Genomic DNA, 492,813 nt, shown 5'->3' with positions numbered 1-492,813 from the left:
AGGGCCCTCTCTCTTCTATACAAAGCCCTCTTCATCCCTATCCTTTCCTATGGTACAGGTGGCTGGTATCAGAAAGCAAACACAGCAGTCAACAAGAAAAAGCTGGAGTCGATCCACCGATCCATACTTTTGACAACAACTAGAGCCTGCTGCACGGTGAGCACCCATGCGCTCCAGGTCCTGGCGGGCTTCCTGCCCTTGGACCTGGAGATTGTGCGCTGTGGGCTGCTACACCAACATTCGAAAGGCAGAACCACAACTTATCTAGGTTACACAACAGATCCACAAAAAAGCAAATCCTCAGAAAATAAGAGGTCAACGGAACACCTGCAATCTATCTGGCAAAATAGATGGAATCTTACGACAAAAGGGCAAGTCACCAAAAAATTTGTACCCGATGTCAGCAGGTGATCCTATTTTCCCGTCCTGGTTTCCCCCTGGCTTGCACACCACCTTCCTTCTTACGGGACATGGCTCCTTCAGAGGAAAACTCCACGAGCTGGGAATCTCTCACAACCCGAGCTGTAACTGCAGTCAGGAGGAAACATGGGAACATCTTATCCATGACTGTGACAACTACGAGGACCTCGGATATTAGCTATATACACGCATCAACTCCTTACTAAAAAACCGAGAAGAAATAATATTGCAAGAAGAAGATAATTACCGGGCTTTCACCGTCTTTGCCCGCGAACTCTTTGAAAGACAAAGATCCCCGCCACATATCACTAACCAATGAAAGACTGCGAAACTCTGAACCTGAGGCAGATACAACATATGAGCGTGACGAACTGGACCTGACTTCTGGACTTGGACCACCACTGAACCAATGCAAAGACGAAGATTGCAACTTGGACTTTCTCAGGAGACGATTGTGGAACTTTGGGAAGAAATAAGGGAAGGGGGGGTGTCGTTTCCTCCCTCAGACATATCTGTAAGTTTTTTTGACACCAGTATTATTTCCATTCATACAGATTCCCTATTCCCTGCTATCCAACACAAATTCAATATTAAAGTCGGATATGCTGTCCTGAGAAAAGAAACTATGTAACGGTACAGTAAAGGTGGCAGTTTGGTGTAGTGATCACACAGTGCGGGATTAGACAAGGAAATCTGTCAAGCTCATTTGTTTATTTTCGTAGCGAGTATGTCAGACAGAAGGATAGCTGAAGGACAGCAACTGATCTTTCATGCCCCATATCGCCAACTTCAAACAGAAAATAAGTTCCATTTATCCTTCCCCCCGCCGCCGATGAGCAGGGGGGGAGGATAAATGAAACGTTTTAGCAGACTATGGACGTCCGATCAAGATCACACAGCTTGTTCTTATACACGAGTGGAGAGAATTGTCGAAACAATGGACAAACACGCTGGCAAATCAATTATAGCAAAGAGCATGCAGAAATTTGAACAGCACTTATCTTTTTTTCCACTCTCAAAACGAAATGGTCGCATCTGGCATTTGCACGAGTTCTTCTTGAAGTAGCAGCACTGAAAGGTTCCTCCTTGGAGTCAAGTAGGCGGTATTCTTGGTTTGTGGGAGTGTATCTTCTTGGTTCGCATTCATGGATAACGTGCTTCCAGGTTTCTATCTCGGCACAGGGACGTTCCTCAATAATGCCCATACTGTGGAGCTTATCTTTAAAAGGTCCATGTCCTGTGAGGAGGAAGGTGGTATTCAGCCCTAGGCAAAGCCATTCTAGAGCCTTTGGATATAGTTTCGTGGCATTGTATATGAATTCATGGGTGATCTGGCCTTTACTTGTCTCCCTCCACCTAGTCTGCTACTGTTGTGTCAGATGATCCGATATTCTAGCTTTTTCCTTTTTATACTCCTCAGTCATATCCATTGTGTATCCATTCGTTGTTATGGGAATTTTCCGTGAAAGGTGGTACTTCAGTCCACATCGGAGCATCTCAAAGTCCAGCGGGAGAGCCCAGTCAGGACTTGAAGAGCCACCGTACTTGTTGTGCTGCTTGCCTTGCCCTGGAGATCGTGAGGAGGACGTTGCTTGGGGTTGTCTCTAGTAGTCGTCTGTTGACCGCGGTTCCTGCCTTCAAGACCCACGCAGGGGCTCCGAAGGTTATGACGTGTAAAAAGCGTTTGATAGTAGAGGGATGGGGTTCTCCTGTTGAGCCCCAGTACCTGCGTGTCACTCTTGCAAATAGGACCGTATATCTTCTTATTTTCTGTTCTAAGTTGGTGATATGGGACATGAAAGATCAGTTGCTGTCCAGTATTATACCTAAGTATTTGAGTTGTTTGGACAATTTGATCTGTGGGAGCCTCCTCAGGTCCAAGGTACCCCGAAGTTAGATGGAATTAGATTTGGCTCAATTCTAAGAGTATGAGTGCTTGCCCAATCTTGAAGTATTTGAAGTGCCCGATTAGCTTGGGTCTCCAGGCAGGCTCTCGAGTTCGCTGCAGTCGTCAAGATTAGATCGTCTGCGAAGGCCTGTGCATCAACATCACACACATCCTTGGAGAAGAAATCGTCGAAAACGGCCTCCGGGTGCTGGCATAAGGAGCAACAATCTGGACTTTTCTATTTTGTAGGTATGATCTTAAACAGTTGAAAAGGTTTTGAGGAAGTCGCACCGCTCTGAGCCTTGGCAGGACGCTCGGCCACCACAGTGTGTCAAACGCCCCAGCAAAGTCAATTGCGATGGCCAGAAAATATTTTTTGGTGCCCTGACTTGTCTTGCAGAGAAGATTTCGAATTGCTTCAACCGTCAACATTCCGGGAGTGAAGCCGTACTGTATGGATGTATTGAGCTTGGCGTTGCGGTAATGTTGATTTATTCTTTTGTGTGGCATTCTTTCCATGATCTTACTGAGCGTGGATAACAGTGATATAGGTCTCTAAGAGTTTGGTAATTCCGGGGGTTGGGTTTTTGATGATTAGTTTCAGTGTTGCAATTTTCCATTCGACTGGAAATTGGCCCTTGCACAGGGCCAATTTCCAGTCGAATGGAATTGAACAAAGGGGCAGAAGATCTGGTACGAATTCAATGGCCTTTTTGCCATTTCCGGTTCAATTTGGTCTGGGCCTGGGCATTTCATGTTCATGGTTCTTTGCGCTGCCTCCTGCGTTTTCATCCATTGTAAATGGGGGTTCTGTCTGATTACTTTCGTATTGTTCATTGCCTTGGCATATATCTCTTTGTTCCAATGTCAGCTGGTTCCTGGAAAATGGTATCGGAATATGTTTCCTGCAGATTCGTCCCAGGTCGTCGTAATGGCGCCTTGGGGAGTTTTGGTTGCCATTACTACTCCCCCCTTGGGGAGCTTGTTTGTGGTGATCCTATACACCACTCCCCAGGGGTTTTCATTACCAGTTGTTTGGACCAATTTTTACCATCACCTCCTCTGGCAGCCAGGTCCTTCGAGTTCTTTGGAATTGTTTTTTTTTTTCCTGGACTGATTTCCTCATTCTATAGAGCTCCGGGGTCCATCAGGGCGTCGCTACTACCAAGGAAGAATGGAGGTCTCCGCCACGCCACTGTGATAATTATTTTAGTCACCTTCCTTTACATTTGGTCCGAGTTTTCCATCCCTCTTTGTTTAGCTGTTTGAGTATCGATGTGGTGCTGTTCTTGTATGCGGATGCTTTCCCAGTTGGATTTCTGGACATTAAATCTGTATAGCATGTGCTTTGCGGTTAGCGCTCTTCTAAGATTTCCTCTGATACTGTAAAATATAGTTCTGTGGTCTGAGGTTGTTCATTCATTTTGTACAGTCCAGTCAGTTACATATTTCTCTAGGTTTCTTGTTGCTAGTGTAATGTCAATCGTTGCTTCCCAGGTTAAGTTACTGTATGTTAGTAGGCAAAATGGCTGATTCTTTACTGTCAATGTTGAATTGGCTAGAAAGTCTTCCAATTTCTGGCCGTTTATGTTTTCTCTGCGGTCAGTTGCTGAGCATCCTGAGTGGCTGTAAGAACAAATTTCTTACACTTATCCTAGCGAATGTTATGTTATAAATATTATAACATAACAAGAAAAAAAAGATGTATATAGTAAATAATATTATTTACATAGGATGATTTTAAGCTTAGATTGCGATCGCTCCGTACCATACAGTCAAGTAGGGGAGGATTAACGTAACAACGGGAGGTAGCAGGACGGTACACAAGACAATGGGAGCACTGGAACACTAGTACAAAGGGGGCACCGCAAGGCCAGTTCATGGTCGCATAAACAGAAAGTGAGCAGCTCTTTGGAAGGAAAGAACAAGGGAACCGACTCCCCCTTGTGGAGAGGAAGATTTTAAGAACTAGGAGGGTGAAGAAAACCCTGGATGCGATATACACTATGTAGAAATGGCTGCCGCTATTTGAAACAGACCGACTCCTTGAGCACTTACTAATTTCAAGGAGCGGTAGAGAAGAAACAGAGTGGACTAATGGCGGTAAGTGAATCGGGAATGATCACAAGGAAATATCTAGAAATTGCTAGACGCCCTGTAGTTCATCGAAGTTGAAGAAAATTTCGTAAACAGGAAGTTACCCCAGGAGAGGGAGGGCCAAAAAAAAACGGAAGAAGTGGGAGAGAGCGAATGAGAATAATGAGATGATGGAGAACGAACGACGATTGGATAAAAATAGAATGAGCGGCTGAAACAAAAGGCAGATGCAAGAAAGGAGTGAGGTTTTTTTTTTTGGGAGAGTTGTGAGTTTTGGGAGTGTGGAAGTTGAGAGAGTTCCCGTGGAGATGCCTGAGTGATGTGCGGCTGGAAAGAAATCCCGAGAAGTGCCGGGAGAATCGCCAGAAGGTAGCGTACAGAGTAATGAGTTGCTGTTTAAGAGTTGTTGGAATAGGAAGGAGATAACCGTTGTAAGATGGAAACACCTATGCTGGAGCTGAGAAAAAAAGGATCGAAAAAGCCTCGGTATAGCAAGATAAGGAAGAGCTACATAGCCAGGCTTCTTAATAAAGTAGTAGGAAGAGTCCTGATAATTCTATTATGCTTCCCAGTTTCGTCGAACTGATCAGACGCCCAAAAAGCAGGCCGGAGCAACTTATTTAATAGCCGTATGTAAAGAAGAGCGAGTTCCTGAACGTAGGAGAATCCCTGTAGATGAACAGCAGTACTTTGCCGATGAAAAATTCCAGTTGGAGCCTGATGATGCCCTATGCTGTTGATGATGAGTCGCCCCTGAACTGAGAAAAGGTAGTGTAAAGAGTGATTCCCTAAGTTAATATGTAAGTACGAGATAATAATTTTAAGCTAGATTTGAAGAGAAGGACTTTAGAAAAATGTTTATTTAGTTGATAGTAGATTTGAAGAGAAGGACTTTAGAAAAATGTTTATTTAGTTGATAGTAGATTTGAAGAGAAGGACTTTAGAAAAATGTTTATTTAGTTGATAGTAGATTTGGTATTGATTAGTATAAAAGGAAGAAAAGGGTTCATAGATGTATGTACTTCATCTCAAGGATAAGTTAAAGCAAGGAAGATTTAGATACATGTACTTGAGACTGGTATGTTCTAAGTTAAGAAGTAAAGGTGTTCTATGTACTTGAAACGTTACAAGATATTAAGATTGAATTATTTTGGAAGGGATAAATTAAAGAAAGATTAAAGCGGGGATTTATAAATCTAGGACAATATCCATAGAGGTGTTAAGCCCACTGAGGTAATTCCAGTTGGGAAGTTTAACTGTTAGAAAGAAAAAATAATGTTATGAGATGTAGCCTAAACCAGAAGGAGAAAAGCAGAAAGACACGAAGAGACATATATCATTTGCTATTAATTTTACACCTTAACACACATATAATGCCAGTTATTAACATTATACCAATTGATGTTGTATGATACAATTCTTTAATGTATATACTGTGAAATAAACAAATTTGTATATGTTTACCATGTGTAGTATTGAGTCATTCTGAATACTCAGCCAGTCCAGAGGAGACATTCACGAACTATTATTCCCCCAGAATCTGTGATCTTCTGTGCAGTATACAAGTCAGGTGTTAACGTGGAGGGGAGGTAAATTAAGGGGGAAATTTAATTGAGAAATACAAAGTTAAAAGAGGTGGGTCTGGAAGGTTAACGTGATTTATTATTAAAGAAATTTATTAATAAATAAAGAAATAAATAATAAATAAAAATAAAATATTCTCCCCACCAACCCCCCCACATGGCAAACATGTAAAGTATTTATTACCGGCTAGCCAACAAATCCACCATTAGAACACGTAGTTTTCCTTTCTTGGTCTTAAAAAAGAAATGTATTCCCTATACATGCTAAATGTATAAAACCAAATCCGGAAGACTGAAAATCCTCCGGCCATATCAAACACCATCTTGTTACTTCGATACCTAAAACGGCATCGTCCCAAGACCATGTTAGTAGGTTGCACTTTACTAAAAGCCTTTAAGGTTTTTTTTTTTTTTTTTTTTTTCATTTCAGAATCACTTTTTTTGTTTCTCTACTTAATTCCGCCCCCTACATATCGCTAGTTCATAGCGGATCAACCATCACCAACTTTGTGGAAACGATATTCCAGATATTAAAAACATGACAGTAAAGGACTGGACATCTTTTTACACCCACTGACCAAAAAAATGGAAACTTTATTTTATATCTAGCAGGGCTATCTTTTTTCTCGAATTGCAACCAGTATATGTTGTGGCATTGATTCCACTGGGTGTCTGAGGGAGTCTATCTCCAAAACAGCTGGGTGTCTGTCAGACACCCAGACTCCAAAGCTCCAGATTTGACCATTCTCCCATCTAGATATTTATCATCTGCAGTATTGTAGTCTGTAGAGAATTACAAAGCCGAATTATCCTTTAACACATGACAGAAATTCTGAATTGGATTCAGATCCGGAGAATTAGGTGGTCACAGTAGATGTTGAAAATCTTAAATGTTTCTCAAACCAATCCCAAGCAATTTTTGCACATTGGCTAATTTGTCGTCTTCAAAGAATTCTTCGCAATCAATGAAGCACTAGAGAGTAAAGTTAGTCCAATACGAAAGAAAGACATTCACCGATGATAACACGATCTTCTAATGGTACGAGCTGACCCAGTCTGTACTAACAGAACGTACTCCATACCATGATAACATCTCCAGCAGCTTGAGTGGCAAACACGAGACAATTTAGATTCATGGCTTCACACCACATTTTTAACCAACCATTGGTGCAAAAAAATGTAAACCGAAATTCGTCAGATTACATGATATTTTTCCACTGCCACCATTGGCAGTACCACCACAGTCGAATCTTTCGATTTTTTAGTATAAAAAAATCGAAAGTTTCAAATTTCGATTTTTTGTATAGGCACACTACCACCAAATTCCAGAAATAGATTTTTTTTTTTTTTTTTTTACCTAAATTAAATTTTTCAGTCATCTGCTGCTGATCGGACCTTCTATTCTGACGCATTACTAAATTCACACATTTTAGTAAATTCACTTTACTAAAAGCCTTTAAGGTATTTTTTTTATTATTTTTTTTCATTTCAGAATCACTTTTTTGTTTCTCTACCTAATTCCGCCCCCTAAATTCCTATGGTCCCGCAGGAATTGAGCTTAAATCTTGTATTACAGCATTTATTCCTTTTAGAACTGAACTTCCAGCCGCATTTTAGAACTGCACCGCTCCCCTTTCGGTTTTCACTGATTCTAAATTTTTAAATGGTTGCTTTCGACACACACAAGTTGTTGTTGTTTTGGTTTTTAGAAGCATTAGCAACAAAGGCCATATTTCTCCGGGATATGCGGTGGTCATTACCTGACCTTTCCACATCTTCCGTATTTGGTGGTGACTGGCTCGAACCCCGGTCTAATCAAGAAGCATGTGCTATGCACTGCTGCTCCTTCCCACCTGGCTACGGAGGCGCCTGACATTCAAGTGATTTCCTTTGTTTTCTCAATTATGGCTCATGATAAACGTGATCCAACAATAACACTTCAATGAAAATAGGACAGGTTATTTGTCCTCTCCAAGATCAAATCCACTAAGAAGCTCAGGAAAGTATATTTTGGTATTCATCTAATACCAAGGAACTTGTATTCATATCATGTGACAGCGTAAATTTGCATAGAGTACGTTTAATTAGCTGTTGACACCAATTTAAAAAAAATAATTTTTTGACCAGAGTATAGTTATTAAGTCTGCCTTTGATACTCCAGATATTTCTGAACTGTCTATATCGTGGATTTACATTTCAGAATCTCAAGTGAGTTCCACCCTTTGTACTTGTAATGACTCTCTGAAGTAAGTCACTACAACTGCTAAGGTACTGCTTCTAAATAGGAAAATATAAAACAGCAATCTTCAAGCAGTGTCCTTTGAGGAAGCGCCTCAATCAACTTCTCTCTGGGAAGTGGCATCATTACTTGAGACTTGATAGCAATGTGGGTAACGTCAAAAAGGTAATTTTGTGGTACCCGAGTAGGGTACTGTTCCAGTTTTTGTTTTTTTTTTTTTTTTCTAATTCATTAACCACACGACGCCGAAAGACCAAAATTAAAAGGTCAACGGAAAGAAAAAAAAAGTGAACGACAATATTTGATAGGGAAGATTCGAGAGATGAAAATGTCGAACCACCACTTGATGAACCCAAAATAATACCACACTGAAATTTTCAAAACCAATTTCTGATGATAAAGAATATTTAATTGTTGAAGTGGTGGTAAACAAAAAAAACGCGTTGTATGCACGAAAGGTGTTTTATTTGTAAACATCTTTGACATCTGCTAAATTTCGAACAGCTAGAATCGAAATCTCATGAACGATGTAATTTATGCTCACGCCCGCTGCTTACTCTACCGAATAAATGTTTGGAACAGGTTAGGCCAATCGCCTAATTACTCATTTGATTGTAGCCTTTGTGAATAGTATGATCTTCGCTCCCGACTCTGTTTTCATTGTTATGGAACGGAAGTTACGTCAAATGACGTCATTTCCCCGTCGCAAAATCGTGACAAATTGATTTTACTACCGTCCGAAATTTAGTAGATGCCGCCAAAAATGTTTACACATGAAAAAATATATATATACTTTTTTTACCCTTAAATCTTTCTTAATTTAAACGAGCTGTGGCTCGTTTAAATTAGTGCCAGCCCTGTCAGCAGCCTGCTGGTGAGAGAGTTTTCCGTAGCTAGATTTCTAATCGTAGAAATAACACGGCTGAACGTAGAAACTGTTGATGATTGTAATCTTCCTGCATAGCAAAAATGTGTAAAATTAATTATGTTACGAATATATTTTCATTTTATTTCTTCTATTTAATTGTTTTCTTTTTACTTTTTTGTATTATATACAATAAAATACAAATATCATCGAGCACTGATTTTTGCATTATTATTATGTGTAAAAAATTTAAGGCAAGTTTTCTTTTTTTGTTTGTTTGCGGATTGGGTTCAGTTCCAGTTACTGTGGATGCGGACTTATACAAACGACACGCACAGGGCTTTACCCTACGTTTTCCTCTTCATCTCAAATAATTCAGCAAGCCATCAACCAAATTATCCAGTTTAAAAAATATCATGAAAGCTCAGGTCTTTAAGTAAGATTAATCCCAGATAATCGGTCCGTCTAACTACACTACTCGACAAAATTAACAGAACAAAATGTTTTTCATGAATATTTTATTATGAACAGTGTCGCAGAAGGCGAAGATTTGAGATAATAGGCATCCTGGCGCATGCAAATTCCGAGTATCCAATAGAAATCGATGTACCACCTTACAGAGCCGCACATTATGCAATTATTTATGCCTATAAAAACACGGTGGAGTGTCAGTGAGACAGCCATATCTCCAGTACTCATGATGGCAATTCATCGTCATTTAGATGATTTTTTGAGTGACCGTGGTTCAGGTCCGCGTGACTACAAAATAACTGCATGATTATTAAAACAGAGTCATCAGCAGCCAAAGTTTTCACAGCAATTTAATTTCTTTCGTGCTTCTTTGCTGCCTTCATTTGAAGTGATCACGGCACGATAACATAAGGCAGTATCGTACAGTTTCATCCAGCTGTCCAGAACGAAAAGAAATATTGACTTTCGTTTATAACCTTTATGATACGTGAAACACAAAAAGACTTGTTTGAAAAATATTCAATACATTAAAATGAAAAATGGATGTAATTCTACCTATAAAAATTAATAATTTATTTTTAAGAAAATCACTTACTGCTTTGCTACATGTGTGTAGAGGTGGAATTATCAACGTGTATAATTCAAAGTGTACATCAAAATTTTAACTCAGTTGAACACATCATTGTATATTACTGTACACACAAATTGAATGGTAATTTATATTTAAATCAGTTTGCTGCATCTAGGGACTTAAAAGCTCTGTTCGTTTTGACAGTATATTTACTGTATGGATGAGATAAATAATACACCAATGGTAACCCTTAGGCACTAGACATAAGGCAAAGGAACTGTCTGGGGACAGTAGCATATAGTCCCCTAAAGGCACCACATTTAAGACTAAGACGACACTCATTTCGCTCTGTAAGGCACAGAGCGAAAGATGACACCAAGCCATAACAAATTTCTTATTTACAAAATAGTTTTCTACCTTTGAACTACATAAGTTTTTAAACCTCCTGTACGCGAAATAAAAACTCTTTTCCAGGTACAAAACTCATTTTAAGTACTACCTGTCACACACGGAATATTTGTATTCGGAATACTGAAAGTTCCACAGCTTTTCCAGCGATACCACTCATGTAGTTAGTAGCAAAAGAATTGCATTGTAAAGTATGCAAGAAGAATTATTAAGGCAATATTTTCAAACCCAGGTGCTGGTTACTCGGGTTGCTGAATTGGCATTAAACTGATTAGACTGAAGGCGTGTTTCTTTTTCTGTAGTTTTTTGATACGAACAAGTATTGCTATGGTTACTCTCACATGGTGGAAGTTCTTTATACGAGTCAAGGTGAATTAAATTTTGAGAGTCTTTGTGAGCTTCCAGTTCTTCAGAACAGTCTTCCCATATTGGAGGATACGCTAAATCGTAACGAGCTTGACAAGAACCTCGTGACCTAACACCTCGTTTTAAAGGAACAGTACTCAGATTATTCCACATTAAATTTGGTGACTGAGCATCTGTATTTATCATGCTCTTCACAGGGGACGTTGGAAGAGATTGAGAAAGAGGATTAAGATCATGCTCTTGACTATTTAAAGGACATCGCTGAGAAGCAGAAGCTTTCAGTTGCTCAGCGGCTGACACTCTTGATCCTGTGATGGAGGCACTAGTTCTTGTCTGAAGCAAAAGCATTTTAAAGTCATGCATGCTGGTTGGCCTACTTGTACCTAATCTGTCTTGTGCAAGACTTCTCCTATCTCCAGGAATGTTAGGAAACTCCTTAAGATCTCCAATCCAGCTGTGCCTATCTCGAGGTGTCCCTAAATGTGCATTCCTGGGAGTTAAAAATCCAGTTTCAACCAAAGTACCTTTGTTGGGAGTGGTCGGTCTCCCAGTACTAGGAGAATTAGAGCGCGAAGAAAGAGGGGAGGCGGAGACTTCGGAATCTGTTTTTATGTTAAGTCTTTTTTTAGAGCTGTGGATTATAGCAAATAGTTCGGATGGTGACATTCCCTTACGTTGCCTTTCCCTGTGCGCCGAAGTTAGGTTTGAAGATTTTCCATTTGGCACTGCGAGTTGTGAGGTAGAGTGTTCTTTGGATGAGGGGTCTGGGCGAAGAGGATAACAGAGCGATGGTGACTGTGAAGATAAGCCTTTTAAGGTTTCTGAATGCTGAAATTCGTTTGGCCGGGGAGATAAATGATTTTGCGAAGCCGTAAGACCTTGTGTTTCAAATTTCCGATGTTGGGAAGGCGGTAAAGGAGAAGATTCTGGAGGATTTAAAGACAGTGATTTAATTGTAGAGTGATGGTGCTTTGGATTTCCGTTAAATGGTTCCGAAGGTGCACATTTAACAGATGAAATGTTGTTCACAGAAGAATGTGATAATGGGGAAATTGCACGGTATTGTGGTGACGGATTAATTGGGCGATTAGTCCCATTTCCTTCTCTACGATCAAAGTAATATGGTGGTGTGCTTTTGCTAATATTTGCTGCAGCTGAAAATCCATATCTAGTTGGAGAAGCGTCGAGCCGACGGATCTGGAATGGTGATGTAACATTTCTACTAGATCCAATACTTTTGGGGAAAATTATGAAAGGGCTGGGTTTATTTACTGAAGAAATCGTTACAGATGAGTTTGAACTGGAAGGTGTGACGCAGCCGTTCGACATTAACTTAACTGGTGCTCTACTGCGAAGAGATTCTGGAGAAGAAGGATGAGTGGAATTCTGGCTCATTGGTAAAGTAGCAAACCTTGGCTGATGCGACTGTACAGGAGATGGTGGGCACGTGTAATTCATTGGATGTCCATCTCTTCTCCTTCCCATAGAATTAGATGAAAAGACAACCCTGCCAACTGGATCAAGTGTCACACGTGCAACAACCGGCCTACTCCTAGGATGTGGAAGACTTTTACTGGAATACTGAGCCGAAGAATTTTGGGCATCACAAGACGGTGAATTTACTGGGAGAATCGGAGGAGATCGTTCTTGAAAATCAGAAGTAGAAAATTTGTTTGCAGATGTTGGAGAAATGGGTATTCGACTCTGTCCATTTGCCATGTTTTTAGCAGGCTGGATGGTTGGCGACTGTGCAATTCTCTGTGGATTACCCAAAGAGTTCTTATTGGTAGGAAAAGTTGGACTGTTTACAGGCGAGATCGCTGCTTTGAGATCTCGTGAAATGGGAGTAACAGTTATATGCTGGGCATACTTCAAGGGAATTAATGATTTTTCTTCTTGAGGTGATAATTTCTGTGAGACAACAGGGAGACTTGATACAATAATCGTGCTGTCATCCCACGCAGACCTCACAGGAGAAGTATGCTGAGAAGGTTTTTGAGTTTCCCCATTATCAAGGCAGGAATTTACTTCTGAAACTTGATTTGTGAGCGCAGGTGCTGTTTTCTCTGTGATTGATTCTTGAACAGTCACTGAAAAACTCTTTAATGGCTGCTTTTCCGGAGAAGCAGACCTAAACGCCTTACAGTTAACAGCTGGTAGAATATCAGAGGTTTGGTGGGATGCACCGTACATGCTAAATTTAAGGGAACTTAATGCAGTTGGAGCTGAATGTTCCTTAGCGTCAGAGGCCTTGTTAAAACTGATTGAATTCACTTCTGGAGTCATTACTTGTTCCGTACAAAAATGATTTGGAAGTTGTGTATCCTTGTCTTTCTTCTCATTAGTATCTTCTTGGTGAATCTCTGCTATAACAAGTGTGGATGGTTTAGCCAGATGCATCTCTTGGCCTCCCTCATCGTCTGTAGTCTCCGGAGACACAGCACACATAGAGGGATATTTGCTAGAATTAATTGCAGTCTTCTCTTTTAGTCTGGCTACGGTTTCGAGATCTGATTCGGAAGCATCACCGTTCAATTGCTGCTCTTCTGACAAATTATTACCGATTTCTTTTTCTTCATGTTTTTCGTCATCTGTAGATTGCAGCGAATGTTTAATGCTAGATAGTCTAGGCGGAGGTTGAGGTGGAGTTTTCTTTCTTGTCAGACTTTCAGAATTTGGCGATTTTTCTACAACATTACGTGATAAAAAACTATTCAGGCTTCCATTTCCTATAGTGCTCATAGAACTTTGTGAACCTCTCAGAGCTTTCGTTCGGGAACTTTCTGCAGGTGAATCACCACGCCGTAATGTATGCGTTGATCGATGCCATAAGCCACTGTCTGTATGCATCGATGTATAATAACCATCAGTATCTACAGAGTATATAGATGATTCTTCGTCATCCATAGGACCGGGCGAAGCCTGTGGTGAACAAAGAATCCTTCGGGCAAAAAAAGGAGAAAGAATTTTTGGGGTGCTGGTATTATCTGAGGGACAATTTTCTGGAGTAGAAACAGTAGACTGTGTGCTCTGATCACAAGCAGAGCTCGGTCGATTTTCCGCATCCCGAGAATGCCGAATGACAGTTTTCATCATTGGAGACGAATCCTTTCGACGACTCCTAGCTGAAGGAGATGGGTCGCAGTTGTATCCAGCCAGGATGTCATCTTGAGACCTATCATACAGAAATAGAAGAAAAAAATAGTAATTAGAATTTAAGATAATAAGAACATATAGATGACTTCCCTATAACCTTTTACATTACAGATACGCTTGTCGTCAATCAAACATGTCATCTGCATCTCATTGGTTAGCTCATGATATTGAGAGTAAAATTGACAGTTAAAGATATACACTCAGTGATCACTAAATTAGACTATCCTATCTGTAATGGATTATGCCACATAGCACGCAGTATAAAAAACCAAAACAGCTTTGTGCGCTAGAGAAGTAGTCGTGTAGGTCAAAGTGATAAAGTGACAGCAAGTTATGGGACGTAGTAAAGATAACACGAAATTTCAAAACGGTGTGATTATGAGAGATCGTGCGTCGGGCACTTCCCTGTCGGAAACAGCATGGAATTGTTCACAGACCATTGTGGTTAAGATGTACAAAGAATGGTGTCAAACAAGTCAAACAGCCTCCTGCCAACAAAACTGTAAAGGATTACGTACGGTGGATGTTCGTGGTCAGCGAAGGCTACAGCGCATTGTATGGACTCAACGGCAGGTCACTGTGCAACAGCTGACACCGCAATACAATATCGTGGATGCAGGAACAATATCCCAAATGACGATGCGCCGCGCACTCAGACATATGGGATTCCACAACAGACGACCCAAGCGACACCCTCTCCTCCCCTCTGATAATCGTCGACGGCGAATGCTGTGGTGTTAACAACACGTTGATTGGACACTGTAGGACGGGAAACGAGTGTGTTGGTCAGAGGAGACCAAATACCTAGTGCAACACGCCGACGAACGTCTTCACGTTTGGCACAAGCAACACGAGTCCGTGGACCCATTGTGTAAGGTGCAGTGGTTTTTGCCAGCAAAACGTGCATGGGGAAAGTTTTGCTGGCAAAAACTAGGACCTCCTGATGTGTATGGGCCAAATTTTCACCAGTGAAGTATATTGGCGGCTCTTAAGAGACCAAGTGCTCTTAGGAGACCATGTGCCATGTCGTATTTTTTTTCCCGGACAGAAACGGGATCTTCCAAGATAATGAGCCTTGTCACCGGGTCTGCACTGTGCACAAGTGGTTCGAAGAACACAGTAAAGATATCACCCATCGTGAATGGCCTCCAAATTCGCCTACCTCAATCCAATTGAATACTTGTGGAATGTTTTGGGTCGGGAAGTAAGGCATATGGACACACAACAGTCATATATTCTGACACTGGAAAGCCTTGAAGGCAGCATGGCTGCGGATTCATGGAAGACTTCAGAAATCCAGTTTAGTCAATGCCTAGGCAAATAGCCGCTGTTATCTGGGCGAGCAGTGGTCCAAAATGGTATTAAGTAGGTGGTCATGATTCAGTAATCACTCAGTATACGTGTATTGTCATTTTTCTTTTCTTTAACCGGCAAATGCCAAAACCACTAATTACATTCTTTATTCAACAGTTGTACATAAGGAAAATATGTAATGACAATGCGGTGTAACAAGTCATACAAATTTATTACCTTAAACTTTGGTATTCATATTTTAATTAAATGTAATTAACATAATTCCAATGCTCGATTATTAACAAACCGAATCTTATATCTGGCAGCAAAAACAAGATTAAATATATCTTTTTGTCAGAAGTTTATTGAATATGCGCAAACCTTTTAAACCAGCATTTCTCGAACTGAAGTCCGAGGAGCCCTGAGGGTTCGTAGAGATACACTAGGGGGTTCGCGAGTTATGTCCCAAATCTCTTATAAATATTTAAAGAATTTACACCATAAAAACAATGTTGTTAAGTTAAATGTTGTTAAAAAGTACGTCTTTCAAAGGAAGGGGATCCTTATGTTACTAGAATTTGAGAGCAGCTGATTAATTATTGATGCTTCATCAGCAACCTGGAAAAAACTTCTTTTTTTTTTTTGGTGGAAGTTTTAACAACACGAACGCATCGAGTAAACTAGTCAACCGAAAAGTTCTAATGCATTCTCTAATTCCGGCCCAACCTGTAGTAATATCGTACAATCATTCAAATTTATTATTATTTTTGTTGTTTACTGATTTTATTTACTAATATAAGACACTGTCTGATACTTCGATTCAATATGATACGGTACAGACACGGGTTGTTTTTGGTTTATTTACTTTTTAAATAAATTCAGTACTGATGGAGCTTGAAGTATTCACATATTTGCTCTTGTCTCAGCAGCAGGAGAATTAATCATAAGGCAACGTCCTGTTTGATTGGCAATGTCTAGCCAACGAAATACAAGCATTTTTATCACTGGGTAAAGAGCCCATCATCTGAGTCATAGATATTCTCACTGCTAGAAATAACATCAGAATAGACATAAATTCGGTACCACAATAGTGCGTATGTAATGCATCACATTAATTACTAGACATCGGATTATATGCAATAAAAACATGTCAACTATGCATGCAAATATGCACTAAAATATACACCAAAATGCTATATATGCTACAATTTTTACATTTATTACAATTAATTGAACCACAATTTCTTTGTATTCCACATGTTAAAGAAATAAAACCGTCCGTTTATGAATAATTTTATCATCTATTTTTTTAAGTTTTCCCTTTCACAATCACACATGTAATAATTTTTGTTACAATACACAGTAATATATTTCTCAAAGTGTTCCATTGTAAATTTGTGGTTTATCGTCCAAGATCATTTTATACGCAGAGAACAACCTTTCTACTTCATCGGAAGTGACTGCGCTGTATTTAAAAATGTGAGATTTTGAAGCCTCTGCTTGAAGTGGAAGTTCATTTCCTTTCCCATTTATGAATTCATCTATATTCCTTAAAGTGTCAAATCTTGAGTTCTTTTCTAAGACCTGATTGTACATTCTTATTTCTTCTCCTATGCCTCCAGGCACGGTTGAAAATTGCAATTCAACGTTTTCCATCTCTCCAATTGCGCTGCTCAAAGGAAGTCCTCACGTTTAAGTTGGGTTATACAACTAGGTAACCAGCTGAAAAGAATCTGGATGAACAATAAATGTTTTCTAGCCAAAGAATCAGAAAGCATTGCCTTAGCACTATCCAAGGAATCAACAAATTCTTTTATAAATTCTAAATTTTTAGCATAAAACGATTCTGCTTGTAGCCATGTCCCTATTTTGTGAGAACAGTAATCAGGTGGGAGAGGAAGGTAATGTAATTTACTATTCTCGAAGGCGCTTTTGGCAAAACTTTTTTTATAACAGAAATACGTTTGTTAATTTCACCAAAATTCTCCCGAATTGCCTTTGCCACCACCTGTAAGCCATGGGCTAAGCAAGTAACATGGATCAGATTTCGATGGAAAACTTTTAACGCAGAAGCGGCTTTTACCATATACGAAGCAGCGTCACCAACAAAAATGCAAACTCTTTCGCTATGGTTCGATTCTGGCGATAGTAACTGCATAGAATCATTACAAAATCTTGCTATTGTAGAGTAATCCAATTTTCCACATAAAAATGTGCAATATATCAACTACAAACGTCTATCGTTTCGTCAACACACATCCAAATGTAGTTTTCTCTAATATCTTGACAAATTTCGCGAATAAATGTCGTCATAAATAGAGTTAAGTTAATTCTTTCTCAAGGTAGATTCGTCTGGAATATTTTGATTTATACAATATTTTTTTCAAAAATTACTTGAAGACTCGATTGTTTAATTTATTGAAAAGGGATGTTGCTGCTTAGCAGGGCGAGACAAATCCTTTGAAATTCACTTTACTCTGCTTTTGAAGTACGTGGCTTTGTTAAACGTGACTACTCTGGAAATTTTTCCTTGCCTTTTCTTTGCTTGGCCATAATGTGCGATGTTGTTTTCCACGTGTTGGTCGATCTGGAATTATTCCTTGCATGAAACTTTCTTTTCGCAAACCACACAGAACACAATAATTCCATCAGTAGAAAAATCTTTTCCGTGATTGGCAATTCACGATTCCATACTAAGATTTGCAACAGATATAATTTTTGGCATGTTTAACGAAAGCATTTCATCTCATGTAGGCGATAGCATAAGAAGGAATAGCCAAATAGCATTAGAACTGTGTGTGTGTGTGGGTTGGTATTTATGCGTTTATTTTATTTTTCCTTTCATTTGCTAGCACTATTTTCTCAATTCACACATTACACTCTTTCCAAGAACCTTTTCTCAAAGAATTACAGGGTGTTTTCTATCTTCATCACCTGATGGGCAACATTCGTCAGCGGCCCTTTTTATCTGTCATTTCTGTCGCATCACCACTGTGGAACAAAGATTTCCCATTGGAGACCTCTCCATCTACCAGATTTCTACTCGCTGATAAGTGTAGGAGGGGTTTTTGCATCTTTACGTTATCTGATCTGAAATTGCTCGGTCTCTTTCGTCTCGTTTTCAATATTTTCATATACAGTACTACCTACTACTCTCCTTGCAGGTCCTCAGGTGGTACCATTTGGCACACCGGTTATAATTCTCGTGTTTACTATGTATGGCGCGGTTTACTCTCAAAGCGCTTATTTCCTTTCTCCTTTAATGTCGTCTCTATTACCTACTCTCTACCGGTAGCACTTCCTCGACAACTAGAAATAAACATATTTTCTACCGTTTTCCCAAATTACAAGGACCCCCGCTGATTGCCTCCCCACAAACTTACTCTTTCTTGCAGAGATGGGGCCGTTTGACACTAGATACAAACCTACTCTTTCTTCTACCATATTCTTCTAAAACAATAAAAAAATACATATATAAACATAATATCAACTTTATGTAAGATTTGGATCATATATAATGTTTCCCATGCCGATATTTGAGAAATTTTCACACGCGCAGGGAAATATTACCATAGGCTAATTTAATTGCAATACAGTGATTTGTTAAGTAGTTCCGAGATCAAGTTAAGGAATATGCAGTATTGCTTGTAATATGTGTTATATGTACTAACGACTACAATATGCATTTGCATCTGTATATAACCCAAAATATAGTAATAACTAACGGTACTGCGATATAGTCCAGCTCTAGAGCACTGATTTCAGTGAGGGAGGAACTTTCGCCAAAAAGCCGGATCTGATGAGCAGAGTTATCATGAACTTAACAGCTTAACCTCCACTTTTATCTTTTTCATGGAAAATTGAGTTTTGCAACTTTGCACTGGACTGCAAATGTTATTAGATCACTGGACTAATTTTTGGGCGTAAGTTCCATACAAAACAGGAATCAACTCCAATTATAATGTATGATATAATTTACAAATTTTATTGTTCCAATAAATATTACAATTTATGAAACTTCTATAGCGCAGTTGTCTTTTACGCTGCGTTCCCAACCGAGGTTGAAAATTATTCTCATAAATAAATTGTGAGAACAAACGAACGAGAGGGTGCGTTGCACGTAATCGAAGTTAATTGAAATTCCCAATTATGAAAGCATTCGTATTAGGGCAAGTTTTCCAAGATGGTAAAACAGTGGTCTTCAAAATTTACAATCTGAAGGATTTACAATTTACAGTTTGAAAATTTACAATCTGAGGGAAATGTGACATATAAAATATAATCAAAACCAGTGGCGGATTTAGCACTTGAGAGGCCTCAGGCGCAATTCAATTTTGAGTCCCCGCCTAAATATTTGTGGTACCACTATATTCTAAGCGCACGTTTTTACTATAGCACGCGCTCTAGATTTGGCGTTGCGGTTTTAATCATCTTGGTTGCGCAATTCTTTCATACATATTTTAACTAATGTTTAAATGAAAAAAATGGCACGACTAAGCATTAATGATAATACGTATTCTACTTCAGATTCACTTAGTTCGCATTGATATTTCATATATAATATGTAGGGATATTCGCATAAGAGTTTACTAACTTCTCATATTAAATTAGTTTTATTCAGTAACGGTAATAATGATGAGTGTAAAAATTAAAAATGAAACAATTTTATTATTTTTTTGAGACCTGAGATTTGAGGCCCCAGGCGCGCGTCTCGTGCGCCTGTGCGGAAATCTGCCACTGACTCAAAACTAATCATTACAGGAGAGAAATTCAAAAACAGCAAGAGCTTCTTATTAATTAATTGACTCACCTCACTATCTGTTTGGTTAATTAATGATCATATGAAAGAATTTAAAGACTACTGACAAGTTTGAGATGTTATTTTTGTTTTTAACACAGACACTATTGAACTGGGATGTATTTCAGAATGGGTAAAGTCGGATTTTTAAACAAACGTAACAATCCTGAATATTTAAGTTCTTTCATCATTATGATAATTTAACCAGACAGTGAGGTGAGTTACTTAATATGAAGTTTTTTCCGTTTTTAGGATTGAATTTGTAAGACACAGTGACTAGCAGCAATTCTGTTATTACTTTAATCAGAAAGGAGAACAACATCTAGCCACTTAAATAATGAAGGAAAACGAATAAAGCGAAAAGGAACTTTGATCTGAATCTGTGGTAACAGAGAATCATTGGGACCATGGGTTGTCCAAGGTAGAGGCTGGGAGAGGGGGGGTATAGCACCCTCTCTTATGATTAAAAGAACGTGCATTTTTTTTTTTTTTTTTTATGTGAACCCCAAACACGAGAGGTATTAGAACCTATAGTACTTAGTACCGTGCTCGGGTTGGAGTTTGAGAAGACGAAAGAAGATATTTGTTGACATTGGCCTTGAACTTCTGTAGATTGTAATTTTCAGGAAATACGTATGAAGGAAGGTTGTTCCAGAAAACAGCAGTTGAATGAATAAATGAGGAAGATGAAAAGTTGGTTCTGTGGGTTTGAAGTTGGACAGTATACGGATGTTGGCTGGTGGCGGCACGTGTTCGTACTGTTTTGAAAGAGAGAGCGGGAATTATAGAAGTTAATTTATACAGAGTGAGCAGCTGTTTGGAAGAAAAGTAAAGCAGCTGTTTGGAAGAAAAGTAAGCATCTAAAAAACTTGGTTTTCTCTTTCGCCGAGGGCGAAAGAGAAAACCAAGTTTTTTAGATGCAGAGGAAGCAATATTTGTAATGTGCTTGTGCCAAGAGAGATTATAAGTCCCCAAAGGTCCCCAGGGTAATCCCCAAAAGAGATATCATTTTGCCTAGAAATCGGAGTGTCACTAAAGATAAGCATAGGAGCAGAAGAATCCTTTTTGCGAGATATAAGACAAGACCGAGTTTTAGAAGGGTTAAAATCAACTAAGTTGTCTTTGCCCCACTGGAGAATTACCTGAAGATCTGCATTTAAGGAATTGGTAGCAGATTTTCTAGAAGTTGAAGCTGATTGAGCAGGACAAGGTTTCTCAAAATGGAAAGTGGAATGCAATGTGCTATCGTCGGCAAAAACTATGGATAGGATTTCCAGTCAATGGAAGAAGGTCATTAATATACAAGAGGAAGAGTGGGGGAAAGAACTGAACCTTGGGGGACACCGGCATTAGTGGAGAAGTTAGAAGACAGTGAACAATCAGAGAGAAAACTAGATAACCAATTAATTAAAACAGTTGGCAAACCATAAGATGGAAGCTTGTTTAGAAGACCATTATGCCAAACACGATCAACAGCCTTTGAGATGTCAAGAGCAACTACTTGTGTTTCACTGAACCTTTCCATTGAATTAGTCCATAAATGGGTTAAGCCAGAATATCACCAGTGGATCGACACTGACGGAATCCATACTGGCGATCGTTGATCAGACGGAAGGTTTCTAGGTAGTTTAAGGATTGTGGGTTAATTGATTTCTCCATTACTTTAGAAAGAGTAGAAGTAATTGCAATGAGACGATAATTGGATGGGAGGGATTTGTCACCCTTTTTAGGAACTGGCTGGATATGGGCAAATTTCCAAGCAGAAGGAAAAACATCTTTGGAATAAGAAAGTGAAAAAAGACGGCATAGAATAAGAGTAAGTTCAGGAGCACAGATTTTGCGAACAAGTGGAGAAATACCATCGGGACCTGGAGCTTTCTTAGCATCAAGATTCGTCAAAATCCTTCTGACATCCTTTTGACGGAAGACCACAGGAGGCATTGAATGGAGTGTGTTGGGAATGGTGGGAGGTGTTTTACCAAGATAATTAATACATGAGTTGGGAGAAAAATGGGATGCTAGCAGGTCAGCTTTATCCTTAGCTCAAATGACAACAGAACCATCTGGTTTGGACAGAGGTGGGAGTAGAGATGGGCAAAAGTTGCGGCCAATAGCTTTGGCAAGAGAGCAGAATGCGCGTCTACCATTAGAGCAAGAAGCAAGTTTTCTACTCTTAGCCTGTTCAAACTCTAGTTTGGACTGGTTAATAACTGCTTTACAACTGTTGCGAGCTTTGGTGTAGGCAGAAAATGAAACTGAAGAATTAGAAACAAGCCAATTACGATATGCAACATTCTTCTCTTGGACAGCCTTAGCACATTTATTGGAAAACCAAGGTTTAGATAAAGGATGAGATTTTAAAGTGGAGTGTGGGATAAAGGATTCCATTCCTGCAAGAATAATTTCACTGACACGATCTGAGCAAAAGTTGACATCAGAAGTTTTGAAACAATAATCCGACCAGGGAAAAGAAGAAAAGAAGTCTCGTAGGTCATCCCATTTTGCATTCTTGTAATGCCAAACAACACGTGGTTGGGAATAGCCACGAGATAAAGGCTCCATTGGAGAAGAGAATCACCAAGTTGTGATCTGAAGTGCCTAAAGGAGCTCTCACTTCGACCGTGTACTTAGAAGGGTTGTTTGTGAGAAAAAGATCAAGCGTATTGGCTGTATGATTAGGATTGTCCGGTATAATTGTAGGTAAATGAACAATCTGTGCTAGGTCATTAGTAATTGCAAAAGCCTCAGCATCTCGACCTGCTGGGTCGGTGTGACTAGAAAATGGAAGCCAGCTGGAGTTGTGAACATTAAAATCACCAAGGAAAATTACCTCACTGTTAGGAAAGTTGGACTGGAGAAAGTCAAGTTACAAAGAGAGGAAGTCAAAGAGCTCCAAGTGATTAGTGGAGTTGGGAGACCGGTAGAGACAACAGATGAATTTAACACAATGAGGTAGAGAGATCAAAGAGAGGAGATTCCAAATTGCCAAGTTTCTGACAGGGAATATCGGAACGGACATATGCACATGTACCACCTTTGAGGCGAAAGGAATCATACAGCGAATAATTTGGGCATCTGAGATGAGCAGTAGTTGAATCAACCGATAACTGAGATTCTGTAAGAAAATGTACATGGGGTTTGGCAGACTGCAAGTGGAAATGGACATCGATGAGATTAGAATTGAGACCACGTATATTTGTGAAATGAATTAGGAAGTGCTTGGGAGGTTAAGATCTTTTCGCAGATAAGCTTGCTCTATTAGTTTGACAATTCATGGTGTATTCAATGGTAAGAAAAAGTGGGTGGGACATGCTGTATGAAGTAATGAAATTTTTGGATATGGCGTACACGTGGTAAGAATATACCCAGATCCTTGACATAACGTTGCCTCGGCAATGCTCCCCGCATATACACTACTCGGACTCCCTCCAGTCACTATCTGGCAGAGTAGAGGTAGCAAGATTATACACTAGCTGATCCAAAAGCCTAATAGAGAGTTACCAATCGGTTCGGTCCGGTGTACTAACTAGTGCCGGCCTGCGAACACCGTTTTAGAGCTGTACCCTCGAAATGTAAGAAATATTGGATCTCGCCACGATGTTCATCATAACCTCAAAAGTCATCAATCATACTGCATGATGGAAGAGATAGGGAAGGGTTTTACTGCTACATGTTCATTAAAACTTAATCATTACCCAGAACATTGTTTTAACCCCAACCTTTTAAAATCCTGATTAGGACATTTAGTATTTATTAATATTATATATAAATTTAAGTTCTTGTAAATACTTTCTTAGTTTTACTAGTTTAAAATTATGTTTTTGGAGATATTGTTTTAATTATAAATGTTATTCTTAAGACAACATATCTGAAAACTGTTGTTTGAATTGAAATTTAGAGATTTATTACTTAGAATGATCTTAAGTATAATAAGAAACTGTACAGAGAAATAGAGTGGGCCAGTAAATCAGAGAGTCTTATTATGGGGGATTTTAATTTCCCAGATATTGACTGGAATTTGTGGGCTGGTCACTCACACACTAGCAAGGCTTTTGTGGATTTATTGGATGATTGTTTTCTACATCAGCATGTTCGGGAGGCAACTAGAGGTAGTAATACTCTTGATTTGATTATCAGTAGTGATTCTTCATGTATTAAGAATCTGCAGATAAATGAACCACTAGGTGGCAGTGATCAGTGTTTTCAGGTGGGATTTACTCAAAGAGGTAACTACCATTAGGGGTAAAGGGAAGGGGTATTGCTTTCGTAAAGGCGACTACGGTGGACTGAGACAGTATTTAAATTCTATACAGTGGGATCAACTGATGATGTTACCAACAGCAAATTCAAAATGGGAAGCATTCAAAGAACTTATCTTGGAAGCTACTAGGCTTTACATACCAACTAAGAAATATTGTTCAAGGTTTAGGCCTAAATGGATGTCAGATGAACTAATGAGACATATGGCAGAGAATAAAAATGCATGGGATACATACAAATTAACTCGTGACAAAGAAGTCTATGATAGATACAAGTTGATCTGTAACCAAGTTACAAAGGAGGTTAGGCAGGCGAAGGCAGATTACGAGAAATCCTTGGCAAAGGATGCGAAGAAAAACAGCAAAGAGTTCTTTACTTATGTAAACTCTAGAAGGAAGGGGATGAATCAGATTGATCCACTTGATATCGATGGGTCAACTGTTGATGATCCTGCTCAGGTAGCTAACAAACTAAATGAATATTTTGCATCGACATTCACACATGAGGAGTTATTCAGCGAGGGAAATGACAGAGGTGTATTCAACTCTGGCAGTAAGCTAGAGAATCTTGTAATAACTGAGAGTAAAGTGGAGGAGAAATTGTTGAAGATAAACACAAGAAAGGCACCTGGGGTGGATGGAATCTATCCAGTTATATTAAAGGAGGCAGCAATGGAAGTAAGCAAACCCTTAGCCATAATTATGAGAGCTTCCTTGGACTCAGGGGAGGTACCCATGGACTGGAGATGTGCCTATGTGACCCCAATTCACAAAGGAGGATCAAAGGCTGACACAAGTAATTATAGACCTGTGAGTTTAACTTCTGTTCCCGGAAAATTAATGGAGGCACTGGTTAAAGAAGCACTGCAGGATCATCTAGACAAGACTTCAGTTATAGCTCAGACACAGCATGGTCTTGTTAAGGGGAAATCTTGCCTGACCAATTTGATTGGATACTATGATGCAGTCACAAAAGAACTGGATGCAGGGAATAACTTTGATATTATATACTTGGATCTTAGAAAGGCTTTTGATACTGTTGCACATGGAAGACTGCTGCACAAATTGGAGCAGTGTGGCATTGGAGGCAAATTGCTGCTATGGATAAAGGGGTGGTTGAGGGGGAGAAGACAGAGAGTGGTAATCAATTGACACTGCTCATCGTGGACTAATGTTATTAGTGGAGTCCCTCAGGGTTCAGTATTGGGTACTGTAAGAACAAAATTCTTACACTTATCCTAGGGAATGTTATGTTATAAATATTATAACATAACAAGAAAAAAAAATGTATATATTAAATAATATTTTTTTACAGGGGATGATTTTCAGCTTAGATTGCGATCGCTCTGTTCCGTACAGTCAAGTAGGGGAGGATTAACGTAACAACGGGGGGGGGGGGGTAGCAGGACGGTACTCAAGACAATGGGAGCACTGGAACACTAGTACAAAGGGAGCACCATAAGGCCAGTTCATGGTCGCATAAACAGAAAGTGAGCAGCTCTTTGGAAGAAAAGAACAAGGGAACCGACTCCCCCTTGTGGAGAGGAAGATTTTAAGAACTAAGAGGGTGAAGGAAACCCTGGATGCGATATACACTATGTAGAAATGGCTAGCCGCTAGATGAAACAGACAGACTCCTTGAGCACTTATTAATTTCAAGGAGCGGTAGAGAAGAAACAGAGTGGACTAATAGCGGTAAGTGAATCGGGAATGATCACAAGGAAACATCTAGAAATTTCTAGACGCCCAGTAGTTCATCGAAGTTTCTGGAATTTCGTAAACAGGAAGTTACCCCAGGAGAGGGAAGGGCCAAGAAAAACGAAGAAGTGGGAGAGAGCGAATGAGAATAATGAGATGAAGAACGAACGACGATTGGAGCAAAATAGAATGAGCGGCTGAAACAAAAAGGAGATGCAAGACAGGGAAGGGGAGTTTTTTTTTTGTGGGAGAGTTGTGAGTTTTGGCAGTGTGGAAGTTTAGAGAGTTCCCGTGGAGATGCCTGAATGATATGCGGCTGGAAAGAAATCCCGAGAAGTGCCGGGAGAATCGCCAGAAGGTAGTGGACAGAGTAATGAGTTGTGGGAGTTGCTGTTTAAGAGTTGTTGGAATAGGAAGGAGATAACCGTTGAAAGATGGAAACACCTATGCTGGAGCTGAGAAAAAAGGATCGAAAAGCCTCACCATAGAACGATAAGGAAGAGCTACATAGCCAGGCTTCCTGATAAAGCAGTAAGAAGAGTCCTGATAATTCTATTATGCTTCCCAGTTTCATCGAACTGATCAGACGCCCAAAAAGCAGGCCGGAGCAACTTATTTAATAGCCGTATGGAATGAAGAGCGAGTTCCTGAACGTAGGAGAATCCCTGTAGATGAACAGCAGTACTTTGCCGATGAAAAATTCCAGTTGGAGCCTGATGATGCCCTATGCTGTTGATGATGAGTCGCCCCTGAACTGAGAAAAGGTAGTGTAAAGAGTGATTCCCTAAGTTAATATGTAAGTACGAGATAATAATTTTAAGCTAGATTTGAAGAGAAGGACTTTAGAAAAATGTTTATTTAGTTGATAGTAGATTTGAAGAGAAGGACTTTAGAAAAATGTTTATTTAGTTGATAGTAGATTTGGTATTGATTAGTATAAAAGGAAGAAAAGGGTTCATAGATGTATGTACTTCATCTCAAGGATAAGTTAAAGCAAGGAAGATTTAGATACATGTACTTGAGACTGGTATGTTCTAAGTTAAGAAGTAAAGGTGTTCTATGTACTTGAAACGTTACAAGATATTAAGATTGAATTATTTTGGAAGGGATAAATTAATGAAAGATTATAGCGGGGATTTATAAATCTAGGACAATATCCATAGAGGTGTTAAGCCCACTGAGGTAATTCCAGTTGGGAAGTTTAACTGTTAGAAAGTAAAGTAATATTATGAGATGTAACCTAAACCAGAAGGAGAAAAGGCAGAAAGACACGAAGAGACATATATCAGTTGCGATTAATTTTACATCTTAACACACATATAATGCCAGTTATTAACATTATACCAATTGATGTTGTATGATGCAATTCTTTAATGTATATACTGTGAAATAAACAAATTTGTATATGTTTATCATGTGTAGTATTGAGTCATTCTGAATACTCAGCCAGTCCAGAGGAGACATACACGAACTATTATTCCCCCAGAATCTGTGATCTTCTGTGCAGTATACAAGTCAGGTGTTAACGTGGAGGGTGGTAAATTAAGGGGGAAATTTAATTGAGAAATACAAAGTTAAAAGAGGTGGGTCTGGAAGGTTAACGTGATTTATTATTAAAGAAATAAATAAATAATAATAAAAGAAGAAAATATTATCCCCCCAGAATAACTATCCTCCAATAACCATCTATCCACAAACAACCACCCCCCACAGTACATTGTTGTTTTCTGTATTTATAAATGATATTGATGATGGTATATCAAGCTTAATGTCCAATTTTGCAGACGATACGAAGGTTGGCAGGGTTGTCAAGGACACTACTGACACTATGCTGCTGCAACAGGATCTCGAAAGGTTGAGCAGATAGGCTGAGAGGTGGCAAATGAAGTTTAACATTGACAAATGTGGTACTACACTGACAGTGGTAGAGAATGAAAGGGACCTGGGGGTGGTTGTGCAGGCAGATATGAAGTTCTCTGATCAGTGAAGATGGTCTGCAAGAGTAGCTCATGGTGTATTGTCAATGATATATAGGAATTTTTCTAGCAGGGATAAGGAGGTGATTATTCCCTTGTATAAGGCAATGGTTAGGCCACACCTAGAGTACTGTATACAGGCCTGGAGACCTCATTTCAAGAAGGATGTAGAGCTGCTGGAACGAGTACAGAGAAGGGCAACAAGATTAGTGAATGGAACAAAGGGGTGCTCTTACGAAGAAAGAGCTTAAGTTTTGCGAATTACAGTGTCTGGAGACTAGGCAGCAGCGAGGTGATCTGATAGAGGTGTACAAAGCCTTGAATGGTTTGAGCATGCTCAATGCTGATGGGATTCTTCCTCTTGCTCAGAATAATCACCTGAGAGGGCATAAATTCAAATTGAGGAAAGACAGATGTAGGATAGATGTGCGGAAATTTGCCTTTAGCCAGCGGGTGGTTGGTAGGTGGAACAGACTTCCATCCCTTGTCGTGGAAGTTGATAGCCTAAATAAGTTTAAGGCACGGCTGGACAGGTATTTCGAACGAACAGAGGGGTGAAGTGGAAGTGGTTATTTTTTATTTATTTATTTACTTTAATTTTTTTGGCTGATGCTGCATAAGCTTGCTTTCTTGCATCAAATGCCTCTACTAATGCTAAAGTAATGGACATTAAATTCCATGTAAATTTTGAGCTTAAATTGAAAAATTTTCATTGAGTACTAAGATTAATAAAATTGCACTTTAGTAAACTAATGAGTAAATATACTGACTCTGCACTCAACAACCTCACTCTTTAAGTCACTTTCAATTTTATCACCGGGCAGGACTTAAGAACGAACCCAAAAACACTTCGTCACTTTAAAAATGAGCGAGGTTGTCAAATAGTTGAGTACAGGGTCAACTGAAGTGTACCCGAATAGTCTTCAATTTACGCTCAACATTTTCAGTCCATTTGCTTGAGCGCATTCTAGGTAACAAATCTCTAAATATAAATTTCCAGTTCTCATGTACGTGTTTCACACAACATTGTCTGAATTTATTATTATTTTTTAAAAATTTACCTGTAAAATTATGTAAATCAATAATCCAAACAGGACACGCAAATTCTATAACGAAATTATTGAATAGGTAAAAAAGTGTTAGTTAAAAGTGAATCCGATAACAATATAATATAGGGCAACCAGTAGTGAAATTTATCTTTCTGTATCAGTGCTTTCCAAACTTTTTTTTTTTGACCTGGAAAAACATTTTGGGACACGACGCGACACCCATTTTGGAAAGCTCTATTCTTTCTTAAGGGATAATATTAAATATGCGAGTGTGGAACAGTCCTAAGAGAATGTGTCTCCAAAGTCTAATTTATGGGATACTGTACTGTGGTTAGCTGAATTCAGTTAACAGTTACTTCTGGACGACCAGACTCTTTTACCACTTGGACACACTGGCAAACATGGGGCGAGAAAAGCAATAATAAATTACTAACGATATTTGCCTGATATCTGTACTTTAAAATTAGAAAAAATGCCTCAAACATACAGAAGAACCCTTTCGAAGAAAATCTAAAAGATTGCAAATGTAAACAGTCCAGCTAACCTAGGCTAAGTCGATTATTTAAGTTCGACTAGAAATCACACTGTTGTATAATAACAGACCAATCTTAGAACAAAATTCTTAGAAGAAACAGCTAAAACAATATCAGGGAATAAGAAACATGGCTTAAGGTTACGGAGACAACAAATGTTTGTGTGTCAAGGGCCAAAGCAAACAAGGCCACGAGGCGTCAGTATATTATATGATCAATTTGCCTGTTTGCTGGACGAAAAACCAGAGCTTCTGGAAAACAATCTTGCTATCCTCGCCTGACACCGACTAACTCAGACATGCTGTAAAAAAAAAAAAAAAAAACACCTTGGAGTCTCTACGGGATAAGATCCTGAGCACTTTACACCCGTGAAAAATATCATCATCCTTCCAGTGTGAGAAGGATGCTGATTATATTCACTGTGCTAAATGTGAGGGCGATAGTAAATCGATAAGACTGATACAGCAACAGAAAAAATTGAGGGGGGGGGACAGTATTAAAACAAAGAAAGATAAAAGAAAATAAATTCTCTATTCATTTCTTAAACATTTTTTTCACCTTCTAATAAACAAAAACGAAATATGTATTTCGTTGTAATGAAGACTGATGATTAAACCCCAACCTCTTAAAAAAAATGGCTTTTTAAGTAATAATGGTATTGTTTTTAGAGAACAAAATGATCAATCTGATCTCTCTAGATACAGGGTCTCTCGTTTAACGGAGTGTTTACAAGAATTCTCATACGTTCACTGTCAGAGTTTAACTAGAAAGTCCCTGTGGAATTTAACAACTAGAGGATTTGTGTTAGCAGCAACACTGAACTACTGACAATCAAGGATAATTAAATCACTGGCGTGCGCGAGGATACCAATATACACGCACCCCCGCTGGAGGGTGAGAGGCTGCAATACAATGAAACTAACACACCCTTATACAAAGTTAATTTTTACATCACCTGAAATAAATCACGAATGAAAAGCATGAGGAGATAAAATCTATAGTACTTTTATCACCTTCACTGTTCAGACACCAATTATAAATAAAGTTAAAGAAAAACAGGTGAATCGAACATTTCTTTCGAAACACTTTTCGATTCATCACTTGCCATCTCAGCTACCGTATACCAACTGTAAGCATAGCATTATTGTAGGCCTAATAGTAACCATTTTGCAGATTAATTTTGCGCAATTTTTTCACGTTAAGTGCCTAAAGGATGGTCAGTAAACACTTCATAAAAAAACATGGAGGTATACTGCCCGTGATTAAACAGGATTAGTAGGCTAGCCTTCCCTCCCTCCGCCATTAAAATAACTTAAAAAATATACAAACCTTCCATCCGTGTCCGAGAGAACCGAGTCTTTTCCCAAAGAACTTCTGGAAGGGCTACATGCGCCATCGACAGACACTAAAGGATGCTGCTGGTCAGAGTCAACGGAAGCTCTTGTACTACTACTTCCACTCCAATTACCGCTTGATGAGCGTCCGTCATCACCCGTCTTTCCCACTGCCCGCGATGAACTCTGCCTCATTTTGACAGCTGTGGTCATGGCGGCTGATAATGTTGATATAGGTATGAAACTACGCGACTTTATTTTCGCACCAGCCTTCTCCGCTTTTTTCGGACCGGGATGAGTTTCATTTTCAGCACCAATTGCGTGCGAGTTGTCGGATAAGTTGTCGCTCTTTTCAACATGACTGGAAGCTGATTCAGGTAGAGCTGGGCTAGAATCTTTAAGAGATTTCCTCCGCAAGTCGTATTTTTGGGAAGATCTCTCTTTTGTCCAAGAAGCCGGAACGCGTGGAGAGGCAGAACTTTCAATCCCAAAACAGCTTTCGAGGTCATCGGTCTGACACGAACTATTTACAAGATCCCTCGATTGTTTCAGGGCTTCTTCTAATTCCTTGCTACTGCCTTCTGATATTGTGTTTCTTCGTTTAATTTTTTTTCGTTTCTTTCTCCTGACAATGAAATCAACCTAGAAATTAAACAAAACTTAATTTCACTATATTGCATATTTAAATGGTGCAGTAATTTTTAAATTAACACATCGCAAAACAATTACAAAAACATAAATCGTCAAAAAATTGTCCTGTATCCAAATCGTATATGTAAATCCAAAAATTAGAAGACATTGGTAAACCATTTCGATCGATTTATGTAATTTAGCAAACACAGGTGAAACTTCATTCTACCCACTGAAAGAATGTAGACACAGTATTTAATTACATTTATGTCGAGAGTTATATGAATTCTGAAACAAAGTAAGGTAAATTGTATTAAGTTCGCTAAAAATCTCATTAAAATTGTAATAAATGTATTCTTCTTACAAAACAAGCGGACAGAAGCGAGGCGTTCTGAAAGTTCTCAAAGGACAACTAAAATTAATCAGTGATTGATGTTCAAAGTGAATCCAGTAACTCTGACAATTTTCTTAACCAATCATTCACAACAGCTTATTTTATTTTATTTCTTTTTGTTTATTCACGTTCATCCTCTAAAAAGGAGCGGCTCAGCAAATACCTCTTTTCTCAGAGTTTGAGAACTCCCTGGAGTAGAATTCTTCTCTTGTAACTGATATTGTTCCTGGAAGAGAGGAATCGCTGTTCTAGATTTTAGTACTTCTAGTTTAGTGAGAAATACTGGATACCACTGCTTGTAATGCCCAGAACTGTAACCGAGTGACAAAGAGTAAGGGGCAGAAGTACACGCACTTTGAGCGATTCAAGTAATTACTACATACCTCTGTATGACAGAGAGATAGATACCTCTGTATCTATCTCTCTGTCTTGTGAGCTCCTTCAACCTTTTGTGGTAATCTGGAACCATAAACAGAATTCTCTTTTTTTATTATTAATCTTTATCGGTATATTTCCCTTTCGTTTTAGTATGAGATTTTCTGTATGGAAGACGGACAGAAATTAAAAAAAAAAAAAAAATGAACTTCAGAGCAAAGATGAATTTCCTAGTAGAGCGGTGAAAGCTGACTTTAATAATTTCGCTATTTGTTTAACTTCAGGAGTTAATGATAAAATGCAATTTTTGATAGCTAAAAGTATCAAATCTGTCAGATATTAAAATTATAGATCGAAAAACCCCAGAACTATCTTTTAAGTGGTGAGATGAATATAAACTTTAATCTCAAAATTTTAATATTCAAGATGAAGCTATAATGAAACTAACTGTTTGACATAGTCAGGCAGGGCCAATTAAGATGGAAGCAACCGCATTCAGGTCTTAACTGTCAGGGACTGCAAGTGAATGCAGCATTACTGAGATCTTTTCTTCTAATGGGGGAGCTTCTCTTTTTGAATTAAATCGCTTAAGACTTGATTCGATCCTGATATTAAGCATTACAATTCTCGTTATTAATCCTCTCAATTAATTCCTTTGCAAATGCAAATTGTCCAGTCGCTTCATTTTTTCTGTGGGTTCATATTAATCAAATGAGGTCCGCAATAAGAGTGCTATTCAGACTTGCTAGGCGATGACGGGTAATTGATTCTTTATTTCTAATAGTCTGTCTCTCCCCACGTCTGTGGCGAGAGATAGACGATTCAAAATAAAGGGTTACACAGAGAGGTGCGTAGACTTCCTGCAATGAGCAAATGATTCCCAAAGGTGCAACAAAGATTTGCATACATTATAGATCTCGAGATGGTGAAAGGGTGGCCATTAACATGGTTCAGCCACCTTAAAACCCAATACGCAATACCCATGAATTTTTTGATGTTAGTGAGGGAAGCAGAGGACCAATTAGAGGCGTACATGGGAATCAGAACAAGGCATGTTTGTATATACTGACTGGCAAGTCATAGCATGACATAAACAATATGTATATTCATACTTTTCCTCTGTAGCCTCATTTTTAAGCAACTACACATTTAGTAATGCGAATGAAATATGGTGCATTAATTTTGCAAATTCTCAAAACAGCACTCTGTTAAGACGTTTTTCTGCCAAAGCAACTAAGGAATGTCAGTATATTACGTGTATGCTATGATCGATTTGTCTGTTTTCTGGATGAAAAACCTGAGTTTCCAGAAGGTAAAATCATGATATCCTTGCCCGAGAGACTAATTCAGCCACGGTATGATTATTTATTATTTATTTTTTTGTTCATTTAATTTTTTTTAGTTTATTTATTTATTTATTTATTTTTTTTTTGGGTGATGCTGTATAAGCTTGCTTTCTTGCACCGTCATCATTACTAATATTTCCTTCCATTTCGACAGGAAATGTGATTGTTTTCACTTCACTACATGTATCTGAAACACGCAGTACATTTTTGTAACGTACTTTACTTCTTGGAAGATGCACTTTCTTACTGAGATTTTAACAAAAATTCAAATACAATACGGATTTCGCGCTTCTTCTGTGATTTAATAAAATCAACTGAAGTTCATTTTATTTGAATTTGTATTTTTTATTTGAATTATATATCTAGAAAATTAGTAACAAAAGATTACCTCTTCAAAAAAAGTATAAATACTTTGGATAAACCATGAAGCGGATTCATGATTTCCGTTTGTCAAATTTTAATGAATCGGAAGTGGTCCAATAAAACTTACTAACCGTGCCAAATATAAAATTTATGAAAATCATTTGTTTGAGAGTAGAATTAGTAAGTTCATTAACAATCAAAATTGATGCGTTAATAATTTTAGAAACTTACTCTAAAAAAGGCATTTGTTCTCTGTGAGCAGTAAAAACAGAGTCCCCATGCTGAAAATGGAACTTTAATTTAGTATTGAGGGTATCGATTTTAATTTCTGTGCAAGGGCAGACGCAAACTCAACGAGGTTACTGAGTGGGAATTCTAATTGGCAATCCTCATACTTCAAGCACTGTAAACATTTTCTATTGGACTGAGGGCTGGCTATTCAATTTGAGCTATACGTACTGTTTAACTAGGAAAGTTCTACGACAACATACATTTATCGTCTATTAAAAGAAAGGATCTCCCCCACAGCAAAAGAATTATCAGAATCTATCTCAATCTTTATAGCTGTGAAAATTCTTCGCTGGAACACAGATCTGCACAACTATTGAATCCAGCCTACACAGTTAACCGACATCTCCCCATAGATGTTTTATCCATGATAGAATCTGATTTCCGTTTCCTCAAAGTGTGTAAAGAATCCGATTGAACATCGGATCCCTCGACTCCTCAGTAAACATTCAGGCAACATGTTAAAAGGCATCAAATTAAATGGCCTCTTGTGTATAGGAATCAAGGAAACATAGAAAGCTATTCGTCGTGCACACAGATACATCGAGTAAAATCTTCTACAAAAAGGTATTACTTCATCAGAGCTTGCTAGACTGTATGTCTAGCAAGCTCTGATGAAGCAAGTTGCCGTTCTGCGAGTCTCATTTAATTTTATTTAGTGACAGTGTAAGACACAAAGTCTTACAAGTTAAATTAAATATAAAAAATAATTAAAGAAAGAACGCTAGGTAGGGTGATATTGTAAACCTTTCAAGAGAACACTTAAAGTCATAAAATTTAAGATAGTGGGTCTCAACGTTAATGGAATTGAATTAAGTAGAGTTTGTACTTAATGTAGGGACATTAGAGGGAGAAATATGATCGGCGTCCACTCCCTAAGAGCAAGCGAAGATAGCTAGATGGAACAGTGGGTGATCAGTGGATGGAGTGGCAAGGGACGGAGTGCTCTAGAGGTTACAGTAGGGGCCAGCGGGGAGCGGTCCTGGTTTACCGTTAACAGAGAAGGTTTGGTCAATTTTTGGGGCGAGGTAGGTCAAGTAAGTGGACACAGATGTTTTCGGGATGGTTAGGGAGAGATTCGGAGCTGCCGGAATTTCCGGTCACCTTTCTCCTATTGCACGTCACGTGAAATAGGCAAGTGAGAATGGAGATGATGATGGGAAGATAGAAATGATTGGTTGAGGAAAGGAAGGGCGTTACGAAATTTTGAGAAATAAAAAGGTTAGAGCGCGCGAAAAGAGGAAAGTTTTTTTCGGGAGGTGAGGAAAGTTCTTTCGGAGAAGTGATGAAAGTTTTTTTTTCGGAGGAGTGATTAAAGTTTTCTTTTGAGAGGTAGGCTAGGGAAACAACCCCTAGAAGTAATTCACCAGTAGGACCAATTATGGTGAGTCGTCTAAAATCTGAAAGTTAAGTAAAGTATGGTGAGTTTGCTAAACTCTGATAGTTAAGTAAAGTAAAGTATAGATAGGGAACTTTCTCGAGATTGAAAGTAGAAGTCCTAAAACGCCCACCGAGTAATATATTTAGGAGGAAGGCGAGAGATGATGCTTACGAAAGTACACTGGGCAGCCCTGCAGTCTACACAGAGAAATAGAGTAAAAGGAAGCGACTCCTATTGAATGATCACAGCGAAGGAAAGTATGATACCAGGAAGGATCGGCGGAGTGGATAGTATCCCTGGCAGATGTTTACAGTTCCGAAGCTGAAGGAGAGAAATCTCAGACTGATGGTGGACTCCAATGCAGAGCGGAAAGACACAGGCGCAACATTTTGTTAGCGGGAGGATTCAAATCCCAGAAGTAAGTTTCAAACAGTTTATGTACCTATATATATATATATATATATATATATATATATATATATTTGCAAAGGACTGTAGGAAGATTAGGAAATTTTAAATGAGATTGTGAGAGCACTTTCAGTAAACTCAGTGCATGTTCTGTAGTTGATTAAGGAAACATTTTGAACTAGTTTAACGTAGGATTGATTATAGTTATGGTATAATTACAGACTAATTAATGGAGGGGAAAAATAATAATTTTGGACGGGTAGAGCAAATAGAGTTGTATGTAAATTTATACAATGTCAATGAAGTATAGAAGAGGCGCAATTAGTCGCCTAATGGTGTAATTTACTTGAGAGAATCAAGAAATATATAAACAGATGTACATTTCAATAACGGTAAATTGGTTGTGTTAGGGTGAGACTAGCCTAGAATAATTTGTGAAGTGGACATTAAATTCCAGAAGAAGAATTGTAATAACCATGAAGAAGAATGTAGGATTGTGCTAAATAAGTAGGAATAATAAACAATAAAATGTCAATTGTATTTAAGAGTTAAATTAAACTGATTGTAGGAGAGTGTTAGTAGTAGAGAGGCAAGAAAATGATGATGTATGGAAGACCTTAATGGCCAGAATCGTAGTATTAATGTAAAGTGAATAATGTGTAATGATTTGCTAAATAATCTATGTTTGTATATATGTAATAAACCAATTTTATATATGAGTCGTGTCAGTCATTTTGAACACAGAGCCTAGTGTCCAGGTGAGGAAATTAACATTACTGACCCCCCCCCCCCCCCCCGAATCTAGAATCTTCTGGGAGTTAATAAGTCAGGTGCTACGTGGGAGTTGTGAAAAAAGGGGGGGCATAGTAGAGTTCATTGAAGAATTGATTAAAATAAACCTCAAATAAAGCTTCAAATAAAAATAAACTAATAAGAAAATTAATATTAAGTAACAACAAAACTCCAACCCCCAACACCAGGCAATGGTCACTTTGCTTGAAGGTGGCACAAGACATCAGACAGGCTTGAGAGAGAGAGAGAATATATTTTGGAACTTGTTACACAATCTGTTTACAATGGTGCAAGTCATTCAGCCATCTGGCTACTTCGGCTTCGTTGCAAGTCATTGGCCATCTGGCTTTACCTTGTATTGCTCTATTCTCCTTGTTGCTCTCCCTCTCACGGAATCCACCAAATGGTGTCTTGTAAATGAAAACCACGAAATACAGAAGTCTCCAAAACAGGCTGCTTTCATCTAGTTACTATGATTTAACTGTTGTAATAGGTTGTGAGAGAGTTTGTTTACTGTGTCATCTGAGACTTATTTCATAAATAACGAAAATTTGGTTCCATTTTTTTTATTTGAAATTCTGTTCCTTTTTTGTACATATTCAAATTGCATTCTCATTTTTAATTTTTCCTTTCTCTTTTATGGAATGCATCTTTTTCCAAAGCCTGCTTGGCAATCAGATATTAAAAGCTTCTAGAAATCTTGCATTTGTATTTCTGCTTTTAGACTCATTTGCATGGAATGACATGTCCTTCAAGAAGAACCTAAATATATCTTCGCCTTTCATTAATTTGGAAAGGAAGAAATGTCATAATAAACGAGAAAAATGAAAAACTACACATTGCGGGAAGGCGCATTCGGAATGGCCAAATTGAATACGTGAGACATTCCTCTTTACTCTTATCGTGAGATTAAAACCTTTCATAAAAATGTGTAAGTCGCAGTAATTGAATTAACACATCTCTCTAATGTGAGAAGTTACACGTGTAATAAAGTTTTATTATTCGCACGACGTTGTCAGATATCGCGCGAACAATCAAAACATCATGGGATCAACGCTTCGTAACAGCTTCGTAGAAGCTCTTAACATACTCGTATTTTACCATGTACAGGGGTGGCCAACGTTCCATGTGTGGTACGTCGGGTTTATTTGTGAGAGGGAGGGTCGAGTGCCTGTGGTGAATTTTAAAATCACGGTGTTTTTGCAAGTAATAATCTAACTTTTGTTAATTTTCAAACTGGGTTGCATATAGGGAAGGAGGAGAAGAGCTGAGGTACACTGCGGAATGGCTCACTTTGCAATTAAATAAAATAAGCACACTTTCCTATCTTTACACCGAACCCTTGTCCAGATAATTCAGTGAAAAATCTTCAGGTTTGATACCATTATACTATATATGATTGCTGGTATGATTATGAAATCAATTACTGTACTAAGTAGATCAGTGGTTTCGAACCGAGGTACCTTAGGGTGCTGCAACAACATTCCAGGGGTGCCACTTAATTTGGATTTAAATTATTGAAACTTAGTATTTTTTTTAAATAATTTGTTTATTTCATTATAAAAAAGGTGTTATAATATATATAGGCTTCAGTCCACCCAAAGGGGGACTATTAAAAAAATAATAATAAAATATATATCTCAATTGAGTAATTGTCTCTAGATCAAAGCAGCAGCAATGATCATCAGTTTCCTCAAATAAAAATCTTGGGTTGGCTGTTGGTTCCGGCTTTTGACTTTCAGCAGAGAAAATGCAACCTAAAAAATATTTAGAACCAAAGAAGAGGCCATAATAATCCAACTACTGCAGAAGACTTGGGAATTTACTTCCCCCCCCAAACTTGATTCGTACAGTAACTGAAGTAATGAATGACACCAGAAGTTTCCTTTTTACTATAACATTCAAAGTACTAAAAAAATGGAATCATGCCTTTTACCAATTCTGCCGGATTTAGGTAAAAAACTTTGTACAGTAGCTGCGTTGGTTCGAGGACCCCGGTGTGTGTGTGTGGGGGGGGGGGGTGCAGCAACTGCAGCACTAAACCCCAGTAATTCTGGATTACTTCCAACGAAATTTTAATATCCCCACTAGGTTAATAAGTGAGGATTTACCAATGCTGAAGGATTATACCGAAGTTAAACGCTAAAAAAGAAACTTCACTTATGTTATGGTATAAACATTAGCAAGGGCACATGATGGAAGAAAGCAAACCTATATAACATCAGCCAAAAACACACACACACACACAGAGAAAAAAAAAAAAAAAAAAACTTACGTGAATGAGAGAGCGGCGGAAGGATGAAAGCCTCCAAAAGCTAGACCCCGTGACGTCAACCGGAACAACTGTGGACGGATATTCTAATGATAATGCATGCATCAATTCCTCAGGAGAAGGTAGTCGTTTCAGGATTTTGTCACCATTGCACGATTCATCACTAGATGGCGCCACGTCCCACCCAAGTCTCTTAAGATGTTTTGCAATTTCCAGCAGGCACACATCTTCATCACCGAAAAATCTCGTGCAAGAGCAAAACTTGCTGGCTGTGAACAAGAAAAGAAACCATAAGCCTTATAATTAGTTCTATGGTGTTCATTGCAATCAAACAATCAATACCGAATTATTAAACTATTGCGTATGATCCAGTCCGATTGCTTCTGACGAGACCGGAAACAATGAAAAAGGTCAAATTCTTTGACTGACATCTGTTTTAAATCGCGTAAATGAAAAACAACTTATTAAATAAAGGCTGCCGGCATCAACAGAGTGAAATTTAATTACACTACTATTTTAACAATAATGCTAATCTTCATTTATTTTCACATAAATTTAAGTGTGGTATTTTTGTTATGTAAACATTCCCATTTGCAATTTAACCCCCAATCCTCCATATAGAAAAAAACGATTTCACAATGATCTTACAAGGAATTGAAATAATTCTTACCCTACCTCATATAATTTGACTCAGTTTCAGTGCATCATTGTAATGCAATAGGTCTAGCGACAGCCTTATGCAATCACAGTTTACAGAAGAAAAATATGGGGAAACGTTTTAGCAAGCAGTACAAAGGCCATTTCGTGACCTTTGTACTCTTACTTCCTCCCCCCTGCGTTCTGTGCATAATTTTTGCTAAAGCTTGCTATACGTTACTCATCTTATAGCTGATTTAAACTTAAAGTATTTTATTATTATTTAAATTAGCTTTCGTAATTTTAAACAAAGAGGAATCGATCCACTGAAACAGAAAAATAATAATTGTTCATCTAACAAAGATAGGCATGGAAGATATAGATCATCAAAGGTGATAAAAGATTTTAACAGCGTGTGTGGTATTGAAAACCATTTTCTACGTTTGGATCAAAGTAAAAATACTAAAATGCAAACGTTCCCCCATTTATTGACAAAACGCTCTTTTAATTCTTACCCTTCTTGTTTCAATGTCCAGAATTCGTTTCTTTCTCTTCTGCTCATCACCAATGACGGGGGTGACCATAAAAATCCCAGATCCTGTGCGACCATCATCACGATAGCGGTCTATGGTTCGGATGATGTTCACTGGAGTAGCGGCAGCTTTCTGATAGAGTTGATTGATGCATTCGGGTCTGGTACTGAAGAGATCTTTAGTCTGCTCATAAGCGGTAATGTAGTGTTGACGAACCTGAGTAAACGTCTCCAAGTCGCCTTCAGCTACACAGAAAGAATAAGTGATTTTAGTTTTTATGTATTATTACAGAATTTCTTAGTATTATTTTCATTAATTATTTCACTATCTCTTATACAATTGAATTTGATACAGAATATCACAAAGAGATTCTAAAAAAATACACATTATATGACTAGAATATCACATGGAAGCATTACTGGGATTTTCACAAAACAGTGAATTATTTACAAGAGTTTTTGCTTATTTGTTAATTAATAAGAAAATTAAGAATCTTCAAAAATATATCACACCGAAGAAGCTAGCTGCTACAACAATTCCATTAAAAAACAGGAAATGAAGGAAGTTTTTTTCTTTTGAGGATAGGAATGCATGCACAAACCAGATATAGACATCGATTATTTTCTGCTTAGCGTTTACAGAAGCGTATATAAAATAAAAAATTTTCAATATGATAAATGCATAACTCGTCGTCAAACCCCCTAAACATGGAAAGGAGACACTCGGGATGAGGAACGAATTTCTAGAATGGTACATTCGAAACGTACAAAGAAAAGAAGCCAATATATCTTATTACTATTACCTGTTATAGCTAGATGAAGATGCTGATTTATATAATTATCTGCAGAGATTTAAGAGTGTTCTCCAAAACGCCATGCATATATTTCCTTTGTAATATTACCAAAGCATGAGTTACTTTAAGATTAAATAAAATTTCCTACAGTTTGGAGAGTGAAAAGAAATACAACAAATAGTAATTAACTGCTTGCTTAAATTACATCTCAAATGGAAATCAAGGCGCACGGTATGCAAAAAAAAAAAAAACTGCATTTTAATGGATTTCCAATGTCATTAGGAGACTACATAGTGCTTTCTAGTATTAGATTTCTGCTCTGTGCCTGTTGCATTTAAGTACTAGTCAACAGGAGATCAAAAAGCGAGAGAAAGAGAAGTTGATTGTAAAATAAGCCATCCACTTCAACAGAAGATAGAAGCGCTGATCATATAAACCATTTTATATCTCATTTGATTTCCGAGTAATTTCCTTTCCCTTAACTTCTTTCAGGGTTAGTTTCTATTTTCGCTGCTGTGTGGCGCTGCGATCATATTAGTTACATTTTTTGCCGCTATCATCAGTTGTGGAGTGACACTTAGGTATAATTAGCTGCAGAGGTAAGCTAATACATTTATAGGGTTTTTGAATTTGCGCCAAGGTACTTCAAGACCACGAGGTCTCAATTCCGTCTGAAAATTTGTGTTCTCTGCACGATGACAAAGAAGAAATATCGAAAACTTCTTCATTACCAGAAGAGATCGGGGAACTCATGCAATCTTCAAAAGCTGCAATAAGTTCATTAAGTCGTAAAATGAACTCTTAATAGACTGAAATGACCACTGTCATGTGTTGGCCTATACAAAAGTATATAATTTAACAACTATAAAGATAGGGTCATGCAATTAAACGATGAATAGACACAATTTGGCCTCAGTTGTGCTTGTGTCTTTAAACCCAACAACAACCACTGTCTTGTTCGGGAAGCAACATTCTAGGTACTCGTACGATTTGAAAAATTAATCATCATAATTTAATAATTCGAGTTCAGTTTTTGATTGACCTAGTCCAAAAATAACCCTCGCTCCCATATAATATTTTGTTACGGGAACAACCGAAAAAAGTGATACAAAAAACGAGTTATATATTGTGAAAGTTTAAAAGAGGTTTTTAAAGTTGAAAATTATATTTTCAAATCATAAAATCAAAGTAGAATTCTTTTAGTTTCGGAATTTCAATTAATCAGATATGTAACCTCGAACACATATTCAATCATGACAAACAGAACTCTGACAACTATCACCATATCAAAGAACCAAATCTTGACAGCCTTGAATTCAACCCGTCCTCTACCGCTGTGGGTGCTGATGGAATACCGCAGTTCATATTGAGATGCTTGGGACCATATACCATCCAACCCCTTGTTAGCATCTTCAATGCAGTGCTGACCAGCCGCATCTTCCTCCATCAGTGGAATGTATATCTGGTAAGGCCACACCCAAAAATAAGAACGCCGTCATTGGAAAAGCACTTCATACCCATCTCCAGTTCCTCATGTCTCTTGAAACTACTTGAAAGAGCCCTCCTCCCAACTCTAACAACTCACATACTTACAGATGCCCCACCACAAATTCATTCTTCATTACCAAATAGGTCCACCATTACCAATCCCCTTGCCACCACCCACAGCATCCTTACAACATTTGAGAAAAAAGAACTCCTCATTACATACCTCGACATCGGAGCAGCTTTTGATGCCGTTCAAGTACTTGCCCTCCTACAACTGCTTGAAGACCACTACTCTATAGGCGGGGATGGATTGCACTTCCTCTCATCACTCCTCCTCAACCGTACTATCACACTGCATCATTTAAAAAAAAAAAAAAAAACCTATATCAAGCAAATATCTACAGAAGTACCAGAAGGGGGAGTCCTGTCTGGTCTCCTCTTTACTGCCATTATCTCCCCTTTCATAAGGCAGAGACTAGATGTATTGTCTTACGCGGATGATTTAAAAATATTGACCACCATCCAAGCAAACACAGACCCCCCCCCTCTAGGATCACAGAGGAAATTAACAGTGCGCTCCTCTCACTAGCGGGCTGCCTTAAACGATTTGGCCTTAACATTAACCCAGCGAAGTCTAAGTGTATGCTCTACTCCCTGAAGAAAGAAAGAAACAAAAATCATCTCTCCCAACTTCAGTGGATTTTCCATCCCGACTGTTCCATATTATCTAGATTTTGGAGTTGTCTTTGACACAAAATTCAGATTCAACAAGCACATTAACAAACTCATCAGTCGTGTGGCACACCTGAAATGGAGAGCGAAACAACACCTGCATTATGTCTCAGACAGGGTTACAGCAACAAAATATACTCCCACTACTTTATGCAGTTGAAATCTGGGCGTCAGCAACATCTACGATCAGAAAACCCATCTGGGCAGCGGAATATTGGCTCCTCAAATTAGTAACATACAAGCACAGGTTACTACCCCATATTCCACAACTGAAATGGCTCAGGCCCTGGGAATCCCCAGGCGGACCCATGTTTACTGTTTTTTTTTTTTTTTTTTTTTTTAAACATTGTGGTCTGTACAGTTCACCTTTAAATTGTTGACCATCAACTTTTGAAACACCCTGTACATCTGTCTGTCTGTTTACATAATAATTACTGTTTCTTGGTGGTACTGAGGATAATTTGTGGAAACTTCTCCACTAGTGATTCACTTTTCATTCATTTCTTATTTCATTTTATTTAATTATTCGCTCGCTCCAAGGTCAGGGTAATCTGGAAGCGAGATAGGCACTACCCGTATTGCACTACCTCCGATGGGTGCGGGACTTGTGCATTCGGCACAAACAGTTAATGTAAACCCGGGCCTAGAGAAGGGCACCAGGAAGCAGCCGCTTTGTATTGGTGGTGGTATAATACCGTACGGACACCTCCGCAGGCAGGTGGGCAAGAGCAGCAGTGCGTAGCACACGCTTCTTGATTAGACCAGGGTTCGAGCCCGTAAACACCAAATACGGAGGATGCGAAAAGGTCAGGGAATGACCACCGCATATCCCCGGAGCAATATGGTATTAGTTGCTAATGCTCCAAAAACCAAATAACAAACAAAACATAATATACACATGTTTTTAGGCCAACTTCGTAGAGGTTCTACGGCTGTAGAGATGAACTAGGTGGAGATGGGCTTTTGCGTAGGGGCCAACCTTGATTCAGGGATACACATATGCAATGCACCAGGAGGTCATATATAATATATGTATAACGAGAATGCTAACGTATAAAATTGTATATATATATATATATATATATATATATATATATATTTTTTTTTATATAAATGTAATAATTATGTGTACAAATAAATGGAAAATGTTCTTCCTCATTGATGAAAAAAGGCTGATAATCACATTAAAGATGTTGACCAGTCTGATAACATCTCCTTCATTCTAGGATCTCTGTGGCTGGAGGATTCCACCTGCCCAGCTCAGAGCCACCTCAACTATTTGCCATCTTCATTCACGCCTCCACAGATCAGATCGTTTCCTACCATACCAGATGCTCGGACGAATCCAGGACACCGACGCTAACCTTAACAAATTTTCCGTCAACCGAAGATATAGACGTGGGATACTCGTCCCAACATCCTCCATGGACCGCGAACTGTCAGCTGCATCTGACAATCGCCAAACTCCTTAACTAATACAGGGAATGGCGACCACAGCGGACGTAGTGCCAGCATCTCTTGACAAAGCGTTGCAACCCATCGTAACCGTCTAGACGGAAGTGAAACTGCCCCGGTTGGAGACCCCTGTGAATTAATTAGTGAGTATAACGGGAAACGGGCCTGAGAGTGCTCTTGCTGCTCTCGCCCATGAATTATGAGGACAACAATCACTACTGTAAATCGTATGTCTATTTGTCATTTCGTTTTATTCCCATATCGTTTATTAATGTCATCTTGTTTTTGTTCTTTAATGTCTTATGGTATATATATATATATATATATATATATATATATATATATATATAAAATCATATATATTAGAATAAGGTTTAAAATAAAACAAAATAATACCAGCAGTACGGCAAGACTAGATAGAGCGAAAAAACAAAATTAAACCTAAATTCAAATCTAAACAGGGAGGGAAGAGAGAGGGAGTAAGAATAAAATATTGCAATGGAAACTCTAAATTAATTTAGAAAATCTAATTATACGAATAATAATTCATTAAAATTTAAAGCCAATTAAATAGAAATTTAGCGGTGCCCCCTCTGATGGGCACCAGGTCCAAATTAATGTGAAATATCACCAAACAGAGATTTAAACCATACACAACAAAAAAAAATATATTTTTGTTTTGTTGTGTATGGTTTAAATCTCTGTTTGGTGATATTTCACATTAATTTGGACCTGGTGCCCATCAGAGGGGGCACCGCTAAATTTCTATTTAATTGGCTTTAAATTTTAATGAATTATTATTCGTATAATTAGATTTTCTAAATTAATTTAGAGTTTCCATTGCAATATTTTATTCTTACTCCCTCTCTCTTCCCTCCCTGTTTAGATTTGAATTTAGGTTTAATTTTGTTTTTTCGCTCTAGTCTTGCCGTACTGCTGGTATTATTTTGTTTTATTTTAAACCTTATTCTAATTTATATGATTATATTTCAAGCATCATGTAGAGGAATATGCTTTTTGCTGCCTCTGATGTGTGCTGTACTCTCCTTTTATTTTTATTAAGTAATACTTCTTCTTTTTCAACATTATTTAAATATAATTATATATATAATTATATATATATAATTATATATATAATTATATATATATACACACACACACATATACATATATTTGAATAACGTTTGAAATAGTTGGAAACTGGATCTTTCATAATAAAAATAAAATGGTAAAGCAAACATCAGAGGCAGCAAAAAAAAACATTCCTCGACATCAGGGGTCACCAAACTACGGCCCGCGTAGGCTGTTCATCCGGTCCGCCCCGCACTGTGCTACAAATGATCAAAATTTCTAAAATATATTGGTAAATAAACATTGTTATTTAACAGTAAACACACACACACATATATATATGTTTATTTACCAATAAATATATTGGTAAATAAATATATTCGTTGTCTTCATTTTTGTTGTAATTACTGAATTGTTTTGTATTGAACAAAATGATTATACGGCCCGCGCTAGTCAATCTCTCGATTATCTGGCCCGTCGTGAAAAAGGTTTGGTGACCCCTGCTCTACATGATGCTTGAAATATAACAATAAAAATAAATTAGAATAAGAATTTTAAAAGTCTTGCCATGCTGCTGGCATTTTTTTTCCTTTAAATTCTTATTCTAATTTATTTTTATACAGGGTTGTTCAAAATGAAGTCCGGGGTTTGAATTGTATTCCTGTACACAATTCCGGACTTCATTTTGAATAACCCTGTGTGTGTGTGTGTGTGTGTGTATATATATATATATATATATATATATATATATATATACACTGTTCCTGTGTAAAGTCGATATTACAAACAAAAAGACAAAAACAATTATAACTCAAGTGAAACAGCCAGAAGGTTTCGAGCCACTGACAGTATAACGGATTTGCCAATTGGCACTGATCTGGGTTCAAACCCCTTCGGAGGGGGGGAAGACTTTAAGAATTCCTCATCAGCTGGGGTTGTAGTGGCTGATCACACGCGGCTGAGGGAGGGAGGCTTCCTTCCGCGAATTATTTCGCGTTTTTCAATCGGCATAACTTGGAAATTATCCCTTGAATCCTTGTAGAGACATAACATAAGTGACAAAGTTCATGTGTATTATATCTAAGAGCATGAATTGGGATCATTGTGCTCAGAGAGGTTGAACGCCAATAACACGTGATATGATCTTCACTCATCGATGCAGGTAGGGGTTGCACATTTCCAGGGCAAATCACTGTATTTATAATGCACAGTATTCTTGTAGTATCCTGATACAAAAAAAAAAAAAAAAAAACTATTTTTGTAGCAGGCGTTTTCTTTTTCTCAGCTTCTCTGGAATCTAAGTGTTTTTCTCTAAACTCTGCTGTGTGGTATTTCTATGTCGTATCGCTACGTAGTATTTCGCATTACTATAAATTTATCAGTCCATTTGCTTCAAAAGGTGAACCTTCTGTTAGAAGGACGCTACCTGGTACATACGTATTGAAAGTAGGATTTCTTTTTTATTTAAATAGCCAATAAAATTTATTATTATGTAATACTGATATTTTATTGTTAGGCAAACCTGCAATTCTTTAAAGAAAATGTTTCAAGAACAAGAATCTCTCTCTCTCAAGAAAAGAATCAGCGACCGTGTGTAAAGAGGACTTGTTATTCCTCTTTTGTGAGGGTAGCCAATGAGCGCTCGTAGGTCAGCTGAATGCTTTCCCGCCAAACCGACTTTTGTGACCTGTTTTCCCATCTCCGAGCTCTATCGAGTAAATCAGGTGCCTCTCCTTTCACGCTGTCAACTCCACCCGGTTCCTGGAAGTGACTTACGGAAAGGTATTCCATTCACTTGTAAAACCAACACAAATTACAGGGTTCCAGAGAGCTCCCGTTTCGCTATTCACGGAGAAACGCCATTGGTCGTAAAGACATTATGATCGGTCACTGCCGTTGAGGCATTTTCTTGGAAAATTCAAACTGAATCATTCACGAAATTGAAATATTTTCACTCATCGTTCCCCAGCCTTTTAGGACAGCAGTTCTTTTCTTCAAAATTTCCTCACGTTATTTTCTCTTCACTTCTAACAAATATTGTCGCCTCAGATCCGTCTCTTAAAGATAAGAATATATATCACCCTGCCAAAAGTATTTGTACTCCCCCCTTGCAATGTAGTGAACGGTGCAAAGGAGATTTGGTTCTGCAAAAACAGAACCAAACGAGCAGAATGATTTGAAGCAAGGCGCTCAGCGTTTCAAAAGAAGTTCAATCGTCGAATATTATACGAGCAGTTTACCCTTGCACAGATTTGTGGTAAAACCACCTTTCGCAAGTTCCACACCACACCAACGAATGCCAGATGTCGTTTTCAGTGATGCATAACCCATCGTTCTTGTACCAAGCAACGGTGAAACAGTTCATAAGGAGCGGCGAGTCGCGTAACACCACTTTCGGATCAAGGGGTGGAGAATGGCCGAGAAACGCCATCTGCAGTGTAATGTGGCTCGTATCCACAATGAAATGCGGATGAAGTGTAGTTATGGCGTATAAGCTGATGATTTTGATTTGAACAGTTGATTGTAGTTTTAAAATCCACTAATACTGAGTCGTACTCGGATATCTTGGGCAGTATCGCGGCACCTACAGCGTGGTAGTTTTATGAAAATAAGTCACTCTATGTTCCATACGTTAATGCTCCATCTCAATACAGTGAGCAGTGTAACATCCTGGTGTGTGAAAAGCGAAGCCGAACAAACTCGTTAGACTTGAATCCAATAGAACGTTTTTTTGGATGAACTGGGACGTTGAATCAGGAGGTGGCTAATACTTCTCTCTTCTATAGCTGGTAACTATACTAAAGGAGGAATGAATACAAATTCTTGATGTATGCTATGAAAAAGAAAACCTGCCAACGGATTGACACTGTCGCTAGAGCCAAAGGTCAAAGTACAGCTTATTAATTTGTTCATTGAAGGAGCCATCGGCTGTTCACTACCTTACTTTTTGGTGAGGTAGTGTACCAAAATGTTGGCTCTTTACAAATTACCTTAAAAACGAAGTATTTACTGAGAAAGGAAAAAAAAAAAAAAAAAACATGGACGAAAAGTAGTTCGAAGTTTCGAAATTAAATTAATAATTCATAATAAATTAATGTCTTTAAAAAGGCATAATTTCCTGATTAAAAAAAAGCTATCCACTGTTTATTGGACAGGAAAATGGACTGAAACTAAACTACTTTTAAACGCGTGTCAAAAAAAAAAAAAAAAAATTTTTCTGTAGCACTTAGGCCAGTGCGTCATATTGTCTGTACAAATGCATGTCGTGGACATATCTACATGTAGCACGGGCTGAAAAAAAAAAAATCTTAAATAACCAGCAACATATTCGATCAGAAAACCATCCAATGGGTAACAATAAAAAATATGCAACCTAAAGGATGGAAATCATTCCGATAAACAAAGGGAAAAGTACTCTGTATAAGAAACAAATACTGTATTGTAGAATGTGGAATTCCGGTATTGTGCCTGGGAAGGCTGTTATTAAGACAGAAACATATAATGCACCTAACATTCAGTGGACAATTTATTTAATCTACAAACTGTAACCGGAAAAGCATTCTCACATCACTAGCCGTTTTTTCGTTTTTGTTAAAAGGATAAAGTCAAGAAAAAAAACTAACAGCCACATATTATCACGTGTACCAACAAACGACCGCAGATCACGAAACCCATTTATCAACAACACACTGTCCCGAACTACTTGTAAAGCCATCACTAAAGATCGATCCACGCCACAAACTACGTAACGATGGAACTGGAAAACTTAAAGAAAAAAGCGTTTATTTAATTATTTCGTAATTTGTTTAATATTAAAAACTATTCTCGTTGAATGCAAAACTTTACTCAACTCAGCTTTACTAATATAAAACGATGCTCTTTCTATCCTCTGTTGTGATTTTATTTTATTCTTTTTTTTATCTTTCATTGTTTTCTCCTTAAAAAGTAAAGGGAGGAAAAATGAAAAATTAATAAATGTTTAACAGACATCTGGTTCAGTCGTTGATTTCTTCGGCTGTGTTATTGGTTTTTAGGAGCATCAGCAACTTAGACCATTTCGCTTCGTTGTGTTTTATGTCTGTAAAAGTCGATCTGCATGTTATGCGGGATGAAAACCCCGGATTAATTCGCGGAAAAAGCTACTCCCTCGGCCGGAGATCGGCTTACTACAACCATGATTGAAGAGGCCTTTAGAAATTCTTCCAGTCGTCATCATCGGCTGGATTCGAACCACCAAAACTTCTCTAAACGAATGATAAGTAGCGAAACGAAGTACACTGTCACGGAGGACATTCGGTTTTGTCGTTCCTATAACCAATAAGCTGACTTTTCTTCGAAATTTAATACTGGTTTCTGTTTTAAAAAAATAAAATAAAATAATAATACACACAGAGTCAACATTATGACCACCCCTGTTTCCACTAGTGGATGCATCCCATTGCGCCTAGGAGTGACGTCACCGTCGGCACAGTGATACACAACCACCCAAAAGGCCCGGACGGGGAGACCACCACTGGTTGACAGTCGAGGTGAATGGCGATTGGCAAGTGCTGTCTGACAACAAATGACTCGCGATCCCTCAATTAACCGCAGACAACAAACAGGGCGCACAGAGAAATGTATCCGAGCACACCATCCAGAGGTCGCTCTAGCAGATAGGCCTACGAGGTATGCGACCTGTTCGTGTGCTCGTGTTGGTCTTCTGTCATCGAGCCTCTGCTTGCGGTGGGGGCAGGTGCATCGTTCCTGGACATTGGACGACTGGAAAAGAGTCGCCTTGTCTGATGAATCAAGTTCAGCTCAATCATGTCGATGAACGGGTGCGTATTCGACGGTGAACAGCTGCAACCAAACTGCAGAGTTGGACAAAAACAGGCTGGCGACGAAGGTTTGGGGGGGGGAGACATCTTTATGGACATCACTGGGTCCATAAAGATGAAAACACCCTCATTGTTTCAAACCAAGTTTTTTCCTAGATGGTGACCAGAAAGATTCCAGATAGCAATGGACTCTTTCAACAAGACAACTCTCCGTGTCACAAAGCCCACATTGTGCAGGAATGGTTCGAGGATCATGTCTAAACATTTCGTGCACTCCCTTGACCGCCAAATCACCCAAAATCAATCTCATCGAACATTTGCGGGATAACTGATGCAGTGGAACGCAGCATTCGCCAATCCACCCGCGACTTTCTTCTGTCCTGGATACTTGAAGACACCTTCCGCGGTCTCGTGGAGTCGACGCCATGCCGGGTTTAAGCGGTTATCACGGCAAAAGGCCGCCCAACACTAATAAATAGGTGGTCATAAATTTGGTTGATGAATGTATATATTTATTTTTAAGCTGCCATTTAAAGCTTCGATCTTATTATGGCGAATACCGTCCTTTATGTACGAAGCTCGAGGATATATAGAAAATAAACAAATTTTACCACAGTTTATTCTTCACTCATAAAGGACAAAATTCGAAATGATGTACTGATAAAATCTGTTTGATATTATCATAATTCTGTACACTCACACAAAGGAAGGCTCTTGAATTAGCGAATATCCAAAAGCATTGATTAAATTCTATAACATCTCCAAACTGTAGGTAAATTCAGGAGGTTCAAGCACAAGGGATTTTTTTTACAGCAAAAACGTTATGATGTTTCCATGTTCATTATTATGATCCAATAGAACGTAATAAAGTGAGTACTTCGAAGGACGATGTTCCTGCTATTTTTCTTGTTCTTATAACAGGCTGTGAAAAATAGGGCGGAAGGGAGGGGGGTTCAAGTTCGTGTAATGATTACAGTTATTAGGATTACACGCGTTACATAGAAATGACAAGGAGTTTTTTTTTTTGAAGGGGGAGTTAATTTCGGTCATATCATCAAGGAAACTATGTCAGATGCTGGACTTTCTGTATTCAGAACTTGTGATATGCAAAGTACGATATACAACAGATAGAACATGAGCATTTTGAATATTTTAACGTAGCCAGTCACCTGGCTTTGTGTACTTCGTTAGTTTTTCAGTTACCCTCTAATAAGTGACGAATTAACGGAATCTGAAGGAAGAAATGTAGCAGATGTTCATAAAACCGAGTATCCGATTTGCGGGTAACGCCTTGATACGTCATCTCTGAAGCATGCCACCACCATTTATCTTCCTGCTAATGGAAAGTGCACACAGCCTTTTCCACTTCAGCTGTAGACTTAGGAATGCGAATAAACTACCGCCAGAATGGGTGAAAGAACGGAATACAAATCATTTAGTTGGGCATTTCTTCACCCTCGTATTAGAAAAATATAAAAATAATGAGGTAGATATCAACAATCATATAGCACAGGTTTACAAAAATCATAATACCATGGTAATTTTCAATGTAATCATTATATGGGAATAAAATAAACACCACAAAATTGATTAGTCTGCTGTTAAGATGATCCCCTAATCCATAATATTATGGATTTTTCCTTGCAGATTTAATGAGTAAATAGCAATGTAATTATATTGCTGAAACGAGTCTCTTTAATTGACCCATGAGGTTGCACTAACGGTAATGGGTAAGACGAAGTCTCCATTTGTTTTTAAACGTTTAATATTAATACACCTAAGAATGATAATTCTCTTTGGCCCAAACAAAAAGTGGAAAATTGTAACTTCCGATTTATAAAATTAATCAAACGACAAATTAATAATTATTTTTTCTATTCGCAACGTGATTAAAATGGAAGGAAAAGCCACTTTAACTGGACTAGCTAATCGAAACGAGCAACTAACATTGAATTCAGCAAGGAAAAAACGACTAAGATCTGTAATCAGCTGGAAAGAAATTAATAACGGTTTAGTCGAATATGTCCTTGTTTACTCGATATTTTAATGAATTGGACGGCCTTGGAAGAAGGCAGCCTTTTATAGGATAAATAATAACAACAAAAATATAGCTTTTAACTTTCTTCTAAGAATATTAAGCAGGGATTGGGTTGTGTGGGCGTGAGCTAGATAAAATAAGAAAGCACACAAGGCAAGATGACAGATAGCAGATACTTGGGCATCGCGACAAACAGGTTCGAGATCCAATACTTTTTGGCAGTTGTGATAAGTATTAAATGAATCTCGTACAGTCAATCTTTTATATTCCATACAAGGATACAATATTATTAAACAACTGTTCGAAATCAAGAATAATAAAAATCCAGACCGTTTTTCATATTAAGGAAAAACTAAGCAATACTGAACGATTGTATGAATTATCATTTTGAAATGGATTTTTGCAAAATGACGATTTTTTTGCAATTTAATTTCAAAATAAATTTCTTCGAGAGCTGTCAAAAAAAATCATTGTTTTCCACAAATTATCACAAAATATTTTTAAAATGAATTACTCTGAAATTTTGCGTATTTAAATATTTATTGCCATTTAATTAAATTTATTTATTTATTTTGACCATGATAGTACAACGCCTGGAATAATAATATCCTAGATGCATTTCCAGAAAAAAAGTGTTTAATCGAAATGGATAACCATCAGCTAAAATGTTAATGGATTGGGGCAGCTGAGTTTTCGAAAAATTGATTGAAAGCATTTTACTGATTTTTTTGAGAATTCTTTCAGCTGAAAAATGCTTTAAAAGGATAAGACAACGTAAACACTGAAAACAGGAACGGAAACCTTTAGCATTTCGATGTCTATTTAAAACTCCAAAAATCTGTCATCACATTTAATGGATTATTAATCCCATTATTGTGCGGTGCATTTATTATTTGTACAAACAGCCCTTATTAAAAAAAAACACATTAATAACGCGGTAATGCACAGTGATTCTAACAGATTTCCCTCCTCCTTGTAGAAAAACCGTGTATAGCTACGAATTATGACGAAAACGTTGTCGATTGATGATAATCCAAAAACTTCGACTGTCATCAACTGACAATTATAACTTGTTTATAGACAATATCGCTGTTTAATTTTTGTCAGTTTAGGACTCAAATTTTTTTCTGGATGCAGTTAAAATTGGTATAACTCTTTGCTTATCAGCATTTGCCAAATAAATAGGTCTCTGTCAACGGAGGAGTTAATAAAGACACTGGTTTTAACTAGGAATATTAAAACAACACTCTTCCTAATAAACCTAGACCATTACTAACCAATAAGTCTTTTCATGTACACCTATTTTTCTTCCATACCCAACTTTTAACAGTCAGGTGCAACTGTTAAATAAGATATATTTGTATTTTGAGAATTAGCAATTTACTGGAAAGTAGAGGGGAAGCAGAAGCAACAAGTAAATATCCTCAATTACTGTATCATTACTTCCTACAAGTAGCTATGTCACCGTGATATAACAAACTGCCTAATAGATTGGATTTATTTTATTTTATGGATTTTATTCATTGGATATACAGTAAATGTATTTCCGGACATTGTAAGTATAGTACAGACGGACAGTCTACCGTTATCACATCACCGTACAGTTATTTGCAGCTATGTCCAATTTTGGCGTTTTACTGCACATACAGAATTTATATACGAAATATCTAGTCCCCGAGGGTTGTCACAAACACTTCCAGGTATGGCAGCTACCGAGAATCTACACGCTGATGGAACTGATATTCAGGTCCCATTCGTGAGTCAAATGGGCCGAATTTTGGAAGATTCCACGACAACCCAAATTCTCTGATTGCACCTTCACGACGGTGAGGTACACCCTGGGTATATACACCCATGTGAAAGATCAAAAACACTGCACAGTGGAGGTGACCACCCTACTGTGAATCAACTTAAAGAGGGATCGAGGCGTGAAATGTACATCACACAGAGAAATGGTACACTGCGTCACAGTCATTGCTAGAAGACTCATCATCCGCTCCAGTACTACCACTTTGCTTAATAGACTTGAAGCGAAAACCAAGTTTAGTATCCAGATTCAAACCTTCGGCATCTCCTCACGCCTTCTCTTCTATCGTGCAGTATGAGTCATTACTTTTGAGGTTATTATAGACAGGGTGATATCCAATATTCCTTACAGGCTACAGCTGGTTTTCGCAGGCCGGCCGCTAGATAGCCCACCGGCCTGTTGGTAGTTGGAACTGTCCAGGAGGCAACTAGTCTATAATTTAACTATTCTCCCACCTTGATTGGAGGGAGTCCTAGTAATGTGCATGCAGGAGGCATTACGAGCCCGCGTTATGTTAAGGATCCGGGTATATTTTTGTTTATAGGCATCATGTACTTTATAAATTCATTCAACGTCCTCCTCCTTTCAACTTATCTACGCAATGTATCACGAACAGTCATCCTAATCGAACAAACTGATCTGCGAAAAGATCTAAACCACCTCGTTCTTTTCACAAATATACTTGATCTCAATTCAAATCTTAATGATGTCCATTTTCACCTACAATCTGACAAGTCCCACTTAATTTTCTGACACAAAATCAATTATCGGTTGCATCAGCCGCTACTCATCTCAGTTTCCCTAACTGTTCACTCTATGATTCCTTTCGCTTCAAAAGGTATACTACCGCTCTGATATTCCTTTTTCAGAGACCTAATCTGGAATCTCCTCTTTATCCCATTTTGTAAAATCAGCTGTTGCCTCTGTAAGGTTAGAAAAATGACAAATCACTCAGAACTTTTTTTGACTTACTGCCTCTAAAACTCTTCTTTTTCAAACTAACTTTTATAACAATGGGGTACTTTCCTCTTGGAAATTTTAATGTTCATAACTCCAGCCGGCTTCAGTTTTCTAGTTATGGACCCATATGGTCAAAATGCTGAGGCATTTGCGATTACTAATGATTTTCTACAAATTTTTCATTTACTTAGCAGATAGTCCTAACTCCAATACCAAACACTCCTAATCTTTTTTTCTCTTTAACAACCCTTCGACGTACACAGTCAATAACACTGGTTATATAGATACCACAGATCACAACTTGGTAATTATCTATTTCTAGTGGAGCCCCTTTTTTCCATAGCCATTTCTTATGTCTTTTGACATTACAAGAATGCGAAATGAGATATTTGCGCGATTTCTATTCCACTTTTTCTTGGCTTGGTTGGATTACCTTTTTAAACCTTCTGCTCCTCAAATTTGCTCTGTACATGTGAAGTTATTCTACTGTGGATGAATTATCCCCAATCTACCTTAAATTCTCGACCTTAATATAAATTCTAGTTTTCCAATAAAAGTGCTAAGGCTTCGAGATAAGAACTGGCTTACATCCAAATCTTCAGCTTCATTTTCTGCCTATACCACAGTTCACAAATCTATCCAAACTTAATTTTGATGTGCTTGGAGTTAGGTCTTGTTCAGGTAAGTCAGCCTTCTAGCCTTTTGCCAAAGCTATTGTAGCCAATAGCTTTGGCAAGAGGCTAGAAGGCTGACTTGTCATTTGGATTGGAGGCTGAAAAAATATAGATGCATGTGGGCACTATATTTCTTCAAGTTGTCTTTCTTCAAGAAATAAAAAAAAAAAAAAAAACTTTCCATCTGATCAATGATCACCTATGTGGATTTCATCAGTGTTGATACAGTGGCGAGATAGTATTACTAATCTTTGGACAAACTGAATGGAAAAGCTCGGTGAAAGTTTAAAGCAATTCAAGCAGTTGCTTTAACCTTTCCAAGGTTTTTTGACCGTTTGGCATGAAGGTATTCTAAACAAGCTCACATTTCATGGATTAACAAGTGTTTTTGCAATTGAGTAGCCGGTTTTACACTAACGATAGTACACTAACCTTCCACCTTCAGTTTGAGAAACCCTACCCTGCAAAAACAGCTTCAACTTCGAGAATATTCTCTGCTAATTCATGGTTGTTGATCTGGAGGCAGTTGTCAAATGATGCGAAGAAAACTTAGTTAATTTCAACCTTTATAAAACTGTCCTCTCATTTCTCGAAAAAATGAGTCTAAAAATGTGTGTCATCTTTGATGACACACATTTTTAGCTAAGATCAGATATCTTTATTAGCGATTATCTGACATAATCTCTCTCTCTCTCTCTCTCTCTCTCTCTCACCTGGATTTTCTTTTCTTTTATTCATATACAAATCTTGAACCAACTTGCCGAACTAATTTTTTCTCAATTATCCTTTCTATTTCCAAATGTTTTTGCAATTGAGTAGCCAACTGCAAAATTATAATGCATTTCCCGAAAATTATAATGTACAGAACTTCAAGTCAGTAGGTACTAAGAACTATAGGTTTTACTTTCTCTTGTGTTTGGAGTTTCAGATAGATAAAAAAAGTGTTATACCAGGAGAGCTGAGGAGGAAGATATGGAGAAATAGTTGAGTGCATGCGTGAATCTGCCATGTAATGTACGCTGACTACGTGTAAAAAAAAAAAAAAAAAAAAAAAAATCTATTATGCCAAGCAACGCGCCCCTGTAAATACCGCTTCACTGTTACACACTGCAGCTTCAATATGGCACAGCGATCTCCCACTAACACAAAAATAATCCATTATTAAAACCTCTGAATATCAAAGTTTGATATTACTTCTTTTTTTTGAACTTCATGGTAATTTATTCATTGTTTTTATCCATAATGTAGTTTAGGTTTTTATCTTCTCTGATCATTTTAACTATTTCATGTTTTATTATTCATGTTTCCTTTTTCTCATAACTTAGCAATCGATACAACTGAACACAATAACTACGATTTTTACACCTATTTTAAAATCTCATTCCTAATCTATGTATTTCACGCAACATTTTGCATATGCTGCTTTGTGCTAGAAGTAGCTTTACATGCATCAACATTTACTTAAATCCATCCCCAACAGTTACACTCGTTTAGTTGTAAAGCGATTCATTTTATAAATCGCTTTACATTTTTCGCTGCGTGTGTGTGTGTGTGTGTGTGTGTGTGTGTGTATGTGTAATATATATGAGTTTTAGAATAACACCGCTGAGCAAAGTGCGAAATAAAGTTATTTCTCCTTTACATATAATTCATGACACGCAAAATAAATTACTTTCACTGGGGTTTCTTAGTGCAGCAGCAGCAACCGACGCTACCAACTTTAATTTGTGAATTTGAATTTAAAAAGTATCCTGAACGAATATTTTACAGTAGAAAAAACGCACGACTCAAGTGAAACTGCAGTAATGATACGCAGATGATGTTTCATCATTTCAGAATCCATTAAACTTTATTTTCATCCAAGATATATTTGGAAGCTGAAGATCTCTCTCATCTACCGATGGATAATTCTCGAGGATACCTTCATTTCGGACAATAGTCTCATTTCCTCCTCCTGATGTGAAGGGGGGGGGGGGGGGAAGTATGGTTGAGAACGAAAATAATCGTGAAAATCCTAGCAGAGCTGCAGTAATAATTTTATGATGTTTTAGCCAAATATCTTATAATGGTTTCAAACAAAAAGTAAAAATGATTTAATGTTTTTCAAGAATACACAAAATAAGATACTAATTATTACTGTACGGTTGGGGAAATATCCTTTGTTTTGTAAGTAGTTTTGAACGAAATAATTTTCTACGATATGCGTCGATCTCATATTGCGAAGACAAGTATCACGAGTTTCCTCGGTATGAGACATCAAAACAAAAATACTGCTTTGAGATAGACGTATGATGCTATTTATTTTAAATGCACGCCATTAATCATACGGCCCGTTTCAGCGTTTATTTGTGCCTCACCAATATAGCTATCGTATCCCTGAGGCCTTTTGAGTTTAAAAAATTTGCTGTTCTATCGGGCATATCACATATTATGGATTCTCATATATCTCATTATTTAGTCGTCAGGTCTTTCACTGATGCACCTACTTACCCACCGATAAGTCTCCAGCAAGCGGAGAAGCGGAAAAGTGTATTTTATAGTGCTCGTATCTACAAGATTCTGCCTTAGCATTGCTTAAGTACTACGATTAATAAACAGTCTTCAGCGTTAATGTCGAAATGCAAGAAAAGCCTAAGCCCGGGCGTCAGAGAGAAGAGAGGGATGGGGAGGGCTATCCCTGGCAGTTCATTACTTTTTTTACCCGGTGGATTCAAATTAACTCAAACTAATGAAAGTGTGAAAGTTACAAACGTTGCTCTGAGACGTCCAACGGTTACAGCAGATGGTATCGTACTGCTTCTTAAACTTAAAGTTAACAATAGTATACCGAGGTTAGCCTATTACAAACTAAAAAAAAGAATCACGTTTTTAAGCTCATAATAAGATTAGCCCCGATTCATGCGTTGGGGTACACTGCAGCAACGAAAGCCCATGACTCATGACCGTCACCAGAAATTCTGCTCGGAACAAAAAAAAAAAAAAAAACTTTTGTAAAGGGAATATATAACTATAAAACATTCGGCAGTAAAGGAAGCGCATATGGAGCAATATAAAAATACTGCTGTCTAAGGAAGGAAAATAAATTCCTCTTCCAATGTCTGATACTTTCTTTGTTTAGGGATTTATTAGGCGCATCGGCAACTATGGATGTCTGATACATAAGCACAATAATATTTTTACAACTGAATACTAACACGGTACACCAAAATTCGTTATAGCTACTTGCGCGATTAATCGGACATTGGCCATCTTTTATTACACGGACGCCAGATATTTAAATTATCGATTGGCACACCACGGCTGCTTTTGTTTAATAAACTTTGTTGTGCGTTCTTTAATTTGAATTTTTTATTTCTCTCCAGAGAGTATTTCAGTTATTAATACCCTTCTAGCTTTAATTAGCTCCTAACTACTATAGTCCTTAGTTACCTATACGGGTTTGTATAGGTATGTACAACGTTGTAATTATCGTCCCTATTCGGGGTTGGAATTCTCGGACGATACAAATATAGGAATGACTATATATATATATATATATATATATATATATATATATGCCTGCAAACTGTTTCCAGAAAGCTATAACAGAATCCTTGGTGACATTCTGGAAGGTCAGCGGCACCAACTTTGTAAAAAGGTAGTGACGGTGGAAAAAAAATAAATAAATAAATAAAAACCTTCCATAGTGGAAGTCCAATGGCTTAGTCTCCCTGCTAAGGTCGGTTAATAACTGAGTGGTTCCCTCCCGGTGCAGTGTTTCAGGACTTGCAATGGGGGAATTTTCCCATAGTTGCCACAGAACGACTGGACTTCAACGAAATTCTATCCGTTTGACTCGCAAGTGTTACCTGAATCCATCAGCATTTCAGACTCTCAGGTAGCAAGCCCTAGCTTGTCTTACCTGAGAAAATGTCTATGACAAGCCTCAAGGACCTAAATATCCTTGAAGCATCATATATTTTCATATAAAGCAGACTTTGATCTGTTTCTAGATGCAAGTCTGATAAGAATGAAACTATTAGGTCTGATTTAAGATGCAAGTCTTCCCTCTATGCTAGGTGTGGGAAAACTTGAAGGGTAGTTTGGAGTTTACTCTGGTTTGCAGATTCGGGTGGCGAGCTTTTCTTTTTAAGTCAGAATTCTGTTTTAACAGCTAATGTTTTCAAAATATGGATTCATACTAAATATATTTCAAGCACGAATTTCTCACAAAGTCATTCTGAACATCCTCAGGTGGCACAGGTTGACGATGCACTGCTGAATACTTTCCAGTTTCAAGATTAAGTATTTTAGTAAGAGTTCTTTCTGATGTTTCTGCAAAAACATCTCTTTATGTATTTATGATAAAGTGCACCCTCTATCTGATATAATTATATTATTTTCCCGATATTTGCGAGCGAAAGAATGCCTTTTATATTATGGAAAATTGGGAGGATTTTGGTGCTTTTTTTGGGATGGGGGGGGAACAGATAATGCACAGAAAATAGAGATTAAAAGCAAGTTAAAAGGAGAAGCTTCTAACCTTTTAATAATTGCCGATTAAAAGCAAAAAGTTAGTTAATATTTCAGGTGCTCTAGCAAATAATTAAATTAAGATTTGTAACAGAAAATATAATAATCAAAAATTGGCAAAAAAAAAAAAAAAAAAAAAAAAAACTTTTATGCGCGAACCGAGAACGTTTCATTTTTGCGCACCCCACTTGCTCATTCATTCCTCCAACCGGAACATTGCAAAAAACATAATATCGAGTGCTTCAGCTACAATGTTTGGTATATGGATAGCCTGTGGGATATGTATGAAAAAAAAAAAAAAACTAAATAATAATTTCCGAATTTCTATTGATCCGATTTCAATGAATTTGGTTAGGTGGTCTTTCTTCCGTTCTCTTTCTCTCAGAGAGAAATTTAAAATTTCGTGAAAACACATTCGCTGGGAATGGAGGTATTATAAGCGGGGCGACGTAAAAAGAAGTAATAATCATCGGATTCCTGTTGGTCCACTTTTAATGAAATTTGAGATTACATCTCTTTATCAGAACTAAATACAGTATAACATTTGATGAAAACCGATCCACTGGAAGTCGAGTTAATACATGCGGACGGACAAAGAAATAATTGCCGGATTTCTATTGGTCTGATTTTAATGAAATTTTGGAGTGAAAAATCTTTCTCAAAGGCCAAAATCTAAAATTTCAAGAAAATTCGTCCATTACGAGTTGAGCTTTTGCATGCGGACAGACATGATGCACTATGTGCACCTATGACAATAGGTGCACTATGCATATATGCTAACGCGCTTAAAAAGAGTACAGCCTTTTTTGTTTGTTGTTATTTTTTAAACTAATAAATATAATATTACTATATCGGTTTCAGGAATTATTCGTTATTTACAACTGCAAGTTTAATATGCTTAAATATCCTGCACTAATATTTATGCATATTACACCGATATCATTTCACACCATTAAACAAGCTTCAAGGGCTTCAAAGTTCTTGGTAACTTCTGCAAACATTCTATCAAAGATCCTCAGCAACACCATAAAGGCCTAAACAGTTTGCTTCACTGGTCTCGTCTACCACTAAAATTACTCCCTGGTGTCGATAGAGTTTCTGTTTCAAATTTCATGGCCCACTTCGCAATATTTGCATTAGGATCATGTTCCCCACAACTTCTTAAGGAGGAATGTTTGGGGTAAACAGACGTCTCCTGGTAGTAGCAGTGATCAACGTCTCATTTTACAATCACCGAGGCGGTGGTCTGCTCGAACAGCGATCCCCAACGCTAGAGTTTCCAGTAAACGTGACCCAAGTCTCCACAACCTCGTTCTGCATTCCGTCAACTGGAACAAAAGTTATTTCTCCGCATATTCGTCGACATGCGAAACTTTGTTTGTCGTTGCCTCGAAGTTTATGAACGGAGAAACTAGCATATTGCAGTGGGCCTTCGATTTCTGCATCTCGAAAAGAAGTAAGAGAACTTATGTTTGAAATTCGTAAGGTTAAAGAACTTTTAAGTAAATGGAATTTAGACGGATTGCTCTTACGGCTGTGCTGTAAAATTTATTTCTTCGTGCGCTTAATTTACCTACAGTTAAATGCAGTTATCTGACTGCGCACGAGCTCGGTGATCTTTCGCATTTCGAAAAATTAATGCCATTATTTATACGCGAAGAGACGGTGGGAAGAAATTATAGGTTGACGTATGTAAGTATGTTTCGAAGTTAATTGCGAGAGAAAGGGCGGCCTCTAATTCTGAATTGAGTGTATTATAGTAGTTCGGACAGGGCGAGTTGACCAAAGAACACCGTCACGCAAATCCCAACACACGCAAATACCCGGGATGTCAATAAATCAACAACATCATAAAGCGCAAGAGAAGCACGATTATTAAGTTTCAAAATAGCTAACTGCGTGTAAATTATTGCCTATTAATGTCTGTAAATGAAGACAACCACCCGCATTAGAATTGTTTCCCCTTACTGATGATATCTTTTATCTAAAAATTCAAATTTTTGTGACTAATTTAGGATTAATTTCTTTAATAAAATTGAATAAAATTCCTGAACTTAGCTAATTTGCATAACATCTAAATATGTATCGCTGCATGGTCCAACCACCACGTAGGTAGCATATATTAACTTTAACGAACGAGAAGTTTTATCTGTTTGTTCCCCCACGAAAATAAAAAGGTCTTGCCTGATGGTATGGCTCTCCAACCAAGAGCACATAAGTATATCATTAGTGGTCGATGCTTGGTACCTTTCAATGGTACTAAACAGGGATGCAGGTCGCCCACCTAATCTGGAAAGTCTGGAAGTGTTCTACTTCTAGGTAACCTCTACTGAGGAGAAACCTTGCTAGTATACACAGATCACAGCTACTTTACAAAACTGCACAACAAATTCTCATTCTGAAGATTGATGCAGTTTTATTAGTAATAAGTTAACTCTTTTTCCAGCTAATTTGTGCATCACCAAAAGCATATGTGAGGTGATAGGAAACTTCTCTTCGTTGGAAAATGAGTAGCTAGTTATAATACTGTTACCACGCGACAATTTGTCAGAGATTCTGTCGTTATCCATTACCTGATGAAGCAACAAACATGCTGAAACATGGGGATACTGGGATGGGTTGGGTTGTTTTTAAAATGTTTCGAGGTAAGTAAGGCCACGAAGTGTCATATTGTTGTGTGTAAATTGCGTGTATTTGATGGTCGGTTTAATTGTTTTGCGGCAAGAAAAGTAGTTTAATTAAAGACATTGCAAGTATAAACTAAAGCAATACAGAAAAATATATAAATATAAGAAAAGTAATATATGTATATGGATGCAGTAACATTGTTTGTTTATATAAAATATGTGACACACATGTGACAAAGTAATTTGAAATTAATCCGGAGGGGGGAAAAAAAAAAAAAAGTGTTGGTAAGCTTTCAGTTTTTTTTTTTGTTTTGTTTTAAACCATTAATTTCAGCATCGGTATCAACATCTGAACTTTATTCGAATGTTGATTGTAAAATTGTGAATTAAATTTTAGATGAATATTCTTGAGCGTTTGTAGTTCTGTCATTGAGTGATAAAATTACAAATTTGACAAATTTATTTTCATTGAATTTATGCGCTTCAAGCAAGTCACAGGATTTAAAAGGTTATTTTCAAGCTTCTACCAAAACAATCTGGCACTTCAGACGGCTTTCAATAACAATATTCCAAAATGATCCTGCAGCCATTTTTTAATATTTGGACTGAAATTGTATTCTTTACAGTCTAAATTTTTACAGATTAAGAACTAATATAAGTGAAATAAACATCCTTCTATATTTATTGAAGTTCTTTGGCCAATATGAATTGAAATTTCATAATCCACTACCATTTTTGTATGAATGTTGTTGTTGTTGTTCGTAGTTTTGTGGCGCAAAAGCTGCTTCGGCTATATTGCGCCTGTTCAAGTTTTGTTATTTTCTGTTATGTTAACACTAATGTTGGAATATTAGATGCGATTGGTAAAGGTTTATTAGATTGAAGTATGTAAAGAGTTCCTTTACTTCTGAGTTTTCTCCCATAATGAGTTCAAGGCTTAATGGTTCATTTGCATGCGATTTGAAAGCTGATTGGCGGGCACTTTAGTAACGTGGACATTCTATGATGACGTACTTCACTGTTAGTATGGTTAGATACTGAGGGCATTGTGGAGGATCATCTTTCATTAGGAGATAAGAGCGTGTTAAATGTGTATGTCCAATGCGAAGCCCGGCGAGGATAACCTCTTCGTATCTGTTTGCCCGAAAACTTGATTTCCAGGATTTCGGCTGCTGTTTGATTCGGTATAGTTTGTTGTTTACTTGAGATTTCCAGGTCTGTGTCCATACATTTTCAGAGGCTTTTAGAATGAGATTTTTAAAGTCATTGTGTGGAATGTTTGGCAGCTTGATCAGCATGTTCATTGCCCAGTGTTCCAGGAATCCAACATTTTGGTTTTCAGTCTTAAGAAGCGTTAAGCAGGAAAGAATTTTTCTTAGATATGGGTGAGATGGTTTATTTTGTAGCTGTAAAGCATATATTGCACTTAATGAGTGTAAAAATTATACTTTTTACGAGGGAAGTTTTGGCAATGTGATCTAGTGCGAGACTTATTGCAAACAGTTCAGCACCATAGATACTACACTATGGGAAGTGACTGAGAAATTATGCTATTTGGAAGGAACACAGCAGCACCAACGTGTGTATCCGTTTCTTTGTAGGAATGAATATCATACCAATTTCGATTTTGTCAATCTAAGTGTGTTTTGACTATGAAATCGGAGTTTTATTTGACAGAAAACGTACTCATGGCATAAAAAATCCTTAATTTACAATATAGATTGTAAACTAACAAACAAATAATTTACTTCCATCAAGTATTTAAAAAATAAAATAAAATTTAAAAAATCAAATACCGGTAGTAACTTTAAATTTTGAACAGATATATAGCGACTGATAATGATGTTAACCTCTGTATCGAAAGAAGAACGTTCCATTTTGATCTGTTTTAATTTCCGTAGATCCACTGCATCATGTTCATCCATAACATGGATTGATAACATCATAACGACATCTATAAATGTTCTTAGCTCAGCAATGTTGACAGTGGGCAATTTCATATGTTGGAGAACTTTATTTTTCCAAGGATAAACTTCTTCGGTTTAATCTTCAGTACTTGTCCGTTTAACACTGTTTTTTATAGCCAGAACAGTAATATTGTTGCGATGATTGTCACCATCCTCACTAAATATTAAACTTTTTTTCCCTTGATTTGTCGTTAATTATTTTGGCTTTATAAGTTCCATTACAGTGCCATCTTTGAACATTCTCCTTCGTTGAGCATGGAGATAAAGACTTTATGACAGCTCATATCTCTGCTAGGTTAACTCTATCGAGCTAGCTCTTGCATTTTCGGTAAAAATTTGGCTAGGGAATCGAACCCGGACCCCTTCCACACTGTGTTGAGAGAGCGGTAAAGCTGTCATTTGAGGTACTTGCGGGAAGAACCCAAAGGTGAAACCAGCCGCTCAGCAGTGGCCTTCTGATCGAATTACATTGCACTTGTGCATGCATCTACTGATATTATGCAAATTAGCTAGACCAGCAGAAAGGTCAGTTAAAATAAACTCGTTGGGTTGCTCAGAAAAGGCTCCGAGGCAGGTTCTTTTACCTTTTTGCTAAATGGAAAACGGATTCCTTGGGAGTTAAAAATGGGAGGGGGAAAAAAAAAAAAAAAAAACCACCATGTAGACCTCGCTTGGCCAAGATGTAGGAATTTAAAATTAAAAAAAAAATAATAAAAAAAACGAACAACCGGCTGACAGTTTCATTTTGGTGGGTGCAAATATGAGTTTTGGCCTCCTATAAAAATATCAAATATGTATATCAGAAAAACGATCGCCGCAAAGCGTTTCAACGTTCATTATAGCTGGCTGCGTATTATTATTATTGGCGACAGCAAGAAAAGAGATGCAGCTATGGTGCCAGTTGCAAATCAACGGGAGATTTCCTATAAGTATTATTGCAGTTCTCTTGTGATAGACCTACTAAGGGTATCCAAGTCCACTTAATCCTGAGGTAATTCTGCTATCATGGCACAAGGCTGCGAGAGCCGCACCATCATTGAGGCCGCCGTAGCCGAGTGGTCAGGCGCGCGGGTGCATAAGTACACGTGCCTTGAGTGACCGGGTTTCAAGCCGTGACCGCTGTATTCCGTCTATCTTGTGAACTCCTCTGACCGTCTGGTCGTTCCTGAGTATAAACAGAAAATTTATTTATGTATTATCACATATAGAGTGACATAACGACCATATCTCAGTAGTTGACTCTTCAATTATCTATTTTATATTAATTTATAATTGAAATATGGTTATTAAAGAGCAGAAAGGCCAGTTTTTGTGAGGAGGGGTGGGCAAAATTTGTAGTTACACTGGCTTAATTGTACAATTAAGAAATGCTCCCATTTTAAAAGAAAACTTTATATAATATATATTCAATAACAATTAGGTTTGAAAGTAATCGCTTCAGAATGAAGAGTAATTTACATTAGTTACGTTTCATACGATACAAGATAAATGAATAAAACTCCGTGGGGGGGATTTCGATTTTAAACCCTGAAAAATTATAAAAGTAGCAGAAAACACAAGGTGTGGCAATAAAATTCCCGGATGGTGCTGTTGCGGTCACTTGCAATGAGTTTAAAATAAACGGAAGTGGTATGTTGTGGTTCAAAACTTCCTACAACAGACGGTGGTACAGAGATTGTCCAGTAGTTTGATAGGTTGTAAACAAAAATCAGTTTCAGTAGTGTTCAAGTTCCACGTCAGGATTTTGCAATGGAGCAACAAATGGATATCAAATTTTGCTTTGAACTCGAAAAATCGTCACAGAAACATGAAATGTTAAAAACTGCTTATGGTGATGAAAAGTCAAGTCGTGTGTTTGAACAGTATAAGCAGTTCAAAGACGACGTGAGAATGTTCGCGATAACTTAAAAGTGGGCATCCGTCAACCTCCCGAAATGAGGATAGAGTCGCAGAAGTTCCAGAAATTGTGGAAAGAGACGGATTGTTGTTTGACCCTCAAATGAATTGGATGTGAATAAGGAGACAATTCGTCAAATTCTGTATGAAAATTTAGGGAAAAGGATGGTCTGTGCAAAATTTGTACCGCACAGCCTCACGGATGGACAGAAGCAACGAAGAGCGTCATGATGCGAAGACTTCATCCAGACTTGTTAGGACAATCTTAATTTCCTCGATTGTATTATCATTGAAGATGAGTGTTGGTTGTTTCAGAACCACAGTGAAACTAAGCGTCAGCGCGTGCAGTGGTTTTCAAAATCATCGCCTCAAAAAGTTCGTTTACAGAAGTATAGGATCAAGACGATGCTGATCATGTTTTTCGACAAAAAAGGAGTGTGATTCACAAGAATTTGTACCTGAAGGGGAGGGAGTCAATGCTGCTTTCTACGTACACGTAGTTCAAAGGCTATTGAAGCGCATTTTCTGGGTGAGGCAGTTGGTTCTTGTTACACAACAATGCCCCCGCCCATTCCGCAATTGTTGTGAAGGTATTTTTGATGAAATATGGCATTATAGATATCAACCATCCAACCTACCTTTTTGATATAGACCAGCGGACTTCTTTCCCAAGGTGAAAACATTCCTCAAAGGAAAGAGATGTCAGGATGCTGAAGACAAAGAAAAACGTAACAGCCGAACTGAACATCATCCCTTCGGACGAGTTCGCTGACTCTTTTCAGAACCTTTTAATTGGGTGCATTCAGTCAGGTGGTGATTACTTTGAATAAAATCAAAATTTTTCAGCTTCTTCACTTCGTGTTCTTTTTATTGTACCAGTCCGAGAACTTTACTGCCACATCTGGTATATTCATCAATCAATGCGTAGTGTACTATAATCGACTATAATGGATACTGAGCAGAACTTTGTCGTGGCAAAAGCAAAATTTCTTTAACAGGCGCTTTATAATTCTGTTAGTTAATTTCCTTTTACAACTTTAAACTAAACATTTGTTCCTAACCTTATCACATAAGAGAAATTCATTAAAAGCATATAGTTACATCATTAAGAAGCCATCAATCATATTGTTACAAAGCTATTATCTGTAACTCTTTTTTTTTTTTTTTTTTTTTTTTATAGTTTATACACAAGGAACTTCTTTACGCCATTATAAATCTAAGTCTCCATGAATTTCTCGTTTAATCGAGAGAAATATTTTCTCCAATATTTTGAAATTTTTTTATCGCAAAAAGAGGAGCCTATTTTTATTTATAGAGAAACCTAGAATACGTATAGTGAAGTATTCCTGATATACTTTTACTTAACATTATACCTGACATAAATAATTATGAATTTTAACTTCTCAAATTTACCAATAATTTGTTGTTTTATTTTAATTTATTTTTTGTGTCAATTTGTCACCGCGACATCGCCTAGTCAGTCTGTTCCCTAACGTGGCCCTTCGACACGCAGCAAATAAGAGATGTGTGGCTCGTCTCAGGGACCCGTTGACAGCAGTACAGCCCTCGTAGAAGACCAATTTAGAATGCTCGTATTTAAGGCCTTCCATTTCGATCTCGGTATTCTGCACAATGACGTGTACGTAAAAAAACTTTGACACGCCACGTTTCCTTATATTGTATTTACTTAAAAGTAAATAATTGTTTAGTGGCACATTCGTTCCTGTCCTCCTTATATTTACCGAGTTACATCTGTTTAATATATTCTTTAACGATATCGGGAAAGATTTTGAAAAGTTTAAATGTTCCGAAAGTTGAGGTTTTCACGTTCTAAAGTTGCGTTGGAATTGTACAAAATGACATCTCACGGAATGTTAACTATTTACACTAAGAATTAGTCGAACCGATTTAACTTAATGGACCCCATATGCTTTGTTTGTTAACCGTAAAACAACAGTTCCTTTTACAGTGTTACTTTACTTATTACATTCCTATCTGTTTAATGTTAGCAATTCAAAAATCTCATCACTTTTGATTACTTTTCAAATACTCCTTTCTGTCGTTATTAATAGTTAGGGTTAACATCAACTTCATCTTTGAAACTTTGGTGAGAAAGCAAACATCTAGTGGAGACCTTTATCTGTACCCCAGTTACCGTTATTTGATGGTGCGTCTGTTTGCATTACCGGCATTCAAGATGGTATGCTTGACTGGATATTCATTTAAATTGTCAACATTTATTCCCCTGATCTAAAGTCGCTAACTTCCCCCCTTTTCGGAATGAAACAAGTCTACAAAGAAGATCATGGAGTAAATTACATTTGGGCTGTTGGCAGGTATATTCGATAGCTGAAACTTTTTGTCTTCTAAAACTGAATGACGACAGCTATCAATCAAACTGTGCATTTTTCTTGTTTAATGGATGTAGCATGATAATATTAAAAATATTTATTTTTTTCTTTCAACGTACTTGGCCTAAACCAAAGTTCAGAGTTATTCTGGTATACGAGTATAACCTTTGAAGTATGATTACATAAAAGGTTAGGTAAGTGTGTGCAAAATGAAGGAATCTTTACCTTTAATGTACATGAGAGATAAAATTATCAAGAAAACCTGACCTTGATTTTACTAAAACTTAACCAAGGTCAGGTTATTTTAGGTGTTTTAGCACAAGTTAAATAATGACAACCTTACTGTTCATATAAATAATATTAGATCGCATTCTACCTAAAATTAGTTGTTTAGTGTACAATAAAATTAGTTACGTTAAATGTACAGATTCATAAATCATTTAAGAAATTCTTATATTTGGTCCACCTGAAGTCTAATATTCAAATTTTATTAGTCCATGTTTTCAGTACACTGAATACCGACAATTTCAGTAACGAACAGTCAGGATTACAAGCAGGCAATGTATGGCAGACAATCGTACAATCTGGTTTGACAACCCGAGTACGAAAAAAAAAAAAAAAAAAAAAATTTGGGCAGTTGCTTGTAATCGACAGTTTCCCAAGTTTGTTTTCCATATGGTGTGCTAACCAGCATAGGACACTTGAAGGTAATCTGTAATGAATCTGATAAACATAATGTCGCATTTAGATTTCTTTTTAATACATTAAAAAAAACTCTTGAGGTGCTTAAGACTTAAGTTTGTCATTCTTTGAACTCGAAGGTCAAAGTATTTCCTCCTCGGGGAAATTTCTTAATTTTCTCAAGTCAAAGCGAACTTCTGGTGCTGCTATCGTTACCTATCATCTTGTCTAAGTGTCGCAATTCACTAAACATTAATCCACTGAAGGTCTATGTTTATTATTTTCTTTATTCGCCATTCCACAATTAGAAAATATTATAGATAAAACAATCTTTCTTCTGACACCAAAAGCAATACTAATGTCTAAACTGCCTTGACCCAAGTCGCTTACCAATTTAACTGGATAAGAATTCAGCAGCACTGGGATCAGTAATGTCTTAACTACTTAGTAATGCGCAAACTGTACCTTACCGGCGAGGAAAGATACGGATTTAGAGCATTACTAAGCATTAGGATGAGGAACAATCTTGATTTAGTTCTTATCCAAGAATCAATCGCAGTCTCTAAGGCTGAACTAATCACTTCCCTATTGGTACTGATTTCTTTACTTCATTTCTGAACCTTCTTCTGACAAATACTTTCTTAAGTTTTGAAAACTGACTGGACTTCGTTAAACTGGTCGCTGACCAATGTTATATCTCATCCAAAAATTTGAATTTAATGAGCTTTACATTAATTATCTGTGCTTAAATCTTTATTCTGCAATTTGCGCATTAGTTCCAAACAAATTCTCTACCAATAGTCATCATAACTTTCCCCACTGGGTGCCAAACTACCCAGTGTATCTAATTCGTCACGAAATTAACATTCTTAAAAGATATTTAAAACTCATAACTAACTTTAGCTACTTTTGTTTCTCTTCCTTTCAACGTCGTATTAAGAAAGTAATGCAATCTCAATATTCTCATTATCTTCACTCAATGAACTTAACTTCAATTCCATTATGGTGTTATGTCAAACAGTTAACGAGATCTCCCAGAATTCCTACCTTAAACTAATCATTCAGATGTCTCAATTAACTCTCCTCCTGGCATAGCTAATCTTTGTTGCTACCCATTTTTCGAAACTTTGTTCTCCCGAACAGCGACGTTCTATCTCCACTTATCAGTTTGAATCTAATGCAAAAGACTGCTATGGTAGATCAGCCCTCCCTATTGATGATGTACAACCAGTTTTTTTTTTTTTTTCTCTGTTCTTTTTTTCCGCCTTAAAGATTTCACTGCTCCTGACCCTGATGCTCTCTCCCTGTTTTTATCTTCTTTGAGAATTCTCCCAAAGTTCAATTTTCTGCATGGATGTTGCCCTTCAGGTTTAACAGAGGTCTACATTATTCCTATATATTAAAACAGGAAGCTAAGCCTATAAACTATCAATCCATTACTCTACTTAACAAAACTGCTAAAATTTTGAACTCTTATTCCATAAATATCTTAGTTCCTACCATTAATCCTTTTATCAATAATCACCAGTATGCTTTTTTTTTTTCCATAAAATCCATTTTTTAAAATCTTTCCTTGTTCTTTCATGTCTTCGAATTAATTTGGAGAAAGAAAATGAAATCAAAATTCCTTAATATTTCGCAAGCATTTGACTGTTTACATCGATATTCTCTTCAAACTTTGCATCTTATGGTCAAAGACCTCTTTACGGGACTTGGCTGTTTGTTGTAGGGTTTTAAGTGCATCAGCAACTTTGGCCATATTGCACCATTAACATGTCTGTAAATGGCGTGCGTTCTGTGGTTGATTTTCTGTTTGCTGGACGAAAATTCCGAGTTTCCAGGAAAGAAAACATGCATCCTCGCTTGACGCCGACTAATTTAGTCACGTTGTGAAAAAGGCCTATAAAAATTCCTCGCGTCGTTGATGGGATTCAAACTTCCTCTTTTCTAGTGTGGGTAGGATGGTGATAACTAAGATTTGCTTGATTCACTGCTTAGCACTCGTCAACTATCTGTGATAATTGAAGGTACTTCAACTTTGTTTACTGTTTCACAAGGTGTTCCTCAAGGATCATCCTTAGGTCCACTTTTGTATATTGTTTACATTAATGATCTATCAATTGTATTTCACTTTACTAAAGTTGAGTGGCAACTTTATGAGGTTTAAAATCATATGCATAAAGTTATCTGTCTATAACTGACAGTGATGAACTCCAATTCTGTATGGATTCCCTCTCACTCTGGCTCAACAAAACAATACGCTTCTAAATCACTTTGAAATGCAAATTATTTGATTTAACTGGAATCATACAGTTCGACTTTTAGTCTTCACTAATTATTATACTGGAAATTCTGTTATTACAAGTACTGACATACTCACAGATTTAGGGTGTTTTTCCCCGATCTGACCTTCCTCTTGCCACATCAATCTTAGACTTCAAAACTTATCGGTTAAAGCGTTGTTCCTCGACTGTTAAGTTATAATTCTTCTCTACAAGCAGCTTATACTTCTGGTTTTTAATTACTGTAATGTTATTTCGCTCCTCAAAACAGCAATATTTTTCTCATAGACTGGTGTGAATTCAAATCAAATTCATTAAATTCGTTACGCTTTCGAAATCCACTATTTCGCCTTTCACCGACGCAACTGGATCGCTTTTAAATAAATTAAATCAAACCAAACTACTAGTGGTAACTCTCATAAGCTAGAAAAAAATTAGTTAAGTCTTTGAGCCGGTTCCCTTATTATTCCGTGGAAATGATTACTGTCCCTCCCCTTGTTGCTCCTCTACTAGTACTTGTTGCCTACAAACCTTCCGCCAGTTTATTATAATGGCTTTCAAGTCTTCACGATTTGCTCTCACTTATCATTCAACGGCGCAGAGAAAGACGTAGCACGTGCTATGCGGAACTTGACATGGCATGCAGATCATTATTACTTGCGCTTCGCTAGAAATGGCAATCCAGGGGGGGGGGGGGAGACTGGTTCCACAATGCACTGAAATGATGGCGATCTTGGTGGCCGTGCACTTTTTGCGCCGTGCTGGCACTTCGTACGAACGGCAAACCGAAGTTTCGCAGAATGATCACGTGACAAACAGGACCTTAGCGAAAGCGAGCACAATAGATCGCCGCCCTGGAAGGTTTTTTCTTTTTTTTTTAAGCCAAGAGCCCTTTAATTTTCTTTTAGACGCCAACGTAATTTATTCCTGCCTTTCTAATCCAGTGATTGCCATACATTTTTGTAGCGTCTGCTTGTCTTAAAATATGTTTAATATATGAAATATGCTTCGCAAATCAAGCTCATTAATCTCTAACAGGCTCGAATTCTGTTAGTCACTGTATTCTAAACTCACAGAGAAATGCCTTTCTCTTGAAAAAATAATGGAGATACTTAACTGCCTACGAAACTAAATAAGTTCCTCATTTACAAAGAATTGCAATTATTACTAACTTAATTTGATATGAGGGTTATTCAGCGAAGATCCATTTTCACCAAGAAAGAATAAATGTAGAAACGCTTTTTTCAACAATTGTTTGTCGTTCTGTTACAGCGGAAGAAAGGCGTTACCATGGAGTAAGAGTAGCACAGATACGCCATCCGCTTCCTGTTTCTTCGTGAGAAAAAAAAAGTAAAACAATAAGGCTGACTGCAGTATACGGGGTGGCTGCTCATCCTGTAATGCCGGCGCATACTGGATAAATAAGTGAAAGAATAGACAGTTTGTGTGAGGAAGCCTTACTGTTGATGATGCAGAAATTCCATAACGCCCAGTTACTAAGGGGAATAAGAGGGACGAGAAAGATGGAAGACTGCCGCATAACACTTTCCGACTTGGCGCATAAGGTTTCCCCTCAATGGATCTCTCTACTATTATCGCTATTCTAGAATTATGCAGAATAAAATTTGACTGTATACAACAATGACCAAAATGATTTTTTTCTGGACTAGGTTTTTTTTTTTTTTTTTGTAGTTGTTGGCGTATCGGCTTCTGTGGCCATAGTGCACCTCCCAAGGTTTTTTACAGTACTTTGATCCAAGCGAGGCGGGATTCGAACCCGCGACCTTTGGGTTGCCAGGCAGGTACTTGACCCACCCGGTTAGCCCGGTCGGCTCTGGACTAGTAACAATAAATAAGATTGTTACTAGTCCAGAGATTGTTACTAGTTCACCCTTTAATACTGAAATACAGGAACGTTCCTTAAAAACCAAGGCTGCAAGTGTCTGCTGGAAAAGCGACGCTGTCCGTTTTCTGAGACCAGAGTAATGCGACCTTTATCAATGATCTTCAAAGGGCACCTTCACCACAAGGACACCAGCCTTCTGGTTCAATTTCCAAGCAGCTGTGAAGGAAAAAGGCGAGGAATGCGTACTGTTGCTCCACGATAATGCCTCTGCACACAGCTTGTTATCACAAGCTGTGTACCCGAGGCATGGGGAGAGCAGGATAACGTGCTTTGAGATCTGTCACATTCTCTCGACTTCTCCCTCTTTCCCCTCCCGAACCATTTTTTTTTGGGTGCAAAACGTTTTCTTGATGTTAAATGAATAAGTTATGTTTATACTCCAGGAGCCACATAGGATCAGGAGTTCATAAGATAGACCGAATTAAAAAAAAAAAAAAAAAACTATTTAGTGGTCACGGTGGGGTAGGACCATGGTCAGCCGAAACGTGTATACTGCACCCTCGAGTTTGACAATGACAGCCTTGATGATGAAGCGATTTCTGAGATGCGATAACGATTTCAGGAGAAACCAGGGATCAACAAATATGGAGCACTGTACTACACTAGGTCACTCGTGTATCATTATAAGCCAGCACTGTTCTACAAAAAAGCCTCAGAAAGCGTTTTCATTGATGCTAGAAATATATCTACCCGGTTGGAGTCTATGCAGAAATAGACTACTAAATAGGATTGGTTTCACCTTCTATCACCAGGGATTCGAAATTAATAGGGTATTTACTGAACCACCATCGTAAAAGTTGTAAATGATAGATGACGATATATTTACAATATTACAATGTTTTACTACAAAATGACAGACACCAAACTTTAAAAGCAATTCCAAACTATTATTATTATTATCATCATTGTTTATTGCTCTTGAGCAGAGCAATAAACAGATAACAATAATAATACCCCCCCCCTGGATAGCTTACCGCTGTCCAGGGGGTATTATTATAATTATATGTTTAAATAAAAATTTAAATTCAAAGGGGGGGATGATATTTTCATTAAAAGGTTAAGACAGGGGTCGAGTGTCCGAGGTTACATGAAACACATGTATGTCCTTGTTTATACTCCGGCACGACCACCCGGTCAGTGGAGTTTACAATAAATCAATCAACACAAATATTAATCGTATTTAGCAGTCGCGGGCTTGAACCCCAATCCACTCGTCTACATCAGGCCTATGTATGCCTAACCTGAAAGGTGCAGTATTTACATTCTTGAAAATTGTGGAATACCGAAGTATCTCAAATTAAGAAAGATATTATTTTATCTAAAAAGTGCTGACCAATAACATGAAATATGTACAAAAATATAAAGCATTTCTTTTGTTGGAGTAGTCCATATGTTCCTTCTGGGGGTGTTCCTGTAAGTTCATAACAGTAAATTTATGTAGGTGTCCATTAGCTTCTGGCGTCTGGATGTATGCTGCTGGCAGAATTTAACCAGATTGTTAACCAGATCTACCGTGTTTCCAAGAAACATGCGTGTCAGGCTTTTGAGGTTGTTGAAACTAATTCTAAGTGGGAGTCTTGGGTACACTTGATTTCTCCCACCAATTCGGGGAGTTTATCAGATCAGTGATGCCAGGGGCGTTGAGTCGTCCTGTGATTAGTCTGGCCAGTGCAAGAAGGTTAGCTGCCACAGTCAGTTGTTTCCATGGGGCGACTTCGAGATTGATGTAGAGTTGGGCCCTAGAAATAGTGTATTGGTTGCCAGTGCGCCGGATGAGCCATTTCAGGAGCCAGTATTCTAGGCTGACGAACTTGTTGAAGTGTGTTGTAGGGGCAGAGTTCCAAACAGTTGCTGCATAGAGAGGAATGGGACAGCGACATCAGAGGACTTATTTATTTCTTTACCAATTCAGCGTTGTGTATCCCCCGTTAGTTCCTGGCGGATAGCCCACATAGCAGTACATTTGTTTTCATGTTCAGGAGGCGAGCCTGGAACGTCAGACCCTCGTCCCATGCTAACCCCAGATCCTTGTACGTTAATCTTTTGAACGGCTGATCCATTGATCTCATTGTGTGACTTCTTCCAGGTGAAAGACATTTGAGCTGTCTTTGCTTGGTTAATCTGTAAATCGATTGAGGCCAGAAATTGTTCAAGTTGTTGGATCTTTTTATTTGCCTGCAGAGTAGTACTAAGAACCTGATTTTGGTCAGAAAATGTGATTGTAGAGTTTCGGGTCATCAGCATATGACTGGAAGGGCTCTAGCGCTGCGGGATGATGATAGAACTCCCCCTTGTGGGACACCCCTATTAGTAATGCACGTTGTCCGAAAGCTGAGATGATGAGATGTCTGTGCTCCAGGGTTGATTTAATTATGCTGAGAGTATTTCCTGTAATTATCGTCGGGGGCTTGAATCAGCCTTAATGCGTTATCGCCTATTATACATATTATTTGCGTCAATATTTAAAGATATAATCTAAAAACAATTAACGAAAGATATAGCCACCTCTTGTGACAAGGGCAATGAAACCTTCCATACAAAATAAGCAGTTGGTGAAACTGATTCACAGTGGACTTGAAAATATACAACGGGATTTTAACAGCAGGACTGCATTTTAATTAGTGCAGTATATTAAACGTGAAGAATGGACTAAAATTACAGGATTTTATGTTCCTCAATTATGCTGTACAATTTAATATTTACAGTATAATAATAATAAACAGTTCTTAATCCTGTACTTTTGTTAAAATACCATCTTAATTAGTATTCGACTTGATGGCTGCGCAATCATTAGGAAGTTGTCGCATTAACTTTAATTGCTACGCCACACGATTTATTCTATAAAGCGATGCCATTATCCAAGCTCCATTAGCGTATTTGATGACCCTGAGATGCATCTTCTTTCTTATTTCAATTATAACACACTTAACAGGCTTATCGTTAGCGAATAACGTGCGGGATTCCACATGCAGAAGAATGGAGTAACAGAACAATATAAGCACTACATAAAATCATTTTAGAATAAACCTAGCAACCCATAACTAAAGTTTTTATACTACGTTTTACGGCACTGCGCCCGAAAACTACAGAAACAACGCTATCTTATATTTACGTTAGGATAAGATTTTAGTAATATCTGCTACAAAGAAATAAACAAACATAATGCCGATACACTTTCTAACAAACATAAAGCAAGACATAACTACTGTCAATGGTAAAGGGAAGGGCTTTTGCTTTCGTAAGGGTGGCTATCGAGGTTCTTAGACAGTTTTTAAATTGTGTACAGTGAGACTAGCTGATGATGTTAATAACAACAAATTCTAAATGGGAAATATTCGGGGAAGTAATCAAAGAAGCTACTAGGCTTTTCATACCAATAAAGAAATACCGTTCAAAGCTTAGAACTGAATGGATGTCAGAACTATTGAGACACGTGGCAGAGAAGAAAAGTGCATGGAATGCATATAAATTATCAGGTGATACATAAGCCTATGGTAGATATAAATTAGTCTGCAATCCATTCAAAAGGAGGTTAGGCAAGATAAAGCAGCTTATGAGAAGTCTCTGGCAAAGAATAACAGCAAAAACTTCTATGCTTATATTAACAATAGAAGGAAGGTGTTGAATTACATTGGACCACATGTTGTCTATGGGTTAACTATTGATGTCCATGCTCGGTTGCGGACAAATTGAAAAGGTATTTTGCATCTACATTCACACAATTCTTTAGGGAAGGGAATGCCATAAGTTTTTCAAACTCTAACGAGGAGCTAAATGGGGCACCTGGGACGGATGGAATACATCCAATTATATTAAGGGCAGCAGCAAAAGAAGTAAGAAAACCCTTAGCCATAATTATGACAGCATTCTTAGATTCAGGGAGAATCTAAGGACCAGAGAAATGCGAATATATCCCAAATTAAAAAAGGGGGATTAAAGGCGACATGATAATTATAGATATGTTAGCTTAACATTTGTTCCAGGAAAAATAATGGAATAACTGGTTAAAAAAGTAATGCAGGACCTTTTGGACAAGCATGTAATTATACTGCAATCACACACGGATATGTCAAGAGGCGGTCATGTCTAACAAACCTGATAGGTTAATATCATGCAATGACCAAGGAATTGGATACAAAAATAATTTTGGCATGTACACTTGGATTTCAGGGAAGCATTTGATACTGTTGCACATAAAAGACTGCTGTATACAAACTGGAGCAATTTGGCATTAAGAGCAAGTTACTGCTATGGATAAAGGGTGCTCTTACTTAGCTAAGGCTTCAGTTCTGCAAATTGTAGCGTCTCGAGACCAGGCGTTTTCGCGGAGATTGATTCGGGGATGGTTAAATGAAAGAGTGGTTTATCGATGGGCACTGATCTTCATGGACTAATGTTATGAAACAACACTGAACCGTGTTCCCCACGGTTCAGTGTTGTTTTCAGTATTTATCAATGATATTGACGAAGTAATATCAGGCTTAATATGTAAGTTCGCAGATGGTACAAAGATTGGCAAGGTAGTTAACCACAGTCATAAGGGTGGGCAACAAGATCCAGGAAAATTGGGTCGATTTGGGAAAACTGGGTAGCAGTAACCCCCAGAGTAACTTATCAACTGTGTGATACACTTTAGTAGTGGAGAATGAAAATGGCATGGGGGTAATTGTGTAGTCAGACATGAAATTCTCTGAGCAGTGTAGACATGTTTTCAGGAGAGCTCATGGGGGTTTTGTCGATGATATACAGAAATTTTCTAGCAGGGATAAGGAGGTGATTATCCTTTTATATAAGGCTATGGTTAGGCCGCATCTTGAGTACTATATACAGGTCTGGAGGCCTCGCTTTAGAAAGGATGTAGATCTGCTGTAACGGGTGCTGAGAAGAGCGACCAGATTGGTGAAGGGAAAAAAAGGGTGCTCTTACTTAGTAAGGCTTCAGTTCTGCAGCCTCTCAAGACCAGGCATTTTTGGAGATATCTGATTGAGGTGTATAAAGACTTGCATGGATTGAGTAAGCTGAATGTTAAATGGTATTCTTTCACTTGCTGGAACCACACGAGCGGGCATACATTCAAGTTTAGGGTGGTTGCAAGATATGTGTTTGGCAGTGTACCTTCAAGCCATCGGGTGGTTGATTGTTGGAACAGGCTTCCGTCTGTAGTTGTAGAATTGGTGGGTTGAATAAATTAAAGGGAGAACTATACATTTTCTTATTTTCTTGGAGGGTACGGATGGGTGAATTGTGTTTATTTATTATTTTTTTGGTTATGATGCTATATAAGCTTGCTCTCTTACATCATTTGACATAACTACTATAAATCTTTCAGTGTCTCCGAGTATATTTCTCACAAATTTTGGTAGAACTCAACTACGCTAAACGGCTATATAAGCCAATGTTCATCCCTTCTTTTTCAGTAAATAGTTCTCTGTACTGCTTATTAACAGGACAGGGTAGCTGCTGTATTGATAAAATGCCAAACTTTTTTTTTTAACTCAACTTTTGCAATTACTGCATTATAAAAATAAAATTAAAAATACGCACAATTATCGCTAGCCACTTTCAAACAAAATCGATGTTAATGTAATATTTTTAATAATGATGCTGTTCGTACAGAGTAAACAGCCGAAAGGAAAAAATAAATAAATAAAAATGAAGGAATTACAAGAGAAAATTCCTTTTAAATTCAATTACTGCTGACAACTGGGACCGTGAGAAGGCTTCAAGTATCCCAAAAACTGCTTAGAAGTAAACACCAGAGCATGCGATTCACGGATAATTAAAGGGTTAATTAAAAAAAAATTCCATTCCTCTCTACGCTAAGGAGAAATAAATCATAATCCTTCAGCCACGAGGTGCAGCTGTGAAATTAACTCATCTGCTCATCATTACGATATAACTGCATCATCTAGAGCCATGCTGTTGTGAAACAATTCTTTTAAGCCTGATAAACAGTTTCCAGACATTACGTTTTATGTAGAAATGCTCTATTGTTTACATCCGAATTGGGAGCTGCCATTTTCAGAGGTATTTTGCGGAACAATTCGGAAATTGTTTGTTGTACCAAAAATATATTGAGATAGTTCTTTTTTTTTTTTTTTTTTTTTGTACAACCTTAAGAGTAACTCTTCCAGAAGCTACTTAGCTGGAGAAAAAATTAAGTTATTGTTTAAAAAAAAAAAAAAGCAGCACCCAGCGTGGTCTTTCAAAAATTTCTAAAAACCGATATTTCTTGTTTAAGTTTGTTTTTTTTTCAGTTTTGATTTATTTGTAAGATATCCGTGCATACTGATCTTTGTTCTTTTTGAAAAAGTCAGCCAGACAGACTCAATACGATTTGAACATTTATTATTCCCTTACTTCAGAAATAACCAGAAGCAACGTGCAACTTAAACGAACGCCTTTGAAGACTAATGGTTTCTGTTTGTGCTTACATCCAGATTGACTGACCAAATCGCTTACTATTGAGTAGCCACTTTCAAGGACGCAGAAGCCGTTTCAAGACTGGGTTTTCATGACCTTAACGCTCATGATTCAACCGCCAGTTATTTCATCAAGGTCTCTCTCCCTGCTATTTTCAGAGTATGTATATTGCCCCGCTTGTGATAGTCATGTAGCCAGTGCTAATAGGCTTAATGTATACACTCAGATGCGTAGGGAAGAGGAATTAAAAAAAAAAAAAAAAAAAAAGTTCTTGTTTATACTCCGGCACGACCACCAGGTCAGTGGAGTTTACAATAAATCAATCAATATAAATGTTAATCGTATTTAGTAGTCACTGGCTTGAACCCAGGTCCATTCGCGCTCATGACCACTCGGCTACGTCAAGCCTCCCACTGTAACTGATTAATTGTTGTATCATCAAAATCGGAAATTTCTTTTACACCTAAGGAGAAACTTCACAAGATTTCTTGGAGGTAGAGAATGTAAGGGAAAGTATGGAAAGAATATCAGAAGTGGAATCATTTTTCATATGAGCTAAGCTGTTGTTCATGTTTGAGAAACACACTTCACGAGATAATTAGGAACACGAAATGCCTCCATCAGAGATCACATTTGTGTGTACCTCATACTACGCATTATGACTAAATAAAGACATAAATCTGTGAAGTAACTGTCTGATATTATTCCACTATACAAGACGACGGTTAGACCGCATTTGGAATATTGCGTTTAGGTCTCGAGACAGCACCATTTTAGAAAGGGTTCAAAGAAGGACGACCAACGAGTGCAAATCGATGCCCATATGAAGAAAGGCCTAGAAGTTGTGGACTGCAAAATTTGACAACAAGACATCTAAGAGAAGATCTGACTGAAGTGTATAAAAGGGCTGAGTGAAATGAATGAGGAAGATGATTGGATTTCATCAAGTTTACATTATTATGGGCAGTGGGTTGTTGAACACTGGAATATATTTCCTTCTAAATTGGTAGAGTCAGTGAGTCTGGCTGAGGTCCAAGCGGAAATGGATGGCTAACTTAAGGGACTTGCAATAGTATGAATGTTATTTTATTTTATTTTTTGGGTGATGAAGAAAAAGTTCACTTCCTATCATCAGTTGGCCTCACTAAGAATGGTATGGTAAAGAGATGGATCTGCAATAGTTTTTAACGGCGATCGACTTTTAAAGAAAGTTACTGTTACTTAATATATACAATTTGAGACCTGGGTACATCGGTTTTTCACATCGGTTTCCAAAACTTATGCAATACCCTACTTAGCAGCCCATTTTCCACATATATTGTAAAAAAGCAATTGGCGGGTATCACACGTCCAAAAGATGGCGCTTATTTCACAAACGAGCCTGAAAATTAACGTGGTGTGGCGCCATGGTTGTAATGAGGAAAGAGAATTTTTCTTTATCCTGACCACAACTATGAAGCCAACTAGCGAATAAGTCAGTTAAGTTAAGGCTGCTAATATGTTAAGAATATATTACGGGAAGCACATGCCTGAATGCGTTGGAGAACTACTGGAGGACAGCAGTTTATCCCAAGGATATGTACGGTTTATATAGTATAGGTTTACAAGATTCAGAAGATATTATTGTTGTTGTAGGGATTTAGGCGCATCAGCAACTTAGGCCATACTACGCCGTAAATTGGGTGTGTTTTGTAGTCAATGTGCTGTTTTCTGAACGAAAAACCATGCAACCCTCAACCGAGACCGACCAATTCAGAAGATCTGGTAGTATCCATTTTAATTCTTGATGGTTAAGAAGGACAACCATGAAATATGACAGATACCTTTAACTGTATGTTAAAATACAGAATGACAACATTTCGACCTTATAGCTGTCACGGGGACTTTTGTACCAAATCATGCCTGCTTTTACTATATGCAGAAGGTTGCACAAGAATGGCCCTTTTATATTAAAAAAAAAAAAAAAATCCACAATGTGGGATCCCCAAAACAACAATGTGCCAGATTCCAGTCCTGGCGAATAGGAGGACTAGGTTTCTTCGGTGGATGTTCCCGCGTGAAGGTGCTTTTAGGAACACTATTACCGGTATAGAAACTTACTTATAAAACTACACCAGAAACTTACTGAAGCGTTATGAAGAAGTAATGGGGACAATTACATCTTACAGGATGTAATGCCCAACCACGTTACGCCAGAATGGTGTGATTGGGCATTATCATGACGAAGCCAGCGCATTCTGCCAGCCTTAATCCGATATAGCAGGACACCCAAGTATTTTTTTTTACTCAAAATATCATTCTAAGTATATTTTATTTAAATTTTAATTTATATTATTATAACTTACTTTACTGTCAAAATTTTAAATCTCACTTCTCTCCAGAATTTCTACATAACGGCATATATTGTAATAGACAAGTTCACACATTTCTCCAACTTAAACCTCCACGCTCTTTTCTACTGAAAGCTCTAGCAGATGTTTTTCCCCTCTCCGTTTAGAAGAAAGTTAATATCTTTAGGGAAACACCCTAAGCGGTTTAAGAAATTGTGAGATGACTTTGAGGGCCACTCGGAATATCCCCGTGAGCTACATGTAAATGTCGTTAGGGGAAAAATGTTATGCTTGGGAGCTCTTGGACTCATATCGCCATCCACCCTCCAACCACTTCCTCAATCGAGCTCAGAAGTGTAGAGACAAGTTGTCATCATCATTATTGCATGCAACGTCGTCGTTATGAATCCTGAATAACAGTCAGGAGGAGCTGCATGGTTTCCCCCACTCGCCATCAATTGACATTTTGTCCACGAAATGACTTTTGACCAGTGTGTCGCCATCTGTAATTTCTACATATTCATTGTCGTTATCTGTTCAAATACCACCACATAATTTCCCTCGATATGCTGAGTTGTGAAACTGTTGCTTAAATTTTGAAAACGTTCATATCAAATCTATATTGCAGAAAGAGGATTACAGAACGTTGATATCATGCGTTACTCATCTATACTTTTTTTTTTTTTTGGTAGTTGTTGGCGCATGGGCTTCTGTGGCCATAATGCACCTCCCAAGGTTTTTGCAGTACTTTGATCCAAGCCCGAGGCGGGAATCGAACCCGCGACCTTTGAGTTGCCAGGGAGGCACTTTACCCACCCGGCTAGCCCGGTCGGCTCTCATCTATACAACATCTTTAATATTGTATAAAGAAGTAACATCTATGCGGTATTAGAATTATGTTTTATTATTATTATTATTTTCCCAATAGGATATAGAACACATGCCTACTTAGATGTACATGGTCAACTAATGCAGCCTTGTAAAGTTCGCTTGAAATAATAAAGTATAATAATTCCAACTCCTCACTGTTCTCACTAATGACAATAGTTTTGTGAAAGAGAGAACTAGATAAAATGATCAAGAATTCATCCTCTGACGGTTTAGTGCTCAGTAAAATGATGGTACTACAAGGATGTGCAGCGATGACAGAATCTACTGTAACAGTAGCTACAGGGTAACCATAGAAACACCGCTATCCAGCACTTCAGACCACAAGAATTGCTGATATTTTTGCCTTTCCATTTACGGCGCATCCTGCTGTAGGGGGTTGGATCGTGACACGGGACCTGGGGGTTTTCAAAGTAACGGTGACATTCCGTTAATGAAAGCAGAATGTCGGTATATAATCTCTTACCCAGACCCTATAAATAGGGCAGGTCAAGGGCCTGAGAAGGGTTCGAAAGAAGTGGGTGCACAGTTGGAAGATTACTTTTTAAAGTAGCAAGAAACGGAAAGATCAAAAATAGACTGTCAAAGGGGATGACACAACACTGTTTATTTACCGTGTTTCCTGGTGGAGCACCAAAATGTGAAATGTAGAAACGGGATTTTCGTGGGACGAGGAAATATTTGGAAAATCAATTCTAGTTTAGTATCCAAACTGTAGTTCTGTCAACAAAATAACTTTATCTTAAGTGAGAATTCGTACAAAAGTAATAGATGAACAAATCGGTAATTTCAATACCAGCACTGAAAAGCGAACTCCCCACTATCAACGCTATTTTCCTTTCGAATTCGCGTGCATTTCAGTTTAAACTTCCTCCTGTTTTCAATAGCAAAGTTATCGATATCGAGCAGATGGTGTCACTGAACGGCTCGTGCGTGAGCCGCAACCACGTGCTTCAGTCGCACAATACCTACCGGCACAACAGCCGCTCTGAGAGATACAAATATGGCGGCGGTATCGGTAACGGTTCTTTGAATGTACCAATTAAATACACGGCAGATGGCGCTATTCACACCGGCAAGAACTAGCGTACAGTGTTTGACTGCCCGTTATCACTCACAAGCAGATGGCAAAGTTTTCTTTATTTAAACTGAACACCGTTGAGTTCCTTTTGCCTTCATTGCTTTCTGACACCTTTTTTCACTTTTGATGTCTCAAAATCGAAACTTAAAAGTATAACTGAAATCCCTTTCAAATCTTTGCGAATGTCTGACTATGTAGTGAAAATTCGTGGTGCAAATCAAGACCATACTGACGAAATAAAGGAAAACCCATACTAGAAAAAATAAAAAAAAAAAAACTTTTGCCTCAGCGTACTAAATTTTGAAACCATCTCGTAGCGAATCCCTTAAAAAATCCTTTAATTCAAATAGCGTACAACATTCAGCTGATTCCGAAATTATGAAACTAAAAACCGAGCATTAATCGTACTAACTGTGGACAGTTATGAAATATTTATCGCGCTGTAATTAATGTTGTAATTAATTACTTTATTCATTCAACTTGCTCGTTTCTTCCATTAAAAGAATTTTCACCAAGTGTCTGACGCAAGTTTCTCCACTTTCTACTTTTAAATATTTTAAGTCTGAGAGGAAAAAAAAAATTGATTTTATATCCTTGAAATGAAATGTCCCTGTCACAATTAAAGCAATATGAAATCCTAAAGCCGCTTCTTCCTCCTCCTCCTCTTCCTCCATTGTAACAGATCCAATGCGGTGACGCGGAAATTTACCGTCTGGGCAAGAAAATAAATTGCCCTTAAGGAAGCTAAACGTCGCCAGAGGTTTCTGTAAGTGGGAGCGTGCGCCTGAGGTTACTTCTACAAATCATCTCGTGCCACATTCCAACTGTACTGATTCTGCACTGGAATCCTAAAACTAGTCGGTTTCGTGTTTTACGAAAATTTCTAGTTCAGTATTTTTACTACAATTTTTTTTTTTTTTTCCTAGGACCAAAGTACTAAATATATTGGTATCAGACTTTGTTTTCGTAATAAATATGATCAGTCAATTAGACAGCGACATTCCACTTACAACACGTGGAAAAAATGTCCACAAACCGCGACTTTCATCACGACACCATATGTTGTAAACGGTATCACGTGGAATAGCTTTATACTAGACTCAACGAAGCGCGAAAGGTACACGTGCTCGATCACATGAGAAAGCGACAGCCACACGGAAACAGACTGCTCAAAAAAATTGCGGTTAAGGTCAATGGCGATAACGATTTCGCAAATTTGGCAGTCCGAGTGATTGCCTATTTCGTTGAAAGGTTTATACGAAATGCTATCAAAGATCCGTTGCAGATACGTGATTTCCTAGGGTTGGTCTCGCTGTGTTCCAGGAGAGCTTGTTAACAGGCTATGTGTGGAACGAAATATAAAAGGATAAAGCAGTAAATTTACTTTATGGGAGAGCGGCTACTAATCATGAATTGAACATGACCATTGGTGGCATCACTGACTTTTTTTGCCCTCCAAGCTGTAATACAAGGGGCGATTCGAATCTAAGGATATACCAGCATCCATTTGGGGAGGGGGGGAGTGAGAGACAGACACACACACACATACTGAAGCTTCATATAGTACTGAGTACCATAACTCACTTAATCATTATAATACTGCAATGAATTTCCGCCATCGTTTGGAGACCTTTCCAAATCCGACCGCTCAGACGTCATCACCTGAAGAAAAATGATTTAGGGAATACTGAAGCCACCGTTTTAATCCTGTTTGAAGGTAAAATAATTAGTACAAAAATGAAATAATGTTATGGCCAAATAGGATGAGTTAGCTGTCCAGATTTCGTTTAAATTTAGTAGAAACTGTCAATCCTATGCTTGACAATTTTGGTCCACCTTCCCCAAGGCTCTGGGATAAAGTTTATTTACTTAAAAACTTGGAGCTGCTTCAGCTGTGAATAAAATATTTCCAATTTTATCTCCTCCCACAACAAAGTGATCAGATACGTACATCCTATCCTGTCATGTATATTGGAAGTTCATTACAAAATTTACAATGTCCAACAACAGTTTTCGTCTAAATATTTAAATCAAGTTGTATATCACTTCAGGCGCCGGCTCTGGTTGTATTCTTATCAGAGTAAGATGTGCCGTAGCACTCGAAACCGTGTAGTTTAACTTGCAAAAAAGGAAAATCTTCTGTTAAAGTGCGACCAATACATAGATTTCTCGTATTCTTTCGAGATGCTGGAGAACTTTGATTTCTGTATTAGCGGAAACGTTTAAAAATAAAGTTAAGAAACGTTCCACGGACAGAAGATTGCATATTACCGCGAATGGCACATTTAATGTAATAATGATGCCGTTTGTAAATATACGAATTCCAAAATTGTGTTCTGTAAGAAAATCTGCTCTGCAGTTAAGCGATTATATTTTCACGCGTGGATGCTTTGTTAAATAACATTACTGAAGTCACTGGATACACCTTCAATGGTAATTTAATTTCCCTACATATTTTGTCCGTATCTTAATCTAACCGAAGAACATTCTAAACCAGATTTGGGCTATCTTCTCTCCACGATAGCACAAGTTCTAAGAATTCTATTACGAGTAGCACAGCACAGTTCGTAGGTAGAGCTGTTAAACTTAAGAGGATTTCTATGTGCGAAAGGCGTTCTTTTTTGTTAGTCTAAGAGAATTGTTATTCAAAAGAGTATTCCTCAGGTAGGTAGAGGAAAAGTGCCGAATATGCAATAATGCCACTTTATTTTATATAAAATAATGGAGTTTTTGAAAGATTTTTTTTAATTTTAAGTGCCTTTTTGTCGCAAAACTTTACTCGAACATATACTTTTGGCCTATTGAAAAATATGGAATACAACTACGTGCGTAATACGTTTTTTCTCTTCTTCTAAAACAACTGCTTTATTTCAAATTCCCGGAGTAAACACCTGTACAACTAGTTTGCATTCTAAACACGCAATAACAGGAGAATAATATTTTAGCAACACCGCATTCTGGAAGTCCCCTTAAAAAACTTGTTATCAGTAGAAAATCACAATCGACTGTCACCAAAAAAAGAACACATCTAAAATTCCCTGCTGGCCATAAAGATCACTTTGTATATGTCTATTTGTTGATTACTTACAATGTTGCCAGGTTTTGTTTCCCTAATTCCACACTTACCTTCTCTCAATTCTACATTTACCTTCCGTCTGCTAAAGATTAGTTTGGCTGCTTGGCCTTAATCCTAATGAAATATTTGTGCTCAATGATTTTTAAGAAAGTAGGATTTGGTTGAAAATTCACAAATGGCTGGACTGGTGACATCGCCATAGTCTTGAAAAATATTTCAAAATATGAACGGCAAGTAATCATTTTATTTATTTTTTTCAGGTAGGAACATTTATCAAGATATTCAAGATACGGAGTCAGTTCAAATAAACATCATTCCCCTCTCTGAATAGCCGACCTTTCTAAAAGATTGCATTTCTTCATTAATGCATCAATGATTCCATAACTTGAATACTTTATCTCTGGAAATTCAAATACGGGACCAACCATAAAAAGGGACTGCAGTTCATCTTCAGAACGTAATTGTGCTCGCATTTAATACCGAGATACCACTGAATTTAAACAAAATCGAATATATAGCAAAATATCGCTCTTATTCACAACACCTTGCTTTTTTTTTTAAATAAAACTTAAATTTAATCTACTTTTTTAAAGTACTTAAATTATTTAATATTGTTTCCTATGGCGGTCATAACGCAGTGGCGGAAAAATTTTTTTTTTCGAGAGTCTAAAGGAGCGCAGATAACTACCATATTTTAATTCTTCGCATGTACCAAGTTGCTCGAGGACTATGGGCAAAACACCCCTGATATAAGTGTCAATCCATTTTCTGTATGTGTCGATTGCTTTTTTTGATGGATTAGTCTCGAACATGCCCTTAAACATCAGCCACATTTGCTTGTGAATGTGTCATTGATGGCCTGCCAGATCGCTTTTCAGCGTGGACCAATTCTGTAGTCCAAATTTCATATGCTTTTCAGGGACTTAACTAATCTGCCATAACCCCGTGCCTTGGTGCACTCAGTGTTCATCTTTGAAAACTGAGATCACCCGTGCTCAGTTGTGAAAAATAAATAGTAAAGGATTACCTTCGAAAGAAACAAAGACCTATGGCAATATAGTTCAAAACCAATAAACTTTCGAAAGAGGTAGCCACTTTTCAGTCAGCCTCTATACAGAGGTGGAATAACTTTTCATCATTTGTGAGATTTCATAACTCCTTAGGAATTTATAAATCCTCCGATGGTACTTAATTGACTTTAACGCTGTACAGGACATGTTTCGTGTTAATTTGCCTTTTAGTTGCTCCATTGATAAGTCTCGCTGAGGTAATTTGTGTCCAAGCTGAACGTGGCATTAATTGATACATAGCTAATAATTACATACGAGTTCGCTCGATGTAGTAGGACCCAGTTCCGAGGGAATAACTGCGCACTAAATACGAAACTCTTAAATTTAATAAATGGCAGATTATAAATAATAGACCTTACTCCTTGCCTTCCTTTTTGGAAGTTCATTGCGTCACGCAGCAGGTATTATTATAAGGCAGAATATCTAATGAATGTTGCTGAACGAGTGTAAAAGAAGGGATGAGAGCAGGCATTAAAACGTCAAATGATTCTGACACGTAAATAGACAACGTGGGTTCAAAATGAATCTGTAAGCTCAATACACTCTCCAGATTTGGTCAACAACAACATACTCAAGTGGCAACAAAAATAGAGGGTTCCTGACATGTCATTATCGAGTAAAATGATATGTTTAACAACAGCGCAGGATTTATAAAACCGGTTTCATGATGAAATAAAAGTGAGGGGGTATCATTAATAAGAAATCAAGTTCTAATAGCGACATGAACATTTGATTATGATGGCTAGTTAATCATTGGGAGAACAACTTAATAGCACACCAATTAAGTGAAAGTAAACGTTTTACAGACGAACTCAGTTTGTAGAATATATGCACGATCTTCAGTTTCCTAACACCAAAAACAAGTGTACTGAATTGTAAAGAAGGAAATGCCAGTTTCAGGATACAGTGCTGTTTACAATGCTTGAATATCAATGAAAATCATAAAATAAATTCCTGACTACGTCCATATTAGAATTTTATAAAATTGATGGAACTCCTTGTGCGGAAAGCTAGAATAATTTCTCCGAAATTTGCATAATAACTTGTTTAATTCTAACCATAAAACCAGTACTACGTATTGTTTTATTCAACTTCGACCTGAGACGAAATTGGTCACTCACTCAGTTGCAGAAGACAGATTAATATATGTTAAGAAGGCCTTTGCGCTAAGTACGATCCGATGCCACTGAAATGTCAGGAGTAACACATTAGTTTCTCCAAACTTTTCGTGGAATTTGTCCTTCTTTTCGGTGAGGTAGATCGTGATTGAGTTCTGGCTACCACGGATTTGACGTGTGGCAGAGAACATATGATAACGAATCATAAGTTGCCTCGAGCATCGTAATGGGTATTTGTTTTTTTCATATGAAAATAAAGAGTATTAACGTAAGAGTTGGCGGCTTATGTTTTCTTCATTACTATGAAAAGCAATGGAATGAGAACTGCACGAGGATAAAGCGATAGCAAGGGGCCCCTTTCTCTCTCTGTTCTGGAAGAGATCCCGTGTGACCACAGTTACCGCCCCCTCCACGAGGAAGGGGCGGTAACTGTGGTCACACGGGATATTTGCTTATCTCTGTGTGACCACAGGCTAAAGACCGAAAAAATAAACTGTTTAATCAACAGAAATGTTAGAACAATTTTGGCCTAATAACCATAGTAGTGATGATAATTCACACAAATAATAATTGTAATAAAACTAAAAAGATTAAGACTTTTGCGCAGATAGGCTATTGCCTGGGTGGCGCACTGAAGGTTCTGTTGCTTAAATGGAATGTTCTGGAAGAGACGGGTTATGAATAATTTCCATGCATAGAAAAAGGCTAGCAGAATAAGAATGTCTGATAGGTGCGAGAATCCGTACATCATCACAAAAATAACATCTCTAAATTGTTTCCTGGGCATCGGGTATACCTTTCGTAAAATGATGTTACACTCCTTATGTTGTACGACTGCTCTCCGCAGCGTAGTTCTAATATCATGTGTACTTCCTTTCCCCCTCTTTCTGTCTCAGAGAGAATATTAACCATGGAATGCAAGTTAAAGTGAATGAGAAATAAAATATTTCATTTGTACAGTAATTTCGGCGATGCTTTCGCAGCAAATATTAGAATAAGGAAATTTAAAAAGTAGTCTAACAAGAGGAAAAGAAATCTTGCAGACTCGCACTATTTCATCAGTGGTAAAATGGCCCGACAATGTCAAACACTACAAAAAAAAAAAAAAAAACAACATTGCCATATCATCCTCATCCACCCCTATATATTATGTCCATAAATTTTGGTGTTTCTGGCCGAAAAACAACCTGGGTTGTTTTTCGGCCAGAAATTTCTTGTTTTTGGAAGATATGTGGAAGTTTCTGGAAGATATCCACGCCTAAGACAGACTAACTCAGCCACAAATAGCAAAAAAAAAAAAAAAAAAAAAAAAAAACACTAATAAAAGTCCTTTGGGCCTTTTCCATCCATTGTGGGGAAATCAGTGATTAGGGTTGCCAACACCACAGACAGAAGATCTTTTTTCTCTTATGGGATCGTTAGATACAGTAAATGCGTTTCTTATCGCTTCATAATCCGTATAAATTTAAGATAAAATTAAGATGAGAGTGATAAACAGCGCAAGAATGGATACCCTTACCGGCAGATAATAAATAACGAGAAAAAATGAAAAATGTCAACAAGAAATCGAAAAGGAATGGAAGCACATCGTGCAACCACGTGTAGCTAGCACAGGTTTTTTAGAATTTTTTTACCGAATATTCTTAGCTGAACGAACAGATAAATGCAATTGTCAAAAAAAAAAAAAAAGAAAAGAAACACACAGAATGAAAACGGTAACTTGTAAGTTTACCAAGCACCCTGCCAAACAATAGCAACGTATCAAAATTATTGCAGTTGTTAATAAATTAAAAAAAAAAAAAAAGAAGTTCTTTCACTTACAGCGTGGGATCTGAAGAGCGGTTGTTTTATTCCAGCTTATACAGCAGTTCGACATGTTATCATACTGGTGCTGCTTCTGTTTTCCCTTAGCTAAAGATCCACAAAGAACCAGCTATAGCTAAAGATCCATTCATAAAAACTGCAAAAGGATACAGTGAAATAATACCTGAAAGGGCCTCTGGGCCCCTGGTGTACTAATATATGAATCTATTCAATAAATATGCACTCCCAGGGAAAGAGATGGAAGGAGGCAGGAACATTTTTTTTCTAACTGTCAAATATACACGTCAATTTTGAAAAAGAGAGAGAGAGAGAGAGAAAGCGCATTAAAGACATTTGGTATTTCTGAAATTTTATTTACTTGCAGATGCGTTTAAAAATCACCATTATTACGGCTTTTATAAATACATTTCACAAACTTTTCAAAATTTTTTTTTTTTTAAACCAAGAAGAAACTGAAACACGCAAGACTGCTTATCTACAATATGTAGCACGAATTTTCGAACCTGTGATCCGCGGGACAACAATTCCGCTTTGAATTTAACAACATTGACCACTGTCGCAGGCAATTCATTCCAATGATATGCAACACTTTTTTCCCCCCAAGAAGCAACATTAATAGTGATGGACAAGTTAACGTTGTTATAGATATGCCTATAACAACTCAACGTATATCACGCGTATTAAGTACGAGTACATTAAAAAGTAAGAGATTACTTCAATTTTTGTCCTGGAATGCTTCCAGTCAATTCTCTCTCTCTCATATGTAACGAATAAAATAAGATGGAAAAAACGAATTAATGAATTCCCTCACTCATAGAGATACGATCAAATTCGATGCGCAACGGAATCGAAAACTAAGAGCCAAACCCGACCCCAAAACACATCAAACCACCGCAGCAAGACCACGAGTGCGAGAAGACATTGCCATAATAAATACAGTAATTAAAACTGGTTCCGATAATAAATAATTAAAATCACTAATTAAAAACTATTTAAAATTAAACGGATTAAAAGTTACGATTTGGATGAATACTCAAATTAAACGAAATACAGAGCTGTCTCCCTTCCTTAAGCAGACCACGCTTTTCGGTTGATTGCCGTGTTCACAGGATGGGAATATCACGAAGTGTTTGTGTGTGTATTTGACTCTGAAATATAGTCATTGATGGAATTTTCGTGTAGTTTCATTTCAAGCGTTTCAGCGAGCAATGATTTAATGTAATTGTGTTGTATATTTAAAATTACCGCCTCATTGATAAGGAAAACGTGACCCTCATTGACCGCACAAAAGGCTAACTCCGACGCGTTTGCGCGCGACGTGTGGACGGAAGCAGCATGTTGCTTGACACCTAACTCTAATGTGGAACGAGTGGAACCCTCGTACGATGAATACACCGACTACACGAAATCTTGTACACAAGATCATTTACCTGTGCAGAGCAAGAAGGAAGAATTGTGATTTTTTTTTAATATATTATGGAGCTTCTGCATGGGCCTGTCTATTATTTTGAATTCACCATTTCTAAAGAGTTTATTAAGCCTGTACTATTGTTCAACGTACGGTATGGAAATAAAATGTGTTTTATTGGTATTATTAATGGGTATCATATTTACTGTTTTATTTTTAGCCTGCAACTTCATTTGATTTATAACGGAGTGAGGATAGCCTCTATTTAAAAACCTATCGGTTAGAGTAACAATTTCAGAGTGTAAGGTGGGTTCGGACGTGGAATACTTGTAAGCGTTGAAAAACTGGTTGAATATAATAGATCTCTTATACGTGAATGGGTGATAACTTCGGTAATGCAAGTACATCCCCGAATTGGCGGGGTTTCGGTAAATGCTAACTTGAATTTTTTGTATGTCGCGTGTGAGGGTGAAATTTAAGAAGTTTAGGGCTTTTGTTTCTATCTGTTCCTCCTCCAGTGTATAATGTAGTCTCGTGTGAATAGTATTGAGTACCCGTAGAATGTCTTGAGTGGTGTTGTGATTGTTATGAAAAGTATATCATCAATATATCTCCCATAGTAAGTAATGCAGAGAAGAAACGGTGTTAAATGAATATCCTCGATATTGCAAGATAGATTCCCGCTATAAGACCGCTCAGGTTCAAACCTTTTTTCAAGTTTTTTTACTAATTCTTATTTTTTTTTTTTTTACTAAGTATGAGTACATGTCACTAATTTAAAGCGCACGAATAGCGAAAATCTGATTAAAAAAAAAAAAAAAAATATATATATATATATATATATATATATATATATATATATATCAGTGTACAGATCGTTTCAGCAACACAGAAATAAAAATTTTCTATTGTCTGTCTTAATGCGTGACTTATATAATGCTTATAAGGTTAACTTATATAACTTATTACCTTATATAACGTGAAACTTAGAATCAGTGAAGTGCAAAAACTTATTTTGAGTGTTCATGTTTTGTTCACGTTATCTGCTTAGGAAAGAGAATTCACGAAATATAAAAATGAATCTAGATTTCAATTGACTTTCCTAATAATAAATGGGGCGAAAATTCTCTTGTGAAGAGAATTCTCTTGCCACTCTTGTGAAGTCTCACTAGATGCTATCATCATGAATTACGACGCAAACCAAAGATTTTAATGAGATGATCTTGAAATGTTAGAATTGGTGATACATAGTCACTGAGGATCGATAAGAGATGAATTCCTAAACAGTAAACAGCCTGAGAAGTTTCTAACACATTTCATTTCAGTAAGTAGAGACAGGCGAACATAAGACAGGAGACAGTAGGAACAGGCGATACATAAGACAATGACTCGATTCTTCCCACCGAGTGTCCCAGTAGGAACATCGTGGACCACTTGGCGGAACCCAGCACCCAATTCAAAGTGTTGTGATGGACTTCAAATTCACATCATACACGATGTCCACTTCTTGCCAGATTTTTTTTTTTTTTTTTTTGTACGGAATAATTCGCCCCAACTTTCTTAATGTTACGTGATTGACTAATGTTTGTGGCCCAAAGCATGGGAGAGATGATCTGCTATCTCACGGCTGTTTCTGAATGCAGAACAACACTTACACGTGTTTGAGGATTCGCCACTCTCGAACTGTACTAGAAATCTTCAGCGAATATCAGCCGGTTAGAACCTACTTTCCCCTAAAATCTGATCACAGCCAGTTCATTATATTTTTAACTCTATGAACTCCATCTTGTGGAATGACTAAGTGTATATTCACAGGTATGTTTAATATGAGGAGGAAAGCAATTTGAAATGACTTTCCCAAAAATGAAACCAATCGACATCGTTGTTTATGAGGAACAACGAAAATTCCGAATAAAAGTTAAGCCTCCCTCCATAACATTTTATGGAAATCTGTTAAGTACGAGTAGAATTAGACATTTGCAAATTGGTTCAAAAGGGTAGGAAGCACCTATTGACTATATATATATGATTTTTGCTGGCAAACTTTCTTTAAATTTCTTCAGATCTAGACGCCAAAGTCTATTTCATATAGAATGGCCTGTACCATCTTCTTCTCATCATGTTAAAAAAGTTACCTAGCTATTCCTATAATGCACGTGCAGCTTCCATCACGTGGTGCTCGTTCGGAAATAAAACGACGTTGTTGACGTCTTGAAAGCACCCATAGATCCGCCAGACCGTGACACTTAAAACGGGGAGGGGGAATCCCGGGTATACACGATATCTTTGGCTTAAGCTAAATTAGTAGCAATGTTACTGGGTGTGGGGCGAGCAAACAGGCTTCCCTCTTTACTAGCAAGCTGCAGGGAAGGGAAGGGAAGGGAAGGGAACGGCCAACGACCGCCGCGTGGGGTTTGCAATACCGGGGTTGAAAGACAGGTTATGTTTGTGGTATCTGCTTTTCTTATGATTTCAGGCAGCAGAAGCAAAGCTCGTTAGTCGTGCCCCCCCCCTCTTCTTCGCAACTTTCCTGTAATCCTCGAGTTTTAAGCATAAGGATTCAAAATAGACGGGGAAGCCATCTGCACAAACTGTCAGTATCTGACAACTACTTATCGTTCTTAATTCTGTTATAAGAACGATAACTACTTACCGTTCTTATAACAGAATACAGCATTGGATATATGTGTAGGTACGGAAAGATCTCTAGAAGCGGGCTTCCCAAAGGTTTAAAAAGTCAATTTAAGGTTTTAGCTGTTGAAGCCAATCTTAAATAAAGTTTCGTGTGTGTATTAAACAAAGGGAGAAGGCAATTCGAAATGTAGAATAGTGAAAAATCTAAGCACTTCAATCTGAATTAGAGTGAAATCTGTCTATAACTTCATAAAGGAATTCAGATTAATTCAAGAAGGGTTATGCCGGTTAATGTTTGCAGAGTGTCTGAGTTTAAGGCTCTTTAGAATTAGTTTTCATGTTGAAAGGACGGTACTATCGAGAATTAAAAAAAAAAAAAAATTTCTTCTGCAAGGTACCATCCACAAATACCATCAACCCGACACCATACCATGAAATCAGACATTGTCAAGCTGCCGTGACCACCAAATACGGAGAATGCGGAAGAGTCAGGGAATGACCACCGCATATCCCTGGACATGCGATGATCATTTCCTGACTAATGCTACTAAAAACCAAAACAACACTGTCAAGCTGAAATCGTTTGTGAATCCTTTCACAAACATTGTCCAGGTTGACGTCATTTCCAAATTCTTCCATCTGATGAACACAGCTTATATAAATAAAATAAAATAAATAAATTCTGTTTATACTCCGGTCAAAGAAGTTCACAAGATAGACAGATTACAAAAAACAGCACCGTATTCAGCAGTCACGGGCTTGAACCCCGGTCACTCAAGGCACTTGTACTTATGCACCCGCGCGCCTGACCACTAGGCTACGGCGGCCTGATATCGAGTAGCCATTCCACAGAATCCTCTTCCTCCCTCCTACTGGGATCAATTCAGACTGTAACATTACTGCGCTCAGCGATGTGCATCATCTGTTGCGATGAAAAATTTTGGACCAGCAGCTCAAAGCTAGTGCTTTGAGTACACTCTAATACACATCGACATTGCTCCTCTACGTTTCGAGGTTTGGTAACGAAAAAAAAAAAAAAAAAAAAACACATGTTTGGCAAATGTTTTTTTCACAGACATGACCAACTGCGCAGTTATGTTGTTAGGAGTCATTGACTAAAGAATTTTTTAGGCTTTTAACTGATGAGCCCTCATTCAATGATTGCTTGTTATAATTTAAATTAAGGTTTTGTAGTTCTGCATAACGGCCTCCGTAGCCGAGTGGGCAGGAGCGGGAGTGCAGTAGCACACGCTCTTTGAGTAGACCGGGGTTCAAGCCCCTGACTGCTAAATACGTTCGATCTGCCAACCCGCACTGGACCAGTGTGGCAGATTATGGTCCATTTCCCTCAACATGAATTGTTGAGGAGACTTCCATCTTGCAGTGGGTTGATAATGGCTGCACTTCACTTTTTTTTTTAGTTCTGCATAAACACGAATCACATCTCCTATCTGTATGCGGGTTCAATAATTTTCAAATCCTCTCTAGACAAAGGAATTGCAAGCAAGTAAATTACCGTAGCAAAATCTTAGTAATGAGTGTAACTACAGGTTGTAAATCACGAAATCTTGGAATTTAATTTTACCCAGCTTTGTTCTCTATCTATTTTCTTTCACCAACGCGCCACAGAGGTTTCAAACATCTACACGTTTTATCCGAGTAGAATTCTCAGTGGCATGATACTACGAAAATAATGAACAATAAATTTCTTTTATTCTGTTGTTACAGCAGAGGTGTTCAGTGGTTTTGCCATTTGTCACTCATCTTTCAAATCCCCTCGGAGACTAAAGGAACTCTTAAAATTTAATTTTCTGCCGACTGATCTGAGGCAATACATTTTTTTTTATTCCTTAAATTTGGTATGTAAGGAACTCTGTTTTCACATTTCCTCTCAGTAACAAAGAGTTTGGTTCTCATATCGCGGGGGTTAGAGTGACCACGAAAACGTGGTCCATCTTCACTCAATGGACACGCTACAAGAGTGAAGGTCACCCCACAATTCTGTCCTCAAAGAGTAGCCAATCGTTTTAAAGGCGGTGATACCGACCAGTTGCCCTCCTTCCGATCAGTGATTAGAAATTACGGTCATAGCAACTGAGGTAAAGGGAAGGATTAGGTCGCAGACCTTCGGGTCTATGACCTGACAGTAGTTCATGCACCACGAAACCGTGAGTTGGAAACATCCAACCAGCATTCATTCACCGCCTCGCTGTGGCCTGATGGAGCAGGTGCAAAGTTGGCTATGGAAAACAAAACAACACCCTTGCGACTGCATGTTATTACAAACAGAGGCGTGACGTTAAATTAATTTGTTTAATTCTCGTCACGCCTCTTTCTCTAAGAATGGCACCTAAGCGTAAAGTTGAACAAAATCTTAGCTCATCTCAGGGGGGCGAAAAGGTTTACGGTGGAGATCCTCTTCCCTGAACAGAAACACTTGGAGCGGTGGCCTCTTGTTATTTTCTCCTATTTAAATAAAAAAATAAATAAATTAATTAATTTTCTGTTTATACGCCAGGACGACCAAACGGTCAGAGGAGTTCACAAGATAGACAGAATACAAGAAACAGCACCGTATTCAGTAGTCACGGGCTTGAACCAAGGTCACTCGAGGCACGTGTACTTATGCATCCGCGCGCCTGACCACTAGGCTACGGCGGCCCTCATTGGGGATTGTTTCTCCACGTATGAGGACATGTGGTATATCTGATAATCGACACTAAAAATTACAAATGGAAGTATAGGCAATTACCATAAAAAAAAAGGACAATACCTTGGAGAAATTGTCTTTATATTAATATAAAATCTTTATAGGGAGGGGAAGGGAACAAAAAATTGGAAAGGGAGCGGTGCCCTCAAGACTATGCACAGTGAATAAAAAACCGAACTCTCCATCTATAGGTGACTCACATGAATATTCGTACCTATCTGCTGCAAAACAACTGTTTAGATTTTTGGAGCATTCAATTCTTTGAATGCTCCAAAAACTTTGGCAATAGTGCGTCATTTCATATGGTTTTTACCGTGTTACGGTAAGGGAAGGTCGAGTGGGTTTGGCTGATAACGCACGTGAAACTCATCATATTTTCCCACTAATTTGTGGGAAAGAAGCATTTAGAAACGAAAAATTTTGAACAGTAATCTAATCCTCAGTCTGCTAGAGAGCCAATTACTTCTAGCCTTTAAAATGATGTGGTTCTAAAAATATCCATGAAAGTCAACTCGATCGAACAGTAAGCAGTTCTTCATGGGGATATTTATCCCCCCCCATGAATATCTGGTTATCTTTGTTAGAACCCTTTCTAGTACTTCACGCTTTCTGCTTGAGTTCTGTTTAACATTATATTATTCTGTGTCTGTTCTGTTGACTAGAACTCGTACCACGATATTCGCCTTGACAGCTTTCTCTCTAGCTTTTTCGCTGTACCCGAGGATATCTCTGTAATGCTTGCTTGTAAAAAGCCTTTTTCAGGCAGATTTATTTTACAATGTTCAATGCGAATTAAATAAAAAAAACGCAAAAAAGTTAACAAATTAGACTTGAAATAATGATAATCTCAGGCGTCAGGCTTGGACATCTTACTGTGCTTCAGATATAGTAACTTGAGGCCCTAAGAGGCTGTTTATCCCACCTGTTCTTAAATCTACAATCGCCGATGACCTCGATTGAGCTGGACCTCAATGGCATTTCCATGCCTGAAGTAGTATTACCATGGATACGATTACTGTTCCTTCCAAACATCATTGTCCATCTTAGAACAGTGGCAGAAAAATCACTGACACGCGTGGTGTATCAAGTGACAATCTAAGGCAGTCTTTCTCACAATTATACTTCTGACAATCCCTTTTTCGAACATAAAGATCATCGGCCATTCTGGGAGACATCCTGAGAACCATGCTTGAAAAGAACTAAGGAATTTTAGGTTGCACAGAACGCTCGTAACTATCGTTACTTGATGATTTCCAATAAAAATTTATATTTTTAAAAGCATAGCAATCTTCAGTTTTGTTATTCGCTTTAAAAAAATTCAAAAAGATATGTTTCAAATATATCCTAATTTAAACTTTATAATCTTTCTCAGTATATAAGTGGAGGAGAAATTGTTGAGGATAAACATAAAAAAAGGCACCCGGGGTGTATGGGATCTATCCAGTTATATTAAAGGAGGCAGCAAAAGAAGTAAGCAAACCCCTAGCCATAATTATGAGAAGTTCTTTGGACTCAGGGGAGGTACCCATAGACTGGAGATGTACAAATGTGACCCCCAATTCACAAAGGAGGATCAAAGGCTGACACAAGTAATTATAGACCTGTGAATTTAACTTCTGTTCCAGGAAAATTAATGGAGGCACTGGTTAAAGTGCCATCTAGACAAGAATTCAGTTATAGCTCAGACACAGCATGGTCTTGTTAAGGGGAAATCTTGCCTGACCAATTTGATTGGATACTATGATGCAGTCACAAAAGAACTGGATGCAGGGAATATCTTTGATATTATATACTTGGATCTTAGAAAGGCTTTTGATACTGTTGCACATGGAAGACTGCTGCACAAATTGGAGCAGTGTGGCATTGGAGGCAAATTGCTGCTATGGATAAAGGGGTGGTTGAGGGGGAGAAGACAGAGAGTGGTAATCAATGGACACTGCTCAACATGGACTAATGGTTATTAATGAAGTTCCTCATGGTTCAGTGCTGGGTCTGTTGTTGTTTTCTGTATTTATAAATGATATTGATGATGGTATATCAAGCTTAATGTCCAAGTTTGCAGACGATACAAAGGTTGGCAGGGTTGTTAAGGACACTACTGATGCTATGCTGCTGCAACAGGATCTGGAAAGGTTGAGCAGATGGGCTGAGAGGTGGCAAATGAAGTTTAACATTGACAAATGTAAAGTACTACATATGGGAAACAGTAACCCCAGAGCAATGTATCAACTCTGCGGTACTACACTGACAGAGGTAGAAAATGAAAAGGACCTGGGTGTAATTGTGCAGGCAGATATGAAGGTCTCTGAGCAGTGCAGACGAGCTGCAAGAGTAGCTCATGGTGTCTTGTCAATGATATACAGGAATTTTTCTAGCAGGGATACGGAGGCGATTATTCCCTTGTATAATGGCAATGGTCAGGCCACACCTTGAGTACTGTATACAGGTCTGGAGGCCTCATTTCAAGAAATGAGGAGTTGCTGGAACGAGTACAGAGAAGGGCAAGAAGATTAGTGAATGGAACAAAAGGTTGCTCTTACGAAGAAAGACTGAAGTTTTGCAAATTACAGTCTGGAGACTAGGCACCGGCGAGGTGATCTGATAGAGGTGTATAAGGCCTTGAATGGTTTGAGCATGCTCAATGCCGATGGGATTTTTCCTCTTGCTCAGAATAATCACTTGAGAGGGCATAAATTCAAATTGAGGAAGGGCAGATGTCGGATAGATGTGCGGAAATTTGCCTTTAGCCAGCGGGTAGTTGGTTGGTGGAACGGACTTCCATCATTTGTTGTTGAAGTTGATAGCCTAAATAAATTTAAGGCTCAGCTGGACAGGTATTTTGAACGAATGGAGGGGTGGAATGGGAGTGGTGGGTTTTTTTTTTGGCTGATGCTGAATAAGCTTGCTTTCTTGTATCGTATGCCTCTGCTAATAATCAGAGGAGAAACTACCATACGTCATCGCGGAGGGAGAGCCCGGAAGATCGAACTGGTTACTTAGTACACTGTAGGCCCTGTTCGTGAATCTCGCAAGGGGATGGGGGCGCCTAGAACCTAAAGTTTCTCTTCTGTATATAATATTTTTAATGCTCATAACATGTACATTTTGAAATTGGACCAAGATGACCCACGAAGCCATTATGAATAACCAAAAATGGGCTAAAAAAAAAAAGTACTTGGAAGGAAAAAAGTTTAACTGAATTAGATCCTTTACTGCAGCAGTTTTGAAACTAGGACATATATAATGCCATTTTTTCCATCACTACATTTTAAATTACTATGAAAATTTTCTTATAGGACAATTTTCTTTTAGTTATGTTCTTTGGTTGTGCCTTTATAACTTGATATGTTTATATCTACTTCCTTGGTTTCATAATCGGTTCCTCTAGGAACCCGATTTTGAACAATGCAGTTAAGGGAGGCATAAGATCGACTAAAATTTAATTGCTGGGAGCACGGGTTCAGTATATACAAGGAATTAATAATCGTGCACCAATTTTTTTCATTCGCACACATTCGTTCTGACGTGACACGGTTTAGTACCGCAGTAACGTTATATTAACCGATCAAAGTAAAAAGAAAGGACTAAGACAACTTAAGTGACTTCAGCACGCAGCAGGTACTTATTTTTGCTTACAGAAAAGCCTCAAATTCTCCGAATTCACTTGCCGTAACTTTCCTTAAAAGATGAGACAATTCATCCTTTTCAGCGCCTTACCCCTCGAAGTCTAGACTAACATCCAAGTCCTGAACCGTCCTTTGTTTCAATACAGAGGTTTAGCAGAAAATGCACGCCAGTGTGGAGAGACATTCTCCTTCGTCAAGCAACAATTCTTTCTTTACTGTTCTAACAGGACAGAAAAGACCCAAATAACTTCTACTCGCGATTTGCACGGAATCCTTATTTTTCATTTATTTTTTATTTTCGCGTGATAACCGAGAACTGTATTCTAAAATAACCCGCGTCTTCTCAGCTGAAAATGAATGGATTAGAACTGATGTAACAACTGACTTGTGGCCATTTAAAGTTTGACCCATTCCTTATTAAATTTCATCTGTGCATATTATATTTTTAAATGCTCCATTGCTTTGGTTTACCTTGTATTATAATCGTGAATCTACCCTGTTCGTAGATACGTTATGTTATGAATTAAATACTGTGTGCGCGCGTGTGTATAATATAATCATCTACTTAAAAGTCTACTTTACAAATTACTGTCCTGTTTTCATATCTTTACTTTCATAACCTTCTCTTTGTGTCTCGAACTAATTTGGTTCAATTTTTGATTTATTATACATATAGTTGTAATCTGCTCAAAGTTGTTTAATCCAGTTAAATGGAATTTGATACGAAACAAACAAAACAGTGAACCTTTTAAACATCCTTCTTGGAAAAAAACTAAAATGTCCAAGATTTATCACTGGATATAAATCTTGTTTAGTTGCAAGAAGGAAACTCCAGGTGCTCATTTTATCCTGCTAGGATATTATACAATGTATAGTTGTAGTAGAAACCAATAAAATTTCCTGTAATTCTTTCCTCCATATACTTCTCCGTTTTATAACGTTTCACAGCAAGCTGTTTTCGCAAATATATTATTCTCCTCTCGATTTAGTGACCCAAGTTAAAATGTCCGCAATAAAATTCTAGCCACTATGACTTCCTCAATTTCCATTTTGGAAAGCAACCGTTAACATCTGAGGAATGCAGGGCTGAAAGTGGAGACTTCAGATTTGCAGGTCTCCGTTCAGGCAGATAAATTCCAAAGTGGATTTAACATACGGGGTTTTATTGGCTTCAGCACGGGAGAAGCGTTGTGGATATCAAGGGTGTTGTTGGCTGATATATTCTGGGGAAGCACGAGACTGCAAGTGACTCATCCCTCAGAGTCTTAAAGATTATGGAGAAAGCACATCTATTAATGCTAGCAGTCCATATATTAAGGGTGGAGTTCTCCGACATGTCAGTATAAATGCGTATGGTACACTAGAAGTCTACCTGTTTCACTCGCCTCAAGGAGAGCTAAGCACTGCTACAATGAAACACTTTACATAATTACTTAATTAACATTTTGGTGTGAAGTGAACATTCATCTAACCTTTGTCGATACACCGCCGCAGTCTGTGTAATTTATTTACCTTTCTTTCATAATCCTTCTTTGCAAAACGGTGCAGCATCAATGTTAGATAAGAAAGAGCGATGATACAGCGAAGAAAAATGCCAAACTTAAGAGGTTTGGGCATTAATTCTAGCCCATGATTATCGTGGGCTAGAATTAATGTCTCAGTGTGCGCTATACTTATTTGACGACTGTCTTTTTATTACCGCCATAACCCAAAAATGCTTTCTTAAAGGTAAAGTGTGCGAAGGCCGGCGCTAATATCTGCGTTAATTACTTCCTCAATCAAACGAAGGTTTAATACGGAAGGTAAATATTTGGTTATTTAAAGTAACTTAGAGTAAAATACCGAAAACAATATTTAGATGGTTCTTTTATTCATTCCTACTGCAGCAGTGTTTTCACATCTTTATTTTAAAAATAAAGTAATGCGAAATTATGCTTTTTACTAAGTACAGAAAACTGAATATCTCTCTCTCTCTCTCTCTCCTCAAAAAATGCCGTCAGATGTCTTCAGACAATGGCTTTTCAATGCGTGTGAGCAGGTGGGAAAATGTCAGCTGCTCACAGCAGCTTCGCTTTGCTCTTCTAATTAAGGTTTGGTCGGTTAATCAAAGTCCTTTCATCAGAAACTATATCTCAAAAGGTAGCGTGTCTGACAAGGCCAAGAAATATAGCACCGCTATTTAGCGTTGTTCAAACTGACCAATAAAGTAATAGTTCATCACGCATGCATATTCTCAATTAGAATATATTAAAGATGTACTTTTATTTCTTCTCTGATGTTTTTGAACCCAACATTCGAGAATTCCCTTAAATTAAGATCTTCTGTTAAGTGCGATCTTTGTAATTGTGGATAGTGCTAATTATTTGGTAGATCAGTTTGACTAATTAACTGTTTAAATTAACAGGAGAGCTTTTCATTTATTAGCCACAAACGACAAAACCTAGCATTTTGAAAGCTTCAAGAATCGTTTTTCAGGCACACCTCACGGTTATGTATCAACATCAAGTTTCTTCTTGACAGCAGCAGCTCGGAACTGAAGGATCGTATTAGCCCATGCATAAAAATAGGATAATAAATTGTTAAATAAGGCTCTTTTTATGCATTAAAAAAAAAAAACCACACACTCTTCGTCCCGTTAACAACTCCCGTTACCGACAGGTCAAGCTGTATAAATCCGAACATCTGGTCATACAATTTTCTGATTGCACTTGCTAAGAGGTGGCCCGAAGGAAAACTGACGCAATAAATGATAATAATAAAATGCTAATTATGGCTATCACATGACATCCGTTATTTCATGGGGGGGAAGGGGGATAAAAGAGAGTTAAAATAAAACGCATCTGCTGTTTCTGGAAGTTGCATCTGGCATATGTATAATGAACATCAGAGTCATTATCAGACGCCTTATGGCTATAACACGATTAAAAGCTATTTGACCTTAATAGGCTTTTCGGAACGGAAGAATTTGGAACGCGATCTTCCAAAATACTGTACGTTCCTGAAGATAAGATCGAAGAGAAATGCACTGTCATGGCAGTACGTATGTACGTACTGCCATGACAGTGCATTCAGTATGCAATCCTCAGAAGTGTTATTTTTTTTTTCCAATTCCTACTATTAGTTCACACTCTCCCTATATATATTTATATATCTTGTTCAAATTTTCAGTCGTTAATAAAATACTTTTTATTCATCCACTCAAGTTCAAATAATTTTTTTTAAACTTGTAGTGGATGACACTTGATGTTAATACAGTTTTTTCAAATATTAATTCATTAATTAAATTTAATTAATTAATTTTAGTTTTATATGGGAGAAAAAAATTTCTCTTATATAAGATATTTAGCAGGATATAAATTTAGGAATAAATACCGTCAGTGGCGAAGCGTGTAGATCGCTGGAAAAAAATTTCTTTTTCAGATTCATTTTTCATTCTGGGTTCCAGTCTGAGTCAAGGAGGGAACAAAATGGAAAATGAAACATGTGAATAAAAATAATAGTCCAACACCACATATAGAAAGGAAAATGGAAAATTGCAAGGAAATTCGCTTTCTATTTTGCCACTTAATATTGTGATTCTGTCATATGTATATACATATTTATATTAATTGTAATTATTTAATAAAAAGTAACTAAAATAAAATTTTTCTTTGTTGACCTAAGTAGGAATTGACTTTAAAAAATTTTTTTTATATTACTTGTTTTAAATCAATATTGAAATTTATTAGAAATTGTTCCACACACACACACATACACCCCTTGTCATTGCAGGTCTCTGGATTAATCCGTAAATTATTACAGATGTCGGGGATGTTGGACGGGAACAGCCTCGTGAGCCCAACAGAGTTTTGGGGGCTGGGTGCAGCAGCACTCACCCACCTCCTTGAGAATTTCTGGTGTTTTCGGTTGACGAACGATGTTATTCAGGTCAGGTTTACAAAGAACAGTGAAATTATTCTCTACAAGAATTTGAGGTCAAGAGGTGGTTTCAGAATTGAAGCAAAGAACCGATTTGGACTGATTAGGTCCTGCGCAACTTCAAAAGAACCTAAACTGAACTATATTAAGTTAAAGCATTGCATCAAGTAATGCCATTTAAAGATTGGCTGCTTGAAAATCCACTGGTTTGGTTTGAATACCTACTTTTCCGCGCTCACAATTCGCTTATTTGTTTTTTAAGACCTGTAGTCTTAGAAGTGTTACTTCTTTATTCAGAAGAGAGATGAGAAGATATGATTATTATATGTCATCATTATTATATGTACTAGTATACCAAATTATACAAGCATTTAAATTTAAGTAAATATGAACAGTCAAGCAAAGCGGAAGCTGCGAGTTTAAACTTTAAAAGAGAAACATACAGGATTAAGTATAAAAACCAAAAAAAAAAAAAAATAAATAATAACTTTCTAGAATCATTTTAAAAAGCTATTAAGACAGCTAGGTACAATTTCTTAAGGATAAACGTAGAGGACAGTTGGGGGAGAGCTCGGCGCCGAACTTGACTGATGGCTTGGCAGCAAAAGGCGAATATATCAGTGTGAGAACTGGCGACAAGAAAAGCAGGAGTAAACGCGAGTTTGAAAAGGCTCTTGTAAACAGCGAAACCTGAATACTTTGAATGCTTATAAAATTGAAGAAACTCAGTAGTAACAGCTTCCATTGGACAGTTTCTAATGGATAAGGAGGAATTATTATTAGAGCGCCTGACAGTTAAACTTGAAACTCACCACGAAATGGAAAAATAAAATGTCACAACGCCCCCGTTCCTATTCATATGAACTGAAAAGCGAACAGCCAGCGTCACTGCTGTTGTTAAAGAACAGATTTGCCCTGCCACTAAACCAGAGTACACCCTCAGAGCCACAGTAGTACTGTATTACTAAAGCCCACAGAGATGTCGAAACTGGAAACAAGTTTAGCAGCCATAAATACTCTCACGTCAAATTTTAAGGAGCAAATGCAGCTTAAAATTCAATCTAATTTCACTTCCGTACCTTCCCCCTCAGATATATCGCTCACCTTATAAGTAAGGTGAGCGATAAGTACAGACATCATTGTTGAATCGTTAAATCAAAAAGTAACGGCAATTTGTGTGCAGAACTAACACCCTATGTCAGAGCGCACTATCAAGGTTATCATATCTACTAAGTTGTTAGACAGGTCTGCACTTGCGTGGCAGTTGCCTGCACTCAATCAGTTTTTGTACAGTTGAGTACAATCATTTGTCGGCTCCGCTTTCCTATTGCACCATTAGTGAACGAGCTGTGATTGGATTTTTGAGGCAGAAAGGGTTAAACACCTCCGAGATTCGCTGAAGGTTAGCACAATATGCTGAAAACTGCATTAGCCAAAGCGATGTTTAGAAGTGGCTGAACAAGTGGGATGGATGAGCTTCTATTCAGGCTGCTGATGCTGATCAAACTTTTCCGCCCATTCGCACACTGTACTTGAAACACTTTTCTTGAAATAGCAGATTCGCAGTATACGAGAGATCCTTAGTCGCTAAAGTTTACGATTCAGGAATATTACGAGTATTTATATTCTTAATCATAAATATTAACAACTCCAACACGTAATATGCCTGTGTTTTCCATGACAAACTCTAATTACTATGATAACTAGTTAACCATAACGACAGAAAACGAGCCAGATGAATGAACAAACGAACGAGAAGAGCTCTTGAGGAAAAGAGGAGGGAAACGTCCGGATTTCATAATGCCAATGGATAACGCGGCAAAACGAGCCAGATGAACGACTGAATGAGTGGACGAGACGTACTCTTGAGGAAAATGTCCGGATTTAACAATGACAACGCTTAAATATAAAACTGAGTAATATAAATTCACTGTAAATATAAAACTGAGCATCGATGAAAAGTGATGAGTCAATCAAAGGAAAAACAATTAGTTTGGATTTAAATGTGTTTTGGAATCAATCATTAGCGACTCAAGCTCTCTCTCTCATACACTGCGAATCTGCAATTCAAAAAAATATAAACGCCAGCACAGACGTGCACAATGACGAATCACCCATCCCTTTGTACACTAACACAACCATTCACAAATTCTGCCTGTTCACACAGTTTACCGTTTACAAGAGACGTGTTTACCGACATCTCGTAGACTGAGATATTACGAGCATCCCAGTGAACGAAACAACCCAAGGTAAATCCATTATTTACCAAACGCTGGGAAAAGAAGCCGCCCTTCGACCTTGAAAGCTCCTTTGTTCATTTCTACCCAACTCCATGCTTGGGGATCGGAATGCGAACTTTACGCACGAAAGGTCCCTTTTCGGGTAAGTCTTTCTGCGTTTGTTTCGTAGCTTTTAAAGTACGTGGGCTAATGGGGAAAAAGGGCACGGATATGTCCATAATGAACGAACGAAGAAATGTGATGCAAAAACTATTTTAATTCATTCTTCTTGCTATAATATGTGCACGGACCTCGGCAGGAAATTTCCTGGGAATGTAGTGAGGGATGGGGGGTGCGAAAAGAGGCCTAGTTCCGCGTACAGTGCTCAAGAAACCTGTTTGTTATTGCCGTTCTGCGTACAGAGAAAATGTTTATCGACACCAAATTGCACTACTAAATATTTGCGATATTACAGATATTAAATTAGGACATATGTAATAACCTTACCCTAGCCCTGCCTTTTTGTAGATGACCATATACGGGATTCATTTCGAGAAACAGAGAAGATTAAAGACTCTTCAATCATACGGCTGAACAGGAGATAGGAACTGAACTCTACTTATTCGTTAAAAAGGAAATTTAAAGTAAGACATCTTTATTGCAGCGCTGAAATAATACAAGCTGAAGAATAAATATACTGTACAAGCTAAAATTGTGCAAAGAATGCACACATTTAAAAGGTACAAAAGAATTTTACGCAGGAAGATGCTATTGGCTCAAGGCTCACAAAACGGATTGAGTTCCCACCAACAGTTCTGTTGAAAATTAATTAGTTGCATAAAGACCACGTAAATGGAAGTCATAGAAGTATACAATAATCATAAACATGAACCAGAAAGCATCAGAAATATTTAAAACGACGAAAAATAATAAAATGGTTTCGTAAAGCAAAAGTAAGAACTAGGGAGCGAATGCTAACGTGGTCCTATCACGTTACCATGTAATGAAATTTCATAGGTTTTATTTATAAACGGGCTCTATTAAAGAAAATCGTAATTTCTCCTTTGGAAGAAAATTCACTTTTTTTTTGGAAAATCGTAGAGGAAGTCACTCTATGCAAGATTTTAAATAAATTTCGAAATAATCGTCTTTCTGGCGAGTTCGGTTTTTCTATCGAAATGTAAGCGATTTCAAACAAAGATTCAGACATGATGGATGGACACCACTGGATTTTAATACAGTATCTGGATAGCTCGCCTGAGCTTCGGAGAGTGCATGAGTTATAACAGTTTCTTAAGGAAATATTGAAGGAAAAAGAAGGAACATCATTAAATCATAAAATAAAAATACTCATTATTGCCAAATTAATTTTAGCAGTAAATTTTAATTGCTCTTTAAATTGCTTACAAAAGTTTACGATAGTTAAAAATAAAATTAAGAACCAAGACTACATTAATAAAGAATCAAGGTTACATTGTTTCCTTCTTCCTGCCACGTGTTCCCGCTGTGTGCATTTCCTTTGGGGCGGGGGGGGGGAGTGTTCTAACAGCATGAGCAAAAAAAAAAAAAAAAAACCATACCCATCTCATCTGTCCATCCCGTCTAATAATTTGCCTAATTCTTCATTAATTTATTCAAACTACCTACTTCCACACCAGCATCAGACGTTTCTTTCAACAATCAATTATTCACTGACTGAAAGGAAATTTTCGGGCATCTATCCTTTCCAAATTTCAATTTATGTCGTCTTACATGTCTCGTCCGAAGAAGAGCAAGGACCCATCGGAATTTAGTTTACGCAATCTATTCAAATCTAAAACATTTTAACCAGTTCTCCTTGGAGGTGCCCAGTTTCCCGACACTGAAATTTGTAGAACTGAATTCTTTCTCGGTAAGAGCATTCTTTTGTGCCGCTGATTAATCTTATTGCTCTTCTCTTCCCAACCTAATATAATCACAACCCTTCCTAAAGTGAGGCTTCAGACCTGTAACACAGCATTTAAGAAGCGGACTTACCACTGCCTTATACGGCTGGATAATCATCTTCTTTGTCAGTGCCGACAGAGTTCCTGTATATTGACAGAAATCCATGAGTTATCGACGTGCTTCTTAACCAAAAGCATAAATTCACTCCCTTCTCCTGCATTTTCTGTACACATTGTACTCGCCACATTCAAATTCCTTATCTCTACAATGTCCACATTTGGTGGCTTAACCAGTACTTCAAATTTGTTTACTGTACTCCTAGCGTTAGTGGAAACAGGCGCCCATATACAACTATGTACAAATGATTGTATATGTGCGTCTGCTTTACCTCTCAATAACCCTAAAACGGGCCATAGATTTGCTTGTCCATGAGGACTCCCTCCCCCAGAAAGCCTTGTAAACTCCGACGCTTTGCTTTCCAGGTTGCTGGATGTCTCAAAAGAAGCAACGCAAGAATCACTTTCACTTTTGTTGGACTGCTGTTAAACGATTAGTCTGTGTATCCTCCAAGCTCTCAGTTTGAAGACCCAACACTGCGAACTCGATAGCATCAGCAAATATTATTGCGCCGCTTTTATTCAAATGTATCCCAAACCTGTAAAAACAATCTCTCCCGTCAGTGTCGGATTAAGGCACGGGCTAGTAGGGCCCGTGCCTTATTCCGACACTGACAGGATTAAGGGGCGCCAAAACAGAAGAACAATGAGGCAAGAAATATATATCCTTAGTAAGAGGTCGCTGAAAAACCTTTCTGCCCGGGTCGCAGAAAAACTTGGTCCGGTTCTGTCTCCCGTTAACAAGCACTAAACATGGGGAGCAAAATTCTACCCCATGAGTCTTGCACGATCTCTTCAGGGACAGGGCTCTACTCCTTGACTAGCACTGCTCAAAACTGAGATACAGGGTTGCTGAGTTTTTTTCTGTCAATTGTCGAACTCTTAGTATTCTTAAAAATGAAAGTGAAAAGTAATTAGGATTTTTTTTTTTTTCCACACTTACACGTATGTGAAGATTTAATTCAAATCTCCTAGTAGTTGTTGTTGTTGTTTGGTTTTTAGGAGCATTAGCAACTAAGGCCATATTGCTCCGGGGATATGCAGTGGTCATTCCCTGACCTTTCCGCATCCTCCGTATTTGGTGGCTCACGGGCTGGAACCGTGGTCTAATCAAGAAGCATGTGCTACCCACTGCTGCTCCTGCCCACCTGGCTACGGAGGCGCCCTCCTAGTAGTCGCGTGTGCAGTAGCATCAGAGGCAGATGCTAATGCCACTTAAAATACTAATTCATCTCTCTCATCAAAAGTTTTCGGATTGAAGATAGTTCATCTTTTTTATTTTTTATGTGATTATAGCACTGAGAGAGTGGCCTATTTATTATCGGATGCTGACTTATGAGCATGCAGTCGGCACATAAAAATTGGAACCAGATTGGGTGAAGGGATCTGCTATCGAATACAGAAATGAAGTGAGAAATCTGTAAAGCTGACATGCCGCTAAATATCCTGATGACTATTTGAGCTACTCCCTCAAAATTACTCTTAGCAGCAGCGCACTAACTTAATATAAAAAGACTCCGCCACAACAAGGCATATTTGGATAAATTAGTGTCCATTCGCTCAGACTTTTTATTAAGCAGCCTTTTCGAAATGACTGGCTCTGAAACTGTGAGGGGTTTACGAGGACAACACGAGGATGAAACGAATAGACGGTACTATCATAAGTGGATACAGATTTCACCCAAGTTGCTGTTGCAATCCAGGCAGCTTAGTCAGACATCGCCCATACAGCAGAGCTAGCAGGGGCGATTAGCTACTCTTGTGCAATAAAAACAATAAAACATCTGAAATAGTCCTATCTGAACATGGTTTGTCCATATGGGTTCTTTCGGAGGGAAGATAAGACCAACACAGGAGGACGAGTAGCTTTGGGCTGACTATTCAACCGTAGAACGCATACCCAATAAATAGAGAAAACCTTTCGAAAAACAAATCAGTAATTTAGGCTTGGGCTCATATCAGGATGGAGTTTGGATAACCTTTAAATGAAGCAGAAATCTCGAGGGAGAGTTGATAGTAAGAATTAACGTTTTTCGCTAAAATAACTTCGTCACAATTCAATCTTTTTAATTGTGACGTCAGCTTCAGCTATTTAACTCAAAACTCAAGTAAATGAGAATAAATAATTTATTAAAACTATAATGAAGTCTAGAACATCAGTCAACTAACAGGTAAAGAACATATCAAGATCATCCTCGCTCCTCTGTACGTCGTAGCTGCGTACAGAGGAGCGAGGATGCATAAGTACACCTGCTTTCAGTGACCGTGGTTCAAGCCTGCATGATTACTGCACACGACGCTATTTCTTGTATTCTCTCTATCTTGTGAACTCACCGTGTGTGGTCTTCCCAGAGTAAAAACAGAAAATTATTCATTTTATTATATTAACACCAGCCTGGAATCAAGAATATGACGACGTAATTCAGCCGATAGGTGAAGTTCAAATGGCGATATTTGTGGTTTTGTTTATGATCGTTTTTTGTGTTCTCTTTATCAACCAATTTATGCTCTGTTCTTTTCCATAATTGTTATGCATGAGCTCATGATAATTTTTTTTTTTTGAAAAACAATTCCGTACAAAATATAGTGCACAATGTTTTATATTTAACAACTGTAGAATGGCTTATCGTGCATATTTTAACTCTTGCGAATGGATGAAAAACTTCTAATAACACTGAATCCGAACGATCGATCATTTCATTCATTTTCCTGCAATTCCGGTACTTTCAATTTTTTTATATTTATTTATTTTTTTTTTTTTTTTTTTTTTTGCACGCATTGACTGAGTCAGTCGGTTTCGAACAACGGATGTCGACTTGGCTCCCCAAAAAAAAAAAAAAAAAAAAAAAAAAACTGATTTATTATTTTAGAGAGGTATACCAGTTTTAAAGAGACATTTCAATTACTATTAGCTATAAACAGCTGAATTTATTTGCATCTGTAAATATTTAAAATGATTATCTTGTCTTTCATTGCGTCCAGTACAATTCAAACTGTACGTATTCCCAAACTGTGGGTACATCACAGCAGAACAGACTTGCCTTTGTAACGATTTGCCTTGATATTGCACTAATTTGAGCCGACAGTTTTATTAAAACTTTATAATTTATTTCGTATACCATATGGAAACTCACATAGAACAACTTCTTTACGGCTGTTTTGTTTGCGTGTTATCACTAGCGAACGACTATCTAATGAGGAACCAGGTGGTCCTGAAATAGGCTGTCATAGCAGTCTCATCTTTTAAACAAATGGCCGATTAATCCTTTTGGGGAGACCATTTGTTTGGAAGTAAAGCAATACCAGGACAGCTCATTGCTAAGATAAGTTTGTTCTGCTGTTAGAAATAAGACCATTGTGTCGTTAACCCTGCTTGCTGCAAAAACAGATTAAAAGACAAGATAGTGCTGCAACCATCTTATAAAGAAAGATTTTTTTTTTTGCATGCATCCTTAAAAGTCCTTGATGCGAGTACCAGATTTCTTTCTTAATATTTCTGAATTGTAAAATTCTGATATGTGGGGTTTTATTTATTTATTTATTTTTTTTTTTTAACATGTGCGGGATTTTAAAGAATTCCTGGTTGTCCAGCGTTTATTGCGTAAAATCTGGAATCCTTTAAAATTATGTATTGGTATAAGGGTATTTGTATAGGTTAGCCTTCAAAAATTATACGAATACATGTTTTTACCATTGACGTCACTCACCTCAATAGAGTATCTGTTATGACACATTCCACCCTCCCGGATAGGGTTTATACCAAAGAACGATAGACTGGCGATTATAATCCTCCGACCTCCCAGCACAACAGTGACCAGATGGCATACCGATGTGGAACGCATTGGTCTAGCCGTCATCCGACGTTCCAGTTCATTCCACAGAGTACCCGGAACTCTAACTGATCACATCAACTTCCGAAATGTCCACGAATCATTTTCGAATACTACCAAAGCTCTGACATGGGACATTTTCCTATAAAACGAAAATGGGCCTGTACCGAAAAACTGTGACATCGCAGGAAGCATGGAAACGTCCAAAGTGTTCCAACAACGTCGGCGTTCATGATTCCCGTACGACAAGAAAAGTCTTTGGCCACCGCCATGAGAAAGATTCACACCATAATCCCACCTCCTCCGACCTTAAGTGTTGGCACAATGCACTCCAGCAGCAGACGTTCTTCAGACATCCTCCACGTCCACCTATCTGATCGGAATAGGATGTAGCGAGATTCTACACTCAACAGAACCGATTTTCGCTGATCTATTAGGCTTATTACAGCGTTCGTTGTGCCGTAATAAAACACACCTCATTCTCTAATGACATTTTTCAGGGAGGTCTGACAAGCGTGTCGTACTATTCTTCCACGTATCCCCCTAGTTACGTAGAATGAGCTTTTATGGTCTTTCCTTGCGTTGTTAGAGTAGTGATGGTAGTACAGTCATGCTTCAATTTCGTGATGACATGAATGGTGGCCAACGATGTATAGTGTAGATTGCGACAAGCGAACACTCTGACAGCGGACAATGTCATTTGTATGTCATTTCTGTTCTACATGCCATTATCAGAACAACTAACTTCTGTGGCTTATACGCCTTTCTTGTCACTTCTTTACAGAGAAAGTCCAATGGACCATGAAACGAGGGTGTCCAGATACTGTTTTGAAGGGTAGTGTATGTATATCATCAACTCGTAAAGGCTTCTGTAAGAATGGGTTTGCATTGCAGAGTTAACAGTGCAGCTCACTTGTAAAAACTAGCTGATCAGACACACACAAAAAAAAAAAAGTTGGATACTGTTTTTGCGCCAAAAATAGGTCTTCATTTCCAAAAACTTGAACGGTGGGTGGTAGAATGAAGGGGAAGAGAGGTTATTTATAGTCAAATATATTCGTGTCATTCACTGGATGCTGCTTTCCCTCCGTTTGTATCAGAAGACATCTTTCATTCAACCAACTGGCAGCACGTATCATATGGGAATATGGAATGGCCTCAAAGGTTCTTAAACAACGGTAATTCCTTAGGAAGATTACCTTAAGCTGACAGGCAGATGACTAGCTGGCTAACCACGCTACTACCGCGGGGTTGCCGTGACTGTCGTAACCTTGACCCCGTCCACCGCTCAGCTGAGGCTATTTGGAGGAGCCGCATTCTTGGGAGAGCAGTAGTGGGCTGCAAAAGGAACGAGCAACGAACGGAGGTCACTTTTTTTTTTTTCTTTTTCTCTCTCTCTCAATTCTTTTATTTTTATTTTTAGAAAAAGGCGCATCGCTAATTTCGATAGCAACAGACTTCAGGATAAACAAAACTGTTTCTTTACTTGTTTATTTTAAGTAATTTTCGATACAGACAGTTGTTGGCAATTGATAACCTTGCGACATACAAGTAAAAAGGAAAATGTGAAGTAAAACTAACTGCAGTTTGAGAAACAGAATTGTAATAAGTTGTTCCAAAAATGCTTACACTGTATGTAAGTGTAACTTAAATTTCTTTGCGTGCTACTCACACAAATTGCAAATAGCTCAACTGTAAATCTCACTCACACACACAACATTCCAGGAATACGTATTGTAAAGGAAATATCCCTGTATGTTTCCAACCACCTGTAGCAAACGACCGGTGCCCGACTTCATCAATCATTATAATCAACAGTAGTTCCTGATGCGGGTGAACCCTGCCTACCCTCACTCTCAAAGCAACTGGAGCTAAGCGCATGCACATTTCAAAATAAAATAACACCGAACTTCAGTCTTCTGTAAACATCAAATTCATACGACCGACACGCTGAATTAGAAAGACAAACTCCATAATTTGATACAGGCAACCACCGTATTTGAAGAAATCTGACACCACTGCTGCGCTCTGGAACTAGCCTTAACTCGGGAGACCGTGAAGGGAAATGGATAACAGAAAACACCGTCCATCGACTCCGATTTAAACAGAATTGTTCGAGAGAGTACAGCGAATTAGCAAAGCAGCCTGCAGAATATTTTTTAGAGAGCTGACAGCGTCATACAAATTAAAGAAAACAAGTTTGTTGTTAAAATTTTTTGATAGCAGAGTTATATTTCTCAAACTTACAGATGGCATCGCCTATATGTGTAGCATTGATAAAGAAGTGTTCTGTGATGATTTATTTATTATTAATATATATTTTTTTTTCATATTCCAAGTGGAGGAAACTGCCTTCCCTCTCTGAAGTTGCTGAAATGCTTCAACATCTTTCTGTATTACGGTATTTACACAGAAAAAAAATAAATAAATAATACTTCGTTTTCCTGTTTCCCCACTGCTACAAGAAACGATTATGTATCGGAGGTTTCACTTATAAGACAGTGGGCATGTGCTTTTGTAAAGGGCGGCTCCTAGAACGCCAATTCAACTCCGCCTCGTATCTCTGTGAATCTGCAAGAGGGCCAGAAATGCGAGTATTATAGGCTTTTGTGCGTGTTCGGTTGTTGTGTCTGGCTACTTGGCTACCCGGAAGCATCAATTACCTGGAGAGATGATTCTGAGTACAAGTCCACACCACGGGAAGATGGGGCTAGTCCCAATTTTGCTCGTAGTGTCTCAATTCGAGACTCTGATCCACCTGGTGTTGCCAAAAGGTGGGCTAGATTCCTCTGAGGGCGCACTCCAGAGGAGAGAAAAAAATTGGGAAGTAGTGGCTGATTTCACTGATGAAACCGCCCACCGTCGGAAAATTGCACTGATGAACCCCCCCTTCCATATATTTCACCGATAGTTATAGCCCGCCAACCTAACAGAAAGTACACCAACTACTGAGAGACTGTTCCTAATGGGATGGTACGCATGAGTACTCCGAGTTGCCTCCTCGCTGGTTGTCTATCCACTTGACTACGTTTGTTTTCGCTTTAAATGCGCGGTTACTAAGTGAATGGAAGTCAGGCTATCCCTCTTATCTTCAACTGACGTACAATGCAGAAAATAATTATGTACCGTACATAGACGTTCATAAAATAAGCAGATTAGTGTACTGTATAATGATGAACAAAATAGGGTCATTTAGACAATATTATTAGTATAATACCACCTTAAACCTTCTATTTCGGAAGGGTACAAAGACAGACAACCAGCTTGATGAGATCTGCAAATAGGACCTACCTCTATGAGCAAAGACTTCGATTATATGGATTACAGAGTTCAGCAACCAAGCACCTCACCTTAGAGGTGGAACCTGATTGAGGTCTTTAAGGCGCTGAGAGAGAGAGAGAGAGAGAGAGAGAGAGAAAGAAACAGTAAAATGAACGAAGGCGAAATATTCACTGTTATAAAGAACAAAGAGACAAATTCAAATTACGGGGGAAGGGATTTGAAGTGCATTGTAGGAGGTTCTCTTTTAACCAACGAGTTATTGATTACTGAAATAAGTTAGCTGTTATTACTGAGGGCAATAAAATCAAAAGAATCTGGAATAAGCAATAACAACTTATTTCTGGAATGAGCTAGTTCCTGAATTTCTGCGTGTTGCCAGCCTCAATGACACACTTCAGAGGTAATTGATTGAGGCTTGAAATTGTTTTTTTTTTTTCAAGAAAAAAAAAAAAATACATAATTTTAAGGGCCAAGCCGTGTCGCTTCGTATTTCATTGTGTCGCATTTTCGTTGCGATTTTTGTCAATCCACGGAGGCAAGTTACTCTCATGTGAAAACTGCCCGTGGTGCGCCTAAAGAAGTTTCACTTAAAAAATTGGAGTACCCGCTACATTTTCATATGCGGTTCGTCCAATGTATTCCCCCTACCCCGATGATATCCAAGCGTCCCAACGTTTCTTCCACTTCTTAAAGAACCGCTGCAAGTATCTATCTACGAGCCAGTTGAGTTCCACTGCCGCAATTTGTTAGATGTTTGGAATATCCAATCTTACCTGTCAGATACATTGATTTTGGAGAGGGAAAAAAAAATGGCATGGAGCAGGGTCATATAGATATAGAGGATTAGGGAACAGGAAACTTTATTTTTATTTCTTCCTTTTGGCCAAAAGTTCTTGAATGAAGAAAGCACTGCTTGCTAGAACATTGTATCGTTGTATTGAACCTGGTAGCGTTTTATATTACCAGATGTTGGAAAATGTTTTTGTACACGTTTAAAATCACCTGGCATTATCCGAAGGAGTTCCCAGTTAATCAAGGTTTCTCATGAATTAAAGTGCCAAAAATTGCTTCCATAAGGAAGCAATTTTTGACGCTATTTCACTGCTTCAAATAGAAAGTCGATCTGAACGTTATTCATTTCGACAGATTCTCGGCCGTTTTGGAAAAGCTTCATCCACTGATAAAAAGGTGGCCTTACTTAAACAAGCATCATCAGATGCAGTTATTAACATTTGGAGGATTTCTGCTCTAATTATTTTGTTCTTCACACAGAACTTTATGCTCGTGCTCACACACATGTTCCGATTTCACGTCCATTGCGCTATGACAGAGACCTGATACAAGTCTTAATTTGAACACAAGCTACTCAATTATTGTTTTGATAGAGCAGGAAACGCTTAGAACCAGTAATGTTGGCCCTCTGCCGACATTGGGACAGCTTCCGATGTTAGAATTTGCCAAAATATGTAGTTACCGCAGCGTACAAATTTCTTTAAATTTTTTGGGAATCGAAACGAAAAACCAGACAGGGACTTTTCGCTTCTTAAATTATCCACAAACTTGTTTTTCTTATTTAAAGAAAGAGCATCATTATTTTTGGCAAAATAATCGGACACATACTAAGGAAATTTAAAGAAATAAAAGAAAGCGAAGTTATATTTCTAGTAAATTAGTATAAACTACGTCAATTCGTTGAATCAAATTATGCTAAAGACAGGACCGGTTTCCTCCTGACCAGTTTCCTCTGTTTCTAATCAAAATCTGTAGTTCATATATTATAGAACTCCTGGTCCAATATTTTCAATAAAATCCTAGAAAGTGGAGCGATTCCAAATCTGGAACACATACCTTGTTCGGCCAGTCCTCAAGCAGCCTCAGGACTTCAGGCCTATTGCCATCGGCTGCGGGTTACTTAAGATATTTGAAAAAGCAATACAGCCCACCATTGCAGACCACTGTTTCAATCACAGGCCCCAGTACCTCCACACCCGTGATTAAGGGGAGATCTAATAGCAACCTTCTGAACATCCTTGCCAGAATCCAGAAAGCTCCCAACAACAGGACACAGCTTGATGTTATTTTCTTTGACATAAAAGCGGCCTATAACAAAACAGACATTGCAGCTCTGATCACCATTCTCCAGCATTACTTCAATATCACTGTAAAAACTCTCAGCATCGTTAAATCAGTCCTGGAGTATAGACATCTCATATCGCAGCTTTCGAACAACATGCATTACTAATAGGGGTGTCCCACAAGGTGGAGTCTTATCATCAACCCTATTTGCCGCAGCGCTGGAGACCTACCTGGCATCCCAAACTGACTTCCAATCATACGGTGATGATCTGAAACTTTACATCTTCTGACCAAACTCAGGTTCTTAGCACTACCTTGCAGGCAAGTAAAAATATTCATAACCTTCAACAATATCTCGTCTCAATCGGATTGCAGATTAATCAAGCAAAGACAGCTCAAATGTCTTTCACCTGGAAGTAGTCACGCAATGATACAAATCTTACCATCAATGAATTACCCATTCAGAAAGTTAAAGCATACAAGGATCTCGGATTAGTATGGGATGAGGGGCTGACATTCCAGGCTCACCTCCTGAACACAAAAACCAAAATGTACTCTATGTGGGCAATCCGCCAGGAAACTAACGGGAATTCATGACGCCGAACTGGTAAAGAAATGTTTTCCGATGTCTCTATCCCATACCTCTCTATGCAGCAACCATTTGGTCCTCTGTTCCCACAACACACTTCAAGAAGTTCCTCAGCCTGGAATACTGGCTCCTGAAATGGCTCAACTTGCGAACTGGTAACCAGTACACCATTCAATAAATTTAATAAAAATAAATAAATTTTCTGTTTATACTCCGGGACGACCAAACGGTCAGAGGAGTTTCTAGGATCAAACGCTACATAAATCTCGAAGTCGTCCCATGGAAATAACAGAGATTATGGCAGCAAACCTTCTTACACTTGCCAGACTAATCAAAGGAGGACTCTGCCCTGACATCACTGATCTGATAAAAAACTCCCCGCATTGACGGAAGAAATCAAGTGGACCCAAGGCTCCCAATCAGAATCAGTTTCAACAACCTGAGAGGCGTGCGATGCATGTTCCCAGGAAACACGGTAGATTTGATAAACAATCTAGCCATCGACCTGGATAAATTCTGACAGCAGCATATATACAGACGTCAGAAGCTAACCGACACATATACAAACTTAGTTATGACAGACCACCAGAAGGGAAATTGCCACGACAATGCTTCCCATGACACGATGCATGTAAAATAAAATAAAGTGAAGCCGTCACTGGTCTCTCTTGCCATCTATTACTCCAAAAAAGTACGACTGTGAGCACTAGGACAGTCAAGTTTGAAGAAATACCACGGGCAACAACCGGTGATGGACTGCCTCAATCCTTTATATTTTTGTACATATTTCTCATGTTTCGTAATTTACAGGACCTTTGGTAAAATAATATCCTTTAATCTGGGACACTTCGGTATTCCACAATTTTCAGTATGCAAAATAATAAACACTTAAGTTCTGTACCTTTCAGGATAAGCATACATGTGCTCCATGTAACCGCTGGACACATGTCCCTGTCTTAACCTATGAATGTAAATATCACTCCCCCCCCAGCTTACTGCTGTCCAGGGGGTGGCTCTTGAGCAGAGCAATAAACAGATTTAATAAATAAATATATTTACCAGAGAGCATAATGAACTCAACTTTTAAAGTATATCCAGATGTCAAAAAGGAACTAAACAACATTTAACAATATGAAACAGATTAAAGGTATTTTCTGGGATCTTACGACGGTTTTCCGCTTCATCTTTATGGTTAAATAATCGGCTCTGAAGGCGAACCAAGTTCTCTTTGGACCCTGCTCGATTTCATAACGAAATGGTTCCACGTGTGGTAGACTACTGTAGGACGACACGACTCTGTACACTTATTTTCAATTTGTATCCGATTAGGCTTTGGACTTCTTCAAAGTGGAAACTCGCAGCTGCAAAATTTGCCATCACAGAACAATATGCAGTGACTAACTGGATATGTTATATCGCTAGAGCCGTGAACTTTTCGTGGGAATGGTACTATATTAGAGAACGGTCAGCGTGCAATGGCGATCCTTGAAGAACACTTCCGAGAATGTTTTCTCTGAGTAGTCCATCTATCCTCCAGGCTCACCCTTACTGACTTCTGGTTATGTCACTGCACTGCTTAATATATTTAAAATATCGAAATTAGAACTGTGAGCTTATTTTATTTTATCAAATAAGTTCCAAATTCTTCATCGTTATCACGCGGCTATTAATAGATTTAGAATAATCACACCTAAGAAAACTGAGTCACCTATTCCTTGAAAGCTGCTAAGCAGCAATCATTTACAAATAAACTGCTAATTTGTAAACGGCTCATGTTATGTACGATCAGTCTGCTGGGAAGCAACCTTTTTTTAACGATCAGCATCGATAACGATTCAAAACATTCGTGAAATATTTGCACAGTGATCCCCCCATTAATCTTGTACTCTGAATCAAACACGAGAGAAGATATATTTCGGTAATTACTTTGTATTACTAGCAGATGAAGAGAGAAAACCCTTCCAAATTCCGCTGAAAACCTATCACACTCACTACAGCAATAATTCCCTCGGAAAGAGGAGATATAATTTAATTTTAAAAGGAGAAAAGAGTAAAAGTGCAATTAATCATCCCAAAAATATCTCCGACAAACGACAAAAATTCACGCATTTTACATACTCTTCATGGCCAAAGAACTTAAGGACTACAGACATTCCTATATTCTCAGATAAATTCCGCCTCCACCTTATCGTGGACATTGAAATCATTATCTTGTAATGAACACATCCAATCCTGGATTGCATCCAATATTATGGTAACCGATTTGATACAATCCCCATCACTATTTGGTAACATCAGGGATTGACTCTAAATCGAATATGCCACAAGTTCATTGCAAAATACTCTAAGACGACATCAATTTGCTTACAGCCCAAATGGAAAGGAAGAGCCGGAAACTGCAAAATTACATCACTATTTCTAGACTGTTCTAAAGCCTTTGACAGCCATGAAATCGGTTGGGTCTAAGAGGCAATTTAACAATCTCCCGTGGAACTACTCTTAAACATCAATTTCCATGCGAAAGCCTCAGTAGTCTAATGGTGAAGCACGAGGATACAAAAATGCATGCATTTTGAACAACCGTGGTTCATGCCGCACGACTACTAAATACGGTAATGTTGTTGCTGTATTGTATCTTGTGAACTCCTCTGACATTAATATGATCGTCCTCCCCCAAGTATAAACAATATACAGAATTGCGTTGCGAACGATACACTTTCTAGGCAATTTCCTTTAAAAGAGAAAAGTCCCATTTTAGTCGGGAGACCGAATATGGAATAGAGATCAACGATTTCGGATATTATAAAAAACAAAATCAGTTTTAGAATTGTTTCCGAACTCATCGATCATCAGAGCAAATTCACCATTCAAAACAGTCAATCCCAATTAGTTAAAATCGACTTATTTACCAAAATCAATTTTTATATTATTTATCAAATTCCGGTACTTCGACAGAAACAATAGAGAATCAAAGCACCACTTATAAATTACTTGTGTACTTCATTTTTATCCCTGAATTACTGTACCGCCCCGAAAGTACAATATGATATCAGTAAGATAAAAATAGTGACAAAGCCCATGAAAATTTCTTGAAATATTGAGACAACAGTTGCACTCCTCCTAGGCATGAAAGGAAATCACGAATTTCCTGTAATTGTCAAGTTACGTGTTCAATAATAGCACTTGCCGTTTAACTTAAGAGATCTGAAATTTAAAACCTCTGCGTATCCTGACCTTCCCCCACTTGTATTTCCCTAAGACGCAAAGGCATAAATTAGTACAATAAAGTTTAAATAGACAGCTATCGTTTATATCGCTAAACACTTATCAAAAGCACGGCATTTCCATTACCAAAAGTGGTCTCCTGATAGAGGCGAGAGCAAAGTGCCACACTCGTAGAAATGTATACAGACTAATGCAATTATTTCTCATTACCTGCAGCTTCTATGAGTACACACCTGTAGAGGCTGACTTTCTTATTTCAAGACAATGGATAAAAGTCCTCTGCCAATGAGACCGGCTATCTGAACTAGCTGCTGTACCATTCTAGAAACAAACAAACGAACAACATGATATTATTTTACAATACTTGGGAGGCACAACAAAACTTTGAGGGTCTCGTCTTTAATTGCACAATCGTGAAAGTAATTCGTGAGCAGTACATGGCAAGCCAGCTGTTTCCTTACCTACCCCTAATGAACTGCAATAAGTGGAATAATTAAAATATACCAAATAAAAAAAAAATTATGATTCAAATAAAACAGCGTTATTATTAAGCTTAACCATTTCATCACAGTTCAACCTGCTTCCAATGTGAACAAATTGCAAGTGCGAGTCCAGTCGTGTTCTTTGCATACGATAATCCTTTGACACCTCCTGTGGGATTTTAACAGCAAATATCCTTTTTTACGGCGGATTTTACACATCCTTTGTAGTGTTGCTTGAGACAGTCTCTTGAGACAGTTGCTTGAGACAGTTCTATACAGAGAGTTATCCAACTCTCAGCATATCTTTTCTTCTTGCAGAGTGGAAAGGTCTACGTAGCAAGAGATTCGTCATACAAATAATATGGGTTACAATTCTATCCTACTGGAACCATACTAGATAAGATGTTTAATTTCCGATTGGGAAAGGAACCAGTTCCTCAAAACTGGTCAAATAGGAGTCTTAGTTCATAGATCCAAATCTTAATAATAGTGAGAAACGAGGGTTATATTTACTTCAAATACTCGTATACGTGTGCAAACTTCAAATACGTGTGCAAACCAGTCTGTTGAGCAAGCACACTTAACCACATCGTAATAGAATCACAAACAATTGAAATAAACACGTGTTTTGCGTTGATTTTCGTTTTAAATCAAAGGTCAACCTTCGTGTATCTTCTCACCGTTGTTACAAATACAAAGTTTCGATTGACTTTGTTGGCAGTCTTTCAACCGAAGAGGCAATTTCTGTGTATTCCAGTGGCTTTGAAGCTCATCCAGGATTTTGCTGGTTGAACTACTAATAGTGAGACCGCTGCCATTCCCATTGTAATACTCATTACTGGGGTTGCTCCAATTTTGAATCCTTCCCGGAGATACGTCTGGTCAATTTTTATCTCCTTATTTGTGAGTATGCTGTTTCCAGAGCTCAGATATTCGTTACTATCTGTTCTTCTATATTGTAGACCACCGTTTTTCTTAACTTTTTTGTGCGAAGTATTCTCTTTTCAAAAAATATTCAATTCAGTTTTCTCAATTAAATTGCAGTAATGGTTCTCAACTGGTGCTCCAACACCGCTGAAATTTCAAACATAGTGTTAGATTCTGGGAGGAGATTAGTTTGAGGTAAGAATACTTCTGGATCTTAATAATTTCAAATGGTGATAGTACTTTGAAATTCTTATGCGAGTATTCCAATACTGATGATGCGTATTTTAAAGCAAAAATAAAATCATTTCGTTTTAAAAACTTTATTTGGCATTATATGAAATCTATAAGTGGGAAGGGTTTCTTCCAAACTAACCGAAAGAATTCACAAAATTCACGTTTATTTCTTGGAAACTGTTACCCATTAGAACGGGAAATGAAGTGGCATTCATCACTCCAAACAGGGGGATGGGGAATTCAAGCTTTCATCATTAACAACAACTATCAACAAGGAGCCACAAACCCACTAACAAGGAGTAGGAAATCCTGTTAGGTCAATGACGGGATGGACAGTACTAAAGGCCACACCAGGCCAAGCGTAACAACGGATAACAGAACAGGGTAAGGATGACAGACGGCTGCTTTTAATGAATTGCCGTGTACAATGACCACAACACAAAACCCGCAATTTATCAATAGTTGTCGGGAGGGTTAACTCACGCCACCAAACAGAATCGTATAGTTCACTGCAAAAACTGGGCGAGCTATAATGACGCTAAAGCGCTGATCCTCTTAAACAAGTGGCTTTCCGGAAGCTTCTTTTTTTTTTTTTTTTTTTGTTGTTTTTTTGGCAGACTGTTGGCTGTCATTATCCCCCTTTTCCTTCCCCACCCGTTTAGTGGCAAATTTTACTGTTGGAAGCGAGCAGCAAGACGTGACAAGAATTGGAACATCTCGGCTCTTATATCACGAGCAACACGAGACGTTCCGGTTGCTTGGTCAGCAATGAGACAGATAACAGTTAATTCAGGCAGCAATAAGTTTATCTTTCACCCTTATCGGAGTTTCGGCCACACGTCGAGATCACGGAGAAATAAACAAACAAAAAAAAAAAAAAAAAAAAATAGCAGTCGGATAAAGCGGCGCAATAGGACGAAATTAAATGGACTGACCCGCAAAACTGAATATCAAGCTTCTGTTTATTCATTTGCAGCCAAGTTAGGCGGTAGATTGGGCAACACTGATAAATTCCGTTTCCCGGTGGGGCTTTTAACGTCGGAGATAGTGGGATTCATCCCCACCAAAACACTGAAAATCGCAATAAAATTATATATCTTTTATACTTTTGTCTCAATAGTGGCATTCACGTGCAAAAAATGTTTCCAGAGATATTATTTTATTAACATTAAAAGATGATTTCTCTATGTTTATCAACAAAGAGTTGATAGACACAGAGAAAGCATCTTTTAATGTCAATAAAATAATGACTATGGCAGAGACGCGATTCATGTTTTTGATTGGCTGAAATAACTTAGGTTTTTTTTTTTTTTTAATTCGATAATAAAGCAAATACAAATGTAACCGAATTAGGATACCTTATACCGGGGATCGGCGCCATTTTCCACCGCACGAACTACTTTAAAAATAAGCCATTTTCAATCTATTAAAATATTTTTGCAATTTTATCCATATATTAAATAAAATAGACTTGTAGAATTTTTTATTATAAATAACGCATTCGGTAAGTATTATATATATATATATATATATATATATATATATATATATATAAAAAATCAGATAAATCAGCCAATCGTGATCGATTATTTGCCGACCGCTGCCTTAAGTAATGTGGATATATTTTGTCGAATAGGGATGGAGCACACTTTGAAGTGCCATCTACAAGCCATCAGGCACTACATTTTAGAAATTCAAGATTGTTTCTTTCTGGTTGCAAAACGTTCGCTCTGCAGAAATGCCACTATCAAACATTGCAAAAAAAAAAAATAATAATAAATAAATAATAATACATAGACACCTGACAAAAGGTTAGTCACTTACGCCATTTTTTCAATTAATAACATGCAACTCCTTTTGCAAAAATCATTTCATGAATTCTGGTTGGTAGGGTTCACCTAGATCCCTTAAATAGTTTATCAATATTAGGCTATTCTGAAAAACAACTGAATCTGAAATTCATTCAGATTTCGTGGATGCTGTCATTGAGTTTCACTCTCCGTTGACAGTCCCATTTCGCTATACGATTTAAATCTAATCATTTGGCTGGCCTATTTAAATGCCAGTTTAAAACGGTAAAGGCCTTCTGAACCCGATGGTTATCATCTTGAAATACTGTACAAGAGTATTGAAATCAAGTGTTCCTCAAATGCTAAGCAAAAGGCACAACCTGATTCATCGTGGTTGGTATTTCAAGCAGGGGATCCACTTCATTGTGCAAGGTATCATAATGAGATTATCTGCTGAAAAAAAAAAAAAAAAATACAAGAAACTTATAGCAGGTTATTTATGGTAATCAATAATATGGAATCAGTCGTTTCAAGGTCAAAGTTTCAGAGAGATCTTCTTAATAAATATAACGATGTATTTCTCAGTATTCTGTTCATAAAGCTCCTTCTTCCATTTTTTTTAAATGCATCTGGAGAAAGATATATAATAAAAAAAAAAAAAAAAAAACCTTTAAATTCGTGCTTATTTTTATGGCCATATAAGAGAACTGATCGCCCTGTGTTTTGCTCCATGTTTGATGTTACTCATTCTTTTGAGTGCTATTAAAAACAGATCTTAATAAAATTAGAGAGAGAAAGAATGAGAATCTTCTTCAAACTTAATTGCTTATTTTGCAGATACCTGAATCGGAATAAGAAGATCCCCCCCCTACATTTTCTACTAATTGTTAGAATATATCTGTTAACGCATTATTATTATTAGAAGGCTTTCAAGAACCAATAATGCAGTCAAAGGATAGCACAGAGCAATTAACTACTTGATAAGTTCTCACTGTACGAATACTTGGAACTTCACTGATGCTTTCTTTAATGAATTGAAGATGGAATACTTTGTTTCTGAAGCTGAAATTGTTACAGATATACACTGAATGATCAGTTTATTTGGCACACTTACCTTTTTCATGAAATGGAGTGATCCTTCAGCAATTTAGCCAAAATGGGCAAGGCGAAAGATTTAAGCGACTTCGAACGTGACATAGTAGTTGGCTCCACAGACATGAATATTGAACATATCGGAAACTGCAACCTTGCTGGGATAATCACTCACGGCTGTCTCTCGGATTTATCGAGATTAATCCTACAATTCAAAGCATCCCCTTGCGATGCAATGACTTAAATGCAACTAGAGGACTTATCAGGAATGTACATACTTCTCTATTACAGTATTTCTTTTTTGGGTAATATCAGTACGCAGATAGCAGATCCGTGGTCCAGCTCCACGAGCCAGGAATATTAACCAACTAGTGGCAGTATACCACCTATAATTTGTATTATAGGTGGCGGGGTTGTCAGGAAAACTGGCTGGACCGCCAAGTTTAATAAAAAAAAAGGTCCTACAACGAAATAGACCCTGTGGTCAGAAACATTGCGCTCATGCAAGATGCTAACAAAAACTGACAAGTTGTGCAGAGTAACAGAAGAGTCACTCAGATAACAACCTTCCTGGTACAACTGTAATTACCAAAGAGTCATTCTAGAAAGCAGTACAACTCCTCGTAATTTTTTCACAGATGTAGTATCGCAGCAGCTAACCGAATCGGAGTTGACTCCTGCAGGCAAAACACAAGGAAGCACGTTTATAGTAGGCTCAGAAATACCAACATTGGCGGATTGAGGAAAAAAAAAAAAAAAAAAAAATTGACTGATTGAACGAACCCCAGTTCCTGATGGGAGGAACGGAATGTGGAAAAAAAACAAAAACAGCACGAGCCCGTGACCCAACCCTGAAAATTATCAACAACGCAGACGGAGGTGGGGTTTGGTGTGGAGAGCGTCTTTTGTGTACGCTGGGCCCCTTGATACCAGTGGAGTAACATTTTCCTGCCACAGGTTATCTGGATATTGTTTCCAACAAGATATATCCATGTCACAAGGGCAGAATTGTACAGACTGTTTTCAGGAACACGAGAGTGAATCCAGTCAACTATTGTGGCCTCCCTAGTCACAAGTTCTCAGTCCATACAGTTGGGCATCTGTAAGACGAGGTGAAACGAGCTCTTCGGAGTAGAGATTCCAACCATCCAAATTGCACCAATTGTGGGAAGAAATTGAGTCAATATCGACCAGCACCTCGTGGCATGTTTCATGCCACGAGGAATCCGAACTGTTCTGAGGGCCAAGGGGGAGGAGCTGCTCGCTATTAGGTAGATATACTTAATAATGGAGCTACTTAGTGTACAGCTGCAAGAATATACCGGAGATGTATGGTTAAAAGAACATGGAGAATATGTAAAATCATCCATTGTTTCGGCAAAATACAATCAGGAGTTTGAAAAATTGATTGTGGTAATTTTATTTTTAGATTTTACTGAAGTTGTCGTCGAAAAATAAAATCTAAAAACTAATAAATACTATGTTATAAAATTATGCATAAATCAAATAGAAATTTTGTGTAATGGTTTTTTTTTTTCATTTCAATTTATTCAGACAAACAGAAATAATCTATTTAAAACGGTTTCAAGTGACTTTACTTGTCCGCTTTCATATATTTCAAGATTTTAAATAAAGCAACTACAAATAGGTAATAACATGGCGGTTGTAAACTCAACTGTTACCGATTTTTAATGGGTATTTTGTAACTCTTCATTTTAAATAGTATCCCATTGATTTATTCTTAAAGGAAATTCGTTGCGAATTTATAATCTGTAATGAGTATGGGCTTGGCAAATCCAGGGTCCTGAACTGGATATATCTATCTCGAATTTTTTTTTTTTTTTTTTGGCTGGTGCAGCATAAGCCTCAGGCTTCCTTGCACCATATGGCTAATAATAAGTTTCTTCTAAATGAAATAAACAGATTAATTGCTATTTTTACCCCTAATTCCAATATCGAACTTAAATTGTAAATGTTTTCCTTATTCTTTTCTCAAATTAATATTCCGGATGTTTACAATCGCTACCTTTATTAACCCTCGGCATTTTCTCCGCGGTGTTTTTCGTCTGTGGCTTTTCAGCCCCGTGTTGTTTTGACGTGCTACGACTACCCTCGTATAGGCGATTTCAGAACAAAGACAGGTACTTCGTTGAGGGCTTGTACATAATAACGAACAGCTTGTTTTACCTTGGGAACTATCCTAAAAGCACACAAGTAAACAAAAAAAAAAAAAAAGCTTCAGCTTCAATGAATTTGTTACCAGATGATGAAAAAATAAAAATTCTTGGACTATCCCCAGAACACGAAAATGCACGAAATATTGACATAAACAAAGTTGTTTCTACGTTTTAAAACTGATGTGCCTTTCTCTTGGCACATTTCCCGTGAAAAGTGTAGCACAAATTGAACAGCGGAAATATAGAATCGCACCATATCCTCTTGTTTTATATGTAAAACAAAATCTACAATTATAAATGCATTATTATTCGTACTAATGCAGAGTATTCTATTCGAAAATGAATAGTTAAAACCCCAAGCCTAAGTTCCCCAGATATCCTTGTATTGGCTCTCAATCCTTGAAGTAGAAGACAATTTAAGAAAGATGTAATCACAGTAATCAAGTTGTGAGATGACTGTTATAGCATGCTTCATTCTGTATACTTAGAGAACTAGGTAAACGTTTAGAAACCTATGCTGGTTTTAGACTATGATTGGATACCCTAAACTAAAGAACGACTGCCAGGAAGACAACGACTCATCACTCTTCCGTGTGGGAAAGATCATCAGTTGGCCTATTCTTGGAACTTTGTGTTGCACGCTTAATTACTTAATCGCGAATGTAGGAAGCGTGACATCATCCTTCTGACCGTGTGGTTGAACCGGAATATAAGCAGAAAGTTAATTTCTATTATTTTTATCCGTACAGGACTTTTTTCAGAACTGCGCCAAATGGTACCCTTTTATTTCCGTCTTTTGCTATGTTGCTTAGTTCTAACTATGCATGTGATCAAGTAATTGGCATCGGTATTTAAACTTTATGCTAACTACGAAGGTCACTAAAAGATATGTATCCTATATTTTTAAAAAAATAATTTCCAAGAGAAAAAAAAAATGGTTTTGGTAACTGTAACTTATGTACATGTATCTCAAACTATACACTGTTCAAACATGCTTTCTACTCACTGATACAAAATTTTGAAGCTGGAGGGACAAAAATCAAAGTCGCACGCTTGGCTGTAAGAATTAACCTTGCTAGGAATCGAATTCTGTTGACCAAGTAAACTCAGTGGCTAAGAAACTCTGTCCTTTTTTATAATTACGAAAAGGCAACTCTAGATTATTAATTTATAATTTTGACATCTTCCCCTCTTCTTTTTTGGGATTGCTACAACTGAAATATTTTGGGACATTAAAGGAACAATTTGATTGAATGTCACGTTGAAAGGGCAAATAAACTCAGACCTGTTCCTTTTGCAGAATCTTCTAAAGATGCGTTTCAAGTAAGCTCGACTACAGAGACACGAGGAAAGATTCGTCTTCACCATGACAACGCTTCCTCGTACAAATCTGAAAACACGAAGATCAGAGAAGCAATCACAACGCTAACAGTTCGTAAACAGTTAAATGCTCCTTCGGTTTCCAGAAAGCGACAACGAGGGTTTCTGAGTCTGTTTATCCTTTCAGCATGGAGTCCACTAAAACGGCTCCTTCACTGTCCTAAAAGATTTCAACCATGACATTTGCCAGCTGGGAAAACATTCTTAAAATCTGATGAATAATTGCTCTTACGTTATCTCTGAGTATTTCTAGATTCTACAACTAAATGTGTGGAAGTTAAAGCTCACGACACCAAATCTTCTCATATTTTATTTTGTATTCTTATTTTCGTTATTTTTAATTGGCGATTACTTTTTTGGGCTGCCCTCTATTCTGCAGTTTTTCACAGAATGATGTGAGCAAACCACTTTTCTACGTAGCGAAGTTTATTCGAAAGAACCACGGAGTAACCTGTAACAAGGAATTATAATGTAAACACTGCTTAAGTATTGTTTGTTCCATTGAGTTTTAATTGGCATCGGTATTTAAACTTTATGCTAACTACGAAGGTCACTAAAAGATATGTATCCTATTCCTCGTACAAATCTGAAATATTCGATAATTTTAAATTAATTGAAATCCAATTTTAACTGCCAATTTGCAATTAGTGTTCACCCTCGGGTGCTTCCATCCGTGTTCCTTTCAAAATAATATGCTCATGTGGGTTCCAGTTAATTTTTCAATTCACCTCTGCAAAGAAAGATTCCTCTTTGACAGTACAGAGAGTTCGGCAATTGTTTCATTTTAAGCGGTTGCAATTCGTTCAAATCATGTCAGATACTAGAGTAATTTTTTTATTTTCTATTTATTTAATCAAGATTGAACCGTACAGGTTTCACCCTAGAACAGCTTATCAGTTAAAGGAAGTCCAGTGCAGCGTCATTGCAAAACAATTCAAGAAAATTTGGAACTTAAAAATATAACAAACATTATCGAGGCAATTAAACATCTGTACATAGATGTAAAGAAAAAACCACAAACAGAAGTTGAAGGATAGCTTACAAAATGTGTTTCAAGGCGTTTTCATTAAATTTAAGTGGACGGACATAATTGGATGTTTCAGGTATTTAAAAAGAAATGTACGTGTCAGGCAAAGAAGCAAAGTTAAAAATTTCACATACACACACACACACACACATATATATATATATATATATATATATATATATATATATATGTGTGTGTGTGTGTGTGTGTGTGTGTGGTCCCACCTGGGCAGCCACCACAAAAAAAGAGCCCGGGTTACCTCCTTCTTTATGATCTGTTTTTTGCGTGCTCTGTTCTCGCAGAGACTTTCAATCAATTTGCAAGGTATATATATCGAGGGAATTTCCAAGAAAATGCCCTTCCAATTTGTTCTTCAGAGATTTCTTCTCTGAAGTAGTATGGCGTTCCCATTCTTTCTTCTTTCGTGCAATGATCCCAACACAAGCCTAGAAATATCCGAAGAACACTAGTCTTCTTTGCTAGTAGGCGTGAAATAAAGTTAAAAGTTCGCATGCATACTTAAAGGCTTCATTTCAATTGGGGCTGTAATTAACTGATCCCAGGAGGAGAATTCCCTCTGGCTCTGTGAACACGAGTGCAACAAAGGCAAAATACTCAATGCCTGTCTGCTACCAGCTTATATAATTTGATTTGATTTTATTGGCGCAAAAACGACTAAGGTTCAAGAAAACCCGGCTTATATAAGAAGAGCACCATAGGACCATTGCGGTCAATGCACTAAGAAGCACGCAACCTACAGATTTGATTTTTTTTTCCAAAAAGTCCAGCCAACGCTGGACTTGTTGCAAAATCAGACAATGGTCTAGTAACTGATCAATTATGTTTAAAGTTGTTTACTAAATTTTTCCGTGTGTTTGATTGGATATATTACTTAAGTGGAACAGCTTGTCTTATTTAACCTTAAAACTCCCTGCTCAATTTTCGGATTAGTCCATAGTGCCAATTCACTCCTAGCTGCTAGTTACATGATATTAATTATTCATTACATGAATGCGTTGCATGATATTTTGCTATATTCCTTTCATTTATTTATTATTTGCTAATAAATAAATGGAAGAAGTATAGCAAGGAATAGCAATATACTGTACTTCTCTATTGGAGCCCTGCCTTTTATTCAGATAGTGCCATGGCAAGGCAACTGTGGTGAAGTGGCTCCACAATAACAGATCGATGCACTTAGTAGCAAACTTAGTTTGCTTATAGCTGTACAGAAAGAGGCCATGCGGGACATGTACAATAACTTACAGTAAACTAAATAGAAATAATTGTAAATAAGTTCTATTATTTCCTTTTCTGTTGTGTAATTTTATTGTCTGTTCCTTGGCCTCCTGCAGCAATGGACATCGCACATCTTCCTTCCTAGTATGAGACAATAAAGTTTATTTATTTAAAGGATATATAAAATCACTCACTTTGAGGAGAAAGCATTTTCTCAGTATACCATCTCACCGCCTCTATTGAACAGTGGATACTCGCAACCCGACGATCAAAGACAGTCTACTAAGAGAATACCGTAAATGGAAAAAAAATTCCAATGACCTTTTAAATAGCTATGATAACGAAGAAGGAGCTACAAGGGTAAATCTAACAACTGATAAGAAGCGCAGAGAAACTTTATCAAAAGCTTGCCACTTAAACGAAACAAAGAAAAAGGCGAGGCAGTAAGAAAGAACACGGAGATAAGTATATGGAAAATAATTAAAAGATCCGGGCTAATACTTTGTTCTTCCGTGTCTTTTATATCGAATTCAGTGCAAGGTGAAACAAGGTTCGATTATCCCCAACCAATCAAAATAAGCCAAAAGAAGTTAAGAGATGGCAGTAACTTTGGTCGCCAGCGCTTCGCTGTCTCGTTCATCGAAAAAATAAAATAAATAATAATAATTGGTCGTCCTTTAATTCTCCATTCTTCTATGATTTTGTAAGAAAAAAAAAAAAAAAAAACTTTTCTATAATCATCTAGCCTACTTAATACCTTTAGTGTAATTATTGTCCTTCCAAATGTTAAATGCTAGATCATAACTCATTTGAATCACGTGAACCTACATCTATACAAGATATTTTTCCGCTTATTATTATTTAGGAAAACGCACTTTGCTGTTCCGATTTGTTTTAAGCAATCAGCTGTTTTTCCCTTCACGCTGACCTTCAATAGTTGGGGGGGGGGGATCCCGATGAACTTTGTATAATGAAAAAAAAAAAAAAAAGGAAATGAATTTAGATAAACTGCCTTTTGGGATGCATCAGATACGATCAAGGTTTAAAACGCAGTTGGACTGACGAAAACATCAGCGCATTTAACATCAAATGATATGATGAAAGATTTCACGCTTACATATCTTGGATATTTGCCCAAGGTTGAAGTTTTATAAAGGCTCTAAAATATATTTTGTACAACTCTGTTTAATGTTCAACTGAAACATTTATTAACGTTTCAATTTTTTTTTTTTTTTTTTTTTCCCCAAGTTGGACGAACAGCCATTGTAAGTCACTTCCATCATCTTTTGAGACCACGAATTTCCAAGAAGTCCTTATACATCTACGCAAATGTTCAGGCACATTCATGTTAATGTTATTTATTTTCCAAACTTTGGGCAAACCTCACTTTATTATTTAAAAAATAATAAAAAAAAAAAAAACGAGAAGGACAAACTGCAGATTCCTTGTGAAATCGAAATAAATAATTGGATGCAAGTTTTGAAATCAGAATGGAAACCCAATTCTACAGGTTTAAATTTGCAGGTCTGTGTTTCTATAAATAATACTTTATTTATAAGACATAGCTGAAACATGAACTAAAAGATACAATTACTAGGAACGAGCTTCGGTTAGGTTCAATGACAAATGCAATAAGCATTGGTTGGAAGCAGTGTTGCGGAGAGTGGGAATAAATAAATAGAAGTAACCGATTCCATGGGATATCACTAAAAAGATCAAAGGGGCAGTTATGGAGAGGAACAAACCAAATTAAAAATACACAAAAATTGAAGATTAATTGTAAGTTTCCAGTTTTTTGAGTAAACTTCCATGATTAAGAACAATTGCTGACAATCTGAGGGCATTTCAGTTTAGAATTTTACCATTTTCTTGGAGTAGTATTATTACTGTAAGGCATTCAAGACATCAAGTATAATGCCCTATAAATTGTGAGATTTATAGAGCATTGTGCACTGAGATTTAAAAGCAGAGGTTCGGGAGGGAAAATAAAAAGACCCCTGCCTAAAACCGATTAATTCGTTTACAGCTTAAAAAAAAAAAAAAAAAAAAAAAAAAAACACATTTCAGATGTCTCTGCGGAGGGAAAAATAAACAGCTTAACAGTATTTTAGGATTCATGACAAGACAAGAGTTACTTATCTCTTCCTCCTCATGACAGAAATCTGAAATAAAAGTATGATTGAAATGTAGCGGCAATTTTACTATGAAAACAATAATAAAGGAGATAAAAAAATGCTTTTTAATAAATTTTTGATGAAGCCCTTTTTTCAATGCAAGAGTTTTTTTATTTCTATTCTTCAATTATAAACTAATTAATTACAAATCGCTCCACCAAGCTGTCAGTCCAGTAGACATCTAACAAGCATTTTGACTCCCTTCAGGATCACTTCTCTTTGCAAGCGTAGCTAGGTTCAAACCGCTTACAACATTTGATTATCACCACGTAATTGGCGCCCTTTAAAAGCTTTTATAAATGTCCAAAATTAAAAAAAAAAAAAGTTCAGGATGTAACAGGAACGTTTTAAGATTTAAACACTCTCTAATAGTTTCACGGGATCTATGCGGGTTAGCAATGTGCTGCAAGAATACATGTCATACTACGCTAAAGTAGTCTGTATATGCGTCCAGGGTAGGCCCTTAGAATTGCACAATGCCCACGGGCACCTCTTGATGCACTCTTGCGAGGGCAACCATCTTCATAAATAAACTACTAGCGCTACGTGTGGACAATTTTAACTCTTGATAAAGGCCAAGATATGAAATAAATTGGAACTGATTAGTGTAATTTCTTCCACTAAGAAATAGATTAGTCGACTAAACAGTCAAGAACTGGAATAAGTTTCGTAAGTAAAACTGTAGGAAGGTCATCCCTTGCACAATAATTATCATCGTCCATGAACCACAGCAATTCTTTAAGTACTTGATTCGATTAAGCGCCAGTAAGAAGTTCTTTTACTTCATTTCTGAAATTTTGAACTGCTTCAAAAGACTAGTTCCTAACATAGGCAGCTGATAAGGTTAGGAATTGAACTTTTCGAAGTGCTATCAACAATGAGAAGCTCATCGTGACCTTCAGTTTTTATATAAAAACTTATTTTTTAGCTGAACAGAAGTGGACTAGAATCAGCGATCATTAATTATGATGCAACAGCTGACTGTGCAAAGTATCACGAATATTCGAGCAACCGGTTTCCCTTCACAAACCCTTTGAAGTAGCTGGTTTAAGAAATATGCCCTTTCATCCCCGACTAACGTTCCCCTTATCGAATCCAGACGTGTAATTAACACTTCGATTACAAACTGCTAAATAACGAGTAGACAAAAAATGATCGTGAATCGTGACAGCGATCCGTACGTCAAAAGTCATTAGGGATCAACAGTCCAAGGGTGTTTAGTTCTTACTATTCAGGCAAATGGAAACAGATAAGAAACACTTCTGAGCGTCTTATTTTAACAGCCACACCAAGGAAAGTTGCGCTTTAAGGGTTAAGTGTCAGAGGCTATCTATCGAATTGGAATAGCTGGGGAGGTAAACGGGCACTTCGGAGAGATGCAGAGATACTTTTACAAGAGGATGACTATTCTTAGGTAAATACAGGTGACAGATAAGGAACAGGTTTTTCACGATAACATTGTCTAATTGTTGTAGTGTTTTCTGAAACAATATTCAGGAAGTAGTGCATCGAACACGCTATCATTCTGGTGAATGATTAGAAACACTCCAAGGACTGCTGTTTTCAAAACATGTGATTTCAGTAATGAAAATATCCTCGGATTAAGTTTTTATTCTCATTCCAAAAATGATCAATTAGCTTCCTTTAGCTCTGGTGGCATTAACAGATTTCCTCTCCTCACCGCTTTAACAGCAGAATTAAATTTCCGTGAGATACAGTTGTATAACTCGTTCCCCAATTCCCAGTACAATTCTATTTACTCGACCCCTTCCCCCCCCCTCTCTCTCTCCCTAATCAGAATCTTCCAACGAACCACACCACGCATCTTTGATATTTTATTTATTTAAAATATTTTTAACCGCAGATTGGCCACAATATCAAATAAATTGTGTTTACTGGCATATTAAAATAAGACGACTAGTTTGGATTTCTTAGACTCGTTTTTCTCAGCTTGTGGTCCCATCTTATGAAAGTGTTCCACTGGACTTCTCAATAAAAGAGCTGTTTTGCAATAGGTAACAGTCCTATTAAAAACGATGTGAAATAACATAATACCCAAGTATAATAACCAAATGCATACTACATATAATAAGTACAACTGAATATCATTATATTTAAATAACAGTTATTAATGTTTCATATACAGTTTTATATTTTTTTGGTCCGTGGCTTCCACCTCAGATATAAAAGGTGACCGTTATCTGAAAAAGTTGACTGCTGACTGAAAGAGGCGAAATACCTAAGATATCTCTCGATGTAACTTCCTGTATTTAGCCTTCTATATTGTCTTATGCTTACTATGTATGTACAAATTCAACTTTTACTCGAACGCAAGGGTTTTTTTTTTTTTTTTTTTTTAGGTGCATGTTTTTTGAATAAATCTGTTTAGTAGAGGTACACGACATTTTATTGTACATAACCTCAGGCCATAAGGAGTCAGTATATTGTTATACTGGCTGATTCAATTCAGTTTGAAAAAGCCGCAGTAAGTCCTATCCGTCATCCAAGAACACTTTTCGAAACAGGTAACAAACATTGAGATCTGTTCTGCCACAAAGGTTTTATTATAAAAATCAAACAGTTCAGTTTATTTGAAGATTCCAAATCGTCCTTTCTAAGAAACAGAGCGAATAATTTTGCTGAAGCCAAGAAACTGTTTATTGCGTGTACTTCCAAAAACAGCTTATGAAAAAGAGTGAATTCGGGATTGGGTAGGAGGACGAGAACTGATAGTTGTAAACATGGTATTTTCGTTACCGAAGTCCACCCACTCATCAACTGCTCAAAGGAGCTAAGCATACGACTTCCGCAGCAGCTTATTCAGTACATATTGTACATTCAGCACCTGCTAGAAGGGTACACTCTGTGGTAAACTGAACCGGCATGTAACAGAAGGCGGATAATAGAACTGCTAACCCTCGATAATATAATTTTGTAAAAAAATGTGTCGATTTACTGGTGTTGCAAAGGAGGAGGAGCACCACCAGATAAAATAATTAATCTGCGTAATTTATCTCCCTGTTCCAAAATGTCCTACGTACAGCCCTGTGTTAAGTCTGGAATTAACGATTAAGAGATCATCAAATAATAGGAAAATGTCAGAATATGAATCCAACAATCAAATTAATGATAGTGCAAAAGAATTATTCAGAACAGATTATTTAGAATTACATACATATTAACTTTGCTCTTGTTTTACAAGAAAAACGATGCACGAAGCTTATGTTGATACTTACGGATTTTGAAGAACATTAATGGTTTTAAAAATACAGATGATGCAAATCAGGTTCTGTCTTTTGCTCTCGGCCTTACTCTCTTCTAAATAAATGCTCACTCCTACAAATCCGCCATATCATGGAATATTGTTTTCATATCTGGAGTAGTTTGGACAAAACCTCTTAAGACCACCACAGTGGGTAGCCAACTTGCTGCACGCGTGCCACTTATGGCACACCTTTCCATTTGGGAAATATAAAGTAAACATAGAACTGATTTGAAAAATCGGAAATGAAAATAAACAAAGTTCAAATTCCACTGTTATTGTCAGAATTTGATTGGATACTATAATAAATAAATTTTCTGTTTATACTCCGGCACGACAACCAAGTCAGTAGAGTTTACAATAAATCGTCAATACAAATATTTATCGTATTTAGTAGTCATGGGATTGAACCCCGGTCCACTCAAGGAACGCGTGCTAGGCCCTCCGGCTCCTGAACACTCTGCTACGTCAGACATAATGTGGTTACAACGGAACTGGGTGCAAAAAATGATTTTGATGTCGTATACTTGGAATTCAGAAAGCTTTTAATACTGTTTCACATAAAAGACTGCTATAAAAACTGGAGCAGTGTGGCATTAAGAAAAGTTACTGCCATGGATAAATGGACAGTTGAGTGAATGGATACTGCTCTTCGTAAACTAATGTTATTAGTGAAGTCCCCTAAGGTTCGGTGTTGGCCGTTGTTGTTTCGTATATTTATCAATAATATTGCTGAAGGCATATCAGGATTAATGTTCAAGTTTTGCTGTTGTTGTTGTTGTGGGGGTTTCATGGCGCATAAGCTACTCTGGCTATAATGCGCCTATTCGTTTATATTAAAGTAAAAGAGAAAGAATCGTACTGTCTGAAATGTCCTTAATCAGAAAAGATTAAAAATTCTAGTTTGCTTCAGAAAACGGAAAAATTCAGATATATTTGCCTTGTCACCAATCAAATTCTGTAGGGTTATTGGTTGTTGAAGGATAACCAGTGATTGCAGGGTTGAAATTCTGTCTTGTTTATAATAGGGGTAGTCAACGAGAATGTGGTTAACAGTCATATTTATATAGTAATGTGGACACTGGTGGATCATCTCCTGTGAGTAAATGAAGGTGGGTCAGGTAAGTATGACCTATTCTTGCTCTCGAAAGAATTACTTCTCGTCTTGATGTCCGGACACTGGAGAGCTAGATTTTCGGAACCTGTTTAATCTGAAAGAGTTTATTATTCGTTTGGAATGCCATAGTGCTGTCCACTCTGATAGGCATGTGGCATGAATCATTAGTGCATAGTCTGAGGTTGGAACAGCGATATTGGTTAAGTCTAAGCTGGTTGGGTTTTTTGCAGCTTTATCAGCCTGTTCATTGCCTAAAATGCCAGAATGTGCTGGTATCCAGCAGAAGGTGATCAGTTGGTGACGTTCTTTAATCTTTAGTAATAATTTTCTAATTTCAATTAGAAAAGAGTGAAATTTATCTGAGGAATTACACAAAGCCTTGATTGAGCTGAGGGAATCCGTGTAAATTACTGATTTTAAAGAGCAGTCAGGAGAGAGATTTTTTAAAGCTAGTTTAATTGCGAATAATTCAGCTGAAAAGATACTGAATTCAGAAGGAAGGGCTGCTGATACAATTGTATTCGGAAACACTGCAGCTGCTCCAACTTTTAAATTTGATTTAGAGCCATCTGTGTATATTGGTAAAAAATTAATATATTTTTGAGCGTGAACAACATGAACTTGTCTGATATTTGATGACTGCAAAATATTCTTTCCCCACTGACAGAGGTCGGTATAGGAGGTTGAACCCATGGTGGTTGAGTACAAGTGGCTACTTGTACGGAATGGATGGATATATTCCAAACCTGGAGTAGTTCAAGAAGGCGACGACCAGCTGGTTTTACTATGCTAGGTTTATTTCTGTACAGATTTTCTAATGGTGGATTGAAAAGATATGGCTGAATGGGATGCGAGGCACAACCTTGTATCTTGACAGAATACTTCAGCAATATCAATTTCCTACGTAAAGATAGTGGCGGGTCGTGAGCATCAATGTAAAGGCTATGTGCTGGCGATGTTCTGAATGCGCCAAGTGTAATCCTCAGTGCACTGTGTTGAACTGGATCAAGCCAGCGTGATGCGCTCTTTCTGGCAGAGTCATAAATGGGAGCTCCATAATCAAGACGGGATCTGATTAATGCCCTGTATAATCGAAGAAGGGAGGTAGGATCTGCGCCCCACGTTTGTGCAGATAAAGCTCCGAGTATATTTATCTTTTTTAAGCAGGCAGTACGTACTTTTTTTAATGTGCTCTAAGAAATTTAGCTTGTTGTCCATGATTAAACCTAGAAATCTAATGTTACTAGTGACTGGGATGGAAATATTAGAGATGTGAAGTTCAGGATCCAGATGAAATTTGCATTGTCTACAAAAATGGATAGCAACTGTTTTCTCCTGCGAAAGCCTACAGCCGTTAAGGCCGGCCCATTGCTGCATTTTATTTAATGATATCTGAGGCTGTCGTTCAATAGATCTCATATTTTGGGAATGACAGGAGATGGAAAGGTCATCTGCATAAAGGTAAGTTTCCAGTATTTGGAAGTTGTTTAGTGATAGAATCTATTGTTAGGGCGAAAAGAGTGGCATCAGTACTGATCCCTGTGGAACACCTTCCTGAATGAAAGTTGCAGAGAGGGCATGTTGGTATCGAACTTGAAACGATCTAGTGTGTAGATAATGCTTTATAAATATAGGAAGGTTGCCCCACAGACCAAGAGAGTAAAAGATATCTTAGTATGCCATGCCGCCAGGTGGTATCAAAAGCCTTCTCTATCTCTATGGAAACCATTACTAGATGTTCATGCTTAATATAGGCATTACAAATGGCAAATTCAGCCTTAACCATAAGGTCCAGGCATGATCTGTTTTGACGAAAACCATACTGACTATTGCTCATTAACTGTTCTGACTCAATGATCCAGACGAGTCTACAGTGGACAATGTTTTCTAGAATTTTGCTGAGGCAGCTTGAGAGGGATATTGGTCTATAGCTATGGGGATTGGTTGGATCTTTTCCAGGTTTTAGGAATGCCAAAACAGTAGAATGATGCCAAGAACTTGCATAGACATTTTCTAGAAAAATACGATTGTAAAAGAGCAGAAGGAAGACGCAAAGCCGGACCAGATGGAATCTATTACATCAAGATGTAATAGATTCCATCTGGTCCGGCAGCACCATTGTGGGCTGTTCCGATAGCATGCAAGAGTTCGGAATATTGTAGGGGTTTGTTATACGGCAGAAGGAGGGCAGTTTGGAAGTAAATAGAGTGCTGTTCTGCAGTGTTTTTAATTCTCTGAAAAGGTGGAATATAAGCTGCTGCCGCTGAGATTTCAGCAAATGTGTTGCCCAAAGCATTTGCGATATCTAAAGGACTAGACAGGTCTTGCCCATTACAGGACAGAATTGGTGAAGGTACGGTAGGAAACTTACCAGAAAGCTGTCTAATTTTTTTTCCATATTATTTTGGTGTCAGTGTTTTTGTTAATGCTTGATGCAAAATGGATCCAGGATTCTTTCTTGGCTTTGTATGAAACGTGATATTACCTTTGACTTCTTATAAAGTATTAGATTGAATGTTGTTGGATATTGCCGAAACAAATTCCAGGCTTTATTTTTTGCTTTTGTGCACTGCTCATTCCACCAATAATTATAATGCTTACGAACCGAGTTATTTGATAGCGGTATTGTGTCTTTAGCCACATTTAGGAGATCTGACGTGATGTATTCTGTCACATCATCGATAGGCTGGAGACGGATTTTTTCCTCATCAAAAGATATTGATGACCGGAATTTTGCCAGTTTGCTCGGGCAAATTTCCATTTTCTACAGGGTTGAGCTGGAGGAGCCTGTGCTATTAATAGGTTGCATACGATTGGGAAGTGATCACTACTCATTATAATCATTTAAAACATACCACTCTATGGTCGGGACCAGTAATAGAGAACAAATGGAGAGATCTATGGATGAGGTATGTCCATTTGGGAGCTGAACGTGAGTGTGTGTGTGTGTGTGTGTGTGTGTGTGTGTGTGTGTGTGTGTGTGTGTGTGTGTGTCAGTATTGAGTATAATGAGGTTTACTGCCTCTATTAGGCTCTCAGTGAGTCGACCTCGTCTATCTAATTTAGGATCGCCCCATAACGGGTGGTGCCCGTTGAAGTCCTCTAACATACAGAGAGGTATCTGTATAAGGAGATTTCAAGATCTTTTAAACAGTAGGTACGGTTTGGCTGTAAGTATATTGATACTAATGTTATTTCAATATGGAGTGTTATACGCACAGCAACAGCTTCTATTTCAGTTTGAAGTGGAATATGTTTAGTTGGGATCTTTGAATTTATCAGGATTGCTACACCACCATGGGCAGCATTTGTTGTATTACGATCCCTTCTATAAAGGCAATAGTTCTTTATCGAAGGAGAAATTTGCAAAGTTAAGTAAGTTTCCTGAAGACAAAGGGCAACTGGAGAAAATCGATTAATTAGATCTTGGATATAGTCTGTATTGCAACGAAAACCTCTGCAGTTCCATTGTAAAATACAAGGCATTATTTGTGTTTAGTTGATTGAGCTGATTCTGACTGCTTTTTGAAAGTGACTGGTTTATGGCGTTCCAATTTCTGTTTGTCTTTTTTTTGTAAGACTGGCCGACCAGTGTCCATTTCTTCTTCTTCGGCATGGATTTCTAAAATAGGATCTTCCTGTATGGATGTGCCATCTGTATCCATGGTTGTGTCCTGAATATTTTTCACAGTATTTGTAATACAAGATGTGGTAGCAATCACTGGTGGAGGAGTTACCGCTGGTATTGTCAGAGATGTATTATTTGCTTGGTCTGTGGTCTTGGATTGTTGCTTGCATCTCAGAGAGGACATTTTTAGCCCAATCAGAAATTGATTTATTAGTAGGGACAGTGACATCAGTTTGAACGGAGACTGCTTAATATTTTTTTTACAGCATTTGCATAGGTAGTATTCTGGTTTATAATTGGTGCAACTAGTTTTCTTGCTTCTTGGTAACTGACTTTGTTTTCAACCTTGTATTTTACTATTTTTTTCTTGGTTTTCCACATGTTTGTTTGTTATTTGATTTTTAGGAGCATTAGCAACTAAGGCCATATTGCTCCGGGATATGCCGTGATCATTCCCTGACCTTTCCGCATCCTCCGTATTTGGTGGTGACGGGCTCGAACCCCGGTCTAATCAAGAAGCGGGTGCTACGCACTGCTGCTCCTTCCCACCTGGCTACGGAGGCGCCTTTTTCACATGTCTTGGAACATGCAAGATGGTCGCCTTTGCAATTGTTACATGTCATTTTTGTAGCAGTACAGTCATTTTGTATATGGTCTGAGGACCCACAGTTGGGGTAGACTGGAATTCCTCTACATACAGTTTGAGAATGCCCATACCTTTGGCATTTATAACATCTTAAAGGGTTGGGAATGTATGGGCGAATTCGACAAAATAAATAACCTGCATTTACAGAGGAGGGTAAGTTTGGCGTATTGAGGTGAGAATAATATTTTTAATCTGTTTTTATTGACGTGGAAAAAGGTAAACGCGATTCTGAGGGAGGTACCTCTACTGACTCGGAGTCATCAGCGTTAAGATCTCCCGAGGTTTTTAAAACATTAAAAGGTCGTAAGGTTCCTTTGACCCCTAGGGTGGTGCCTCATGGAGACAGGGACATAATCAGTAATATAGATAAAGATAATGTAGTTTGCCCCCCTAAGCTAATTGTGGACTCATCCACGTTAACGGAGCTAGAGAAAGTAGACGTGTCTGATCCTTCCAGTTCATTTGTATCAGATAAGAATCGGAGAGAAGTGACACAGAGATGGGAATCGATATTGAGCTCTCCACTTGATGATGATCCCGTTTCTGGACAGGTCCAGGAGGTCTCTGGAATATGTTCTGCGGTTTCAAGGACTAAAAAAGCCCTCACAGATTTTTTGTTTTCAGAATCAAGCGGGGTTACTGCTGTTGCTGCTAGTCGCATCTTGGGCTTTTGGGCAGATGTGGAAGCAGTGAATACGACTCCACTAGTGGACAATGAGCGCTTAAAGGTACGCTCAGCCGAGCATGAGACTCGTGCGGAACTTTTTAGTAATTTGTTGACGACGCAGACTGAGTCAGGAAGTTTGAATCCTAGATATAAAACACTTGCAAAGGTTGTTGGAAGTGGTTTGATTGGAGAGGATGAACCAGTTTTATCGAAGTCAGTTGGAAATCGTGAGAGTGCTCGCGGTTCTGTTCGCGGGGCTCCTGAATTCCAGTCTGACACTAATAACATAGTTATTTTTCGTCCATCAGAACGATCTGAGATTGACTCTAGTCTGAGTGGGGGAACATGTTCCCAAACTGTAGCAAGGGACCAACCAGAGAGTATGCCATCTACAAAGGACACTGGAGAAGAGAAGTCAACAGAAGTTCCCTTGGATCCTACATTGCCTGAAGGCACAGTGTATGAAAAATCTCTAGCCTTGAAGACGGCATTAGAGAATGTTTTCAAAGAACCATCAAACAGAATTACAACAGGTATTAGATCGCAGATTGTAAACATTTTCAGTAAGATGGAAGCCATGCTGATAGAGACCTTCCTAGAAAATGAAAAGGCAAACGTGAAGATACAAATCTACGAACAATGTGGGGCAAATCAAATGCAACAGCGTGCCCCCACATATGTCCAGGCGCTGAGGAATGGCTCAAATCAGTTACAACCAAACGAAGAAGGGCAACAAGAAAAAAGGCAACCACTCTTGAAAACACCAAACTTGGTGGTTCTCAGACCGACAACCCTGGAAAACACTGAAAATGTCCAATCCAGCGAAGAACTGAAGGTTAAATTTATGAAAGAGATGAAAGATGACTTGAGGACTACTAGAATTAAAACAATAAGAAAAACAAGAAGCACAGGAATAATAATAGAAACAGAAAATAAGGAAGATATACAGGCAATAATGGAAAACCCAAAACTTGTCAAGTTAGGGCTAACAGCGGAGCCGCCAAAAAAGCGTGGGCCTTCAATTATAATATTTAATGTAGACCAAGACGTAACGCCTGAACAACTAGCAACTGAAATTGTCACCAGAAATCTAAGGAATTTAGCCCAGGACGCACAAAAAAAATGCATGGTAACACCAAGGTATTCAACCGGTACCAGATCGGGAACCAATAGGAACTGGGTAGTTGAACTAGACCCATCTGCATGGCAACAGCTGAAAAAATGCAACAGAATATATATAGAATGGGGATCCCACCGGTTCCGGGAGCATGCAGCGGTGCCGAAATGCTTTCGGTGCTGCAAGTTCGGACACACAACCCACACCTGTACTCAGACAACGCCTACTTGCGGCCATTGCTCTGGCAAGGGCCATGAATACAAAACTTGCCCCAACAGGGAACAGGATCCAACCTGTGCCAATTGTAAAGCAGCCAAAATGGAATACACACATTCGATCAGAGATCCAAACTGCCCGGTCTATATCAAAGCAAAGGGTCAATACCAAAAGAGAATCGACTATGGAGACAAACAATAAGAAATATAATACATCCAAAATAGAGATCATCCAACAAAATGCGCAAAGAGCCAGAGCAGTAGCAGAACAGCTAAGGATAAAAGCTGACGAAATCAATGCAGACATTCTCATACTCCAGGAGCCGTACACCCATTCTAAACGGGTGTGTGGATACCCAATCACATATAAGATAGTACACGAAGAGGAAGATACCCCTTGGGCGGCGGTAGTGGTACGCAACCCAGACTACACAGTCACGAAAGTTAAACAACTATGCTCGTCATGGGCAGCTTGTGCCCACGTATTGACGCCGCTAGGCCAGTTCTACATAGTGGCACTGTACTGTAGACCGGGGGAGGACATTACCCCAGCTACACAATACCTTCAAGTTTTGGTAGACTTGCTCCCAGACGAGAAAATAATCATAGGGGGAGATGTCAATTGCCGATCCCCCACCTGGCACAGCCTGACTCCGGACAGAAGCGGAACTCGGAACGGGCAAATACTAGACGAATATCTTTCTAACTCCCCGATCATGGTACTAAATCGGCCGCACCAACTGCCCACGTTCTGTAACACACTGTGGGAGGCCACGATCGACGTCACGCTGTCCACTAGGAACGTCGCAGGCTATATAAAGGATTGGCTTGTTCGGGATTCGTGGACAACGTCCGATCACAGAGTGATTACCTATCAGATAGCAAGGTCACTTGACAGAGCCCCAATATCCAAGCAAATACAAAGCCGCTATGCCATTCGCAAAGCAAATTGGGAACGTTTTAAGGAAATCCTAATACCAGCAACGGCCCAACATCTAACTGAGACAAATCAGCTCGAGGAACCCAATAAAACCCAAACTAAAGTAACCAAGATAATAACAGAAGCCAGCAATGCAGCAATAAAAAGAAGCCTGATTCGGGGGGCTGTCCCGTGGTGGACCCTGGAAATTCAACAGCTCAGACGAGAAACAATTAAAAGAAGAAAACAATTCCAACGGGCAAGGCGCACATGGCCGGCCCATGAGGTTGAAGCTTTAAGGGAAAGATATAGAGAAGCCAGAAACAGCTACACAAATGCGATCGTCAAGAGCAAACGCAAGGCCTGGGAGACCTTTGTTAGCACAACAGGGAACACTGAACCCTGGGGTGTGGTATACAAGATAGTGACGAATAAACTTCCCAGGGGGGAAGTCATTTCAACCACCCAGACACCACAAGGTGATTATACCACCACGTGGCAACAATCTATAAGCAATATATTGGATGCCATCTTCCCGAAACCAATAGAGCCAACACTGCCAGAGCAACTTATCATCTGTCAAGATAATGAAGTTTATTCAACAGACACTCAGGAGCCACCCTTCACACGGGATGAACTACAACAAATGGCAACCCTGATAAGAAATAATAAATGTCCAGGCCTGGACTACTTAGAACCCGAAATTATTAAGAAGACCGTGGAGATCGTTCCAGACCTCCTCTTACACCTATATAACAGCTGCTTGGCTAAGGGCATCTTCCCCAAAAATTGGAAGACAGCAAAGGTAAAATTAATCGCCAAAAATTCGAACAAACCACCCCACCTGCCAAACTCTTATCGGCCAATAGCCCTACTGCCGGTTGCAAGCAAACTGCTTGAAAGACTACTCTGCACAAGGATACATCAGCATTACCAGGCAGCGAAACTCACAGAGACATCGCAATACGGATTCAAGAAGGGTTCGTCTATTGTGGAAGCCTTGCGTAGCCTATCGGAATTAGCAGCAAACTGCAATAATAAATATCTTCTAGCCATCTCCGTTGACTTCGCTGGGGCGTTCGACACCATTTGGTGGCCGAGCGTACTGGCAAGACTAAGGCTGGCACAAGTTCCGATCAACTTATACTCCATAATTAGGTCATATCTCTCCGAGAGACGCATCATCGTGGAAGCACCTTATGGTAGAGTGAATCGTGATGTCCACAGGGGCTGTCCCCAGGGTTCTGTTCTGGGACCGCTCCTGTGGAATATGGTTTTGGATGGGTTCTTGGCTTTGCACCTCGGTGATGTGCGCTCCCAGGCCTTTGCTGATGATTTGGTCCTCACCATTGCTGCAGATAGCCGGGCCCAGCTAGAGGAAAAGGCCAATCAGGCAATGCTGATATTGCAAAACTGGACCAGAACCCACTGCCTGACGATATCAACAACAAAGACGTCCTCCGTCCTGCTAAAAGGCAAGCTTGATATACGTAGACCGCCACAAATAAAGGTGGGACCTACCACAATAAAATTAGTGACCCAGTTAAAATATTTAGGAGTTATACTGGATGGTAATCTTACCTATAAACACCATCTAACTTATATCAGAGCCAAAATCAAAAGATACTCTGGATTGGTGGCTAGGATCGTCAGGCGGGACTGGGGGTTAAACCAACGCACCCTGTCATTGTTTTATAAAAAAACCTTCCTACCGATCATCACTTACGCCTCAGCAATATGGTTTTCCAAAACAGGAACTGTAGTAAACCGACGCATCCTTGATGCAACGCAAAGAACAATCCTACTGACAGTTACACGTGCTTGTAGGACAACCAGTACCCACGCGCTGCAGGTCTTGGCCGGAGCTCTTCCCCTTGACTTAGAGATCATGCGTAGGGGAAACTACCACATAGAGAAAGGAATACCTTGTACATACCATGGCTATACTGTGGACGTTAATGCACCACAAAAAAATGAAAAGACAAGGCTGCAAAAACACCTGATGCAAGTTTGGCAGGAGCGTTGGGCCAACTCAAATAAGGGAAATATCACCAGGAAATTCATTCCGAACATCGACAGGATGTACCCCAGTCCCCCAACTTGGTTTCAACCTGGCTTATATACCACCTATTTATTGACTGGTCACGGGGCCTTTAAAGCCAAGCTGGCAGCGCTGGGGATTGAGGTGGATCCGAGATGTGCCTGTGGGGAGCTTGAGTGCTGGGAGCACATTATGTATGATTGCACCCATTATGAGGACCTCAGGTGCAGACTGATCACTGCAATACACTACCTCCCCAAGAACTTGGAATCACATCTATTGGACTCACTTGAGGAATACAGGGAGCTAAAGGAATATGCCCAAAAACTATTTGGTAGGCGTAAAACACTGATAGCCATCTACAGAAGAAGATAAAAAAAAAAAAAAAAAAAAAAAGAGACACAGAACACGCGTGGAGATGACTCAAGGAGAACCTCGCCCAGGAACCTGCTTACTACTAATCATCTAAAACCAGCGATCGCAAGAATAACCCCATGGAGCTGCGGATCTTTCCATGATGAAGAGAACCACAGCCATAGCTAACAGACCAACAACGGACCTGACCAGTGTTCCTAGCTGGGGAAAAATATGGCTATCAATGACAGAGAAGACCAACGAAGATAGAGAAACTCCAAGTTGCTGCCTCAACGGAGCCATATTGGCTCTATGCTCTGCACTCTCTTGTGCAGTGCAATTCTTTTACTCCCACTCCCGGCAGGGGAGGGAGGTGACGGCTTGCTGTCGCCTCTCTTCCCTGCCACACCATTTCTTCCCTCTGGTGGGGCATGGGCATGCCTCACTGAAAAATTGGGGGTCACCTACCCTATCGACCCTCTTCTTCCTATTTCACCCCCCAGCCTTCACTCTCCCCTCCCAGCACTTTTTCTTGCACAGCGTATAGCCCTACACGTCCAAATTTAAAATACACCAAAAATTTTCGCCCAACCTTTTAGGCACTTTAGAAACAGGCTTTCAGCGTCAAACCCCATATTAGTGCTTTAATGTAAGTGATTTAAAATCAACCGCGGTCGTTCCAATTTTATTTTAGGTCCTAGCCACTAAAATCCCAGGAAAGTAAGTGGCAGGACCTGCCAGAGTACAATTGACTCAATGGTAACACCCGGCTAGCCTCCACGTGGCGAGGTATGGGCAACGTCTGGTCCCATTAGGGGCCTGGCGGCCAATAAGCCGGAGAAACAATGGGCACAACATATAACACTACTCATGACCCACACACTTCTAAATCTCTGGCTTTGACAGGGTACTGTCACCGATACATAGAACATTCGCGGAGATGGGAGAAATCCCAGGAGCCGCTAGACCCTCAATACCTCATACCTCCCTGCAGTTCTTGGGTTATTTCTTCCTCGGTGACATTTAACAAATCCCAACTCGATATGACACCCTTAGATGAATTTAGGGTTGCATGAGGAGATATTTTTACAGGAATTCCAGCAAAGCTTGTTAGTTGTAGAAGCTTTTCAGAATGTCTTTGATTCATGGTTTCTATAAGTAAGTCTCCTGATTGCAGTCTCTTCACCGTCTTGGGAGATCCTGCTAAACCCTCCAGATGTTTCGGTATAACAATGGGAGACAATTTACTCATAGGCTAGTTACTGAGAGAGTGAAAGATTAAGAAAGATGGGCAGGGTTGCTCCATCCGATCAGTCTTCAATCTCTTAGGGTTGTCGTTATTTATGTCAATATGATCTGTATTTGCCATTTTTGCTCCTTTTCGCCCTTGGCAAGAGGACTTTTCTGCCAAGGTTTCCGATCCTGCCACGGGGAGGCAGGAGCAGTGCCGCAAGGAGGCCAAGAGGTTAGAAAGGTTAGTTGTTAGTAAAGAATATAATATATATAAAACAAAAAGAAAGGTGAATTTACTTTCTCTGTCCTTACTTGATACTTTACAAGTGTAGAACTTATTTATGATAAATAAACTGCTGATAGAAAACGATATAACTTAAAAAGAACTTTTATCTCTCAGAAAGATCACTGTTTGATTCTCACTATATACGCTTGACCTCGAATTCACTTGGCACACGGGGCCTCAAGTTTTGCAGATTATTTGAAGATTGGCAGGGTGGTAACTTTTCTAGATCTCCTGCAACAAGATCTAGAAAAGTTAGGCTGAGAAATAGCAACTGAAGTTTAATATTGACAAGACAAATACAAAGTACTGCAAAAACCATAGAGTAACGCATTATGTTGTACTACACTCAGGGGTACTCGAAAATGAAAGACCTGGAAGTAATTGTACAGTCAGATATGAAGTTCTTTGAGCAAACGTCTCAAGACAGCTCATGGGGTTTTGTCAATGATATACAGGAATTTTGCTAGCAGGAATAAGGAGGTGATTATCCGTTTACATAAGGCGATGGTCAGGCCATACCTTGAGAGAGAAAGAGAAAAAAAAAAAAAATCACCAAGAAAGAAGAATGATGATATCCAGCTCAGGACACGGTGTGCCAATATATTTCCAATGTGATGCGGCACGTTGGATACTCTATCAAAAAGAAATCAGTAGGGCTAATTAATTAATGCTAGTAACTTATGTTCATTAATTAACAATAACGTTACTGCTAAGTTTCCGCTGCATGAAATTTCTATAGTTATTTCCATGGGCGCTATTATTCTTAATTCATATCTAATTCCACCGCGCTCTTCTAAAATGAATCCGAACACTAGTTTCAGTCAATATCTATTCCGGCTATCCAACGCAAAACTCGTCAAACTAACATTTTTTATTTCTCATCTATTTCTTCTACTTTTGTCTTTGTAACATCCTTCCTTTATATGTATTTTCTGAAAATTATTCTGTGAACAGAAATTCAAATCCACTCTCATCCTTTGGTTGTTGTTGGTATTGAAACGACACAAGGGCTACTGAGGCCAAATTGTGTATGTTCATTGTTTATTTACAGGCAACATATAGCTATAGATGTTAAATTATATGCTCCTGTACAGGACAATATATTTTAGGTACATCAAAAGTTCTGTTTGCTTCATTTCCTATGAAGTGAGATAAATCGTGAGAGGTATTCAGTGTGGAGAGAAACTGAAGTGTTAGAGCGGATGGTTGAATGCAAGGGACAAGCAACCAGAAAATGACGGACCGTAAGTTGCGTCAGACAGGATGAACACCGAGGTAAGTTCCCCCCAATAGTGAGAAGATATGTGTATGCTGAGTGTCCAATTATAAGTCTTGCCAATACCACTTCCTCTCGTCTGTTTCGTCGGAAGCCAGAGAGCCACAGGTTTAGTTCATGTTTTATCTGCTAAAGTTTATTGTTGGTGTTACTTTTCCAGATCTGTGACCAGTTGTCGTAGCATGCTTTGCGAATGATAGGCTTATAGTCGCTGTAAGGAACTTGAGGATGTTGTGAGAGAGCGGATTGAGGATGTTTAGTGGTAATGTCAGCACTTTCATTTCCTGGAATGCCAGAATGACCAGGGAGCCAGCATAAACTGATTGGACACGCTGTAGGAGATTAACTGAGAATGAATGCATTTCAAGATAGGATGGGAAGATGAGAAATTCTTCCTTATGGCAGACACAGCACTGAGGGAGTCTGTTTCTCATCCTCTGGCTTCTCAAAGCCAACCAATACACATTACGAAGTACATGTATTATTGGCTCTAATACCTTTCATGCGTCGGATCATTTAAAACCATAAATAAATGGATCTCTCAAATCGGCACAGCCATCTCAGCAATGGTGGAGGACCTCAAATAAATAAATCGACGCAGTTCACCGCTGCCTTCGAAGAATTATATACTATCAATTTATTACATTTTATCAAAATCGCTCTTGAATATAAGCTATTCACGGTAATTGCCTTCAAGTTTTACATCTTGAGGTCTCATGCTGAAATCGAGTTTATGATATTAAATCAGAATTTAATGAGTTAATTTTTAAGTACAGTACTAAGATATTACAAGTTCAACAATAATTGATGAATAAAGTCGACTTTTCTGTAAAATTTGTGATCCAAATGCCTGTTGACAGGCCTTTATTATCAAATGAAAGATATTAGTAAATATTATTGATTAACAAGGCAAGTAAGTGAACATCAAAAATATTGCTATCGACAGGTTTTATCTAGTAATGCATTCTAGCAAAAGATGTTGCTAATTACCAAACTAAACTAAAATGTACATAAAGGTATTGTTAATTCTTATTTTTAAAAAACTGTTTAATTTCTTTTACTGATTAACAATAAATTACTCATCTTTAATTCGGTAATAAAATATTTTTGAAAATTTGAGTTTATTGAAAGATTTGAGAATGTGCGCGGTAAATGGTACAGGTTGATACCATAGTATCATTTTTATTAAAAAAATAATAATCCATATGCAAGGTGCTTTGCGGCCTTGATAAAGCAAAACTTTATTGGTTAATCAAGGCAGAACCAAAACCAAATAAAAACTACTTAGACGAGTAAGAAATATCACTTTTTTCTCAAGTTCTCCAAATGAGCAACAGAGAGAATGAATACTATTGGTTAACAACTACGAATGGCAACTTATCCGAAGCTAAATATCCACACGCACACCTGATCTTGGAAACAAGTACTCTTTCAGTAGCAGCTTAAAAAAACACGTTATCTCGCGATAGTCACGCTTCTCATGCCCAGATTCACTTCGCCAGCCGCATTATCGCCGTCATGAACAGGACATTGGCAAACCACGCTCACCTATAAAAAACTTTTGTTCTTTTATCTACTCCACAGCACCAGAATCATTTGAACACCTTATCTTTCTCTCCTTTTTACGTTGCCAAGAGCAACTGAAGTCTAGGGACCACGTTGACGCATGCCATGTTCTATGCTGGCGACGGCGCTCTAATATGCTCTGAGAACATTGATCTCCCGTTGGTGCTTTGAAATGTTTGATCAAATGGTTGTCACTATGGAAATCCTGAGCATTTTGATGTTCGTATAAAAACTAAAAGCCCCACCTGACAGAAGAGAAAAGTCCTTTATTACTTTCCTTCCTAACGTACGAAACCCATTCTCAAGAATCGGCCGTGACTTGCAGTGAAACCACACCGTTCTGAACACGATCCGGCTGACTCCTTTCTCTCAGGAGAGACCATTTCATAGCGGTATATAAGTCGATGAGAAACGTGTGCATCAGGATGATATGAGGAAGGGGGAAGTTGCGATGCACGAATAGAGAAACACATAAGGAAAAATTTTAAAAAATTATCGAGAATGGCATCAAGATTTCCTGCGACTCAGTATTATCGAGGGACAGTTAACAAGGGTTTCAGTATGTGGTAAAATGAAGAGAAACACACCTTGCTGCTGTTGTTACTGGATTTTAGGGGCATCGGCAACTACGGCCATGTTGCTTCGTTTATATTGTCTGTAAAAATTCTGTTCTGAGGTCGATTTTCTGTTTGCTGGACGAAAAACCATACTTTCCGGGAGAAAAAACAACCTGTCTCAGACTGATTAACTCAGCCACGTTGTGAAAACCCATAAAAATTCCTCACATCATCGACGGGATTCGAACTCAGGTCTTTTCCACCTGGTATGGGGAGGACGGCAATCGTACCAACCACTCTACCCACGAGGTCGCCCACATTCGACAGAAAGGGAGGACTGAAGTTCCCTACTCCAAGAAGTGGACCAAGCTGCGTCACAAAGCATTCAAGTTAAAGATCAACCAGGAATACCAGCTGAAAGAAATTTTAAGTAGATGTCCTATTAATTTTATTTCTTCAAACTGCAGTAAGCCGCTGTGCACTACGATTTTTCTCTTTGCTCAGCTACGGTGGGTTGCTTACTGATCAGAATTATGAACGAATGTACAAATGTGGATTCTTTGTCTTGATGAAAAGAGGGACCCATCCCCATTTATTGTCATTTCGTGCTGTTGATGAAAAAACAACCATCTTCTCCACCGTTTTTCTGATGCACACACTGCCCTTGTCACTCACAAAGCTATGTGGACATAATTTAGCGGGTGCAGTTGGTCACTCCCTTCCTAAATATAACAGAACATGACAAATCTTTTTCATTCATATTGATGGAGGGAGTGAGAAACAACCGACAATCTTAAACTATGAATGCTATGATTATGAATTTTCACACTTCGGTTCTATCTCGACAATGATTAGTCCTATATTCATAAAACATAGAAAGTAGGTTACGGGGAACATGCGCTAGAGGGGGATACCGTTTTCGGTTCTTATCGCTAGGCAGGCTACCGTAGTCAGTTTGTTTATCACTTGTGGATTGCGATATAAACAGATCACTCATCATCGCACACCACAACCATGATTTCAGTGTATGGAAAAGAGCACTATCAGCACCCATGCCTTTCAGGTGCTGGCAGGCGCCCTCCTTTTGGACATGGAGGTGATCCAATGCGGGTTCCTCTACCATCTATCAAAAAAAGCATATCGGTAACCTTCATGGAATATACCATTGATCCCACAAACAACTTGAAGTCTGAGAAGAAGCACCTTAACCTCCATCTACAGAAGACCTGGCAAGAGAGAGAGAGATCGGCTAACTGAAGTTTAACATTGATAAATGTAAAGTACTACACATGGGAAACAGCAACCCCAGAGCAACGTATCAACTCTGTGGTACTACACTGACAGTGGTAGAGAATGAAAGGGACTTGGGGGTGGTTGTGCAGGCAGATATGAAGTTCTCTGAGCAGTGCAGAAGGGCTGCAAGAGTAGCTCATGGAGTATTGTCAATGATATACAGGAATTTTTCCAGCAGGGATAAGGAAGTGATTATTCCATTGTATAAGGCGATGGTCAGGCCACACCTAGAGTACTGTATACAGGTCTGGAGGCCTCATTTCAAGAAGGATGTAGAGCTGCTGGAACGAGTACAGAGAAGGGCAACAAAATTAGTGAATGGAACAAAGGGGTGCTCTTACGAAGAAAGGCTTAAGTTTTGCAAATTACAGTGTCTGGAGACTAGGCACCAGCGAGGTGATCTGATAGAGGTGTATAAAGCCTTGAATGGTTTAAGCATGCTCAATGCTGATGGGATTCTTCCTCTAGCTCAGAAAAATCACCTGAGAGGGCATAAATTCAAATTGAGGAAAGACAGATGTAGGATAGACGTGCGGAAATTTGCCTTTAGCCAGCGGGTGGTTGGTTGGTGGAACAGACTTCCATCCCTTGTGGTGGAGGTTGATAGCCTAAATAAGTTTAAGGCTCAGCTGGACAGGTATTTTGAACGAACAGAGGGGTGAAGTGGAAGTGGGTTTTTTTTTTTTTTTTTTTTTTTTTGGCTGATGCTGCATAAGCTTGCTTTCTTGCATCAAATGCCTCTACTAATGCTAAATGCTAAACTCCAGTAAAGGAGACATCACTAGGAAATTTGTACCACAAATCACCAAGGTACATCCAAAATCTCCTCCATGGTTCTTTTCGGCCTGCAGGCAACTTCCATGCTTACAGGACACGGATCCGTCAGAGCCAAGCTCTCAACTCCTAGAATTATTGATTATCTCCCTCTGTCACTGCAGAGAGCGGAGTCACCTAACGTATGATTGGTCCACTGGATATCGATGGTTCAACTGTTGATGATCCTGCTCAGGTGGCTAACAAACTAAATGAGTATTTTGCATCTACATTCACACATTAGGAGTTATTCAGGGAGGGGGATGCCAGAGGTGAACTAAACTCTGGCAGTGAGCTAGATGATTTTGTAATAACTGAGAGGAAAGTGGAAGAGAAAGTGTTGAAGATAAACATAAGAAAGGCACCTGGGGTGGATGGGATCTATCCAGTTATATTAAAAGAGACAGCAAAGGAAGTAAGCAAACCCCTAGCCATAATTATGTTGTTGTTGTTGTTGGTGTAGAGGTTTTTCGGCACAAGGGGAGCCATAATTATGAGCAGTTCTTTGGACTCAGGGGAGGTACCCACAGACTGGAGATGTACAAATGTGACCCCAATTCACAAAGAAGGATCAAAGGCCGACACAAGCAATTATAGACCTGTGAGTTTAACTTCTGTTCCAGGAAAATTAATGGAGGCACTGGTTAAAGAAGCACTGCAGGATCATCTAGACAAGAATTCAGCTATAGCTCGGACACAGCATGGTTTTGGTAAGGGGAAGTCTTGCCTGACCAATTTGATTGGATACTATGATGTAGTCACAAAAGAGCTGGATGCAGGGAATAACTTTGATATTATATACTTGGATCTTAGAAAGGCTTTTGATACTGCTGTACATGGAAGACTGCTGCACAAATTGGAGCAGTGCGGCATTGGAAGCAAATTGCTGCTATGGATAAAAGGATGATTGAGTGGGAGAAGACGGTGGTAATCAATGGACACTGCTCTTCGTGGACTAAATGTTATTATTGGAGTCCCTCAGGGTCCATTGTTGTTTTCTGTATTTATAAATGATATATCAAGCTTAATATCCAAATTTGCAGGCGATACGAAGGTTGGTAGGGTTGTTAATGACAGTACGCTGCTGCAACAGGGTCTAAAAAAAGTTGAGGAGATGGGCTGAGAGGTGGCAAATGAAGTTTAACGTTGACAAATGTAAAGTACTACATATGGAAAGCAGTAACCCCAGAGTAATGTATCAAGTCTGCTGGTAATTGTGGAGTAACGTACCTGGCGGTAATTGTGCAGGCAAGTATGAAGTTTTCTGAGCAGTTCAGACGGTCTGCAAGAGTAGCTCATGGTGTCTTGTCAATGATATACAGGAATTTTTCTAGAAGGGATAAGGAGGTGATTATCCCCTTGTATAAGGCAATGGTTAGGCCACACCTTGAGTACTGTATACAGGTCTAGAGAACTCTTTTTAAGAAGGATGTAGAACTGTTGGAACGAGTACAAAGGAGGGCAACAAGATTAGTGAATGGGACAAACTGTTGCTCTTACGAAGAAAGGCTTAAGTTTTACAGGCAGGCTACAGTGTTTGGAGACTAGGCACCTGCGAGGCGATCTGATTGAGGTGTATAAAGCCTTGAATGGTTTGAGCATGCTCAATGCCGATGGGATCCTTTCTCTTGCTCAGATTAATCACCTGAGAGGGCATAAATTCAAATTGAGGAAAGACAGTTGTAGGATACATGTGCGGAAGTTTGCCTTTAGCCAGCGGGAAGTTGATTGGTGGAATAGACTTCCACCTTTTGTTGTGGAAGTTGATAGCCTAAATAAATTTAAGGCTGAGCTGGACAGGTATTTGGAACGAACGGAAGGATGAAATCAGAGCGGTTTTTTTTTTGGGCTGATGCTGCATAAGCTTGCATCGTATGCTTCTACTAATGCTAAAATGCTAATTATTGCCCCTTGTACGAGGACCTTCAATGCATTCTGATTACCAGAATTAACTTTGATCCAAAAATCCAGAAGCACTACATGTTGGACAACGACAGAGTACAAGGCCTTTTCGCAATACTGCCAGGAGCTCTTCACAAGAAAATCCCTACCACTGGAACAACGACAACATCCACCTGACTAAGACCAGAAAGGTTGAGACCAACCCTCCAGTCAGACATTTCAAGATCCCCTGAGCTACAATCTGCACATGACGTCTCCATGGACGGGAGATTTGTCTCACGAGTGACCAACTCTATTGACATTCTAAACTTGACTAAACCGGATCTGACACTGAGAACAGATTGGACAACCTCCCAGCGAGGGTGATTGCAGCTGACCTGCTGCTTGCGCTGCCATTTTATCATCCTGAGCTGATGCACTAGCCTGGCTCACTTTGAACTTGCTCTTTCCCAGGCGGGAGAAGGGGCGGTCATTCCCCCCCCCGCCACCCCTCTTTCCCCTGGTGGAGCTTGTCCCACTGCCCTTTCTGGGGCTGCCTTCCGTATTGTCCCCATAATTCTGTCTTTTCCCCAGTCTTCAGTTTCCCCTTACTCGAAACTAATTAGGGTATTACGCCATACACAGTGTAATACCCTAATTAAATTGTAAATTCTAAAACGCAAAATTCTTTAACTAAGTTCACCTCGACCTAAATTTCTTGGCTATAACTTAACCTTCAACGTCCCCAATTTTATTTTTTAGTCCCTTGCCACTGAAATCTTCAGAAATTAGGTGGCAGGGCCTGCCAGAGTACTATAACAATCTACTGGGCGTCTGACCTGCCATATCGTGGCTAAGTGTGAGCAACGCTGGATCCCACAGGGGCCCAACGGCTAAATGGTCAGAGATACAACGGTATAAAATACTACACGACACTCCACTCCTCATACACTGTTAAATCTCTGGCTTCCACAGAGTACTGTGTCACAAAAACAAAGTACTGTATACAACACGGAGATGGGGGGGAACCCCTGGTGCTGTCAAACAATTAACACACTTTACACTATAGAAAACAGCTAAGACAAAGTCCGTTACATCCTGAAATTGCCCTTGCAAAGACAAAAGAGACCACTGGCACGGGATTCGTTGTGGACCATGTTCCGGCCAAACTTCCTGAGATTTCATGACGAGGTGAAAACATGCAGCACAAAAACTAAGAAAAGAACCGGCAGCAAGATCCTTCGCGCCCTACAGAAGAGGTTGCTGCAAATGAAAAGGATATGTTTTGTCGGCCTTTAAGATTTACTTAACTCACCAGCTTGGAACTAGCATGGAAACAGCTTTTAGTTGTTTCCACACTAGTTTTGAGCACGTTCACTTGAAAAAACCGCATTGACGTAGTACAATTGGCAATTTATTATTATTATTAAATCCGTTTATTAATAGCAAGTGATTGCTTTCACCCAGTTTACACAGCCAACCAGCTAGAAGGGTGTACAAAAATGCGAGTGACAATTTTTACAATGCAATATTTACAGAAGTGCGAATAATTTACAGAATGTAATTATCGACAACTTTAGAAGAGGAAATTATTCACAGTATCCTAAAAAAAGTAGATGTCCAACAGTTGTTTTATATTTTGGTCATTCCTTCCTATTCAAGCTTCTTCATACTTCTATCGTTCAAGCAAGCTGTGCGCTACAGAGAGGCTCTTCACTCTGTACTGCTTGCCTTCACAGTATTTCACAGGATCTATTGCCAATGTATTGAAAAGGGGACTGCGTTGTTCGGAAAGAAGTTCTTCAGACAGCACAGGTTGGATAGTGTAGAATGCAACTGTAAGTAGGGATTGTCATTACTGCGTCCAGCACGTGGAGTAGCGATAACTCCGTGAAGACTGGGGGCGTCAATCACACCAGTTAGCATCTGAGACAGAAGAAGAATATTCCTGGATGCAATGCGAACTCTCCAGTGAGTGATATTTAAATTGGCATATAAAACAGCCCTGGAGATGGTGAATGCGCTGCCCGTGACTCTGTTCATCCATCTATTATACTATGCTGTTGAAGTTAACGGAGGTCAGGAACCAATGCTCAATAATATTCTCTTAACAGGCGATAACTGCTTTGTTGTTAACAGTAGTGAGTATATTCAAATAAGGTTCGGTAAAAGAAAAATCCACAAAAAACTCAAGAAACCGCCAACCAGCTAAAATGATTAATAATCTTATCTTTTTCTTGTTTGAGGACAAAAGGCTAGAGATGAAGAGTGGGTTGCAATGGCTGGACAATTGTTTCCGTCAGTACCATGCCACTACTGCAGCAGAGTTAAGCCACGGTTAAGATCCCTAATCATCACGAGGTGGTGCACCACCTCGTTTTACAAAAAGGTGATGGATATCCTGCGAGGATATTCAATACAATTATCGGCTGAAATCAATTCATCTTACAAGGTAGCAGAATTCGGGAAGTATCTATTAACGAACTGTTTGTCAAGAAACATACGTATCTGTCAGTAACAGAAGACAACCGTACGGACTTAGCCCCGCATGGTTTCTTTCTGTTTCCACGTCTGAATAAAGCGCCGAAAGGCAATCGTTTCGCGTCTGGCACAAGTATGCTCGCAGGGCTACAACGGAAGCACTTCGCAGTCTTTCGAAAAATGGCTTCCAAGCATTTAACGCGTGGGTGGCGAAAGTGTGTAAAGTTCAAGGGATAGTATTTCTAGGAGAAATCCACAGAAGATTCAGATGACATTTAAGAGATCTTTCATAAGTCGTCGAATTTAATGATCATCCCCTCGTAGTATTATACATTTTAGTACGAGCACTTAATTTAGGGCCCCATGGGGACCGAAACCTTAACTCCAGCCCTAATGGCAGAAGTTTAAATGGCTATTTGAAGATGGTCATTTATACTTCTCCCCATTACAACCAGAGACAGCAAATATTGAGCAGTTATAGATTACGTCATGCGCGGAATCCCCCCATCCGCGTGCTGACCACTCGAACATACGACCTTGCTGCTTAAGCGCCACAGCCGTCACATAAGCGCACCTAATTAACGTGTCAAGCTGCTCGTTCATTGCGCGAATTTAATAAACTGCATGGTGGACTGGTTGCCAATATTTAGAAAACACTGCGCACGCACTGCCGCCCGTTGCGAATTGGTGTATTTCTCCGTTCCACACGCGGGTAGTGTCGCCGTTCCTTACAACACATCCGCTATTTCTTCACGCGAAAGTATCAGTAAGAATGCGCGCGCCGCCAAGTTCAGAAGCGCTCTTCTAACAGTCAATCAAGGTGGCCATCGAAACTCGAGAACGTGCGAGGGGTACAAACGAGGGATCGGGGACCACTTTATCCGCAGCGATCACGGTGAGGTGGATTAGAAAGCCAGGAGCGATCGGGGTTTGGAGCGATGCAAAGTTTTGTAATCCCGACGGATGCTGCATGCCGTGTAATCACCCGATTCCTTGATGCCGTCGTCCGTTTAATGCGCGGTCGTTTGAGAAGTGCGCGCACAACCTGTGCGTGGACGGAAAGACGGGGCAGGTGGTGAAAACAGAGTTCGAATGCTAATGTACGTACGTGAAACTGAAAAGGCGCGCGCGCGCGCGCGAGAGAGAGAGAGAGAGAGAGAGGGGGGCGAGTTCAACTAACGATTTGTACGTTGTTGGTACGATGAAGCCGCGAAATATTGCGATGTAAAACAGTTTTAGTGAATAGTTCCCGGAAAACTTTTAACTATTTTCAAGTGCCTCCCGGGAGATCAGAAGGCGCATTTAAGAAGGCAATGAAGCGTATTTGTCATCCTCTCTCAAGCGGATACGACAGTATCAGGCGCTGTCGAAAAGATATTTCTTCGAACAACATCTGGTAGTTCCCTCGGCGTGGGGGAGGAGGAATTAGATGTCTTTAGGAGAAATATTAATTCGGTCGGTGTTTGTTGCCGTTGTGGACAGTTTAACGATGCCGTGCACGATACAAATGTCAACGCACGCCGAAGATATTCTACTCTCCGATCACGTACATTGTCTTGTGCCACTAGGTCACAGAGTATAAGCGATGACGTCACCGGAAACCATGCGTAGCTCAACACGAAGTCTAGTCGCGCTACTCGCATATAGCACGAAATAAACCATTCATTTCGACACACGCAGCATTGCAAAGTGGATTCAATGACAAGTGGCGAACAATGTCCGTTCACGACCTTATCACTCTAATTTCCCCACACGCGCAGCTCTATTTCAATGTACATTTACAATCCGCGGAGCAAGTATTACGATGTTGGTTTTCTCTACTATTCTTTCTCTCCAAGTCTGTCTGGCTCAGTGATCGCGACCCTGGCTTGGAGAGTAACGTTTTTATCTTTTGGCTGTCCACAACAGATTCACTTTTGTCCATTTTTATAACAACTATTACGTTAGCATAAAATTGAAGAACAGCGTACAAATAGAGTAGGATCAAAAGGTAAAAACACATTCGTTTTATACAAAACAGAACAACGAAATGCTTTAAAAAGCATGGCACATGACCTCGCGTGTGAGTGGTTAGTCACCAGAGCACTAGTAGGCACTGTGCTTCGAGCCAGCGGGCTTGTTAAAAGTTATTCCGCTATTCGTGCCACGGAATAGCCTAATTGGTAGGCGCCGAGTGCCACTGACCAGTTGCCCTCTTAGTTAGTCAGCATTTCAAATTAAGGAAACCTAAATCTTCGGGGTCGACGAATTATTTGTTTAACCCTTTGGGCGTCAAGTACAGCTCAAGTGTAAGTCTACCTTTCACGCTTAATCTACTAAATAGGCTTACTTTACGCCGTTCGTTACATTCAATTAGGCTTGCACTATCACCGGTTTTTCCCCCACACCCCTGCAAGAAACAATCTTAAAAATGATTTGGATAGTTGCGTGAATATTGAGAGCATTTAACAAGCGCGAGTCCCGCTAGCTAAAAAGTGTGCGCAGCTTTCGATATTTAGCCTTCGGCTAAGGGTGGCCTTCTTTTGTCGACTATTGGGATTTTAAGCAAGCGCAATTTTCATCCACTTCATGTGCAAAAACTGTGCGTTAACCAATCCCTGAAACACAAATTTCCCAAATGCAATTAAAGTGCAACGTTACATGATGACCAGTTTGTCAAAAATAACATTAAGACACCGCAGTATATCGCATCACCTGAAATCTCGCCATCACATAACAACCTACCTTATTGAACCTGCTTCTGTCAACAACAGTTTTAAATCCATAAACTTTCAGAAGAGTCCTGCTTTTTTGTAAATGTGTTTGACTCGTGCTATCGCCTTCTGATACTAAAATGGTCCGATAACCTATACAAAAACCTATACATAAGAGGCATAAGTTGCAAACTCCATACATTTCAATCTATTCTCCTTACTGCAGAGTACGATATTATATGTTTATGGAGACCTGGATGAACCACAATAGATGTATTGACACTCTTTGCCTCCCTTTGAACTATGCTGCTCAAGTTAATGGACGGGCCATTCGCCGCTGTGGTGGTGGAGTTGAAATCATCTATAGAAATTTCTTTTCTCGACATAGGACCAACTCAAGTAGTTCCGAAAACTTTGAAGCCATCTCTGTAATCCTTGACCTCGATGAAATTAGAATACAGGTTTGCACTGTCTACCTCCCTCCAAAACACACCCTAGAGGTTAGAACGGAATTAGCGACCTGGATTACTACCAATCTCCAACGTCCCTACTATTCTCTAGGACGTCAACATGCCCCTGACAAGGTACTCAACGGCTCTGTCTTCTCTGGAAAACATGTTACATATGCTCGACCTTCATCCTCTTCAAACTCGCAGAAATCAGCAGCTCGAACTCATTTTTCACAACACACTTTACGCAGAACTTATCGAACCAACATTAAACATTGATTTTGAAGAACGAACCAACGTTCTTCTTCAAATCAGATCATCAACCTTTAGATTGTGAATTTTATGCCCATTCCGACCTCTCTAATACCTCGGTTGAAGGATGTGGCCCGCTGCATACGAGAAGAGTGTTTTCAAACAAGTTCATTAAGCAAGAAATAATCCTCCATCGCCTCACTACGTATAAATAGAACTATCTGTTAGAAAAGTCAGGGCCTGAAGCCGCTTCCATCCTGGCTGAAGAATTATTTCAAATAGCTTGTGTTGGTGCGTCTAAGGAGATTCGGATCTCACATCGATCTAACTGGTGGTTTAACAACAATATGACGGTTGTGTTTGTAAGAAAACAAAAGGCTTACAGAAAATGGCAGAAAACCAGAACCGCTGAAGACTACATCGCTTACAAAAAAGAACGAGCCTGTTTCTTAAAGCACAAACGCCAAGAGTACAACTTTGCAATTTCTAAAAAGTTTAAACAGTCTAAAAGAATCAATAACAACAAGAATACCAACTTCATCATGGACGAAACCTTATTTAGGGAATGGGCGAACAGTACCTTCGGAATCTCTCGAGATCCGAATTTAAAGTATAACCCTCTCGCACCAGACAATACCAGTTGGCTGGTAAATTACATGAATAACATGACTCCATCCGGATCCAATCTTGATATCAGACCTCTACTAACAGAAATCACCATAACCAAAGAAAATGTAATTCAGGCATTAAATAGTCTCCCAAATAAATCCACTTCTGGTCCCGATATGTTCCCCCTCTTCATCATGAAAGTAAGCAGTCCATTCATCATCGAGGTCTTGCTACACATATTTAGAGAAACCCTACACTGAAATTATCCCTGAAATATGGAAACATTATATTGTAAAACCCGTGCCTAAAGTCAAACATCCGAAAGACAAGAAGGATTTTCGTCCCATCTCTATAAGCTGCAATTTACTAAACTTGTTCGAGAAGACTGCTTCTGCTGCCAATTCTTGTTATGCAATTTTTCCATAAAAGACCACCATATTTACACACTGATTCCAAAGAGATCAACTGTGACTAATCTAATGGACACCCTATTTCGGATCCAAACGACTCTGAACGCAAAAGAACAGACTAATGTAGTATTTTTAGACATTAAAGCTGCTTTCGATAATGTCTCAATCAATTCCTTGATGACAATACTTGAAAGGCATTTCAGAATACAGAGAGGCCTATTAAGAGTCATCGTTTCCATTCTCAAACAAAGGCACTTGAGAGTAGAACATAGAACCTTCCAATCAACCCACGTCGTCTACAGAGGAGTCCCCCAAGGTGGCGTCCTTTCTGCACTATTTTTTACTGCCGCTTTGGACCTCTTCCTCTCTACGCATCCTGACTGCAGCTCTTACGCAGATGATATAAAAAAACTCTTCATCTCGTCAAAACACGGTGACAAATCTGACGCAATCAACGCCCATGCCACTGCCCTAATAGAACTTGACCATTAGCTTGAGAATATTGGCCTATCCATAAATCCGACCAAGTCAGCACAAATGTCTTTCACCAACTTGAAGAAGATGAACAGACATCTACATCAATGGTATTAGAGTCCAAAAGGTTTCTCATCACGCTGATCTAGGGCTCACCTGGGATGAAGGCCTCACCTTCCAACAGCACTTTGCCAACACTAAAGCAAAAACTCTGTCAGCAATGTGGGCGATAAGACAGGAACTTACTTGAGTAAACAACCAAAAACTTGCCACTCACTACATACAAACATGTCATTCCGATTCCCATGTATGCCTCGACGATCTGGTCCTCTGCTTCCCTCACTAACATCAAAAAATTCATGGGTATCGAGTACTGGATTTTAAGGTGGTTGAACTGTGTTAATCGCTACCCTTTCACCATCTCGAGATCAATCATGTATGCTAACCTTGGTTGCACTTCTTGGAATCAGTTGCTCATTACAGGAAATCTGCGTAATCTCTGTCAATTCCTCACCGATCACTTTGACGCTCCAAATGTCCATAATCTTGTTGTAGGCCCTAGACTTTCCTGCATTCATGGATTCCCCTAAGAAGCTTATTACAGAATTTAAAGATGCTTAGAAGATGTTTTCCGTCTAACATCCTCCAAACGTACAACACCCTGAAGATTGATCCCCACAAGTTCTGTGATGAGAAAGCGTACAGATCTGAGAAGATACCACCACATACAACTGTAGAAGTTTCCTGATTATCTCCTTCAGAATGGAATCTCCATGAACTCTACTTTGCTGAAGAATTAATTTGTTTTGTATGTATAAGCTGTATATGCATATATTAGGACGAGTATGTGTTTATATGTCTCTGCTTTATTTGCTCACTTTAGATGTTATTTGTTGAAATATAGAAACTAATGTTTATATAAAATAGAAAAAATAATAATAATATGCGTAATTTATGTACGATTTCTATGTTTGCTGTCTAAGTTATAATATACAAATGTATATAGGCACCCTCCTAGCTGAAGCATATGTAATAAATTTCTCTGTGTGTGTGTGTGTGTGTGTGTGTGTGTGTGTGTGTGTGTGTGTGTTGTGTGTAGGTTTTAGGCGCATCAGCCACTTGTGTGTTCTGTGGTCGATTTTCTGTTTGCTGGGCAAAAAAAGGTTTCTAGAAGAAAAAACTATGCAGCCCTCACCTGAGACCGACTAACTCAGCCACGTTGTGAAACAGATCCATAATTCTTCGCATCCTTCACGGAATTCGAACTCAGTCCGTAATTTTGTCTTGACTCGTTACGACAAGATATGCATTGCAGAACGTCAATGTTCAGAAGAAGCTATGGTTTTGAATTACTGTCGAAGCAACTCAGAGTTGAGGGGCGTTAACTACGTCATATCTGCGAATAATGTTCGGTGGCTAATTAGTGCAGAATGTCTCGGTGTCTGTATAATATAGCAGAAACACCAATAAAATCTGGCTAATTTTCTTGAAAATTTTATTCTTATTGTCAGTTTTTATTTGGGTTCGGGGTAGATTCCCCCGTTATCGCCGGCTTCAGTCACTAATGACAGAATATTTACTGAAAGGAACCCCTGACTTCAACTGATGTAGCTAACTCTACCTTTGGAATCTTTCTGAATACTATTGCTTGGGCTTCACTAGTACGGAAATGCTGATACCTATAGGACTAGCACTTTGACTGTGAGTACAGGATCTAGTCCATTAAGGACAATACGTATACATAGTTGGGGTCTGCATTCTCATAGCGTGGACGGGTACTGGGAAGCTTCCTGGTGATAGCTGCTTCCCGGTAGCGAAGTGGCCAAAATCAACTAAAACACAACAAACACTCATTTCTGGCCATTTTACAGAGTAAAAAGGTGGAGTTGAACTAACGTTGAGACGCCACCTCACAAGACAACACGTGTCCTCGCATGTCAGGGAACAGTCTTGAGAAAATACTAATATGTTAGTATGATCAGAGTAGAGTCCATACTAATACAAGCCTTAACTTGAATTTGAGAGCTTACAGCATCCACCGAAAACTCGGTTAGATACATTATCTATATCAACAGCGGTTAAGGGGAGCAGTGAATCAGATCTATCTAGCATTAATTGCACACCTGTGATATTACATACGCACCCATGGATTGCTGTATGGAAAAATTAAGCCACAGATTAAACCTCCAGTAAGCCATACACGCTCAAACAAGTTTGAAAACATGTGGACATGTGTTTTTGTAAAGGGCGGCTCCTAGAACGTGAGTTCAACTCCGCCTCGTATCTCTGTGAAGAACAGTATCACTACAAATGGGCCAGATGTGTGTATTATGTGTGTTCTGTTGTTATGTTCTGACCGCTTGGCTACCCAGAAGCATCAGTCACCTGGACAGATGATTCTGGGTACTCGTCCACACCACGGGAAGGTGGGCCAGTCCCAATGGAGCACGTACTGTCTCGATACGAGACTCTGAACCACCTGATGTTGCCAAAAGGTGGGCCAGATTTCTCTGGGGGCCCACTCCAGAGAGGGAAAAAAATAAATAAAATAAAATAAAACAAGCAAGTTTTTTCAAACAAGTTTGAAAAACTTGCTTAGGGATATTTACAGCCTGCGTAACTTAAGCAAAGTTGAGCATCTTATTACCATACTTCACCCTAACTAACAAATTGCGCCAGATGAAACAGATAAGTTATCTTATTACACAAGGTCACATTACGAAGTTAAGGGTCATTAAGTCGCAACGACTTTGGCTTAAAGGGAAACTCATCTCCAAACTTGACAGCAAACCATCAAAAGCTATGAAAATCTGTAATTTTTTTTTTCTTTTTTTATGAAAACCCCAAACACGAAAGGTATCAAAACCTATAGTACCTAGTACCGTGCATGGGTTGGAGAAGTATGGGGGGAGGGGGATGCCGGAAACTTTGCTCTAGAGACTAAACATGGGTTTCACCACTTCAAGCCTCCAATAAGCAAAGTGGTGGTATTTCACCGGTTGATGAAAGTCATCTCCCACCTTAATTACAACAAACTCTTCTTCTTAAGAAGATATTTATGGTAACTAAAACTATCCTCATCCATAAAAAAGACAACTAATAGTAGTCAGCAGCTAAGGACCAATTCTCAACATCTTTAAAAATGTTATTTGAAAAGACAATTCAATAAAAACAAGGCCACTGTAAGCCTCCTTTCTGTGTTGAAGAGCAGATTCATCAAGGGAGGTTAACAATCACTTAATAGGAAATGAATCCGCTAAGTGCAAATAATAATAAGAAATCTTTATTGTACAGTAAAGATACAAAAAAATCTCATTTGTCCAAAACGCTAGGTGTGCTGTTTTGGAGAAATAAGGAAAGGAGACAATCCATCCCTCCTACTCCAAGAGATTATGGAGTTTATTTATTTACTCCATTTGAATTTCTTCGTGATTGATGCAACTACCAGTCCATCAAGTTACAACGCGTTACCGAAAATTGCAGTTTGGCCCGTCTTTTATATGACTTTGGAATGATTCATTTTCCGCCATGGAGACAGTGCAATGGATTTAGCGATATGGAAACATTCATGTGGGATTTTTGGAGCATGGATAAAAATACAAGATTATGTAAATCTATTTACATAATCTTGTATTTTTACAAAACGTAAAAAGAAGTGTTTTTAATGAATTAACTTTAAAATACATCTCAAACGAATGCCTCAATGCCAAAAGCGAGGATTGGACATTGCTCTAGCTATTGTCATTTCAGATGCTCACGAAATTCCGAGGCCCTAGGTGGCTGCTTACCCCGCTTATGCTAACTTCCGTTATTGACTAAGTGTAGATAGTTCCTCAGCAGTTGGAAAAAGTAGTCTGTCATAATGAGAGGGACGATTCTACACAAACACCACATGTTTCCCCTCCTGTTCTTGTCTATAGACAAGAACAGGAGGGGAAAATATTGTTGCTTTTTATTAATGAACTCGCTTAATGAATTAAAAAACTTGAAGTCAAGTAAATTCCCTGAAGAAGAAGAGGTTGCCATAACATATCGTAGGAAAGTCTCATATTCTGCGATGGACAAATGTAAATGAGAGAAGATAATTCGGTTTTTGCAACTCGAAATATCAAAACGTTTGCTGTTCTTCCCAGAATGGGAAGAACAGCAAAATTAACATGAGGACCACATTCGGTTATCAACAAGGACGGCCTGAAGCAGAACTTGCACCAGCACTCTCTCTGTCTCCTGTAATGCGTTTCATCTATTTATGTGCAAAGTGGGAACTGAGAAGGGAGAGGGAAGGGGATGCAGACGGCGTGGCAACTTAACGTCAGCTGTGATGGATCGTCGGCCACCAAAAGTCATCATCTTAAGGAACGAACACGATTACGACAAAAACGTCACACGCTGCGGGGAATGGAAATGGGGGAGAAGTAGCGGACGGCAGCTTTTTAACTTCAGCGCTCTTTGTGTTATGCAGTGCAGCCATAAAAAAGAATACTTCAGGAAGTTTCCTTGGTAAAAGTGAAGTTGTTTACTTAGAGAAGACCAAGAACACTGGCAAGGCAGACATGAGCGATGCATTCAAAAGACAAGGGGAAGCACAATTACAAACTTTAATTAATTACAGCTTCAATGATCAGGACAATTTCAGTCTGCAGTAATTCGCCATAAATTTTTTTCGGCCGCGTGCAGTTTCTTCTCTCCATCTTCAGTTGCTCTTTCTAAGTGAACTTTGCAGATGAGAACTTAGGTAGGCTGAAATGAAAATCCTCAAAAGCCAAGTGAAATTCACACAATAACTTTTATTTTATTCAACCGAAATTCCAGAAAAATATTGCGAACTTGTGTGAATCTACACCACCAAACCAATTAATTGGTCGTGGCTAAGAAATTTACCAGTCTCATCGTAACGCCCTTCTCACATACAGCTCTTAAGGACGAGGGAAGGCTTGGAATTTGAAAAGGAAATTAAGGATTTTATTTTTTTCCGAATTACTTCGGTTTTGATAGTGCGGGACAGCAAATAAATATCAAATAAGAAAATAGGAGAGGGAAAGAGAAAAAACAACAAAAACTGAAGAAGGCTAAATGAGGTTAGCTCGTTTAAGCAGTCAACTTCACGTAAGTACCTAAGTGAAACTCTCCATGTTGCACGCCGCTGAGGTAGAACAGAAACTCCTCACTCGGTGCCTACCAACCTTGGTACGAACAGGGAAAAAGAGATCTTTGGCTTCTTCGAAGGGGGGGGGGGTTACAGATTATCGTATAACAAGGAACTGACATACAAGGCTAAAGAGATGGTGATGAAGTAGTGGCCATAAGAGCGGATATAGCAGCCGTAATTCAGACAAGTATATTGTGATAAGATGAAGGCAGTGAATCATGGATCGCCGAGGGACCGAAAAGAAAGAAAATGATGTGAGAAGCGATTAGTGAGGAATTTGAGCCCACAAAAAAACAGGCAATCCATTTCAGATATTCAATATGTTGACTTCCAAGCTGATCTTGGGAGAATTTCTTTATTGAAAGAAGGGGTTGGGAATTCGGGAATGAATAAAAAAGTCTGCTAGAAGTCGAGTTATGAGAAAATTGCCCCATACTTCATATTGGCCTAATGGTGCATGTGAAAACGAAATAATGGCGTGTGCTTTAGAAGTGATATTAATGACAAACACCAGCCAATACAATTTAAAAAGGAAGTTAGATTAGTTGGAGGGGAGTAGGTTAAAAATATGCCTCCAATTTTCTACACAACTATATAGAGGTTCTCAAATAAGAGAAAATTGTGTACATTCTTTAAAATTCACACGAATAAAAGAGATATTCGAGAAGAACTACGAAACTATTCTTTAAGAAGTCTTTCGCGATAGTACACAATTTCTTTTTTATTCCAGTTTTTCTTTGTTTTTTTTCCCAGATTTCTGTAACAAGGTGAATAGAGAAAAAAACATCCACTTAGGTGTAAAGACTGCTTAAGCTTCCATGGGACTAGAAACCCCCCCTCCCTATTGTTCAATTTTTATTGTATCTGCCCCTTCTTTTTTTTCCAAGTCGTGTAATCTGAACAAGTATAAAAAGATTTAGTAATACCATTAATAGTCTTTAAAGTCCTCCTTCCCCCACCTTTAGTCTTCTAAAGCCAGAAAAAACAAAAAGGCAGCACCAAAAGAAAAATAACCAGTTTGAGACAACAGAATGGGAGAAGACAATAACCCTTGGGCCAAGCTCACGGCATCGTGGGTGGCACCAAGATGACGGGCAACAAAGTGCTGAAGACGAGCTACTTTTGATGCCACTTCTGATAGGGAAAAAAAAAGAAAGAAAATGTGTTGGCGACAACAAGGATTGGCTGGGCCGCGCCATCCCTTCAGAAACACGCGCCAAGTGAAGATGTGAAATTGCGATTTACTGGGAGTTGTCGTTCGGAGGGGGTGTGTGTTGTCGTTCTCTCGGATGTTGAATCATCTTTCTCTAGAAAGTGAATGAATCGTGCCATTTTCTTATGCTACTCCTCGCATACGATAGTGGCGAAGTATGACTCACCTCGTTACGCCTCCGAAGGAGGAAGTCCTTTCCTCAATAGTATTCCTCACAATTTCCTCTGTCCTCTTTAAAAAGTTGTTTTCCCCCTAGCGCACATCGCCCATTTCCACCCTACTAATAACTACCTTGCTGTGCGAAATAGTAAGCCAACGCAAAGTGAAAACAGTTTCTACGCTATTAAAGTAGGGCGCAGATGATGCAAATGCAACGTGCTTTTCCATACGAGAAAAGGAGAGGGAATCCCAGAAAGAACTCTTCCCTATCCAGAAAGTAAAAAACAGCAAATCATTACAATTAAAGTAAAAATGTTAATATTTCTTTTGTTCTGGAAACTTAAATAAACTCCGGTTGCAATGAATACCGTATTAACAAACTACCTCAACCAGTTCTGATTAAAAATAAACCCAAAAAAAAAAAAAAAATCTGAATTAAAATATTTTGCTTAAAAGAAAATGCCCTCTTACATTCAGCCAACATTGTAATTCTCCTATCCCATCGTCAATAAACACACTGATCTCGAAAGAAAAAAAATTGATTCCAAGCTCTGCTTCAGGAACCACATGGACAAGCTGCGCACCCTGGCAGCTCGACTCCAATGGATTACCAAACAGCATTTTTACATTACATTAATGAAATCACAACTACCAGAAAATATATAAAACCTCCATATACTCTCCGCTTTTATATGCGGCAGAGATACGGGCATCCGCTAACCCCTAGCACAATGAAGGCACTTCTTTCTGCTGAGTTTTGGCTCTTAAAATGGGCAATAAACAAACTTTCTCCACAGTTAAGGACAACTGAAATGACCAGTCTGATACAAATTCACAGGCTCCCCAAGTTGATTAGGGTGGAACGCCTTACCACGACTATTAAAATGATCGTTGGCAAGATTTCGGCGCACCATCATTCTGAGCCATGTGCTCTTGGAGAGTCCCTCAAGCCTTCCCTCAGAGAAACTCCAACTCTATGGCACATCTCAGCCGTTTTCGTCTATCTTTATTTGTCCTACCATACTTTTTTTCTTATGAAAACCCGAAAGGTATTAGAACCTATAGTGCTAATACCGTGCTTTGGTTGGAGATTGAGAAGAAGAGAAGATATTTGTTGACATTAGACTTAAACTTCTGAAGATTGCAATTTTCAGAAAATGCGTATTAAGGAAGGTTGTTCCAGAAAACGGAAGTTGAATGAATAAACTAGGAAGATGAAAAGTTGGCGGCACGTGTTCGGACTGTTTCGAAAGAGCAGGATTTAAATAAGTTAATTCAGAAGAACAGTGCCCATGGAAGTATCTGTAGAAAAGGAATGCAGCAGAAACAGTGTCTATGAGATAGTCTCTGTTACCGATGAGTCATTAATTAACCTAACTGCCCTCTTCTGAATGGAATCTAGAAACCTGAGAAGTTTTGGTTTGGGGCACAGCCTCAGATGTGGGAACAATATTCCACGGTAGGGTGGATTTGCGATTTGTACAGAGTGAACAGCTGTTTGGAAGAAAAGTAACGCCGAGAGCAAAAGAGAAAACAGTTTTTTTTAGATGCAGAGGAAGCAATATTTGTACTGTAATGTGCTTGTGCCAAGAGAGAGATTAGAAGTCAGGGGTATCCCCAAAAGAGATATATCATCTTGCCTAGAAATCTGAGTGTCACCAAAGATAAGCATAGGAGCAGAAGAATCCTTTTTGCAAGATATAAGACAAGACTGAGTTTTAGGAGGATTGAAATCAACTAAGTTGTGTGTGCCCTACTGGAGATCGGCATTTAAGGAATTGGTAGCAGATATTCGAGAAGTTGAAGCAGCTGTTCGAGCAGGGCAAGGTTTCTCAAACTGGAAAGTGGAATGCAGTGTGCTATCATTAGAAAAACTATGAATAGGATTTCCAGTCAATGGAAGAAGGTCATTAATATACTAGGAGAAAAGAGTGGAGGAAAGAACTGAACCTTCGGGGACACCAGCATTAATCGAGAAGTTAGAAGACAGACAGCCATCTACCATCACCCTCACTGAGGGATCAGAGAAAAAAAACTGGAAAACCAATTTAAAAAAAAAAAAAAAAACAGTTGACAAACCATAATATGGAAGCTTGCTTAGAAGACCTTTAGGTAAAACACGATCGAAAGCTTTTGATTTGTCAAGAGCAACTGCTTGTGTTTCACCGAACTTTTCCATTGAATATGTCCATAAATGGGTAACATAAACCAAAGCACCAGTGGATCGACACTGATGGAATCCACACCTGGTGATTGTTGAACAGACGGAAGGTTTCAATGTAGTTTAACAGTTGGCGGTTAATTGATTTCTCCATTACATTAGAAAGAGTAGAAGTAATTGCAATGGGACAATAATTGGATGGGAAGGATTTGTTGCCCTTTTTAGAAACTGACTAGATATGAGAAAATTTCAAAGCAGAAGGAAAAACACCTTTGGAATAAGAAAGTGAAAAAAAAAGGCAACAAAGAACAGGAGTAAGTTCAGGAGCATAGGTTTTGAGAAGTGGAGAAATACCACTAGGACCTGAAGCTTTCTGAGCATCAGGATTCGTCAATCCTTCTGACATCCTTTTGTTGGAAGACCACAGGAGGCATTGAATGGAGCGTGTTGAGAATGGTTGGAGGTGTTTTACCAAGATGGCCTGACGTAGCCCAGTGGTCAGGAGCGAGAGTGCATAGCACGCGTTCTTTGAGTGGGCCGGGGTTCAAGCCCCTAACTACTAAATACGATAAATATTTGTATTGACGATTTATTGTAAACTCTACTGACTTGGTTGTCGTGCCGGAGTATAAACAGAAAAAAAAATATTATTTTTATTTATGATTAATACACGAGTTGGAAGAAAAATGGGATGCTAGCAGGTCAGCTTTATCCTTGGCTGAAGTGATAACAGAACCATCTGATTTTGACAAAGGTCAGAGCAGAGATAGGCAAAAGTTGCAGCCAATATCTTTGGCAAGAGACCAGAATGCTCGGCTAACATTAGGGCAAGAAGCAAGTTTTCTACTCTGAGCCTGTTCAAAATCTAGTTTGGACTGATTAATGACTGCTTTACATTGTTCCAAGCTCTGTTGTAGGTAGAAAATGAAACTGAAGAATTAGAAACAAGCCAATTACGATATGCAACATTTTTCTCTTGAACAGCCTTAGCACATTTATTGGAAACCCAAGGTTTAGATAAAGGAAGAGATTTTAAGGTGGAGTGTGGGATAAAGGATTCCATTCCTGCAAGAATAATTTCACTGACACGATCTAAGCAAACGTTGACATCAGAAGTTTTAAACAGTAATCCGGCCCAGAAAAAGAAATCTCACAGGTTATTCCATTTTGCATTCTTTTAATGCCAAACAGGAGTTTGGGAATGGCAATGAGATAAAGGCTCCATTGGAGAAGGGACAATCACCAAGTTGTGATATGAGGTGCCTAAATGACCACTCACTTTGATCGTGTACTTAGAAAGGTTATTTGTAATAAAAAAAAAAAAAAAAAAAAAAAAAAAAAAAAAAACACAAACGTGTTGGCTGTATGAGGATTGTCCAGTATTCTGGTAGGTAAATGAACAATCTGTGCAGTGCAAGGTCATTAGTAATTGCAAAAGCCTCAGCATCTGGACCAGCTGGGTCGGTGTGACTAGAAAACAAAAGCCAGCTGGATTGTGAACATTAAAATCACCAAGGAAAATTACCTCACTGTTAGGAAAGTTGGACTGGAGAAAGTCAAGTTGCAAAGAGAGGAAGTCAAAGATCTCCAAGTGATTAGTGGAGTTGGGAGAACGGTAGAGAAAACAGATGAATTTGACACAATGAGGTTGAAATTTTAAGCCAGTGAAGATCGAAAAGAGGAGATTCCAAATTACCAAGTCTCTGACAAGGAATATCAGAACGGACATATGCACAAGTACCACCTTTGAGGCGAAAAGAATCATACAGAGAATAATTTGGGCAACTGAGATGAGCAGTAGTTGAATCAACCGATAAGTGAGATTCTGTCAGAAAAAGTACATGGGGTTTGGCAGACTGCAATTGAAAATGGGCATCTTTGAGATTAGAACTGAGACCACGTATATTTGTGAAATGAACTAGGAAGTGTTTGGGAGGTTTAAATCTTTTCGCAGATAAACTTAGTCTATTCGTTTGACAATGTATTCAATTGTAAGAAAATTGGGGGGGGGACATGCTGTATGAAGTAATGAAAAACTTTTGGATATGGCGTACATGTGGTAAGAATATACTCAGATCCTTGACATAACGTGGCCTCGATAATGCCCTCCGCATACACGCTACTCTGACTTCCTCCAGTCACTATATGGCAGAGTAGAGGTAGCAAGCAAGTAGAGGTAGCACTTGCTGATCCGAAAGCCTCGTAGAGAGTTACCAATAGGTTTAGTCCTGTGTACTAACTAGCGGCCGGTCTGCGATTACCGTTTTAGAGCTGTACCCTCGAAATATAAGGAAGATTGGATCTCGCCATGATGTGCATCATAACCTCAAAAGTCAATCATACTGTATGATGGAAGAGATGGAGAAGGGTTGACCGGAACTTAGCTCTGGAGACTAAACATGGGTTCCACCACTTCAAGCCTCCAATAAGCAAAGTGGTTGTATTGCATCGGTTGATGAGTGGGCTACCACCTAGTATCGCCTGGTAACACAGAGAGGCGGCATTGCTCCATGTGGCGTGGGCGCCACACCTCGACCCCTGCTTACGTTGGTTCACACCTGGGTGGTCACCCACCATGTACTTCTGCATGGAGATTATACCCAGGATTATTAACAGTCCCACCATCAGAAGGTGCAAGCAGAGGATTTGGCTGTCGCAGACCGTCCGGACTTCGCTGAAATTGGGTCCACTTGACTTGAGTGTCACCCGAGTATCAGTTCCATCAGCGTTTTAGACTCCTAGGGTAGCAAGTACAGCTTGTCTGGCATATCTGAGAGAATGTCTGGACAACCTCAAGGACCATTAATGGATACTAAATAAAATGTTACAATGGTGAGTGACAAATTCCCTTCACGGCAGTAAATGCCAGGGGATAGGTTTCTGCCTTTTCAGCTACTTTCATGTGCCCAGTCATTGGATGCTGACCTTAATAAGTTTGCTTGTGACAGGAAATACGGACGCAGCATCCTTGAATTGTACTTTCCTGTTCCTCATCCTTCTCCTCGAAGCTTATCTGAACACCGCAAAACAACATCTGATATGAAGATGGTTTACTAACTTTACAGTAAGCAATGATGAACTTATTACCTCATTATATTACTGTGTATAAAAATTTTGTTTCCATCTCGATCTTTCTTGTATATTGTGATATAACTGTATTATACTTTGTTTAAGTTGTACTTCCTTTTATACGTCTACATATGTGTTTCCTTATGTTTAATTTATCAATGTTCTCTGTTTATTATTATATTATATCATCTCTGTTAATCTCTGGTCTGATGGCCGTGAAGGGCAATATACAGATTGTATTATTATTACAATAATTGCTTGGCTAGGCCCATTTATTGAAAACGGATTCATTTATCCATTTATTTAAATACAGTCTTGTCCTTACATAGCCTAAAGGCAATGAGGGCTTATACAGAATGCGCGCAACATATACTTCATGCTATAGCAGTGGAAGTTTACAAGGAGTGTTTCTTTTTTTTTTTTTTCTCTCAAAAACACAGTTACTTCGCAACTATCCGACATCTGAATTGGTTGCTACGCTATATCTCAATAAATTGGTAGTTATTGTTGAATACGTTTCCTGTAGCTGTTGCCATTGCATAACTTGTAGCAATCGATGGCCAGAGCATTATAGAGAATAATTAAATCGGATGGGAACGTGTTTTTGAGAGATTGAATGTTGACAGTTCGGAGTAGAAATTTTGTGCGTATTTGCTCTCGGCTCGGAAAATTTGGGTGCCTAATGATACTTGAAATAGAGGGGGAGTCTACCACATCCCCACTGATGAGTTTTGTTAGTGGATAGATATGTGAAGCTGTAATTTGTATTTTCCATGCACTTAGGTCCAGGTTGGAGTGCAGAATCGATATTGAGTTTTTGAACGGTCATCAAGTTAACCGGTTGACCAACCTCCGGACAGTATCTGCTGAGTCATGCTTGTGAACCTGAAACAGAAGCATAGACATGTATAGTGTCTTGTGTTCGGCGCTCCAGAACGTCAATTTAACTCAGTCTTGGTTGGTTTCCTTATGGAAATAAACAGATAATAATAATAATAATAATAATAATAATAATAATATTGTGGTGAATACAGAATTCTGTAAAAAGCCAGAAATGTGTGTAGTGTTATGTTTGTGCAGTGCGTGTGTGTATATATTGTTTATTTCTTTCTGGCCATTTTGTCAGCAGGAAGGTGAATACCTGGAAAGGAAAGCCTGTCTAGTGTGATACACCACGAGGAGTTAGGTCACAATTAAGCATGAAACATAGTGGACCTCAGGCACTACAATTAACGTCTGCTTTAATGGGCGAAATCCAGCACCCACTGGAAGTAGTGCTATACTAGTGAATGCTTGAAAAAATACCGCACCCATAGCCGCCTAGGCTAAGGGTACCAGCAAAAAAAAAAAAAAAATTATGTATAGTAAAAAGAAAAAATCGTCAACGTAAGTTGGTACTTGGACTAAGTGGAACACATCCATAGATAGATGGGGCCAAATGAAGAAGTAGTCAGCATTCAAAATTCAACATTTAAGGTCATCAGTAGATATTTATCCCACATATAAGAGAACATCAACAGATATATTTTAATAAATGGTCGTGCTTAGGCATGAAACATCTAGTAAACTATGGCACTAAATAAGAACCACCGTGAGAAGAAGTAGATTAAGGCCTGACGTAGCCCACTGGTCAGGAGCGAGAGTGCATAGCACGCGTTCCTCGAGTGGACCGGGGTTCAAGCCCGTGACTACTAAATACGATAAATATGTATTGAAGATTTATTGTAAGCTCTACTGACTTGGTTGTCGTGCCGGAGTATAAATAGAAATTTTTTTTTAGCACCATAATAACATGGTCAAGTAGTTGACATTTTAAAGGTCCAGAGGAGGATCATGTATTTGTAGCTTGAATTTGTGTTGTATAAGCACCAGGAAGCAGTAATTTCCTTTTGTTGAAAATTTCACTAGAGAAATTCTGTCGGGCTTTAAGGTATGCAGCGTTTTCAATAAAAATGGATCCGGTACCATCACAGAATAACTGTCACCAAATTCCATAAACTCGTTCTTGAATCAGAATAATTTTTGCAGTGATACGATATGAGACCATGTTTCTTTTTCACCACAAGAATATAAATTAATGTTGATAAGGTCTAATTGGAATGACTTAAACTTCATGGATCTGTGTCCTGTTAAGAGATAGATGGTGGTTAATTTGGAGAGAACCAGTAGTTTACACTTTTCTTTGTTGCAAAGGTGACTTGCGAGATAAAAAAGCGTGTAACCTGTCCTGCAGTACTAGTGTCCCAACGAGTTTGGGAAATGTTTACTAGTTCATGCCAGATGCGACGCTTTTCTCTTTTAATATTAACTGTTACATCGCAGGCAATGCCTAAAATTTCAGTTGGAATTGAATGCTTTAATCTGTAGAAAAGGATTTTATATATATTACATGGAGGTCGAGAGGTAAAACTCTGGCTAGAACCTGCAGAGCAGCGGATGATACTGTTCGGTAGGCCCGAAGCATGGATCACTTTGGGAAGATCAGTTTAGCTTGTAGTTTTACTAGAGTACTACAGGTTCTAACACCCCTCGTGTTTGAGGTGTTCGTAAAAAAAAAAAAAAAAAAGGTTGTTTCCCCATCTAATTTAAAGTATCTTCAGAGAATGTATTAGAGCAAGTAATAAGAATCAATCATAAGTTGCTTTAATATCAAAAAAGAGGACGCTCATTTGCGCTTTATTACTGAGAATGCATGCTGAATTCGCAGTAAGGTGTCAAGCAAGTTGGTGGTCTTCGATCTGCCTGGACTTGTGAGTGTAAGTGGAGGGGGAAGGCGACAGAAAGAATGTCGGACTGTATTGCCGTTTTTAAATATTATTACAGTTCTATCATTGCTATCTCTAGAGGCTTCAACTGATTGCTGTTGGCCTGAAATCCTTTTGGGTTCTCCGATTTTCGAAGTCCTCACATAGCTCAGGTACGACTGCCTCGTTCAGACATGCAGGGAGGGAGAGAAGGCAGAGCTTGCTGCATACTTTTATCAAGAATTTTGGAAAAACGTATGGTTTCACAATGTCCTTATTCGATAAGGTATTAATAATAATTTTCTTCGGGGTCTCATGAGTAAACCTAATTGTTCGAAAGAGAGGGAGTCTTCCCGAATTGTCTACATTCGGAAGATCCAATTTAACGGAAGAATGGCTGCACGGATCAAATATCGCCTGGGCCCCATTTTTGGATTTTTTTTTTTTTTTTTTTTTTAGTTCATTTCAAAGCTTCGACGTACTTTGCAAATGAAACAGTTCTGTCGAAATATTCACTACAAAGAATTATTTTCAAAGCAAATATATGCATCAGATATATTGGTGTGCAAAAATAGGAAAGCTATATGAGAAAACCATGAGTACAGGAACAAATAAACATTAGTCTGGTTTCGTCGGTTGAGTCCGAAACTCATTACCTAGAACAATATGTCGAATGCAACCACATTGCAAGTGCAGCTGAGGAAAGAATAAATAAATGCAATATGAAGTCTTCTGAAAAAAAAAAAAAAAAAAAAAAGTATGAAAGTTTAGAAACACGCAACAACAAAAAATCGTTATCACACTCGTGGATATCATGCAAATTAGTGCTTTTATCCTCTTCGCGGTACGCAATGATACAACGCATCGGCACCTTTCCATTAATGATTTCAAGTCTTTCTAGAAATATTTCCATAAGGGATACATTCGCTTGGTAAAAACTTTAGGATTATAAATTTGATTCAACTTTAGCAAAATCCGAACTCAGTCTTCTCGGTTCATTCGATTCAACTATTTATAAGAGTTACAACCACAAAATCTTTACTTAAGGTACTCTTTACTGATGAGAGTAGATTCAGTTACAGCAGCGATTCTGGACGTCAGCTAATCTGGCGAGAGGTAGGCACACGATATCACCCCGCAACATCACTGAAAGGGATCGATATGGCGGTCGAGGTGTTCTCGTCTGGGGAGGCGTTATCTTGGATGGACGTACACAACTCCAGATACTGGAAGTCGGTACTGTAACAGGCGCAAGCTACTGTACTGAGGTAATCCTTCTCCGTGTGCGCCTGTTCCGAGGTGCCATTGGCCCCAAGTTCGTGTTTTTGGATGATAACGCCATACCCCATCGCACCTGCAGCTGTTGATATGCTTTTGGAAGGCGAGGACATTGTTCGTATGAATTGGCCTGCCCGTTTCCGTCGATCTAAATCCCATCGAACACATATGGGATGTTCTGCGGAGACGCCTAGCGGGACGTCCACGCCCACCAGAAAATGTTCACCAGCTGAAGATGGCGCCAACAGAGGAATGGATGATTTTACCGCAAGAACATATCAACAATATTGTTTTAAGTGTGGACAGGCGGTGCAAAGCCTGCATCGTCATTAGGGGTGGCCATATCTCCTACTGAGGACCACCTCTACCATTTGTTCGATCTTTGGTAGTGATGCATCTGTATCATGGCAGCCAGTGCTATGTTGCTATTTTTGAATAAAGTCCCTCTGTGCCGTTTTGTTTCCTTCATTATTTCTGTATCGCACGAGGTTCCTTTGGTATGCTTTTCCCATATCCAGGCCATTCCTATGAGAAGCTACAGGTGAAAACCTGACTGGTTCTTAAATTTTTCACACCAGTATACTACGTGAAAATACAGTATAAAATCATAATAAATTTTCAAATAGGTTCTGCTCATCTGAACTTTTTGGTATTGCTTTATAAATTTGGGTATGCCGATTCTAAATATGACTTTATTGATCCTCCGCGATTTTTTTCAAAGCATCAATCAAATAAAAATAAATACACAATGATACTGCATCAAATTTAGTTAAGATGTTTAACTTCAGTACAGAATGGAGTACTAATCATTACAAGTATGACAAAACAAGCTAAAAAAAAATTAAAAAGCAGAAACCTTCCTCGGGTTAAACAAACAAAAAAAAAAAAGTTGTTTAAAAATTCATATTTGAACATCTTTGCCCAGATCTAATCTGAAGAAATCCAGGTGCGAATATTGACTTTCTGGAACTTGACTGGCATCCACTTTTCAATCAACTTGTTTAGTTCTTTGTAATTTTTACTGAAATATTCCCAAGAAATCCATTCACTACGAGGCAAAAAAAAAAAAAAAAATAAAAATAAATAATATCACTGCCAAGCATTTCACTCTGCATTAGTAATGTATTCCGGTTGTTGAGAAGCTAACGATGTGCTTTACTTGTGGACCAAGCATATTCGATTATATACTAGCTGATCCGGAAACCTCCTAGAGACTTACCCATAGGTTCGGTCTGGAATTTCGTGTGTTGTTTCTCGTATAGTCGGTTTCCAGACTATTTTGGAAACTGAAGACTATATATAAATAATAAATTTTCTGTTTATACTCAGGGACCACCACACCGTCAGAAGAGTTCACGACAAAGAATACAAGAAAGAGCACCGTATTTAGCATGTCAGAGTCTTGAACCCCCTTCACTCAAAGCACATGTACTTATGCACCCTTTCGCCTGACCATTCGGCTATGGTGGTCTATGCATGAAGGTGTCACCTTGAGGAACCAGTGTTTTAACAAATTGTGTTATCACTTTCAATTTGACATGGAGTGGTGGAAACAAGACCGTTTCTTGGAACCAAGAGATTGTTTACTACTTTGAATGCTTCAGGCTGCGACTCAATTGCTCCCTTTCTACTATCCTATTGTCCCAGAGGGGAAAAAAGAAACTTAGTGCAGGATACTTAGTTTCAAATTTTGTGAAATCTTGTCTTTAAGTCCGTACAGACATTCTCCTATTAATGCTGGTCATGCTTTATCAACATGTACGTCAGCTTTTCACAGCCTTCTTTAATATGCACAAAGTGAGGAATGGAAATAGATCGGTATATATTCCCATTGTGAAGAAACAGATTTCAAAACTAGCTGAACTGTCTATAAAAGACTGCACTCTTTTGGATTACGACTAATACCAATTTCTTTCTAAAGACCAACCAAATCACAATAATAGCACAAAGATTTTGCAACATTTAAAAACGTGCGTATGTCATGCTTTGTCTCTGTTTCAAGCTGTATTAAGTTTTTGATACAGATTGGCCCCTTACTATGAACCGCCTCTGGGATATTAGAACCACTTTCATTCTCTCAAACATACTGGGATAAGTAACAATCATTATGGTTTGTTCAAAAATTGTTATCGTGTGCTGTATTCGCGGTTCACGTATTCCAGGAGTGGCCCACTTAATGTGATGCGATCTATTTTTTCCCTCAAAATGTGCTGCGATCTACTATCTCAAAAATTACATTGCACAGATCTAGGGATGACTGTATATTTAAAATTGAAACCGCGATAGACTCGTTGGCCACCCCTGAAGTATTCCATTCTATAAGGGGTTTTACGAAACGTTCTGGAAACAGCACCATAACCAAAATCTTTCAACTGATGAAAAGAAAAAATAAGAAAAAACATATCGATAGTCGCCGTTATAGAGTATCCTCTAACTCCTCCAGAGGTCAGTTCCTCTGAGCATGATACCGCCGAACCCATCAGTAAGCAATAACTTTCGTGATGAAAAGCTTGTGCTAAACAGTTCGTCCGTGGAATTCCTGTGGATGCAACGTTATGTCAACATGTGAACTGAATTCTCCATTCGTCCCCGGACTCGTTTGACGATTCTTTGACTTCAGGCACTGTTTTTTTAGACAATACGACCAGGTGTTTGGAGATCTCTTGCCAAAATGGTTACCTTAGCAATGTTCGACTTGGCCATTGCTAACTGCCCTCACACTCGAGTTAGACGTTCCAAAAGGAGGTTTCGGAAATTTGCACAGCTCAACTAATAAATTGATCGTTCATATAAAACATTCTTCCCCATTCCTCTTTCAAGCATTTATGCTACAGGAATATGCTGCTGCAGTTTAACAACTATCATTCATTATCTTCGATTTCAAAGCTGTGCTCGTCGCACCAGCCTCCTCACTGAAGTTCATTTAAGTTTGATCATTTTTTTTTTTAAATTGATTAATGTTCAGAAGCAGTTGTCGTGCGAATACTATATAGAGAGTGCTGCATTGACAGGAATTCTTCGGATGATATTAGAGCTCTGTGGACAACTTGCGTTTGTAAAAGGGGTCCGTAGAAGAGTAAAGCTGAAAAGTATTGCACTATAGCATCTCGCCATTCGTCAACATTCCATTCCGATTCGTTGAGCTCGTTATACTATCGTGATACTGCACTGCGCTCCACAATATTTATATAATTCGAGTGTGTACTCAGAATCGTACATTTCAAGAATATCTTAAATACAATTACAAAACTTGTGTGGAAACCGGAACAAGAGAGAAAGATGGGTTTTACATTGTGAAGGGTTATGGCGTCTCATGGTCCGCACTATCGAAATTCCTCTTTATTTTTCTCAAGTACGTTCAGCAGACCACACGTGAACGCTCGCGCAGTAAAAGCTCGAAACCGCGAGTGTTTTAAATGTGTGAACCTGTTCCACCTCCTCCTACAGATGGGATCACGTGAACTGTGAACAGTTCAAGGACTACAGGTTCCAGAGTGACTCAAGAAGAGGAATGACGAGCTGAAAGAAAAGAAACGGGTTCCAGTAAAAGGCGGGGGAGAGTTTAAAAGTGCGAGCTCACCAGAACCTTGCCACAGAATGCAATCGTTTATTTACCAAAAGTGACTTTGATGCGATTAATTCTTAATACACGCCATTACAATAAAACTTGCGGGGGATGATACACACGCGAGTAAATACGTTGATTACATAGCGCACGTGTTGACTAAAGGTAGACCTCGATCGTTCATGCAGACTGATGTCTTTAATAATCTCCACCCTTTCACCGGGAACAAAGTAATTAAGGCAACTTGCCACGCGTTTCCTACAAGTCTGAAATCCTTATTCCCTCATACTGGGCGTGACGTCACATATGGAAGAACAACACCTCCGGCGTCGTTGCTGCGGGTCAAGGAAGAGCTTTGGCCGGCGGGAAAATCTCATCTGTTCGTTTTTTACGTTGGTCAATATTACTTGGAGTTCCAGTGAAAGCGATATTATCAAAACTTAATAAAAAAAAGTGTCCCACCTAGAGTACTGCACCTTGCGCAATAGTAATGAACATATTCTGACTTATAAAAATCCTCCCACTATAGGAATTTAGTCTATCATCCCCTTAAGGCACCACTATTTTCATAGAGATGAAGAGTTAAGCATGTGAAAGTTGAGCGGTGTGTTTGACGCTCCTTGAAGGAGTAAGAAAAAGTATCTTAAAAGAAGCAGAAACATAAGATGTTGCCCTACGTCTATAAAGGCAACAAAGCTTCAGATTCACACAAAAGAATACTGTAAGGCTTTTGGGTTTAGTAATGTAAATTCTATTATACATTTAATTTATTAAGACAGCCATAAAGTACAACATGGCAAGCTAATCTCAGCACCATGCGATCATATCGTTTACCATAAACGATTGATCTGTTAATCGGCAATAATTTACAGTGATGTATTAATGCGAAATAAATGTAGAACTACAATATTTACTACGGGTGAATCACGTTACGCCACTAAAGTTTTAAAAATATAGGGGAAACCTTATACCATGAAATAAATAATGGTGTTGATAGGGTTATAAGAAAGGCAAGGTGCCATTTTGCTCCTGTGAATCTTACCACCCTTATCCGGACAAGTGAATGGACAGCTCCCCGCCCAAACAGACACCCTTTCAACACTAATAAATAAAATAAATAAATTTTCTGTTTATTCTCCGGGACGACCAAACAGTCAGAGGAGTTCACAAGATAGACAGAATACAAGAAACAGCACCGTATTCAGTAGTCACGGGCTTGAACCCCGGTCACTCAAGGCACGTGTACTTATGCACCCGCGCGCCTGACCACTAGGCTACGGCGGCCTTCAGTGTAGTGTTGAAAGGAACGTCACCACTTGTCAACTCCGAAAAGTATTGTAGAGGTAACCTCGCACAACACGATAGTTGGGTTCCTATAAAATGTCGTGTTGTGCGAAACCGTGTTAGGGGCTAAGAAAAAGTACAAAAAGGAGAGTTACGTTCCAAAAGCTAACAAAAATACGCTATTTCGTTAACAACAATACACCATTCTAGATGCATCTTCTGCTCTCTTAAAAAAAAAAAAAAAAAAAACAGTAATCTGGGTTTGTTTGATAAATCTGTAAATTTCATCGCATGGAACTAAGTATTTTTGAAGCTCCCTTTTGAACTTTGGGCTCCTTTCATTCAAGAATCTGCATTCAAAAACTAAGATTCTAGTCTCGGCTAACTTTATGCCTTCCCATATGCTTTTTAGTGTAAAGTTTGGAAGTTTAGAATTTATCTGCACTATCAACCTCGGAATTGATTTTGTTTTACCTCCGATGCTATTTCCATTAAATCCGCTTCGCCAGCATCGTTTTCTACCAGAAATTCTTGAACGTCTTCAAGATTCATATCCTTTTTTTTTTTTTTATCTTTTTCAATAATCATATTTTTATAACATTGCCTTAGGCGACTAAGGCCATGTTATTCTGTGTATATTGTCTATAAATTGCGTGTGTTCTAAGGTCGATTTTCTTTTTTGCTGGACGCGAGTTTGCGGGAGGAAAAAACCATGCTAACCTCGCCTGAGCCCGACTAACTCAGCCACGTTGTGAAAAAGACCCATTAAAATTCCTCCCGTCATCGACGGGATTCGAACTCAGGTCTTTTCCATCCGGTGTGGGAAAGAGGGCGATTCTATGAACTGTGACCCACGAGGGCTTCAGTAGTCATATCATCAAAACCTTCCCCTCCTACCAACGTAGCAAGTTCTACTATCGCACCGATTCCGTTTTCTGCCGGCTCCACAATTGAGAAATGTTTCCATGCCTCCATTATTTCAGTAGATTCGGAATCATTTTTTTACAAAATCCATTGTAACGATTTTCTGATGGAATGAGTTTTAAAGGTGGATGTAATGCCTTGATCTAATGTCTGAATGAAAGAAGTTGTATTAACCCAGTACAACTGTGGCGGTAGGAACATAACTTCGACGTTTGGATGAGTTAAATCTTTTCGATGGCCTGGTGTGCTATCCCAATAGTAATAAAACTTCGAAATCTAGATTTTTCCACAAGTTCAATAGCACAGAACATAACACGGGAATTTTCCAACAAAATGAAATACAGGGATTTCTTCATTTTTTTTTTTTTTTTTTTTTTCCCCTGACTAGCGAGTCAGCAGCGGGATTCAAAGAGTGGAAACGTTGAAAAATTACATCCAACATAACAGCAGAGTTTGCCACGCACAAAAGCTGAAAAATACCCTGTTATGCGAGATTTACCGAAATTCTCTAACCGTGTTATATAAGTACCGTTTTGTGCAAGGATTGCCGCAATTTATCAATCGTGTTAAGAGCGAAACCGTGTTATACAGTGGTTGTCTGTATTTCAATCACGGATTGTTATCACAGCCAAACATCAGTGGGTTCGGAATCATTGTGTCATTATGAGACCAGGACACAGAAATAATGAACCAATTAAAATCACAAAACTTGTTATGACGACTGCCCTCTTTAGATTAAAAGATAAACATAATGAACCGAATTAAACTTAAATGAACTCAATTAACTTACTAATTTAATCTAAATGACAGAATAAATTGAAACAAAGAACCCGAGTGGTGGTTATGAGGAGCAATGAAAACCCACATGCGTATCACGAACGATCATTACATACACTGAAAATTGGGATTTGGTGTGCCATCTCGCGCCGTCGTGTTATAAGGCCTATATTTTTTGACAAAACTGTGGATGGAGAAGTTTATCGCATAATCCAACAGTTTATTGCATTGTTAGAGGTGAATGAACGAGAATGGTGGTTTCAACAAGATGGTGCGACCTGCCATACAGCAAATGAAACGATGGCCATGTTACAGAAATTTTTCGGAGATCACTTGATCTCAAAAAACTTGTGGCCCCCAAGATCTCCATCCTCCAGTTTTTTCTTTGGGGACAATTAAAAGGTGAAGTGTTTCACAACAATCCTCATACTCTTGACGAATTGAAGGCTAACATTGAAAAAGAGATTGCAAACATAAATGAGCAAACTACGTAAAGTGCCTGCAAATGTCATGAAAAGGGTACGAACCTGCATTCAGGCGAATGGAAACCATTGCTAACACTTGCTTTTGTTGTAAAGATTGTGTAATTTCTTTCGTTGTAAAAGGTAAAAGTATGTGTAATTTATTACCCTTTTGTGCGATTTGTTAAAATTCCTATAATATGGTTACGTCCTTTATGAAACACGCAGTAGAAAAGGCAGTAGATGGTTCTGGCGTATTTTCTAATGATTACGGGATTTCAACGTACGAGTTACTGCTTGTCAATTTGACGAAGACTTTGCATCGAGAGAGAGAGAGAAAAATCAGTTAAGAGATTTGAGGATTGTGTTGGAATCGTCTGCATAACTGGGATGACCTTGGCTATTCCGAATCGGTGGTACAATGACGACACAGTGAATAACAATCCAGGAAGGACTCCTTCCTGAATGGTATTATAATCCAATTTTACAACAGAAATCCAGTTATTTTATAGCTATGCATTATGGTTATAACAATCCATATGGTTATAGCTATACATTAATTATAGCTATTACTACTTGCCGTCGGTAATCTCTTGCTCGTGTTTCTACAGGGCATTCAGGACTGAATGCCTGTAGGGCGTGGTGTCCGTGCTGGGACGGTAAAGTCATTTGCTTGGCTTCCATCTGAAACAATCCTAAAACAGATGGTCGGATTTTAAAAATTATTGCTTAAGCAATAATAATTCTAAATTAACATAGATAACTGATAACGAAATAGTTATCAGTTGGTTGGTTTCTGTAGGGTTTTAGACGCATCAGCGACTTAAAACATATTGCGCCGTATACTGAGTCTATAAATTGCGTTTATTCTTTAGTTGATTTGCTGTTTCCGGGAGTAAAAACCATGCTATTCTTGCCCGACACCGACTAACTTAAGCTACGTTATGAAAAAGACCTAGAAAAATTGCTTGCTTCATTTACGGGATTCGAACTCTGGTCTTTCCCACCCCGTGTAGGGAGGACAGTGATTATACCAACTGATATCCACGAAGGCAATAATCAAATAGAGCAAAGTTTTATTATTTCATTATTATGGTCGTGCTCAACTAGTTAATCTACTCTGAATCCACATCACGACTATTCCGTAGCCTAGTGGTCAGGCGCGAGGGTGCATTAGTACACGTGCCTTAAATGACCGGGGTTCAAGCCCATGACTGCTGAATATGGTGCTGTTTCTTGTATTCTGTCTATCTTGTGAACTCCTCTGACCGTTTGGTCGTCCCGGAGTATAAACAGAAAAAAATATTTATTTATTCAGTGTTCAACCTCACTAATAATGATGCAACCACCAAAACGCGTTCGGCGTATTAGACACTTCTGCAAACTCTACAGCCGTGCTAATCCATTTTTGCATTGGAGTTCTATTTTTAGAGTCGCAGTCCCGCACCCTTTTCCTTTCTAAAACAAGCTGTCACCTGACATATCTACGTACCCAGTACGCTAGATTCATAGATGACACTTTTTGTCTGCTGAGATGTGGAATATTACTTTTGGAGTTTCTGTTCAAATTTTAAAATATAACACAGAATTAAGGGAATATGGCAGAATGACTAATACAAGAGTTGTAGGAACTAGGAATAATATTAGCATATTTATTCCTGAAGACACCGTCATTTGCCTAATGGAAAGCATTTTGACACAGCCCTCCATTAGCTGCCTCCCCAAACAGAGCCCGGAGGGTGGTGATCTGATATTCTCTGAGAAACCGCACTTAGCAACCTGATGTACCATGGTTTAAATACCACGTGCAGATCCCGTTCCTTGCATTTATTCAAAGCTGAATCAAAAGCTGCGGCCTAGTACACAGTCGCTCCTTCACCCCCAGTGTAAAGAATGCGGTGTTATTCAAAGGTCAAAAGGAACTTGACAAGCCTATGCACAATGGTTCCCCGAAGGCCAATTAATCCCGCCCAGAACGAGAGGGGAGGAGCGAGCACAAAACTTAACTGCTCTGGTGGTGGTGGTGGTCAACGATCGAGCACCGCGTTATTTGAATGTCGTAGAAAAGAATCCAAGCGAACTCGCAACAAACTAAGCTGACCTAAGGAATTAGGTGAGGATATGGGCTGTCCGCAGTGCCGGATTAATCAGCAAACAAAATAAGCACATGCTTAGGGCAGCAAGGGAAAGGGCATCGGTTTTTTTTTTCCTAGCTATCATGCCAACTTTAGCTCTTTCACTGCCACACGCTACTTTAGTTTTTTTTTTTTTTTTTTTTGTAATTGTTCTTACCTGCCGTGTTCGACTTTTCTCCACATTGTTAAAAAAAAAAAAAAAAAAATTCTTCCAAAAAATATCACTTGTGATACCGAATGTTAAACAAAATCCACTCTCAATTAGTGTATTTATTACATATTTAAAATATGTAGCTTTCGCGAGTTTCACGTGTATTTTTTAACGTTTATTCTTTAATTTTCAGGCCCAAGATGAAACATCCTCAATTAAGTGGTGCAAAAAATAAAATAAAATTTAAATAAAATAAATTTTCTGTTTATACTCCGGGACGACCAAACGGTCAGAGGAGTTCACAAGATAGACAGAATACAAGAAACAGCACCGTATTCAGCAGTCACGGGCCCCGGTCACTCAAGGGACGTGTACTTATGCACCCGCGCGAATCAACAAAAGGCTTCGGCTTTAGTGGCCAAGACCAGTAGCGCCGCGTTCTTATGTGCCGCCAGTAAGCAAAATAAAGTTTGCCGCCCTAAATGTTGAATACTGATAAGCGTTAAGCAATCAGAAAACAACATCGAAAAAAATTTCGGCGCCCTCTTGAACTGCCCCTTCCCCCCGTAAGCGACGCTTACCTCGCCTACCCACTTTCGGCGGCCCTGGCCAAGACTGGAAAGCCGACTAAATTTCTTCACAAAAGTTACACAACCTGATCTTCCAAATCAAAACAGATCTCCGCCATCAGAAGCTACTTGTACTGTGTCTTACTATGACAAGATTGAAGATGAGCAAAGCTCCACACCTATCAGTACCGTTCGGTCAATTTCAAGATCAGAACGTCATGATGATGACGAGGTGTCACAGACGGTCACGAGTCTCGCTGCTGATCACACTTTGCCCCTAAATTCTCTTGATATGTCTAGTGTGAATGTTGAGGCAAGTTGCTCTACAAGACTGTCTGAAGTTGAAAAGATTGCTGAAAATGTAAAAAAAAAAAAAAAAAAAAAAAAAAAAAAAAATTTTTCAAAATGTTGGGGTCAGTCCTACGACAACGCTACTCTGCTAACATGTCTGGTCGTTATAAGGGGATGCGGCAAAAGAGTTTAGAAAAAAAATAAGTTTGCCATATATGTGCCCTGTGCAGTTCATTCATTAAATCTGGTAGGTCGAAGTGCTGCTGACTGCTATCAAGTTACAGTTAATTTTTTATCTACAGTGCATTTGCTCTATACTTTATTTCAGCCCCAACCAGCCGGTAGAAAATTCTTAAAGCTCGTCTTGGAAATGAACCCGTGTTAAAATCCCTCTCTAAAGCCATCTGGCTTTAGAGAGGGATTTCAACAAGCAAATAAGAGCAGACAATTGTGCAAATAAGATGCAAGAGATAGAATTTTTCATGTTGATCATGTGGGATGAGATTTTGTAAAAAAAAAGTGTCATAGAGGAAGTAAAGTGAAGATATGAACTTAAAACCATGTGCAGATCTGTATGGGTCATTAGATGACCAACTATGCTGTTTAAGAGATTACTTTGAAAGATTTGAAGCACTTGTAAAAGAAATACTACCAGATGTTGATTACAAGGCAATTCAAACTCGCAAACGTACCAGAAAGAAGGTACCCAATGACGGAGATGCGCAAGAAGTAGATCTGAATGCCAGAGATATTTCCTATCACCACCTTTTATCCAATTATTGACAAACTAGAAACAGATGAGAAGAGATGTGTACAAAGAAATACCAGACAGATTTTCCTTTAAGTGATGTGCCAAATAATGTCACTTCATCTGCTGAAACTGAATAGTACTCACTGCTCTGAAAAGCTAAATGATGCTTACCCAGAAGACTTGGACAATAATCTCTCTGCTGAGCTTCAGTTTCACGCATATGTGCACCATAAGTTCAGCGCACCAAAAAGTGTAAAAACCGATTCGGTCATGCTAAAAATCTTTAGCAAATAATTGTAGAAGACAAAATTGATTGTGCGTTTCCAAATGTAGATCTTGCCTTGCGTATTTTTTTTTTTTTTTTAGCATTAATGGTTACAAATTGCACAGCTGAGCGGTTCATTTTCTCAACTCAAGCACATTAACAATCCCAAGAGAACAGCTATGCGACAAGACAGATTGGATGCCTTGTCTCTGCTACATGTAGAAGCAGATTTGTTACGCCAAATTGGTTTAGAGGACTTGATCAAAGATTTTGCAATTAAAAAATCTAGAAGAAAATGTTTTAAAAAGTAAATAAATATAAACCTAGAGGTAAATCTTTGCTTATTTTTTTTTACTGCTATTTAGCGCTTTTGTTAAATAAATAAAAAGTTAAAAATCAAAAAGTTTTTATTTAATATAGTTGTGGAGTCTTGCTTGGAAGCAAACTGAAAAATGGTTATGAAAATTTCAAAAAAACTCTTATTTCACGTTTAGCACTTATTGAGTCAATGTCTTGTAAGTTAAGCAATGGAGAAGCCGAGACCGAGGGAGTACCATTGTTGGACTGTTCTTGGGGCATCACTTGGCCTTAATCCGGCACTGGCTGTCCGGTTATTTCGGGAAAAAAAGTGGGAGGAATTAGAGACCCACGGAGAATCTGCCACTATTCTAGTTTAGTTTTTTCAATTTCCGTGTTTGTAACTTTGTAATAAGAAGGAACCGCAAAATGCGATCTTTTTATTATTTAAACGACAAATACAACGATATCAGTTATAAAAGTCGAGCACTGCATGCTGACAATATAAGATCTTGCCTGTTTCGCACTTGGACTGGATTAACTATGAACATCTTTTACCAGAGACAAGGGAAAAACTCTTGCAACCCTTTCGACCTTCTACCGAGATAGGTGCCTCGGTCGCAAGGGTGAAAGAGGTGCAAAAGTTAAGGAAATTAATGACGCAAGTTCATTGTATTAACCGGGAAGGAAGAGGCGCACTTTTGCACAGCTGCCTCAGGCGCAGAAATCATCACGGTCTGGGTTTTAGTAACGCGAATATTTTACACAATTGTACCATCTTAATCACTTGTCCGTAGCGTGATCGTTACAAACCCAAGTTACATAGGGTCATAACTGCTAAACGGAAACCCCCTGTACCTCTTCAACGTGTAATGTGTTCCAGACAATTGCAAAGAGTGGCGCGTATATCACTCGTTATCGTGCCTAGCGTGTGGCTGGTGGCGAAATGCACGGCACACTTTAATGAGCCTGGCTGAAAAATAAGCTCTTCGAGAAGTAAAAAAACGAAACTTCTGAGACATTGACTGATATTTAATACGCTAAAGAATATCTTTTTGAAACATTACTGAATAACAGCGTAATTTTTTTTTTTTTAAACAGAAATAAGAGGGAATTAAAAAAAAAAAAAAAAAGATTTGTATTCAAGCAGTAGTTGTGACAAAAAGATGACGGTTTTTTTTTTTTTTTTTTTGCTTGTTTGGTAATTCGAAATCTTTATAGCATCGACACGAATTTCTGTTTGAATCAGTTTTTTTTTTTTTTTTTTTTTTTTTGGAAGGGCTGAATGAAATAAAGGGTCACAATGGATGAAGTGGAATACGGATCAGTGATTCGGTTCCTCTTTCTGCAAGGGAAAAAAACACCCAAAAGAATACATGAAGAAATGGTGCTATTTATGGAAGCCTGCTTAGGTTACAGTGTTGTCGAATATTGGTATAAACAATTCAAATGTAGAAGAACCTCATCCTCAGTGCATGGCGAAGAAATTCCAGGATACCCATCAACTGCTGTAACAGAAGAGACTATTGAAAATATGATCCATTTATCTTGGAAGATTGCTGTATTAGTGTCAACGAACTAGCTGCAGAGCTCAATTTAGTGTAGAGTCTGGAGAACATCCACCAACAGCTGCATATGAAAAACTGTTTGCAAACTTCTGACCCCTTACCAGAAGCAGAAAAGGGCACAATGTACGCATGAAATGTAGTCGATTTCTCAGGAAAAACAAGCAGTTTTTTTTTTTTTTTTTCACGGCTAGTCACCGTGAATGAAACTTTGATCCATCACTATGATCCAGAAACTAAAACGTCAAACCAATGGAAGCATGCAGAGCACCATGAATGAATCGCCCCCCCAAAAAAAGGAAAAAGTACAACCAAGTGCTGGCAAGGTGATGCTGTCAGGTATTTGGGTTCAGTATGGTGTAACACTAACAGATTACCTACAAAATGCTGTACTGTAACGGCGAAGTATTATTCCAACCTCCACCATCCCTCAATTTTAGCTTTTTCCCGAATAACCTTGGACACGGTAGTGAACACTTTCATCAGGGTAATTGCCCAGTATGTGGCAGAATATTACTGGGCACAGATTAAAAAGGTTATTGATCATTGTAAAAGCAAAAGGAGGAAGGAAAAAAAAAAAAAAAAAAAAAAGACTAAAATGGCCATATTTTTTATACCGTTTATTGTTAAAATTTCATTAAAAAATTTTCTTAAGCCTAACTTTCATTTCTCTCTAAATCTGTGGATGCTGGGCAATATGACTTCAAATTTACATTCAGCTCATCAAAATCCAATGTGCTATATTTCGGGAGGGAAAAAAAAAAAATGAAGCTTAAAATAATTTAACTTCTGAAATTTTTTAAGACGACTCCTCGTAAAACCTAGACCACCCATATTTTTATATTTCAAGCACAAACACAAAGGGTTACAGGAGGTTGACAAGAACCTCACCGTATTTTGTGCTTTCGAACATGTGGCATGTATGTAACTCTGCACTCATACGCTGACACTCCAATATAGTTCATATAGTAATGTAATTGAATGCGCTTTAAGTTAAACAATGCAGTCACTCCACCTCTGACTGGAAAGGAGAGCACAGACCCAATTTAGTGGTGGGTGGAGGATAGATAATAAAATTTTATAATTTACGTGGGCTCTTTTAAACGAAATTTAAGTGATGTCCTTGTGGCCCAAATATTTTTTTTTTTTTTTTTGTTAGTTGTTGCCGCATCGGCTTCTATGGCCATATTGCACCTCCCAAGGTTTTTGCCTTTTCCACTCTGATCCAAGCCCGAGGCGGGATTCGAACCCGCGACCTTTGGGTTGCTAAGTAGGCACTTTACCCATCTGGCTAGCCCGGTCGGCGGCCCAAATATAAGGGCACTACATAATAAGGTGGTGCACATGCACTTTTGGCAACAGTGGATTAACGAATCATATGAAAAGCAATTTTTGCCATCATACAAGAATTGAATAATCTGATAATGCAACGAGATATGAATTTACTGATGCATAAATACGCAATCAGTAACTTATTTGTTGAGCAAAAATATGGGAGAGATCTACCTTGACATACAAAGACGTCGTTCACCAGGATGCCGTACGGGCCCTCTTGGTAGAATCGCCGTTCTCCCCACACCAAGTGGGAAAGATCTGAATTAGAGTCCTGTCGATGACGTGAGGAATTTTTATGGGCCTTTCACAACGTGGCTGAGTCAATCGGTGTCAGGCGAGAGTAGCATGGTTTTTTTTTTTAAATATTGGAAAATCTGGTTTTTCGTCCAGCAAACAGAAAATCGACCACAATATATACAGTGCAATATGGATTTAGTCGTTGATACACTTCAACTCCTGCAAATAAAAATCAACTTCCTTCACAAGCGGAGGACGATTGGCAACTCTGGTTGTCACAGGCTCATTTTGGATGAGTTTGCCAAGCCATCCAAATTAAGACCACTAGTTTTTCTGCATGATGAAAACTTGCAGTGACAACTTGAATGGAGTTCTATCAACAACTATAAGAGCGGTCATCTTATTATACGCAATACGGCCAAACCAGAAAAGTCGAGAAGAGGAAGTCATCAAGCTTCTTGTTAATTACAGTGAGTCCACTGGTATCACTCAACCAATGTACATAGCTTTTGCTGCTGCAGGAGAGGCAAAGTATTGCACTTAACACTATACAAATTTCCACGTGTTCATAACCCCGGCAACCGGAATGACAACTTTCTTATTATGTCTAATGCTGTAACATGGCGGCAAAAATTACTTTTCATGTGATTCATTAATCCACAGTTGCCAAACGTGCATTTGCACCACCTTATTATGTAGTGCCCTTATATTTGGACCACACAGACATCATCTAATATAAAGCTGGCTGCCCTTTAGTAAGGATGGCAGTTTGTATCTCTCAGCGAACTCCTCCGAACTCTTCATTCTTCGAAAGCAACACCAAACTAAGGACCTTGCTTAATGCAGGCGCTCTGTTAGTACGGGCGTTCGAATGCTTTACGCCAAACCCCCCACCCACCCACATTCATCCGATTAAAACAATGTAGAGTGATGATTACTCACTCCATATTACAGCTTTTCACGTGTCCTCCGTCCCCCACTGCGCAACTTAAGCAGCATCCTCATGATGCGCTTCTAACTGGCACCATGAAAAATCAAGTAATTTTGCAGTGATGTTTCTACGTAGAATCTTAACTAAGAGCATTCAGGAATGTATTTGCTATAGTAACATGTCATTTACAAAAGGTCAAGCATGCAAGGATTAGAAAAAAAAAAAAGTAGGATGCTTATAAGCCAGATTTGTCTTTAGAAGGTGGACAAAAATTGCGATCAATGGCTTTTCTGCCAGAGAACTGGACTACCATTATGAAAAGAAGCTAGTTTTGTACTCAGCCTGTTCAAAATCGAGTTCAATTGATAATTTTTTTTTTCCCTACTGTTGTGAGCTTCAGTTTAGGCAGAACATGAAGCTGGAAATTTGGATAGTGACTATTGTGATAAACAATGCTCTTCTGAAGCCTTAGCACATTTATTGAAAAACCAAGGTTCGGGAGAATGACATTTTAGGATGTAAGAAGAAGAATCATGGATTTCGTTTCTACAAGAATAATTTCGCTGACACGTTATGAAAAAATACAGGGATCAGAAGGTTTAAAACAGTAATCCAACCAAAGTAAAGAGGAACGGAAATCGGACAGATCATCCATTTCGTATTCTTGTAATGCTAAACGACAAAGAGGATGAGAAAGCGGCTCCATTAAAGGAGACTGTCGCCAATTTCTGATATGAGGTACCCAGAAAACCACTACCGTTAATTATACGCATCCCAGTACATTTTGTAGCGTATCCTTCTGCGATTAAGTTCTTCCACAGGATAATGCGCAAGGCCAGAATTGTACAGAATTGGTTCCGAGAAAGTGAATTCAGCCTACTTTGTGGCTTTCCCAGTCATGGACAAACTTAATCCAGTTGTTGTGCATTTATTGAATTAGGTAGAAGTCGTGAGAGCACAGATCCGAAGCCACCTAGATGGCAACAATTATGGGAAGTAGTTGAGTCAACAGTTACCAGTATGCCAGTGCACGCTTTCGTTCCGTCGTTGAGTCTACCCCATGATATCTAGACTGTTCCGAGGGTAAAAGGGCAACCTATTCGGTATTAGGTAGCTATTAAATGGCCACTTAGTGCATTTCAAAAAATGCATGAAAGGAAGAGCTGCCAGAAGCTCAATGAGGTTGGTTCCAAGGAAGGACCTCTATAAACTACGACACAACTTTTTTTTTTGCATATTGTTCAACATTTAAAGTACATTTATCACTAAATTAATATTTTATATGCGTAAAATTTTAATAACAATGTACTTTGTATTGGGATTTTTTTTCCCCTCTTTTCATCAGTTCTTTATATTGCGATGTTTTCTCTGTGTTTGTTTGTTTCTCTTAGAAATTCTTCTGTGGGTGTCGCTAGTAATGAACATGTTTTGCGCATCTAACACAAGAAACTTTCAATTAAAGTTTTTGACAGTCCATATACTGTAACATGTGTAGTCATTCACTGCCTGGAGACAGCATTAGTCAATCTCTTAAAACTGACATATAAAAAAACTGAATCGTACCAATCAAAATTCACATTTAATTTCTAATTTATCTCATTGAATGCAACATTGGAAGCTGAACGCGGCTATCTGACAGACGTAGCATTTAAAAGACTTACGACATTTGATTTCTTTCAGTTCGTTCATGCAGAAAATGAAGTACGGTTGCATACATTCCTACCACTTGAGAGAAGGCAGGTGTATGTCACGTGTGATTGAAAGTACTTCCTGTTCTTTGCAACGAAAAACAATTCGCCTCCCTCAAAAAAAAAAGAAAAAAAGTCAATTGGGAAATAACAGACGGGGCAGCGAACGATATTACTGAAATACTGGCACAGTGCTAATGAGAACTGAGATAATATCTATAATAGTCTTGTATTCTTTCCAGTTGTAGTCCGATGGAAAGAATTTGAACAATTTAAAAGTCGTCGAACGGAAAATTTTTCGAACTAGGAGAGATTTAACACTCAAATTGCTATTTCATACTGCATGGCGTAATGATTAACGCAGGTGGGAATCTAAAAAAAAATTGCGCCCCTCCAGGTGATAAGAATGACCACACTGGGAAGAAAATGAGTATTAAAACAGAAGTGATTATCCGTTGCAACTAGGCGTGATGAAAATTAGTTCTTTGTTAGCGCAGATAACAAAGACAAATACAATAAAATATAAACGGATGGTTATCTGAACACAGATCGCAACACAAAGACGTTCTTTACTATTGGGAACAACCCAACGATGGATTAGACGTAGAGCACCGCGAATAATAAGCGATTGTGCAGGGTAAAAGACATGGAAGTTGCTACAGTTTTCATTAATAACATCCTTTTCTGTTCGGGATAAGAAGGGGACAAACCATTCTTGGGATACACATCATCCAAGCGCTTCCAAAGCGGCCCTTTTATTTTATTTTATTTGCGAATGAAGAATAGTTTTTCTGACAAGGAACTGTTTTTAAAAAAAAAAAGTTTGAAAAGACCATAAATATGTATGGGGAAGATGCCAAAGCAATAACGGACGAAGTGTGTTAATTATACTTAGCTAATTATATAATGATCGTATATGATAAATAATTTATATACTTTGAAAAGTAAATCAACAAAAGACACGCTCCACATGTGAATATATATTTTTTTATTTTATCTTTAATTGAAAAATATAGAAAACATTTAACGCAGATGAAACTGTCAATGAAATCTTAAGTTTTAATAAGCATATTGTAAAAAGATAATAATAAATAAAATAATGAGTGTTTATAGGAAAAACTGGAGTGCCACACTAAAAGTACCGAAGGCATCAATAATCCGAAAAGCAGAGGATGTCTTTAATTCCTTCAAAAAGAAGGGTCCACGGAAAGAAAGCGTGGATGATTACTACTCGTTTAAATATGTAAATGCGCAAGAAGTGACGTAACAAAAAGGAAATTCATATTGATAACTTAAGTTAGCACACCACAAACGTAATCAGTAATGTTAAACTGAGATTTAGCCTTAATCGCAGTTAAGATTACTAACACGTTCGAGGGAATGGGGATTAAAGTGATCGAGAATTTCCGATAATTCTTAACTGTTGCTGAAACCGACGATAACTTCAAAGGTGAACTGACAAAAGAAAATATAAATGAAGAAGCGTAAAAACAAGAATTCTTCAGCAAAGGTATTTAGAGCAGTACAATAACACTGTATTATACAGTAAAAGCAGATTGAAATCCAAAAAAATTGATGAATCGACATGGTGATAAATATAGACAGGCAGCTGAAGTTAATTTCGCTATTATCAACTCTTCACAACAAACAAATGCTTTTTTATTTATTTTTATACCTAGTTTACTAATATCACAAAAAGTCTATATCATGTCTGTAAAATACTCCATGGTCGTGGGGGAAGGAGGGCAGAGAAACTTCCCGAGTTTCGAGAGAAAAGTATTTATAGGTTTCTCTTCGTTTACGGCGGATATCGAGACCCAGACATTTTTAAACGGGTGACAAAGTCACAAAAGCTGACGGAAGGTACGATATAAACTGAAATCTTCTCTAAAGGCTGCTGAACTTCATTTTCAAAACTAATGAATTCTGCAAATTAATATAAATATTAATTCGCGTTTTCTCCTTCACCACTTACCAGTATTCATAGTCAGCATTACTGAAAAATAAATAAATTACCTCTTCCGAAATAAATAAATAGATAGACAGATAAATAAATTACCTCTTCCGATTAACAAAAAAAAAAAAACTTTTACATTGAGCCATACCTTCCGTATTAGACTTAACTGCTTCATACTTTTCTTTGCAGTTTAATTTTAAAAACTTATTGAGAACAAAATCAAACAACTGTTGACTTTTATCAGTACCACATAATTACTCGCCTCATACTCATCTGTTCGTAAGATCATCTTCCCCATTTCATTCTACAGTAGTACCAATCCATTATCAGTCACTGAAAGAATGACGAACATCCATAAAAAGTGAATTGAACAGCGTTTAGTGATATATTTTGTATAAAATAATAGAAACCTAACAGACAGATAAGCATTATCTATTTCCTTATTATCAGTGGCATTTACTAGTTTATTGGATTTTCATTGAAAATAATGGTTCGCTTCACATCAATTGATCATTAACTGAAACATTATCCCACCATTACCTGTTTACCATCTGCTACTGCCTTCATATTCTAAAATCTACTACTGAAATACGTTAGGTTGCCAAAATATAATCGCTGGTCTGGACTGTTCATCCGAAATATAAATGTCTCTTTTGAAAAAGACCCTTTGTGAACCTTCAGAGAACAGTGTATCAGAGATTTACGGAAGGTTTCAGAAAAATAAATACTCTCACTCAAGTAGCACTTATTTCATTATCGATTCAATGAGTTCAGAGTTGGATACGCAAATCAGATCATTTCTGCTCTTCCCACAAGTTTTATAAGCCAATCATACATGTCAGGGTTTTTTTTTTTTATCCTAAACAAGGTAAATAAAAAAATAAATCTACAACCCTTGTCAATCCACTGCATAACGAAAGCCTCCTCAACAAGTCATGTTGAGAGAAATGGACCTAATCTGCCACGCTGGTACAGTGCGGGTTGGCAGATCGACCATATTTAGCAATCAAGGGTCTATTATTGGCTACTGCATCCCATTCCTAACCACTCGGATACGGAGGCCGTCAAACGAGGTAAAATGATTCTACAAGATTGAGCCACAGTTTACCGTTCTTGCGTTAGATGGTTCCAGCGCACGAATTATATAAATTTCCTCAAAAATCACAGCGGCAGATGGATGGATGATTCTTTAGTTAGATTACACTTGAACGTCGTAAAGTAACTTTGGAATCGCAGTTTATTTTGGAGTTAGGTATTTTCCCTCTACACTTTCATACAATATTCTTCTTCCTTTTCTCTTAAAAAAAAGATCTGCAGAGACTCGTCTGTATAAAAAAAATAATTTTATTATTTGACTTTTAGTAAACTTTATAAAAGGCTCATTATCGTACAATATATAAACATGTGACGAATATCGACTTCCTTACGCTGATATGTCTTGAAATACTCGAGATTGCAATGTTTAGCTAGCTGTGTTTTTGTGATAAAGTAGTCTGGGACACTTAGACCTGACCGCGATATAATGCGCTCGAATTACAGCATTCCGACTGCGGAATGCTTTAAAAAGAGAATGATGTTGATTAATGATTTGATATTATTGTGGAGTTGCCAGACTTACAGATTTTTTAATATTAAAAGAAATTTCGAAAAACATTCCTCACGATATGCTCTCTGTACCCCCAGTTTTAATTCTGAATACTATTATTAACTACTTAAAATAGACACTATTATAATACTTAAACTCAATCCTTTACAGTACTCACATTTCTGAAATTATGGATTAATTTCATACGATATTTTTACTTATAAATGCAATAAGTTTCCAAAAGAGTAGTCTCTGAACAAATATATTATTTTTTATTATTTTTTTTTCTGTTTATACACCGGCACGACAACCAAGTCAGTAGTTTACAATAAATCGTCAATACAAATATTTATCCTATTTTTCTTTGTCATTTCGTACATTCGTTATAACGATAATTAAACATCAATTCATTTGCCTTAAGTTCAACTCTATATCCAGGTTTAGCAACCTTACTCTGTTACCGAACTGAAGCGAGGAAATTCATAGAGATACGCAGAAAGAGGAACAGCTAAGTTTTCTGAAAGCTCTCTAATTATAATTTCTATAATTATTAAAGTTGTTTCTAAGTCCAAGTAATATTCGAATAGTTTAAAGCTGCTATGATCCTGACAATGTAGCATTTGCAACTCTGTGTCGTGCAATTGATACCTGTGCCTTCCAATAGAAGAACTGTTTTCAATTCACTCTGAAATCATGAGGAATCACTGTCTTTTCTGTAAACTGTATATGGGTTCAAAGACTAGTTGTTGCGAGATGGAAAAAACTGCGTAAATAGCAGGAAAAATCCTGTACCTAAAAACCAGCTACTTTTCTCCGCGTGAATAGTCAATTTCCTCGCACCCTCCATGGGATTCCAACTCGAAAATTTTTCCAGACAGGCAAAAGTCAACCAAACCAACTCTGCCACGGAGATTTCATACAACAGAAAGTCAATTTTTCCCATTTCTTAGGATTCCTTGCCATATTTTACGCATCGTGCAAGAATAGTTCGTGGAATACTTTTCAACATTCAACGAGCAGCCAGAGCATTTCCCACTAAAATCACATTACTCGCTAGTCTCCACAAAAGAAAAATGCCTCGTGCATACGATGTTCTTTCCACTAATTTATACTTTCTAACATTAATTAAATTATGTTTTTGGAATTTCGAATTGTCGGAGCATGTTTTAATGAGTTTTATCCGCAGTCTCGCCTCGACGTTGTTTATATAATAAACATACTTCAAATGGAACTGGAATTCATTTTACCAACTGATATCTCCGTTTTAACTCAAATTGTACATTTCGTTATTTACTCATTCAGTAATTACCATTTCACTCGAATTTTATATCTTATTTTCTCACAGTTAAACGATATTATTTGGTTCCTATAATATACTGGAGATTGATTAAAATTCACTTTACGCAACGAATTAGTAATAAAATACATTCAGCATTTTCTCTTTAAGCGCGCACTTTTGCCATTTCTCCGTGTGTGTCGTGGAGTCGCATTTTAGAGAAATCAATCCAAATTCTGACTGCAGTCAAGGTAAACCACTTGATAACCTTATCTTTCTCCCATCAAAAATAGTACCGGCTCATAAAAAGGTATAAATTCGGTTAACAAGATCCGCTATGTGGCAATTCCGTGACGGACCTCATTCGGTATTCAATTCTTGTCTGCTATTATCTTATAATTTTCTCCACAATGGTACTTTTGGAAACACAAATTAAACTAGCCGGACTATAATTACCATCTTCCTCACCAAGTCATCAGCATAAATCAGACGATTAGAGCCTGTACACATCCATCAGAAACAGCCCCTGACCTAAATGAATCATGCACAAAATAACAAGAGTGATCAATCATTCCTCTGCAGGTCTTTCATACTCTTGTTGAATCCATATTTCCCCATCTCAGTTACATCAAATATTTCCTATTAGATAAATGGTTTCCTGAAACAACGACATTCAGGTCTACAGGATTGTTTCGCTTCTTTTTTAATTCTGTGGTTGGATTTCTCAGTGTTACAGAATTTATCTAAGCATCGTTAATTACGCAATGTCAGTAGTTTAAACATGCTATAAATATATTTTTCCGTCTACAATAACTCTTTATCGCCACTAAACTTTTCACTTTATACCAAGCAGTTCTCCATGACAGCAGCGTGGGCTGGCTATTTATCACTCATTTGTAGGGGATTGGGTTTCAAGGTCTATCACAGTGTACATCAGATCGCGAGATTTTTTTTAATGGACCACCCTTCAATCGGAGCTGTAATTAGCAGTTCTCCGAAGGCGGCATTCTCGAGTTATTCCGGATTTTTCATGGACTCAACGATGTGTTGAAAGCGAGCCATAGGGATGCTAGTCCATGTTACCTCAATTGCTTTCCACAGTTTTGTTGCAAGTCGGATGGTTGTGGGTCTCTCCTCCGATGGTCTCATTACACTTCATGTCAGCTCAATTGGGTTGACATCTGATTAGTAGTAAGGCTACTGATCCTGGAATGTTCCTGGAACCAGTTCTCCACAGTTCTAGTCTCGAGACATGGCGCTTAATACCGTGGAAAAAACCCATTCGCAAATGATACAATGCAGCCATGGAGAGGTGCGTTATGTTCGGAACAATTTCCAATTAATATGTAGAATCAAATATTTAAGAACTAGCTGCAGAGAGCTCCAAATGAGTGTAGGGTCCGTGGAGAACATCATCCACCAATAGTTTAGTTGCATATACAATGTGCACATGAAATGTTGCACATGTGTGTGCAACATTTCATGTGCACATTGCAGAAAAGTGTGCATTTCATGTGCACATTGCAGAAAAAGAAAAAGTGCATTTCATGTGCAGAAAAAGCAAGAGTAGTTTTTTTTTTTCGCAGCTAGTCACCATGGATGAAACTTGGATCCATCACTATGATCCAGAAACTAAACAAATGTCAAAACAAGAAAATGTGCAGAGTCACCTTCCTCCAAAAAGGCAAAGGTTCAACCAATTGCTCGCAAGGTAATTCTCTCAGTTTTTTTGGGATCAGCATTGTGTAATACTAACAGATTATCCCACCAAACGGCTGTACTATGACGGCGAATTATTATTCCAACCTCCTCATAAAACTGAGTGCTGCTATGAAAGAAAAAAACATACAAGGGAAAGCTGTCAAAAGGTGTGCGCCGGCTTCACGATAACGCACCTGCGCATTCCTCGCATGCTGCAGTGAGATGTGCGACAAATATGGGTTTGAAATATTACCGCATCCTGCTTATACCCCCCAACCTTGCACCTTCGGATTTCTTCTTTCCTCCCTGAAGTCCTATCTTCGTGGGAAAGACTTTCGCTGCCAATGTCGCGATTTCTGCTACCCAGTCATGGTTTGAAGGACAGTCAGAGGACTTCTACAAAATTGGCCTTCGGCAGTTATTGAGATGGTAAGTATGTGCCATTTTGTCGGACGACTATGTTGAAAAAGTGTAATATATGGTATTTGCTTTAACCTTCTAGATGAATAAAAATCTTTTTCGAAGTCCCTCGTACAAGAGAATTTTTTTCCACGGGTATCAAGAGGCGTAATGTGCACAACAAAAACAATCCTCACGCCATTACGCATTGTTGACATCTGACAGGATGGATATATGGACATGTATAGTTTTCGCCATATTGTGATCCTCCCATCAGCATGAAATGATTCGTCAGACCGGGCACGTTTTTCCAGTCTGTCACTGCCTAGTGTTGCTTTTCTTAAGCACGCTGTAACCGCCCCCTTCTTAATTTTTTCCGATAGGAGTGAAACCCGATTCAGTCGTCGGCTACGATAATGCCACAGGCATAACACGAGAAGACGATTTCTGCGTTCTGAAATGCTTGTTTGGGTTATTTTATTTGACTGACTGCCACTTTATTTGTTACCCTGCACAAGTCTTGTCATCTGTTGAACGCTCGCATCAATGAGATCCTTTTTTGATATCAGAGTCTGTTGACCGACCACAGAATTGCTGCTGGTTGGATGTTATTTGGGCATTCGACCAATTCGATACATAGTCGTGCGTGAAAACATAGCAGGGCTGATGTTTTCGAGATACACATACCGGTGCGATTGGTACCGATTACCATGCCTTCAAAGTCACTTATATAGTAAGTTGTTCTTGTCTATTATGGCACTGAATTGCACACGCACCGTTCCTACGTATCTGTTCACCTGCTTTATATCGCCTCGTATGAACACACGATCCACTTCATTTTGTACTTAATAAAATGCCAAAACGTCATTACATTCACATTGATTACAATCCGAATTCTCTGTTAAGTTTATCTCCTATGCAGAACTGTAAATGGGGAAAAACAAGGGTGGGCAGCGTTCTCCTAGTTCCAGAGCTGACTGCAGAAACCGATCTACTGACTATTTAGCTAAATCTTCCTAGAGCAATATAAATAAATTGTCCACCTAGTTCTAAAAAAAAAAAAAAAAACCAAGTTCCACTCCTGCATTTAAGACTCCTTATCGTAATTTCCTCCAAACTCTCGCTTCCTGTGTATAAGCTCGATATTACACAAATGGAATCGGAATTATGTGCTATAACAGAAATTGCTTAAGCATTGAGTCTATAATAAATGAATAAAACCAAGATAAACTTCTTTGAGACCACTCCACACCCACTTCACTCGGCGTAAAAAAGAGACTTCCCTTATCGAAGTTTAGTATTTCAGACAGGACAGAATCGGATTTAACACGTGGTCTCCGTCTGGGTATCCGATTTCATTCCCTCTGCCATTACTTTAACAATAACCACCATGCCCTCCTCCTTTGTCCACAACCGTGATATGAGGGGTGGTCCTTCGGTCCTCCAGGGACCACAATGTCAAGGACAGACTACAGCAAACCCTGCTGTCCACCATTTCGAATCGCAGTTCGTATATATAATAAATAAACTTGGTGGAATGTAAAACATAAGCACTATAATAATATTAAAAAAAAAACCCGCATAGTTTGGTACGATTTATGTTCTTGGGAACGAAGTCGTGGTGTGGTACTGCACCTTGACTATCACATTATGCCGATGGATCATTAAAAGAGACAGCTGAACATTGTTTTAAACAAACTTCAAGAGTTTAAACTGGTAATCGATGACAGGAAAACTCATTTGGGGGTGAGCATGTATGGCACTTGACTGATGGATGATATTCTTGACCTTGAATTAGGAGGGGGGAAAATGATAGTGCCAGTAATAAAACGGCATAGGAAGATACTCTCGCTAAAAATCTACTAAAAAATAAATAATTAAAAAATATAAGCTATTCCACATATATATTTTTAAAACTGCCAGTTCCTATTTGAATTGTTTAATCGTTTGCTTTCTGTAAGATGGAAAAAAAAAAAAAAAAAATTTATATTTATAGTGTGTGTTTACTATTCACAAAAAAAAAAAAATTTGAAATGCAAGAATTTAACCGTCACGTAGGTTATATCCGCAATAAACTCAAACGCGTGTACTATCATACCACCGCTTGAAACTAAAACCCTTTGCCAAAATTTATATTACGAACCTCAATAATAAAGACAGTTTACTCAAAATTAATGACTTATTGCGGTAACTCAAAAGCAGTGAAACAAGTGTCAGTTATTCTTCAAAATATGATTTTTTTTTTTTAAACGGTAGATTAGGTTATTTTTGTTAGCTTCTCAGGCGGTAGTGTAGGGTGTCTAAAATTTGCAAGTATTCATTTTGCTTGTTTTTCCGGATGAAAAACCGGACTTACAGCGAGCATGCGCCACGACATATGTCCGGGATCGACTAACTCGACCACCGCGTGAAGGCCATTAAAATTCTTCCCACTTCACTTAGCATTCGATTTGAACTTTGCTTCTTCATCGTTATTCTACGCTACACCACCAGCTAAAGAATAACGATGAGGCCACTGGCCACCAGCGAGGTCCTTTAGGCCAGCGATTGTCATAGCAAGAAAGGGGTCACAAGGGAACGGTTTCAGTTTGTGTTCAAGAGGGGTGGCTAGAAAGTCACAGGAGAGGGCTCAGGTAAGGCGCTGCTGTCGTAACCAACGACAAAACTGCTAATATTTGATATCATGTCCCTCTATGGTTACAGCGGTCGTAAGATTGTGATGGGCGTAATCGAATATGGAGTTTTCATAATTTAAAAATGTGGCCGATTGGGGGGGGAGAGAGAGAGAGAGAGAGAGAGAGAGAGAGAGAGAGAGAGAGACCGTGTGGTGGCATTTCTTTTATTTTATAATTGAAATAGTCGATTATAGAAATCATTCGATTACTGAAATAATCGATTATGGTCATCAACAGTGTACGTTGTGAGTGTGTATCCTACTATATTATATCCAATTAATTTTTTAATTTATAACCAAGTTTTGAGTGGCGAAAATGACTTTCTGAAGGAAGGGAAATCAGTAATCACAATTGTCGATCGGGACGTTCGACGGTAGCGAAAAACTAATGAAAATGTTGAAGTGCGGAGTAAACACAGACAGGGCAGTGCTTCTGTGCTGAAAATTCATGCAGAACCAAATTTTCTGTAAAACACATGAGTGGAAGAAACATGGATATATTTAAGTTGATCCCGAGACGTAAAGGCAAAGCCATCAGTGGAATCAGCAAGCACTACGAGACAGAAAAACATCAAAATCAAGATTCAAGGTCATGTTCATCGTTTGTTTTATAAAAGGACATTGCTCACGCAGAATTCGTTCGGGGGTTAACTGTTAGCCAAGATATTACTTTCTTAAAAAACGTAGGAATGGAAAGAAATGTGTCCAGAAAAGTGGGTGTTCGTCACAAAAAACATGCCCGCTTCCATTTTTGGGGAGCGCAAAATGTGACCGGAAACGGACCTTCCGGCTGGAAGATCCTATGTTTTATATCCCCAAGTATAAAACCTTCCCTGGAAGAGGAACTGTGTCTTTGAAGACATCCAGCAGTTAAGTCGAAAGCATTACAATCAATACCAGTAAACAAGTTCCAGAAACACTCCCAATGTTATCACTAATCGGCAATTTTCGTTCAACAGGAGGAACATTGCTTTTGGCCTTGCCCGTACATGGTAAAAACGGAAATTTATTTATCAGTTAATGAACGAAATGGGAGACCTGTCGCAAATTACTCAGTAGCTTCAGTTCAGCTTTTCGTTAAACACGCTTCATAACAGACCATGCAACCTTAATGTACGTCGTGATTGCAAGAACAGGCTCAAATTTCCGAAAACCGATCATTTATCTCGGTTGAGCAATGAAATTCAAGAGTTCAAGTTTATATACAAGGTTTTTTTTAGTACAGAGTAGTGTCCGGATCTTTTAAACAATAAAAACAAAAAAAAAAACTCACTTCCCCCCTCTATCTATAAATAAACGAGTAAAGCCGAATGAAAATAGGCGAAAAGCAGTCAAAAATTGAGAACGGCAGCAGCTATCCCACGTGGTAAACAAAAACTGACTTCTGACCTAATCACAACGGCTGCCTTTCATCTGCAGCCACAACGCTTTCTTTCGACTTGTGCAGCTACTTAGATCGTGAATGAAATAGTTCTTTGTCACTGAACTTCAGCTGTGGAGAAGGTTACCTACAAGCACGCGAGTGGATGAGGGGATCGAAAAGAGATTGTTAGTTCTGTTTCCGATTCTTCCCCTTCCCTTCGTCCTGCATGTCACTCCCTCACTCTTCAGCACGTGGGCTCTTCCTGCCAGCTGCGATCTCGCAGCTGTTAGAAAGGCTGCACGACTTTTACATCCTTTTTATAATTAGTATAGATCGGAGGACGTCGGACTCTTCAGGGCTCGCGGGCCGCATCAGCACATCTCTGGGTTCTAACTAGTTATACACCAATGTAACCTTGCTGGAAAAGAAAATCAGAATTTAATTATTTTGAGGTAAAGATATTTATTAAATATTTTATGGGAGGCTGCATGATTTTTATCCAACAAGACGATTCTTATAGTTAAAATATATTTTTATTGAAATTTTATAAAATGAGCGCACCCTCTCTAAGTAACGATAGAAAGCTGCTGCATTTAACGTACCATAAGGAAGTAAAAGTTCACACTTCGACCGAACAACAAATGCTTATGTCACACACACGCACAGGCTACCTGCTTGTTATCCGTAGCATTGATCCATTCTGTGCAGAATGGTTTCCACACGTGGAACGCTCAGAAACAAATTCAAAAATTGAATGAAAGCCATGAAAAATAAACAAACAACAAGGCCATTTTCAAAAAGGGTCATAAATTAGAGGAAAGATTGCACTCAAAGTGGAAATCCCATAGAATAATCATGGGAAGAACTTCATAAGTGCCAAAAGTGGGTGAAAAAGATGAAGAGAATACGCAGATTTATAAACAACGAGTACACAGAGGAGCCGATGGGCGATTGATCAGTTGAGAGAGAGAGAGAGAGAGAGAGAGAGAGAAAAAAAAATCTTTATTGTACACTAAAGATACAATAATGTGCCCGCCACAGCTAGGAGCTTGACAAAGATATAGGGTAATATAAAAATATGTACAGTATAACAAAAAGATAACATAACATTAAATTAACTTAAAGTAGCATTAACCATTCAATAGATTGAGTAAAAGGCAGACAGTGAATGGGCTCTCATGAAGCCCATTCCCTGGCGAGGATGGGCTTCATGAGAGAAGGTACTGCGGAGGCCCATATTTCAGAGGCATACAAAGCACATATTTCAGAATATTCACACAAGTCGGAATATTTCACAGTGCCAAATTGATGTTCGGTATCGCATTTTCTTGTGAAGCAGTTCGTCGATGTGCCTGCGACGTGCCGTTCTGCGCCTCATAGGAGAAAGCAGATGGAGATATCGGTATGAGTCGACATCAGGGGCCAAACAAAAGGGGAACAAGTTCTGCCAACGAGCGCCTGTAATTGCGATCCGAAGCGAATTTCGGGAGATCAACTCCGATCATTAGCAGGGCTTGTATTGTAGGAAGTACTTGGCCAGGTAGGAATCTGTCACTGATCTTCAGCCTGTTCCGTTGTAGCTGAAGAAGAGGGGCGACTCGTAAGGAAGGAAGTGGAACATGCCACTGACATATATCCCAGAAGTAAAGGGAGCTGATTTTGCTAACCAGCATTGACTGTGGCTACAGTTCTCCTCATGCCGATTATTTGAGGCAGCCGCGGGATTTGAAGTTGGTCGGCCATGCTGGTGGTCCTCTGTTGGGGGGGGGGGGAAGGGAGTCTATGTTTGCGGGTTGCCCACTTCAGTATCCAGTATTTGCTGGCGAGGATGGGCTTCATGAGGGAAGGTACTGCGGAGGCCCATATTTCAGAGGCATACAGAAAGGTAGGATACAGAACGATTTCCAGATATCTGATTGTGGGCCAGCCGGCCCACAATCAGATATCTGGCCTGGTTCTCACCAGGGCTCTACACAACATTCCTTCTAACGGGACATGGTTCCTTTAATGCCAAACTTTCGACCTTCGGAATAAAAGAATTACCACTATGCCGAAGGTACAACCCGAAGGATCGGGAACACCTTGTACTGTCGGAGGAGGAGTACTATAGAGCCCTCTCGAAATTTGCGCACGAACTGTTCAGCAGACTACGAGCATTACCACAACTTCCCTAAACTCGACACTGGAACTCTGACAACTGAAACGGACAACAATGACTAGGACTTTACTGGATGAGACCTATATCCCCCTTTAGTGACACCATCCCACACTGACACCCTGATTATTGGAACAGCAGTGGATGAGATCCTATCCCAACACTGACCAACTAATGGACTGTACACTGTCATGGACCTGACGAAGCCACAGCTTTGCTACATACACGCCATGTTAGTGATCTGAGCCGGCTCCCTTGTTCGGCCCTTTCTTCTCCCTTTCCCCGGCAGGGGGAGGTGACAGCCTTTCTGTCTCCTCCCCTCCTTGCCGACCCCACTCTTCCCTCTGGTGGGGTATGGGCATGCCCCACTGATTCTACCTGGGGTCGTCTCCCCTATTGACCCCATTCTTCTGTCTTTCTCCCTCCAGTCTTCATTCTCCCTACCCAACTCTATCTGTATGCAAGCGAATGCCCCACACGCCAAAAATAACCGTGTCTAAATTACGCTGTTCGCCCACCATTTTGGCATTTCAAATTCTAGCGCAATATTCCCATGCAAATTTTTTTTTTTTTTTTAGGTCCTAGCCACTGAAATCCCAGGAAACTAGGTGGCAGGACCTGCCAGAGTGCAAATTTAAACTAGTGGTTACCTGGTCTGCCTCCACGGGGCAGAGTGCGGGCAACGTTGGGCCTCAGCTGGGGTCCAGCGGCTAAATGGCCAGAAGAACAACGGTACATAACACAACACACTCACATGATCCATACACTTAAATCTCTGGCCTTCCCAGTGAATTAGTACACTCACAATGAAAGCAACGCGGAGATGGGGGGGAACCCCTGGTGCCGTTAGACACTTAACACACTTGACACTTTGCATATCTGATTGTGGTTCTTACGTCTGTGTTATGAAGATGTTGACGGGCAATTCAGCGCATTCGGTTGATCTTGCGTAGAACACATTCGATGTGACAGTTGAACCTAAGGTTTGGGTCGAAGGTTACACCGAGATCTTTGTGTTTAGTTACACTTGGAATAACTGCACCCTCCAGTGAGGGTTGTATGAATGTGGGACACTTCTTGAGAGAAAAAACCATAATAACGGATTTTTTTGGGGGGGGGTTAAGACCGAAATGGTTGAGATGAATACAGAAAGCTGTGATCTTATTACAGATTTCCGAGGTGATCACTCCTCTGTCGGCTGATGGTGGTATTTCCGTTAGGAACTTTATATTGTCGGCGTAGGTAATAACATCATCCCTGTTACACACAAACGGAATAAGGAGGGCGGTAAAAAGTAATCCCGATAAAACGCCACCTTGCGGCACACCTGCATTGATGGATCGGGTATAGCAGAGGTTGCGATGAGTGAGGTACACTGTTCTATTCCAGAGGGGCGAGTGCAGAAAAGCGAAAACGTCACCTTTGATTCGAAAGTAATTGGTTAGGAGATTCAGAAGGGCTGAGATGTTCAGGCTATCAAAGGCAGCTTCGATATCGGCATAAACAACCGCCAATTCTGATCTGGCCTCAAAAGCATTTGGTAAACAAGATCGGATGGAATACCAACTGAAATTTTCAAAGTACCAGGACGAAGCGATTAGTGCGCTAATGACTTTATATCAGCAACTGCAGAGAAAGATCGTGTCACAAGAATTGGAACAGAACAATAAACATTTCAATACCAAAGAAGGGAGATTACAGAGGATGTGCCAATAATAAAACGGTTTTCCCGATTCCTCATGCCAACAGGAGGTTTTTTGAACAACATATAAAAGGCCGGGCCTTTTCTGGAGAAGTAATTGCGAAATGATCAGGACGAATTTAGGAGAGGCAAAGGACCGAGAGATTAAATATCAAACATCAGTTACCTAAGTAATGGATTTTCAAAAGGAAATTCGCTTGTGTTTCGTTGATTACAGTTAGGTTTTCTACTGCGTGAACTACGCCCAAAACTGAAAATTTTTGGAAGGAAAAGGGATGCACTAGAACATCTAATGTCTTTCTTATGCAGAGTCTTTACCCCCAGCAAGAGGTTTCAGAGTGAACAGATTGCGTATGAGAATGGTTCAATATAGAGAAAGGGGTAGGGCTGCATTTTGTCTCCATACTTCTACTTATGCAGCCAGTACCTCACGGAATAGCTAGATTGGATGAAGGGGCAGCTGGAATCAAGACTGGAACCAAATATTACCAATACGAAATATACAGATGATACACGTAATTGACTGAAGGAAAGTAAAGCTTGTCTTCAGCTCTTCTGCGTTCCTGGCACCCACATTTTCCTGTTGATGTCCTTAATCAATGGCTTCCTTGAAGGACTCCTACTCCCGTAATATATCCTTTGTAGGGTTCTTTGCATGGTGCAGTGTGTGACTAGAGAATAAACAAGTTCACAAACTAGTGTCACTAGTCTCTGAGCACTCGATAAGTTGTCCTCTCTGCTATATCCTGTCAAATTCGCACCCCACTGGAAGTCCAAGAGATTCTGTCCGTTCTCCATTGTCGGAGAACGGATTTGGACACTAGTCGGGTCACTTAGCTTTACACGTGTCGATTTACGCATTTTTTCCCACAGACTGTTGCACACAGTTTAAATTTCAATGGTCCTAACAAAGTGGCATATTTTACTAACATTGCCTTCAGTTCAAAATAATTTAACCAGCAGTCAGAACGTGAACTGAATAAACCTTTTAGACTTGAACCACGCTTGTTTTTTGTGGTGGTGGGAAAGGGGAGGGATGAAAAGCCCGAAATTATTTTTCTCCAGAAAAAGAACCAAAACATAAAAAACCAACTCAATTGCACTCCCTGATTGTTAGGAAGCCCTCTGAACTACATAGTCGTAGCTATTTGACTGTGTTATGCGCCGGAGTATTTATTATTAATGCAGAGGTAAAAAGGTAAAGTGCAGCCATTATCAAACCCACTGCAGGATGGAAGCATCCTCAACAATTCATGCTGAGAGAAATGGACCATAATCTGCCACGCTGGTCCAGTGTGGGTTGGCAGATCGACCGTATTCAGCAGTCAGGGGCTTGAACCCAGGTCTACTCAAAGAGCGGGTGCTACTGCACTCCCGCTCCTGACCACTCGGCTACGGAGATGCGCCTTAATGCAGAGAAGAAACATTAAAGTGAATATGTAGGAATGAAAAAAACAAAACAAAACCGATCCGGAATATAACCCAGCCTTATAACAGTTTTTTTATGGAAAGGTATTTCGGAGATGAGCATTTGCACCTTAATTATGAGTTACAAAAAATATTAATAGTGTAATTCGAGGGATGCCTACAGAAAAATAATAACCCCCTCCTTCCACCCCAACCATGTGGAATAAACAAAATAACTCTGAAGTAGTTCAATGCAACATTCGCCATTGGCAGTTGCTTCAAAATAGAAAGTGCCAGTTTATATTTCACTTCTTTATAGCGGATCAAAGATGGATTGATGCGGCCACCAATGTGAAAAGTTGCCTCAAACTCACTAACAAACTTCGGACCGCGTTCAATGTCTTAAACTTTTGATATAAAACCAAGCCTCGTGCGGCACTGTTCTTCATGATGCATTTAAATTTCGGTAACACCATACATGTAAAAATAAGTTTTAGCAATAAAAACTCTTATTGCTTGCAGCTTCGTACCAACAACCTAAATTATTCTTTCAAATGGACACACGGATGACTATGCGAAGACGCTGCATATTTAAGAGAATACTGCAACTCACTCAAATACCTCCCTTCCACCATCACCAAACTCTGGCATGATTAATGACTTTGGATAAAAATAGGAATCACTTTTTACCAACTTATCAAATTTGTTTTATTAAATTACCAACGGATCAACAGAGGACTGCGGAAGATAAAATTATCCACAATGACAAAATTCCACATTCACTTTAGCGTGCAAGACTCCTTATAAATGCAACGTAATTCGCACTCAAGATTTTGTCTGTTCGTTTCTTCACACCTCTAATTCCTCCCAGGTATAGCGGAGATGGGGGAAACCCCTGGTGCCGGTTGACACTAAACACACTCCTCCCAGGTATTCCTTCGTTGCGCCCCTGGTGGTCTTCCAAGATCACGCATTCCAGGTGCGTAAAGGTGGCGTTCTCTTACTAGCATAACCAGCAGTCTTATTTATATTATTATATACATATTTTTTTATTATCGCAAATATCTTCTTTCCCCGTCTAGTTTATTGTACCCTGTCTCATTCGTCTCCTGTTTTCAGGTTGTCTGTTCTGCTGATGGCCGACTCAAATACAAAACGACCTGTTTTCCGCAGTTATAAAAACTGAATTCGTAATTATATTTTAACATCATCCAACGTATATTTTAAATTGCCACCTTTCCTAATTCAGATTAATGAAACTTACAAAGTTTTACAAATGAATCGTGTCTTCAAGAGATTTATTTGAGAAAAATTCATTCATTTTCGCTAGAGTCAGCAATGACAAATGATAGCCACAAAAAAGCAAGGCTCAACGTACGCCAGTTAGTCAACAGACGGTTCAGTTTCAGACAGCCCTGAAGACTGTGACTAAGGCTGTTTGAAACTGTCTTGTCATGTGTTTGACTAACCGGTGTATTTTCACACGAAGTTCTGTTCTCTACAGACATGGTATTGTCGTAAGCTTGTGATAATACGTCACTAAGTAAAATGTTTACAATTACAATCATTTTTTACAATCGAACGCAGTTATCGAAGTCTGTTTTGCTTATTCAGGTTTAACGTATTTTAAGAGGAAAAACTGATGTTCTCCTTATTTCTTTCTAACTAGGAATTTCACTTCACTCTAATTGATTTGGTAAGTTGCACTTCAGTGAGAGGGAGAAAATTATATATAAATAATAATAAGACACTCAGCAAGACGAATCTCGAGGATAAAAACAGGGGAAGGAAAAGCTGTGAAAAAAGAAAAATCGAATATTACTAAAATATTTTCAAAAGTCAGCGCGAAACTATTTTGTGACACTAGTTTTAAGCTCGAGGAGGAGGGGCGTAACACGTAGAACTGCCCGCATAATATGAAGATATGAGCCGCGGGTTGGAGACCCTTGCATAAGCTCAAGGAATAAAATGTTTCCTCATCGTCGTATGAGGTGAGGAAACCACAATCCGTAGTGCGGTAAGCTCTTTTCATGCTGCCAGTTTCGAGAAAGATCTTGGTTCGAATCCTGATGGAGACGGAAGAAATTTGTATATAAGTAGGACGAGTTAATTAATCTCAGATTGATGTGCAAACTGTGACACCATGAAGCACAGTTTATGGTAACTCATTTAAGTGAATGAACTGCAGTTTGTTTGGCGGAGAAGGTTGTGAGCATTGGTCAGGGTACCTCCAGCACTCCCGAGAATTGGGCGATTCGCCCAGCACCTTTTCAGAGATTTGTAGGTTCAAATCATGAAATGTATCGGCAGTACTTCGTGGACGTTTTTACTGTAGTTCAAGCCTACGAAACGATATATTTAGCAGTTACGTAGGCTTGAACCTGACTATCTTGGGAACTTTTAATCCTGTGTTGCCGTTCCTGAGTATAGACAGAATTTTTTTTAAAATTTAAATTTATTATAAAGCTACATTGCATGAAAGAAAGCCTGTCATTTGATGGCAGGCTCTCTTTCGCGGCTTACGAATATCTCGATGGAAGTCTGCGAATATCATTGCGCAGTCAAAGAGATAAAATGTATAATTTTAAACTTTATGCGTACGCTAATATAAAGACCCTGTTAGAGGACACGTACAAATCGGATGCAAAAAACTTTGCCAAAGAAATTAAAAGTAACGCGTCAAAAATGGAGTCGCACTTTAAAATATTCAGTATAGTAAATAGTCAACCAAAAATGGTGAAAAAAAAAAGTCTTCCTGACTGAACACAGAGTTTTGCTTTTTTTGTAAATTACACCACTCGGTTTTAATTTAAGCCCCTACATTGTTAAAGTCAGTCACTGATTCGCCTTCTATGTTCTTCAAGAGCATGGAAAAGTCCGGAGAAGTCAGAGGTCACACATACACCGCAAACAGAGGAAGATCCAACAGCGACCCCCCCCCCGACCCCACTTACAATTTTCAGTTCCTGCTCACTCGAAGCGTGTATCCCTCTTATAACAACCGCCAATCTGCAAATGAGTGAAGGAGCCAGCTAGTAGTTCATAGCCCATTCCGTACTTCCTCAATTTACTTAGACGCTTCCTGTGCGGAGGTTTATCAAGGGAAATAACGTGATTAACCTGGTTTCCCTAAAAGTGGTGTCTGTGCGTGGATCAAACATTAGTTCCTGTTAACTTGACGATTAGTATTAAAATCTGAAGATGCTAACTTGGAATCAATATGTTGAACAAGCCACTGACGTAAAGGTTCCAGAAGAAAACAGTATTTCAATACCTTTCAGCGAGCGACACATTTTCCGAACTGAAGATGCGTCGTACAGTGGCCAATCGCGGGAGTACAAGCATACCGGCGTTTTGGTTGACTGTGGTTCAATCCTATATGACAACTAAATACGGTGATGTTCTCTTATTCTCTGCATCTTGTGAACTCCTGATCATATAGAGTCGTTCCAGAGTATAAAAAACAAGAAATTTCTTTATGTCGCTGAAAAAGAGTTATCCAATAATATTATACCTTTTTATCGCAGATTTCAATCAAAACCAGGAGGAATGTGCTACCATGAATCCCTGTGAGCAGGTTAGATTTTGAATGATTTGTCAAGTCCATGGTAAGTAGTTGCGTATGAGAGTACGTGTGTCCCTATATAACGACGCAGCCAGTCGTTTAATGGACTGACAACAACACTGCCTAAAATGTCGTAACATTTTCTCCGGAATAACAGTCTATTACGAATACACATTGACGCAACTGCAATACTGTTTACAGCTGTACTTCATTAAAAGTTCCATTTGAAAGGAACGTCTTGAAGCTAATTCGTTAAGAGAACAGTCTTACGTACCGAATGATCAACGCAGAGTACACATGTTTGAGTTGACCGCGGTTCTAACTCTCGTCACCGCCAAATACGGTTATGTTGTTGCATATAAACTTGTTAAGTACCTACTTTCAACTTTAACTCTTAAATAAAAAAAGTGGAAGTAGGTACCACTAAGTTTTTCCTGCGAATAGTAAATATAATCGCGTATTTTTAAACAGTAGTCTTCCCGAAGACCCTGAAACTTCCTCTTCCTTGATACAACGCATAATAGTCGTTCAAGTACCGTGAGCATAATTTCATTAATTGTTGTGTAAATTTTTCACAGCGATATTTGAACAGAAAACATATTGAATGAAAAAAAAAAAAAAAAAATATATATATATATATATATATATATATTCTTAGAATATGAAAGCTAAAGTTAAAAATAAATAAATAAAAACTGAAACAAAAAGAAACCCAACATCTTCGAAGTTCGAATAGAAACGTGTACGTGACCATCTTTTCATGAAATCGATTACTTTATCTTGTAAGAAATTGTAAAACCTGACTGAGCAAATTGCGATATCCGCAGGGATATAAGAAAACGCACTAAGCAAAGAAAAATAAATATACTAATAAATACAAAACACACACGAGGAAGTAATTGGCTGAAGCTACTCATTGGCAATTTCGAAATTCAACTGGATAACAGGACCCTTGCGATCAGGCACTAAGGATTACATTATTTGAGTGGTGCAGGTTTCAAAAACCTTCCGTGTTTGGGACTACCATTTTTTTTGTCCCTTTCCTCATCCCTCCCAAGACAATCATCATTGTGTTTACGAACGCTAGTTGGAAAATTACGCACTCCAGGCCCATGCGTGCAACTCGATATAACGGAATGTTTTGTTTGCACTCGCTTCTCTTTCAGGAATTTTAATGTGCCTCAAACTATCGGATTTCGAAACCAGTTGCAGCCCAGAACACAATTCCTGGCTACACTGAAACAATGTAAATAATCAAGCAGCAAGAAGGATTCGTTTACAATAAATAATGCCAATCGTAATCTAGTTTTTGCCATGTCTAAATCTGTGCTGGAAATATATTTAGTTCTCTTAGGATCGGCTCGTTTTCTATAAGTTAAACAGCATTAAAGTAGTTTCGTTGACGACCGAGTCTACTCGATAGCATTTAAAATTTCCAAGCAGTTTAATACGATTACTTTAAATGGTCAACGATGCATTATTAAGAAGGAAATAAAAGCAGGGCCATTCTTCAATAATTTCTTATTTTAACAGGAAATGACTAAAGAACTGGGATAGGAATACCACAAAAAGGAAGGCGGCAACGAATTCAATGAAACAAGTAATTGTTCGTATTAATTTAGGGATAGGAAAGAGGTCAGATAAGTACGGTAATGACGTTTATCGTTATGTTAGCTGTCGGTGGGAACGTGCAGTAGACTGGCAGGAGTGGAGTCTTCTTCTCTGAGCACACTTTGTTGCCGAACTGTCGTGTTTATACGAGTCACGTGACTCAGCCGGGTTAAGACCGCCCATTGTTCAATTGTATCTCACAAAACACAGTGAACCACTTCTGACAAATTGGGATATTCCTAGACTAGGCTGGCTTTATTACGGTCTTTTCACTTCCACGTGCATCTTTCGACACCCAGGCGCCACCATTCTGAGAGCTGATAAGGTGCCGTTTCGCAGGTCCTAAGTACGGCTTCACCTCTGGATAATATTCGGGTTAGGTGATGCAGACAGGAACAATAAATTACAGCTCGCACCCCCGATGTCTGAACACTATCTGCACCCCTCCCAGATGGCAACTCTGGAAGCATCTCTTCAGAATATCGGAGAAGCCTTCTAAAGCACTCGTACCTTAAAGTTACCTCCCTCTTAGCACCGCTTTTTTTTTTCACTAGGGAAATTTGTTAGCAGTGCAAGTGCGAGGGGGGGGGAGAGAGAATATGTTTAAATTTCTACTCTAATGACTTTAAGAGGGAACGATTACCTAAGGAGATTAGATTTCCTTAAAGAGCAGAAACTTCAGGAAAACGCGTTAGTAACAAAATGCAAGATTGGATTTACAACAGCAAATAACCTTTAAATTGTAAAATTAAACTAGTATTAATTCAGGAATGGTTAATCTAAGAAAAACGGGCGATGAACTGTTTCCATAACTACAGCTCAACCCATTCTGTTAGTGTGAACGCATTTCTTCTTGGTAGTTGATTCCCACACTTCCCCCACTCAAATCTTTGTCTCTTTACAAAGAAATCGGTAAATTAGCACATTTACCCGAATTAAAAAAACAACACAAAAAAATTTCAAGGTTACACTCCTTAAATGATATTTCTGTATCTCGACAGCATTTCGGAACAGAAAAGGAAAGTCAATCAACACTTGGTCAAGCCATGCAGCAACGAAACAATATGGAGATTTGTATGCAAACAATCCATATACAGTGTATTACGGTCGTACATGAACATCTCCAATCTGTTCAATTAACAAGCCGCCGTACAACGGATACCCGATAAGAATTCCGGACAGCACCCCGGTCACTCAAGAGTTTAATACTCTGCTTGCAAATAAATTATTCATTTGCTGAACATTGAAAATTAGCAATAGCACAATAAAAATATGCTAATTATTGATCAAACAGGAATTCTTTCGTTTCTTTGAGTGACATAATAGGCTCTCTACAGAAACATTGCCAGAAAGTTGAACTGGAAACAGCTTGAGACCAAGACAGTAAGAAAAAGTTTTATGTACGCGAAAACCTGTTTTTCTTCAGTTTGGCACATTCGTTTTGTCCCAAACCGTAGAACTTTATGCACATAAGTGCACTATACTTTGCATGAACCGCGAGCCTGGAAGTTGGCTTTATTCACAATTGATTGATTATTGAGTGTCGATTAAGTGTTTCCAAGAAGTATCGCATTTACCTTTTTTTTTTTAATGTAAAACTAGGTCGGATTTGAACCAATTCATCTCAATATGCCCAAATGAAGGCTATGCAGCAGTTGCCCATACTGTGTAGCGGTCTGAAAGAAGGTCTATCTGGCTGATTTCTAGGGAGGTTTGTCTTAGTCGACCTTTTGGGAATGACTGTATGTAAAATAATAAAATTTTCTGTTTATACTCAGGGAAGACCAAACGGTCAGAGGAGTTCACAAAATAGACAGAATACAAGAAACAGCACCATATTTAGCAGTCACGGACTTGAACCCCGGTCACTCCGAGTGGTCAGGCGAGCGGGGGCGTGTACTTACGCCCCCGCTCGCCTGACCACTCGGATATTGTTCTTCACACAACTTCGTGGGCGACACTAGGATTATTCCACGATATCTGATGGGACAAAAAATGATGGGACAAGAAATCCATGGTTTTCATTGCTTGGGTAATGCTGAAAGTTCTTTCGTTTAAGCTTGTTCGACAACTGTCCCTCCACTCCTTCCTAACTATTGCTCAAAATGCTCGTGGCGTGTTGAAGCAGATGTCTGGAAAACTAAATGCAGCGGCTTTAACAAGAGAAGAATTAAATGGTTAGTGGGTATGGCTGCACCGAAATCACTTAACCTTTGGTGTGAATCACTTTTATGGGGACATCCACATCGCGTGAAGGTACGCAGAGAATGTTTGACTGGGTATCAAAAACCTGATAGGAGTGCTAAAATGCACCGAAGGACTTTGACTTTCTCCTCTAAGTAAATTCGCATTCTCGCACGTTCTACCTTTAGGTGCGCGTCAACCCACAGCAGAATCACGGCGAAACCATTCTTGGGGATGGCCCGCCGAGAGTAACTTTATACCTCAAAGTGGTGTAATGGCAGCTCGAGTTCGCACTTTTTCAGACAGAAACAAACACGCTGTCTGTTGACTGCGATCCATACATTCCATAATGGATTTAACCGTCAGGATTTCGTGCAAAAGTAAAGATGTCAAGCGGTTCCTTTATAGACTTTATGAAAAACGAAACTACAATAAATATCGTCTCCCTTAAGATCTAGAGAGTCATCACGATAAGTTAGATAACTGATTTCTTGTAGAAGCCGAGGGAATCAGAATATTCCCACAAAAACGAAACATTCCCAGTTTTAAAGCTGCTCGATAGCAATCAATACCGTTCATGTGCAACCCATACAAGTCGCGCAGGGCCGAGTCTCTTGCTAAGTTTTCACTGAAGGGAATCCCAGTTCTGGCGCATTACAACGCCACGTGGTAGTCATCATCCTGAAAGTTACACTCCCCGTTACAGCGTACGCCATTTAATCTTTCAGCTCTCCCTATTGTTCTACCCGGTTTGCACGGGCTTAAGTCCCCCTCATCACCCTCTCTCGTTCCCCTGTTCTTACTCAGGTAAACTGTGCACAGGTAATCGAGCATGTCTAGCGTCACTACGAAAGCACCCGACAGTTCCCTCTGAGTGGCGGAGTTCTTTTTTAGTGTTAAGCGGAATTTCCCCACAGGGATAGCGGGGTAATGTATGAGGCTACTCCCGCCATGTTCTCTGTTGCCTGGAAGCGCGTGTAGTAGTGATGTAATGATCCGAATAGCTTCACTGTCATGATACGAGAGCAGAGACGATAAGTACAGGCTTCATTCCGCTGTGGTATGCGATTCACGTGCGTGAACACGGCATTGTGCTGGACGATGAAACAAACTGAAGTTAAATAAAAATACAAAATGAAACTCATCGAGAGAACAAAACAGACAATAGGGGCATGTAATCGTGGCAATACATTCATTAACATCCACCCCCTTCGCTTTTGAAACAAGTTTGGCGTTTTTAAATACTGTAGTAGAATTTGTAATTCGAGATTCTATGGACTGCAGCTCTTCTTATCCATTGCGAAAAATGTCGAAGGATTTGTACTCTCGTCACCAGAACTGATTCTTCTTATTCGCAAACATCGAATGTGGATTTTTTTCTTCTTGCATCGGCCAATTAACAAGCGGGGACCTTCGAGCCAATGCTCAGTCCTATCGCAAGCATTCCACTCCGGGGTATTCACTCAGCAACGCCGAAGACTGTTTACACATCTCGTGACAAAAAGTTTACAAGAAGTTACATTTATGAGCCCCTACTGGTGTTGAGAACTTCAATCCTCACAAGATGTGAGCGAACGCTGTTCGGTAAATAAACACCAAAGGCAACGCAAAAATCGTTACAACACTCTCTAGATAAGGCCTACGGAGGGGAGGGAAAAAGTTTCGCATCACTTGACACGATTTTCAGAGAAGGATAATGATCAAGTTGAAAAATGTCCGCAGAAGTAAACAAGGTGGTCCGAATAAAGGACGAGACCAAACACCTGTTGCAAAACTTGTTTTTCTCGAGTCCATGCTAACACTTCCGAGATAAAACTGAGAAGCCACCGCAAAAATAAATACGTAAAAGTGTAGATTTTGTTCAATTTTCCACAGCCGGAAAAAAAGTTTAGCCGAATCAAAGACAAAAACTCGGACTAGATGAGCACTGATTGTTAAAATACAGATGAAGGTAGAGCTTAGGAAAACAAAATAACATCTTGTTTTCAAGACAATCAAATTGTTTACCCTGGCTTCTAAACCACCGTTTCTTGTCGAGCAGTTTACAACAAATTATCCATTGAAGCCACGTCCATCACGTCTAAGGACGCCTTAATATTTTAAATAACTTTTTTTGTAACTGGTACTTAACATAATTTAGATTAAAGAACCATTAATAGGCGTCGCCGGATCGATGCCTGACCGTCGACTCCTCCACTCCTCAAATTATCACTCGCATCACCAGAAGTGAGTAATTTCCCTAACTCGATCGATCCGCCACCCACCCCCAGGAAAACACCTGGTGACGCATCTGAAAGCGCAGTCTATAAAATAATGAAGTTTAGGGATAAAATAAAATTAGAAAATAATGCCCGTATTTTCCATTCAAGAAACCCAAGAGAGATTCAACAAGCAGAGTTAGTTTCCAGTGTTCAGCATCAATAGTAGGAACCTACCCATCGTCGGTTCTCGCAGGTTTTTCATTATTTCAAGAAACCAGTTACAAGTTGAAGATCAACAATTGAAAACTCAGGTGTAGAATAAAATGACCTGACTGTAGCATGGTTCAATAAATCTACCTACAAATTCTGTAAAAGAGATGTCTACATACAGTATTTTTTGAATTCTTAAGGAGTCACCTCAAGTTCCTACTCTGCAAAAAAAAAAAAATAAATAAATAAAATAATCGGCATGTGCCGAGGAAAATATTAAAAACAAAATGCAGTTGCAAATTTTAAACGCTTCAATCGATTTCAAATTGGACGAAGATGAATTAATCCGTCTTCATTTTGCCAGTGCAATTCCGTTCGATTTTTAAATAGTCACAGTGGACAGGGAAGGCCAAATCCTCCCCGTAAAACAGTTTACCTGTTAAATTCCACGGGCCTCTTGACTCAGAAGGTTACCATTTCTACATGCGAATACATTTCGATATTCATCGGAATGAAAATTACAATAGCTTCCAATTTTTGTGTTAAAATTAGTGCATTTTGTTGTTATTTAATTTGAGGGCGCGTTGTGATCGACTGTCGTCTTGGGAAAAACGCGAGTAAAAACCTTAGGAGTAAACAGCATATGAAAATTTGTTCTTTTTACAGATAATGCAGAAAAATAACATGTTTTTGAAATAATCTTAGGTGGGTGGTAAATAATAAAGAGATTCATGGTCAATCGCTTAACATTTTCGGTGTCGATTTATGCGAGCATTGCTATTATTGCCAAACAATAGAAATGGAATTATTTCAAAACACTACCAAATACTTCAACAGATCACATTCGTGGATTTCGCAGAAAACTTGTACTAGTCCCTCGCGAAAATAACTCTCCTCCCAATCCGGTCCATAACCACATTCTCAGAGAGACAGGTGCAGAAGGAACAAATTGTATTATTTGGAGTACACAAAGCCTGCAACCCAATAAAGCAGAGAGTAGGATAACTGAGTGAGGAAGAAGAAACATACAATCTGAGAATCTGGGGTTGTTACAATATTTGTAAAAAAGCTATAGCTTGTTAGAGTGACTTGCAAAAGTAGAGATAGCCGACTGGCACAATGGATGACTTCAATTTGCGAGTAGCGGATGGAGCTGTACCATTGTTTAAATTTTACTCAGAGTCTGGTACAATATTGCGAGTTAATCCGAACGATGGAGGAGAAAGCCAATGACTAGGTTAAGATAAAACAGGGTCAATATTTTTCTCACGAATCGATAATGGCATTCATACAGTAAAAAGCCCCGCTGATGAATGTTTAAAGCGGCTGGTGTTTCAGTTTAAAAAGTACTAATAGAATGTTAAGATTCGATTAGTACTTTTTAAAAAGAAAAAAAATAATAATCACAACTTAGCAAGAAGAGAGAAATTTCTTGCTGTCTTCTTGACAAGTCACAATGTTGCGTTGATCATACGTTAGAAGGGAAAGGGGGAAAAAAAAAAGTCATGGTTTCATTCAACTTGCATAGTAAAAAAGGTATTGGCGCTTTTGAATAAAGCATGAATGATATGCAGTCGTTTACATAATGTGTGAAAGCGTTGGATCGTCCAAGATTTTATACCAAAGGGCTTGTTAAGTTTTAGGTAAAGTACGTTTCACGTAGAGAGTTCTGACGGCCAGATTGAGTAGCGAGAATATTTATGAAAGATGCCTAAATCCAACAAGTCTGTTTCTGAAATTGGTTGTTTATGCAAACATTTAAAATCCATCTACTACACACACGCTGATGCAATTCAACTTAAGATGTGCCACAGCACCACACAAAAAACTACGAATATTCGAATGCCAAGAAGACAATATTATAGCTAGTAGAGCCGGCCCGAGAGGGGTGCGAACGCAGAAGGCCCCGCGCCGCTGACTGATTTTGCAAAATAAAAATGGTTTCTTTTTTTTTTTTTTTTGTTTTATACTGTCGCAAAATCTAGTGACATCGCCATAAAATGGCGATATTTTTAATATCCATAAGAAATAAAATGTCAATAATCATGTTATTAACATTATCTGAAAGCCCGCCATGAATTCTCCAAACAACACGGAAAAATATTTTCTTTCAAATATCTCTCGTTACAAGTCGCTCACACGTCCGATTATATGTTGCCAGCGTTTGCATAGTTATCGTACTCTAAAGGCTATATATACCACCGACTAGGTTTACTCGGCCCTTTTTCGCTTTCTACCTTCGAGAGAATTCGAAATTATTCAAAAAGTCGACTTAAATTTTCTTCTGAGAAAATTTTAAGTTAATAATACTGGTTTGACCAAAGCACTTATCCTGCAAAAGAATTCCAAAGCACAGTATATGCCCTGCGGAATTCATAATTTGAATTTAGCTCTTGGAGACATTTCAAAATTATCTTCTCTCGCAAATTCATGTTTTTGGGACTTTACAAAGCATATATAATATTTTTGCAAGTTCTGTGATATATTAAAAGAGCGTGTCAAACATCTTACTCCAAAACCACTGTCAGCAACGAGGTGGGAATGTCGCCCCGAAAGTGTGAAATACCAAGTACCACAATTTTCTCTAGCTTTGAAATACCTTTATGAACATCAGTGACATGAAAACGAAATCCAATGAATCGAAAATAAACTTACTTAATTTGAATTTTTATTAAGTTTGGTCATTTGGTATGACATACTGAATGAAGTAAATATTGTGAGCAAGATATTTCAAAATTCAAATATAGATATCGGTACTGCAAATTCACATTTAAAAGGCCTTTAAATTTTTTTGAACAGTATCGTGAATCGGGATTCAAATCTTCTTTAATAACTGCAAAGGAAATAGCTGAAGAATTACGAGTGATATCTGAATTTAAGAATCAAAGAACTGGACGAAAAACAAAGCAATTTTGTTATGAAGGAACCGATCAGCCTATTTTATCAGGCGAAGAATATTTCAGAATTCAATATTTTATAGTCATAATCGATAGTGCGATTATTTCTTTTAAGAAAAGATTCGAAATTTATCACGAACATGACATCATATGGTTTTTTTATACAATTCGGATAATATTCAAAAACTGACTGAAAAGGGTCTTCTTAAATGTTGCAAAGACTTAAATGCTACCTTGCAAGACGATATTGATTGCATCGATTTATTTAATTAAATCAAAATTTGTCGTCGAGTTTTGCTTTCCAGGATCACAAAATTTACTTGAAATGTATCCAAATTTTGTTACTGTTCTGAAAATTATATTAACCTTACCAATTACCGTCGCATCTGCAGAAAGATCTTTCTCAAGATTGAAAATAATAAAAAATTACTTGAGATCTAGCATTAGTCAAAAAAAAGAACGATTTGTCTCATTAGCCATTTTATCTATCGAATCCGAAATAGCCAAAAAACTAAATTATGATGATATTATCAACGAATTTGTTATAAAACATGTAAGAAAAAGAAACAAAAATCGCATATTGTGACCTTATTCGATTAAGTCGCATAACAAATTGTATTTTATAAAAGTTTTATTTATTAAAGATTTTTTTTGTGATTGAAATGTTAAGTTTATTAAAATAATTTAGTTATTTATCATTGTCATGTAATCCTTACTAAACCGATTTGTGCAATGTAACAAATATCAAAATGCAATAAATTATTTTGTTGTACGAATTTTTATCAAGGTCCCGCAAGTCAACTTTGCACAGGGTCCCGCTTTTGTTCGGGCCTGCCCTGATAGCTAGCATACGATTAAACGCTGTTGTTTTGTGTAAAACAAACCTTTTATACATAAAATAACCATACTTTCTAAATATTCAAAAACTTTCTGCATAGACAATATGCCTACTATGACACAATAAAAAATTATTATTTACATATCTGTCTACATTATATACTCTATATAAAAATGCTAGAGAAATGAATTAAAGGGTTCTTGTGTGAGTAATTAGAAAGGCAAATTGACAGAGCGGAAGCAGATCTGCTACGAATGCGAAATTTAGAGTGGGAGAAGAATAATGGAGGATTAATGAAAGGAATTAAGAACTTTCTAGACAAATGAAAGACACACACACGGGAAAAACAGTTTCCAGAGGATACTAGCCAAAGAATAAGTTAAGACTACAATTATTTGTAGTTAAAGACTCGTGAATCGGATAAACATTTTTTTGGTGAAGATGCCAATCTACATGGTCATACCCAAAAATTGAAAGAAAGACGTTTACATAGTATGCAAACGGCTGAATCAGATCAAAGTAATCAATTCAGTACCCTGAAAAACAGAAATCTAATAGCAAATATGTAAGGCGAAAATTGGTTACCTAAATCTTTGAAAAGCACCACTCGTTCTTGGAGATCCATTCAGGAAATCAAGGACGATAATGCGTTAAAAAAATAAAAAAAAAAAGAGAAATTAACTGAAATTCTGAATCTTAACTGGATTCGACTGAATCAGGGAATAATTGAGGAATCTGTTTCCCGTTGAAGTGGTTTCGAACTTTATTGGAAGTATAGGAAATCAAACAGAAATGAAACTGTGCTGAATATGTTGATGTCCTCAGCATATAGTTGAAGTTTCAGAGCTGAACTGTCATTCTTAAATATAATACAGAAAAAGGAAGCTCCAAGGAAGAGCTTGAGGAACTCAAGAGGATGAAGGAGGATCTGTTTGTGAATATCTTCGACCACAAAATAAGAAATCCAATTAATTTGAGCAGAAGCAAAACGATGTGTAGCTGATTAAGAAATGTAAATGCATTTCGGATGGATAAAGTTAAATGTTTTGTATATCAAACTACTGGAAAAAATATATTCGAAACGAATATTGGAAAAAGATATCTTCTTTGAAAAAGAAGTGGAGAGGCTAATAATTAGTGCAAAGGCTAAGACAAATTGTTTAGCAAATTGTGTTGTGGGAAGTTAGAAATTATTCCGCTAACAGAAAAAAAAATCTGTGGTAAAATTTTTAAATAAAAATGAGGCAGCGAATCTACTTTCCAATTCTTCATTTCCCTAAAGATGTATCTGTCTCTTCTTCTATAAGTCCATTTAATTTTTATTAAATTCGATAAAAATACGTTCAAAAATTTAGGTAGTTGAGATTTCCCCTCTTCCCCTACGGCTGCTTTTTTAACCTTTCAGCGCTTCCCGCATGTTCGTGGCTGCCCTTGTACATAAACTACTTGCCCTCCTTTTAAGAAAAGCTGAAAAGTTTTGTTTTACTTTAAACTTAACCGCTGTCCGCGCCTGTACTTGGCTGAAGTATTAAAAGATTTATGGAAACTCCAATAAACTAGCCCGATGGTAGCTGAAATGAAGTACGGAAGGGAGAAAGGAGAAAAACGAATATGTTATATTTATATTATCATAAAAATATCACGTAGAATTAGAAGAGATTAATCTCTCTTGCGAATATTAATTCCATAAGGGCATGAAATTTTCTTGAGGTGATCAGGGAACCCTTGCAGCGACCGCAGCCGAGTAGTTAGGGAAAGAAGTACAGAAGAGTTACTGCCGCCGCGTGTTCTTGTAAATTTCTTTGACTCAATTCAGTCAGAGCGGGGAAGAAATAAAAAAGATTCGTTCTTAAAGAATGCAGACCAAGGAAAATCGTTGAGGAAGAGGAGGGCAAGGAGCGAAACGTGCTGTATTAGGCTTTGAACGGTTAATCCAGTCAAAAATACAAACGTGCGATCAGAAAACAGATCGACCTATTTGCACTTGTCCATATTGCCATAAATTAATGCTATTTCAACACCAAGATCGGGCTAGTTATATTTCTTAATACGTGTGGGGAAAGAAAAGAGAGAAAACAAAAAAAAAAAAGTTGTATGGACATGGTGCATGGAAAATCACAACAAGAGATATCATTTAAATTCTTATTTTATGTAATTTGAAGATAACGACTCACGTCTAAGTGGTATTATCTGGAAGCGATGCCACTGGAAACAACCTCCACTATTCCCCTAGCTGCTTCTTTCCTTTTCCTCCATATTTCTTGACAAAGGAAACAGATGAATTAGAATACCGAGATTATGTGAAATTCTGATGACCTTGAAATTTTTCGCCCAATTAATTTTTGATTTCAGTCGCCTTATACGTAGCGGAGTGCCGAAGGGCGAGAGTGAAGAAGCATACACATTTGAGTTGATCGTAGTTCAAGGTCGCGTGACTGCTAACGATTAGCGATCATTAATCGTAAACTCGAAATAATTAATTGTAAAAACTCCTCTAACCTCGTTGTTCCGGAGTATAAACAAAACAGTATTATTAAAATGTGACCATGTGCGTGCTTTGCCAAAATTTCAAAAATATGAATACTCCTAAAATGAAAAGATGGACCATTCCCCAATAGTTTACAAGTAAAATAGCTCAAAAATTAAAAGAAGCTCGTAAAACGAGCTTCTCTTAATTTTTTTTCTCGTAGAGCTCGTACTTATAACTTTTCACAAGATAAGCCTATTTCATCCTGTTTTAAAAAATGTTAACTGGACCTGCCATCATATTTAACCAACAATTATTAACGTTATTATTAATGAAGTATTACTTCTAATCCACTTGAGAATTACTCAAGAAAATTTGTGTGAATTGCTTTCACTCCCAACAAGAGTAATCTTGTGTTTCGTAACTTAGTGCCTGAACGTGACAGCAACGTAAACCAGCGTCCCTTTTCACACAATATTCCTTTGAGTATGCAACAACTGACCTCGATCAGACGTTTCTGGTCAGTTTATCTTCAAACCGTCAGTTTCCACTATCTTGACTTTAACAAGGAAGGCTTGTTGTGCGAGAGAGCACTTGAAAACCAGTAGAGACGCGTCGCACTTCCCGTTGGTCGTACAGAATTTTATGACAATTGTGTCGCAATTTCAGTCGCCACCAGAAGACTGGGAGAAAGTGTAGAAAGACGTGCAAAATCTAAACACGACTTTATGCAACCATGCAGAATGCTCACTGTCTTAGGATGAAATGGTCTTAGTAAGAAAAAAAAAAAAAAATCCCACGCTCTCATTAAGGGGCCTTCCTATTCGTCACCCACTCCACGAGCACCGTTCGGTCATGGATCTGGGATACTCTTAACTCCTAGAACCCCAAGTAGCCGGGGTGGTCGTGAAGAGGTATTGATCCTGGAGATGTGGAGGAATGCGGACGATAAAAAGCTCTTTGTATAATCGGCAAATTGGCGCTCAACCTCAAACGCCGGCTCCGTAACATCCTCCTTATTCTGAAAGTGGGCATGACATGCACGGGCTGTTCGCGTCAGGCAGACCTAAACGAAAACAAGTTTGCTTTTTTCATTCGCTGTTTATTCTAACTGCGCGGAAAAACCCGAATAAAAAAGGTAACATTAAATATACATGAATTTTTTTTTCTCTCTCTAAATAAATCAGATTTCCTAATTACGCGTATATTAAATATACAGTACATATTAAAAAAAAATCATTAATCGTAAACTCGAAATCATTAATTGTAAAAACTCCTCTAACCTCGTTGTGCCGGAGTATAAACAAAACAGTATTATTCAGCATAAATAAATTGAGATCACTTTGAACGAGCTTAATTTATTTCCAATAATTCAGATTCAGCCACTCAAAGCTAAAATTCCGAAATTATCAACCTTTACATTATTCTTCCTTTTCTGCCTTTATGAAGGCAGTTGAACAACAAATGAATAAGCAAAACAATAAAGAATTTAAGCTTGTTGTTGTACAGGGAGTTGGAAAAGGAAACGTCTTACCCCCCACGATTTTTAACATTATTTCATAAATTTCTAATGGGCTTTCGAACAGATAAATGCTGATTTTCACAATGTACTCTTCCCTCACTCAAACGCCCCTCCCCCCCCCTCAATTCTATGATGCCCGATTGCAGATTATCAGTCAGGATGATATTAGCATCTCAATGTCTCAGGAATAAGCTCTAGGGGTTATTCCCAGTAAAGGTTAATTCGCATTAGTACAAGGGCAATTTTCCACATCCTTCTCCGCACTTATTTTTACTGAGATGAATTGGGCGTAAGGTATGTTTAAATTTCTTACATTGCGATGCGAAACTTCTTAATCCCACCATCCATTGTCAAAGTGCTTTCCTTACTGATGACTGATCGAAGCTTGGTGCATCTGGCAGGACCGATCCTTGGAGGTCGTGACGAGTGCAGTGCATCTGGGACCCCGAAATGGACCATTGAAATAAGAAATCTTCCCTTAATTTTGTTCCATAATTTAGTTCTCATTTCAGTTTTTTTTTTTTTTGGCTTTTTTAATGTAGAGTTTCTGGGTGGTCACCTCCAGTATAATAGATGGAGTATGTCAGGATTTGCACACGGGGGTTATACCTAGGGTTACCAACAGTTCCACCATCGTGGATGTGCAAGCAAATGATTTAGTTGTCGCAGAATGTCTGGACTTCACCGAAATTCGGTCTACTTTGACACAAGCGTCACCTGAATATCAGTTCCATCAGCATTTCAGACTTCCAAGTAGAAAGTCCTAACTTGTCATACCTGAGAAAAATCGAAACCTTTTCGACTTTCCTAACTATGGAGATTATTTTATTGGAGCAGTTTTTGAAGAGAATTTTAATGCTTTATGCGTTGGATTGCGTAAAAGCATGAGTCAGGTGCTGCGCAACCACTGGTGCAATTATTTTTGTTTGGTAGTTGCACAGCACCTCACAGGTAATTCCCAAAAAATAAATAAATATGTTGTACGCGCAGCGCTAGGGTACGAAAATACATGAGCTTTGAGTTACAACCTGCTTGACTACTAAATAACGTAATATGTTCGTGTATTCTCTCTCTCCCTCTCGTGAACTAAAGTTGTCGTCCGAGTATAAAACAGAAAATGCATATATTTTTAATAAACAATATATAAGCAAAAATATGTTCAAGTGTATATTTTTGAATCTTCACAAGTTTAACGGCACAGGAAATTTGAAATAAACTTGAAAATGGAAGTAACTAATAGTTACTTCCATTTGTATTAGTTTGTAATAGTAACTCATTTGTGTGTGCGTACCGGTAAACTCCCACTATGCCCTTCTTTATAACATTATATCCAATACGATGCAATTGTTCAATGAACCCCACAAGTGCTATTTTTGTCTCGTCTATTCTAATTTAATTTTAGCCAACGCTCCTTGTTTTAAAGTAAAGTGCTCAAATTTTTGCCAGTTAATAATCAACAATTATCATTGGTTGAATGTGCCAGGAAGCTATGTTTTCTGTGTCAGACAAATAACATGTGGTGTATGGTATTTATTTACGAGTATACGCGTAAGGTAGGTAAGGTATTTGTTCCATACACTCAGACTGATTCTACGACGTCTTTCCGAAATCATGTTATAAGCATTTCTTGCGGCTCTGACAGATGCAAGACGGCCTCTATTCGGAAACTTCACTTGCATCTCTTTTGCCCTAATTATCAAAATGGGAAAGCAACTTACACATCTCGGAAAGATTGCGGTGTTGGATCGCGCAAAGTTTAGTATAAGCTAAACACAAGTAGCTAAGGATTACATAAACGAATCAACCATTAGGGAGTGAAAAGGAAAAGAAAATTATTGAAAAATTGTGGTGGTTGACTCTAAAGAACTTGAGCAATAGTGCCTTCATCATGCTAATGGCACAACATTAGAAAATGCCAAGAATCAGTGGTTTACCGAAGCGAAACTTTTTGCCTATTTCAGGCCCTATAATTTAAGGCCAATACCAAAATATTTCATAAAAACCAACAACGTCATTGCAGTTTCAAAGCTTCAAATGGCTAGTTATGAAACTACAGATTGTTTATTTGTTATTTGGTTTTTAGGAGCATTAGCTGTTGTTGTTTTGGTTTTTAGGAGCATTAGCAACTAAGGCCATATTGCTCCGGGAATATGCGGTGGTCATCCCTGACCTTTCCGTATTTGGTGGTGACGGGCTCGAACCCCGGTCTAATCAAGAAGCGTGTGCTACGCACTGCTGCTCCTTCCCACCTGGCTACGGAGGCGCCTGGGAGGAGCATTAGCAACTAAGGCCATATTGCTCCGGGATATGCGGTGGTCATTCCCTGACCTTTCCGCATCCTCCATATTTGGTGGTCACGGGTTCGAACCCCGGTCTAATCAAGAAGCGTGTGCTATGCACTGCTGCTCCTGCCCACCTGGCTACGGAGGCAGCCTATGAAAAATATAAGTGGCATGGTATCACTCAAGTTACATTAACTGGTGAAGAAAAATCAACTTAATTTCGCTGCTAGTTTCTTCCCAAAAGAACATTATCGAAAAGGAAGGTTATTCTCCATCACAAATTCCTTGTACATTATAACATTTCCAGAGTTTTCACCCCCTACGACAACCTTGAAATAAAACATTTCCTAAACACAGCGAATTGCGTTGAATGAAGCTTCGGTTAGTCATCAGTTATTTGGAGATCCCACGTGTAGTTTTATTGCTGCTAATACAATACAATACGACCCCCGTTTCAGTTCAGGAAACTTTACGGAGTACAAACGACAGTTCTACCTAAATATTCGCCACTCGCTTCTTATAAGTGCTGATCTCTAGACTAATCATATTCCATGGAGGGGAAGGGATGCAGTTAACCAAGTTCTAAAACGAATACTGTCTTATTTCTTACAAAAATCGTCCGACCTCTCATATTTAATACTATCCAAATTTCCACGCAAATGAAAAATGCTCTACCTAGATTAATTCTCTTTCTCTCTTTATATTCCTTCTCAGCTATTCAACTGCACAATCTGTAATCTCAAAATCGTGAAATACTGGTAGTACTCCAATATACCTCATTTCGTCCAAAACAACTAAGGTAATTAAGACCCACACTCTCCTATCGCACAGATTTTCGCCTTCTGCATGCCTTTCTTTGGATACGTCCACTTCCTTCTTCTAAAGCAGTTCAAAATAGTCCAGCAAGCAGCCAAACCCATTCAAATAAAGATCCTTTTTCTTCCTCTTCCGCATATATTTCCTGAAAATTATGCGAAACAGAAATTGAAGACCAAAGTCAAACAGTGCCATCCATGGTGAAGGAGTACTACAGGTTTCAACAACATTCGTATTTAGAATCACCATTAAATAAAAAATAGTAATAAAATATGGAGAATGACCTTAAATTCCTTCCGTCACTTCTTGAGTGTTTACCTAAAAAAAAAAAAAAAAAAAAAACAGGATAAAAGGGTAGATCTTAGTATCAATGCTATCTTATTCCTCTCTTTGCACAGGTGCAGACTCTTTATCTCGACCAATTTTCATTTCGCTACGCAGCCTTTAACTCGTTAAGCATCAATCTAACAGAACTCCGTAGGCAAGCAGCTGCCGTATCGGTAACCCCCGTGGCCATTCATCCTCGCCACGCAAAATGCTAAGCAGAAAGAAAAAACTTTCCAACGACGCCCCCAAGCACTTCACGTTTTAACCTTTCAGCTTATCTATTGATAATAAGCACAGGCTATAACAAGACTAAAAAGTGCTTATGTAGATCTCAATTAACCCATAACTGGTTTAAGCTTTAACCGGTTTACAGATGATGTTAATTCAAGAGGGGAACAATCTCCAACTTCAGTTAGAGACTGAATAACGCTACTAATATTGCACCTTCTACGCAGGAAGCGACATTGAATTTTACAGTAATACTACAGCCAGATGATTTTCAGTTATTTCTCAGAGAAGATCCCTGAAAGATTCTTGATCAACGGGTTTACTGAGACAGCTAAAATAGTGTTAGACGTTATAATCTAACCACTCACTAACTTTAAGAGGATTAACAACAATTTTAAAGTTGAACAACAGTCCGTAACTTTAAATCCATTTACAACAAAAGATAAAATTCCTTTGCTAAAATGCAAAGTTATCAGACCATAAGGCCATCACCACACGCGAAGTGACTGTATATACTTAAGTTCCACGTAATTGCTGAATTCCCCTTCCCAAAGGAAGGTGTTCATCCACCCAAGGTTATCCACCACCCTGAGTTGGCTAAAAATGCATTTTTCTGGAGAAGTGACCTTAATCATCAAGCGATTAAGGTCACTTCTCGGTGAAATGCCGCGTATATTTTCAGTGCCTTTCTCTCTGGTAATGCTTGTCCTTTATAAATGTTGCAACTTTAATGCTCCTCTGGAACTAATTAAAACGGTAATACGGTTAAGTACTCTTAAATTTCGGAGTTCTTTATTTATCATATGGTACAAGCTATTGGAACTTGTGCTGCTCGATAAAATCTGCGAAACCTGAAAAGAATGCGCTGCTCGATGTAAATTGGTTGCTGTTATACTTTAATTTTCTGAATATTGTAATTGTGCAGATATATTAAAATACTCGTATTGCATTTAATGCTAAACAGTGCAGTTTGACATTTATTTGAACATTTGTTATCTGCATTATGTCGTACTTATAACCAGCCACATTTCCAAAAATATTGTAGAGGGCAGTAGGGTAACACACGAGTACAAATGAAGTTACAGAAGGTGGTGGTGCCATTTAATCGATATGCCATAAGGAAACGAGGTCAGCGAATTTCAACGCGAAGGTGTGAAAAACAAAAATCTGAGCGTAAGATGGCTTCCAGAATTCAACATTTTGAGGACCTCTACGAGTGAGATATTGTACGCAGGTGGAAAAACTGCGTGAAAGAATTGTGAAAGTTTAATCTCGACCATGGAGGCTGCGAATTTTGATAACAAATGTAAAAACAGTGGGTTGTGTTGTCCGGAAAACAGATAATTCTCCAAATTTGCCAAAGAATTGCCCAGAAACGTACAGGAGCAGTTGTAAGTGCTAACACGGCATTGCCCTTGCGCGTGCAAGGTTTTCTGCACTGGGCAGTTTTCACAGACTAGTTGCCCCCTCGTCTGAGCCCTATAGAACCACCGTGAAAGTCTCCGTCGAGATATCAAAACATCAAATTTATGAAGACCGCGTGCTTTACTGCAGGCTAAGTGATCTGTTAACAATTTTCTTTCCCCTAGTGTCTTAGACTACTTTTAGTAATACATACAGTACTGTAAACCAAGCCTCCATCGAAGTAAGCAACACACGCAATGAACTATTCTTTCGCAAGCGTAACACCACATACTTATTATTATAAAGCTAATGTCACAAATTTTTCGGCCTCCCAGTCCTTTTCGACACGCTGTTGACAACCGTTAGGTAAACTAAAGACTGACATTGGTCTTTCGAAGAAAGTTTAAATCAGATATTAGTAGTTGGATTAATGAAAACCAAAACATTTTTATTTCCATATTACATTTAATTATATTCATTGTTTACTTATTAAAAAAAAAAAATTAACATTTCCTATTTCTTTCCATTGCAAAGTCTACGGCTAACGTGCGCTTGCAATTTTCTTTTACTTGGTCCTTTATATCCAGTTCGAAAATGATGCCGAGAAAAGGACTGCCAATCATATAAAGTCTTTATTTTCGATTTGCAAAATCGAAAATAAAGCTTTTTAGACCAAAAAGCCCGGCGGATCTTCAAATGGAACAATATCCAGGAATCTCAACTCCAGAAAGGTCATCAGAACCCTGTATTCCATCAACAATAGCAACGTGAAGAGTTGAGTTGGTCTTTTACTGAATGCCGATTAACTTAGTGGCAGTGATTTGCAGAAAAGACGCGAAATATATGCGTTTGGTGTAAATATTCGTAATTTTGCCATAATGCAGTCCAGTATTATTTTCCTGCAGTACAGGTTTCTATAAAATAAAAATAACACTTTCACAAACACCTAGGAACACGTCCATTTCGCTGCTCGATACCTCCATTACTCGTGTCTACCTGCGAAGCAGAAGTGGTCCCGAATTCTCCACATTTGAAAATGGATCGCAAAGAGAGTTCCAAAAGTAATCAGTTGTGCAGATTAAGTTAATTGAATCCGTTGTAATTAATTATTACTTAGAACCAATAAACGAAGAGTTTTGTTTGGATATTCACGTGGTGAGTGATCAATTTTAACTTTTAATTTATAGTAAATACCTATGTATGCCTTTCACACAATTTAACAATACATTTGCAAAAGGAAAATAAGTTTCCGATAATGATCAGATTTAATTGATTGGAGTCTGTCATGGGTAGCAGGATTCTGAACGACCACTAGATGATCCCAGATTCATTAAGAAAAGTATTTTAACCAAGCACAGTCACATCCTGCTTTTCTCTTGTAATATGAAGGATAGTAGGCGGAGAGGAGAGGAGTTCAAAAAAAAAAAAAAAAAACACCTCAGACTTGTACTAAGTACAGTACAAGTTCCTTGTATAAATTTCACTTTTCCAGAAAATTACATCGGAACGGTCGCTTCTCGGCTACCGATCTGCTAGAAACCAGATGGCTGAAGTACTACACATTCATGTTCAACAAGCGGTGTTATTGTTGTACGGAACGTGCCACGTGGCGCACAGTGATATACATACGGCTATCAAAAGCACACCTAACGGCCTAACGAACGCGAGAACCGGGTTCCCAGGGAGACTAAGAGCCACCACACAAAAGAGCTTCAGATGGAGAGTAAGAGCGTACCACCCCTGGCATAAGGGACTTTTCATTCCCTTTATTCAGCCACACCGAGACTATGGCATTAGAAAAGAACTCGGAGGAACGCCTCTTATTCATAAATTCACCGAGAAGAGCACGCGCCCAAAGAAGGCAGGATTGGCTGAAGTAAGCAGCTGAAAAGGAACATCACGCTTCGATCGATAATTCTGCACACAGTTCCAGAACAAACACTTGCAACGGTTAGGTTAAAAAAAAAAAAAAAAAAAAAAAAAAAAAAAACCACAAAAATAAACAAACAAAAATAAATTAAGCAGCTCCTTTCATAAAATACATTGATCTTAAGGCTGCGTCTAACGTACACAAATGTTACAGCTCGTCGAATGCCACTATGTTAAAAAGGATGTTTATAGCTTCCTCATCTCACTACAATGAAACAAAACCATCCAGCCGAAGATAGCCTACCACAAATATAGAAGAAAAATCAATGCTGGTTTGCCTCAAGGAGGAATTCTTTTAGGTATCCTTTTCACCGTTATTCCAATAATGGGCAACAGAGAGGACATCATGACGTAAGCAGACAAGTCCAATTTCTTAACAAAGCTTATTCCTCGGATAAGGAGAAATCCACCACAGGCCAAACAACAAATTTTCGACCCGGTCTAAATACGTCTAAGTTTTATGCTTCTAAATGTAAGGTTATGCATTTGGGGAATCTAAATTTCGAAGTCACGTACAAGGTTGGTTGGGGTGGGAGGAGAAGGAGCTAAAAGTGATTCAATATGTTACAATTCATCCTGAAGTGGACCACAAAATTTGACAAGTAGATTAAGGTGCTCAAAGGGGCGAGTAAAATGAATGAGGAAGGTCTGTTCCCCCTCGTAAGTAGTTCTTGTCTCAAAGGGCACAATTTAAAATCTCAGGCAGAAAAACTGGATCTTACGAGTTCACTTACGGGAAGCGGATTCCTTGTAGTAATGTCACGAGTGTTGTTAATAAAATGTGGGAATTTTATTAACAAATTGGAAGGGCGCAAAAAAGAATACTTATAAAATATAATTACAAAAAATATACAATGGCAGTATTAATCTACAGAAATATTTACAATTGTTATTTACCTAAATATAAGGAATTGGATAAATTAGACTTCAGATAGGAGAGTTCTAGAAATGCAAAGTGAACGTCACTGGTTCTTCCAATCAAGTGAAAACACACAGTTGGTTTTTTCTTGCTGGTCATCCCATAAGGGTTTAGGCATGGCTCACTGAAGGCTGCGATAAAGGTTTTTCTGGATTGCTCTTTTGTATGTCTTATTTTCGGTTACTTTTTACGCAATTTCAAGTTCATTAAAATATTTTAAGGTGTTTGCAGGAAACGTATTATTCAGGCAGGCAGTACTTTCATCCTTAAGGGAAACTGAGAATTCTGTCTGCTTCTGTGATGAGATCTGGAACCTATAAAAATTTCATATATGTTGGGAACATCAACTCTTCTGGTTAATAATTTCGATAGTGACAATATTTTTCCTAGGACGAGAAGCTTCCAAGGTGCCATATCAAAGTTGGCGTGCAGTGTGGATCGGGATGGCCAAATCGCATACGAGTCATATGCGGTTTAGCCATCTTAAAATCCAATGCCAATTATCTTTTATTTGTGACATGCCGAGGACCAAATCTCTGAAGCACAGAGAGGGATGGGTGTGAGACATTTGTTATCTATTGGCATATTAGGGACGCGTTGTGGCAACCTGTTAATTCCTGCAGGATTGCACAAAATGCCGCATACGTTTTGTTTATAGTTCGGCAGAAATGCAAGGTTCTCATCCCAGGTAAGGCTATAATCTATGCGAGATGAGACTTTTTTTTACTAACTTGCTGTTGATGAACGCTTGTATATAGTTTTTATAGTGCCTCTTCGTGGAAGTCTTCTGTGCCTTTTCATCATAGTCCAGTTGCAGCCCAGCCATTGCAAGATGAGATTTTGACAAAGAGAAGAGATTTTGGCTAATTTCCGGTATACCATGTGGACTATCAGATGTAACAAATAAGCTTTAAGTCATCTGCATAGGAACTGAAATGGGGATGTGAGGCGACAAAAGGTGACAGCTGACATCACTCCCCTAAAGGGATGTCCCACCTGACACTGATGTTCCCTGAATTTGGGCCGCATGAGATGATTAACTTCGATTCCAGCAACGAAATAAGAATCGGGAATAGTGGATCAGAGATTTTAAAGTAATGTTGAAGGAAATAAATTAGGGTCAGAGCACACACATTATCAATGGCAGCTCTGATGTCGAAAAAATATTACGTCAATCTGCGATTTGTTATCTATAGTTTTCTCTATTCTGAAGAGTTTCAAAAGATTGGAAGTTGTAGATCTGTGTTGGAAACTGTATGTAGGTAATGAGGCCGATTAGAGAAGCAATAGTTGACTATTGTAGGACTGGCATTAATATTGGCAAATGATGCAAGCTTATACAACGTCAGAAAAAATAATAAATACTTCATCTGTATATTCCTTGAATTTATTTAAGCTATCAACTTATCAGATGGAAGTTTGTTCCAACAATCAACCTCCCCGTTGGCTGAAGGCAAACTTCCGCACGGCTATTCTGAAAAGTCCTTCAATTTGAATTTGTGCCCCCTCATATGTGTGGTCTGAGCAAGAAGAAGAATCCCATCACCATTGAGCTTGCTCGATCCATTCAAAGCCTTAAACACCTTAATCGGATCACCTCGCAGGTACCTAGTCTCCAGACGCTGTAATTTACAGAACTGAAGCCGTTCTTCGTAAGAGCACCCTTCACCAGTCTCGTTGCCCTTTTCTGTACACATAGACCTTTAGTAAGTTGCATCCAATAGAAATTGGGCAGAAATCCTTAGATGATTTTGGATGATTAGATTTAGGAATGAGTTTAGCGATGTAAGTTTGCCAAATCGATGGGACGAATCTAGTGTCGAGAATTCTCTGATAGATGTGTAGAAAGACATCAGTAATATACAGATTTTAATTACAAATATTGAGAAGCCGTCCGGTCCCACTGTTGTTTTTTGGGTAGCCCTTTTATAACATTTATTAATTGGTGTTTTGAAATCAGTGTTGTTGTTCTTGGGGATCAAAATTCTCCATTAGGTAGGGTAGAGGAAATACGCTGTTGTTCTTTCCCAATGAAGGAAAGGTTTATCTATTCTTTGAAGAGATTGCTGTCAATGTCAGATTGGTTTCTGTGCAGCCTCAGAAACCAAATTGGTTTCTGAGCAGATGAGTTATACTATAGTATGTATATTGTATTTAGGAAAGTTAGAAAGGGTGATGGGGTCTTGCTTCTTATCAAAAGCAGCCTGATCGCGAAAATAGTTTTTACTGAGTTAGAAAAATTCTATGCTGGTTATGTCTGCTGGCATAGAATCAGTGTGGTGAGAGTTAATTGAAAACAAAGGAATAATGAGAGTGGGAGTAATCTACAGACCAGAAGATTGTGAAGAGAATGACGAGTCTCTACATGCAGATGGAAACTGCAAGCAAAAGTGAATGTTTTATTATGGGTGATTTCAATCTGCTCCTAATTGATTGTAATAAGTGGAGGAAAACTACCATGGGGGAAAAAAAATTTAAATATGCTAGATTATTATTTGTGCCAGCATATTAGAGAACATACTAGGGTGTGTGAGAATATTCTTGATCTTCTTATTACTCACGAATTAGATGACATCACAAGGCTTAATATACAGGAACCATTGTCAGGTAATGATCACGCAATCGGTATTTGGAAGATGAAGAAAGATGTTACAGAAGTTAAAAAGGTAAAGGATTTAATTTTAGAAGAGAGGACTATGATTTTAGACGCTATGTGGTATCTATTAATTGGGGGGATTGCAGAGGGCGGGCGAATGCATTTGAACTATGGAATACCTTTAAAGCAAAACACGCAAAAATCATGAACGCATAAATACCATTAAGGAAATATTGCCTGAGGATAATGCCGAAGTGGATGAATACGGAGCTAGCCAGTCTAATTAGCGCAGAAAAGATAGCATGGGAAAGTAACACAGCGATGAAAGATACTGAAACCTACAACTACAAATTGATCCGTAATAATACTACAGATAAGATTAAGAAGGCTAAGTATGAGAAGGCACTGACTAAGAGAGCAAAGAATGGAGACAAGTTTTTTTTTTTTTTTCCATGGATGTGAATACAAAGAAGAAAACGAATCACATCGAACCCACGGGTACTACTTGCGGGAAAGCCTTTGATAACCCAGCTGATGAAATGAACAGGTACTTCGCATCGGGCTTTACTGACTTCAGACGCTTCATGATGAGGAGAGGCTGTGAGAGTGAGGCCGAGCCATATGAAATTAGTGATATTAAATTACAGATGATTGTTTATTATAAAAACTTCATAGCCTGAGAGCCAGTAAGTCACCTGGAATTTATGGCACATACCCAGTAATTTTGAGGGAGACAACCAGAGCGTGTATTGAACCATTGAGGTGAATTATGTGGGCATCATTGGACTCGGGAGAGATCCCTCTGGATTGGAGAAGTGCAAAAGTGTCGCCAATACATAAAGGTAGTTCTAAGAGTGAAGTCGGTAATTACAGACCAGTTTGACTACAGTGGTAGAGAAAACCTTAGAGGCAATGATTGAGTGAATCCGGGGACATTTAGGAAGAAATAGCATTATGAAGGACGCATCAGTTTTGTTAAAAGAAAATCATATTTATTAACAAGTAAGCTATTTTGACACAGTTACTCATGAGCTGGATGTAGGGAACAATTTCGACATAAGTTTATTCCGATTTTAGAAAGGCATTTAGAAAGGCACTCAGTCCCTCATGAGAAGTTACATTTTAAGCTAGAATATGTTGGAATTCTTAGAAAGATTCTAAGATAAACTGCAGAGTGGCTGCTGGGTAGAAGGCAGAAAATCGTGATCAATGGATATTCTTCAAATTTGTGTAACGTCAGAAAATGAGTCTGCAAAGGATCGGTTTTTGGACCAGTGGTCTGATTTTCATAAAATTATCGACGAAGGGATAAAGGGCGTGATGTCAAAATTTATAGACGTAAAGATTGGGAGAGTCCCTAATAATCAGTGAAAGGAATGATCCTTCATGATCACTTGAGCGGTTTTCAAGAATGGCCAGAAATGTAGCGGCTATATTTTAATGCAACAAAATGCAAAGTCACACACTTGGGGAATAGCAACCCCAAAAATTTAATTCAAGTGCCTCGTTCTGAAATTGAAACTTTAACGTGTCAGGCCATTTGGAGTTTAAGAAATAAAAATTGATATCTTAGTATTAATAATAAAAGAATTTATTTATCCCTATTTAATATTACACTTTTTTGGGAGATAACAGCAAAAAGGAAGGCAGAACACATAAGCCAATGGCTTTTTAGGGGGTGTTCCCTTAAAAAAAAAAAAAAAAAAATGATGAATATACAATTGTAAAAATGGTACAGTTCTGAAATTGTACAGGTAAAGTTCAACAGGAAAGACAAATAAATTGGAGTGTTTTGTACATTTCTTTACAGAAGACTTCGAAAAGCATCACTACTTATAATATATAATTGTGAACATTTTTACAATTAAATGAGGTTGCCGACCGGGCTAGCCGGGTGGGTAAAGTGCCTGCCTTGGCAACCCAAAGGTTGCGGGTTCGAATCCCGCCTCGTGCTAAGTACTTTTGCAGTACTTTGATCCACGAGGATCCAAGTACTGCAAAAACCTTGGGAGGTGCATTATGGCCACAGAAGCCGATGCGCCAACAACTATCCAAAAAAAAAAAAAACCAATTAAATGAGGAGAGAAAAGAAAAATGATGAGATACATGCACAGAAATTTACAAACTATTTGCCAACTGCTTCCTTTAACATTTGTGCATTATTTCCATGTTGGTGTTTTTAAAATCCAGGAGTTGAGTGGAAGGTAATTTGAATCTGACATCCCTGGTGATGTGTTCGATTAGTAGTTTCTTGAATTAATTTAACGAAGTGACATTTTTGATTTTTGCAAGAAATTTGTTCCAGGTTTTAGCACCTCTGATTTTATACTTTTCTGAAAAGCGGAATCTTTAGGTTGGCTTCATTTCTTAGATTGTATGATATTTCTTCTTCGTCTGTGGTTATGAAAAAGAATCTGAAGAGAGGGGAAAAGTCTGCTGTCTTCATAGCATTGTAAACAAGGATCGCCTCGGCTTTCTGCAATAGCTGGTAGATGCTTAGGAGTCTCACTTCCTTGTATCTCGAACTAACCGATGCGTTCCAAGGAAGGCCCAAAATTGAACGAACGCATCGATTGAGAATGGAGTTGATTCTCGCAAGGTTTTCTTGACTGGTGGTACCTCATGAGATGATTCCATAGGTGAGGTGCGGCTGAATTAAAGAAAGGAATACTTGTCTGAGAAGAGTAGGAGACACCCAGGCAGAGGCCCTGGCGAGTATTCCCGCTAGTGACGAGAAGTTTTCTTTCGTAGGGTTATCATTTGTTTTGCCCAACTTAGCTTATCATCTAGCCAGATTCCGAGAAACTTGGTTTCATTCACCCTTTCAAGTTGTTTTTCTTTGTATGTTACGTCTAAATCAATATTTAGTGGCTTGTTTTTCGTTCTAAACACCATATATTTTGATTTTTTCTGGATTCAGTATAAGCTGATGTATGATTCGGTATTATGCATCACAGAGAGCAAGGCAATTTTGAGTTAAACTCATTAGGGTCGTAATCTGTGATTAGGATGGAAATATCATCGGCATACGCTACTAGGTGAGAAGATGGAAGAAGAGAGAGAAATTCATCAATGTAAAAAACAAATAGGATAGGTCCAAGAAGTGAGCCTTGAGGTATTCCCCTGGAGAAATAGCAGATGTCGGAGTATGATTGATTTGTTCTTACGACAAACGGCTGATCGGTAAGGTAGTCTTCAAGGAGAAGACTAATTTTCCCTCTCAAGCTAAGGTTATTGTGTTTAAATAGAATAGTATGGTTTATGCAATTAAAAAGCTTTAGATAAGTCAAGAAACAGTGCTAAAGCATAGTGACCCTTTTCAAGACTATCAATGATCCTTGAGCAGAAGTCAACAATTGCAAGATCAGTGGATCTTTTAGAGCGATAAGCATACTGTTGTTGATGGATGAGCTGATTTTCTTCAAGAAAACCCATGAGTCTGCTATGAAGAATTTTTTCGAATAATTTTGCAAAAACTGAGAGTAGAGCTATTGGGCAAAAGTTGTTGATGGAGTTACAACGGTTTCCCTTTGGAACAGGGATGATTATTGCTTTTGTTTTTTTTTTTTTTGAATTGAGAAGGGAATTTACCAGATTGAAAGGAGAGATTGAATATATACTTCAGTGGCGTAAGAATTGAGCTAAGGACCTTTTTCAGCAGAGACGGAGATATTTAATCAAAGCCGGGCTCCTTTTGCTTTCAATGATTCCCTGCCTATAAAAGGATCAAAGGAAAGATTAGAAACATGACTTGAGCATGAACAACGGAACATAGTGATAGCTACGCCAGCAGGTTATGGGGCAGAGTTGACCTCCACGAGAAGCAGAAGGGGAGGTGGTGTTGCTCTGTTCTTCATAGAGGCAGCCTTCAAATTGACCAACACTAAATCTAGTGATTCACCAAAGTTCGAAGCCCCAGCCGTCACACCGCTCAGAAACGTATCCACAGTAAAATAAATAAAATTTTCAGTATTTAGCAGTCACGGGCTTGAACCCCGGTCACTCAAGGCACGTGTACTTATGCATCCGCGCGGTTGACCGCTCGGCTACGGCGGCCGTTATAGATATCTGCTTAATGTATATCCCCCCCCTGTACCCACTATCGATATCATTAATGAAGCGGCTAACTGTACTATAAACCACTTGCACCCGTTAGCTTACAGTATCGACATCGGAGATTAACTTACTCCACAGCTCGTGGCTCACAAAAAGGTTCTTGACCACCTAGGGTCAGCAAATATACAGGTAATAATCAATCTTGACTTTATTTTCCTCCTTATATATCTATGATCAGAGAGTCACATGAAAAGCATTACAAATCACATCACCAGCCTATCTGGGCAACATTAATTATACCTCCTCAGGAAAAACATCCACAGACAGTGAGACGGTTGCAAAGGTTGAGCAGCTGGTACTGAGTGACAGACGCGTGACAATTCATTTCATCGCAAATGCAGTGGGAATTTATGGGCCTGCCCACAGCATTTGACATGACCATCTGCACATGTCTAAGGTTTCCGCACGATGGATTCCAAGATTGCCGACGCCTTTGCAGAAGCAATGTTGAATGCAATGTTCTCGCCAACTGTTGGATTTGTGTGCGGCTTCGAACTACTGCAGTACCCACCCTATTCGCCTGACCTAGCACCGTCAGACTTCTTGTTTCGAGAAAAGAAGAAACCATTGCGTGGACGCCGCTTCGATTGGTCTCAGAAAGTCAATGAAGTGGAATCGTGGTTTCAGGCAAAAAGTGCGGATTCTATGATCAAGGCATTAAACAACTGATCCATATAGATGGCAGAAGTGTGTTACTATATAGTAACATAACTTACAAGCAATATATAGTAACATAACTTACAAGCAGAATAAAAATGATATCTCGATCTCTGTGAACGGGTCTAGTGTGGAAAAAGTGCACTCTCACCTGGACCTAGGTCTTAAGTGGGATGACAGACTCACCTTTGCTCAACACTTCGCCCATATGAAGACAAATATTCGCCGCTTTATGGGCTACTAGACAGGAACTGGTAGGAATTAGGGATCCTCAGCTAGCGACCAAGTACATTTTAATGTGTGTCCTGCCAATTGCAATGTATGCCTCGCAAATCTGGTCTTCAGCTCCAGATGCACATTATAAGTCCGTCCTTGGGATCGAGTACTGGTTCTTGCGATGGCTTAACAGAGTTGCTGGCCACCCTTTTACTATCTCAAGGGCCATTCTCTACTCAAACCTTAACATCACACCGTGGATGCAGCGGACAATTAACAGGAACATACACACTCTCGCACAAATACTCACAGGCAGAGTAGATGCTCCAGTCCTGGATAATATTCTAGTCAAACCGCGTGCCACTGCTAGACGTTGCGGGGAAGTAAATAATCCACTGCGTCCAGTCCTGAACAATCTTAGTAGCCTGCAAAGATTCTTCCCATCAAATGCAGCGAAAATATTTAACTCACTACACATAGATGCCGAAAAACTCTGTGAGGATGCAGCATACCGGAAAGAGATCTTCCAGAATTCGTACAGACTTACCGAAATATGAATCGGCTGCAAAGTACCAAAGAATTGAGAGTAAAAGAGAAACTTTCTACTTTAAGAACAATAATAATTTGTTGACCAGAAAAATATACCTTCTGTAACAGATATGTAAGTTATATGTGGAATTATTAGTGAATTGTAAATATATGAGTTGTATAATGTATGTACAGAATCATTAATGTGTAAATACTGTATATATTAAACATAAAATGTGTATATAATATTTCGGGACGAGACTACGTGTTCAGTATATGTAACCCACTGCACGTAGTATCTCGTACCCTGATATGTACTTAGCACCCTCCTGGCACTTTGCCGTCCCGGGGCGTTTCCTTATGGAAATAAACAGATAATAATAATAATATATGAAGAGTACATAGAAAAGGTTAAAGTTCCTGTGAAGTTACCTTTCTAGGGCTATTATTTCGAGATAAGGTTACGAACCTTTTGATACCTCCTCGTACGTATTGCAAAATTCTCGCAAATTATATATAAATAAAACTTTCCAGAAAGGACCCTGTTGCAATCGCGGATTATATTTGGGTGTGCAAACTTCCTCGAGCCTCAATTTTCTGGGTCACAGCTTTCGATGTTATTAACTACAACAGGTTGTCAAAAGTGACACCTGAAGCCAGTAGTTCCATTTTTCTCTGCCCAGATTTCCTCAAGTCATTACAAAATCTTTAGTTTTTGCATTTCTCATTGAAATTCACAATTTCAGTGATGAAAAGTTGACTTCAATATTCCTTTTTAACTCCAAAAGCAGGTATGTTGTCACTGCAGCGGATCACTACAGCGAAGCGAACCATCCTCTCCCCCCCCCCCGCCACTACCGAATGATCTTAATACTTCTTATGCTGCCCTTAATAAAAGACTAAAGACTGAGTGCGGTATATTTCAAACGCTGTAATATTTTCTGGCCTTGCTTACGTGATCTGCATAAGGAAAACGGCGGTTCGTCTCGAAAGGTGACTCAGAAAGTAGTACGCGAGTCACGCCATAGCAGGTCCGTGTCACCAGGTGTAGCAATGATGACGACATCTGACGTTGGTGGCATTTCACTCTCACTAAATAAACGTTTCCCTCTTTAGGCAGACAATAGCGAAGTCAGCGACCTCCTCGGAAGCACCGCCCACCGTTTCGCAGGTGCAGGATGCCGAATGAAGTTCACTTTTAACAGTTGTTTATCCCGGCCAGAAGCTGCGGCTGGTGAAAGCAGAGTTGAAAAGAGCACAAAGGGCGATGTCGGTTTAGGATCTGGAATAACTGAGTTACCTGGAATTATCAATAGCAAACCTGAGCTTCAAGTTGGATATCACATAAACACTTGGCTTCCGTAAAGCTAATCGTGTTTGCATGTTTCTCCGCACTTCCTTCACATGTCCAAATACTAAGATGACCTCAATCAGAGAGAGAGAGAGAGAGAGAGAGAGAGAGAGAGAGAGAGAGAGAGAGATTTCGGTGCTCGATTAAAACAGGATAAATATTTGAATTTGCTATTGCTGACAGTTTTCCAGAAGGCTTTTAAAATTGATGATTTATTCAGATAAGGTAGTGGCTTAAGCAACGAAAGGCTGCCGTTTTATTAGTGGTTTCTGATTTTCGCATCAAATACTTCCGATTTATATTTATCTACGGCTAGCGGTGCAGGACAACTGTCATCATTACTTTGCTCAAGTGTTTTCCAAGGGGAAGACTGAAAATCTTATTTTGTCTACTGATTTGTGGAAATCCATTCAGTCAGTAAAAATGAAATCAAGTGAAAGCAGCTGTAGTGGCACTGCCAGAACGGAATAATTTTGTTACTGGGAAATACGCTAAAAACTGAATACCCAAACTAAAGAGGCTCGCTCACCATATCTAAAGTTCTAAATGGATTTGTGAGTGAAAATCTGACAATGGAATCATCATTGAATGAGGTGAAAGCAACCCCTTTCAAAGTATGCAAGAAAACTGCAAAGACACACTCCACTGCCCTTTCGTCATTTCCCGCTTAAAATAAATATATTTATGTCAAGATGTCTTTGCAATAAAATCACCCGCATGTCCATGATTTATGCTGGCAAACAATCATATAAGAAGGATTGGCTCTGGATAGGGGCAAGCAGAACGCCGTACTCGATCCCACATTCGTAATGAAAGAGTTCAGTTTAAATTTATAGACTTCAATATTAGATATAATAGTCATTATTGTAATGGTATTTAATCTTGTTTCTATATTAATATCGTACGATTAGTACAAGATTTCGTTTGCAAGTTGCATGTGTAATATATATATTTTTGTAATTAACGTTCTTATTCCTATACTGATATCAAATATTCTATTATTTTTAATATATAAAAAAAAAAGTCTTTTGAATACTTATGTCCCCCACTCCCTAAAGTTAATCCTGCATATGATTAAAAAATAAACAGCACGAAGACCCAACTACCGCTGTATTCCGAGTAGGGCCGTGTAAAAATTTATGCGCCTGGATGCAGACAAGAAAATGTAGTCAGTTCCCCAAACATGAAGAGCTCCCGGTATTCATATTTTCGTGTCCTCCCCAAATATAAGGATATTTCATCGCCCCTGAGAGCTCGGGGGCCTGCATGAAATCATCTCCAAAATGCTGTTTTATCGCGATCCTGTTTCTAAGATACGCCCCCTGAATAAAGAAGGGAAAATAAACAGCAACTTTAACGACAAAAGCGAACTCTAAGTGTGATATGAAAAGCTTCAAAACCAAAAAGAGCTTAAGAATCATTGCTCGAATAAAACCCATGCTAAACAAAGTTGGTAAAGATTACGCGAGTCTCATGACGGAGCTGCATGATGGATAGCCATGGTGTCCTTGATTAGCGCAGTTTATGTATTTTGTCCTTTGAAACTTAACCACGCTCCCATCGCATGAGATGTAGGCAATCTTTTATGAAGTATCCTGCTGGAATGGAGACAAAGGACACGTTCACGGAAGCAGAATTACACATGTCGGTGATTAATGCGCTTTGCATTCATCGGAATATCTACTCAAGTTCAATCAAGTGGTGAAATGGAGGATTATTTCACCAGTAGGATTACTGCTACCCTGAGAAAGGAGTTAAATATTCGCCAGATCGTACTAAGAGGATTAAATAATTCCATTCAGCCTAGACCCTGGTCTGTGGGGCACCATCAGCTTTTGCTTCCACTTTTCCTTAATAACCGCTCATATTATACTACTCTTTTCTTTCTGTTTTTTTTTTTTTATGCATAAAGGAACATGACAAAAACAAAGATGGTTGATGACGTAACAATATTCGAAGGTAACAGATCTGCTGCTCGTGGAGCGCATACGAGTCATTCCAATCTTAGAGAAATACAATGATTAATGCGCAAAGACCAAACGCGACTACTGCTGTTTCGAGGTCAGGTACTGTCGAGAAAGAAAAAAAGAATTTTCTTTTTTTTTTTTTTTGACGATGTATAAAACAGACATGTAATATCCACCTCCTGCTTATTCAAAAATATTTAAAAACTTACGAAGGTCATTCAGAACGTTCTCGTGGAATTTAATAATGATACCATTTTCTAAGAGATCACTTCCAGGACATTTATGCACATTTAATTTAGAAATTTCTGTTTTTAATTCCGAAAGATTGAAAAGCTCAGTATCAATATTCGGGTTGTATTCAGCGTTGGCCTGTCTAACTTTGGCTTATTCAGTGGAATCAAGATCTGCAGAGTCGTCAGATAATAGATGTAGTGTGATTGAAATAGTGCTGTACAAATCCATTGTTAGAGATGACTTTTGTATACCGCATGTGTAAATTTTGTTTTTGCATATCTTGAATATTAGGAGTAGGGTTTCCTGCAGAAGAGACCAAAAATTTGCCACGAGGTTAATTAGGTCTTAGGTTTTTATATTCTTTAGGTCTTTATAAATGTTGTTAAGTACTTCTGAATCCAGCTAGGAACGTCTTCTTTGAAAATTTCAGCAAGCAGTATTTACGTGTTTTCGAAGTGAAGATAACTTATCAGATCACCAAGGAATAGTGGTGGCTTTTTTTACTTCTCTTTTAGCAGCATTGTCCAATGCTCTAAAGATCAATACTTGTACGTAATAAACGTATTCAGTAACAGCATTAAGATTTGTAGCCTTACCCACGGAGAAATAATTTCTGATAGAGGCCACAAATTTATTAATTAAACTAATATTATCTTCGCAAGTGCTGTGAGGAATATCGGGAAATAGCAGAATTTTGTAGATGTTAAAGGTGATGGCCTTGTGATCGCTCTTTGTCAGTCTGAATAGTCCTATTATTGAGCCTGATAATCTAAAGGTTGCAATAATGAAGTCAATGTTTGATTCTCCATGGACATTTCATAATCACGGCTCGTCCCCACTGGTGGAAAAGAGCAGAGTTCGAATCCCGTCAATAACGGGAGGAATTTATGGGTTTTTTTCACAACGTGGTTGAGCTAATCGGTCTGAGGCGAAGGTAGCGTGCTTTTTTCCTTGCCAGAAACTGGGGGGTGTTTCGTCCAGAAACAGCGATCGACCAGAGAATATTATCATATATATTGTCAGTAAACAGGCAATTTACCGACAATATATATATATATATATATATATGGCACAATATGGCCTGAACTGCGGATGCACTTAAAACTACAACAACCAGCCAAGCATCTACCTTTATTACCATTAGCGTAGCTGACAAAATACTAGATTTTGCGTTGGACTCAGTTGTAATGAAAATATCAGCGTTATCTTAAACATTAAAAATAAGTTCCAAGTACTGTATGTTGTTGAAATAATTATATCTTCTGGAGGACATTACAATGATATAATATTATATAAAACGAGAAGGTAAAGGTCAGAATTCAGCATGAGAGATTAAACCACTGCAGCATCCATTAGGTGGCGTAGGCTAGAGTGCTCCTCTTCTGGTATGGTCGGGTCGGGTCGGGTCATGTGGATAGAGTCTTGAGTATCTTTTATTGCCAAAGAAAAGAAAAAAATTTCCGTAGTTACCCCTCTATAACTGATTGTAGAATATTGGCAATCGTACCCTGCGAAGTTTCTCTCACCGTTCTTACTAATCATTTGATCAAGAACTAATACTGTATATTCCCGATTAACCAAGAAATTAATTTTACCGGATATTCTGCAAAACAAACAAAATCTAAATAATGAACAATACGCGTTTAAATAGAGAAAAAAAAAAAAAAAAAAAGTATGCATATGTTGTGTTATTGAAAAAGCAAAGAATTTTGCTTTGCTGTTCATCAGCATTTTTCTCTTTCATTAACGCTAAAACTTCACCTTTTTCACGTTTTTTGACGAGTTCTAGTTTTTGTTCTATTGAAAGAACAATTCTTTTTAGTTTTAAGATGATGGGTAACTTTAAAACTTTCTAAATAAACTGAAACAAAATACGTATGTACTTACTGAACAACCGCAACTTAAAAGTGTGCCCGCTTAACACGCGCAAACTGATGAACAATAAAAACCTAACACCTGTTTGTACGCCTAAGGTTGAAGAAATCCCTAACAGGATTGTGCAATAGACTTCCAGTGGCGGATTAAGTGTTTGTCGGGTCCTAACCGATATTTAAAAAAAAAAAAAATCATTTAAATTTATTTTTAAGACACTTAAATCAATTTGTCTTCGTCCCCGGTCAAACCGCCCCCGGATAATTGTAATTTTCCGGGAATCTATTGTAATTTTATTGACATACTTGTAAGGAATCATAACTGATTAGTAAAAAGTATGTTAATAAAGAGGTGCCTCCGTAGCCGAGTGGTCAGGAGCGGGAGTGCAGTAGCGCACACTCTTTGAGTAGACCGGGGTTCAAGCCCTGAATACGGTCGATCTGCCAACCCGCACTGGACCAGCGTGGCAGATTATGGTCCATTTTCCTCAGCATGAATTGTTGAGGAGGCTTCCATCCTGCTGTGGGTTGATAATGGCTGCACTTTACCTTTATGTCAATAAAAATACATCATTCGCGCATGCTATAATGTAAAGCAAATACATTTATACCCGAAAATCGCTTTGGCAACTTCGCTTTGTATGCGGGGTTTTCGTTTCCAAGGCATCGGTCCTCAGAACTTCAATCAGCAGATAAAGGCATGCTTCACATTTAGGAACGAAAATTAAACTTTTAAACTTGTTCCAAGAAAATTTCCATAACCTCCCATTTCAAGTAAACTGAACTTATCAAATAAGGTTAAGTTACTTAAAATAGGTTAAGCAGTGGTTAGCGGTTATTTATCAATTAAGCATTTAGAAAAATCATATGTTACTAAATTATGTTAGGATACCTAAAAGTTTAAAAAAAGATTCAGAGTAGCTATCAGTAATGAAGGTTTTTTTATTGGCAGCAAGTGTCCGTCATGACGTGTAGAAAACAATGAGAGAGGACCATAAAGCAGTGATTTTCAAACTGTGGACCAACCATACAAAAGCAATGGGAAATTTTCATTAGTGATTAAACACCCTTTAGTCGGCTCTTGCTAGATTATTAAACCTGTGACCTTTTGTTGGCTTTAGAAGTGTTTCGCAGCCCTCTGAACTGAACAAAGTTGTTTTGATTATTATATTCCCCATCTCAGATATCCTAGATACAAATAAATTGATGCTGATAAAGTAGAAACGACTGTTTCAGTCCAAGTTCAGTTCTTCATACATTCTTCTGAATTAAAGTGGAAATGCGGAAAATATTTAATTTAGTGAAATAAATCCCTGTAGTGACATCTACTAACCGACCCCTCACCAAACAGTTGTTCAGCAAAATCCGATCCGAAGGATCCATGTCAGTAAGCGTGTAGCTTACCAACTTGTGGCAGCTTCATCACATGTTGTATCACTTCCAGTGACCCAGTTAATTGCGTGTGTCGTGTTACGTCACACGCAGATTCTTTCATCCCCCATGCGTATCTGAACCTTATAATGGCTATAACAGCCTGAAGTGATTCGGTTGCATCTCAGTGTCACGTGACGCTTATAAATAAATACAGAAAAAAAGAAGTATTATATCCTTGCCCTTGAACCCGGCCACTAATAAGACGAGTAACTGAACGTGGAATCTTGCGTGCAAAAACAGACCTTGTTTTTCTGCAACAGGCCTATCGATTATATTCCGAAAATAGAGCATCGAAAACACGCGCACAGAGTTGATTGCGAAGGACAACAAAAACGCTTTCGTCCCGTTAGAGTACTTGGCCAACAGTGGCATTAGCTATTGCCATCGACCACGAGACACCAGAGCTCAATCAGCATCCACTGACACACATCTCAGTTATTTCTCTGCAGCTGGTCTACATACTTCGATCTCACAGACAGGATCGCATGTATAGAACTGACTTTACCTCAGGTGTGGTATGATTGGCAAGTCAGCTGCCGATGGCCTATCACATTTCTTCTCTTCGTTATCTGACTCCAGTCTGCTTCCTTCTAAGCGCACTAATTGTAAACGGATCTGTTTTAGTTCTTTTTTAAATCCTCCTAATCGGGAAAGAATATATAGCTTTTAATGGAAAACTGACATCAATAACAGAATGTGTAATACAGCAGACTCTCGATTAACCGGGACACTTCAAGATTCCAAATTTAACAAAAAAAAAAAACCCAACCAGAAATCAAAAAAATTCGAGTAATAACTAGAATAGGTATAAACAGATATTTTGAAGAGACCAAATGTTTAGTTTTAGTGCGTCACATCGTTTGTTGTGTTCCGTTGTAGCGCAAATTTTGTTTCGTGTTTATGTCAGGGATGTCGGAATTTTTTTTATAGTAAAATTTTTTTTTTGTTTAGAAATCGCGAAAATGATGAGTAAACGCAAAAGGGGTTGCGTTTTCAGTTAAACAAAAACTTAAATTATTCAAAAGTTTGAAAAAGGTGCATCTGTTAAATCTCTAATGTATCATTATAATAAGGATGTATCAAAATGGCCAAACATTAACAAGTATCGCGCGGAATTCAGATTTGTCAATAATAATATAGTAGCAATATGGCTAAGGCGCATTTAGGGCTAGAGCCTCAAGCTGCGAACAAATTTAGACTATGTATATAAAGTGCTTAGCATCATAATACACAGCCATTTCTGAATAAACAGAAAATTTTTAAGGTGGCATCGTTTTAGGTTATATCTCATATTGTGAATACCTTCACAACGAGTTGCCATGATATTGCACTACTTCAAATAAGTAACGCTTCACCTAAGGAGAAGACTAATGTTACTTATTCTCAGATAGGTACCACCACCCAGACAGCACTGTTTCAGTTTATTCAGAAATGGCTGTGTATTATGATGCTAAGCACTTTATATACATAGTAGCAATATGTTATTAGTCATTCCCCCAGTTACGTAAAACTCGACGAAGTCCTGGAACGTATCTCTTACGTATGTCGGGGACTTTTGTATTTACCTGGAAATCGATTATCAGGGATTTTTTTTTTTTTTTTTTTTGTCATTTATCCCGGAAAATCGAGAGTCTCCTGTATATGTAAGCCTGAAGTAGCCTAGTTGTAAGCGGGGTGTACGACAGTACACGCTATGGACTGGCCGTGGTTCAAGCCTACGCTATCTGGTAATCGCTAAATACATAATGAGCTTGGTTTTTCATTACTGTATTATCTTTATTTCTTCTAAAAGACACCGGTTACGGCCATTGACTCGGGGATGTAGATACATTCTACTATGCAACAGAAAATACAATTTTACATTATATGTAGTACTTTTTATCTGAATCATACAATACATGTAATAACTTGTAATCTGCTTAAGACTTAACACTACTTAACAAATATAAACGAGTAAAACTTAATTGTTAATTTTCGATAACTTCTTTTCTGTATGTTTGGCTTGTGCAGAGTTTTTCTGGGTTGATATTTAGGTTATTAAAGATCTTTATAGTGTTTGCTGGAAAGACTTCCAAGGCTATCCAACTGTATAAATGCGGCCCCGAGTTGTGGGTCCTTATCTGCAACTCGTCTTTTTTTCTTAGAGTGTTTTTATCCAGTCTCGGACTTTCGGTGAATCCAGCCGTCCCTTTAAGATCTTAGCAAGTGTCATTATATTCCTTGTGGTGATCATTTGTCTCCAGGGTGTGACCTCTAGATTGGAGTATAATATAGCTCTTGAGATGGTTAAAGGCTTAGCTGAAATTCTGTTTAGCCACTTCAGGAGCCAGTATTGTAGTCTTAGAAAAGCCTTGATACTGCTTTCAGGAGTTGAAGACCAGATTTGTGATGCGTATAGAGGAATAGGAATAACACATCTATTGATATACAGTACTGCTTCATTAAGCAGTGAGCTCCTGCCTGGTTGTACAGAGCGCCGCGTATGTTTTCCTACGAACGTAAGCAAAGTGCGAAAGGAAGTTCAGCCCTTCGTCCCACTTGAGACCCAAATCAACATGTGACTGAACCTTTTGGAGTAGGATATCGTTCAGGTATATTGTTATTTTGTCTGAATTTTATTTGAGAAGGTCGTTTGTGCAGTCTTGTTTTCATTTAAGTGGCGTCTGATAGAATCTAGGTATTTTTGGAGTTGTTTTATTTTGGTGTTAGCCATTTGGTTGCAGTAGTAGACTGCTTTCTGATCTCCTGAGGCAATAAAAAATTTCATATCGTCTGCATATGTGATGAATTGCTTCCTGTTTTGAGCTAAGAAGGGTTCTAGCGCTATGGCAAAGAGTGTGGCGGACAATACGCCGCCTTGTGTGACTCCTTTATCGACCTGATACGTAGCGTGCATGTTCCCGCTTGTTACTGTAATTTGTCTGCGCCGATGAGAGCTCTTTAAAAAGTGGAGGGTATTTCCCGTAATGCGGAAGTAGAGAGAGAAGTCCCTCAAAATAACTATGAGAGCTGGGATCGATATGTTGTCAAATGCAACAGCCGCATCTAGAAAAACGACATCCAGTTGCCTCTTGTTATTTAGCACCTGCTGGAGCCTTAGCAGTGTTCCCATGAGGTTGGTGATAGTCGATCTCTGAGGAAATATGAGTGCAGGTGTTCTGGGCCGTATTTAAGGCAATATTGGATAATCGTGTCCAGGATTGTTTTTTCGAAATTTTTTTTCTTTATCTTGTAAACTCCTCTGGGCACAAAACTTATTTATAAAAGAAATTCCATGTTCTAGCTCAGTGTTAAGAAGTTAACTGAGCCTACATAAGAGGCTTTGTACGGGCAGGAGGAAATGCTGGTGTAAAAATTTCAGATAGTCCTCTGCCGATTTATCCTATTTCTTACCGTTGGCTTCCATGGAATGGATATTTATTTTGTGATGTTGTGAGTGGATAATTGTAAATCACTACACGAACATAATGTAATAGAAAATTAACCTCCTTCCATACAAACATGCGGTAATCCATCGGGGGGAATACAGAGCGTTTTCAAGTAATAATAATAGTTCAGGTCTCTTAATGTATTCAACAGAAATGACACATGACAGAGAAAAGAAATATGCATCACCTTTCAACTTCATGTGCCGTTTCTGTTAAATATATTTGAGGCATTACCTGAAATCTGTTTGCCTTTAAAAATCCTTTTACTTGGGCAGCACCGATGGGAATGAGCATTGTCATGGTCGGAGCAAAGACGATTCACGTGATGTTTACTATAAAGTTGGATGCAAAGCAAATCGCTAGATTTGCTTATTTCGTGTAACTAATGCACTTAGGAAGTGCAGTGTAGGGGATGATACCTTCAGCATGAGCATGGCGGAATATTGTGACCACTTTCTATTAATTAGATTTGTAATGTAATTAATAGAAGAGTAACTATTAATTACATATGTAATGATAAAGATGTTACGATGGCAGTGAATCAATGCCCCTCCATTGGTTGGACTACCTGTGGACTCCAGATCAAATATCGGAGTCTATATTTCATCCATGACATATGAAGAGCAAAGCACCATTTTCTGCATCGTCGCATGTCATATATTAAAGCGATTGTCTTTTCTGTTCTTGGGTACTCACCAGGCTGAACTTCGCTCATTTCAAAAAACTGCACACAAAATATGCATGCATAGAGCCCACAAACATGCCACAGATGCGCTGCAAGCTAATCAACTCGGATAACGTTATTCTCTAAGCGGACGGTTCAGAGAACGTTTTTGAATGAATGGTTTGCAGTTCTTCGTTTAACTGCTAATCATTATTGTTCATATTTTGTAAATTTTTGTCATTCACCAGAACTTCGGGACACACCTGTGCTTTGGCAAAGTAAATGCCATTTTCACATTAAAGCTCCTATTTAGAGACCGGCAAAAACAATTCGTGTGTTATACATAGCACTTTAGGTGTTTTCCATAAGATGGAGGGCACAATGCATAACATCCAGCACGGTTTGAATTTCTACAAGCCATTAAGCTCAACTAAACAATCTACTCTGTAATTCGTCCTCATTTGAATTTATGGTCCCTCATTCTAGCATCATCTAATACAGTGAAAATTTTCACTTTCATTTTACTGTCCCCTCCCTGAGCCTATCCCAATCAGATGATCTAAGGCATCTAGTTAACGAGCTCTGTAAGCCCCTACGTATCCGCAGTCTCTCCACATATGAACACCCTTGAGCCAATCTCGCTACCTGTTTTTTTGACCTCTCCAAGAAGCTCGTGTTTTATTTTTATGTTTTTTTTTTTTTTTTTAATGCATAGTCTTCATACTTGGAATACTGTATCCAGGTACGGAGACCGTTCAAGCACGTGTCTTATTTAGTGGAATTATCACCTGCCTAAGTCTACAAACAACTATTCGATAAGCTATCGACACCACACTACGGATCCTTCTTGCACTACCAGAGAACTTTGTCCGCCTGCATCATAACCCACAAATTCTTTCTATTCTATTGTTTTTAATTTAACTCTTTCCGGAATATCGGTTACTTTGGCGTTGTTATTTCTCAAATGCAAATCCTTGCATTTTACAACTGAAAAATAGTTGCCACTCATCGGACCATCCCTGACTTATCTGAGTCGCCTTAAGGAACGCAGCTTGACACTGGTTATTAACGACTCTCGAGGTTCGAGTCATCTACAAATTGACATCACGCCCAATATCAATATTATTTAAGAAAATAAGACAAAGCAGCAGTGGCTAAGCACTGATCCGGGCGGGCCCCCCACTTCTAACCCTAGCCATTCTGAAGAGTAACTATTAATTACAACCTTTAACCAGCTGTCCTTTAGCCAACTCCATAATTCATCTAAGACCTGTGATCGTAATGTGTTTAATATTTTATAGTGAAGTCAAACTGATAGGTCAGTAATTACACACTTCGTTCTTAAAACCACATTTATAGATTTGCGGCACATTAGCACTTCTCCAATCAAAGATCAATCCTCGGTTTAAAAGCCCTTATGATTAACATATATCTGTTTTTAAAATGCTCTGGTTGTTCACTAACACAGCTTCTCCTCGTCGAGAAGGGACTTGCACCTGTTAAATCATCTCCTTGTTTTCACAAATAACCCCGAATTTCAACATACCATCTGCGGCACTAAAATGATAATAATACCTAATGATAATTCATAGCGAAGCACGGAGATCTAATAACTCGTGATAAAGATAACAGTCGCGAATAACATCAGAGGGAGACCAACTAAGACGGCAAAGTGTTTACGTGTCTTCGCATGTAAAAACTTTGCCGTCTTAGTGGAATGCCACGTAGTTGGAGGAATAGTAATGCCATAATATTTCCAACGTGATCGCAAATTGAAATTCTGTCCATAAGAGCACGATGGAGTTAATTTACCATTGCCATTAAAAAAGTTTCTTAAAAAATATGTTGAAAGACGCTGTCGTTTCCTTCGACAGCTTTTCTAACCATGGAATTAACCACAGGAGACGATCTGTCACTGTGATTTCGTATTCTAGAAATTTACGAATTTCGTTGCAGCTCGCCTTCAGCCACGTGACTACACGTATGATGCGTGGGTACTGCTCGTGCCAACCAACATCGTTAAATAATGCATAAAACCCATCACTAATTCACCTGTGCCACATGAAATATGCTCGCACCCTAGGAATACGCAGCTTTTGCCGCTCATTCCTAGCGTGAATTTAAGAGCATCCAAGGAACCGTTACAACTGCTGCATCGAAAATATGCAGAGGCCCTCCATTTGAAAGTGGAAAAGAGCTACTTGGGACATTTACAAAGGCGCCTGTTCCATAGTAATAATTAAATAGAAAGACAGCTACATGGTTGCCAGATGAACTTCTATTAGTAGTGTCAAATGATGCAGAAAAGCAAGCTTATACAGCATAAACAACAAAAGATAAAAATATTCCACTTCATTTTATCATCCACTCCAATAATTTCTTTAATCCTTCCTTAAGTTTATTCAAACTATCCACTTTACAACATTCAGATGAAAGTTGGTTTCAACAATCACTTTCTAGCTAAAAGTGAATTTTCGAACATTTATGTTAGAACCATCCTTTTCCAATTTATGTCCCCTTATGTGTGTAGCACGAGAAAGAGTAAGGATGCCATCTGCATTTAATTAATTCAATCTATTTAAAGCCTCAAACACTTTAATCAAGTGTCCAATTTACAAGCGCTGCAATTGCAGAACTTGAGCCTTATGATAAGAGTACCCTGCTATGTCCTAACTAATCTTGTTGCTTTTCTGTGCATAACAGAATTACATCCTTCTTGAAATGGGCTTCCCAGACCTGTATGCATTAATATGTAGCTTAACCATTGCCTCATACAAAGGGATATTCACCTCCTTGTCCCTAGTAGACAAATTCCTGTATATAGCTGACAAAACATCATCAGCTGTCCAACAGCCTGCGCAAATACCCCTACGTTTGATTCTCCACCATCTTGAGTGTCTTATCTTCCATTTGGTATGTTATTCTAGAATTATTGCTGTCCATATAACATTCATAAATGCCGTACCTTGCATTTATCAAATGTTAAATGCTCTTTTGGCACTTCTTAGCCATTTTTTAATGAAATTTAACTGCATACATTAACTAACTAGCTATACATGACTATAATCATTAAAGGAAAAACAAAGTTGGCACAAAGAGGATCTTTATATTGTATCTCACATTGTGAATAACTGCACAACGAGTTGCCCTACCCTTAAAATACAAATAAGCAATAGTTCAGAGAATAATTGTACTTCTCCTAGGAGAAGTACAATTATTCTATGTGGAATGCCGTTACCCTTGACGGTACTGTTTCTCCTCATATGTGGGTGAGCAAACATCCCAAGAGCTGACAATCCCGTTATGACTTAAAACAGGCTGTAAGATAAATCATTAATGGTTTGTGGTGGGGTGAAAAAAAAAAAAAAGTAGATTTATGTGGTGCATAGCATTTACTAAATGCATCACTTTACACAGGCATTTATATGAAGTGATAAGAAAATACATTAATTTCTTTGGATAGAAAATCCGAATCAGACAAAAATTTTAATCAAATATATTTTTCAGGTATGAACAGAACCAAGTTAGTGGCTGATGTAGTTTGAATGCACTCGATGACATATTATGATGGAGTTTTATTCACATTTTTGACTTCAGTACAACGTAACCACTATCGCTATACACTGGCGTAGTACGTATCCCCACCCTTTTGTCCATAAAAGGTTACTGATGAAATACTATGACACCCCCAATCTGTGTGTGTGTGGGGGGGGGGGCTATCTATTATGTGCTTAATTGTTGAACAGGTAAGTCGGAGGATGTCCAGTTACAAGACATTTCGACAGTGTCCGGAGTGATAGTTATCTTATACCAAGGAATTCGCATGATTTTGTACTGTTATTTAGGACACTGTCATGTATACATATCTGATAACCAGCCATGACTACTCTTTAGAATCTCTTGAGAACAGTAAGAAAAGCATGTCATTGTGCGAGTAAGGATCGAGAGAAATGAAAGTGAAGGAGTTCATTTTTAGGGACCGTAGTCTAACGAAAGACCCTTATAATGTCACTCTGTTGTCCGTCACAGCACTGTATCTCTGGAACCACTCAACTTATTGAGTTGAAATTTTGCATGGGTTTGTACATCATGTGGGCCAACATAACGCCATGTTGATCGTTATTGACAAAAATATGACTGAGAAATTGGGGATAAATGTAGGCAACCTATACCTTATTGTACACCGTTGGAAAGAGCTCAACGAGTAGGTTTAAAATATAATTTTAAAATATTTTTAAATTTAAAAATGGCGGCGCCAGACAGGAAAATAAGTAATTTTCGTGTTTCCCACCCCTTTATATCCGTTGCTAATGGAACTAAAAATTTAAAAATCACATTAGCTATGCGTTATTCGATGCTTATCAAAGGAAAACTATTCCGACTGAAATCTGCCATTTACTTTTTGTGTTAAAATTAAAAAAAAAAACAATTTTTTATTGTACTTCGATAGCGCGCTTCTTTGTACTAAGAAACTCTCCTTTTGGTGACAAAAAAGGTTGCTAAATAGTTAATAACTCTATAAAGGTCATTTATAAATTTTGAGAAGTATTTTTTTTAACAATTTTCAAAGCTGGAGTTGCCCGGCAAGGAGGTATTCAGAGAGCCAGTGTTGAGGCGGTGGGGAGGCGCCTGCGCGGAGTCTTGCACAGCCTTCACGTGCCAGTCGCTTCTTCTTCCCCAAGACTTGACTCGCTTCTCCCACCCTTGTCATTCACAACAACTGGAAAGACTCAAATAGACAGCATTTTCGTAAGTTTCTCAATTTAGGACAAGCCGGGGTACTAGAAACTTTTCAGTTACTATAAAGCTCTCTATTTGAGATACTACACTAACGACCATTCATCCCGAGTGCCCGGCACTCAGTAGTTGACCGATTTATTCTTCTTCAAAATTATATTGAAAATACCAACGTGGAGTGCTCTTTCAGTCAATAATTGATCTGGTTTGAATGTGAAAGTCTAGATTTCTTGAAACCTACGTTTCGTCCAAAGACGCCAGGCAACATATCATCGGCACCCTCTCCACTTCTTGCCTTACGCGTAAGCGACTTCCATACTGCTTCATCTGTCGGCCCGCTCCTCACTACACGTCAGCCCAGAGAAATAAAAATACCGATGATGACCGTCAATTCTCTCGCTTATCTGCTCGATTTGACGCAAGTTGCACAACCAATAGAAAGGATTTCAGACATGTCTGAACTAAAAATTCAGCCCTCAATTTTCTCTTCCATTCATCGTTTCCACAGCGAGAGAGCGTTGAAAACAAATTTTTCTCAAATTTCCAGCTAAGAAATACTGCTTCCATTTTTTCCACCTCATATTTTCCAAGTATTTGGTACCGTGTACTCTTTTCCTTGTAATCCGAGGAAAATAGGAGGAAAGAGACAACTAAAAAGCGGAAACATTTCCATAGCAAATACATGAAACGCGTAACCAATTCAGCAGTCAGATTCTACGAAGTTTATATCCTTGGTACTGCAGCCATCAAGCTCTTGGCAACAAAGGCCAACGTTCTACTATACGTACGTAATGAGGTTGAAATGAAGAACGTCGACGGGCGAAATATTCACACTTTTTTTTTGTTTCGTTTTATGAAGAATACTGGTAGTAGATCATTTTGAACTCCAAATCGCAGTAACAGTACAATGAGACATTGTATTTACAACTTTTTCCATTTAGAATTGTACCACAGGAATTTCTTATACCCCAAACTCTTACCACAAATGGAAAGGCAAGCTTGACTTTTTTAAATTAACACACTAAAGGCCGCCGTAGCTGAAGAATCATGCGAAAGAGGTGGCAACTGCATAAAGCAAGAATTAATAAAAATAATGGTTATTCTCCAGATTATGGGTAAAACTCCGTATTTCGGCGAGAAAGAGAAAAAAAGCAGTCCTAGCCGTAGCCAATGACCGGCTTTTTGCTTGAATCCCTCCCAAAGTCGCGTAATAACGTAACCTTTTTTCACTAAATGAAGAAAAAAAAGACTATTGAATACAAAGAAAACTCACCCCAATCACAGAACTCGACCGGACAATCACTCCGTTCTTCGGCCACGCTCACGACGCGACAAACCCATAAAATGGAGTATAGCCAAAATAATTTTTAAATAAGTAAAATACAGAAATAACTAAGCAGAAGCCTACATCCCTCCAAAAAAAAGCAGAGCGGCACGTTCTCCTATTTAAAAGTATAGCACAACTGCTGCCAGAAACGAGCTATTAAACCTCGCTCCACTTAACCGAACGGCCAATGCAGACGACCAATAAAGAAAATTTCTAAAATAAAAAAATTTAGGAGAATTACGCTGATGTATGTACTCATATCAGTGAGACTCCCATAATATTTCAAAGGCATTCCGTCCCGAAGAAATTCATTTAAAAAAAAAAAAAAAAATCGCATTTTAGTCATGGCTTTCTAACAGCAAACGAAACAATGGAGGCCCGATGCAACCAATCAAGACAGACACCACAACAAAAAATGCCTTAACATATATCCTGCTGTCCTATATCCAAGTGATCAAATTAAGTCGGGTGACAGCTCGATTTTTGGGGTTGGGGAATTGTCATACGAGATGTCATGGTGGGGGTTAAGCAATAGATAAATGGGGACTAAGAAGTCCCATTTATCACCTCAGTCACAACACAAATAAGTTTTATTTTAACACTGCAACTACTTACAAGACGAAACTCTGACATCAGGAAAGGCAATCGTAATTTCGTTTCAAAAGTCGGTATGTTTTTCTAGATGCTGCAACGCCTTCAACCATCCTACCATTCACCCTTTTCCCAGAAATCTGTTCAGCGCAAGTCTATATTCTACCAATATCTAAGATAGATGGAAAAGAACAGCTTACACGATGTATAACGATTTCTTCTGTTCTTTTAGTAACCTTTAATGCATTTAGAAAATTTGCTTTGGCGTAGAAGAAAACTTCTATCCGTGACAGTCAACCGCACAAAGATGTTCATTTTGTTTAAATATACAAATGTTGTTGTTTATACTCCGGCACGACCGCCAGGTCAGTGGAGTTTACAATAAATCATCGATACAAATGTGAATCGTATTTAGCAGTCACGGGCTTGAACCCTGGTCTATTCAAAGAGCACGTGCGACTGCACTCTCATTCATGACCTACGGCTACGTCGCAGGCCTTCGCTAAATTTAAGTTATAAAACCAGAAGGTCCAAAAATATTCATAACAGTTTCTGCTAGATCCAATTTAAATGAGACTCGGTTTATTTTATAAAGATAGAATCCATTTGAACAGAGGTGGTGAAAGAGTTTTTATCAATGCTAAAGCTTTAAAGAGTTCAGAAAAATTGTTTATTTACTGGGATAGGAAGTCGTAGTCGTAAAATGACACAGGTCAGTGGCAATAGCCAAAATTACACTTATATAATAACTACGAGCACTTGTGTGGGCCCTGTAATTATCTTACGCACAGAAACAGACATTACAATAGACGTAGCAAAATGTGTTAAGCGCCAAAGAAACTAAGGTTATGAGGTGTTAGTATATTGTGTCTGTAATTGCGTATATAGTTTGGTCGAGTTTTGCTGGACAAAAACCAGAGTTTCCGAGAGAGGGTAAAAAAGCATTCTTCCTTCTCCTCATAATAACTAACTCGCCAAATTGTGAAACAAGTTAGTTAATGTACGCAGTGCGTTACGTTTCAGGCGCATTAGCAAATAGTAATAATTCGTGATGTTTAATAAAATAAGTCAAACCATCGACTTGGAAAATTTGTTACAAAGATTCCAAAAATATTCTAAGCAAGCATTGCAATTCTGAAATGGATCAGAGCTCCTGTTCCAATTTATATTAATATTTTTATAGGGGAAACTGGAGCGGGAATGCTATGAAATTGGACTTGAACTTAGAACCATCCGGGGGGGGGGGGGCAGTAGAATGTCTATTAAATATTTGGTAGCAATCCGCATTTTTCCTGTCCCTGTCGATTAACGTGAAAACACTTTCATTTATGCCCATTTTCGTAGAGCAGAGGAAGGGAACTACGGTTCTCAAATCGCACGTGGACATGAAATTTTTCCGGGACCGACAGAACATAGGTTGAATTTGATCTCGTTCCGACTATTCTTTCTAAAGTAATACGCGGATATACTTTTACTTATGCGAATAGATTTCTTTGGTCGGAGGCGGTTAGGAGGGGAGGCTAAGATTTACTTAAAAAGCTTTTTAGGTACCAACGAAACATGCTGAAAATGTGATATCGATTGAACTTTTTCTTACGAAGTTGTAATTTCCATTTCAAGTTAGGTTATGTGCGGAGCGCGTTGCATTTTAGACACCTATCTTTTCTTTAAAATTGATTTTTTCTTTTTCTGTGATTAACCGAAATACAGTTATATTTACTTCAGTGAATGATACAAAATATAGTTACACTTAAGTGATCGCTCAATGATGATCACTTACCTGATACTGTGTTGAACCACCATTAGCACGGATAACAGCCCCAATTCGCCAAGACTTGACTCAATTAGATTTCGGAAGACGTCCATAGGGATCTGCAGCCATGCTGCCTGCAAGGCTTTCCACTGCGTTGGAATAGATGATGGTTGTGTGTCCATACACCTCACTTTCTGTTCCAAAACATCCCACTGGTGTTCAATTGGATCGAGGTCAAGCAAATATGAAGGCCAGTCAAAATGGGTGATATCTTCGCTGTGCTCCTCGAACCACTTCAGCAGAGTACAGGCCCACATTACACGACTGCTGGTAGACCTCGCTAGTGAAACATTAGTCTATACGCACCAGGGCTCCCAGTTCTTGCCAGCAAAACATGCCCCGCAATCACCCTCCACCTGTTTCGATAGTGGACATCATGCACGATGGATCCATGGACTCGTGTTGCTTGCGCCACACACGATGGCACTCGTCGGCATGTTTCACCAGGTATTTGGACTAATCCATCTAGCACACTCGTTTTAAGCCCTCCAGCGACCAACCAGCGTGTTGTTGACACCCCTGAATTCGCAATCAACGATGACCAGCGGTAAGAAGAGGGCGTCTCTTGAGTCGTCTGCTTTGGAACCTCATAAGCATGAGTATGCGGCACATTTTCATTTGGGATATTGTTCTTGCATCCCCCATGCTATTTGCGATGTTGGCTGAGTCCGTACAACGCGCTGCTCACAGCCCCCTGTGGTAATCCTTAACCACACAGCGGCCGTGAGCAACAGTGCCCTTTCCGACACGGAAGCATCCGACGCACGAGCTCCCACAATCCTGCCCATTTGAAACTTTCGCGATATCTCTACTACATCCCATAACTGCTATTTTATCACTTTGCCTTGCAAGACCAGATGCAAATTAACACTGCTCTGGCGTAGGAAGTTGTTCGGCATTTTATACTGCGAGCTATGCGGCAGAGTCCATTACTCGTGGGTTGGACAGAATTCTGTGATCACTGAGTATAATTTAGTTATATAGTCAATTGAAAAGTAAATATAGTTATCTTCTTATCAATTAATTACTAAGATTATAAATGTATAGAACACTGATAAAATCTCTATAAGTTTAGTTTCTCTAAAGTTAGCCGTTCGGTTTAATTATAACTGAATATTTATTGCTTTTTTCCATATACTGTACTTTTGAAGTCTCTTTTCTCTCTGTATATGCATTTTTTCACAAGCGACACATGTTCACGAGTCTTACATAACAACACACGTGAAGCTGCACGGACTGTCTAAAACTAACAATACTGCATTAAAACTACGTTTAATCTACGAATTTATTTATCCCATATAAATTGTATGGAAACAAGAAATAATAATTTCCGGATTTCTATTTGTTGGATTTGAATTAAGTTTGGGTTGGCTCGACATATCTTTCTACATGAACCCAATATAAAATTTCATGAAAATCCTCCACTGAAAGTCCTTCTGTTACATGCGGACAGTCAGACGGACCGTCTGCATGTAACAGAGGCAATATGGCGAATAACACAGGCGCTTATGCATATGTGCCAACATGCCTAATAAACCCCTTAAAAATTACTCGCGTCACTGACGAGATTCGAAATCACGCCTTTTCCACTCGGTGTGGCAGAATGGTAATTATAACTACTTTGTATTCCTTAAGCGGCATGATGCGTAGGTAAACTGCGTTGTTTGAAGATGATAAAGCTCCCAGAACCGATGTCAGTATTACTCGTATATTTATTTCTGAATAATAAATATGTACATAATGGGGATCAAACGTTTCGTGGTATTTTCTTATCACTTCTTCAGTGACAGCTGTCTTTGCAATATCACCGTTACGAAAGATCACTTTGGTCACAAGCATTACTGAATTAACAAGTTCTTGTTAACTCAACAAGTTCTAGAAAGGATTCCGAGACGGACAACCATATTGGTAAGGGACGCTAATCGATGTCCATATGAAGAACGGCTTAAAAAGTGCGGTTTGCAAAGATGGGCAACTACACATCTTGGAGGGGACCTGATAGAGGTATATACGGCCCTGAAGGGAATCAAATTGAAGCTTAACCTTGAAAAATGCATAGTACTGCATATGGGTAACGTATCGACTGTGCGGTACTGTACTCAGCGTAGTGGAAATGATGAAAAACACTTGCGGGTAATTGTGCAGTCAGATATGAAGTTCTCTAATCAGCGCAGATAGGTTGCTAGGACAGCTCATGTCAATGATATACAGGAATTTTTCTAGCACGGAAAAGGAGGTGATTATTCCATTATATAAGGCAATGGTTAGACCACTTCAGCATCGCATATAGTTCTGGAAGCCTCATTTTAGGAAGGATGTAGAGCTGCTGGAGCGGGTACAGAGAAGGGCAGATTGTTGAGGCTAACAAAGGGGTGCTCTTACCAAAAAAAGTTAAAATTCTGCAAATTGCAGCTTCTGGAGACTAGACACGCCTACGAGCTGATCTGCTAGAGGTGTTTAAGGCTTTGAATGGATTGAGCAAGAGCAATGCTCATGGGATTGTTCCCCTTGCTCAGACTACACACATGAGGAGGACATATACGCAAATTAAGGAAGGATAGTTGCAGAATAGATGTGCAGAAGTTTGTCTTTAGCCAGGGGTTGTGATTGTTGGAACAGACTTCCATCTGTTTTTGTAGAGGTTGATAGGTTAAATAATTGAAGGAATTACTAGATAAAGTATTGTTGAGAATGGAAAGGTGAAATGGGAAGATTTTTTTTTTTTTTTTGCTGATGCTGTTTAAGCTTGTTTTTTTGCGTCACTTGCCACTACTAATACTAATAAAAAGAACGATTGAAGTATATTTTCACTGTCAAGACAGAGATAGAGAAGAAACCAGGGTGCACAAACACTAAATTTCGTGAGGGGCGGGATAGAAAGCTGGATCTCATGAAGTTTATTTTTGGGCCGTATCGTGTATATCATTGTAATGAATTGCCTGCAACAGTGGTCGAGGTTGATAGTTTAGTAGAGTTCAATGCAGAACTGGATAGGCAATTTCATTGGGACAGACTTGGAGATGGAATGGATAATAAAATTTTATTTAGGTCGAGGTTAATAGTTTAGTAGCGTTCAATGCAGAACTGGATAGATAATTTCATTGGGACAGACTTGGAGATAATAATTGACAGACTTGGAGATAGATGGAATGGATAATAAAATTTTATTTAATATTTTTGAAGATTCAGAAAAAGCCCGCTTCCTGGCATTATTTAGCCTTGATAATACTAATCGGTGGTAAAGCGTACGGCAAAGAACAATTTCGATAGGAATTAAGGAAAATTAATTCTCTTTAAAGGAAAACAATATGGATTCGTAAAGGGAAGATTTCCTTGGCTAATCTAACCAATTAGACCCTGTCACATTGAAAGCACCTGCAGCACCTAGAAGAAACGATCGCACCGGCATGCAAATCAGCGGGCGGATAACTTGCATTGAGATATAAAAATGATTAAAATGTGGGGCCAATCAGGAGGAGCTTCGGCTGACATAAAAGCAAAACAACCGACTTCGACAGAAAGGGGATTATCAGCCTTCGAGAGGCTGGATGGTAGCATCGTCAAATAACAGAATGTAAGGGCCGTGAAAACACCACAGTGCACGGATGTTGGCCACAATGGCTGTGGGAAGATACGACTGCTCGTAGAATCGGCAGCGAGGACGACGGAGAAGTACAGAACGGGAAGATCATCTTACCTTCGAAAAATTTACACCACACCTACTGCAACGCAACGCCGGCTACCATCCAACGAGCTGTGACATCAGCTGACTCCTCCATCACCCGCCGAACCATCGCACGCCGACTGACAGAATTTGGCCGCTGTGCACACTTGCCATTGTTTAGATTAACCCCGACTGCTGTCATACCGTAAGAGGTTATTCGCTACCTCCTACGGTATGACGTAAGAGGTACAGGATTATGATACAATCAGAAATGGTACGACTGAATGCCGAGACACTTAGCTCAGTGTATCCTCAACGGTGGTAAGTTTACACTATCATTACTCTAAGTATCCTGTTTGTATTCCTTCTGGTGCAGCAATTTCAATGTCACAGAGTGTGTTATGATGAAGTCATAAAATAGTTGGATGTAGGAAATAACTTTGACCTTATTCATCTTGACTTCGGTATAATACAGTTATACCGAAGTCGCTTTTGATACAGTTACTCATGAAAGGCTATTTATGGAGTAAATTGAGTTTACTGGTAAAACCCAATCGCTGGAACTCAATCATTAAAAGAATACAAAGGGTATCCCTAAATGGACATTCTTTGGAGTTGACCAGCGTAGCAAGTGGAATTCCTCATAGAGCAGTGACGGTACTGCTGATCAAGACATTAGTCAATGCCATTAACTTCATTAATTATATATAGACGACGATCACAGGAGAAGGTGTCCAAGTTACGCGATGGTTTGATGATAGGAACCGCGGTTCACGACAAATATCTTCAAAACGACTCGGGTTGGTTGTAGATATGGTTGCAAAATGGCAACTCAAATTTAATGCTTCTAAATGTACAGTTTTGCACCTGGAGAACAGAAATGCAGGAGTTATTTTTAAGCTAGGAGAGAGAAGTTACGAGTAGCTCAAGACGGAAAATACCGAAGGATTATGATACAATCAGAAATTATATTTTAACATGCACTTTAAACAGGCTGCTAGAAAGGCACATTTGAAAAACGTCCTATAATTTATAGGCCGTTTCCAAGTAGAGAAGATGTAACTTTCCTTCTGTATAAGACAATGGTGAAACCGTATTTGGAACATTGGTTTCAGGCCTGGAAGCCACTCTCAGAAAATCCATACAGCGTCTGAAGAATGGCAACCGGATTGATTAGGAGCACAAAGTGATGTCCATATGAAGAACCGCATAGAAGTTGCGGTCTGTAAAGCCTGAAAATTAGACAATTTGGTGGGGGAACTAAGGTGTATGAGGCCATAAAGGGGATCAGTAAAAAAGTGAACAAGTGAGTTACACTCTCACTGGTAGGAGAGAAGTGAACTAAGGAGTAAAATTCGAAAATAATCTTAGGGATTAATAGAAATCTGTCTCTCATGAAGTTTAACTTCGGGAAACATGTCGCACATCGTTTGAATAAATTACCTGCCAAGGTGACTAACTAGCAGAAACTATTACAGTAGCGTATTAAACTCAGACTGGGGAAAAACAACACACTGAAAATTACCGATTCTGATAGAGTGACAAAAAGATAAAAATTAATTGGCACTAATTCACTTCGCAAATCTTCCATTCGAAATAGTCTTGACGTCCTTCCCACAAAACTGCAAATCTTTTTAAAATTTTTTTAAAATCTTTAAAATTTTCGGCAATTAATACATCTAAAAAATAAATGCACAGAATAACAGGATGACCACATTAAGCCAATATCCTTCACTCTGTGGAAAAGTAAAATAAAAAAAAATAAGTCGGAAGGGGGAAAAACACTGTCTCTCTGCATCTAACCATAACTTAGTCTCAAGGTTCTGTGAGAAGACTAAGCGCCAAACGAGAGAAAGTGTTGTAGATGAGGCTAACCTGTTTATCTCCCTTCCACGGTAAGTAATCTAACTTCAGCTCCCATGACTAAACGAGTTATCCACCTAACTGACTTCTGCAACGTTACACTGCTTAACACTTGGCATAATGACCTCCTGGGCACAAAGCCGTGATGCATAAGGTCTCAACGCATGGAAAACTCACGTTTGTGGGAATGAAATGTTTGATACCGGGTTAAATTTGAACATTAACATTACAGAAACCTCCAGCAGATATACGCACGCTAAATTATCAACTCTACTTGACGATGCGAAAATGTTGCTTGTATTATAGTTAACAGCGTTCCGGAATGGCATGAAAGCTATCCACAATACAAATCCTGAAACGCTCCTGAGGCTTTTTAACTTCACGAGAATTTAATTAGAATATATATTTGACAAACAATCTACACAAACTGGAAGGTCTTTCTAAAATTCCTAATATAAATACAGAGGCATATATATATATATATATATAAATATATTTTTTTTTTTTACTGATCTGAGTTGAAAGAGACAAAAAGATTTACAGTTCATGTGGGCGGCAACAGACTTGAGTGGATATATTATTTATACTTAAGCCGTCTATGCTTTCCCGGCCAAGCTACTCAGCATGGCTATCTACAGGTATTAAACATATAAGTTCTTTTTAGCAAGTAAACAGAAATATTAAGTTCGATTTACACAGCACGACGGAAAGGAGAATTTTTTTTTTTTTTTTTTTGGTAGTTGTTGGCGCAACGGCTTCTGTGGCCATAATGCACCTCCCAAGGTTTTTACAGTACTTTGATCCAAGCCCGAGGCGGGATTCGAACCCGCGACCTTTGGGTTGCTAGGCAGGTACTTTACCCACCCGGCTAGTCCGGTCGGCAAAGGAAAATTTAAAATAAAGCTAGTATCTGAAGATGGTTCGTAATTAACTTATGGGCAGATCCAAGTTTTCGTATAACCTTTGGATATGAGCTCTGCATTGGCAATATTATTTCTTTTAAGTGTTAATACTGTATTTTCAAACTGCAGTTAAACTGTTCCAGTGTTTCTATTATAATGAATAAAAACACTTTATTCTGCACAGATTAATCCGTTGTTTGTAGCTGAGAATTGGCTGTTGCTGTGGACTGTACGATAAACATCGCCTCACTACGGTTTGTAGCATAACTACTCTAGCAACCACCCTACATTCGACAACTTCCATCAAGAATTAGTAAGATCAGTTCGATCGCAACCATCAGGATGCTATCTGACGCATTACTTCTTCTCCTAATCTAGGAAACAACTTCGTGAAGATGTCTCTGAACGAATACTAAGGCCATCACTGCTGTTTGGCTAAATTCGTTCAGGCTGCATCTAAGATGCAGTCTATCCGTAATTCGTTGCCTATCAACAGCTCAACCCTCTGCTCCTTATAGATGTATATTTCCCATGGATTTCGAGAGAGATCCTCGTGGGTAACATAGTTGGTATAATCACCGTCCTTCCCACACCGAGTGAAAAGACTCGAGTTCGAATCCCGCCAATGACGTGAGGAATTTTTATGGATATTTTTCACAACGTGACTGAGTTAGTCGGTCTTAGGCTAGAGTAGCGTGGTGTTTTGTTCCGGAAACTTGGATTTTTCGTCGAGCAAACAGCACAGAACATGCGCAATTTACAGATATATTAATACGACGCAGTATGGCTTAAGTTGCTCATGCGCCTAAACTCTACGACCGACCAACCATTTCGAAAGAGAAGATTTATCGCAGCAAATTCCTCAAGGAATTGAATTGAATTAAAGAAATCCTCCAGCAGTTAAGTGCCCCAGATAAACATTTGAACTGGATCATATAATGTTAGTTATACATGTAAATCGTGACATTCTGTAGATGATTATAATTTATGAAATCCATTTCTTAATGTAATTTTTACGCTTAATCCCTGTGTAATCAAAAGTTCACTTTCTCGATGGGAGCGTTGGTTTTTCTGGCAGAGTTTCTTTTTTATTTTTTTATTGTTGTTGTTAAACTCTTAGCATGTCGGCTTTTCATTTCCGCATGGTCAATACATTATCCTGGCCATATGGGAACAAGCGTTAAAAAAATAGTTCTAAAAGTAACACCAGGTGCTCGCATTCACTCACATATTTTTCAGAAGGGAAGACAAGGGGAAAAATAAAAATAAAAAAGAAACACCGATATTATTTATAGAAGAGTGGAGCAAAGATCTAACTTGAAATTGCTGAGAATTTATTTTTGTCACGATACTTTGTTTACCTGCTAATTAAAGTCTTAAGCGTTTCCGACAGCACTTCTTACATATCCCTTGTTTACCGAGAAAATATTTTTCCATAGCCTAGCTTCATCAGTGAGATGTCAATCAAGCATATTTTGCTGCACATCCTACTTATTATTATTATCATTTTTTTTAGTGATGCTCTATTAATTAAAAAAGAAAAGTTTCGATTTTCCTCGGCTTGGTTTTTCCACGCATAACAGAAAGACTAAGAGGGGGAAAAATCCTCTATGTAACGAAAACACTGATGGACTTGCTAACGGAAAACGTTCACGCATAGACTTACTACATAACTATACAACTTGAATTTCAGTGCAAGTTAAAATGGGATTACCAAAGCATTGCTAAATAGGATAGTTCACCATGTGCAACTACAGTAAAGGTATTGCCAAAAGCATAATTTATTACGCAGCTATATATTAATGAAGACATACAGAATTTATCATTCATTTTTTAAAATAATTAGTATTAGCCATATAGCGCCAAAGGCCGTTTGCAGCATTGGCCAAAGTAAAATAATAATAAACAAAATAAAAACAAATAATAATAAACATAAAAAATAAAACAGCCTGTGTGTTTCTCTGTTCACGTAAGTACCTAACAGCTTCCCTTTGAATTTCCCCAAGCTATCAGCAACCACTCATGGAGGTAACTTATTCCAGCAATTTACAACTCGCTAGATAGAAGAAAACTTTCTGCAATCTAATCTAAATTTCTTCCTAGTAATCTGCCCTCGCGGAGAACAACACAGTTGGTATGATCGCCATCCTCCCCATACCGCTTGGAAAAGACCCGAGTTTGAGTCCCGTCAATGACGGGAGGAATTTTTATGGGGCTGTTCAGGAATTTTCAGTCACTTTTTCACAACGTGGCTAGTCGATCTTAGGCGAGGGTAGCATGGTTTTTATTCTCCCCGAAACTCGGATTTTTCATCCAGAAAACAGAAAGTCGACCTCGGAACACGCAATTTACAGACAGTATACACGGAGCAATACGGCCTTAATCGCTGATGTTCCTAAAATTCTACTACAACAACATTCTTCATCATTTGAATTTAAATTCAAATAAATTCAAATGCTCACGATTATAAACGATACCGCAGTTCTGGTCTCGTTTATCTTTTAATAGTTTGGTCCTCGAATGTTCCGATTCTACCCCGCACCCTCCTTCAAAATTCGTTTTCTCCCGTTTTTCATCTCTGAAAATATAGTGACCCCACCCAAAATCAACAATGTATGATTATTGGTTTCGGCAGTGCCGTTTAAATGAGTGGGATCTGCGTGATCAACACGCAAACAGCAAAATGGATACTATGACATGATCACCTCAATCAGACATTTCTACTAATGACGATTCTCACTCTTATATGTAATGATACAAGGAATGGGATAATTAATTCTTCTTCTTCAAGGTCATGATAAATATCGTTGAGTACACTGTCCTTTTTATTAATATATATATTTTAATAACAAGTAAACTATTTATTATTATTATTATTATTATTATTATTATTATTATTATTATTATTGTAAACGTAAAGTATTGTACAACATTTATTGTAAACGAATTCTCTTGATAAATAAAATTGTATTGTATTATTATTATTATTATTATTATTATTATTATTATTGTACAAGGAAGCCTGAGGCTTTTGCTGGACCAGCCAAAAAAATTTCTTAGTTACCCTGAGAGAGAGAGAGAGAGAGAGAGAGAGAGAGAGAGAGAGAGAGAGAGAGAGAGAGAGAAGGGAATCACCAAGAGAAGAATGATGATATTAGAGAGCAAGGCTAGGATTTTTGAAAATTGTATCGCTTATCACTCTTGGAAATCAAGATTTTCTGTCTTTCACATAGCCACTAGTGCAGTTTTCCATTCTGATGGAACTATGCATTACGATCACAGTGAGCGCCATCTACTATTACACTCGGTAAATATTATCCCGTGAATCTTCATTCACAACACCCCACAATTAAAAACTAATACGCACTTTATCCAGGCTTATTCATTAAAAATAATTCAGATAATGAGAAATGCATGAGTAACGCACTCAAATGCACACAAATGCTGAATTCTTCCAAATTATCAATTACTACTATTAAAATATGATAACGCACGTGGGCCATGAATGAAACGTGATTACAACGCTATCAATAAAAAATAGTATAACAGCAACGGTTCAAACTAATCGGAACACTTAACTTTACCTTAAAAAATAAAAATTTTAAAAAGGGCAAAAGTATAATTACGATATTTATTTTACAAAAATAAATAAATGAATTCTAAAAATGCCTTTCTTTTTATTTCCTTATTTTGCGCTATCTATTTTGTGGTAAATAGTTCATTTACCGTGTAATTCAACGATAACCTACGAAACCTAACAAATTAGAATTTTACGTGTACAATATTAGCTAAAGAACATAACGCCTCATTTCTAAAAATTGGGTAGCCTTAATTCTTTGGGATTTTTCGTCCCATGCCTAGTTATCACCACATGCAGAATATTGAGTCAATGCAGAGCCAATTTTCTATGCAATAGATGCAGAAGCGCGCATTACACGCGCAGGCACAATTTTATTTATTATTTTTTTAATTTTTAATTTTACGAATGAGGTGGCAAAATCAATGATTTCGCTTTTTAAAATAGCCACGAAAAGTTGACTTTTTAGCTGTCAGTATGAATCATTTCGATTATTATTATTAATACTACATCCCAAACGAGAAAGTATAAGAAACTACAGTGCTTGGTACCATGGATTGAAGGCTGAGAGGACAAAAGATACTTGTTGACATTACACTTGAATTTCTATAGATTGTAAGTTTTCGGGAATACACTTGAAGAAAGGTTTTTACAGAGAACAGAAGTAAAAAGGATTAATGAAAATCCGAATATCCATTTCTTGAAACATTTTTGGTCTTTTTTTTTATTTTATTTTATTATTATTTTTTTTTATACTATTATTACAGGATTTCGCACCAGGCAACAAACTACCTCGTTTTGGCTTACCACCTTTCAAGTACTGTATTTTTTACTGATTATTGCTCTAACTCCCAAATGGATTTGGGCTTTAGTTAATATGGCATAAATTATAAATGAAGTAATGAAATTTTCTAAATATTCTCCATGCTTAAATAATGTGAAGTCGTCGCCGTATTGTCCAATAAGTGATGCAAGGAACAGCAGTCAGCTGGAAGGGAAAATTTGCAATCGTTCAAGGATATACACGCTAATAGTCTTCAATGAAATTGGGAAGATTAAAAAAATAACGTGAGAGAGAGAGAGAGAGGAGAATAATCGAAAAGAGACAAATATCAAACAAATATCAATTACGCAATTGACACCTTGCTGTAAAATAAATAATCAAATCCTTTAATTAAGGAAAGCAATATGAAACCTGATAGCACAACTTCCAGTGTCGGCCAATTATTAAGATTTATTGCAAAAACTTTAAAATCCAGTCACAGATGTCAGCTTCTGGTTTTACTGATTAAGATTAATAGACAATTATTATTTTATAGGTTAATTATTTACGACTTGAAAGTTGGTGTTTTCTAGACACAAACTGGCAGAGAAAACCGCGATTACTTACTAATGGCGTTTATTAACGAGTATCATTTAATAACTGCATAAATTGCGGAATCTTGCAGCTCATGTACCGACCTTGGTTCCTTGTCACAATATAAACTTAACAGCTTCACTTTCCTCCCCCGACGAATCCCAAGTGGCTGAACCCTAGCTTACTTCGTTCATAATTTGAATATATTTAAATTAGTTTACGGCTTCTATCGAAAACGCTTTCGATATAACGATTAGTATAAATAAGGACGTAGGTAACTCGAACACGAAAATATACAAATAAATAATATCTTTACTTACGGACTACAACGGACTTGGCATCCAAGGTATTCGCTAACTCCTCACACCGCTGCACTTTGACCCGCAACCTCTCGGCACGTTGCTGGACGACAGAGCACTCTGCACTAATATCTCCAAAAACATGATGAGCCAACTTGATCACGGAGGTCAACTGACGAAGACATTCCACAAGGGTGTTGTTCGACACTGCTTCCAGTTCATCTTTAACAGATTTGTCGGGAGGCAGCGTCTTCCGACTTAAACATACTGGTTCAACTTTCCACTTTCTGAACGGCATCCTGTCAAATTCCGACCGACATTTTCAACCGTACGCGTGCTCCAGCGCTCACAACGAGCACGCCGCTCCTCACCCGTTCGAACTCCACGGCATTTTCAGCGTTCCGTATGGCGTTGGCAGGTCCCACAGCTTCCACTTACCGGGCTGTTCCGACAGAAGTCGAGAATCCCCGATGTCATGGAAACAGCGAGGGAGGAGTAACAGCTTCTGTAAGAGCACCCTCAGGTGTGACACAACACATCCATCTGACGGCAAGCTTTGTACTTGGCCATCAGTGCGTATGTAGAACAGTAAGGAAAGGAACCGCCTACCTTTGGTTTACAAGGTCATCTGTGTTTATTAGTCCCTCCGGTTCGAAACTTTTTTTTAAAAGCTAATAGCTGGGTTTTTTTTTTTTTTTTTTTTTTTGTTTTACAATTAAAGACTAGCGCCAGACCGTCACTCGGCTGCACGTATAGAATTATAAAGCGTTGAAAGAAAGAAAAAAAAAAAAAAAAGAAAAGAAAAAGAATGCTAGAACGTATTAAATATATATAACTTTCTCAGAACAGCCAAAGGAACTAATTTTTACCCTGGAAGGGACTCACACATCTGTTGTTTCTTGTAATATTTAATATGCTACAGATAGCATTAAAATTCATTCTAATCATTTCCAGAAAAAAAAAATTTGGAGTGTTAAAAATTGACCTGGGAAGCAGTCCACAATCCTGAAAATATTTTAGTCTTATTTAAACGCAATAAAAAATTCAAGAGTTTAAAAAAATTCGTGTGTAATTACTCACGTAATATTCGCCGTTTCAGATTACAATTCCCACTTTATGTCAATAGGTATGCAACGATGCCATTTTCAAAATGGAGTAAATATGGTATATATTCTAAGCAGTATGCAGGGCCGTGCAAAGGTACTTGGAGGCATCGATGCAAGAGGGGTTAAGGGGCCTCGTTTATTTATTTTGAGACTTTGGTGGCTCCCTCGAATGGAGCTCCTAAATCGGGGACCCTAATGCGGCGCATCCAGCGCACCACCCATTTGCACGGCCCTGGCAGTATGTCCCTTTTCAATTAAAGCAATACAATCACCTTATCGTAATTTTAAGACGTTATCTTTTTTCAATTCTCCGATAAAGGGAAAATAGCAACAGTAAAGACTAATAGCTTCAACGTTGCACAATAATTAACGCTGCCAATATAAAACAAACTGTTTTATACTGGAACTCTTTTCCGAGTTGGAAAAGAAAAATATATATATACACAATGACGCCAGTAATTTAAAATGTGTTTAACTTTAAATGAAAGGGAGAATTTTGTAAAAGGGATTTAACATTATTTTAAACTTGAAACACTGATTTTGGAATCTCTGTGATAGTTAGCTGTGATCGTTAGGGTTTCCCAACCAATGCACCATCTGCGATTCGCGAATATTTTTAACTATCGTATTTGTCGGCTTATAAGACACTTTTTTTCTCTTATAAATACCTTTAGAAATCGTTCTGCGTCTTAGAACCCGAAAGTGGCAAGAGAGCACATGCGCAAAACCGAGAGTTAATGTATAGTAATTAACGGATAATTAACTACTATACGTTAGTATACTTTTCAGTAATTACCAGGCTGTTGTTGGAGTAGCAAGTGAATTCCAGTTGTTATACCTAACTTTTCTAGATCCTGTTGCAGTAGCATACTGTCTTTACTATCATTAACAACCCTACCAACCTTCGTATCATTTGCAAACTTGGACATTAAGCCTGATATACCTTCATCGATATCATTAATCAATGGCAGGCGCACCAAGAAGGCAAAATTATATTATTGGATTTAAGCTAAAAGTAGTACAATGTGCCAAAAACTCGGGAACAGAGCAACAGAACGAAATTTCGGACCACTGCCTGCTGAGAAGATGATTCGTGACGTGTGTGAATGGGTGCTGAAGTCAAGCATGATGTTAAGACTGAAATTGAGGTCAAGTCCTTTAAAAAATGTGGTATAAGTAATGCAATGGATGGCACTGAAGATCATTTTCTTGTATGAAATAGACAGTGATACTAGTGAAGAGGATGATGATGTTCAGTATATGATGGTAATGAATCTGAGGTTAAATAATACTAAAATAATAAGAGTAATAATCCTATATCTTTCTTTATTGGCGTTTGGGTTTATTTTTATTGAATTTTAAATTTCCATTGTACGAGTATTAACAATATTTTTTTTTCAAATTTTTTTTTTATTAAATTTACCTTTCCAAAATTAGGGTGCGTCTTTCATGCTGCAGCGTCTCATAAACCGACAAATACGGTAACTTGTTTAATGCACGTAGCCCATTAAACAAGTTACTGTAAATTTAAACAAGTCACTGTAAATAGGTAAATTTAATTTAAAAAAATAAACTTTTGAAAAAAATTATTGTTAATAGCCGTACAATGAAAATTTAAAATTCAAGCACGTTCAAAATTCAAGACAAACTCCCGCACGTCTATTCTTCAACAGTCTATCCTCAATTTGAGTCTATGCCCCCTGAGGTTCTTAATCTGGGCAAGTGGAAGTATCTCATCAGCTTGAGCCTGGTCAAACCATTCAAGGCCTTGTACACCTTAATCAGATCACCTCGCAGGTGCCTAGTCATTAGATGCTGCAACTTACAGAATTTAAGCCTCTTCTGGTAAGAGAACCCCTTTGTTGCTCTCACCAATATTGTTGCCCTTCTCTGTACTCGTCCTAGCAACTCCACTTCTTTCCTAAAATTTACCGTTCCAAAATTAGGGTGGGTCTTCAACGACGCAGCGTCTCATAAGCCGACAAATACGGTAACTTGTTTAACACACGCAGTGCGTTAAACAAGTTACTGTGAATTTAAACAAGTTACTGAAAATAGATAAATTTAATAAAAAAAACTTTTGAAAAAAATTTATTGTTAATACTCGTACAATGGAAATTTAAAATTCAGGAAAGTTAGCATTTAGTAATTTAGCATTAGGATTAGTTGAGGTATACCATTACTATCATTACTTATCATACTATCATTAACAACCCTACAAACCTTTGTATGCAGTACTCAAGATGCGGCCTAACCATTGCCTTATACAATGTGTAATCACTTCCTTGTGTCTGCTAGCAAAATTCCCATATACCATTGACAAAACTCCATGACCTGCTCTGGCAGCCCGTCTGCACTGCTCAGAGAACTTCATATCCGACTGCACAATTATCCCCCAGGTCTTTTTCATTTTCCACCTCCCTGATTGTTGTACCACACATTTGGTACGTTTCTCTTGGATTACTGCTACCCATATGCAGTACTTTTCATTTGTCAATATTAAACTTCAGTTGCCACTTCTCAGCCCATCTACCTAACTTTTCTAGATCCTCTTGCAGTAGCATACTGTCTTTACTATCATTAACATCCCACCAATCTTTGTATCATCTACAAACTTGAACATTAAGCCACGATATACCTTTATCGATATCATTGATAAATACACAAAACAACAATGGGCCCAGCACCGAACACTGGGGGACTCCACTAATAACATTAATAGAAGTAGAGCAGCGTCCATTTATTACCACTCTCTGCCGTCTGCCACTCAGCCATCCTTTATACATTGCAGCTACTTGCCCTTAATGCTATAACGCTCCAATTTGCACAGCAGTCTTCCAGGTGCAACAGTATCAAAAGCTTTCCTGAAATCCAAGTATACGATACCAAAATAATTTTTTGCACCCAGTTCCTTTTTGACCACATCGTAGTATCCAATCAATTTGGTCAGACAAGACTTACCCTTAACAAACCCATTCAGTGTCTGAAGTATTAATGCAGTCTTGTCTTGGTGATCCTACATCACTTATTTAACCAGTGACTCCATTATTTTCCCCGGAACAGAAGTTAAAATAACAGGTCTATAATTATTTGTGTCACCCTTTGAACCCCCCCTGGTGAATTGGGGATACATTTGCATATCTTCAGTCCATGGGGACCTCCCCTGATTCTAAGGATGGTCTCATTATTATGGCTAAGGGTTTGCTAACTTCCCCCGCTGCCTCCTTCAATATCACTGGATAGATTCCATCCACCCCAGGTGCCTTTTTTATATTTCACTTCAAAATATCTCCTCCACTTTGCTCTTCGTTATTTCAAAACCATTTAGCTCCCTGTTAGAGTTTAGTAAATTTATGTCCTCCTCTTCCTTACAGAATTCCTCATGTCTAAATGTAGATGCAAAATACTCATTCAGTTTGTCAGTCTTTACCCTTGATGGTAGTTACATCTTTAAGTAAATTCTACATCAGTAGACTGCGATCAGTCACCTAGTGGTTCCTTTATTTGCAAATTCCTATTGCATGAGTCATCACTGTTGATAATCAGATCAACAGTATTACCCCGTTTGGTTGCCCTCGAACATGTTGTTGTAAAAAACAATCCTCAAATAAATCCACAAAGTCTTGCTAGCGGGCGGGTGACCAATCCACAAGTTCCAGTCAATACCTGAAAAGTTAAAATCCCCCTCTATTTCTCTGCACAATTGTTCGTTGTACTCATCAGAGTCATTAGGCCTATAACACACTCTTACTCTCATTTTCCCTTTCCCAGTGTTTATGTCACACCAAATGACTCAACATTGCACTGTCCACCCATGTCAACTGGATGCACTTCCTTAGATTTTATGTGTTTCTTAACTAACAGCCTAACCTCTCCACCCTTCCTACCATGTCTATCCTTGCTGTACACACTGTACACCCCAAATTCCAATTCTGCACTGCTTATTTCTGTGTGACACCATATCTCTGATATCCCAACAATATCTGCCTTTGATGACTTGATCAGCACTTCAAATTCATCAAATTTATTTGCTATACTTCTAACATTGGTACATGCAAGTGCACCTGTTCTTTCTCTTAGTTACCCATGTAACTAAGAGAAAGCCCATGTATTTACATAGCCCATGTATTTACTTGTTCCACGATGACTCCCAGCAGCTATTGAAATCCCCAGCAACTTGCTCTCGAGGCTACTGCTCATTACAATATAAGCAGTGCAAGAATCGCTTTCGCCTCTGCCAGTTGCTACTGTTAATCTTTTAATCTGAATCCTTCCCCCAAACTGGCAGTTTTCCGACCCACCTAACACTGCCTCGATAGCATCGGGAAATATTCTTGAACCCTTTCTATTTAAGTGTATCCCATCCTGTAGAAGCAGTCTCTCCTATTTGCAAGCACAGCACACAATTAAAAAAATTTTTCCCCATGAGCCTTGCACAATTGTTCTCTCCAGGACCGAACTGATTGCAAAGGCTCTCATCATATACTCCCTACTATCGTGTTAGGGCAGAATTGCAGACACTTTCAAATTGAACAATAGCTCGCGACTTTTTTTTTCAACATTGACCTGTACTTGCAGAATAGTTTAGGGCTAAAGCATTAGGTTACGTAAGGAGTTAATTGACGTACAAGTTAGTGCAACTGCATCATTTCTGTACGTGGACAACTACTTAAGTAGTTGTAAATTGGGATCATTAAGTATATCTTATATTGTGAATAGCTTCACAACGAGTTGCCATGATATTGCACTACTTCGAATAAGTAACTTTTCACCATAGGAGAAAACTATTTTATTATTTATTCTCGGCGGATACCATCACCCATACGGCACCGTTTCGGAGCTTATTGGCTCCTCATCAGTGGGTGGGCAGTTACCCTGGTGTTGCAATGATGACAACCCAGTTGCGAAGTATAACTCCACAATATGAGAGATGTCTGATGGTGTGGAGTAATTTATACTGCAGAATAGTTAGGGCTAAATCCTCAGGTTATGTAGGGAGTTAACTGGTCTAAATTAGTCCACACCATCCCATCAGGAAGCTCTCATATTGTGGATTTAACCTTCGCAACTGGGTTGTTATCATTGCAACACCAGGATACCTGCCCATCCACTGATGAGAAGCCAATAAGCTCCGAAACGGTGCCGTATGGGTGATGGTATCCCCCTGAGAATAAGTAACAATAATCTTCTCCTATGATGAACCGTTACTTATTCGAAGTAGTGCAATATCATGGCAACTCGTTATGAAGGTATTATATGAGATATACTTAATGATGCCAATTTATATCTACTTAAAAAAAAATAAATTTTCTGTTTATACTCCGGGACGACCAAACAGTCAGAGAAGTTTATAAGATACACAGAATACAAGAAATAGCACCGTCTTCAGCCGTCACGGGCTTGAACCCCGGTCACTCAAGGCTCGTGTACTTATGCACCCGCACGCCTGACCACTAGGCTACGGCAACTTGCCATAGTAATTAAGCAGTTGGCTACGTACAGAAATGATGCAGTTGCAATAACTTGTACGTTAGTGACCTGTACTTGTTAATTAAATATGCAGATCTCTTACTCTTAAGATCATTAATGCCAACGGGTACAACAATGCAACAATTAAATGTAGATTTATTGATAGTCGGGTTATTGTGGAAGGAAGGATAAGATATAGGGTTTTAGGTTAGTTATCATAGGGTTTTAGACGCATCAGCAACTTGGGCTACATTATGCCGAGAAGCAAACGAACATAGTGAAGATAACAGCGGTTTAATCTTATATCCCCAGGGGCTCACATCTGGTGAGTATGGGCTTGGCACACCCAGGGTCCCGAGCTGGATATTATCATTCTTCTCTTTCTTGGTGATTCCCTTCTATTTCTGACTCTCTCTCTCTTTCTCTCTCAGGAGTAACTCAGAATTTTTTTTTTTTTTTTTTTTTTTTGCTGCACCAGCAAAAGCCTTTCCTTGCACCATATGGCTAATAATAATATATGCTGATGTGCCTAAAATATAATCTGCTTTGGTTAAATGCAGATAAAGTTAATTAGTTAAGTGTTAGGATTGATGTTCGTTTGTTTGTGGCTTTACGGGGCAAGCGCGTTGTTGTTGTGTTTTTAGGAGCATTAGCAACTAAGGCCATATTGCTCCAGGATATGCGGTGGTCATTCCTTAACCTTTCCGCATCCTCCGTATTTGGTGGTGACGGGCTCGAACCCCGGCCTAATCAAGAAGCGTGTGCTACGCACTGCTGCCCCTTCCCACCTGGCTACGGAGGCGCCGGGGGCAAGCGCATAACTCGCCTAACTATGATAAAGTTCAATGCACTGTTTTCTCAATATGAATTGCGGTTGAGTTTATCGCGCGTTATAGAATTGTATCCGTTTGAGGAGGATAAAGATTTTGTCCACGTGTCATGTATCTTTTATTTTATTTATTTTATTTTATTTTATTTTATTTTATTAATAAAAAGATACACAACAGGTAACCATTAACAGTGTATCTGAGATCAGATCAATAAACATAATAACAATAATGTGAAATTCTACAGGACGATAAACATTGATACAAATTCAAACAATAAAGCATATGTACAAAAGAGGATTGTATTAAGTTAAGTTACCGGTAAAACAAGTAATAATTAATCCGTTAGAGAATAGAAAAATAATATAACAAATAATAAGCTACAATAATTAGATGTGAGCTAGTCACTTTGCAGTTTAAGTGAAGAGGCAAACTTGTGGATGGAGTTCATCAGTGATTGGGAGTTGTCAAAGAAGTCAATGCGAGAGTCATTTGCTGATTTGCTGATTCTGTTCAGTGGACTGAACTTCATTAAGTCCGTGTTGGCAGAGTCAAGGCGAAACGGTGTAAGGTTCCTGACTTGTCTACAGGGAGCATTGAAGTTTATTTTACTCAGGATATCAGATGCTTCATAAATTCCAGTGATTACTTTGGCTAGGAGGGCGATGTCAGCAGTAACTCTTCTAGTGCACAGAGGCCTTAGATGAAAGTAATCACACAGCGATTCATAATACACTGAGTGATAGAATAGAGGATTGCGGTACGTAAGGTAACGGATAAAGTTTTTTTGGACTGCTTCAATTTTGTTAGTTGAAGTCTTTGTGTGAGGATTCCAGATGGGTGAACTGAATTCAAGGATTGGCAGTACAATAGTTTTATAAAGGATAACCGCATATCTGTAGTTTTTGAACTTGTATGTGTTCCGTTTGATGAATCCCAGTGTTTTGAATGCTTTGCTGGTGATTTTAAGGACATGGGCATCGAATTTAGCACTGCTGGAAAAGAGAATCCCTAAGTCGTTAACTTGGTCACACCTTTCGATGATCACAGAGTTAATACTATACTCCGTATTCATTAGTTGTGGAGATCTGCAAGATGAGAAAGAGATAACTTTGCACTTCGCGGGGTTAGCAGACAAGCCATTCAGAGATAGCCACAGAGAGAATTTATTGAGAGCACATTGAAGTTGTTGAGAATCGGTAGTCTCCTTCACTGCTGAGTAGATCTTAAGATCATCTGCATAGAGAGCAACTTGAACATTGGAGGTGTAGATGAAAGAAGGAAGATCATTTACGAAAACAATGAAGAGAAGAGGACCTAAGGGAGAGCCTTGTGGTACTCCGCTTAGTGGTATAAAACAGTCTGAGTTCACTTGATCGATGATAACGCTCAAGGAACGATGCGTAATATAGCTGCGTAGCCATGAGAGCAAAGGGTCACGGATGCCATACAGCTTAAGTTTTTCCAGAAGTTGTTCGTGCGGGACTTTATCAAATGCCTTAGATATGTCTGTGTAGACTGCATCAACTTGTAGGTGGTTATCAAGAGCTTCAGAGGTGTATTGCCAGAAAGGAAGTAAATTTGTGACTACTGACTTGCCACTGCAGAAACCATGTTGATTCTGATCGATAAAAGGCTTGAAGAATTCGAAGAGATGTTTGTGCACTGCTGTGTCGAAGAGTTTAGCCAGGCTGTTTTGCAAGGTTATGGGTCTGTAATCGCATACGTCATTTTTATCACCTTTTTTGAAAATAGGAACTATATTGACCTGCTTAAAGTGATTAGGATACTTCCCCAGCCTGAGAGACAGGTTGAAGATCCGCAGTATGAGGGGTTTCAATGTAGTGACAGTCCTTTTCCAAAATAGGCCTGGAATGTCATCTGGGCCTCTAGTATAGTCATTTTTCATGCTTTTTAATGCCGAGTTTAAATCTTCATCAGTGATAAAGAGATTAATGAGGATATCATCTTTAACAGGTGTGAAGTCAGGAAATGAGGCAGGTCTCAATGTATCATTTGTTTGAATTCTAGAAAAGTGTTTGGCAAACTCTTGAGCAATACTGAATTCGTCAGATAAGAGAATTCCATCTGCGTTTCGGAGTTGTAACTTTCTACTGGTTATGTTCTTATGCTTCATGAAATTCCAGAATGGTTTGATATCTCTGTGAGTAAGCAGACTATCCTGAACTGACTCTGTATACATGTTGTAGGAGTTTAATATGAGAGTTTTCACTTCTTTGCGGAGTTGGCTGAATATTTCATAGTATTGACTGTCACCTGTTTGCTTATATTTGTTTCTGTAGAATTCTTTGGATTTAATTTTACGTATTAGTTCACTATTATACCAGTGCGGGTAGGTAGAGCGTGCGGTAAGATGGGATTGAGGAACAATGTCAGATATAACTGAATGGACACAGTTAATCAGGTTGTTGGTGAGCACATCGATGTCATCCATAGCGTCAGCGAGCTGCTTGTCTACGTTTCTTAGAGCTAGGTTGAGCAGAGGCCAGTCAGCCTTTCTGAAATTGAATCGAGGAGTGCGGGAGCTGCATTTGAAGTTATGAGAAGTCACTGTGATGTCAAAAGTAATTGGTGAATGATCCGAGTGAAATATGGGGTTGTCGGTGTGAACATCTATATGAGTAGAGGAAAATATTAGGTCGAGGTAGGCATTTTCTCTGGTTGGAAAGTTGCAAATTTGTTCCAGACCATAGCTGTGAAGCATATTAAAGAGAGCCCTAGTCTGCAGTGATGGAGAAGAAGATTCTAAATTGGCCATTTGACAGTTAAAGTCACCCAAAACCATTGCTATGTCGGCAGATTGAATTAGTGGGAAGATTGATTCCAGCGAGCTTTCCAAGTACTGGAGGTCTATATTAGTTAAGGGAGGTGGAAAATAAAGCAATACTATTAAAACCTTTAACTTGCCAAGATGAAGAAGGCAGTATACTGATTCAATATTTGTGAAATTTGATGCAGTTTCACAGAGTATATGGTTAGAATGTATAATAGCTACTCCGCCTCCACGAGATCCTCTGTCCTTTCTATGGATTGTATATTGTCCATCTATAATCTCCTGATCATCAATATTTATGGAGAGCCAGGTTTCAGTGAGCAGGTAAATGTCGTAAATATGTGAGCCTTGGATTGCTCTGAAGTGGTTTAGGTTGCTAATTATACTCCTGCAATTCTGAAGGTAAACACTGAACAGTTGGGATCTGGGGATTCTATGACGAGAGGAGAACGTAGTATGTGTAGATAGCAGGGTATCTGATTGCTATGCCGGTGGAGAGGAGATTTTGGACTCCCTTGATGGTCTGTCCGTGAAGCGTTTTACTAGAGCCCCTGATAAAAGGGATCTTAGATTCAACACTTTTTCTGTTTGTGATGGAAGGCATGTTATTATAAAAGATGAGTAGGCGGGACATCGTGTCTTCAGAGAACGGACATCTACTCCGAAACCATATTCTTCTTTAATTAGGTTGATAAGATCTTCAGATTTAGTGGAGGGTCCAAGTCTAGAAAGAAAAATTCGGTCTTTTGTGGGAATAATTGTGATATTATACTTGTGTTTGAGTAACTGAGATTTTTCTGCAGTAGTTACATTCTGTGTTTGATGAGTTATGGCCGGAAGCTTGGAGAAAGTACCTTGAGATATAGATGCTTTAATATTTTCTGACGGTTTGTTCTGTTTTGATCTTTGGTGCGATATTTGAGACTGGCAATTAGAAACAGGTTTACTCACTGTGGCGGCAGATCTACAGACAGGTTTGCAGACCTCATTAGATGTGGCAGCAGTTATTTTTGCATATGTTGCCTTAACTGATGTTGAAGAGGATTCCGCTTGGTGACTCTGAGCTTGTGAAATAGAAGTACAGACAGAACTGTTCCGCAGAGGAGAGTAGGTGGGAGGAGTGGTTCTATTTACATCAGAAGAATCATCTAACAGAGTCTGTTTGGCAATAAATTGCTCAGTTGAATGACTTGAATCATGAATGTTAGCAGGCTTGGGCAAGTTAATATTTGCAGCAGTAGAACTATTGAGGCCGGTGGAAGGTGAAGATCTGGTCTCAGTACTGAGGGCATCGTCAGTTAATGAAGAATCTGCTAGGAGATGAGCAATACTCAGAGTGTTCGATGCTGAAAATGAGGTAATCAGAGTTTGTTGCTCACTGTTGTAAATGGAACAATTAATGACTATATGCTGGACAATAAGATGGGTGTGGCCCATCGGGCCACACCCATCTTATTGTCCAGCATATAGTCATTAATCGTAATCGGGCTAATACAACTTCTTCATGTCAATTCTCATGTATACTGGATTTCCATGGTATGAGATCTTTTTTTTATACTGAGTAGCTTTCTATTGAGTTGACTCTGCCAGATGTATGTATTGTCACTGTTCAAAACATTCTTTGTAATGAACTTGCAGCTACATCGACATGACTGCCAGTTTTCGATCCATCTGTATTAGCAAATGAGATGGTCCCCAAAGCCTAGATGAATTACTGAGGTAAGGGAAATACCAGTGAACATCGTTCTGGTCGTTATAAAAGACTACTCGAGCTTGAGCTACAAAAAAAAAAAAAAAAAAAAGAGAGAGAGGAGGGCTTATTAAGAAATACTTTATGTTTATACTATGGTACGAGCGCATAGGGTCACAGAAGTTCACACGACAGTGCAAGAAAATTATTTGATTTTGTAGTTTCATACGGATTCAAACACACGCACATAACTTCCAACTCTCACTGAACATTCAGTGTGAGAATGGTCAGTGTGCCCATTTTCACAATGCATGACTTCAGTTATAGCTCGGGCACAGCATGTTTTTGTTAAGGGGAAGTATTGTGTGACCAATTTTATTGGATATTATGATGTAGTCACAAAGGAACTGGATGCAAAGAATAACTTTGATATCATATATTTGGATCGTAGAAAAGCCTTTGATACGGTTGCGCATGGAAGACTGCTGCACAAATTGGAGCAGTGTTGCATTGGAGTTAAATTGCTGCTATGGATAAAGGGATGGTTAAGTTGGAAAAGACAGAGAGTGGTAATCAATGGACACTGCTCTTCGTGGACTAATGTCATTAGTGGAGTCCCTCAGGGTTCAGTGTTGGGTGCATTGTTTCTGTATTTATAAATGATATTGATGATGGTATATCAGGCTTAATGTCCAAGTTTGCAGACGATACGAAGGTTGGCACGGTTGGTTAATGACACTAATGACAGTACACTGCTGTAACAGGATCTAGAAAAGTTGAGCAGATGGACTGAGAGGTGCCAAATGAAGTTTAACATTGACAAATGTAAAGTACTACATATGGGAAGCAGTAATCCAAGATTCAACTCTGTGGTACCACACTGACAGTGGTAGAGAATGAAAAGGACCTAGAGGTAATTGTGCAGGCAGATATGAAGTTTTCTGAGCAGTGCAGACGGTCTACAAGAGTGGCTCATGGTGTCTTGTCAATGATATACAGGAATTTTTCTAGCAGGAATAAGGAGTTGATTATCCCCTCGTATAAGGCAATGGTCAGACCACACCTTGAGTACTGTATACAGGTCTGGAGGCCTCATTTTAAGAAGGATGTAGAGCTGTTGGAACGAGTACAGAGAAGGGCAACAAGATTAGTGAATGGAACAAAGGGTTACCCTTACGAAGAAAGGCTTAAGTTTTGCAAATTACAGAGTCTGGAGACTAGGCACCTGCGAGGTGATCTGACTGAGGTGTATAAAGGACACTGGACACTGCTCTTCGTGGACTAATGTCATTAGTGGAGTCCCTCGCCTGTGTGGAGAATAATCGCCTGAGAGGGCATAAATTCAAATTGAGGAAAGACGGCTGTAGGATCGATGTGCGGAAGTTTGCCTTTAGCCAGCGAGTGGTTGATTGCTGGACCAAACTTCCATCTGTCGTTGTAGACGTTGATAGCTTAAATAGATTCAAGGCAGAACTTGACAAACATTTGGAGCGAGTGGATGGGTGAATTTTTTTTTTTTTTTTGGCTGATACTATATAAACTTGCTTTCTTGCATCGTGTGCCTTTGCTAATGCTAATTAAATAACAATATTTTATAATTTAATTCGCCCACAGTTGGTATGAACCGATTTTAATGACGATCAAGATGGCGGGTGTTGGGGAGGGTGGAAAAAAATGTGTTGCCATGTGCCATATTATTTTTATTTTTTTCTCCCTATATGACATTGGTATTATTTTCTTAATTTTATTTTTCCTTGAGCTGGTCTTGAAATGGGTAGGTGGGTGGCAATGTATTCTCTCGGCTGGCAGATTCCCCAGTATTGGGAGGTTACATGTTGCTTTTAAATGTATCGGTTCGGTTTTGGCATCAAAAGCAAGACTGAATATTTTTGAAAAGTTAATTGAGTGAGTAGTGCATTCTCGGGTGCATACTTAATTACAGAGATTGGAGTGTAGGAGATGGAAGTGTCGTTTCTCAACAACTTAAAAATTACCAATATAAAAGTAATCTGACTTATACAAATCATACCAAGAATAAGATCTATATCAGTAGACAAGTGTGTTTTTTCCTTAAAGTTTGATGAAAATCAGCCAGTTAAGTTTTGTTTAACCTCTTTAAAACCCATTAAGATTATTTTATTTTTTCCAAACAGTTAAGCTCTTAAGTTAAGGATGAAAAGCAGAAAGTGTGTCTGTCCCTTTTTTTTTCCATGTATCTGGAAGTGATCATACTTATCAAGTTTTAGAATTTTTACTTGACAAAGTTCTTCTCTGTTTGCATCTGTTGTTGAAAGTTGAAAATAAATTAAAATGACGTTCCTCTTCATGCAGCTAGTGTTTTCTTTTGTGTTTGGTGGTATCATTCTCTCTAAATATAAGAATAAGCCCTGATCAGACTTAGTAGTAGATTGGCCTGCATGGGCAGACTAAAGACATGGTCCAGGGAGAAAATCCACCTAGAACGGGTATTTCAAGGTCAAATAAGAAGTTGCCAGTTTTCCACCTTCTTCTGTTTATTAAAGTACAGTACAAAAAAGTTTGTAATCATCCTAGTCTTAATATACACTGGTGTGCAAAACTTAAGGATCAACACTATTTCTAAAGGTTACAACCACGAAATCTTTACTTAAGGTACTCTTTATTGATAAGAGTAGATTCAGTCTCAGCTGCGATTCTGGACGTCAGCTAATCTGGCAAGAGGCTGGCACACGGTATCACCTAGCAAACATCACTGAAAGGGATCGATATGGCGGTCGAGGTTTTCTCGTCTGGAGAGGTGTTATCTTGGATGGATGTACACAACACCAGATACTGGAAGTCGGTACTGTAACCAGCGCACGCAACTGTACTGAGGTAATCCTTCCCCATGTGTGCCTGTTCCGAGGTGCCATTTGCCCCGAGTTCGTGTTTATGGATGATAACGGCACACTCCATCGCACTGCAGCTGTTGATATGCTTTTGGAAAGTGCGGATATTGTACGTATGGATTGGCCTCCCCGATCCATCGATCTAAATCTCATAGAACATATGGGACGCTCTGGGAAAACGCCTAGCGGCTCATCCACACCCATCAGAAAATGTTTACCCGCTGAAGATGGTGCTGACAGAGAAATGGACGATGTTACCGCAATAACTTATCAACAACATTGTTCTAAGTACGGACAGGTGGTGCAAAGCTTGCATCGACATTAGGGGTAGCCATATCTCCTTTTCCCTTTGTTCCATCTTTGGCAGTGATGCATCTGTATCATGGCAGCCAGTGCTAAGTTGCCATTTTTGAATAAAGTCCTTATGTACCGTTTGTTTCCGTTGTTTCCTTCATCATTTCTGTACCTCACGAGGTTCCTTTGGTATGCTCTTCACATATCCAGTCCACTCCTATGAGAAGCTACAGGTGAAAACCTGACTGGTTTTTAAAGTTTGCAAACCAGTGTACCTTCCTCCTCCCGTAAACAAGCAACTACTTCAAGAACTGGAAGCAGTACTTATTCTATAGAACTTACACTTCATGGGGTAATTCAACAAGTCAAAAGGCCAACAAGAAAAGAAAACAAATTAGACTTAATTTTCTCCTGTAAAATGTTGATTTAAAAGTGAAGGTTGCAAATTTTTCAAAAACTGGACATGATCTAGCCAAGCAGGATGCCTCTGTGTGTGCTAGGTGTATAGAGCATCAAGAAATTAGGCACCAACTCAGCGTTCTGATGGGCGTCTACGAGAGCTTGAGGTGTAGGGTAAATGACCTCAAAGAAATTAATATGAAGGGCCCATCAAGCTCTCAGCTCAATGGCAGAGCTCACTCCGGTGCATCAGGCAACCTCCAAGGCAGAATGCACTGGTCCCAAAGGAACTAGTGATTGTTGGTGATTCTACTGTCAGGGAGACGGGGAATATACTACTATCGAAGGATAGGTGGAACAGGACCAGGGTACGTCTGCCACGGGTAAAAGTTGATGACGTTGTAGAGGAGATATCATCTTTTAAGGACACGAAAGCTAATATTGCTGTACATGTTGGAAATAATGACATTAAGAGATCTGTAGATTTACGCAATAAGTACAGGTCAATGTTGAAAAAAAGACCCGACTTAGAGTTGAATGCGAAAGTGTGCATTTCTGTCTAGACACGATAGGAGGAAGTATATGATGAGAGCCTTGTAGATCAATTCGGCCCTGGAGAGATTGTGCAAGGCTCAATGGGGTAAAAAAAATTTCAGCCTGGTCTGTGCTTGTTGACAAGAGAGACTGCTTCTACAGGGATGGGTTTCACATAAATAGAAAGAGTACAAGAATATTTGCTGATGCTATCGAGGCAGTGTTACGTGGGTCAGAAAACTGCTAGCTTGGGGAATATACAGACTAAAAGATTAACAGTAGCAGCAAGCAGAGACGAAAGTGATTCTTGCACTGCTTCTATCAGGATGAGCAGCAACTTGGAAAGCAAGGTAATGGAGATTTCCAAGACTGCTGGGAGTCATAGTGGAATAAGTAAATACATGGGCTGTGTTAGGGTAGCAAAGAATAGAAACAGGTGCATGTATACTTGCATGCACACCAATGTTAGGACTATAGTTAATAAATTTCATGAGCTTGAAGTGCTAGTCATGATATCAAAGGCAGATATTATTGGGATATCAGAGACGTGGTGTTACACAGGTATAAGCAGTGCAGAATCGGAATTTGGGGAGTACAATGTGTGCACAAAGGATAAACAGGACAGGAATGTGTGCACCAAGGATAGACAGGGCAGGACAGGTTATGCTTAACCTGTCCTCCTTAACCTTAGTTAAGAAAAACAAAATCTAAGGAAGTTCATCCAATTGACGTTGGTGGACAAAGCAATGTTGAGTCTGATGTGACGTAAGTACTGGGAAACGAAAAATGAGAGTAGGTATGTGTTATAGACCTAATGAATCTGATGAGTATAATGAACAACTGTGCAGAGAAATAGAGTGGGCCAGTAAATTAGAATGTCTTGTAACGGTGCTTTTTAACTTTCCAGATATTGACTGAAAATGGGGATTGGTCACTCGCACACTAGCAAGACTTTTGTGGATTTATTGAAAACATTGGATGACTGTTTTCTACAGCAACATGTTCGAGAGGCAACCATAGTGAGTAAATACTCTTGATCTGATTATCAGCAGTGATTATTAATGCATTAAGAATTTCAGATAAAGGAACCACTGGGCAACAGTGATCACAATGTACAGATGTGGGAATTACTTAAAGATGTAATTATCATCAAGGCTAAAGGTAATGGCTTTTGCTTTCTTAAAGGTGACTACAGGGGTTTCAGACAGTTTTTAAATTCTGCACAGTGGGATCAAATGATGATGTTACCAACGTTGAATTATAATTATGAAACCTTCAGGGACTTAATTTTGGAGGCTGCTAGGCCTTTTATTCCAACTAAGAAATACTGTTCAAAGTTTTTTTTTTATGAAAACCCCAAACACGAGCGGTATTAGAACCTATAGTACTTAGTACCATGCTTGGGTTGGAGGTTGAGAAGATGAAAGAAGATATTTGTTGATATTAGTCTTGAACTTCTATAGACTGTAATTTTTACAAAATATACGTACGACGGAAGATTGCTTCAGAAAACTGCAGTTGAATGAATAAATGAGGAAGATGAAAAGTTGGTTCTGTGAATTTCAAGTTGGACAGTAAATGGATGTTGGCGGCACGTGGTCAGACTGTTTTGAAAGACAGAGAGAGAGAACAGGAATTGTAGAAGCCAATTCAGAGGAACAGTGCCTATGGAAGTATCTGTAGAAAATGCATGCAACAGAAGTTGTTAATTAACCTAACTGACCTCTTCTGAATAGAATCTAGAAGCCAGAGGGAGGTTTTGAGGGCACCGCCCAAGATGTGGGAACAATATTCCATGGTAGGGCGAATTTGCGATTTGTACATCGTGAACAGCTGTTTGGAAGAAAAGTAACTGTTTTGTATACTTACTACTACTACTTACTTTTACTGTTTTGTAAAAGTAAGTAGTTGTTCTGTATATTTATCAATGTTATTGATGAAGGTATATCAGGTTTAATGTCCAAGTTTGCAGATGATACAAAGGTTGGCAGTGTTGTTAATGACAGTAAAGACAGTATGCTACTCCAACTGGATCTAGATAAGTTGAACAAATGGGCTGGCAAGTGGCAACTGAAGTTTAACATTGACAAATGCAAAGTACTGCATATGGGTAGCAATAACCGAAAAGAAATGTACCAAAAGTGTGGCATTACATTCAGGGATGTGGAGAATGAAAAGGACCTGGTGGTAATTGTGCAGTCAAATATGAAGTTTGCTGAACAGTGCAGATGGGCTGCGAGGTCAGGTCATGGAGTTTTGTCAATGATATATAGGAATTTTGCTATCAGGGACAGGGAGATGATTATCCCATTATAAAAGGCAATGGTTAGGCCACACCTAGAGTACCGTGTACAGATCTGGAGGCCTAATTTTAGGAAGAATGTACAATTGCTAGAGCGGATACAAAGAAGTGCAACAAGATTGGTGAGGGGAATAAAGGGGGTGCTCTGACCAAGCAAGGCTTAAGTTCTGCAAATTACAGCAACTGGAGAGTAGTCACCTGCGAGCTGATCTGATTGAGGTGTATAAGGCCTTGAATGGGTTGAGCACACTGAATACTGATGGGATTCTTCCTCTTGCTCAGATTAAGAACCAGAGGAAGCACAATTTCAAATTGAAGAAAGACAGTTGTAGAACAGATGTGCAGAAGTTCGCATTTAGCCAGCGGGTGGTTGATTGCTGGAACAAACTTCCATCTGTCGTTGTAGAAGTTGATAGCTTAAATAGATTCAAGGCAGAACTTGACAAACATTTGGAGCAAGTGGATGGGTGAAATAAGGGGGTGGGGTTTGGCTGATGCTATATAAGCTTGCTTTATTGCATCATGTGCCTTTACTAATGTTAATGCTAATACTAACTGACTTACTATAAAAACAAAATAGAGTAAACCCCCGCAAATTACGGGGATTACAGTATTCGCGTTTTCCCCGCAAATAGTGGGGAAAACATGAATACTGAGTTATGGCTCCCATAGTAATAAAAGGGTTCCATTCCACAGTATGAAATATATAAGAAAAACTAGTCTAAAATTTTGTCCATGTACGTATTATATGTACCTTCATAATATGACTATGTACATAGTATGTAGTGAAATGCAAGCATATGGCATCGAAATGAAAATAAGAAACAATTAATATTAAATGTAATATTTATTAGAAATTTCAAACAAATCTTTCAAACCAGTGCCTTTGCTAGCTAAAAAAACGTATCCCGCCAGTGCTATCACCAGTTTCGCTAAAGTGTTGTTAAAGGAGTTTTGCCTTTTCACGAATTATGAGTGAACTTAACGTAATTTTATTTTGAGTTCGGTCTTCTATCCACAGATTTAAAGCCTTTTCCATTTTTTCTAATTTAACACCACAAGTTATAAAACAAATTTTTGAAGCAATTAGCACGTTTTCACAGACACTACAGCGGATTTTTTCTTCCGATTTTTTGATGGATCGTACCGTTGACTCATTGATTTTATGTTTTGCCACTTTCACCATTAGAAATTTTGTCTAATAACTCAATTTTATTCGCTAATGTCATCACCTCTTTGATATTTTCACATTTCCCTTGTTATTTGTAGCCATATTTTTGTACGGGTTAGAAAGAACTTGTCCACAATAAAGTCACTTCCTTCTGTTAATACACTCGAAAAAGTCTGTTTTACACTGCAAATCGGTAGATTTATCACTTTTGTAAGCATATAAATTTATAAATTGATAAATTTATTCAATTTATAAGCATATAAATTAGAAGCAAACGACGAAATCTTCCATGACAGATTTGCGAGAAATATCCACACCGTGATTTTGTCACCCCTCTCCCCCCACCCACTGAGCGCTGTTTTGACCAGGAAAGATAATTTTAGCCACGCCCATGTTTTTTTATGGCGGAAAATGTTCACGCCGCTTTAAAATCCACATTTTTTTAGGTTTCATATTTATTAAATCAGCAACCGCGAGTACGTGAAACCGCAAATACAGATACCGCGAATAGCAGGGGTTTACTGTAACAGTTAACTATGTATTTTAACTACCTAACCAATAAGAAAACTATGAATTCTGGCATCTTCCCTTCCCATGGTGGTGAACCTTGTATTATTAATTTCACCACTCCACTCAACTTTAGTTAGTTAATTAAGGTAGTAATAATGACAAATGATTCAAGAAAGCAATCTTGAACATCAACAAAAAAAAAAACAGTTCACCTATTTGTGCCCTCCAAGAATTAATCTAGTTCACTCTAGAATTTACTCACACCCATCCACTTTCACAAGAGATGAAAGCCTGCCCCAACAATCAGCCACCCACTGATTGGCTGAAGGCAATTTTCCACACATCTATCCTGCAACCATCCTTCCTCATCTTCAATTTATTCTCCCTCATGTGTGTAGTCTCAGAAAGTCGAACAATACCATTAACATTCAACTTACTTAATCCATTCAAGACTTTAAACACCCCAATCAGATCTACTCACAGGTGGCTGGTCTCGAGATGCTGCAATTTGCAGAACTGAAGCCTTTCTAGATAAGAGCACCCTTTTGTTGCCTTCAACAATCCAGTTGCCCTTCTCTGCACCTGTTCCAGCAGATCTACAATCCTTCTAAAGTGAGAACTCCAGACATGTATACAGTACTCAAGATGTGGCCTAACAACACCCTTATCAATATTCATTGTTTGCAATGGCTTTCTGTTCATAAATTGATTTTTTTTTAATTTTTAGGAAGGGAAAGTACTTTTTTCTATTAACTATTTTAGCATATAATTTATTAACATCATATTACAATCTGAAATTTTATTTAAAATATTTAAACAAAGGGATAATCCTTATCCTGCTAGAAAAGTTTCTCTATATCACTGACAAAACATGAGCTGTCCTGGCAGCATATCTGTACTGCTGAGAGAATTTCAAGTCTGACTGCAAAATTCCCTCCAAGTCTTTTTCACTCTGCACTACCCCGAGTGTAGTACCACACAATTGATAAGTTACTCCTACCCATACATAGTATCTTGCATTTGTTGATGTTAAACTTCAATTGCCATTTCTCAGCCAATCAACCCGATTTTCCTAGATCTTGCTGCAGTAGCTCACCCTGATGACTGTCATTAACCACCCTGCCAACCTTTGTATCACTGCAAACTTAGACATTAAGCCCGATATACTTTTATCAATATCATTGATAAATATTGAAAACAACAATGGACCCTGCACTGAACCCTGGGGAACTCTCCACTAATAACATTAGCCCACAAGAGCAGTGCCCATTGATAAATACTCTGTCTTCTTCTACTTAACCTCCCTTTATCCTATGTATATAATAGTAAATTTTCCTTTATGCTGCACTCAGGCTGCTTTCGATCAGGAACATGATCTTAAATCCTAAATCTTTTCTATTTTGGCTAAACACAATTATACATACTGTAATAAAACTCATCATGCCTATTTCAAGGTGGCATCAAGTTTCTCTTAGCCCTCACCTATGTAAAATATATATTATAAAATATCGGTGTAAATAAACCAATAAACCATAGTGAACTCATAATGAAAAACTACGAGAGCATTACTTATTCAAGATAGTGCAATACATGGTATCTCATTGTGAAAGTAGTCACAATATGAGATACAATCAAATCGATGCCTTTACACTACTTATGTAGTTTTTGATTATGTATTCACTATGGTGTATTTACATATTTAATAGTGCATTTTAAACCCATAATATATTATGCCTTGAGCATTTATATTTTATTTAAGTAAAATATATATTTATTTTGTAATTTTTTTTCTTTCCTTTACATTAGTTCAAAATCAACTTACCATAAAAACAAAAGAATAGTTAACTGTATATATGTTTATAATAGTTAACTAAGTAAGCTGGTAAGTAATAAACTATGGCACATAAATGTGACCATAGGATGAAGTGTTTGACTAGCGCCTAATACTAAAAACACTTGCTGCAAAACTATGTAGTAAGGTTCATATTATCTTATCATTATTATCAATATTCATTGTTTGCAATGGCTTTCTGTTCATAAATTGATTTTTTTTAATTTTTAGGAAGGAAAAGTACTTTTTTCTATTAAATATTTTAGCATATAATTTATTAAGATCATATTATAATTTGAAACTTTTATTTAAAATATTTACCAAATCCATTTTACTTTAAATATTTAATAAAAAGTATAATGTTATAAATGAGAATTTATGTATCTTGTTCCTGTTAGAGTCTTATTTCCAGTGTATTACTGTAAGGTAAATCTGTGTTATTTATATTTATATTTTAACTAACCATGAATTCTTAATGACACAAATCAACAAGATAACAAGGCTTTTTTATGAAAATACATGTATACTTAAATATTACTGACATTCAGCCACATATCATTGTCTACAAAATGTAAAAAAAAAAGGTTTCAACAGCATTAAATTAGATAAATATATCCATATGATTATTCTGTTACAAATGTAAAGGCTTTTCATATAAAAGAAATTTTTTAACATTTACATTATGAGACAATGAATGAAAGACTTTATATAAAAAGGTTTAACAGTTTTCAAAAGAAATTTCATAAATATATAAGAAAATCAAAATATACACATTTATCTGACGCTGGATGCACACTAATAAACAAATAAAATGGCACAAAATATGGAGTAGCACTTATCAAATATTTTGCAGTTTTGTACAAAGTAGCTACTCAAATTTGCTTTGTTGCAAAAAAAAAAAAAAAAACAAACAGTAAAAACATATATATTATGATGTTATCTACATTACATATTACAGTTTTTAAGTCATTAAATTTTTTTTGAAGTCTTCTCAAAAAATATAAAAACATTAAATTACAACAGACATACAACAAAGACAGCAAAATGCATTCACAGTGTTATAGTGGAAGAAACCAGAAGACTATGATGAAAATTTAGAATTCAAGTTGGCACCTGAATAATTATACTATTACAGGAATTTTGTACTATTCTTGGAATATTTGCAACAGTTGCTCTTTAGCAAAATGTAAAATGGAATACATGTGTACATGAGTATCACAGTCTACGGGGCTGCATGGATGGACGGAGCTGGAGAGAACCATCTACCCACAAGTTTGGATTTTCTAACATGGAATGCCATAATGAGATCTCTTCATCTAAAGAGTCCATCCATTCTACTGGAATCCCATGGCATCTTCCTGTAAAAGTAATGTTTATTAGTAATGCTTACTTTTGGAAAGTTTCAGAACTTGAAAAATAGTAATACTATATAAAAATGAATAATAATTTATTTATATGTGGAAAATTTCCATTGAAGACTGTCCTATCATTCATAACATTTACATTGGATTCAACAAAGTTGTTCTTTAGTATAAGCCCCTCAATTTTAAGGTGCAGAATTTAGTTGAAAACTATTTCTGACTTGCACCATCCCCCCTCTATGAATCCAACCACAGGTATCCAATAACATAACATTTAAAAAATCTGTAGTCAACCTAATTTTCATCACAAAAATCAGAAGCTTTTCTTCATTCAGCCTTTAGCCTTGAAACTTAACTTTCTTTTTTAGGCACATTTGCTTATACATTCTTAATGTAACAGCAACTCCAAATGGACAAATATCCATTAAATTTTATATTTAGTTCTTTTAGAAAAATTTCTCAAGCCATCCCAAATTTAAAATCAGACAACCAGAAATTCAGATTATTATTATCTTTCTTTTCTTATTATTTCATAAATTAAACATATATTTAATGCAGTATTGTTAGCTGTAGACAGTCCAACCATTTTTCACATGTATTGTAATATAAGATGTGAACATTTTTAACTTGCTAAGAGAAATATATATATATATATATATATATATTCAGTGCTTTTTTTTTTTGGGACGGTACGCAACAGTACGGCATACCGGCACCTTTATTAACAGTGACGTGTGACATTTGGATGCAGTACACTTCGAAATTTGTAATATAGTATTGCGTAATTTTTTTTTCACATGTTTACCTACTATTCAAATAGGCTTAAAATAATTTAACTAAATTTGCATTTTTCTCTGTCTATTGTTAAGATATTTTCTACATAAAACTGTATAACCATTTTCATAATTCTAAATTACTCAGTCGGACCTATGTTTAATGAAGTCCTTTTATAGCGAATCATTTTGAATTCCCCTTGGAAGTAACATTTAAAATACCTTCCGTTGAGCGAAGAAAATTTTCATACAGTGAACAGAGAGAATTAACTCGGTATGCACTGTTCGCTTTTCTGGCCTTCAGGGAATTAGTGTGCTGCATGAATTAAGATAGCTAAAGGGGATTACCATTCTACAACTTAGTGGTACCTGGTAAAACCTATCCAACCACCTGTCCCACATACGAAGAAGGTGTCGCGCTTGTCAACAGTGAGCAGATCAAGGGGTATTCCCAATGGCCTCTGGTCCACCTTCTATTGCAGTGGTGTCCAAACTTTTCCTGTACAGGGGCCATATTAAAAAAAAATTGAAAGTTAGATTTCTTTATGCTGATTTAGTTGACTTTCCGGGCGGGCTGTAGGTTGGACACCGCTGTGAATCAATTGTAAGTGCCCTGTTCGAGAATTAGGAGAGAGAGATTTTCTTTTACCCCAAAAAATAATCATCTGTTCTTTGGCGGATGTGCGTTTTCAACATTTTTCTGTAAATTTTCCCTATCTCTATTTACACGATCACAGTACCTGAATATCCGAATGACATTTTGGACAGTTTCAAAAAAAAAAGAAAGAAGAAAAAATTCAGATTTAGGAACTAATGACAACATCGATGACAAGAGAAGGAAAACGAGGACAAAGAAGGTTTAAACCTTCTAAACAAGAAATGTTGACATTTGGTGAAAATGAAGTTAGAAAATTGTCAATTAGGTTACAGTTGAATGAAAGAGATACAATTCATGGATTTTGGGAATACCTAATTGCATTTGATGGATGCTCTGAGTACGATACCAATTTCATCAAGTCAATGTGAATGAAGATTTTCACAAATGAATCTTATCGCCAGCCCAACAAGAGCTTCGTTGATGACAAAAACAGTTTCTTCACTACTGTTTCTTAAAATTGCAGGCCCCCAATGACCCGCTTTGATCCAGCAAAATATGTTGATTCGTGGCTGCTTCGGAAACATCATTCAGCAATGACATACAAAGAGGAAGAAAAGAAGTCGGCACAGGGTGTCAGATGGGAACTTAATCAAAATTTGGAATATTCTACAAAAACTTTATGAAATTAATTTTACTTATGTTATTTATTTTTACTTATTATTTTTAGAGTCCGTAGTCTAACGAAAGACCCTTATAATGTCACTCGGTTGTCTGTCTGTCCATCACAGCATTATCTCTGGAACCACTCAACTGTTGACTCAAAATTTTGTGTGGGTTTGTACATCATGTGGGCCATCATAATGCCATATTGATCGTTGTTGACAAATATTTGTCTGACAAATGGAGGGGTAAAATGTGGGGGGGGACAAAAATGTTGTTGACAACCTATAGCTTATTATACACCATTGGAAAGAGCTCAAAGAGTAGGTTTAAAATATAATTTTTAAATAAAAAATGGCAGCGCCAGACAAGAAAATGTGAGTAATTTTCGTGGAAAATGTGAGTAATAATGCTTTACAGCTGGCACAACTCTCTCCGTCTTAAGTCACATGCTGTTCATGAAAACTTATGGAGTGAAACTTTGTTGAGACAGAGATTTTTCTTGATGTGGGGTTACAGAAGTGACAGAAGGGGCCAAGGGGACAAGTAATAATATACTGTCAGAATAGAGTTGTCTTGTGCATTGGGTAAACAAGGCTTCCTTATCATAAGAAGGGTCATCCTTGTAATTCTGCATGAAAAGAGGTTTTTTGTTTTATGTTAATCACACACAACAACCGCCTCAACAATGACTTCAATCCAAAAGTACATTTCCTGTAGTTCATATCCGCTTCTCAGTCATTGGTCATCAATGTATAAAGGATTGCAAAGAAGTATTCTTGAAGAGAAAATGCTTCAGTCATTCCACTGGTACCAAGTAAGCAATTTTACTCATTAGGCAATTTTCTTGAGACTCTCTGCTCATGCATGTCTCAAAAGGCAAATGAACTTATGAGCACTTGTCCCACTCAGATCATTCCTGGACATCTTGAGAATGACATACGTGCAGTATGCATTGACAATGTTCAATACCTATGCTAATGAATAGGTGGATTTGAAAGCCGAACGAATCAATGTTGATGTACACGCATATGTATGCTGGTTACTTATGCTTGTCACTTCATAATACTTATTGCTTGAATGCTCTGTGAGTTTGTCCAGATTACATGATCTTGTGTGAGACTGTCACTGAGCTTAATTTCTACTACTGTTTATACGTTGAATAAAGCATAATGTTGACTGTTAAAATAAATGGTCACTTGATTCTCAACTCTCAAGATTACTGCTAACAAAAGACAAAGTCAAGCTTCAAGAGGGAAAGGTCTTTTGTGTTTGATGAACTTGTGTGCCTTGGTACTGAGCCAAAGTAGGACCAATGTATATGTTGAAATAAGTCAGTTTAAGGTGAGTTAAAAGAAGAGATATTAAGTCAAGGTGGCAATAAGTTGGGAAAATTAAGGTGTATTTCAAAACATTTATACTATATCATCTCTCACTTACCTCTCCCTGATACTGTGATACTATGGGTGTAAGTGTAACAAGTGCATGTAGGAAAATGCCCATAAGCTGTTTGATGCACTTCCATGATATGGGGATAAATTGGAAGTTAAGTTGCACAAAGTAAATATAGAAAAGCATCAGCAATTTAGCAGAAATCCATTGTCTGGAATAGGACCAATGAATTACCATGAAATGAATTATCATTAGATAGAGATAGATTGGTCTCTTGCCAAGGTCATTTGTATCCCTGATTTGATCCCTCTGGCCTTTTTCTTTAGGACTATATTCATTTTTGATTTCTGCTTTGCTCATTGATCACCCAAGTAACACACAAAAAAAACAATTTATATCCAAGCTATAGTGGCATGTCCAAGTAATTCAGACTAAATGACTGAGTCATGCTACTATGCAGTTCAGCTAAGGGACAGATTAGCAAAAAGACTGGGCTTACTACTGCAAACCTGTGAGTTAGTTTTTCTGGATACAGGGGGAAAAAAAAAAAAAAAAAAAAACCTTGTCAACTTGCTGTCCCTGTTTGAGACCAAAAAACTTGGACTCCAGGAGCATTGAATCAAAGATCCAAGGAGAAGGCCTATCACCAGGCCACAGAAACAATAGAGAGTTGCACTCCCCCCACCAAGAGGGGTGTCTGACACAATGGCACTATCTTAACTCTCCTATTAAAAACAAGAAACTGTGCAATTATGGCACCAATGTTTCCTCTCCATAGGTGATGAGGAAGCCAATACAAAACCAGCTAATCTGGAAGCAGGCATATTTTTTTCTAGGTAATTGTCATATATGTCAGCACATTAGTATCAGAGGCAGACTGGGTCAAAAATTCTTACTGGGGAAAACTTGTAGTGACCTCATACTAGTGTTTATGGCCAAAATCACACCGGCCTCTAGCCCACAGAGTTTCCCCGGTAAGTCTTATGGCCAGTCCACCCCGATTAGCATCATTTTTATACACAGTAAACCAACCAAATACAGTGGCATCAATTACATAAAATTTTATTATCTTCACAACAAGTTGCCTATCTCATTATATCTCAAATAAGTAGTGCTTATTCTCAGTGGACACCATCCAGACAGCTGTATCAGGGCTATTTCACCCCAGATTGGTGAGTTGGTACGTACTCTGATAGTACAAGAGATGCCAAATGGGTGTAGTTTACCTCTTCTCCCATTCTAAGGCTTTTTAGCCCTAAATTCTACATGCATTTTCTAAGTAACTTACTTCAACCCCCTCCCCCCTCACAAGGCTGTAACATTAGGCACTGCAAAAGCAAGCCCTCTACAACTATTTATTGGGCACTTTTGTATACGTAGGCAATGGCTTACAGTATTTACTGTATACAGTGAGGTCACATGCAGCTACCTCTGGCAACTAAGCCATACATCCTCTTATTCTTGGATAGGGACAATTTCAGTCCAGAAAACAAAGCTTGGTCATTTTGTAGGCCCAAGGTTTATTGTATTTAGGAAACACTGTCTTCACTTTCTACAATTATTGCAGGAGGAATTTCATGCCTGCAGTTCGTAGAAGTATGCATGCAATGCTGACTATTAAAAATGGACTGTTTCAACAGTCTATTTTCCTGAATTAGGAGAGATGAAAAACCCAGTCCTCTGCTGAAGATAGACTTAACTCTACACTGACCAAATTCCATGCCATAACCCAGGCAGCAGGTGGATGGGCAATGCAGAGACACCATAAGGCCAAAGGAGCGAGGCAGTCCTGCCTGGCCACTTATGCAAGAGATGGCCCTGCTTCTTCCATTACTATAATCACATGTGTGTCAATGGATCTCAGCACATTTACTGGGGCAGAAGCACATATGAAATGTTCAGTAACAATGCAAGATAGAAGCTGCCATAGAAGATGACCTGCTTACCCTTGTGTGATCCCACGATGCAAAGTTATTTGAACCTCAATGACAAAGACAAACAATCCCACCATATGCCCATCTCTGCTTCCAACTAACCAATTATGTAGGTGGTTGTTGTTGTTTTTAGGAGCATTAGCAACTAAGGCCACATTGCTCCGGGATATGCGGTGAACATTCCCTGACCTTTCCGCATCCTCTGTATTTGGTGGTCCAATTATGTAGGGATAAGGTGGAGCCCTGAGCTCCCAAGTTCCAGAATTTGGTGTAACGACAGTACCACACTCTGAAAGCCATCACCAGTCAGACTGCAGTCAAATGCACTGCCAACATGCTCAAGTCTGCAGTTATATATTACACACAGCATAGGTTTGTTAAGGGGAAATCTTGTATGACCGATCTGATTGGATACTACAATAGGGTCGCAAAGACTTGCTTTCAAACTCTTTTTCAAACTGTTGCTTTTGTAAAGGTGACTACGGTGGTGTGAGACAGTTTTTAAATTCTATACAGTGGGACTAATTGATGAGGTTACAAACAGCAAATTCCAAATGGGAAGCATTCAAGGAAGTAATCTTGGAAGCTATTAGGCTTTTGGTCCCAACTAAGAAATACTGTTCAAGGGTTAGGCCTAAATAGATGTCAGACCACACCTTGAGTACTGTATACAGATCTGGAGGTCTTATTTTAGGAAGGATGTAGAGCTGCTGAAATGAGTACACAGAAGGGCAACAAGATTAGTGTATGAAACAAAGGGTTGCTCTTACGAAGAAAGGCTTAAGTTATACAAATTACAGTGTTTAGAGACTAAGTACCTGTGAGGTGATGTGACTGAGATGTATAAGGCCTTGAATGGTTTGAGTAAGCTCAATGCTGATGGGATTCTTCCTCTTGCTTAGATTAATTACCCGAGGGGACATAAATTCAAATTGAGGAAAAACAGTTGTAGAATAGACGTGTGGAAATTTGCCTTTAGCCACCAGGTGGTTAATTTCTGGAACCAACTTCCATCTGTCATTGTAGAAGTGGACAGCTTAAATAAATTCAAGGCAGAACTAGACAAACATTTGGAGTGAATGGATGGGTGAAATGGGAAGTTTTTTTTTTTTTTTTGGCTGATGCTGTATATAAGCTTGCTTTCTTGTATCATATGTTGCTAATGCTAAAGAAACTGGATGCAAAAAACAACTTTGATATTTGATATCATATACTTGAATTAAGGGGCTTAGAGGGGAACAGGTATACTGTGTGTTAATCAGACACTCAGCCTAAAACACTGATGGATCCAATATCTCTCTATTACAGAAGATTTAGGAGAAGTCCGGTTGGCCTGCCTCCCTAAAATCCACTCATGCACGCCTTCTCAGTGGTAAGCCCTGTTATGTCACTTAGGTGGCAACAAACGTGTAGAGTGGTTCTCTTCAAGACGCCTGGTCAGAGTGAAGAGGAAAAGACCAAACCCTCCACAGCATATGACAGCACGACAAAACAAATGGCCCTTGGTCTCCAGCAGCTTTCACTCCCCTTCTTACGGCAGCGAGAGGATCAGAGTGGAAGCAGAGGGGTGTAAGGATCTCTGGGTACGACCAGGCTGCCATGCACGGAAACTGAACTTGGCCTGTTACAACGTAAGATTACTCATCGGTGAAGACAGGATATTAGAGCTGGAAGAGGAATTAGAAAATGTGAATTGGAATATCATCGGTTTGGCTGAAACAAGAAGAAATGAATCACTTATAAGTTTATCAAGTGGAAATCTGCTGTACACCAATGGAAACAGTGAAAGGAGTGAAGGTGGAGTCGGGTTTCTGGTCCATAAAGATTTAAAAAACAACATTTTGGAATTCAAAAGTACATCACCAAGGGTGTCAAGACTAATACTCAGGATTTCTAATAGGTACAAGATAAAGGTTATAATGATTTATGCACCAACATCAAGCCATGATGATGAAGAGGTTGAAGAAATGTACACCGAAACTGAGAGTCTTCTAGATGAGCAGAAAACCCACTACATTATTATTATGGGGGACTTCAATGCTAAGGTTGGAAAAAGACAAAACAGCGCAGAAAGAGGAACTATAGGAAATTTTGAAATTGGTGAAAGAAATGAAAGACTTGTGGAATTTGCAGAATCTCAAGGATTTTCAGTAATGAACACTTTTTCCAAGAAAAGGGTGAACAGAAAGTGGACATGGAAGAGTCCAAATGGATTAACAACTAATGAAATTGACTTCATCCTCACTAACAGAAGATATATTGTGAATGATGTTACCGTCCTGAATAAGGTAAATGTTGGAAGTGATCACAGAATGTTAAGATGTACACTTGATATAGATGTAGGAAAGGAAATGAAAAAACTGACTGGAGTAAATAATACAAAGGTCTTTGAGATAACAGAAGAGGAGAAAAAGCAGTATGTACTGGAACTTGAGAAAGGGAAACAAAGCTGTATTGCAAAACTTTCCTAGTACCCTTTGTAAATTTGATGAATTTGAACTGCTGATCAAGACAACAAAGGCAGATTTTGTTGGGATATCAGTGTGACACTGTCTCTCTGCAGACTCTCTGTCACACTGACCAGTGCAGAATTGGAATTTGGGGAGTACAATGTGTACAGGAAGGATACACAGAACAGGACAGGAATGGAGGAGGGGTTATGCTGTTAAGAAGGATACACAGAACAGGACAGGAATGGAGGAGGGGTTATGCTAAGAAACAAAATCTAAGGAAGTGCATCCAGTTGACATGGGTGGACAGTGCAATGTTCAGTCAGTTTGGTGTGACAAGTACTCGGAAAGGGAAAATGAGAGCAGGATTCTGTTATAGGCCTAATGAGTATAACAAACAATTGTGTAGAGAAATAGAGTAGGCCAGTAAATCAGAATGTCTTGTAATGGAGGTTTTTAACTTTCCACATATTGACTGGAACATGTGAGTTGGTCACTCGCATGCTAGCAAGACTTTTGTGGATTTATTGGAGGATTCTTTTCTACAGCAACATGTTTGAGGAGCAATTAGAGGGAGTAATACCCTTGACCTGATTATCAGCAGTGATTATTCATGCACTAAGAATTTGCAAATAAAGGAACCACTAGGTGAATGTGGGATTTATTTAAAGATGTAACTATCATCATGGGTAAAGGGAAGGGTTTTTGTTCTTGTAAAGGTGACTACAGTGGTCTCAGACGGTTTTTAAATTCTATACAGTGGGATCAACTAATGGTGTTTAAAACAGCAAATGTTAAATGGAAAGCCTTCAAGGAATTAATCTCAGAAGCTGCTAGGCTTTTCACACCAACTAAGAAATACAAATCAAGATTTAGACCTAAATGGATATCAGATGAAATAATGAGGCCTGTAGCAGAGAAGAAAAATGTGTGGGATGCATATAAATTATCAGGTGACACAGAAGCCTATGGCATATATAATCTGGTTTATAATCAAGTCATAAAGGAGGTTAGGCATGTGAAGGCCAATTACGAGAAATCCTTAGCAAAAGATGCAGAGAAAAACAAAAATGTCTTCTTTACTTATGTAAACTCTAGAAGGAAGTGGAAGAATCAGATTGGTCCACTTGATGATGGTGGTGGTTCGACTGTTGATGATCCTGCTCAGATAGCTTACAAACTGAATGAGTATTTTGTATCTACATTCAGACATGAGGAATTCTGTAAGGAACAGGAGAAAAGAAATTTACTAAACTCTCACAGGGATCTAAATGATTTTGAAATAACAGAGAGCAAAGCGGAGGAGAAATTGCTGAAGTTATATATAAAAAAGACACCTGGGGTGGATAGAATCTATCCAATTATATGTCGAAGGAAGCAGCGATGGAAGTTAGCAAACCCTTTGCCATAATTATGACAGCATCCTTAGAATCTGGGGAGGTCCCCTAGACTGGAGTTGTGCAAAGGTATCCCTAATTCACAAAGGGAGTTCAAAGGGGGACACAAATAATTATAGACCTGTTATTTTAACTTCTGTTCTGGGGAAAATAATGGTCACTGGTTAAAGAAGTGATGCAGGATCACCTATACAAGACTGCAGTAATAGTTCAGACATTGAATGGGTTTGTTGAGGGGAAGTTTTGTCTGACCAATTTGATTGGATACTACGATGTGGTCACAAAGGAACTCAATGCAAAAGATAATTTTGATATCGTATACTTGGATTTCAGGAAAGCTTTTGATACTGTTGCACATGGAAGATTTCTGTACAAATTGGAGCATTATGGCATTAAGGGCAAGTAGCTGCAATGAATAAAGGGATGGTTGAGTGGGAGACGGCAGAGAATGGTAATAAATGGACATTGCTCTACGCAGACTAATGTTATTAGTGGAGTCCCCCAGGGTTTAGTGCTGGGCACATTGTTGTTTTGTGTATTTATTAATGATATCGATGAAGGTATATCAGGCTTAATGTCCAAGTTTGCCAATGATACAAAGGTTGGCAGGTTTGTTAATGATAGTAAAGACAGTATGCTACTGCAAGAGGATCTAGAAAAGTTAGGTAGATGGGCTGAGAAGTGGCAACTGGTTTAATATTGATAAATGCAAATTACTGTGTATGGGTAGGAGTAACCCAAGAGAAAAAAATTTACCAACTGTGTGGTATTACATTCAGGAAGGTGGAGAATGAAAAAGACCTGGGGGTAATTGTGCAGTCAGATATGAAGTTCTCTAAGCAGTGCAGACGGCCTGCCAGAGCAGGTCATGGAATTTTCTCAATGATATATAGGAATTTTGCTATCAGAGAGACAAGGAGCTGATTATCCCCTTGTATAAGGAAATGGTCAGCACCTTGAGTTCAGCGTACAGGTCTGGTGGCTTAGACATAACCAAATTTGCAGTTTCAATATGTATACTTTTTTTGTTTTTAGAATAACTGTATGTTTAAATTTTTTGTTAGAATATTTATTATTGTAATAAAAGTTTGATTTAAAACATGAATTCAAATAATTACTTGTAATTTTTTTCTTACTTTATTGCACCTAATTGCCATCAAAATTTATTGAGAAAATGTTTTTTTTTTTTTTTTTTTTGGAATACCGGTATTAAGATTTTGACCAGTATTGTGAGCCTGGGTTGGGCACATGTCCAATCCCACTCTGCCCCAGCTCTCATTGGCAGACTTGTAAATAATTAATTTTTTTTGTTTCATCATCATCATCATCAGCCATTTTCAATCCACTGCAGGATGAAGGCCTTTCCAGCAACTTTCCAGTTCCTTCTGTTTTGAGCACTGGCCATCCATTTACTACTCAAAAACTCATGAATTTCATCTATCCATCTCCACCTTTGTCTTCCAGGTTTTCTTCTAGCTCCTCTTGGGTACCATTCTGTTATTTTCTTAGTCCATCTGTCATCATGTCTTCGAGCTATGTGTCCTGCCCAAGACCATTTTAGTTCTTTAGTTTTGATAAGAATGTCCTTTACTTGAGTTTGCTGCCTAATCCATGTGTTTCTCTTCTTATCTATCATTCTAATTCCCAATATAATTCGTTCCATTTTTCGCTGTGTAGTTCTTAGCTTCTCTTCCATTCTTTTGGTGAGTGCCCAAGTTTCACTTCCATAAGTCATGGTGGGAAGTATACATTGATTCATTATTTTACGTTTCAGACAAACTGGGATATTGCTCTTCAGTATGTGACTATATTTCCTGAATGCTATCCATCCAAAATTTATTCTTAGCATTAGCATTAGCATTAGTAGAGGCATTTGATGCAAGAAAGCAAGCTTATGCAGCATCAGCCAAAAAAAAAAAAAAAAAAAAAAGGTAACATAAATAAATAAAAATAACCACTTCCACTTCACCCCTCTGTTCGTTCGAAATACCTGTCCAGCTGAGCCTTAAACTTATTTAGGCTATCCACTTCCACGACAAGGGATGGAAGTCTGTTCCACCCACCAACCACCCGCTGGCTAAAGGCAAATTTCCGCACATCTATCCTACATCTGTCTTTCCTCAATTTGAATTTATGCCCTCTCAGGTGATTTTTCTGAGCTAGAGGAAGAATCCCATCAGCACTGAGCATGCTCAAACCATTCAAGGCTTTGTACACCTCTATCAGATCACCCCGCTGGTGCCTAGTTTCCAGACACTGTAATTTGCAAAACTTAAGCCTTTCTTCGTAAGAGAACCCCTTTGTCCCATTCACCAATCTAGTTGCCCTTCTCTGTACTCGTTCCAGCAGCTCTACATCCTTCCTGAAATGAGGCCTCCAGGCCTGTATACAGTACTCTAGGTGTGGCCTGACCATTGCCTTATACAAGGGAATAATCACCTCCTTATCCCTGCTAGAAAAATTCCTATATATCATTGACAATACACCATGAGCTACTCTTGCAGCTTGTCTGCACTGCTCAGAGAACTTCATATCTGCCTGCACCACCACCCCCAGGTCCCTTTCATTCTCTACCACTGTCAGTGTAGTACCACAGAGTTGATACGTTGCTCTGGGGTTGCTGTTTCCCATATGTAGTACTTTACATTTGTCAATGTTAAACTTCATTTGCCACCTCGAAGCCCATTTGCTCAACCTTTCCAAATCCTGTTGCAGCAGCATAGTGTCAGTAGTGTCCTTGACAACCCTGCCAACCTTCGTATCGTCTGCAAACTTGGACATTAAGCCTGATATACCATCATCAATATCATTTATAAATACAGAAAACAATAAAGGCCCCAATACTGAACCCTGAGGGACTCCACTAATAACATTAGTCCACGATGAGCAGTGTCCATTGATTACCACTCTCTGTCTTCTCCCCCTCAACCACCCCTTTATCCATAGCAGCAACTTGCCTCCAATGCCACACTGCTCCAATTTGTGCAGCAGTCTTCCATGTGCAACAGTATCAAAAGCCTTTCTAAGATCCAAGTATATAATATCAAAGTTATTCCCTGCATCCAGTTCTTTTGTGACTGCATCATAGTATCCAATCAAATTGGTCAGGCAAGACTTCCCCTTAACAAAACCATGCTGTGTCCTAGCTATAACTGAAGTCTTGTCTAGATGATCCTGCAGTGCTTCTTTCACCAGTGCCTCCATTAATTTTCCGGGAACAGAAGTTAAACTCACAGGTCTATAATTACTTGTGTCAGCCTTTGATCCCCCTTTGTGAATTGGGGTCACATTTGCACATCTCCAGTCAATGGGTACCTCCCCTGAGTCCAAGGAAGCTCTCATAATTATGGCTAAGGGTTTGCTTACCTCCTTTGCTGCCTCCTTTAATATAACTGGATAGATCCCATCCACCCCAGGTGCCTTTCTTGTGTTTATCTTTAACAATTTCTCCTCCACTTTGCTCTCAGTTATTACAAGATTCTCTAGCTTACTGCTAGAGTTGAATACACCTCTGGCATTCCCCTCGCTGAATAACTCCTCATGTGTGAATGTCGATGCAAAATATTCATTTAGTTTGTTAGCTACCCGAGCAGGGTCATCAACAGTTGACCCATCGATCTCAAGTGGACCAATCTGATTCATCCCCTTCCTTCTAGAGTTTACATAAGTAAAGAACTCTTTGCTGTTTTTCTTCGCATCCCTTGCCAAGGATCTCTCGTAATCTGCCTTCGCCTGCCTAACCTCCTTTGTAACTTGGTTACAGATCAACTTGTATCTATCATAGGCGTCCGTGTCACGTGTTAATTTGTATGTATCCCATGCATTTTTCTTCTCTGCCATATGCCTCATTAGTTCATCTGACAACCATTTAGGCCTAAACCTTGAACAATATTTCTTAGTTGGTATGTAAAGCCTAGTAGCTTCCACGATAAGTTCTTTGAATGCTTCCCATTTTGAATTTGCTGTTGGCAATATCATCAGTTGATCCCACTGTATAGAATTTAAATACTGTCTCAGTCCATTGTAGTCGCCTTTACGAAAGCAATACCCCTTCCCTTTACCCCTAATGGTAGTTACCTCTTTGAGTAACTCCCACTTCAGCACACTGTGATCACTGCCACCTAGTGGTTCATTTATCTGCAGATTCTTAATGCATGAAGAATCACTACTGATAATCAAATCAAGAGTATTACTCCCTCTAGTTGCCTCCCGAACATGCTGATGTAGAAAACAATCATCCAATAAATCCACAAAAGCCTTGCTACTGTGTGAGTGACCAGCCCCCAAATTCCAGTCAATATCTGGGAAATTAAAATCCCCCATTATAAGACTCTCTGATTTACTGGCCCACTCTATTTCTCCGAACAGTTTCTTATTATACTCATCAGAGTCATTAGGCCTATAGCACACTCCTACTCTCAATTTTGATCTCCCAATGCTTATGTCACACCAAACTGACTCGACACTGCACTGTCCAGCGATGTCGACTGGCTTCACTTCCTTGGATTTTATGTGTTTTTTAACTAATAGCATAACCCCTCCTCCCTTCCTATCCTGTCTATCCTTTCTGTAGACATTGTACTCCCCAAATTCCAGTTCTGCATTTCTTATATCTGTGTGACACCACGTCTCTGAAATCCCCACAATATCTGCCTTTGATGTTTTGAGCAATACCTCAAATTCATCAAATTTATTTACTAAACTCCTAGCATTGGTGTACACACAAGTATACATGCACCTGTTCTTTTTCTTAGCTACCCTAACACAACCCATGTGTTTACTTGTTCCCCAATGATTCCCAGCAGTCTCTGAAATATCCTGCATCTTATTTTCCAGGCTGCGGCTCATTCCAATAGAAGCAGTGCAAGAATCACTTTCACCTCTGCCAGTGGCTACTGTTAATCTATTAGTCCTTGTATCCCCCCAATCTAGCAGTTTTCCGACCCACCTAACATTGCCTCGATAGCATCAGCAAACATTCTTCTCTTGACTTCCAGCCATTTATCATTATTACAGCTAATAACTTGTCCTAGATAAGTATATGACTCCACCTTTTCAATTACTGCTCCTTCAATCATTATTTCCCTTTCCGTGGCATACTTGTTCATCATTACTTTTGTTTTAGCCATATTCATCTTTAGTCCAAAATCCTTACTAACTGTGCATAACTGATTAAGATTTTCCTCTAATTCTTTGGGATCGTGGCTTATGACCACAATGTCATCTGCAAATCGTAAATGGTTTAGGTACTCTCCGTTCACACTGACTCCTTTCTGCGACCAGTCTAATCTTCTGAAAGCTTCCTCAAGGGCAGCAGTAAACAGCTTCGGAGATATTGTGTCTCCTTGTCGAACTCCTTTCTCGATTTTAAATTTGCTACTGTCTTTGTCTAGTCTAATAAAGGATGTAGCACTCTCATATATTTTCTTCAAAATCATAATATATGGAGTATCTATGCCTTGTCTTTCCAGTGCCTGAAACATTGCCTTATGCTGTATAGAGTCAAATGCCTTTTCATAATCCACAAATGCCAGGCATAATGGTGTTTTATATTCATTTGCTTTCTCCATTAGCTGTGATATTACGGGAAGGTGATCCATAGTTGAGAATCCTGTCCTAAAGCCAGCTTGCTCTTTCGGTTGATTCTCATCAAGTATTCTTTCTAATCTGTTAGTAATGACCCTTGTGAACAACTTGTAGATATGGGATAACAAGCTAATTGGTCTATAATTTCCAATTTCTGATTTATCTCCTTTCTTATGCAGCAAAACTATGATTGCATTATTCCACTGCTTAGGCACCACACCTTTTCTAATGCACTTTGTGAAGAGCCTTGCCAGTTTTTGTGTTATGTCTCTTCCTCCCAATTTTAACAGCTCTACAGTAACTTCATCTTCCCCCGGGGCTTTCCGATTCTTCATTTTCTTCAATGCATGTTCTACCTCATCAGGAAGAATATCGGGTATGTCGTATGTGTTGCTACTTTGCAATCCATCTTCCCCACTGCTGGTATCATTCCCTCGCTCCTTGTATAATTCTCTATAGTATTTGAATTATGCCTTCTCTGCTGTTTATAAGTACACCATCCCTATTCTTCAGTTTCAGTATCATTTGTCTTTCTGTATTACTGCTCATGGCTGCTGATTTAAATCCTTTGTTTTTCCTTAATGCTTGTTCTACTTTTCTTGTGTTAAATCTTCTTATGTCCTCTCTGAGTCTCTTTCCAATGGCATAACTCAGTATACTCAATTTTCTCCTTGTCAGTGTTTTTCTTGCTCTTCATTTGTCGTCTTTGGTTCATCATGACAAGTGTTTCTTGACTAATTTTTTCTTCTTTGGATTTCTGTTTCCCTATAGGTTTCTTGGGCTTTATCACTTTCAGAAAGTTGTAATATTCCTCGTCGATATCTTGGTCCTGAGCAGTCTGCAGAAGCTCAAACTTGTTCTTAAGTTCCAGTACATACTGCTTTTTCTCCTCCTCTGTTATTTCAAAGACTTTTGTATTATTTACTCGAGTCAGTTTTTTCCTTTCCTTTCCTACATCTATATCAAGTGTACATCTTACCATTCTGTGATCACTTCCAACATTTACCTTATTCAGGACGGTAACATCATTCACAATATATCTTCTGTTAGTGAGGATGAAGTCGATTTCATTAGTTGTTAATCCATTTGGACTCTTCCATGTCCACTTTCTGTTCACCCTTTTCTTGAAAAAAGTGTTCATTACTGACATTCCTTGAGATTCTGCAAATTCCACAAGTCTTTCAAAGTTTTTAACAAGTTTTTTTGTTTATAGATTCTTTATTGTGTTCATCATACTTTTCTGAATCCGTTACTGCATGTAAGAGTAAGAACTCAAATCAAATTGTTTTGTACTTCAGTAAAAAAAAAAAAAAAATGCTTTTGTTTCCACATTTACAATATAACTAATTGCAAGCTGAAGAGATACAATGACAAAAAATTTTCAAATAGGATATACAAGTGAAAAAATGAAATTTGGTTGTTCACTATACTTTACTGAGATATTATTTAAGTGATAGATACATATTACAAAGTAAAAACATTTTTCACTTGAAATTTTTTACTTATATTTTAATAATACTAATGTGAAATAATGTATAAAAATTAAATCTGTACACTGCTTAATAATATCATACTGGAAACCATTACATACCTGTCCCCAAACCTAGCCTTACTCCACCAAGAAAATCATTGCTAGTAATCTTGTCATAATCCCACACAGTCAATTCGAGGCAACGTTCTTTTAGTTCGTCTAATGTGAGGTCTTCATAAACAAAGGTGTAATACCATTTTGGATTGCTGCTTTTCTTTACTACAGGAGTCTTCTGCTTACTGCCTTTACCTTTATCTGGTAACAAGTAGCTTCAATAGAAATAATAAATATATAATTAGATTTTTGACGAATTTTTTAAATGGCGACAAATAAATATGTTTTCTAATTAAAAAAAAATAAAAACCAGTAGAAATAGTAATTCTACTGGTTTTCATTTTAATTCATAAAATATATAAAATCTTTTAAAACATCCACATAGGGTGCCTACCAAACCTCTGGGACAACATTGCTGAAACAACTATACGAGTATTAGCATTGCACAAATAAATCGATTTTATTTTTAGGCATGTTGATATATATATATATATATATATATATATATATGCCTGCGGCAAAAGTAATATAAGTATGCCTCCATTATATGTAGGTTGTCAATCTTTATGAATTTATAAAAAAAATACTATTGAAATGATCTATAATTTGCATATATTTATTAATAAAATAATTTAAATAATATAATGAATATAGCAGAACAAAATATCAAATAAAATTAAACTTACAAATACTCATTTTTATCTACAGAAACTTTGTTCCTATATACACTACAACGAAAATATGTACATATAACTACAAATAAATAATAAAAAAAAAAAAAAACCCACAGATATCATAGATAGTTTGTTTATATATCTAGAATAAAATCATAGAAACAAAATATTGTGAAATATTTTGTTTCTATGATATGGCCCACACTTGTAGGTAGAAGGAATTTGTTTTGTAGAGACGGGATACACTTAAACAAAGGTGGTGCAAATGTTTTTGCCAGTATTATTGAGGATACCTTAAAGGCTCAGGGAAACTGCTAGTTAGGGGGGATGTGGGTAATACTGACACGCGTTTATCTGATAATATTGGTCAATGTAACTCTTGCACATACCTTAAGAGTTCTTATCTGTTACCCCAACTGGACGTATTATCTAGATGTTCTGGGGGCAAAGACGTTTCACGTGAGCAGGTAGCTAATATCAGGGAAGAGAGCCTAAAAAACTTCAAGGGTTGTGTTAGGGTTGTTAAATATACAAGAACAGTAAATCTTAATTGTTTATACAGTAACGTTAGAAGTGTCGTCAATAAAATGAGCGAATTCGAACTGCTGGTTAAAACAAGTAACGCAGACATAATAGGGCTTACGGAGACGTGGTGCCACCCGGAAATTGGGGATGATGAGTTTCAGTACGGCTTGTATAATGTATTTAGGAAGGATAGAGTAGATAGAAGGGGTGGTGGGGTAATGCTTCTTATCAGAAGCAGCCTGAGTGCGACGATAGCTTTCCCAGATTCAGACATTTCACATGCTAGTATAGAGTCTGTATGGTGTGAGATAGTTGGAAACAAAGGTACAATGCGAGTAGGCGTAATCTACAGACCAGGTGATTGTGAAGACTATGACAAAAGCCTCTACATGCAAATGGAATGGGCAAGTAAGCGTCAATGCCTTATTATGGGTGATTTCAATTTGCCTCTAATTGATTGGAGTAAATGGGAAGGAAACTCGACAGGGGGAACAAAATTTTTAAATCAACTAGATGACTGTTATTTGTATCAACATGTCAGGGAAAGTACTAGAGAAAAGAATATCCTAGACCTCATCATCACACATGAATCAGATGACATAACAGGGCTGACAGTAGAGGAACCAGTAGCAGGAAGTGATCACGGAGTTCTACGGTGGATGATGACGAGAGAGGTAGCAGAAGTAAAAGGCAAAGGAATGGGTTTTAATTTCAGAAAAGGAAATTACGATGCCTTAAGGTACTACATGGCCTCTATTAACTGGGTAGATATCGCGCAGAGAATGAATACAATTGAACTGTGGTATGCTTTTAAAACATTAATCACAGATGCCTTGAATGCGTATATACCATTAAAAAAATACTCCACGAGAAGGGTTCCAAGTTGGATGAATAGTGAAGTTGCCACATTACTTGAGCAGAAAAAGGTGGCATGGAAACGTTACAGAGCAATAAAAAGTACTGAAGCCTATAACAGCTACAAGGTGGTGTGTAATAGAGCCACAGAAAAGGTTCGACAGGCAAAGGCAGTTTATGAGAAATCACTAGCAAACAGAGCAAAGAGGGGGGATAAAGAATTCTTCACATATATAAATGCCAAGAAGAGCAGGACAAACCAGATCGGACCTTTACATAAGGGAAAGGGGATAGTAATAAATACACCAGCTGCCGTTGCAGATGAACTCAACAGTTATTTTGCATCGATATTTACAAATGAAAAGCCTTTTGTGGCAATGGGAAATTGTGGGAGCGAAGTTAAAAAATATGTAATTAATGATATTGAAATTTCCCAAGATTATTTAATGAAAAAACTTTCGAGCCTACAGACTAGTAAGGCTCCTGGAGTTGATGGAATATACCCTATAATCTTGAGAGAGGCGGCAAGCGAGTGCATTGAACCACTGAGGCTGGTTATGCGAGCATCACTAGACTCTGGGGAGATTCCCTTGGATTGGAAAAGTGCAAATGTATCTCCCATACATAAGGGTGGCTCTAAAAGTGAAGTTGGAAATTATCGACCTGTCAGTCTGACTTCAGTAGTAGGGAAAATCATGGAGGCATTGATCAAGGGTGGAATTCAGGATCATTTGGATAGAATTGAAATTCTCAAGGATACTCAGCATGGTTTTGTAAAGGGAAAATCATGTTTAACAAATCTGGTTCGCTATTTCGAAAGGGTCACTCACGAGTTGGATTTAGGGAATAATTTCGACATTGTTTATTTAGATTTCAGCAAAGCTTTTGACTCAGTCCCACATGAGCGGTTGCTTTATAAGCTGGAACAGGTTGGAATCACTGGGAAAATCCTTAGATGGATAGAAGGATGGCTTCAGGGCAGGAGGCAGAGGGTTGTGATAAATGGCTATTCCTCAGATTGGGTTGATGTAAGAAGTGGGGTTCCCCAAGGATCAGTATTAGGACCACTGTTGTTTTTAATTTTCATAAACGACATTGATGAAGGGATAGAGGGCGTGATGTCTAAATTTGCAGATGATGTTAAAATTGGTAGAGTAGTTAATGATCACTGTCAAGCTGAGCTTCTTCAGAGAGACCTAGATAGACTTCAAGAATGGTCAGAAAAATGGCAGCTGTGCTTTAATCCAACAAAGTGTAAGGTATTACACCTGGGAAACAGTAATCCCAAAATAACTTATTCACTTGGTGGAGTTCAACTAAACCCAGTACTGGAGGAAAGGGACTTGGGTGTTACGATACGGTCAGACATGAAATTCTCTGAGCATTGTAAACAGGTTGCAAGGAAGGCCCATGGTGTCCTATCGATGATCTATCGAACTTTTGCAAGTAGAGATAGGGACGTGATAATCCCATTATATAAGGCCTATGTTAGACCACACTTGGAATACTGTGTTCAAGTATGGAGACCGCACCTAAAGAAAGACATCGAGCTTCTTGAAAGGGTGCAAAGAAGGGTAACTCGCCTGGTGAGATCGGCAAAAGGGCGTCCTTATGAAGAAAGACTTCGAATATGTGGGTTGCAGAGTTTGGAAACTAGACACCTTAGAGGAGATTTGATTGAGGTGTTTAAGGCTCTGAGAGGCATCAGTAAAATGAATGAGGACAAAATTTTCAAGATTATAAATGATGCTAGAACTAGGGGATATAAATTCAAGTTACGCGGGGAAATGTTTAGATTGGACTGCAGGAAGTTTTATTTTAGCCAGCGAGTTATAAATTACTGGAATAAGTTGCCTTCATGGGTGGTAGAGGCCGACAGTTTGGGGAAATTCAAAGGTCATCTGGATAGTACTTTCGGGTAAGGGAAGCGCATAGGATGATAGGATTAATTTCCTTTTTATTTAATTTTTAATTTCATTTTATTATTTTTATTTATTTATTAATTATTATTATTTATTTTTTTGGCTGGTGCAGCATAAGCCATAGGCTTTCTTGCACCATACGGCCGTTACTAATACTAATACTAATATAATATAGAATACTTTGAAAATAATAACATAAACTAAAAATATGCAATAAAGATGTATTTTTTAATTGAATATTTTTTTTTTGCTTTTGCCAAAGCAAAATCATCAATAATGTTATCATAGTTTATGTTTTGTGCAACGTGATTTTCAATGGATATAACTGATATGTTGGTTAGTCGTTCTTGTCTATTTGTTGATCTAAGGTGCATTTTAATCCATTTAAGTTTACCAAAGGACCTTTCACAATAAGCTACTGTTACAAGCAGGGTAAGAAAAAATTGTAAAGCTATTTCTATGTTTGGATAAGACTATTAGACAATACTCACGAATGATTCGGAGAAATTTAGAGGGGGTTGCAGATTTTATATCCCGCAGAATTGATAAAACATGATTTTTGAAACTTTGAATTTCTGTTGAAATATCTGAGGCATTTAAATCTTTGTTGGGTTTTAATGCAAGGTCAGAAGCAGCCTTCTGTCAGATATAATTAACTACCCCAAGGGCTCACATCTGGTGAGTATGGGCTTGGCACACCCAGGATCCTTAGCTGAATACCATCATTCTTTTCTTTCTTGATGATTCCTTTCTACTTCTGATTTTCTCTCTCTCTCTCTCTCTCTCTCTCTCTCTCTCTCTCTCTCTCTCTCTCTCTCTCTCAGGTTAACTCGGGTTTTGGCTGGTGCAGCATAACCCTCGGGCTTCCTTGTGCCACATGGCTAATAATAATAATAAAGTACAAAATAGAAAATCAAACTGTGAAGAAATACTATTCAGTTTTTCAAAACAAGTGCTGAAGTCACTGATAAGAACATCCAAAACGTATTTAATTTCAATAAAACATTTGTTCAGCAAACAAATCGAAATTGTCAGCAGATTCGTAAAGTTACATTTTTCTTTCTTTCTTCTGGAAATGTATCTGGTATACCCGTTTTTTCTCCTGTGGTAACAACATATCCGAAAATAACTTGAAATTAATTTTCCCGTATTTCTTTGAGATATTTTATCAATCCGCTTATTAAGAGTATCCAATTGTTAAGAGTTCGTACAGAAAGTTTTAGCTTGCAATGCTTTATTTACTTTATTTGTAATTTAAAAAATCATTTCATCATAAAATGAATTTTCATTAAATATTCTGTGCATTGCACCTTCGGTCAACACAACAGAATAAATCTCACACCCAGGTCAGCAAACCTACCCCTCTCTCTTTTATTTTTATTTATTATTTTTTTTTTATTTATTTTATTTATTTTTTTTATTATATATATATTTCCCTCTCTAACGATTATTCTGGATTGGGGCTGCCCTGGGCCAGGGGAGTCCTCCTCCTCTCTTCTCCTTCTTTCTCTTCACTTTGCACTTATTTTTTTTTCCTCCCTGGGAAACTCATTCCCCAGGGGAAGGGTGAGCAGATAGTAGGGAAGGCCTTGCCTTCCCACAGCTAGGGGACAAGTACCTGGAAGCGGTTGTCCAGGTGATCACTGCTTCTTGGTAGCCAAAAGGCCAAAACAATACACTACACTACAGAACACATACATAAGCTCACAAACAAATTTTCTGTCCTATCACTTTCTCCCATATGGAATTAAAAACTTTTTTTAAATTTTATTTTTTTCTCTCTTACCTTCCTCTTCCACTATCCCATTCAACCGGCACGGGACTCTGATCCTGTGCAGGATGAACACCTTTTTTCTTTCTCTTTTTTTTTTCCCTACATGACACACATGCTGGCCTTACCTTGACAGAGTCTGTAAAAAACTGAACAGAGCAATCAGGCGGAGATGAACTTTTTGTTCTTGGGGCCACCCATACAAAAACACAAAATACAAATACAACAGAATAAATAAAAATAATGTGCTGGTTGCATTAAGTGGACTGTATTATCAAAAAATTTTACCCTTTTATTATCCTCAAATTACACACATGGACTGTATCTTCATCATTTGTCTACTTGAAAATCGATGATAGTAGATTATTTGACCAATTTATGAATTTTAAGGAATTTCTTTCTGAGAAAAGAAAGATGATAATTGGGAAAATTTATTAGCCAGTAGAAAGTCAGCTGAATATTTTAATCAATGCAAGAGTACCAAAGTATGTTCCGAGCTTTTAAAAACTGCTCAATATACATTTTCTATTTTTGCCCACAATAGGAACATAATTTTTGTATAGTGTATTTTTGTTAAATCAATGGAGTAACATTAGAAATAAAATGGAAACAAATACTGTAAATAGTATTTTATTGGTTACTTATAATTTGAAAATGGATTGTAAACCATTTTATAATTACTTACTTTGTAATCCAAACTTACTAAAAATGATTGGCAGTAACGATAAACAAGTATTGCAATTTTTTAATAATAAATATAATTTTCAAAATATCCTCGTTTCTAGAACTAAAAATGTCCTAGTTTTTTCCTATTTTGTCCTAGTTTTTGAATTTTAGATCTGGTAACCCTAAATTAATTGAAATCTTCAAAGTATTCATTAAAATTTCCAGTAACTAGTGGAACCAGAAAAAAATAAAAGTAAATATTCTTTAAATGCCAAAAAAACTTATCATTCCAGGAGTTATTGATTGCCAGCTAAATTAAGGTTATTTGCTGAACACGCCGAACATTTTGAAACATTTCCTTCACAGTGAAGGCTTCGAGCTGTTTCAAAATCTACCAACGTTTCATCTTCGGAAAGTTTATTTAATATCTCAGGTGCCCTCATTTCTGCACCCCCCCCCCCAACATCACTACCGTCACTTGTTCTTTGAATACTGTCCAAATTGTCGGAACCACTCGGATATTCAGCTACTGTGACCATGTAAACTTAGACAGGAGAAATTTATTGGAAGGCGTGGATCACTCACTTTCCAAAAAATAGGTGACTGCTTGCCAGAATAAAGGCGAACCACAACACAGGTTGAGTAGAGGCTATTATTCGTCTCGGGATTATGGTAAGCATATTCTAGCACGCTATGGAAAGCATGTTCAAGCACAACTTCTCAGTATGTGGGGCAGGTAGCTGCATTGGTTTTATGGACACCACTAACAATGTGCAATGGTAATCCCTTTAACGCCTTAATTCTAATTGCCTAAAGACCAGAAGTGGGAATAGTGCATACAAAGTTAAGTCTCTCACAATCTGTTTTTTATGTGGAAATTTTCTTTGTTCTATGGAAACTATTTTAAAAGTAATTACCAAGAGGAATTCAAAAATAAATCCGCTATAAAGAAGTTCGTTAAACAGAGTTCCGATTGTATTCAAATCAAAAATGAAGCAATTTTAAAATGCATAACTGGTCAAGTGTGCCCTTAAAATGGCTGCACGAAGGGCTGGTGTCCCCTCTTGCCCCACCCTAGTTCTGGCTCTGGATACTCAATAATTGAATTTGGGATTTAATTTGTAACATAAATGATCATTTCAACAAATTTTCAAAAAAAATAACAATGAGCTCTCGCAAGCCCACTATAGCTCACCACTGACTATAGATCATTTTGCATGTCACTGAGTGGTCACTAGAAGTCTCTAGTTTCACCATACTGAGTGGCTCTGTGATCAGTCTTGTGAGTGCAGCACACAGATAGTTCAAAATGGTGGATGTTAGAGATATACTTATCAAGCAGAGAGTGGTGATTGAATTTTTTACCAAGGAAGAAGTGACACGTATCAAAATCCATAGACGTTTCAAAAATGTTTATGGTGACAATACTGCAGATGTGAGTATACTTAAGACACTTTATGAGTGAAGAAAGTGACACTGTCGACAAACCCCAAAGCGCCCAGACAACAAGTGTCGGATTGACACACTGATCAAAGAGGACCGGCACATCACAACATGCAAATTATGTGATGCAGTAAGTATAGGGAAATCTGCTGTGATAACCATCATAAAGAAACTAGGATACAACAAGGTTTATGTCCGGTGGGTCCCGAAAATGCTGACACATGGGCACAAAGAAGCCCAGAAAGTCATCTGTACAGAACTTTTCAAGGGCTATGAGAGTGAAGGACGTTGTTGTTATTTGGTTTTTAGGAGCATTAGCAACTAAGACCATATTGCTCCGGGGATATGCGGTGGTCATTCCCCGACCTTTCTGCATCGTCCGTATTTGGTGGTCACGGGCTCGAACCCCGGTCTAATCAAGAAGCATATGCTACGCACTGCTGCTCCTGCCCATCTGGCTATGGAGGCACCTTGAGAGTGAAGGAGAGGCTTCTTTTCTTTCACACAGTCACAAGTGGTGAAACCTAGGTCCACCATTATGACCCTGAAACGAAGAGACAGTCGATGGAATTACACCATCAAAATTCACCATGCAAGAAGTTCAAAAGACAGCATTCTGTCAGTAAAGGCGTGGCAACGGTGTTTTTGGACAAAGATGGGATCTTGCTTGTGGACTTCTTGGAGCGTGGTACCACAATCAACTCAGATCAATATGTGGAAATGTTGAAAAAAGTTGAAAGCTTGCATCCGCAAAGTTCAACTGGACAAAAACTTAATGAGCTTCTTCTCCATGACAATATACAACCCAATACCAGTCTGCATACGATGGCAGTTGCAAAACTTGGGATGCACTGTTCTTCCTTACCCCTCTCATAGCCCAGATCCTGCACCTTCCGACTATCATCTCTTTGGCCCGCTGAAGGATGCACACCGCAGAACCCATTTTGCAGAAAATGACCAGCTCAAGCCCAGTGTTTGCAAAGCCCTCCAGAACAAGAGTAAGAACTTTTACAGGAATGGAATACAGCATCTGACTCAGAGAGCAGAAATGCAGAGAAAATGGTGATTTTGTGGAAAAATAACAGGTATTTTAATGATTGAGGATTAATTGATGTAAAAGGAACAGTTGTAGGAATTAAATTTTCTGAGGCAAAAATATACTTTCATACCATCCCTCGTATAATATGTCTGTATATTGCATGTGTTCTGTGATCAATTTGCTGTTTGCTGGATGAAAAACCCAAGTTTCTGGGAGATAAAACCATGCTAGCCTCACATGAGACCAACTAAATTATCCATGTTTTGAATAAGAACATAAAAATTCCTCAACCACTGATGGAATTTGAACTCCGGTCTTTTCCACCCAATTTGTGTGTGGGGTGGGGGGTGATTATAATCATATTCAGAGAATAATTCATCATCCACTAGCACTAACTGGAGAACAGGGTTTGTATCAGGAATATCCAGATGGCATTAATTTGTTATGGCTGCTTTTTTATATGCTGTGACCCATCGTGTTAATATTTTTTCAGTTTTCACATGGCTGCACATTAACAATTAAATATATGGAAGTACACAGCCCTGATGGCTCTTATATAACTGTAATTCAACGGCAAAATAATGTAAGTACTGTTTTGAAATGCTCATTCTCAAACCTCTAAGCCTAATCGCTTCGTCCTATGTAGTAGCGCTAAGCCTAGCATTCTGCTGACAAACCTTGCTGGGCCAGACTCTGCTGCCTCACAAACCGTCAATCGCTGTGCGAAAACTCTCCTCTGGGTAACCAACAATGTACATTGCTCTATGAAAATCTCAAATTCCAATCTACAATCCTAGAGCTGAAGAAGAACCGCTGGAATCACTACTTCCAAAGGCCATAATGCTACAGCAAGGAACAAATGATCTTGTCATCTGACTCAACAGCAATTGGCTCTGCATACCATAATCCAGCTTTATGTGCTCATGAACAACATTGATTGCATCAGCAACATTAACATTATTAACGTTGAAATATTATGTATTAGCCATTTCATGTGTCATTAATTTATTTGTTTTCCTATGAGTTGTACTTTATTCCAAACATTTGTTGTCATATAATGTAAGCCCTTATAACTGTCTCATTAGTTGTCTCGGGGCAAGCTTCTAATTTTCAGAGCTAATAAACGAAACTAATAATTCCAAATTCAAATGAAGAACAGTTTTTGCATAAAAAAGGAAAAGAAAAATTAATAAAAAGAATCCTAAAAATATCTAGGTTTTGGGTCAAATAATATTAAATGCATAAAAATCAAAATACAGCCTATTTACTTTCTGAAGAATTTTAATTTCTTTTTGCTATCACATACTGAATATGTTACGGAATAAGGGAGACCTATTCAAAATATTGGCTGTTAAGTTAAATGATTAATGTCAATAAGAGCTCATCAAACATTGCCCATATCTTAAAAAAAAAAAAAAAAGAAAGTAAACACTATTAACAATCAGTAACAAGTTTTAAAATGCATTTATAGCAAAGTATGCATACCTTTTACAGAAGGGATCGGATGTACCATTGGACCTAGTTGCCATTAAATTTCTGGCCTCTTTAACAAGAATATGAAGTGCACCTTTATGAGAAATGACAGGACCTCTAATTCTTGGATCAATCGATATATCTTTGGGTACATATTTCAGAGCTAGAAACAGGTCTCCTTTAAATGTTACTGGAGATTCCACAGATTCTACCTGTCATATGAATAAACTAGTAATAATTAATGATATCTTCAGTCATTTTATTTTTCAGTTTTGAACAAAAACAGCAAATAGTATGAAATGGGGACTTAAGATGTAGTAATCAAGATGATTCTGAAATTAATTTAAAAATGATAACAATACATAAGCTTGGAAGAAAATATGTGGCAAAGGTTCAGGAGTTATAAAATAGAATATATAAAACATTAGCTAATCTAATAAAACACCCACTAGGTACCAGTGATCACAACGTATTGATGTGGGATTTACTCAAAGACATAACTACTGTCAAAGGCAAGGGAAAGAAAGGGCTTTTGCTTTCATAAAAGCAAATACAGTGGCCTCAAACATTTTTTTAAAATTCTATGCAATGGGATCAACTGGTGAAGTTATCAACAGCAAATTCTAAACGAGAAGCATTCAGGGATGTTATCATTGAAGCTACTAGGCTTTTTTAAATCAACTAAGAGATATGTTCAAAACATAAACCTAAATTTATGCCAAATGAACTGATGAGACCAGTGGCAACAATGAAAAATACATGGGATGCATATAAATTACCATATAGTACAGAAGCCTACAAGACAAACTAGTCTGCAATCAAGTCACAAAGAAGGTGAGGCAAGCTAGGGCAGATTACGAGACTGACGAAGAATGCAAAAATCAGACATTTTTTTAAATTTCCATCCGTTCATCCCTGGTGCCATCTTCTCATTTAACTTCAACAATTTCTCTTCTTTACTACACTTTACTTACGTAAACAGCAGAAGGAAGGGGAATGACATTGATCCACTAGATATGAATGGATTAACTGTTGATGAAGTTGTGAGATGGGGATGCCAGAAGTCAATCAAATTCAAATAGGGAGCCAAATGATTTTGTAATAACTGAGAAGAAAGTGGTAGAGAAACTGTTGAAGCTAAATAAGAAGGCACCTGGGATGGACGGTACCTATCCACTTATATTAAAGGAGGGTGCTTATACAGTAAGCAAACTTTCAGCCATGATCATGAGAGCATTCCTAGATGCAGGTGAGGTTCCTACGGACTGAAAATGTGCAAATGTGTCCCCAATTCACAGATTGGAATCAAAGTAATTACAGATCAGTTAGCTTGACTTCTGTTCCAGGAAAAATAATGGAATAACGGGTTAAAGAAGTAATGCAGTTATACTGTAGTCACAGCATGGTTTGCCCAGTGGCTCACATCTGGTGAGTATGGGGTTGGCATACCCAGGGTCCTGAGCTGGATATCATCATTCTTCTTTTTCTTAGCGATTCCCTTCAATTCCCTTCCCTTCCCTTTCTCTCTCTCTCTCTCTCTCTCTCTCTCTCTCTCTCTCTCTCTCTCTCTCTCTCTCTCTCTCTCTATCTCTCTCTCTCTCTCTCTCGGGGTAATTCAGAAATTTTTTTTTTTTTTTTGGCTAGTGCAGCATAAGCCGCAGGCTTCCTTACACCATATGGCTAATAATAATAATGGGAGATCTAGTCTGACCAATTTGACTACTATTAGAATGGTCATAAGCTGTGTCTCACAATATTAAGCATTTTGCATTAAAAAATATAAAAAAATTAAAAAAAGTGTACAAACTGAAATTCCTAGTTAAAATAAGAAAAAAACCGTCCCGAAAGTAATGACCTGTTATAAGTTTATGGAAAGCCTACAATGTTGGATAATATGGTGGATAATAATTTAAATAATATGGATAATATGATGCAAATTTGGACATATGAGATGTTGCTAGAAACTTCAAGTAATGCACTAGCAGCTTTACTGTTGCAACCAACAACAGTAAGAAAGCTTCCACAATGCATGTTTTATCACATTACTACACCTGCTGTTAGAATGGTCATAAGCTGTGTCTCACAATATTAAGCATTTTGCATTAAAAAATATAAAAAAAATTTTTAAAATTGTACAAACTGAAATTCCTAGTTAAAATAAGAAAAAAACTGTCCTGAAAGTAATAAACTGTTATAAGTTTATGGAAAGCCTGCAATGTTGGATAAAATGATGGATAATAATTTGGATAATTTGGATAATATATGCAGTATACAAAGGAAATGGATGCAAACAATAATTTTGATATCACATACTTGGATTTCAGGAAAGCTTTTGATATTGTTGCACATAAAAGACGACTGCTGGAGACAAACTTGAGCATTGTGGCATTAATAGCAAGTTACTGCTATGGATAAAGGGATGGCTGAGTGAGAGAACATACAGAATGGCTATCAGTGGGCACTGCCTCTTCTTGGACTAATGGTATTATCACAGCTTGAGTTCCCTACAGTTCAGTGCTGCACCCATTGTTGTATTCTATATTTATTAATAATATGACGAAGGCATACCAGGCTTAATGCCCAATTGTGCAGATGATATGAAGGTTGGCAGAGTACTGAATCACCGAAATCAGGGTATGTGACTGCAAAAAGATCTAAAAATATTATGCAGATAGACTTAGAAGTAACAATTGAAGTTAAATATTGACAAATGCAAAGGATTTCAGAGAGTAGTAATCCCAAATTAATGTACCAGCTGTATGGAGAATGAAAAGACCTGGGGTAATTGTGTAGTCAGATATGAAGTTCTCTGATCATTGCAGGCAAGCTACCAGGACAACTCATGGGGTTTTGTCAATGATATACAGGAATTTTGCCAGCAGGAATAAGAAAGCTGATTATCCCATTGTATAACACAATGGTTAGGCCACTCCTTGAGTACCGCATACAGGCCTGTTAGCTTCATTTTAAGAAGGATATGAATCTGTTGGAATGGGTGCCAAGAAGAACAACAAGATTAGCAAGGAAGAACAAAAGGTTGCTCTTACCAGAAAAGGCTTTAGTTCTGTAAATTGCAGTGTCTGAAGGTTAGGCACATGTGAGATCTGACTGAGGTGTTTAATCCTGAATCAGATACACAGGGTCAATTTGATCCCGACAATATTTAAGCAACCCGTGCTTCACCAACTCTGTACACACAGCTGAAACTCCTAATAGGTGTTTTTGAAAAGGTTTTCTTTGAATTCTCCACAGAACATGTCACAAATTTCTATTAACTATTGCACAATTAGTAAATTTATGAGATAATTAAGTCACACCTAATGATTTGCACATGCTGATTGACATATGTCATGTACAGTTATTGACAGCGCACACACTCCCTTTACTGCTGTGCATTTTCCTCCAATCGATACCACTCTCTGACTATGTAATATTAATGCATTATCTAGAATCAGGCCTCCGTAGCCGAGTGGTCAGGAGCAGGAGTGCAGTAGCACACGTTCCTTGAGTTTCAAGCCAGAGGTTCAAGCCCCTGACTGCTAAATACCGTCGATCTACCAACCCACATTGGACCAGCGTGGCAGATTATGGTGCATTTCCCTCAGCATGAATTGTTGAGGAGGCTTCCATCCTGCAGTGGGTTGATAATTGCTGCAGTTTACCTTTTACCTTTATCTGGAATCAAACTGATGATGCATGCATTTCACGTTTTATACAGCGAGCACACGTGTTACTAACAGGCTGGTGTCTAGTCGCATTTGTTGCAGCATGTGGATTTTAAAGTTGCATTTGCTTGCCAACAGGCCTGATGGAATTTTTAATTTTCAAAAATTAATTAAAAATGTGTTTTCAATATTTAACACGGGTTTTCCAGAGTTATGTACAGAATATATTGAAAATATAAGTGTCATCAAAAAAAATAGACAGTTTTGAACTATTTTTTTGCTGATTTTTCGTATTTTTGCACACACAGAGGAATTTCAGTTTCCCATGACTAGTGAGAGAGTTAAACTTTGAATGGATTGAGTAAGCTCAATGTTTATGGCATCTGACAATACAATTCTTGCTCTGACAATACATATGAGAGGGCGACTTCCAGCAGGATCGCTGATCACGCGACCCCCCCGTCCTCTACCGCATGACGAAGGCATTTCGGACCCTGTAATGCCATGTGATTCCGATTCGTCTTTGTGCCCCCTAAACCTCCTGTAAGTTTGTCGCACTGGTAGTGAATCACCCTGTATATTTTTAGTAGCAATTGGTAAAATAGATATTTCTCCCTCCCCTTTGATTATGCCATTGTTTCATAATATTAGGTGTATAAATTTAATGATTTTCTATTATGACATTTAGAAAAAGTACCAGAACGTCGTTCCGGCCCGAATACACCACTGACTATCAATACATTCACATACGAGACATTTTTAGGGAGGGAGGATGTCAGAAGTATATTCAAATTACAGGGAGCTAAATGATTTTGTGATAAATGAGAATAAAGTGGAAGAGAAATTGCTGAAGCTAAATACAAACAATACACCTGGGTCAGTGGGATCTATCCAATTATATTAAGAGAGGCAGCAAAAGAGATAAGTAAACCTTTAGCCATCGTGATTAGAGCATTCTTGGATTCAGAGGATTGGCTGCTTTCTGTTTTACAGGCACAAAAGCAACTAAGGCTATAATGCACCATGACCATGTATTCAAAGGATGGCTCTATGCACTGGAGATTCTGAATATATCCCCAATTCACAAAGAAGGATCAAAGGTAAAGTGAGTAATTCTAAGGAAAACAGTAGTCACTAGTAAAAGACCATCTGTACAGGAAAGCAATTATACAGCAATCACAGCACAGATTTGTCAGGGGGCAATTTTGTTTGACTAATCTGGTTGGATATTATGATGCAGTAACATTGGAATTGGATATAAAAATTATGACATCATCTCCTTAGATTTTAGAACAGCTTTTGATACTGTTCCACATAAAAGACTGCTGTTCAAATTGGAGCAATGTGGTATTACTATTATGGATATTATGGATATATTATGATTAGATGAAAACAGTTATTATCAATGGCATTGCTCTTCTTGGACTAATGTGAGTAATGGAGTCTCCATCCCCCACAGTTCAAGCATCAGGCCCATTGTTGTTTTCAATATTTATTTATGATACTGATGAAGACATACCAGGATTAATGTTTAAGTTTGAAGATGACACAAAGTTTGACAGGGTGGTTAATGACAGTAATCAGAGTATGCTACTAAATACAAGATCTAAACAAATTAGGTAGATGAGCTGAGAAGTGGCAATTTAAGTTTAATATTGACAAATGCAAGGTACTTCATGTGGTCAACAGTAATCACTTTTGTGATTAACATACCAACTGTGGTACTAAACTCAAGGTAGTGGAGAACAAAAATAACTTGGGGATAATTGTGCAGTCAGACTGAAGTTTTCTTAACAGTGCTGCTTGGATTTCTAGGGTATCTCATGGAATTTTGTCAACAAAGTTAAGGAGATGATTATCCCATTGTATAAGGCAATGATTAAACCACATCTTGAGCATTGCATACATGTCTGGAAGCCTCATTTTAAGAAGGACACACACACACACACAGCATAAATTGTGGAAGTGGTAGTTTGAATAAATTCAAGAACTGGAGTGGACTAATTATTAGAGTGGACAGACAGCTGGTATGGGAATAGTATCTATTTTATTTTATTTTTTAATTTTTTGGCTTGTATAAGCTGGTTTTCTTGCATCATTTTCGACCACTAAGCAAGCTTCTAATTCTTCTGTAAATTAGAGATAGATAAAAAGAGTGATCATCAAACCATCAATTTTGAAATGGTCTAAGCAAAATGGCGCCAAAAACTTTTGACTCACAGCCAAGGAGAAGGAAGAACAGGTTTATTTATTTACTTTTTGGACAAAATTCAAGAAACTGTAAACTCTCTGGATACCACTATCCACAGGCTAACCTATGCTGCATATAGAAGTAGTAGTAGAGGCATGTGAGGCATGTAGAGGCATGCAATAAAGCTCATATGATTACAATAAAGCAATCATATGAGCTTACATAGCATCACCAAAAAAAAAAAAAAAAAAAAAATCAATTTCGCACATCCATTCCCTCTAAAAGTTTGCCCAGTTCCTTCTTGAATTTAAGTTATCAACTTCCACAGCAACAGATGGAAATTTGTTCCAGCAATCAACTACCCACTGGCTAAAGGCAATTTCTGCACCTCTATTCTAGAACTGCCTTTCCTCAATTTAAATTTATGCCACCTCAAGTTTGTAATCTGAGTAAGCAAACAAATCCATCAGAATTGAGCCTGCTCAATTCTGAGGGGATTCTTCTGCTTACTCAGATTACAAACTTGATCAGATCACCTCATGGTGCCTAGTCTCCAGAAGCTGCAATTTCAGAACTTCAGCCTTTCTTGGTAAGAGAACCCCTTTGTTCCCCTCACCAACCTTGTTGCCTGTCTCTTTGTACTCACTCAAGCAACTTGACTGGTATGGGGTATCGACGAGTTGGACAAGATTTTGCAGTTCCAGCGAACTCTAAGTTTTTATTTATATTTAGCAATTTTATTGATTTAACTGTTATATTAAATTATTTTCTATAAGTATCTTTATAGTCCTAGTCAAGCTTCTTGGTTTATTTTGATTTTAGATAGCGATTTTTAAAGTTAATACTTAGTGTATTTAGATTTTACCATTCGTAACTTACCGCCACTGTTATATGATATGGAATGGTGTAACATATATCCCAAACTTGATAGCGTAAGGTTAATTAAACAGTACTTAAATAGGATCATGACTTAGACTAGAGCAGCAAAGCAACGAGCACTAAGTAGCTGTAGTAGTGTGGCTCAAGGGAGAACCGAAGGGGGGGGATTCTCCAATACATCACATTCTAAGAAAATGTGCAAAATGTGAAATGTTTGCAGTCCTGCCTAGAACAGGACATTATCTAGCCAAGGAGGATGTCTTTGCGTGTACTAGGTGCAGAGATTGTGAAGGAATTAGGTGCCAACTAAATATTCTGATGGGCATCTATGAGAGTTTCAGCTGTAGGGTAAATGCCCTCGAAGGTATTAAAGAGGGGGACCGATCAAGCTCTCGGCTGCCAAACTCAACGCAAGAGCTAACTCCTGTGCATCAGGCAACACAGTGGCAATCTCCAAGGCAGAATGTGCTGGTCCCACAGGAGCTAGTTATTGACAGGGAGATAGGGAACATATTGTACAAAAAGGATAGGTGGAACAGGACAAGGGTATGTCTGCCAGGGGCAAAAGTTGATGACATTGTAGAGCAGATATCATCTTTTAAGAGCACAAAAGGTGATATTGTTATACACGTTGGCACTAATGACCTTAAGAGTAAAAGATCTGCAGATTTACTTAAAAAGTACAGGTCAATGTTGAAGAAAAGTTACAAGTTAGGGTTAAATTTTAAAGTGTCCGCTATTCTGTCCAGACACGATAGGAGGGAGTATATGATGAGAGCCTTATCAATCAATTGAGACCTGGAGAGATTGTGCAAGGCTCATGGGGTAGAATTTTTTTCAGCATGGTCTGTGCTTGCTAACAGGAGAGACTGCTTCTACAGGTATGGGATACACTTAAACAGAATGGGTGCAAGAATATTTGCTGATACTGTCAAGGCAGTATTAGGTGGGTCAGAAAACTGCTAGCTAGGGAGGGATGCACACACTAAAAGATTAATGGTAGCCGCAGGCAGAGGCAAAAGTGATTCCTGCACTGCTTCTATTGTAATGAGCAACAGCCTGGAGGGCAGATTGCTCCGGATTTCAAGAGCTGCTGTGAGTCATCATGGAATAAGTAAATACATGAGCTGTGCGAGGGTAACTAAGAGTAAGAACAGGTGCATGTATACTTGCATGTACACCAATGCTAGAAGTATAGTAAATAAATTTGATGAATTTGAAGTACTGACTAAGACATCAAAGGCAGATATTGTTGGGATATCAAATACATGGTGTCACACAGATATAAGCATTGAAGAATTGGAATTCGGGAAGTACAATGTGTACAGAAAGGATAGACAGGGTAGGAAGGGAAGAGGGTTTATGCTATTAGTTAAGAAACACAAAATCTAAGGAAGTGCATCTAGTTAATATGGGTGGACAGTGCACTGTTGAGTCAGTTTGGTGTGTAATAAGCACTGGGAAAGGGAAAATGAGAGTAGGAGTCTGTTATCGGCCTAATGGCTCTGATGAGTACAACGAACAATTGTGCAGAGAAAGAGAGTGGGCCAGTAAATCAGAATGTCTTGTAATAGGGGATTTTAACTTTCCAGATATTGACTGAAACTTGTGGATTATTCACTCGCATGCTAGCAAGACTTTTGTGGATTTATTGGAGGATTGTTTTCTACAGTAACATGTTCGAGGGGCAACCATGGGAGTAATACTCTTGATCTGATTATCAGCAGCGATTATTCTTGCATTAAGATTTGCAGATAAAGGAACCACTAGGTTCCAATGATCACAGTGTACTGATGTGGGATTTACTTAAAGATGTAACTACTATCATGGGTAAAGGGAAAGGTTTTTGTTTTTGTAAAGGCGACTACAGTGGTCTCAGACAGTTTTTAAATTCTATAGAGTGGGATCAACTGATGATGTTTAAAACAGCAAATTCTAAATGGAAAGCCTTAAGGAATTAATTTTGGAAGCTATTAGGCTTTTCATACCAACTAAGAAATACTGTTCAAGATTTAGACCTAAATGAATGTCAGATGGACTAATGAAGCTCGTGACAGAGAAGAAAAATGTGTGGGATGCATATATATTATCATGTGACACAGAAGCCTATGGCAGATATAAGCTGGTCTGTAATCAAGTCACAAAGGAGGTTAGACAAGCGAAGGCTGATCATGAGAAATCCTTGGCAAAGGATGCAAAGTAAAACAACAAAGACTTCTTTACTTAAATGAACTCTAGAAGGGGATGAATCAGATTGGTCCACTCGATGTTGGTGGTTCGATTGTTGATGTTCCTGCTGATAGCTGAAAAACAATGAGTATTTTGCATCTACATTCACACATGAGGAATTCTCTAAGGACAAGGAGGACAGAAGTTTACTAAATTCTAACAGGAAGCTAAATGATTTTGAAATAACGGAGAGCAAAGTGGAGGAGAAATTGCTGAAGTTCAACATAAAAAAAGGCACCTGGGGTCCAGTTATATTGAAGGAGGCAGCGAGGGACGTTAGCAAACCCTTAGCCATAATTATGAGAATTAGATTCAGGGGTGTTCCCCATGGACTGGAGATGTGCAAATGTATCACCAATTCACAAAGGGGTTGTGAATTCACAAAATAATTATAGACCTGTTAGTTCAACTTCTGTTCCGGGGAAAGTAATGGAGTCACTGGTTAAAGAAGTGAAGCAGGATCACCTAGACCAGTGGTGCACAAACTGTGGGGCGTGACCCCCGGAGGGGGTCGCGGGATAAATTAAAACTGTCGTGGAAATTTTTAAAATTTATTTTTTGTGTACATAAAAGCTAAAAACCTGTTGTTAAAATTACTTTTTCAATACTGTAAGTATAGAGACTGCTACTCGAACCAAGTCTGAGATACGAATGAACCCTACTGCCTAAGCATCGGAAATATGCCATAATTTGCTCACTGGCTATGGACACACAAAAAGCAGCTGACTAGTGCGACTTCTCAGTACTACTAAAATGCTGAGTAGTATTGAGAAGTACTAATCAATTAATCCCTTTAGCTCTTAATTCATGCTTCCTACAGCACAAATTCTCAAATTACCTTTACTGTATTGCCTAAAGGCCAGAGGTGCGAATGTGTGGTAGCAGTAAATATACATAGCAAGTGTGTATATAATATATAGCATGCAAGCTTTATGCTGCTTCATAATTCGGTATATTCTCCTTGTTGCAATAAAAATTATTTCAATTAAGCATGGAGAAAATTACAGCAATGATTTAAAAACCATTCCTGTGTCTAGAGACACCGTTTCCAGGCGTATTGCAGTTATCGGACAACATAAAATTTCAATTTATTAAATTGATTGAGAGAAAGACCAATTTTTGCAATACAGTTAGGTGAATCCACAGATATTCCAAACCTTGTTCAACTTATTGTATATGTCGGATATTTCAGAGGATTTTCTATTTTGCAAAGCTCTGGAAGGAAGAATGATGGGCCAGCAGATTTTTGAGGTTATAAATATTTTCTTTCAAACAAATAATCTAACGTGGAACAACTGTGTTGCGATTTCTACTGATGACTGCATTAAATAAAGGTTTAAAAGGCAAAATAAAGGAAATTGCTCCAAATACAGTTTTGAATCATTGCATTATACATTGGAAAGCATTAGTAACAAAGGAAATGCAAACTGGTTTGCACGAAGTTTTGAAATATGCAGTAAGTGTGATCAATTTATTGAAAGTAGAAGCTTAAATAGCAGACTTTCATGAAATAGGATCCGCTTATGAAATGCTTCTTTTATATACAAAAGTGGGGTGGTTGTCCAGTGGTGAAGTGTTGCAGTGTCTTTTTGGCCTCAATCATGAAGTTTTATTGTTTTTATCAGATGCAGATCAGCAGCACCTTGCTCAATAGTTTACAAATGAAAAATGGCTTGGAAAACTTAGCTACCTTGTTGATATATTTGAAAAACTTAATGATTTAAACTTAAGTCTTCAAGGACAGGGAACAAATATATTAATAATTCTCAGAAGCTTTCAAAAATAAACTTAACCTTTGGAAGACTGAATTTGAGTGTAATAATACTGCAATGTTCCCATGTTTTCTGATTTTGTTAACAAAAGTATTATTGACATTTTACAATTTAGAGCTATCATTGCCTCCTACCTAACAATGCTAATTAAGAATTTTTCCAAACGATTTAATGTATCTACAGATAAAAATTTGTATTGAATTCGTGATCCCATTGGTTTCGAAATTTCTTCATGTCCCGAAATTACCAATAAGCAAAAGGAAGATCTTATCAACCTGTCATCTGACAAAGCAGTACATGCGCATTTCAACACTACAACTTGTGAAAAAATGTGGCTTTCTCCTCGAGATGAGTATCCAGAAATATCGAAAATGGCGATACGATGATAGCTGCCTTTCGGGTATACATATTTATGTCATAAAATTAAAAGCAATAAAAACAAAACAGCATTCCAGACATGATCCAGAAGATGACATGTGATTAGTAATTTCAAATATTGCATCCAAATATGGATCAAATATTATCAGTTATCCAGGCTCATCCTTCTCATTAATTGTTTTGTAATTGTGTTCATTTTTTGTTTTGCAATCTTAATTGAAGAATAAGAATTTGTTTTGTTTTTGCTGTATTCAATTAAAATATTAAACAATTAATTTTAATGTGTACTAGGGGGCTTTGCCCCCTGCTTGCTGTGCTCGCTTCTTTTGATAAAGTAAAATAAAATACTTAGAGAAGCTTTCGACACTGTGTGTGTGTCTCTTCCTCTCCTATGAATACATAAATACGTTACATATGGAAATCAAGCATGGTACTGCACAATCATGTTAGATAAATATAGCGCATGATCATGCTTAAACAGAAGCTCATTTTACCATAGTAAAACAAGCTTCTGTTACGTATTTTAGTATTTGTTACGTATTACCATGTAACCCACATCTCTCTTCTCCCATTGACTGAATAAATATCACTAGGAGGAAAATTATTTTAATGTATAGAAAGAAATTAAAAAGGAAACAAATTTTTTTTATTCCTTTCTCAGTACTCAAATGAAAATTTCTACTACATAATTTATAAAATGCCATTTTTCTTCTCTAGAAATCTCCCTCAGTGTTTACAGTGAGAGGTCCCGTCAATTTTATTTTTAATAAAGGGGATCGTGAGCAAAATAAGTTTGCGTGCCACTGACCTAGACAAGAATGCAGTAATAGTTCAGCATACATTTGTTAATTAGACATTCAGACACAGCATGTGTTTGTTAAGGGGAAGTCTTGTCTGACCAGTTTGATTGGATAATAGTACGATGTGGTCACAAAGGAACTGGATGCAAAAAATAATTTTGATATCATATACTTGGATTTCAGGAAAGCTTTTGATACTATTGCACACGGAAAACTGCTTTACAAATTGGAGCAGTATGGCATTAAGGGAAAGTTGCTTCAATGAATAAAGGTATAGTTGAGTGGGAGACGGCAGGGAGTGGTAATAAATGGACACTACTCTACGTGGACTAATGTTATTAGTGGAGTCCCCCAAGTTTCAGTGCTAGGCACATTGTAGTTTTGTTTATTTATCAATGATATCGATGAAGGTATATCAGGCTTAATGTGCAAGTTTGCAGATGATACAAAAGTTGGCAGAGTTGTTAACAGTAAAGACAGTATGCAACAGCAAGAGGATCTAAAAGTTAAGCAGATGGGCTGAGAAGTGGCAACTAAAGTTTAATATCGATTTAATTTTTTTTTGTCTGATACTATATAAGCTTCCTTACTTGCATCATATGCCTCAACTAATGCTAACTCTACATCCATCCTAAAATGAGGCCTCCAGACCTGTATGCAGTACCAAAGGCATGGCCTGACCATTGCCTTATACAAAGGGATAATCACCTCCTTTTCTCTACTAGCAAAATTCCTGTATATCATTGACAATACTCCATGACCTGCTTTGGCAGCCTGTCTGCACTGCTCAGAAAACTTCATATCTCACTGCACAAATAGAGGTTACTCTACTATTTGTTTAAAGGGTAAGATACCATCACGACAACTGTTTCAAGACTACCAGGCCGTTATCAGAAAATGAGTAGCAACAATTAATAAATGTATGCTGATTTATGAATAATGCATTTAATCTCAGTGTGCAGCTTGGTGTATGAAAGAAAACTTCAGTGATATCACAAAAAAACTAATCTGCTGTTTGTTTACAGTCTGAAAAGCCTTCATGACATCATTCTCCCGAGACTAGTAATCTTGAACCTGCTGCCACAATGACATTCAGACTTTAATCAAGCAACAGTTTAGCCATCTGGAGATGCTATTTATTTAAATGATAACTTGAAATGTACATCAACCTGCAGCTAATAGTGTTGTCTTTAATGTGATCATAGCTTGATGGCTGACTTTTGGCTCCTGTCTGCAGAAAGTACAAGAAGTGGAGGATAAAGGCAAGGACTAGGTTCAAATCAACGAGCTGCTATGGTTGAGACTCCTCTACTTAATGTTGCCAGTCAATGTGCAATAATAAAGAACCAAAAATGTAATCATACTTTAGAATTATACCCACTAATGTTAAGCTTGTACATCAAAACCATGACAACCTAATACAATCACCAATTACCCAACTCAGAAAATTTAACAGTTAACAATTTCCCAGCAAAGTTTTGTTAGTCACACTAATATACTGCCATACACAAATTCCATATTTGTGTATGGCAATATTCTAAATTCCATCGAAATATTGATTATAAACAAGCTTAACATTTATATATCACAAAAGGAAAAGAAAACAATAATGAAGGAACCCAAATTCAGAAGTTATCAGACTTGAGAGTTATATATAGATGAAAGCGAAGTTTCTCACACACAAAATAAATGCATTTATAAAACCATATATACATACCCTTTCCTGTAGCCGATACCACCTCATTGTTGGGGTATCAAATAATTTGTGCCCCATTGGCAACATCACTTCTCCCATAAACTCATTGCGCCCAAATCTGTCACTATGCCAGACGGAAAGCCACAATGTACGATTTTCGATTTCATGAGGAGAAACTGAAAACTGAATTAGAAATACATTAATTTAATTTTTTTTTCAAACACTGATATCTTATTAATTATTTAAAATAACATACATTTAAAAATGATATCTAGATTCTTCCAAATTTCAATAAAACTTTGTAATTTTTTATTAAGGTTTTATTGAATACACAGAACCACAAAAATGTCTCTGACTATACCAACATTCCTAAATCATTAATTTCACCATTATTTCTTACATAGAGAAACTAATTTTAAATCAATTTAAAAATTTATTTTAAAAAATCATTAGTCCAAGAAAATTAAATTGGCTAGCTGCATGGACTAGTTTTTCAACAAAGACCTGTGCTTGAACTTTTAAAAGTGACTAGTTTTCCTTTAAGGTTGTGTTTTGACCTTACAGACAAAACTGTTAAAAAACAATTTATAATGAACCTTTTAAGCAAGGGAAAACTTATCAAGGCACAGTGGTGCAGTTATTCCAAGACCTCTAAGGTCATGGTAGGGTCCTGAAATAACATGATTACACTTGGCATAAATCCTCCCCATCCCCATAACTTTATTTTAGGGCTTCTAAAAGTATATGTGCCAAGGCCCCACACAACCTAAACTCCTTAATTTTTTGCTGTTTACATTATTATATATTGTTCTGTAAATGATAATCACTGTATACAGTGATTAGCATTTATAGAACATATAAAGGTATACCTTTATAGCGATCTATTTATTCTGGTAACCATTAGATGAAAATAAACTGATAATAATAACTGAAAAACAACGACAGTTATAAATGACTACTTAAAATTGATTATTTCTTGAATCTAAGATATCTGATCAATGACTCATTGCCTGAGCATAAATTATAATCACACTACATTGAAATATATTAATCAATAATGGTTAATCAATGGACTATAATGGTAGTTACGAGATCTGCCTTAAACATGTCACAGGGTATCGCGACTCACACGGAAATAGCCAATGGCGATTTACGGGTGAGCCATGATTTAATCCGTTGTGGAAATTGTGGAATGTTTTCCAAGGTCGACCTGGTGACTAATCCTACCTCACCTGGGGATTCTTTCTTTGTGATCGATGTAAGGAGTGCACCGATCTTAAATTACAATTTGGTGCACTGATGGAACAATTTGAGTTCCTGAAAAAACGGGTGCTTGCCCTCGAGAATAATGCATCTGGGAGCTCGTCAGGGACTCAAAACTCCAGCAATCTACCAAGTGATGCACACCCGATTCGAGCCTCAAAACAGAAAAACCAAGTGCAAACTACTCTGGTTAAAAAGGACATTGTTTTATTAGGAGACTCCATTGTCAGGGAAACAGGGAATATTTTTTTTAATAAGGATAGGTGGAGTAGAACCAGGGTATGTCTGCCAGGAGCAACTATTGATGATGTCACCAACAGATTGTCAGATTTTAAATGGGGTAAAGAGAATATTATTATTCATGTGGGGACTAATGATATTAAACGTACATGATCTGACGATTTGTTGGAAAAATACAGGACCATGCTGAGGAAATGTCGCGAGCTAGGCCATAATGTCTATGTGTCTGCAATTCTGCCCAGACACGATAGGAGGGATTATATGTTAAGAGCCTTGTGGATTAACTCAAGACTTGAAGGAATCTGCAAGGCTTTAGGGGGGGACATTTCTATCAGCATGGCCCATGCTTGTAGGTAGAAGGAATTTGTTTTGTAGAGACGGGATACACTTAAACAAAGGTGGTGCAAACGTTTTTGCCAGTATTATTGAGGATACCTTAAAGGTTCAGGGAAACTGCTAGTTAGGGGGGGATGTGGGTAATACTGACATGCGTTTATCTGATAATATTGGTCAAAGTAACTCTTGCACATACCTTAAGTGTTCTTATCTGTTACCCCAACTGGACGTATTATCTAGATGTTCTGGGGGCAGAAACGTTTCACGTGCGTGGGTAGCTAATATCAGGGAAGAGAGCCTAAAAAACTTCAAGGGTTGTTAAATATACAAGAACAGTAAATCTTAATTGTTTATACAGTAATGTTAGAAGTGTCATCAATAAAATGAGCGAATTCAAACTGCTGGTTAAAACAAGTAACGCGGACATAATAGGGCTTACAGAGACATGGTGCTACCCGGAAATTGGGGATGATGAGTTTAAGTACGGATTGTATAATGTATTTAGGAAGGATAGGGTAGATAGAAGGGGTGGTGGGGTAATGCTTCTTATCAGAAGCAGCCTGAGTGCGACGACAGCTTCCCGGATTCAGATATTTCACATGCTAGTATAGAGTCTATATGGTGTGAGATAGTTGGAAACAAAGGTATAATGCGAGTAGGAGTAATTGTGGGGATTATGACGAAAGCCTCAACATGCAAATGGAATGGGCAAGTAAGCGTCAATGCCTTATTATGGGTGATTTCAATTTGCCTCTAATTGATTGGAGTAAATGGGAAGGAAACTCGACATGGGGAACAAAATTTTTAAATCAACTAGATGACTGTTATTTGTATCAACATGTCAGGGAAAGTACTAGAGAAAAGAATATCCTAGACTTCATCATCACACATAACAGGGCTGACAGTAGAGGAACCAGTAGCAGGAAGTGATCACGGAGTTCACTTCCGTATAATGCGAGTAGGAGTAATTGTGGGGATTATGACGAAAGCCTCAACATGCAAATGGAATGGGCAAGTAAGCGTCAATGCCTTATTATGGATGATTTCAATTTGCCTCTAATTGATTGGAGTAAATGGGAAGGAAACTCGACATGGGGAACAAAATTTTTAAATCAACTAGATGACTGTTATTTGTATCAACATGTCAGGGAAAGTACTAGAGAAAAGAATATCCTAGACTTCATCATCACACATAACAGGGCTGACAGTAGAGGAACCAGTAGCAGGAAGTGATCACGGAGTTCTACGGTGGATGATGACAAGAGAGGTAGCAGAAGTAAAAGGCAAAGAAATGGGTTTTAATTTCAGAAAAGGAAATTACGATGCCTTAAGGTACTACATGGCCTCTATTAACTGGCTAGATATCATGCAGAAAATGAATACATTTGAACTGTGGTACACTTTTAAAACATTAAGCACAGATGCCTTGAATGCGTATATATGTTGGATGAATAGTGAAGTTGCCACATTACTTGAGCAGAAAAAGGTGGCATGGAAAGGTTACAGAACAATAAAAAGTACTGAAGCCTATAACAGCTACAAGGTGATGTGTAATAGAGCCACAGAAAAGGTTCGACAGGCAAAGGCAGTTTATGAGAAATCACTAGCAAACAGAGCAAAGAGGGGGGATAAAGAATTCTTCACATATATAAATACCAAGAAGAGCAGGACAAACCAGATCGGACCTTTACGTAAGGGAAAGGGGATAGTATTAAATACACCAGCTGCCGTTGCAGATGAACTGAACAGTTATTTTGCATCGATATTTACAAATGAAAAACCTTTTGTGGCATTGGGAAATTGTGGGAGCGAAGTTAAAAAATATGCAATTAATGATATTGAAATTTCGCAAGTTATTTAATGAAAAAACTTTCGAGCCTACAGACCAGTAAGGCTCCTTGAGTTGATGGAATATACCCTATAATCTTAAGGGAGGCGGCAAGCGAGTGCATTGAACCATTGAGGCTAATTATGCAAGCATCACTAGACTCTGGAGAGATTCCCTTGGATTGGAAAAGTGCAAATGTATCTCCCATACATAAGGGTGGCTTCAAAAGTGAAGTTGGAAATTATCGACCTGTCAGTCTGACTTCAGTAGTAAGGAAAATCATGAAGGCAATGATCAAGGGTGGAAATTCAGAATCATTTGGATCGAACTGAAATTCTCAAGGATACTCAGCATGGTTTTGTAAAGGGGAAATCATGTTTAACAAATCTGGTTCGCTATTTCGAAAGGGTCACTCACAAGTTGGATTTAGGGAATAATTTCGACATTGTTTATTTAGATTTCAGCAAAGCTTTTGACTCAGTCCCACATGAGCGGTTGCTTTATAAGCTGGAACAGGTTGGATTCTTCAGGGCAGGAGGCAGAGGGTTGTGATAAATGGCTATTACTCAAATTGGGTTGATGTAAGAAGTGGGGTTCCCCAAGGATCAGTATTAGGACCACTGTTGTTTTTAATTTTCATAAACGACATTGATGAAGGGATAGAGGGCGTGATGTCTAAATTTGCAGATGATGTTAAAATTGGTAGAGTAGCTAATGATCACTGTCAAGTTGAGTTTCTTCAGAGAGACCTAGATAGACTTCAGGAATGGTCAGAAAAATGGCAGCTATGCTTTAATCCAACAAAGTGTAAGGTATTACACCTGGGAAACAGTAATCCCAAAATAACTTATTCACTTGGTGGAGTTCAACTAAACCCAGTACTGGAGGAAAGGGACTTGGGTGTTACGATACGGTCAGACATGAAATTCTCTGAGCATTGTAAACAGGTTGCAAGGAAGGCCCATGGTGTCCTATCGATGATCTATCGAACTTTTGCAAGTAGAGATAGGGAAGTGATAATCCCATTATATAAGGCTTATGTTAGACCATACTTGGAATACTGTGTTCAAGTATGGAGACCGCACCTAAAGAAAGACATCGAGCTTCTTGAAAGGGTGCAAAGAAGGGTAACTCGTCTGGTGAGATCGGCAAAAGGGCGTCCTTATGAAGAAAGACCTCAAATATGTGGGTTGCAGAGTTTGGAAACTAGACACCTTAGAGGAGATTTGATTGAGGTATTTAAGGCTCTGAGAGGCATCAGTAAAATGAATGAGGATGAAATTTTCAAGATTATAAATGATGCTAGAACTAGGGGACATAAATTCAAGTTATGGGGGGGAAATGTTTAGACTGGACTGCAGGAAGTTTTATTTTAGCCAGCGAGTTATAAATTACTGGAATAAGTTGCCTTCATGGGTGGTAGAGGCCGACAGTTTGGGGAAATTCAAAGGTCATCTGGATAGTACTTTGGGGTAAGGGAAGCGCATAGGATGATAGGTTTAATTTCCTTTTTTTTTTTTTTATTAATTATTATTATTTATTATTATTTTTTTTTTGTTTTTATCATTGTTTTGTTCGGATTTTTTTTTTTTTTTTTTTGGCTGGTGCAGCATAAGCCATAGGCTTTCTTACACCATGCGGCCATTACTAATACTAATACTATAAGCAACCAATGAAATCTATATTGTGAAACACAAGTAACTGAGCAAAAAATCTTTTGGAATAGAAAACATACAAGCTTCAAAGAAAAAAAAAAAAAAAGGTTTAAAGATAAATTATATTATTTCATAAGAGATTTTATTTTTAAAATTAGTTTTATAGTAAACAACACAGGTCAGCAAATATTTTTTTTCTAATTAAAAATTTCTGCTTTTCCTCCAAGCTTTGGCTTTTTGAAGAGACCAATTACATGAATGTGATTAGACTGATTATACCATTCATTTATCTATTCAGCCAACCTATATGAATTAGTTATTTACTATTATTGTCTATGCATTAATATTCATGTAATTGTTTGAATTTATCTATATATATCATTATAAATTGTATAAGGTAAGATCCAGTGAATTACTGAAGCACATTCACCATCATGCCTTGAAAGTGTAAATAAATCACTCCAACAAATTCTACTGTCTGCAGCTCTTTCCAAATTAAATCACAATGACATACAATTATGATGGATATATATGGAAAATTTACCAGCTATACTTTGGCTGTACTCCAGGTGACCAGTACAAAGTATGGGTATCATGTGTTATTTGTATCACTTGTTTGAATGAATTACACGACTGGTCTTTTACCTCCCTCCACATCCATGATCTGAAGTGAGGTAAAAGACCATGATGGCGATTGTTACTGCCATAATGTGAAAGTAACTGGATTCTCAGTGAATAAGCACAAGATTGTTTATCCAATCCTGGATTCAGTGAGAAACCAAACCCTCATGATGACATTATGCCAATTCTGGTATCTCCGCAGCATGCACTAGATTCTTCAAAACATGAAATGGAATGCAATGAAGGTGTGACTGGTGGAGACCTGAGATCTTCAGCCAATCCTGAGTGCACACCTGACAAAAAGGCATCTGAGCTGGAGCCATCTACCAAAGATGGGCTGAATGACCTTATCAGAGATCTAGCCACTCCAAAAATAAAGGTGAACTTCTCCTCAATACGAGACTAAGATAGAAAAATCTGGTTATGAAGAAGAATATAAACATGTCTCACTATTGAAAAAGAAATGAAGTTTTGATAGCATTCTTTACATAAAACCACCTGCCCTGCCACTGTCATAGCATCAATGGAGTTTTTAGGGAATTGCCGCAAATACACATTACATCTGAATGTCATTTCTTCACTGAAGTTTGAAAGCTGTTCTCTTACATAATGGGAACTTAAAGCATTCCATCCCCATTGTCCAATCTACTTATCTAAAGGAGACATACCACAGAATGTCTCCTTCATGTTATAGTATGTCTAAAGAAGGCATACTAAAATATGAAGACACTACTTGAAACAATAAAATGCAGCACTCAGCAATGAAATATCTGCAATAATCCCAAAATCTCTGGTATGTTAAGGGGCATGCAAGGAGAGTTCATGAAATATTGTTGTTTCCTATGTGACAGCCATTCTACTGAAAATCATATCAGACATGGCCTCAAAGAAGAAGCACATATGAGCTAGGAATGAGTAGTTTGCAGTGTGCTCTATTAGTGAATCCAATGAAGATTTTCCTTCCACCTCTCCACATTTAAACTAGGTTTGATGAAATATTTTGTGAAAGCAATGAGTAAGATGAATTTGAGGATTTTACTACTTAAGTTAGAATAATTTACAAAGATCAGTACCAGAAAAGTAAAGGAGGGAATCTTTGGGGGGCCTCAAATCAGAGAGCTTCTGCAAGCTGAAAACTTTGAAAAATGCCTCAATGTATTAGAACCAGTGGTGAACCATAGTGGGCTTGCATGGACTCACGCGAGCCCATTGTTAATTTTTTGAAAATTTGTGAGCCCATTGTTGAGACAATAATTTATTTTACAAATGAAATCCTGAATGCAATTACTGAGTATCCAGAGCCGAAACTACGGTGGGACGAGTGGGGCACCATCCCCAGCATTTGATCAGTTATATTTTAAAATTGATTCATTTTTGATTTAATTACAGTCGGACCTCTGTTTAAAACTTCTTTATAGCGAACTTTTTTGAATTTCCCTTGGTAATTACATTTAAAATAGTTTCCGCTGAACAAAGAAAATTTCCATGTAATGAACAGTTTACTAGACGCAACGTTATATGCATTGTTCTCACCTCTAGCCTTTAGGCAATTTAGGTAATTAGAAAGCGCAAATTAAGGGTGAAAGGGATTACCATTTCAAAATGTTAGTGTCCCTAAAACCTGCAGTCGTATACTGAGAAGTTGCGCTCGTCAATATACTTTCCATAGCCACTCAGAGGATTAAGCAGATTCCTGACACAGATAATAGCCTCTGGTCAACCTGTGTTGTGGTTCCCTTTTATTCTGATAAACGGGCATATATTTTTCGAAGAAGTGAGTGATCCATGCCTTCCAGTAAATTTCTCCTGTTTATGTTTACATGGTCACAGTAGCTGAATATCAGAGTGATTCCGACATTTTGCACAATATTCAAAGAACTAGTGACAGACTGACATTAGCAATGTAGGGGGGGGGGGGATTGAGGCAACTAAATTATATGAACTTTACGAAGAAGAAGAAGAAGAAATGTTGGCAGATTTTGAAACTTCGTTAAGGCTTTCACTGTGTAGAAAATGTTCTAAAATATAATGCCATACAGGCAATAATTAAAAAAAAAAAAAAAAAAAAAAACTGTATGAATTATATCACCAATCTCCAAAAGACCAGTGTAAATTAAGGATTATTGCTAAAAAACTCAATGATGTAGAAACTATAAAGATCGGTCGTTGTGTTCGGGCCACGATGAGCAGCTTGTTGGTTGCAGATAGCAATTGCGGGTTGAAGGAATTATCCTGCTTTGTGCAAACATTTTGAATCAGAAGTTAAATATTCGGGATTATTAATGTGACTTTTCAATGGGGAATTTCTTAACGATTTAGCACTAATGATCGACATCCTGCAGGAGCTCTCTTACCTTTCAGAAGCTTTACAGAATCCACTGTGGTAAAAGCAGAAAAATTAATTATTCGAACTATAAATGCTATTGCTAATCTGAAAAATTCCGAAGGAAATTATGACTAAAATTGAGAGCATGTTGAAGTGGAAAGAATTTGAAGGAATCAAATTTGAAAGTAAGAACACATTTAAAAAATTAACTCGTGACAAGTTATTAAACACATTGTTTTATCCTTAAAGGATAAGTTATTAATGCAACAGAGCAATTTTAAATTAAATAATGAAAATAATGATTCCATGGATGACAAGGAATTGAAAGAAATTTTAAACAAACTACTCAAAATTGTGGAATATGAAAGGACTTTCATCTCAGCGGCCAGATGGCGAAAAACGAATAAGAAATTAAGTTTTCTGATAAAATATAAAATAAAAATGAATGATTTTATTGATTTTAGATAAACCGTCAAAAACAGTTTACCTTTAAAATCAAGTGAAATTCCCTTTTCAATAAAGAAAGCCAGAAATATCTTTGAAACCATTGGGATTAGCAGTGTTGAGCGAGCTTTCAGCATAATGAATACTGAGTGAATGAATGAACAACGTTGACAATTAAATATGTTTCAGATTATTATGATCTAAATGGAAAACCATTGCTTCAATTTCATCCGGATTGTTACGTCAAATCATTCCTCTGTAATCATTGCTCAGCTATTGAGCAAAGTAGAAGATTGACAACAAATATTAATAAAGAAATAAATTGCATATGGCAATTTTTAGAATAAATTTTTCTTGAATATTTGTGTAATCATTTTTTTTTGTGTAATATCTGCTTTTATACTGTGGGACGTTTTGTGATAGTTTTTATGTTATTTGTGATATGGGAAATATTTCATGTTATTTTTTATTTGCAATATTAAAATTTTATCATGAAAAAAAATGTATCTATTATATTTTCCTAGTTGTTCAAAAAAAGGCGAATAAAAAAGTTGTGCATGTGCCGAGCACACACGGTAGATGGCGAGGTGTTGGACGACCATGGCTCATCGATGCTCGACGTGAGCGAAGGCTCTCCCGGATGGTACGCGGCAACAGAAGGGCAACTGTGATGCAACTCGCTGGTAATTGGAATACTGGTTACAGGAGTAATGTGTCACAACACACAGTACATTGAACCCTGCTGAAAATGGAAGGCTGCGTAGCCACAGGCCGCTACGAGTGCCCAAGCTAACCACAGTTCACCAGTGACAGTGCCTACAATGGGCATGCGAGCATCGAAACTGGACCTTGAGTGATTGGAAGAAGGTCATCTGGTCAGATGAATCACGTTTCCTGTTGCACCATGTGGACAGCCAGGTATGTATGCGTCATTTACCTGGGGAAGTGATGGCACCTGGATGTACCGTGGGGCAAAAACAAGCTGGTGGGGGCATGTCATGCTTTGGGCGATGTTCTGCTGGGATACCCTGGGTCCAGTCATCCATGTGCCAGGCACTCTGATGTCGACCACCTACCTAAACGTCATTGTTGACCAGGGTACATCCTCTCATGGCAACGGTCTTCCCCTCTGATAGTGCAGTCTTTCGGCAGGATAATGTGCCATGCCACACCGTCTGGATTGTTCGAGACTGGATCGCGGAACATGAGGAAGACTTCCAGATATTGCCCTGGCCTCCAGATTACCCAGACATCAATCCCATCGAGCATCCGTGGTTTGTGTTGGAACAGCAACTCCAATCTGCAGCGTCTCAACCATGGACCTTGCAGGAGTTAAAGGATCTGCTGGTTATGTGTTGGCACCAGATACCACAAGACACATTTAGAAATCTTGTAGTGCCCATGCCTCACTGGGTAAGAGCTGTTTTGGCTGCAGGTGGAGGACCAGCATCATATTAGGTAGGTGGCCGTAATGTTTTAGCTCATCGATGTATATCACTACTTATAAAATGTGTTTTTATGCTCTGGCATGATCAATATAAGTCTGAGGAGTTTACAACTTATGTAACTGCATAAGCATCTAGAAAAAATGAGCAGTCATTAGCAAATTCATTTTCATTCAGCAAAAGTAGGTGAGTAGTGATACAAACATGATCCAGCAAGTTTATAGTGAAGAATCCATCTCAAGGTTGCAAGTATGCCAGTGGTTTCAGGCATTTGAAGTAGTCCATGACACTTCAAGGTAGGATAATAACAATCACTGACAAGCAGAAGTTCATAATGAGGACCTCATTACTTACACTCATTATCAGATAAACAGGTGATAAGTTACTAAGTTCACTAGTATTTTGCATAGTACTTACAATGCCATTCCCTGTGATGAGTGCAATACGCAACACATGCATGTGTATGCAACTGGTTCCACAAAATCATTTGGGCAACATATAGAGAGAATGTTCTCTCCCATAATATGTGAAATAATTAAATGAGTTGATCACAGGCCAGCTAAAGAGTTTTCACCTTGAGTAAAATATGGCAATATCTTTATGATCTACAACTAAAACATCATACATTTTATAGGCAATCTCTTTAATCTCCATAAAGGCAGATTTCAAGCTGCAGGACTGCTTCCAGAATGTATGCGAATATGTTAAAAGTTCAAAAATTATCTAAAAAAAGTAAAGTGCAGCCATTATCAACCCACTGCAGGATGGAAGCCTCCTCAACAATTCATGCTGAGGGAAATGGACCATAATCTGCCACGCTGGTCCAGTGCGGGTTGGCAGATCGACCGTATTCAGCAGTCAGGGGCTTGAACCCCGGTCTACTCAAAGAGCGTGTGCTACTGCACTCCCGCTCCTGCCCACTCGGCTTATCTAACTCCACCTTATATGCACAGATTATTAGATTACAGAGATTTTAATGAATAGTTAAAAAAATAAGTTATTGAAAAATCTTACACGGAGAAGGTTGTTAAAAACTGGATTCAATGTATGCTTTTTTATCTTTGTTTTCCTTTTTCCACTCTTTGCTTTATCTGGTAACAGATATGCCTTAACATACCTATTAAAAAATAAGAACATTTCAGCAAAATTCAATTAAATGTTAATTCCTATAGAAAAAGAATAGTAACACCTATAAAATTCATTTTTGTGATTTGTGCAGCATTTTTACCTGGATAGGAATGTACAGAATGCAATAGGATATCTGGGAGGCTGCTTTTGGGAAAAAGTTGTATGGGGGGGAGCAAAATCACATTTGTCACCTCTGCATTTAAAGAAGGATGATGCAGAAATGAAAGCTTGCCTCCTCAGGTGCTTAACCTAGTCTACATTACTGTTATGATGTTAACTGAAAACAAGGTAGTACTGTTAAGTAAATTAAACCATTTTCATATGCTGTGCAACTGATTTCATATGCCACCAAACAAGCCTTCTAAAGGATGTTAGCTTATATCAACGTTTAATATAAGTTGATACAGTTATACTACAGTTAACGAGAGTAATGAAAAGTTCATAGCTTCACACAGAAATAACGACATTAAAATCATGAATAATATTACCTTGTTTGATCATTTGGTCCATTGCATAAACAAATAAATAAAATTGAAGTAGCTGCAATTTCATACAACTTCATCTTTTAGTCATATTTATCACAGCAAAAGGACTCAAAACTTACTGGTTCAATAAATGTGAAGTTTTGGAACCCCTTTCGGAATTCTATATAAAAAATTTCAATTTGGTTGAAAAATACAGAGTGAGTTTTTGTTCACTTGTCCAAAAATAATAAAAGTTTAGCAAATAAATTTAATAAAATTTTATTAAAACATAAAGAAAACTGCAAGAGGGCTAAGTGCAAAAGAAGCTAAAGAAAAATCTTGGAAAGGGTTTTTGAAAGATAGGGTAAACAAGCATCAGTAAGGTGGAAAACTGTTTTAGCATCCAGTTAAAATGTTTAGAATGATGGGAATAACCATAATTAAAGTAATCAAAAATGACAAGGGAAAAGTTAAAACAGAAGGGAAAAATATATTAGAAGTTGAGTAAATACTTTGATGATTTGCAAAATTAAGGAGCTGAAAGCATCACTGAAGAGCAAAAATTTAAATGGGAGAGGGGCATTTTTAGGTACAAAATATCATGGAAAATTATCAAGAATGGAAAGGTAGCAAGTGTAGAAGAAAACTGACCTGAAATGTTGAAGCCTGGTGGGGAAATATTATTATGGGAGCCACCCAAGTTCCAGAATACTGGACCAAGGCATTACTTGTATCAACATATAAAAAGGAAAAAAAAGCTGAAGTGAGGAATTTCAGTAAAGTTCTCAGTATACCACACAGTCCTCTGTGGTAGCTTAGTGTGAGCACAAATGGTTACTTGTTTGGAGAGGTCTGGTTTCATTGCTATCTGTGACCGGAAGAATTGTTCAGGCATCTTCAATCAAGGTTGTAGTAAGCAATCTCAGACAAGGGAGCAGGAGTTTATTCACAACATTATTCTGAATTTTTCTGACAATATAATGCGGTTTTTAGTGCATTAATACATATATTATATGGACATTGGGATCTGAAATTCAATATTAATAGGAGGGAGGCAAAGGATATGACTATGAAAGGAAAAAGGAATTGCTTCCTACACATAGCTGCAGCTGTATAGTAATGAAATAATAAGGAAGTAAAATCTATATAACTTAGAGAAGAGGGCTGAAAACATTGTTGGATGTAACTGTGGAGAGAACAGTCAGGTTTTAGGCTAAATAGTGAATGACAAAATCATAAAGTAAAGTCATAGGCGCATAATGAGATGAATCATCGCATAATCAGATGAACTAATGAGACATATGGCAGAGAAGAAAAATGCATGGGATACATATAAATTAACATGTGACACAGAAGCCTATGATAGATATAAGTTGATCTGTAACCAAGTTACAAAGGAGGTTATAGGCAGGCGAAGGCAGATTAAGAGAAATCTTTGCAAAGGATGAAAAGAAAAATAGCAAAGAGTTCTTTACTTATGTAAACTCTAGACGGAAGGGGATGAATCAGATTGGTCCACTTGATATCGATGGTTCAACTGTTCGTGATCCTGCTCAGGTAGCTAACAAACTAAATGAATATTTTGCATCGAAATTCACACATGAGGAGTTATTCAGTGAGGGGAATGCTAGAGGTAGAGGTATATTCAACTCTGGCAGTAAGCTAGATAATCTTGTAATAACTGAGAGTACAGTGGAAGAAAAATTGTTGAAGATAAACACAAGAAAAGCACCTGGGGTGGATGGGATCTATCCAGTTATATTAAAGGAGGCAGCAAAGGAAGTAAGCAAACCCTTAGCCATAATTATGAGAGCTTCCTTGGACTCAGGGGAGGTACCCATAGACTGGAGATGTGCAAATGTGACCCCAATTCACAAAGGAGGATCAAAGGCTGACACAAGTAATTATAGACCTGTGAGTCTAACTTCTGTTCCAGGAAAATTAATGGAGGCACTGGTTAAAGAAGCACTGCAGGATCATCTAGACAAGACTTCAGTTATACCTTGGACATGGTTTTGTTAAGGGAAAGTCTTGCCTGACCAATTTGATTGGATGCTATGATGCAGTCACAAAAGAACTGGATGCAGGGAATAACTTTGATATTATATATTTGGAACTTGGAAAGGCTTTTGATACTGTTGCACATGGAAGACTGCTGCATAAATTGGAGCAGTGTGGCATTGGAGGCAAATTGCTGCTATGGATAAAGGGATGGTTGAGGGGGAGAAGACAGAGAGTGGTAATCAATGGACACTACTCATTGTGGACTAATGTTATTAGTGGAGTACCTCAGGGTTCAGTGTTGGGTCCATTATTGTTTTCTGTATTTATAAATGTTTTTGGATGATGGGATGTCAAGCTTAATGTCCAAGTTTGTAGATGATACAAAGGTTGGCAGGGTTGTTAAGGCCACAACTCACACTATGCTGCTGCAACAGGATCTGAAAAGGTTGAGCAGATGGGCTGAGAGGTGCAAAATGAAGTTTAACATTGACAAATGTAAAGTACTACATATGGGAAACAGAAACCCCAGAGCAACGTATCAACTCTGTGGTACTACACTGACAGTGGTAGAGAATGAAAAGGACCTGGGGGTAATTGTGCAGGCAGATATGAAGTTCTCTGAGCAGTGTAGATGAGCTGTAAGGTGCCTCCATAGACAGGTGGGCAAGAGCAGCAGTGCGTAGCACATGCTTCTTGATTAGACCGGGGTTCGAGCCCGTGACCACCAAATACGGAGGATGCGGAAAGGTCAGGGAATGACCATCGCATATCCCCGGAGCAATATGGCCTTAGCTGCTAATGCTCCTAAAAAAAAAAAAAAAAAACCAAACGGGCTGCAAGAGTAGCTCATGGTGTCTTGTCAATGATATACAGCAATTTTTCTAGCAGAGATAAGGAGGTGATTATTCCCTTGTATAAGGCAATGGTCAGGCCACACCTTGAGTACTGTATACAGGTCTGGAGGCCTCATTTCAAGAAGGATGTTGAGCTGCTGGAACGAGTACAGAGAAGGGCAACAAGATTAGTGAATGGAACAAAGGGTTGCTCTTACAAAGAAAGGCTTAAGTTTTGCAAATTACAGTGTCTGGAGACTAGGCACATGCGAGGTGATCTGATAGAGGTGGATAAAGCCTTGAATGGTTTGAGCATGCTCAATGCTGATGGGATTCTTCCTCTTGCTCAGAATAATCACCTGAGAAGGCATAAATTTAAATTGAGGAAGGACAGATGTACCTAGGATAGATATGTGGAAATTTGCCTTTAGCCAGTGGGTAGTTGGTTGGTGGAACAGACTTCCATCCCTTGTTGTGGAAGTTGATAACCTAAATAAATTTAAGGCTCAGCTGGACAGGTATTTCGAACGAATGGAGGGGCGAAGTAGAAGTGTTTTTTTTTTTTTTTTTTTTTTGGCTGATGCTGCATAAGCTTACTTTCTTGCATCATATGCCTCTACTAATGCTAATGCTAACAAGCTGAGTATTTGAAAATAAAAATTTCTGTTCATTCTTGATATAGACACCAGAAGAGTTTACATATTCACTGAAAACATATTGAATTAATTACTAAGGGCAGCCAAGTTTTTGGTGCCACAGTTCACAGTGGGTAATGCATTTTTCAAAGCAGTGTATGGGCTCAAACCCACAACCTCCTTACTTGTGGCCACTGGACCATGGCCAACCCCCAAATTTGTTAACACTGAAAAAGCATATGACAAAGTTACTAAAAATCTACTCTTTCAAATTTAAAAATTGGGCTTTACGATCTTTATTTGGAAGAAACAAAAAAAAAAAAAAAAAACCTTTTGTAAATTAAAAGACTTTAATATTCTGTTTAATTAACTAATCAGAGAGAGAGAGAGAGAGCAAGCGAGATGACACGTTCAAATCACCTACCAATATGAGACTCCAACTCATATAGTAAACAATCCACAAATAGTCCAGAGCACCTACCTTAAATAAGAGTCCATCACTTTTTCACTTTCTTAAATATTAATCGGAATGGGAGTGGAGTGTAAAGCTACTCTCTCCCCACTACCGCACCTTTCATCAGGACAGAAGTGAAATATCTGGCCAACACTCAAGAATTAAGTTAAATATAAAAGTAATGCTCCTACAGTCTCATTCGCTACAAATATAGAAAAGAAACCATCTGACAGGGCAGAACAAGTATGCAGCACAGGTAACAATGCGAATAAATATGCCATTAAGTGCTCGCAATGTAGCAACATCACTGGGAGCTGCCGTTCCCAAGTTGACATTGTGCACTTAAATCAAAGCAGATGAAAGAAGTTCGTCTGCTCACAATGCAAGTCCCATAATGAGAATAATAAATAATAATAACAGAACAATGGGAAGAAATGCAGCAGAATTGCACGTCACAAACACCAGCAACTCAGAAACTGAAGAACCCTTCCCACATGTTTCCAATGACATCACAGTAATGGAGTTGAATGGCTCATTAACTGACACCTTAGGTGGTGACGACTGACTGTTGTGACACATTCCCAGATGACTGCAAGCACAAGAAATGATGAAGTATATGGAAATGATACTCTTGACTACATAAAAGAAACCAAACATGCATTTTTACGTGCGTCAAATAGCGCATAATACAGGGGCATGGCAATGTAGTAGGGCCCAGAATGATCACGAAAACAATACAAATTGCATGCACATACTTAAATTCATATGCGCATGTGCATATGAAAATGCGTGTGTGTATGCTCATACATAAATACATATGCGCATACTTACATGCACATATACATTTAAGTATGTGCTTGCACACACACACATAATTTAAGTATGCGCACGCACAAATGCATTTACGTAATTGCATATACGAATGCACATACTTAAATGTGTATGCCCATGTTTACTTAAATTCTTCTTCTTCTTCCAGTCACATTGCTCCCTGGAGAGCTGTTGTGGCCACCAACAAATTCCTCCAACTGCATCGATCATGTGCTCTACAAGCGGCATCTCAAAGTGTCATGCCCAGAAGTTCACTGATCCCATCCATCCACCTCTTACCCTCGAATTTTCCTTCCATTATATTCTTCAACAGAAAGTTTTCCCTTCTTACTACATGTCCAAAAAAACTTGAGTTTTCTTTTGTTAATGCTATGAAGAAGAATTTTAGGCCTGCCAATTTTATTCAATACCTGCTCATTTGTTCTTTGATCAAGGTACGAAATACGCAGTATTCTCCTGTAACACCACATTTAAAATGCTTCAATTTTCTTCCTGTCAATTCTTTTCAGATTCCATCCTTCACATCCATAAGTGGTAACTAGAAAAATTAACAAATTCATGATTCTCAGTTTCGTCTTCAGGGGCAGATCTTGATCTCTCCATAATTTTGTCAGCTCAGTGACCAATGTTTTAGCAATTGCCTGTCATCTTTTTAAATTGGTTGACAGTCGCTATTTATATACATATTCAAATTACGTATACTTAAATGCATACACATAAATGTGCATACATATTATGCACATATGTATACACAAAAGCATATGCCCACGTGCAAAGGCACGCACATACATGCGGAAATATGTGCACATGCATATGTAAATGCATATGCTATTTGGTTTGTAGGAGCATTTGCAACTAAGGCCATATTGCTCCGGGGATATGCAGTGGTCATTCCCTGACCTTTCCGCATCCTCCGTATTTGGTGGTGACGGGCTCGAACCCCAGTCTAATCAAGAAGCGTGTGCTACTCACTGCTGCTCCTGCCCACCTGGTTATGGAGGCGCCTCAAAATGCATATGCACACTTTATGTGAAACAAACACATAAGCATTCATATGTGTATGTACTTACGCATACTATGCACATATTATTCACATATGCATATATATAAGCGCATATGTATATATAAATATGATCTTTCTTTGTAAGGTGCAAAGATACACGCATATATGCAGACTGTACAATATCCTCCGTGGCACTAAGCCAGGGGTTAACAAGCGGCAGAGATATCATCCTGCCAGAAATATAACATAGGATAAATAAATAACATACAGCAGATTGTATTTAGTTAAAAACAAAATATAATAATAACAATAATACATCAAATTAAAATAATAAAATAAATTAAAATAACACACAGGATAGTTTTCTTGAATTCAAGTTTCCCTGAAATTCTTGCCAAGCCGGAGCAATCTGACATCAGTTGATGTTTGTGGAACCCACGTGCAGATCTAGGATGAGCTGTCAATACTTTTTGTCATCTGCAATTTTGCACAGGTTGACGTCCAAGGATTGAGCTAGATGAAGCTTCAAAAAGGGGAGGAACAGATCTTTAAAATGTAACCTTGATGGAAGACTAAGAAGCATGGGAGGTGGAGTAAAGCACTGGTTGCGGGATCTGCCAACTCATGGCATTTAGGAAGGCAGATGAGTAACTCTCTCTCTCTCTCTCTGTATGCTGACTGACTGCACAGAGAGACAGAACGTAGATTACATTGTTTTGTGTGTTGCTCAGTATCGTTGTTGACTTTAAGTCAGACAGATGTTATTGCTTATATTGTTTCATTTGCGTACTTCTTTATACGGATATACATATGTACATAAGTTAACATATTTTATATAATTTTGAGTTCTAAAGAATTACAAAAGTGAAATAAAAAGAAAACATTTTACTTTAACTATCAGTAACAAGCCCAAAGTGAAAGAACAACTTTAAAATGGGTGTTCTGGGGGGATAATAAATTGCTGAATAATTTGGTATTGGCCAACAGGCTGTGTCAGATATTAATAAACAGAAAGAATCTATGAAGACATTTCCTTTAAAATTCGATGTGGCGAGTGATAAAGGCAGTCTATCGAATAGACAGACATTAAAAAAGGCAAAAGAAGTGTTGCTGGAAAAAGCTATATTTGGGTGGTATTCCTGTTCACAGAACGATCAAGTGGCATTGGCGTGCAACGTCAATGCCACCTGAGATATATAAAAATACAATACATTTATCCATATATCAATAGATAAATGTATTGTCTTTTTATAGTTTTTAAATAAAGGTGCTACAGTGATTTTTTTTTAAATTTATTTTCATCAGCACTACTTATATCATAAAATTTTCCATTTATTTGTGTTGTAAATTTTTTTTGTCTTTTAGGACTATCTTTTGCTTCACTAATCTGGATTAGTGAGGGTTTACTGTACATGATATCAAAATTTTTTTTGCATCCAGTTCCTTTGTGACCACGTTGTACTATCCAATCAAATTGGTTGGACAAGACTTCCCCTTAACAAACCCATGCCGTGTCTGAACTATTACTGCCATCTTGTCAAGGTGAGCCTGTAACTCCTCTTTAACCAGTGACTGCATTATTTTCCCTGGAACAGAAGTTAAACTAACAGGTCTATAATTATGCATCACTCTTTGAACGCCCTTTGTGGATTGGGGATACATTTGCACATCTCCAGTCCGTGGGGACCTCCCATGAATCTAAAGATGCTCTCATAATTATGGCTAAGGGTTTGCTAACTTCTCTCACTGCCTCCTTCAATATAACTGGACAGATTCCATCCATCCTCAAGTGCCTTTTTTATGTTTAACTTCAACAATTTCTCCTCCACTTTGCTCTCAGTTATTACAAAATCACTTAGCTTCCTTTTAGAGTTTGATAAACTTCTGCCATTCCCCTACTTGAATAACTCCTCATGTGTGAATATAGACGCAAAATTCTCCTTCAGTTTATCAGCTACTTGAGGAGGATCATCAATAGTCGAACCATCTATGTTAAGTGGACCAATCTGACTCATCCTTTCTTTCTAGAGATTACATTAGTAACAAACTCTTTGCTGTTTTTCTTTGCATCCTTTTCCAAAGAATTCTCGTAATCTGCCTTTGCCTGCCTAACCTCCTTTGTGACTTGATTAAAGACCAGCTTATATCTGCCATAAGCTTCTGTGTTGCCTGATAATTTATATGCATCCCATGCATTTTTCTTCTCTGCCACAAGCCTCATTAATTCATCTGACATCAATTTCAGCCTCAACCTTGAACAGTATTTCTCAGTTGGTATTAAAAGTCTAGTAGCCTCCAAGAAGTCCCTGAAGGCTTCCCGTTTAGAATTCGCCGATGGTATCATCATCAGTTGATCCCACTGTATAGACCTTTAAACTGTCTGAGACTACTGTAGTCACCTTTACGAAAGCAAAAATGCTTTCCTTTACCCTCGATGGTAGTTACATCTTTAAGTAAATCCCACATCAGTACACTGATCACTGTCACCTAGTGGTTCCTTTATCTGCGAATTCTTAATGCATGAATAACCACTGCTGATAATCAGATCAAGAAACTTCCTTTGGTTGCCCCTCGAACATATTGCTGTAGAAAATAATCCTCCAATAAATTCACAGAAGTCTTGCTAACATGCGATTGACCAACCCACAAGTTCCAGTCAATATCTGGAAAGTTAAAATCCCCCATTAAAAGAAATTCTGATTTGTTGGCCCACTCTATTTCTCTGCACAACTGTTCATTGTACTCATCAAAGTCATTAGGCCTATAACAGACTCCTACTCTCATTGTCCCTTTCCCAGTGCTTATGTCACACCAAACTGACTCAATATTGCACTGTCCGCCCATATAAACTGGATGCACTTCCTTATATTTTATGTTTCTTAACTAACAGCATAACCCTTCCTACCCTGTCTATACACATTGTACTCCCCAAATTCCAATTCTATACTGCTTATATCTGTGTGACACCATGTCTCTGATATCCCAACAATATCTGCCTTTAATGCCTTGATCAGTTCTCCAAATTCACCAAGTTTATTTACAATACTTCTACCATTGGTGTACATGCAAATATACATGCACCTGTCTTACTCTTGGTTACCCTAACACAGCCCATGTATTTACTTGTTCCATGATGACTCCCAACAGCTCTTGAAATCCCCAGCAATCTGCTCTCCAGGCTGCTGCTCATTACAACAGAAGCACTGCAAGAATCACTTTCGCTTCTGCATGTGGCTACTGTTAATCTTTTATTGTGTGAATCCCCTCCGAAAGCTAGCAGTTTTCTGATCCACCTAACACTGCCTTGATAGTATCAGCAAATATTCTTGCACCTTTTCAATTTAAGTGTATCCTATACCTGTAGATTTTTCTCTCCTGTTAACAAACAGAAACAGAAAGCCTTTGCTAATTACTGACTGGGTGGTGCTTACTCTCATCAAAGTGCCATTCAATGTATTCAATTATCAATAATTTGCCTCACCATCATTTTAATTTCACTTTTATTTTATTTTATTTATTATTTTATTATTAATTATTTGTTTATTTGTAGAGTATAATGCATTAAACAAACTCAGGCTATCTTAGCTTTTATCGGTTCTTATGGTCCCGTGCCTCACTGGGAATACTTATTCTAAATCCTTATGCTAAATTCTTATCTTACACCTGCTCTACTAGCCTGAAGGCTCACTTTGAATGCATTTATTGTACTTAGTAAACTGTTACTCAATTCTTTTGGCCTTATGGCTCTCTTGGAAAGCTTTTATTGTACAGTATTGTACTTTATACAATCTTACATGCAGTTGTAATTATTTTAGACTGATATAATGTTTAATCAATAATTTGATGGCATTAATCTGATCTGGGACACTCTTCTTACTTTTAATTATTATTTATTTCATAAAAGATTAAATATAAATACTTGTATATGTCCCATTATAAAAAAATCTCTGAGTGTATTGCACAAGCCAAGTTCCATGTTTCATTAACCCATGAACATGAAAAACTGCTATTAGCTCTCTGAAGTAGCAAATTTTCCAAATTCTAATGATGAATAGCTACAACTATTATATCAATATATACATCATATAAACTTAAAAAGTAAACTGTATTTTATTTATTTTTTTTAACTTAGAGCTTACAACAACATGATACTAGAAATCACTTTGTCAAGACTGTTGTATACATGGTGTTTCAAAAATGATGGTCAATAATTTAAAGTTGAAAAGTACAAACTAAAATAAGAAAAAAAGTCCCAGTGAACATTGGGCCGCAAATGAACCGTTTGAGATAATGCACATTTTCTGTTAAGATCCACCACTGACTATGGGAGCACTCTGAGAGGGTAGTCTGTATTGCTTAGACCTTATACACGCTGGATATGGTAGGGGTACAGTAATTGGCGATGTAAAATGCACCACTTTCGCTTTGACTGCTATGACTCAGTACACACTCTTGCAGAGCAACCCTCCTCGTCGAAATTCCTGGATTTTGTTCTCTTCTTTCTAACACCCTTTCCTCAATGTCAAGTGTTATGCTTCTGGGCCTACCTGCTCATACTCCATGTGCAAAGTGTCCATGTTACTATTATTATTATTCTTATTAGCCATATGGTGCAAGGAAACCTGAGGCTTATGCTGTACCGGCCAAAAAAAAAAAAATTTAGCATTAGCATTAGCATTAGTAGAGGCATATGATGCAAGAAAGCAAGCTTATTCAGCATCAGCCAAAAAAAAAAAAAAAAACCCTCTCCCATTTCACCCCTCCGTTCGTTCGAAATACCTGTCCAGTTGAGCTTTAAATTTGTTTAGGCTATCAACTTCAACAACAAGTGATGGAAGTCGGTTCCACCAACCAACCACCCGCTGGCCAAAGGCAAATTTCCGCACATCTATCCGACATCCGTCCTTCCTCAATTTGAATTTATGCCCTCTCAGGTGATTATTCTGAGAAAGATGAAGAATCCCATTGGCATTGAGCATGCTCAAACCATTCAAAGCCTTATACACCTCTATCAGATCACCTCGCCGGTGCCTAGTCTCCAGACTCTGTAATTTGCAAAACTTAAGCCTTTCTTCGTAAGAGCAACCCTTTGTTCCATTTACTAATCTTGTTGCCCTTCTCTGTACCCGTTCCAGCAGCTCTACATCCTTCTTGAAATGAGGCCTCCAGACCTGTATACAGTACTCAAGATGTGGCCTAACCATTGCCTTATACAAGGGAATAATCACCTCCTTATCCCTGCTAGAAAAATTCCTGTATATCATTGACAAGACACCATGAGCTACTCTTGCAGCTCGTCTGCACTGCTCAGAGAACTTCATATCTGCCTGCACAATTACCCCCAGGTCCTTTTCATTCTCCACCACTGTCAGTGTAGTACCGCAGAGTTGATACATTGCTCTGGGGTTACTGTTACCCATATGTAGTACTTTACATTTGTCAATGTTAAACTTCATTTGCCACCTCTCAGCCCATCTGTTCAACCTTTCCAGATCCCGTTGCAGCAGCATAGCGTCAGTAGTGTCCTTAACGACCCTGCCAACCTTTGTATCATCTGCAAACTTAGACATTAAACTTGATATCCCATCATCAATATCATTCATAAACACCGAAAACAACAATGGACCCAACACTGAACCTTGAGGAACTCCACTAATAACATTAGTCCACGTTGAGCAGTGTCCATTGATTACCACTCTCTGTCTTCTGCCACTCAACCATCCCCTTATCCATAGCAGCAATTTGCCTCCAATGCCACACTGCTCCAATTTGTGCAGCAGTCTTCCATGTGCAACAGTATCAAAAGCCTTTCTAAGATCCAAATATATAATATCAAAGTTATTCCCTGCATCCAGTTCTTTTGTGACTACATCATAGTATCCAATCAAATTGGTCAGGCAAGACCTGCCCTTAACAAAACCATGCTGCGTCTGAGCTATAACTGAATTCTTGTCTAGATGATCCTGCAGTGCTTCTTTAACCAGTGCCTCCATTAATTTACCTGGAACAGAAGTTAAACTAACAGGTCTATAATTACTTGTGTCAGCCTTTGATCCTCCTTTGTGAATTGGGGTTACATTTGCACATCTCCAGTCTATGGGTACCTCCCCTGAGTCCAAAGAAGTTCTCATAATTATGGCTAGGGGTTTGCATACTTCCTTTGCTGCCTCCTTTAATATAACTGGATAGATCCCATCCACCCCAGGTGCCTTTTTTATGTTTATCCTCAACAATCTCTCCTCCACTTTCCTCTCGGTTATTACAAAATCATCCAGCTCACTGCCAATGTTTACTTTACCTACATCATTCTCCTTCCTGAATAACTCCTCATGCGTGAATGTAGATGCAAAATACTCGTTTAGATTGTTAGCCACCTGAGCAGGATCCTCAACTGTTGAACCATCAATATCCAGTGGACCAATCTGATTCATCCCTTTCCTTCTCGAGTTCAAGTATGTAAAGAACTCCTTTCTGTTTTTCTTTGCATCCTTTGCCAAGGATTTTTCGTAGTCTGCCTTTGCCTGCCTAATCTCCTTTGTGACTTGGTTACAGACCAACTTATATCTATCATAGGCTTCCATGTCACCCATTAATTTGTATGTATCCCATGCATTTTTCTTCTCTGCCACATGTCTCATTAGTCCATCTGACAACCATTTAGGCCTAAACCTTGAACAATATTCCTTAGTTGGTATGTAAAGCCTGGTAGCCACCAAGATTAGTTCCTTGAATGCTTCCCATTTTGAGTTTGCTGTTGGTAACACCATCAGTTGGTCCCACTGTATAGAATTTAAATACTGTCTCAGACCATCATAGTCGCCTTTACGAAAACAAAAGCCCTTCCCTTTACCTCTGATGGTAGTTACCTCCTTGAGTAAATCCCACTTCAACACACTGTGATCACTGCCACCTAGTGGTTCATTTATCTGCAGGTTCTTAATGCATGAAGAATCACTACTGATAATCAGATCAAGAGTATTGCTCCCTCTTGTTGCCTCACGAACATGCTGATGTAGAAAACAATCATCCAATAAATCCACAAAAGCCTTGCTAGTGTGCGAGTGACCAACCCACAAATTCCAGTCAATATCTGGGAAATTAAAATCCCCCATTATAAGACTCTCTGATTTACTGGCCCACTCTATTTCCCTGTACAATATATTATTATACTCATCAGAGTCATTAGGCCTATAGCACACTCCTACTCTCAATTTTGATTTCCCTATGCTTATGTCACACCAAACTGACTCGACACTGCCCTGTCCATCGATGTCAACTGGCTTCACTTCCTTTGACTTTATGTGTTTCTTAATTAATATCATAACCCCTCCTCCCCTCCTGTCCTGTCTATCCTTTCTATATACATTGTATTCCCCAAATTCCAGTTCCGCATTACTTATATCTGTGTGACACCACGTCTCTGATATCCCAACAATATCTGCCTTTGATGTTTTGAGCAATACCTCAAATTCATCAAATTTATTTACCAAACTCCTAGCATTGGTGTACATGCAGGTATACATGCACCTGTTTCTATGCTTAGCTACCCTAACACAACCCATGTGTTTACTTGTAACGCAATGACTACCAGCAGTCTCTGAAATATCCTGCATCTTGTTTTTCAGACTTCTGCTCATTTGAAAAGAAGCAGTGCAAGAATCACTTCCACCTCTGCCAGTGGCTACTGTTAATCTATTAGTCCTTGTATCCCCCCCAACTAGCAGTTTTCCGACCCACCTAACACTGCCTCGACAGCATCAGCAAAAATTCTTGCACCCTTTCTATTTAAGTGTATCCCATCCCTGTAGAAGCAATCTCTCCTGTTAACAAGTACAGTCCAGGCTGAAAAAAATTCTACCCCTTGAGCCTTGCACAATCCCTCCAGGGCCGAATTGATCGACAAGGCTCTCATCATATACTCCCTCCTATCGTGTCTGGGCAGAATTGCAGACACTTTCAAGTTCAACCCTAATTCACGGCTTTTTTTCAACAATTTCCCTATTACCCTGAGAGAGAGAGAGAGAAGTAGAAAGGAATCACCAAGAAAGGGAAGAATGATGATATCCAGCTCAGGACCCTGGGTGTGCCAAGCCCATAACTCACCAGATGTGAGTCCCTGGGGGTACCCTAAGGCATTGATGTACCCTGATGAATGTGTGCCTGTTGGGCTGCCTTCGGCGGGGAAATGCTTCTTGGTACAAATGTGCAGCCTCGAATACATTGCTGCTAGCTTTACCATACACGAAGTGCATGTCTGCATACTCTTCGTTGCTGTAACCTCTTTCCATGTTGACTATCCTTTGACAAGTACTAGTATGCCTGCTACATCTCAGAGCATTGAAAGAGGAGAAACAGAGAGAATGAGCATAACCTAACCTAAACAAACAAGTCAGTGGTGGATCCCAACTAGAAATGTGCAATATCTCAAAAACAATTCACTTAAGGACCCATGTTTACTAGGCTTTTTTTTTGCATATTGTAGTCTGTACAGTTCACCTTTAAATTACTGACCATCACTTTTGAAACACCTTGTATACAATTCACAGTTTGACTTTATAATTAGGATTTCCCTCACCTTGGGAACTTTTCCTAGCTGTTGAAGCAATGACTAAGAGGAAGTTTCCTGAGCACCAATGTTCTAAGCCTTAGTTTAAAGAAAAAAAAAAGTGGCTGCTAATTATGATTAGAAGTAACCAAGACATCACGCGAAATGTGGTTATCAATGAACCATCCAATTATATCATACCATACCATAAATTTGACTGACACTGGGACTGACTGACATTTCCCAATGCAAAAGCAGTGACTGCACCACTTTTGCATTGGGAAACTACAACAGCGGTTTCCATGGCTGGATTTAATTTATGATCCAGACAGCTTTTGTACTATAGCAGTTTTTTTTTTAATTTTTCCTATTTTTTAAACTTAAAATTTAGAATATAATGTTCAATAAAGCTTCTATCCCCACCATGGGCACCGGCAAGATATTCTGCAAGATGGTGCATGTGGGAATAAAATTTTTGTTCACCAAATTTTCAAATACATGCACCGATCATGAAACATTGGTTGAGCCAAGCCAATGTTTTGTGATCAGTGGGAGAAAGTACTTGTATTTTGAAAGAAAGAATTTGTATTGTTTTAATGTTTCAATAAATTAATGAAAATATTAAAAATCATGTATTACTTTGAAATCCAAAGTTGGTGCACTTTCACCACCTTGCACCATGCTGCCGGTGCCCATTATCCCCGCCATGTGCCTTTCTAACTCCAAAGCTATCCTATACATCAGATAAACATAAAATACCATAAAAATAATTTTCAGGAGACAAAGAAAAAGTGAAATTCTTACGGATCTGAATGGTTGTGCTTTACATCCACTGCAGCAAGATGACGACACTGTTTTACAAAGACTTCTAGGCACAAAGACTTTTGGTTATAATTTAAGCCAAACAGGATGTCTCCACTTACTGAAATATTACCATAATGGCTGCCAGCAGCACTATACACACTGGACATACTTTCAGCACGGGACTGAAAAGAAATTAAAATTACTATGCATTACACACTTAACAAGTGAATTGAACTGTAGAGGAATCTTCACCTGCTCATTCACTAATTAAGAATATTGCGCACCTGCAGAGCTAGGGTCAACTAACATTGTTATCTCTTCTTATGTTACTACCCGGAAATATAAAAGAAGTGGAATTAAAGATGAGTATTTATTTCTAAGATCTTTCTCCAACCTAACTTATGTTGCTTTCCCTAGCACAGAATGAGAAACAAAGGTTGATATAACCCACATGGTCCACAAAACACAAATAGCAAATCTTCTTGTATGGGTATGAGCTCTTCTATGTCATTTCCCTATTCCAGACCTTTTCCAATACTCCAGTGTGTCATGTTGTTGGTCTTGACCACATGCCTCAAACCATATCCAATGACCATGTGATCCAACATTATGTTGACTGCAGCAGCTTCCTTGACCTGCAAGTTTTCGGTCAGAATATTCACAGCTTGAAGAATAAGCTACTGGATCTTGAAACACTTCCCTTCTCGAACTTCTACATCAAGTTGCCTTACCAAAACTTTAAAGTAAGAATACTTCAGTCATTATTTTCCCCAATAATGTAAGCTATCAATTTTATGTGAATAATCAATCCTATGGCAATCCTATGGTCAGAAAGAGTGTGGAAGCGAGAGAATAACAAAGGCTGACAAGATTTGTGCAGGGTAAGAGAAAATATACTCAGTCAAATAGCAACACAGTACAACAGTACTAATCCCAAAGGGGCATTTCAGATTGAACAGTGCACTGTACCTTGTCATGGATAGAGTATCACAGCCTGTGACCAAACCATGTTCTACTCCTGTCAGCAAAACACAAGTGGACATGGTTATAGTGGATTGGAACAGTGGAGAACTGGAAAAATGCTGTCTGGTCTGATGAATCCCACTTACTGCTGTTCTGGTTAATTGGAGGACCAGAACATGGTGAAAACAGTATGAGCCCATGGACTCATCCTGCCAGGTGTCAGCCTGTAATGTTGACACCTGGCAGGACTCATCCTGCCAGGTGTCAACATTACAGGCTGGTGGCAGGTGGTAGAGTGCTGCTTGTCAAGTGGCACCGGGGGCCTCCCAACTCTACATAGTATACTCTGTAATACAGTACAAACTCTGTAAAGGCCAGAGATAGTGAAGTTTTAGTGTAGTCAGGGCTGGATTAAGGATGAAATAGCCCCCCTGCCATATTTACATTTGAGACCCCTTCCCCGGCCATATTTACATTTGAGACCCCTTTAATATATATAATACAAATGCTACACAGGTTTTTATATTTATACAGTATTGTGAATAATAATAATTCCTTGATAAAATTTTAAATAAGAGGTCAAAAATATTTTGTTTTTTGACTTGGAAAAATAAAGTAATAATAAAACAATTTTAATAGAAACTTTTAACTTATTTATTGTACAATAAAAGGTCATCATCATCAGCCATTTTCAATCCACTGCAGGATGAAGGCCTCTCCAGCAACTTTCCAGTTCCTTCTGTTTTGAGCACTGGCCATCCATTTACTACTCAAAAACTCATGAATTTCATCTATCCATCTCCACCTTTGTCTTCCAGGTTTTCTTCTAGCTCCTCTTGGGTACCATTCTGTTATTTTCTTAGTCCATCTGTCATCATGTCTTCGAGCTATGTGTCCTGCCCAAGACCATTTTAGTTCTTTAGTTTTGATAAGAATGTCCTTTACTTGAGTTTGCTGCCTAATCCATGTGTTTCTCTTCTTATCTATCATTCTAATTCCCAATATAATTCGTTCCATTCTTCGCTGTGTAGTTCTTAGCTTCTCTTCCATTCTTTTGGTGAGTGCCCAAGTTTCACTTCCATAAGTCATGGTGGGGAGTATACATTGATTCATTATTTTACGTTTCAGACAAACTGGGATATTGCTCTTCAGTATGTGACTATATTTCCTGAATGCTATCCATCCAAAATTTATTCTTCTCTTGACTTCCAGCCATTTATCATTATTACAGCTAATAACTTGTCCCAGATAAGTATATGACTCCACCTTTTCAATTACTGCTCCTTCAATCATTATTTCCCTTTCCGTGGCATACTTGTTCATCATTACTTTTGTTTTAGCCATATTCATCTTTAGTCCAAAATCCTTACTAACTGTGCATAACTGATTAAGATTTTCCTCTAATTCTTTGGGATCGTGGCTTATGACCACAATGTCATCTGCAAATCGTAAATGGTTTAGGTAGTCTCCGTTCACATTGACTCCTTTCTGCGACCAGTCTAATCTTCTGAAAGCTTCCTCAAGGGCAGCAGTAAACAGCTTCGGAGATATTGTGTCTCCTTGTCGAACTCCTTTCTCGATTTTAAATTTGCTACTGTCTTTGTCTAGTCTAATAAAGGATGTAGCACTCTCATATATTTTCTTCAAAATCATAATATATGGAGTATCTATGCCTTGTCTTTCCAGTGCTCAAAACATTGCCTTATGCTGTATGGAGTCAAATGCCTTTTCATAATCAACAAATGCAGGCATAATGGTGTTTTATATTCATTTGCTTTCTCCATTAGCTGTGATATTACGTGAAGGTGATACATAGTTGAGAATCCTGTCCTAAAGCCAGCTTGCTCTTTCGGTTGATTCTCATCAAGTATTCTTTCTAATCTGTTAGTAATGACCCTTGTGAACAACTTGTAGATATGGGATAACAAGCTAATTGGTCTATAATTTCCAATTTCTGATTTATCTCCTTTCTTATGCAGCAAAACTATGATTGCATTATTCCACTGCTTAGGCACCACACCTTTTCTAATGCACTTTGTGAAGAGCCTTGCCAGTTTTTGTGTTATGTCTCTTCCTCCCAATTTTAACAGCTCTACAGTAACTTCACCTTCCCCCGGGGCTTTCCGATTCTTCATTTTCTTCAATGCATGTTCTACCTCATCAGGAAGAATATCGGGTATGTCGTATGTGTTGCTACTTTGCAATCCATCTTCCCCACTGCTGGTATCATTCCCTCGCTCCTTGTATAATTCTCTATAGTATTTGAATTATGCCTTCTCTGCTGTTTATAAGTACACCATCCCTATTCTTCAGTTTCAGTATCATTTGTCTTTCTGTATTACTGCTCATGGCTGCTGATTTAAATCCTTTGTTTTTCCTTAATGCTTGTTCTACTTTTCTTGTGTTAAATCTTCTTATGTCCTCTCTGAGTCTCTTTCCAATGGCATAACTCAGTATACTCAATTTTCTCCTTGTCAGTGTTTTTCTTGCTCTTCATTTGTCGTCTTTGGTTCATCATGACAAGTGTTTCTTGACTAATTTTTTCTTCTTTGGATTTCTGTTTCCCTATAGGTTTCTTGGGCTTTATCACTTTCAGAAAGTTGTAATATTCCTCGTCGATATCTTGGTCCTGAGCAGTCTGCAGAAGCTCAAACTTGTTCTTAAGTTCCAGTACATACTGCTTTTTCTCCTCCTCTGTTTTTTCAAAGACCTTTGTATTATTTACTCGAGTCAGTTTTTTCCTTTCCTTTCCTACATCTATATCAAGTGTACATCTTACCATTCTGTGATCACTTCCAACATTTACCTTATTCAGGACGGTAACATCATTCACAATATATCTTCTGTTAGTGAGGATGAAGTCGATTTCATTAGTTGTTAATCCATTTGGACTCCTCCATGTCCACTTTCTGTTCACCCTCTTCTTGAAAAAAGTGTTCATTACTGACATTCCTTGAGATTCTGCAAATTCCACAAGTCTTTCACCTCTTTTATTTCTTTCACCAATTCCAAAATTTCCTATAGTTCCTCTTTCTGCGCTGTTTTGCCTTTTTCCAACCTTAGCATTGAAGTCCCCCATAATAATAGTGTAGTGGGTTTTCTGCTCATCTGGAAGACTCTCAATTTCAGTGTACATTTCTTCAACCTCTTCATCATCATGGCTCGATGTTGGTGCATAAATCATTATAATCTTTAGCTTGTACCTCTTAGAAATCTTGAGTATTAGTCTTGACACCCTTGGTGATGTACTTTTGAATTCCAAAATGTTGTTTTTAAAATCTTTATGGACCAGAAACCCAACTCCACCTTCACTCCTTTCACTGTTTCCATTGGTGTACAGCAGATTTCCACTTGATAAACTTATAAGTGATTCATTTCTTCTTCTTGTTTCAGCCAAACCGATGATATTCCAATTCACATTTTCTAATTCCTTTTCCAGCTCTAATATCCTGTCTTCACCGATGAGTGATCGTACGTTATAACAGGCCAAGTTCAATTTCCGTGCATGGCAGCCTGGTCGTACCCAGAGATTCTTAGCACCCTCTGCTTCCACTCTGATCCTCTCGCTGCCGTAAGAGGGAGAGTGAAAGCTGCTGGGGACTGAGGGCCATTTGTATTGTTGTGCTCTCATTGCTGGAGGGTTTGGTCTTTTCCTCTTCACGCTGACCAGGCGTCTTGAAGGTATAAGAATAATATCAATAAAAGGTATAAGAATAAAATTTAAACACTTAACAAGTTAAGTTTAAGTATGCTTTATAAAAGTGTTTTCTTGGTTTATTATTATTATTAGAAATTTTGATCACTACTTTAGAAAATATTTACACTGAAAATGTGGCCCCTCTTCGGGTGAAGCACCCCGCCATGGCCGGTTTGGCCATAGCATTAGCAAAGCCCTGAGCAGTCTGTGTAGTGTAGTTGGGTTGTGTTGGTCTATTGTTCTTCTGGCCATTTAGCCACTAGGCCCCTAGTAGCACCCCATATTGTCCATCCTTTGCCCCATGGAGGCAGGCCAAGTGTAGTAGGGAGAAAAGAGGCTGGGGTGAACCCTGGACATTGCCCCAGCTTGCCAGGGAGAACCTCAAGTGGTGGTGGTGGTGGTGGTGGTGGGTGGTAGTGGAATAATGGTATGGAAAGCATTTTCATGGTATATATGGACCAACATTAGGCAGGTGTTCTAATGTTGTTGTTGTGGTGTTTTTTGGTGCAAGGGCAACTTAGGCCATATTGCACCTCCCAAATCAATTGACTTTACATACGGGAACTGCTTGTACAGCAGTTAAAAACGATCATACACTTTAATTTGTTTTAAATAGAGAAATAATTCAGAGAGATTTGCTTCTTTGCCTATGAGGCTATTGAGAGACAGAGGTTGTTGCAGATCTGAGATGGAACTAAAAGTCATTCGTCGGGCGTTGTTAAACAAGCTACATTCGACAAGTATATGTTTTACTGTAAGTGGCTGTGAGCAGTTTTCACATTGAGGAGGATCATTCCCTGTAAGCAGATAGAGATGTGTGAGGTGAGTGTGACCTATTCGGATTCTGGCTAAGATTACTTCTTCTTTTCTATTTTTACGAAGGCTAGAAGTCCATAATTGTGGTTCAGATTTTATTTGAAATAGCTTGTTATTTGTTTGCATTTTCCACAGAAGTGTCCATTGTTCCATGCATGTTTTCTGAATTTTGTGTCTGTAATCAGGATATGGGACTAGATCATTTGTTGAGGCTATATTAGAAGGATGCTTTGCAACATCATCTGCACATTCATTTCCTGGAATTCCACTGTGGCCTGGGACCCAAGAAAAGATAACAGTTTGTTTATGCTCATGAAGCTGCATCAGCTTATGTTTTATGAGTTTTAATAAAGGATTGGTAGGTGAGGAAATACCTTTCAAAGCTAAAATAGCACTTTGTGAATTGGTATATACTATACTTTTATTTATTGACAGCAGTGAGATATTTTCAAGAGCAAGCTTAATGGCATGAAGCTCAGCGGTATAACTGCTACATTCGACTGGAAGTGAAAATGAGATAGTTGAATTAGGGAAGACAGCAGCTGCACCCACTTGATTGTCAGACTTTGAACCATCAGTATAGATCTTGGTGAATTCTGAGTACTTTTGTGTATGAGCATAATGTAGTTGTTGGATGTTAATATTTGCTATGGAACTTTTACCCCATTGCTCAAGGTATTCATGAGAAGAAAATGTGAGAGTAGACCATGGGGGATCTGGATCTTTTGATTCTCTGAGGATATTATCGAATTGGATGTTCCAGCTTTCTGCTAGAATCTGCAGTCTGATACCAGCAGGCTGAATTGTTCTGGGTTTATTTCTATAGTGAGTTTTCCACAGAGGATCATGCAGAAGTGGCCAAACAGGATGAGTAGGCAGGCTTTTAATTTTAGCTGAGTGATTGGTATGCCGATGGTTTCTTATTTGAGACTTTGGGATGGCTGCTGTTGCAGCTGTTAGTATCTGCTTTGTAATATATTCGGTGGCAGCGTCAATAGGAAAAGATGTAATGATATCCTCATCAAAAGATACATGATTGGTAAATTTTGTCCAGTTTGCTTTGGAAAATTTCCATTGAGTTTTTGTTTGTGTTTGTTTGAAATGGGTGGATTGAATGCTACAAATCAGCGGAAAGTGATCGCTGTTTAGAGGATTGTCGTGTACTGTCCACTCTATGGTTGGGAACAGGATCGGAGAGCAGATTGAGAGATCGATAGCAGTGCTTGACCCAGTAGGAAAATGGATGTAGGTGGGTAAGCCAGTGTTCAACAGTGTCAGATTCTCTCTATCAAGTAGCATTTCAATAAGTTTGCCATGTCCATCTGAGACCAGTGAACCCCACAATGGATGATGTCCATTAAAATCGCCTAATAGACAGATCGGAGATGGTAATTGAGAAATAAGGTTTTCCAGATCCTGAAATGTGCATGGATGGTTTGGCGGAAGATATATCGAGACCACTGTCAATGTGATACTGATAACTATACGCGTTGCAACAGCTTCTAATGGTGTTTTCAAAGGAATGTGCCTGGAAGGGACTCTTGATTCCACAAGTATATCTACTCCTCCATGAGGACTGTTAGTTTCAGATCGATCTTTTCTGAAAATGGTATAATTTTTGACTGAAACGGAGATTTTTGGTGTTAAATTTGTTTCTTGTAAGCACATAGCAGCGGGTTTGAAATGGTGAATTAATTCATAAATATCGTCAATACTGCTGCGAAAACCTCTGCAATTCCACTGTATGATCTGTTCCATTATTTAGTTCTGTGGGTGGAAGTTGAGTCTGTTTTTTGTGGGTGGCTTGTTTACCTCTTTCGAGTTTTGATTTTTCTTTTCTTAAAAAATTAGGGCATTCTGAGTCATTGCTTTCTTCCATATCTCCATCTGCATGTATTTCAAGCAGATCCTGATTAGTTATGTCATCAGTGTCCATGCTTGATATATGAGATTGCTTTGCCTCAACAGGATCTGATTTCTGTAAATTATCTACTGCTTGACAACGGGGAGGTCTTTGGGATGGGACTGTTAGTGGTGTATTACTGCATTGGTCTACTACGTTTGGTGGAGATGGATATTCAATAGATAGGACTAACCGAGCCCAGTTGGAGATCGATGTGTCTGGAGGAATTCAGTCTGACATGCTACTGATTGGTGACTGTGTGTAGCAGTAGCATAGGTGTGTTTTGGCATACTTAATTTTACTTGTTTTCTTGCCTCTTGATAGGAAACCTTATTTTCCATTTTATATTTTTGTATTTTTTTCCCCAACTTCCAGAGGTCGCAGTCTTTGGAATAAGCGGGATGGTTGCCTTTGCAATTCGGACACTGTGGAGTTGGTGCCTTACATTCTGTTTGTGTATGTGTTTTACACCCACAGTTTGCACAAGTTGCATCTCCACGGCATGCTATCTGGGAATGGTCAAATTTCTGGCATTTAAAACATCTTAGAGGGTTCGGGATATAGGGCCGAACGCGACAGTTTAAATATCCTGCCTTGACTGAAGATGGTAGATTTGGAGAACTGAATGTTAAAATTATACTCTGGGTAGGGACTAAATTGCCATCTTTTCGGATCGTGATCCTTTTTGCTTGAGTCACATTTTGTTCTTTAAGTTCTTGAACTATTTCATCTTTGGAGACGTTCAATAAATCCCATTCAGTGATCACTCCCTTTGAAGAATTGAGGGTGGTATGTGGTGTGATTTGAACTGGGATTCCACTCGAGGATGTCAGACGTAGTAGTAGCTCAGAATGTCTAGAATTGGTGGTCTCTATTAACAAATCTCCAGATTGAAGACGTTTCACCATTTTCGGTGAACCTGCAGCATGTTCTAGGCATCTCTGAATGGTGAAGGGGGAGAGCTTGCCGACAGGTTGCATTGACAGAGAATGTATAATCAGGAAGGCTAGTAATTCCTGTCTGCCACTGTCTTTCTTCATTCTCTTTGAGATAGAGGAGTCATGGTCAGTGTCGTGTGTCTCATTTAATTGAGAGCTCTTCGGCTCTAAGCGTGGAAAATCACTTGTTTCCATCTCTGCTCCTTTTAGCCCCGGGGGTTGTCTTATCCCCCAGGTTACCGGCCCCGCCACGTGGAGACAGGAGCGGTGCCACCAGTGACCAAGCAGTTGTAGCAGTTAGTTGTTTGTTATTAGTAAAATATATATATACTAAATAAAGAAAGGTTGTTTTCCTTTCTGTGTTTTTACTTAATACTTTAAGCACAGAACAACTGGAAGTAAATTAAATAGAAAAAGACACTAGGAATCAAATAAAACTTTTTCTTTAATAAGGGCACTCTATAAATCACTGAGAAAATCGCTTGTCACTATCGCTTGGCACTCGGGGCCAGGTGTTCTAATAGGCTACTTAGTGAATACTTAGGTAAAATATATGCAATAAATTGTAAATATAGTGGTACTATATTTACAATTCTATTTCATGTATTTTTAACCCCAAACCATGTCTTTAAACCAAATTTAGAATTTTACATGCTGTATATTGTCAGCCTTAAAATTTTAAGATTGACAATATGCCAAAGGTAAACATATGCCAGAATATATATTAGATAAAATTCTGTCGGCTCTTGATGCCTCATTTACTTTTCAAGTCCCAATTCAGTGATTACAAAATCATTCACTTCTCAGTCATTTAAATAGGCTATTGATATTTTCAAGTTTAAAAACTTGTTTACATATACGTCAATGGAAAAACTTAATTCAATAAAAGTATTGGCTAATTACCCGATTACCAGATCCATGAAGAGTAGTGGCCCATTACAGAATAGCAGCAGTAGCATCAATGATGCTACTACTGCTGCTATCCTGTAATGAACCAATAGCCTTCAACCATTTCCTTTTACCACTCATAAGTATGAAATATTTTTTTGCAACTTTCCTTTACCCTTGCAAAAGACCTTTTATAATCTACTTCAATATGCTAAATCACATAAGTAGCTTTATCACAAACTAATTTATATTTAGCGTAACATTCAATGTGTTCTATAATTCATTGTCATCCAATGCAATTACCTTTTTTGCCCATACATTTGTCAACACTTTTTTCATTTATTTTGGGATATACTTTGAACAACAGCTCTTAAGCAACTCTTGGAAATGTCTTATTTGACCATTTTTCCATTTATCATTTGTACAGACTTAACTTTCTACCTGTAGTTTTAACATTTATGTGAACTTGTTATAGTTAATTCTATAAATAAAGTGATATTACTTTATTACTTTTCATATTTGATTACTCAAATTTTCTAAGAATAGCATTAAATACTTACATCAAATGAATGCAAACTAACATGACTATGAACAATGCTCTGTAAATCATCTCCTTGCAGAATTGAGCTTTCTCTATCAGAATCAACCATGCTCCCATGGCCAGAATAGCTCTAGGCACCCAAAGAAATAAAACATCGTAGTTATAAAACAAGGCTGTTCTCTCTTCCTATGCACGCACACACACACACGCACGCCCACACACACTAATGTACATAGTGGTGAATACATGAAATTTCAGGTGAAGTGCTAATTGCACTAAAGCTAATGATGTTACTCCAAACAATTATTATTCATTATTTGTGTTATTGGAGGCTCAAAATTTGCTGTTATTAGAGGATCAAGGGCATCCATTATGTCCCACACAGTAAATATCCTTAAGTCAACAATCAATTTCAGTCCATCATTTGAACAATTATAAAAAAACAAAGCATTTTGAAAGATGAGTGATGTCAAGCAATTGGCTCAAGGAACTTACTTCCATTGTGATTAATTTCAAGTTTAGTAAAAGATTGATTGTTCACATGATGAAAATTTCATATGAAATCATGTGCAGTGTGAACACAGCCTCAGGGCAAATGGAAGCTATAGTTGAAAGAAAAATTGGGGGGGGGGGATGTCAGGGAAAACAAACATCTCATAAGTACATACTTATGTATATAAACTGAAAGAAGAATCTGTTGTTTTATCCTATTAGCTGTGATAATCTCAAAATAGGAAGTTGTATAAACAATATATATATATATATATACAGTAAACCCTTGATTTATCGGACTAATAGGGAAGAAGGGGTATATGTTAATGCCAAAAGTCCGTTAAATCGAATATAACCTGGGGGTCATTTTTTATTGTTCTTCATGTAAAATAAAAAAAGCTTTAATACAATATAAAATTATTAAATTATAATAAAGAATATGTAATATTCTATTGCAATTTGGCCTTTGATTTACGGATATCAGAAACAGCTTGTTTCTGATATTCATAAATCAAAGAATAAAAAACAATTTCCTGAATTTGATTATAAAAATAAAAGTAGGTAATTATAAAAACAATAATGGAAATAGGTAATTATTATTAATTTTTAATTAATATTAACACTGAAGTTTTGTATAACCTAAAAAAATTAATGTGGTTGAGATTAATATGCGCACACACACACATTATTTGTCTGGTCTGTTAAATCAGAAACATCGGGTCCGTTAAATTGAGTGTTTACTGTATATATAGTAATACTGTATATTGGAAGTGTATAGGAGAAGGCTGTAACTATCGAATCTACGGTTCTTGATCACATATGGTATGCTCATGTATATTGTAGATTTCTAGATTGTAGATTGTAGACAGCCTTCTATACACTTTCAATATATTACTATTTATACATTATGGTCTTTTTTTTTTTTTTGGCTGATGCTATATGCTTGCTTCCTTGCATCACTGGTCACTGCCATATTTTGATGGTCCTTTTCAAAGTAGCCCCCATTTGATGAAATGCAGTTACTCCAACATTTCTGCCATTCCTCAAAAACACGGTGGAAGCCATTTTTTGACATGCATTTGAGAATCGCCTGTGATGTCTATACAACTTATTCTAACAAATGGAAACATTTTCCTTGTGGCTCCTTCTTTTAACTTTGGAAATTTAAAAAATAAATAAATAAATTGCAGGGTGCAAGGTCAGTGCTGTAGGGTGGATGAGGAACACATCTGACATTAATGCTTGCTAAGTACTTGATGACAATATGAGCAATGTGAGCATTGTCATGATGCAGCATTCACCAATCTGTGTACAGTTGTGGTCGTTTGCAACAAATGTGATCCTGCAAAGTGTGCAGTAAAAGTGTGCCCCATAATTCAGTTCCATAGTAGGGTCCTGTAATGGTGGTAAGACATGGCACAACATGTTGGTAAACCATTCCTTGAATGTCAAAAAAGGAAATACTATAACCTTTCTTGCAGAAGCCACAACTTTAGCTTTTTTCAGTGTTGGCAATGACATAGACTTCCAAACAGAGCTTCTTAACTTACTCTCTGGGTCAAAATGATTGAAGCCGTGGCTTATCCATCATTATCACCTTGTGCTGAACATCACCATTTTCAATAACCATTCATTGCAACTCCCAACAGCCTCCATGTAAACTTGCTGTTGCTCAGGTGAGAGTAACCTTGGAATCCAGCATGACAAACACATCATATGAAAATGGTCATGGAGGATACTGTGCATGCTTCCTATGGACATTTTCAACATCTCTGCCAGTTGCCAAACTTTTATCACAATTACAGAAGCAGTGTATGGTTTCTGTGGCAATAGCAGTGGTTGAAGCTTCCAAGACTGCCAATTTTTGTGATTGAATCATTCCATCTTTAAACATTCTAAACCACTTGTGAGCTGCTATGTGGAAGTGCAGATTTACCATAAGCCTCTTCTAACATTTCACATGTTTCATCATGTTTCCTTGAAACGGAAACAAAATTTGACAGAAGCAATACTGTTCCTCGCATGTCACATCCACAAAACTGAACACTTATTTTACATGGTTTATCACATATGTATATAAAAAAATTCCTCTAATCTTGACCATAATTCAACCCAAGGCTTCTCAAAATGAGCACCAAATCTATTATACTATTATATAGGAATACATATAATAAGAGGCATAACTGGAGTATGGCAAGTGTGGCCCTGGCCACAGGTGTCATTTCATCATAGGCACAAAATGGACTTAGGATTACTGAATTAATAATTTATTTTAAAAATGACATTCATCATTATGTAAACAAATTATTATGAAAGCCTCTCTTCTTTTGTATAAAAGTACTATCTCACAGATAATAATTTAATAATAATTATTTTTTATAATTTATATATGATTAAATATTATAATTAATTTAAAAATATTAATTAATATTGCAATATAATTATAATTTACTTATTGTTATAGAAACAAAAGTGCACTTCTGATATTTGGCCACAGATGTCAAAATTCCTAATTATATTTCTGCATATATGCCAATCCCTAGCTTCATACAATAGAGCAAACTTTTTTTTTTTGATGATGACGAAGAAAAGCAACAAGAAGAAGAAAAAGAAACAATGAAAAGAAAAAAACCACGAGGGAAAAAAACAGGAATAATAACAACAACAACAAGATGGACAAGAAGAAGATCTTGTTTTTGGGTCTACTGGTAGAGCCAATAATGAAAAAAAGTCTGTGGCCAAATTGATGTGCATGACACAGCTCTAGAGACACATGTCATGAGGCTCAGTTGTAAAAATGCCAGGTCTCATGGTAAGATATGTACCCTGCATTCCTTGATCCTCTCCCCTACTGTTTATTTACATTTATGCCAGTAATTTTTCCAACTGTTATGAATTTGAAGTTGCATGGTGTAATATAGTTTATGTTTACTTATAAAATAAACAACATACTTGCAGTATAAGATAATATTCAAAATCTCTAGGCAACCTACTTAAAATGCCCATATGATATGCAATGGGCAGCAAGAATAGTAAGTCCTGTCCAGAGGCAAAGCAACAGTACATTAAAAAATAAGCCAATCCAGTCATAAGATAGGCTCACATCTAGCGAGTCCAGTCATAAGATAGGGGCTCACATCTACATATCTTACCATGAGTATGGGCTTGGCACAACCAGAGTCCAGAGCTAGACATCATTCTTCTCTTTCTTGGTGATTCCCTTCTACTTGTCTCTATCTCTCTCTCAGGGTAAATCAGAATTTTTTTTTTTTTTTTTTTTTTGCCTGGTGCAGCATAAGCTTCAGGCTTCCTTGCACCATAAGGCTAATAATAATAATAATAATAATAATAATAAAGATATAATAGTAAGTCCTGTCCAGAGGCAAAGCAACAGTACATTAAAAAATAAGCCAATCCAGTCATAAGATAGGCTCACATCTAGCGAGTCCAGTCATAAGATAGGGGCTCACATCTACATATCTTACCATGAGTATGGGCTTGGCACAACCAGAGTCCAGGGCTAGACATCATCTTTCTTGGTGATTCTCTTCTACTTGTCTCTATCTCTCTCTCAGGGTAAATCAGAATTTTTTTTTTTTTTTTTGCCTGGTGCAGCATAAGCTTCAGGCTTCCTTGCACCATAAGGCTAATAATAATAATAATAATAATAATAAAGATATAAACCAATTACAACAACAAGCAAAATGTTTTAGTTGAGATGCTTCACTACAGAAAGTAGTGAAGCCCCAAGTGGCCACGAGTGAGAATGCATTAGCAAATGCTCTGAGTGGACTACAATTCAATCCCAAGTGATTACTAAATACAATTAACAATCATATTCATGATTTATTACAAACTCCTCTGACCTGAATCATAAGCAAGAACAAAAAATAAAAACTGAAATGAATTAATTAGTTAATAATGAAAATTAAAAAGAAATAAAAAAAAAAACTGAAAAGAAATTGAAAAGATGTGATCCTTCTATGGATCTACAGGCGCACACACGCACACGCACGCACGCACGCACGCACGCACGCGCACGCACACACACACACACCCCGATAAAATTCTGACTTCGGTTCCCTTTATCTTTCTATTATTTTAATTATTTTTCTTGTATGAGGTGTCTGCATTCACTTAGAATGGCCTTTCATAGTCTTTCTGCTTTGTTACAGGCTTCAGTAGCAATATCATAATGGAATTGTAATGGTCACTTCCCATGGTGGGTGCAGATAGATACTCAATTTCTTTTTAACTTCCTATTAAACTTCATTTGATAATTTACTTTTTTAATTTTATTTTATCGCTTCTTATATATGAGTAACAGTAATTCCTTGCAAGCAAATGCTGTAGTTACAGCAATATGTTCATGTGATAAGCATTTATTATCTTGCAATAATACCACGTATCTTTTTGCATGAGGTTCCCCAGCCCACCCATTTGGAATGTCTGCATAATACAATGCACAATAGGAAGTATCTATTCTATCTTTGTGTTCAAACAAATTAAACAGCGTGACACAACAGGTGGGTCTCAAGGCATATCAAACCACCCCTAACAGTGGGCCACAACAGTTGTCTCAACACAGTGTTAAAAGAAGCAGCAAAAGAAGTAAGTAAACTTTTAACCATAATTATGGCGCATCTTTGGATTCTAACTGGAGATGTGCAAATGTCTATCCTATTCACAAAGTAGGGATCAAAGAATTAAGTGAGTAATTACATACCTGCAAGTTTGGCTGGAGGAACCACCTTTCACACTGGAGGAATTGAACTTGGCTGCAGCGCAAATTATAAATAAAAAATGCCCCGGTCCCGATCTCCTGGAGCCAGAAATAATTAAAAAAGTGGTAAAATATGCTCTGCAGTTACTACTCCAATTATACAACAGATGTCTGAATGCCAGTACCTTTCCAACCTCTTGGAAGGTTGCTGGAGTTAAATTAATATTGAAAAATCCCACAAAGCCACCTATACTACCAAGTTCTTACAAACCCAACACTCTCCTACCAGTTGCTAGTAAACTCTTTGAGAGGTTGCTGCACTCAAGAATAAGCCACCACCACTATCAAACAGCAAACTTGACCACCCAAATGCAATATGGATTTAAGCCAGGATCATCCACTACCGAAGCCCTGTGTCACCTCATCAGTTCTGCTACTGCATGCCAAGAAAAATATTTCTTTTTGGTGATCTTCGTAGACTTTGCTGGGGCGTTTGACACAATATGGTGACCGAGCATCCTGGCGAGGCTTAGAAGGGCTCAGATGCCTGGGAACCTCTTTGGTGCCATTAAATCATACCTCGACAACAGAAGAATCCAGGTTACTGCACCATATGATAAAATTCACCGACTGGTCTGCAGGGGATACCCCCAGGGTTCTGTCCTGGGGCCTCTCCTGTGGAACATTATCCTCAATGAGTTCCTCACCCTTGACTTGGAGGGCATGCTTTCCCAGGCCTTTGCAGATGACTTGATCCTGATGGTTTCTGCAAATAACAGGTGCCAGCTTGAGCTAAAAGCAAACCAGGCTATGGCTAAACTCCAAAACTAGGCTAGGATCCATGACTTAATAGTATTGTCAGAAAAAACTACATCCATTCTACTCAAGGGCAGACTTGACATCTGCAGGCTGCCCCAAATTAAGATTGACACCATGACCATTGGCTTAACCGAAAAAATGAAATACCTTGGCATTTTTCTTGATAACAATCTTTCCTTCGAGCATCACCTATCCTACATATGCACAAAAATAAAAAGATACACTGGCCTACTAGCAAGAATCGCACGACGGGACTGGGGGTTATCAAAACATACCCTCAACCTGTATTATAAAAGTCTTCCTCCCAGCCATCTTGTATGCATCTCCAGCGTGGTACATCAAAACAGCAATGGTTCTAAATCGGAGGACCCTCGACGCAATCCAAAGAACTGTGTTGCTCACTATCACACGAGCCTGTAGCACCACAAGCACTAACGCCCTGCAGGTCCTGGCGGGGTCCTTCTCCTAGACTTAGAAATTGCAAACAGTGGAATCAAATAACATATAGTGAAGGGACTCCCCTGCACCTTTCTAGATTACACGGTTAACAACAGCATGTCATGCAAAGAGGAATCAATCAGATCACATCACAGATGCTCAGTCTACAGACACTGCAATTTTCAGAACTTAAGCCTTTCTTGGCAAGAGGACCCCTTTTGTTCCTCCTCACCAATCCCATCTGTCCCCTCTGTACCCACTCAAGCAACTCCACATTGTTCTCAAAATGAGGCCTCCAGACCTGTACACAGTACTCAAGGGATGGCTGACCACTGCCTTATACCAAGGATTAAGGCAGTGATCCACCTGTTTTTCCATACTAGCAAAATTCCTGTTTATCACTGACAATACCCCATGACCTGCTCTGGAGGCCTGTCTGCACTGCTTTCTCAGAAATGATTTCTCCTTAGTAATTGCCAATGTCCAGGGGACCAGACAAGGTACACAAAGAAAATTTTATTTTTGTCTTTATTTTATTTTACTTTATTATATAGAGGCGCCTCCGTAGCCAGGTGGGAAGGGGCAGCAGTGAGTAGCACACGCTTCTTGATTAGACCGGGGTTCGAGCCCGTCACCACCAAATACGGAGGATGCGGAAAGGTCAGGAATGACCACCGCATGTTCACGGAGCAATATGGCCTTAGTTGCTAATGCTCCTAAAAACCAAATAACAAACAAACAAACAAACAAACTTTATTATATTTCTCATTATTTTACTTTATTAATTGAACCATGGCTTTAGAAGGTAAGTTCAGTGATGCTAATAAACTCAAAGCTGTCCTGGAAAGATGCAACAGTGATAAAGTTTACATGTACTGTTTGGAAATTGGATGTAAGCTTACTCTACATAACGTTAGTGTGTGTTTTCAAATTTTTGTTTTATTTTCTTTCCTTTTTATTAAAAAAAATTAATGTCCATGGAAAGTTCTGAAAAGAAAAAAAAAAAAAAAAGAAAAAAAAGCATGGTCAGTTCAAGAAAAGCTACCTGCACTGGACTTACCAAATAGTGAAAAGATGCAATTGGAAGTTTCTCGACACAGAAGTGGGGAATCCACTCTCAGGGGATGGATAAAAGATGAAGCTAACCTATGGCAAGCAACAAGTGACTTTGATGCTAGTGAAGATCTTCAGCAAGAGCAGTTTAAGACAGCAAGTGACAGCCCCTGGATAATGCCAGTGTTCACATGTTTCACACAAGAATGTGCAGAAAGAGACCTATATCTAGTGAAATTATCAGGGGTCAAGCTGAAAAACCAAAGAAAGACTTAAACAACCAGCACGGAGTACAAGAATATGAGAAAGAATTCAAAGCAAACAACAGCTAGCTCAGCCAATGAAAAAAAGAGTTATGGAATTCACCAGGTTGCAATTTCAGGCGAAATTCGATCTGCATGCATCGGAGACTGCTGATGACTATTCATCACAATTAAAAGTTATCATACAAGAAGGTGACTATGTTCTAGAACAAATTTACAATTGCAACAAAACAGGACTTTGTTATTGCATGTTTCCTGATAAGGACACTAGCTTGTAAATCCGATAAACAAAAGGCACAGAGCTTTAAAGTGATGAAAGATAGGGTAACCTTGCTGTTTTGTGTCAATAAAACCAACACACACACACACACACACACACACACACACACACACACACACACACACACACACACACACACACACACACACACACACACACACACACAAGTCGAGAACCACTGTGTATAGGAAAATCGAGGGCCAAGATGATTCTACTGCAAAAACATGCAGGGGTTAGCATATCACCATAATAAGAATGCTTGGATGACAGCAGAGATTTTAGAAGAATGGTTTCATAAACTTTTTGTGTCATCTGTGTGTGCTCGTTTAAGAAAGCAAAGTATGGAATCTACAGCATTTTTGCTGCTGGACAACTGTCTTGCCCATCCACCTGCAGAAAACCTTATAAGACGTGATAGTAAAATAAAGGTGAGCTCTTTGCCAAAAAATATTACCTGAAAGACACAACCTTTGGATCAAGGCATTATATCTACCTTTAAGATGCACAATAGGAAAAATTTAATCAAACGAATAAGGAAGTATCCATAACAGAAGCTCAACACTGACTAATGTTTTTGACTTGGCAGAGAAAGCATGGGTAGCATTAGTTGAGGCATATGATGCAAGAAAGCAATCCAAATGTCTGTCTAGTTCAGTCTTAAATTTATTTAAGACTATCAACTTCCACAACAACATATGGAAGTCTGTTCTAGCAATTAACTACCTGTTGGCTAAAGGCAAACTTCCGCACATCTATTCTACAATTGTCTTTCCTCAATATGAATCTATGCCCCCTCAGGTTCTTAGTCTGAGCAAGCGGAAGTATCCGGTCAGCACTGAGCCTGCTGAAACCATTCAAGGCCTTATACACCTCAATCAGATCACCTCGCAGGTGCCTAGTCTCCAGATGCTGCAACTTGCAGACTTAAGCCTTTCTTCAGTCTTCTTCTTTCTTCCTCTTTCTTCAATCTTGTTGCCCTTCTCTGTACTCATTGTATCAACTCTACATCTTTCCCAAAATAAGGCCTCCAGACCTGTATACATTACTCAAGGTGTGGCCTGACCATTGCCTTATACAAAGGGATAATCACCTCCTTGTCTCTGCTAGCAAAATTCCTATATATCATTGACAAAACTCCATGACCTGCTCTGGCAGCCCATCTGCACTATTCAGAGAACTTCATAACTGACTGTACAATTACTAGAAGTCTTTTTCATTCTCCACCTCCCTGAGTGTAGTGCCACAGAATTGGTACATTTATAAATAAGATCTTTATTGTACAGTTCACCGGTACACGCAGGTACCACAACCCTACAATACCCTTCACGGCACCATGCCAGGGGTTAACAAACGGCAGAGATAACCTCGCCAGGTTACTGTTACCCATATGCAGTAGTTTGCATTTGTTAGTGTTAAATTTCAGTTGCCACTTCTCAGCCCATCTGCCTAACTTTTCTAGATTTTGTTGCAGTAGCATACTGTCTTTAGTGTCATTAACAACCATGCCAACCTTTGTATCATCTGCAAACTTGGACATTAAGTATGATATACCTTCATTGATATCATTGATAAATACACAAAACAACAATGGGCCCCAGCACTAAACCCTGGGAGACTCCGCTAATAACATTTATCCACGTACAGCAGTGTCCATTTATTACCACTTTCTGCCATCTCCCACTCAACCATCCCTTTATCCATTGCAGTAACTTGCCCTTAATGCCATACCGTTCTCCAATTTGTACAGCAGTCTTCCATGTGCAACAGTATCAAAAGCTTTCCTGAAATCCAAGTATATGATATCAAAATTATTTTTAGCATCCAGTTCCTTTGTGACCACATCGTAGTATCCAAATATTGGTCAAACAAAACTTCCTCTTAACAAACCCATGCAGTGTCTGAACTATTTCTGCTGTCTTGTCTAGGTGATCCTGTATCACCTCTTTAAGTGACTCTGTTATTTACCCTGGAACAGAAGTTAAACTAACATCTCTATAATTATTTGTGTCACCCTTTAACCCCCTTTGTGAATTGGGGATACATTTGCACATCTCCAGTCCATGAGGACCTCCTAAGGATGAACTCATAATTATGGCTTAGGATTTGCCTATTTTCCTTGCTGCTTCCTTTATTATAAATGGATAGACCTTCATTATAACTTCCATCTGCCTCAAGTGCCTATTTTATGTTTAACTTCAACAATTTCTCCTCCACTTTGCTCGCAGTTATCACAAAATCACTTAGCTACCTGTTAGAGTTTGATAAATTTCTGCCATTCTCCTCCTTGAATAACTCCTCCTGTGTGAATGTAGATGCAAAATAATATTCAGTTTATCAACTACTTGAGCAGGATCATCAATAGTTGAACCATCTATGTTAAGTGGACCAATCTGACTCATCCCCTTCCTTTCAGAGTTTAAATAAGTAAAGAACTCTTTGCTGTTTTTCTTTGCGTCCTTTGCCAAAGATTTCTTGTAATCTGCCTTCATCTGCCTAACCTCCTTTGTGATTTGATTACAGACTAGCTTGTATCTGTCATAGGCTTCTGTGTTTCCTGATAATTTATATGCATCCCAGGCATTTTTCTTCTGTTCCATGAGCCTCATCAATTTATCTGACATCCATTTAGGGCTGAATCTTGAACAGTATTTCTTACTGGTCCATTCTATTTCTCTGCACAACTGTTCATTGTACTCATCAGCATTAGGCCAAAACATACTCCTACTCTCATTTTTCCTTTCCCAGTATTTATGTCACACCAAACAGACTCAACATTGCACTATCCACCAGTGTTAACTGGATGCACTTCCTTAGATTTTATGTGTTTCTTAACTAACAGCGTAACCCCTTGTCCCTTTCTACCCTGTCTGTCCTTTCTGTACACATTGTACTCCCCAAATTCCAATTCTGCAATGCTTATATCTGTGTGACACCATGTTTCTGATATCCCAACAGTATCTGCCTCTGATGTCTTGATCAGCACTTCAAGCTCATCAATTTTATTTACTGTACTTCTAGCATTGGTGTACACGCAAGTATACATGCACCTGTTCTTCCTCTTAGTTACCCTAACACAGCCCATGTATTTACTTGCTCCATGATGACTCCCAGCGGCTCTTGAAATCCCCAGCAACTTGCTCTCTAGGCTTCTGCTCATTATAAAGAAGCAGTGCAAGAATCACTTTCGCTTCTGCCTGTGGCTATCATTAATCTTTTAATCTGCGAATCTCCCCAAACCAGCAGTTTTCCGACCCACCTAACACTGCCTCGATAACATCAGCAAATGTTCTTGTACCCTTTCTATTTAAGTGCATCCCATCCCTGTAGAAGCAGTCTCTCCTGTTAGCAAGCACAGACCATTCTGAAAAAAAATTTCTCCTGGACGCCCATTAGAACACTGAGTTGGCACCTAATTTCTTCACAGTCTCTGGATCTAGCACACACACACAAAGACATCCTCCTTGGTTAGATTATGTCCTGTTCTAGACAGGTCTGCAAATATTTCACATTTTGCACATTGCTTTAAACTATGAAGCGTGGGACAATCGTCCACCTTCGGTTCTCCCGTGAGCCACAGCACTCTGGCTATTCTGTGAACACTGCTTTGCTGCTCTAGTCTGGGTCATGATTCCATTTAAGTATAATTTAATTAATGATGAAATTTAATAAGATTAATAAATTTTATAGATAATACTATACTAATCTAACACATTTCTAATATACTGCTATGTATTTCGCTATCTAGTTTTACATTAAATCTTACGGTATTCCGTATTTTATAACAATAGAGGCAACTTAAGAACGTAAAATCTATGGACACTAAGTATTCACTTTCAAAATCGCTACCTAAATTCAAAATAAACCACGGAGCTTAGCTATTGCCATGTACAATTAAGAAGTGTTAGGAGTAAGGTTTATGTGAAGCATTTGGAATTGAACCTAACTCAGAGGAACAATAAAAAGATGAGGAAGAAGGGTCTGACTCAGAGGAAAAGTTTGAAGGATTTGCTAGAGGCGATGTCAACAAGGCAAATCCAGTTTATCAGGAACTGATTATGTAGGTTATGTAGCCTGGCACTCACAGCATTTAGGCTGGATCCCTATTGATGATGTTTGTCCTACTTATGACTGCTTAAGTGCCTAGACAATTGCAGAAAATGCTCTACATCTCCAAGACTAAAGTGGAGCCACATCATGTGACAGCAGTGATGAAGAGGAAGATGGCACACTACTTACTCTGCTCCCTACTTTAGCAGCCATGGAAAATGAACTTCAGTGGCTAGAATCAGCGAACATAGATAGAATTCATATCCTTCATTTAAAATCAATTATTGAAATTGCAAAAAAAGAAGAAACAGAAGATAAAGCAGTTAACCCTAGATTCATTTATTAAAAAGACCACAAACTAATTAGGTACTACGTACACTCCATCGAGCACTCATATCATATAGTTATTTCAATTTTAAAAAATTGCATGTCTTGTTATTTCCACGACCTTAATCTTTAAGTGCTTATTGATTTTTTTTTTTTTTTTATATTGATAATGGTAGAGTGTGGGTATTTTTGTGGGTATTTTACATCCATAGGTGGTCTTGGTTTTGTGTGAATTTTTGTTCTTAGCAATAAAATCACAAAACATTTTAGTGAAATATTTATTTCTGGCACCCAAAAAAATGAATATAATTACTACATCTTTTTTAATCAATTTTCACTCATTCACATGTAAAGTTCAATAGTTGTAATTATGTCCTTTAGGTTGGTAGTTTCTAATAATCAAACATCAGGAGCTCACATCTGGTGAGTATGGACTTGGCACACCCAAGGTCCTGAGCTGGATATCATCATTCTTTCCTTTCTTGGCAATTCCTCTCTCTCTCTCTCTCTCTCTCTCTCTCTCTCAGGGTAACTCAGGAATTTTTTTTGGCTGGTGCATCATAAGCCTCAGTCTTCCTTGCACCATATGGCTAATAATAATAATAATAATAATAATAATAATCAGTAATTTTACATCCAAATATGTAAATTTGATAAAACTCAGACTCACTTATAATGCAGTCCAAAATTTTGAAACTAGACATCTGCACGGTGACTTGATTCAGGCTTTATAAGGACTAAGTAAACTAAATGCTGATGGCATCTTTACTCTCTTTCAGAAAGCATATACACATATCAGGACATAAATTAAATTTAAACTGACAAAGGAGTGTGCAGAACATATATGCAGAAATTCACACATTCAGCCAGTGAGTAACTAATTGTTGGAATAAAAAGTGTCACGGAAATGGGTAGTTTGAATAAATTTAAAGGTATGAACAAATTATTAGAAGGAATGGGCAAATGAAAATAAACTAAACACTTTCTTAAAATGAAATAAAGATGTATTTTTTGTTAGTTGTTGGTGCATCAACTTCTCTGGCCATAGTGCACCTTTCAAAGTTTTTGCATTTTACTCTGATCCAAGCCAGAGGCAGGATTCGAACCCACGATCTTTGGGTTGCCAGGCAGGACTTTACCCACCTGGCTAATCCAAATAAAGATATAAATGCTTTGTTATTTCATTATCTCCCTAATGTTTGACATGCAGTTTGGTTTGTAAAATGATAGCCAAAATTCAGGAGATTGTTAATTAGCTGATTTTGAGTAAAGCAGCTAAGTATTTATTTTCATTAGTGTTGTTTTTTATTATTTTAAAAAATTCATATTTTTAATTCCAAGAGGAGGTACAAAGCAGAGAAAGCATGCCAGAAATTTGCTGGGATGTTTCCCCTGCCAGATATTTCTCTTAGGCTAACCCTGCTTAAAAACCATGCAAAGCTATGGCATTTATGCACTTGAATTTAGTTGTCATTAGTGGCATTTTATTTTCTTTCTTAAAGTGGCCAATTTTTGCATCTCATCCCGATATTGGATTCACTAATAAGTAAAATTTCAAGACAATCTTTCCATACATTTATAAAAATTTATCGCTTCAGTATTGAGATATATATAACACCTACCTCTGCATATTCAGTTACATATAAATGAGGCATTGAAGCTGCTCCAAACTTTGATTCTTCAGATCCTGCTGATATTTTATACCTTTGTTTGCGCCTTCCCAAAGAGGATGATTTATAGGATGAATTTTCTTCTGAAAACAAAATCAAAATCTTCCTTGATTTTAGGTGAATTCAATTAAAAAAGTAAAAAAAATAAATAAAAACTGACCAACTAAACTGAGGTTATTTAATACTATAATATTAACTTACATTAAAATATTTATGTATAATGACATACTTTTTTTTTAACTACAAGTATTAATGACACTATATACCATTTACAAGGTGGTAACAAAGTAACTTAAACATAAAAAGGTAAAAAATAATGTAAAGTATGTCAAAATATCTAAATATTTTAATGTAAACATATTAATCTACATACAAGGAAGAATAATAATCAAGTTTTATTGCAGAACTTAAATTTAAATGTCATGCTTCTGATTCAAACAATAAAGTTATGAAGAGCAAAAAGAATGCTAATCTAGGGATATACTTATCTCTACTTGCATGACCCTTTTTAGTTTTGCAACATCTTTTGGGATCTTCTCTGCAGATACCCTGTGAATAGACTTTTAGATAACCATACAAGCAGTAATCTATGAGTTTCATATATGGACTATGAAGTGGCCACTTTCTCTCAAAAGCTCTACCAATGCTTATTCCACCAAAATGCTTTCTTAATGATGCAGCAACTCTTCAATGATTGTGCAGGGTGTGCTTCCATCCTGTAGAGAGTTTACTTGGTCCAACACTATTTTTTTTCTTTCTTTCTTTCTTTCTCTCTCTCTCTCTCTCTCTCTCTCTCTCTCTCTCTCTCTCTCTCAAATACAGAATAACATTTTCAAATATCTCTGTCCATAAACAAATACAATAATGAAGCGTCCATTAACAATTTCTTCAAAAATATATGGCTCAATTATGAAAGGACATGCAACTGCACTATACCATTAGATTCTCATTATGTAATGGTTTGTCAGTAACTGCACATGAGTTTTCTTCAGCCACACAAAACACAGCAACATGAAGATAAGAGTGGAATTTTTGGATGTGGAGCACACACGGTAAGAATATACCTAAATAAGAATACCTGATGTAACAAGGCCTTGACGATGTCTCACCCCCACACATACACATTACCTGTTTACAGCTGTAAATGGGTAATATGTATGTGGAAGGGTGGGAACCATGTAAAGTTTACCCTTGATAGGTAAATAATATTGGACCTCACCATGATGCCCATTATAAAATCAAAAGACATGGCAACTTATCAACTGTGCAGTACTACATTCAGCATGAATATAGAATACTACATACAACATGATTAATTACAGATTTGTTAGCTTAATGTCTATTCCAGGGAAAATAACAGAATCACTAGTTAAAGAAGTAATGTAGGACCATTTGGACGGCATGCAATTATACTGCAATCACAGCATGGATTTGTCAAGGGGCAGTCTGACCAATCTGATAGGTTACTATGATGCAGTGACCAAGGAACTGGATGCAAAAAAATAATTTTGACATCACATACTTGGATTTCAGAAAGGCTTTTGAAACTGTTGCACATAAAAGACTGCTGTATAAACTGGATCAATGTAGCATTAAGGGAAAATTACTGCTATGGAAAAAGGAATGGTAAGCGAAAGAAACAGACAGTGGTTATCAATGCCACTCTCTTCATAGACTAATGTTATTAGTGGAATTCCCCAGAGTTCAGCGCTGGGTCCACCGTTGTTTTCAATATTTATCAACAGTGGGACCAACTGATGACGTTACCAACAGCAAATTCTAAATGGGAAGCATTCGAGGAAGTAATCTTGGAAGCTATTAAGCTTTTTGTCCAAACTAAGAAATACTGTTCAAGGGTTAAGCCTAAATGGATGTCATATGAACTAATGAGACTCGTGGCAGAGAAGAAAAATGCATGGGATGCATAAAAATCATCAGGGGACACAGCAGCCTATGGTAGATATAAACTGGTGTGTAATCAAGTTACAAAGGAGTCTAGACAGGCAAAGGCAGATTATGAGAAATCTTTGGCAAAGGATGCAAAGGAAAAACAGGAAAGAGTTCTTTACTTATATAATTTCTAGAAGGAAGGGGATGAATCAGATTGGTCCACTTGATATCGCTGGTTCGACTGTTGAGACCCTGCTCAGGTAGCTGACAAACTGAATGAGTATTTTGCACCCACATTCACATATAAGGAGTTATTCAGGGAGGAGAAAACGAGATGTTTATAAAACTCTGGCAAGGAGCTAAATGGTTGGTTGGTTTGGATTTTATTGGCACATTAGCAACTAAGGCTATAATGCACCACCAGAGAACTAAATGATTTTGTAATAACTGAGAGAAAGTGTAGGAGAAATTGTTAAACATATGAAAGGCACCTGGGGTGGATGGTATCTATTCAGTTATATTAAAGGAGGCAGCAAAAGGAGTAAGCAAACCCTTAGCCATAATTATGAGAGTTTCCTTGCACTCAGAGGAAGTCCCCATGGACTGGAGATGTTCAAATGTGACCCCAATTCACAAAGGGAAATCAAAGTGTGACACAAGTACCTACAGACCTGTTAGTTTAATTTCTGTTCCGGGGAAATTAATGGAGTCACTGGTTAAAGAAGCACTACAGGATCATCTACACAAGACTGCAACTATAGTTCAAACAGAGCATGGATTTGTTAAGGAGACGTCTTATTTGACCAATTTGATTGAATACTACAATGAGGTCACAAAGGAACTGGATGCAAAAAAATAATTCTGATATCATATACTTGGATTTCAAGAAGTCTTTTGATACTGTTGCACATAGAAAACTACTGCACAAGTTGGAGCAGTATGGCATTAAAAGCAAGTTGCTGCTATGGATAAAGGGATGGTTCAGTGGGAAAAGACAGAGAGTGGTAATCGACAGACACTTCTCTTTGTGAACTAATGTTAATAGTGGTGTCCACCAGGGGTCCATGTTGGGCCCCATTGTTGTTTTCTGTATTTCTCAATGATATTGATGAAGTTTTATCAGGCTTAATGTCCAAGTTTGCAGATGATATGAAGGTTGGCAGGGTTGTTAATGACACTATAGACAGTATGCTACTGTAACATCATCTAGAAAAGTTGAGCAGATGGGCTGAGAGGTGGCAACTGAAGTTTAACATTGACAAATGTAAAGTACTGCATATGGGTAGCAGTAATCCCAGAGTAATGTATCATCTGTGTGGTACTACACTCAGGGTGGTAGAGAATGAAAAAGACCTGGGGGTAATTGTGCAGTCAGATATGAAGTTTTCTGTGCAGTGTAGACAGTCTGCAAGACTAGCTCATGGTGTCTTGTCAATAATATACAGGAATATTTCTAGCAGGGATAAGGAGATGATTATCCCCTTGTATAAGGCAATGGTCAGGCCACACCTTGAGTACTGTATACAGTTCTGAAGTTCTCATTTTAGGAAGGATGTAGAGCTGCTCGAACGAGTACGGAGAAGGGCAACCAGATTGTTGAATGAAACAAAGGGTTGCTCTTACAAACAAAGACTTAAATTCTGCAAATTGCAGTCTGTAGACTAGCCACCTGTGTGGTGATCTGATTGAAGTGTATAAGGCCTTGAATGGTTTCAGCAAGCTCAATGCTGATGGGATTCTTCCACTTGCCCACCTGAGGGGACATAAATTCTAATTCAGGAAAGATAGTTGTAGAATTGATGTGCAGAAATTTGATTTTAGCCAGCAGGTGGTTGCTTGCTGGAACAAACTTCCATCTGTCATTGTAGAAGTTGAAAGCTTAAATAAATTCAAGGCAGAACTAGACAAACATTTGGAGTTAATGGAGGGGTGAATTGGGATGGTTTTTTTTTTTTTTTTAGCTGATGCTATTCAGGGTGGTCTGTAATTCACGGTACAACTGGCAAGAGGCTGATTCTTCATGAAAAAATAAGTTGAAGTTGCAGAATAAAAATTTTTCCATATGAGACTTTGTTTTTGAGAAAATCGACTTTAAATATTAGTTGAATACATGTGCACTTGACTAAGACACCATGAGCGGATCTCGATACCAACCACTATTTACTCTTCTGTTTGTATACAATGTCACAACTTGGCATGTTTATGATACAATGTCATCATTTGTTATCATCAGTCTTAGTATATTACTTATCAGTATTCACTATCAGTTTCTATGAACCCATCAATATGGCAAGACATGCTCCTTGCATTAGGAGCATGTGCTGGAAACACTTCTACTGCAGGAAATTATTACAGAGAGATATCCCAATTGTAGTCATCCAGACAGGTGAGTAATTCAAAGAGTAGAGCAACCTTCAAAGAGTAATTCAAAAAGTAGAGTATAGTAATTCAAAGAGTAGAGCTGTCCAACTGTGGCTCGTTCCATTCTCTGCATCAGAATTACAGACATTGTCGGCAACTGCCTAATCATACAGAAGAAGAAATTATGATGGATGTCAATAACAATCCTCATGTTAGTACGAGAGATCATCCTTCTCTGCATAACATTAGCAGGTCGACAATTATTCGTGTACCACGTGAGAATAGGATGCATCTGTTTCATGTCCAGATATTGCAAGGACTAAGAGCTCATGATTTTGTTCTATGAATGGCTTTCTGCCATTGGTTACTTATGCATCCACAATTTTTATCACGAATTTTATGGACTGATGAGTCCAAATTTATATCACGCGGAATTTTCAACGTACAGCATTGGTGGGCATTTGAAAATCCTCACGTTATTGTTGAAATGCATTTTCAAGAAAGGTGGAGCATGAACGTCTGGGTTGGTATAATCGGTAATGAAATCATGGGACCTTATTTCCTTCCAGATAATTTAAGGGGTACATCATACTTACACTTCTTATGCAACATACCCAGACTATTAGAAAATGTTTCTCTGGATACTAGAAGAATCAGGAGCATATTCATGGGTGGGCAGAGGGGACATATGCCCCCCCCACCAACAATTTGACATTTAAAAAAAACGAATGCAGTCGGTATTCTAAAAAAAACTGAAAAGCCTGGTCATCATGATCCCCTCCCTCCCTTATGATGATACCTGGATCTGGCCACCATGTCCCCCCTGACAATGATACCTGGATATGCCACTGAGAAGAACTATGATTTTCCAGCATGATGAAGAAGTGAGGAACTTTTTAAATGAGTGATACAAACGTTGGGTCAGTCGTGGCGGAACAATTGCTTGGCCACCACGATCGCTGGATTTGGCATCTTTAGAATTTTACTTATGGGGTCGTATCAAAGCAATCGTGTATTCCAAAGACATCATAAATCTTGTACAATTGAAGGAAAGGATTGTACTGGCATTCAAAACATTAAAAAACTCGAAACACACTGAAAGGCTTCAAGATAATCTACTGAGAAGAGCCCAGCTTTGTATGCAACAGAATAGGCAACATTTCCAACAATTCTGAAACTAATAAAAGGAAATTATCAAGAGGAAATATTGTGTCTCATTTTAATTTACATATCCTATGTTAAAGTACACACTGGACACTGTAAACAGAAGAGTAAATAGTGGTCGGTATTGAGATCCGCTCGACGGGGTCTTAGTCAAGTGCATGTGTATTCAACTAATATTTAAAGTCAATTTTTTTCAAAAACGAAGCCTGGTATAAAAAAAATTTTATTCTGCAATTTCGACTTATTTTTTCATGAAGAATCGGCCTCTTGCCGTTTGTACTACGAATTATGAACCATACTGTATAAGCTTGCTTTCTCGCATCATATATGCCTCTACTAATGCTAATATTGTAAAGGTATATCATTACAGGCTTAATGTCTCAGTTTGCAGATGATATAAAAGTTGGCATGGTGGTTAACGACAGTTATCAGGGTGAGCTACTGCAACAAGGTCTAGGAAAATTAGGCCAATGTGCCGAGAAATGGCAGTTGAAGTTTAACACTGACAAATGCAAAGTACTGCATTTGTCATTGTTAAATTTACTCTGGATAGCAGTAAACCCAGAGTAACTTATCAACTGTATGGTACCACACTCAGGGTAGTGGAGAATAAAAAAGACCTGGGGATAATTGTGCAGTCAGACATGAAATTCTCTCAGCAGTGCAGACATAATGCCAGGACAGCTCATGGGTTTTGTCAATGATATACAGAAACTTTGCCAGCAGGGATAAGAAGGTGTTATCCCTTTGTATAAGGCCATGGTTAGGCCACATCTTGTGTACTGTATACAGGTCTGCAGGCCCCATTTTAGGAAGGATGGGGATCTGCTGGAACAAGAGCAGAGAAGGCAGCCAGATTGTTGAAGGGTGCTCTTACATAGAAATGCTTCAGTTGTGCAAATTGCAGTGTCTTGAGACCAGACACCTGCAGGGAGATCTGATTGAGGTGTTTAAAGCCTTTAATGGACTGAGTAAGCTGAACGTTAATGGTATTCTTCCACTTACTGAGACTACACATGAAGGGGACATAAATTCAAGTTAAGGAAAGATGATTGAAAGATAGATGTTTAGAAGTTTGCCTTCATCCAGTGGCTGGTTGATTGTTGGAACAGGCTTCAATCTGTTGTTGCGGAACTGGATGGGTCGAATAAATTCAAAGAAGAACTAGACGAATTCTTGGAGGGTATGGATGGGTCAACTGTTTTTTTTTTTTTTTTTTTGGCTGATGCTATATAAGCTTGCTTTCTTGCAGCATATGGCATTGCATCACTCATGATGGAAAAGATGAGAGTTGCTGGAGCTTTGCTCTGGAGACTAAACATAGGTTTAACCACTTCAAGCCTGCAATAATCAAAGTGATGGTGTTGCATCAGATGAGTCATCTACCATCTAGTTTGCTTGGTGACACAGAGAGGCAACAGTTCTCTGTATGAATGCAACACAACCTTTTTTTTTTTTTTTTTTTTTTTTTTACAGAAATTTATTTTTGGCATAAATTATATAAAAATTGCTACTTTACATTAATAAAATTAGCTACTTGTATTAAAAAGAGATTTTCTGCAATTGTTATCTAATTGCTAATTAACTAAAGAGATTGGGGATTCAGAGCCCATGGCTGATTTGGTATGGTTGTGAAAGATCACATGGGAACTTTTGGCACTCTGGAAAGGCCCAGAACATAGTTTTATAAATAATTACATTACTGTTTGTAATGTAATCAGTTTAATCTTATACAAGGAATAATTGTATAAAAGTGATCCATATATACTCAGATGTTCATAATAATAAATACTGAAAATGTCCATTATCTTCTTGTATACAGGAATCTATCCATTTGATCATGTTGAGCACCACCCAACAAAGTGAAATTTTTTCTATGGCCATTCCTAATGAAATTTTTGGATGTGATATATACACAGCAAAAATATATCCAGCCACTTAACAAAACAGGGCTTTAACAGTACTTTTGCATACACACCACCCATTTTACAATACCCAAGGTTTTCTGCAATTTTTATCTGATTTCTAAGTAACTAGAAGTTTGTACAGCAATAATTTTATATATAGAATAATTGCATATAAGTAATACATATATAATCACAGTGATGTTTATAACAAATGTTGAAAATGTCCATCATCTTATATATGGGAATTTGTTCATTTCATCATGTTAAGTACCATTCAACAAAGTTTCATTTGATCAACAACAAAATGAAATTTTCAATGGCTATTCTTAATTTCTCTGAAATGGCACTCATCCCTTCTGATATCTACGCAGAAAAAATCCAAGAGTAAGTAAGGTCTGAATATCTTTGAAGAAAAAAGTTCTGCTGAAATTAGTTGTTCTCCAAGAAAATAACACAGCAATGTCATACTTGTGCTAGTAATACAACAAGTGACCCCATCTTGTTGAAATGATGATTTGCATTCGTCCTTCTCCAGCAAAACAATAAACTATACTGTATTATGATGGCCTGATGAGTTTCTCCATGAATGTCTTTAAAGAAAAAGGAACCAGCAATTCTTCAACATGATTTTCTGCCCTACACCCTGATTTTCAATAAATGCAATAAACTTTGAGTATCGGTTTTCTGTACAGGTAATACCCAATTTTTGTACCCCCAACCTAATTGTTATAATGTGATTTATATATCAAAAAATTAAGAAGTAAAAACTTTTATCTAAAAATATCTGGCAGACAGCCATAGCCAAGTAGCAATAGGTTGGGGAGATGCCACTGAGTTAGGTGTATACACTTGTTATGTGCAGCTTCACTATCACTAACTTTTGCTTTCTTTTGAATTTGTGCAAAGGAAGGTTGTATCTTGTTCTATCATGAAATTATTTTAAATATAAAGTCACAACATTAAAGCATTACCAATGGCCAGAAGAGACAAAGCATATGTGATGAATGGAAAAATTTCCACATAAAAAAGTGAATTCATAATATTATTGAACCTGGAATAAAGTCTCCTCACTTTATATGAAGATTATCTGGCAGCAACTCTGCCCAGACTTCCCTGGCTTTGAAGATAAGCTACCCATTGAAACTGAAGATATTAGCCACATGGCAACTGCAAGGGAGTTGGTAGCGATAGCACAGAGGAGTGGCTAAACTCACACGGTAAGCCTCTCACCAATGATGAATTGTAAGAGTTAGATCTCTAAGTTGTTCTTGAGAAAACCCAATAATGTGGACCTACTCCCTTGAAGGTTTTGAATCAAGTCAAAACCCTCAGTTATTAGCATTAGCATATGATGCAAGAATGTAGCATTAGCCAAAAAAAAAAAAAAAAAAAAAAAATGCTCCCATTTTATCTCTCTGTTCATTCCAAATACCTGTCCAGCTCAGCCTTAAATTTATTTAGGCTATCAACTTCCACAACAAAGGATGGAAGTCTGTTCCATCAACTAACTACCCACTGACTAAAGGCAAACTTCCGCATATCTATCCTACATCTATCTTTCCTCAATTTGAATTTATGCCCTCTCAGGTGATTATTCTGAGCAAGAGGAAGAATCCCATCAGCATTGAGCATGCTCAAGCCATTCAAGGCTTTATACATCTCAATCAGATGACCTCACAGGTGCCTAGTCTTCAGACACTGTAATTTGCAAAACTTAAGCCTTAGTTCATAAGAGCAACCCTTTGTTCCATTCACTAATCTTGTTGCCCTTCTCTGTACTCATTCCAATATCTCTACATCCTTCTTAAAATGAAGCCTCCAGACCTGTATACAGTACTCAAGGTGTGGCCTGACCATTGCCTTATACAAGAGGATAATCACCTCCTAATCCCTGCTAGAAAAATTCCCGCACATCATTGACAAGACACTATGAGCTACTCTTGCAGACCATCTGCACTGCTCAGAAAACTTCATATCTGCCTATACAATTACCCCCAGGTCCTTTTCATTCTCTACCACTGTCAGTGTAGTACCACAGAGTTGATATGTCACTTTGGGGTTACTACTTCCCATATGTAGTACTTTACATTTGTCAAACTTTATTTGCTCAACCCATCTGCTCAACCTTTCCAGATTCTGTTGCAGCAGCTTACTGCCATTAGTGTCCTTAACAACCCTGCTAACCTTCATATTGTCTGCAATCTTGAACATTAAGCTTGCTGTACCATCATCAATATCATTTATAAATACAGAAAACAACAATGGACCCAACACTGAACCCTGAGGAACTCCACTAATAACATTAGTCCACGATGAGCAGTGTCCATTGATTACCACTCTCTGTCTTCTCCCCCTCAACCACCCCTTTATCCATAGCAGCAATTTGCCTCCAATGTCACACTGCTCCAATTTGTTCAGCAGTCTTACATGCAACAATACCAAAAGCCTTTCTAAGATCCAAATATATGATATCAAAGTTATTCCCTGCATCCAGTTCCTTTGTAACCACATCGCAGTATCCAATCAAATTGGTCAGGCAAGACTTTCCCTTAACAAAACCATGCTGTGTCTGAGCTATAACTGAAGTCTTGTCTAAATGATCTTGCAGTAAATTATTGAAGAGGAACTTTCACTGTAGAATATTATTATGCTACTCCAATGAATTCATGCACAATTTGCACATGAATTCATTGGAAGATTATAATAATGACTTTTCAAAAGAGACTTATTGCAACTATAGACAAATTCTGTGTAATAAGCAAAAAAGCCAAGTAGTTCACCTTGGAATTCGCTTTTTAATAAAAGGTTCACAGAACTCCATAAGTATTATATATTTCTAAGGTACATATGTACATAACCCCGGGGGCTCACATCTGGTGAGTATGGGCTTGGCACACCCAGGGCCCTGAGCTGGATATCATCATTCTTCTCTTTCTTGGTGATTCCCTTCTACTTTTGACTCTCTCTCTCTCTCTCTCTCTCTCTCTCTCTCTCTCTCTCTCTCTCTCTCTCTCTCTCTCTCTGTCTCAGGGTTACTCGGGAACTTTTTTTTTTTTTTTTTCCTGGTGCAGCATAAGCCTCAGGCTTCCTTGCATCATATGGATAATAATAATAATAATAATAATAATACTTTAAAAAATGTGTAAGCAATATATAAAGTTTTTTGTTGTGCTGTTTTTGCCATTTTATTGTTTCTTTAATAGTAAATATAAACAAAATATGGTGGTAATATATTTTTATTTTAAACTTCACAAAGAAAAAAATAATTTAAAAATGCTTTTTGCTTAATGCAAAGTCACCAGAAAAGCATCCCCCACATTAAGTGGGAATTGCTTGTATACAGGGCTTTTTTTTTTTTTTTTTGTAAAATATAAATTTCCAGAACAGTAAGAAAGTTCCCCTAGGAAAGAGTGGGTTTCTGTGGTCCTCCCCTAGGAAAGTTTTTTGGAAAATCATGGTGCCAAATGAGTCAAATTATGATTTTTTTTTTTTTTTTTTTTTCAGAGCTCCCAAGAAAAAAATTATTTAATCATTTTAGCTGCTTGTTACTTTTGCGACTCACCCTGCATTCCCACATCTTTGTTATAGTGTCTTTAATAAAGTCACATTTTCCTTTATTTGATACTTCGACAATATTGCACTTGAACAATAATCAGTACTTGTTCTAGCTCCCCAGTGATGCTTTTAAATAACGGAGTCATAAGTGCTAATTTGACATTTAAAATTACAGAAGTATAGTAAATTGACAAAACTAATTTAATAGATATTTATTTATTATTCAAAACATTTTTATAAAGATTTCCACAGTAAAAGCATGTTATCATCATGTTTCTTGTTGCAATTTCTTTTTTTACTGTTTATGTCTATGGTTGATTGACATCCCTGAATAAGCCATGTTTTTAAATATATTGGCATTAAAAAGTCATAGGAGGCACTACCATTCTCATAAACATATACTAACAGAGTAGCCATCAAATATGATTTTTGTGAACACCGAGTTCCAAATGATGCACTGCAATCGTAGAAAAGGGGAACCTAGCCTGGTTTGACAAGAATGGACATCCTGGGATGATTCACCAAGGCTAGCAGGATCACCTGTAAAAGGTCAACTGTGATAAAGCCATGCCCCCACCCTCACAAAATGAGGAACAAGATTTGGGATGGTTGAGGTACTGGTATATTGCTTAATTAGCTCATGCACCTGCTTCAAAGTGCATTTATTGCTTGCTGGGCAATTTCCATACACTTTAGCCTTATTGTGGATGGGTGGAGCTGAAACAAAAACTGACTAATAATCAAATTCCTTCTTCTGGGACCCTGACAAAGAGGTTAATGACAGTTTGTATACCCCTAATAAGGCTAGATTTAGAGGCATGTCAAGTAAGTAGTAATAGTAATGGAAAATTATGTAAAAGTAATGGAAAATTATGTAAAAGTAATGGAAAATTATGCAAGAAAGCATCAGTTAAAAAAAAAAAAAGAAAAAATCATGCATCTGTACCTTCCAAGAATTTGTCTAGTTCTCCCTTCTTGAATTTATTCAATCCATCCACTTCCACAACAGATGGAAGCCTGTTCCAACAATCAACTAACTGCTGGCTGAAGACATACTTCTGCACATCTATCCAGCAACCATCCTTCCTCAACTTGAATTTATGCCCCTTAATATGTGTAGTTTCAGCAAGTGGAAAAATACCATTAACATTCAGCTTACTCAATCCGTTCAAGGCTTTAAATACCTCAATCAGATCTCCCCACAGGTGCCTGGTCTCGAAATCCTGGGCTTCAGTTCTGCAAATTGAGATGCCGCAATTTTCAGAACTAAAGTCTTTCTAGGTAAGGGCACACTTTTGTTCCCTTCACCAATTTTGTTGCAATTCTCTGCACCTATTTGAGCAGATCTACATCCTTCCTAAAGTGAGGTCTCCAGACCTGTATCCAGTAATCAAGATGTGGCCTAACCATGACCTTATACAAAGAGATAATACTTCCTTATCCTTCCTTATGATATACAGAAACTTTGTATATCATAAGGAACTTTGCATCATTGGCAAAACAAGATGAGGTTGTGCTGGCAGCATATTTGCATTTCTCAGAGAATTTCATGTCTGACTGCACAAACCTCCAGATCATTTTCAGTTCTCCACTACTCTGAGTGTAGTATCACATAGCTGATAAGTTACTCTGGGGTTACTGCTACCCATGTGCAATACCTTGCATTTGTTAATAGTAAACTTCAATTGCCATTTCTCAGCCCATCTGCCTACTTTTTCTAGATCTTGTTGCAGCAGCATACCTTCATTATTGTCATTAACCATCCTGCCAAACTTTATATCATCTGCAAACTTAGACATCAAGCCGAATATACCTTCATCAATATCATTAATAAATACAGAAAACAACAATGGGTCCAATACCGAACCCTGTGGGACTCCACTGATAACGATAGTCCTCGCTCACATCTGGTGAGTATGGGGTTGGCAAACCAGGGTCCTGAGCTGGATATCATCATTCTTCTCTTTCTTGCTGATTCCCTTCTACTCTCTCTCTCTCTCTCTCTCTCTCTCTCTCTCTCTCTCTCTCTCTCTCTCTCTCTCTCTCTCTCTCAGGGTAATGCAGTAATTTTTTTTTGGCTGGTGCAGCATAAGCCTCAGGCTTCCTTGCACCATACGGCTAATAATAATAATAAGAGCAGCATGCACTGATAACCACTCTCTCTGCCTTCTCCCACTCAACCATCACTTTATTTATAGCATTAACTTTCCCTTAATGTCACACTACTCTAATTTGTAAAGCAGTTTTTATGTGCAATAGTATCAAGGACTTTCCTGAAATCCAAGTATATGACATCAAAATTATTTTTTTGCATCCATTTCCTTTGTCGCATCATAGTATCCAATCAAATTGGTCAGACAAGATCTCCCCTTATCAAACACATGCTGTGACTGAAGTATAACTGCACTCCCGTCAAGATGGTTCTGCATAACTTCTTTAACCAGTAACTCCATTATTTTCCCTGAACTTAAGTTAAGCTAACAGGTCTGTAATTACTTGTATCACCCTTCAATCTCCCTTTGTGGACTGGGGTATACATTCCCACATCTCCAGTCCACAGGGCCTTCCCCTGAATCCAAAGATGCTCTCATAAGAAATATTGTTCAAGGTTTAGGCCTAAATGGTTGTCAAACAAATTAATGAGACTCGTGGCAGAGAAGAAAAATGCATGGGATGCATATTAATTATCAGACGAGACAGAAGCCTATGGCAGATATAAGCTAGTCTGTAATCAAGTCACAAAGGAGGTTAGGCAGGCGAAGGCAGATTATGAGAAATTTTTGGCAAAGGATGCTAAGAAAAACAGCAAGGATTTCTTTACTTATATAAATTCTATAAGGAAGGGGATGAATCAGATTGGTCCACTTGATATCAATGGTTCGACTGTTGATGATCCGCTCAGATAGCAAACAAACTGAATGAGTATTTTGAATCTACATTCACATGTGAGGAGTTATTAAGGATTGAAAATGCCAGAGGGGTTTCAAATTGTAGCAGGGTGCTTAATGTTTTTGTAATAACTGAGAGCAAAATGGAGGAGAAATTGTTGAAGTTAAACATAAGAAAGGCACCTGTGATGGATGGGATCTATCCAATTATATTAAAGGAGGCGTCAAAGGAAGTAAGCAAACCCTTAGCCATAATTATGAGAGAATCCTTTGACTCAGGGGAGGTCCCCCGTGGACTGGAGATGTGCAAATGTATCCCCAATTCACAAAGGGGGATCGAAGGGTGACACAAGTAATTACAGACCAGTTAGTTTAACTTCTGTTCCCGGTAAAATAATGGAGTCACTGGTTAAAGATGCATTGCAGGATCATCTAGACAAGACTGCAGCAATAATTCAGACACAGCATGGGTTTGTTAAGGGAAAGTCTTGTCTGACAAATTTGATTGGATATTATGATGTGGTTACAAAGGAACTAGATGCAAAAAATTATTTTGATATCATATACTTGGATTTCAGGAAAGCTTCTGACACTGTTGCACATGGAAGACTACTGTACAAATTGGAGCAGAATGGTATTAAGGTTAAGTTACTACAATGGATAAAAGGATGGTTGAGCGGGAGAAGACAGAGGGTGGTAATCAATGGTCGCTGCTCTTTGTGGACTAATGTTATTAGTGGAGTCCCACAGGGTTCAGTGTTGGGTCCACTGTTGTTTTGTATATTTATCAATGACATTGATGAATATATATCAGGCTTAGTGTCGAAGTTTGCAGATGATACAAAGATTGGCAGGGTTGGTAATGACAGTGTGCTATTGCAACAGGATCTAGAAAATTTGGGAAGATGGGTTGAGAAGTGGCAACTGAAGTTTAACATTGACAAATGCAAAGTACTGCATATGGGTAGATGTAACCCCAGAGGAATGTACAAACTGTGTGGTACTACACTTAGGGTGGTAGAAAATGAAAAAGACCTGGGAGTAATTGTGCAGTAAGATATGAAGTTTTCCAAGTAATGCAGACAGGCTGCCAGAGCAGGTCTTGGGGTTTTGTCAAAAATATACAGGAATTTTGGTAACAGGGAAAAGGAGGTGATTGTCCCTCTGTATAAAGCAATGGTCAGGCCACGCCTTGAGTACTGCATACAGGTCTGGAGGCCTCATTTTAGGAAGGATGTAGATTTGCTTGAGCATGTACAGAGAAGGGCAAGATTGGTGAGGGGAATTCTCTTACCAAGAGAGGCTTAAGTTCTGCAAATTGCAGCGGCTGGAGACTTGGCACCTGCGAGTTGATCTGATTGAGGTGTATAAGGTCTTGAATGGGTTGAGCACGCTGAATTCTGATGGGATTCTTCCACTTGTTCGGATTACGAACCTAAGGGGGCATAAATTCAAATTGAGGAAAGATAGCTGTAGAATAGATGTACGGAAATTTGCCTTTAGCCAGCGGGTGGTTAATTGCTTGAATAAACTTCCATCTGTCATTGTGGAAGTTGAGAGGTTAAATAAATTTAAGGAGGAACTGGACAAACATTTAGAGGGAATGGTTGTGTGAATTTTTTTTTTTTTTTTGGCTGATGCTACATAAACTCTTATGCTTGCTTTCTTGCATCACACGTCATGATTACTATTACTATAATTACGGCTAAAGATCTGCTTACCTGCTTTGCTGCCTCCCTTAATATAACTAGACAGCATCCACCAGAGTGCCTTTTTTATGTTTAACTTCAACAATTTCTCTTCCACCTTCCTCTCAGTTATCACAAAATCATTTAACTCCCTGTTAGAATTTGATAAACGTTTGGCATCCTCCTCCGTGAATGTAGATACAAAATACAGTATCTATTCAACCTATCAGTAAGCTTATGATATACAGAAACAGGATTTCCCTAATGTTTTTTTACGCTATGTCCTATCTGTAACCTTAACAGGATCAATTGGTAAACTATTAACATTAAGTGGACTGATGTGATTTAGCCCTTCCTTCTACTGTTAACATAAGAAAAGAAGTCTTTGCTGCTTTTCTTGGTATTCTTTGCCAGTGACTTCTTGTAATACCTTGGCTTGCCTAACTTCCTTTGTGACTTGATTTCAGACTAGTTTAAATCTACTATAGGCTTCTGTATCACCTGATAATTTATATGCATCCCATGCATTTTTTTCTCTGTCACATGTCTTAATAATTCATCTGACTTCCATTTAGTTCTAAGCCTTGAACTGCATTTCTTAATTGGTATGAAAAGCCTAGTAGCTTCTGTGATTATTCCTCATTTAGAATTTGTTGTTGGTAACATCATCAGTTGGTCCCACTGCACAGAATTAAAAGCTGTCTGAGACCGCTGTAGTCTCCTTTAATAGTGTAAAAACCCTTCCCCTTACTTTTGATGGTAGTTGCATCTTTAAGTAAATTCCACATCAATAAATCACTTCCACTTAGTGGTTTTTTTATCTGCAGATTCTTAATGCATGAAGAATCGCTGCTGATAATCAGATCAAGAATGCTGCTCTCTCCTTGTTGCCTCAATACCATGCTTTTGTAGAAAACGGTCATCCAATAAACGAAAGTCTTGCTAGTGTGCTAATGACCAATCTGCAAGCTCCAGTGAACATCTGGAAATTTAAAATCTCCATTATAAGACATTCTGATTTAGTGGCCCATTCTATTCTCTGTAAAGCTGTTTGTTGTACTCGTCACAGTCATTCAGCCTATTACACTACTACTCTACTCTTCTAATACATTCAAATAGAGAAAAACCAAATGGGGAAAATTGCATACTTCAACCCACCACCGGTAGGTGTGAAGAATTGTTACTCCTCTTAAGCACTTCTCTTCCATGTTTGTGGGATTACTTAGACCCCACATGCATGCAATTTCAAAAATCAGCAAGAAATAATTGAAGAGCTGTTCACTTTTTTGATGCTACCTTTATTTTCAAACTTTTCTGAAAACAGCTATGAAAAATTCATTTTTTATATTAAAAACCAATTTTTAATTAATTTTTGAAATTGAAACTCCCTTTAGACCTGTTGGCGAGCAGATGCTTCAACGAAATTGTGCCATTGGACACCAACCTGTCAATAACATGAGTACGGCTGCATCAAATGTGAGGCATGTGTCAACAGTTTGATTATAGGTGATTGTAACGTTGAATTGTAACTGGCTTTGTAACATTGAATGTTACCAAGCCAGTTACTGATTGTAGGAAAGCACACATCAATAAAGCCGGCTTGATGTCAATAACTGTATGTGACATATGGCATTCTTCGTGTGCATATAATTAGGTTCAACTTAAAGCCTGAATATTTCATTATTGTGCAATAATTAACAGATATCTTGAATTTTAGTGAAGAAATAAAAGAAAACAGCTATTAAGCATTTCAACTATGTGAAATGTAGATGTAGCACATGAATTGCTGAAATATTGTTTGCAGTCTCATCGACCCTGTGCAACAGGTTCAGGGTTAAGAATTATTATTATAATTATCAGAATAATTATTATAACTGCAATATTTGGTTCTTAATTTTTGTTTGATGAATATCAATCATAATGCCCAAAACTTATATCAAAATAATGGACACAGTACCTTTGTGCATAATTTTTACTTAGCTAATGTTCAATAAAGTGACAACAGTATTCCATTTTATGTGGCAATTTTCATGATTGGGAAACAATTTTCAATTCTTCCTGTCAGTAAATCTATAACAGAGAGCTGTTATAGAATGCATCATCAGACATTATCCATTAGTCCTAATTAAATAAGATGGTTACAAAGCTCATTGACAAATATACACTCAATACTATGTAACAAAAAAATGTATTCAGATCCCTCCTTCAGTATTATAAATTGTAATTCCATATCAATTTCATTTGGACAAACAATTCTAAAGAAAATTTGTTCTGTTATTCGACATTTCAAATAACTGATTTTATATCAGCGAGCGAATAAAAGCACTGGGAGAATAACGGACAAAACTGAGGAAGCAGAAGCAGCAACTGAATCTTGTCCTCTGGCAGCAACTGAATCTTGTCCTCTGGCAGCAACAGAAGACAACTCTAGCCAATCTTTTGTTGTTGAAGGAAAGCAACAGCAAATTTTCCAATTCTTAAGAATTTTGCATCTATAAGTATGATTAAAATATAAAAAAATATCTCAAATATATACTAAAATAAAAAATTAATCTAATATGTACTTACCTTTGAGTGCAGCAAATCTTTTGAATACACCAGATGGTGAGAATAATGATGAAAATGGCTTCAAACGAGATGGTGAAGATGTTGGCTGCAATAAGGATTTAGACTGTCCAGATGTAGTTGTGTTTAATCTTGGTATATCTGAAGTTGACACATTGTAAGGAATGTTGCCTGAACTTAAGGAGACATTTTTAAACAAAGCTGGAGACTGGCTGGTGTCTGAATAGTGTCTTTCTCCTATTTCTGGAAGCACTTTAATAGAACTTGATAGTTTTTGTGGTGTGGAAGATGACACTAATGTATGACTAGGTGAAGAGTCACCAAAACTTAAAATACTGTCCTCTGATGACTTAAGTGAATAATAGCCTGTATCTCGGTAGATCTTATTAGTCTCAGGTGGATCTAGTTCATCAATACTGCTCATTGACTTTGCACCCAAAACTGGTTCTTGTTTTACATGATTAGACTGAAAAAGGCCATTTTTAGTAAAAGCTGCTTCTTTATTTTGCAGAACAGCAGGCAGAGAAAGAGATTTTGTTGCCATTTCTTTTTGGTCTTTAGTAGAATTTTCAAGTGTCTGTTTTCTGGAATGATCTGCTTCATGGGAATTATCAAAGTCTAATGCATTATTTAAATGCATATTCATATCAGGTGAATTTAACAGAGTACTAGTTTTGTTAGGATCAGAAATGTCAGTGTTGGCTGATGAATGAAATTCATTACACTTCTCTAGCTGGGAAATGTTTTTAGGAATAGATGCACTAATTGAAAAGAACGTCGATGAAGAATCTTTATAATGTTCTGTACATTCAAAATTTTCTTCATCAAGTCTACTAGTAGTTCTACAGCTATCATTATATTCAATGGAAGGAATTTTGCTCATGTTACATGATACATCTCCACTGTGCACAATGGTTTTAATATGCTCTCTTTGATTTTTTGAGAATTCGCTTTCTTTTAATGAGTCCTCTTTTTGTTTGTAAGCAGTTGCTACTTCATTCATTTCACTTGGATCTGTGGGAGAGAATTTTGTATCAAGTGACAATTTTGTGCCATCAGATTCACACAGAATACTCATAGAAGTTTCACTTTCAATATCTGTTGTCAACAAATTATCCGAATTTTCTAATGATATCCCTTCATCTCCACTTGAAAAATTGCCATCTAGTGCCTTTTCATCTATCTTTTTTTCTCCTTGTTTTTTATCTTCTAAATCTACATTGCTGAGTGCTTCTAAGTCTCTTACTGTTTGACTAAAAATACCGTTAATATCCAGAGCAGTACTATTTTCTAATCCTAAAGCTTTTTTATCATCATCAGACATCTGTACCTTTAATTCACTTGACTTTGGAAAACAACTTAAATTGTGCTTTCTTTCTCTAATGGGTGAATTATTTCTGCTTGCTGAAACTGTATGCATTAAAGCAACTATCTGATCCCTTATGTAAATTTTTACACGTGAGAAATCATCACAACCTTCAATTAGTTCTTGACATATTTTCATAGAATCTTTGGCTGTGCCATCTGCTGCTTTTTTCAGGGAGAGCATTAACTGTTGGCAGATGTAAACCGTCTCCTCTGAAACAGTGGAATCTGAATTATCACTGCAACCAGAACCAGATGACCCACGACGGCATGCAGAATGAAGCATAGCAGCTAAGGCCTCTCCAGAACCAACAATTCCTGCTTTGTTAGCTTCATGGGAATTATCATCTTCATCTGTGGTTGTATATTCAGCTGATTCAAGGGTATCACTCCCATAATCACTGTTGTTACTACCTAATGTGCTACTTCCACAACTACTACCACTGTTTTCACTTGCTGTAACTGAAAGAGGTGAGACACTCTGCATGAGCCTTTCTATTTCAGTTTCTAGAGTTTTCCAAGCAGAAATATATTCTTTTTCAACTTCACTATTCAAATGAGATTCACTACTATTTTCTGAAAGATGAGAAATTAATTTTCCCATAAAATTCTTTCTTTCATGACTATCACTTTCCTCTGATAATGGAGATATTTTGTCATCTGTATCTTTAGAAATTTCTGGTTTAACTGCTGTATTGCTCTGCTCCTCTAAACAAGTAACTGGCAAAATGTCTTCCTTGGCTACCTTAACTTCTAATCTTACATTATTTATTTTATCTTGTAATATTTTTTTCTGACAAGGACTATTTTGAAGTGATAATGAACTTGGGACATCCACAGAAAAAATATTAATTACATTATTGTCATTTTCTTCAATGTTATCTCTTCTGATAACCTTAGATGGTATGTCATTAATGTTTTCAAAACATTCATTGTCTGAAACAGCATTCTGGTTGCCTGTTATTGGAGCCAAGGTCAAAGCTTCATTTCCTGAGTGTGCACAATCTGTGAAACTAAAATCAATGCTTTCATCTACTATTTTCTGCATATGGTTGCTATAGCCTTGATTATCAATAGCATCAGAATCTTTTAAGTGTTCATTCAAAGTGTTTTCTGGATCTACAGTTAGCACGTCAGAAGAATTGCATTCTAAACTACTTTCAGTTTTATTGCTAAAATTAGAAAATGTATCTAAGTCATAATTAATTTGTTCAGATAACTGGTTTTCATTATTTTCATTATTATTTACTTTTAAGGAATTTATTATAGCTGAACGACTAATGCTCATATAATGACTTTCATCTTCCAAATCACTCCCAAAATCATTTTCTTCATTTACTTGGTAAACAGAGTCACCTAACAAACCAGAAGTAAAATATTTTTCTAAGCGAGAGGAGGCAAGGGCTGATGGATCAATGTCATCAACACTTTCCTCATTTATCTCACTGTATACTGAACCTGATGTTTCTGATATTGTATCACTAAAAGCAGTACTGGACTCATCATCTTCACCATTATGCATATTCATCACTAAGTTTTCACCAGTAGTCCGAGTGGTACTTCCAATGGTTAGGTTAAAATATTTTTCCAACTCTGACGGAGAAGACCGATTGGTGGGAGTAACAGATCTTGAGCCTCTATCACTTTCTTCACAACTTTCTTCAATTATGGTATGTAGCATATATGGTGAATGATTGTAAAAAGATGAACTGGTCACTGAAGTTTCATAAAGAAGTTCATCTGATGATGTTGAAACATCACTTAATGCTTCCTCTTCTTTTTCCCCTAACATATATTCTTCATCACCAAACAAGTTCAAATCTGTTCCTCTATCATCCTCAGTTGGGAAATTTTCAGAAAAATAATCAATTTCTTTTGGATTGGAAGTTGATGTAAAATCCATCTCCAAATCACACTCAGCTGCTGAACCATCCTGTTCACCACAAACGACTTCAAAGGTTCTTTTGTTTTCTGGTTTCATTTTAATCGCAACCTGACTTGAATGCTTATTTTCTAAAGAAAAAGTGAAGTATCTTTCTAATGTTGATACTGCTTTCTGGCAATTTAATTCGGCGCCTGATACTGTAGAAAGCAAATCATTCTCTTTAACTTGTAATGTTCCCGAATTATGAAAACCCCTTATTTCAGCTCTGTCTGAAATTGTTAAATGATTAATATCTAAATTGGCATCCTTAGCAGTTATGCACGTTTCCAGATTCTCTTTTGTTATATCACTAACCGGAGTTGCCAAAATAAATTTCTTTTCGATGGATTCTGTAAAACAATCAACGCTTCTGTCTTGTTCAAAGTGGCCAATGAGATTCTGAAAATGCTGGTCATCGTGTGAAGTTTCACTATAATTACCATTTATCTTATTTACGAATTCACTTTTCTCTGAAAAAATGTAACTGGTTAGGTTTGCTTGCGATCCATTTTGCTTTGTTTGGTTCAGATTTTCTAACTGTCTACTATCTTCTATCTGTTCAAAATTTAAAGTCGTCGATAATTCTATATCACTTACCTGATGAGTTAAATCGACGTCACTGGGTTGGGAAGAATTATACATTCCGTTTGTAGTGCCCTCGTTCTGTATAAATATTTCCGACTTCTTTCTTGTGTCACTGTCAATCTCCAACTCCATATCGGAATCTTGCCGAAAGACATTATTCGTGTCCACTACCGCATCTCCAGGCTCAGCGACTATAGAAATAGCATTCATCGAAACGTTTCCATTTTCACCGACCGCCGCATTAATCTCCGAGGCATCTGAAGTTTCATCAGTACTAGTACAAATACCATCTAAGTTTTCAACAAGTACTTTACAATCAACATCAGCGCACAGTTGTATATCTGTAGAAATTACATTCACATCTGGTGATAAACCAACAACTGCACTTTCGGACTTCTCGATGACATCTGGATCAACGCATTTGGTCAATCTCATGGCATAGCACAAATCACCGACAAAGCTAGAAAACCCCAGTGCTGACTTTGCCAGCGGCGCAACAGGTGAGCTCCGCAACGCCCGTTCACAAGGTTTCACGTTGTCAACGGCGTTGTTGTTAGTATTACGCTGTTCGTTCGCTTTGACGAAAGCACTTTTTTCCTTTGGAGACTGCGCGTGTAGCTCTGTCCCTCGACTATTCGAAGATAACAGACCATGTAGAAGCACGTCAGGGTCAGAAAAGCCACTAATATTGAGGACGGGGTTAAAAACACGTTGATCCCCAGTCTCACTGTCAGTCCCAACTGCATTCGCTTCTCGGACTGGTGTGTCGTCACTATCGTGTACAGGTACACAGACAGCGGCTTCGCCTCCGCACTTACAGTTCCTGAGGTCAGGGTCTATGACTTTGCGCACTCTATCGCACTCCCTCGCGGAACATGTAAATTCTACACCAAAATCTGCAGAGACTTCTACATCACGACTAACAAGCACGTCATTTCCCAGAGGCTTCACCGTCAAGAGTGAAAAGCTGCTGTCGACAGTGGCCTTGCTTTCGTTCACTGCTTCAGGCCAGCTGGATTCCACACACCTATTAGGACGATCGTTTGCCACTCCCTGGGTGTTATGGTATTTACCATTTGTCGCTACATTCTTTCTCTGTCCACATCTGTTGCCTTCGTAACAGCTATTTTCCAAGACCTCTTTGTCTCTTCCTGCTCTAGCATTCTGTAAGGAAACATTTTGATCTGGAAAACTTAAACGCGTAACAGTTCCCTTATTTATTTGATAATAATTTCTTTGTTTGAAATCAGGTAATTTAATGCACATGTTAATCATATTGCCACTCTCGATTTCATACAAATGTATAATCGATCCACAAAAGCAATTCTGCTTTGAAATTTGGGCTTTATAACAGTAAGGTAGTTGACCGTAGATTTTGAATTCTTTTTCAGATACCTCTTCTGGTAATTGTCCTAAATCTTTGTCTTCTGTCTGCATACTAGGTTCGCATTTATTAGTAAATTTATCCACTTCAGGATAGGATATTATGTATATTATTTTATCTTGCTCAGCAGTGGGTCGACTATTTCCTTTGTCGGAAGATGGCTCATTATCAGTTTCCTTGTCCGAAACAAAATTTATAGCACTTAAATCAGCTGTAGTCTCAACTGACATACCACCGTATTGTACATCTATACCTAAATCATTATATGTTAAAGAGCGGACAGCGTCAGTGATTGCTGGAAAAGATGATACCTCGGAAGGCGTTAAATCACCTGATTCTAATGTCCCAGTTTCCCATTCTTGTTTTTCTTTCTTTTTTTTGGAGAGACAGTCTTCGTAAGCGGAAGTGTTACTCATATTTGTTCCAAGTATTTCATTTTCAATGTCTATCCTGCTGGATAAATGAAGAAGATTATTATCCAAACTGTTACTTTCCTCCTCCTCACCGTATTCACATTTTAAAGGCAGAACAAAAGGTACATGTTCAGTATTGTCCATATCAATCGGATTGTCTGCAATAAAAGAATCATTCGATAAAATCTGAATCATTTTTTCAGCATTTTCGGTTTTTATTTCTACTTTTGTTTGATGTGTTATGTTTTGATGGCTATCTGCATTTTGAAACAAAGAAAATACTTTATTATCCAAATTGTTGCTTTCCTCATCCTCACCGTATTCACATTTTAAAGCTAGAACACAAGGTACATGTTTAATAACTGGCCCATTATTATGGACCGGCTTGATAATATTTAACATTACTTGTTTATTAGGGTGCTGGACATCACGACCCTCAACAGCACATACGGATACGATATTTTCTTCATCTGTAGGTGAAATACTTGTGCAGTCTATAGAGCTATCGGGGGAAAGATCCCAGTCCATGTCTTTTGAATTCATGTGTCTGCCTAATTCGCACAATCTACTTGCGAAACCACAAACACAACCCATCATTCTCTCCTGAAAACTATCCGTAGAATCCGTTGTAATATCATCTACATCAGAATCTGGTAGGGACCCGGAGCTGCTGATAAATACAAGTTTGTAATCATCTCCCTCTGGCAAAAATCTTTCCCCGTCAAAACTAACCAAACTTTGGAGGTCTGTATCAGTACTTAAAGGTACCGATGACTCATTAACTATTGCTGTTGCCATATCTTCTTCTAGCTGCCATATTTTATTTTCCAGGGAGCCAGATCTCCAAATCCACACAGGAGATTGGACAACATTCTCATCAGAGCAACGACTTGGAAGAGATGCACTTCTAGATCGAAATGAAAAATTTTCATTTTCAGTGAATCTTTCCACATGAGCATTTGATGAAGCTCGAATAGAACAGTGGTCCTGCGTTTGTCGTTCTCCTTCACGCAAGGAAAATCTTGTTAAATGATGCCTACAGAAAAACGTTGGCGATCCTTGTGGAGTATTAGAGGGGCTATAAGAAAGCAATTCTTTTGCGTGCATTGGTTGTTCGCTTAAGGGATCTCTGGAAGATCTTGTTTTACCATCAACATTTCTAAGTGAAGTATCATTTGAAAAGCTAATTTTATTTGGTCGGTATGAATCAGTTTCTGAATATCGACCACCAGGGAATGATAAAGAATTTGTGATTTTCGTATCGCGATTCTCCTTCGTGGTAGGTAGCAAGAACGTCTTCGAATTTCTAATGTTTTCCGCTCCGTTTGTATTAGCCATATTGCACTGTACATGTATCATCTCAGAGTTATAAAGCTTGCCAAATTTCCTTGGATTCTTCATTTTGGATGATTCTACAGCTAATGAAACATCATTATTCTTATCAGAGCTAATCATCTTTAACTCTGTCAAATCATTAGGCGATAAAGATGAATCTATAGCAATGTGGTTAATATTTTTAATAGACGAATCAGAATGGTTGGTTAAAATCATGTTCTTTCCCAGCTTTTTTGCATAGAAATTCATTATCGACGATTTAGAAGATAATAATGCCTCCCTACCATGTACATTTTCAGAAATAAAAAGTGCAGTTTCATGATTGTCTGATTTGGGGTGCTTTTTTGGCGTAACTGGTGCAAATGACGATTCTGCGTTCCTGGTACGCCGTTGAGATATGATTTCAGATATCAATGAATCAGAAACATTGACTGCTGGATTTCGGCAGTCATTAGTTTTAAGATGTAAATTTGCATCCCCGAAGTGTAATCGAGAATGAGTATTTCTAAATGATGTTTGATTCTTAATAAAATGCGATTTGCAAGAACGAGTTAAGGATTCGTGCGAAGAATTGTTCTCCCTTTCCCGCAACACAGTGGCACAATCGTCATCGGATGTTTGCTTCCAGTCAATAACAATGCAGCATGGTTCTTCTTCATCTAGAGGTGGGAAAAGTTAAAAATAAATAAGTAAAATAAAATAGTTCACTTAAATGCACAGTTTATTCTAAAAATTATTATGGATGGCTCTTAACTGTCAACACACGCAAATTGTGTGACTCCAGGAAGAAAAGAAAACCAGCAGCTATATTGTTTGTATTCAGTATACCTGATCAGGGCCGGCCCCAAAATTTTTGGGACATGTTAAAAAATTACTTGAGGGGCCCTGGGGTCCTGTGCAAAAATAAATATGAGGTATTTTTGTAATAATGATTTTTCTTTTTTTACAGCTCTTGGAGTGACGATAATGTGCGTAACTAGATATTAAGACGGCGGTACGCTCGTTGATAGAAATGCGGGAAAGACACGGATGATATCATTGTTATGACCATTTTAACGCGGGGCCTTGTTAGACAGAACTGGGGGAGCATGCTTGTGGTCGGCCCTGTACTTGATACAGGTACAGGGTCCGCCACAAGCTAGGGACAACCAGAGAGAAATTTTTATAGAGAAATTACGCATAAAAGTATAAAGTTTGACAAATCACAAGTGGGCTACCATTCAGGGCTGATGGGCCAAATTTGGTTTGGTGCACTCCATACACAGAGTGGAGGGCAAAATACTATATTGCCAAAAGGATTTGGACAGCCCTGAGAATTGGGAAAAATGAACCATACCCGACGTACACATATCAGGAACAGGTATAAAAGCAATGTCACTCATGAAGGAAGTTCAACGAAATAAAATACAGCAGATGGGCATAGGCGTTGAGCTTAGCGACTTCCAATACTGAATCATTATAGGATATCGTGTCAGAAATCAATCTGTATGTGACTTGCAAAAAAGCTTGCAACAAACAAAATCCGTAAGTTCACTACATTCGATTTAGCATTAGTAGAGGCATATGATGCAAGAAAGCAAGCTTATGCAGCATCAGCAAAAAAAAAAAAAAAAAAACCTTCCACTTCACCCCTCCGTTCGTTCGAAATACTTGTCCAGCTGAGCCTTAAATTTATTTAGGCTATCAACTTCCACAACATGGGATGGAAGTCTGTTCCACCAACCAACTACCCACTGGCTAAAGGCAAATTTCCGCACATCAATCCTACATCTGTCTTTCCTCAATTTAAATTTATGCTCTCTCAGGTGTTTATTCTGAGCAAGAGGAAGAATCTCATCAGCATTGAGCATGCTCAAACCATTGAAGACTTTATACACCTCTATCAGATCACCTCGCCGGTGCCTAGTCTCCAGACACTGTAATTTGCAAAACTTAAGCCTTTCTTCGTAAGAGCAACTTTTTGTTCCATTCACTAATCTTGTTGCCCTTCTCTGTACTCGTTCCAGCAGCTCTACATCCTTCTTGAAATGAGGTCTCCAGACCTGTATACAATACTCAAGGTGTGGCCTGACCATTGCCTTATACAAGGGAATAATCACCTCCTTATCCCTGCTAGAAAAATTCCTGTATATCATTGATAAGACACCATGAGCTACTCTTGAAGCTCATCTGCACTGCTCACAGACCTTCATATCTGCCTGCACAATTACCCCCAGGTCCTTTTCATTTTCTACCACTGTCAGTGTAGTACCACAGAGTTCATACGTTGCTCTGGGGTTGCTGTTTCCCATATGTAGTACTTTACATTTGTCAATGTTAAACTTCATTTGTCATTTCTCAGCCCATCTGCTCAACCTTTCCAGATCCTGTTGCAGCAGCATAGCATCAGTAGTGTCCTTAACAACCCTGCCAACCTTTGTATCGTCTGCAAAATTGGACATTAAGCCTGATATACCATCATCAATATCATTTATAAATACAGAAAACAATAATGGACCCAACACTGAACCCTGAGGGACTCCACTAATAACATTAGTCCACAATGAGCAGTGTCCATTGATTATCACTCTGTCTTCTCCCCCTCAACCACCCCTTTATCCATAGCAGCAATTTTTGATCATGAGAATAAACCCAAGACCGAGGCCGAGTACTAAGGGCCACTTTTTATTTTAAAAATTATTTTTAATTACTGCTGTGGTGAAATGCCCCTCTGTTCAATCGTAAAACTGCAACATCAATGGCGCCTCCGTAGCCAGGTGGGAAGGAGCAGCAGTGCGTAGCACACGCTTCTTGATTAGACCGGGGTTCGAGCCCGTCACCACCAAATACGGAGGATGCGGAAAGGTCCAGGAATGACCACCGTAGATCCCGGAGCAATATGGCCTTAGTTGCTAATGCTCCTAAAAAAAAAAACCAAATAACAATAATAATAGCAACATCAATGACGACTGATGTAATCACCAAATAAATATGATATTTATTTGTAAGGTGCAAAGATACGTGCACGTACCCAGACTTTACAAAACCCTTCACGCACTAAGCCAGGGGTTAACAAGCGACAGAGATATCATCTCGCAGGAAAGTAATATAGGATTAATAAATAACATGGAGTAGATTGTATCTAGTTAAAAATAAAATACAATAATAATAATAATACACTAAATTAAAATAATAAAATAAATTAAAATAACACAGGATAGTTTTCTTGAATTCAAGTTTCCCTAAAATTCTTGCCGAGCCGGAGCGATCACACATCAGTTGATGGTTGTGAAACACACGTGCAGATCTAGGATGAGCTGTCTATACGTTTTGTCATCTACGTTTTTGCACATGTGGTCATCCATGATTTGATCTAGATGGAGCTCCTGAAACGGTAGAAACCGATTTTTAAAATGTAACCTCGACGGAAGAGCAAGAAGCATTGGAGTGGAGCGAAGCGCTGGTTGCGGGATCCTCCAGCACACGGTGTCCCAAATGATGGGCGCTGAGATTCTTCCAGCGATAATTTTGATAATGAAGATTAATCTCCTTTCGTTCATTAAGGCTGCGAATCTGGTTAAATTCAGAACCAGTATTCTGCGGCGTTCAATGGTTTGATTGTTATGTCTGTGGCCAAGCCCTACAACTCTACCCCATACAGTACATATCCAAAGATCATCGTCCTGATATACGTTCTTATCAAATTTGTGTTATGAGTATGTAGCAAGTGCTGCTTGGAAATCCACCGTTTCCTGTTGAATTTGGTACCGAGTTCTGCTATGTGATGATGGAATCTTAATTTTCGATCAAAGGTCACACCGAGGTCTTTCTGCTTTTTAACGCGAGGATCAAGACTCCGTCTATCGCCGGCTGAATTATGGTTGGTTTAAGTGAGAAGACCATGATGGCGGATTTTTCAGGTAACGTGCTGGTCAAATCTCATTCTGATAAAGTCTTGTCTATTGCTTCATCGGCGGATTTTATTTTTTTTAAGAGCTTCAAGACATCCGCATATGATAACACATATAGTCTATTGTGTATTAATGGGTTAATTATTATTATTAATAATAATAATATTATTATTAGCCATATGGTACAAGGAAGCCTGAGGCTTATGCTGCACCAGCTAAAGTACGTCTGCTTTCATATGGACATTTTGATGGTTATAATTTGAAGAAGGGATATCAGAAACTTCAAATACTTGGCCTGTGATATAATAGTAATTTTGAAGGAGCTTAAGCAAGGTTGACACTATCGAACACCGCTTGTAAATCCAGATATGTGATAGAAATTTCTTCTTTCTCCTCAAACGATCCAAGGATGGCACTGGTAGCCATAAGCAGATTACGAATTGTTGTTCTCTCATGCAAAGCATAACGAATTTGATGAGGCTTGTGAGGGAGGATGTGCGAGCTAAGTGTTTCCAGTACTGTTTTCTTAAGTAGTGCATGCTGTAACGTTTGGTTTCTATGCTGAAGTGGTTCCATAAAATTCTAAGCCATGCTGCTCCTTACACATTGTCCCTGTATTAACATCAGTTCCTCTGGCCAGTTACATTTTTTTGACGATATCGCTGTTATAATTGCTCTGAATGCTCTTCAGTCCACCAGAACGTTTCCGGCTGTAGTAGCACCATCATATTTCCAGTTTGATCATGATGTGCCCAGAGAAGCACTCGCAACCATCTTAATCACATTATATCTGCAGTTAATCAATTGCCTGCAACTGGTACTGCAGGGAGTGACAAAGTTCCACAGTTTATCATTAAACGTTTGAGCACATACCTAACTGATCCCCTCTTAACAATTTTTAATACCATGATTAAATCATGATTAAAAGGAGAATTTTTCCCTCCAACATGGAATATGTACTCTCTTAGGCCACTCCCAAAAGTTTCCCAGCCAACTGAAGACAAGCACTTTAGTCCAGACCTTTGGAGTGAATTGGAACGTTGGCTTCGGACCAGGCCAACACGCCCACAACCAACAACTGAACTACCACTTTGTTGAAAGAGGAACAGAGTAAAATACCACCTTCCTGTTATCAAAAATTGGTCTGACAAGAATGACACAATGCATAATTAAAGCCAAAGGTGCCCTACATTATTAAATAAAATATTCTTTGACACATAAATATCAATAATAATACTAGTACTAGAACATCACTATATTGTATTAATGCATCTTATTGCATATTGAAGATCATAGGTGGATCCTAGTTGTCACATTACTGCCGCACTTAAAATTTATATGAGGTACATTTTGTTAAGGACAAATTTCTCAAGGTCCGCATCGAGGGACTGGGCATTTCGAACTGCAAAACCGATCCAAAAGATGAAGACTGCTGATCTGGGAGCAAAGGACTGGAGTACATCTTAAAGCTGGAGAAGGGCTCTCCATTCACAAACATACTAGACGAAAGGTGTAGACTCATGGCCAACGATCATTTTTGCAGTACGTATTATGCATTTGTCATCATTCAGAGTTCAGATCCTTTTCATATCATCAAATGAAGCCAAGTTTATTGTACATTGCTGAAGAGGAAGGAGATGCTTTTGCGTGGCCCACTTGAGTAGCCGGTATCCCGCAAAGTACAGGGTCCTTACAGATTCAGTAAGAATCGATATTTCAGTGAATTTGATGTATGGTAACGAGATTAGCGTAGAAATGCATAGAATTACGTGGAGTTTTTTTCCGAAAGAATGTCAAAAGTAGTTCCAAATATGTGCCAGGTGGCGCTGTACCATGAATGATGTCGCACAAGTGTCTGCTATAAAGGCACTGCAAGAACAACAGCTGAGCAGCTTAGTGAACGTTTGGGAAAGAAAAGAAGCTAAGTGGTCATGTTATCATTACCGGATAAAGCACTGTTGGTGAAATGTTATTACCTTAACGCTGAATCTGCAACTTTGCGATCTTTCCGTCAGCTGAAGGGTATGCAACGTGGTAAAGGACCAATGACTGTTGCAGGACTAAAGATGATGATTAAGAAATTTGAGGCAACTGGTTCGTTACAAGATGGTCCACGAAGTAGAAGACCATCAACATGTGCTACAACTGTGGCTGCTGTTGCAGAAGACATGGATACTCTAATGGCATCATCATCACATGGAGAAGCAAGCTGTCGTGAAGTTTCACGTCGAACTGGAGTCCCATACGTGAGTGTGTGGAGAGCACTAAGAGTAGTCTTCTGTAGATATCCATACAAAATTTAACACCTTCATGAACTTAAGCGTCCCGAATTTGCAAAGCGGGAAGCATCTGCGTTATGGTTCTTTCAGCGAATGGAAGAACGTGACAACTGGCTGTCAAATCTTTTGTGGACGGATGAAGCCCATTTTACTCTCAATGGCACTGTAAACACACACACAATTACAGAATTTGGGCGACGGAAAAACCCTCGAGCTTACACGGAAACTCCATTGCATCAGTCAGAAGTAACGGTATAGATTCACCTCTATTTTTGTTATAGGGCCATTTTTCTTTCAGGAAATCAGTGGCTCTGGTTTTGAAACTGTCACTGGTCAGCGTTATGCTGACCTGTTAGGAAACTGCGTTATCCCTAGCCTGGAGTAAAGGCAAGCTTTGTATATTGTGACATTCATGCAGGATGGAGCACCACCCCATATTGCTTCTCCTGTGTTACTCTCAGCGTTTGGAGAGAATCGAGTGATAAGCCGTCACTTTCAGCATGAATGGCCACTAAGTTCTCCAGACCTGACGCCCTGCGATTTTTGGTTATGGGGCTACCTGAAGTCACGGGTTTACAGAGATCACCCAACGTCATTGGCATTGCTAAAAGACTCTATACGACGGCAGGTATCAATGATACCTCCAGAAATGCTGTTTCATGCTGTCTATAACGTCGTTACTCGTCTTCAGGCAGTACTCGACAACGAAGGCCACCATATTAAACATTTACTATAATGAGATGCTTTGGGGTGTTAAAGATCAAGCGCCACCTGGTGAACATATTTGGAAATAATTTTGATATGCTTTCGGAAAAAACCCAAGATAATTCTATGCATTTCTGCGCTAATCTGGCTACCATATATCAAAAATTCACTGAAATACCGATTCTTTAATTGTTTAAGACTTTTGGATCACCCTGTATATTGGGGGAGCAGAAAACCCTCCAGACTCTGGAGTCATACAAATCTTTGGTTACAGTATTGCGCTGATGTATCGTAATTGCGCAGGCCTACACGCAAAACAGATGAGTTGACCTTACGCGGCCAACCTTTAAAAAATGAGGATGATGATATTGTGGCTAAGATTAGTCAGAGAATTGAAAGTCTGACAGGTCTTACTGCTTCCACCGCAGAAGAGGTTGTTAATTATGGAATTAGTGAACATTATGAACCACACTGTCATTTTGCAAGGGTAAGCTTAATTTTTTATAGCATTTTTTAATAAATAATTGAAATTATAAAGCAAATAGGCTGTATTCATTATAATATTATTGAATAGACGCATTCATTGTTTTTTAATACCATAAATATTTTGCAATCTAAGTTTATTTTAGGAGTGCTATTTAAACATTGCACTCCATGAATTCAAATTCTGTGAATACAGCTTATCAAAATTTCTCTTTAGCATGAGTTTTTCACATTAGTAATAGCAAAATGAATTAAGGAAGTAATCTTATAGAGCAAATGTGTATCTTGCCAGTGAAATTCAATTTTAAGTCCAAAGTCTAGATTTTAAAAAAGCCCTTGCTTTTCTTCCTATCTTCAGGAGCCAAAATTATTAATAAATAAAAATTTATTTATAATTTTTAAGCCGAAATTATAAATAATTAAATATGAATCTTAAATTATAAGAGAAAATCTCATACCTTTATTGTAGGACTGTAATTTTCTCAACACTCAATTGCATATAAATGTATTCTTATGTGAATTAGCGTACCATGTTAATTAAATCAATTTATGGTTTTTAAAAAAGCTACGTATTAAAATCATCATGTATTCAATACTCATATCCAACTTAGCGCATCGAGAAGAATCGTGGAAAGTCGACAGCCATCAACCCCCCCACCCCCAGACCAACAAATAACGTATGCAAATCTTCTTGATAATCTTGACATCTCGAAATCAATATATATCAATTTACAGATAATTTAAACTTTAAAATTGTCTTAAAACTTCCTGAAAATCTGGTTACCACGAGATAACTATACATCAATTCACAAATAATTTAAACTTTGGCTCATTAGTGTATGTTTTATTCTTTCCACTCACATAGAAGAAAAATCCAAGTCCCAATTCTTTTCTCTTGTAGCCAGTGCTCTCTCTGATGTGCAGCTTCTTCGGACACCCTCATTTTATTCGAGCAAATTAACAGGACACAAAAAAACGTTATGTAGCTTGTGATGCAGCAGGAAATATTTTTGGTATGGTGGCGTATCATAGAATAACAATGAAATGAGGAGACAGCAAGAAACTTCGGATAAGAAAAATGAACATTTTTCTTCACAACATTTTTAGCATGGTTCACAATGGTGAACCATGCTAAAAATAAATGTGTTTATAAGATTTTGTGGCAAAAAATCCCATTCTTCCACCAGTGCAGACCTTAGATCACCAAGTGACCAAAGAGTTGGGGTGTCAGAATTCAATGTGACGCCCATGGGCACCCCAAACGTTCGACTGGATTTAGTATGCTGATTGAGCTGGCCAGTCTTTGGATATCTTCGGTTTCAAGATATTCCTCCACCACTTGAGGTTGAGTTTTTCTGTTTTTTTGCCCTTGAAATATAAAACTTTCAAAGTACGTCGCCCATCTACTAAAACCCCTAGTACGAAATACCAATCATCATTTCGAACAGTGAGGAATTCCTATGCCTTATCAAACACCTCACTTCCTGAAGACAAGATCATGGCGTCATTTGAAGTCATCTCTTTATCGTATATACCAGGAGTGGTCAACTTAATATGTGATGCGATCTACTTTTTTCCTTCACAATGTGCCGCGATCTACCATCTCAAAAATTTCATTGCACAAATCAGGGATGACTGTATATTTAAAATTTTCGTCGTGATCGACCGAAATTAAATCCGCGATCGACTCGTTGGCCACCTGTTTTATTGTATATAATTTTTTGGCTGATTGTATCAATACGATACAATACTTCCGTTGTCCGACTATAGAACAAAAACAGTTAGTTATTGACAATTCCCGCTGGACCCAGCATTGAGCAATCCTTCCTTTCCAGTGTTGGACGATAGTGAGTGCTCCCACCTAGCGAGCTGTGCTCGATCATATACGAAAAGAAATACATACGGAAATAGACATGCGCACGCGCATACGAAAATAGACATGCGCACGCGCATACAAAAATAGACATGCGCATGCGCATACAAAAATAGACATGCGCATGCGCATACGAAAATAGACATGCGCACGCGCATACGAAAATGAATATGCGCACGCGCATTCGGAAATAGACATGCGCACGCGCATACGAAAATGAATATGCGCACGCGCATACGAAAATAGACATGCGCACGCGCATTCGGAAATGAATATGCGCACGCGCATTCGGAAATAGACATGCGTTTTGAATATGTGCGCATATTCATTGAATATGCGCACGCGCATATTCATTTTCGTATGATGAATATCGCAAAATGAATATGCGCACGCGCATACGAAAATAGACATGCGCACGCGCATACGAAAATGAATATGCGCACGCGCATACGAAAATAGACATGCGCACGCGCATACGAAAATACATATGCGCACGCGCATACGAAAATACATATGCGCACGCGCATACGAAAATGGACATGCGCACGCGCATACGAATATGCGCAGTTTTCGTATGCGCATGTCTATTTTCGCATGTGAATATGCGTGAATAAAGATTTTATTTGTCTCTTTTCGTATACGAAAATAGACATGCGTACGCGCATACGAAAATACATATGCGCACGCGCATACGAAAATAGACATGCGCACGCGCATACGAAAATACATATGCGCACGCGCATACGAAAATACATATGCGCACGCGCATACGAAAATACATATGCGCACGCGCATACGAAAATGGACATGCGCACGCGCATACGAAAATACATATGCGCATGCGCATACGAAAATAGACATGCGCACGCGCATACGAAAATACATATGCGCACGCGCATACGAAAATGGACATGCGCACGCGCATACGAAAATACATATGCGCACGCGCATACGAAAATGGACATGCGCACGCGCATACGAATATGCGCAGTTTTCATATGCGCATGTCTATTTTCGCATGTGAATATGCGTGAATAAATATTTTATTTGTCTCTTTTCGTATACGAAAATAGACATGCGTACGCGCATACGAAAATACATATGCGCATGCGCATACGAAAATAGACATGCGCACGCGCATACGAAAATACATATGCGCACGCGCATACGAAAATACATATGCGCACGCGCATACGAAAATACATATGCGCACGCGCATACGAAAATGGACATGCGCACGCGCATACGAAAATACATATGCGCATGCGCATACGAAAATAGACATGCGCATGCGCATACGAAAATGGACATGCGCATGCGCATACGAAAATACATATGCGCACGCGCATACGAATTTTCGCATGCGCGTGCGCATATTCGTTTTCGTATGCGCATGCGCATGTCTATTTTCGTATGCGCATCATGTCTATTTTCTTCACGATCGACTCGTTAATCACAAAGCACCTTTTGAATAGACACCAACTTACTGAACACAGAGGATACTGCCGTCAATTTGTGCTTGTCTGGCACGTTTGGTCACGTTTGGTGAATCAAATACACGGCAGTGCTATGTCAGTTCCATTGTTGCTAATATTGCAATGGAGGAAAAGATATTTCTGAACCTTCCGGTCCGTGTCAACCCTCTAGTGTCTCCCCCTATTATCCCCTGAGGTTCAGTGACAACTACATCTCAACTCCCTATCTCCATTTCACAATAGAATTAGAGTTCACAATAGAATTAGAATCGCGCAACACTCTTTCTCAAATAGACATGCGTGCGCATGTCTATTTTCGTATGCTCGTGCGCATGTCTATTTTCATATGCGCGTGCGCATGTCTATTTTCTCCGTGATCGACTCGTTGGACACCCCTGGTGTGTATATCGATGTGAGGTTTAACTTCACGTGACGAAATTTCATTGTATAGTGTAGAATGTCCAATTCGCGGCCCACTCCTTCACACTGTGCCACCCTAGGCCATGTAGGCAAACTTCAAGTGTTATGCGTCCCCCGAGTTTAAAAAGAGCGTGTCACAAAATATAGTTTCACACTGACTTTTGAAATATCCATTTTTAAAAATACAGTACTGCATTTGATTTTTTATATTGCTTTCTTATGTGTCTTCCTCACCATTTAGCGTTATTATCATAACCATATAATAGGAATGTTTTATGTAATACTGTATTTGATATATGTAATAATATTTTACATTAATTATTAAATGTAAAAAAACACTGCAAATAAAAAAAAATTTATTATATTACGAAAAATGCATAATTAGTGGGAAGCAACTGGCGTTACGGCTCACAACCCGCTTTCACGAAAACCCGGAGCCATGAGGTTAAGGTAGAGGGACCTCTACCTTAACCTAAAACGACTGGACATCCCTAGTGTAGGCACTTATAAGAGTAATGCTAATCGTACCGACACACCCCAATTCCCAGATTCCGGAAAACTGATTAACATTAACATTATTACTGACAATCATTAACATTATTATTTTAAGAATACTATTATTAATGAAACCGCTTCGTCTATAAAGTAATCGTGATAATGATGATATGCAAATTTAGTCACAGATTTATTTAACCATTATTCAGGACAATGCAATGGTAACTTGGGGACCCCCGGTGAATATATGGGTTTTGTTTTTTTTTTTGGGGGGGGGGTTTACTTCGTTAAAGTTGTGTTATAACCATTTAATAGAATTTTGGGCCCGTCTACTTCTTGTCGGACCCTCGAAATCTACTTACTAAGTACATAACATTACGTAATATAACTTACGACTTCTGGAGGCTTCCAGAGTGTACTTCTTACACTCCCCTGCAAGAGATGAGAGGAACTTTCGGGTTTTAATTCTTTTGGAGGATCCCAGCACCCGCTTATTTGACATACAGCATTCTCTGTAATGGAAGTTCAGACCAAGGTTAGCATCATTCAAAAAATAAGCAAAAATGTATGGAACTTTTTAAAATAAATCAGTGACAAATTAAAAATGAGAGCCAGTGGAGTTATAATTAGGTTATGTTAGTGTGTGCTAGGTGCACAAGTAATTAAGGCTATGAGGCTCACAGTATATTGTGCCTGTAAATGCCGGCATTCTTGGTCGGTTTGCTAGACGAAAAACAAGTGATTCATTTCTGGTGGAAAAATCATTCAATCTTAGCCAGCGACCCACTACTACCTACTCAGCCATTTTGTGAAAAAAAAAAATCACATAAAAATTTCCTACAGGGACTCGAATTCGGGCCGTTTTCACCGGGTGAAAACGGCTTGAATTCGAGGACGGTCATTATAACTACTGTGCTACCGCTAGGATAGTGATCTTATGGAGTAGGAACTTAGTTGTAGCATATCATTGGCTCATGGCCGTGCTCTGCTACAAAAATACAAAGTACATGATCGATGCTTTCTGAAAAGTTGGTGTTTTTTTAGTGACTCTTCTGATATTCAGACTACAAAGGGTGGCCATAGTTTATTAGACAGATGTATTCATTGGCTATCTCTCCTCTGGTCTGTGGTTCAAAATTAAAATCAGCTAAAACAAAGCTTTAGGGTCTGTGACCTAACGTCATTTAGCCCATTATATAAAATAAGATGCTCACATTAATTCCATCGTTTAGTTTTATCTTCATAAAAATGCTACATAAAATGCTATAAAAATGAAGAAGATATGATAATTCTTCTTCTTCTCAATTCATTATCAACCGATTTCCTTCGAAACTGAACCGCAATTATTAAAGCAGTTCAGTTTCTAGGAAAATCTGCTAACATACCGGTATTTGTTAAAATTTTCCAAGGAAATATGCTCCGCTAAAATATTTGTTAAAATTAACAAATATGTTAGCGGTGACCTGAAACATATTTTTTAGTGGGTCTCCATCTCTAAGCTTTCTCCAATGTATATTTAGTTGGGCATAACAGTTTTAGAGACAATAGCACATTGTGTGCATTTATGGTGTTTAATCATTGCCACGCGAACTAACCGGACGACTGTTGTGCAAACTATTTGCTCGGGAACTAATGCCAGGAAATGGTGTTTCATTTCCTTGCATTAGTTCCAGGAATTTGAAGTTTCATATAACCTTTCTTTTTTTTTTTTTTTAACAACCAGTTTCCAGAAACCGGTGAAAACCTATTGGGTGATATCGCTTGATATGATCTTCGGATGAACCAAGATGATTTTTATATTGACTATTAACATCTATTAATCACTCTATTTACTTTGTATAACAACAAAAAAAAAATATCTTCATCAGCAACTGGCTTCATAAATATGTAAAGCATTTCAAAATGTTTATAAATACTTTAGTGATAAACTTGAATGGATAGAACCATGCGCATTATTGTATAATACGCAGACTGGCCAAAAAAATGTGAACTTTTGAATTAAGACAGTCACAGACAGAAGAAATGCAAATAGATGCAAAGATAACTGTGACGTAGATGTAATGGCGTATTGCCTCGTTAACTATAAAGATGTACAGGTTCGACTCCAGTAATCTGAAGCCAGAATAGGGGAAGGTCTTATCGCGGATGCACGTTTAGCAGGAGCCACGATACAAGAAACAAAAGATAAAACTGGTTTCTCAAAAGCATTCTCGAAGGTGTTTAATGACTAGAAAGCAAGCGGTTCTTCCACATCTCAAAGGTTTAAATGTGGCAGAAAAACGATACTGCAAGAGCGAAGTCGTCGTATTCTAAGGAGGACTGTAAGGAAAATTGGGACATCAAGTAGGCAGAAAATAACATCTGAATTCAAAATTCAACCAAGTCCAGAACTGCCTATTTCAACCATGCGCAGGAAATTGAAGAAATTGGGTATTGGCAATCGCCTACCTATTCAGAAGCCATTTATTTCAGAGAAAACAGAAAAATCTGCTTGCAGTGGTGTAGAGAACGTCGTGATTGGACAGTGTAACAATGGAAGACAGTCATGTGGTTAGACGAGTCACTAGAAAAAACACTGTTTTGCACTGAGTGTGGCGAAAATCTTAAGAACCGATGGACCCTGCTTGCCTTGTTAAGACAATCCAAGCATCTGGAGGTGGTATCATGGTATGGACGTTTTGTTGGCACGGAATGGGTCCGTTGATATCAGTAGAAGGTCGAATGTCATCCACGGAGTATCTGAATTTTGTATTATACCTTCTGCATCCTGCAATGTTACACTTTTATCCAGAAGGTGATAGCCACTTTATGGATGACATACAACAGTGCACTGTGCCAGAATGGTTCGGGGAACATGATACGGATTCCCACCATCTTCCCTGGCCCCACATTCAACCGATTTCAATCCTATTAAGAATGTGTGGGTTATGATGGAAGGAGCTATTCGTCAATGAAGTCCTCTTCTTTCAACTGTGTAGCAGCTACGCGATATTTGGCTAGAAGAATGGTTACAATTAGACCAAAATGCACTAAAATGCCTTACAAAACAGTAAGGTATTTTGGTTACGCTGTTATTCGAAACAAAGTCAGCCCTATTCGTTACTGAATAAAGCTTCGTATTTCTTGGACCAGTGTGTGTATTTCAGAACAGTATTGAAGTTTTGTTCAAAATCCCTGCCCCTTGTGTTCATTACTAAAATACTGTATGTTTTGCTCATTGGCAAGAAAAAAAGCAGAAGACATCTATAGTCGTTTGAAAACCGTTTGCTTTTATCTACGATGTCATTAACAGACTATCCAGATTACGCTCATATTGTGCAAGGTTGAGACAACAGAGCACGCGTTTAGACACGTCGCAGTGCACTCTGTTGCATAACGTGTTGCCTGAACACGTTATGCAACAAATCATAACGTGCTTAGCCACGTCTCATCATTACTACCATGCAGTAATATGTTCACTCGTTTAGGGCAGTCTGTTATTGTCGGCAGATAACGAAGACGTGTTTTCACAATTCGTCATATTTCAGAATGTCTGTATACACTGAACAACGTGTGAATGTGTTAAATTTTGCATTAAAATCGAGAAAAAAAAAAAAAAAAAAAAAACTGTGGTACAACCAAAGTTTTTGTTTTGTTTGTTTCGAGAAATTTGGTACAAAATGACCGAGGAGTAACTGTTAGTAAAACCTCCGAAGTAACGTGTATCTCCTTCGGGTCATGTTATTCCATTTTGCGAGAATCTTGAACGTCAGGCGTGTTTCAGCAAGGTTAGTTAGAAGAACAATGTGACCAAGTCACTTCCGTTTAAGTTTTGTGATGCTTTCGAAGAAAACAACTGGAAAAGAAGAATTCCAATGATTGGTTGCTTCACCACGAAAATGTGCTGTCGCGTTCATCGCTACTTGTTTTTTTTTTTTTTTTTTTGGCCAAACACGAAATCGCTAAAGTCGAACATCCCAGGTGTTTAACACATATGGCTCCGTGGATTCCTTTTTTTTTTTTTTTCTCCTATACTGAAAAAAAAAAAAAAAAAAAAAAAAAACGTGAAAGACGTCCATTTGTCATTCAAAAATTAAAGCATAATGCGACGGCTCAACTTTCGACAATTTCGAAATCAGTTTCCATAAGCGCATTCAAAGAGGGGGAAAATCGTTGGGCTAATTGCTTCTCCTCACAACACAATTTCATGGGGATTAAGTCACTCACCTCGTAAGTATGTGCATTGTCAGTACTGCATATTGTAGCAGTCTTAATACTTTTTTTTTAGCAGACCTCGAGTTGTACAATATTGCATTGTGTCATACCATTTAATATTTTGTATGAAAATCTGTCTCTCGATATTGCTGGCGTTCTTTGACTATTTCATTTTCAACTAATTATATATGTGACTTCGGCCTCTCTACCATAGGGTTAACAGAGCGTCTTTGGATGAAACAGAATGATTCCCAGAAGTGAGTGGGGCTGTGAAACCACAAAACTTGTCTGACTGGTCATATACATTCCACCTACTTTGTCTGGCTGTATTACGTGGGACAGAAAATTAGCAATTTAGGTGGGGTCTTAGGTGGGGGGAGGGAAGCGTAGGTGTTTCCAACTGTCCTCCTACAAAGTAGTTTTCGTATTTTATATCAACTTTAGAAATAAACAGTGACTCTCGTTAGACATTAAAAAAAAAAAAAAAAATGCACTATGTTTTCAAATTACGCATAAATGCAATAATGTAATTTTTTACGAACAGAAAATTGACAAGAAAGGACCACCGTTGCTGCGTATTTATGTACAAAACTTAAAATCGTTTTAGGAAGGAAATTAATAATTGACGCTAGGGAGCACATTCTATATGACTGAAAAAAAAAAAAAAAAATCGCATCAGTTGTTGAACAGTTAATTTATATGATTCAGCACTTATTAAGTCTGTGCATAGCTTTTACGGATTCATCAAAATGACTATGACAGCAATAATAACAATTTCTTACAATTAACAGAAATTATTGGAAAATTTGATTCTATAATAGTGGAACATTTACGCCGTGTCGAAACACCTACTACAAAAAAATATAGTGAATTGTTTGGGAATGAAGTTCAAAACGAAATTATACACATTTGTTCTAAAGGTTTGTTCTAAAATATATTGGAAATGGTTAGGTATGCAAAATATTATTCATTAATTCAGGTTAGCTTCTAAATATTAACCACATTTAAAGTTAAACAATATCATTAGATTTGTAGATGTTATCGGCAAAGTGTAGAATCCAGGCTATCGCATAAAATGCTAGGCAAATTATGAAATAAACTTCAGACTTCACCATAGGCACCACAGCCTAGGCAATGTATAAAATTCCTACGCATTCTATACGACGCTTGGAAAAGTATGAAAAAAAAAAAAAACTTTCTTTTTTTTCCCCCCATAGGTGTGTATTTTGGAAAAACAATCAGCCTACAATACTGTAATTGTATGTGAATCACAGTCTCTGACTTTTATACAAAGGCATATTTCAAACTAGGGGAAAATACTGCTCTCCCCCGACATTTTTTGCTGCTGGGCATAGTATAGAATGTCTTGAGATTTTATACATTACCTAGGGAATTTATGAAAAAAAAAGAAAAAAAAAAGAAGGAAATTTATTGCGTACGTTGCCAGGTGCAATGTCTGGATTCTGCACATTACTGGTAACATATACGTATTGAACAAAGAAGCAAATAACGAACTTTTTTTTTTTTTTTAGATTTTGCCTCGTCAATGATAACATTTGGTCAGGAATTATGACTTTATACTGAATTATTTAAAAATATTAAATCTTGATATCGAATCTCTGTGCTCCAGATATGACAATGGGGTGGATGAACACAATGGACTCCCACAAATGATCTAAGAAACTAATTCCAGTGAATTTTATGTTCCGCCATTCGGTCACACTGTAAAATTATTAGTAAACGACACAGCAATGATTTCATTTGAAACTGTTGATTTTTTCAGAGTCGCAGAAAGTAAATAATTATTTTTCTGTTTCAACAAAGCATTAAAATTACATCTTACAAAATTAAGTCTTAAACCTTTATCTAATATACGCGATAGGAAAGTTGCACAGAAGCAATCAAGCCTATTGTCCAAATATTATGTTAAAGCAAAGTTTGCTTGTTTTCCTTTAATCATTCAGAATAGTCCAAGCAAACTAAAGCAATTTTCCCTTTAACCCGGACAAAATTGCTTCAGAAGCGTTCTAAAGAGTTTCCAGCTCAGGAATCATTGCTGAAAAACATATCCAAAATCCGACGAAATCGGACCACGGGAACACCTCCAAAAATGGATTTCAAAATGGTGGACTGGCTGTTTCCTCCTAAATGCAAAAAGAAACTAATTCACGGCTCTATAGCGAATATTTTTCGTTTATTTGTGAATTTTGTAATTTTTTTGCTTTTTAATATTTAATAAAATATTAAAATTATTGAATATTATTAAAATTATAATAATTACTAAAAATAAAAATTCAAAATATAAAAAATTATTGAATCATTTTTAATATTTTGTGTATTATTTACTAATATTTTGTGTTTAGATTCAGTTTCAGACTGAAGTTTGCCTTAAAGAATGGAGACCTCTGAAGAATTGTGCATGATTTGTAAGGAGAAATTGGACAGTGGACAGGAAGTAATTAAAATTTCGCAAAAAGGAGCAGATGGTATAAATGAAGCCAGCCGCAGCCGTGGAAGCAATGCTGTTGCAGCAGCTGGAATAAGTGTTCACGTTGCATGTCGGAAAACATTTAGGGATAAGAAGAATATTGAAATAAAGAAACGACAGACCACAGGTGAAGCAATATCAAAGAAAAGTGCTCGTTTAAATGAAGGCCCATCTTGTAATGCCACTCACTGTTTGTTTTGTGATATCTTTGTGGACTTTTCTTCCAAACATAAACCAAAATGAGAGCATGTGAAAGTAAGAACTTCAGAGTTCGTTGAAACCATAAAAAGGTGCTGTGAAAGCCGCGGTGATGATTGGTCATTTAAGGTAAAAGGCCGTTTGGAGTATTATCTTTGTGATCGTAATGCTGCAGATTGCGTCTACCATCACACCTGCAGCGTCAATTTTCAAAGTGGGAAAAATATTCCTCGCAAATACTGTTCCTCCAATAAGTGTTCGAAGAAAGGGCGATCTAGTAATGAAGAGCAGTACCACGCAATCCTTCAGACCTGCACTTGCTTGGAAGAGAATGATGAAGAACAACTGTTGATTGGAGACCTAATTTCCAAAATGGAGGAATACCTTCAAGGGAGTCAGAGCTGTGCCTACGAACGTAGGCACAGAAGAGAAAGCTTTTAGAACATTACGGAGAGAGTATTATAATTTCATGTGAAAGTGGGAAGGCATATGTAGTAACTTTACGGAAGAGAGCCAACGAATTTCTTCGAGGTAATTACTAAAAGTCGAAAGAATGTGATATTGAGCTACAGAAGATTTACATAATAGAAGCTGCTGTAAAAATAATCAGAAGTGATTTCAAGTCTCTCGACTCTTCTAGAGTAGATGTGTATCCAAGTGACCTCACTGAAGAAAGTGCTCTGGGTTACATTCCCAACAGTTTGAAATTGCTATTATCAAAAGCATTTGTGGGAAAGGATCGTTCCAGGAAAATTGGTGCAATCGGCCAGAGCATTATGCAAGGTATCCGTCCAAGGGGATTACTATGTCCATTACAGATCGGTTTGTCTGTTCAACTGCACCACAACTGTAGGTCAAGGTGCCTTATTGACGTTCTCCACCATCTTGGTTACTGTTCGTCGTATGCAGAAGTAACGCGATTCGAAAGAAACGCAGCGGTATCAGGCGATTGTGGCTCTTTTAATTTTGTTGAAAACACTGCACTGCTTCGAGCAACAGATAACATCGATCATGATGTCTGTACTTTGGATGGGAAGAATACCTTTCACGGAATGGGTATGATTGCCGCAATAACTCCGAAGATCAAGATCCATCCAATTATTCATAGGCATAAGGTTAGTGAAAGTGACATTAAGAAGGTTGTAACAGTTGACATTAGGGAACATAGAAACGCGAGAAGCATGCTGAGGGGCATCTCATTCAGCAAACTTCCAGTACCCACTGCCTCGATAAGTAGATTTAGTCTTCTCTGGCAGATCTGTGCAGCAGAAAGATCAGGTCCAAGTTGGTCAGAAACAATGCAAGCAATTCACTGTGGCTCAACTGTTTCACACCAGGTGTGGCATCGATCACGTTCCATCCCATCATAGATATGGCGGCAAGTGACATGATCTGCATATTCTCGACTCTACGATATCTGAGCAAGATAGCACACGATCAAAACGTACCATGTATTATTACCTTTGATCAGCCTTTATTTTGAAAAGCTTCCCAAATCATCAATGAACAAAGAGACCTGCAAGAGATTGTTTTAATGCTGGGAACATTTCACACCCTGATTAATCTTTTGGGCGCAATCGGTAATCTGATGAATGATTCAAGGTTGTCTGAAGTACTTCAAGAAATCTACGGACCAAATGCTGTGCTACATATGATGGCTGGAAAAGTTGTTTACAGAACGATTCGAGGTCATATGATAGTAGATGCAGGCTCTTAGTACTTTACTGGTCACACAAGTTTTCCCTCGCAATGAAGATAAAACCCCTCATGGCCTCGTTAAGGAAGCTTGTGACCTGATCGACAATGTTATGGCCGCCAAACAAACAGTTGAGGAGTGAAATTGTCTAATGCATTGTCTCGGATTGGCACTGCTTTGGAGGAGAAGAGAACTCACCTACAATCTTCTTTGAGAACAAGTAAACTCTGGTTGGAATATCAGAGAATAATCAACGTTGCACGTACCTTGATAACAGCAGATAGGACCGGCTCGTGTGATTTGCACTGACAAGCTATGCTGGAGATCCTCCCCATAATTACAGCAGCCGGACATCACAATTACTTGAAGTCGCTATACCTGTGCCAAACAAAGCTCCTGGCGTGCCCTGGTGGAGACGGAAGGCAATAAAAACCCTTGGGGTTTGATGCACAAGCTCATAAGGAACAAAGTTGGGTCCACAGATATCATAAATTCTATCCGTTCTGAGGGCTCTTCGGAGACGCTTTCCTGGGAAGAGACAATGAACAAGATTCTAGCCGGAATAATCTACTTTCTGTGTACTTCAGTGTCATGATCAATCCTGATCATGACACTGAAGTACACAGAAACGTCATCACTGAGAATCAGGGCTACTTGCCCTCGGCCACAGAAGAGGAGGTTGCATTAGTCATAAATAAAATCAAAAATGGAAAAGCTCCCGGACTGGATCTCATCGAGGGGGAGTCCATCAAGCATCTTTGGTCTGTTGCACCCGATGTCTAGTACAACTATTCAACACGTGTCTTAATGAAGGTTCCTTTCCTACATGTTGGAAACACGCCAACCTCAGGCTTTTACCCAAGGATCCAAATCGTCCCACTGCGGCAGCCAAAGCATACCGTCCAATTGCTCTATTGTCAATATTAGGAAAAGTATTTGAGAGGTTACTACTCACCCGTCTTCAGTCTGTCTATGAAACCAAAGGACTCGCCTCTACACTCCAGTTTGGCTTCAAGCAGGGATGGTCAACTATTGATACTCTACTGAAAACCACTCAGCTAGCAGATAATTCTGATGCCCGTTACGTACTGGCGATTTTTATAGATTTTAAGGAGCTTTTGACACTGTCTAGTGGTAGGGATCTTGCGGTGAGCCATAATATCTGACTGCTCCCTCAACATCTTCAAATGTCTTACAGATTACTTCTATAACAGAAAAGTTACCATGAAAACAAAATTTCATGGTATCACCCGCCAACTCACCAGAGGCTGCTCACCAAACAGCCAACTCACCAAACAGCTGGCCCCAGAACTCTGGGGCCAGCTGTTTGGAATATGATTCTGGATGAATGGCTCCTGCGGGACTTCCCCCACACAACACAGCTCTCATATGCAGATGACCTGGTTATCGTGCAGCTATTGTGACCAGAGCCAACACAGTCTTGAATGCCCTGTCGGTTTGGGCTGAAGAGAATAAGCTGGAAATCTCTACAGATAAAAGCAGAACCCTGCTTCTCAAAGGCCGTCTTGACATCAACAGACCACCAACCATTCGTTATAAAGGACATGCACTCAAGGATCAACGTTCATTCAAATATTTAGGTGTCACCCTAGATGATCGCAGAACTTTCATGCCACATCTAAAGTCCATGAAAGAGAAGGCCAAAAATTATATCAATATATTTGCTCGCTTCACTCGCAAATACTGGGGTCTTAAGGGACCTGCACTCCACTTTCTTTATTCAGCTGTTTTTATACCGTTCGTAACATACGGCGCTGCCGTATGGTTCCATCGTTTGTCCATCATCAGCACTAGGAACGTTATCCTGCAGATACAACGGTTGATGTTATTAAAAATGACTCGGGCTTGTAGAACGACCTCAACAGCAGCACTACAAGTATTAACAAGTTGTATCCCCCTTGACCTCCAAGCGGCCTTCACAGCGCTTTCACATGCCATCAGAAAGAACAAAGAAACTGAATTCCTGGGGATAAAAACTATTGTCGGTGCAGATCCGAAACAAGCACTCCGGCGTACTTGGCAGGAACTTGTTTCCCTCTGGCAAATCCGTTGGGATTATTCGACCAAAGGCAGTACTACCAAGCTATTTCTACCTAGTGTCTCCTACCTCAACAAACAAAGACTTGGCTGGTTCTTCCCTAATCTACACACTACCTTTCTTCTGAGAGGACATGGCTCATTCAAAAAGCGACTTCAGGACTTTGGGCTTGTAAACGATGTCCATTGTGTTTGTGGAGAACTGGCACCACATAATGCACTCGTGTAACACCTACGTAATCAACTGTTACTGGATATAAATTTACTCATACTCAGCCCGGAAAGCAACCTGTTAAAATCAAAAGAAGCGTTTTTAGCTTTTAGCAGGTATGCCTCAGCAGTCTTCAAAAGGCGTTGGCATCATCTCTCCCCCACGTCTGATCCCACAACATAGACATCCACACCGGACGTTCCTGAAACCGCTATGATCTCTCCTCGTACCTGCTCTTCCCTCGTCACCGGCCACTATCAGAAATGAATGAACACCTAACTGGACATCTTCCACGTTGGAATGACGGCACTGAACTGATATAAATAAAACTCAGACACTTCCCGTTGTACCGTCCCAATTTTGCAGACTTTCCTTGTTCTGCAAGCTGTCTTCCTTTCCCTGGCCTTCGGTGGGCTCCCAGACTAGGGGTGATTCCTACTTCTCCCTTCCCACCTCTTCTTTCCGCTAGAGGATGCCTTCTTTCCTCATCCTCCTCCTTTTGCCTATTTTGACTCCACCACTTCTACTATCTTCCCCACTCTCTTCCCTTTTTTTTTTGTCTCCGTCCAGAAAGCTCAGGCGACCCTGGCGGAGATCAGCCAGAGTATGAAGGCAGCCTGGCTCACCTGCCAGTGGTGGTGGTGGCGGGCAACGTAGGGTTCCACTAGGGGCCCTGCGGCCAAGTATCCAGAGACACAACAACAGAACATAACACAATACTGCATAAATCAGACACTACACTTTTTTCTGGCTTATGCAGTAGTTCTGCATTCCATCACAGAGTACATACGGCGCAGATGTGGGGAACAACAGGTGGCGCCTAACCCTAAATACTATGCCACCTGTACTTGCAGAAAACGTCCAGTTTGCCTTTTGAAAATCCAAACGTGAACAAAATGTTCCTGGAAGGTAAGTTTGTTGTAAGAAGCGACAGATTATGGGCCGGACTCGGATCAGACCTGGTAATACAATAAGTACTAATGCGTTCCCTGAAAAGCAGAGGAGGACTGACACGAGAAAGTGGATTTACAGAAATCCAGAGGGCAACGTAGCTGTTTTCTACGCCCCTGTGTTCCACTTATAACTTAGCAATGCAGGAATACACCAGAGTTTTGTTTTAACTGTAAATAAAAGCATTCTCTCTCTCTCTCTCTCTCTCTCTCTCTCTCTCTCTCTCTCTCTCTCTCTCTCTCTCTCTACAAAGCGTAAATTAGTTTCTTTTTGCATTTATTAGGACACAGCCAGTCCGCCATTTTGAAATCCATTTTTTGGGGGTGTTCCCCGGGTTCGATTTTGTCGAATTGTTATTCAGCAATGATTCCTGAGCTGGAAACTGTTTAGAAAGCTTCTGAAGCAATTTTGCCCGGGTCTAAATGCAAATAGCCTGGACTATAATGAATGATTAATTTATTAGAACAATAATATGACAATGTGATTATCTGCAGTGCAACATTCTGTTGAACAAAAAATAAAACTAGCATTTTTATTACAATAAAAATAGTTCTGGAATAATTTTATTATTTCGGAACCATTTCTTGTAATTTTAAACTGTTACGAAATATAATAAAAATAAGCATATCATACCCTAACTATATTTTGTTGGCTTCATTTTCTTATACTTATGCTAAAGCAAAATTTATGTTTGTTTCTGTTTTTCTTTTATTATCCGATTTTAAATTATTAATGTATTAACGCAAGGATATGATAAAAATTCTAATAACAAAAGAGATTTTTTTTTGTTGGAAGGTTTAAAAACACAGTAGTAATTTTTAAATCCAATATGTATTTTGTTATTTGTTCATTACGAAATATTAAGATGGCTACAATATTTTATTACTTTTGGGGATGCTGATAAGATTTTGCAGAAAGGCGCCTCATAAGTACGGGGTGTTCCTGGATCGACCTATCCCCTTAACACTTCCTTTCGAAGCACGATGACGTGCCACAATAATGCTAAAACTGCAATACCTCGTTTACATTAGGGCACTGGACTCTAGATCGATTCAAACTTAACAAACTTGAGGGAGGACTCTTTAAGTAGGCTGCAAATTCGAACCCATCTCTTCATCCACGTGGATGAAAATATCTAGTCAGAATTTATTACCAGCATTTGCAATATTGCTTTATAAAACGAATTTAATATGGATGTTTTACTCTAAAATGTTAGCGAAGGCACTAGAAAATACATTCTTTTAACGAATGTTTCAAGAAAGAACTTCAGAAAACTCTGTTATAGTTAACGTATATGGTGAGGATGTCTATTATTTTTTAACTATCGATTATCTCCGAGTCTTTCAAAAATTTGATTATAACAGATTTTTTTTTTTTATGTTAATCTTCAAACGAAGGGATAAAACAACTAGTGAATCAACTCTATAAATTTCTACAATTTCACAAACAGCTAATTATTTATCAAATTGTTTTGGCGAAGTCTAGAAACGGCTAATTAAGTTAGGAAGCTTAATAAAAGATCTTATGCCACGAATTAATGGCTATTAACAGTGGGAAACATCTAACGTGGTAGCAGCGAGACGAGTTAAACATTGAAATCAGTGTTATTTTATTCTTTATTAATGTCAACAGTGAAGGATCTAGAGGGCGAAGCCCACAATTACTGAATATAGGCTTATAATCATCCTCCACCGCAGCCAACCACTTAATCGTATAAAGCGTTCATGATTATAAAAATTTAGAATAATAAATTTAAAAAAATTTATAATAATAAATTTTGTAAAAAATTATAATTATAAACGTTTATAATTATAAAATTATAGGCCACACATTGACAATCAAGGAGTTATGTCTTAATTATACAGAAACAGTGTGCGAACTATTTCATATATAAACGCATGGCGAGGTTCCACTGGAAAAATATGCTCAGGGGCGCTAACTGCAATTACCTGTGCTGATGCAGCCACCAGAATACGCCCAGGGTGTTTCAAAAATTAACACTAAGCGGTTGATGATATCAATTCTGAAGACATTCAGTTACTGGGATACCTTTTAACGTTTCCTGGCATAAGCACATCACAAATATTTCTTCCTCTGCATCGAAAATTCCTTCCTCTGCATAAAAAAAAAAAGACGTCTCTTTCTCCCTTCGTTACTTTTCGTTTAACAGCTGCTAATTCTTTCAGAAATCCTCCTCACAATGGAATATTATTCCCGCATCTTAGGCGTGGTTGTGCTGTCTCCAGAACACTTTATAAAACTCCCAATCTCTGCCCAAAAGGAAGAAGTCAGGTTTGCTAAACTCATGGAGTGAGTTAGCAAACCACTCCCTATCGGCCCTCGTGGGTAGCACAGTTGATATAATTACCGTCCTTCCCAGACCGGATGGAAAAGACCTGAGTTCGAATGTTGTCAATGACGCGAAAAAATTATGGATCTTTTTCACAACGTGGCTGAGTTAGTCGGTCTCAGGCGAGGGTAGCATGGTTTTTTCTCCCAGAAACTATTTTCGTCCAGCAAACAGCAAATCGACCACAGAACCCACGAATTTACAGACGTTACATACAGCGCAATATGGCCTAAGCTGCTGATAAGCAAAACCCTGCAACAACAACAACAACAATTTCCTATCACACAGACGTTCAGTTTCTGTTACATGCCTTTTTTATAGATATTTCTATTAGTATTGTTCTTTTGAATTGAAATCCGCAGTTTCACCTGTCTTCCAAACCAGTCCGAACACGTGCCTGAACTAGTCAACAGTTAAACTCTAAACTCACAGAACTAGCTTTTTCTCTTCCTCATTTATTCAATCTACTCCTGTTCTTTAGAACAATCTTCCTTTACATTTATTTCCTGAAATTCACAATCAAGTCCAATCCCAATTTAAGTCTAATATCAAGAAGCATCTCTTATCTCAAGTATTATAAAAATTGTATACACTTGACTCCACGTTATTCATTCAATTTTAAATGGTTTATTGAGCCACTGAAGCCGAATTCACGAAAAGACTTAAATCATTCTCCTACAGAACAGGCAAGTCTAATATACTAAGTAATAATGCAACCTTGTTGATGTTTGCGATCCAACTTTGGGTATCCGTTATCAAGACAAAGTTAAGAAGATAGCAGGTGTCCTGAAAGTTTGTTTGGCAAAGTAGTAATATTATTTAGTATATTGGGATTGCCTTTTGTTAGGAAATTGGTTTAACTCTTTTGTTTGACCTCTACTTCAGGGACTATAAATAAATTTAAACTTCATAAATAGCGTGGAGTCAAATGTATAATTTTTTTAAAATTTGAGTATTCATTCCATCCTTTCACATAGTACATCTTGTCTTCTCAACACACGCACAGCAGTAGAATATTCTAGCACCACAGTTGGTCTATTATGTTCAAAAATAGTTGGAAACTATTTTTGAACATAAAAATGCTTATGTTATTATCTATAAGTTATTTAAAAATAGTTCATAATCTTTCTTTTATTGTTTCAGAATAATTTGAACATAGAAAATGCACCACCATGAGCTTTACAATGAAGGAGAGGACTGATTTAAAGTGGCATGCACAATATGAAAATGCTGCAGAAGTTCCCGTCAGTTCAAGAAGTTTTTTGGACAAAACCCATCCACAATAAAAACCATAAAGCAAAATAAGTTTGTGAAGTTTGATGAAGTTTGGACAGTGCACACTATACAAAAGTCTGTAAGACATTGTATCTCAAAGATGTCTGCTGATTTGGAACCTGTAAAAGGGAATATCTAAAGTCCGAAAAAAATTTCAAAGAAAGCAAAGTTTGGAACTTAAAATACCTGAAACCAAGCTTATATGGAATCATAAAATAATTTAAATACAAGGTTTATAATCCCAAGTTTCGGCAAATTTTGAATGAGGATGACCCAGAAAGATTGGAATTTGCCGAACGGCTTTTGGCTACGAGTGTTACAGATATTTTGTGGCCCGAGAAAGTCGTATTTAATTAAATGCAACTATTAAATCGCAATAACTGCGTTTATTACTTTAAAACGCCCATTTTTCTATACAATGCTCCTGATTTGACTGTTTCGACTAGAATTTGTACAGATCAGGAAGTATTCTAGGATCTTTTTCCTTTGAGGGAATCATGAGGAGAAATATACTTGAGACTGCTAAAAGACAAAATGCTAATATTAGTGTAGTCTAAAATTAATTTTTTTAAGCTTGTATATCCCTTTCTATTGTGCTAGCATTAATTAAAATATATATTTAAAATAGCGTTGTTATTTACAATCCAACATGTTTTCTTGCTTAGAGACCACGCTGTATTTTCATTAGTAAAAAGCGTGAAGAGCAATTTTTGTTCCAGTATTGCTCAGCAAAGGTTGTTGTTGTTATTTAGTTTTTAGGAGCATTAGCAACTAAGGCCATATTGCTGCGGGAATATGCGGTGGTCATTTCCTGACCTTTCCGCATCCTCCATATTTGGTGGTCACGGGCTCGAACCCCGGTCTGATCAAGAAGCGTATGCTACGCACTGCTGCTCCTGCCTACCTGGCTACGGAGGCGCCTCAGCAAAGGTAAAAAGCTTGGTACTTCTCAATATACAGTCACAACTGTTGGCAGATATTTTATTGGACTCAGCGATATATTAGTTCTTTAAAGAGGGATGGGGGAAAATGTAATTCTTATTATTGATAACAAAGAATTTTTAATGTGGTGAGATTTTTTAAAGTACTGCAGGTTTTTTTGTAATAATTATAAATTAATAAAACAGCCTTATTCACTGAATTCTATTTACAATTCATTTATGCTAATAAATTCACTTATTAAATTCAGAAATCACGAAACTTTGCATAATCGCTTATAAATTTACGTTTAATTAGCTTACACCTGTCATTTATTAATTCCGTTTTTGATTTGAGATTCTTCGTTCATTTCCCCACTCCCATTATTTATATGAGCTTCACTGTAAAACAAACTATAGTTAGTTTACCTGCGCGCACGCACTTGGAATACTTTGCCCTTAGAAGACGAGGTTATCAGCTTAATATATTCGTTAGCGCTGGCTCGCCGAAGTCAAAAAAGTGCCACTAACGTCCGCGGGCGGCCACCTTCCCTACCCACTACTTTCTCAGCTTGAAGCTGATTAAATTCTGCAGCAGGACAGCCTCCAGCGCATCAGGTTACTGAAGCGATCTTTGCTGGCTACAAATCAAGAAAAAAGTAACAGATGATCTGTCAGTGACGGAACACTATAACCTGATGGCTGCGTAATTTTATGGCGTTTGGAAGTTAGGAGCGCAGTGACTCGACAGAGACTGTCGTAAGAATTTCAGAGGGGAGTGACCAAGAGCAGAAAAAGAAAACTGCAGTATGAATAATCTTGAGTTTTGAAAAACAGAGGCAGAAAGATTAATATCTGTAACATGATATAACATCTCCAGTGTTCTGGGTTTTTTTCTCGGAAAATAAACCAGAACACTTGACAAAAACAAAAAGTGACAGTCGCTGGTCAGGCAGGGGCATCTGAAGCATAATTAAAAACCTTAAAAAGATGAAAAATGTGTGATGCATAAGTGCAGTTGATGCATTTTTAACGTCAAGAAACAGTTGGGAAATTTCTCTTCTACTAATTCTGCTCAATCATCGGTTACTGTATTGAAGTCTGGTCCGCAGCTTCTTTGTCCAGCCTGAAGACGCTTTAGGGTCTAGAATTCTGGGTCCTCAAGTGGAACAACAATTGGACTCACCTTCCCTATACAACATCAAGATAACAGCTCTGTAAAAATCTAAGCTACACCCCAGCCCAGCACTTGGCACATGCGCGGAAGCTCACAATGGCACTCAATCTCATTTCACGACTTCATCAACGCCTGGAAATTCGTGGGCTGGAAAATCCCGGGTAGCGCTCTCAGAAACCCTCCAATGCTCTGCTCAAACCTGCAGAAGCTCTCGACCTTCAAGCGGCACTTTCCCAAAAGCATCAGCGGGCGCACTGAGTTCCGCCGACATTGATTTTGATCTGTGGTCCAGTGTTTCGGCCTACAGGGGTAAAAAAGAGAGAAAATCTATATTCATGTGCAGTCACCATTTCTGAAACTGTCATTAAAACTAAAACTGGCTCCAAGTTAAAGATATACAGACTGGCTCAATCAGTCTGTCAAGTTATACCCAGATCGTACTCTACGGTACGGCCCAGTATCACCAGTATCTCAGACTCAGAAGATCCAGTTCAAATACAATTATCGATAACTCAAAGCTTTTTAGGTTAATCTTATGCTGGAGAAAGCGATATATTCTCTGTGATTTATGTATTCTGGATATGTATTATATTGTTGTTCTATGTATTATGTGGATGTTGAATGTATTCTATGGATGTTCTATACAGTTTTTCTATGTTTTAACAGCTTGTATATAAGTAAATATAATGTCTCCAATTAGATTGTTAGATTCCTCTGGATGCCTATATCGGGAATCGTATCCTTGTAAAATTTTGTGAATAAAGAATTTTATTATTATTATTACTATGAATCGTGATTTAAGATTGGCCTGTTTCAAAAATATGCAAGTCTAGCTTTACTGGAAATGATGATAACACCGGGAGACAACATCCGCAAGATGTAAGAGATGTTGTTCTCACTTTATTTTGTTTAATCGCAAGTTTTCAGCATTAAACCTGCGTATATTAAAGAGCAGGGAAGAAGTAATTCTGTGTTTTAGTCAGAAAGTCAAAATTCCATTTTGACTTCCTGACTAAAAATGCATAACAAAATGTGTTAGAAATGTTAATAAACACAGGAGAGAGCTAAGCTTATTTTCCTTTTCACGTCCTATCGTCTGTTTTGTCAGTATCATTAAATTATATCAGAAATAGAAGAATTTCCATTCCCGATCCTTGTGAGACCTGACTTTTAATCCTAAACCATTGTAAAGAGAATGGCGTAAAATCAGTATGGATAGTAACTTAATTAATCATTTTCCTCGTGTCATTCGGCCATCCTATGTTCCACGTAATGATGTCACCAGTGATCCGAATATGCTGCAGCTTATATAGCAATCTCTCCTGGAGGACCGATTCAAATGCTTCCTTAATGTCCAAATAAACAATTTCAGTTATTTTCTGCATCCAATTCATGACTAACATTGTCATAACAGTTTATCAGGTTAGTTATATATATTATATATTACGAAACCGTGCTGTGTTCTTTTGAGAATATTATTTCTTTCTAGATCAAGATGATACTGTTGAATTCTTAATCAATGATTTTTCCTACCAATGAAATCAGACTGACTGTTCATTAATCAAACGCTTCGTTCCTGGATTGGCGATACACTGCCGCATCTCCAACCCAAGGGACTCAGCACTAACTCCAGTGAAGCCATCCTAATGTTGTTGTTGTTGTAGAGTTTTAGGTGCATCAGCGACGTAGACCATATTGCGCCACCAACGTAATAACTCTCAAAATAACTTCGTATAAGGCAGATGTAGCGGTACTTTGACACTTCAACGGCGACTCTTAGAGAAATATGGATCGGAATAATTCATGCCCCAAAATAATACTTTAATTTAACAGGAAACTAAAAGAAAACCGCAAGCATTAACTGAATATCTAATGATTTTAATACCAGTAGATATATTTTAAGAAATCTGCACACTGCTTCTACTTTAATTCTTACAGAAATTCACAAAATACCACAAATTCCGAGAAACAATTATTGCGCCTTTATTGGTGCAAGATATCGCAACTGGAAAAGGCACAGCATCTGCTGCCCTACTTTTTAAACAGATCTCGTAGTTTAAACTGCTCATAATGAGGACTGCATATGAAAATGACCATAATTGCACTAACAAGTGATTACACGATTGTATTTTCATAATATACCACGTCATTTACTACATTTATTAATGGGCATGTTAAATGGTTAAAACGCTATTAATCGTAATTTTGAAGTGACTCAATACGAAAAGTAAACTTTAATGCGTAAGTGAAATTTATTTAATAAATTCGCTTAGGCATTTGAAGGTTTGCGGCTTTCAGGATTATTAAGCTTGACTACCACCGGGTGTCATCTACTCCAAAGATCTTTCTTGCCGTCATGCTCAAAAATGTTCTGATAACCAGTCCTCTAATTTCCATATGACTGATTTTATTTTTCTCAAATTCACTAACACAATTTTTCTCTTTTTTTCTCCCTGTGAAGGGGTTTGCACCCGAAAATATCAGTGCGACGTATCCATTTCAGTTCATCATCCTTATCAGCTGCATTATCAATTACTTTCACGCATCCATTACGTAAGCGTCCAATCGGATATGCAATCTGACATAATGAACTCATGTAAACGGTTGTTTTTCATTCCGATAAGAGCAGAAAAAGTAACTCAAAAAATAATAAAACATGGGAAGATTATACTTTTTTATATGCAGTCATTAAAAAAATGTTTTGTTTAGCTCGATTCTTGTAGATACATTATCATACGACTGTGAAAAGTTCGTTTTTAATAAGAGATAGTGTTGCTTTCGTTGTGTTGATCCCTAACAATGCCCAGCGATCCATCCAAGAAAGAATTCCCGAGTCCAAAAAGCAAGATGGCATGCAATCAATTCGATTATCTGATATTGCTAAGATTTCCCTATAAGAAAGGACTTTTGAAACGTTCTGAATGATAGGGAGAAATATTATGGTATTTTATGATAAACTGTCATAAAATACTCTCTCCTTTCTCATTACGTTACTTTGAATTTTTCATCTGGGCGTATGTGTTATGATTTATATTTTGTTCATTAGAAAACATCAAAATAATGCTGCAAAATCAATCAATCTCTTTGCAAACATTTTGATGTAAAACTTCAGGAATGAAAAGCATTTATAGTACGAAAAAAAAAAAAAAAAAAGAAAAAAAAAAGGGGGGAAAGAGGTAGTTCCCGGAAATAAGTGACTACAAATTCCCGACATCTGCGCGATGCGCTGCTGCAGGTCATACTACGAGACTGTTAATCAATGGCCTGGAAAACTCATTACCGTTACTGTACTGTTGCATGTTGCTTTGGAGTAGATGCGTGGCTCGAATGCTTGCGGTGTGATTCCCATGAATGGGCAAATGAATGGTCCGTTGAATTTATTGTGATTTATTTCAATCATAGGTTAGGTGTGGAAAAGTGTTTGAAATCGTGTTTGAAATAAAACTCTCCAAAATATTACAAGGGCGAAATCAAGGGCGAAAATTAAAATTCCACTTAATAAGCGTAAAAGTGAAATAAAGATAAATTATTTGGAGTTAAAATCACAAATGTTACCTGCACAGTGCTAGAATGACTCGTGATCAGTCTTGGAAAAAAAAAAAAAGAGATCATTAAGATGATAAAGATAAAAATAACTCTTGATCAATTCAAACATTTTGTAAGCCAGTTTAGTGATTATATTTGATGTTTTACGCAGATCTACCATTACTAGAAAAGGAACGCCAGGATCGCGTATAGATATAGATTTGATAAATGAATGAAAATGATTGAGTCATCGAAACAAACTCTATGTTTTCTGTGCGTCCACAAACAAGATAAAACGACTTTTATCTACTTTAATGATAAAACTAATGAAGTTCGGAATAACCTCAATTCAATGCAGTACTCACCCTTCAACGCTGTATTATTAATGAAGATATTCATAATAAATATAAATTAATTAGGTTTTATAAATTTCGCTAGAAGAATGTGCACATCATTCTGGTCATTCACAACCAACACTAAAAGTCCTTTGTGAGTACGACGGTACTTAAGGTTCAAATATTAAAGTAATCTTTGATTTAATGATAAAATTATTTTACTGAGCTCATAAATTAATGCATGTTAAGGCAGATCTCAAGTATGAGCATGCGTAATATTCCTCACAGCATTTAAAGATTTTAAACCTGTTTTTAAATTCTTTAAAATCTACAGGATTAGTCAAAATGTTGTCGACAATTTTGACAGTTTATTTCAAATATACTACACGTGTTCCTGTGGCAAAAATGCTATCAAAGAAAAGCGTAAATATTCCGTTGATCTGTGTAATGCTCAGAACAATGTAACCCAGGTTATCAGGATTACATTTTTCAAACATCGTAAAAGTACTTAAGAAAGCTTAAAATAAACTAAAATTGCAGATGTATAAGAACACATTTGTATTTTATTACGTCTAGCTATTATTTTAGTTGAGAGCAATTAAAATAAAAAATATATACAGTATATATAAAATTGTAAAGTACAGAGACAAAATTAACCGTGAAACAAAAGATTCAGTGTTTTCGGAATTAGCTAAAAATACCTGTAGTTTCAATTACTTTTTCTGCCTTTTGTAATGTCATAGATAATAAAAGAATCAGCTCAGAAATGATAATATAATTTTCGGCAACTCTGTACTTTGATCCCGCTAGTAAACTTTGCTGCATAAATTCTCAGTTCCAACTGGGAACTTCGTCACGCCATCCAACTACATTTCTAACTTCCAAATGTAGTCGGATGGCGTGAATTTTATCTTCTTAACGTTTTGTAAAATTCCTGCCAGAAGGGGAATGCATTCATTCCACATAAAAAAAGTGTGGCAATTCTTTATAATGAGGGTTATTCCCAAGCGTTAACTAAGAGAAAACTGTAATGCCACAATTCTTAAATTTCCCGTTTAATCACAAAGTTTCGAAAAATACGTAAGACATCCTGGAGAACTGGGAGAGGCACGAAAACAACTTTCCCCCAAAAACGATCGTTATTTGCCCTTTTAAAAGCCACGAGGAAAACATAAATGAGTTCAAACTGAAAGGAAGAAATGCTGGACCACCGGCAGCGCAGTAAATAAACTCGTCGTCCTATGACGGGCATTAACACTAATAATAAATAAGCGTGTTATGTGTTAAACCAAAGTAACTAAGGCTATAAGGCGACGGTGTATTTGTCTATAATTGCGTCTATTCGTCGGTGGGTTGCTGGAAGAAAATACCAGAGTTTCCGGCAGACAAAAAAAAAAAAAAAAAAAAAACATGCAACCCTCACCTGAGACCGACTAACCCAGCCATGTGATGCAAGAAGCTCGTAAAAATTCCTCGCGTCTTTGCTGGAATTACTAACTGGGGCTTTTTCCACCCAATATTAAGATAAAAAAAAACCGGAAAAACAACTAAAAGCAATAAAATATAACGTTATTTTAAAGCTCGGAGCTTCATGAGTTTGCATGCTCCTTTCATTAATCGAATGATGATTAAACTCACATCAAGTAAAACGTTTTCAAATTTACAACTCGCTAGAACAGTGGTTCTACGTAGAAACTTAAATTACGTGAGGACCAGGAAGCCAAGATGAGCATACGAAACTAGCCCACTACGAGAACTCGAAAAACAAAATTTTAATCTCTAAAGAGCGCAGTAAAAAGAAAGAATATCCACAGTACATACGGTATTTTCTCGGAAAACCAGTTTCTGTATCGCCAAATGCTTACCTGATTAACTTTTGAACATTAAAAATTCCCGAATGAAAGGAAAAAAGTTCAGTTTATATTCTGTACAGCGTGCAATTAATTTCTTTGACAATGAATACAATCCTTAACCATATTTAGCAGTCATGCTGGCTTAAACCACGGTCCACTCAAACGCATGTGCTACTGCACTTTCTCGTTTGACCACTCGATACATAATAAGTTGCCTCTCAAGTGGTTGAGATCTGTCCATTACCTAATGTATTTGCCGTTCGCGAATTTGTATATCACGAAAGTTTGGTGCGCCCCCCTCCCACAACTACCGTGATCAGTGGGGATATCTGTATTTAAGTTGGAGACTTCTCAAAACATTTTTGGGTCCACGTGTAACTACGAATACGCCTTACTTAATTCGTGTTTCATATTTTTCATATGAAACGCGTAGTAAGCTCTAGTAGTTGAGTATGCAATGCATCAGTTTCTATTGTGTGCGCACTCAGAATTTTGATGAAGTTCTTTTATGCGTGCGAGGTGTTGGCTCACTTTCATTTGACTGGCCTTGGCCTGTTGACGCGTCATGGCCTGAGCTCAGATTGTATTTCCGACACTATTTTAGTCATGGAGATAAGTTCCACGATGGTGAGATAAATTTTTCCTTTTACGCAATTAATGCGAGCCCGTTTTTTGGAGAATGGCTTTTGTAATCCGAAGAATCAAAGATATTAAAAGAGAGCAAGTCTTCTTTTTGTTACAGGAAGACAGTTTCAAAAGTTGTAGAAACATGGTGGTTGACCCGGTTCGCATTATATTCGGAAAATATTAGTCTCACGTAACGAGCAAATGCTGCTTGATGTAGATAAACTGGTAGCGTAAGGCAGCCACAGATGTTTAACAAGTTCCTTAGAGAAGTTAACCCACCTATGGTTCGATTATGTAAAGCGTGAATATACAAAGATCAAATGCATTATAATACGATGTAAAAGAATGCAATTTCCCAGTAGAACTGGCATCCTGCCATAGTGACACACGTATGGCCACACAATAGTGGGGGACAAAGGAATGGGTGAATAAACTTCGAACAAAGGGATACGCACTCGAGTCTTCGATGTCATGCGTGATGTGGGCTGGGTGAATGCGGAAGGGTACAAGATAATGACATAATTTTCAACCTAGTTTTTTTATTTATTTATTTTTTTTTTTGAAAAGGTCAACACGGTCAGTGGCGTAGCAATCAAGGTGTAAGGGGTGTTGCTACACCTGAGCCAGTTTAAAAAAAAAAAAAAAAAAATTAAAATGAGGTATTGTTTTATTTTTTCGGTTTGCTGATTTTGACGAAATGAACGCCAGATATTTTTACGTGGCATTTGGATTGGATGCTTGAGTACTTTTTTTTTTTTTTTTTTAATCTTGACTGAAGAGGGTCGGGGAATTTATACATTTTACTAGAAAAACCACAAATTCACAGTTACACTACTGAAAATTTGTTTTTCCTGTTAAAAAAAAAAAAAATGAAATAAAAAAATCTTTCTGAGAAATTCCATCAAACGAAACGAAGCACTTTAAGCAAGTGTTAGTGAGTTAATCAACAAACTAATTCAAAAGATATGGCATTATCTTGTTTTGATGGACGTGTCTAAACGTTAAATATTTGAAATTGCAGGGACTGGTTCGGTTTCAGCTTTCATTCTCAAGGTGATTTGGTCTGTGTGCCCTCCTTTAGGCAACCAGACTGGTTGCTGAACAGATTTTATTCTGGAATTTCCCCTTCTTTGAAGTCGTCTTTCCTTCTTATAAAGTGATGCATATGCCGTGCAAGACCATACCACCTCGAGCATATCTTACAAAAATCGAATTTTATGCAAATAAGCGACTTGGTTTTAAAATTTCATCCACATTATACTAAATCCATATAGGCAACAGCAATAAAAAGTGTCCTTTGCTAATGTTCTCAGCCTGTGTGTGTTTTATAGCCTGTAACAAATAAAATGTACTTCAGATAGCCTTTTTAAAAATACAGTATATCTTTTTGTGCTTGCTCTGAAATACATTTATCTTCAACCTTCTAGACAAACCACATTTACTGGCCTTAAAGTGGCATCTTAAAAAAAAAAAAAAAAGTAGAGGTGATTGAAATCAATTTGCGATAAGTAATTATTTAAAAGAATATAACAGAAAAAAAAAACGCCAGTTTCATTAAAAAGATTGTTTTCATAATTTTTTTCACATTTGCTTCTTCAATGTATATTATTTTTGGAATAATACGAAACAAATTTAGTTCGCCCTCTCAGTTAAAATTACAAACAAAATGCTAACATATAAAAAACTGAATTGCAATTAAATGACGTTGCCCATTCTTAGTCTATAGACTAAAATTGGGCAATCATATTTATCCAGTACCACATTTTTTGTACGAGAATCGCGGAGAAGGTATACAAGGTGCGAAATTTCAGTTCCTCTAGTCAGAGGCTTCTTCCAAGCTGAACGGTTGCATTCAAATCCCCAATTGTGATCAAGGGATCGGAAGGGATTGCTTGATTTCAGGACGGTGTTGCTATACGGTGTCCATGACTGTCCGCATGTTAAAGTAATTGCTGATTCGAAGAAATAACGTTGGCAAGAGTGGACTGCAGTATCTCCAGTGAGATGGGTCTTATGACGAATGTGATACTGCGCGCCAAGTTCACAAGATGGCTGGAAAAATCACATACCAGAAAAATTTGTCAGCAACACCATAATGAGGTAAAAAGAGCCAAGAAAATCCTGGTGTCTGAGAATAAATTAAAATGACGAGTATTGTTGTTGTTTGTAGTTTTCTGGCACAAAAGTTGCTTCGGTTATATTGCGCCAAGGGGATGAGTACTACTACTTCAGAGTTATAGTTATAGTGTAACTTGGCACTGAGTTCCACCCTCCCAGTTTGGAGGGTGGAACTCGGTACCACACGTAGTACTCCTCTATTTCCTCTGTGTCGCAGTACAAACTCTGTAAGGCCAGAGATAGTGCCAGTTTTTGCGTAGCCTGCGTAGGGTAGTGTTGGGTTCTGTTGGTATGTTGTTCCTCCGGCCATTTAGCCGCGAGGCCCCAGTAGGACTCCCGTTTCCCGCCCACCAGCACGAGGGAGTTATAATAGGGTTTGTAGCTCTACTGCGAATCAGTGCCCGCATATGGTACTAGACCTTCTGCACCCTGAGGAAATAGTTGCTAATGCTGCTAAAAACCAAATAACAAACAAACCCTGAGGAAATGGCCTGGGTTCAAATTCCGTATTAACGAAAGGGAATTCGACTGTCATTATCCCCAACGTGGCCGTGTTAGTAGGGAGTGGCCGCTGTCCCAGACCGTATTTCTGAACATTAGTGGGCGGGAAGAGCCTGGTTTATTGTAACAAATTATAAAAAAGAGAAATTGGGAAGAAAAGGTGACCCAGTGATAATTTGCCCAGTGTCAAGTGCTGGCTTTTAATGACCCTGAGTATTTATTGGTAACGACCAGACACAATATACTGACGCCTCATGGCCTTGTTTGCTTTGCCGCTTAACAGCCCCCGTATCCGAGTGGTCAAGCACGAAGGTACATAAGTACACGTGCTTCGAGTCACCGGGGTTCAAGTCCGTGGCTGCAAAATACAATATTGTTTCTTGTATTCTCTCGATCTTGTGAACTTCTCTGACAGCGTGGTCGTCCCAGAGTATAAACAGAATTTTTTTTTAACAGTAGTAGCAGTGGCCTTAATGATAAAAGCATCTATCACCATTAAGGCCACTGCTATCTGTGTAGCGTGATCCAACACAAAACACACAGTGTACAAACACAGCACTATACCGACTTCTGGCCATATTACAGAGTTCTATATCACTACATGCACCACGGCGGAATTGAACTAAAGTTCAAGGGGGGGGGGGGTCTTCGTCCTACATAAGACACAGCACATGTCGCGCAGCGTGATACAGTTTTCTTACGAAATACTTTTTTATTGCCTCCCCACACCGGGTGGAAAAGGCCCGGGTTCGAATCCCATCGAAACTTTAGTGAGCCTTTTTGACTCCGTGGCTGAGTTAGTCGGTCTCAGGCGTAGATAGCAAGGTTCACTCCCCCCCCCCCAGAAAGTAGGTTTTTTTCGTCGCAAACAGGCAAATCGACCAGAGAACAAACGCAATTTACAGACAAAATAAATATGGATAGATGTAATAATTTACAGGGGACCCTAATATCATAAATAAATAAAAAAAAAAAGTACTTTTTATTGCCAAAAACACATTCCAAAGTACTTGTTTCTTCAGAATACATACTTTGGTATGTGTTCTGCCAGTGGAAATTCATTGGCATATGGATTGTAGTTTTAGAATTTCATTTCACACCGAAACAGCATTTCGATGTCCATTCTGAACCCTGTTTTTGGGAAGAAAATAAACTATACAACCCTCGCCCTTACAGTTTGGCATATGAAAAAAAGGTCACCTTACTGATACCACTTGACTTGGGCTACCGGTAATAAAAAAAAAAAAAGTAAAGTGCAGCCATTATCAACCCACTGCAGGATGGAAGCCTCCTCAACAATTCATGTTGAGGGAAACGGACTACAATCTGCCACGCTGGTCCAGTGCGGGTTGGCAGATCGACCGTATTCAGCAGTCAGGGGCTTGAACCCCGGTCTACTCAAAGAGCCTGTGCTACTGCGCTCCCGCTCCTGACCACTCGGCTACGGAGGCCTGCTCACCGGTGATACTGGATTGCTAATATCTACAGGTCAATAGGTACTCATGAAATAGTCAGGACGCTCATAGTTGTGGTCCGTCTTCTCGTGGCATGGACGAGTCCTGGGAAGCATTCTTCCTGGCGATTGCTGTTTCCTGGTAACAAAGAGGCCAGAATCAACTAAACAACAAACACCACAAAAACACAGCGCCATACTCATCTCTGAATATTTTGCACTGTCATGTATCATCACGGTACACCACGGCGAAGTTCAACTAACGTTTAGGAGTCGGCCAGCAGAAAACAACACACGTCCACGGAAAAGGTCATATTGTGAATAACTGTAGTAAAGGAAAATTTTAAAGCTTGAACATTGCATTGTGTCATCTCGACATCAACTGTACCAACAAAATGAAAATGCCTGTTACTGTTCGCTGGCAATACAGAGCAATTCAGTGTTTTGTAACACTGACCACTGGCAAAAGAGACTTCTTTAACATCTGGGACTTTCTTCAGTGGCGAATTCCACCCAAAACTATCAGTCACTTCATTTCTTCTTCAGCCTAAACACTCCAGAATAATCAGATTGGATTTTTCATTCATCAACAACTCCGTCAAGCTAGCCACCTGCTTTGATCTTGAACCCTGATGTATGGATTCGTGAAAAGAAGTACAGATAAAGTATTTTAGATTCAGTCATTTAAAAATTTTACAGATTAATCTCCAGTTTCATTGGGTTTGTTACATTATTATTTTATTTCAGTTTATTCCTTTGTTAAAGCCACATTCACCTATTTTATATTTTATTAATATCACTTAATTTATGTAAACCCCTCTAGCTTGGCTGTACCGGGGTGGTGTTGCCCTTACTTTATTGGATGGCAATAAATGGTTATTGGTAATAATTATATATATATATGTGCCGTGAAGGCGATTCAAGTACGGTAACATATAACATTTCCGTTTAACCATTTCAGCTCAAGTTCAGCCAGACTTCAATTGATTTTCAAAACTTTTCTTATTTACCTCACTTAATTACCTTCACATATCAACTATAAGTAGAAATACAGTATAAGTTGTTCTGAGTGAATAGCATTTCATTATTAAAAAAAGATAGTATAAGTAAAAATATCACACAAAAAATTGCTGCTTAACGGTGTGTAACACAATGGGAATACACCATTAAAGGGGGATGGAGGTCATCTTCTCTACAAGTTTCATGAATTTTAGGAAGTTCCTATGCCAAATGAACTGTAAGGACCCGTCCTTACATTAATTAATAAAAATTGTTAAATATTATGAGAATGTTAACTGTAGTACGAATAGTGGTTTTCTGGTACAAACAACATGGATTAAGAAGCACTGGAATTCAAAAATACGTTCCAGTCACTCTCTGTTTAGTAGTAGCTTGTTTGTATAGAAGTTCTTTGACGAGTCAGTGAAAGTAATATACCATGACAAATCCCCCATTAAGACAGAGGCAGATGCACCATAGAAAGGGCCAAGAGTGCTTAAGCTGACCCTCTTAAAGATTTCACGGTGAAACGCTATTAGAGGTAGGCGACGTCACCAGGTGTGCGCGCGTGAGGTCACGGGAGGAGCTGTGACGCTTCTCAGTTGACCTGAACTTCCGCTTCTCTTTCTGGATTGTTCTGGTATGTTCGAGGTCCACGGAAGTTGGGGCACAAAGAATAAAGAAGACCCGCCCACGGAAGAGGAGAGGAGACAAATGAGAACACAGGAAAAAGGATGTGCAGATCTCCTATTGGCCAGGAAGAAAATAGAGGGAATTTTGAGAGGGAGATTCTGAAGAAGTTTGCGGGCATTCTGGAAAGGTTTTCGTGAGATTCGGAAGAAGTTTTCGGAGGAGACGGAAGAAGTTTTCGGAGCGGTCTGGAGGATGATTTGAATGAGTTGGAGAACGATACAAAGCAGAGCGGTAGTCTAATTTGGGTGATAGCTGCAGCCCTGAGGTAGATGGAAGCAGTGATAGAAATTCTGCGTATCCCGACAGCCCGTAGGAATGTTCACCTGTAAACATGGAAGCCGTAGTGAGGAAGAAGGAAGAATCACACCCTGAGAATTATATAGGCAAAGTCAGTCGAATGAGTGGTCGAACCATTGACCTACTCGAAAACCCCTCTATCCACGGAAGAAGAAATGCTGACCGGTAAAGAGTATGCGACACTGATTGATTCCAGCTGTGCAGTACCCGGTAGGGAAACACCATGATCACTGAGATCCCCAAATGAGCGCCCCCGCATTCCAGTACCTGAATGACCGATATGAAAGGAAGCCGACAGAGAGGGAAGTTCCAGGCCTAACACGTAAGTGCTAGAGAGTTTACCAACATAGGTGTACTTAATTTATTAAGGAGAGGACTTTAAGATAACTAGACATATATGGTTAAGGAGGGAGGTTTAAGTAATGAATATATGAATAAAAGTGTTAGGTATTTAAGACGGACGTAGCCTATAATCTGAAATGAAGCTCCTCATATTTATGCTTGCTGGAAGGAGAGGGTATAATAGATAACTAAGAATTGTTTAAAGTTGGGAAAGGTTTTTATAATATGTATGAAATTGAAGGTTGAAATTTCAATTTATTATGAGTTGATTTGTGGAGAGTATTTCTGATTTTGAGTAGGGGCTAATTAATAAGTGATATATATATAAAGGTATAGAGGGTTAACTGTTCAGAAGGGTAATGTTAACTTGAATTGATTAATAATTCCTGTTGACCTGATTGCAGAAAGGGTGTCTGATTGAATAAATGCAATTTTCTTACAAATTGAGACACGAACTCTGAAAGTTTTTGTGAGCCAGTTCATTGGCTGGTAGTTGGTTTATTATACAGACTGTTCAGAAGAAGAGTGGGAAGAATCTATGTAAAGTGTATGACACGACCTATTGAAGTCCCTGTAAAGAACATGAAGAGACACCATGTCATAATGAATAATAATGTGTATTAGAATAGGATATCAGATGATGAAACAATTGAGTTTGAACAAGATATTTACACATATAAAGGTTAATGAATTAACAAGTCACCAGCCAAATATAGTTTGACCAAATACTATTGCTAATTTCTGTATGATATGTTAATAAACATTGTTTTATTTTACATTCATGTGTTGGAGTCTGTCATTCCGAAACTCAGCCAATCCTGTAGAGAAATACTTAAAATAATTAAGGTCCCCTACGAGTCAGGTAATCTTCTGAGAACAAACAAGTCAGATGCTAAGTGGGAGGATTGGACTACGGGGATATACATATAAAAAAGGGGATAAATTATAATAATTAAAATATAAAGAAAATTAGGGCAACCAAGAAAAACAATAATACCCCCCCCCCCAAAATAACCCGCCCCACCCCCACAGAACCATAGTATCGCACAAATTTCAGAATGAATTGCAGTTTTTGCCATTAATTTTGTAAGATGGATCTCTAGAAACAAAAGTGCAATTTCCATTTTCATTTATCATTTTTAGGCAACTCTTAAGAACAACGATAGCATACGAATGCGCTTTTTGTATTTATGCGATAGCACGCTTGCATTTTTGTCTGTCATTGCTGTGTCATATTCAGCGAACAAGAGAGAACGGGTACAGGTTATGATTTTTATAATTTACTTGTTGTTGGTTGGTTGTTGTTGGGTTTTAGGAGCATCGGCGAATAAGGCCATGTTGTTCCGTGTATATTTTCTGTAAATTGGGTGTGTTTTTAAGTCGATTTTCTATTTGCTGGACGAAAAACCCGAGTTTCCAGGAGAAAAAACCATGTTACCCTCGCTTCAGACCGACTAACTCAGCCACGTTGTGAAAAAGAATCCCGAACTCAGATCTTTTCCATCCGATGTGGGGAGGACGACGATCTTACCAACTGTCCTATCCACGAGGGCTATAATTTACTTGTTGGCGTTATTTTGTTTCCATTACACACACGAGTGGCTAGTTTATTAGGTAACACAGACCACTGGCTTCCAATCAAGGAATCAAACACTCCATAAGAGACCATGTCAAATTTCCATGCTAGACTGGGTACGAGGTATCGTAATAAACTTTCTGGGCTGGTGCTATTGCGGTTATGTTCGATAGATTTGAAAACAAACGAAATACTGTAGTTCTAACTTCCTCCAAAAGAATGTGATGAAGAGATTGTCCAGTAAGCTGACAGGTTGCAAGTAACAACCAGTTTCTTTAGTAGCGTTAAAATTCTGCGTGACAATTTTGCAAAGAACGAATATCAAAGTTTACTTTAATCTAGGAAAATCTGCAACATAAACGTATGATACGTTAAAAACTACTGTAGTTATGGTGCTGATGAAACGTTCAGTCGTACCAGTATGTCTGAATGGTATTAGCGGCTTAAAGACAGAAGTGAGGATGTTATGTTTGTGATATCTGCCAACCTCTCTAAAATAAATAATAATAAATAAAAAATATATATATTCTTTTTATACTCCGGGACGACCACACTGTCAGAGGAGTTCAAGATAGAGAGAATATAAGAAACAGCGCCGCATTTAACAGTCACGGGCTTGAACCCCGGTCACTAGAGCACGTGTACTTATGACCCCTTTCGCATGACCACTCAGCTACAGCATCAGGATAAAGTTACAAAAGTTTCGGAAACTGTGGCAAGAAATCGTCGTTTGAATGAGTTGGATGTGAATAAGGGGATGATTTTCCAAATTCTGCATGAAGATTTAGAGAAATGGAAGGTCTGTGCAAAATTTGTGAAGCACAGCCGTACGGATGAGCAGAAACAACGAAAAGCGTTGTCATTCAAAGACTTCATCCAGACGTGTAAAGACAAGCCTAATTTCCTAGACTGTACAGTCACTGGAAATAAGTGTTGAGTGTTTTAGTACGACCCAGAGTCGAAGCGTCAGGGATACACAGGACTTCAAAATCATCCAAGACTCAAAAAAAGTTTCGTTTACCGAAGTTCAGAATCAAGACGATGCAGATCATGTTTTTTCGACAAACAGCGTGGGATTCACAAGGAATTTGAACCTGAGTGGAGAGAATCAGTGCTGAATTCTGCGTACACTTCAAGCCTAAAAGTTTGGAATCACCTTAATTTTCAAAGTTTTTATTAAAATTAGACCAACTTGTTTACCAATTTTATTAAAATATTTTCTATTATGTATAAAAATCAGAAAACTTAAGAATATTTAAGAAAATTCTAGAATATTCCAGAAAGCAGTAGAAGATTCCTGAGCGAATTTAGATGATTGTAAAACATTTTTGAAGGTGGGATATTGTTTCAATATTATAGAACATCGTACATAATTCCAGAGTGATTTTCAATATTATAAATTGAATAGTAGGGCTGTAATTTGTAAAATCGAACACCCGTTATTCAGAAAGAGCGTCCAGCTTAAGTTTTGTGGATTAAGGGCAAGAATTCATGACAAGAATTAAGGAACTGACTGCTGAAAAAAAAAAGTGCTATTATAACTCTGTATAGAGAAAGTTATTTCATGAAAGTACTGGCAAAAACTAGATGTTTCTTTTAAATGAGTACAAGCTACCATTCGAAGATTCAAGAAACCTGCAGTTTTAAAGGGCAAAGCACGATCAGGACGACCGCGCGTAGCAACGGAAGCACAAGATACGACCATAACACTGATTTCGAAACGCAATCGACGACTTACTTCAACTGAAATCCGAGTTGAGTTCAATAAGAACGGACACTCCCGTGTTTACTACATCCACTGTAAAACTTCGTTTTAAACAAGCAGGACTTCATGGTCGTGTAGCGGTCCGAAAACACTTATTAAAAATCTAAACAAACGGTTGGCTTGGGCTAAACAGTACAAATGAAGAGTAGAAAAACGTGCTGTGGACGGATTATTCCAAATTTAAAATTTTAGGATCCAAGGGGATCCTGAAATCAAGCACGGTAGTGATTCCATCATGATCTAAGGTTGCTTCTGTTTTTTCTGAAGTGGATGACGTTATCAGAATTGAAGAAATTTTAAGAAAAGAAGGCTGTTAAATCACCCTTGAACATAATGCAATATCCTCTGGACTTCGATTTTGTGAAAGAAATTTTATATTAAAACAAGTCTGTGACCCGAGACAACTTTAAGCTGTGCAGAGTCAACTAAACAAAGCTAGCAACTAAACAACAGGACAGGGTATTGCAAATTATGGTGTGGCCATCACAATTGCCTGACTTTAACCCAGGAGCTTTTATGAAATCATCTAGACTGTCAAGTCTGTATAGGCTGCCCATCTTCACAAAATTCATGGGAAACTTTGAAGATCTCTTGGAATAATGTTAGTCAAGACACTATCATAAAAATAATCGCCAGAACGCCACGTCTGCGTAAGGCAGTGATAAAATCTCATGGAGGATATACTGATGAAAAATCTGTATAGTAGTTAATATTAATCATTTGAATATTTTTTGCTGTAACTTTTTCAGTGCTTAATAAAAAAAATCTTAAAATACTTCATAGTGTGTTGGTTTTTTATATTAACCCTTACATTGTCATAACTAATTTCAAAAATAATAACGAAAACTGTTATTATAAGCTATAATTGCAAACTTTTAGGTGGAGTGTATAGGCGCTTCAAAGACTATTTGAAGAGCATTTCCTGGGTGAGGCTGCAATTTAGAGAATAGCAGCAGGTCTTGTTTGCACGACAATGTCCTCCCCAATCACTTGTCGTGAAAACACTTCTGACAAACATGGTATTGTACAGATTCACCATGAACCCTACTCCTTCAATCTAGCACTAGCGAACTTCTCCCTCTTTCCCAAGGTGAAAACTGTCCTCAAAGGAAAAAGCTTTCCGGATGTTGAGGACATAAAGAAAAACGTAACCGCCGAACTGAACATCATCTCTTTGGACACCTTCGCTGACTCTTTTCAAAAACTTTTAGAACGATGTAATAAATGCATTCAATCATGTGGTGATTACTTTGAATAAAAATACAACCATTTTTGAGCTCCTTCACTTCGTGTTCTTTTTATTGCACCAGTCCAGAAACTTTATTGCCACACCTCATACTGTAAAGCAGGTACCGAGGAATAATGTCTGTTGTGTGTGCAACTGAGCGGGAGAATGGACCAAACAGCCCGCTTTAATGTCTTTGACAGCTGTATGACAGTCAGCACCAGATTTGTGTTCAAGTATCACGGAAACAGTCGCCCTGCTGGGGCATTCATGCGCAACAGTGTCTGGTGCAGTGATTCCTAAATTCAGGGTCGCGAGAGCTGTTTGATGGGTCGCTGATGGCTTTTTTTTAAGCGGGAAAAAATTCGAATTAATGTTACTCAACTTTGCATCCACGATTTGATCATTTTATGTGTGTATTCAGAATGGAGATAAAGTAAAAAATAATTTTTAAAAATTACATTTTCTTGATGTTCATGCTACTAGTGCAGATATAAATTATTTGTTAAAATAATAACATGAATCTGTTTCTTCCTCACTTATTATTATGTTTTTGACTGAAATAATAATAAAGTATTATTGTTATTATTATTTCTCCCTGATTGGGGTTCCACCTCGTGACGGGTATTGCTACCAAGTACACAGGGTGGTTGTTGTTATGTCTGGTGTTACTGTTGGTCGAGGAACTCTCTGCTATCCTGCGAGTGTTCAGGATTGCGACTTTCTGGAGTTCCTTGTAGGTGTTCGCTGGGAGACCTATTGCTGTTAGGCTGTTATGTAGGGTCTTTGGCATCATACCTGTGGTTGGCACGAAGACCGGGATGGTTGTAACTTGTTGCATCATTATTATTATTATCCAATATGGTGCAAGGAAGCCTGAGGCTTATGCTGCACCAGCCAAAAAAAAAATTTCTGAATTACTGTGAGAGAGAGAGAGAGAGAGAGAGTCAAAAGTAGAAGGGAATCACCAAGAAAGAGAAGAATGATGATATCCAGCTCAGGACTCTGGGTGTGCCAAGCCCATATTCACCAGATGTGAACCCCTGGGGTAACTTGAAATACCTTGACAATTAGCTAAGCTGGCAGCATCAAAACAGTGATTTTTAAGTTTGTTTCAATTAGTTTTCGAACTTTAAGAACAAATACTGTAGTTCTTAAATAAATTTAAAAACATTTCCATGTCTGTGAACAAATATCTTGATTCAACCAGTTGCATTTTGTTTTCACATATAGAAAACTTAAAAGTTAAACATATATATATAATTTTTATTTATTCTTTCTTTTTTTTTTTTTCCCCAGTTGCTATTTTTGAATATTACGCTGTAAATTAATGAAGTAAGTAGGTATCGGTATTCTTTGGGTAGTGACATAAATGTGATTTCAAATTTCGGGTAGCAGGAAAAAAAAAAAAAAAAAATTGGGAACAAGCGGATGACCCAACCACCTGAAAATATCACATCCAGCCAATGACAGTCCCGTGGCTGGAGACAATTTTTGAAGTGAGAAGATGACGGAGGGTGAAATGAATTTTGCCGTCCAACAAACACCCCACAGTAGGTCAAACGATAGCGCAGCATACCAGTAGTATGCAAAGAGGTATATCAGAACTCGCAATGCATAGGATCCTATCATGGATGGGTGTATAGCCGCAGATGACCTGACGGTTTCCAACTAAAAATAAGCAGCTGCGGGAAGAAACAAACAATTTCGGGTTACCCATGGTCAAATTCTGTCGGGTGGGGGGGGGGGGTGGAAGGCACGAGACCGTTTGGCTTTCGTCAAGTTCAAAATGGGGCCTCAAATAGTTTCTCCAATAGATTTTCCTCGATAATTCGTACATTTGCAACGAAAGACTAGAAAAGTGATTATTAAATAAACAATACATTTAAATTATGTATCACTTTTTTGTGCTATATTTGGATTTTGTTTATTTATTTTTTTTTTAAATTATGGCTAGGGTCCTCAGAAGCTGGGAATGACCGGGTCCCTCTAGACCTCTGAGACAGAGTGCATGCCCATAGTATATTGTCTACAAATTGTGCGTATTCTATATCGATTTGCCTGTTTTCTGGACAAAGTATACTAGAGTTTCAGAAGGAAAAAAAGCATTTTGCTCTCCAGAACTGGAACTAAGGTGTCGCGAAAGGTATCCTTTCCCCAGACGCCTAGCAAAAGGGAAAAGAAAATCATAATTTGTTTTAAGAAAACCTTTATATTTTGTTAATATGTTACGCCGAATTATGGTAATAACAGGTAATATCGAAATTCTGTTTGCCCCGGATGCAAAAATAGATACCTGATTTATGCTCTGTTTGCTCTCATCAGAGACCGTCTAACTTGGCCATGATGTACAAGAAGCCCATAAATGATTCCCGCTTCGATAGCGGGAGTAGAACCCTTTTTTTTTTTTCACACGCAGTGTAGACTGTGCTACACTCGACGGTAATAGCCATAGGCGGATCAGTAGGCATAGGTTTCCTGGTCCTATGAATCTATATTCCCATGGTACCATATTGACGGTAGGACCAGGGTATGGTGACATCAATATAAATCGTGGAATGTGATAACACTGCAAGTAGCTGAAAGTGTGATGGTGTCAGAGAATATTTATTGGCAAGGGTTAAGTCCACTGATACTGGTGGTGTAATATTTAAATGCCACAGCCTAATAAATTTGCTAGCACGATGAGGATTGTTTTTTCCATTTGCTGGAGGGCTGAAGCTGAGGAAAATAGTCTGAAATATACTGCTCGACGAAATTCTGCAGAACAAAATGTTTTTCAGGAATATTTTATTGTGAACAGTTATTGCCGGAGGCGAATATTTGACATAATAGGCACACTCTGGCATGCAAATTCCGAGTATCCAATAGAAATCGATCTATCACCTTATAAGAGCCGCACATTATTCATGCCTATAAAAACACGGTTCACGACCACACCACTTCATTCCCGCTTTTGGCTTGCTCAGTGGGACAGCCACATCTCCTGCAAGTCATCGTCCTTTAGATGATTCTTTGAGATGGCGGCCCGTTGAACAACTTGAAGCCGGGCAGTCGCAGGGGAGATGGCGCGTTGGCTTAATGTGTCACGCAGTGTCGTCTCGGCACTATGGAAGCAGTTTCAGGAGACAGGAACTTCAGGGTTACGTTAACCAGAACTGACCATTATCTGGCTCTAATAGCAAGACGGAACCCTTTGTTACCTGTTACCAACTGATTCTTGATGTTGCTGCGACCACAGGCGAAAACATTTCCAACTGGACTATGTAAAGAAGGCTCAATTCAAGTGGACTCTATGGAAGGAAGCCAGTGGTTTGTATCCCATTAACCTCAAACCACCCCAGAGCTCGTCGAAACTGGTGCCATGAACGACATGTGACTTGGAGCCCTGACAAATAGGGTACAGTTCTGTTCTCTGATGAATCCAGTTTTAGCGTACAAACAGATTCTAGACGTTATTTCATCTGGAAACAAGGAGGAATGTGTACCCTCCCTTCAACATCAGAGAAAGGGACACTTACAGTGGAGGCGGTGTTCTCGTATGGGACGAAATAATAATGATCAGCGGACGCATACTTCATGATTTGATAGGGGTACCTTAACTACACAAATCACATTATTATATTAGTGCCACCCGTAATTTCTAACATATACCCGTTTATGTAATATATCTGTAAATTGCGTGTGTTCTCTTGTCGATTTGCCTGTTTTTCTGGACGAAAAAACTCCAGTTTTTTGGGGGAAAACTTGCTATCTACACCTGAGACCGACTAACTTAGCCACGGAGTGAAAAAAGCCCATTAAAGTTCCTCGCGTCATAGACGGGATTCGAACCCGAGCCTTTTCCACCCGGTGTGGGGAGGACGGTGACTATACCACTGGGCTACTCGCACAGAGATACCGAGAACAGATCCTAAAACTCTACATGCGACTTTTTAGGGATACGGCTGGCCCAGATTTTCTTTTCATGCACGACAACGCCATTGCACGTAGAGCTCAAGCGGTGGAGGAATATCTTGAAACTGAAGATATCCAACGACTGCTGCGGCCATCACGATCACCAGACTGAAATCCGATCGAACCCTTTGGGTGTCGCATTGCATTCCGACAGCTAACTCCTTGGTCATTTGGTGAGAAAATGACAGAGGCATGGTTCACCGCTGTCAGTCCTGTTTAGCAGTTGGGTGGGGGTGTCATATGCCGTATTGATGTCATGTGACCATATTTTCGAGCATCTTGTAGCGACTTCTGTAATGTGATCTTTTTGGTAATTCTTGTACAACCCCTATAAATGCTCTTATACCTGTCCGAAGTTTCTCGCTGTCTCCTCCTTTCATAGTTATCGTATGGTACACCACCACCACATCAAATTTTGTCCCTCTTGATCGCAAGCTGCACGAGTTACTCTGTGTTGTTCTGTTAATTTTGTCGAAAAGTGTAAGTATAATGGGCGTTTGAATTTTGTGGACTGGCCTACCCCATATTTCTTCGGGGCTATGAAAGACAAGAATGTCGATCAGGGCCGGATTTACATATAAGCTAAACAAGCTACAGCTTAGGGCCTCACATTACAAGGGCCTTACTCCATCTTAAAAAAATCTTTTTTTTTTTTTAATATTGTCACAGGCAAATTGCAAGAGAGAAGGGCCTCATACATCTTGTAGCTTAGCGTCACAACAAGTTTAAATTCGGCTCTGATGTCGATGAAGTAAGGGCTCACAAACTTAACAATAAAATTGTAGAATTCCGTCGGTACTGGAACCATGGTGGACGGCTACAGCAGCAGTGGTTGTATTTATTAGTATTATTTATTATTAGTAGGACCTTCGTAAAAGGAATTTCGCTCAATTCAGGGATGTTTGAATCGAGAGGATTCAAACATCAGTGGCGTGTCATCACGAACTTGGGCGTTGGTGTAACGTTTCTTTATTGTCCCACAAAGTCTGTCTTTTTCTTTCATCCTCCTCATGAGGTCAAAACCCTGATGCAGCTACATCGCATACACCATAGGATAATACACAACCGATTTATACGAATATTTGCCAGTTTCGGTTCGTTGGTATAAGATGTCTCTTGCCTTTCCTCGGCATCCTGTCTATGTGATTTTTATTTGCACTAGATTTGGATCTGTTAAACTACACTCTTGCTCTTCACTATGCCATTCTATTATGGGCATCTCCTGATTGCTACCAGATTTTTGTGCAGCGCTTGCTTATTAGCGAAAATTTCATTTGACTGAGATATCCACCAGATGGGTGTTTTGGACGGAATGGTGACCTTTTGAGATAGCATAGCATACTGCAATATTGATTGGCGATTGTTCAAGTACGATCCAAGAAATGGTGCGAGCTGCAGAAAGCAATTTCTTTATATTCATAAATTTAGGTAAGACAATGTTTGCCTTGTTTATAAGGTAGGACCGAATTTATGACCACACAAGTTAAACAATTGTCTTGGACCTGTGTCAACTCCTCGCTCAAGCGTTATTTGGTTAATTATTATTTTTATGTTTATAATTTATTTTATTTTATTTTATTATTATTTTATTTATTGATTGTTTTTTTTTTAAATGAGCGCGTGCAAGCAGTTTCTTCAGAATGCAGTATATGTCAAAAAAAAAAAAAAAAAAAAAAAAATAGCCTCAAATTATTGCTTCGAGTGCCATTACTTGAAAATTTTCTCTCTGTAGGAGTCAGACACGAATACTTTGTGTAGGGCAGAAAATTTATAAATACACCCCTGCGTATAAAAAGGTATTTATACTCTAAAATCAGCAGCGGCAGGAATGTTAAATGAATTTTTTTCTTCTTAATTTCATATTAAATTACTTTGTTTTAAAATGAAATTAAAAACTGAAACTTAAAATTCATAACATCCGGTTTCGAGAAAATGGGCACCTTTCACATCGTTGAAATTAACAAGTGGGGGGGGGGAGATACAGGCCGTCCTCTAGAGAGATGGAACACTTGGCCACGCCCATAAAAATTCCTTCCATCTTTGCCGAGATTCGAACCCAGGCTTTTTTTGCAAGATGCGAACGAAGTGATCATAACCACAGTGCTACCCACAAGGGCACCAAACCAAGAACAAAATTTTATCTACACTTTAACCTCACTATTTCTGCATTCGTAGTACATTTTCACAAAGAAAGCTTTCGTCTGCATTTTATAATCCGCCGTAATTTTTCTGGCTTGAAAATAGAAAGATTCAAAGTTTTCGACATAAATTTCAAATATGGAGATTGAATTTTTAAAATTTTCAATTCTGAGACTGCAAGGAAATAGGCAGTTGAAACGGTTCGATGAATAACTAAATCGTCCTGTGCATATATGAACTGTGCTAGAAGAATAAGCCGGAAAATATTTATGGTTGATTATGTTTTTAGCCAATGTTTAATGAAGTTTATGTAATAAAGCTACGAAGGTGTATTGTAGTAATAACTAGTAAAAATAATTTAACTAGTTTAATTGTCAATTCTTGGAAAGATTCACTAACCGAACTTTCACCACATACATATAAATTATTATTATTATTATGGTATGAAAGATACATAGATGTGAAGACCGATAGGGAGAAACACTCCAAAATTTAACAGTTAAATTTTATTTCAACAGTCAATAACCAACCACAACGTAACTTTGCTTTTTATAAAAACTGCAAACTACTTGAAAATATACTTATGCGCACATACATGTTCTACACGACATTTCTTGTAGTGATAATAGTTCTCATAAATAAAAGAGAACGATGTTTGCATTCTTTTTTATTCAACGTTCCATATGAGCATGTACTTGAATTTAAATTTTCAAATTTAAAACTGGGATGTGAAAATTATGCATTGCGTAGAAGCAAACGCAAATACCGGTGAAACCAGAATCCAATCAGTTGGAGAAAAGAATAGTTTGAATTCTTGGAAATATAATGGGAAAAGTAAACAAGCGCGTTATTGAATAATAAATCAATTTTATTTGTCGTCTCAAAAATAAGTCCCACGAGCAGCTACTTCATGGATTGATGAAGGTTATGCAGCCCACGTTTCATTCTCCCACAGCGGTAATCAGTTTTCGAATTTCAAACTGACGTACCTCCTTATAGGAACGCGGCACGAATCAGAGCAGCGTTCATTCTTTAATCCTGTCTCTGAAGCATGAAATGAAGAGTTTCGCAGTGTTTACAAACCTTGATGATAAATAACACAGTAGCAACGAAAGGTGGCAATATAATAAAAGGATTGAACACTTTATGAATGAGCACAGACAAATTATAAAACACGATGGAAAAGTACACCCCAAATGGTGGTAAAATTATAGAACAGAAATCGTCCTGAAAGAATAGGGAAATACCGGAGACATCAAATAAGGAAAGGAGAAGATGAAAGATTCACCTAAACGACGTTATATATGTGATTATTTGTTCTGCACAGCAGCGATTCGCCGCAGCCATTGTCATGCTGTAGCAGGCTGATCGTCTTCCGTGAGAGAGTAGTGGTTTCTCCACTCATCACTCGTTTGCAGCAGTCGGAGTTAAAATCCGGTCGGTGACTGGTGGAATTATAAAAACCTCTTCAATCGTGTTTTAATTTTTTTTATACGAGAAGGACGGTTTTCCATATAATTTTGCTATATAATAGTATATTGCTTTTTTCAATACGGAAAATGCATTTCGGCCTGCGAAAACCATTCCCACAAGCATAACACACACATTGACCACAGCCGGTTAACCATGTTCTCTCTCTCAAGATGGAGACGAGAAAAACCCATTCTACCCTCGCCTGAGACCAACTAACTCAGCCACGTTGGGAAAAAGGCCCATAAAAATTCCTCATGTCATCGACGGGACTCGAACTGAGGTCTTTTATACCCGGTGTGTGGAGGACGGCGATTCTGTTAACAGTGCTACCCACGAGGACTCGATGAGGTCTATACAGCCCCGTCCTCCTCTCCGAGCTATGTCAGTCTTTTCACGGCTAACTGCAGGTGGGTGCTGGTCTGTTCTTGGTCATCATTGTCCTTGTCTTTCTCATGATATCTTCGAGCTCAGTGTTAGTCCAATCTGTGATCCCGAAAGAGTATGCTAGCACTATGACTGCATAAATATTAATGGATTTAACCGTGTTCCCTCCATTCAGCTTTGCTTTGAACAGGCTTCTGAGTCTCTGATGGTATTTTTCGGTCAGGCAGGCCTTGATCCTCTTGTATTCTAACTGCGGAGACTACATGATCCATAGTATTTGGTCTTTCCCTCTGACACGGCATCTATCTCTTTACCAGTCCTCAGCTTGTAGTTTCGGCTGACTAATTTCCCCTGATGCAATCTGTGGGCCTTGCATTTCTCTAGACCAAATTCCATCCTGATATTGTTGCTGAATTCTTCGGTGACCCGGAGTAGTTGCTGTAGTTTTTTCTTGGTTGCTGCATAGAGTTTGACGTCATCCATGTATATCAGGTGGAAGAGGGTGTACAGGTTGCTCTTCCTTCTTTGAGGGTATATGATATATCCATACTTGCTGTTGTTAAGCATGCTAGACAGCGTGTTGGGCGCTAGGCAGCACCACAGTGGACTCCGGGCATCTCCCTTGTTATTATTTATTATTAAGCAGGTCCTGCTTTATTGAGATCTCCGTTGCCTATTCTAATTTGTCGCAACGAGTGAAGAAAATTATCTGAATAATTTGCATTATCAGAGACTTCATGATTATACCAATATTTGAAGAACTTTAAACACGCATTACATATTTATGCATAACAATTTATTATGAAGGCGCTGATTTAAGAGTCAAAGGTTATGAGCCAAGTGTTGTACTTTGCTGAGGCTGCATCATCATCCCCAGGTATTTGAAGTCTCGCAAATTAAAGAATCAATATGCTTCGTGCAATCTGTGTTGTTAAATGTGTTTGGAGAGTGAATTATCACCGTGTAGTTTGTCGCAGAAAATAAGGTTGTATAACATCTTGCATAAATTATATGTCGACAGGTTGTACAATGGTGTCTATGAGAATCCTCTCTTTTGGTCCGAACATTAGGTTATCGTAATTATAATAATAAAAAAAATAAATAAATAAAAATAAAACATCTGGAAGAAAGTGTATCTGGAGTGCGACTGCTTTGCACCCACTGTGCTCCCACTCGCTAGGTCATGTATGAAAAAAAAAAAAAAAACAACAGGTATCAACAGATCCACGATTTTGACCAAGAAGAACAAACTCGTAAACATAAAGTAATCATCAATGTTCCACTCGTGGTTACTCTTTTCAACTGCTGTTGCCTTGTGCACCTTCTCAGTAACAGCGATTAGGATTCCCCCAATCGCTCCGTCCAGAATTGCATGGTTTTTTCTCCTGTAAGCTAATTGTTGTTCCAGAAAAAAACAATAAAAGAAACCATAGCATATACTGTCTGAGAGCTCCCATATAGCCACCGCATGGTCTTACTTTCTTTGGCACAAAAACAAATATCACTTAACATACCAGTATAACTGACCTCCTTGGTAGTATAACGGCTAAGTCACTAGGGGAAAGCGTTTTGAAAAGTCTGGACCAGGAAAATTTCTGACTACTTTTTCATCCTGATTTGAATAAAATCGGCTTCAAGAGCGGGGGGCGGTCCTACTGAGTTATTCGAAGTTTTTTCTCTACCCAAAACAGGCAACCCGGCGTTGAACACACAGCTACAGACACGTACACACACAGGCGGGGGAAGCCAATTAAGTCACATACAGCCTGCATAAATCGTCACGGTTAAGGACCTGCCTTTGGGCAGATTACATACTGATGACGATAAGTCATCAGTATGTAATCTGCCCAAAGGCAGGTCCTGTGGTGTAATTATCGCTTTGTTTCCATTTAAAAATATTTATTGAAGAACAACCTGATAATTGTCCTTTTAATTGGTCTTTTTTTTTTTTTTTCCTGTATCGAGAGATTTCTTAACGACTTCCTAAAGTTATGGTCGAAGCAGAAAAATACTTTGACTTTTTACCTAGAATGAAATTCACCAAAGCTTTGCATTTATGTATCTTCAATCGTTACGCTGCTTACTCGATGCAGTGAATATATATGCAAGCACGCGCCTTATTGGCGTGTATGTGCATATGTCACTGCCATCACTGAGATTGCGTTTTACTAAAGAGAGGGGAGGGGGAAGTATTTATAGAAGTTAACATATGGGCTGAAGCTCAAGGGTTACAATTTTACACCAACAAAGTGTGCACGGTTACTTTCAAATGCATCGTGGACAACGGTGGTCGTTCTATCTACTCCGTAGAAAAATCCACGAACGCATTTTTCTGTGACATGAAATTACATGGTTTTAACAAAATTAGAGTACGAACATCCACATAATGGACCACAGAACCAGTAGCGCAGCTCTTAAGTCTACCAGATTGCTTCAGAAGCATGCATTGCACACAGTACAATTCTGATAAGAACATAAATATTTTGTCCAGTCAAAGTGGATTCTAATGCAGATAATCATACGGCTAGAGAACATTCTATGTTATTCAAAATTCTCTCATAATCCTCGAATAACATTAATTTAATATACATCCTCCCCTCCAAACTGATGGCTATGAAAGGAAATGCCTTCGGGTGTAAAAGTGATTAACAAATCAGAAAATAAACTCCAGATGCAACTTTTGCTACTTCTTAACTTGCAATAAAGAGAATAAATTATTTTCAGAGGAAACAAAACCCTACACTGAGTTAGAAAACTCTCAGGTCCGGTGAATTAGCTCATGAGCATTATGGTTGAGGACAGTCTTATAGTTTCTTGAAATGCACGGATTTTATTTTAGGAATTAATGAACTGTCAAGCCCTGAAATGCTTTCTCCCTCTCTCTCTCTCTCTCTCTCTCTCTCTCTCTCTCTACGGATACTTATGACACGACATTGGGGATCTCACATCATCATCGACCGTCTTATGCTTATGAGCTCAGTGTAGTTCTTAATTAGCCATTGAGGTGAGATTTCCTTGTGTCAATTACCAATATCACGACAAACACACCCCACTGTAACGATTTACTTTTATCAGGGACGTTTATCTCTCAAGCTTTCCAAAAGCACGTACTCTGGAAGCTCTAATTTCTTATAAGCTGTTATGGAAATTTGATTTGTACTGAAGTGATGCTCACACCCCTTTCTGACTATATTATGAGCAATATTTCAAATAAATAAATACATTTTCTGTTTATACTCCGAGATCACCACAGAGAGTTTACAAGACAGAGAGAATACAATAAACAGCACCGTATTTAATTAATAGCCATGCAGGCTTGAACTACGTTCACTCAAAACACGTGTACTTATGTACCCTCGCAACCGACTTCAATTTCTCTTTCTGTTTTGCGCTCTTACTTTGCTACGTATAATACCAATATTTATCAGTCATATCATGTTAGTCTTCATTCTAGTAGCAGTTTGTAATTTACTCTCTCTCTCTCTCTTATTACTTTACACGCTAGTTTGTCCTATATTTAAAGACAATCTAATACGTTTGTTCTAAAAGTAGGACAAAAAATGTTTTTTTTTTCGCGAGTGGTTTCACAAAACATGCTTTGTAAATCCACTAGCACTTGTTGTGATTTGCAATGGCTTTGTATTATGCATTTTATATGATGTAGCATATTTATTCACCTTGCTGCCGCAGTAAAGTTCCTTAATATGATCATTGTACAGTATAATACTGTATTTACAAAATCCACAAGCAACCGTAAAGAGAAGAAAATTCGGCCACGTGAGAAAAGGTGGCGTTTCGGGAGGAATCCAGAAAGCAGCTGCTCTACATTCACACTCCAGAGTACCTGAAAATTTGACTTTCCACGAGACAAACCCTACAGCTGATAACGCAGGAATATAAATAGATTTATCTAGGAAGTCGTAGAAATCACTGCCACAGAACAACGTGAAGAAAGGGGGAGGTATAAGAAATACTGTTCCCTAGCAGAGGAATTCAGCCAAAAGTGCACAACGGGTAAATTATACGAACAATGCACTGCGCTAATGGATTTCATGGTCCAGAGCCCGTTCAAAATTCCTTATTATGGAATGGTGTATACATGATACCGTGACGGGTATAGCTCAGCTCTCTATAAATCGCAGGAGAGTTTGGGAAGCCAAGTTACATGATTGCGTTCAGGTCTAACAGGCCCACCTATATGAGTGGCTTTCATAACAGCTACCGTGGTGTTGAGTACAAAAAAAAAGGTTTTTTTTTTGTTTTTTTTTAGCTGTTCGATCATTAAACTCACATATTGCCATATCTGACTTATGTTCCTTCCTCAATAAATGAAACCTTCCTCAATATACGGATTATTTTTCCTCGAAATCATTAAATGCAGCTTATGGAGCGTACGATTCCAACCACCCTGTTGTAATGGTTCATCTGATTTCGCAGCGCGCTTCAGTTTATCTCCGAAGAATTATTTTAACTGTCGGTTTATACGTGTCAGTAATTAAGAAAACGTATGAGAGGTCAGAACCCGTTCTCCTGTATACTCCTACACTTTTCAAGTATAGGAGTATTCGGCAAAGAAAACGATTTTAATATAAATTTTCTGTTTATACTCCGGGACGACCAAACAGTCAGAGGAGTTAACAAGATAGACAGAATACAAGAAACAGCACCGTATTCAGCAGTCACGGGCTTGAACCCCGGTCACTCAAGGGACGTGTACTTATGCACCCACGCGCCTGACCACTAGGCTACGGCGGCCCTTATTATATATGTTTCGTTTATAAGCATACATGCTTCATTCATATTGTTTTGTTATATTTTAAATGTGCTTTTTCATTGCTCCTGCCCTCCACTTTTATTTTCTTGGAAAATGGGGCATTAAGTAAAGTGAATTAAAAAGGAAGAAGACGTGAAAAAAAGGGAAAAAGTGGAACCTCAGTTTAATAACGTGAGATATATTCGAAGTGACCTATGGAATCAGTTCAATGTTTCACAAGTAATAAATCTCAACAAAACAAATCTCTGAGATAAGCACCTTTCTTCAATTATTGGTAGGCGCCTCCGTAGCCAGGTGGGAAGGAGCAGCAGTGCGTAGCACACGCTTCTTGATTAGACCGGGGTTCGAGCCCGTCACCACCAAATACGGAGGATGTGGAAAGGTCAGGAATGACCACCGCATATTCACGGAGCAATATGGCCTTAGTTGCTAATGCTCCTAAAAACCAAATAACAACAACAACATCAATTATTGGTCTTGAACTAAATGCCGAAAAATCTGCCCGGATGACATTTACAAAAAAGTAGAAGAATAAACCCAATGCGCATCTCTATCAGTGGACATTAAATTAAACTTTAACTCTCACAAAGGACCCAGGCTTGGTCTGGAGTTCGAACATGTCTTTTCAGGAGCACTTCAAGGAAGCTGGAAACAAATTCTTCTCAGCCCTTTGGTCAGCTCGACAGGAACTGGTGGGTTACCGCAATAGCAAGCTGACAACTACCGGTAAGTACAGTATATCCGACCTTGTATAGTACCGGTGGCCCTCTACGCATCGGAAACCTGGTCCTCTGCCCCTCCAAACTGCAGCAGTTCTTGAGGATTGAGTATTGGCTTCTTCAACCTGAAGTCCTATTGACAGATTAACAAGGGTATACTACATTAGGGTATACTACATTAGCTGCATGGAATGACCCCTTGGAAGCAGATCATCACCACTCACAACATAATTACCCTCTCTAAGTTCATTTCCGGTAAACTAGACGCTCCCAGCATCGATAGCCTCATCATCCTGCCCAAGAATAACAGAAGAATAAGTAATCGGCAAACATCTGTGATCCGACGCCCTCAACCAAATCAGCTCGCTCAGTCACATGTTCCTAGCAAACACGATTGGACTTCTCAACGACTTAAACATCGACCCTGAGGCAATTTGTGTTGACAAGGCCTACAGAACAAAAGTTTTTGCAGATACTACCTACGCTATCTTGCAATTTCAGACCTTCATTTCACCATCGTCCTACGTGGCTTCTGTACTAGAGGATGATCTGCACTCCTTCTCCTGTTCCAGTCAGCCTACAGCATCCCCGCACTCTTCTTGGACAGACGCTGAATGTATATTGAGCATTTATGTCGAACGTATTCTGTCTTTGCCTTTGTATCTTTTATATTACCCAATGTAGATATTGTATTGCTATGTTATGGTTGTGTTCACCCTCTTAGCATTTGATTGCTGTCTAGGGGTCGATGCAACTTTTACTTTATCTGAATTAAATAAAGAATAAAAAAGTCATTTCCCGACATATAGTTCTTTTATAATTGCTTTTTTTTATCCTTTTAAAAATCTTTGAGAAATAGTAGACGGAAAGGAAAAAAAAAATTAAATACTACGGATTCATTGACAGTATATATACGAATCCGTATACTGTATATAAATTATATTTGGTTCATATAGAATAAAGGTTTGCCAAACCATCTCAATTTTCATTAAAATTGGAACAAATAATAGAAATCCAGAAATTATTGTATCATTTTTCATGAAATTTGTATGTAAATGAGAAATTCATAGATTAAATGCAGCTTTAATGCAGCACTGTTAGATTGAGATGGTCGGTGCACACTTCGCTTGTATTGCTATGCATGACTGTGAACGTGGTGCAGCTTTGAAGAGATGCATGCCCATGCATATACACAGAGAAAAGAGATTTAAAAGTATATGGGAGAAGAATAATAAATATTATGCAGTTGCAATTAAACTGAACGGCTATGTTTAAAAAACGTGAAAAGATGCAGTTTTATTTAGCGTTATTTATAAAATTACAGTCAGTAATTAATTAATAAGGAGCACTTCTATTAATCAGAGAAAAAAATCAATTTAAGAAATAAAAATCGAACTCGCTTTAAATAAGAAATTGATCGTCTCGTGCAGGGGAGTATTCAGGGGTGGGCAGAGAGGGCATATGCTCCCTTAACAAAAAACTGAAATTAAAGAAACAGAAGGCAGGAGGCGTTCTAAAAAAAAAAAAAAAAACTCAAAAGCCTGGTCACCATGCCCCCCCCTTACGATGTTACCTGGACCTGGTTGCCATACCCCCCCTCCCTACGATGATACCTGGATACGCCACTGGTCTCGTACATACATTAACTAACTTGTTTGATATCTAGTTGCTAGTAAGTTTATTCAACAAAATCCACTTATTAATGTAAAGTCGATTTTAAAGTAACGCTACTGCAAATAAGACACTGGAATCATTATTTTGAGACTTGGCCACAAAAGCCGCGTGTGTACCTTGTACGCACGAAAGAAAAGGTAAAGAAAATGCGAGACGGAAATTGCGCAAATGGCGTAATTTCCTAAATGACGCTAACTCAAAAATACCTGCTTTTGAGTTAGCGTCAGCCAGTCAAAGCCTCAGTTGAGTTAGTCAGGGGTTTCAGGGTAGAAAGACTGCATTACAAATCATATTAATATATATATTGTATTTACAATTTATTAAATATATTTTTAATGCATTGTTGCTCACCTTTAAAAGCCTAAGAATTTGTTCTTCTTCATCAGAAGAAAACAATTTATGGAATTCTATGGGAACTTTTTTTATTTTTCGGGAAGTAGACTTCCAATACTATCAATTTCTTATAGTAAACGAGTTTCCATATTTCAGAAATTTTTTAAAAGAGAAACTAATTTGCAGTTCAATACTCAACAGGCAACTAAACTAAAGCCTTTTTTTGTACTATGTACACATGTGGCATCATTAAGAGTGATGTCATGTCATCACCTATACCTCGCAGTTAATACAACATATATACTCATTATCCTCCCCACACCGCGTGGGAAGTGTTTGGTTCGAATTCCGTCAATTACGCGAGGATTTTGCGCTTTTTTATCACAACGTGCCTGAGTTCTTCGGTCTCAGGCGCGGTTTGTATGGTTTTTTCCTCTAGTAAATGTATTTACTGGACGAAAAACTAGAGGTTAAATCGACCAAAGAAAACGCGCAGTTACAGACATAATATAGTGACGCCTCCTAGCTTTCATTGCTTTGGCGGTAAACATACACAAACAGATACACCGCTCTGTGATACTTATTGTCACAGTTCAAGTGAGGAGATCCTTTTCTCGTACCATTTTTTTCCATCTACCTGTCTCCAACAAACTTCTTGGCGTACTTAATAGATGCTTCGCTGAACTACCTTCCCCTCCATTGGAAGGTGGCCTCCCTCAGGCCTAATAAAACCCTACAGCTCCCCACGTCCTACAGTGCTCCTCTCAGTACTAGCTAAACTCCTGGAGAGACTTCTGCTTTACCGTTTATCTAGTTACTACTCTGTTGAACTATCCTCATTGCAACAATTTGGTTTCAAAACAGGCCACTCCATGGAGGATGCCGTCTACAAATTCATCACTTACGTCACGGAGACCAATCACAAACATTCACTCGCCATCATGGTCGACTTCGCCGGAGCTTTTGACAGGTTGTATTGGCCGAGCATCCTTAGGAAGCTCTGTCAAGCCAAAATCTCATACAACCTCTACAACTGCATGAAGTCTTACTGAGAGGAAGATACAAGTCACCACCAAGTATCAGACTGTTGCAAGAAGCATTACGCGGGGTTGCCCCCAGGGCTCAGTCCTTGCGCTCTTCCTCTGGTCTGCAGTGTTGGATGAGTTCCTGGGGTTGGACCTCGGGGAAGTTTTTCCTCTAGCCTTCGTGGATGATCTGGTTCTTGACGCCCAAGGGGATACAAGAGCAACCTCGGAGATCACAGTTAATCAGGCGCTGACCAAAGCCAGAATTAGGTTTCTACACATCGTCTCCCTCTCTGGAGAGAAAACGAAATCCATCCTCCTGAAAGGGAAACTGCAAATCAGAAGACCTCCTACCATTAAAATAGACGGCCTCCCCATACGGCTGTATGTGGAGGTAAAATACCTCGGGCTCTACCTAGAGGCCAGGTTGAACGTCTTTCATCATCTAAAGTATCTCGAACCAAAAATTAAAAGATATACAGCCATGATTAGGTGCATTAGCAGAGCTGACTGGGGGCTTAAGAACAAGGCACTGGTATATCTACAAGGTTGTACATGTACCTGTAGTATGCTATGAAGCCTCTGTCTGGTGTCCCAACATCTCCCTGGAGAGGAACAAGCGAAAATTGGAATCAATACAGCACTACATGCTACTTTCCATGACCAGGCAGGGCATGGGTGCTGCACCGTCAGCACCCCTGCCCTTTAGGTTATAGCAGGATGTCCACCACTGCACCTTGAGGTAGTACGCCGAGGACTGTTCCAGCGAATTAGGAAAGGGATATCAACGCACCTCCTGAGGATAGAGTTGGATCTGACCAGTGACATCAGGCAGGAAAAGAGGCGTGTCTCCAATCACCTCTTAAATCTATGGCAGGAAACATGGAATCACATCGAAAAAGGTAGAATCACTTATAAGTTTATACCAGCGGTCAACTTCGCCTTCCCCAAGTCTCCTCCCAGATTACAAGTCACCTTCTTACTAACTGGTTACGGACCATTTCAGCAAAAAATTATGGCTCTCCGGATCGAAAACGACCCATGGTGCCATTGCAGCGAAGAGGAAACTTGGGAGCACGTACTGCCCATCCTATGAAGATCCACGAATAAGACTAATTACTGAAATGCAGTGTTCTCCACAAAACCAGGAACACATCCTATTAGTGTATAAACAGTCATATATGACATTGGCAGCTTTGCACAAAGCAGTGCTTACAATTAGAAGAACCAACTGTCCCAACAACAGGATAGGACGAGCTCCACGCTAACCTGCATCAGAGTAGGATCATGCAAATCACAATGGGGTAGGATCGTGCTAGCATTTAATCTAAGTGCAGGATTTGTGGAGTATCATTATTCCGCCATGCAAGCCCCCAGGAGCAATGCAGGCACTCTCCTGAAGATGCCTTCCACAAAACGATATGCCATTTACCTGTCATTCAGTGTTCCTGGGGGGGGGGGGAGTGGATGTTTTTGCATATTATAGGTGTAATATGCTGAGTAACAGTTGACGGTAGAGTACATTGAATTTCCAGTTTAACGGAGCTTTTCAAATTTGTTTGTTGATTTTCGCACATGACTGCTTTGATCACAGAGTGACAGTTCTTACGACGTGCTACTTCATACGGGTCTTTACTGAATGTCTGTAGAAGTCCATGGTCAACGGCCATATTTTGCACGTTGTGAGAGGCGAAAATTTGGAATTAAATAGCCGGGGAACCCTTCTCCTGAGTAGAACCCCGATTGAAAAGCTTTTTAAGAATTCCGGAGTAGCCAACTGGATTTGAACCGAGACCTTTCCAGATGTACAAGTCACGATCCGACTACGCACTGTGAATGAGGAATTGAAGTTTTGCTTGTCTTTTAATTATCGACTGTCAATAAATACGTTATCAGCCGCTTTTTATATACGACCCACATTTCACAACTTCCGCAGGCACATAAAGGAGTGCCTGCGAAAGTTGTGAAAATATTAGCATGTCTGCTCTTGATAATTTATCAAATGGTTACTTATGCTCTTCCAACAGAGATTTGTTTTTAAAATCCTAGAGAATTTTTAAAATTGTCAAGACTCCTCCCTCTTCCGAGCTTATGCTGACCTCAATGGCGGCCAGGGCAACAATCTTCTTAGCGTCGTTACTGAAAGGTTTCCCTGACTTGGCCTGCAATGGTGCCCTGACACGTTGGTTGAGCGGTGGTCCGATTAGCTTACCCTTACGTCACGCTTCCGTCTCTCACGTATTCTTACATTAACGTGCCATAATTGCTCGAGAATTACAGTATTTTTTCTTTTCATAAAGTACTAACATTTTTAAAAATAAGACAAGAAATTAAAGTCTTATATGGAAGGAAGTGGGGGCATGTACGATTATTTTCTGGAACTCAATTTTACCAAAACAAAATTTACTTTGTTTCCTTAAGGTTGAAAGACAAGTTTCTTGATTCCGAACTCGTTCACTGTGTCAGAGTATTTATAGATCTCAATAAACCATAATGCGTGGTAGTTAACATTAAAAAACAAACAAAAAAAACTGTAGAACATACAATGCATTATTTCAGCCGAAAATTAATGCAAATGATATCTCACTGCAGCAATGGAGACACGTTTTCGTAAATGATGTAAGGGGACGAGATCTACTCAAGATCCCTAACGGAACTCCATTAACAGGAGGGGTGCTGGATTCGAAACCAATAATTTAGGGCTGTTGTAATTAGTGACAGCACTGTGACCTACAGTGAGATAATTAAGACCAAGACAACTGTCGTAGCAATATCTTGACAAAAGGATACACTGCTTATGAGCCGGATAATTATCCGAAATGGCCGTGTATTGTGAGACGGACTTTGAATCCCTCTTTTAGAACTGGCTCGCTACTCTGTAACGATCCATTGTGGGTTGCTGTACGATCACGTTCGCTCTTTCCGGAACCCGTACAAACGTGAGGTCTCGTGTAAGTCAAGGGCAGAGACCCCGCGAAGTGGGCTAGTAACAACACACGTTGCGATTCCTACCCCCCTTTCTTTTCTTTTTTTTCCTTCAGCGATTGTCTGACGGCGCCGCCCTGTTAGAGAAAAATAATAGCGGATGGAAAGAAGGTAGGCAAGCCGTTTGTTGCACGAGTTTTACGTCTGTCATCAGACCCAAACTCGTCTGACTGGACACAACGAGCTATTGTTGCCCTCGCCGACATTAAGGTGGATGTCTCGCCCACTGTGTGCCACATTTTATAAGGCGGTGCGGGGTACAAAATGTGGAGTTATCGCCTCCCTTCAACTCCACCTTGTTTTTCTTGCTTTTGAATACTGTCTTATCACGGAGCATTGCTTGGCTGCAAATGGGAGAAAATACTGTGGGCGGAGGGGAGAAAAGGAAGCCAACTGTAAAGTACTTAAATAATTTCTTAGAACATTGCAAGAATTTAAACCACCAAAGTCTTTAAAAGTAATCATGGCGTGCTAAGAAGTAATCCTTGCTGCAATGTAAGACGATCTTCGCTAAAGAGAGTTTTTGATTCGGTAGAGGTCAATTTCGCGAGGAATAAAGTTTTTAAAAATTGTTAAATCACTGTAATATCCAGATGAAACAGTCCCAACAATTACTTTTCAGGATTACACCATCTGGGTTGAACAGAAACCACAGCAGTTCGTATCGAATGCATGATGCGTGTGACAACCCGAAATAAACCACAAGAAGAAAAAACCGTACTCCCCTCCCCTGAGGTAGGCTGATTGCAGATCTGATTGAGGAGGCCTTTAAGAAATCCTCCTGTCTCTGACCGGATTCCAACCGAAACGTCTCCAAAAGAATCGTAAGTGGCGAAACCACTGTATTATCATAGAGGACGAGTCCTTTTTACTGCGCTTTGGCCAGTTTACTTATTATTAAACTTTGGTCAGCTAAATTAAAATCTAAATACGAAAATGCAATTTAAAAGAATGAAAAAAAAAAAACTTTTCAAGGAATTTGCATGAGAGGAGGACTGGTACGGCCGGATCCAAAGAAAGCAACTGACAGTTTAAGGCCAATGACATGAATGAACGATGAGGAGTCGGACGTGAGCCAATAAGGAAAGCTATGGGAGAAAGGCACTTGTTACTAGTTTGTGCCGAAGTGTGTGGTATTAACCAGTGCCTGCTGAAAATATTTCGTCACCTATCATAGATTTAACGATATAAATTTTTCAAATAGATGTCTCCGTGTCTTGCACTCACTCGTACACACGCAAACATTTTTCGTCTGACCTCAGTTACGGACCTCTCTGTTCTTGCGATCCTACTCCCTCCTACGTTGGTCGTAGGAGGGTAGGGTCGCAAATGACAGAATAATTGTTCCTAACAACTGTGGATTTTCATCGAAAGAAACGGGAGAACATAATTGAAGTTTTCTGTTTTAGTTGCTTTGTCGTTTATTCAAACTTAATCCGACTCAGCTGGCTTTTCACAACTGATGAAAGCACTCTTTTCTTTTCTTTTTTGTATAGTGATCGAGCTACTTCACTGTAATCGAGTAACCATCACACTTCTTATTCTGGTTTTTTCCCGACGTGAAAATTGAGGTGCGACGATTTTGCGGGAAATTTTCGAGATGCCACGCATAAATAGGGAGCGTGTCATACCTTCTGCATGTCCTTTTCAACCGAATCAATACAAACAGCTCGTGGCACAGTTTTCCCAGGTCCGAGATAAATGGCAAGAAGCTGTAAATCTAGTTTCCATATTCTCCAACGGACAAAATACCAGTACACCGCGTGTTGCATAATGATACCATTGCCGGCATAAAAATAAATTTCTTGTAGAACTGGGGTCACATGGGAGGATCTTTTACAGATAAATAGCACTGCCATTTAGAGTTCCATCTTTTCTAATAGGAAATTGGGTGACGTTTCTGTTCTAAAAGCGAAAATTTTACGAAAGTGATGAATACAAGTAAATACGGCGTGTATCGCAACCCCTATTTCGAATTTCTGACGTTATTGTGTTCAGGTCGGGTCGACCACACCCGAAGAACGAAAGAGATTCTAGGAAGAGTTCAAAGAAAGGCAACCAGACTGGAGAGGGGGTGCTAATCGACGTCCATGTTAATAATGGTTAAGGAGGTGCAGAGTGCAAAGCTTAGCAATGAGGCATCTTGGGGGAGGGACTGATTGAGGTCCTGAAGAGAATTAAAGTGCGAGAGGGGGGGGGGTATGTTTTTACTGGTAGATGAGAGAACCAGGGGATAAAAATATATATGAAATTTTGGGGAGTAACAGAAGGGTGGACATCATGGAGGCTACCTTCTCGCAGGAAATTCATTTGAATGAATTTCCTGCCCGAAGAGAATGCAAACAAGGAAAAATATATTAAACATTCCACAAATGTACACTATTATTAATAATTGATGATTATTAATAATTGTGTGATAATAATGACACGCGGGATGTTTAGCACCATATTTATTTAGTACCATTGGATGATTCGGCCTCGGAAGAGGATGATTACGCAACCGGTAACCGGAAATTACTATACAGTATTTCCGACAGCTTCATCAACTGCATTTCTATGTTCGTAAATAAATTGGGCTTTTGTTTCTGCGAAGGAAGTAGAATTTTTTATTTCAATAGTATATTATTCTTCCTTCTCCTTTCCAAATAATGTTTCTAGATTTCATTAAAAGTTACACTTGACATCTTTGCCAACGATGACTTTAATCAAAGGAGTTAAAAATCATTCTAATGTATGCAAATCACATTTATTAGTGTTCACTTAAATATTGACTCGGTATTGATCACGGAATCGACAGAATACGAGAGGACATCAAAATTTTGGTGGCTCATGTCAGTTTTTCGCTGATATGATAGAATAAATATAAATTAAATTTTAACTTATTGACCCAATATTATATACACTTTGACCAGTTTAAGGTGTTGTCTAACCAAATACCTAAATAGTTATGGGAAGAGATATATGTATTATATTCCAACTACACTTATATATGTCCTGAGCTGGATATCATCATTCTTCTCTTTCTTGGTGATTCCGTCCTATTTCTGACTCTTGCTCTCTCTCTCTCTCTCTCTCTCTCTCTCTCAAGGTAATTCAGAATTTTTTATTTATTTCTTTTTATTTTTTTTTGGCTGGTGCAACACAAGCCTCAGGCTTCCTTGCACCCATGTGACTAATAATAATAATAATAATAATATTTGTTGAACGATTATGCAAACGTAAAACTGTATGTCTCTAATGCTTGTTGAGAAACTGAAATGAATTTGGCCTAAATCTCTTTATTAGTAGCAAGTTATAGCGGGTCCACTTCTGTAGTTTCAACAGATCCTCGTGTAGATTATGGATCATTTAATTCCTTCCTATGGTGTTTATCATCGGCTTGTATATTAACTTTTTTTTAATTACATCAAAGATATCATTTATAAAGGTAATAAAAAAAGGCGAGCACAATCTATGTACCTTGCGATACACTCATATTTACTCGATATTTATTACCTAAATGATTAGAAATACTCACTACGATAACTAACGTATAACTACGTAAGAAACCTCTAATCCGATAATTATATACTTTATCTGCTAAAAAATTAACATTATCAAATCATAAGCTTTGGGCAGATCAGCAATAAGAATGTAGATATTAATATTTAAGGCTCCACCAACAAAACTAATATACTCTGACTTTTTTGATAAGCGAATAAATTATTTCTCAGCAAATGAAATTTAGCGAAGTAAGACGTAATATGAGAAATTAAGTATTTTTCCAGTGCTGTGTTAAGCACCGACTGTATTGATTTGCTGTACAGTAGGTCCATAATTAAAACGTTCACTATAAGAATATTCCTTGTAAATAAGTAAAAATTCAAAGGAAAGTAAGCTGGAAGGACAAAAGCCAATCTTTAACACCCTAGAAATTAACTCTACAATAAACAGTGGAAACGATCCTTAATATGCTTAACGTCCGCTATAGAAATACGACTAAACTTATTGATTTTTTTTATGAAATAATGAATTAATTGGATAATTAAATGAATAAGATCTAAGGATTTGCAAAGAAATATAAAATGAGAACTAGAGACAGCGAAATATGAAATACATTAGTTTCTATCAATTAAAGCTTATATTATACATCTTTATCTTTTAACAAAAATATAAATAAAAGATACACTGTATATATTTTTTTTTTTTTCTTAGTCATTTAGTGGCCAAACACCATTATAATTCCGACATTACTCCACCTGCGGCCAACGTCATCACGCATGACGAATCGGTCAACTATTAGTAAAAGGTTACCGACTATGTTTAGAAAACGCGTGGGTTTAAAAAGAATATCAGAATTCATAACTCCGACACTCAGGACTATTGACCTAGTGCGGAATGCTTCTTGGAAACTAATAAAAAAAAAAAAAAAAAAGAAGGAATCGGAATTAGTGTTTTAATGAGTCATAAATACTGAGTGATTATTATGACTATACGATATAAATTATATACATTTAAAGTAAGCTGCTAAAACCGGAATTTGACAAAGACCATTATAGTGTAGTTAATATAAAAATAAACATTTAAAAGAGCTTTTTACAGACGAAGAATAAGTTGGAGCTAGAACTACACCTGTTCTATTACCGTATAATTTCGGTGGTTAACAAAGCAGTTGTTACCCACTGTTACCCGCAGGTGTGATAAAAGTAACCCCACCCACCGCAACTACTACAGAGCAGTCATTTTCATCTCAGCCCATCTGTGATCCGAAACTGATCTCTTTAAAACCACAGAAGGCATCGAATAACTGGAATGAACCTCAGAAAAAATAAATAAAAAAATTCAAAGGGGTGGGCAACACACCAGAAAATGTCGTTGCTTTTGAAAGTTACTTTATTATTTCTCAAGAGGCTTCGTTTCCTATTTAAAAAAAAAAAAGAATAATAAAAGGGAAAGCACGCGAACACGCAGTTCATGTTAAACAAAAGAAAATACAAACGGCTTCGTTGTAAATGTAGGGATGCATAACCTCTGTATATTACGAAAAATTAAATTGTTTTGTTGGTTATTGTGGCGTTGAGAGCGGACCTTCGAAACCTCAACTAGGTCGCATGTTTGGGTGAGCTTTACCCTGATTAAAAAGAAAAAAAAAAAAAGGAGACAGCCCAACAATGCGGATCTTTCGCAACGATGTCCTCCTATTAAAACGTGTGGGGAATCTTTTGTCAGCCCTTTCCATCACGGATTTGCAATTAAATCGTGATGGTCACTGATTCATCCGTTTGAAGGAGTGTTTGCGAGACTCACCGGTTGAATCATTTCTTCGAGTAGCTCGTTCAGTGTCGCCATCTTCCGGCAAACCTGTGAACTATGCTTAAATTAGGGAATTTTATCATATACAGTTAATGCTCTACAGTTTGGACCGCAAATAGCATCGGAGCGATTAATAATAACGTTAAAAAGTGCACAAAATTCCTTAATTTTAATTTAAGTTAATTAGAGTGAAAAAATTCTGTTCTTTCAAGCATTAAAAGTTCAGGCTGCACAATTTTAGAGGCTCAATTATTTGGAGTAACCGTGAATCATTACACCAGACGAGCCTACCTACAATTTCTGTCACCCCCCCCCCCCTTCCGTACAAGACACATACTGCACGATTTTCGAATGGCCCGTTCATGTCCTGTAACGTAGCAGCCTAGATGACATGGTACATCACCGTACGAAGCAGTCTGGGTTCGATTCTATTCATTAACTGGTGAAATTTTTAAAGTCGTCTTCATTCTAAGCTATTTCTCTATGTAAGCCATTAGTCTAATTATCTCGTCCAAAAAGAGCATTTATATGTCACTAAATGCTGAGCAATCTTTATTCCTTAATCGTATCGTTCTAGGAGTGCATAAAGACATCGTCCAGAAGCAAATACGTTCACGATCAAATTTCAGTCCTCAATCAGTTTTTCAAAATAATATATCAATTCTCAGTTCGTTTTCTCACGTACTCCAAGCCGACCGGGCTAGCCGGGTGGGTAAAGTACCTGCCTAGCAAACCAAAGGTCGCGGTTTCGAATCCCGCCTCGGGCTTGGATCAGAGTACTGCAAAAACCTTGGGAGGTGCATTATGGCCACAGAAGCCGATGCGCCAACTACAAAAAAAAAAAAAAAAAAAAAGCGTACTCCAAGGCCCGCTGATGGAAAGAGTACTGCGCACTTCATACTGAGTGCGATGAACCATCATTCACAGCTTGACAATTTCACAGATTGATTTCTGATCCCTCACTGAGCATTCCTGATATGAGTGCTCCCTGTTTGCGCAATGTGAACATACCTCTCCTTATTATAACGGTGTATGCAGTATTTCCATAACGAAGACACCTATAACACGTTGTAAGAAAAGACCTCCAAAATATGCGACTTCACCTAAGAAATATACGTGCGGTTCGTTCTACAATACGAACTGGTGTCCAAATTGACATTAACAGGCGATAAGAGCGGATAGAGGATTAGGGATCTACAGTTCTTGGGCCATTTCTTCAAGGGGCCCAGCCAAAATTTTAATATTACATTTTTAAGTAATTAAATTCATTTTTAATAACTGGCAAAAGAATCTACAAATTTAAAATAATAAAAAAACATGTATTTTATTAATTTTTTATCTTATAGTTTTTAAGATGTGAGAATTGACTCGTCGCTTTTAACCTTCACATTTACATGTGGAGGGGAACGAATTTCCTTGTATCCATCCCGGTGTTTAAAGGAAAATGACTCTAGTTAATAATATACCTAAGCGAGTGTTATTATAGATAAAGGCACACACGCATATACACAGTGGCGGATTTTAGCACAGGCGCACGAGGCGTGCGCCTGGGGCCTCAAATCTCAGGTTTCAAAAAAATAATAAAATTGTTTCATTTTTAATTTTTACACTCATCATTATTACCGTTACTGAATAAAACTAATTTAATATGAGAAGTTAGTAAACTCTTATGCGAATATCCCTACATATTATATATGAAATATCAATGCGAACTAAGTGAATTTGAAGTAGAATACGTATTATCATTAATGCTTAGTTGTGCCATTTTTTCATTTAAACATTAGTTAAAATATGTATGAAAGAATTGCGCAACCAAGATGATTAAAACCGCAACACCAAATCTAAAAACGTGCGCGTAGAATGCACACTGTAGTGGTACCGAAAATATTTAGAGTGGGGGGCTCAAAATTGAATTGCGCCTGGGACCGCTCAAGTGCTAAATC

The 492,813-nt window shown here is 38.2% G+C and overlaps 3 protein-coding genes across 3 annotated transcripts; all 3 read right to left on the bottom strand.

The window, feature by feature from the left end:
• Positions 1–10,764: 10,764 nt before the first annotated feature.
• Positions 10,765–39,358, bottom strand: LOC150088222 (uncharacterized). The gene is made up of 3 exons (XM_090370073.1): positions 39,257–39,358; positions 31,000–31,646; positions 10,765–14,083 (listed from the first exon to the last, which is right to left on the bottom strand). Exons 1-3 carry the CDS (start codon positions 39,356–39,358, stop codon positions 10,765–10,767), a joined length of 4,068 nt encoding a protein of 1,355 aa, XP_090226199.1.
• On the bottom strand, positions 39,311–280,744 carry LOC150088221 (actin-binding protein WASF2-like). The gene is made up of 3 exons (XM_090370634.1): positions 280,444–280,744; positions 40,405–40,667; positions 39,311–39,522 (listed from the first exon to the last, which is right to left on the bottom strand). The coding sequence occupies exons 1-3, from the start codon at positions 280,718–280,720 to the stop codon at positions 39,385–39,387; spliced, it is 678 nt and encodes a 225-aa protein (XP_090226760.1). The 5' UTR covers positions 280,721–280,744; the 3' UTR covers positions 39,311–39,384.
• Positions 280,745–303,356: 22,612 nt separating this feature from the next.
• On the bottom strand, positions 303,357–418,864 carry LOC150088220 (uncharacterized). Its single transcript, XM_090370072.1, has 9 exons — positions 412,669–418,864; positions 394,600–394,730; positions 380,551–380,665; positions 370,790–370,991; positions 355,103–355,205; positions 343,952–344,113; positions 330,333–330,532; positions 319,959–320,167; positions 303,357–303,574 (listed from the first exon to the last, which is right to left on the bottom strand). Exons 1-9 carry the CDS (start codon positions 418,862–418,864, stop codon positions 303,432–303,434), a joined length of 7,461 nt encoding a protein of 2,486 aa, XP_090226198.1. The 3' UTR covers positions 303,357–303,431.
• Between the last annotated feature and the right edge of the window lie 73,949 nt (positions 418,865–492,813).

Source organism: Mastigoproctus giganteus, chromosome 3, assembly GCF_048544385.1.
Source record: "Mastigoproctus giganteus isolate SK-2022 chromosome 3, ASM4854438v1, whole genome shotgun sequence".
In the NCBI taxonomy this organism is placed as follows: domain Eukaryota; kingdom Metazoa; phylum Arthropoda; class Arachnida; order Uropygi; family Thelyphonidae; genus Mastigoproctus; species Mastigoproctus giganteus.
Note: the sequence above shows the minus strand (reverse complement) of the source record. Positions and strands in the feature narration are given on the sequence as shown.

What these genes read in the sequence shown, in the direction of transcription:
- LOC150088222 (XM_090370073.1), bottom strand. Translation starts at nt 39,358, where the DNA reads ATGCATGCATTATCATTAGAATATCCGTCCACAGTTGTTCCGGTTGAC. An exon ending in TCCGCCGCTCTCTCATTCAC is followed by an intron (nt 31,647 to 39,256) that starts GTAAGTTTTTTT and finishes TTTAATTTCTAG; the next exon opens with GTTGATTTCATTGTCAGGAG. An exon ending in CTCTCGGACACGGATGGAAG is followed by an intron (nt 14,084 to 30,999) that starts GTTTGTATATTT and finishes TCTGTATGATAG; the next exon opens with GTCTCAAGATGACATCCTGG.
- LOC150088221 (XM_090370634.1), bottom strand. Translation starts at nt 280,720, where the DNA reads ATGCCGTTCAGAAAGTGGAAAGTTGAACCAGTATGTTTAAGTCGGAAG. An exon ending in TGCCAAGTCCGTTGTAGTCC is followed by an intron (nt 40,668 to 280,443) that starts GTAAGTAAAGAT and finishes CTTTCTGTGTAG; the next exon opens with CTGAAGGCGACTTGGAGACG. An exon ending in TGGACATTGAAACAAGAAGG is followed by an intron (nt 39,523 to 40,404) that starts GTAAGAATTAAA and finishes TCTTGTTCACAG; the next exon opens with CCAGCAAGTTTTGCTCTTGC.
- LOC150088220 (XM_090370072.1), bottom strand. Translation starts at nt 418,864, where the DNA reads ATGGACTGGGATCTTTCCCCCGATAGCTCTATAGACTGCACAAGTATT. An exon ending in AAGATTTGCTGCACTCAAAG is followed by an intron (nt 394,731 to 412,668) that starts GTAAGTACATAT and finishes TTTTGTTTTCAG; the next exon opens with AAGAAAATTCATCCTATAAA. An exon ending in TTTTTAACAACCTTCTCCGT is followed by an intron (nt 344,114 to 355,102) that starts GTAAGATTTTTC and finishes TTTCTAATTCAG; the next exon opens with TTTTCAGTTTCTCCTCATGA.